General features: G+C 41.7%; 1 protein-coding gene across 3 annotated transcripts; it reads right to left on the minus strand.

Annotated features, from left to right (window-relative positions):
* Positions 1 to 6,497: 6,497 nt before the first annotated feature.
* SPOCK1 (SPARC (osteonectin), cwcv and kazal like domains proteoglycan 1) lies at positions 6,498 to 470,581 on the minus strand. Of its 3 annotated transcripts, XM_043520783.1 has the most exons (13): positions 470,410 to 470,551; positions 469,814 to 469,981; positions 298,128 to 298,136; positions 291,192 to 291,237; positions 196,089 to 196,203; positions 160,230 to 160,362; positions 91,637 to 91,751; positions 29,629 to 29,745; positions 23,796 to 24,017; positions 22,621 to 22,683; positions 15,273 to 15,410; positions 13,725 to 13,781; positions 13,267 to 13,407 (listed from the first exon to the last, which is right to left on the minus strand). In XM_043520783.1, the coding sequence occupies exons 2-12, from the start codon at positions 469,979 to 469,981 to the stop codon at positions 13,747 to 13,749; spliced, it is 1,161 nt and encodes a 386-aa protein (XP_043376718.1). In that variant the 5' UTR covers positions 470,410 to 470,551; the 3' UTR covers positions 13,267 to 13,407; positions 13,725 to 13,746. The 3 variants fall into 3 exon arrangements, with proteins under 3 accessions (XP_037763014.1, XP_037763015.1, XP_043376718.1); XM_037907086.1 differs by lacking the exon at positions 13,725 to 13,781 and having other exon boundaries at positions 6,498 to 13,407; XM_037907087.2 differs by lacking the exons at positions 13,725 to 13,781; positions 298,128 to 298,136 and having other exon boundaries at positions 6,498 to 13,407; positions 470,410 to 470,581.
* Between the last annotated feature and the right edge of the window lie 79,270 nt (positions 470,582 to 549,851).

Below are 549,851 nucleotides of genomic sequence, written 5' to 3' on the forward strand. Positions count from 1 at the left end.
GATGCCAGAAAATAGGTGGGTATAGCAGAAACCAGGGTCACCAAAAAGCCGTCATAAGAACTCTGGGGAAGATAACCCAGATGTGTCTCACCACACAGCCTCTGGGACCAAGAACTCTGATTTCAACTTAACCCCACAGCCAATTGTTTGTGATACAGCCTGGCTCCATGTTAAAGGAGGATTTCCTGACTCAATTAGTAAGGACATTAATTCATCAATTATGTAAAATGGATGAGCAATCCGATATCCTATTCTCTTGCCGATGTAACTCATTGTTAAAAGTTTAATTAACTTGCAAGCGCCTGTGGGAGGAAAAAGACATTTCAAGATTCAGTTAAGGAACAATGACCTCAAAGTAGGATGAAAAATTGACTTGAGGCCAGATGAGAAAGCCAGTTTTGCACTGAAAGGACACAGATGCCATTGCACATAGATTAAAAAAAGAATCTGGAGCCAAAGTCTGCTCTCAGTTCCACCCTTGTAACACTGGAGTAGTTCTTGTGGTATTGAAAACTGTTAAAATTACAAGCTATCACTTTAAATTGCAAGAGGTTTCCTGGTCCTGCTTGAGGAGCAGGGGACTTTGAGCAAAGCAGAGTGATCTGGGTCTTCTTTGGGAAGGCTGCAAAGAGCCCACCTACAGCAAGCTATTGTTGTGCCTTCTGCCTTCGGGAGCAGCCTGTTTGTCTCTCTCTGTGTTTGGTTTGTGTGTTATTGTTCTGGGTTCTACGAACTAAAGTAGTATTACATTGTGACCTTCCAGAAAGAGTATTTTTGAGATTTTTTTCTATCTTTTCAGTGTAGATGCCTTGAACATAACAACTCCACTTGTGTAACTAGGTGCGGAGCTCAGCCCATCCTACCCAAACAGGCTGCTACTTGAGATAGCGCTGAATGAGATCTTGGCTAGATTCACAAAAGGACTTAGGTACCTAACTGCCATTTTAGGCACCTAAATACCAGAATCAGGCCCCACCGTGAGTCACAAAACCCCTGTTCAGCTGCCACCAAACCCTAAACACACTTGGTACCTATTTTTTTGCAGTAAAAGCTCCCTATATTTCTACCTGTGTGCATTGCACTGCAGCCCCATGCCAGGCATCTGAACACCATAACTCCCACAAACCTAGGAGAGACAGGCATTCCTCCACTTACCTCACCTGGGGCCTCGATCTGGTACGTGTGCTCAGAACTCATCTACTGGACTGGGCCTCTATAGGTGAGCTTACACAAAGTGGCCAGGCTTGGGAGAGAGGGCAACTTTTAGCCCAATGGTTACATCCTCACCTGGAATGTAAGTGACTCTTCCCTTCAAGTCCTCCCTCCACCTGATGACAAGGGATTTGAACCCACAGCCAAAGTGAGTACCCGAACCACTGAGCTGAAAGTCCTCTGCCCGGCCCCCAAGCTTCTAGCGAAACTGGTATAGGCGCCTAACACCAAGAGAACCCTGTTTATAGGTGACCAAAGGACACCTCTAATAAATCTAGGAGAGCAGAGAGAAAGCAGCAGCAGACAGGCTTGGTCTTATGACAGGAAGGTCTCAGTTTTCCCGGCTAAAAAACATTATGAGAAGGAGGTGGAACAGCACCTTATTCGACAAGAGGGCAGCATGTTAGTTAAGTTTAGGCTCCAGAACGTGTGTTATGATTTTATTTTATATCTAACTCTTCGTTCCCAATCTTTCTGTTTGCAATCCCCTGATCCTCTGTTCTTTGTTCCATAAACTTGGACTTGCTTTTTCTATAAACAGATCTAAGTGCTGTGTGTCAAGCATAGCTGTGTTTAACTAGCTGTGGTGTATGGTTCCTTTGGGAACAGAGGAGCCAGAAATTCTGTGTGTGTCCAGTGGCTTAGGGGCTGGGCACTCCAGGGAGACACTTGGAGGTTGAAACATGCCATTTGCTTACCTGCAGAGGGACAGTGGAGCCTGTGTGGGCTGGGGGGGGGGAACGCTTGTGTTGCTCATGGCCGGTTGAGTTGGGGAGCTGTCCCAGGGCAGGCTCAGACAACACTTCCTCATGCTAAGTGTAAGCAGTGTCAGGATGAGCTCCACCCTGACATCTGGTGGTGAGGTGTGGCAAGTTGTGGAAAAAAAACTTCAGGGGCCGATCTCATTTGCATAGGCACACCCACCCCGCCTAGACTGAGGCCATAGCTGCCCAAATGGTCACTTCAGCTGTTGTGGGATCCCCAGTGTCTGTTATTGGGGCGGGAAGAGTAAATTGTTATTACCCTGATTATGGGAACTGTGCTTGGAACTGTACTTGGCCTTTTGTTATGATGGAGGGACTCACCATCAACTGAGTAGCACTCGCTAGGCAAGGGTCATGGGTTCCAAAACTGTGTGAATGGAGAGAGACTTGAGATAGGTATTAGTACCTAGTGGTGTGGGCCCCTTTGTGAGGGCCTGAAGCACCAATTGCACCTCTGTCTCTCTCCACTGTGGAATGTCAGAGCTAATTTTGGGTCTATTAAGAGTCTTGCTACAGGTACTGGGCTGCATTCACGTTGGCCTTATGGTGCACCAGCACTAAGGCCCCCACTACTATGAGCTGAAATCACTGAGAGCTGAAATCACTAAGAGCTGAAATCACTGAGCACTGTGTCAAGTAGTGGGGAGCCGGAAGATCTAGCGTGCAGTGGTGCTGTTCGTGAGACGGCGAGCTGTGCAGAGCGGAGCCGTTCGTGAGACGGCGAGCTGTGCAGAGCGGAGCCGTTCGTGAGACGGCGAGCTGAGCAGAGCTGTTTGTGAGACAGCGAGCTGTGCCGAGCAGAGCCGGTCGTGGTGGAGCGGAGCAGTCTGTGAGACAGCGGTGTGTTCGTGAGATGGCGAGCTGAGCAGAGCTGTTCGTGAGACGGCGAGCTGTGCAGAGCAGAGCCGGTCGTGGTGGAGCGGAGCCGTTCGTGAGACAGCGGCGTGTTCGTGAGACGGCGAGCTGAGCAGAGCTGTTCGTGAGACGGCGAGCTGTGCGGAGTGGAGCCGGTCGTGGTGGAGTGGAGCCATCCGTGAGACAGCGAGCTGTGCAGAGCAGAGCCGGTCGTGGTGGAGCAGAGCCGTTCGTGAGACAGCGTAGCAGAGCAGAGCCCTGTGGGGCAGTCAGCTTCAGGACACGTAAGGTGCCCCTTACCCCTTTCCCCCACACACAGGCACATTTTAGCCAGACTGGGGAGTAACACTATGCAGATGAACTTTTGAACTCTGGGGCTGGACTTTTTGGACTTTGGGTGATTTGTGGATTGCTGGACTCAAGAGACGTTTGGGTGCTGGGACTCAAGAACCCGAGGGAAAGGGGCATGCCCCAATTTGCTTGGGGTGGTTTTTTTTTTGCTCATGGGTTGTGTTATGAATCCTGTTGGTGGTGTTTCCCCAACATAATGCCACATTGTTTCTCTCTGTTATTAAAAGGCTTTTTGCTACACTCAGACTATGTGCTTGCGAGAGGGGAAGTATTGCCTCTTGGAGGCGCCCAGCGGGGGTGGTATATATTTGTCCCAGGTCACTGGGTGGGGGCTCGAGCCGGTTTGCATTTTGTTATTGGAATGGATCCCCTAGATATTGAACCCGGCCCTTGTTGCTGCCAACTCTGATGGGCAGAAGGGTTACATAAGGGCAGATGGTAGCAAGGTGCCTTACAAGAAGAAGGGTCACAGAGGGTTGTTTTTTGTTTCTGCTTTCCTTTATCTGAAATAAAAATAATTTAGACTGAAAAATACAGGTTTTCTTCACACATGGGAAACCATAACACGGGGCAGTCTGAACCCTGGGTTTGGAGATGGACTGGCCGATAGACTTTTAGAGCTCTCAGTCCTTGGGCCTGAAGCCTTCACTTCGTTTTTGCTCAGTTCATAACATGTCAGCGCTTCAAAATTTGCCATTGTTGACATACATCAGGAGCAGAGGAGGCTAGAATTTATGTGGGTGATGCAAAACAAGGTGCAAGATGGCTGCAGTTTTGGCCTTTATAGTACAAACAGAAGGGATAGAAAAACCAGCTCAGATGCTGAAAATCCATTTAATACCTCACACTCTCCCGAGTTTAGTTTTTCCTATAGTGCTCAGCATCATAACATCTAAAATCTGACATGAGTCAGACAGTTCTGGAGTGGTTTTTGTTAAGGATAAACTCAGTTGTACTCAAGGTCAGGCAATTTAACATACTATAAGTTATTTTGTCACTAACAGTTGACATATAGCATAGAATGTGATTAATTAATTTTACATACTTTTAAGGAGGATGCTTAACATGTACCTGCCTTTGATATCACAATTCCCTCTTGTGATTTGGATTATACATCACAAAACCATCCGTGAGTGGGATAAAGGTGTCTGACTGTGATATTTTCGGTATTTAGGATTAACTAAAAAGATGCAATTACATGTTGATCTGATATAGAAAGTAATAGAAAGGAGTCTCCGGGTAAGTGAATTAGTGGGGTTTCTTCTTCAACTCACCTGTCAAGCTGGTGCTCTTGGATTTCTGGTGTCTATCTCAGCTCAGGTCAGCTTTATTCTGGAAAAATTGCTTTAGTCAATAACTGGTAGGGAAGGACTTTAGCCTCTATGGCGGTAAAGCGACAGACAGTTTAAAAAATAAAAAGGGATGAGGTGCACAATTGTGCACCCAACTAGCATGCGCAATTACAGTGCTTGCATTCTTTGTCCATGTTGTGTCCTGACACCCAGACTGCCAGCCCTTGGGGCAGGGAGCTGCTTCTTTGTGACTTGTCTCTACAGTGCCTAGCGCCAAGGGGTGCTGATCCTTGACGGGGGCTCTTGGGAGCTACCACAATAAAAGTAAATATTATTACACTCAGACACCATGACAATCTCCCCTACCTACATCTCTGCTCTTACTCCCTCTACCTCCTTTTTGCCTCTTCAACCCAGTCTCTCTACATTTATCTCCTCCTCACACTCTCAGCTTTGCATCCCCGCACCTAAGCCACTATCTCACTTCCTGTGCAACCTCCTCTTTAAACTCACTTCTTCCAGGAATCCTTCCTCTGGCCTCCCTCACCAAAAATCTCCCCCCGCAACCACCCTGTGCTGAATGTGACCTCATGCCTTGCCTTGTCCATTGAGACCAATGTCTTTGGAGCAGGGAACATGTCTTGCTCTCTTTGTAGAGAGCCATGTAAATTTACAGCATTGCAAGGCGGAAGGATGGTCCCAGTGGTTAGAGTGCGAGTCTGGGACTTGGGAGACCTCAGGTCACTTCCCCAACTTCCTGTTTGACCTTGGGCCAGTCACGGAGGCTCAGATTTTTAAAGATATTTAGGTGTTGCTGTGCTCAGCATTGCAGTCAATGAGATTTAGGCTCCCAAGTGCTTAAATCCCTTTTGAAAATGAGACCTAGGTTCCTACATCAGTTAGGTGCTGTCATGCCGAGTGCAGCAACGGCTAAGTACCTTTAAAAATGTGATCCTTAGCCCCTCTCTGCCTCAGTTCCTAATATGTACATTGGGCATAATAGCACTGCCCTGACTGACAGAGGTGGTGTGCGGATAAATACCTGAAAGGTTGTGAAGTGTTCAGATACTGCTGTGATCGGGGCCAGATAAGCATCTTAGATATAACAGTGTTAGCGGACAATGTGAGAGTAATTAACCATTGGAACAGTTTACCAAGGGTTGTGGTGGATTCTCCATCACTGACAATGTTTAAATCAAGATTGGATGTTTGTCTAAAAGATCTGCTCTAGGGGTTATTTTGGGGAAGTTCTATGGCCTGTTTTAGACAGGAGGTCGGACTAGATAATCACAATGGTTCCTTCTGGCCTTGGAATCTATGAATCTAAGGAGCCACTCTGGTAACACATGGTCTGAGCCACGAAATATGCTTTTATGCTGATTAAAATGTATGGAAATAGGGCAGAAAGGAAATGGAAAAATCATTTTCCTTTCAATACCTGGCAGAACTATGTTTTTAATAGTGGGTCTTTAAAGTCAATTAATGTTATTGTACTGAAAATAAGCCAGATACATTGGATGATATTAGCAAACTTAATAAGCCAGAGACACAAAAGTAGAGATTTATACAATTATGAATTATAAATGGTTTGTTATTTTTTACCAGTGGTATTTTCATTTAATTTCACTTGACTGATGTTGTAGGTAATGATGTTAAAGTGCCTAGATAGCATGGCGATGGATACCTTCAAGAGAGACTTATTAAACAGAAAACCACAATTTGCAAAACCTAATTGGGGAGGAAACAAGCTTGGAAAAGAAACTAAGTTAATTAGGTTTTGTTTTTTTAATCAATTTTTAATACACCCAGTTACCAGGTTTTTGTTTTAAAGTACATCTTTCTAAAGACATGACATTAACTTCACAGATTTAAGAGCTGACATTGAACAGAAGTACAGTTGAAAAATAACTGAAAAATAACACGGACCAGCCACTTCAGCACATGCTTCTATTGCTGACTCTAAGTATGGCAATACTGTAGTTTGGATCCCCACAGTATAAAACAAAAGGCAGGCAATGCGGAGTCGCAGACAAATTAAAATTTATTGAGACAGACAAAAATTTAACTATTTAGGACTACAGTTAAGCATTTACAGTTAACCAAGGAGGTTAGCAAAATGTTCACATTCCAGTTAACGCCTCATGGAAAAAGCATTCAGAATTTATTATGCTAATCTAATTTACTATGACAGCCTACATTCCATCTACAGTAGGGACATCAAACTTAAACACGTAATATTTGGATCTCTCCTTACAACACACCACATTTAACAGTAACGGATATCAGCAGCATTGAGAAAAGTATAAAAAGACCAAAACCCACCTACTGTAGAAAGGGCTCTTTCATGTATAGTACCTGTACAAAGCAGTCTATGAACTAGAACGACATACAGAACAGACTGCAATGAAAGCCAAAAAGTGTAAGAAGCTAAGCATGAAAGATCTCGTGGTCTGTAGCAAATGACAACCTTAGATCTTATGTCATTTGCTGCCTGGGGTGAAAAATGCTGCAAAAAACATGCAAATATTAAAATATTCCTATGCCAGGAAAGTACACCGAGACTCTAGAGTAGGCTGGATAGGCAAAGAGAAGCTTTCACTAACAAATTGTGTTGTTTTCAAAATAAACTTTACATCGGAAATATAAACTGTAGAATAAATATTAAATAAACACAGAAAATGGGTTAAAACAATAGCCAAAATATTTTGATGTACTCATCGTGTTCATGAAGATGCCAACAACAAAAATTATGTCGGAAACTGAACTCAAGGGATATTTTGAGTTAACAATACTAGTGAAAAGGACACTTGAAAACATAAAATAACACTTCACGATGTGTCATAATCCTTCACAGGAAATGTGATAAAATTAGTCTCCATCTTTAAACAATGGAGCTCCTCTGTTTCCATCTTTCACAATGAGAAAACATTTGGAAGGTCAACAATTTGAGGCAAGTGGAATATTTGACTTTGTAATGAAAATGGGAATTAAATCAAGCCAGAAGCAAGTGAAATGCTCCCTACAAACCTCCTGATTGTCATGCAGGCTGTTTAATTCTGTTGCAGTTTGCAATGGCCACTGGCTCTGGATACAATGCACTGAATGCCTCATTGCTTTACTACTTCAATAAACTGGGAGATCTTCTTAAAGCATCTTCTACAATTGGCCGGAAAAAATCAATAGAAAGAACTCTGGTTTGTCATTCCACCGTTAATGGCATGTGCTTTACCTGCTGTCTTAATCTGACAACAGCAGTAATAAGACAACAAAAAGTTAAAAATCAGGAGTTTCTGTACTCAGTGGGAAACGGTGATTGGCAAAATTATATTATTCTGCTGAGCAAGCTGATTTGCCAGGTGGAAGGGGGTGGAAACTGTTGTCGCTCCATTGACTTCAGTGGAGCTTTACATCAGCTGGGGATCTGTCCCTAGATCCAGACATATTCTCAACTGCTCTTCTCAAAGCATGCAGCTCCGTCTTACACAGTTCTTACCAAAATATGGGGCATTATTTTTTCATACACTCTGTATAGCTTTTTACATGATACATTGTATTTCTACTCTACTAAACTAGATAATGGTGTTAGTCTTCTCAAATTATGACCTTCATTCAGGAAAGCACGTAAGCATATGTTTAAAGTTAAGCACGCAGTTAAGGTGATTTCCTGTAGAGGGATGCCTTCCTGAACCAGGGCCTGTGAGCTGAACGGAGGCAAAGAGCTTTGCACAAGCCCTCCAGACCAAGTTGAGTGTCACCCAGGGAGCTACAGCAGAAGTTGTTCAAGGTCACATTCTGCCTTCAGATGTACACACAACACCCCATTGACTCTGATGGGACTTGTACAGGTGCATCTGAGCACAGGTCTTGGACTGTAATGCATTCACTTTAATGTTAATTACTTCATATTTGCTGAAAATAAATGCAGCCAGTCTCACCTGGAAGAGTCAGGTGAGAAGAGGCTACAGGATGAGGCCCTAGCGCTAGAGAGAATGAGGATGAAGACCTGTTGGCATTGGAGTGGCCAGAGTGCCTGTCAATTAAGCTGTAAGACTGACGGGATTTATTTAAGGAAATATTTAAAAAATGCAGGGAATGAAAGAGGATCCTACAGGATCTGTATGTATGTGGATGCAGTAACCTGACGCCCTGTGCAAATGGAACAGAGAGGCTGCAGCCACTACTCACATCTTCCCTACCCACCTGCGTTTCTTCTGAATAGTACCTGATTATACAGGCTGTAAGGGAGCAGAAGATTTGACTCTCAAAGCTTTATGTGGTGCATAGCACCGTGTAGGAGCCAGCTGCCCTGCGATGAGTTTAGCACTAGCAGAATGTTGGTATCGTGTCAGCTTTCGTGATATAGTTCTTAATGATTGTGGAGACCCCCTGGATTTCATGGCACGATGGGGTGCCCCTTCTGCTTTGATGGTGCGGCCTGGAGTCTGTGAAATGGCAAGGCCGTGGGCTTGGGAAAGGCAGTGGGCAAAACCAGAGACTTCATCTGATTAAAATCAAGCTCTGAATGAAGCCAGATCTGATGTGCGAGATGCAAGATATTGACGGTGCTCAAGTAATAATGATGTCAAACTACAAGATGTGTTTGTTCCTTTTGCAAATCGCTATCTTTTTTGTCAAAGGTAAGGAGAAAAGAGAAGAATTCTTTTCGAGGTCTGTAATTTATAAAAAGTGATTTTCAAGAGATGGAAACAAACTAAAAGGAGTCAAAGCCCAGCTTCCTGAGGCTGTTCCAAATCACTAGTTTGGTCTGGAACACACTGGGGATGCTGTTGATTTCACAGCGGTTTTATACCATTTAACCCCAGTAAAATCAATGGCCTTGCTGCTGATTCACACCAGTGTAAATGAGGTCAGGGCCAGGCCCCTTTTGTTGCTGTTCTCGTCACTCATTATACAGCAGAGCAGAATGGGCTTCTCATCTCTGTCTCTCTTATGCTCATTTGGTAGCAATCTATAAACATCAGAAGTCAAATAAAGAAGTTGACTCACCAGCATCACAGACAGGACATAACCATCTGGATCATGCAAAACAGTAGCTGCATTTTTTTCTTTGCACATACACAACCCCCTAAAACAATGCCCCCCGCCAATTTTAGCATAATGAGAAATTCATTGCGGGATTCTCCTGTGGCCTGAGAGAGCATCTGGAGGCCATGTCTGCTTAGGGTTAAACAGTACTCTCGTCCTGCATGGGCACAAAAGTTATGTCTACACTGCACTGTAAACCTGAATCTGTGGGAACCAGGCTTGTGTATTTCCAAGCCCATGCTTGAGCATTCATACTGCATTGTATAACTGGGCTTACAATTGCTGGATCCAGGTCTCATAGCTGTGCTAATGCACCCATACTGCATGTCTGTGGCTTGAGCTGCATCCACACTGCAAAATGACAGGGGTTGGACTGAGTCACAGTCCCTAGCAGGGTCCTAGGACCTAGTCCTGAGTGTTTGCTGGCCTGAGTCAGACTCATTGATGTATGGACAGAAGGAGCACTTGGGCTCAAACCTGAGTCATGCCCTGTGCATAGAGTGCAGTGTAGACATACCCAGAGAGGAGTAAGAGGGAGAAAGGCCCCCTCACTCCATTCTCCATGCAGCCTCACAGGACCTATATGGATCTCGGTCTAGTGGCAAGACGGCAAGGCTGCACAAGTGGGACTCCCCCATGGGAGTAAGTGAGCAGAGGGGGGTTGGGGAAGTGTTGAAGATGGGCAAGAAGCAGGTAGAGTCATGGCTCCATGCCCCACCGTGCACCGGTCAGTGGAGCTGGCTGCATGCAAGAGGGAGATTTATGCAGCATACTCCCCGTCCCACCCAGTGCATGCAGGGAACTTTGGAGGAACCGTGCCTCCGAAGGCACAATGCTTTCTGGGGGCTGCTCCGGGGCTATGGAGGCTATGTGCTGCTCAATGCTTAGGGCTGACTCTAAAGGCTCAATCTTGCCCTAAAAAGCAATCACCGTGAATCAGAGTGGATTGTAGGATTGCCACCAATTGCCTTAGCTGCCAACCATTTTTCCGCAAAAAAACAAAGAGCAAACCAAACCGCAGTGGATACCCTTGCTGCTTCCTTTTCTATTAACACCAGTCATGCAGTCCTGCTCTTTATTAACTTTCAGGTCATGACTCCAGACAAACAGAGAATAAAAGAGCTGAAAACAACTAAGCCCCTATAACAACTTGTGTTTGAAACAGTAAAATATAAGCTCATTTGATGTTCACAATTCCTGTTGTCAAGGGACTTTCCCATTTTGTTGCGTTATTGTACCAGTGAATTCCATGGATGCATGTGTGAATGAAGCCTTCCCTTTTACTTTCAAATCACCTGCACACTGGCTAGATAAGGAGAAACAAATTATTTCTCCCCTTCAGACAAGTTCTGTTTGTAATGAGAAAATTTTCTTTCTTCAAAACAAATTGCAGGCAAAGGTTTCGAAACAAGACTTTAAAAATAAAACCAGCTTTTGCTGTTTATAATGTCAACTACAGGTGCTAGTGTGTATTTCAACTGTGTGTGTGTGTTTGTGCACGCATGAATTCTAGCCAAAGATTCAAGTTAAGTTGCTAAAATGTTTTAAGTCTTAGCTACGAGCACATAGGTGCTGTGATGGTGTCCAGAAAACAATGCAAGGCATACGGAGTCCATTCGTTGGGCTTGCATAATAAGATCATACATACAATGGATTCTCTAGTATGAAACCTTTGGGTTGGAGCCTGCAAATCCCTACTTATGTGGGCTGAGGAATTTGCAGGATCAGGCCTTTATTTGGAAACATTTAAAGCAATGTTTTCCCCCTCAGTCACTAAAGACCCACGAGATAGTAGACAATACGAACACCAAGGGTAAAGTACACCCTGAGAAGGATGTCTGACTTGGGCTCATGTTTCACAAGAGCAATGAATTCAGACTGCTGGCTTGAGGACATGAAACCTAAAGGAAACAGGTGAAATATCCTGCTTATGGAATGGAATTTGGCATTTATATTGGTAGATTTCATTTTGCAAACTTTACCTTGTAATGACATGATTCACCCCCAAAAACGAATCATGGAACATGCAAGATGGATAAGCAGGCAAAGTACTCCTTATATTGACTTAACGGTCTGGGGGTAAACTGCACCGCACAGCTGCTTTTGAAAATGCAAGTCAATTCACACAAGGAAGTAGCGTCTTTAACAGAAATATAAAGGTCTTCTTTGAAATGCCTATTGGCCAAAATTCATTTCTAGTATAACTCCATTAACTTAAATAGAATTATGCCTGCCACCTCAGGGTGCATTTGGCCCTAAAAGATTTTGGAATTAAAGTTCTATTATGGGTCACTTTTGTCCTGTTAAATACAAAAATGAACTGCTTACAAATGTATTCTGTCTCATGGCTCCTCATCGTTATCGTGTTTTCTGATAATCTGGATAAAATAACAGAAGGGATAAAAGACATGATATGGTACATTCATTTTACCCATGACTTTCAACAGGGAAGAGCAGTAAATATTTTAGCTTCAGAATGCTGTCATACAACTGTGGAGATATGAATAAACAGGAATGGCTTAAAGAATCATAGGATTCAATTTTAATACTATTCTTCTATTTTATAGGTGTGTATTAGGAGTGCATGATATTTCATATTAAGCAGAAAGGATGTTAGTTGGAAACATGACTATCTAAGGTTGTTTTTTATACAGACTAAATAAATATTCACAATTTAAAATAAAGAAGAGACAGCTTATTACTTTTGATGGTGAGTATCTTTGACAGCTTCCTAGCTTTGGAATGAGGAGTTACTTAGACTAAATGAAGAACAAGGGATTTCCAGCAGATCCATTAGTGTGTTATTCCAGAAACAGAGGCAGCATGCATGACACTAGGGCAAACTCTTAGTCCAAACTAATTAAAACAGAAACCCAAGATTTGCTAGTTGGAAAATGGTTACAATGATCTAGATTTACAAAACATTCCAACATTTGGGAAGGTGGTTAAATCATGTTCCCCTGCTATGAGGCTCAAACTTGGTGGTAGCTGTAGATACTCAGCATCTCTCAGGATCGAGATCATATTGTTTACTATGAAAACTAGGTGACAATGATCTGATCCTGCACATTTGCAGACAACGGGAGTTTTAACATTGACTTCAATAAGGGCAGGACTGAGCCGGTAGTAATCATTCTTAGAGCAAGTGAGAAAAAATACTGATGGATTTCTTCCTGACTTAAAACCATCAATATTAGCGAGCCAGAAGTTATTATACACAGATGACTTGCTCTTTAGCGACAAGTGGCAGACACAGGACAGAAATTGAGGCACCTACTGCATAAAAGAAAAGCGATTACTTATAGCATGGTCAGAAAATTCAGTTAACAGCTGATGACAAAACTTCTCCAATGTTGATAACATAAAACAGGCTTCTAATTCTTGCACTGGTTTGTTTTTTCTCTCTTATTTTTTAATCCCATAAGCTATATATCACAAGCTGCGTGGGTGGGGATTAAGCTATGAAACTTTGCTTAAACAAAACTAACAAAACTCAGAGCCCTGTTGATAGAAAAAAAATTCACTGCATTCAAACCAGTAGCTAGTTGGAAAAAAGCCATCTTGAAAATTATATATACTGTACAAAATTAAACAGAGAGGAGAGAGATTTTGTGCCTGATGTTCTCAGATACAATTGCAGAGATATGAAGTGACTTGCAATATTGTGCAAAACATGAGTCCTCAGAACGGTGACAACTACCATATATAACCAATTTCATCATCCTTATCATCATCTTCATCTTCATCATCCTCATTAGCTGCTCTTACATGAATCTTCATTTTCCCTTCTTTGTCCTTTTTCGCTGCTTCACGGTCCTGTTCCAAATCATCCAGTAATACAACAGATCCACCACTGCCAAAATCCCCTGAGGTTTCTTGCTCTTCTTCTAAAATAGGTAAGAGTAAAAGGTCATTCTCTTACCCAACAACCCAAAAATCTCTTTAGTCAATGCTTGTTAATGTTCTGACTATGCAAACTACTTTATTTTTTTTGTGTGCAGTAAATTGATTTTTTAAAGAGGCAATTTAGTGAAGGACAGTACAGCAGGCCCCCTTAAAAATGTACATACATCTGTTGTGCCCATGACCACAAATCTGGGAGGAAGTAATACTTCAGTGGGATCTAGAATAAGATACAAGGCCTTGCATCTCTAGATTTCCAATTTAAATCCATCCAAGGTGAATGGTGACTGAAAATCATTACCATCTGATGATTGTTTGGTGGTCTACATGAAATGAGTTGGTGGTCTCGGATCAATTCCTGAAAGTCAAATGTCTACATTAGAACTGGATGGAAAACAATTTTCCCAACCCATGAAAACTGTCAAGATTTCAAAAAAAAACCCACAACAAAAAACAACCCGACCCGTTTGTCCTGATTCACGAAGAAATATTTCACAAACTGAAAATTCCCCCCAACATTTCATGTGGTTCAGCTGAAGCATTTTGTTTCAATAATTTCAAAACACTGTGTTTCAATTTTGACTGTTAAATGGGTTTCTTTATCCCAATTAGCTTTTTTTAAAACAAAAAGTTGCTTTGAATCAGAAAACCAGAATATTTCAGTCAGAAAATACTGAGGCAATTGCACTACTTAAAAAAAAAAGTGAGTCAAGAAAGTCAGCAAAACTGACTCTTCCCTGCCAAAAGTTTTGGTGTCGATGAATTGGCAATTTTCCATTAAAAATGTTTTGTCAAAAATTGCCAGTCGGCTCTCGTCCACCTCACAAAATCCCCGTCACAATCAACACTAACTTCCTTCTCAGTGGCCAGTCTCAGCGGAGTACCAAAGAACTGAATGTGCACTGACACTGAAACGCCCTCTCAGTGCAACTGATTCACACAGGCACCTTGGTGGCATAGTGGGGATGGGGCTGTGCTGTATGGGTTGGGGTTGGACCACCAGGGAGTTGGGATCTGCTTTCCCTGCACACATATGCTACCTGCCTATATTGGATGCGTATCTGGCTGGGGTGAGGACAGAGGTGGGCACACAGGAATCTGCGTGCCCATCTTTGGTAACCACACGTGCAAATGGTTCTCCAATGCTATGCATATGTTGCAATTGCTTGATTTTATGTACACTCATGCGCATACGCTCCTGCAAAAGCACCCGCTGACCCTGACAGAGAGACTTAGGATGTAATCATGTACATTTTAGAGCTTCTAAAGCTTTGCCTTCTCTATTCTTGCTGGAAGTAGAGCAACTGAAGCTATCATTACACTGAGTCACACTGAAGAAATTTTTGTTTGCCTGATTATATAGAGCTGTCCAGTAATTTTACATGTCAGTGTAATAATACTATAGTATCAGCACTTTTATAGGGCCTGGTTGTTAATTTATAACACTTTGTATAGTTAAAAACCTTCCCTTCTCAAGAAAGCCCTGATTTATGAAGCCCCTGTAAATGTGGATTCTACTGTATAGGGAGGACTATATTTAATAACCAAGCATAACAACCGCATATCTTTTATTTTAATAGCATCTACTGCATTTGCCAAGCTGGTAGGAAAAACATTTTCTTATCAGTGGTTATTGCCAATTTCATACTCTTGTACACACGCTCCAAGACAAAGGTACATGTGTGAGCACACAGACACTTTTATATTGTGAACTGGAATACATGGGAACATTTGGGACTTTGCTAATTATGTTTCCTGTATTGTCGCTTTTTGTTATCATAGTTGATCTTACAGCAATTTCTGGGCTTACAACAATGTTAATTTTTATGTTGTCTTGGTCATTACTCACCACAACTAACGGTGCCTTGTTTTCTTGAGCCGGCAATCTCATTTCCATATTTATCAACACACCAGCATTGCCCTGTACTTCCATGACACTGAGTTGCTTTGTAATATCCTTCCTCATTGCACCGTGGAAGGAAAACACCTGAATAAAGAAAAAGGTTTCCTTAGTAAATCCTAGTCTTTACAGGATCAAGCAGGAAGATATACTGTAATTGGCCTGTTTCTTGTTTAAAGTAAAATGCCTTAATATGGCATAAATTACAAATGGAGCAACCTGGAGTGGCTCTGGTTTTACAAAAAGTCCTGGATCAAGTTCTGGATTTGCAAAACTAACACTCAAACTGTGGATTGTTTGGCCCAAGCTCCCATTTTAACTCCATCTCCATATATATGTTTGCACCTAGTGTTTGTTGTTGACTTCAGTTCATTTGTTGCCCATTGGGAGTATCTGTGTGTAGACAGATAGATAGATAGATATAACTGAAAACATTTGCATTGGTTCAAATTCCAGCCAGTGGTCCTGATTTCTGAACCACCTGTAAGATTTTCTCCTTTTTGATTAAAAGTAGTGCCATTTTAAAGTGAAAATATACATTCTGGACTTCCAAACTTGGCCTCCTATTCTTATCTCTCGCAGAAGCTTGCTATGTTTTATTCCTTTCAAACAGATTCTTGACCTCATTGCTGCCTCAAGCCTAGCAGCCTCCATCTCCCTTAGTGGTAGTAATACGTGGCATGTAGAGAGCACTTTGTATCCAAGGATCTCAAAGCACTTTACAAATATTAATGCATTTAGCCTCACGGTGAATTATTTAAGTGTTATCATCCTCATTTTCCAAGCAAATCATCATCTGTTCACGGATGTTCTGCAAGCAGAGGAAGAGGCTACATTTGTGGAGTAAATTATTCACTATGAATTATTTCCTCGGCACCACTTATCTATAAAGTTGGACTTCACACATTAAAGCAGAACTAAAAAGATCTTCACTATGCAAACAAAGGGCTGAAAAATTTTACTTCAGCAAACAAAGTTATTTAAGCATAAGGAGGAAGGGGGGATCGGAAGGCACAAATGATGTTTAGGTGCCTAACTTCCACTGAAATCCATCTGTGCCCTTCAAAATCTCTCCCGAGATGTCTTGCCAAATCCCTGATGGGTTGCGGGAGTTGTATCTGGGATTGGGAGTTCGTTCCGAGAGAACGAGCAGGCTACTATGTTACTATATGAACATTTTATGAGAATGTACATTTTCCTTGTTGTAAGGCTGCCATGAGCACGGGATGGTGGCTCGATTGTGCCCTAGACACAGCCCTGTGTAAGGGATGGTGTATTAGTTGCACCGCTCAGGAGGAGCCCAGCGTAGAACTGGGACTCAGAGATCCACCTCTGAGACACAGTGCTCCTTTTCCCCTGGGGAGGGGAGTATGCTGTATCAGCCCTTTGCAAGATGTAGCATATGCCCCTCTTCTCCTGTCCAGCCCCTGTCCAGCGCTTCTGGGGAGAGGTGGCAGAACAATTGCTTGACACGCTCCCTGTTCCTTCCCCCCTACTTGCTCACAAGAGCACGGGCTGTGCACGGGCTTTGCTGTGCTGAGGATCCAGACAAGGATTGGGATAGCCCTAATGCAACCACACAGGATCGGGATTTCTTAATTCTCTTTACTCCCTCTGCGTGCACTGGTGCCAGCTACAATACCTCCTTGAATGATTAACATCTCTATAGGCCTCCTTTCAGGGTTAAAATGCCATTCTTACGTCTTGTCCTCCCATATGTAGCCTTACCCAAGACAAAATTATTTCCATGTTTCATTTTTAATTTCCATTTTTTCTGGTGTTTATCATATGAGTCCTTCCACAATATTATAATTACACCTGAAAGGCATCAGCCACTTGCTTGCTATTTAATTTATACTAAATTGAAGTATAACTCCAGATTTCCTAAAAGTATTAAAGAATCACTAATACTTGAGCTTTTCAGGGAAAGACAGTAGGATACTGAGGCTAAACAAAAAAATAGCCCAAGATTTGTCTCATAACAAAACCATTGCACATTAGCCTTTCAGAGCATGGTGCATTCTTGTTTCTTGAGACAAGAGAAGCCAGTATGATTTCTGCCACCACTTTCAACAGAGGTAATGCAAATGTGCTGCCATATAAAAAACCCACTTGTCCTTGGAGATCAGTTAGCTTCATTCCCAGGGGAGGTCTGTATAGACACCTTCCGTTCTCTGCTGGTTGCTTCTGTTCCAGGAACAGAAAAACCACCTCTTATTGTATTAAATGATTTTTGAGAAAGTATATTTTCTCTTTGTCAAAGAGCCCAGTGATTTACTGCTCACACAATACTTACTTTTCTACTTCAGTGTGTGGAGCATCTCTACAGATTGTTCATATATGTCAAAAGGGCTATTTCTACTACATTTCCCATGGAAAAAATGAATGAGAAAACATTGCCCAAATGCTCTGCAATTACTTATATAAAAGACATAGAAATGGGAAGTCAGTCATATATACATTATGAACTTCTGAATTTACCATCTCATCCCACTGCAGATATTAAAGTGGATGTCTAATTTTTAAATGTCACAAATGTAATTCTGAAACATTTGAACATTAACCTTTCTATATCTGACCTGATCTCAGAGAACATTTTCACACTTATTAACTTTGCTATTTCAAGCAAGCAGAAGCAGTGGTGTTAGCAAGTTCATATACCAGGACAATTGAAAGGAAGATGAAAGATTTTAATCCCCAGAGACACATCTTCTTTATTTACCCACAGTCCAGTAATAGCGTGGACATGTTCAACCATAAAGGTTTTCCAAGTTCACTCATTGCTCAGTCACTTGTTTCAATATTGATCCTGAAGGACTTTCCATATTCATACTCTCTTTCTTTCTTATTTAAAGACTAAGACATGCATTGGACTAGACAAACCTGAAGAAGATTACAGAGGATCAGATCCTGAGTGGGTGTAAATTGACATAGTTTCATCAGAGTCAATGAAACTATGATCCTCAGCTGGTACAAATCCATTCAATTCAGTGGGTCTATAGCAATTTACACCAGCTAAGGATTTGGCTCCAAATAATGACTGATGCATCAGTCTGATATTATATATATAAAAAATATTCTTGTGACTTTTCGTGAGAAACTAACACCTCCCCTGGCCTTTGAAATTCAGCATGTATCATTTGTGCAATGGTCACACAAATGCTTTACATGTGTTGCAAAAGATAGATTTAGAAAAATAATGGGCCAATCTCTTTGTTAGCATAAGTGAGTGCCACTCAGTTGTTCTGAAAGCAGTCCTCAGCTTTGGTGAACTTGGCCCCGTTTATCTAGGAGTTTAAAGGAAGACCAAGAACGATGCACAGAATGATGGCAATTTCCCTGTAATTTTGCATGTGCATTTAAATAGGGCTTTGAATAGCTAGTTGTGGGTGCAAATCAGGTATCTAGAGGAGGAGCAAATACTCTGAGTTGGGGCTGCAACTCATTTTGCATACCACAGTCACTGCTCATCTTTCCCAGCTGCCAGAGTAAGGACCACATTTTAATGCACTCTAACTTTTTCCTTAATTTATCAGCTGGTGGGAATAATCTGGTGGGGACACAGTGTCCCCAAGAGCTTACTTTCCTATGAAACAAAAAATTCCTTTACAGTAATCATTTTCAGCGTTGACTAAAGGTGAGTCATACCACAAATCCAGAATGTCTGGAATTTAGATTTCACATTTAGGTAATTTAGATTGAGATCCACATTCAGGGGATAGTTTGATCCCAGGTTTTGGGATGGCCCAGCATAAAGAGGGAAACGATCAGGAGCCAGGGCCACATTTCTTTTCTAATCCCCCTGCTTATACGGCTGCCATCACTGTAGAATCTGAGGGCCTTCCCCAGTGAGTGAGGGTCATAAATGGGGTTTTGATTTGAAGCCATCTCTACCATTAAAAGCATGTCTACACTACCAGTGCTACAGTGGCACAACTATGGCATTGCCGCTATGCAACTGCAGCACCCTAGCATAGATGCTTTCTACGTTTACAGAAGGGGTTTTCCTTCAACGTAGGCAATCCCCCTCTCCGCGCAGTGGTAGCTAGATGGATGGAAGAATTCTACTGTTGATCTAGTTGACGTAGCTATGTCTACACTACATGCGAGGTCAGCTTAACTATGATGCTCAGAAATGTGAATTTTTCATACCTGGGAGTGATGTACCTAAGTTGATCTCATTTTAAGTGTAGACCAGGCCCAAGAGTTAATTAAACAGGCTGCCAGTTGAGTGTTTCTTGATTTGCTGTTCAACATCCCTGTCCCTCTTGTTCTCTGTCCTCCTCTGTAACTGCTCCCTTTGTCTCCTGTTCCCACTCTTCGCTTCACATCTTCTTACTGCCCCTTTTATCTGGCTCAACCTCCCATTCCCCAGGAGTCAACTGCTTCCTCTCTTCTGCGTCAAACCACCTTCTTTTTTGATGGCGGCGCTGTGTTTCCTTGCATTTCAACTATCATCCTGTACCTGAGGAGCGGGGAGTGTTTTGTAAAACTCTGTGTATGCGTACAGCACCCGAGAAATGATAGACTCCTATCAATATGAAAACACTGGCGCTGTCTTAACTATGGTATTGCGACGGCTCCACTATAATGATAACGGATAATAATCAATGGCCATCAATTGTGGAATATATAGAAAACATTGGTCAGAGTGCTAGGCTGGGTGGTGGGAGGCCGAGGTTCATTTCCAGTTTTGCCACAAACATCCAGTGTGACCCTAGGCAAGTCCCTTTGTATCTCAATTTCCCATATAAAATGAGGGTGATAGCACTGCTGTATCTACAGGGGTGTTGTGAGGATAAATGCATTGAAGATTGGGAGGTGCTCAGATACAGCAGTGATGGAGGCCAGACTAGTATCATATATAGAATTAACAGCAAAGTTGAGACCTACAGAAGAGCCATGTAAGCTTCTCTCTCTAACCAACCTAAGTTGGTCCAGTAAAAGATATTACCTCACCCACATTGTCTCTCTAATACCCTGGGACCAACATGGCCACAAGAACACTGCATACAAGCTGAGGGCTGGCAGGCAGATCCTGTATTAGCTGTTATATCACAGAATTGATATAGGAGAAGACCCAATTTGAAGATACTGATGAAAGCAGAGGTTAGGTATCTTAGTGATGTAGGAGAAGTGTGAACAGGCTAAACCAGTGGTTCTCAACCCACAGCCCAATCAGCACACAGCTGCAGCCCGTGTCACATCCTCAGGGCCATACAGGCAGTATATAGATTGTGTGGATGCAGTCCACATAACACAGAGAGCTGCATATGTGGCCCACAATGGTAAATAGGTTGAGAGCCACTGGGCTAACCAGTTTTGCTCTTTGAAAGTGATGTCTTTACATTTAATTGCCCCCTAGGTAAATCTGGCCGGAAAAGATGAATGGGACTGTTTACTTTTTAATTCAAACCACTGGGATGATGGACTTTATTTGAAAGTCTCCAAATTCAACAATACAACATGTTTAATGACAAAGGCTTTGACGTACTTTGTGGCAATTCTCAAACGCCTCATTTTTTCAGTGAATATGAGTTTACAGAAATCTTCCCTGTGCACAGTGTCCAGAATATAAATATTTCATTTTACATATCAGAGAAAGAGAATAATTAAAGAACAGTCTCTTTGACGCTCGTATCTTTTTTATCTTTACTACAAGCAGCATTTTTGTCATGTGAATGTTTTGTTTTCCAGCTGCACGATTTTGCAACTGACACAAGAAAAAAACCCCACATTGTTCTACTCTGTCTAAATAGCAATGGGATCAGATAAGAGGCTCTCCGAAGGGTGGTGTTATGCAGGAAGACTTTCAAGTTGCTAACTGAACCAGAGAGTTCCTCTTTTCTATATTTTCTTCTAGCCCGTAGAGCAAAGTATTACAGAAACCTACTGATTTGTTGAATTGAGCCGGTTTTTTTCCTTTCTTTTTAAAAAAAAAAAATTGTAGACTGACATAATTATCTGTGGGAAGAGAACATTTTATACCAGTGTTATTTTGTCATTTTACTCCAGCTATTGTGATCTGATCCCACTGGCATGCAAAGGGGGTTGTTTGTATCGTATGTTCTACACACTGTGTGAACAGCCGTTATTTTTCCTATGTGTAAGAACAAACCATTTTTTAGCCTAGCTGACATTTATTTCATACTGCACAAAATAAAGACTGAAGAAATGTAGTGCTGAATTTTCCATGTTGTCTAATGGACCTGGACACCCAATTCCCATTAGAAAACAATAGGAATTGGTCAACCCATTCTGTTAAGTGGCTTTGAAAATCTCACCCATAAAAGCTTCCATGAAAGAGAGAGAGAGAAAACAGCAGCCACCTATGCAACCATCTGCATCTGAACTGAACCATTTGGCCATTCCACCTATCCTAGTGTTCCCTAAAATTCTCAGGGATAATTCCAAGGTCTTTGGAAACTAAAATAATTTTACATTCGTTGCTAATCTGAATCTTCATGAGTCAGAATAGGATATCAGATAGCTATGCACCTTACACTTAGTCGGCTTGTATGTTCTGTATTTTGCCTAATTAAAATTTGTTAAATATTTAATATGAATTGCTGATTATCAGGCAAATCTTGCAGTCTTTATATGTGCAATTTTCAGTCAAGTAAAACTCCCACTGATGTCTTGGGGCCAAATTCAGTCTTTTTACTCCAACTGCTGCCAATACCCACCCTGTGTGATTTGGCCCTACGTAAATTAATGAATTGGAGATGCACTACAATAATGCCACATAGACTGCAGTCCACAGAACACCTTGAGATTTCACTGTGTCCAATTATCAATTTAACAGTTTGACTTTTCAGCTTTTAAAAAAAAGAAACTATGTGTCCCAGACCTCAATATCGCCAACAGGAAGTAGTAGAACAAAACATTTAAAAGTGTAATTAGACAAAATTTAACTCCAACAAATGTATTTCTGACCCTATTATTGGAAGAATCTGAACTCTCTTCATCTATATACTCTGCTTTTTTAACTAGTCACAGGAGATTTGAATTAAAAATACTCTCTTTTGCCTTTACATGCTCAGATACTATGGTGACCAGCATGGTGTAAGAACCTATATAAAATAACATTCATGTTTTTGGGGAGGTGGTATCAATTTGTTCTGAATTAGTTGCCATAAATTTATTTTGACATCTCATCATTGGTTTAATTTCATGAAACATCAGGCACAGGCTCAAAATATTAATTTCTAATTGAAAAACGATAACTGCACATAAAGTACAGTGATCACAGAGCTTTAATTAGTTATTGAAATGAATGGCATGTGATCAAACTCACCCAGCAGACTCTTCCCTCTACTTAGCTTTTGAATCCTGTTCATTTCATTCTGGCAAGGGAGACCTAAAATATAATGTATGAAAGTCAGTTTCCAGATGGTACGGGACAGACTCTCTAATGATTGGCTTCACTATTTACATGCAATGTAGTCTATTGTACACCTGGGACTGAAATAACCCCATATGCTGGTAATACACGGCAAAACAAATGTATGTCATTAGCTTTACTAATTAAAAAATTCAAAACACAGTATATTTAATAATAGTGTTTTGGGGCCATTTGGGTTGTTAAACATTTTTTTCTTCTCCTTCATCAAACTGAAATAATGCCAGGCTTCTAATTTATGATTTCCTAATAAATTAATTTCCACATTAATAAGAACACAAGGTCATAAGCCTTCTATTAGCAATAGAACTAATTCCTGAATTGGAGTGCCAGTAATTTGATTGCTTCTTTCTTTGTTTCACCAGTGAAATACATGTAATCGACAATATTTGCCATTGCTACACAATGCCCTTTCTCACCACGGATACAGAAAAGGGCTTTTTATTTTTAAATGAAAAGGGCTATGAATTACCAATTCAAGATAAATGGCAGTGCAGTCAAAATGTAAGAAAGATGTTGAAACCTAGAAAATCCTAAAAAAAATACTACATATTTGTGAAAAAGAGAAACCAGAACTGTTTTCTTATCAAGACAACTACAAGGTATTAAAATGTATAATATTATTTTGAAATATTAATCTGAATATGGTAACATTTAAGCCAAAAGTTTTAAATTTCTCTGGCTACACTTGGGTACCTAATTCCATATTTAGGCACCTACATGAATAGCCTGAACTTCCCATGCGAGGAGCACCTACAATTCCCATTGACTTCAGTGGCAGCTGTAAGTTGCTCAACACTTATCTGGCCATTCTTATTTAGGTGTCTAAACATGATTCCCAAGTTTGTAAATGCTCCCTAACATCCTGTCCAATGCTCTGGCCACTGAATCATACTTAAAAGCCTCTTATCATCATCCCAGGACATATGGTGATGACTGTTTTGCATAAATATTATTAATAATAATAATAGAAAAGCCATTTTGCCAAATTACATTTTCCATACCATTATTTTAGCATCTATAGTAATGAATTATAAATCAGTTTTATGTTACATAAGGGAATGACTTACCTCCTGGCTTTTGAAAGCAGTAGCACCATTCATTGTTAGAAAGCTTTCCGTCCTTGAAGGAGTCACATGAGTTGAAGAGGGGTTTAATGCATGGCTCATACTTATCAAGATAAATTGCATTGATCTCAGAGTGATCCAGCAGGAGGTCATAGTTCATATCAAGTTTGTTGAACATCCAGCCTAATGAATCCTTACAGATTGGTAGTATGCTGGTGTCAAACCCTACGAGAACATGGGCAAACAACCATTGGTGAGTCACACCACACAGGCCTGACATGCATCATTGCTCAATTAGGATGTTCTCTCTCTTGCATGTTCTTTTAACTGAAGTATGGAGTGAACTTTGTTTCAGATTAACCCAACCAGTAGGAAACCAGAACAATACCAACGAAGAATGAATGAACTGGTTGAATCAAATCAAGCTCAAAACTAGATTTGATTCTGACCCAAACCCTGGATAAGAATGCCACTTACATTTTTTGGAGAAAAAGGGGGTTGGGGTCCACATCTGATTACTGCAACTCAAGCCCATCTTTACTCACAAATCAACCCTAACTTACTTTTTCCTCTTTTTTTTTTTTTCCATTTGCAAGTGTATTGGCGTGGTTTCAGGAAGGATCAGAAGCAGAAACACCATGAAAAAGGCTAACTTCACTGTGTTTTCAAACTAGCTGAAAGCAGAAAGCAACAGAAATCTTGAGAGAAAGCCTATCCTTGTGAGATTACCAGCCCTGTTTCTAGTCATCTTGCTGAATCCTTTATTGGCTGCTTCTCACCTTCTACACTAGATCCAAGCTTCTTGCCCTCTCCTTCGAGACCCTGCATGACCTTGCCCCGCCTGCCGCTCTGCTCTAATTTCCTTGTATTCCCTCTGCCTACATTCCCCCCCCCACCACATTCATATTTTCCTCCCAACTCCCTTCTTTGCATCTTTGTCCTTGCTTCTATCACACTTGACAGTGCACCAAATGACCTCTTTTTCTTTGTTCTCACATCCCTTCTGAAAACTCACTTCTTTCACCAATCCCCTCAATGCTAACTCTACATTTCTGGAAGATCTGACCCCGCCCCCTTCGGTGCTGTAGTATATATGACCCTGAATTTTCTTTATCTGATCTAGATTGTGAGCTTCTTGAGGTGGAGTTCATGTCCTCTTGGCTTGCATTGCTCTGAATAATCACAGTGTGGGGGTTTGCTGAGACCGCAAATGCACATGGAATTGGGCATTTGCACTCAAGTGTCACAGAAGCCATCTGCATTCCAGCTGGGTTAGATCTTTTGCAGCTGAAGAGGATTCTTCAACACTTCAGGGAACAGGATTCGTATTTATTTTAATATCCCACATCCTCTAAAGAATGCAGCAGGCAGGAGCACCAGATGAACGCCATTACATTCATGTGCACATTTGCAATTTGTACACGTGCATTTCTGCAATCTCTATAAACACAGTTAGGGGTGTCATTTCAGAAACATTCTGGAGAAAGGGAAGGCAAAGTTGTGTCGGCATGTAGAACATTATTTGATTATATTATATTCTACAAAGTTGGGGCGGGAAGGCAAAAAGAGGCGCATACACACCTATGAAAAGTTTCGGGAAGGGGTGTGTGTGCGTCAATTGTGCCTCTTCCCCCAGAGCAAATTATGCCCCTGAACACTGAACTTGTCGGAGGAGGGTCGCCCAAGAGAGAAGCTGGGATTTGTATGTCCTCAGTAGTAATTAATGTACTTACATCTTCAATACATGGTACAAATGCTAACTAACCCCACAACACCTGTCTGTTGCAGGAAAGTATCATTCACAATTTATAGCTGGGGAAACTGCCATTAAGAACCCCAGTTTTACAAAGGCTCACAAAACATGCATATGCTAAAAAGAAAAGGAGTACTTGTGGCACCTTAGAGACTAACCAGTTTATCTGAGCATGAGCTTTCGTGAGCTACAGCTCACTTCATCGGATGCATAGCATATCGTGCTATGCATCCGATGAAGTGAGCTGTAGCTCACGAAAGCTCATGCTCAAATAAACTGGTTAGTCTCTAAGGTGCCACAAGTACTCCTTTTCTTTTTACGAATACAGACTAACACGGCTGTTACTCTGAAACATGCATATGCTAGTCAGGGTTTTGCACTCATGTAACCCTGATGAGTGGGACTGCTTCGTGTGACCCGCAGTCAGGGGCTGCATCAAAGAAGCCGTTATGGAAGGTCACTTATGAAGATAGTTAATTATATTAGTTTAATACTTTTCTATTGTTGCTGTTTTAAATAAAGAAGGGAGCTGTCATGACACGATCAGGCTTTTCAGGTTAAGGTTTATTACAAAGCCTCTCTACTAAGCAGTATGTAAGTGTTCAGCTATTACAGTGATGGATGGCTATTACTAGTGAAAAGGTTACTATTAGGATGGCCTTTCAGCATGCAGATGAAAGTCAGACACAACATCAGTTTCTACCTGCACTTCAGATTGCCTCTTGATAAAAGTTTCTTCCATTAAATTACCTTTCTCCAGGTCAATATCAACAGTCAAAAACAAAAATGCTGAAACTCAAGCCCACGTCCTCCCACGTTCAAGATTTAAAACCAAGTGGACTCTCAGTAAATAAAGCTGAATTCCCAGTGCAAAGCTCAGCGGGGTAAACTCTCAGGGCACTGTATTGGAAATCGTTCGCAGAACTCCACTACTTTTAATTGGAAGTCACCGCTAGCATGTATAACTCTTTGTGCACCACAACCAGAGTTCGCTTCACCTATAGCAGGACTGCTGTAGACAACTGGCCGGAGCAACGATAAATGAAGTAATTGCACTTCTGGGGCTTAAAGCCTTATGATAAACGTGACAATGTATTGGATAAAATAAATACTGTTTACTGCATTTCTTAAGTGAATATAGTGCTGGTTGAACAACAGATACACATCAGGCAGCAGCCGGGTGAGCTTACCTCTATCATCCCACCCATCTGCCTCAACCCTACTTTGCAATGACCACCACCAAGGGTCAGAGTATAGCGCAGGCTTCATGCTCATTCACTTATTGGCTCCTCTGCAGAGACTGCCAACAAGGATGCCAATTAGTGTCAATTGTGGCAGTGGTTTTTCTGATTTGGACACCTGTTCACTAGGAGCTGGACTGAGACCACTACATTTTACATTCCATCTGACAACTGCTCCAAGTCCTAACAACTTCCATTCACTATGACTCTGGAAGCGATTCAAACTGGTGACCTACATGTGCAAGGCTCCGTATCCCATTATTACCCCCAAACCATCCATCTCCTCTGGATGCAAAACCAACATCAACAAAAAACCTTTATGTGAAATTCCTAATTAAAAATAAATATACCTTCTGGCACATAAAATTGCTTTTTTTTTTTTACTCTCCAAGAAGTGACTTACATGAGTTGAGTTTTAGTGACTTCATTAAATTATTCAACAATTAAATTAACAGGAAAATAATTAGCCTAATCTCCATCATCACTAAAAATACAAAACAAAACCCAGAAATATTTCTGAGGCTTTCTTTTTTACATTTCACATAGCTTCACCAAATGTAAAAGATAAACCTCCCAGACCAACTGAGTAGATTTTAGAAACAAGATAACATTATGAACTAGCAACAGACTGAAGAGCAATTTGAATCTGATCCTAGCTACTAATTTGTTTATTTCCTTATTTCAGTGCATGTCCCTCAGTATTCATATTAGTATTATGTACTGAGGTGCTGTCAGTTAGAGAGAGAGAGGAAGACATAGTGCCTGAAACAAGGTGCTTAATTTAAATCAGAAAAACAAATATTACATTGGCTGAAGGTCCAGTTCTTGAAACAGTGCAGATTTCCCTCTTTTTTTTTGCTTTTAAGAGAGGAAAAAATAGGAGTGATTTTTTTTTCACCTGGAGGTGAACTTAATACGTCCAAAGAGCTTATTTACACTCACAGTAGCATCTTGAAAATTTAATCTAGCCCAGAGAAATCTCCACTGGACCACCTTCTCTAGACTGCTGCTGTGTCCAAGACATCTTAGTCATCTCTTTCCACTCTCTGCTCCTTTTTATTGCCACAGGGGCATCCCAAAATGGATTGCTTTGAGGATGTACATGCCTCTTCAGGCTTCACAGGCATAACCAAACCAGCTCAATTTAATGAAGTGATCAGCCTGCTGAGGAGGGGAATGCAAAGAGAGCAGTAAAAGGAAAGAGCTTTTTTGAACCCAGTTGTACTTTTGGCTTTCACAACATCCCCTGGCAAGGAGTTCCACAGGCTGACTGTGCTTTGTGTGAAGAAGTACTTCCTTTTGTTTGTTTTAAACCTGCTGCCCATTAATTTCATTCTGTGATCCTTGGTTCTTGTATTATGTGAAGGAGTAAATGACACGTCCTTATTCTCTTTCTCCACGTCATTCGTGATTTTATAGACCTCGATCATCTCCCCCTTTAATCGTCTGTCTTCCAAGATGAACAGTCCCCGTCTTTTTAATCTCTCCTCATAGGGAAGCCGTTCCACACCCCTAATCATTTGTGTTGCCCTTTTTTGTACTTTTCCCGATTCTAATATATCTTTTTTGAGATGCGGTGACCAGAAGTTCATGAAATATTTAAAGTGTGGGCATACCATGGATTTATATAGTGACATTATGATATTATCTGTCTTATTATATATCCCTTTCCTAACGGTTCCTAATAGCTTTTTTGACTGCCACTGGGTCTTTTCAGAGAACTCTCCACAATGACTCCCAGATCTCTTTCTTGAGTAGGAACAGCTAATTTAGACCCCATCATTTTGTATGTGTAATTGGGATTATGTTTTTCAATGTGCCTTACTTTGCACTTATCTACATAGAATTTCATCTGCCATTTTGTTGCCCAGTCACCCAGTTTTGTGAGATCCCTTTCAGTGTGTTGTAGCAGTGTCCAGGATGTTGTTATGCTGCAAGCTGGTGCGCTGTATATAGACTCCTTGGTTTGCATTGCAGTGACTTGCCATGTAGACGAGCCCTCAGAGAGTTCGAACTATGTACCTTTCCTGCATGTATTTTAGAGGTTTACCCATAAAATGACATGCCTTAAAAGAACATAAGCTCACTTCAACTTAGTCTTTCTTTGTAACCCCTGTGTGAGTCTTTTCCTCCCTGCTGGGTAAGGGACATCAGAATTCATCACTTGAGTTATACCTATAGGGTGCTGCCTCTTTTAAAAAAAATAGGGATATCAAAAGCAGTAGGTGCTGTGAAGTGTTATTAGATACTTGGGACGCATTGCATGAATGCCTCTTGTTTTAGCACATACAATTCCAATTTTCTAACCTTTCTGCATCAACTAATCTGTCCAGGCCAGTGACTATCCTCTGGACATTTTCTTCCTATTATAATTCCTGTTATATAAGGCTAATTGGAAATAACAAAATGAAGCCCCAGTGTAATTTTCTCTGTGTTGTACATTTAATGCGTATATGTCACATATTCTGTTTGCCATTTTGCCGACAGTCATATAATGTGCTAGCAGGTTTGTGATTCTCTCTATTAGTATCTGAACCTTCTGTGGCCATAACAGCAGGCCGATTGTCTAGTCCGAATTGTGTGTGGGTGTTTGTGTGGTATGTGTCTTACTGTCTTCTTTTAGGACAGTTTGGGGTTGAGAGTGCATTTGTAACTCCCTTAGAAATCAATGGGAGCTGTATATTTTCAGCATCTCTTAGGATCAGGTCAGTTATATGGCACAGATATTAGTATACTTGCCCAGGGACACTATAGTGATGTACTAGGGATTGTATTGACAGTTCTGCCCTTTAAATGCACGTGAGCTTGTCTAAAACTTTATTTTTATAAAGAGTTTTCTTACTGCCTTGTGCTGTGTCCAAACTTGTTGGTTTAATGACACGATTTGCATCCTCATGAAGAGCACCGAACCAATCTTTTAGTCGGGAAGCAAGACTTCTCAGCTCCTTGTCTGTGCAAGCTGTCAAAACAACAGAGGAACAAATTAAATTGCAAAGATCATGCAAGTTAACTTTTTTCTGGATCTTCTACTAGAACTTAATCATTTTTTGTTACTCATAGCATGGTCCTGGCCTAACAGTTTAGAAGTAAAAGACAGGCAAAGGGTAGGGGAAAGGGATACAACATATAAGGAAATATAAATCACAATGAAAGGATTTTCTTCTTACTGTATTCAAGTATCTTCATAGAGGTAGATGTAATTTGTGATTTAAAATCCAACCCACACACCCATCTCTGCAGTTTCTCACTTAGAAATAGGTGAGTAGTTAAGGTAAGGGTTGTCACTTTATAGAACTTCAAAGAAGGTACATCAGTCAAACAGGAAAAAAAAAAACCTCACCTAGAAATTTTATTAGAACAGGACACTGGGAATAATTTATAACCCATATTTGGGTTAGTTTAAGGCTATTGTTAATGCCATAGGAAATCTGTTTCTTAAAGAAAGCTGTCACGTTCTTTCAATTCTACTGCAAATGAGGCTTTGCCATCTCTAAAGGTTGTCACAAGTCCTTTTGTTAGCTAGATAAAAGCATCTATTACTTGCTCCCCTTATGAATTTTTACTGAGAAACATCTAATTTTTCCATAAATTTCTACCAAGAGATTAACGCCCAGCAGAAGCCAATATTTATTAGAAAAAAGGCTACATTAGACACCATCTGTCAGAATGAATATTCCTGCTTCTGCATTATCTTTAGTGCTTGAATTCACAGATTGAAACCATTTTATCTTTCTTGCCATGAACTCATCCTAAATTTTCATAACAGGTTTTTAGAATACAAACCATGGTTCTGTGCAACAGAGTCAGATATCCCTCACAAAGTAACCCACAATGTATCTTCTCCAATTCACGGAACATTGTAATACTCCTCCCACTAACTTGCCCAAGAACAAGTACCAGTGCTTGCCTTCTCAGTGCTCTTATGACCGCAATGAATGAATCCATTATGAGTAGCACTAATATGTATGGGTTTGCCATTTCTTCTGCTTTCTCACTGCTCTGTTTCTGGAGGTAGCCCGCTCCTAATTTTCAAGCGAGACACTACAGCTTTTTCGACAATGTAAATTTTGTATTCATTTCCCCCCTCAAGCTTAAGGAAAAGTCCATATGCCCTTGCCAAGTTGGAAGAATTTTTTTGTTTGGCCATTTCTACATTCTTGGTGAAAGTTTAAATTTTTTTTTTTATTCTGGGTGGAGGGGAGATGACGATTTTTTCCCCCACTCCTCCGTAACTCAGAAATGGTCTGATGGACGTACTTTACTCTCCTGTTAAAGAGAGTAACAATCACCCCCTCCACCCTGAGGCTAAATCCAAGGATGGAAAGATTAAGCCCCAAAGAAGAAGTTTTGAGAAAGTAATGCGTATGTAAAAACAAGGGTTTATAGTGGAAGGCAATGCAGTATTAACTATAATGTAGCTTTTATTACTGTACAAGCTTATATTTCATTTATCACCTTTTATTTATCACATCCCTATATTTATAATATTATGTCTTTGCAAGTAAGGGCAGAAGTCTTTGGCTAATGAGATGCAAGGCCACTATGGAGACCTTCCAATAAGGGACCAAACTATTCAATAAGGGACTTCCAACACAGCCATCCATTTTGCACACTGTATATGTTGCTTCTGAAAGGTGTTGGTTTGTTGATCCAGATTGGGAGCGAAGTCCCCTACCCACAGAAGAGTCACAGCACAGGTAATAGCAGAGCAAGCTACACCAATGTGTAGATTGCAATCTGCAGAAAAGGACCTAGGGGTTACAGTGGACGAGAAGCTGGATATGAGTCAACAGTGTGCCCTTGCTGCCAAGAAGGCCAATGGCATTTTGGGATGTATAAGTAGGGGCATTGCCAGCAGATCGAGGGACGTGATCGTTCCCCTCTATTCAACACTGGTGAGGCTTCATCTGGAGTACTGTGTCCAGTTTTGGGCCCCACACTACAAGAAGGATGTGGAAAAATTGGAAAGAGTCCTGTGGAGGGCAACAAAAATGATTAGGGGACTGGAACACATGAGTTATGAGGAGAGGCTGAGGGAACTGGGGATGTTAAGTCTACGGAAGAGAAGAATGAGGGGGGATTTGATAGCTGCTTTCAACTACCTGAAAGGGGGTTCCAAGGAGGATGGCTCTAGACTGTTCTCAGTGGTAGCAGATGACAGAACAAGGAGTAATGGTCTCAAGTTGCAGTGGGGAAGATTTAGGTTGGATATTAGGAAAAACTTTTTCACTAGGAGGGTGGTGAAACACTGGAATGCGTTACCTAGGGAGGTGGTGGAATCTCCTTCCTTAGAAGTTTTTAAGGTCAGGCTTGACAAAGCCCTGGCTGGGATGATTTAATTGGGGATCGGTCCTGCTTTGAGCAGGGGGTTGGACTAGATGACCTCCTGAGGTCCCTTCCAACCCTGATATTCTATGATTCTATGAATGAAATGTCACCTTGACACAGTGTTCAAACCTGACCAGGAAGGGCCACCTCTAGGATTGAGAGGGTAAGGAAAAACTAATTTAACAGGTAATGAGTGTTCAGAAACTGTCCAACCCTAGAGATATGTGAGTAACTTGGCCCCTGACTCAGTTAGCTACTCCCTTTCAAGGACAAAGAAATTCTGTGAGCTTAGGCTTGGCTTCCTGGGAATGCTTTCATTAGGAATAGGGGTTCTCCCCTGCATAGAACTGGCTGGCTCACAGCAGATCTGCAGAACCATAGATGCTGTCAGGAGATCCTGGAAGGCTGGTTTCCTTGTTAGTTCCTCAATGGCATTTCCAAACCGTGGATGGGAAAAATGGGTAAGTTGATGCCAAAAGGGTCAGTATTCACCTACCCATAAAAATCCTACAAGTTTCTAGGAGAAAAGATGCTAAAATCATACTCATCTCTTTAACTCTGTGCCAGCCTGTTCCCTCCCCACTAGCAGATCTTCTATCCCTTGAAGCACCAATGGGGATGTTTCGATGGAGTACAGGGAGGATGTAGCTGCATTCGCCCTTCAGTATGTCTCAGGCCAATATCCATCAGATCTCAGTCTCCTCTACCTATGAAGGGGGCAATGTGACTGTCATTTTTTGTCTGGGTATCATTATGGTACCACAGGAACGAGAGGACTGTAAAGATAAACATGTCACTCCTTTTTCATGACTGATGGTGGGTACCTATCTGGATCACCAGTTTTCGGGAAGGGGTCTACTCATTCCATGTTGGCTTTCAAATTAACAGCACCATTTTCTTTCTCAACAAGCTTTCGCCCTCGACAGTCACTCACTCACTCATGGCCATTTCATTTGCAAAGTCAATTTTGAAGAGAAAGGATTAGAAATCAAGTGCAGCAGGGAAGAATAGTTAGTGATGTTTTCATTAAGTATAACAGCTGGGCAGGTCATTTATATTTTTAGAATATTTCCCAGTGTCTACTCCATTCTAAACTCCATATATAAATACTGCTTTGACTACTGACTATATTAGGGAAAGAAATTCAGTAGTCTAGAAAGAAGTAATATAGCCCCATGGTACACACCTGAAGTTTAGGAAACATTTATTTAGGAACCTCATTTCTAGGAAGCCTAGAATTGGAACTCTGGACTAGTGAGTACATATCACTATGCCTCCTTGACATCTTCAGTGCTTGCTGCGTAGGTAGAAAGAGCTTTACGGACTTTAATTCAATAAGTCAGAGGGAAAAATCAAAGAAAATATCCCATCGTGATATTTTACTTACTCAGATTTATGTACTTTCAACTACAAAGACAACTTTACATACACAAGAAATATACGGTAAGTCAAGTGGACTCAGGGTTGTTGTATTAAGTCAGCTGTCAGACTCTCGGTACAATCCTGAAGGGTGCTGAGTCTCAGATGGGAGTTGGTGGCGGACAACACTTCCCAGGAAGAACTCAGTACGGTGCAGAACTGGGTCCTAATTATATTAGCTTTAATGGAAAAAAAACATTTCTAACCAAATCAGTTCACATCATCTGAATGCATGTTTTTAAAAGGCACTAGGCGATAGGAGCGAATACCCAAAGGGAACAGAACAGAACTAGAGTAATAAGCGAGCCCTGGTCTACACCACAGAGTTAGGCTGACGCAAGGCAGCTTATGTTGACCTAACTCTAAGTGTCCACCCTAAAATTTCAATCCCACCGATTTAACTCGCCCACTACACTGACTTAATTCCACCTCCAAGAGTAGACTCAATGTCACCGCAGGTAGGCTGACGCAGTGTCAGTGTAGACATGGAGTTGTTTACATTGACTGTTGCTGGCTTTCAGAAGCCACCCCAAAATGCTCCACACTAACAGGACGTGCACTGCTAATACAAGAAGCAAAGTGTAGACATGTCGAAGTGATGCCGACGTAAATTAGGTCAACTTAATTTTGTAATGTAGACGTGCCCTGAGATTGGGAACCACTTATCCAAATAGTTTCGCCACTCAAACATTTGGGGTTTGGATAACATGTCCTTTTGATCTAAGCCTCTTTTTTGCAAAATCAAAATCATCCTCAGATTTGCTCATTTCTAAAATTAATGCAGCTAAGAATTTTAAGGGCCAGATTTTGCTTTCTGATGCACACAGTCCCACTTACTTCAATACACTGGTGTTATGCAGATGTCATAACCAGTTTGCTAAACCAGGCTGGAAATATCCTCTTTGGGAAATATCCCAAACATATACACAAAGATCCCTAACCTGCCCATATCATTCAATGTCATGGATCAATGTTCACATCACAGTCCCTGTCAATACCAGGCCTAGGATGGGGAAGCTAATGATCCAACCAGCAGACCAAATTCAGAGACGAATCCTGTTCCCGTGCCATCTGAGGCATGTTGTGCATACACTAAGAAGAATGGCAAAACACTGGGAGCAGACGCAGGCCCTTAGTTTGAATTGTGACATAGCAAGCCTGAGGGCACAGCAAACCTTGAAATCAGTCTGTACCTTGCAGGATTGGACTCTGGAGGATGCATCCTCCACACTTCACTGACAACCCTGCTATATGCTGCAGAATGCTATAACCTTTCCTACTTTATTTTGGTATCCAGCATAAGGCAAGAGTCAGCATGACTTGACAGAAAGCCCAGCACAGGAGTTTTTAGACATGAAATTTGGCCTTATGTGACATTTTGCATATATGTCCTGATATTTTGTGACATTTTTTGGGTACATTGTTCAGGGACGATCCATCATGGAACATGATGAAAAGCTTCTCAATGTGGATTACAATCTTTCTGCAGAAGAATAATCCTTCATCATGTGGATAAAACAGAAAACCAAGGACCTGACAATCTGTGGTCATTAAAGAACCCTTGGCATTTTTCATAAATCTACAGACTTAGCCCAGCGCCCTGATCAAATTTCAACTCAAATAATCTCAGTCTGCCTATCCAAATTTCTCCTGCACTTTCAATAAGACATTGTATTCTTTTCAATTTCCTGCATTAAATTATTTTGTGATGCTACTGTGCACTATTCAAAAGCTGTTTGCATTTCACCTCGATGCAGCCGCATTTCAGGGATGGAAATAATGAACCTACACCAACATATTCAAAAGTAATTAGTGATTTTGGATGCCTCTGTTTTTTGGGAGTATTGCCTGAGATGCCTTAACAAGGCCTGATTTTCAGATGGTGGGAGCTCAGCACTTCCAGAAAAACAGGCCCATTCAAGGTGTTTTCAGTGACGCACCTAAATCACTGGGTACTTTTATTTATTTAGTTGTGGTAGCACCTACTCTGTGTTAGGCACTTTCAAAACATTTAAGAAGGACAGTCCCTGCTCAGAGGTGTTCCCACTCTAAGGAAAATCTTGGCCCCTGTGTATACATTTGTCTAGCAGTTTCATTTATAAAACACTTTAGGATCCTTCTGAATGAAAGATACTCCGCAAACTAAAATTTGTTATTATTATTAAAAAGGGGCTTCAGGTAACATTACCTAGATGTTGAGATGGATTAAGGCTGTATGTGTATAGATGAACCAATGGTTCCAGGTTTTTATTTGAAGATATGTAGAGTTCAAACAACATGAGTGCCAAAATGGATGGGAACACTGATCATACAGGGGCTTGGATGGGCACCAATATGAGGGAAGAAGTCCTTTCATTGCCAGATCTATGGCAGCTAAAATGTGAACAAAACTAGTCAACATATGGTATAAAACCTGGTGTCCCAAGAACGAACATACGAACACACACACACACACACACAGACGGAGATTTTTCTCTGGTGTACATTTTCTTCAAAAAGAGACGGATTTCATTTCAAATAATTTCCAACATATTTTGAAAAGTCAACCATAGAAGTCCCTAGTCCTACTGTCCTTAACCACAGGACTTCTCTGAGAGTTTTGCTTGAGTACATATGCCAGAATCAGGCCCAATACATTATATTACATTAATCATTGCACTTTTTATCTGCAAAGCACTTTAAAAACATCAACTTTTAATACTCAAGTTACTCAGAGGTAGAGCTGTACAATTATCCCCATTTTTTACAGACTGGGAAACTGAGACTGAGTGGTTAAGGGCCAGATTCTGTCACCATTACTCACCTTAAGTGGTATCTGACTAGACAGTGGGACCGCTTGCTGAGTAAGGATGGCAGAATGTGGTCACCCTTAGTGGCTTGCCCAGGCCACAGTCAGTGTAAGAAGCAGGAGTAGAATGAAGCCATTCTGGGATCCAAATGTTATGCCCAGATCAATAAACTAAACACTGCTCAATGTCCCTATACAGACAATTTAAGAGCAAGCTCTGAAACTGAAGATTTATTCCCAAAGGGTAAAACAATTCACATAACAGTTTGGCATTGTTTTATTGCTAACAAACAGAAAACATTGTTTTCAAATACGTATTCCCCCAAACAGAAATAATTAATCCAGCAGAATGTAAAACCATTAGCCTCTTGTAATTCAGTTGTGCTCAGATTTTCATAGCAGCACTTCCATTACAGAGTTTTTCAACTCCATGGTCACAATGGGGGTGAAGATGAACAGTGAAGCAATTTACTTTTATTCTTTCAGTTCGGGATATTCAGGAGCAAGTCAATGCTGAAATGTGAACTGACTTCTGCAGAGTTTGTACAGCCTTATTATTTTCCCGTCCGTCTGTGTGCATTCCTCCCTCCTCTCACTATTAGCATTGTTGGAAATTACTAGAACTGTTTGGGAATTTTCCATCCACATGATTTTTGGATGGAAAACACACTTTCTGCAAAAACAAAAATTTTCCATAGCAAAAATTCAGTTGTGTCAAAGTTTTTCAGTTTTTCAATGAGAATTTAAATACGATATTTGTGTTTCAGATCAACAAACTAAAATATTTAGATTTTGAACTGAACTGAAAGATTTAGCTTCCAGGCAGCTCAACATTAAATTGCATCTGGATAGGGTACTGAGTTCTTCATGGGAGCTGTAGTTTAGGTGCTCCATGCCATCATTATCTCCTAGGGCCAGCCTCCTTGGTCAGGCTATATCTCCCATGATGCATCACAGTCTCCTCCCTGAATGACCCATGTGATTTATCCGGGGAGTCACATGAGTGCTCTGTGTCATGGGGCATGCAGTATGGCCAGTGTGCCGATCCAGTAGGGAAGACTGAGGGGCCTGAGGTACCCAAACTACAACTCCCATGAAGCACTGCACTCAATAGGCAGATGCAATTTAATGTTGAACTGACTCAAAATAAAACATTTCAATTTGGGAATGTCAAAACACTTCAACATTTCTGAATGAAAATTTTTCAGAACTTTTTGTTCTAGGAAAAATTTCATATGGAGACTTTATCTTGATTTGGGACAAAAACAAATGTTAAAATATCAGAATTTCCTGCAGGATGGAAATTCCAAGTTTTGCTCAACTGCAAAAATTACACATATGCACTAACAAGGTAATTATCTTCAAAAATACCCAGCCTTTGTTGGCTAGGTTACTGGAAAGCCTCAGTGTATTTATGAACACAAATATCCTAATTATCCATAGAATTTATTGCTGACATTTCCCTAAAACAGCAGAAAGCTTTTTTACAAGTATAAAAAAGAATTGTTAGGGCTGTAATTTTCATGAAGAATAAAGGGATCATACTCCATTACTTTGGGAAGGAAAGGTTTTTGTCCCATTCCAAACATGCTTTCCGGGCCAATAAATGAAAGTTTTATTTAAAATCCCACCTGTGACCCTCCCAACATTTCATGTCAAAGTTGTACCCAGATATAGTTGTCATACATCATGCTCTGGATTCTGTGGCTATCCTTCCACAGAGATGACACCTATCTTGATAACCACCTCTGATCCTTCTGTCACTTATTATTCCCAGTCCTATAAATAAAGCAGAAGAGGCCAAGATATTGTAGTCAAAGCTGTGAGATGAATACATGAGTAGCTACGTTACTGTGCTGAGGAAACAGGGTCTGATCTGAAGCTTGCATAAAACTGGTGCATTTATAAGACAAAGCTCAAGATAAAACAGTAGAGACAAAGAGTGAGGGCTACGCTTTCAAAGCGTACGTGAAGCGCAGTGTGACATTTTCATGTTGTCTGTTTTCATAGCTCTTAATGTCAGAAGCTTTTGTGTTAGTATTAATTAATGATGCGAAAACCTTGAAAGGTTTGGCTGTTCAGCTCAGCTAGACACCCAAAAAGTCTGGATGTTTATTTGAAATTCATCCAAATTATATGAATCTCTTGGGTCTGCAGAACCGGGCAGAAAGCCTTGTGACATTTTGTGACAGTACCAGAAGTGGTCAAAGATACTTCCCGCTCTGTGTTTGGCTCACCCTCCCAAAACCTATTTGTCTGATCATCCTCCTTTTCTTGTTCAAATCCTTCCTAAAACCTCACTTCTGCCAAGTCACCTCTGAGAAATGACTGAATTAATATTTATTTAAAAAACAACCAAGCCTGATTAGATGGCGCCATGCAGACATATACATTTTACTCAATACTGGTGTGAACTTACTACTGTAACCCTTTCTCTTCCCTTCTCACCCCTTTTTATTTGTTTTGTTTATTTGTTGACCCTCAATGTTGGCTTATGACTTTTGCATGCTGAGTCCCCAGTAGGGCAAAGACTTACGCACAAGCTTAATTTTGCAAACTGTGAGTAGTCTAAAGTCATTTGGATTACTCACACTGTGTAAAATTAAGCCAATATGTTAGTCTTTGCAGGACTGGGAACTCAGACTATAAATTTTGTGTAGCAAGGACTGTTTAATTTTTCAGAAGTGTTGCTCACCAATAACCATTAAAATGAATGGAAGCTCTGGGAGCCTAGCACTTCTGAAAATCAGGCCATCTGCCCTTACTAATTTCTGTTAGCACCTAACATGCTTTTGGTCCCTCATGATAACACCTAATAATCCAGGCAATAATAAAATAAATAACAAAATGATAATAATAATCATAACAATGCAGAGAAATCAACTTGTTCTGGGTTTAATTTGGGACAGGTTCAAGTTGGTTCTTTTATGTAAACACCTATCACACTTACAGTGCTTGCATTTTACATTAATGCAATACCTCCAAAAGTTCCAGCCCTTAGGTTAACTCTACTCTTAAGTGTAGACACTATAGCTATGGGAGAGGTTCTCCTATCTCTAGTTAATCCACCTTCCCAAGAGGCTGTAGCTAGGTTGATGGGAGAATTCTTCCATCAACCTAGTGCTGTCAACACCGGCGGTTAGGACGGTTTACCTACGTCACCGAGGGGTGTGGATTTTTTACATCCTCGAGCGAAGCAGCTGGGTCAACCCAACTTTTCAGTGTAGACCAGCCCGAATTCTCAAAAGAATTAACCACAGCAGAAGAACTTGTTTCCCACCTGAGGAGATTGTTTTGCTTCACTTTCACAAGTTGAACAAGAAAGGAACTTTAGATTTTGACCTTCACTTGAAATGTCCTGAATGATAATACTTGGAAATAAGTTGGGTAGATGGTGATAAGGGGCAGCTGCTAGTTTGCAGAGAGCATTCAATGATAAAAATGGTCTTCAGCTTGAGAGACCAAAATTCAGGTAGTAAAATTAGTAATTGGACAGTGTTTGGGGAGAAGTGGAAAATGTTCGATATGAGCAGAAAGATGATTGCCAATGCCATAAATTAAAGAAAAATAAACAGAGAAATCAATAAAAACAGTAACTAATTAGAGGTATTTCATAAAGAATTGCCAATGTTGAAATCTAATATTTGCAAAAGTCTCTTAAAATATTACATGATACTCAGTATTTGCTGAAAAACTGCTGGTGATATAAGCAAAGAAAGCAATGAAAGGCAGGAGAATTGTACTTGCTGAAGTTCCTTACCCACATCCTGTAACGAAAGGTGGGGCAAAATCCACCTCAAAATGAAATAATCTATGAAAACAGCTCATTTTCATGACATTTCAGGCAAACAGGATACTAATTCTTGATTTAACACCAGTCCTTTTGATCAATGAATTCTGGAATAGTTTAAAAGGATAAAATTGCTTCTTATAAGCAAAAAAGTATCCTGTTCTGATAATGCTCTATCCCCTCAAATGTATTTGTTTGACCTCTAAAATTAACAAGATTCCAGATGGTTACTGTTTTTCTTTCACAAAATATGATGTTTTCATAATTTGTTTCTTTTAGTTTCAGCCCATGGGAAATTTGAGAAGGAAAATTAAGATGATCCTTTTCTTGGCTCTCTTTAGTTTAGTGAACACTTTACTAAACAATAAAATATCTCCCCTGTGTGTAGAGTACAGAAATCATTTGTTTTAATGAGAGCTGTTTGTTTAATGCGATGTATGTATTTACAGTTCCAGCATTTATAATGCTTTACCAATGGATTAGCTGCATTAGCTTTCAGCCCATATCAAATATAGCAACTCAATATAAAATGTACTTCCAACTGCAGCTGTCCCAGGTAGCCCTCTCAGGTGCTGTGTGCATGATTTCTAAGGGAGAACCAGATGTAAGGCAGTGTTCACTGGGAAGAGGTCAAGAGCCGAGAGCAAGTAAAGGACAGACACAAAAAAAGACAGGAAATTAAAGGCGAAATGGAAAATATGATCTTTTAAAGAGGAAAAGTAAAAAAAAGGGAAAAAAGGATTTCAAAGCAATCTTTGCTTTATGATCTCTATACTGACTGTCTAAATCTTAAGAAACTAGAGAGTTGGCTGGTTTAATCTGGAGACAGCACAAGGTAACAAACGTGAATAATTACAAACAAAAGAGAACAAAAAGAGGTTTGTGCTTTAAAAAGCCCTTACAAGCAGTGGAGAGAACAGTAACAAGAGAAGCTGGACTGTAGAGGGATCTATTTCCTTTCACTTCTCCATTGGCCACCTCCCACCACATCCATACCTGGAGGACCATAGTGGGTTGCTCCTGTGCTCTGTGGTATCTTGATCGTGCGAGTGTGTTTATGAATAGGGCTTATAACTAAGATACCTAAAAGACACAGAGATGTGCTCCAGTAGCCTGACAATTAGGTGTCTATTGATTATTTATGTTCCCTGACAGGGCTATATGGAATATATGGACTGTATGGAAAACATTTTATTTAGGGCCGGACTATGTGCAGGTATTGGGTGGGGAGCATGCATACAAATCATCCCTCTTCTGTATTACATGCAACTCCTGTCACAACGGCACTTCCTGAAGTCAGGTGAATGGACTGGCTGCTTCCTCGGAGTGCACTGTGCCCCAAAAGCCAGCTCTACCAAAGGGAACACAATCCGACATCCTTCCCTGAGAGTCCCCCGTCCAACCCTTACTTCGGACACTTCCTAAACACTGCAAGTTTGGCCCAGAGATATTAGTTCTTGAACTGTATTAGAAGGTCGATACGTAGCTCAAAATATGTATCACCCACACAGAACATCAGAAGCAACTGGAGAGAACAACATCAATGTTATGGGGTTCCCCCATCTTTCTGCACTTCCTCAGGGATCCGTGCAAAGTGACAGATAAATCCAGTTTGTCTATGATTGAGCAAGATGGAGAGAGAGACTCGTGAGGTAGCATACGTTGGCAGAAACAATTTTGCTCCTCCGTTAAGCTTCTTTTGCACACCCTAATAGCACATGCTATTTTTTATTTTACATTGTGCATATATTTGTATCTATTTTGTGCCACTGCTGAATGTCTCAACTCTCATACCACCAGGGCTTCATTAAGATACAATGTTGTCTTGTGGTGAATTATTCTAAAATGTGAAAATACAAAACTCTAGAAAGGACAATGAGATGGGGTTTGGAGATGTCCCACAGGAATCCTCCCTGCAAATTGTTGGGAAACCTGATAGAAATGGAATGAGAAAGTGCAAATAAGACAACACAGATCCCCAGTGGACTGCAAAAGTCCCCTGGAAGGAAATCAGAAATCTCTCTGCACCACTGTAACTTCCATAATCAAGCAAAGGCAAATGTACTGCTTCAGGTAAAACATACTGAATCAACGTAGGAAATATACAGTGGCAACATGGTGTATATGAGAATACGTTAAAATCAAGTTATGATTTAGGAAGTAACTACAGAATAAAGAATAAAACTTGATTGGTTCTAAGACCTGAATATGATCTGATATCGCACCAATTTTACAGCAGTAAAACTCCATTAATGTCACTGGAGTCACTTCTGATATATGAAGCCAGTATGAAGCCAAGATCAAACGCCTAGATCCTAATTCCCAGGTCCTGAGCAATGAGATTGCCAGCTGGGGCACTCACACGAGGAGAATCATCGGTTGGCTGGTCAGCTCAGCTTTACGATGCTTTGGTAGCACTGGTGGGACAAAGGGGTCATAGCCAGGCCAAAGACTTTGGCCCCTACTATTTAACTGGTGAACCCTGCAGAAGTTGGGGAGCCTGTGCAGAGTGGGCACATCCAACGCTCATTGTAGACCACAGTCACAAAGGTGAGTCTGAGCAGGAGAGCTACAGAGGAGCATGGATGATTGGTTCTGGTTAGATGGAATCTATTCAATAGTCCTCCACTCTCGAGGAGAGTTTAGGAGGCACAGAAGCTACCTCAGCGTCATGCTGTGGATGCAGCTGCAGAAGAGATTGTTGGCTTGGGAAAGGAAGGAGGCGTTCCGTTCAGAATGATCTAGTGCCCAGGTACTTGCCTGAATGTTCACTAGCAAGGTGGCGCAATGGGTTAAATTTTAATACGTCTGGGTGCCTTTGGCAGGGGTGATCATTATGTTTCTGATGCTGGAGCCATAATGGCATAATGCAGTGTAGAGGACAAAGCTAGGAGGCTTTTACTCAACCGTAAAGGAAATATCTGCTGGATTAACAAGAGGGTAGTTAGCTGAGAGGAATATCAGAGAAGCCACAGATAAAAGAGGTTTAGAACAGCGATTACCTGCTGATATACCTACTGCTACATGTGCCATTATCTTATGTCTATGCAACAATTCCATTTCAATAATATATAGAAAAGTGGGAGCCCACCAACGAGCACCTGGTCATTTAGATACTGAGATAATCAACCATATCGAAAAGGTATAGAACGCAGCTGGAAAAATCTCCCAACAAGACATTTCTTTGAAGAAACCTGTAAAACGATGCAAATTGGGCCCCCACTCTTTCCTAAGCACTTGCTTATTTTTAATTCCCTTTAGAAAGAGGCGAGGCTTGGTTTTATGTGCTCATGGATATCATCATATATTGAAAGCATCTGTTTTCTTAAAAAATATTTGAGCTATTAAAATATTTAACCACCAGCATGAAGGCAGAGGGCGAGATCAAACCTATGCTGTGAAGTTATACAAGCCAGGCACTGAGCACTTCTGAAAAAGGGTAAGAATGGCTTGTATGCAAGGAAATTGTTCAAAAATCGGACACATTTGGAACAGCAGATGAGAAGGTTTTGACATCTGTTGGGAAAATAACACAGTAAGGCACAGATTATCCAACAAGTTCTTGGGATGTACTGGAGACAATTTTTTATTTCAGAAGGTGGAGACAGCTACTAGGGGAGAGGCTGCTCTAGATTTGATTTTGACAAATAGGGAGGAACTGGTTGAGAATTTGAAAGTGGAAGGCAGCTTGGGTGAAAGTGATCATGAAATGGTAGAGTTCATGATTCTAAGGAATGGTAGGAGGGAGAACAGCAAAATAAAGACAACGGATTTCAAGAAGGCAGACTTTAACCAGAAGATATTCAATGATCTTAAAAAAAAAAAAAGTCCTACAAAAAGTGAAAATCAGGTCAAATTACAAAGGATAAATATAAACAAATAACACAAGTATGTAGGGACAAAATTAGAAAAGCCAAGGCACAAAATGAGATCAAACTAGCATGAGATAGGTAACAAGAAAACATTCTACATATACATTAGAAGCAAGAGGAAGACTAAGGACAGGGTAGGCCTGTTACTCAGTGGAAATGGCAGAGGTGCTTAATGACTTCTTTGTTTCGGTTTTCACCAAGAAGGTTGGTGGTGACTGGGAGTCTAACATACTGAATGCCAGTGAAAATGAGGTAGGATCAGAGGCTAAAATAGGGAAAAAACAAGTTAAAAATTACTTAGACAAGTTAGATGTCTTCAACTCACCAGGGCCTGATGAAATGCATCCTAGAATACTCAAGGAGTTGACTGAGGAGATATCTAAGCCATTAGCGATCATCTTTGAAAAGTCATGGAAGTGTGAGAGTTTTCAGAAAACTGGAAAAGGGCAAATATAGTGCCAATTTATAAAAAAGGAAATAAGGACAACCCGGGGAATTACAGACCAGTCAGCTTAACTTCTGTACCCGGAAAGATAATGGAGCAAATAATTAAGCAATCAAATTGCAAACATCTAGAAGATAATAAGGTAATAAGTAACAGTCAGCATGGATTTGTCAAAACAAATCATGTCAAACCAACCTGATAGCCTTCTTTGACAGGGTAACAAGCCTTGTGGATGGTGGGGGAGGAGGGATAAAGTGGTAGACGTGGTATAGCTTGACTTTAGTAAGGCTTTTGATACTTTCTCGCATGACCTTCTCATAAACAAACTAGGGAAATGCAATCTAGATGGAGCTACTATAAGGTGGCTGCAAATCTGATTGGAAAACCATTCCCAGAGAGTAGTTAGCAGTTGTTCAGTGTCATGCTGGAAGGGCATAACGAGTGGGGTCATGCAGGGATCAGTTCTGGGTCCAGTTCTGTTCAATATCTTCATCAGTGATTTAGATAATGGCATAGAGAGTATACTTATAATGTTTGTGGACAATACCAAGCTGGGAGGGGTTGCAAGTACTTTGGAGGATAGGATTATAATTCAAAATGATCTGGACAAACTGGAGAAATAGTCTGAAGGATGAAATTCAATAAGGACAAATGCAAAGTACTCCACTTAGGAAGGAACAATCAGTTGCACACATACAAAATGGGAAATGACTGCCTAGGAAGGAATACTGCAGAAAGGGAGTGGGGGTCATAGTGGACCACAAGCTAAATATGAGTCAACAGACTAACACTGTTGCAAAAAAAGCGAACATCGTTCTGGGATGTATTAGCAGGAGTGTTGTAAGCAAGACACAAGTAGTAATTTTTCTGCTCTACTCTGTGCGGATTAGGTCTCAACTCGAGTATTGTGTCCAGTTCTTGGTGCCACATTTCAGGAAAGATGCGGACAAATTGGAGAAAGTCCAGAGAAGAGCAACAAAAATGATTAAAGGTCCAGAAAACATGACCTATGAGGCAAGATTGAAAAAATTGGGTTTGTTTACTCTGGAAAAGAGAAGACTGAGAGGGGACATGATAACAGTTTTCAAGTACATAAAAGGTTGTTACAAGGAGGAGGGAGAAATACTGTTCTTCTTAACCTCTGAGGATAGGACAAGAAGCAATGGGCTTAAATTGCAGCAAAGGAGGTTTAGGCTGGACATTAGGAAAAAATTCCTAACTATCAGGGTGGTTAAGCACTGGAATAAATTGCCTAGGGAGGCTGTGGATTCTCCACCATTGGAGTAGGTTAGAAAAACACCTGTCACGGATGGTCTAGATAATACTTAGTCCTGTCATGACTGCAGTGGACTGGACTAGATGACCTCCCGAGGTCCCTTCCAGTCCTATGATTCTGTGAAAATGGCCAGGCTGACAGAGCAGTACGATAGGGTAGGGGAGGTGGAAGCTTTTGTAAAGTAAGTAATTACTCTGATCTTCCTATAGCTCAGACAAGTCTTTGAGCAAAAGAGCAGAGCAAAGCAAATTGGAAGGGAATCCCACCCTCCCCCAAATCTCTCAGATGCTTAGTTCAGAACAGCATAAGCTGCAGTGAAAACAATCTGAATCTAATTTAAACTTTAGTAGTTCTGAAGAAAATTAAATAGCTGGAACTGTAGCTATTGAAAGAAAAAGCAAGGAAAGAGAAATACACTGGGAATTGGCCAACAGCCCTCATTTAAATTTAGCTCTTGTGTGGTTCTTTCAAAACAATCTCTTGTCAGTTCTCATAGGTGCTGTTTGGAATAATTATTTAATCAGAGTGGCTATGGATCAATGCACTCAAAATGTTTGCAATTAACAAATTTTGTAAAAGGTCCAGCCAGGAATTCTTTATAACTAAGTATTCTGAGCTCGAAATGCGACTTTTACAATATGCATACATCATCAACTTTACAGTGGAGATCATTTAATTGCAAATAGGTTAGTGACATTCACTGTACGTCCTTAACAGGTTTAGTTTATAATGTGAATGGATTTATACATGAATTCACTGTGTATCTAAACTGAGATTCTGCCTTGGTTATTTATTAGGTTTATTCAACTGATACTCTATACTGAGACTCTGGGCCTCAATCTCCTCCCACTGACATTGATTTTGCAAAGGTGTAAGTCCATTTGAGTCAAACCTGATTTACAAAGGTGCAGGAGACAGAAGGACTATTTGTAATATTTTATCTAGTCTCTTTATTAAAAGCCTGTCTCACGCTCTTTGGATGCCAAGGCCCCCAGCATTTTCCAAGGGTTCCATGCTTAAGATGCAGGGATTTGGTTTTGACTTCTGGATATTTTAATGTCTCTCTAATTGGCTAGAATGCTGGAACCTATTGTTCTCATTATTTCTGAGGTGTTAGGACATTAAAAGAGCCAACTTGGATCTCAGGAGTTTACAAAACACGCAGTACAATTTTTTTCTCCTTGCTGAAGATGACAGCCATAGCACATAAGGAACAGAGTCCTATTCATCTGTTCCTAATAATCAGCCACAGGATATGTGGCATTCCAGTCTTAGTCCAAAGACATTAAACTTTTAAAAGGGTTAAAATAATTTCCAGATTAATATAATCCAAGAGCATATGTTGGCAGTAGATGACGGGTGTTGTACATAAATCCTTACATTTGAGTATTATTCAATGTAATTCCTATTTTCTCATTTTAAGTTTCAGACATAATATGTATTTATATCCTTCAGGGAGATGGTGTGCCAGATTCTGCTCTTGACTACTCCTATGTTAACCTAGGTGAATGCACAGGCGTAGCTGAAAGCAGAATTGGGATGCCCACTGTTTGTGTTACATAGATAACAATAAAAACTGCTGTTTGGATTATAAAATTTGGTCCCCAAATGATTCAGTAAACTTGATAATCAAATCTGGTTTAAAACATAATCGGCGGAATGGTTTAAAATATTGATATTAATGGTAAAAGCTATATGCTAAAATGGGTAAATTTATCTATTAAACCAATGAAGATTATTCTGGGTAACTTGATTTGAGGAGGCTTTAAAGCCCCCCTTGCTTCTAATGATAATCCGTCATCCTGAAAACAAGCATTTGAAACATTAGCAGTTGTATAGCATTTATAAGGTGCAGTAACGGAGCAATCCATTTTGGCCTCAAAATTAACTCTAAATACCCTTGAAAGGCTTTTAACTGGGGGGAGCGGAAAGAGCATGAGAGCCAATTGTTGCCACTATTCCCCTCTTGGCTGGCCAATGAGAGGCAGAGAAGTCTTCCCACCCCGGCACATTCCCACATGCATCACAGATCAGGGGAGGGTTCCCCCACCTAGGAGTTTGCCATCCCCCTACTAGTCAGACCAATCTCCCCACTCCCACCGAGATGGGGAGGGGCATTCTCTTCGAAACGCTCATGCATCTGTAGTCTCTACAGGCAGGATGTGGACTGGAGATCTGATGAGCCGAAGCATCTCACAAGGAGACACTTGGTAAGGAAGAAAAGTATCTGGTGATTTATCTCTCTGCCTGTTTGTCACAAGCATTGCCAAAGGGCCATTAGTTCTGACTGATGGAGGGGCTGGGCAAATACAAAGACTTATGTAAATCACAGTGAGAGCTCTCAAAGTAGCTCTAAAAAGCGCCTAAGGGGCTTACAGTAAATAATGTTTTTGGAAAAAGGGTAATCAGACTGCATTGAAAGCTTCTGATCATAACACCTTTCCTTTAGATCTTGTTAGTTCTGTGCATCCTTACAAGAAGGTGCTCTTTGAAGCATGTGTACTCCACTCTACCCATCATAAATGCCCTCTTTATAAAAGCACTTTGCCACTGCCCACACATTTTTCTTTCCAAGAGTTAACTCATTTCCAAAGCAGAATCAGACGGCAGTGATTCCCCCCAATACAGATTCACAACTTTTGTTGCTTTTAGTAAATTATATATTAAGACAAATATATTAAGAAAATAATGATTAACACCACTGTACAAAGCTTTCTAAAGGTATAGATAAAAAGGAAAGGTCTTTCTTTAGCAAGTAAGTGATGTATTACATCAGGAGAGGGTAGCACACGCTATAGTTAATGGCTGAGTTCCAGCTTTCATTTTAGTTCTTCCTTTGCAGTTGCACACAACTTTCTTAAACGATTTCTAAAATGTTCTGTGTGTTGTCTTAGCCAAAAGGTGATTTTTTTTTAGAATGTTTGAACAAAACCAGTGAGACACTTTAAAGTTATGGGAGCATAAAATTATATTCCCCCCTCAATATTTCCTGCTCGGTTTTTATACCATGATCATTACCATAGCAACTGAGCACCTTGGGTAATTCAGAAGTATCTCAAGCTAGGAACTTAAAACTTGAATTTTTTAGTAGATCTCACTGGCTTCTTATTGAGATTTAAGCAGCAGCAAAGTGAGTGAAATGACTGACCCATGTGGACTCAATAGGGCTGTGTGCGTCACATGCATTTGCCCAGGCGGACCTAAGTACAAGATTGCGGCCTCAGTTATAATACACTCCTATGCAAATTTATTAGAATAAACAGTTTTATGCTTAAGCATCTCTATCTTTCAGTTTATGCATAAAGATAGATCTAACATTAGCTTAATTAGAAGAAAAGTGTCTAATTCAGTTGAGTAGTTCAACCATTGTAAACAAAAGTGAGCAAACATATTTAAAATGTGAGTGTTGGAGCACTAGAAAATTTAAATTTATTTATTAATTAATTTGGGATGGCTGGTTCCTGGTCTGTAATTATGTTCAATCACAGTCTGTCAATACAATTTTGTATCAATTGTCACTTTATATTAAGTATAATGGGTTCAGTTGCACATGTGCTGTAACAGTCTGTCACATGAAGTATTGTTACGTGCTACTCAAGGAAAAAATAGCAGCAAGATGTTGACAATGAAAGAACTATGTGGAGATGGCAGAATCAGGGTGACAGCTGATCATCAAGATGGACCTAGTGGAAAACAGCTAATAATTTAGGCTGCTGTCCCTCATGGAGTTCCACTAAAGACAATGGGGACATGGAAAGGATAGAAAAGTGCACCTTAAACATATACCATGTGATACAGGGATACTGCATGAGAATAAATGATGGCACAGAACTATACCATGCCCACATTTACATCCATTGCTTGTGTGTAACAGCAGAATCTTACCCTTTTTGTGACTGAGGAAGTGGTATCAGACCCAGAGTCTTATCACTGTTATTATTATTAAACATTTATATTGCAGTAGCACCTAGAGATCAATCACGTCAGTGTCCCATTGTGCTAGGCACTGTACAAACATATAGAAAGTAACATTCTCTGCCCCAAAGAGGTTATGTTCAAAACCTGTTTTGAAAAAAATTAAAACACAAAATCCTTATCCCTGAAGGGATTACTTGATAAAACTTATGCAAAGAAATTACGATTATAGGTTTCAAATGTGAAAAAAGTGAGGTGTCTTTAACAAAGCTAATAAAACACAAACAAGGACAGTGCCACTTGCTTTTTCAAAACGCGTTCATGAATAGAGTGGTCACATAATTTCTACAACATTCTATACGAACACAATGGAGTCTGATCTCAGCTACATCATTTAAATCCAGAGTAATGTTATTCCCTTACTAGGAGATAGCCTATAATTAAAACCAGTGTAACTGAGAGCAGAATTTAGCCCAAAGTCTATGTAACATACTTTAAAATCAGAAAAACTTGATATCAATTATATTGTGTCTTCCTCTCAAAATAATAAAACAAAAATGTCATCTCAGTTTAAGAGTAATGTAGAAGTTAATTCTTTACCTCAAATATCCTTAATTTGTAAAAAGAGGCCTAGTTTATACAACAACATTTGAGGCATATTTAACAGGAATACTGTGAAATACAAAAGCACATACTCATGTATTTATAATGAGTAGTCAAAAGGTAGCAGCATAAAGTAGCACATTACTGGAATCCTCAAAGGTACCGCAGAGGTGTAAGTTATATATGTCCAGTATAATCAGGAGACAGATGCACCAGTAAGTGGCAACACAGTGTAACTTGCACTGATTTGGCATTCAGTGGGAACGAAATTCAGCTGTGGAGTAAGTGGTTGCAACTCCCTTTGATGCCAGTGGTCCAAATTCTGCCTTAACACTTCACACAACTCTACTAATGTGAACGGACTTACTCTGGATTTATGCCTGGGTACATGACAGCAGACCCAGTGTGAGCTGTGTCAGCTTACTCTGGTACTGCATTTGGCCCTACAGGGGATAGCGCACAGGGGATGGTGCAGGCCTAAATTAAGAGTACTGTAGAGAGGCATGTTTTATCTTGCAATATGTTAAAATGTCTCATTAGTGACTTTTGTCTGTTACGGCCCTTCCGGTCCTGTATTTTTTCCTATATTCAACTAAATGAGTACTTTCCACTTCCATTATAGACATAAAATCAATCCTTTCCCTACTGCACTACATAACTAAAGTATCATGTCAGGTAATTTTGTATGTTCAAGCTAATTAAAATCCCTTTACTAAAAAATAAATATAAGGCTCGACGGGTCAACATATATAGTAAAATATTAGCCCTTCCTGAGTGATCAGTTAAAATAAATAACAACAACAACAACAAAAATTGAGGACCGAAAAGGATGAATTAAAAAACTTCTGGGCAGTACCTTCTCCGTTGAACATTCACAGATTTTTCATAGGATGCACTGCAGAATTGACTGTGTTTAGCTACCAATCTGTAATCACATTTTCTATAATAGAAAATTCAATTATCCTGGTTTCAACAAGTTGCTTTTGTAGAAGTTGCATTTGTTATACGTGCTTTTACTTTACCAGGCCCCAGAATAAAAAAATGCAGTAGCTGCTGGATTCAATTCAGAACGCAATTATTCCGCCTGTTCAGAAAACGAAGAGATACTAGTTCTCTCCCCAGCCACCTTAAATCACTTAAAAAAAGATTGATATATTTTAGTGAGCAAAAGATATACGTCTTTTGTTACCTAATGTTTCTTGTTTCAGAGTAGCAGCCGTGTTAGTCTGTATCCATAAAAAGAAAAGGAGTACTAGTGGCACCTTAGAGACTAACAAATTTATTTGAGCATAAGCTTTCGTGAGCTACAGCTCACTTCATCGGATGCATCCAATGAAGTGAGCTGTAGGAATGCATCCGATGAAGTGAGCTGTAGCTCATGAAAGTTTATGCTCAAATAAATTGGTTAGTCTCTAAGGTGCCACAAGTACTCCTTTTCTTTTTGTGAATACAGACTAACACGGCTGCTACTCTGAAACCATATATATATACACACACACACACACACACACATACAGATAAATTGGAAGTTACCATACAAACTGTGAGAGGCTAATTAGTTAAGATGAGCTATTATCAGCAGGAGAAAAAACGTTTGTAGTGATAATCAAGATGGCCCATTTAGACAGTTGACAAGAAGGTGTGAGGATACTTAACATGTGCAAATCCTACAGATGTTCCCAAATCTCTGTGGCATGACGGCCTTTTAAATTACACCATTGTCCTTTGTTGTGAAGAACAGGGCTTGCATAAATCTCAGCAAAAGTGTATTTGAAGGAAAAGCACTCTAGTTAAGGATAATTGGGACTTGTATCTTTCAAAAGTTGAAATTACTTGCATTACTTGGTAGAATTCTACTGTAGAAAGGTGAAAACAGCATAGATGGAAATACCGATAATTCAGATCCTTCAGACATTTCTCAGTAAATTATAAATTTTTCCACCAAAATCTAACTTTAAGGATTAAATCAGGGCTTAAATTCAGCCAGACTCATCTGGAGCAGAGCTCTGGTAAATATTTTCAAACCCGGCTGAAGCCCCGAGCCCCGGCAAACCCTCCCCAACCCACAGGGCTGAAATCCCGAGCCCTCGTACTGCCCCTCATGGGGCTGAAGCCCCGAACCCCAGGGCCACCCCCTGTGGGGCTGAAGCCCTGAGCCCCCTTGCCCCGCAGCTGAAGCCCAGAGCCCCGAATGGGGGGGGGGGGAGAGGGGAGGGAGAATGGGAGGCTCTGGGATATAAATTTTGAGAATTTAAGACCTGAATTAAATCCTTTGACAATGACTGGGGAGGGTATCTTAAACCAGAAGACTGAGGTCAGGGGTCTGATCCTCAGCCTGGTGTAAATCAGTATTGCTCCACTGAATTAAATGGAGCTATTCTGATTTACACCAACTAAGGGTCTGACCTAGTATTTTCAATCTGTCTTTGAAAAATAGTGAACCTTTCATTGACAGTCTTGTTTTTAATCCAGTCTCACCCTGTAGTTTAGGATTGTGGACTGCTTTTTTGTCATAAAAGTCCATGCATCATTCTTTCATTTCTATTAGACAGCTAGTCTAAGGAGATAAACGTAAGTGGCAATCTACAGGATGACTTCTCAAAGTGGATCTAGCCCACTACTGGTATTTTTAACTGGACTCCTTTTAGAATGGCTGGTAAAGATAAATGACTTCAAGATTTTGAAGCTAATTTTCAATATACAGCTATAAAGAGGGGAGAGAGCCATAAAGTAGGTGATGTATGACCTCTCCTTTACTTCTCACTCTCCTCTGGTTCTTTGCCCTCGCAATACAAGCATGCTCTAGTCTCTCTCATCTTAAAAAGCCCACCCTTCCTCTACTCCTTGTCTCTGAGTAATCTCATCCAAAACCACAAAGTCAACTATCATCTCTATGCTGATGATTCTCAAATCTACCTCTCTTCTCTGCACTTGTTTCCTTCTGTCTAAACTAAAATCTCAGCCTGTACCTCTTACATCACCTTGTGGATTTCCACATGCCAGTTTAAATTCAACATCGCCAAAACAGAAATCTTAATCTTTCCTCCCAAGTCTTCCCACTCCCTTCTTTGACAAGGTACACCACCACCATACTCTTCATCATTCAGGCCCATGAACTGGGTGTCATCCTTGACTCTGACTTCTCTCTCTAGATCTTCACATCCAGGCCATGTCTAATCTTGCTGATTATTTCTGCATAACATCTCTAAAATATGACCTTTCCTCTCCACGCACACAGCTACAACTCTCAGCCACCTTCTCATAATCTCTTCTCTGGCCTGACTAATCCCATCTTGCTCTGCTCATATCCATTCAAAATTCCATTAGAAAGATAATTTCCTAGCTCATCTCTATGACTATGTCACCCCTGCCTTTGCAGTCCTACACTGGCTTCCCTTTCTCCATTGCCTCAAACATAAATTTGTCTTTACTTTCAAGGTGCTTCAGTGGCCTATTCCCACCCTTCATCTCTCATATGCTATAGAAAGGTCAACTCCCGCCTTCACTCTGACAGTGATGCCGGTTTTGCCCTCTTGTTAAATATTCAAATAAGCACCTTTGTGCTTTCTTCCATGCTGCCCCTCACAATTGAGAGGAGCTCCTCAAACATGTGCAAAACTAATGCATTGTCCTCCTTCAAACTCTCCTTGGCTGTGATGCCTACAAAAAACATGACAACACTTAGACAGCCGGTTTGTGTGACCAGTGCTTATCATGCTGGCCAACACTGTTTCATTGTTTCCTTGTACTCCCCCATCTGTCTATCTGTATCCATCTGTTGTCATGTCTTAGACTGTAAACTCTTTGGGGGCAGGAACTATCTTTTTGGTCGTGTTTGTACAATGAATAGCACAATGGAGTCTTGGTCCATGACTGGACTCCTAGATGCTACAATTAGATACATAAATAATAAAAAATATTAATAACAAGATCCTTAGATAAAGAAAGACACATCTGAAAAGGGTGCACTGTATAACCTCTTTGAGATAGACAAATATATTCTATGGGCGTGAAAAATTAGTGTAATTTACTTGGCAAGTGGATGGATGGGAAAATAATAGTGTGGGTATAGATAAAGTACTAAACACTTGATCACATTTGTGCTGTTTGTCTGGATTAAACCTAATGTAGTCAAGGAAATTACACCAGATTTACAACTGTGTAAGTGAGATCAGAGTATCCAAGGATACCAGTCCCCTGCTTTGACTACCAGCCAACATTCTTACTCCCCCATTCTAATAGATGACACATAATTCATAAAACACACACTCACCAGTTCATATTGGTTGGAAATCCTCTACCCATTCTTTTGTGAATTGTGCCAAAGGATTCTTTGAAGTGCCTCCTAAAGTTTCCTTTCGAACTTTTTTGCATGGATCCCTCTACTCCTTATAGATGGTCGCTTTCCAGTTTGGAGCACCTACTCTGGAGAGATCTGCTAGTGAATCATCAGTTTCAGGGAAAGTCGGTCAGAGAGCATTTTCAGGTCACTTTTCTGGAGCTCCTGACTGGTGGGTGGCATTGAGTGAACTCTCCAGTTACTCTAAGTTACATTTTTATCAGGTGAGAGGAAAGGCAACTTAAAACAGCTCCAGAGAATACAGCTGAAAAGACAATCTGCCTAGCAATCATGTTTTCCAGAAGCAGATACTCAGAAACAGAAAGAAGTCATCTAGAGGAAGAGAAAGAGCAGAGCACAGTGCAAGCTTTGTGCTACATGAGGATTTTCCTTGACTACTCCGATGAGGTGTCTTTCCAGCTGCTTTGAGTACAAACCTGTTCGATCAGGGGTTGAGGAGTGATCTGCTTACCTTCAGGTTTTGTTCAAAATGAGTGTCACTTGGATGCTGATGGGGAGGGAAGAGGGAAGTGTAGCAGGAAAAACAACTAGCAGAGGAGTATAAGGTAAAGTAGGAGGCTTCAAGACAATCTGAGCCTCTTCCTGATCTCATATACATTAATGTAACACATGACAGCTACATTTGGAGTTAACAGCACTTACAGTAAAACTGGTATGAAATCAAAATCAGGCCCTCCGTTCATTTGATATACTTTACTTCAAAGGATGGTTTGTGCCCATATCTCTAGGCCAGTCTAGTAGTTCCTGTCTTCAATACATTACTACAGTTTTGATGATTGCGGAAATAGCATCAGAATTTTTCTAAAGACATACTGGCAGAAGCCTGTGATGAATTATGCCCTTGCAGACACAAACTTACAAGGCCAAATTCTTGTAAGTTACAGTAATGCAAATATGGAGTAACTTCACCGTTCTCAGGATGCAAGTCAATGCAGAATCTGTCCCATGTTTGACTTTGATGGATGACACCACATTGATTAATCCTGTTTTTCTCAGATTATTCTCTCTCCAGTCATTTACAGATGAGTTTCGAATCAAAATCACAAACCCTAAACTAAATCTTCCTGGTTACTACCTTACATTACCTCTCTTTTCCCATTTTGTGCAAGAACACCTATTCCTGTAAGGAAAAGACCTGTTGTGTGAATTATTGCTATCTCCAAACTGTTAAAAAAATCCCTCCATAGTTTTCATTTTAAGAAGTAAAATATTTCTTGATTCAGACAATTCTGTTCTGTAGGTTTGTTCAGTTTTAAAATGCAGAGATCTGCTTATGAGTGGACAGAGTTTAGGGAAGCCAAAGGCCTTTTCTTCCTTCTGTGATTGCTGCAATGCCATACCACCATCTAGATATTTAACAGAGTATAATGACAGCAAGTATAGAAAAGCTGTCGGTTCTTGTATATCGTAAGTGATCTTTTTTCATTTGTCTCTTTTGCCTCTTAGGTGCATCAATAAAGGCAGTTAGAACAAATTTACATTGTATATTCAAAAGACACTGTAGCTAAGTATGGGTGGCCTAATACAGAGCATGGTTACCAGGAAATTACAGTTACAATGCAAATAAAGGCAATAAAACCCACTTATCCATAACATGAGTCATAATGAACAAATGGCAATAATTACCCTCAATAAAGTGTTCCTGACCTGCTTCAACACTTCCTTCCTTTCTCTCTCTCTTATCATTTGTTTTAGAAAGTTTTGCAGTTGATTTCTTGACACCCACACATGCACTTACCAGTTTGTATTTCCCATTAATTCTGCCTATAATAAGAAGAATCACTTCTCCTTGAAACACAAGTGCAAGTTTGCTTTCTCATCACCTAAAAAACCAACTTTCCAACTTCGTGCTCAGCAGAGCTCAACACATCTCATGGACCTTTACTCTGATAAGACTCCCACAGAATGAGAGAACGCAGCGAAGTATGGTAGGTGCAATTAAAATTGTGTTATGCTGCTGATCCACTAGGCAGATAAATTCTATAAGAACTAAATCACATCAGTTGGTTTTAAAAAAAAAAAAACACATTTGATTGTCACTTCCGTAAGTACTACATTGGTTTAAAGATGTGGAAACCATCCATCTGAAATGAATTACAGCAGTTCACAAGTTCTTTAGAATAAACATAGGTCTGTGTGACTCCCTACCAAGAGACTTAAAGGTTTATGCAGAATGCATTGAACCAGTTTAACAACAATTACTAGCAGAAGTGATCCACACACACAGATTGCCTGACTAGTGGCATATTAATCCATTTTATTCAATCCAAAGCATAGACTTTTTAATGGAAAATACAGAGATTTTCTAGGGAAGCAAGTCAGAGGTTCAAATGAAAATGTTTTGGTGTCTTTTTTTATTTGCCATTTGTTGAACAAATTAGATTAAGTGAAAATAAACCCTGCGTCACATGTCATAGTGTGGGCAGCCTCTTCGGTTTGCTCTTATTTTCAATGGGATATGTGGCTATCCTCCCTGAGTATTAATCACTAACATTTCTTTATCATTAAGAGTCAAATTACAGTAAGTTCCACGTGCCCTATTATAAATCAAGAGTCCTGTTTACGCGTCAAATACGTTTGAGAGTTCAAATGGGCTGGCACTTTACGGGAAAGTTGTCCTTTTATTACACTCATCAGTCTGCGAAAATTAGAGTAAAAAGTAATCAGTTTCAATCACATCTAGCAGATTACCACCATATACACATCTTTCACAAACACCATTTCCTCTTCGACTGTAATGGTAATGCGAAGAAGCTAATTAAAATGACTTTACAGATGCAAGCAAATTATTGGATTAAAATAAGATAAAGATAAAATGCAACTGCACAATGTTTTCAACTAAGCTTATGTAAAACGTTTTTATTTCATGTAAATGCTTTTTATGGGATATGTTTTGAAAACAAAGAATACATTCATATTAAGTTGCATTTTTCACTCATGTATATTTGGTAATTTTTTCCAGAAATGGAACATTACTTTATTTATTCATGAAATTATTTGGCACTGAGACATAGCATAATACATGATGAATAGCTGACAGAGAGGACCGTGATGTTGAGAATCAAGAAATCTGGGTTCTAATCCCAACACTGATGCAAACTTTTTGTGACCATGCGCAAGCCATGTTATCCTCCCTATACATTTGCTTCCCTATCAATCAAAAGGGTTAATAATACTTTCCTGACACACAGGGGTGTATTGAGGCTAGACCCATTCATGTTTGGGAGGCATCTGGAGCTGGGTGCTATAGAAAACATGTGTGTAAGTGTTGGCAAGGATTGGCGGGGGGAAGGAGGGGAACATGTTCCCCCTCCACTTTTTCCCTCCCTACTGATATCCCCCCCACCTCTGCCTGCCCAACGGCTGGGGAGGTACAAATGAAAATGCTCCCCCCGCTTTCACCTAAAACATGTCCTGCTGATGCTCCTCCCCATTTCATATTGCCCCAGACCAAGCAATTCCATGTCTCATCTGGTTCAAGCTCCTGCTGGTGAAAGATGAGAAGAGCCTGTATGATCAGCCCCAAACTTTGCAGTAATCTACTTAGGCTCTGGTTGATCGCTTTAGAATTGGAATGTTTTCCCTGTATTTTAGAGTCTTTTGCCTTGTGACAGTCAAAAACAGGGGTGCCAAAGTAGTGAGAATAAACTAAATATGGTCAAATAGTGACACAGATTTACCACTCATGTTCTTCACCTACACTTAGTCCTTCATATCAGTTTCTTTTCTTCACTCTTTTGTAAGATCTTACTGCTAGTATGGTCAGCCATACTATTAATCTGTCACATCACACTTTTTATGGTCAAGGAGACCCAAGACCCCAATTCTTCATTTTATTTAGAGAAATAAAAATTTCAGTACCAGAAAGCTATGCTAAAAGTACAGATATGGGACTTCTTAATGTGGTAATTCTCATGCAACTATCACATTTTTTGGTTCCAAAGTTATAATTCTAGCAACTTTTAATTTCTTTCTTGAAAATTAGAAATTTAAAGAGACTTTTAAAATTGCAGCTTGAATGCCAACTTTGACCAGATGTGTATCTCAAGTCTTTCATATACTCAGTGAAGCTTATGAAATGGAATTACATGCAAGTGTTCCATTCACCATCATCTTTAATTTCTATTTCAGTTTATATGTCTCCTGAAAGATATTTGTCATTTCCTTGAGTACTGAACTTTTAAAAAACCTCTTTTTAAAAAGTCTGTTTTTTTTAAATTTTACCTCAGAAAAATTCCAACTACAGAATTGCCTTAGAATAACAGTATTGGCTTGTACATGGAGTTATTCAGGAATAGGTGTTCCAGAGTAAGTCCACATATGGACACTCTTATGCCAGAACAATAAAATAAATACTAACTAATTCTTATATAATTTTTTCATCAGCAGGTTTTAAAATACTCTGGGTTAAGCTAAACAGGAATAAGGCACCCTTATTCTCTGGGCCAGCCCTAGAGGTGGGTGACATAGGCAACCGCCCAGGGCACTGTGGTTGGGGGTGTGTGCTGTGGTCAAGAGGCAAGGAGTAGGGTTGGCCTGGTGTGCAAGGCCGCGGAAGGGAGCTTGGGCTAATGGGGGGGAAGGCAGAGAGGCCTGGTGGCAATATGGGGGGGGGGTGAGCCTGGGGAGGCAGTGGGGACCATGGGGAATTGTGGTGGGCAGGAGGGAAAGAGGGAGGCAACAGGGGCCAGAGGCACCATAATACAAGTTTGCCTAGGGTGCCATTTTACCTCAGGCCGGCCTTGTTTATTCTGGAATAAGAGCGTCCACACATTGAGTTATTCAGGAATAGCTGTTTCTGAATAATTTCATGTGGAGCCAATCTCTAAAGTATATTATATTCTCCTGCCATTCACAGACTTGGTTTACAGTTAGGAGAGTAAGGATTAGGAAGCACTTTTGGGAAAACGTATGTTGATTTGACCTTTTGTTTATGACCTTCTGAAGTAAACTTACACTATGCTTACACTTACAGCCATCTTTTCCCTCTTAACCTACCTATATATTCAGATTCACTGGAGCAGGGAACAAAAGAGCAGAATCCAGTACAAACTTTTGCAAGATGGCAAAGAAACTTGGAGAACTAGCTCTCTTAAACTCCACCAAAGATCATCAAAGCAGTCCTTCGAAAGTACTGAATAGCCCAGATATTAGACCTACCACCCCCCCCATTAAATATTAGATACTACCCCCCCCCCCCCATTAAATCCAGGTGAAAAAGAAGTCTATCTGGCTATACCACTGAAATCAGTTCTTTTTGTGGACAGTTCAAAACACAAATCCAGACCAACATATGGGTCTAAACTACCCTAGCCGTTTGGACTTCTTAGTCCTAAATCAAACCAATTTTTTTCAGGTAGTCTTAAATTGTTGGCTTCTTTGAACAGCTCAATTTTTGAATGTATTTTGTTCTAATTCCCCAATTCAGGAAAGCATCCCTATTCTGGGAAGCATTTAAACATGTGCTTAACTTTAATTGCTTATGCACCAATGCAGTCAAAGGCACCTAAGGATATGCTTTAAGGTCAGCATGAGCTTAAATGCAATCCTGAATAGGAATGGACTAAAGCACATGCTTCAGAGCTTTCTGAATCGGGGCCCTCGTGAGTATTACAAATTGTTTATGTCCCTTGGCCTTTGAGTTTTCATCGAGAAGCAAATCTTTAGTGTGTACATTTTTGTCAAGATGTAGGTCCCATCAGCTGGGATATCAACACAATAACAGAGGAACTGAGAGTATAAATCAGAGCGAATTTTGTTTTTGTTTGTTTGTTTGTCAGGTCTAGGCACATTTTCCGTCTAACCAGAAGGAGAAATGGCTGATAATATTAGCCATACCCGCAATGTTACAGTTCATTTTTGGCTTAGCTCCTCTACATTTACTAAGGTGGAGCTCAGGTTTCATTCTTTGCTGTAAGCCTAGCTGCGATTTATTTGTATAGAGACCTGAAGTAAGAAGGTAAGAATGCCAGTTCCATCAGTAGTCAGCGTTCAGCCTCTGATACAAATGTGAAGCAGGTCTTGTGATTACAATGTTGAGAATTTTGCAAGTGTAAAAGGTATTATTGTCCATTTTTGTCACAATCATTAAACACAAAATCAAGTTATGTTGTGACATTTTCAGTTCTCGTTATGATCTTTGCCACATGAGGGTAATTTAATCTCACCATAAATTCTCTGAAAGACAGCAGCATAATATGCACTAAACACATTATACATTGTGTAATATGACCTGTCCACAGTTCTACAGTTTGACTGTCTGGTCACTCCTGTTCTTCTACTGCCTTCGAAACTGGAGAGAAACAGGTGGAATGGCACATAATCAAAATACTGAATCTTTAAAAGTTCTGCAAGTGACTGACTTTTACAAGCTAATATGTACAGTGTATTCATATGAAGCCCTGAAACCAGCCTTTTTGGTTAAGTAATACACAAAACTCACCCATATCCACCCTTATCACCCCCTTCCCCAAAAAATCTGATCAGACATCTCCCCATTACCTTTAGCTGCTTTCTCAGAGGGGCCTTCTCCTTGCCCATACTCTCCCCAGAATGCTCTGCACCAGACACTAGCTGACATCACAGAGCATCTCTGCCTCACAGAATTGAACAGCAGGACCAAAGGAGCATTTCCAAGTTGTCCTGCTGCAGAATAGGGGTAGACAGGTACGTTGCTCATTGCTCACAAGGGAGCAGCTCATGAAAATACCATCTGAGTTTAAGAATTTATTTTCAGAAAGAAAAAAAATCAACTTGCATAAACAATTGCTCCAGTGACCTTGCTCATATTCAGGCTTATCTTGGAAATGGATCAGCAACTATGTGAGAACTGAATTCAACTACTAAGATTTTTTTTTTAAAAAATACATTTAATAACCCCTAGAGACTTCCTCTCCATAAAATGCTGTATCTACAGGGTGCAATATATACATATGAAAGTGCATATATATTCCTTTTTTTCCCCTTAAAAATGTGAAAACCTGAACTAGCACAATCCACAAGCTGGTGACATGCAAGTTTGAGATTAAAGGGGAAACACAGGGTCACGCACAAATCCTGCAATTTGTTAATAGGATGCGTGATCTTACCTTTCACACAGCATCTTAATAATGTTTAGCATCTGCCTTTGGGGGCACATACAGCATTATGAATCTTTCTCATTTGCAAAGGTAGCCATTTACTGAATCCTAAGGGGGTCACCCTTTCTGAAATCTGAGAGAGCTGAATGGCTCTCACCCCATGTTCTTTCAGAGGTTTTATTTCTGAATAAAGGAGAAGGAAGAGATGGAGATGAATACTCTGGGCTAGATCTTCAGCTGGTATAAATGAACTTAACTCAACAACTGGCCCTCTGATGCTACAGAGAATGCTAGAGAAAACTGCAACTATTTTCAGAATCCCACTGAAAACAGATAACCCAGTCCTTCCTATTTTTAATTTCTTTTGTTTTATTTCATGGAACTTTCATTACATCACAGACACCTACCACACCTTTGGTAAAGGTTGGTTCATAAGGGTTGGTTCTGAGAGGCTTTTACATGGGAGTAGCCCCACTGCCTTCAGTGAGGCTAGCTGCATGAGTACAGGTTGAAGGATTGGGTCTGTAATCTGAACCAAATAATTATAACTGTTATAAAATAAAGAGAGAGAAACTGGATGAGGTAATATCTTTTATTGGACCATCTTCTATTGGAGAGAGAGACAAGCTTTCAAGCTTACTGTAAGTTGGTCCAATAAAAGTGTGACAGGGTGGACTAGGCCCAAAGGCCCCTGCTGAAGGCCTCAGGGTCCTGCCACACCCATCCCAGGAAAGGAGCAGTGGAGCTAAGTCCTCCAAGCGTCTTAGAGAGATTGCATAGGAAGCAGCCAATCGGGGAGGATGCAAGGGAGGGTTATTAGCCAATAAGAGGGTTGCAGGCGAATATAAAAGGAGCTGCAGTGCAGACCAGACAGTTCCTTGCTGTAGCCAAAGGAGTGAAGGTGGTGCTCCTGGCTGGCCAAAGGGAACTGCAGCATCACGGACAACTCAGTGCTGGCATGGACCAGGGAGCAAGGAAGAGCTCCTGGCTGGCTGCTGGGCCTGAACACAGAAGAGCCTTCACCTAAGGGTGAGGCATTGGTGAAGGCTGGGCCACAGGGAAGTGGCTCAGGGAATTGAAGGCAGTTTCGTTAAAGGGACATGGTGACATGTGGCTACTATTCTTAGGGTCCCTGGGCTGGGACCCAGAGTAGTGGAGAGGCCTGAGTTCCCCCCCCACCCCACATAGGCAACTGGGGAGGTGGCCTATAATTGTAATAAGCCCCCAAGAAGAGGATCTGAACTACTTAGTGGCCCAGTTGGGGAGTGAGGGGCCAGAAGTGCCCAGAGAGGGTGAAACTACTGCCTTCAGGAGGAAGCCCTGGGGGTATGGGCCAGATACCAGGGCCGGGACTGTTTAAAAACGGCAAACATACCCAACCAGAAGGGGTGCTTGTGAGAGGTGGGTGCCATGCTGTTACAAAAATATATTAACTCACCCACCTTGTCTCTCTAATATACTGGGACCAACACGGCTACACCAACACAGCATATATAAAATGAAGAGGCCATTAACGTAAATGCACAAAGAGAGCCAATATTAAAAAAGAGCAGACCAAATTGACTATAAAACATACATAGAAAAAGAGACCTCCAAGCCATCATGTTCTAAAAAAGATAAAAACACAGATAACTGTTATTATATTTCGGTATGATAATATGGGGTTATGAGAATTTATTGCTATAGGCAGTAAAAAAATAACCAATAGTTTAGTGATCATAAATCACCTCAATTCTCTCATCTAGTTAAAATATAGCAATATTATGGGACTGATTTTCTTCTCACAGTGCTTTTGCAAACAGTGTTACTTCCTTGACTTTATTTACTTTGATGCAAGAAGAGAATCAGGTTCTCCATGCGAAAGACTCTTATTTGTGGATTATCTAACATTGCAAAAACAAACTCTGCAACATCCGGCCGGTTTGTTTACCTGTTGCGTCCGCGGTTCGCTGCTCCAGGCCAATGGGAGCTGCTGGAAGCGGCGCGGGCCAAGGGACGTACTGGCCGCCGCTTCCAGCAGCTCCCATTGGCCTGGAGCAGTGAACCGCAGCCGCTGGGAGCCGTGATCGGCTGAACCTGCGGATGCGACAGGTAAACAAACTGGCCCGGCCAGCCAGGGGCTTTCCCTGCACAAACGGCGGAACAAGTTTGGGAACCACTGGTGTAGAGAATATGGATGGCACAAAAATCCCTTAGGCAAGGTAACAAACTGAAAAAGAAAAGGATATGAACAGGTGCTGTGCAAGGGCCGTCAGGGCAGTTTAAAAGAAACTTCTTTATGCAGAAGAGAGTAATTAATGTTTTGGGAGGAAGCATGGTTCAATGGTTAAAGCATGGGACTGGAGTCAAGAGCTCTGGGTTCAATTCCATGCTCATCCCAAGGTTTACTGTGTGATATTAGGCAAATTACCTAACTGCTCCGTGCCTCAGTTTGCCCATCCATCAAAATGGAAATCATACTTTTCAGAGGTTGTGTGAGGCTTAATTTATTAATATTTGCAAAGTGCATTGAGAAACTCAGAATAAAAGTGTTATGAAAGTGCAAAATATTAGTATTTCTAATAAAAATGTATAGGCAAGGAGGAGCTGCAGCACAAATATATTCAAACAAATTAGACAATATACTTCAAAAACAGATATTACAAGGAACAAATGTTAAAGAAAAACGGAAGTTGTTAAGGACCTTCTGTAGCTAGCCCACAAGACCTCCTTCCCACTTAATATCTTCATGCAAAATGAATCATTTTGCATAGATTTGCATGTTGCTAACACAAAAAGGGATATAATTAACACCACAAACTACATCTCACTTAGATTTCATTTATTGCTCTGAATTAGCTGATGAACAAGTATCCTGGCTCCTTATCTCTCTGTGTAGACATTTACACCAGGCTTATCACTATAGTATTGAAGCAATTGTCTTTATCCTTGCTATAATGCAGTGGTTCCTAAATTTGTTCCGCCGCTTGTGCGGGGAAAGCCCCTGGCGGGCCCGGCTGGTTTGTTTACCTGCCGCGTCCGCAGCTTCGGCCGATCGTGGCTCCCAGTGGCCGCGGTTTGCCGCTCCAGGCCAATGGGGCTGCTGGAAGCGGCGTGGGCCGAGGGACATACTGGCTGCCGCTTCCAGCAGCTCCCATTGGTCTGGAGCAGTGAACCGCGGCCACTGGGAGCCGCGATCAGCCGAACCTGAGGACGTGGCAGGTAAACAAACCGGCGTGGCCTGCCAGGGGCTTTGCCTACACAAGTGACGGAACAAGTCTGGGAACCACTGCTTTAATGTCTAGGAACCGTATCTCAAAACAGTTATTGAGAAAGAGTTGAATCTAAATATAATGTCCCAGATGAGCATTTTGGAGGAGGGGGAGAGAGAGCTGGCAGAGTACAGAGGCAGAGCAGCGTTATGCCTTCTTAAAATGATGATTTCCTAAAAACATTTAATATTTAAACTGACCCGCATGAAGGCTGAGATTTTAATGGGCATTAGGCACCTAGCTCCCTTAGGTTCTTTTTGTAAATCTCAGTCTCAGCTCAGGATTCTGGACCCTTTGTAGCCTGGCTAACAACCTAGTCATCAGACCATCTGGCTGGTTTGCTCTCTTCTGGCTACTTTGTCACCTTCTTATTCATCATGACCTACAGCTGAGGACATTTTTTCATACCGCAGACTCATAGAAAAGCCTTGTATCATCTTGTTAAAGGTTGGCATACTTGGCTTGCAACATACACTTGTCTACTCAGGACAATAAACATGTTTAAAGAAGCTTTGGATTTGTAAAATGACAACAAATATAACAGCCAGTTTTCTACTTGCCAAAGAAATGACTAGAATGAGGGGTTTATTTTTTTACATGCCCTTGTACAAACTCATCTATATTTTTATTTCTTTATTACCAGCATGTTCTCAAGAGAAGCCGATTTCTCATTCCAGCAGCAGTGACTTTAGTAAGTCAAAGTATCCAATTGCTCGAGGAGGCTTTACTTCACCTTTCATCATTGAAATCCCGCTGTGGAATGCTGGCTGTTTTCAAGGGAGTAAGGAGGTGAAGGACGAAAACAAATGGCAATTATTCCAAACTGTGAAGAGCTTGAAGACTGGCATTCTCATACAATTAGAATTAGGGTAAGAAAACAGAGTCTTCAATATGTTGCTAAACAAAACACCATGTTCCTGAGGAGGACACTGAATTCTGTGCTGGTATCATTTGCTATGCTATAAAATATGATAGCTTTATATATGCAATATTTGTACAACTCTTTATTAGGAAGCAAGTACATTGTGAGGATGACCAGAGATTGTATTCACAAACTATACTGGTATGATACTTAACAATACTCCAATATTTCATGAGTAGTAAAAACTCTGCTGCTATTCTTCCACTTACCATGCTTGCAAAATTAACTTCTGAGCAAACCCCCTGACCAGCTAGTTGTAAATAAGAGACAGCTCCTTCTAACTTCTTTCCAAGCCAGGTTCATGCAGCATCTCTTTCACGGACTACAATTGTGTCTGAAATAAAACCCATTTAACTTGTGTTTTTGCTTTGCAGGCCTGACCAGTTGGAATACAAGAATGTGCGATTCATCCATATCTTTCCATAGATGTACTGGCTTCACTATTAGCCAGCTGAGAACCATGCAATACTTATTTTAACTCATGTGAGGTAGGGCACTAGAAACAGTACTGAATAAAGATAAGGTAACCTCCCTCTTAAATACCTTCATCCATAAGCTATATTTCTCATACTCATCCATATCTAACTCTCCTTGCCATTTTTTGTAAAAAATCAGTTTTGGGGCATAGAATGATGCTTTTACATCTTTGCCTTAATATGTAGATATCTGAAGACATCATTAGACTCTGCTACATTCTTTGATTAAAAAAAAAACAACTTTCAAAATCTGCTCTAGTAGCTTTGTTAGGTTTCAGAGTAGCAGCCGTGTTCAGAAGAAATGAATAATATCTCTGAACAGTATAATTTCACTCTGAAAAGATCTGCAATAGCTACTCCATGACTTCCTTGGTTCTTAGAGAATGAAACAATTCCAAGCTTGCTTAAAAATGAGATATTTTAATTTTTCTACACCAACAGGAGGAGTTTATACGTTTCAAAACCCGCATTTTTAACAGCTGTGTTCGCTAATATGAATTGACCTCTCCAAATTTCATCGGGTTCTGAATTTATTTTTGAATGAAAAGACCAAATCTCTCTCTGAGAAGCCTGCTATATTGTTTTCACTTGCATTTTCTTAATTGTCACTGTTATCCCCAGGTCTTCATTGCACACAGCATCTTTCCTTTCTTTAGGGCTGCAGTTAATCAGCTGGTTCTATAAAGTACCACATAAATTCTGTTTTATGAATTCTTCATATCACAAGAATGTGGCCAAATACCTTGTGCCCAAAGGTAACACATGACCTTTGTACATCCATGCAAAACTGTCATGAAAATTATATCTGTCCAAGAACAGAATCTATTCAATCACGCTTGTCAATAGTGGTGTTAGTAATGCAAAAACTACTGAAGTTTTACTTACCAATCACGAAGAAAAGAAAATTACTCCGGGTGAGTGAATGAGTGAGTAGCATTTTGCAAGGTTGCCTTTGCAACGTACTGAGGCAGAATCAAATCAATGTCAATGATAGACATGAGCTCACACTTTCCACAGCTCTCAAAAGCAAAAGCTGGCTTTCGCTTCTTTAAACACCTCACTTATTTGACACCCACCTACTGGCTGAATAACTGAGAATTTAAAAAATAATGTGCAAATCATACTCTTTTTTTCTATTAATACATGCTAAACACCTGCTTTTAAATCCATAGTTATACAGCCATTTAAATTTTCATAACACACAAATATATCTCCCTTTAATGGGCTATAGTGTAGCATTCTTAGCAGTTAATATGCTATATTGTGCATTTGCAACAGCTACCCAACAAAAAACATTTCAGATGCATGATCAATTTTATCTCTGCGCAGTTCAGTTTGATTTTTGAACCCACTACAAAACTGAGAGCCAAATCTGGCTTATTTTACTCAAACTTGTAGTACCACTACATTTATTAAGTTAATTGACTTCAGTGGAACTACTCATGAGTGATGCAAACAAGGTTTAGCCCTAAACGTCTGTCGCTTTTCGGACTAATATGCTTGCTACGGGCAGGGCCAATCTGGGGGAGGAGGGGGGGGAGGAGGGCCATTTGGCCTGGGCCTCAAGCTCAAAGGGGACCTCAAATTTAGACACTTGTTAATTTTTTGGCATTTGATAAGTTTCGCAACTTGTTTTTATGCACATCCCTATCAGATCAAAATGTGACACACACTCTCAGCTTAGAGCTGCAAATTAAAGCAAATAAGAGATGTGATTTGGTAAAAGACATTTTTGTTAACTGGTATAGATTTTGTCATATGAAAGAGTTAAAAATGTTAATAAATATTAATAAAATATATCGGCTCTGATGCCACAAGATTAGACCATGATGAACGTGTCCTCTCAGATCAGCTGATTATATAAACAAACCACTACTAGTGGCTGGTGCTGGATCAAGTGCTTGTTGAAAGGTAGAGAATTGTTACAATTTGATGTCTTTACAGTTTTATGTCTAGTTAACTAAGGAATTATTTATGTGTGAGAATTCCTCATTATTATCTCCTTTCTGCAGCTGAACAATTTCAGCAACAGTACAACAAAAAATCTCAAAAGATCTCAGTGACACGGTCATCTTCCTCAGACGAATATATTCCATGAACTTTAAATTGGATTGCAAGCCAAAGGAATTGCTTCAAGAAATAGTCAAACGTGGACTCTCCGGGGTGTTTCCTAATATCACGATTGCATTGTGTATTTTTGTCAGTTTGCCTGCATCAGTGGCTTCAGGTGAATGCACCTTCAACGTGTTGAAGCAGGTAAAGAACTATCACCATTCATCTATGGGACAAGAGTGTTTGAATGGGCTCGCCATGCTTAGTATCAACTGTGACACTGCACGAAAGCTAGATTTTTCTCCAATAATTAGTGCATTTGCACAGAAAAAGGCTAGAAAAGTATTTGTTAAATAAAAAAATTCAAATTATGTCTCTCTCTTTTTTTGGTGCCTTATTTTGTTTTCATGTGTCGTTATTTTTTATTTATATTATGGCTAGGGGCCTCAAAAGCTGGAAGTGGCCTCGGCCTCTCTAGACCTCTAAGAGGGCCTGGCTACAGGGCACAGAATTTATGTATAATTTTATGACTGTTGAATACACAAAAGTTTTTTTTTTTTTAAAAGAAATGTGAGATATTATAAACCTTTAAGCTAATAGATCCCTATTTTTGCATCCTGCTTTGCATTCTGTTCACTGAAATGCAAATAGAAGAGATCACACTTTCACGTCCCTTTTTCCCACTAAAATGTATTTTAATTATGCATTTCCTCCTGCAGCTCAGTGTTCTCTAATGTAGCCACTGTACATTTGGCAAAGCAGTCACCATATATCTTTAGTCCTAATCCATTCCAAAGAACCAAAACACTTTTAAAAACACGTTCAGTATAAAAACAAATTCTGCTTTAAAAAACCTTGTAGAAAATATTGTTTTTGATCAAGAATAGAATGTCATTTTTTCCTGTCAATGTAATGTACTATTATACAAATAGGAAATAGGTTGTATTGTAGGGTCTCATTTAGCAATGACTCATATTTAAAGGCAATTTATTAATATAAAATTATTTTAAAATTCCAAAATGCTATTGTAAAAAATTCAAAATGAAGGGGAAGTCCCATGCATATTTCATCTCACAGTTCAGAGTTTTCTGTTCCTGGCATTTCCCCTGTTCTAGTCTATGCCTCTAAGATAACTACCTCTCTATCTCCCACACTTACACTTCCAAGAGTTATTCTCTCCCAGCCTTTCCAGCTCATCAGGCCAAGAAGAAAGAAATTCACATGAAAATAATATGGGATTTTGCATCATCACCTAAGGCACACCACACTGCAGCTGCTTTCGAAACTTCAGATTCTTACCTTTTATTTTTATTCAAGCCTGTACCAGCCTGACATTGAACAGGCTCAGCAGGACACACGCAGTGGACCTGATCCAAAGCAAAATTAAGTCAACGGGTATCTTTTTATTGACTTCAGTGGGCTTTGGATCAGGCCCAATGACGCCTGTGAGTAAGGGAGAAAAAATGCCACACTAATACTGCAACCACTGTGACTACTGCCTTATGGAAATGTAGCTGTTTCTACTGCTACCTTGATCTCTTATCCACTTCCTCCTCCAGTTGTCTGTCTGTTCACTTGTTGCATATTATCTAGATTCTAGGTTCCTAAATACAGGGACAGGGACTGTGCTATCTGTTTGTACTGCCTGGTATACTTGAGTATAATGCAGAATAGTGAAGTATAATGGAGCCTAATCCCCATTTGGGGTTCTTATGCTGTACTGCAATAGAAATGATAAATAAGAATTCCACATATATTCCTCTACTACAGAGGGATCAAGTTGCTTCAGCATAGCGTGATAAGCATTGGGAAGAAGAAAAGCATCAGAGAGCCATAGTCAGGGTCAGAAGAAGAGAAACACAACTAGGGTCTCGATCCCCAGCACTTACACACACGCACAATTTTGCTCACGGGTTCCACTGAAGTCAAAAGTACGTAAGATTTTGTTTTACATGCAAAGCTTTTCACACTTCTTTAGTGGATAGACACCTCTTGATTATTTTCCTCTGTATGGGGATGACTGGGAGTGGGAGCAGCTCTCTTACATTCACTAACATTCATGTTCAACATGCTTGTTCAGAAATAGCTTGGTATGAGATGGAGAGTGTATATGAACACTAATTTTCATCAGCCTATGTCCACCAATTCTGGAGGTCTGTAATGTATACTGGCAATAATGAGCCCCAGTCTTCCACCCATGCAAGATCAACCACATCACTCAAGTAGATTTTCAAATTTTTAAAAAGTGAGGAGATGCAGTGGTCCCCAGAATCCATACCCATTTAAAAAGGCAGAAAAATCTCAACAGTTTTCTCCCTTCAATATATAAAAGACATTTTCTGAACAAAGTAGAACACCTTTCTGGCAGTGTAAATGCAACTCAGACCCTTTGTGTTATATGGCCTTCATGATTCATGCGAAAATATGCATCCTGTGTGTGTAGTTATAGCCCTACAATCACATACTATATTGTGCCATGATACCATCAATATTTGTATCACACTACGTAGCACCAGTACATTGCATTTGCACACTGGCTGTACATAGGGACAGTCAGCATGCAAAAGAGCATGTTAATCAATTTACAGAAAAAGGAAAACTGAATTAGTTTTCTCATTTCACACTAAAAAGATGCTGACTTATTATAAATTCACACATGCTGGGAAGGAGAGCTTTTATCTGGCAAACTGCTTTGTGGCTGTCTCACCTAAAACACTCAGGAGACTGCAGCTCTTAGCAGTTCAGATTCCTTCTACTTTTTGTAAGTACCATACACATCAACAATATTTGCAGCCGTTGTAGAACTGAAAGCCTAAATTTGAACTTCAAATCATGGAAGATCAATGAGGCATTTGTAACACGCAATTCGCTGCATGAAATGACTAGTACTTGATTTACTTTTGCCCAGTTTTCATTTTTGCTGTTGACAGGAATTGCCTGATGAGTGCAGATGAGCTGTTATAGGCAATAATTATAAAACTGACAATAGAGAAGTTGCCCAGGCCTGATATCTCCTAGGTCCCATCTATTACTATACACAAATTGAGAAAATAGTATAGGAAGACACATACAATTATCTTTGGACAAGGAAAATGGAACCAAGGCCATATCCTCAAGCAATTCCATTGTATAAATGGTATGTTTATAAATTAGACGTAAATGATACTCCAAAAACATTCATTTTTAATGATTAACCACTAAATTCTGTCCACATTTGTTGCCACTATATAATGTAACAAATAGCAGTGGCTGGTTTCAACATCTCTGAAAATCAGTCCCCATACCTAGAATGGACTGAACAGAAATCCGAGAATTTGGATCCAAAGTTTTTGTCTTGAACTCCTTCTCTAATATTTATGCGTAAGCAGAGTCTGAATGAGCTCTCCCCTGACATTTAGTGAGGAGCTGCGGGAGAAAACTTCAGGAACTGACCTTGTTTGCATAGACATGCCCACTCTGCCTAAGTGCACAGTATGATGGGGCTGCTTTGCCCAAATGATAACTTTTGGTTGGGGTTCTATTGCAAGTCACTTTGTTATTGGGTGCAGGGATAATAAAAAGTGTTGTTACCCTTGTTGTCCGAGTAAAGGGCGTACCCTGATTGAGAGCAGTCACCCTCAACGGAACTGCACTCACTAAGCAGAAGTTGGGGGACTACAGGCCAGTGAAGATAAGAAAGGGCGGGTACAGGTATTTGTACCTGGTCATCGGGCTCTGTCCAAAGAGTGCTAGACACCATTTGACCCTTGCCTGCTCCACTGTTCAATGATAAGACTCAATTGAGAGTCTTTTGTTATGGATCACTAGGGATGATGAGGTCTAAGCATTAGACCTGCTTGGGATAGTGTCACCCAGCCTGTACTAGCAGTGAGGATCCCCCACTAACTGCTGAAATTACTGAGAGCTGTGTTAAGTGGTAGGACCTCAAGATATTCCAGAAGTTGCAGTAGAGAGGGCAGCAGTGGAGTGAGTGACCGCAGAGCACCAGACGAGGCATTGCTCGGTGCCTCATTCCCCCAAGAGCGGGAGATGAACTCACGCAGATGCACCTCTGAACTCTGGGTCTTCGTTGAACAAGGACAACTGAGAGTGTGGTGCAGTGGTGGGAGAGGGGAGTGGCATGATAAAGGGACACTTCTTTTGTCGGACTTCCACAGGAAGACTCGTAATTAATTGGGATTAAAAGCATGGAAGAAAACAGAAAGGAATGAACCATCTGAAATCAATGAATTGGGGCCAAATTTTGTGTTCAGTTACACCAGTGTAAACCTGGAATAACTTCATGAAAGTCATTGGAGAAGAAATTTCACCAGATTTATAATGGTGTAACTAGGAGCAGAATTTAGTTCTTAAGATCCTTCAAAGGAAAAAAAAAGGAAAATAAAATGGTATATTCCTGTTGTATTTTATTGAAAGAGGTTTGAATTGTTTAGCTCACTGGAAAAACATTAGCTTATCTCACAGGTGGATTCTACAGATTTAACAAAAAAAATTCTGGCATTAAATTGAAACAAAAGTTACAGAAATCAATACTCAGGAGAAAAAAGTATCTGAGATCAGACTCATTGATTTGATTTTGCTTATTACTAGAGAGATTTTGCAGCTCTGATTGTCATTATCAGTTCACAACACCTGCTGATTATAGCTGATGCTTCCATTAACACACGGTGCTACTTCAATAGTTTTCTGCTGGCAATCCAACACCGCATTTCTTCATGTCTGAAAATTATTGTAACTTACTGGTGCTAAGTGTTGAGTATGTCTATCATTTTCTAATCTTTTATTTATAGGGAAAAAACCCCTAATAACCCAACTCCTCTTCCCCACTCCTCTAAAAAACCCAAACCAATAACCATTTTGCTTAATACGTTTTTACAAAGCTTGTTTACTATTTAGGTAAATGTTTACCATTGAAGTAAACTCTCATTACGTTAGGTTGGTTCCTATTCCCAAGGGATAGCTGTGTTGTGTGTGCACTAAAGCAGGGTGTTATCTGCAATTTCAATAACACAGCATGACATTTTAGAAAAAGGACAAAGCCACCATGCCTGTCCATTGCCGTACAATGTCAGGAAATTCACTGCAACCATATCAACTACTAAGTGACACCAGATTGTTTCCCAGGTTAATAAAAATAATCAGTGGCAGGAAACAACAGTTGTTTCAACTCATGGAGTTTCCTCCTAACTGCGGTGTTGGAGTCAGGTTTACCAGAACTACAATCTCCTAAATTAGCGAAAGACCTGTGATCCATGCAGATCTCCAGATAACCATGAAGGCCCAACATCTCTGCACAGCTGCCTATGCCAGGGGTCATTCATGGCAGCATAGTTCCCTAAGGAGCCTGGGTGGCAGGTATCATAGGCTGGGGGAGGCTGTGCCTCCCGAAATAGCCAGGTGTGGCCCCACCCATGCTCCGCCCCCAGGCCTCCTCCTGCTTCCCGCTCTGCAGCTCCCCTTGTGCTGTGGCCCCAACTCGGACTGGGGCCCTGCTGTCTGCCTTCCCCGTGCCCTGGGGCTGGGGGCACTAGCCTGGGGCAGGGACTGGCAGCTGCAGTGGGGAAGGCTCTGGGCTCTGGCGGGCAGAAGGGGCAGGGCCTCAGGGGGAAGGGGCGGGGCTGAGGGCTAGCCTTTCCCAGCCAGCAGTTCACGCGCCGCCCATGTCGAGGAGCCCCATGAGTTCCAATGCAATCTCTGCTAGTGGATAACCAAGAGGAAGGTTCACTGAGCAGATGGTGTTCACGCAGGAAACATTATCCTCCATGGGGTAATGCCGTTGGCCGGATACCACAGAGAGTGGCTCTCCCTCCACCCTCACAGAACGCAAGTCCAGTGATCTATCCTTATAATGATTTCCATGGGATTAGGGATGGGGGGTTAGGGAGTTGGGGGGGGTGAGAAAGAGGAGGAGAATGCCTGCAAAGAAAAAACCCCCAACATTTAAAAAATACCAATTGCAGGCTCAATCCTGTCAGCTGCCTTTCAACCGGGCTTGAGGTTTCAGTTTTCACCAGATAAATCAAAAGGCACGACAACTCATTTAGGTGAGCTGGTTTAATAAGGAAGGGAAAAGGTGAAACCTTATTAATAGCTGGGGCTGAGTCTGCACCCATGACACAAAGCAATGGAGATGTGTCAATATCTTAAATGAACACATGCTCTGTCACATCTCGGTGCTTGAGAACAACAGGCAAAGGACAGGACAAACACACAAACAAATTAAACATAGCTACAAGCTGAACTTGGTCATTGCACAAGCACAGCAGCACAGCACACGAATGAGAACGCAGAGTTGTCTCCTACATGCAACCATCCTTTACACCATCGCTCTCCCTTTGCAAATAGGTATTTTTGTGACAGCAGAACCATAAGTGAGTTAAACTATTATCTTATTTCACTGTTTGAGTTCTGAGTGATTTACTATAGGTGCTATAAAGACAACACAGAGCCTGCCTGCCTCTGGGGGCTTATAATCCGATGGAGCCATAATGCAGTTCAGACACACAGGTTCAAATCCAAAGGGTGTTTTTACTCAGTCCTTCCATGGGAGTTTCCCTGAGTAAAGACTTAGGCCCCAAGATTGCCTATGCATTCTTCTGTTGCATGAGGCTCCCTGAATGTATTGACTCTCCCGCACAAAAACTGGGGTGGACCTTGAATCCGCAGGAGTTTCCTGTTTCCAGGGATTCCCTTTACTATGTCTGCACCATGAAGGGAAGGGGGTGGGATCTTCAGTTCAACAGGGAAGCAGCACAATCACTATTTCCCCCTGTCAGTTTTGAAGTAGTATGAGAAGAATTCAGAGGAGGCCCAGCCAGGACCTCCGTCCAACTTGGCCCATCCTTCGGAGGTCGACTAAGCCAGAACTGGGGGGCTTAGGGGACTTCCATGGGTTAGGGAAACATATCACAGAGGCAGAACACCTCATCTCGGCAAAAGGAGGTTATCTATCTGAGGTATTTATATGGCCCCCATTACCATAGTAACTGAATGCCTCACAGTTTTCAAGGTATTTATCCTCACAACACTCCTGTGAGGCAGGGTAGTGATATTATTTCCCTTTTTCCAGATGGGGACATGACACTGTCACATTCTGGGATGCAATCCACACCAATGAGGGGTTGTGTCACCGCTTGGCCTGTAACCTTGGGTGCCTCATAATGTTGCTGCTGTAGCTCACAACCAGCCTCCAGGCCACAATCTGAGTATGTGTGTGCTAGGCAGTCTTGGTTCAGCAGCTCTGACTCCAGCAGCCTGTCTATAGCCTGACTCTGGTTTCCACCGGCCTTGGTTATTACTTGCAAGGTGATCCCAACAAACTCCCAGGCCTGGATTTTCCCAAAAACGTGTGTTCTGCAATGTCCACCCCTCTCCTGGACAGTTCAGCTATTAAGGGCCACTGTCCCTGTAATGAGTCAATATTCAATAGTTTGTTACTTTAACTGGAGTTACCAAATGGTTCAGTTTAAACACTGCACAGGACTGGCTTAGATTAAAAATAAAACACGTTTATTAACAAAAGAAGATAGGATTTTAAGTGAATTCAGGTATAAGAGATAAAGTTAGAAGTGGCTACAAGCAAATAAAAGTGAAAACACATCTAAAAATCTAAAACTTAATCTAGCAAGTTTTTGTTCAAGGGTTTGTTTACAATGGTGTTTCCCATCCCCAGTCTTCCAGCAAGAAGGTGACTGTCCTTTTCCTTGGTCAAATTTGCTCCCAGAGCCCCAAAGGTGCTGGTGCCTTTATCTTCTTAGGTGAAAGAGAGAACTTGTTCTGCACTTTTCTTTTATCATCCAGTGAACCTCTGAAGTGGATTCGTTTAAGGCGGGGTGGGCAAACTTTCTGGCCTGATGGCCACATCGGGGTTGCAAAACTGTATGGAGGGCCAGGTCCAGAAGGCTGTGCCTCCCCAAACAGCCTGGCTCCTATCCCCTATCCACCCCTTCCCACTTCCCGCCCTCCTCTGAATCCCCGACCCATCCAATCCCCCCTGCTCCGAAATCTGTTCTGGATTTGGCCCACAGAGTTGAGTGACATCTTTACCTAAGCGATATGCAATATTAGCAACTATTAAAGAGGCGGACATAGGATGTGAGAAGAGGACCAAGACCAAAGCCCCACTGGAAAAGACGACACAAGGGAAGATCCTCAGCTGGAGTAAACTGTCGCAAATCCATAGAAGCCAACAGAGCTCTGACAATTTACACCAGGGGAGGATCTGTCCCAAAGCCTCAACCAGAAACAACAAAAAAGCTATTGGTGACGTAGAATATCCTTTTAGTTTCTTTTACAAGGCCAGAAGAGGAGCTCCTTAGACTACTGGTCATAATAATCACTACAATGGAGGCACCATGTTGAAAATAGGAAAGAGTTCAGAGACGAGCCATGACAATGATTGGAGGATCAGAAACATGCCTTATACTGATATACTCAAAGAGCTCAATCTATTTAGCTTAACAAAGAGAACGTTAAAGGGTGACTTGATTACAGTCTATAACAGTGGTTCTCAAACTAGGGCCGCTGCTTGTTCAGGGAAACCTGCTGGTGGGCTGGGCTGGTTTGTTTACCTGCCACGTCCACAGGTTTGGCTGATCATGGCTCCCACTGGCTGCGGTTCGCCACTCCAGGGCAATGGGGGCTGCGGGAAGCGACGTGGGCCAAGGGAGCAGCGAACCGCGGCCAGTGGGAACTGCGATCGACCGAACCTGCGGATGCAGCAGGTAAACAAACCAGCGTGGCCCGCCAGGGGCTTTCCCTGGACAAGCGGCAGCCCTAGTCTGAGAACCACTGGTCTATAAGTACCTACTCAGGGAACAAATATTTAATAATGGGCTCTTCATTCTAACAGAGAAAGGTATAACACAATCCAATGACTGGAAGCAGAAGTTAGACAAATTCAGACGGGAAATAAGGTGTATATTTTCAACAGTGAGAGTAATTAACCATTGGAACAATTTACCAAGGGTTGTGGTGGATTCTCCATCACTGACAATGTTTCAATCAAGACTGGATGTTGGTCTAAAAGATCTGCTCTTTTAGAATTACTTTGTGGAAGTTCTATGGCCTGTGTAATACAGGACATCAGACGAGTTATCACAGTGGTCCCTTCTGGTCTTGGAATCTATGAATCTACAAAACCATGTTGTTATTTTGTCTGCTGCTCCTACCACCCACCATGCTCTGATATTAGTCTTCATTGGTGACAGTGAAGGAGTTATGTCTTATGCTCTGGTACTTCCCAGGATCATCAGAGCAAGGTCTGTGGCAATTACTGTTTCCATATTTTATTTCTCAAAGGGAAGCATCTTTGTTAAAAAGTCCAAATCTTGTTGACAGTGATGTTGTCGCTACCGTTAGCTTCACTTCCACATACTAAGTAACTAAGAAAAGCAAACCGAGTGGTACCATGCACTCTGCTACTTCTTCTTTCATTCCTCACAGTTTGTCTGTCACTTTCACCTCTGAAGTACAGAGTGAAGTTTGTCTGCTATATTTTGGAAACTGCTATAGTTTGATCAAATCAAAAGATGAATGCACAGTGAAGGAAACATTTAGTCAATGAATGGTATCATCCCTAACTTGTTATATGTCTAGGGTCTGGTATAATCAATGTTTCTGTGCTTCATTTCAAAACCTTTGAGCCAGAGCTAAATGCAAAGTGGTTCCTGCAGAGAAGAGTTCTTTCTCCATTTCAAGCTCATGTTAAAGCAGGCTTCATTCATGCACAGCAAAGCAGCTTCTCTGAGTGAGTGTTGAAAGTAAACAAAATATTTTAATTTATTCTCTTTGGTAAAATATTTATACCCTTGTGGGGTAAAAACATTCCAATAACACAGAATCAATTCTGAGTTTACACTTCAAACCCAATGAAGCTTTATGGGCAAAGCAGTGCTCCCAAATAAAACAGACATGATGGAAAATATTCAGGGAAAAAATATACTTGATTTTAGTTATGTGACTATTTTGCATACATCATTTTTCACTACCTTAATATGCACCGCATCTAGTAAGGAAAAACGTAGAGCTGAGTGAATTGTAGGGAAAACCATTTCCAGTAATATTTGCTCAAATTGGAAAGTGAATTTTGATTTCATTTCCCTTTCACAAATTATGCTCAAATATTTGCCAAAAGTAAATTTTAAATTGTGATGTTGTTCGTAAAATTAAAAAATTCAGTTTATCTTGGTTAATTATGTAGCCACGCAAAGTTATGCAAGTCTGTTCCAATCAGGGAATAGAAACAATATCATATGACATGTGTAACTGACCAAGGGACTGATCTTGTAAATATTTATGCACATATCTTTCCTCAGATGAGCAGTTTCAATGAAGTCAATGGGACAACTAACCTTAGTGAAGTTATTCATGAATGCAAGAGCTCTATGACTCAATTCTGACTTTTGAATTTCTAAGAAGCTATGCACAAATGAGCTGCTGACCAAGAATGACTCATTTAAGAAATCGTCAAATAATTTGAAATAATGAGAATTTGATATGTTCAACTAACAATTCAGAAAGAAGAGACATTCCCTGAATGAATTATTTATTGAGAATTATTTGCTCAGTTCTAGAAAAATGTATTTCAAAATGATTTTTTAATGTTTAAATTTTTTGAAAAGTTGATTTACATATGCAAGTCACACTAGTTTTCTTTTCTTTACCTGACATGACTAATGTGTTTGTTCATTGGGGTCCTGATCCTGCATTCCTCACTCAGACAGGATACCCTATTTTTCAAAGGAAATGTCACCTGAATCAAGAATATAGCTATCAGACCTCAATTCTTCTTCTGAAGCAGAAATATAGAATGCTGAATATGCTAACATTGCAGAGAGTCTCAGGGCCTAATGCTGAGAGGTGCTGTGTGCCATTCAGCTCCTATTAAATTCTTTGGGAGTTGATGGTCCTCTGCATCTCACAGGACATGCAGCAGCTCATGTCTGGATCAGGATTGGGCAATCATTTGCACAAAGGGAGTCAAAAACTTGCTCTCCATTCCACATACTTCCTGTTACAACCCAGATGTTCATGAGAGAGCATTAAGAAATAACCTAAATTTGGAGTTGATCTAGATGATTTGAGAGAGAGAGCTTTCCAACCTTTACAGAATTCCTAAAATTTTAAGATGACAAAGCTGTTGGCTCCGAGGCCTGTTATATTTTGTCAACATAAACCTTTAAGATATTGGTATCCTCACGTATTCTACGTTATGACTTTTTGATTTTACATCTTGGACATTTTTTCTTGTCTCACTTCTGAAACACAGCAAAGTCACTTAATATGTTTTTGATGGTTGTGAGGTTAAGTAACAATAATTAGAGATTTTTCATTGAATCTGAAGGGAGACAGTAACTGCTATTGATTGTTGGCCTACAATTCAATGCAAAAAGATGTATGATTGGATGTTATTGATAGGGATATCATTTGACAGTGATCTGAATAGCAGTTCTAGTACATCCCAATTAGTGACATCTGCTGGTGGTTTATAACGGGTATATGTCCTAGGGTGATCAGGTTTTCAAAACGAAACAGCAGAATACTTGCCATATGTGCAGAGGGGCGTTGGGACAAGGGGTGCGCAGAAGCTCTCATGCAGGCATGAGGTGGGTATCAGGATGGTTTGCCCAGCAACGTTTTGGAAGTGTGGTGGGGGAACCCCACTCTGCTAGTTAGTTCCAAACGCCTTCCCCGCTTGCCCGGGAGTGGAGACTTTCCTCCAGCCTTTGGAGAAGCAAGAATTCACATGTACCTCACTCCAACCCAGTTATAAGCAAGCAAACAATTCACGTGCCCCTCCAACAGCAGTCCCTCCTTCACACTTCAGGGTCCCTCCTTCTCTTGGGATTCTGGCCGATTCTCGCGTGTGGTGCAGGATCACAGTGGTGAGACAGACAGGCTGCTCTCAGGCCTGAGCTCCGATGCCGGGTCTGCTGCGTCCCTGCAGCAGCAAGAGCAGCACATGCCTTCTTCTGCAGCCCGCCCATTCTTCTCTCAAATGGCTCCCCCGTCGCCCAGGTAGGGGAGAGCCTGGCAGAAGGAAGCAAGGATGGGATTTCCTGCCAGCTCCCTAGCCAGCCGGGGCTCAGAAGAAGCTGGCCCTTTGATGATATGTGCAGTAGCGTCTCCACAGAACCCAATGCATGACAAAATATTTAAAAAGTCGAAATCAAAACAAACTATTTGGACTTTGTTGAAATGAAGCGTTGACATCGACACAAAACAATTCTGTTCCAGAACTTTCCTTTTGCAGGGAATTTCAAATGAAAATGTCCACGAAAAACTACAACAGAGTCATTCTGAAAAGAGCATTCTACTGGCCACGGCCATCAACCGGAGTCCAGGGAGCTCCTGCAGGAACAGCCCCTTTCAAGGTAATGGAGCTCTGGTCTGAAGCTGCTGAATAATGCTTCCTCTCCCAAGGTCTCAACAAGAGTTTAACAGCATACAGAAGTTCAATCATAACCCTTTGATGAGCCCATTAAGAACAATCCTTAAGACAGGAGATATCAAAACTGTGCGTTGCACAAATATAAAAATACCAGATGGAATTATCATTCCAATATTACTCTTCCGAATTCACATTAATAACCTTCCCACAATTCTTCCCCATCCCTACTCAAAAAATAAACCAATCTGCAGGATCACTGCCTTATTAAAGACTTGGTGGTTGTCACATAAGGTTGGCTTGTACGGTGTCCAGTTCTAGACTAACTTACTGTACAAAATATTTTTTTCGTAAGAGACAAGAAATCAAGAGCCTGAGTGGGATACTCTTGCTCGTATGTTATTCCATCACTACTAAGTATGAGGTAAAGGCATCAAAATCTACCTCTAAGTTTCAGGATGGGTGCCTATGTTTGAGAATTGCTAGAATGTGTGCCTCCAAAATCTGTGAATTCCCACAGATCCACCAGAGGCCAGAGTCATCTGCATGGTGGCCCTGTGCCTCAAAATTGGCTTACAGATTTTGCAAAAGCTGCACTCCCAGGATGTCTGATTGCGGCTGTCCCCCAACTCCCTCTCAGGGGGCAGTTCATATGACTATAGAAGAACCAGCACACATCTGGAATTCATGGGGGGGTTTAAGGGAGGAGGATGGGATAAAGCTGGACAGCACCGCCATCACTAACCTCCCCAAAGGCCACCTCCTCCCTGTACAACCTCCACATGGTTTTCTTGAGGGAAATAGAGGAAACATGCAATGGAGCCAGTACTTTGCCCTTCCATATTCCTTTTCATCCTGGCTTCACTTTCTTTTTGTTCCAGTTGCGGAAAGAGGAGGGAGTCATTACCTGGCCCACAAGGAGCAAAAATATGAATTCTTGATTGCTGTTTTGCTTTATTTTAATTAAACATTAATTAGGAGACTTGACTGTTATCCAAAGACAATATTCAGCAAAAATGAAAAAAGTTAATCTTCCAGGCTTTTTAGGCAGAGAATAGTAAAGGCTGATTTCCTTGTGTGAAAGCTCTTAGGCGAATAATAATAATAAAACATGTACAGATGCTACACAATTCAAATGTGCCTAGCTAAGGGCATTTCATCATGTAACAATTAAAAAGTGTTAACTGCACTACTGATGTAGTGGACAAAAATGTTTGATGGGGTTATTTTTGCTTTTCATTAACTTGCTCATCTACAGCAAACCTTAATTAAAAAGGATCATGAACAAAATATAACCATACAGTACACTTGTAGGGCCTGATCCAAAGTTCACTGAAGTCACTGGGAATCTTTCCAAGAACCTCAATGGGTTTTAATCTGGCCTATAGTGCTTGTCATCCAAGGATCATAAAATGCTTTACAAACAATTCTATAAGCTCCACAACATCCCTGTGAAGTCATATTAGTACACCTGTTTAATACACAGATAAAGTGAGGGTGATGTAGAGATATTAATGCCACAGTATTTAGACATGGGGATCTAAAATTAGACAAGCAAATCCATATTTGGGCACCTCAGTAGGAGCGTATTGAAGCCAGTGGAAGCTGTGAGTACCCAGCACCTCTGAAAATAAACATACTCATTTAACTGTACACATTGGGTTGCCTAACTTTAAGCACCCAAGTTTAACTATTTTGACCTAAATGACTTGGCTGAATGTCACAAGGTGTGTTAGGAATGAAACCCAGACATCTTGATTATCTGTTCTCACCACTGTAGTTTATTGCTTCCTCTCAGTCATCAGGAAACATAAGCCTTTCAAAATTAATTTCTCACATGTTAAGGTGCCGTTCCCCACGATAACAAGTTACCTAGAGAAATTCCATGACTAATCATTCCATGATACCCACTTTACAAAAAGAGTCAACTAAAAATTGAAATACTTTGCTGTTGCAGAATGTTCCTAGGGTTGGAGATTTTCTGAATGCGTAACCCTTAACAGTAATGTATATCTGGCAACACATACACCTAGTTCTCAAGCCCCTAAAACGCGATATTCTCATTTAATCAATTCCCTGCCATTTCAGGGGCCTCGGGCATTGTTTCACCTGGGTCCTTCCTGTTCTCTGCTGATGGCACAAAGAAGTCCAGTCTCCTGAGGGCTGTAATACTTTGGTTTAATGTTGGTTGTTGGGGTTAGTGTGCAGATTCTGGGTGGTGTTGGTGGCCTGAGATATACAGGGGGTCACACTAGATGACCTAGTGGTCAACTTCCGGCCTCAATATGACTTATGGCAATTCCAGTCTTCAACGCGAGGGAAAACAGAAAGGAGCCTCATGTATAAAGAAAGAACAACAGTCAAGGAGCGTTCCCACAGTTCAATGCTGACACAATAGCCTTGCATTTTAGCAATCTATGTCATCCAGGGATAATAAAGAAATGGATCAAGATATCAACAGAAACTACACATAGCTGAGTTTTGATTTTAATGTCAGCACTCACACAGAGACTTCCTTTTGTTTTTCCTAATAGAAACAAATACTAGTACATCTCAGATCTCCAAATACACCACCCGCATCAAGAAAATATTCAACCTTGTGATGAGGATAGACTAACACCCGTTAGACCGAAAATTTTGGATTTAACAAATGGATCAATACTCCTACTCTCCACTCAACTCCAGAGGAGTGTGTCAAAGCCTAGAGCACAAAACTGACAGTTAGAAATCTGGGTTGTCCCTGCTTTTACCCTAAGTACTGTCCAACTTGTGAAAATCACACAGCTTATCTATTAATTGGTTTATCCCTCCTTAAAATGGGGATAATATAAAACTTACCTCGTGGGGTTGTTGTGAGACTTAATGTTTGTAAAACTATGAAATGTTAGATAAAAAGGTTTTATAGTTATTATGATTATTAGAAATTGAGCAGGATTTCTGTTTTATTATTCCATGAGTTTGAAGCCATTCTATTCAAATGTCTTGCTTAAAAAACGGCCCCAAATTTAAGTATGAGATAAAGTTTTGGCTCAAAACTAAAGCCAAGGGGAGAAACATTTCCATAGGTATTAATTCAAATTCATGAACTAATTTAAATTAATCCATGTTAATTATTCATTTTTACTTTTCACAAACATTAAAGTGATGGAACTTTACAGGCACAAATACTTGTGAATAGGTAATTCTGAGATGCAATATTTGCTGAAAGCACATTAGGTGTGATACATTCAGGGTTTGTCTACAACGCTTTGCAGTTTGGATTAAGGGGGCGTGAATAGCAGTGCACACATGTACTGGACTTTATTAATGCAAACTAGGAACCTTTGAGTTCGTTCCTGCAGCGTCCATACAGGGGAGCACTTTGGTGCACACGGCTATTCACACCCCTGTAGTCCGAACTGCACGGCTCTCTAGATGTAGCCTAAATTGTAGTGTTTGAAATTCAGGATGTGTCTTTTAGTTATATAACAGTCAACCAATCAGGGATCAGAAATAGTACAAATCATCCACTCAGGGAACGGACCATGACTTTTGTGAATGAGCCCAAGGCACAGGCTCCCTGATGCTCCTTCTAGGGGTACTGAACTTCTGAAACCATCACCCTCCCAGGCCTCAGAGGTAAATACCACAATCTAGATCCTAAACTGTACTAGTTGAGAACAAGTAGATACTTGATATAGCATACCAAGCTCTATTTCCTGTAATTTGAAATGCTTTCATCAATTCCTTTTAGGAAACGATATAAGTGAATATAATTTTCTTCTGCCTATTGACCTTTCATTTCCCTGACCAAGACTATAAAATTTCCTGGGGGCATTTTTGCAAGGTCAAAAAGACTTAATCCACTGATAGTGCACATTCAGGGATGAACCTAGTTTGAATTATTGCATCAGTTCACACTCCAGTAGATCTGCAAATCTGGATGGAAACAAATCAAAACTGGTGTGTTGGAATAGGGAATTGTGCTTCCTAGAAAACATGAAAGGGGGACAAAATCAGGAAGAGAGACAGTGACATTAAACGTTCACCATCCTGTGGGGCTGTTGTGCTGTTAATGCACTCAAGTAATAGGAGTTACAAATGTGTACGGGCAGCAGATAGACTCTGGAGTGCAGAGATTGCAATTAAGAATTCACATTTGCCAAGAGACATCACCATGACCAAATTGTATTGATTCTTTAATGGGATATATTGTGTGTTCAATGCAACTCTCTTCCTTCATCAGGAGGTTCTGAAGAACTAACGCCCATGGAAAAGTAAGACCATCACTGTTTCTTCTCTGAAGTTCTTGGCTCACTTGGGGGAGGAGGGTTCTAATCTATTAATGTTAACTGAAGTTGCACCTTCATAAGGACCGTTAGTTAATTTCTAATACATGCATGGTTTTTAGAGAGATTTACATGAAAACCACAAACAGAGACGATTTAACGTCTTAAATAGGTGCTGTCACAAAGGCAGCACTAAGAATTGTATTTACTCATTTCAAGTCCCTTTTTTTGCTGAAATATTGCCTTTATTCATTTTATGGCGTTAGATAACATGGAACACACTGTCTGAAAGGGCAGTAAACTTCAGTGCAGATTACAGATGAACCTTTATCTCTGGGTAACTGAGTTGGAAATTAATGGTTATCACAGAAGCATATTGTAAAGCATAACGCTGCTGTGAATAATGAACCATAGCTAGTGTTTTGATAAACTGCAGAGATCTAAATGGGTCTTGGGGAAGAAAAAAGGCAGCCAGCACTAGTGTCTGCTCCCACTTTAGAAATAATAATGAGTGCTCCGATTCTCAGAGGACTGAGTAAAATTCAATTTTAAAAATGAAGAATATGATTCTGCTATCTCTTCAAGGAGATAACTTTATAGTGCAAAGCTCTATCCTTGGTGTTTATCATTAAAGATAACTAGCCTGGTGCAATTTTCCTTCCCTACCATTTGTGTTGTTTTATTTTTATTAACTCCTGTGTAATACCTATTACTACTGTGAAGGGAACTTCATAATTAAAGTAATTATTGGTCTTGATTTTTGTTCTCTAAGCTGGGTTGTTTTCGTAGGAGCACAGTGGAAGAATAGGGAAATATATCTCAAACACTGCAGTCAATTGTACCTCAGAGCACATACACTTAGATTGCTTTTCTTTGATGCTGCTGCCAATTTCATTCACAAGCATATAAAAAAAAAAAGGTCATGACATTTAGAACAACAGTACTCCGGAAATTAAATGTTCCTTTACATTTTTAATTTCTGAAAGTAATGTATTATGGAATAATATTTGAATATGATTGAATGAATGTGTAAGGATTAACGCAAAGTTGCCTTTAAATTGAAGTTCGCAAGCCCATCTTTAACCCTGTTGTACAAAAGGTATAGAAGAGTTTACGCAATAATTCAAGGAGCTGCATTTCCATTTTCCTGGAAGCACTTGTAGTGTAATTCTCTTTATTATTTTTTCATTGACAGCCCTGTGTGAGGCATCAGCTTCAGGTCTCTATCTATTTCTCCTTAACAATATGCTTGTGTTTGAATGCATTTCAAAACTCGGTTTCTAATAAGGAACGGGCTATAGGGTATCCTCTGTCAACACAATTCTTTTATATGAATCCAGTGCTTGAAACCCCATTTGAGAAAAGAAATTAATCTGAGAATCTTTCTGCCATTTATACCAGCACAGCAGGATAATGCTAATTATATAATTGTACTGCATGAGGAAAACTAAAGCATTCGTCTTTCATACACGACTTTATGCAGCTCTTCTTTCACATCAAAGAAAGCCAATGTCCAGGGAAAAGTCAGGAACAACAGCTTCTTGCTCAGACTAAAGATGGGAGAATACAACAGCCACCAACCTTAACCCCAAACTCAGATTGCACCTTTTCTTGAAAATCTGAAATACTGCTGTTAACGAGAGAAAACCATTTGTTTTTGTACTCTAATGATTCTGTGACCAGAGACGCTTCATGGTAGTCAGCTGATCTTCATGTCATGATCAGATACATCTCATGGGTATTAGCTTGGCTAGAACTCAGAGCATAATACTGCAAAAGCACAGGTGCCCACCACTTGAGCTAATGGAGAATGCCCATGAGATGTAGAAGTACTAAGACTTCTCTCTTGTGAAGTCAGCAATTAAGCATTCAACATCATCACACAAGCCTGAGCAGATATGACTACTATCCATCCAGTGAATGACCAACACACACACACTGCAGATTCCCTCTTTGTATACTGCTAAAATTATACCTGGGGTATAATTGATACTGGCATATGGGGTTTATTCCCATGCTCGAGCAGAAACATTTTTGTGGGAGCCCGTTAAAAGATTGACAGCACACAAATGATGAGCTGAAGACTTCCTTAGCCTCAGTGGGCCAAAATCAGAGGTCACGTGTAAGAAACCGGGTAAATCCAAGGATGTATTACTTGGTGTAATAGGCACGTTGAAGGGGCTTGAGGAAAATTTAAGTTACACCAGTTTAGACTGTCCCTTTGATTTTGGTCATTTCTTGTGTGCCTATATCTCTTGTGAAGCCATGGAGGATTGCCCATTAACACAGTGGTTCAGTTTGGCTCTCTGAATTTATAAGCATAAAGCCAGATTGTGCAGCTGCTCTGTTTGTGGTGCAATGAAGCTCTGTGCGTGGAGTGGCTGCAGAATCAGAAGGGTAGGTCTCTAAAGACAAACGAACACTCTAGACAGCTATGACTGCCATTGCATCTCTTAAAATGTAGTTTCTACTGGCTAATTTTCAGCACTTCTGTTAACTTAAGAAGAAATCATCTGTTTAACCTGCCACCCAAAGATACGGTGATATAGTAGCAGTTGTCAAAAAGAACTGTGTAATCGTTTGTTCAAATTATGGTGCCAGCGATGAATCTCATGATATTTTCATTTGTATCAATTCCTGGAGCACCCTTCACGGCTTTTGAGTACCTGGATTTTCCAAAGATATGCACTAGGCATGCCTACAATAATACACACCTGCTCAGTAGCTTAAAGCTTCAGTAAATTATATAAACCCACCAAGGGTCAAATGCTGGCTAACACAGAAAATCTGCCCACACAAACCAGAACATGTAGATGCTGTAAAAGTGGCACTAATATATACCTGTAGCCTGCCTTATGAGCAGTTCCTTTGCACGTATTGTGCATGCAGGAGGAGACCATTTCTGTACTTATGTACATATCATAGAATCATAGAATATCAGGGTTGGAAGGGACCTCAGGAGGTCATCTAGTCGAACCCCCTGCTCAAAGCAGGACCAATCCCCAACCAAATCATCCCAGCCAAGGCTTTGTCAAGCCTGACCTTAAAAACTTCCAAGGAAGGAGATTCTACCACCTCCCTAGGTAACGCATTCCAGTGTTTCACCACCCTCCTAGTGAAAAAGTTTTTCCTAATATCCAACCTAAACCTCCCCCACTGCAACTTGAGACCATTACTCCTTGTCCTGTCCTCTTCTACCACTGAGAATAGTCTAGAACCATCCTCTCTGGAACCACCTCTCAGGTAGTTGAAAGCAGCTTTCAAATCTCCCCTCATTCTTCTCTTCTGCAGACTAAACAATCCCAGTTCCCTCAGCCTCTCCTCATAAGTCATGTGTTCCAGTCCCCTAATCATTTTTGTTGCCCTTCGCTGGACTCTCTCCAATTTATCCACGTCCTTCTTGTAGTGTGGGGCCCAAAACTGGACACAGTACTCCAGATGAGGCCTCACCAGTGTCGAATAGAGGGGAACGATCACGTCCCTCGATCTGCTCGCTATGCCCCTACTTATACATCCCAAAATGCCATTGGCCTTCTTGGCAACAAGGGCACACTGCTGACTCATATCTAGCCTGACTCATATCTAGCTTCACACTGTAACCCCTAGGTCCTTTTCCGCAGAACTGCTGCCTAGCTATTCGGTCCCTGTATACATACTGACTTCATTTCCCATGTGGCCAGACCCCTGCACAATGTCAACTAGAGAAGACCTACAGATTGCTCTCTCCGTGCCTTTCTGGGTGGGGAAGAATCTAGGTAGCTATTGAACTAATCTAATGTGTTCTTACCGCTGTCACCAGTTCACTGGCATGCCCATTGTCAACCAGAATTTGGCCCCAGGAAGCAGCAGTCAGAAAAGCAGCTGTGTAGATCACCCAAGCCCTAAAGTTAATGCTTTGCATGTGGAGTTAAAACGTTTGAAAGACAAGCAAAACAACAGTCTAGACTGCAGAATACATACATCCTGTCAAAGCGGATTTATCAAGATAAGGTTTATTAGAATTTTTTCTGTTGTCTGAATGAAATTGTAAGCATAAAATGTCACTGAAGATTTATTAATCTGATACTATATCTGATAAGGGCAACGAAGAGGTCATATAGGGAGCAGATTATTAGAAGACAAGTATGTGTGTGTGTCTGTGAAAGACAATGAAAGACCATATGAATTTATCAGTGAGTATTCTGTAAAAAAATAATTCAGGCCACATAAAGCAATATTGAAATTATGCATTGTATGACACAATCTCACCAGCTAAAATGTTTCATCTAAGCTTGATCACTGCACAGAAAAAATACTGATGCCTTCCAAAAGAGGGAATAAAGCTGAGTTTTCAAAATCTTAGCTGGAGAATGCCGCCTCATTGTTCTAGAAAGAAGATAAATCTTTCCAGAGCAGACATTAAATGTGTCATACTAACTTTACTTTGTGTTGTTGGAGGAATTTTCAGACAAATAAAAACTGCAGCAATATGAGTACTGCTGAACAGAGCAGTCTGAGTACAAGTTATTCTGGTTTTATATGGCAAATCCTATCGTCTCTATGGAAGGAAAACTCCCACTGATTTCAAATTGAGTTTTGCCTGCGTAAAGAAAAGTACTGCAGGATTTGGTCTTTTGTGTGAAGTTGAATAAGCATCTGGGTGTGTGTGTGTGGGGGGGAGTACCTATACGTATGCAAGTTATAGCTATATGCACCAGGACCTCAATTCCGCTCAACTTCAAGCCTGTGAATAGTCTAACTGGAGTTAATGGGAATGCTCCAGCGCAGTGAAGCATGTGGTTAACTTTCTGCAGGACCAGAGTCTTAGTGTGAAACTCACCCTCGTGCCTAGCACCCACACAAGGCTCTCTGCAGCACATAAACTCTTAATGTGAGGCTTCTGTCACAGGGAAGCCCTAATGCTGGCCCTCTGCACCAGCTTTTAGTGTGAAAATAGGTGGCAGCAGTCCAGAGCCTAGTTCCTACCAGCCAGGTGTCTGCACTACAACCAGCACCCTTGTTAGCAATCTCAGCAGAAATGCCAGAGGATGGAAAGACCACAGAGGCCTTCTTTACCCTATACTTTTATTCTTAACATTTCCCATTGTTACTATCACCGGTGCAGCTCCACAGTGGGGAATAATATTATAGACAGGATGCCACCTATGTTGGTCTTTTAAGCACTACGTCCTCTAATCCTTTAAGGAGGATTAGACAACAGTGTAATTAAAATGCTAATGGACACCTGCAGCCTTGCTGTTGTTGCTCCCCCATGCGGAGCTGCACTGTTACGAAAAAAAAGTCCAGCGGGGTCACAGCCAGAAAGAAAGCTCCTTTTGCTCCGTCTCTCCAGAAGAGGACTGAAGCACTTTGGCAGGGCAGTTGTGAGAAGCTTGCACTGCCGCTGCCCTGCCATCCATTTCATAGATAGGACTTAAGCTCCTTTTGTAAGCACTAATTCCCTTCATACTGGACCATTCCTATATGGTTCACGATTGCTGAGGTGGGGGGAATTAGCCCATGAAACTTGCAGATGTCCTCAGATCTATGCATGGATCTCATGGCAGCAGTCAGAGGGAAGAGCCATTCATGTGGGGACCCTTACCTTTAAGTTTCTCTATACAGTAATTCAGCATCAGTCGGCTACTGTACTGTAACTGTTGCAATGTCAACCAGCCAATCTCTCATCTTTAGGCCTCCTTACTGAATCTGTCACATAACCCATTCAGCTACTAGTATAGTTTTGTAAGGAAAAAGGCTGCCTTGAGAGAACAATAAAGTCTCATATATTATCTTCTACTATAAGAATATCATCAGGCCAACTGCCTCCCAAGTGACCCCTTGTGGCCTGATGTCACCCCGCGGCAGCCCTGCCTCAGTTTCCCCACTTTTCAAGGCTATCTCAATCAAACTATCAAACAATTCTTCTCTGGGGCAGCACACCCCTCTTTGGGGCTGGATTTATTAACATAAAATTATTCCCAAAACAAAGTTCTCAAAAATCCTTATCAAGGCCATACTCCCTGTCAGTTCCCTGCTTGGCATCTCCCAGGCCTTCTCCACCTGGAGCCCTTTTTCCTGTCGACTCAGGGCTCCCTGCTGGAGACTACTCACTCCCAGCAGACTCTGTACTGTCTCCCTGAGCATCCCCATCTCTGCAGCTTCCTGCTGCTCTTTATAGGAGAATCTGTTTCTCCATACCCAGTTGGTTCTACTAATTAAATCCCACATCCCATCCCAGCTGTGACACGTAAAACTAATTGTATGGGGCTGACCAGCACCAGGCCCCTGGCCATTTAAGGGCAGGCCACCCCATCATATGAATTGAGGAATTTACTTTATGCCTTGAGTATTTTCCACTCAAAATAAATAAATGTTAATAACGATTAGCTAGAGCACAAGTATTCTATGACACAGTCTATAAAATGGGTACCAGTTTCACTGTGATTAAGATGTTTGAGAGTTCAGTAAGAAAGCATTTTAAGTTTAGAAAATGATTTGTCATACACTGTCTAGCTGACAACATGACTTTCTTAACGCTTCCTGACACAAGTGGTAGAAACAAAATATTTCAAGGTGTCTTAAGAACAAAGCAGTCCCAGTAAATCACTTAACATTGCGTTCAACAGTTGAACTCACCAGTCTTCTCAGCCTTGTGTTTTGGGCTTTCTTGTCCTGGAAGGCACGGGCAGGGCCCCTCACATCGCGCTGCGATAGTTTTGTCAGAAGTACAAGCATGAAACTCCAACTTGCACTGTAATTGCAAGAAAACAGGAACGTACTTTGGTTTAGGACAAACTGTTCAAGCAGCAGCTATGGGCGAATGAGAAATCACACTTAGCCATACTAATATTTGACAGATTAAAAAAATTAATCCTTTACTAAAGGTGTTATGATTTTTAATTAATAATACCACCTACTACTTATGTAGTGCTTGTCATCAGTAGATCTAAAAGTACTTTTCAAAGTATCATTATCCCCATTTAACAGATGAGGAAACTGAGGCATGAAGTGACTTGCCCAGGGTCACTCACCAGTCCAGTGGCGGAGCTCATAATAGACCCCACATCTTCTAAGTTCCAGTCAGTGCTCTATCCACTAGCCAACTCTGCCATACTTCAAATATGCAGTTCTAATTTAAAATCAAGCTAGTCTCTGCGGCCTGTTTCTCACGGACTGCTACAGCTAATATCACTGATACAGTAGTACAGATCAATGACCTGGTCCTATGAGGTGCTGACTGCTCTCAACTTCCAATGAAGTTAATGGTCCGCACTGAGTCAATGGCAAAATTCCACTCCACACAATAGTGGGGCCAAAGGGAGTTGAGAGCATTCAGCACTTTGCGTGGGAGAGACCAACCCTTAACCATCACGAGTCGCTCTTCAATGTGCAGCCTTCTGCGGGACTCCTCATATGAGGAAGGTTTTAATCATTCATACAAAATATATGTATGGGCTAGATTCTAAGTTGCCTGAACAACTGTTTAAAAATCACTCTCCACAAAAGCAGAGTTACCACTGAGCAAGGTAGCCAAATCTAGAAATATAACAGGATCACTAGCTAATCAAATATTAAAAATTAAAACAGGCCCGCCGGTAAGAAGGTAAGTGAATTGGTGAATTTTCCCATACTCTCAGTCCTCCTCCAATAGCCTTAGCAAATGGGCTTTGAAGCATGTCTTGAAAATCAGGAGACTCCGATCTTTAGGGGAATGGGACTTGGGAAGTTTTGGATCGAAAGGGAGGCAACAATGAAAAACTATTGTTTCATAAACGTGCTAAGAAAAAAGTGCAGGTCCATAATGTACTAACTGTTCATTACCTTTACTGTTAGAATTACATGCATTATACCACGGATGTCCTTTTAACAAAGAGTGTATTTTCAATTCTCCTCCGTGATCCAAAGATCTTTTCCCCACACAGAACATTACAGTAAGACAACACAACAATAAGAAGGGCTGATCATACAAGATGCCAGATAAGGCCTCAAATCAGTACTTAACAGTGCAATTGTTGGAAGGTGGACTAACCCACAACTAGGGTTGCCAACTTTCTAGTTGCACAAATCTGAACACCCTAGCCCTGCCCATTCCCTGAGGTCCCACCCCTGCCTCACCTCTTCCCTGAGGCCCCGCCCCCCGCTCACTACATTCCCCCTTTCTCGGTGGCTCGCTCTCCTCCACCCTCAATCACTTTCACTGGGCTGGGGCAGGGGTGTGGGCTCTGGGCTGGGGATGCTGGCTCTGGGGTGGGGCCGTGGATGAGTTTGGGGGGCAGGAGGGGGCTCCAGGCTGGGGGGTGGGGCTGAGGGATTTGAAGTGCGGGAAGGGGCTGTGGCTTGAGGCAGGGAGTCAGGGTGCAGGAAGGGGTGAGGGCTCTGGTGTGCAGGAGGGGGCTCCGGGTTTGGGGGGGCTCAGAGCTGGGGATTGGTGTGCAGGAGAGGGTATGGGCTCTGGGCTGGGGATGAGGGGTTCAGGGTGTGGGAGGGGGCTCTGGGCTGGGGCAGGTTGGGGCACAGGGGGTGAGGCTGTGGATGAGGGGTTTAGGGCGTGGGAGGGGGCTCTCAGATGGGGCAGGGAGTTGGGACACAGGGGGTGAGGCTGTGGATGAGGGGTTTAGGGTGTGGGAGGGGGCTCTCAGATGGGGCAGGGAGTTGGGGTGTGGGCTTACCTGGGGCAGCTCCCAGTCAGCGGTGGGGCTAAGGCAGTCTGCCTGCCTGTCCTAGCACCGTGCTGTGCATGCCCCGGAAGGAGACAGCTGGTCCAGATCCTACGTGGTGGGGCCAGGAGGCTCCATGCACCGCTCTCACGTGCAGGCACTGCCCACCCCCCCACTCCCATTGGCCGGTTCCTGGCCAATGGGAATGCGGAGTCAGTGCTCGGGGCAGGGGCAGCACGCAGAGCCCCGTGGCTCCCCCACCTAGGAGCTGGACCAGCTGGCCACTTTCGGAGTGCAGTGTGGTGCCGGGACAAGTGGGGACTAGCCTTCCTTCGCGCCACAGCACCGCCGACCGGACTGAAAACCAGACACCTGGTTACCCTACTCACGACTAAAATGTTATTAATGATAAAACAACATGGATTTTTATTAGGGAGATTCTTATTTTTTTCCTCTTTTTAAAAAAGTAGGTCAGAGTATTTAGGACCCAGCTGCAGTGACACAATATGTTTTGAAATGTATAGATTGATTAAAAGTCTGTAATGTTACCCAATCAGAATGCAGTGGACAAACATAGCTTCTGCAGCAAAATCCACTGAACAAAATGACAGCATCTTTTATTATGTTGGTACAATAGAAGCAGAGAGAAATGACTAGGATGTTGTTACAAGATAAATGCCTCCTACTTTGAAAATACTGTAAATATCTTTTTGCCTCTGCTTATTTTTTGTTGCAAGGGCTCAGCTTTGCCCAGGCTTTAATCTAGCAGCTGGAGACCATTATCCTGTGACTACATCCTATTCCGTCAACATTATTTCCCAGGCCCATTTTGAACTTCAATGCACCCTGGTGGTTGTATGCTCTGTGTGATGTTCTGCCCTTCTCATTTAGAAAATGTATGGACATGCATATGCATGTGGCTTAGCTTAGCTCGAGCTTTATAGTATTTATTTCATGCATGGCTATGGAGAATGGAAGTACATATTTTTCACCTTTATGAAAAAGGCATAAACACAATTGCTTAATTTATGCTGATTGTGCAAAACATACACAACGAAAAGAAGCTGAGAAGGAAAGGGGAATGCTCCCTGATTAAACGGTCCTGGAAGCAAAGGCCCTCTCTGAACAGCCTGTTCTTCATATTCAAGATGTTACTGAGAATACAGCAATAAATCTTTCTGCAGCTGAAGTTCCTGATGACTTAACCCATTACAGCTCAATTAATTACCTGTTTTATTAGCTGTAATAAATGCAAATTATGTATCACAGCATTAGCAATTATAATTCTATTACTTATTTATCCTTAAGATGGTAAGACCAATTTCAAACCCATTATCACAATCTGTTAAGAAAGAAAGATAGATTAGTTTCTGGAAATGTTAAGGCCAGTTTTTCATGGCTTTCCTTTCTACTGCTAAACAAAACCAAAAACCACCACCACCACAAAACACCAACCCCAAAACCCAATGTGGAAACTGGAATCTGATTAAAACAGAGTAATTCTATGATAAGAATGTACAAGGATAAGAATGAGGTCGCTGAAGGACACAATTCTGCGAACACTTACACACTTGAGTAACTTCACACATGTGCAATCCCATTCTCACGCTACTCAAGTGTGAAACTAGCTATACACATGTTTTGTGGGACTGGGGCCTGAGAATGGCCCAATTCTAAATATTAAGTTAGACTGATGCCAAATACAGAATAGGGTCATTCAGGACACAGATATGCCAGTCTCTCTAATCATTTTCAGTTCCCTAAAAAATCTCCAAGGAGATTGTTTATTTTCCCTAGGGTGTCCTGTTGCCTTAATCATAGAATCATAGGACTGGAAGGGACCTCGAGAGGTCATCTAGCCCAATCCCCTGCACTCATGGCAGGACTAAGTATTATCTAGACCATTTTTTCTTGATTTTTTTTTAAATTGAGGTTCATTACACACAATGCCTCCCCCCTTCCTGTATTGCTTCGTATCTCCTTGCCTGATCATTCAGCTCTGTGAATTCCTTTTGAACCAACGCTTCTATAATTCAGCAGCAAATCCAAACTATAATATACTGGGGTTCTATAACACTTTGTTTGAAATGACAGTACACTGTAATGCTTCGTCTCTATCCAAATAATTAAGAGCTCAGTCCTGTAACCTGTCCTCATCTGCAGTCCAGTTGAAGTTGATTGAACTACTGACCTGAGCGTTAGGCCTTAGTATTTTTTAGAAGCTCTTTTAAAAATTGTCCTGAACACAACATTAAAGGATTGGAAAATAGAATTAGTTGGACTAAATACTAGATCCTGTCAATGTCATTCATGGGAGGATAAAGATGTGTGTGGGATATTTTTTTATTAACATGTTCAGAGATGACTTCAGTGACTTTTCTTTGGACAGCTATGTACAAGGTTGGTGTATAGTACTTGATAATAAAAATAAAAAAATCAACAATGGTTACATAGAATCATAGGTCTGGAAGGGACCTCGAGAAGTCACCTAGTCCAGTCCCCTCCACTCATGGCAGAACTAAGTATTATCTAGACCATCCCTGCCAGGTGTTTGTCTAACCTGCTCTTAAAAATCTCCAATGATGGAGATTCCACAACCTCTCTACGCAATTTATTCCAGTGCTTAACCACCCTGACAGGAAGTTTTTCCTAATGTCCAACCTAAACCTCCCTGTTCCAATTTAAGAGCATTGCTTCTTGTCCTATCCTCAGAGGTTAACGAGAACAATTTTTCTCCCTCCTCCTTGTAACAACCTTTTATTGTAACAACCTGTTATGTCCCCTCTCAGTCTTCTCTTTTCCAATTTTTTCAATCTTGCCTCGTACGTCATGTTTTCTAGACCTTTAATCATTTTTGTTGCTCTTCTCTGGACTTCCTCCAATTTGTCCACATCCTTCCTGAAATGTGGTGCCTAGAACTGGACACAATACTCCAGTCGAGGCCATATTAGCACGGAGTAGAGCAGAAGAATTACTTCTCGGATCTTGCTTACAACGGTCCTGCTAATACATCCCAGTATTATGATTCTTTTTTTTTGCAGCAGTGTTACACTGTTGACTCCTATTTAGCTTGTGGTTCACTATGATCCCCAGATCTCTTTCCACAGTACTCCTTCCAAGGTAGTAATTTCCCATTTTTTAGGTGTGCAACTGATCGTTCCTTCCGAAATGGAGTATTTTTCATTTGTCCTTATTGAATTTCATTCTATTTACTTCAGACCATTTCTCCAGTTGTTCAGATCATTTTGATTTTTAATCCTATCCTCCAAAGCACTTGCAAACCTTCCCAGCTTGGTATCATCCGCAAACTTTATAAGCGTACACTCTATGCCATTATCTAAATCACGGATAAAGATATTTAACAGGACCAGACCAAGAACTGATCCCTGCTTGCTCAACTGTGAACCACTGATAATTACTCTCTGGAAATGGTTTTCCAACCAGTTATGCACCTACCTTAGAGTAGCTCCATCTAGGTTGTATTTCCCTAGTTTGTTTATGAGAAGGTCATGCAAGACAGCATCAAAAGCCCTATTAAAGTCAAGAAATACCTCATCTACCACTTCCTCCCTACCCACAAGATGTGTTACCCTGTCAAAGAAAGCTATACGGTTGGTTTGACATGATAATCAAAAGACCACAACCTTATTCCATATATAGGAGCTGCTGGTTTTTAATGACATTACCTGCATCAAAACAGGTGGAGATCAGAGCAAGGCAGGTCACAGAGGATTTCAGATGGAGGAACAATAAGGCTGCACTCTACGCCACTATCAGGTCTGCATTTCAGGAGTACAAGAAGGAAAGATCTCTCAGTCCTCCCCAAGCCACAGAGCCTGAATCATTAGTTCCATAGAGAAAAATAAATCCCCTCCTTCCTCTTGCCTTCTCCTCATACAGCAAACAAAGAAAAGCAAAATTCTCAATACATAGCAGGGGGTATTACTGAGGGTCTGTTTCATAGATTTTTAAGGCTAGAATGGACCATTATGGTCATTTACTCTGGTCTCTGCATAACACAGGCCAGAAAACCTCACCCAGAAATTTCTCAAGTGATTCTACCACTCCTTACTCATGTTGAGGCTAGTCCTATTGCTTTAAAGGCACTGTTTAAGACGAGCAAAGGGGACAAAAATTGGGCCCTGCATTTGCCTGAAGTTCTTCTATGTTTTCTATTGCTATCTCTTGTGAGTTTCCTCTGGTGTAGCTCACTGATGGTGCATGATACTTGCGTTTCTTGTTAGCTTCATGAATTGAGCTGCATTTGTCTAGAATGATCCCTAAGGACCAGATAAATGTTTCTAAATTGTTTTCTTGCAAATGGAAATCAGCTCTGTTTTTTGTTGCTAAATGTATATTGATATCAATAAATTATATGAGGGGAGGAAAATGGAGGAACTTATTCACAGAAAATTCACAAATAATTTATTCACTCAGTTATGGGAAATTATTGCAAAAGAGTATTTTGGCTAAAGCTTTCCCCTGAGAATTTGCTACCCTACTTGCAGGATGATTCCATTTTTATTGTCAGCAAACCTCCAGCAATGTGTTTTGCATAACATTCATATTTTGCAGGAAATTTGCAGGGGAAAATAAAACAGCTGCATAAAATTTATTTTCTCTGGTTTTATCCTTGCTGTTGTTTGCAGGTCTCCAACCTGCCATCTCCTACCAGGAAAAGCCACCAGACACTTCCTTGGAATGTAACTCAAGTAGAATGTCTCTGTCTCTCTTTAATTTGGCTTTGGACTTTTGGAGGCCAGATTCTGGTTTCATTTATACCTGGGTAACACTAATGAAATCAGGAGTTCCCCAGATCTCATTTATGCTGGCATAAATCCGACTAGCTGTATTGTATTCAGTGGTGTTACTCTGGATTTACCTGGGTGTAATGAGATCAGAATCTGATCACAGAAGCAAGTTTCAGTGGAATACAGCAGTAAGGGAGAGTTGGTGGGTCAGTTGTACACTCTGCTGTGGATATTTTAGATGCCTTGGAGTGTGTATTATGTGACTGATGTGTGGTATTTTGTATTATATAATGAATCAATACCAACCAGCCTCTCCGGAGGGCCTTTTAAAACAATTTTCTAAATATAACACTGTCCAAGGGAAAATATTCACTTTGAAACTTCACATGCTTATGCCATAAATTGAAATATGCATTCTATATGAGAGGATATGAATAAGTGGCTGTTTTTGGTGGATTAGACAGAGATAATACACATCAACAGAGAAAGTTGCCATAAAGCCCCCTCCTTCAAAGTCCTGATGCAAAGTCCTGATTAAATTTTACAGGACATTAAATGACATTAAAAAAAGCTGAAATGCTCAAATCTTACTAACAACAGGCCTCAAGCCTAGAAAACCCAGCATTCTTATTTAACACCTTGCAGCTTCTTTCATTCCCACAGAGAATTATTTTAACGCACTGTTTTACGGAACATCTTTTGTTCGCTCACAATGTGTCTCTTCTAAACTTCAGATATAAATAAGAAAAGCTCATTATTTTCTTCCTTCTCTTTTACATACTGCCTCCCAAAGACAAAAGCCGAAACTTTTTGAAATTACAGCATAGATATTTTTCATCTAGAATTTCTTTGTATCAGTGTTTTTCTGCTTCCCTATCTGTCTTAGCAGATAATTAGAATCCATTGGAATTCAGACACCCCTTTAAGAAAGAGTTGTTTGTTTACACGCATTAAAGCAGTGTCTGTTCTTACTTCTATAGCGATCGTTCTGTCAGCATTTCCATTATAAACCCCTATATCTGATGTCTCCAGCTTGATTGCTGAAGAATAAATGAAGTTGCTATAGGCTGTGTAAGGAATATAAGACAGCCCAAAAGCCAAAGATTTTCTTTAAAACAAAAAAAGACCTAAAAAATATTGGCACAACAAAAATCAGTTGAGTTTATTTTTTTAAAACTCACAAGAGTGGAAACGAATATTACTGTTGCTTTTAAAAATGTTTCCCCCTCTCTGGCTCCCATCTGACACGTACTTTGAAAGCAATATGTTTTTAATGGGGATTTTGCTAACCTTTAGGACTTAGTCTCTGATTCTTCAAACACTAACCCATTGAGAAAAGGAGTACTTGTGGCACCTTGGAGACTAACCAATTTATTTGAGCATAAGCTTTCGTGAGCTACAGCTCACTTCATCGAATGCATTCAGTGGAAAATACAGTGGCGATGCATCCAATGAAGTGAGCTGTAGCTCACGAAAGCTTATGCTCAAATAAATTGGTTAGTCTCCAAGGTGCCACAAATACTCCTTTTCTTTTTGCGAATACAGACTAACACGGCTGCTACTCTGAAACCCATTGAGGTTACGCATGGTAGTAAAGTTAAGAATGTGCTTGAGTGCTTGTCGAATCCAGGCCCTGATGGGAAAAAGTGGGCCGAACTCTGCTCTCAGCACCACAGATTTCAGTGAAGTTAATCTGATCTACATAACTATTACAGAACAGAAAGTGGACCAGGTGCCCTCATGCCACCAATATCGTATCATTGTTTCCTTGTGCTCCCATATCTGTCTCTGTGTTCACCTGTTGTCTCTTCTCTTACACTTACACTGCAAGGTTTTTGGGGCAGGGACTGTCTTTTTGTTCTGTGTTTGTACAGCATCCAGCACAGTGGGGTCCTGCTCCATGACTGGGGCTCCTAGATGGTATGGAAATGGAAATGATAATAAAAGGGGAGGTGGGTAAAAAGCCATTTCTCTGGTGTATAAAAGTGGCTCCCCCACACAAACACACTCCAATTTTCCCCTTCAACAATCACATAAGGATTTTTTGAAAAATCACAATGCTCATGACGTGCTCTGTTCTCCTGGTGGCAATGCATAGTTCCTCTTAATATCCGTTATAGTCAAACCTGTTGTCAGGGTTTCCTCCCCACTCTGAACTCTGGGGTACAGATGTGGGGATCCACATGAAAGACCCCCCTAAGCTTATTTCTACCAGCTTAGGTTAAAAACTTCCCCAAGGCACAAATCCTTCCTTGTCCTTGGATGGGTACTGCTGCCACCACCAAGTGAGTTAGACAAAGATTCAGGAAAAGGACCACTTGGAGTTCCTGTTTCCCCAAAATATCCCCCCAAGTCCCTTCACCCCCTTTCCTCGGGAGGCTTGAGAATAATCTACCAACAAAATAGGTAAACCAGGTGAGCACAGACCAGCCCCTTGGGTTTTTAGGACACTAAAAACCAATCAGAATCTTAAAAAACAGAACTTTATTATAAAGAAAAAAAAGTAAAAGAAACACCTCTGTAAAATCAGGATGGAAGGTAATTTTACAGGGTAATAAGATTTAAAACATAGAGGATTCCCCTCTAGGCAAAACTTCAAAGTTACAAAAAACAGATAAACCTCCCTCTTAGCACAGGAAAAATTCACAAGCTAAAACAAAAGATACTCTAACGCATTTCCTTGCTATTACTTACTATGTCTGTAAGTTTAGATGTATCATTCAGTAGGAGCTAGATTACTTGCTTGGTGTCACTCTTTGTCTCTGGAGAGAACACCCAAGCCCAAAACAAAAACCTTCCCCCACAGATTTGAAAGTATCTTCTCCCTTTATTGGTCCTTTTGGTCAGGTGCCAACCAGGTTATCTGAGCTTCTTAACCCTTTACAGGTAAAGGAGGGATTTTATGCTACCCTTAGCTATAGGTTTATGACACCTGTGGAATAGTGATGGAATAGGCCCATCACTATTAATGCATGCAATCGACTGTATAAATATGTGTTTTTGAAAAGCTGGGCTTTCTGAAATGTGTATTATTTGCAGCTTTGATGTTACAGATGATTGGGTCAGAAATCCCATTTTTATTAGTGATTAAACATAGATTGACATGAAAGACCATTATTGTGTGTTGGGGCTGGGTAAACAAGTCCACATTTTAAAAAGCCCCACTCTCTGCATATTTACACAACAGACAAGAGAGTATTAACCCACTAGGAAAAGAGAACAGGTTTCTAAGGGGCTCATATTAAAATTGGCTGAATACATATTTATGACCCCAAACAAAGGGCTTCATGCAGCAATGTTCTGAGCACATTCATATACCAAGAGCAGCTCCGCATTTTGCAGCTGTGCACTCTGCAATCCTGCAGCCCTAATGAGTAATTTAAGGGTATGTCTACACTGCAATGTCAGACCGTGCTTGAGCCTGGGCTCAAGGCTACCCCCTCCTCCCACCCTTGTGTCTATACTGCAATAGCGTTAATCCAGGGCTTGGACCCAGGATCCCAGGACCTTGAAGGGCTGGAGAGTCTGAATTCGAGTTAAGCCGGGACGCAGGGTCTAAACCCTATTGCTTTGCAGTGTAGCCGCAGCCCCGCTTGACTCTGTCATGGGAGTCATCTGGAAGTATCCCACAATTCCATGGGACAACTTCCTTAGTTCCCTCTATCCCAATAATCTGCAATCCATTCTACTGAAAACAGAAGCTGTCCTCCCACCCCATCCCCCGCCAAACAGCAGCAGTTCAGGTCAGCGTTAACTCATTCTCTTCTGCAAGATCTGCAAGAGCACTATCAGAGAGCCTCTTCGGTTTTCAATGGAGAATGAATCCATCAAGACTTTTGCAAAGTGAACTGTTTCCTGGTAATGTGCAGGGCAGGTCGTAAAGTTTTCCCACAGTGCACAATGGGCAAGAGCAGCCACGTGGGGAGGAGGGGTGCTAGGGATTCTGGGATACGGCTAATTTGACTCTGGTCTGTTCACTGTGGTGTGGACACCAGAGTCCTAGGTGTGAGCAGAAAATTCTTAACCTAGGGTTACAATACAATGTAGATGTTCAAGTCCAGGGTTCCCTAACATGGGTCAGCTGATGCAAGTCCCACTAACACTGGGCTTTCACTGCAGTAAAAGACTGTAGGACTTCATCTGAAGGGTGAAATTAACCCCTGTGCAAAGGGACAGAAAGTGGCATATGAACCCTTCAACTATCACTCAAGCCCTGAGATCACATACTCAATATTCCCCACCTCAAGTGCTCAAAAATGATGTTAGGCCCCCAAAATCATGAGAGTGGCTTAAAAATCATGGGATTTTATTTTAAAAAATATTACATTTGGGTCTGTTTATTTGACTTTCGGTTTTGGAGTTCTTGGAGGATAACATTTTCAAGCTCTGCTCTGCAAGCATAACAGCTAGAAAATTTCTTTTTTCTTTTTTTAAAAAAGGTAAGCTTGGATTCTCATGTAATAACATGATTCCAGTGGGATTTAAGTAAAACACCAACTGTTGAGACATTTGTGAATAAAATCGCAAGAGTCAGAAACAGGGTGGTAGTGTAGTATTGGGAGATGTACCTTTAAGTCGTTTAGCTTCCTAGATGGGATGTCTGGGGAAGGGACGCTGCAGAAACCCATTTTGTTTTGTAGAGGTAGCTGGGAGCTGTCTCACCGGAGATGGGGGTGGGGCAAAGGGCCATTTCTGCCCTTTGAAACAGTGGGGTCATGCCCCCCACTTTTGAGAACCAGAACTCGCAAGCCCAGGAGGCCCAGGCCTCCCCCTACCCCTTTGGCCCCTGACTGGAGCTGGGTAGTGTAACTGTGGGGCACCCCCTTCCCTGCTGGCATGATGGAGGGGCGAATGAGCCAAATTTGAGTGAAAATAGTAGTTGAGTGAGTGGTGTCGTGACCTAGTGCACAGTGTTGCAACACCATGCAAACCTGGGCTGGCTTGGCAGGTTAACCTGGGCCCCCTTCATAGCAAAATTCTAGTTGTTCCCCCCCCGGCACTTTTTTCTGTCTTCCTGGTGCCTCTGTATGTCACTAAATTAAGAAGATCTTTTTCAAGCACCTTGGGCTTAGAGTGATTACTGAACACCACAAACACTGCATACTGCAAATAGGGAAAACGCTACATACAAAAGGTTTAAAAAGGGATGACAGCACTTCCCTGATAAGTCAGACATCATTCATGCTTGAAGCTCATGCTAGCTGGATAAGACTGTCCCATAATAAGGTCAAAATTACAAATTTTTGCAGGTGAATGTGGAAATCTGTGGTGATTTACTTGATTTATATTGTGAGTTGTTACACTGTTTACAATAGTTCCCAATATCCACATCTATCTTATGTGGTAACTTTATACTTTCTGGTAGTCTCCCACTATAATTAAAGCTACATATCTTTCTTTCAAAATTGGTGTGAACTTGTGCTTGTCAATCTTTCCTCGCCCTAAACAATTGATTCATAGATTCATAGATTCATAGATATTTAGGTCAGAAGGGACCATTATGATCATCTAGTCTGACCTCCTGCACAACGCAGGCCACAGAATTTCACCCACCACTCCCACAAAAAAACCTCACACCTATATCTGTGCTATTGAAGTCCTCAAATTGTAGTTTAAAGACCTCAAGGAGCAGAGAATCCTCCAGCAAGTGATCCGTGCCCCATGCTACAGAGGAAGGCGAAAAAACCTCCAGGGCCTTCCAATCTGCCCTGGAGGAAAATTCCTTCCCGACCCCAAATATGGCGATCAGCTAAACCCTGAGCATATGGGCAAGATTCATCAGCCAGATACTACAGAAAATTCTTTCCCGGGTAACTTGGATCTTGCCCCATCTAAAACCCATCACAGGCCATTGGGCCTATTTACCATGAATATTTAATTACCAAAGCCATGTTATCCCATCATACCATCTCCTCCATAAACTTATCGAGTTTAATCTTAAAGCAAGATAGATCTTTTGCCCCCACTACTTCCCTCGGAAGGCTATTCCAAAACTTCACTCCTCTGATGGTTAGAAACCTTCGTCTAATTTCTAATCTAAATTTCCTAGTGGCCAGTTTATATCCATTTGTTCTTGTGTCCACATTGGTACTGAGTTTAAATAATTCCTCTCCCTCTCTGGTATTTATCCCTCTGATATATTTATAGAGAGCAATCATATCTCCCCTCAACCTTCTTTTAGTTAGGCTAAACAAGCCAAGCTCCCTGAGTCTCCTTTCATAAGACAAGTTTTCCATTCCTCGGATCATCCTAGTAGCCCTTCTCTGTACCTGTTCCAGTTTGAATTCATCCTTCTTAAACATGGGAGACCAGAACTGCACACAGTACTCCAGGTGAGGTCTCACCAGTGCCTTATATAACGGTACTAAGACCTCCTTATCCCTACTGGAAATACCTCTCCTGATGCATCCCAAGACGACATTAGCTTTTTTCACAGCCATATCACATTGGCAGCTCATAGTCATCCTACGATCAACCAATACTCCAAGGTCCTTTTCCTCCTCCGTTACTTCTAGTTGATGCGTCCCTAGCTTATAACTAAAATTCTTGTTATTAATCCCTAAATGCATGACCTTACACTTCTCACTATTAAATTTCATCCTATTCCTATTACTCCAGTTTACAAGGTCATCCAGATCCTCCTGTAGGGTATCCCTATCCTTCTCTAAATTAGCAATACCTCCCAGCTTTGTATCATCTGCAAACTTTATTAGCACACTCCCACTTTTTGTGCCCAGGTCAGTAATAAAAAGATTAAATAAGATTGGTCCCAAAACCGATCCCTGAGGAACTCCACTGGTAACCTCCCTCCAACTTGACAGTTCACCTTTCAGTAGGACGCGTTGTAGTCTCCCCTTTAACCAATTCCCTATCCACCTTTCAATTTTCCTATTGATGCCCATCTTATCCAATTTAACTAATAATTCCCCATGTGGCACCGTATCAAACGCCTTACTAAAATCTAAGTAAATTAGATCCACTGCGTTTCCTTTATCTAAAAAATCTGTTACTTTCTCAAAGAAGGAGATCAGGTTGGTTTGGCACGATCTACCTTTTGTAAAACCATGTTGTATTTTGTCCCATTTACCATTGACTTCAATGTCCTTAACTACCTTCTCCTTCAAAATTTTTTCCAAGACCTTGCATACTACAGATGTCAAACTAACAGGCCTATAATTACTTGGATCACTTTTTTTCCCTTTCTTAAAAATAGGAACTATGTTAGCAATTCTCCAATCATACGGTACAACCCCTGAGTTTACAGATTCATTAAAAATTCTTGCTAATGGGCTTGCAATTTCTTGTGCCAATTCCTTTAATATTCTTGGATGAAGATTATCTGGGCCCCCCGATTTAGTCCCATTAAGCTGTTTGAGTTTCGCTTCTACCTCAGATATGGTGATGTCTACCTCCATATCCTCATTCCCATTTATCATGCTACCATTATCCCTAAGATCCTCTTTAGTCTTATTAAAGACTGAGGCAAAGTATTTGTTTAGATATTGGGCCATGCCTAGATTATCCTTGACCTCCACTCCATCCTCAGTTTTTAGCGGTCCCACTTCCTCTTTCTTTGTTTTCTTCCTATTTATATGACTATAGAACCTTTTACTATTGGTTTTAATTCCCTTTGCAAGGTCCAACTCTACTTGACTTTTAGCCTGTCTCACTTTATCCCTACATATTCTGACCTCAATAAGGTAGCTTGCCTTACTGATCCCTCCCTTCTTCCACTCCCTATATGCTTTCTGCTTTTTCTTAATTACCTCTCTAAGATGCTTGCTCATCCAGCTTGGTCTACAACTCCTGCCTATGAATTTTTTCCCCTTTCTTGGGATGCAGGTTTCCGATAGCTTCTGCAGCTTTAATTTAAAATAATCCCAGGCCTGCTCTACCTTTAAACCCATAAATTCTTCAGTCCAATCCACTTCCCTAACTAATTTCCTTAATTTTTGAAAGTCAGCCCTTTTGAAATCAAAAACCCTAGTCGCAGATTTATTTTTGTTAATCCTTCCATTCAGTTTGAACTGAATTAGCTCATGATCACTTGAGCCAAGATTATCCCCTACAACCATTTCCTCTATGAGGTCCTCATTACTCACCAAGACCAAATCTAAAATGGCATCCCCTCTAGTCGGTTCAGCAACTACTTGCTGAAGGAATCCATCAGCTATCGCATCTAGGAAAATCTGAGCCCTATTATTATTACTAGCACTCGTCCTCCAGTCTATATCTGGGAAGTTAAAGTCTCCCATGATCACACAGTTTCCATTAGTATTTACTTTATTAAAAACATTAAAAAGGGCTCTATCCATATCCAAATTAGATCCCGGCGGTCTATAGCACACCCCAAGCACTATCCCAGGGGAGGCTCTAATAGTTTTCTTCCCCAATTTAATTTTTGCCCAGACAGACTCAGTCATACCCATTTCATCGCTTCTTATTTCTTTACATTCTATCTTATCATTGATATACAGTGCTACTCCACCACCTTTACCTTTATTTCGGTCTTTCCTAAACAGCACATACCCTTCAATACCTGTAGCCCAGTCATGACTACTATTCCACCAGGTCTCTGTTATACCTATGATATCTGGTTTCACTTCCTGCACCAGTAACTCTAGTTCCTCCATTTTGTTACCTAGGCTCCTTGCATTAGTGTACAAACATCTTAATTTTTGCTGTTTAGCCTCACTCACATTCTGTACCCTATTAGGCACGGTTATTTTACTACCAGTATAACCTATTAGACTTGTATCTACACTGCCCTTCCTCCTACCTACAGCTGTATCCACTCTTACTTCATTTTCTTTCCACTCTATGCTGAATTCTGGCGTGGAGATTACCTGGACATCTCCCAACCATCTCCCCCAATTTCCTAGTTTAAAGCTCTCTTAATCAGTTGTGCCAGCCTCCATCCTAGAAGTCTATTTCCTTCCCTACTCAGATGAAGTCCATCCCGAGAGAACTGTCCTCTATCCATGAATGCCTCCCAATGGCCATACATCCCAAAGCCCTCCTTATAGCACCACTGCCTAAGCCATCTATTGATAGTCATAATCTTGTCACACCTTTGTTGCCCTTCTCTAGGAACAGGCAGAATCCCACTAAAGATCACCTGAGCCTCAATTTCCTTAAGCGTCCTCCCCAGCCTAGCATAGTCTCCCTTAATACTTTCCAGCGAGAATCTAGCCGTATCATTTGTTCCCACATGAAGGATAATTAGGGGATTCTTTCCCGCTCCCTTTAGAATCCTTTTCAACCTCAGGTCTACATCCCGTATCTTAGCACCCGGAAGACAGCACACCCTCCTATTTTCTGGATCAGCTCTGGTTACAGGCCTATCTATTCTTCTCAGTAAAGAGTCCCCAATCACATAGACCTGCCTTTTCCTAGTGACGGTGCTATTCTCCAGTCTATCCCCTGTTCCCTCTGGCTGCAAGTTCTTTCCATTCCCATTCTCCCTTGTAATCCTTTTTAACCCATCCTGTATCCTCCTGGGGCTCATATTTGGTGTAATCTCCATTAACTCTTCCCCTTTTCCTATAGGACTAACCTCTCTTCTCTTCTTCCTTGCCCTGTCACCCTCAGTGACTACCTGCTGAGCCCCTTCTTCATTTTCCAACTCTGCAAACCTATTCTTAAGCTCTATTTCTCCTTCACTAGCCCGCCTTTTCCTCTGCCTAGTTCTTTTAGTCACATGCTTCCACTGACCACTTTCCTCACCCAGTCTCCCCTCAGAATTCCCTAGTCCTGCTTCCATCTGCAAGTCTGAGCTTTTCCCTTCAGATACCTCATGTCTTTGCTCCATAATCTGCTCAAACCCCTTCCTAAACTCTACCAGACTTTCCACCTGCATCTCCAAACCTCGGATCTTTTCCTCCATCAGCTCTATCAGACGGCACTTCATGCAGACAAAACTCTTACCAGGTGCCCCCTCCAGGATCATGTACATACCACAGCTTCCACATCCAGTCATCTTCATTGTGTCATCTGCTACATGGGTCACTCCCACTGCCACCTCTGTATCTGTCATATCCTTTCCACCTAAATCCTGTTAATCTGGGAAACACAAACCACACCAAAACCAAAACACCACCACCCACAGCAAAACCAAACCCCACACGAGCACCACAAGACAAACTCCCCTTTCAAACTCCCACTCAAACTCCCCTGTTTACAGCTCTGTTTGCTAGCTCCTGTGCCACTGCAGCTGTCTGTGCCGCTGCCTGACTGGCTGCTACCTTTATAGGACCCCTAGTCAGTGAAGCCCCGCCCCCTAATCAGGGCTCAGCTTCTCTCCCAGCACAAAGCCCCTACAAGCCTCTACACATACAAATACTACCAATACAAAACCAAGCACACACAAATACCTTCTCCTCCAACAGAACTCCCACTCAAACTCCCCTGTTTACAGCTCTGTTTGCTAGCTCCTGTGCCGCTGCAGCTGTCTGTGCCGCTGCCTGACTGGCTGCTACCTTTATAGGACCCCTAGTCAGTGAAGCCCCGCCCCCTAATGTGTAAGCTGTCTTAAAAGTCAATAGGCTTAATTCTCTCTGTGGGTGGAGGATCAGTGAGCCAGTTCTAGCTTCCTGATTCTCTTACCTCTGAATATTTCTAATCTTATTGACTCTACACTAGTGGATGATAGGCCATGTCCACTCCCAACACACCTATTATTCCAAATGAGGGGAGGAGGTGGAAAAGAAGACAGCAGGTACAGGGCACATCTGCAGAACAGATGTGCTAGCAGAGAGTTCCCCTCCAACAGGGAAATCCCTGCTGTCCAGTAGCAACCATTTTCCAGTCCTTTTGCACCTCGAGTGACATAAGGGAGTCCGATCTGATTCCAGATTCCAGCCTAAAGACTCTCAGAGGCAAAGTCAGATCCGTTTCCACATATCCTGCCATTGGTTTGTTTCAGGACTACTCATTTTGGTTATCTTACAAACTTGTAAGTGGATTGATAGTTTTGAACATTAAGTTGGTAAATAATAACCAATGGGTCTACAGTTAAATGCTATCCGGGTGGCAAGAAATAAGGAAAGGCAAAGAAACTGTAGGCTTAAGAAAGCAGAATTTTCCAAGCTGAGTCATTTTTGAAGAAGCAGTAGGGCTACCATTACCAAAGAGATAATCATGTACTACTGAAAAACTGCTCATCTGAGCATAGCAGAATCAGCTAATTTGTGGACTTCTGGACAAAACACTTACGTACAAAATTCTGTTTTGATATCAAATAAATTGCCCTTAGCAATAGCTAGAGCTCAGCTCACGCAATGTGAAACAGGAATGTTCAAAAAGGCAGTTAATTGGACAGCTGGACAATAAGACACGTAAAGGAACAGCTAGGATACACTGCACCAAAGGAGATTAGAAAACCTAGAGATTATTTTCACACTGAGTTTATAGGGCATAGAATGAACACTCCTGCATATACACACAAAAAAGCAACACAGAAATAGCGTTAGTTCATGCACTAGAGCCGATAACGTGGCACAGAAACATTTCCCTAAGGGTATGTCTACATTACAGCGGCTACAGTGGCACGGCTACAGTGCTCCTGCCGTCGCTGAAGCATTGTAGTGTAGATGCGTCCTACAGGGGTTTTTCCCGTCCATGTAGGTAATCCACCCCTCCAACGGATGGTAGCTAGAATCCTTCCATCAACCAAGTTGCATTAACACTGGGGGTAAGGTCAACCTAACTATGGTGCTCAGGGTGCAAAATTAGCTAGGCTGACCTAAGTTTTAGATGTAGATCAGCTCTAAAGGCCCAATCCTGGAAACACTTAGGTCTTCTTCACTAGGGAAAAAAAGATGTATTCTTAACTCATGTTAGCTAACACAAGGTAAAATCCTAGTGAGGACAAGATGGTTTTAACATGAGTTACCACAGCAAGGTAAACCCAGCACTCCCCGATAGTCTTTATCTTGACCTGCTAACACACGTTGAAACCACAAACTGCCTTGTCCTCACTAGGATTTTACCTTGCATTAGGTAATTTGAAGTAAGATCACACCTTTCTTATTAGTGAAGATGCACCCTTAGGGCGAAATGCTGGCCCTGTTGAAATCAGTGGGAGTTTGCCACTGACTTCAGTGGGGCTAAGATTTACCTTTACATACCCAGGGTAGTACTTACTACCATGAGTAGTCCCATTTTCCCCATGATCCTAGTTTCATAGATTCATAGATATTAAGGTCAGAAGGGACCATTATGATCATCCAGTCTGACCTTCTGCACAATGCAGGCACCCACCCACTCCTGTGATAAACCTCTCACCTATGTTTGAGCTATTGAAGTCCTCAAATCATGGTTTAAAGACTTCAAGGAGCAGAGAATCCTCCAGCAAGTGACCTGTGCCCCATGCTACAAAGGAAGGCGAAAAACCTCCAGGGCCTCTTCCAATCTGCCCTGGAGGAAAATTCCTTCCCGACCCCAAATATGGCTGTCAGCTGAACCCTGAGCATATGGGCAAGATTCACCAGCTAGATACCCAGTAGTGGATAAGCAGTCTGCTTGGTACTGTTGCAGATTCAGATCCCAAGTTAAACAGTGGCTAGAAATGTCCTAGCTCCAGTCATTTTCAAAGGAACTTTCTCTGTTTATTCTGATTTTATAATACTACTTAAATACATAGCAAAGCTAGATGATGAATGTTCCCTGTTTGTAAATGTGAAACAGATTTCTGTCTATGGGAACTGTATAATAACTTACTAATCTACCGTCTGTTACCTGCATTTGTGAGTTATCATCTATTAATACATTTATCTTCCACCCCAAAAACTATTAATGACTTTAAATTGCCTTGCTATTGCATTTAGTTTTTTTCCTTTGAATATGTTCTTTAAATTCTTCTTTGCACCTGTCAAACAATTCTCTATTTTTAAGCATTCACAGTTAAGAGTTGACAGTTCACAACTAATAGCATTATTCAAGGTTGAAGCCTACTTACAATTTATTTCTAAAGCAAAATTATCTTAGTATAAATGTAAAGAAAACCACACCAATACTTCTAGCTTTCACGTCTGGGTATGAAAACAATCAACGCTGCCCAAAATGTACTGCCATGTAATTGAGATGCATTCCAATGCAATTGCTATTTACCGATCACACGAGAACAACAATTTGTCATTTTTACTATCTTCAAATTATTAGAGGCAATTTAGTTTCTCTCATGGAGATGATATACCTGGTAACATGAATATAATCAAAGGGTAACAATCTGTGGCTCCGCATACATACAGAGGCTCCAGTCATCAGCTAAACAACTGTATATATATGGCATGGAGAACTTGCTGTATGACCTTCAACTCCGCAAACATAGGCTTCTATCCAGTTACCTTCAACTAATATGATTCCATTGATCTAGGTTTTGATGATTGAAGCAGTGCTCCATCCACCCACCCACCCTCTTTCACATCCATCCATCCATTACATGAGTACTGGCAAACTTGCATCTGGTGACCTGTATATAAGGGCAGAGTTATTCTATAAGTCTAGGTTTTTATACCAGTCCCATCACTGTTGGATCTACCTGAGCATCCCCAGTACTTCACACCCAAATCTCCCCTCCCTTTTGTAATTCTGAAGCCACATGCCATTCCTGCAATATTCTCCTATTGGGAGCATTTTCTTAGTTGTGGACATTTGTTGTAGATTTCTGTAATGGATTTGGAGTTATTTTAAAAGAGCATAATATCCCTGTTTTATATAATATGATGGCCCAAATTCCATCTGTTTGGTGTGCAGAGGCTGTCACAATTCTGGGCTAGCTGTACCCCAGACCCCTCTCCAAGTGCACCCCCTCCAGGTTTTATATTGCTATCCTTTACCTTCTTAGGGTGGAATCTTGCAATCCTCCCACTCTCAGGCCTGGGTGCGAGTCTACAGTTTCCTGTTACCACCCTGCAATAGCTGAATCCAGATGTCCTAGCTTATCCCAGATATCCCCACTCCTGGGGAAAGGGTTTCACTCCGCTTTCAGCAGTCTCTCCCCCCCCTGTGTTTCAGGGGTTCAAGTTTTTATCCAGTCCAAAGTTCTTTGTTTCAGTTTCCTGCCTGGCAGCCCTGCCTCCCAGGGTTACCCACCAAACTGCTGTTCTCAGTGCACAGTGGAGGTAAAACTCCAAAAGGAACTGACACCTTCACCAGTACTTAAAAGGACAATGCATGGGGCTACCTGAAGCTATTGTCTGCTTTCTGGTCTACATGCGGTTTGCTCTTGTTGGGCATAACCCCTGGTGACCCTACTGCAAATAACACAACATGCAAACAAATGATCATATAATCCCAGTGGGAGAGCACATTACGTAATGTTAAAAATGCTTCTGTGGAGCTCAGGCTATGCTTGATACAGCAAAAGATTTTATTCAAAATGTACTGGCCACCACAGAGGTTGCAGAAGACAAAGGCCTTATCCTCTGGAGTTCGTTGGTGCTGTAACAAAGAAGAAACCCTGATGCATATGCTGCGGGACTGTTCCAACAGTCAGGCAGTTGAGGGAAGAGGAGGACACATGAGTTAAAATAGCGCTCCGCTTCAGCAGCCAAACCTCAGTGAAAATTATATCCCAGGCTATTTACCTTCTGAGATGGAGTTAACTTCACCACCAAGTGAAGGCTGCCGTGATCGCCAAGTGCATGATTTAAAAAAAGTGGAAAAGTAGGCTTATGCCCAGAATGGAGCAGTGGCATTCGGAGTCAGCAACCAAAGAAAGACTAGTTTATTGCTGTAATGAGCAATCATAGGCCTTTATCGAAATTTGGACCCTGTTTCTAGATATATTGGGATAAAAATGTTGAGCTAGCACAAAGAATGCTAGACTTCAATTTGACCTCTTCCCCCCGGTCCCATCCGCCTCTCTCTGTTCATGTACATCTTCCCCTATGCTATCATTATTCCCCCCCACCCTAACACGTTAACGTGGTACTGTCTGGACTTGCAGCTTTGACACGTTGTAAAATGATTTCATTTCATAATTCTATCAGCAATCCCATGAAGCGTGCAGGATTTGGAAACATACACAAGCTGTACGTCAGTTACCTTTTTGTACTTTTCATTGCCTGCTTCTTATGAAAATCAGGGCAAATTAATCACAAAAATAATATTCATAAAATATTACAGGTCACTCCCATGTCCTTCACATAGGCACAAACCAGAAAGACCCTGGATAGGAAGGAGGTGGGGTGGGCAATACCCAGATTTGTGCCCACAACCCACACGGAGGCCATTTTGCAGGGTCTCTATGATAAGACCCAGAGAGAAACCCAGGAGTCAGCCACTGTGTTCTACACATTTATGCTTGTACACTCCAAACCAGCAGTGGCAAGTACGACATTCCCTCCTTCTCAAACACAGGTTGTTTGTGCTCCCAGCATGAATAATCTCGTGAGGTGAGCCTGTAAAGTCGGAATATAGATGCACAGAAAGGCCACTCAGTTTAGCGCACCTGCTGAGGGTCAATTCTGTGAGGAGCTGGAATTTGGCCGAAAGTTTATATATTCTCACCACACTTTTCAACTCACTCCTCAGGAAGAACTCACACCTTCTTGTCAACTGTCTAAATTGGCCATCTTGATTATCACTACAAAAGTTTGTTTTTTTCTCCTGCTGATAATAGCTCATCTTAACTAATTAGCCTCTCACAGTTTCTATGGTAACTTCCAACTTATCTGTATGTGTTTATATATATCTATATCTATCTTACTATATGTTCCATTCTATGCATCCGATGAATTGGGCTGTAGCCCATGAAAGCTTATGCTCTAATAAATTTGTTAGTCTCTAAGGTGCCACAAGTACTCCTGTTCTTTTTAGTAAGAAAATAAGTCACTAACCTACCTACAAGCAATGGTCACTTTACTTGACAGAAGTCAATAGGTTCTCTCTGTGGTTCCCGAAGACACCCAGTGTGCGGCTCTAACTCTGAGAAGTGCCTCAGTAAAAACAGCAGCTTGGGGTTTCATATTGGTTTTCCAGTACTGATTCCACATCATTCTTGCTCAGTTTATTAAAGAAGGGTTGTTCGCCTTGCCAACCCTGCAAACTCAACATGGGAATTGAAAGTAGTCGGTCAGCTTTTTTTTTTTTTTTTTTTCCTTTTCATACTTCACCACCAGTAATAAAATCCAGTAGGTCAATTCTGCCCTCAGTGATACCTGTACAACCTAATTCCTCTCAGGACTGTCCAACCCTACTTATTTACAGTGGGTTTCCTCAGGTGGGACTGAGAGAGTTGACCCACATGGTCTTTTTTACTTTTAACGATGCATGACAATAAAGAACAAATTTGACTTTCAGAGCTCAAGCTGAGTTTGTAGGGCTTGGCAGGGAGTGTCTGTAAGAGGAGCAAACTTGAGGAGGAGCTAGTAATATAAAATAAACTTGGAAGCCCGTGGTGCCATTTTTGCTGTCTCTTTCAGAGCACTGTATTTAAATTTCTCAGAATTTGTAAAACATAAAACAAAACAAAAGCCAATGAATACACCAATGAAATAAACAACTGGCAGCAATTAGAGAAGATGCTTAGCGAATGTATTTAGGAACATAGGAACCAAAGACTAAGCTGATGTTAGCTTTGAAGCTAAAGCTTGCAGCACTCTTTCTGATTTCTAAAAAGAACAATATAAAGAAAAAAATTAAACTAAAACCAAAAACTGACTGGGCCCAGGTTCAACATTCAGAGAACAGACTGGCTGTGAAAGACGCCCATAAAAAAAACCAGCTGAATTAGTCTGTTTGCTCAAAAATCAAGTAACCGCAGCTAATCCTTTTGCAGTATTATCCTGTTTCAACCTTTGATAAATCTGTCTTAAATTAAAGATGAGACCAGCCAGGAAATACCTCCTTTGATGTTTTCAATGGTTCAAACAACCCATTTGTCAGAGCTCAAAATGTGAACTAAGTATTTAGAAATTGTAAAAAATAGTCACTTTCAGAGGCCATGTTTAGAGGCAGGCTATTCCCAGGAGGTTCAGTTTGTGTTGATGACCACAACATTTGGGCAACTCGAACCCCAATGCATCTTTCTGTCCATGCACTGTGGATGGGATCCTGGAGTGCAAGTTTCTTATGAGACGTCCCCTGAAAATCAGCTGTCTGTCTCTTTCCTCTAATTTGATGAAGTCTGTATTGCATGAGCAGGAATTGCAACATCAAAGATGCACTGGTTTAGTTAAATTGATGCAATGTCACACCTTAAACTAGTCAACGTGTGTGTGTATGTGTGTGTGCGTGTGCGCGCGCAGATAAGCCCTTTAACTCTTTCTTTGGAGTGTTTGATCTTCAGTGTTTATCCCTCTGCTGTGTGACTCATAACCTGCACGACTTTAGCACCTTTTACCATGGAGACATTGGTGGTGTTTTTTTAAAGTACTGGGTTAAAACATAACATGTATACAATACACACTCACATAAACAGTGACAGAATAATCTCAATCATCCACAAACCCATGGCTAGTGACGCCAACAAAGGTAATCCACGGAACGACAGTCATTACTGCCACTTCAGACAGAACAGTCTGTATACAACCACAATTTTCTAAACTCTGCCCTTCACACTCTAATTCATTTGAATTGACAGTCACAGCTGTGACTTTAACCAAGTTAGAAAAGACACATGATTATCATCATAATCAAGATCACTAGAATCTTTCAAAACAAACATTTTCAGTTCAACCAGTATTTGCTTCTTTTTCCCCTTAAGTGCGACATGATTATTTTTATTACAAAAGTTACCGCCCAATCAGATGAGTGAGAAAATTGGGTTGCCATGAACCTGTTAAATTGCAAACAAGCATCTCCACACTGCTCTTCCCATAAGCCTCATTCTTAAGTTACAACCCCCCCTGTTATTCCTTTGCTAAGCTTCTCTTAAAAAGAGAGAGAGCCCACTGAACCCACTGCATAGAAGTGATACAGGATATGGAGGAAGACAAACTTGTTGTCATTGAAGTCAGGATTAAAATTTGAGTCTCCACAGATGAAAGGTTAATATGTTAATGTTCGATGTGATTACCGCTTAATTACCTTGATTATCCAAAAAACACGCAGCCTGTCACAGGTTAAGTATTAAACATTTTAGAGTATTGCACTCTTTTCTATAACATATGCACTATTTTGGAGAAATATATAACCAAAGATGTTCCAGTCTCACGCTTCCAGTGAGGAATTTTTCTTCTCCTTACTGAAGAAATCCATTTCCTCTTAATTCTCCTCTCCCCATGTCTGTGATGCAAACCTACACATTTGCCTCCATCACTGATGTCAGAATAACTCATAAGTTTCATTGGTCAATTTGTACTTTTTGCTAGCTTTGAAGCAGAAGCAGCAGCAACAAATACAGCAGGGTCATATATAAGCAGTGGCCATGATTTTTGCTCTTTAAATTCTTTGTGACAGAATGGTGTGTACAAATATAAATGCGCACACACATATATACAGAGGGCTCACTTTAAAAGTTCTACCCTTCTGAAAGTTGCTATTTCCTCTCTCTTTCATGGGGAATTCCACCGTGGTCTGTGACTGCTGCTTATTGCACTGTTAGTGACTGTTACTATTCCCTTGTGCTCCCCTTGTCTGTTTGGCATATTCAATTACGTCTCTAGTTTTAGACTTAGGCCTTGTGTACACACAAAAGTTGCACTGCTTTAAGTATACTTAAAGTATGGATGCAGTTACACCAATATAGCTTACTCCCATATGGGAAGAGGAATAAGCTCTACTGGGGTAAAGGCACCTAAACACAATCTGTAGGTAGCCTAGAGCTGATCATGAGTTTTTCAACAATACGTTTTTTTCATTGGAAAATGTCAATTTCTCAAAACCAATTTTTTCACGGGAATGCACCGGTTTCAATAAAATACTTCTTCTGGAACATTTTTCAGGTCCAGGATGAAGTTCTAGTGAAAACCAGGGAGAGAGACCCACCCCAGAATAGCCAATAGCTCACCTGACATGTGGGACACTCGGATTCAAGTCCCTGCTCTGACTGATTCAGACCAGGGACTTGGACATAAGTATCTCACATCCACGGGGAGTGCCCTAACCACAGGGAAATTGGCTATTCTGGGCTGGGTCTTTCCTTCTCGTTTTTTTTTTAATCATAGCACTTTAAAAGGTCTCAGTTTTGTCGAACTCTCAAAAATTTTCACTGGGAAGAAAAGCCATTTACCATTCAGCTCTAGTGTAAACTAGGTCTTAGATTTTAAGCTCTTTGAGACAGGGACTGTCCTAGCACAATGAGATCCTGACCTCTAGGCCTACTGCAATATAAATAATGAACAAAAATAATAAATGATAATAAAAGGTAACATCTTTCAAAAAGGTTTTGCAATTTTAAGGGTCCCCCTCCCACCCCCCGAACAATGTGAAAGACATTACTCAACAAGGTGATGACAATTTCAAGGCAAGTTGAAAAATGACTTATTCTAGTTCCTTATGGTTTCCACTTGGAATAATACAGATTATTTCCCACTTTGTATTCTTTAGAATTCTCATTAACCTTTTTTGTCAGGTTTGCATGGAACATGCCTTGTTAGTTCACTATGTTCTCTGAGAAATTTGACACGGAAATGAAAAATGCTCTTTTAAAAATCTCTTGTTTAATGGACTGGAGATCTAGAAACAGAATACTTTATTTGAGAACAGAGTTTTGGTTTTAGCTGTACTCTGCTTTTGTACTTCAGTGAACTAACCAGATTTTCAGAATTGCATGAGTATCTGTCCTCAGGGCATCAGAGGAAAAGGTCAGGGCTCCTTGGAGAGTCAGCAAGCAGACAGTACTTCTCCCCAAAAGTTTGAACATTTTCTAGGATTCTAATAAGGTATTCTGCAGCATGAGTGCTTCCTAAACAAAAGGCTTTTTACAATTCATTTACACTGCCCTTCCTCTTACTATGGGTCACAGCACTACATTTCTCAGTCTGTATCCTAAGGGCATTTCTAAGGAGACACTTTACAATCTTGGTGCAACACAAGGTAATATGAGAAATGAAGGTGCCTGAATACCTACATTTAAGTAGATTTTGTAAGGCAGTTATTATACATTCAATAAACACTAGCCAGTTATCAAAACATTTGTTAATCTTCAATAAAAACATTTTAATTAACTGGTATTGATGTAACATAACTGTCCTATTAAATCCATTTTTTTATTTTCAGTAAGACAATTATGCAATGAAATTTCATTTATATGGTTGCTGTCATGCACAAAGGAAAAAAAAAGTCTTTTTACAAATACCACACGACTACTGAAAGTGCAGCCACTTCTGCAGCAGAAATGTCAAACATAATGCATAAGTACATTGATACAATAGTTGTGGTAAGGAAGTGAAGACATATAAAATTCAGGTGGGGGAGGGGGGTCAGGAGGGGCAGGTAGCTAGATTAGAGTATTTAACATGTACTGTAATATCACCAAGGTACATGGGTTAAAACCTCCATCCTCTTACACAGAATCATCAACTAGAGTTTCACAGTTAGACAACTGGCAGGTTCTAGGATTGTCCACAGAGATTAAGATCTCTTTTACTGACAGCCTAATATCAAAACAGATGAGTCCCATCAGGTCTAATCCAGAAGTTATGGGATTGTCTCTCTTAGGCAGAAGGAACTAGAACCAAGGACAGAGGGTTCCTCCCAGGGAAAAGCCCCAGGAAAAACAAATTTTGCAGAAAGCTTAGTCTAAAGCTCTGGTTTTTGTTTTTTCTCAATTGTGAAGTTGATTTCTGGTTGGTTTTCAGAGGTGAAAGTTTTCTCACCTCTCTCTATATTTCCCTACCTGTTCAGAGGTACACGTTTACCCTGATATAACGTGACCCGATATAACACGAATTTGGATATAACGTGGTAAAGCAGCGCTCCGGGGAGTCGGGGGGGGCTGCACGCTCCAGTGTATCAAAGCAAGTTCGATATAACACGGTTTCACCTATAACGCGGTAAGATTTTTTGGCTCCCAAGGACAGCGTTATATCAGGGTAGAGGTGTACATAAATTGGTCAAATCAATTCAGTCTCTCTACAGTTAACACCCTTAAAAAGCAACAAGTCAGAATTAAGAAAATTATACAAGTCCACATACAGAGCCTGTAAAATGGTCTGGACACTAACAGCAGCAGCATTATTAAGTCCTGGAATTAATATATTCTCAGTCTCCAGAAGGGTCACTCTGCACATGAGGTTTGTGACATATATACTATTATTCCCCACCACCATAAAACCACCAGGAATTAGTAAAAGTTATTAGTAACACTTAAATGCTATCTCTCAAAGAACTCCAAGGCTCAGCAGGTTAAAAGTGTTTCATTGCAATAAGATGTACAATGACCTCATAAATATTAATAGATCCTTTGAACTGGAAAATGCCAGCTATGAAATGCCACACTACTAAACTCAATGAAATATAAGCACATTCTTACAAACACTTACTTCCTAGGAAGCCTAAATAAAACAGCAGTTTGCAAACCATATTTGCATGCTTCAAAAGTCCACGAAAAGTGTTTGGAGAGTCCATTTACACATTCAAAATTGATTCAGTTCATTAGGCTGAAATGATGTTTTTTTCTAAACAAAATATAATAGCTTAGTAGTGGAAAGATTTACCTGGATACTAAATTGTTATAGTTCAAACGGTGTTCATTAAATACCTCGCTATATCTCGACAATACCCGGCCCACACACACAAGAGATTTATTTCTAAAAAGGATCTCCAACAGATTTATGAAGCATTAAGGTTCACGTGTTTACTATTGTACACTCAGTTGACCAGTTACACACCCATTTAGTTGCATGTGCAAATACCATGATTTAATATTTATGCGGAATGTTACATTAGTTTCGAATGGCTGAGCTGAGAGTGAGTAGCAGCAGTTAGCTGTGTAGCTCCTAACCTATTAGTTGTGGCCACAAATCCCTTATGGCACCAGTCATAGTTCAGAGATATACATGTAAATACTTTAAAATGAGTGCCTTTTTAAAAACCACATGCTTTCTAATAGCATATAGTACATATCCTCCCAAATGCCAGTATATGACCCAGCTGGCTGGCTAAGACAACTGGCTAAAATAATACTGTAAATTAATATTTAAGACTGAGAAAATTAAAATTCAATGAAGGTTGCTTTTTGCAGGGATACTACATTAACAGCCACCTAAAAGTCTCTGGCTTTCAGATGCAGTAGGGTTGGCTGTGGATTCTGCCAGAGGCCAGAAACACAGGACCTCAGCTGGCCAGAGGGTGTTACTTGTGAGATGCATGTAATTGTGCCTTACCACGCAACAGAAAACTCTGCTTAGAACTCAGAGCACTTTACAGTCTTTGCAGAGTCAGGTTTGCTCTTTGCTTGAAGGGGAGACTGCTGTGGAAAACTTTGGTCCTGCAGGAAATGATATCATTGAGTAATGTAGCAGTTTTCCTTCTCCCAGTGTCTTGGGATGGCATGGAGGAACATGCCTTTTTACAGATAAGACAAAGGTCTCCCAGAGCGTTTCACAAGAATAGCGGTGTCAACTGGAGAAGCCTGACTAAATTCCAACTTGGAGAACTAGATTCTCCTGCTGACATTTCCTACTCAATTTCAGTTGCACATGGGGGGCATTCTTTACTTCCTGTCCTAAACTGAGGAAGTTTTGCTGTGCACTGTTAACCACTTGCTGATTTTCCCCAGATGTTCTTGCACTTTAGTTGTGGGTGAAGGGATTCCTCTATTTATATTTGGTACAAAATCTGGTAGGTAAAGATTGTAAAGTGCTTTGGAGTCTGTCTGAATGAAAGATGCTATAGAAACATTAATGGGTCAAATTCAACTTGGATGTGAGGCCATTCATTCCAATAGGCTCATACCAGGGATGGCTCAAGGCCAAGAGTATCAGCGTTAATGCCACCTCCACAGATGTATGCTGTCTGTGCAGCACTCCTTGCTTATGACAGCCTCGAGAGCAACTGACCAGGTGTCTGATGCTGAATGGAATGTGGATGTCATAGACAAAATGATTCTTTTTACATGCAGCACAGTCAACTCCACTACCTACCCTGAATACTGTGCTTGAGTATCCAGTCCAGCTCTACTGAAAAAATCTTTGCAACTGTGGCTTTTAGTGAAATGATTTTGAAGTGTATGAAAAGACTGAGATACTTTCATCGGTTTTAGTTTAGCAAGAGAAATACCGGGAGGCAGAAAATACTAAAAATGATCAACATGAGGTGCAAGAAAAAGATATCACAGCTGGAAAGGCTCCATGCAGAGTGTGGTGCAAAATCAAACCACCTAAAACTCTTTGGGCGATGGTATGCTGTGGCCTAACATAACACTGCATGGGGCCTCTCCACTTCAAACTATTCTGTTTCTTAAGCTGTGGCTAGGACATGAAAACAAATGCTTAAGGACTGTCACCAAAAAATCCTAAGGAAGGAAAGTGTATGCACATACACACACACACACACGCACACGCACACGCACGCACTTCAAACAGACTATATTAGTAAGTTCACCACATCTTCAATGTGCACCATGGTGTCAAGGCTGAATAATAGGAATTTCTAAAGCTGATACTAGAGTGGGATATACTCTGGATTGCCCAACTTGCAGGCTCTTCATGGCTTTCAACAGACTGAACTCCCAGACCTGGCTGGTGATTTGTAGGCAGCCTACGTTGGCCCTATCCTTAAAACATTACTTCATAAATTATTGCAACTATATAAGGTGACCTTAGATCTGATGTCTGATAGACCTTCTGTGGCACCAGGAGGGTTAAATTTCTCATTTTTTTTCAATCAGCACCGCATGCACTCAGAGATTACTGTGCAATGAAAGGAATACTGGTATTTTTATTGAGAAACCCTTCAAATACTTAGAAATGGAAGTATCGAGCACCACTTATTTTAGCAGGCATCCCACAGGCTGCTCACACGGCTGGTTTATCGTGCATACTGGGTGGTTTTTTTTTTAAAGTTGTGATTTTATTGAAATTCTGAAAATCAATATATAATTTGAGTTTATGTAAAAAGTAGCATTTTCTTTCATTGCTCGGTCGGCACATAGAAGGATTACCTTGCTGAACATAGGTCCATTAGGACATTTGGTTGAAGAGACCTTATGCTGACCTAGACCAATATACTTGGGAAATAGCAGAGGGGGAACCAGGAGGTGGCTCCTTGTGCAGTCCTTCTACCCCCAAGTCACTGCAGAAGACCACTGTTTGCTCCCTCACCCCGGCGGAACGACCCATGGTTCTGTACCTGTAGCGGGGCAGTCACCCCGGTCTGGTTCAGAAGGGGTTAAAAGCCAGCCCTTGTGGAGGGCTGGGACTGAGAGACAATCAGAGAAGGCTGGGAGGCAGCCAATCAGGGCCAGGCTGGACCCTATAAAAGGGCTGCCAGGCCAGAAGGCTGTCCGTCTCTCTCCAGCCTTGGAGAGGGAAAGACTGGCTGCCTGCATGCATAAAGGAGTACCTTGGACAGAGCAGTGCTGGGAAGAGCAGGAGGAGCTCCAGCCTGGCGAACTCCCAGGCTGAGACTTTGCTTCCAAGGCCTGAGGAGGTACTGGAGCTGTGGGGAAGCAGCCAGGGAAGGAAGAGGCAGCCGGTCCAACCCCCTTGCCAATGATGAGTGGCCACTTCATACCGCAGTTTGCCCCTGAGGGATGGCGCTAGGTGAAAACTGGCAGTGGGTCACTGAGGCGAGGCGGGATTAGGGGATTGGAATTCCCCAGGGAGGGGAGGACCCCAAGTGTGGGGCCCTGCTGCGGGGCAGTACCCCAGAGAAGGGGCACCGTGGGCCATGGGGCCTACACTGACGCCAGTGGTAAGACAAGTTGCGACAGCAGGAGAGACACCGGCCAGCAGAAGGTGCTCCGGATCTGGAAGAGCTAATTCCTGAGGTAACCAGCAGGAGGTGCCATGGCGGCGACTCTCGCCGTGCTACAGTCCCAAAGACAGCAGACCCCTCTGGGGTCTGTGTGGATTATTGGATGATGTCTGTGGCACAGAGCTATCTTCCTCCTTCCTGGTTCTCAGGCTCTGTGGTTATCCTCTCTTGTCCACATGGCAAGTCATGTCATCTAGAGGTGCGTTACCAGGAGACAGTTTATTCACAACTGCACAAGGACTCACATTTGACTGAGAGCATGCCCAGTGCAGAGAGCGGTAGAGGAAATCTTTCCTGGGTAATCTCTGTGGACTGGTGGGGAGATGATGTGCTGTGTACCTCGTTCCCATCTCCAGCCAACTGGCCTGGTCCCTTCCGCAACAGGGAGATGGTGACATGGAGGTGTTTGATCCCTCCATTTCCTTGCAGAGGGTGGAGGCACTTAACAATCGTCAGTCGATTCTGATTTCTGCTACTCTAACCCATGGGGACTGGGACCGAGAAATAAGGTCCAGTCTCTTTCCAGCACTATGGTGTGTCACTTCCTTATTCCAGTTCCATACAGGGAGGGCCCTATTTACACACACACTAATGGTATGTCTACACTGCAAACAGACACCTGTGGCTGGCCCATGCCAGATGACCTGGGTGTGTGGGGCTCGGGCTAAAGGGCTGTTTCATTGTGATGTAGACATTCAGGCTTGAGCTGGAACCTGGGCTCTGTGACTTTGTGAGGTAGGAGGGTCCCATAGCCATCACAGGTATCTAATTGCAGTGTTGACATACTCTTAGGGGGCAGGATCAGGTTCATGCCACAATCAAAAATGGATAAGCTCTGCTGTCAGAACTACATGGATGGATGAAGCTCACGAGGGGTGGATGGCTGAAAGCAGCATTTGTAATTCAGCCATCGTGCCTCTCAAATGATCACCAAGGAAAGTTTCCTGCCACTCAGCATACCGGCTGGTTGTTGGAAACCAAGGGAATGTTACTGATTCTCACAACTCCCTCAGTATAAAAATATTTAATTTTAAAAAGATTAGATGTCACAATTGCCCCTGACAATCAGCCCCTAAGTAACCAGGCCCCAAGCCCACAGTCCCTGGTAGCAATATGCCCTAGCCAAAATCTTAAATATAATCTCAAAATAGGCGGTCACTAGTGCTACATTTCCTTGTCACACTCTAAGTGCAACTGATTTGCCAAGATTGAGAATATATTCATGATCAGTGGCAAGGATACCTAACCTGAATTATAGAACCAGCTTTCCTCCTAAGCCCCCAGATACATTAAAGAAATGTTTTCCCCCATATATTGTTACTTTTTATATCCACAAGTGTCCTGTAACAGTGTGGTTTACTTTACAATCTCTTCTTTACCCTCAAAAGACACATTGGCTACTACATGTGAAAACTCGTATAAAATGTGTTAGTATCAGAGAGCCCTCACCCATCCCCCAAAACAAAATAGGAAGGGAGGCAGATGATGATGTCTTTTCAAAGTGAATTTAGTGCTGATGAAAGTTGGTGCTGGCTTATTTCATTCCAAGAGGAGCAGGTGAAGCCCCCCCATTATGGGGGCTCCATCGACACAAACAACAATGGTCACTCCCTCCAATAAAAGGGGGGAGGGGAAGGACAACAAAGACATGGGAATCAGCTGATTACAGGAGACCAAAAAAAAAAAAAGAAAAATAAAACAGGAGCAAGAAACAGGCTATAAGGATAAAAGTGTGAGGAGAGGACACAGAGCAGAGAACCTCAGACCTCACCCACTGCTTCGAGAAGGCACCAAGCAGTCAGTGGAGTGAAAGGTGCTGACAGGTAAATTCTAAGTTTAGCAGTCAGAGCCCAAACCCACCCTTACCCCGCCTTCAAATGACACAAGAGCCATAGAGCCCAGAGATGAACAGACTATGGGGGAACCCTGAATCAAAAAACAGGGACAGGATGTAGATTACTGGGTCAAAATGAGGGATCCAGAGGGGGTCACCAAGCGGAGAACTCAGCGTCCACTGCTCTGAGGAGGCCTCAAAGTCAGTGGAGTGATAGGTGCTGGACTGACAGCCCTGGAGGTTGAAGCAACTACACCACAGAAAGTAACAGAGCAAGCTGTCCCTTTGCAAACACACCTCAAACCTGACCTAGAGGGACCGCCTCTAAGGGGAAGAAGGTATTGGATTCTGAGGGCCCATTCAGGTCTTGGGTTCCCTGAGAAAGGGGTCAGTTAGTGGCCTGAGGTGGTGCTTAGTTTTATATGACATGACACGTGTCCACTGGGAACTGGTGTGAGAGCACCTACCATTTTCAGCAAACACAAATCAGATGGCAACAACTTTCAGACACTGATGGACAGAGCTTGACTTGACAGGGCAATATAGAGGTGAAAACCTCTCTCTAATCACCTGAGCCATGTAGCCTCCGCAGATGAGGGAAAGGTAAAATTCACTGCAAAAGGTTATTTGCAGAAGGGTAGGAGAGATTGGAGCCTTCCACACACCAAATCAAGTTGCTCTATGTAACATGGCATCTCCCTCTTGAGTGTAGCTGGTTGAACTTTTCTCATCAATACTTTAAAAAAATACTTCCAAAAACAAAATTGTGAAAAGAGGAAAAAATATCAAAGAAAAAATCAATGACAATGAAAAAAAAAAAACGTCCATGAGGGGGAGAGAGAAAAAAATCATTTCCCAACCAGCTCTGTATTTGAGGAGCAGAACAGTTTCGGGGGCAGTAAAAGATCTGACTGGTATAAATGGGATGGTTTTAAAATACAAAAGCCACTATCTATGGCTATCCTCCAAATATTCTATCCCCTACCTACTTGCAGGTAAGCCATTAGGAGAGGGGTGAATAATTCCCATCATTTAATTTATCCAACACCTGTCACCTATGCTTTCTGTTCACAAATTGTCCTGGAATGGCTTACAGTTTTCTTGAATTTATTTGTTGCTCAAAATTTTTCACCTAATAGTTTTTATTTATCAGTCCTAGTCTGAAGACCATGCTGACAAATAGAATATAAACCATATATGTATAGATCAAACACAGACTAGATAGATAGTTTGATCTTGATTAGAAATCATGTCAGATTCACAAAACTATTACAAATGTTATTTTACATTTATCTGCAAATATCATATGGTTACTCAAACATACTTGTCAGTCATCTGTCAGATTGTATAGAGACAGAGCAAAATTTCTTTCCTCCATTCCTGAATTTCAATATCACATAACCTAAAAATGGATATTAACTATAATTCTCTAACTCTGTTGTTATTATATTAATCTGAAAGGTAAACAAACTGTTAACAGATATTAGGCTATACTTCAGCATTAGAGAACATGCTCAGACAATCACACTTTCAAGGTCCTGAATCCAGTTTTATATTGTTCCAGCTTTCAGGTAAAGAATTCTTGAGCTTTCCTTAGAATTGCATGCAAATTTACGAAAAAACTCTCTCTGCTACACCACTGAGGAGCCAATGACAGACACTTAGAAAACTGTCTCATGCGCTACAAATCCCGCCATCAGAGAAGACGTTGGATTTGGTGTGGGCTCACAGAACACCAAGAGCACCAACCGAACACAGAGTCAATTCCTTCCTTCTATGGTTTTGGTCCACACAGAGGTGGAAGTAATGAAAGCACTAGCAGCAGTCAGGGATATCACAGGTGACTATGACCCCTGCCTCTCCAGGCTACTGACAGAGAGAAAATCTTCTCGACTTCTTTCAAAGAGGGAATCCTGTCCCTACCCTAATGCTTGCAGTAGCCCAACCAGTACTCAAGCCAAATCTTGCTCATTAATACTCTATATTGACCATCCTCTTCCTAAGCAAATTAACTGAGAAGCTAGCAAAACCCAGTCTCCAATACCACCCATCACAGGGGTTCTCATACCAAATTTTTTAGTGGCCTCAGAGTGTGGCCACCAACTCTTGCTGGTGGCCACTATGACAACTTTTCCTGAAATACTTAATTAACTTTAGGAAAAACAAATAAATATGCACATACTCATGTCCAAATCATAGTAATTTATTTATGTAGGTTTTTTTTCCCCAGACTCAATAATACAAGTAATGTACAGTTGTCTCTATTCTTTACTGGACCTAAAGAGAACAGAAACACAAATAAGGTGCTTTTCATGTTCTTGTTTTTTGTTGTTGTTTCTTTTGCTTTTTTGGTTGCATGATTTTTAGACTTGCTAGCTAGTAAGTCTGTGTCTGTGAAAAGTGACCTTTGTATATTTGTTAATATCACTTTTCACAGCAGCAGCCTTATTAGCTAGCTGGGAGGCAGTGAAAAGCGATGTTAACAAACATACAAATATAACTTTTCACAGCAGACTTACTTAGCCCTGTCAAGCCAGGGGACAAACTTAGCCTTGGAGGGGGAGGTGGGTAGGGAGGCAGGGGGGTGATGGGGGGGGGAGCCCAAAGCCCTGCAGCCAGGGGACGGAGCCCACTGCTGCACAGCACGTAGTCCGAAGCTCTGCGGTCGCAGCCCATGGCTAGAGTCTGTTGCCCACCAACCCAGGGCTGAAGCTGGAAGCCTGAGCCTCACTGCCCCTGGGAAGGTGGGGAACTCACACTGGCTGTCTGCTCCTCCACTGTTTGTGGCTGCAGAGTGTGGGGGCGGAGGGACAGGAGGAGGAGGAGCAGGGCCCAACCCCTCCTGGTGGCCTCAGGAGAGGGGCCACTACTTTGCCTCCCCCCCAAAAATCACCACCCAGGAGGTTGCAAGAAAAGCCCCTGCTGGCCGCATTTGAGAAACGCTGACCTATCAGCTGCAAGGTACCCTGGATCCATCTCTGTCAGCCTTCAGGCCACAGCATGGTATAAGGATAGCACATGTTTCTCTGGTGGAGGAGCTCCTCCTGTCCACTCTCTGGGAAATACATCTCTTGATGGACCTCTCCAGGACCTTTGAAACCCCGATCACCAAATTCTCCTGTCCCAACTCCAGAAGACTACAGTGATGCACAGAAGTGCCTTAGGTCCTTCTTCTCACTCTGAATCCAGAGGACATTATCCAAATCCCTCACCTGCAGAATCCCACATTGCTCAGTCCTCTCCCCTGTATTATCCGGTATCTACGTGAAGCCACTAGGGGAGCTGGTTAGGTTCCAGCAGTCCGAAAGAGACCCTACAAACTACATCTACTTTACATCAAATGCAATCCGCATCATCTCCTGGCTTATGCCTAATAGAAATAAACACCTGGATGAAGAGCAGCTGATTGAAACTGACAAGACAAAAGTGCTACTAGTAGAAAGACGAAAGTGCTTTGGAAAACTTGCCTCCTTCAATCTGAGACCTCCTGACTGTAGGGCCTGTTTGCAGCCGTGGGGTTCTTTTGACTCCTCAGTGCCTTTGGATGCCCCAATAGACACAGTTACAAGTGGTGCCATCTTCCGTTTGTGGCTGGCAACAAAATGCACCACACCGTGTCAGACACGAAACTGGCCATTTTGTGATCCCTGCGTTTGTGACCTCCGGGCTTGATTCTTGCATCTCCTCATACCTGGGAATGAAGCCAAGCAGCCTGAAAAAGCTTCAGCTGGTTCAAAATGCAGCACCCTGTTTTCTCAGCCCATTGTCCTGAGCTCGTGACCCTGATGCTCTACTCTCTGCACTGCCCTCCCACTGAATGCATAGAGGGTACAGACATGTCTGCATTGCCCCGCAGTTCAGACTACAGGGCCGGGAATAGGAGTGCACATCAAAGTGCTGCACTGTAACTCGCCACGTGGATGCTGTGGGTCCAAGCACAAAGGTTCCGAGTTCACATCAATACAGTCCTCTTCAAACAGGACTACGTTAATGCAAAGTAGGAACCTTTTAGTTTGCCCCCACAGCGTCCACGAGGGGGAGTCATAGTGCAGCACTTCAATGCACACTGCTGCTCACACCCCTGTAGTCCAAACTGTGGGGCAGAGATGTGCCTGAACTTAAGGTCTCTGGTCTGATGTTCATAGCGCTCCATAGGATTGGCACTAGTGTAAATCTATTAGTAGAAGGACATGGTAAAATTGTCAGTAATTTTGAAGAGATGATTGAATATTTTCTATTCCAGCAGAAACTAAAACAAATCAATAAATAAGGCATGCATTTTTGTTAAACAGGAAGGTAATTAACCATTGGAACAACTTACCAAGGGAGTGGATTCTCTATCACTGGCATTTTTAAAGCCAAGGTTGGATGTTTTTTTAAAAGATCTGTTCTAGTTCAAAAACGAATGATGTCAGGGAAGTTCTATGGCCTGTATTATACAGCTCAGACAAGATGATCCCAATGGCCGTAGACTTTATGAACCGATGAATCTCACATTTAGATACATGCTTTTAAATTTAAAGAAAGGCTTAATCTTTAAACGACTGCTCTGGAGTTTACTGACTTGAGATGAAAGACCTTTAAGCACCCCATCAAGGAGTTATATACTTCAGAAGGGTTTCTTTGTTCAGTGCTGTCTGTGCAAGATGTATTTAAGTAATAAAACACATTTCCAGCACTAACTCTCCTAAAGAGGCCCTGTGATGATAGATTTTAGTTTTGAAAATATGGAGAGGTCTGTGTACAGGCAGCTATTTCTCTTCCGTTGAAGAGGGTGTAAAAAAAACAAACCAAACCGAACTGTTTTGATACCAGCTCCTGACAAAGCACAGTGTGCAAGGGCCAGGTTTGTTCTTGAGTGTAACCTGGCTATATTCCTGCTCCAGTGCATTGAATCAGTTCAAGTGGCTTTTCATTTCCGTTTCCCTGCAATCTAAATTGTCTATGTATCATCTCTATATGTGTCCGATCTTCAGACTTCACAATGTATCTTACAATACATAACCCCCTTGGAGGCAGGTTACTCACTGAAGTGCCTGTCTTTCTCAAAAATGCTAAAGATTTTCAAATTGGAATTTACAGTGGGTAGGGGTCGTGTGAGCATGAGGCTGAATATTCTAAAAATAATTTGGAATTTGAAGTTAATAGGGTAAAGTCCATTAACAACTTGAAGCCATGATTTATAGGAGGCTTTTAGCACTCCATCTAATGTAATTTGTATTTAATACGACAAAGATTTTGTCACAGTGCAACTGCAATCACGAGCGGGAACCCGTGCGAATGAGATTAATTATTTTGGGGATATTATACTTTTTGCAATGTGTAGTTTAATATCTCAAGGTCTTCTATGTTCAGAACTAATATATAGCACTAGTGTTGCTTTCCTCTGTAATCATGTCATTTCCTCAGATAATTAATCTCATCAATTATTTCCCCTATTTGTTGCTTTTAAAGGAAAACATTTATGAGATAGTTAAGGGGCTAATAGCATATGGTATTTTCAGTCACTAACTTCTACTTACAACCATGTTGCAACTAGGTCAAAAGCAAAATCCCCCCACAAAAGGACAGGCTGTTGATTTTGATGAAGGTCAGGAAGCCTTCCTTAGGGAAGTTGTTTATGGACCTGGTCTTAATGAAGGGATTAAGTACAGTAGAACTTCAGAGTTACGAACGCCAAAGTTACAAACTGACCAGTCAACCTCACACACCATTTGGAACTGGAAGTACACAACCAGGCAGCAGCAGACAGAGACAGACACACACACACACACACACACACACACACACAAAGCAAATATAGTACAATATTGTGTTAAACATAAACTACTAAAAAAATAAAGGGAAAGCAGCATTTTTCTTCTGCACAGTGAAGTTTCAAAGCTGTATTAAGTCAATGTCCAGTTGTAAACTTTTGAAAGAACACCCATAACGTTTTGTTCACATTTACGAACATTTCAGCATTATGGACAACCTCCATACGCGAGGTGTTCATAACTCTGAGGTTCTACTATATAGTTTTTGAGTCATATCTGACCTCTTTTTCTTTAGCTAGCCAGTTCTATTCATTACACGTGGCTAACATGTGGCACTAAGCCACAGCTTTGTGTTGGGGGCTGTGCAGAAGTTCATTGTCTCAGTGGGACTTCTAGTAGTCAGAGAAAGGCCAATTCATCACATAGCGCCAATGTCACCACTGCTTTGCTACATGGTTTGGAAGAGAATGGGGCCTGGTCTCTGCTCCTTCTCCCCTTTGCAAAGGTGAGATGCACTAGGCCTGGCAAGTCCCTGTGTTCCCAAAGGGCCCCACAGGAAGGCTGGAGCAGAGTTTAGGGTGATCTTTAAGGAAGCAGTGGTCAAACTAACTTTTTAAAAGAGATTTTTGGGCTGATGATATTCGAGGCAGATTGCTTGTAATGGGGGAAAATAAGTAATTGCTTTGTCACAGCAAAGAATGATAAAATAATCAGTTTTAAAATATGGAAAATCAAGGTGCATTGTTTTCATGATCAGGCAGTTTCTTTCTCACTAGAAAAGGATTACATGGTTCTCATTAATAGTTTACCACAATTCTTTATGAAAACACTCCCAAAATTACATTTTTTGTCTCAGAAACTATGGCCATGATAACTCTGCAGCCTGCCTCCCTTCTGCACCCAGAAAGGGACTGTGTGCAATATCACATATAATGTTGCCTCTGTGCATCTCTGGGAACGCCAAAAGACATCTGGTATAACTATCTTGTGGCATTATTTAGGGATGGTTTAATCCTCACCAACAAGAAATCCTTTAGAACAGTTATGTGACCCATTGCTTCCCTAGAAAACACCATGAACTCCACTTCAGCCACTTGCCCTAGCCCAACAGCTAGTACCAAGTAGTACTAAAGTTAAAGTACATCTCTGATAGCCATTTTGACAGAGTCGATAACCTAGCTCAATATAGAAATAAATGATAGAGAAGATATAGCCTTTTGCTTGGTAACTTGAGTGTTAAGTTTGGAACCAAAGAATAACTATTTCTCTGAGACATTTCAAATAGAGGATGACAACGAATGGCATTCCAGTGGATAACAATTTAGCTTCAGTTACCATGTACAACAATGTTTGTAACTTTCCTTGCCTTGTGTCTCTTCTGCAGTTGTTTCCCCTATTTACAATAAAGGAGGTACGGTGTCAGATCTCATTTGCAACATGAGATTTTTAAGAAGCTTCTTTTAATGATTTTGTATTATGTTCTTCTTGTATAATAATGGAAACAGAAAACAGCACTACACCAACAAAATGCACTGTGTTACAACATTGCCTTGAGTTAACTGGTTTACCTAAAAGAATGTGTATTTAAAAATAACACAGAAAAACAAACAGAGCATAATTCCCTTGATGCATAGTGAGGTGGATAATGTTCTGAGAGTCCTTGATGTTAAGTGGAACACCAAGCTTCCCTTGACACGTTTGCCAAAACAAATCCAGGTTCCCAGAAAATGATCTGAATAAAAGTGAGCTGTAGCTCACAAAAGCTTATGCTCAAATAAATTTGTTAGTCTCTAAGGTGTCACAAGTCCTCCTTTTCTTTTTGTGGATACAGACTAACACGACTGCTACTCTGAAATCTGCTCTTTTAAAGGAATCTTTGAGTAGAGAAAATGTACATGAAGACACTGAAATCCTTTTTTGACCAATACACCTCCAACTGGGTGAACTTTACTGGTTAAAAAAAAAAGAGAATGACACCAATGCCTAGAGCAAGACAAAATTTCATGTCACACTTGCTAGTAGATTGTAATCTCTTTGCGGCAGGGACTATGGTCTTAATCCTCTGCCACACCGAGGCTTCTTGGGTGGGGGGAGCAGTAACTCAGCTGACCACAGCTCACTGGTCTTTGGGGCATCCGGGGTTTGAGGCTGCTATAAACTATACCCAGCTGTTCTCCAGCCATACCGCCTATGTTGGAGGCTGGGAGAGGGGTGGCATACAGCCATCTATCTACACTAACTTTACTCTACCTAGGGATTCCCTCTAAACTAACAGAATCCTTAGTTGGTTGTTTGAACTAGCTTTGTACGGCCAGACAACACAAAGGGGCTGTAGCAGAAAACTAGGCCCTGTGTCTTTTATAAATGCACAATACAGTATAAAAATTTTTGTGCCGCAAAGTCGCTAGCACATTTTGGAGGTCATTGCGACATCAATTATAAATAATAATTCGTGCTGGTTGGAAAATGGAATTTCTGTCCCAAAAGAAATTGTGACAGTCTGAATCGGAGCAGAAAGCCAACTTTTTTTTTTTTTTTTTTTTTTTAAACAGAATGGAAATTCTGAAAAAATTGAGATTCAGAAAAATCTAAACCTTTGGTTTTCATAATACTGAATCATTTCAATAAGGTGACCTATTTCACTTTGATAATGCCAAAACACTGTAATATAGAAAATATAAATACTGAAATATACAAAAAGATAACATTAAAATTAATTATAAAAGTCCAAATGAAATGAGAAAGTTGAAATGATTTATTTTGACACTATCGCATCAAAAATGTAGTTGAAATGGACATGTTCCCATGAAATGTTTCCATTTAGAAGAAACTGCATTTCCTGATGGAAAACTGTTCTATCAAAAAGTCAAATCTGATAATAAAAGTAAAACACAACAGGTAGGTGCTATGTCAACTTCTTGAGAGAGATCGGCTTATGCACCACTCGCCACTCATTTAATACCGGATCCCTGCTCAGAAACTACCACCTGTTACATTACAAAGCTAATGGAATAGTGAGTCTGAACTGCTGCTTTTGAGGGTCACCATGCTATTAAATGCCCAGTGCTGCAGAGAGACCACAGTATCCCTGACAATGTGGGAGTTAAACTTTTAACTTAATTTTGTAAATGTAAGTAATTTATATTTCTTTACCTGATTTATAATAGCAGTAATAATCAGCGGCTCAGGTAGCTCCTGAAAATTAATGACTGGCTGGTTTAAGAGCCCTTGGCTTTGACTCAAGATTCCGACTACTTGGCTTATCATTCACTGCCAGGAAATGCTTCCTCATTGATCATCATTCCCTGAGTTAGTGAGGAGGACAAATATCTACTGGCAACTAGACTGAGACCATCAGACTCATTTTGCTGGAGACCAGAATCTTGAGCCCAGGTGACAACCTAATATATTACATTACACAGACCCTCATGCACAATCATTAACAATGAGCGTGTTAACAATCATGAAAGAAAAGAACATATCTATTTAAATGCAAAGGAAACTATTTAGAACAAAGGGTTCGGATCATGCAAGGTTCGGATCATGCAAGGTTCTGAGCACCCTGACCCTACTCCAACAACGTATTGAAGCTTGTGCTTAAATTTAAGAATGAAAGTATTCCCATTAACCTCAATGGGACTCCATACATTGGGTTGAGTCCAAAAAGACGCTGCTTTTGATTTGGGCTGTAACCGCTGCCTAAGGTGAGTGCTCTAGGGCTCTGAATCTGTTCTCTTTCCTTAACTTGCAAATGGCTGGAGAAAAAGAACAGCCTCAGCACGTCCAGGGGAGGCCAAATACTAGTTATTGGCATTATCTTCCATCAGTTCCAGGCCTGTGGAGAGTCGGCACACTGTGGAAGTAATTAGTTCTGTCTTGGGTAGGAAGAAGAGGTAGTTGCTGAATGGCTCTCAGATACCCAGATTCCTCCTCTCTAGTTAATCAAGTGAATCCATCCTTCCAGCTAGCCCCTAATTGCCAGCAGAAAGGGGGGAATAAAAATGTAAAAAATTTAAAAAGGGAAGATTCAATGAAAGGGAAGGCGCTTTCTGTGCCGGATATTTAATAGGCATAAACGAACAGAAGAATATTAAATATTGTAATTTGGTTCAGGTTCTATAGGAGAGGAAATGCTATTCTCAAAATGAGATATTAAGACTATGGGTCACTTTCAGGTCCTGTTTGATATATGAGCAGATAGACAGACGAAAACAGGGCAAAATATTCTGATGCTCCCCCTCAGGGAGAGTCCACAAGCACATTACTCCTGCTGGGGGAGGAAGTCAATTTGCATGAGTCGCACAGTCACGCAGTGCTTATGGTGGTCTGATAAAAGTGGCAGGTCTGTCATCACCCCTACGTCGGCCTGTTCCTCTGCCCAGCAGTTGAGTCTGCCCCTCAACCCCCAATCAATCCTGTCCGCTCAGTCTCCCCATCAATTCAGTCCCCACATCTGCTCTGCCCACACCCCAGCCCCACATCAATTCTGTCCCCCCAGATTCACCTCTTCTCCACCTGCAGCTCTTGGGGTTCTTCACCCTCCTCTCCCAGGCCTGAAGAGGTGCTGTGAGGGCCTCACTCCCCCTTCCTAGGCTGGGCCTTGCAGGCAGGAAGAGGTGCAGAGGAGGTGCCCTGTCCGTCCCCATTGCTCCCCGTGTGGGGGAGGACAGAGCTGAGCTACCCTGAGCTGCTAGACTCTTTCTGCTCTCTCTCCTCATGTGAGAATGGTGTTGGCTCCTGAGGGGAAGAGGAGAGACCTATGCCAGGAGGCAGGCAGGTGGGGAAAGCAGCCAATCAGACAGCATTTTCTCCCAGGTGATACTAAAAATGTGCACTCCTTTGTGAGCCAGCTCTCTTTTTAGAAATGTTATTTCCCAGATCTGTGACTAATTGTAACCTTGTGCACGTTAAATACTGCAGTCAGGTGAGGGAAATCTGCACTGTATGGTGCATAGCATGCGCCCTTCCACTACTCTAGAGCATGACTTTCATTTGTGGAGGTCCTGCAGAGCGTGAACTCTGTGCGGGTTTAGATGGAACCCAGATTAGCGCAGGATGCAACACCCGTACCCGGCTTGGCAGCCCGAGTTTGGCTGAAGGCATTCTCAAAAGCCCCATCCTTCTTCTGTAGTTCTGTCTTTCTAGCAATATTTTCTTAAACTTCAAAATATGAAATGCAAATGAAGATAATGCTATGTCTAAGCCGGGATTTGAAAAAATATCTTGCCATTCAGTTTCCTGAAGTGATGAAGATTCCGAAGTCTCTCCTGCGCTTTACAGTATCTACACTACCTAAAGAAACTTTTATTTAAAAAAAGAATTCAGCATGTCCCCCCCAACTCAGTTATTTTCTGAAAAGTCTTTTTGATCTGATAACACGGGTCATTGAAATTCCTCTGAGATGACTGCACTATCAATCTGCAGACATTCATACTGAGATCTCACAACCAGCGGTATTGAAATTTGAACTTGGAAACTTCCCTTTTGCCTTTATTTTTTTGCCTTTTCATCAGCACCTCACATAAGAGAAAGTGAATTCAACCAGCTAGACTCAAAATGACCTTCTCTAGATTCTTCTCTCAGCCTATGCACATAACAACAATGGGAGACAGATACTTTCATCAAGAAGAAAATATCCCCTGGTCTTACAACTCTAACAAAATATATTGCTTGGTTCTCTTCCAGGGGAAGTATACGAAATGTTTCTTCAGCAAGGACTTAACTTTTACTCAGATTATATATTAGCAGGCTGTAGGAATCTTGTATGCATAAAGCCATTATTTACTTATGAGTTTTGAACAATTCTAGTACTTCCTCGTATATATTTGTTCATACACATAGCTCGTACATTTCATGGATAAAAAGCGTATGTGTCATTTGGAGACTTCACTGTAACTGTGAGAAGATCAATGTATTTTAAATAACGGAGCACCCACTCCTAAAATCACCACTGATGAAAATGTTGTGCAGGGGGGAAGCTGAGGTATCACGTTTTGTTTTATGTGCAGTGTTATTTTCACAAACAAAACTCATCAATGGATTCAGGAATTCTACTACTGTATCAATTTATCTATGTAGATCTTTATACGGCAATCATACGTCACGGAGGACAGACTCGGCATTAAAAACATCTCCTCTCTCCCTCTCAGGTCATAAAGAAATAGTTGTATTAGTCTATCTGTTGTGTGGGAAGAACTTATGGAGAATAGTTAAGTGGAGGAGACATTACTTGCATTGAATTCTGAGTGTGGTGAGGTTAATTTTCATTCTTATCTCTTCTGGTGGTGAGGTCCACAGTTTAAGTCCAGCTCCTGTGAAAGGTTATTTTTACTCCACTCAAGTCTCCCGCTGTTGGTCAGAGGGTTCCAGCAGAATGCAACAGTCATGGGAATTTGTGGTAATATAAGGAGAAGAGAGCTCTCTACAGTAGCCATCGCTAATCCCAGGAGCACTTTGAATATCAGCACAGATGTCTTGAACTGGACTCTTTATTGAATTGGGAAGCCTTTGAATCATAGAATATCAGGGTTGGAAGGGACGTCAGGAGGTCATCTACTCCAGCCCCCTGCTCAAAGCAGGACCAATCCCCAATTTTTGCCCCAGATCCCTAAATGGCCCCCTCAAGGATTGAACTCACAACCCTGGGTTTAGCAGGCCAGTGCTCAAACCACTGAGCTATCCCTCAGCCATGGTGATGTGTTTGAGATGTGCTATCCCTCATGGTGATGTGGACAGCCATGGTGATGTGTTTTGAGAAGCAATGAACTGCTGCGTTTTGTGCCAGTTGGAGCTTTCTAAGAACTTTGTTCTCATGAATGTCTTCACTGGCACGGTCAGATCTGTATCTGATAAAGAGGGTCAGCCAACTTCTGGACAGTCACACATGAAAACGGCTGCTCTTTTCCTTATTTTACAGATAAAGGGGAAATGAAGCTAAGAGAAGGTAATTAATTCACCCAAGGTCACAAAAAAAAGTAAATGGCAAAGCAGAAATGGAACCCAGATCCCTTGACTCCCAGGCTGGTGCCTACTTCACTGGTCCACATTCCCTTTGTGCCATCAGAACTAGAGGTGAGTCAGAGACAAAGCTAGCTCTGGAGACTGGGGGTTTTACCCTCCATCTATCCAGAGCCAAAAGATTAACTATTTTGTCCTTCAGAACAAAGTTAAACCAAATTAAAGCAGGGTAATTGCCAATTACAGCTGCACCTTGCCAGTTTTCTTCAGAAACTCCTTTGTATCATCTCCTCAGCTGCTATCATTTGGACCTGTATATTATCCTTACGGACCTGAGAAAAATCACAGATTTTTTTTTAGAAAATTCATGGCCATGTCAGAGGTAAAGTAGCAATTTTCACAGGATCTGCACAGAATGCAGTCAGCAAAAGGTTATGGCTGTATTCTTTTGCCCCAAACCGGCCGCTGAGTCCCTCACAAATTACTGTGATTGACTCAGACTTTTTCTTCCCTCTCTTCCTTTCTCCAGCTTGGTGCCTGCCCACCAAGCTGGATCCCTGCAGCAGACTTTTGTGAGGCAGCGCTGCTGCCGCTTGGAACATGAGCAGCCCCAACCTCGGCTGGGAGGTGGAAGTGTGCGCCGGCTGCCAAAGTCCTCCCAGAACTGCTGAGATTTTTCCCAAACAGCAGGGAGGTGAAAAGCAAGCATCTGTGCATGCCAGTTTCGCGCTTGGTATGGCTTGTAGCGTGCGGCCACGCCATGCTGGAGCAGCAACAGCTTTTAGGTGTAAGAGTCAACACCCTGCAAAGACCACTGGGGCAGTCCATGTCTCTCAGAGTTATCATTTTAGAGACTCTGCAAACCCTGGCAGAAAACACAGGATGCCTGCAGTTCATATTTTCAAGGTTCTCTCTGCAGCCACATGGGCTAGATACATAACTTTTTTTTAAAAAGGAAAGCCAAGTCTTTGGAGCACAAATATGTGGCAAAGGGAAACACTGTAGTTGATGCTATGGCCTTACATGAAAACTGAAAACTTGAGGCCCTGAATATGCTTCAAGATGATCATTTGCCATGCCTATCATGAAAGTCATGATACTTTCATGACATTTGGATTGCTTTCCGTTTGAGAAAATCCATGGGGCAGATCTTAAGCCGACTTCAAATCGACCTATGACAATTTACACTGGCTGAGGATCTGCCCCAGAAGTATCCAAGGTAACTCCCAATTTCTGCTACTATTCCTCCATCACCTTCCAGGCCCATTATTCTAAAAGTTGGATCCTTCCAACCCTGCACAAGATTGTGAGCCCATCTGGGCTGGTTCTTCACCCAACACTTATGTACTTTAATGAGACCACTAGTCAATATTTAGATCTGCTCATTTTTCCTTGATTGCTGTAGAAGGTTTTCACCCACACATGCTTGCTGGTCCAAATCATTAACCACTGATACTAATTTGTCAAATTTTTCTATGATTGCAGAAATTGCTCCCTTTAGTCTATCTAGTTAATTCTTTCTGAAAAATGCCTTGTCTCCTAGATCAGTCCTTGAGCACAAATGACAGTGGATGCAATAAGCAACTTTTATCATTCATTTTCTGTTTATAGTGTCCCTGACATAACAATCTAGGCTTACGACACAACAGACGTTAAACTACACCGAACACCACGGAATATTGTGAAGGCCACAAGTATAACTAACTGGGTTCAAAAAAGAACTAAATAAGTTCATGATGGATAGGCCCATCAATGGCTATTAGCCAAGGGGGTCAGGGATGTAACCCTATGCTCTGGGTGTCCCTAAACCTCTGCCTGCTAGAAGCTGGGACTGAACAACAAGGGATAGATTACTTGATAAACTGCCCTGTTCTGTTCACTCCCTCTGAAGCATCTGGCATCGGCCATAGTCAAAGACAGGATACTGGGCTAGACGGACCATTGATCTGACCCAGTGTGGGCATTCTAATGTTCTTAATTCAAATTAGCATTCCAGGATTAAGGATATCAGTAAGGTCACTGCCACTCACAAAGGAGGCTGTGGGGGAAGTGACAGTAAGACAACCCCAACTCAATGCACCTCCTCAGAGAAAGCCTGAGTTCTCAGAGAGACTAGGCTAGGAATAGACTAGGCCATTGGTGACCTTGGAAAGATCAATTTCACTTGAGTGGATGGTTTGATGGTGAGGGCACTAGCCTGGGACTTTGGAGAACTCAGTCCCGTTCTCAGCTCCACCACACAGACTTTCCTGAGTGATGCTGGGTAAGTCACTTAGCCCCCCTGTGCACTAGTTCCCCATCAATAAAAAGGGGCTAATAGCACTTCCCTACCTTACAGGACTGTTGTAAGGATATATACATGAGGATATATATACACATTAAAGATGGTCAGATGCTCAGGCAAAACGGTGATGGGGGCCTTATCAGTACCCATGATAGGTAGATACTAAAATAAAATGATTGAACTTCCTATCTGATTACCTTCCTCTCATGCTGTTACTTCCTCCTCCCTGTAACACCTTCTCTATTATCTCCTCACTGATTATGCAAAATAATGTGACTCCGTAATTTATTTTTTTAAAATAAAAAATGATTAAATGTATTTCGTTACATATAAACAAATTGCCTAGTACTAATTCAAGCCAACTTTGTTTATTGTGCACATATATCACACCAGTATTTAAAATAAGAGACATGTGTTTTCTCCCCACCACGGGCTTCTTGCCACATTTTGACAACTCACTGAGTAATATCAATCTCAAGATGCATTTTATAGTCCAAGTATACTGTAGGAGCACACTTGAGCATGATACATCATGTATAGTAAATACACACACAGATCCCATTATTGGTTAACGTAAACTATATGTGCACTGCACTTCCCCACACAGTGTTTCAAAACTATACCCCACAGCATCATTTTAAATAACTCATGTATTCTACGTGGTATAAACCAGCTATTTAAAAACTATTCCTTTGCCTCCTGTGTTACAAAGGGACCAGAGATAGTTTACAAAGAATGAACCTTATGGCTTCAGTCTCTCTGAGTTTTGAGTCTTTCCTTTTGCATACTAAAAACGTAAAGCAGTCTGTATCATTGAAATAATCTCATTTTCCAATCCACCTTTGTTAACATTGCTGGGTGAAGCCAATTACAAATGCCTTAAGGCTCACAGGCTCATAATCATTGTGTGACAGGTCAAATTTTATTGTTTGCTCCATCCATCATTACTGACATGCTAATTCAAAGTATGCAAGGCACAGTCTACTCGCTGCTGCTTCTTCCTTCTCCCTGTGCACCAGCCGTAATGTTAATGCAGAAGGTTATTAAGAAGCACATTGTCTGCTGTCATTCAGAGCTCACTTATTCCATGCATTTGAAAAGATTGCCCATAATTTTATTTTCCCTCCTACCGTGTCTAAAGTTCTTTACTGCCTTTGGGCAAACAGACCCAAAGAGGTCATCAGAGATGAAGTTTTTAAGCAACTGCCTATTTTCAAATCATATTTTGTAATAGTGATGGGTTTTCAAACACTCAGTCACGGAAAATCTGGATATTACGTATCTGAATAATCTAAGATGTTCACTTGCTTTGTAAAATGCTGATGTTAGACCAACATTTTCAAACCGAGGTACCTAAATGTAGGCACCTAAATCCATATTGAGACACAACAGTACAGCAACAGCGTTTAACCATGCACTTAATGTTAGCACATTAAGTGCTTTGCTGAATCGTGGCTTAGGTTCCAGTTCAGGACAATGCTTAACCATGTGTTTTAATCCATCCTTGTTGGAGGACAGCACTTAAGCATGTGCTGAATATTCGCTGAATTCAATCCTGGATAGTGCTGTTTTTTCAGAACCCATGGCCTGCTTTCCAGAAATACGGAGCATCCGACAGCTCCGATGGAAGACAATGAAAGCAGTGAATGTTCAGCACCTCTGAGCAGTGAGGATATTTAATCAGGTCCTTAAGTCTGAAAATTTGAGAACTACAGTGTCGTGACGAATTGAGAATTTGGGAGGAAAAGCTCAATAAATGTGGCAAATAGGCAAATATTAAGAAATATTCAAAATATCTTCACGGCAAATCACAAAAAGCCTTGGGAGCAATAACTTCATGGGGTTTGCTAGCCCTTTTCAGCTTTATAAAAGTTCACTATCAGAACATTTTCAATGTGTGTGTGTGTATATATATATCATTTTCAATGTGTCTGTGTGTGTGTATATATATCTATATATAAAAATTTCCAGAAATTAGCTTTTTTTTAATTCTGGCCACCACACTTTACTTGTTCTTATAAGGAGCTATGCTATGCTTCTTTTGCTATCATACTGATAGACTAGTTCAGTACAGGGTCTGGAGAAAGAGTTAGCAAAACTGTATGTTCGAAGGGAATCATGCAATGAGTATATTCTGTGTAAACAAGTTACATTTGAAAAATTAATTCTATTCATTAAGCTAATCCTTTTAAATGTGTGCAACCCAAAAGTAATCAATAAAATGTTGCATACATCTTATAGGGAGATTGTTATTCTGTGAGGGCACAGGTCAAGCTCAAGTCAATAATAATAAAGCCTTGCACTTCAATTGTACCCTTGAAGCCAAAGATCGCCAATAACTTTATGAAGTACTATTAGCCCCATTTAAGAGATGGAAAAACTGTGTTGTAGCTTAAGTGTCTTGGATGAGTTGAGAATAGAATTTAGGCTTCCGAAACTGCACCTCCTTTTCTAGTTACTCAGTGATAATGCTTCCTTATTGAAAATCTGGAGGATATTATTTTTGCATTGGTATATTGCAGGATCTTCTAGGCAAGATTTGAGTTTTCGTTTGTATATGCTGTGGCAAATTGCTGGCATTACTATGATGGGTCTTGTGCTTTCTCTTCTTGGGGAGGGTTCAGGGCACCATTTCTTGCCCCTGAACTGGGGTATTAACTGCCCCACTAATGTCCTTGAGGAGGGGAGTGGAGAGGGAGGGACCGTCCTCTACTCCGGGTCCCAGCCCAGGGGCCCTAAGGATAGCGGTAAACTACTTGAACTAGCGGTTCCTTCCCCTGGGCTACTTCCCTCTCCTGCCCGTCAGCTTGTGGGGTTTCCTGCCCTCCCTCTGCACAAACCAGGTGCCCCTTTACCTAGGGTCTTGGTCTTCTTAGCCCACCGCAGCACTTCTCCAAACTCTCCTCTGCTTCAACACCTCCAAACTGCTCTCTGCTCCAACACCAATCCACTCTGCTTCAACACCTCCAAACTGCTCTCTGCTCCAACACCAATCCACTCTGCTTCAACACCTCCTCTTGTCTGACTGAAGCAGGGTTTTTTTCATCCGGTGCCTGGCTTCAGGTGCTCTAATTGGCTTCAGGTGCTTTAATTAATCTATAGCAAATTTTTTTCCCTCTACAGGGAATAAGGCTCCCTTCTAACACTCTCCTGCTGCCCTCTGGCCATGCTGTATCACAATGCTCAGAATACTAAAATGGTTCACCTAATGATTCACCATTGACTTCAAGAAGTATGATATGGAGAAATTGTTCTGTTCCCCCAAACATTGTGATCTTGCATTGACAACTAAAAACTTGCAATGGTGAATAAGCACAACTATGGAAAAAACAACAGGTTCAGGAATAAAAATATAGATCTAGAAACTGACAAAACACGATAATGACAAAGGAACCTGGCTGTGCAAACCCAAGCTCCTAACAGTCTGGAAACAATTTGTAAATGGTTTCTGACTGAGTAACGTAAGATCAAATGGAAACAAACTAAAAATACACCGATCTGATAGACAGGGTCAGAGAGGGTACGTATACATTGCACTTGGGAGGTATGATTCCCATTGTGGTAGACAGACCTGCACGAGCCCAGCTTGAGCTAGTGCACTAAAAATAGCAGTGTGGATATCACTAGCTGGCTGAACTCAGACCCACGGGGTTGGGTGGCCTTGGATTTGACCAGCTAACCCAAATCGCCGCCAGCGTCACAACAAACACACTGTTATTTTTAGTGCACTACCTTGAACTAAGATTGTGTAAGTCTGTCCACTGGCGCTGGGAATCACACTTCCCAGCTGCAATGTGGACACATCTAAAAGGGAGATCAGTATTTCTGGGTCGCTACTAGGCTGGCTGGCGTTATCACATAGTCCATGTGACTTCATACATATTGAAGATGGAACTTTTGACAAACACTTTACTATTTTAAAAGGAAATTTTCAAATTTGACCTCACTTAGAATAATAGAATATTAGGGTTGGAGGAGACCTCATGAGGACATCTAGTCCAATCCCCTGCTCAAAGCAGGACCAACACCAACTAAATCATCCCAGCCAGGGCTTTGTGAAGCCGGGCCTTAAAAACCCCTAAAGATGGAGATTTCACCACCTCCCGAGGTAACCCATTCCAGTGTTTCACCACCCTTCTAGTGAAACAGTGTTTCCTAATATCTAACCTAGACCCTCCCCACTGCAGCTTCTCCACTTGTATCTGTTTGCAACTCCTTACATGCATATTATTTCCAAACAAATGTCTTAGTTGTTACCAGAACTCATAAGCAGTTGTCCATCAAAGAAGAATGCACAGGTCATGGAGGAAAACAAACTTCAACAGGATCATTTTAGTTTCAACCCTCCCACCAGGCAATTAAACCAGCGCTGATTAAAAATTGATATGAAGGATACCTGGACAGTTTCCTATTGTCAATCCATTGGACTTACTTTTGAAAAACATTCTGCATATGATTATTCCTATTAGGTAAGCTGTATGAGACACATCCATTTTGTCTAGTGACAATCCACAAATGCTTTAATTGACAAACAGATTATTGTGACTACTTTCTTCCTCTTCTGACATGCCCATTGATTAGAGATCAGTAATGATTCTGCTTGTTCACGCAGTTATCAGGTTGTGCAGGAAACATAATAGCCAGGATTCATGGGTGGGTTTAAACTGCATTTGCAGGTACTGTACAAGTGCGCACACACGCATCCCTTCTGAGCACCACTGTCCCCTCCCCGTTTGCACTTTGATCTCTCCACTCTCATTTTTGCTTTTTTAGGCCCTGAACTCCTCTTCCCTCCCAACCCAAGTAGGAATCTGATTAAAAAACCCAGGTTCCAAGAGGTGATGCCCCATTCAACCCAGATATTACACTAGTATTTGCAGAAAGCATTTTAGAAACAGTAGCTCGAATCCCAAAGTCCTTACTTTGTAATTGTTATTTGTATTGTGGCGGCACCCAAGGGTCCCAGTGAGGATCAGATCTCCCTTGTGCAACGCCCTGTACAAAGATAAGGTCATTAATCCTTAGCCATTTGGCCCCAGCAGAAGGTGAAGTAGCAGGGACCTACACTAGTGGAAAATCAGGCCAAGTGGAGCTCTGCCCACACTCCACCCCCCAAAATGCACTTGACTCTACTCCTCTCTTTTCTTGTGCAGGACGTGAACAAAGCTGGAGGCCGAATACCCACGTCTGCCATCTTTCCAACAGTGGGGAGTAACCTGAGCAAAACACAGTAAGGACAATTTGTCCAGGTCCATGATCAGGAGGCTGAGAGTGAAAGCAGGACCCATGCTGGAAGAATCCAAAAGGGTTCTGGTTTCTCTTAAGAGTTTCATGCAGACCAACAGCATGCAGCAAACGTGCATTTTCAGAACAAGAAGTTAACAAGATTTGTATTACGAATTGAACCTTCTCTTTCCCCGCAAAGAGTAAAGCAATGTCAGCAAGTGTATTTGCAGACAGACCATCACTCTCTGCTCCACAGTAACTTCTAATGAATTAATAGCACTGTCAAGTCTTGGAACATGAAAGAATAGGAATTGCCCAGTAAAAAACATCACTGCCTTCCTGTGTGCTGATTGATTGCACAAGCCTCCTGGGTAGGTTGAGCAGATGTCCTGGCTCGAAAAGAGTTTGTTTTTCTTTGAAAAAAATTGCTCTAACTTTGCAACTTTTTTTTTTTTTTGTAAGGACACAGAGATGTCAGACAATGCTGGACATTAACACACATCATCAAGACGACAGTTCTCTGGCAGTAGAAAAACTAACAGATCTTCTAAACTCCAGTGATCCCTAGCTCTTTCTCTCTCTCTTCATATAATATATATGAGGCTAGCTGAAAAATCTGACCACCACCTGTTTATTTGTGGGCACGGTATTGGGCCAGGCAGAAGAACACACACAACTTACAGGTGCCTACAGGATGGCAATTTCTGGTGGTCACTCAAACTCACATTACAGTCAAGGTGGGAGGGGAGTTGGATATTTTAATTGTTTTTTTCAGGTAATGGACAAATCAATGCAGGTGATAAAGTGCACAAAAGCTACTCCAACTCCAGTAAATAGCAGAAAAATGAACTTCACCCTCCCCCCGAAACAAAAGGAAGGCTCAGGAAATTGTTGCATATGTTGAAACTGTATGCATGATTAAAAAGTCACTCATTCCCATGGCCTCATCTACTTCACAATTCCACAGAGCTTAGCTCCAGTCTGAGGAGACTCAGATCTGATTGTCTAGGATGGCTTCATTTCCACCTTGGCTTTGTGAGATGGGCACAGGAGACAGAAAGCCACTTGTTTGGGTACACTGGCACAAGTAAAAGCCTATTTTATAATTCTAGTGTAACTTTAGCGCCCTTGTGGCCAAGATGGAGTCTGCTCTGGCCAAGAGAAGGTATGTGCAGGAATGCAGCAGGAAAAATCCCTTCCACCCCGGGGGCACCTGTTCCAAGCCCCCCAGAGTGAACACACCCACCCACCGGAAAAGTACAATGGATATAACAAAGGGAGATATTTATTTACAGAGGGATGAGAGGAGAAAAACAACAAGGGGAAGCATAGAGGGAGCAGTAAAACAGGGTTGCATCCAAACCAAGGCCCCACAGGCCCAGTGGTAGCACAATCTGAAAGGGCAGACACTGAGCAATGTGTCTGCACACAGAGTTCAGGAGTCCTGAGCAAAGTTCCAGTCCAGCGCTGAGTCTTGGGTGCTCCTGGTCGCCTTTGGCGCCAGTAAACTTTCCCCAACAAACCCCTCCGGTGCCCTCTTCCGCCGCTCTCTGCAAAGCCACACAGAGCAACAACCTTCCCACTTAACTAGTTAGCAGCCTCCCTCCTTGTACCCAGTGCAGAGTTACAAGCCCCAGTACTCACAGCCCCATGCAGCTCTGGGCAGCGGTGATACTGGGTCCAGCTCTGGCCTGTCCTTCTCGGGCGATTTCTCCCTGGCACAGTGCTTCTTCTGGCTCCTGTCCTGGGGTGTCCCCGATTGGCCGCCCAGTCCTTCCCAGGCTTTAGGCAGGTTCTCTGCTGCTTTACTTTGCGAGGGCCTGCTTGCTGCAGCCCATCTTTCCCCTCTCTCCAGCTCCAGACCCCACCTCAAGTTTTCCTCCTCTCTCTTCCCTACACCCCCCCGCCAGGAAAAAGAATTAAAGGGGCCATGCTCTCTAAACCCCAAGGGGTTACCCTAGGATTCCAAATGCATGTGTGAACATATCCCTGGGAGATGACTGATTGGAAGGTTGTGCTGTGGGTTCTTGGGAATGTGATGTTCTCTTGATTCCTACCAACACCTCAATATCCCGTACATGTAGCCTTCAGTATGACTCAACACTGAATGGGGACTCCAGGATTTGGCCTGGAGCATCTTTATTTACCTTGATTTTCAGCCTCCAATTTCATTGAAGAATTTTTCTTAAATGGACTTTGGCTTCATTTCAACGGGCTGAGAGTCAAAATCTGCTCTCAGCCATATCGGTATAAATCGAACTGCTCTAAATTCTCTCTGGTGCAAGATTAGAATCTGGCCCTTTTAACAAGGCTACACCCTGATCTCTGCACAAACTGATTAAACCAGAAAGGAAAAACAGCCAGGAGCCAATGCTGTGTAATTTGCATGATTTATTTGCTTGTATGAATGAAGATACTGCAAACTACAGTGATGGTAACATTTGTTTATGGTGTAAAATGTAACATATATATTTTATTACAGTCTGAGTCAACATTTTTCCAAACTGTTTTTCTCTGAATTGTTTACATGGCATTGTCTTTGATCATAAACAAACAGTTGGCCAGAGGCTCTGCTGAAAGACAAAAAGGCCCACTGTTTGCTAGCACATCAGGTGTAGCCAGGAACAAACAGATAAGATCAGAGGAAGGGCGGCAGGACTTAGGCCTCGTCTACACCTAAAACTTAGGTTGACTTAGCTACGTTGCTCAGGGGTGTGAAAAATTCACCTCCCGCTGCTGCTGTCCCTCCTAGGGTTGCCAACTTTCTAATCACACAAAACCGAATACCCTAGCCCCGCCCCTTCCCTGAGGCCCTGCCCCCTGCCCCGACGCCCTGCCCCTTAATCACTACATTCCCCCACCCTTGGAGGCTCACTCTCCCCCACCCTCACTCACTTTCACTGGGCTGGGGTGCAGGAGGGGGTGAGGGCTTTGTCTGGAGGTGCAGGCTGAGGGGTTTGGTGTGTAGGAGGGGGCTCCGGGTTTGAGGGTGGCTCAGGGTTGGGGTAGGGGGTTGGTGCATAGGCTCCTGGTCTGCGAAGGCAGGCTTCCTGCCTGTCCTGACTCCGCACTGCACCCCAGAGGCAGCCAGCATATCCGCTCCTAGGTGGCAGGACCAGGCAGCTCTGCACGCTGCTCTCGCCTGCAGGCACTGCCCCCGCAGCTCCCATTGGCCGCTGTTCCTGGCCCGTGGGAGTGTGGAGCCGGTGCTCGGGGCAGGGGCAGCGCACGGAGCCCCACGGCCCACCCGCCTAAGAGCCAGACCTGCTGGACGCTTCCAGGGTGCAGCGCAGTGCCAGGACAAGTAGGGACTAGCCTGCCTTAGCACAGCACCGCCAACCAGACTTTTAATGGCTCAGTCAGTGGTGCTGAGTGGAGCCGCCAGGGTCCCTTTTCAACTGGGTGTTCCTGTCAAAAACCGGACACCTGGTCACCCTAGTCCCTCCCCATCCAGTCGGGCTGGGGGTGTGTGCATCGGGCGTGTGGCATCCTCCTGGTCTGGGTGGAGCTAGTGCGGCCGCCCGAGCCAAGCTGGAACTGGGGGTGGGCCTGGATTCTAAGTGGGTGACCCGTGGCCCACCCAGGCCCACCTGTAGCTATGTCCGTCTTACAGCGTAGACATAGCCTTAGTTTTCACAGCGTGACTTTTCCCTTTGTTTTAACAGGCTTGAATGTAGGAGGTTTCCAATCTTGACTAACAGCAACTTGCTTTTTCATTTATATGGCACCTCGTGTCCAAAGGCCTCTGGATGCCCAACAAAATGTAACTAACGCATGCCTTGCAAAACTACTAAAGCACCCTGGTCCAATAAATGCCAAGGAGGTTTAGGAACAAAATCACCCCCTTCCCCCAACAGCAAATACAAACTAGGGGCAAGTAAATCCAATATTATTTAGCACTTCTATAGAGTGCTTCAACCTGAGCATGATGCTGTGCAGACATTGTCTACTTCATCCTCTCAATCTCTCCACACCTTGACAGGCAGGGAGTTCCTGATCCACTTCACCCACAAGGACATTCAGGTTGGTCAAGGGATATATTTTCAAAGGCACAAATGGCGCTTAAGTGCAATCTCTACCTTTGGAAATCCATTCCTCGACTAAAGCTACCCAATGCTTTGCAGGATGAGAATTCCCAGTTCTCTGCTCATTCCTCTAGACCATGCGGCTTCACCTACAGAGAGAGAAACAGTAGGCCAGAGCTGGGGTTTCTAAAAGCAGTCAGCATTGGTTTAACTCTGCTCCCACTGAAGTCAATTGGAGTTTTACCATTGATTTAAATGGGGCCAAAGTGAAACTACGGAAACTCGTAACTCAAATTAATTGCTGAAATAAGGGAATGCTGCTCCCAGTCAGCTAAATGGGGAGGATGCCTCATTAACTCCAGGACTGAAGCTGGCCTGCCAACTTCTGAATAGCGCCTTGCTGGGGCATTAGGAGCACAAACCAAAACCTGCTGAAGTTAGTAGAAAAATTCCCACTTAAAGTAAGTGGGGGTAGGATCAGGCCTGCACTGAGCTCAAATAATGCAGCAGAAAAGGTGTGTAAAGCTCTCCCTGGGTTAGAAGTCAGGAAATATCAGATCTAGCCCTGCAGTCCTTTCCTTACTCAGACAAAATTCCCACAGTCAGTCAATAGGGATTTTGTCTACCTTAGAGTAGGAGGATTTTGTCAAAAGTGTGACCATTTTAGGACACATTGCAAGACCCTGCTTTTTGATATAGATTTTCCAGCATAACTGAAAAGGCGGGGGGGGGGGGGGGCGAGGGGGGAGAACCTCCTCTTTCTATGACTTTCTGTATCCTTCAAGCAGAGCTACCAGGAGTCTGGCTAGGGGGAGTATTTTAATATAATGTAAAAGTCTAAATGAATGAATCAAAAGGTTAAAGTTGAAATGAAATGTCTACTTTATCAAAACATGCTTTTATCTAAACAAAGTAACTTGTTGATATCAAAACAGGCTTCAATAGTCTCAAATGAAAATTTTTCGGAGTTTTCATTTTGTTGATAATTCTGACATTTCTAATTTTTGGGGATTCCAACTCAGAACGAAAAGCCAAATTTTCAAAATTCCCCACAAAATTAAAACTCTGAAAAATTTCAATATGAGCCTATTGAAACTTGTTCTGATAACAGCAAATTGCTTTGCTAAGATAAAAATGTTTCTGTAAGGTAAACATTCTGTTTCAACTTTATCCTTTCGATTCATTTTGCTTAGATGTTTATATTACATTAAAACATTAAGTTTAATATATTATAGCTATGTATGTTACAAATAGTATATTTAATATTTTAATATAATAGAGAAGTTAAAAAAGAAACTAATTGAAACAAAGCCAAAACAAAATATTTTACCTTATAGAAATTTAATGTTTCAACCTCACTGAAAAGAAAGAAGAAAGTCAAAATGATTCCTTTAGACTTTTTCCCCTCAAAAGCAACACATTTTGATTTCAATTAAACTGCTTCTTTTTCTTTTGATAACTGTTCCATCAAATATTCTTCAACCAGCTCAGCGTGAGGACCAGAGGACTGTATTAAGTCCACTATAGACTTCCATGTGCAAGTCTGTGCTGCCTTAAATACTATCCGGATGAGTGCAATAAAAAAAAGATGGATATTAACACCTAGCTCTTATATAGCACTGTTCCTCAATAGATCTCAAACACCTTTGCAAAGGAGGTCAATGTCATTATCCCTGTTTTAGAGATGGGGAAACTGAGGCACAGCAAGGGGATGTGACTTGCCCAAGGTCACCCAGCAGGCATATAGCAGAGCCAGAAATGGAACTCAGGTCTCCTGAGGCCTGATGATTTGGTGATGTTTGGTCTTTCAAAGACAAGATTGAGAACTAAGGAGAACAGAACACGTACCTACATTAAAAAAAACAAGAACTGCAGAAGAAAGACAGAGGGCTGAACTATTTCCCACCAACAAATTCTCTTTTATTCCCAAACAAAGCACGGGAAACTGAGAGACTGGGCTTCCTTTTATCTCCTCTTCCTCAGGTTGCTTTGATTCTTTCCCACCAACGCTTCACTCTCACTAACTTTCTTTCCCTGTCCCCATACTAATCTCTGTGCTTTATTTTTTTTTTTAATTATTCATTGATAGAGAACTCCATCCAACTCTCTGTCCAGCTGAGGCCCTAGCCCTAGCTTTTTCCATGGTGCTGGTGTTTCAGAGGCACTGTGTTTAGAGCTGGCTGAAATTTTTCCAACAAAGTGTTTACTTATTGAAACATGCAGTTTTGGGTTGACCAAAACTGACAGGAATTCGCCAAAAACATTTTCAGGCTAGATTCAGAAGGGGAGTCAGGTGCCATTCACAAAACAATTGGAGGATGAAGAGCTGCTGGTGCCCCCAGCCCATACAGTGAGTAAGCCACTCAGCTGGAATGTGGGGAGACCCAGGGTCAAATCTCCATTCTGGAGCAGCAAGTTCAACCCAGATCTCTCCTTCCTTGGTGAGTGCGAAACCACTGAGTACAAGAGAGGTTTCAGAGTAACAGCCGTGTTAGTCTGTATTCGCAAAAAGAAAAGGAGTACTTGTGGCACCTTAGAGACTAACCAATTTATTTGAGCATGAGCTTTCGTGAGCTACAGCTCACTTCAGTATGCATCCGATGAAGTGAGCTGTAGCTCACGAAAGCTCATGCTCAAATAAATTGGTTAGTGTCTAAGGTGCCACAAGTACTCCTTTTCTTTTTTTGAGTACAAGATAAGTACTTCCTCCTCTGGTTTCATGACTCCACCCAGGAGTTCTCAAACTGGGGGTTGGGACACCTGAGGGGGCTGCAAGCTGAGGACGCGAGCTGTCAGCCTCCACCCCAAAGCCCGCTTTGCCTCCAGCATTTATAATGGTGTTAAATATATAAAAAAGCATTTTAATTGATTTGGGGGGGGGGGGTCACACTCAGAGGCTTGCTATGTGAAAGGGGTCACCAGCACAAAAGTTTGAGAACCACTGCCCTGCACCATCATTTCCTTTGCTTTTATTAAAAAACAAAAAGGTTAAAAAAATGCCTGGAAACCAAACACTGCATTTTAGGTTGAACAAAATGTTTCATTTGCCCCCCAAATGAAAACGGTATTGGCTTTTTTGATTTGCTGAAAATCCCAAAAAATGCCAGTATCTGTTTCGGCCCAACTGTTTATTTTTTCGCGACTGCAAGTGAACTGAAAAAAATCAGTTATTCGCTCCGCTCTAGTTGTGTTCAGTGTCAGACAACCAGCGGTGTCACCCAGCAATGCCCATTTGCTGGCTAAGAAACACCAGTGCGGGAGAACGCTATGCTAAAGGACAATTAGCTACTGGTCCCAACAGTCTCCATGATACCCTGCAGCTATGTGGGTTATGAAATTCTAAGGCACATTGTGCTAAAGGTCTGGCATCTGAAGTCTCTGCAGATATTTACTAATTGTGTTTCTGAGATTGCCTGCAGGGAGAGCATTTTAAAAAAAACATTCTGAAAGAACATAAAGTTTGGTTATTTTAGCCAATCTTGGTTGGTGTTTTATTTTCTCTATTTTCATGATTCCTGGAAGCAACCTTATTTGCCTCTTGCTTCCCCTAATATCAAATTATTTACCTGGTGCTATGACAACAGTAGGTGACTTTTCCATTTTCAAACAAAAGAGACATGATCATGGGCTTAATTAGTTTGCAACGGTTTAATTAAAATTTGCAAAACAACAATGTACCTAATTACAAGCATAATAATTATACCAATGTACCTTTCAATCTTTTAAGGGACTGTTAGTCATTGAGGTATGTATTTTGTAATTGAAGATCACCCTTATTTTCATTTTCTGATTAGTTAAGTACAGTCATTGTCATGTTCAGGTAATTGCTTTATTAACTAGCTTAATTAAACTTCCTATAAAACTGACAGCTATGCAGTTATATTTTTAATGTGTTGCTGACAAAAGTGTTAACAAATTACATAACACTCTTGATAGGGCTTAGGTACCTCACTAGCTTAATTCATTAGTATTTGCAAAGAGCATTTAGAACCCTGAATCGAAGATGCTGCAAAAGTGCCAAGAATTGTCAGAGTATAAAATGGACCTTGGAGAAGTCTCGATGCAGAAAACAGCAGCTTCTCTTTATAAAAGAAAACTTTATCATGAGAGAGAAATACTGCATATTATAAAGCCTCTGCAACCCCAGCAAGAGCTGCATTCTGTCTTTACTGAATGTTATCTTTCTGGTCTATGGATTTCTTTTTTACAATGAGTTGAAAGGATGAGGGGAAGCTGATATTGTGATAAGATTCTGTTATTCCAAAAAACAAGCCCTAGCACTGCAAGCATGTGTGGGGGGATTCAGGTGGAGGTAGGTACTGGGCCCTGCTGCCTCTTTTGTTTGAATTTAACCTTCTGGCACCTAATACATAATAGGGTGTGACCCAAGACACCTCAGAATGCATAGTTTGATACTGTGCAGAATGCAAACACAAAAGAGGGGAGGGCATAACATGTGGCAGCCCAAACACTGAGGCATCTGGGTGCACCAAAGAATTACTAGATGCACTGGAAACAACACTTCCAAGTTCATTTTCTGAATAGAGCTAAGTCTGCCTTCCTGGACCTCAGCAGTGGTTGTGGGTAGACACAGTATGAGCCACCACTGCCTTGGCCAACCTTAGGAGCAAATTTTCAAAAGAGCTCAGGAAAATATTTGCGACGGCTCAACACCCTCAACCAGGGACAGATTTTCAAAACAACTGAGCTCCTATTTCAGAACCTAAATGAGGTGCAGATTTGTGAAAGTGCCACGCATGCAGCAGCTCCCGTTGCGACATGACCACATTTTCAAAAGAGCTCAGCAACCCACGTGCCGAGCTCTTGAGAAAGTCTGTCCCAGTTGGTGTTGAACTAGCCTTAGTGATTTTTCCACTCTTTTCATGGAGACTCTTGGCTCTCCAGTGCAATGCTGTGGAGAGCCAGGAATTTCCTTTTACCCTCATTGTCCACAGTAGCCTCAGTTTTGGTTAACATTAGCTATTCATGTAATGAGAGATGTTGGTATATATGTAAATGCTTAACAATATAAAGTGCCAGAAGAAGGTGCTCAAGAATATTCAGCTTGGTCCCTGGGTTTTGTAGGCCCAATAAAACTTCTAATTGTGTTTCCTTGGATCAGCTCTTTGCAACTATCCCTCATGATCATTGTGGATATGTACAGTCAATTCCACGAATCACCAGCACCGTCATTAACTTAAGTAAAATATTTTCTTTTCAATTGTGGTTGAACAGTTTGATTCCTATATGAAGTAGCAGCTACTGGTACAGCCCTTTGAAGAGTGTAAAGGGCTAGCAACCTTCTAAGTATTATCATGTAATACAAAATAATATGGTGATAATGCTTTAAATTATTTTGTCATCCAGTTTATAAGAATGGAAGATTTTATTACCCTTTCAAGAATGACTAACAACATTTAATAATAGCATACATTAAAAAAACAACAACACATTTTTAAATTAATGTATGGAAGTGAGTGCCCCAAAGCTTCTTGACACTTTTACAAAATAAGGACAACTCCACCAACTCTGTCTCCCTATGACCTCTCTGAAATACTTAAGTCTAAGTCACTATCCATCAAACCAATTACTGTTGTCCTATTTCTGCCTTAGACACTGATCCCAAACCTTGAAGGTATGCCATCATAGCTGTGCAGAAACTTCATGAAATTCTCTATAAAAGGAGGTTCATGCCTGAGCAATTGTTGGATGGAAAATTAATGTCAGGATATTATTTTCTGAGCAGTCATGCTCTAACTGGGGAAGAGCAAATTGGTGACATCACTCCTACTCCTCCTGCAAATATAGAAGGGGATGCTGCAGCTTTTCTTGAAAATCATTGCCTTTTAATTCATTTCCCTCCCCCCACCCCAACTGACACCAGTTCAGAGTCAAGGTACCTACAAGCCCCCGTGCAAACATCACTGAACAGAGTGTTTATTGATAACCTCATTCCGTGGTGAAGTGCTTTGATGCAGCTGTCTCAAGCCACAGTGCATACATAGACCTATGCACAAAAACTGTGTCCTGTCCTAGAGAATCCACTGTATTCTGAAAGGGAAGACCGTGACAAACTCAACCAGGACAGATTCCAATAGTGACCAATATAGGCCAACTACAAACTATATAACTTATCTAAACTGCACTTTATGCATGGTTATCAGAATAGATGACCGATGTACATATTCATTTTAAATGACTTTGTCCCCAAAGTAGGTGCTGCCCTCTGTCTTTTAGATTTGAACTTGATAGCAAACTTTCTCATTTGCCATATCTCCTCCTACATGACATTGTACTTATGCAAACTAGTTTGTGAAGGGGCAGACCGCATGTGTGCCCATTAGATGCATGCATATGCACAAATACAGAACAAAATGTTACATGTCCACCTTAGATGAAGGGGTATTTGCACGGTCCATGCTCGATTATCCACACTACCTATAGTAATAGTCACCAATAATACTGCACTGGAAAGGAAAGAACCAAAGAAGAGCACTGTGGTTTTAGAAACTACCTGGTCAGCAGGGTTACTGGAGAAAGGAGAGAAAACACTGCCCTGAAGCCCCCTGGGGAGTTCTAGGAAAGTAGCTCCAACCCTCTTCTTAATTTATCAGAGACATTAAAAAAAAAACCTGTTACTTACAATAAATATTTTATTTGTTAGAACATTTAAACTTGACCTTTAGTTTTGTCGCAGTCATTTGTAACTATTAAGATTATGCTGAAAATAAAATAATCTGTAATGGCGAAGAGCTGAAATAAAGGCCAAACCTATAAAAGCACCTGATTCTGACATGCGACAAGTGCATTACAGTAAAATTATTATGCATTAGGCTTGTCAACTTTAATTTTTTCCTTAGAGTTGAGCCCTAATATACAATTTGCTAATATGTAAGAGCTATTTAAGAAAGCAAACGTGGGAGCTGATTTGAGTGGAGCTATATGATTCTACAGAAGTTTCTGTGTGATGGCAGATGCTAAGACCTGCCAATTGCTACTCACAGAAAACACTTGTCTTCCCATGCTGTGAAATTCTTCTCTCTCTGGTGACGTTCTGCAATTGCTAACCTCAAGATATCAAGGGCCTAAAAAGCCTGATATTTGAATGGCATTTTGCCACAGAAGTCATGCCATTAGAAAGACCATGCCATAAATTAGCTCCTGCATTCTAGCCTCAACAGCAGAATTTATGTGGCAACGGTGGCTACTTTAGGAAGCGATGCCATAGCGGGGCTCCCTATGGAGTATCACTAAAACCTTTTAACTTGCCATAGTTGCTACACAGAGAAAGTGGGAGGTAAAGAGGCCTATAGCCAACTGATTTCAAAATGAAATCACTCAATCTCTGTGGATTGAGTGCAGGATAATCTCGAAACTATGAGTAACTAAAAGGAATTAAAAATTGAAATGGCTTCACTCATGCTTATTTAATTTATGCTCCTTAAAGTAAGTACCCTCAGAACAGGATACTTTAGAAAGCCAGAAAAAAATAAATACAACTTCTCTATTAGGTATCCAAAAAGAAAAAAATATAAGGAATCTGGGAAAACTAATGGGAACGTATTCCAGCTATTCAACAAACTTCCAGGGGAGATTAGGTGAGTCTTTAGGAAATGCTGCAAAACTTTCCTCTTTGAAAAGGCCTTTCTACCATAAAAATGGTACTCACATTCTCTTTCCCACCCAATAAGAAAACCCCAAACCCTGATTGAAACAAAACAAAGAGAAAAAACCCCAAAGTACATTAATATTTAAAAAAAAAATCAAAACCAAACACCCTACTCCAAACAGAGAGTTCAGACCCTATAAAGGGAGATGTGCCAGAGACTCCATGAAGTCCATTAAGGACTTCACTATTGCTAGTGATTTTACATGGAAGATGCTCAGATACTACAGCGATGGGCAACGGTATAAAACCCTAAGACAGAGCCTACCCTGTGAAACAGATTCTGCAGTTCAGACCCTTCAAACTAATGTGTGGGAACACTAAAGAAAACATCCATCTAACACACTGATGGTCCTCGTCGCTGACAGCAGGCATTGCTCTTAATTAATGGCCTAATTTTCAGAGGTACTGAGCACCCACCCATTCTATTAAAGGTAATAAGAGTTGACTGTGCTCAGTGCTTTTGAAAAATCGAGCCATAATTCCAAGATCCATTGTGCTTTAGAGAGAGGTTCTGTCACTACGATACGAAAGGAGGGATCACCCAGGGGTTTTCTCTAGAACTGAAATGGCTCCCAGTCTTTCTCTAGATTTTAAAGCCAGCAGAGACCACAATGATAATCTAGTTTGACCTTCTGCATTACACAGACCAGAGAACATGAGGCATCAGGACTACATCTCCCATGAGGAATGGTAGCAGCTATGGGGCACAAAGATTAATGTTGAACTGTTTCAACATTTCTGAATCCATTTTTTTCACCTCTTTCTGTTCCAAGAAACATTTCAATATTTCACCTTTTCTTTCCTGATTCAAGATGAAAACAGATGTCAAAATATCAGAATTTCCCACAGGATGGAAATTCCGATTTTCAACCAGATCTAAAGTAAACTTGCCAAAAGGTAGCTCTTGCTAAAAAGGAAACTGAGCAGAGCTTTTATGGGGACACTTGTAGTGAAGGCAGGAGCCACAGTGCTCCGCTGGCTACTGTAACGATATGCACTGTATTGCAAGAGGCATTACAGCTATATATTCTTACAACATACTGCAAAGAGTTATTGCAGAAAATTGCTACTACGACGGATCTGTTACTTGTTTAATAAAGGTCAAGCATGGAAGCATTTGGCTGCTGGGGCTGACATGGCTGTTCAGGGATTACTGATCATTACATGGTGCCAGGAGAGGCTTCAATTCAAAGGAGATCTAAAGAAAAGCAACTACAAATGTGCAACATGAGAAAAAGATAAGACTTCTGTGCTACACTACAATGAAAGCAATCAAAACCCACAGTTCCCCAGCAAATGGTAGGTAATATTGACAATAACTGGAAAACTTTTAAGCAGAGATTCACGCTACCCTGCACAGTAGTTGGTGCATTTGAAAAGTCTGACCAAAAAACGTAGCTGCGTATCTTACCATTCCAGGGACTTGAGCAATATATACAGAAACAGATAACAGATCAAGATGAGCCAGGGTTGCTTATTCATGAGTCTGATGCATATTGCTCATAACAGAAGGAGACTAGTGAGAGGTAGGTCTTCCAGAGAAGAACATTCAACAGTTGGAGTCATTTGATACCTTCATTACAGCCCTTAGGTTCACAGCTTAGTTGCAACATTTTGATGAATTTATAACATCAGTGGTTTTGGATCAAAAAGTATTGGGCGTTAACAATAAAAAAAAATCAGAGGGGAATCAGCTAAGAGATCCAGTCCTCAGGCTGAGTGACGGAGGTATGCTGAGCGAGTGAAATAGTGTGACTGAATATACAAAGGAAACCACTTACTACCGACTTAGCAATTTGTTCTATCTGATCATGTTCCAAAAGGCTAAGAGGAGAGGAGGAGGGAAAGATAAACATCAAAGTAACATGAAAACCTGTTTTGGGAGGCAGAGAGCTGGGGTGGAGGGGAAAGGAGAAATCAGGGAGTCATGTACAGTTATTTGGAGGAAAAGACTAGTAACTAGGACAGGGCAGGCAGCAGTAGAAATGTATTTCAGTCATTTGACTGCAATTTCAAACCAGCTCAAGGTTTGCCCAAGGCCAAACACTGATGATGAGAAAATACTGTCTTGGTTGTCATTCATGATGCACAAACTTAAGGAGAATAATAGATATTAAAAGTGACATGTTTAGTAGACAGTTCATAGCATTCATTCTTTACTAGTACATGGATGCGGGTCAAGACAGAAAGGAAAGCTTCTGCTATTATTTTCTGTTGGCTATGGGGATCTTTTTGCTCAAGTAAAACAGGAGTTTAAATGGATGAGCCACAGCCATATGCGAATGTCTGTATCTATCTATATTTAAGGATGGAGTATTTTACCTGCAGAGGCAGTGAGAATACAAGAATTAGTGTTACTGACCCAAACTATGCTGCCTTGCTCTCCTCTGATATGTTCCAGAACTTTCTGCTACTGAGCATTTTATTTTCCTACATCTTTTGGGCCATCTTGAAACTTTTAAAGGTAGTTTTACTGGCTGTCAAGCCATATTCTGGCTGTTAGTAGAGAAGAATCTATCCCTAAAGACATTAGAGACATTCCCAAGACATAATTCCCCATGCCAGGAGCATGATATATAAATATAGAGCACTGCATTGTACAAACAAGGAAGGCTTAATACCAACAGCATGCGATTTGGACTGCTGAATTAAACATGGTTGTGGAGCTGGTTTCTTTTATTGAAACAAGCCCTAAGGCAATCATATTGTCAGTATAACACTGGGCCAATTTATACCTGCTGGGTTCTGGGAGTACTTTTTTCTCAGCTATAATGTATGCTATTTCTGAAATACAAGAATGTTAAAACTATGACTTAAGTGAACTGTAATATGTTATCCACGCAACAGGAAATCCATCTCAGAGTGACATTGCTCATCTGAGGACAAAGCTGGCAGTGAGAACTAGGGTTTTGTTATCTAACCATACGATGAATGAAATAATCTAGTGCATCGGGGAAAGAGCAAATATAAGGCAATATTAACTCAGAGGTTCCAGAAATGGGGATTTTCAATTACACATTGGTGTTTCCCCAAATATCATAATTATAAAATCATCAGCATTTTTAATATACAGAAATACGTGGCCTTAGCACCGGTTTCTACAAACTGTTTTAATACGATTTGCTTGCTACAAATAGAACAACTCCACATTAAAACCTGGGCAGCCCTTGCAGACCGAGTTTCTGACTGTAAAGTGAATTTACCTTGGAAGTGTAAGTATGTCCATCAGAGCCACAGACAGGGCTGGCATGCATCACTGGACATGGCTTGCACTTGACTAAATTGGCTGGTCCAATCCAATGTTTCGGGGCCAGATTTCCTTTCTTTTGCCAAAGGCTGCAAAACAAAAAAAAAATATCAGTCTTGGGATATGAGTGTGAAAAACAAGAGCATGAGAACTTCTCTTAGTCATTCAAATCCTGTTTATTTACTGTATTCATTTAAAAAACCCTGAAAATTAAATGTAGCTCCTAGCTATACCCTCATAATTTGGAAAATTATAACATACTCTCTACAATGCCTCTACAATACACAGCTCTCTTCCAATCTATAATTAATATACTTTACTGTTACATTAATGAACTTAGCTGCTATATTTTACTTTATAACTTGAAAAAACCTTATTTACAAATGTAATATAGCTAATCCTTGCAACATTCCTACGTGGCAGGAAAATACTATTATCATCATCTCCATCTTGTATTTGGAGAAATGGTGACACAGAAGACCCGATTTTCAGCCCCTGCCTTATTTGGGTCCCGATATTTGTGCCAACAAGTAATTGCTTATGTAACTGACAGTTTTTTAGACATCTATGTACCTGATTGTACTTGCAAATCAGGTAAATGCACATCTAAATGACAAATTCTGCCTGCAAACTTTGTGTTCATGAAATGGATGACAGGTTTCCAAAATCTGCCCTAGAGAAGTTAAATGACTTACACAAAGTCATATATAAAGTCAGTCAGTGGCAGAGTTGATTTTAAGTGTTCCAGCTTTCCAGAAAATTATATGAGAAACTTCTTAAATACAATTGTTAAGATGGAGTTCAGGATCAAAGTGTTTAACAACAACTTATAGGCAAAAATCCCTAAAGAAATGCTGCAGTTTACATTAAAGATTTAAAAGTATGGACATGCAATTAAGATCATGCAACCAATTTTTGCTCTGCACATATAGTGACATCAGCTTCCATCTTCCCTTCACATCAACTTTCCAATGTACGTTATTTTTGGATCAAGAACATTCCTAAAGAATTTAGAACAATCTCGAGAGATTGTACCACTGTCATCCTTCCTTTTCTTTATATAAATTTATAAACTTTATATAGAAAGTACCTTTCCCAAAACTGTGGGAGACTCAGTTACAGCATTTCAAAAATGTGTATGAAATCTTTGGATTTTAACATCGATCTCAAAAAGATAAGATGAACACCCAATAAATGCAATTGATTGCTAAAAATGCAGATCAATAGCTTCACTTTCCTATTATAATGAACTGTCTTGAGTATTGTAATAATTTACATTACCAGTAAGTAGCGTGGAGTGTATGTGGCACCCAAAAAAAGAAATAACCATTTTTCAGCAGTGCTGAAAGTCAGGGTCCTGGCCTCTGGGCATGTCTGCCAATCAGAATAGCATAATGGTTCTGTCTTGTATTTGATTGGCTGTAAGGGATGTCACTCAGTATTCCGTTGGAGTGGCATTCTTTGTAAAACAGAGACAGGACTCCATCTTGGTGTGTAGCTTGAATTTAGCTCTTAACAATATTAGATGTTTTTCTAATTCACTTTCAGGTTTCAGGACCTGATTTTTAGAAACCAGACACCCAGTTCTATACCTATCTTTGCATGCTACCTACCACATGTGGGAATCTCCCCAAAATGGCATTCCTTGTGCATGTGGCTAGACAGATGGCTATTCAGTCATGTGGGAGTGCATGTGTAACGTGTGTGTATGTGGTAAAAGTGCATTCAAAAGTCAGCTTACTAGTGTGGATGCAAAATCAGGTGTGAAACTTCGGACTCACGTTATGAAAATCCAGCATGTCACTCCACTCCATTCATTACAACACAACAAATGAATCTGCAGCAACTCAAGTATTCTTCTTTCATCATTAAAAATGTTTGTTTGGAGAAGGCTCTCTAGAATCCTCCTCATAATCCCCCACTATCCTTGAAGAGCCCATATCACCGTAACACTGTGTATTTCCAAGCCTGACCAGTATTTTCAGGCATTATATTAAATCTATTGAAAACACATTGTTATGGTGCTATTATCATTAGCATACAGTAGTAAGCTAACAACATGCTTTTTTTTCATTAACCACAAGCCATGTTCACCATACAGATAAGTTCTTCTCTTTCAGGCATCAAAACATTTACTAGCGAAGGACATTGACTTCATTGCAAACATGAAGAAAAATAACCATCATCCGACTGCTTTGTCCTTACAGCATAATATAAAATATATCAAGCAGTTTAGCTACAAATGCATTTCAAAGTACCACTGAATGACTTTATCACACTTCTAGAAAAAATATATATGGATACATTTTTAAAGCAATTTCACTACAGATTGCAATTTGCTACACAGTACAAACTCTGATGTAATGTTACATTCAGCTGTTAACATAATAAAAATTCTATTCTTCCATTTCAGCTCAAGTTTTCTTCTATTCTAACCTTTGTCACAGTGATAAATAGTGCTATTAGGAAGCAAGTGTCCACAGAAAGAACCCCATCACCATGTCATAAGACCTCAAAAATTGGAGCCTGTGGTCAAAGTCAGAATTCCCCTGTAATCTTGAAGAAGCCCTCAATATATAGGGCAAATCTCGTCTCTTGACAAGCGCATTCAATTTTACATGCTAGAGTTACTATTACTAACAAGCTAAATCCTCTGATGCAAGCACCCAGAGATTACAGAGCTTTCGGTCCTGAAGCCCTACATCCAAATCTGACTGGCCATGGATCCAAAACTGTGTGTCTGGGGAAGAAATATCCAGCTCCAGACAAGATGGCCCAAATCTCATGAGAAAATCTAGCCAGCTTTTGGACCCAGTAGAGGCCGCTATCACTTTTGCAAGAAGCAGCAGTTTGTGCAGAGGCAGCAGCTACAGGTCTGGGATAGAAGCAGGGGCAGAGTATGTTGCCTACGTAAGCCCTTTGGAATGGAGAGAAAATTTGGGGGAGTGATATAAGGTGCAGCGTCACAGAGGAGGGAGGAAGGGAAAAAGTTTTCTGTGGAGGAAGCTGTACACTGCAGCCCCAGCGCGCGCGCATGCACGCACACACACACGAAGTTAGATACAGCAGCAGGAGGAATTCCTTTCCCCATCTCTCCCCAGACAACACCCTGATCCCCAGACAAGTTGGAGGGTCTGAGGAGAAAGAGAGCTAAGGATGCAAGAAAGGACTTTCTTCCTGACCCTCTGCCAGCAGGGAGCTGCTTACTGAAGCCTCTGCACGGCCACCCACAGCAGGAAGAGTTTTACTGCACCCTGCGGTGACTAGACAGGGCTCTCCACGTGCTAGCACGGTGATCTCCAATCTAGACAGCCACAGGAAGCAGAGTGGTCAAATTTATAAAGTGCAAACAGGACGGATTCAATGGAGCATCTCAACTTACAAATCAACCTGTCCTTTTCCTCCACGTTGATACCGATTACCAGTTAAACTAGGGTCCCTTTCCCTGACACAGGGCTTCCACCCCATGTACATATTGTCTTTCAATCAGTTGGCACAATTAAAATCCTGGCTTTCCTGCACCATGGTATGTACGTGTGCTGCACTTTTTGACGTATCGCCTCTACCTGGAATGGTGAATGACACTCAAAATGCTGAGGTAAATTTAACTAAGAGAAGAATAAATATCAAGATGTCAAAGGCACCCACTGTACACACACACAGAGTACCATCTGGGTAACATTCAGTTGTCTTTCACACAAGGCTGTTTGGTGTTTGCATGGTGTGGGACCTGTTCATATGAATGCATATCCAGAGCCTCTATCTCATGACTCATCCAGCTGCCACAGCAGTGGGGATCTGTATGGTGTGTACGGTTGGACTCACGCTCTGGAAACACAAATCTCGTGCCTTGCTTGGCAATGTCCAGCTGCCCTTTGTGTGTGGACGTGTCCTGTGTACTCTGCACCCTTAAATGGTCTCCATGTCACTGATGTGAGAAGCCGTGTGCAGAGCAGTAATGGAAGATGAACAGGCCATGCACTCTTCTCTCCTCTGAGCAGCTTCCAGGCTATCTGCTAGTCTCCAGGCTGAACTAGTTCTGATTCAGGCCGAGGAGTGACTGCGTCTCATGCCTTGCCATGCTGCATTCTTCGACTCTGCTCCTTTCCACCTTCTCTCTGGCTGCAATTCATTCACACGTTTGATCCAACTCTTCCCTTTATCCCATTAATGTGTCTAGAGCTTCTTAGAAATCACATTGGAACCAAGGCTGGATGCGTATAATACACTCTGCTTCGAGTCACACCATCGGCTAGTGCAGAACGTGTCAGCCCTGCTTACTTACTGGTGACTCTCACTCATGTTGGGCAGCTGGGAATAGCTTCTGATTCTCTTTCAGGTGCTATCCAAGGTTTTGATTGTAAACTTTGACGCTCTAACGCACTTTGGACCTGTCTGCTTTAGAGACGACCTCTCTCCTGTGTTGCACTAGCCAAGATCACCTGAGGTGCTTGAGCTGCCAAACTCCAAGTTTAGAGAGGATACAGAGTATTTTTTGGTGAGTGGTACTTGACTTTGGAATTCCCACTAACTCTGGTCCATCAAAGCCCAAGTTTGTTGACCTTTAGGGCACAATGAAAAGCCCATTTATCTTCCCAAGCTCTTCCAGTGCATGTACACGTATGGGGGGTGGGGAATGTTGGACTGAGTAGGTGCGAGTGGATCAGAGGGAAGAATCTCATCATGGCTGAGTTGTGCACGGGTGGTGCACAATGATCCCAATTGTATATGTCTGGACTTTGTAGATGTTGTGTATTGTACTTAAGGCAATGGATAGATACATTTAAAATAATTCTAACTTAAGAAACTTAAATAAATATGCTTTCTTATCATGGCTACCTGTGGGAGCCTTTTACTCTTTCTTGTGAGATATGACTCCAAAACCAAAAGTGATCTTGGCTTGGACTTTGGAAAGGCAAATCCATGATAATTATGGTTTTGCCAAAGCAAAAACTAAAGTACATCTGGTCCAGACTCATTTCTATAGATCATAGGGAGCTGCTATTTGTTTTAGCCCATTTTAAACATCATGCACATACATTATTTTCAAAATCCTATACAGCTTTCTCTTGGGAAAGAAGAGACTGAATTTGCTTGGACTACAATGAGAGGAACAAAGGTCACCAGAGGTAGATGGACATCCCGCAACTCCCCTTCACTCTCAGACTACATAACACAATGTGTGGTGCCTAAGACTACCCCACAAGTTCTGTCCTGGTCTAAGAAATCACAGAATTGATTAGTGACCAAACTACAAATCCTGTTTTGTTTAAATAAATAATAAAAAAGACTAAACAATCTATAAATGGAATTGTTGATACAAAGTGAAACATTGGGCTCCTCTGATTTACAATATCTAAACCAGGGATGGGCAAACTACGGCCTGCGGGCTGGATCCAGACCACCAGCCGTTTTAAGCTGGTCCTCGAGCTCCCACTGGGGAGCAGGATCTGGGGCTTGCTCCAGCCAAGGAGCGGGGTCAGGGGCTATTCTATGCAGCTCCTGGAAGCAGTGGCGTGTCCCCCACTCCGGCTCCTACGCATAGGGGCAGCCAGGGGCCTCCGCTCTGCATGCTGCCCCGCCCCAAGTGCCATCCCTGCAGCTCCCATTGGCCAGGAACTAGTTGCAGGTGTGGTACCTGTGGACAGGGCAGCATGCAGAGCCGCCGGGCTGCACCTCACATAGGAGTCAGAAGGGGACATGTTGCTGCTTCTGGGAGCTGCTTGAGGTAAGCGCCGCTTGGAGCCTGCACCCCTGAGCCTCCCCTTGTGCCCGAACCCCCTGCCCCAGCCCTGATCCACCTCCCACCCTCTGAACCCCTCGATCCCAGCCCAGAGTACCCTCTTGCACCCAAAACCCCTGAACCACAGCCCCATGTCAGAGCCTGCACCCCCAGCTGGAGCCCTCCCACCCCCCACACCTCACTCCTCTGCCCCAGCCTGGAGCCCCCTCCTACATATGAACTCCTCATTTCTGGCCCCACCCTGGAGCCCGCACCCCCAGCCAGAGCCCTCACCCCCTCCTGGACCCCAACCCTAATTTCGTGAGCATTCATGGCCCACCATACAATTTCTATTCCCAGATGTGGCGCTCGGGCCAAAAAGTTTGCCCACCCGTGATCTAAACGGAAGACAAGAAGGACTAGCGAGCAGTCCCATCTAGAGAGGAAGGATGGTTTTCAGATAATAATCACTTCCTACTCACTTAAAGTTATAGATTTAGGCTGAGATTTTCAAAGATGCCTAAGGGAGTTAGGCACCTAGCTCCCATTGAAAATCTTAGCCTTAAAACTTAAAGACAGGCCAACGGACAGATTTTAAAAAGTATTTAGATGCCCAAGTACCTTTTCAAATCTGGTAACAAATCCTGAAGATTCACCTCAATTCTTAGTCAGGCAAATGAAGCCAGGAAGAGTTTTGCAGGAAGAAGGACATCAGAATTTGGCCTACCATGCATAAACTAGGTTTGTCTTATGCTGTTGTGTGTTTTTTTTTTAAAATTTTTATATAGGTAACTTCATCCCTGAATAGCCAAGCTGAAGAAACAAATTTTTACAGTCTGTTGGGGATTTCTGACTACAATCAATGTGTACTGTACTTTCAATTTTAATTTCTCAGCCGGCAGCCATTTGAGTGAAAGTATATTTTTAGTTTACCGTTTGTAATCCAAGATTACATGAATTTAAAGTAGTTACGGTTAGTATTTAACTTATTAGTCATGTACAAATTAATATTCAATCAAATAAGTGATTTGGTAAAATGATGGCCATTACCCTTTTCTAAAAGTAAGCAGCATTTATCGTGCTCTATTGGCCTCTAACATATCATGAATATTTTACTTTCTGGAGCTGTTTCCATTACAAAGATTTTTGTCTTTTCAGTTTGACAGGAAAACGTGTTCATTTACCTTTATCTATGTGTCCTGCACAGTTCTGGGAGCATACAAACTCAGAGTCAAACTATGATCTGTCAGAATACAGAACCTGAGAGAAAGATTTTCTTCCCTTATGCCCGCCTGTCTATTTGGGGGTGTGATCTCATATATGACATTTATATTATCTCGGGGGGTGGGGGGGTGTTAAAAAGCTACTTTTTGAACACCCACAGAAAGCTTCCTGTTGTATTTGCCACATTTCTCACTGAACAGAAACTGCTCAAGTTAATGACTATTATGGGAATAAATGGAGTGCATGAACTACAACTGAATACTAACACATCCTGAATTTTTTATTTATGAATTCCGATGCTACTCACTACATTATTTTTCAAAATCCAGTTCTACCATTACGTCATCATTTAGGCCCCAATCCTGCAAACATTTACATACAGGCTTAACTTTATGACGTGAGCAGTGCAGATGGGACTACTTAAGGTAGTAATGTTGAATAGCTCTGGAAGTGTTTGCAGGATCAGGGCCTTAGGTTCCATTCTAGCAAAGCCCTTTACGACATGCTTAATTTCAAGCGTGTGAGTTGGTCCCACTGATATCTGTGACATTTCAAGCAAAGCACTTAAGCTCGTCTGTGAATAATTTCAATGGTGTCAATGGACTACTCAGATACTTGAAGCTAAGCATGTGCTTAAATGCTTTGCTTGATTGGGGCCTGACAAACCTGATCCTGAGGCTTTGACTCATGGGTATTAAAGATCTGAATTTGATCCACATGCACAGTTTAAATTCATGCTTTTCTTGAGACAACCTTGTAAGATTGACAAGATCCAGGAGTCAGGTGTTTGTTTTTCCCTGTTTGCATGGCCTCACTGCTCAGACCATTTATAACTCATATTTTGTGTCTCTCAGAGTTCATATTTTGGGGTCAGTGGCTGAAGTAAGATTTCATCTGGTGCTAATAAAATTTTCTGACCTCCCATCCCCACTCAAAAAAAGTAATGTAATTTGTCCATTTCAAGTAATTTCAGTAACTCGGAGTCTGGTGGCTTTTTCCACCAGTTTAGTGAGAATAAACGGAACACACACACACACAGCCTTGAGGCTAAATTCTGCTCTCCATGCAGCAAACTTGAAGTCAGTGACAATTTGTTGGTGTGAAAGCAGAACCAGGCCATTAGGCTATTCAGTCGAACGACTAGGGCCCTGTCAAATTCATGGCCATGAAAATGTGTCACGGACTGTGAAATAAACGCTCCCCTGTGAAATTCAGCTATTGGAGGGGACAGAGAGGGGTAAGTCTGAGGGCGCCCAGGCCAGGGGCTCTTACCATTCATTCCCCAGGCTCCAGCTGCTAGTCCTTGGGCTGTAGAGGGATGGGATTTGCTCTTCCTCTGCATGGCTGCTCTCGGGGAGGAGATCAGCCCCACCTCCAGGTACCTCCCCCCTGCTGCAGGAAGCTCTGGGGCTGCTGTCCAGCTGTCACAGCTTCCTGCAGAAGGGGGCAGTATCCGGAGGCGGGTCTGATCTCCCCCCGAGAGTGGCTGTGCAGGGGAAGAGCAAGTCTTGTCCCTCCCCAGCCTGGCCAGGACTACCAGCTAGGAGCCCCTAGCTGGGGGGCTCCCAGCAGCAAGGGGGAGATCACACCCACCTCCACGACTGCGACTAAAGCTGGCCTCTGAAGCTGGCACAGAAGTGAGGGTGGAAATCCCACAACCTCCTCCCCCAACAGCTTTAAGACCCCCCCATCCACTTTTAGGTCGAGAATCCCAGGTTTACAACACTGACATTTCAGCTGTAAACACCTGAAAATGTGAAATTGACTAATTTTCAAATCCTATGGCCGTGAAATTGACCAGAATGAACCATGAATTTGGTAGGGCCCTACTAATGACTAACAGTGATTTAACTGCTTTTGGTTTGAGTTATTTTATTTACATACTGCATAGCAGTAGAATTTCCTTCTATTCCTTTCAGACAGTTCATTTTCCGCCATGAACACATTCCTCTGAAGGCTCTCTTTCTTCTGATGTTTGAAACAAATTTACTCTCTCAAACAGAATGCTATTTAATAAATGTGAGCATTAACAATGGGGTATTATTCTTTCAAAGAGAAAATGCAACTTACCAGTTTTAATAACAATTTGTTTAACATGCACAACTGAAGCAGAAGATATATGCAGGAAATTTGTTGTGTTCGTTTCTTCATTCATGCTCAGTTCACAGTACATGACTGCAACTCTCTCAGTTGTAGGAGCCCATTCAAGTTTAAAAAGTGATTATATTATTTAAAAGGCTGTAGAGGAGTGTATGGTTTTGTCAGAAACAATAGCATATAATGTCACTATTTGAGATGAGTCAAATTCATTTTAGTCAATAGGCCAGCCATAGGGCCGTAGCTGAAATTTTGAATTGGTTGTATCAAATTCTTCTGATGCTTGTGCTGAAGTGTAGGTAAACCCCTACTTCCTAAAAATGACACACATCCTCCAAAAATAAGAGTGCATTTTTCTATAGAGATTTTTTGAGACATTAAAAGAGACATTTTTTGGATGCTTTTTAATCCTATAACCGCTAACACCACATCAAATGTCAAAACAAACAAATTAAAACTTAGTCAAGAACACCGCTGCCATAAATTGACAGACTGCAAATCTCTATTCAATGGAAGGGAGCACACACACACACACAGGGACGACGTTTGTCTGTGCCAGTAATCCTGCTTATGAATGAATGTATTGGGAACACCAAGGCCAAAGAAAATGACGCCCTTTTTGCTGAAATTTAACTGACTCTAATCCTGCTTTAACATTCACAGTTGAAAGGACCTACTTCAAAACATTAGAAGAAACAACTAAGAATAGGAAAGCCACCTAGAAATTCCCTCCTGGGTGTAAAATGTTGGAGTATCTACAAGAAAACAAAATACAAGTAAATTCAACACTCAAATACAACTAGAAAAAATTGGGAACCTTTTACCCAACTCTAGGGGACTTGTATACAAACCATTGCATACTGTGGTGGACATATACCATCACTTCCTTCATATTGCTGAACTAGGGCACAAATGGGTGACAGTTTGATAGGATTAAGTCAACCTCTTAGCATTGCCAAATTATAATGCCTATCGAATTTTTAATGGTTTAAAGAGTTAATAGTATGTCACTGTGGTATCACACATTGGATCAACTTCATCACATAGAAGCATATACTACCAAAACGGAACTGCTGCCGTTCTGCTGCATATGGGGATAGGTGAAATGGGTTTAGCCATGTTACTTGGGTGAGGGGACTCTGTACCACCTGAGCACCACAGAGGATTTGATGGATAGCAGTTTCCTCCATGGTAGTGCAGAAGAGCAGGATTGGGAAAGCCCGTGAGAAGGAAATACAGCTAGTTGAAATTTTCTGAGTGAAAAATTTTCCTGTTGAAAAATGGGGTTTCATCAAAAACATCCCCCCTCCCATAAGAGAATGTTGTTTTCAACTAAATTTTTCAATGGGAAATTTAGAAGTGAAATGATACATATGAATTTGAAGAAATGTGGACCCTGTTTCTAGACACATTTGGATAAAAGAGAGGGCTCAAAGAATGCCGGATCTCCATTCCACCTAGCCCCTCCTCCTTTTTCCTCTTCCTTCCCTCCCTCCTCTCCCTATTTATGTATGTCTTCTCCTATTTTATTACAGTAACCCCCACAATAACACATCTATGTACTATTGTCTGGTTTTTTACGGTTTCCTTTTGCAGCTTTGATGAGCTGTAAAATTGTACAATTCTATTGGCAATCCCGTAAAGCGTGCCATAGTCAGAAAAATATACAAGCTGTAAGTCATTTACCCTTTTGTTCTTTTCATCCTCTGTCTCTTTATGAAAATCAACACAAATATTAATCACAAAGAAAGGAAGATTAAATGATATGATACATTAGTTTAGTTTCAGTTCAAATTGCAATTCCTAGATTTTCAAGAATCATCTGACCTCCTGTATAACACAGCCCATAGAACTTCACTTAGCTACCCTTGAATTGAGCCCAATAATAACTTGTAACAATTTGAAATGATTTTTTCCCCCATTTGAAATGTCCTGGGAAAAATTACAAATGAGTAACTAAAATTTTTCATTAGAAATTTTTCATGGGGAATAAAATAGTTCTTTGACTAGCTCTACTGGGCACATGACCAGTCTGAAATTTTGAGTCTATGGATGATATTGATCCAAGATCCCCCGTAGGGATCACCTACCAGGCTGTAACCACTACTATGGAGTGGAGGCTCTGGAGTGGCTGAAGATTCTATTGCCAAACCACTGCACAAAGCTCATTGGCTTGACATTAGTTGGGGGCAGGGCAGAGGATGAGAATTTGGACCAAATCTGGTTACCTGTTTTATCTGTGGATGGTTTTCGTGCATAGGTATGCTGAAATAGAGTATGATTTTTTCAGTAGCTTAGTGATAGGCTGGTACATAAAGGCATGAAATTAATAAGTGACTTTGCAAATTTAATATAAAATAGGTAAATCAAGAATATGGGGTTTAATTTTCAGACAACAGCTTACCAGAGAACAGACAACAGCTTACCAGAGAACATGGGCCTGTTGTGCTTTTCACTAGCTGAATAATTTTGCTACCTAATATAATGATTCTGATGATTCAGAGAAACAACTGAGAAATTATAACGCCATTTTAATGGCAAGTGATATTGATCGACAACATGTGCCCCATTTGAATCAACATTCATCATATCAGAACTGGTTCAAAATAGTCAAGATGTTAATAATATTTCATAATCAACAAGCAAGTTCAAATGTAATTACATAAAAACCTGATTTTACCAGAGCAAATTCAATCCTGTTTCTAAATGAATGTAACATTAATAAGAAAACAAAATGCATATAGTTCAGACTGTGTATAAACAAGAGCTAATACTATTGCAAAGTGTTTAGCCTTTGATTATTTTTAGCCCCAAAGATGAAAAATTATTTATTAAATTGGTGCACAAAGTACTATACAGAAAACTCTTTCTGAATATAATGTAATGGGATTATGAGCCTGAGATTTCAGCTGAAGACCAATGAGGTTCTTTCTGAATATGGTTATGCAGGTCTTTTAAAAAGATTCAGACTCCAGCTCATTTAACCTTTGCTGCCAGTCAAAAAACAAAAATATGGAGGAAATTCACGCTGGGGGTTAAATTAACAACAAACCCACACATGTGACAGTATGCAAAGTCACACCTTGAGAATGAAATGGGGCGAAGATCTAACTAACTACTGATAATACAAATTTCCAGAAGAAATTAGTTGGTGGCCTGAATCTAATTCTGAGTGGACAACTTCCAACATATGGAAGCACTAACTGACCCCTGGCAGACAAACAGGACCAAGACAGAATGGTCCAAAGAGATCCTCTCCTTTCTGTAGTTTCAGAACAGGATCAAGGCACTTTGGCAGGGAAATCCTGCCATGGCAGTATCAATGCCATTCATGTTTTGCGGATGAAGGAAGGGCCTCCGTCTTCTGGGCTGTCTTTACAGCACCACATTCATTCTAAAGGAACAGAAAATAATGATCAAACTGTTCAAACACCCAATGAAGAGAGACTGAGAAAGATCACGCTCACTGTGTAAGTGTACTAGTATTTCACTAGTGTCACATTTTCAAAGAAATGAATAGTTTTCTAACTAAGAGAAAAATGGTTCCCTCACACATACTTTGGTCACAAACTCTTTTACAAAGGCTAGAGGGCTGACTAATGTACTTGGCTGTTGAGGAAGACTGGATTTTTGCCCATTTGCAAATGGGGAAGTGTATAGTAGCATTATTTATTTGTATTGTGGTAACACTGAAAGGGTCCCATCAGGGTCCCCATTGTGCTAGGCTATATTTCTATGTGCATGTGCAACGCCTAGCACAATGGGGCCCTGACAGCTTTGGTGGTGGTGTAAGGCAGCTCTTTAGAATAGAGATGGTCAGTTATTAGTTTGGTAGCACTGCCAGAATTTTCCAAAGGAATGCAACAAGAAAGGAAATTAACAGCTTATAACTCAGGTCACCTTGAATGTAATTTCATGGGACAAATAAAAGGCACTTCTCTAGCCCAAGGGTTTTCATGCTGCTGAGTTTCAAAGGCCTGCTGCAAACAATGGTGGAGTGAGAGAGTTTCTCAAAAATAAAATAAAATGAAAAAAATCATTTTTAATGGAAAGTTTCAGACAACCTAAATATAGGGGTTGCTAACAGCTCTCCCTATAAGAGGGCTTATAAAGTTCCAGTGAAAGTATGCTGGTATAATGGAAGGCAGAATTTAGCTCAGGGTATAACACCGTAGGCTACATAAGACATCGATTACTCTGTACTTGTGCTACAAAGAAGTATATGTCTATCTATCTAAGGCACCTATCTGGCTCCCAGTACCACAGTATCTGATCACCTCACAACCTTTAATGCTTTTCCCCTCACAAAACCTCTGTGAGGTAGGCTATTGTTCCCTTTTATAGATGGGAAACTGAGGCTACAGCTGCTCAGAAAAAACTTAGATGAAACAATTTTCCATGGAAAATGCTGCAAAATTGTGTTGATTTTGACAAAATTTCTTTTTGGAGGCAAAAAGAAAAAAACGCTGATAATGCTGAAATATTTTGTTTTGACCTTTTTGGAATGAAGTGTTTCAATATTTCATTTTGAAATTCCTTTTCATTGCAATGTTTTTATTTTGTATATCACACAGCATTATTGTAATTATTAGAATATAATACAAAATAAAAAGATCAATTGATTTTGATAGAAGTGAGACCCCCAAGACACTTTTGGAAATACCAATTATGTGCTTATTTGCATCTTTAGGTGCCTAAATTCTTTTAAAATCTGGCCCTTAGGAGACTACCTATATCGACTGTCAATGAGACTTAGGTTCCTAAGTCTCTAAGAACATGTCTAAACTGCAATTAAAAAGCTGGGTCTGGCCATTGCCAGCTGACTCAGGCTCATGGGGGTTGGGCTAATTGATTGTTCAACTGCAGTGTAGATGTTCGGGCTCGAGTTGGAGCCTGGGCTCTGCGACCCTGCGAGGAAGGAGTGTCCCAGAATCCAGGCTCCAGCCTGAGCCTGACCATCTACACCACAATTAAACAGCCCCTTAGCCCAAGTCAGCTAACACAGGCCAGCTGCGGGTGTTTAACTGCAACACAGACGTGCTCTTATTCTCTTTTGAAAATAGGGCTAAGGAGCCAAAGCTACTAAAAGCGTTGGCACTTTTGAAATTTTTACCTTAAGTAAATTTTTACCTATTTTGCCCAAAGCCACACAGGAAGTCTGTGGGGGAGCAGCGAATTACATTTGAGTACCTCAGGCTAGCACCCTAGCCAATGGACCATCCTTCCTCTGTAAGGATAAGATACACCCTATCTTCCCCCCTCTTCCCAAAAAGCCCCATGGCTTTATCTTAAAGTTAACCAACATATGTGACCCTTAATATCAAACAGGAGCTGAATGTTACCAATGAACCAAGCTATGTTTAAAAAAAAAAAAGTTGTGTGCAAAAACAGTGGCCCCACGTATTTATTTTTACTGAGAAGATAGAAAACATTTTGAAAGTCAAAACAGACTTCAATATTTTACTGCATGGAAACTATTCTTTTTTTGAAAGGGGAACAAGTTTTAAATCTAGTGTCTGTACTTTCTCTGTTCCTGGTTCACAGTGTGCTCTTGTGTCTCCAAGAAAGGAAGCACAATACATTCAGCAGTCCTTGGCCTGCTTCTGTCTTTCCTCTGTATAAGTGGTTTCCCAGTTTCTGAGGAAGAGAATGATGGATTTGAAATTTGTCAGTATGAATGCCAGAGCCATGTTCTCTCTTTACATCACCTCTGTTGTACCTTTACTTGAGTTGAGAGTTAAGACTATTTCTACAATCTTTTAAAATTTTTATGAAGACAGCATATCTCTTCAGCAGCCACTAGAATTGTTCCACCATATTTCAGTTGCGTGAAGAAAACAGTCTCCTTGTATGCTGACAAAAAGGATACTGTGCCTTTGAATTAGACACAAATTTCTTCATTTAATACAAACATTGTGAAATGACTGCAGACATAAAGAAGTCACTTCTCCACCTGGATTTTATATTCTCATAACAAAGAATAATAATGTACAGATTTGTCTTGGCATTTTATCACCATCCCATTGAATTTGGATGCACACTAGCTTTCTTTGGGAATTTCCATGATTTCATTAGGGGAAATGACTGCATTATCTCAGTGTATTGAGACTGCTGATTGCTTTCTGTTTCTGCCTGCAAATCTACTCCCACATAGAATAATGGCCACTACGTTCACTACTGTCTGTGTGTACATGTGTATTTGTATGTGTGAACATGCACGTTCATACACTGTGCTGAGTGGACCTCATACATTGCTCCCACACTGAATGTCTTACTGGAGGGGAGCACTGATGGGCATTCCAGTTGCTCTTTCTGTGCTTCAATGCAATGCCAAAGGGATTAATTTGTTCCAGTATATGGACTGTCAATCACAGGACTGTTTCCAGCATAATTTACTAAGCAAATGGACTTGGAGTTTGAGAAGTACAGGAAGGGCAGAGGGGAAGCTATTTGAATCCAACATGGTGGGGTTGGGAAGAAGGGAGAGTCCGTGTGGACCAGCCTGCATGGTACTTGGAAGGAAGAGCTTGGAGGAGGCACCAGGCAGTCAATTAACGTGTGCAGATGGCTAGAATGCTAGCTGAAGTTGCAGCATCTCTGTAAACTGTCTTAATAAAGAGCCAATCTAGTTATACAAACATGGAGTCCTCTCATATTGCTACCCAGCACATGGCACACGAAACAACAGGAATAACCCCCATGCATAGAAGACTGAAGGTGCGCCTACTTCCTCAAGGACAAAGGAAAAGTAAAGACCCTTTATTTCCCAGAAGCCAAAAGAAAGAGGGAGAGAAAGCAGAAAGAAGAGGACTCTCAAACTCCCAGCAGTCAGAAGATAGAAGAGAGTGGGCCTGGTAAACAGCAGAATGTGACATCTAGAAACAGGGAATGCCAGAAATGTGGGTGTTGCAATGTATTTGCTTACAGAAGACCACTGCATTCCTAAGGGAAATTCCATTGAAAATCCTCACGTGGATTCTACTGGTTCCAGCGAGCAACTAGCTTTCAGAATAGAGCAAAGGGTCTATTGGCCTGCTGGGTCTCAAGACTACTTGTTCTACAAGATGAAGGAGTCTAATTGAGTTTATTAAAATTTATACTAAGGCAAGGGTGAGCAACCTTTCAAAGGGGGGGGGGGTGCGCCAGGCTGGGGAAGGGGATTGGGGTGCAGGAGGGGGTTCTGACCTGGGGCAGAGGGTTGGGGTGTGGGAGGGGGTGTGAGGTGCAGGCTCTGGCCAGGAGGCGTTTACCACAGGCGGCTCCCAGCCGGCGGTGCAGCAGGGCTCTGGCCCCATGCCACTCCTGGAAGCGGCTGGCTGCTGGCACGTTTCTGTGTGCCCCTGGCAGGTGTGTGTGCGGGGGGCAGCTCCGCACACTGTCCCTGCCCCCAGCACCGTCCTCACCGGCCAATGGGAGTTGTGAGGGGGGTGCTTGCGGGTGTGGGCAGCGCATGGAGACCCGCTGCCTCCCTCCCCACAAGGGACACGCAGAGACGTGCCAGCAGCCAGCTGCTTCCGGGAGCAGCGTGGGGCCAGAGCCCTGCTGCGCCGCTGGCTGGGAGCTGCCTGTGTAAACGCCTCCTGGCCTGAGCCTGCACCTTGCACCCCCACCCCCAAAAACGGCTGCCCGCAGGGGGAAGCCGAAGAGCCACAAGTGGCTCTGGAGCCACAGCTGCCGACCCCTGTACTAAGGGGTTTTTGAAGAAAGAAGATCAAAGAGTACGGAAGGGACTGAGGTACTTTGGAGAGCCCTAAGGACTACAGAAACTGCTTTCTGCTAGAGCCTATTGGCACTGACTTCCTTAAAGGGGGCAAAGGAGGACAAGGCAATGGTATAGGTAAGAATGGAAAGTACAAAGGCCAAAATATAAAATATACACCCGCTATATTTTAAAGCCATTTTGGTCTACTGAGTAAACAACAGAGCTTCTTAACGCTTCCAGCTCTCATACATTTTCATAAGGAGAATTGTTTTCCTTTTCATTGTTATCTTTATACTAAGCTAAAAGAGAATCTCAGACACAAAACTATGTAAAAATAACACCAAGAGTTTGTAATTTCAGAGGCGGTGGAGAGATGGCAGGAAATTTATAATTAAAGCTGAAATCCTCTAACTCCTGTGTTTGTAGTAGACTTCAGAACACTGGATTTTGCACACTGTATAAGCTGCAGTACATTGGCATAATATGCTCAGCGGTGAACTGCAAAGTAAATGCCACACATTTTTGGTGTTTGGTTTTAGTTCCCCTTTGTGACGTAAAACGAGAGCTTATATTTCCCCCCAAACTTCAAAAGAAAAAAAGAAAAGAAGGAGAAGGCAACTCTGTTTGCTGTTTTAGTATTAAAATATCAGGCAGATCAGGTCTGCCTCTCTTTGTCGGAGGGCTTTGTAAGATCTTTTGAGGACTTACAGTCTTGGGTGGAACCAGATTTCAAGATGAGCTGCCGCTTTCCTTCCCTCCAGCGGAATGAGGAGGAATGCTGATTGTCATCAACTGTGCCCCACATATAATATGGTAAGGTGGCTTTGTAAGTGGCTGTACAATTCAGCTCTTTGGCAAGATATCATATGAACCTCTGTCAAAATGTGTAAATAGACATTTTTTCACCATCTTCCAGCTCCCCAGCTTGCCTGCCACCGTTTTGTGCTTCTCTTGCCACAAGAGTGGGCTTTTCTGATTTCTCCAGAGAGGGATGCTTGGTGGGTTTCCAACACCTGTTCATCTTAAAAAGAGAGGGTCTGAAGTAATGAAAAAGAAAGACTTCACAGCTCAGAATGAAAGAGAGAGACTTCATAGCTCATAAATTTTGGTGGATCTCTCTGCAGCATCCTAATGAATACCATTGGTGCTCAAATGCTCCGGCCCTGCCTCCAAGAAGTGTCAGGGCTGAATGTCCTTCTCGGGCCAAACCCAGAGGGTCATCATGGGCAACTGTTTCTCTAGCATCAAGGCCCTGCCATGGAGAATCCCACAAGGCTCAATCTTCTCCCCAGAATATTCCACATCTATGTGAAGCTGTTGAGTGAGATGAATGGGCTGAAATGCCAGTAACATTCAGCTGACACCCAGCTACTTCTGCATTTCCTTCACTTACTTTAATTTCACAGTACTGTTTTTGGCAGAACTCACTCCACTGCTGGAACAAACAACCATTGATTACAGACAACACATTTCTTACTTGTGCACTTTATAGAACTATATCCATAAGAAGTATGGTGCCAGAAAGCTTTAGTCACTTTGCAACCATGGGGGAAAAGGGAGGGGAGAGCATCCTTAGACATTCAGCTCAACTGTGTTCTGCTTCATTATGTTGATTTTTCTCTTCCTATGGCGAATAATACGCAATCTTCACAGAAAGTGACACATTGCTGGTAGTGACAAGAAAGTCAATGCATTTTTAATAAAACTATAGTAATTCATTGCCCTTCAGGCAATGAATCAAATGTTTCTTTTCTAAAATTACTGCACAGTACTTCTGGTGTGCACACGTACGCGTGCACACACCCACACCCACCCATCACGGTGGTACGAACAATTAGTTACAAGCTGCGCTAGCAAAATGATTGCCCCTTTGGACACCTTTTATTAAGAGGGAGGTTTGTTAAATTCTAAAGAAGGCTACACAAGATTAAGCTGTAGGGGATTTGTACAATTAGTGTCCATTGCCAAAGAATTAATATATGATTTCTGTACAGAAAGAGGTTATTATTATCCAGTCTTGATGATCATAATGGTCCCTTCTGACCTAAATAGCTATGAATCTAAGAAAGAACAGAGTGTAGAAAAAAAACAATTCCCCCCCCGATCCTCCTGAGTGCAGTCAAAATCAGATGTTAAGGGTAAGTTTCAATAAAATCTGAAAGCTGTTATCCACACCAGGATAAAAATGGATGTTAACAACTCATGATAACCAAATTTGTTGTAAATTTTAAAAGGAGCTGAGCAAGTTTAAAATCTCATTCTTTTTAGTATCACAACAGCCTAACGCTCCTGTTGTTTATTCAGCACTGTTGATTTATGGTGAAACTGCATCTGATGTAGACCCCATCAGACTATTTCCTCCTCTTCTTCCTTGTCGCCATTATCTCCAGCATCCCTGCTTCTTCCCTTTCTTTCATCCTTTCTGACTTCGACACCACGCTCTCTCTGTCCATTACTTCTCAATCTCCTACCTTAGCCGTTAGTGAGTCCAGCTAACAGCGATATCCAACCAACCCTGTAGCCTCCCCCTGCTTCATCCTCATCATCTCATTTGGCCTAATCCTGAATCAACTCTCTTACCCACGAAGTGAACCTGAATCTAGACAGCATATGTACCAAGAGCAGTGAAGCCATGGCCGCAGCGATCTCAGTGTGGACTAGCCATCTGAGTCATTCCCCAGGGTCCCAGGCAGGTTTGTGTTGCTGTGGCTTCGCTACTATTGGTACACAACCTCGCTAAATCTAGTGTGGGTATGTCTACACACGCTGAAATCACACTCACGCTCCCTCCCTTCTCCGACGCCTGCAGAGCAGGCTTCTCAACATATTCAGTGATACTAGAGTTGCGCCATTAATATCCATGCCATTCTCAGCGTTGAGTCCTCAAGACCATTAACCATCTCATATCAGGCTGTTTCTTAAGGAAAGGTGACTAGAGCCCTGGGAAAGTCCCAAACCAACAGATGGGATTTCCATAATTACATTACCTTGTGGCACTACGTGAACCCACATTATCCAGTCTGGAGACAGGGAGTGCTGAAACACATATTTAGGGAAACCTGAATACGAATATTATTTTTAACATCAGCCCCAAATATCCCAATAATTGTATATGCACTCACACACAAATCACAGGAAAGAAATTTCCTGATATATTTCTACCCACCTATTAAAATTTCTTTTAGGTGACCTTGAATCACGAAACCCTGCTTTACGTACCATCCTGTCCGTATTCCTCGAATATGTTGCTCCAGATGTCACCCAAATTATGGAGGCTCGAACTGCCATTCAAATGCAATATCTCCATATATTTACACTTTTGAAAGTGTCAGCATTTTATAGCACCTTCTACAATGGCATGTTTTACTTTGTGAAAAAGGAGTGGGAGACCGCCACGGATATATTTGGAAATAATATAACATAGCCTAAAATATTCACAGGATTTGTACAAAGATATATATATAACTTAAACACTTCTTTTTACGTTGGATAGCTCAGATGATTTAATTAAAGTCAATAAACAAATAAAAATCAGACAATGCTCTAATACAGAGGAAGAGCACCCGTGCAGAGTTGGGCTCTCTCCCCCAATTTCCAAACCAGCCCTTCCCTCCTTTGAATTTCACTCCATTTGACTATTTCCTCTTCTTCTTCCTTGTTGCCATTATCTCCAGCATCCCTGATTCTTCCCCTTCTGCCGTCCAATAGCAGAAAACATTCAATATTGAGTAAGGTAATGCACACTGGAAAGACTAATTTGAATTATTTATACATGTTAACTAACTAACCAACCACTCAGGCAAGAAACCCCTCTCTGTTCAATGTGCCAAGCAAAAAAGCAACTAAAGTGTTAGGATGCATAAGGAGTGGGATACAGAAAATATGGTGCTTCATGCATCTTCCTCTGATGCATCTGGGTCTGGACAGGTCAGAGAGGGCTACTAGACTGGAGGCATCGGTCTGATGAGGCACGGGTATTTCCTATGTCTGTTAAGTATCCCCAGTGTCTCAACTTCTTGCCACACTGGGGAAAATAAAAGTGGCTGTGTGTATGGGGGTGGGGGAGGAGGAGAATAAAACAAAGACTTTAACCGTCTGCTTTACTACCAAAGCTAATTAGTCCTCTGTAGTTTTGTTAACTGCTGATAACAGTCAACTAATTAGGAATTTTTGTTTTGTTTATGAAAGAAGACTGAGTAGGAATCAAGAGCTGGAAGATGGATGTCAGGTAAATTAATAAGACAACATTCTTAATAAGACATCATTCTAGAACATAATTTTTAATTAACATTTTCCTATAGCTATTATGGTAATAAAGCTATGACAGGGTTACTGGAACAAACCTATCATGACTAGGCATTATCCTTTCATGCTAGCCATTATAAAGTAGGATTCTGGGTAATAAAAAGTTAATTTTCTTTTCAGTATCTGCACAAATACAATACAGCACAGCAATAAGCCGTAACAGAAGAGGCATTAGTAGGCTATTGGTGCACACCATGGGTGGTTTGAGAGACATAAGGCTGGCAGCCATCTGAGAAGTTCACCAGCAGCCTACTAATGCATACCCTGGCATGGCTTACTGCCGTTGGAGTGTCAGTCCTTTATTGCAGTGACTCTCAACCTTTCCAGACTACTGTGCCCCTTCCAGGAGTCTGATTTGTCTTGCATACCCCCAAGTTTCACCTCACTTAAAAAGTACTTGCTTACAAAATCAGACATAAAAATACAAAAAAGTGTCATAGCACAGTATTACTGAATAATTGCTTCCTTTCTCATTTTTACCATATAATGATAAAATAAACCAATTGGAATATACATATTGTACTTACATTTCAGAGTATAGTATACAGAGCAGTATAAAGAAGTAATTGTCTGTATGAAATTTTAGTTTGTACTGAGTTAGCTAGTGCTTTTTATGTAGCCTGTGGTAAAACTAGGCAAATATCTAGATGAGTTGATGTACCCCCTGGAAGACCTCTGTGTACCCCTGGTTGAGAACCACTGTTTTATTGGGAAGAATTCTGAAAAATCCCACCTTTTTAGCTTTATGCAACATATTCTTTCATTATGAAACACAATCCAGTGAAGAAGGGCTGGAGAAATTACAGGGTAAAGGTAATGTCTCTCTCTCTCTCCACTATTTTGACTGTATTTGTTCAATTAATTATTTCTATCCTATTTTTTCCTCCTGGGCTATTCAGAACTTTTTTCTTATTTCCCAAGAGCTCTACCTTTTGAGCAGGGCTTTGTGGCCCAATGACAATTTCCTGCTCATTTTCTATTGAAAAACTAAAGTGGAAATAATACTCCCATATTAGTTTAACAACAGAGAGTGGGCCTAATTATCCCATGAAATTCACAATGCCTTTTGAGTTTGAAGTACTCAGAGGCCCACAAATTGCTGCCTAAAGGGCAGGAAGCAGCAGTTTAAAATTGCCACATTTCCTCCAGTCCTTTAGATCAATTCACCTGCAATTACAGCTTAAATATTACTTTAAGAGAGAACTGGGAGTCTTACACCAACTCCCAGTTTAGCATGTTAAAGCTTAAGTTGCAAAGAACCTACTAAGCAGTGGTAATAAGGACGATGTCCCAATTTTCTTAGAACAATTTTACAAAAGTGCAGTAACTCTGATTTTTCAAATGCCACCTCCAAAACTTTTAAAAAGCAGTCCTCTCTGGCAGAGAACCATCCACCAGAAATTTATAAAAGATTGCTTCAGTTTAGGTCAAAAGTGGGTTTTCAATGGAAAGCTACCATAGTCACAATCATCACTGCCTGTAGTCTACCATCACCCCATATTACAGTACTCCAGCAAAGAATGAGAGAGATCTAAAGAGAAGAATATTATCTTGTGTGCCATTGTATGCATAACACAAACATAAATATCAATTTCCAAAATAAACAGAACATAAAATATACTATATGGTCAGAAATAATTGGGATTCCAATCTATTGCATGGTAAAGCAGTTCAGGGGTACATTTTTCTTTTTTGATCAGGTAGTGTCTGTATAAAATTACACATGGCTGTAACAGCCTCAAGCTGGAAAAGTTGGCTTTTATTTTAAAACCATGTCCAATTGTAGAGAGTCATGTTAACAACGATGTGTGAGATAACTCAAGCCCTCAATAAGGGGACACAAACATTGCCTTTCAAAGTGTGTATCTTCTAGGCAGGTTGGGTAGGATTTAAATACAGGGACTGTTAGAGAAACTGTCAGATGGTATTTATTTTGAGGACTGTAAATGTTGCTGCAAGACACAACATACGGTACAGCCAAAAAAACTGCAGTGCCTAGAGTGACCACATCAACTATTCACAAGATTTTGGGGCATTTTTTTGTAGGTTCTATGGAACCTGAAGTTGCCATAGTAGATATATTTTTAAGCATTTGCTTTCTTCTGTGAAAATACCAAAATAAACAAAGAGAAATTACCTATTGCTTAGTGTGCAAAGGACTGCTCTAGGAAAATGAAGCTCTGTAGGAAAGCTTGCATGGTTACTGTCCGGGTTCTCTGGAAAAAGACCCTGATCCTATTCTCATTGATGCCCTGATACTATAGTGCTATCCCACTGGAAAAAGAGAGAAGAAACAGAGAAGGAGACTAGGAATTGTTGCCACAAGCTTTGGTGGAAGTCAATTCAGGCCCAGACAGAGGACTTCATTTTCCAGGATTGGCAATCCAGTACCATTTACCATCACTCCATTCATTTAAATTCTGTTTCAAATGTTTTAAAACAAACTAAAACTATGAAAGCAGCATGGCTATTTCAATTTGGTACAATGAAAGCAGCAGAGAATGGCTCCAAGATACACAACAGCTTTCCCACTTTTCCAAGAACACAGGCATGTTCAGTGTCTTGAGATGGTTATGGAAGAAAAGAATGTGTCATTTTCCCTACTTATAAATTCGTAATTGAACACATATAGACTGATAGATTCCAAGACCAGGAGGGACCATTGTGATCCTCTAGTCTGACGTCCCATATAAAAAAGGCCATAGAACTTCCTCAAAATAATTCCTAGAGCAGATCTTTTAGGAAAACATACAAGCTTGTTTTAAAAAGTGTCAGTGATGGAGAATCCACCATGACACTTGGTAAATTGTTCCAATGGTTAAAAATGTATTCCTTATTTCCAGTCTGAATTTGTTTAGCTTCAACTTCCAGTCACTGGATTGTATTATACTTTTCTCTGCTAGATTAAAGAGCCCCTTCTCAAATATTTGTTCCCCATGTAGATACTTATACAGACTGTAATCAAGTCACCCCTTAACCTTCTCTTTATTAAACTAAATAGATTGAGCTACTTGAGTCTATCCCTATAAGGCATGCTTTCTAACCTTTTAATCATTCTTGTGGCTCCTCACTGAACACTCTCCAATTTTTCAACATCCATCTTGAAATGTGGATACCAGAATTGGACACAGTATTCCTTCACTGGTCACACCAGTACCAAATACAGAGGTAAAATACCTACATGCTCCTACTTGAGATTCCCAATCACCTGTTTCCTAAGCATTGAATTAGCCCTGTTGGCCACAGCTTTGCAATGGGAGCTCATGTTCAGCTGATTATCCAAAAAAAAAAAAAAAAAACCAAACCCAAATCTGTTTCAGTCATTTTTTTCTCAGGACAGAGTCCCCCATCCTGTAAGTATGGCCTACATTCTTTGTTGTATACTCTAGATGTATACATTTCCATTTTCCCATAGTAAAACTCATTGTTTGCTTGTGCCCTGTTTACCAAGCAATCTAGAGCATTCTGTATCAGTGGCCTGTCCTCTTCGTTATTGACCACTCCCCCATTTTTAGTGCCATCTGCAAACTTTATCAGTGATGATTTTATTCTTTCTTCCAAGTCATTGATACAAATATTAAATAGCGTGGGGCCAACAACAGATCCCAGCAGTACCTCGCTAGAAACCTATCAGTTTGAAGATGGTTGGCCATTTACAATTTCATTTTGAGACCTATCACTTAGCCAGCTTTTAATCCACTTAATACGTGCCATGTTAATTTTATTTTTTTTCATCAAAATTTCATGTGGCACCAAGTCAAACACTTTAGTGAAGTCTGTTACAAAAACACTATTACCTTTAACAAGCAAACTTGTAATTGAAATATTTTGGGGGCAGCTATATACTATCAATGGTTTGTGTGCCCCTAGCATAACATGACTTTGTCATACTATCAACACAAGGAGCTAATTCACTGAACAAGTCTTGCCTCTTGGTCTGTGGGTTGGAAAGTCACACTAATGGATGGAGTTCATGCTGCCGCTGAAATGACAGGAAGTGCTATACTACAGTATTAACGCAATAGTCAAAGTTGAAAGATGGTTTCTATTCTAAGCCCTATATCTGATTCCCCTAACTTTCTCAAATTACATGTAAATCTAAAAGATAACTAGAGGGCCCTCTTTGTGCATTCAAATTAACCACACAGACTTCAATGGCTATACAGAAATTTCTATTGACTAAAAACTAACCCAAAAACTAAGGGAGAATCAGGATCAAAATTTCATATTTTTAAATCCTGTACCTAATTAGAATGGTTGCCATTATAAAGCCAGCAGTTACACTGTAAGTGAAATCTGAGTTATCACATTTTTTCCTACTGTAGTTACAACAGGAAATAACTGTGTGGTATCTGCTGGCAAATGCTGATGTTTTAAGTTGTGACCATTGTATATGATGTATTTACCTGTCAGATGGATCACGTGTGATCTAGGGAGAACACAAACCCTATACAATTGCAGTACAATGGACCCTTGCAAATCCTCATGTCACTGATTTGCAAACTTCATAGTCCTCCAAGCAGTCTCATCCCACTATTGAGCGAAGATTTAATAGCCCAGATCCATACCAAAGTCTCATGTTAATTAAGCTTCATTTCAGAATATACTATAGTACATTTATTTTTTTTTTTTTTATTTTAAGAACACTAAAATGTACCCAATTGTGCATCTTAGAATAAACATACCTTAAAATACGCACTACTGGATTTTTTACAGGAGAGAGAAAAGAACACAAAACCCTGCCCCCCAAAAAACAAACGCAATGGGCTTCTGACCTTCAGGCCTGGAAAAATTAGATAGTTTAACTATTAGGACTTGTTATAAAACCTCAGGCTTTGTGGACCTATTGGTGGAAGTGAATTCTAGAGTCCAGAGCCCTTCACTGGAATGCATGGCCATAAGCCACCAGACCATGGAATCTAGGGAGCTAAATCCTGAGAGGTACAGGGCTGAGCAAATGTAACTCATGAGTTTCAATGTCAGCTGCAGGTGCTCAGTACTCTTCAGGATTTGGCCTTGTGACTCTCAGCTTGAACACCTGGCCTTGATCTTGACAGTGGCTCCCAGTGAGAAAGGCAGATAGGCACAGCCCAAACCATTTAGAGCATAGCAACCTGCAACCAAATTTTGTTCTTTCACTTGCTAGTTTTCACAACTGAGTCATCTGCAGTTAGTCTCCCAGTCATCAGTGTGAATTATAGAGTAGGTAAGCAGGTATGAACAGGAAATATTCCCCTACAAGGTTAACAATGGAGACTCGGCCATGCTAAATTAACAGACATATTTAAAGAAGCAAAATGTTTTGGGTTAATTTCAGACCAGCATTATTAATTCCTATGTTCAGAGCTTGAAATAGATTTTGTGGCTGATGTCCATAAATGATGTCATTCATGGTTCATTGGTCAAATTAATCGGATATAAAATAACTAAATTGAAAATCAGTAGGTCGAGCTCTTGTTGAGTTCTGCTGGAGAGCTAAGCAGGCAATCGCAGGCTTATTAATGAAAAAAGAGAAGGATGAAAATTGAAAAGTTAAAGCAGTAAGAAGCAACAGATTGAACATTAAATTTGATAACAACTTGCATCAAATAAAAAAATACTTGCTTCCTTTTTACCATCAACTCCATCAAACTCTCCCCAAGTTAACTAAAAAAGCTCCACTGGATTTAGCTACATAACTCCACAGGGGGCAATTTCAGACCAGGTGAATTCTCCATGGCTTCGGTGGTGTTAAAACTTTTTCTGCTAATAGCCAGATTCAATGCCACAGGGGCTACCCAGGTTTATTTGCCCCCGGTGGTTGTAAATCTATCTGGACAAGGGTTACAGTGGTGCAAGCTACCTGTAACTTCTGCTCCAATAAGCAACCTGGACCCCACTGGTGCATCCCCCAAAGTGGTAGGTCTGGAGAGGCAAGGCCAGCGCGGCAGGGAGAGGTGCTGATTCGGAGCCTCTCCTAGGCAGATTTTGTTGGTGGACCATATTTTAAACCCCCTCTCTCCAGCAGAACTCTGGAAAAGAAAGCTGCCACCCATCCAGGGAATGAAGCTCTCCCTTTGGCAAGGATGTCCCTCAAGTCCAGAAGGGTGCACTTCCCCACACATGGAAGAGTGAATCTGCCTCTAGGTCTCAATTTGGCCCATAAACATAAATACCTTCCACTGACTGTATTGAGAGGGCTGCTGGATAAATCCTAAGCGAATCTTTAGTACCATAAGAATAAAAAGTATAACATTTTGCACAAAATAACGATCAATTTCTATTTGATTGTGTTTAAAATTATGTACACATTGAGATTGTGTGTGTCACACATTATTCATGTCTAACAGATACAGCATTGTAAAAAAAATGACTTAACACACTGACCTGTGTCAAATGAAATGCAATATTTTTGAAGGGCTAATCTGCAAATTTCATACAAAATATTTTAAGTTTATAATACACACTGCAATAGGAATTTGCAATACCATTTACCCAAAGGCAGATTTTAAAGGGGTGAACATTTAATACTTTTTCCAATATAGTGGGATGTTGTAAATTGAAGAAAGGCTTTTATAAAACCCTTTTCCTGTAAACATAAATCCCAATCTTATAAAAACAAGCCTTTTATTAGCACTAAAAAAGACTTTTCTACTCAACACATTCACTTCATGTCCTGGGGCCTCTACACTGAAAAAAACCCCAAACCAGCAATAAATTTAGAATCTCTAGTAAGTAGGTTATTGTATAAATAGGGAATAATTTACACAGCAGCAGGGGTCATTTGTAAACATTAAATAATTTCTGAACAAATGGATTACTCAATAAATTTCAGATACAGATAAACAGCAAAAATACAGACACATTAAAAAAATATTACTACAGTGTTGCTGGCAGCAATTCTATGGTTAAGATTTTTGACATATTGAAAACACAGCAGTCTTTATTTAAGATATATATCCTTAGCCATGGCAAGCCCAGTAAAGACTGCAGACCCTGGTTCGTATGGGAAGTCAGTCTATTCACAGGAAAAGTCAGCCAGCTGCTAAGGACAATAACAAATGAAAAATGACAAAGTCAAAAGTGGTGGCACTGACAGAGAAGTGGAGGGCCTCTACAACTATATCCTTGTGGCTTCTAAAGCCTGATTTTGACAATTTATAAACCTGTGCCTGTGGACATGCTGAAAACTGGTGCATGGGCTCAGAGGTATGATGCTTCTATTTTAAATATTAATAATAATGACGATATGATCCAAAAAATGACAGCAGAAGAATGTTAAAGTTGCTGATTAAACACTCAAAAGTCAAGAATTGCCAAAGTTAATGATGCGCAAGCAATCTGTACTCTTCCCCCAAGTGCAGGGGGATGCAGGTAGAGGATTCCACACACACCTTTAGTTATTTGTCTATTTAAATATCTTCAAGGCCTGCATGTTCTTTTTTACTGTTCTTATCCTGGATGACAGTCCTTTCCTGAGGGTTGCTGAAAAGGAGACATTTCTACCAGCTTTTTATTGTTATAATTTGTTTTGGTTCATGCCCACAACACGCAAGGGACTTTCCACACAAAAAGGGACTAACTAGAATTTACAAGCTAAAAGACAGGAATGGCCAAAGGATCGGTGTGAGGTTTTGGGGATTACCCAGAGCAGTAAAGGGTATGGTCACCACCTGCCTGTAACCAGGGATGCCTTTATTCTGTGGAGCTTTGGCTCAGATCCCTGACACAAGCACAAGACCTCACCCTGATTTCCACCAGCCTAGTTACTGCTTGCAGGGTGACCCCAACAGCCCTTCCAGTCCCAAGTCTCCCCAAATCCGTCCTTCCTGAGTTCTTAACTACCACGCACTCAGACTTTTCCCCTTTGGTTCATCCCCCCCAAAAGAGTAAAACCAGCCCCCCGACAGTTTTCAGTTCACTTTGGGACACATATTCCACAGTTTGCACAACAGAGACCAGATTGGGACAAAAATAAATAAATATATTTAATAGAAAAATCACAGATTTAAAGAGGAAGCAGTAAGGAAAAGCAGACACAAGTTACACAGAAATAAACATAAAGATGCAACCTCAAACTTTTCACTTCTATATTAGTTAAATTCTCTTTTCTAATACAAGTTACCTTTTGCCTCTGAACAGTTTCTCAGTGTCCTCTGTTATAGAGGTGGTCCAGACTTTCACGTATAGCACCCTGCTTAGATGCTGACCCTCAGTTTCTGGAGAGCCTTTACTTCAAACCTTCTTCCCTTTCAACAGGTTTTGCAGTTTCTTTCCCCCTTTCTCTCAGGCTTGATCTATACTAGTAACTTATGTTGGCATAACTACATCACTCAGGGGTGTGGAAAACTGTAAATGTAAACAAAACTTGTTTGTCTTAGCAACTGGCTGCACAGGAAGTAGGACTGAGTGGACTTGCAAGCTCGAAAGGTTTACATCATTTTGTTTTTGAATGCAGTTATGAAAAAAACAATTCTACATTTGTAAGTTGCACTTTCACAATAAGGAGATTGCACAAGGAGTACCTGTTTGAGGTGAATTGAAAAATACTATTTCTTTATCTTTTTTACAGTACAAATATTTGTAATCAAACATAATAATAAATTAGCACTGTGCACTTTGTATTTTGTGTTGTAACTGAAGTCAATATTTTTGAAAATGTAGAAATAAAAAAATATTTATAAAAAATTTAAATTGGTATTTTATTATTAACAGTGCAATTAACACTGTGATTAATTGCATCTATTTTTTCTAATCTTACAATTGTGATTGTTTTTTTTAATTGTTTGCCCTCATAAAATACTTTTTAAAGCTTTTCTCTGAGGTCTTGATATTTTACATGTCATGTGATGTACTCTGCTCTGACGTCAACGACAGCTTTCTCTTTGATTGGTAGGGCTCTCATAAAAGGATGTAGGTAGGCACTTGCATTTGCTTTTGTTACAAAGTTGAGCTGCATAATGTACCACAAGTGATTAGATATTAGCAAGAAAAACAGTAATGACAGAGCAATGTAGGAGAGTTTACAAACTACACAATATATCATTTACCATATTCTATTCACATTTAGAGCTTTCATTCAGAGACAATTACAGTAATTTTACCAAGACAGCGCAAGGTAGGACAGGCTCAACATTTGACAATTGTTTTTTATGTTACAGCATATTTGTTTGAATAAGTCCATGCAATTTGTGTTTTTATGTGCGTGGGTTTTATCACATAATTCAATGCTCTTTCTTCTAAAGCAAAAATCAATACTGGCAGATAAGAAAAATCAATGTTCAGCATTCATAAGCAACCCTACAGCAACAAGCCTGCATATATAGCCCACAATTCATAAGCAACTCTGGTGTAATAAATAATAACAACTTTGCATGTTTATAGCGCTTTATATCTCCAAAGCACTGTAGACATTAACTCTTTAATCTGCACATCAATCTTAAGAAGTGGGAGGGTAAGCACTGTCATCGTAACGAACTAATGTCTGGAGGCCCAGCGCTCACGGATAAAGTTCCTGGACTACGTACTACAGAAACTTGTCATTCTAGAAAAGACTTCAGGACCCTGCTCAGATTTTTTTTCATATCCAATGCAGCCTATATTGTGGGTGGATGGGGTGTGTCCTGCTTCAATCTGAACTGTCACTACCATATTTGTGTTTACTAATATTAAATAATAGCAATATAAATAATACATGTTTCCCTGTGGATTTTCCAAACTTCCTGCAAAATTTGATAATATTTCCTACAGCAACCCAGGGGCCATACTCATGACAAATGGCGATCTGTGACTGTGGTGTGATGGGGTAGAATATTCATAAATAAGGGATCATGCTTCCCTTCCCCAAGCTCCTCCCCGAGTTTTATCATAAACAGAAAGAAAAGGACGTTTCTAACTTATCTGCAAAAATCAAACACTGTCCTTTGGAACAAGAATACATGAGAAGTAGCAGTAGTTTAGCTGGTTGGCTGCTCTCAGCAAAGAAAAGGAAAGACAAAGAAAAAAAGATACAGCACACTGGTGCCCTATCACTTATCTTGGGCCTCTGGTCCTAAAGTTGCTGGTCGGCCTTTGTAGAGAACAGCCAATAAAATATAAGCATCGTAAAGCAAGTACAATTATCTCAGTGATGCGCTGATAAATATACCAATGCTTAGTGCACTCAACTGAGCAATGTTATTTTTCAGTTCCCGGTGGGAACAGTTTTACTAAATATCACCTTCAAAAAACCTATTTTCTGAATCAAAAAAACAAAACAAAACAAAAAACCAACAACCACAACACAGCATAAAACTAACTGGGGAACAACTGATGCTATTACTAGCTCCACAGCTAATTACCATCTCCCAGGTTTGATTGTGTTACAACACATCAAAATACAGACTGCTTACTTATTCAAGCTTTGATAAACATCACCATGTAAATCACTTAGCGCTAAACAGGAGATTGTGTAAGAAACAAACACGTCCTCAAGTTGGGCAGGCCACTAGTCAGGTGTCCAGTACAGGAAGAAACTACCCGCAGAGGAATGCTTGGATTCATGCCAATATCTCAAGAGCATTTAGCACGACTGGCGGAACAGGGAAGCAAGCAGCAGAAACGCACAGACATGCAAAGAGACAAAGAGGAGATTAAAGCAACAGTGTCAAGGTAGACAGGCTCCACATTTCACACACATTAAAAGCAAAAGGTAAATGTTTGTATAATACAGAAAACTAGTAACAAGGCTGTTACAGCCCATGCTTCTTATCTGGGTAACCTTTCAGAAACGCTCTAACAACAGTGGGTTTGCTGTGATCAAAGATGTGTATATAGCACTCTGACCTCTACCATCAGTCCTTGAAAGCAGCCTAGTTACTGGCATTCTTGCTATTATTAATCTCTCTCTTTCCTGAATTCCCTTTCAGATCCAACCTAAGCCAAACAATTAGCATGTGAATCAGCAGTGGTACAAAACATACAGTTTCACTCCTCTTGTAGCCAGGTTTCACACCTTTTTTGCCACAGGACCCTAACTAACCAGAAACCACAGTTTTCTACTGTATTACCCAAAGATATTTTAGAGAGAGAGAGAGAGAGAGAGAGAGATTAGTTCACTCATGAATAAATATAGCTGTCAACAATGTCTTCCTGGTCAGCCTAATCCTGTGATGTGGAATTTAGAGGGATAGATGTTTCATCTGGTAAACTTCTCCAGATCTTGAAATAAAATAATAATAAATTAGTGAGGCATTCAATACGGACTTCTCTCAGTAACAACGGTCAGTATGACTGGAGAATACTGAGCTAACAGCTTGACTTTTATGAGTACAGAAGTATTTACAATATATCACTCTGGGATGATGAGCTAACTAGCAATCGCAAATTACATGGGTCCAATAAAGCATTTTCAAAGTTCCGGTCAAGGCTGTTACTCCTTTGCCAATTCTTTTTGTCCTCTCTCTGTTTCCCAGAACTTTCCTTCTTACGAGAGGCATTCACAGAAGAAGCAGAGGAGCAGGCTGAAATCCTGTAAAGTGTTGTGTCAAAAATGCAACGTAGATATGTAAATATCTCTTAAAATAAGCTATTTACTGTATATTCAAACCAATTAACAATTTTCCTGAAAAATCTTGTCCAATTTAAAGGAAGTTTGCTCCAGCTACAGGGTTTCACAAGTCGCTATTATGAATCGTGTGCCTACTGAACATATAGGAAGACTTTCAAACCCATCTCTTTTAGGTATTCTTCAGTCACTGATCTGCTACGACTCTCTGCTACCCCCTGCCTTTGTTTGTACCAGGTCTGCCCAATTTAGACGGTAAACTCCTTGGGGCAGAGACTTATCTAATCTATGTGCTTTGTAAAACACTATGCATGCGTATAATGCCATATATTGTAGGTAAGAAGTCTCAGGACCAGATCCTTACCTTGTGTAAATGAATATTCTTCCATCTAGGTCAATTTTATACATTACCACCAACTTACTGTAGTGGCTTACAAAGCATGCACCTCAGCACAAAGAAAATGAAGCCGCATTATTGGGTGTTGCTGTGGGTGGTTTGAAAGTTAGCTACATTATGCATGGAATAGATACACTTTCACTGTGCAGTAACCACACAATAGGCCAGATAATCACTTGGTGCAAATCACTGTAGCTCCATCTGCTGCTCCAGCCCCAAGACGTTGCTCTCTCATTTTCTTTGTGCTGAGCCTACATACTTTGTAAAGGTTTCAGAGTAACAGCCGTGTTAGTCTATATTCGCAAAAAGAAAAGGAGGACTTGTGGCACCTTAGAGACTAACCAATTTATTTGAGCATGAGCTTTCGTGAACTACAGCTCACTTCATCAGATGCATACTGTGGATATTGCAGAAGACATTATATACACAGACACCATGAAACAATACCTCCTCCCACCCCACTCTCCTGCTGGTAATAGCTTATCTAAAGTGATCATCAAGTTGGGCCATTTCCAGCACAAATCCAGGTTTTCTCACCCTCCGCCCCCCCACAGACAAACTCACTCTCTTGCTGGTAATAGCCCATCCAAAGTGACCACTGTCTTCACAATGTGTATGATAATCAAGGTGGGCCATTTCCTGCAGAAATCCAGGTTCTCTCACCTGGAGAATTGTTCATCTCATAGGGGGGTGAGGGGGTGAGAGAACCTGGATTTCTGCAGGAAATGGCCCACCTTGATTATCATACACATTGTGAAGACAGTGGTTGTCTGATTGCTTCTGAGACGACAAACATTGGAAATAGCCCAGGAACTATGTTGCTCAACATGTATTTTATTTATACTTGTGATATACAAGCACTTCAATTTCTTCTGAGGTGTGACGTGCGGTTGCATAATATGCAAAACTTCCTGGTAGCATAAGCGCTACATACAACCATGCACTTAACCTTACAAGCTTCATTTTATGCTCCAAATTGCAGGTTAAAAATACTACTTTGTCCACTTTAGCTTTCTATGATCAGGCAAAATATATTTCAAGAAAATAATTTTACTTGTCTGAGCCATGTATTGCCACCAGAATTCACTTATGTATTGGACAAAACGCTCTTCAAAGAAGGATTTTTCCCTAACCATACGAAAGAAATTGGAGAACAGATTGCAAATATTAAGGCCTTGATCCAGCAAACACATGTGTGAGTAACGTTACTTATGTGAGTAGTCACTCACTTCAGTAGGATTACTCATGTGAGTAAATTTTCACTTGTTTGTCCCTGAAAGACTGGGGCCTAAGTCTTTTCCATTCTTGACAACATTCTTGAGAGGTCTTTATAATTATTTGGTATTTATTAAATATTGGATCTGACATAAGTGTATGAAACTGAATGCCTCTAATCTGATTTTTACTGTGACACCTAGGCACCCTCTGAAAAGTGTATTTCCTTGGAAACTCTATTTGACAATACAACATTGACACTTTCTACCAAAGCTTAGCCTGTTGCTCCAGGCTTATCTCTGGACTGCCATCAGCATCTCATACCAAAGTCATGCCAGCTTGATCCCATGCCTTTGTAGGAAGGATCTTGTAATCCTTGTGAATGAAGCTTGATTATGACAAGTATGTTTTACTGAGCAAGCAAATATATCTTGGCTCAGAAGCATCAGCATGGGACAGGAAACAATCACACAAGTACTCCAAGATCACAGGATATTCATCCTACCTTAAAGCTTTCCCACCTGCATCCAGTAAAGTCACACTCATTTTTAAAGTCCCTTTACTGATGTTCAAGGTTTTCTTACTCCGTTTTATTTTTCTGATTATCTTTCAATGTATATTGCAACTTGTCCTTTGGGGTGGAATTTTCAGGGAAGCCAGTCACCTAATCCCCCCCTGAATTTCAAAGGGATCTGGAGGCCTAAGTCCCTTCGGACTTGTCTCCACTGCAGTGTTAGCTCAAGATATAACTCGAGTATAGCCCTTAACCTGACTCCAGTCCACACACAGAAGTCTCTAGCTTGAGTTAACTGGTGCTTTAAACTGGAGATCACTAGCTATCAGCAGGTATGGGTTAAAAGTGGAGTTCTGTAATGCAGTGGAGACTCTGCCACTTGGTGCTGCAAATCCAACCACTGCAGCTAGAGCTTTGTTTTACAGTGTAATGGCTCTCACTCCAGTTAGGCTAACTCAGGAGAAGTTACCTCAAGTGTAGGAGAAGTTACCTCAGCTGACACTACAGCAAAGAAACCCTTAGTTTCATCTGAAAAATCCCAAAGTTCTTAAAGTACCTGCTATTTAATTTGCCCTTAATTTAATAATTCAGGGACTTGGAGCTTTCTGTAATTTTGTGATTTATCTGTGGATTACTCTTCCTAGAACCATCAAAACCTCCAACCTTATCTTACTAATAAGCACAGATTTTGCTTATTTAAAACAAAACCAGAAATTCCCTTTGTTTGCTATTGCTTTTAATGGTTTATACTTAATTGATTTGTATTGCAGAAGTGTACAGCATCTGGAACGTTTTCATATTTCATGAATTCAGGCTTCTATGCACCATGTTTTTTGTCTGAACAGAGCTAGGTAGTAGGTATGCTGCAGTGTACAATTCACCCTATGGTACCCTGTGTTCCAAAACACTGGATTTTTCTGGAACAGTTCCAAACCTGCTCTAGCCTCTGTTACTATACAAGTAAACGTTATACTCCGCAACAAAAGCAAATGTAATTTAAATGCTCAAAGAATGTCTCAAGAATCCATTTTAATGTTCTCTTTTGAGTTTTCTAATTTTGGTGTCCATGGAACTTTACAAGGGCATAATAGAATGTAATGACAGTGCATCCTTACCTGTGTACCAGCTGCTTACGGCTTACACAAATAGCAGTCTCATAGTCGTGAGTGACGCACACTTTATGTGGGTTGCACTTTACCTTCAAACATGGATCTTTGGATGGATCAAGAGCTATTAAAAACAAATGCAAAAATAACAAAGTTAGGAGTTTAAGTGAAATTCTCTCATCATTCCCAATTCAAATAAACATGCAACTAGTGGGAATAAATATAGAATCATAGAACTGGAAGGGACCTCGAGAGGTCATCTACATCTAGTCCAGTCCCCTGCACTCGTGGCAGGACTAAGTATTATCTAGACCATTCCTGCCAGGTGTTTCTCTAACCTCCTCTTAAAAATCTCCAAAGACTCCACAACCTCTCTAGGCAATTTACTGCAGTGCTTAACCACCCTGACATTTAGGAAGTTTTTCCTAATGTCCATCCTAAACCTCCTTTGCTGCAATTTAAGCCCATTGCTTCTTGTCCTATTTTTAGAGGTTAACGAGAACAATTTTTCACCCTCCTCCTTGTAACCTTTTGTGCACTTGAAAACTGTTATCATGTCCCCTCTCAGTCTTCTCTCTTCCAGACTAAACAAACCCATTTTTTTCCAATCTTGCCTCATAGGTCATGTTTTCTAGACCTTTAATCATTTTTGTTGCTCCTCTCTGGATTCTCTCCAATTTGTCCACATCCTTCCTGAAATGTGGCACCCAGAACTGGACTCAGCTAGAATGTTAATGAGTGGGTTCTGTGAGGCCCTAAGGATTCCCCTCCAGCACATCATGGAAGAGGTCAGGATCTTGATTTTAGGTCTCCCAAACATAATGGCAAGGTTGCATCTCCAACTAATTTAAATTATTTTTATATCGTTTTTATTTGGACTTTAATTTTATTACTTCTTCCTCCCAAAGATTTCCCCTAATTCCTGCCTCGCATCCCCTTCCTTCCCACATTTATTGCTTATTTGAAACATTTTTGTTTTAATTTTGGAACTCCACATAAGGCATTTATGTCAAATTACCCTGGCTGCTTTTCCCATCGTTGGTTGATGCCCAGGGAAGTTTTTTTTTAAAAAGATATTACTTTTTACAAAAAAAATGGAGTAATTTTTAAGTTCCAATTCAATTACCGCTGACGTTCTCCACATGGCAGCAAATGTATTTCTAACAACCAGAGGGTTCTTTTGCTCTCCTGCAGTGCCGAAGCATTGCAGCTGTTCTGCATTGGTTTAAGCAGTCAGAGCAGCAAGAGCTCACCACATTAACACCCATTACAGATTTGTGACGGGCAATTGAGCACATCCATTGCGTATGTATTTAGAGGAATACAAGGCGTTGGAAGTCTTAAAAACAACCAAAAAAATGTAAACAGCTTTTGCTCCTAAATCCATTAAACGGATAGAAAAGGTGAAATGGGGAAAAAGGTCATAAGTTTCCAATACCATTAACATCTAATGAGTTTCCATTAGGCAAATATATTGTATTGTCTGTCTCTACCTAGTATGCTTCTGCAAGCAAGGATCATGAACCAAATTGAACCCAAGTTATGGTAGGGATAAACTTGGCTTTATGGATAAAATCCTGCTGATTTTACTCAGGGAAATCAATAGTAGTTTGGCATGAGTAATAGGAACAGGATTTGGGCCATTATGAAGTATATGGCACTAAACACAGAGTGAGTGCTCAACAAATAAAAAATGGTACTGAATACTCATCTTTGCAAGGTACAATTACTTATCTGCACGTGAATTCTGAAACCCAGGATAAAAATTGGTGCAGCTGTAAAAGTGACTAAATCCTAAAACAGTGTCACATTATAATCTATTTTAATAAAAAGGAAACAAAATGTTTAAATACTCTTCACAAAAAAAATAGAGGATTCCAGTATGGGAATCAAGTCTCAGAGGGGTAGCTGTGTCAGTCTGTATCCACAAAAACAACGAGGAGTCCGGTGGCACCTTAAAGACTAACAGATTTATTTGGGCATAAGCTTTCGTGGGTAAAAAACCACTTCTTCAGATGCATGGAGTGAAAATTACAGATACAGGCATAAATATACAATAATAAATCTGTTAGTCTTTAAGGTGCCACCGGACTCCTCGTTGTCAGTATGGGAATGGTGCAGCAGAACCTTCACATGTATAGAAAGCATGTATTGAATGCTCTTGTGTTTAAAGATTTCAGTGGGGCCAGAATTTCACTCCTGGATTCTATTTCAGTTACAGACTCACACCTTCTCTGTGTTTCAATATTTTCTCTCTCAAATGGGAATAAGAATAATAGAAGGGGCAATCTATACTGGGTACGAGAGATCAAAAATGTGATTGCCAAAGAGTTTAGAGTCTTAGAACGTTAAAGAAATTTAGAAGGTTATACTAATGCTTTGCAATACAATCCCTATAGACAGGGTACAAAATAAGAAATAATTTCTAAAACATACCAATCAAAGATCATGCTTTGTGAATCAGGTTTCTACAACACTAGGAGCAGATGCTCATCATCTGCAGAAGGCCTTTGGGAATAAGATGAAATATAAAACCCATATTTGACATCACATTTGTGTGTGTTCTACAGCAATGAGTGTGAAGTCTTTGAAATTAAGAACCAAAATTATAAATACATAAATGAAGGGAGAGGGAAGGGCACGAAAAAAGTAATTTTTTAAAATAAAAATCTGAGGTCAGTTTTATTACAAAAATAAAATTCCTTAAGCATTCAAGGGAAACGTCAATATTCTGAAACACATTTTTCCTGTGAAAAATTTCAAATGTTTGACTTCTCATTCCAATTCACGATGATTCTCTCTCCCCCCGCATCAAAACTTTTGCTGGAAGGAAATTCCATTTTCTGGCCAGTTCTGCTGTGCATCTAAACCCTGCAGTCTCTCGCTATCTGACAGAGCAAGAAAGGAGAGCTCTCTGGGCCAACCCAGGGAGTGATGAGGGCATGGCTAGCGAGTCCAGTACCTGTATAGATTCAACAGCCACAAAACTTCTGTGGGAAGGTCAAGCAGCATTGGGCCTTAGCTCGCTGGCTCTAAAGATTAGCTGCATAAAAGTGCCCAGGTGCAGTGCTTCCATTCATGTGTGATGTTTCCATCCCCAACACAATGCCAATTTATTCAAGCTGAGAGCATGGAACCAGAATTCCAGCCACAGTCACTGAAAAGCAAAGTGGGTACATCGTAGTACACAGGTGTCATTTCATTTTCATCTGACCTTTTATTATTTATTTATAGCAATGTATGCACCTTGTTAAATCTATAACTCCTCCGATTCCCTTTTAGAGATATCAAACTAATTGGGAAATAAACAGTAGTGATTGCATCAAGCCATTAACAACCTCCTAACAGTATGTTAGCATCTCTTTTTTACATGGCATTGTTATGAAAATAATGATGGCACTTACACTCTGAGTGTCTTCCCCCACTAGTCAGAGAAGAGAAGAACACCACAAATTATTCTCTCCGCATCCCCAATACTTGCCACCAAGAGCTCCAGGTTAACAATATAAATCATTGTTGGAAAAGAGCTAACAATAGTACTTGAGACACTTTTCCATTAAATTTCATGTTTTTACATATTACTACTATAAAGGAAGACGTATGACTGATAGGAAATGCTGGGATTCGGTCAGTAGCAATGCACGCAGAGGGTTGCAATATAAGACAATACTGTAGATCAGGGTCATGTTAATCGCAACGGAGCAAACTTATTTTTCACATATGTAACTTTGGAAGCGTGGTAACAAATAAAATATCTCTTGCTGCAGCGGCTGTGCAGTTCGCAAAACTTGTACAGCTAGTTCACAAGGGCAGATTTATGACCTTGATGCTGTTTTCATGACCATTCTTTTGGGAAGAGTTCAAATTCCAAACCCGCACATTTTTAGTAAAGTTTATATAAAAAAGCCAGGCAATCAAAAAGAAAATGACATGTAAACACATTTGGTTTCAAAATTGCCATACAATAAGTGCTATGATCACTCCAAAACAAAAAGACTTTTGAAAAATGAAATGTCAAAAGCAGTTGCCTCACACAGTCCTCTTGGAACTGTTCTCAGCATAAAAGAAAACAAGACCATCTGGTAAGAAAAGCTATGATGAACTGGAAAATGGGACCTGAAGTCTATAATGCAAAGATTCTAGTTCATTTTGTATCACAATAGAGCATGGTAATAAAACATTTATTTTAAATGAGACACTGAAATGTAGTTCTGTATTTTATATATTTGTCTCCAGCAGTGCCCACAAAGATCTTCGTTCTGTGTAAACACAGAGGAAGGCACAGTCCCTGACTCTACAAGCAAGCAGAATGGGGTCTGAATGGGGTGGGGTCAGAATGGAAGCCTGTGAAAAGCTGAGTTAGGGCAAAGCAGAAGACTACTACTCATTACGTTGGACTATTCCCTGCTAGGCATGAAACCATTATAATGCCTAAGGCTGAACTTCAGATTGAGGCAGCAAGGTCTTGAGTCATTCCCTACTCTCTCATTCACAGCAGCCCAGCAACTGGCCAAAGCACGTGAAATAAGCAGCTCACTACTGACTCCAATAGGCAATGGATGTGGGGCAGGTCAACATGAAACAGTCAGCTTCCAGAATCAATTCCGCACAATCATACACTGAATTATGGGCTTAGACCCAGCACCCACTGAGAAAACAAGACACCTATACTATTCGGCCACCACTTGACTAAGAAAAAGTTGTTTTTAACATTTATTAAGATCCTAGTGTAGGCGGCGAAGTTCTAGTTTTAACACTTGTTAGCTGGTTGACGTAAACCCCAAGCTACCATTTAGGCTTTATCTTGACCAGCTACCATGTTAAAACTAGAATTGCCTTATCTATGCTAGGATTTTAAGATGTGTTAGCCAACCTGTTTTTAAAAGAGCCCATTCTTCCTAGTATAGACGTGTCCTTTGTGTTTATTGTTGAGCACATTCAGTTTAAAAAACTCTGCTCTCTTCTCCCTCCGAAAAGCCTGGCTCGCAGTACAGATGAAGTAAAATATAACCAAAGTGAGTTCTGAGCGTATACTAGCATTAAAGCAAAGAAAATTAGGAATCTGATTACCCTGCCATTTATGTGTGCAAGGTCACAGTGTGAGTCAATGGCAGAGGCAGGAAAAGAATGCAGGAGTCCTAAATACTAATCTCTTACTGTGCTCTAACTACCATAAAACAACTGCAGTCTGTTGATACCTGTTAGACACGAAGCTCCTTCTTCCCATTCTACTTAATCTTAGGGTTCATTAAGTCATGGCATTGATTTGATAAGAAATATTTTTTGGTTAGCGTGGTTGGTTGTAACCTTTGATGCCATAGGTGTAATATTGTTAATAAACTTGTTTTTACAAAATACTTTGCTTGAAAGAGCAGATTAGAAATCCCCAAAATATCAACATCAAGTAATAACCATGTTTTTTATTCTGCTTCTGCAAAAGTCAGCATAAGTCATTCTGCTTCATTAGAGAGAAAACTGCCATTACCCCTCTCCGCAGGTCTTGAGGACAGTATGTCTTCAACTAGCTTACTCAGATATTTAACTCTCACTCTCTCTTGCCACGTAATTACTCGTAGCAATTTGCATACAGAAATCAATTCAGCTAAAATTTAATTACCACAGGACCAAATGCTTCAAACATGTATGTGAATTATTTTCACAATGCAACAAAACAGCAACAAATCAAGTTGTTAGCATTTATTGAATCCCTGTACTGTTGTTGTGTTTTAGAGAAACCGTAACGTTTGAGCAGTTAAAGAGATCAGTATTGTGGAAAGAAACATCTATTTTCATTTGTATGGGCACTTTCAAAAATGATTTCTCATAACCAACATACGATCCCTTTTGACATTGCTGAGGGCTACACAGGCTAAAGATATTGTAAAGGACTATGTGTTGGTTTGCTTGCCAAGTAACACGATAAAGAACATGAATAATAAGTACTCCAGTGGGCATTCTGTGCCAAAAAATTAAAAATTAGGCACCACAAAATTAAAAATTCTGCACACAATATTTTAAAATTCTGCAGATTGTATTGGTCAAAATAACACTAAATTATCACACCAGTTTCAATTATTTTGATAATTTATTTCAAAATACCTGTCAGCAAGTATGTCTGCAACAACATACACACACAAATTCCCCCAGGAGTAGAGAAACCCTTATGTCAACCCCAGTTCCTGTTTCTCTGGCCCCTTCCCCGCCCGCTCCCAGAGCCCAGCTGCAGTGCCCCCCTGGGGCAGATACCCACACCCCCTCTCCTTCAGAGCCCAGACATTGGGCCCCTCCTTCCCCAGATACCTGCACAGCTTCCCCCCGCCCCACCCCGAGCCCAGGGATCCAGAGGGAGAAACAGCCTGATGCTTGGTCCCAGGCTTGCATGGAGTTTCCTGTGTGCTGCCCTCTCCTTCCCTTAGGGCATGCTGGGAACTGCAGCTGCCAGGAAACCTCTAGCTCCCTCCCCTCCCACCCAGCAGTATCTTCTATGTGCCAGCTGAGCTCTGCTGGGTCCAGTGGCCCCTAGTGCCAGCTAGCAGCCCTGCAGACCATTTCTGTGGCGGAAAGGAAATTCTGCATGCACGTTCATTTCTGCAAAATTCTGCATTGCGCAGTGGTTCAGAATTCCTCCGGGAGGGAATAAGAGTCTGCTTAACAAACCTATAGAAATGAGGTGCAGTTATAATAGGTGAAGAGAGGATAGAAAAGACAGGACTTAATGTCAGTTAAAAGCCTGCTTATGATAAATGTATGTTGCTGAATTTAATATAATTAACGTGCCAGTGTATAAGTATTTTATTCACTTAAACTGTCATGCAGATTTAAAAAGTTGCAAGCAGTTAGTTTATTTGCAAGGTGAAGAGAATCTCCTGGGAAATGCAAAGCATCCTCGACTCCCACTGAACTCATCTGAACTGTTGTACCTCCCAGGATCAGGCCCTTTGTGATCCACCATCATCATTCCCTGAATCCATTCAGCTAGCAACAACGAATGGACTTAGTCCTGCAAGGTGCTGAGCGCTCTCACATGCTTGAGGATGCTCTGCATGCCACAGAATCAAGTCATATGAAAGGAAGGGGAAACATCTAGGCAACCTAGGGTGAAACAAAACAAAACTAATCCTTTTACTCCTCCAAAGAAAATGTCTCAGGAAACTACAGATACAGCAAACACTACTATCAGAAAGCTATTGAGACACTTATAATATTCCGCTGTGGTCCAATATATCATAAGAGAAGGATTACTGGTAGCTTGATTGCTAGATAGCTGTGCCTTTTGACAAGGGAAAGTTACAATTTCTCTCTCAACACCTGTTAGTAATATTTTCTTACAAAGGGACAGGAGAATAGCCCTAGATATACTTGAGTACATAACGGTGTTGCCAACCTCAAGATATAAAAAATAATGAGTCAGATCTGCAAAAAATCATAAGATTGGCCCCACAAATCATTCAATTTTAAGATCAAACTATGTTTTTAATCCATCTTTTCATTTTTAACCCTCCTGCTTCTGACTATGTGTGGGTATAATTTCAGGTTGAAAAGTCAATCTTTAATGTACACAAAAAATGCATGCCTCCCCATGGCTGCTCAGATAGAGACTCCACTTACCCTCTCCTCATCCCTAAGACAGGGGAACTGCTATCTATTTCCTATTACTGTCTTGATTCCCCTTTCCCCCCTGCCTTGCTGCCCCCAGGGGCTCCTCCCTTTCTCCTTCTCCTGACTCCTCCTTCCCCTCCTCACTGCCTCCCACAGGTTATTTCCTCTGCCTGGATCCCAAGTAGAGCAGAAGTCCCAACGCAGCATGAAGAGGGGGGTGTCGCTGCTGGGTCACAACAGCAGCTGTTCCCCAACTCCCCACTCCACTGCCTCCCACTTCCCCAGAACCTCTCTCTCCTATAGGGCTATACATGAAGGCAGAGCCAGTGGCAGGGCATATCCGTGTCCTCAGCACTGAGGCTCTCACACACAGTTCTGCCTGCATGGCCAGCCCTAAAAACTGTGGGAATGAAGGAGTTTCTCACATCATCACAACAGTTCTTCCAACAGCTGCCAAAATCCCATGACTTGTAATCAGATGACGGGAGTTGGCAACATGGCAAAACTGTCTTCCCTTACCTGTTCAGAGGGGACTCACTCTCCCCACCCCCAAAGGCTGGAGGAGTGAGCCCCTGCGTCGCCCACCCCATCTCTGTCTTCTGCACCCCCATCAGCCTCCTTCCTGTCCCCTCTGACCCCCTGCATCCTGCTGTCAAAATATCAGGGACTACCTCGGATTGATTCAGCTTCAAGCATCCAGGGATGTAAAGGCTGCACAGACTTACAAAGAACTATTAAAATTACCTGTGGCTGGTAAAAAATAAAAAGGTTGTGAAAACACATGAAAACATCCATCCAGGATCACAGGACATCTGTGAGCGTTATCTGGATCAAAGAGAACCTCCTGGATCTGAAGAGTGAGGGAGAGTATCTATGAATGATGGCAAGAGGAAGTCATTGGGATGAGGGGGCAAAAGATGAACTTATTTTTGGTCACGCTCAGTCTTGTGCACTCCCTCCAAATGCATTCAGTTTCCTACTCCTTCCACAGTCACTCTGCCATTGCTCCCAGGTACCCTGCCCTCCCTGCTCTTCATCTCTAAGGGCTTTTAACGCAAGGGCTTTTAAAGGGCTTCTGGGAAAGCCACTGCTGATGCCATCCATTCCCTGCTGCTTCCAAGTCCAGCCGTATCAGGTCTGGTCCCAAATATGCTGCCTCACTCTTTGCCTGACACCTCCTGACTGAATTTTACACCCCTCCCCCATGCAGTGTATTATGATTATCAAATTAATTTGAGGACGAGAGAGAGGCAGCACATTGGGTACAAGCATGGGCAGAGCTGGTCCCATGAGTAGTAGAAATTGGGTGAAGACAGGAGAACCAAATGGCTAGCTGATGACCTCCAATCAAAATGGGCCAAAATCGAGTGGTAGTGACAGAATTCATGTACTTACATCAGAATCTCAGCTTTTATTGTAAAAGAAGTAACATTCTAGCCCTCTTGGCTGAAGAGAAAATTTTGAAAATGAACTTTAAAGGCTCAAAACCCAGAAAGCACATAAAAGACTTCAAAATTATTATTTTTTTAAAATCTCATGATAATTAAACCAGTCTCATGATTTTGGAATGCTTGGTGTTGGCAGTACTGTGGTGACTCTACACTGACAAATATCATTCTTGATGTAAACTCTCTTGGCCAAATTCAGCTCTCAGATACAATGGGGTAAATCTAGAGCAATTCAATGGACGTGAATGGAGTTTCACTAGCTGTAAACTGAGAAAAGCACCGGTCCAATGCCTACAGAATATGAAGCAGAAGAACTTTAACATTTACATGTAGTTAAAGACACACTTTTCCCCGTTTTAGACGAATATAGATAAACATTATGAATGGCTCAGGACAGAGAAGTTACAGAAATGTTTCCTAGCTCAGAGTGTAACTATTCACTGGCAATTGTGAAATATGCTTTACCTAAAGTGATAGTATGATCACGGGGAAAAACTAAGAATTAATTCAGATTGCTGATTTCTCAGATACCAAACTCTCTTGCAACTTTGATTAAAAGCAACATTGAATTATCAGGGTGTGAACTAAGTGAGTGCAAAAACAAAAGCAAACGGAATTGAAACCAACTACCTCAGGCTATACACTTTTCTCCTTATTCTTAAAACAAAACTTTTCCCCAAGCGCATTGTATAGCTTTTCAGTAGATATTTTATATTTTTAAATCTGCACTGAAAACATACAAATAACATGCATGTTTTATTCTTAGATTTGTAAACGAAATGTGTTTCAGAAGCAAAATCACCTCATTAACAACACTGAGCACATTATCATTTAGTAAAAATTAGACACTGAATTATCAGGTTTACGAATCTATACTTCAGCAGGAATAATAATGTTTCATTTCTAGTAAATTGCTACATGCTCTTAGCGGTGTGCCATGAGCTTTGGAAATTTATATCCCTGAAGGCCGAAAAGTCACGCGTGAGATTGGTGTGTGTGTTGACAGTTTGAATGTTAGTGTTATTACAGAGGTAATAACTGCCAAGCAGCGAGCCAGTCTTATGCATCCAGAACATGCTCAGATTTAAATCTTACAATTAGACACGGTGGGAGATGAATTCTGATTTCGGTTACCACCCTACACAGAAAGAGAGGCCCCACTGCTTTCAGTGAAGTTCCTCTGGATTTACATTGAGGTCAGAGCAGAATTTGACCCCAAATATTTTCATCTAACTAGAGCAAAATATATAGGATCATTTTATGCTCCATGAATTCAATACTACAATGTGGCCTTCAATCTCACTAGAAACAACATGCTCAAGAAAGAATCACCATTTTTTCCTTGATTTTATCCTTGCCCTCAGTATCTTAGATAATGCATGGTAGCGGACAGTCTTGTTGCCCAGTGATTGAAGTTGGGACGCTCCCTGTAAATCAGAAGGCTTCATTTCTCCTGATGACGCTCACTGTGTGACTTTGGGCAAGTCACTTAGCCACTCTGTGCCTTGCTTTGTCTGTGTTTAAAATGGGGACAATACTACTTACCCACTTTTATGAAGCACACTGAGATCCTCAGAAAGCCCTAAAGCATATAAGCCCAGAGTCACTGTGAATGACAGTCACTGATTGATAAAAAAAATACACAAAATGGCTAAAATCTTGCAGAACTATGAGCCAGGTTTATTTATCACAGCTTCCGACTGTTGCCATGGAAACACATGCCAGCACTTCATTTCCTTTTTCAGGACATAAAGACTTGTTTCCATATTACATTAGTTTTAGTCCACACCGAACAAAACAAAACACTAGAAAAGGAGAGGAAATGTCCAAGATTGATCTGGTCCAATGTTCCCTCTAATTTTTGACAGGCCGTGTGTGCAAAAAATTTCTTCTGTGCAAATTTTTGTGCTTTGGTGCAAATTTTTATGCGTGCAGTGTTTCGCTGTGTGTATGGGGTTTAGGATCTGTGTGCACGCGCAAAAATGAAAAGTTTCAAAGATAGGTGACAAAAATGAGTAGAAGACTCAAAAAATTTCCCTATGAGGAGATATTTGAAACAACTGGAACTGTTTAGTTTAAAGAGGAAACTACTCAGAGGCATATGGAAAGAGTAGATGGTATAGACAAGGTGAGCCAGGGACTCTTATTTACTTAGTTCTGTTATAAAACAAGAACAAGGGGACATCCAATGAAGTTGAAAGGTAACAAACTGAAAACGGATAAAAGGATTACACACACACACCTCTATACATAATTATACCTGTAAAACTCACTATCACAATAGATCATTGAGGCCAAGAGCTTAATGTGATTAAAAAACAATTAAGCCTTTAGGTGGATAATGAGAACATCCCATTCACATCTGCATTAGACAAGACATTTTCTAGAAGGGACATAAACCCTTATGGTTCAGGGCATAAGCTAATCACTAACTGATATGAGTAAGAAAGAAACTTCCCCTTTGGCAGATTAACAATAGCTCTGGGTCTCTTGAACGTTCCTCTGAAGCACTGGGTACTGGGCAATGACAGAGACGGGATACTGGACTAGTATGTCCTACGCTCCTGTATTCCTGACTTAAGCAAAATTACCACTAATATCAATGGCAGCTGCTGAGAACGAGGCCACTTATTTAGATAGCTAACTTTAAGATGCCTTAAGACCTCTCTTACTCAGTTTTACCTGCTGAACACCGGTATTGTATACCTTAATTACAGTAATTCACATGGAATGATTCTTGGTATTGTTATCACACTAATTTTTGTGCATATAGATACATAATCTAGGAATTTGTACAGTATAAAATAAATGCATTGTGTGTCATACTGGTTGCTAGCCTCATTTTAGATTTTTGGTAGATGTCATTTTCAACACTTTCAAGAGAAATTACTGTGCTCAGAAACGATAAAGATCCTGTGTAGATAATCAGCTAGTAATATACCTTATAGAGTAGAAATTGTTGGTCAGCCAACTATAAGAGAGAATCAATCATGGCAATCAGGACAGTATATTTAAGGGATCTGAGGCAGAACTTAAACAGGATGTTTTTAAAATATGTGAATTGTAATTATAGCATAAAATACCCTCAATTTAGGGTTATTTAATAGAAACAAGTGTTGTAGATGTCAATGAATATCTAATAACATTACTCACTTAACATTTCAATTGATGTTTTCTAGTCTGAAACCTACAAAGATGTTTTGAGAGTTCTTAAACTAGAAAACTACTCTATTCATAAAATTCAGTTGCACTCTAGGGGGAGCTATACTTAATGCTGCAACTTCTAGATTAAAAGACTAAAATATTTGCACATCTGAAACAGTGGGAGATGGGGGCTTTGGTACACAATGTGGTAGTGAAGGAGTAGGATAAACTGATAATCTAACTAGAGAGCAAAGCTGCGTTGTCAAAAAATGCACTGCATGATCAGTGTCTAAAAGACTAAAAGTGGAATAATGCTGCAGTATCAAACCATCTAGTGGTAAAGAGGAATAATATCAAGTTAGAGAAGTACAGTACTACAGGACAATACAAAGGAAAGAAGAAAAACATCCATTCCTTTCACATATTAATTTTTATAAGCATTTTGAATAGATTTGGTAAATTTTAGAGCTTACAGAAGTGAGTGATTGAGGACCATAAATCGGAATAGCTCCTTTAGCGCTGACACCACTATGCCAATTTACATTAGTTGAGGATCTGGCCCACAGAGTACTTGCTAAATTTAGGCACTCTGCAACCTTCTCCTCATTGTTCCTTAGCAAATATCTCTCAAGTCCAGAACTGTAGCATCCATAGGCACCCCAGAAACTTCCCTGAGCAGAAACTGACACATGTTTCAAATAGTCAAGAACTTTTCTGATTTGGACAAATACCATCTAGTAGTAACTAGACTGAGAACATCTGCAGTTCATTAAAATACTCTGTTCAAAACTATATATTTGTAATGATCCTATAGAGAAGAATTATTATTTTTTATTCTGTCAAATGCTCTAATTAAAATACTTCTGAAAGCCATGTCATTTTTGAAAGGACTGTTGTTGGAACTGTGGTTTGGACACTTGAATAACTGTCTGGTATAACTAACATGTTGTTATGTCCTTTTCCCACAGAGAAAGAACCCAGGTTGCCTCTGGCAATACAAGTACAAATTCTATAGTTTTGTACTCAGCATGATAGCTAAAATCTCCTCCTACAGCAGAGAAACAACTATTCATAGGAGAGTAATTTGATTTCTGGTACACCTGGCTAAGAGATGGTATAAAAACCAGTTACCTACCGTTCATAACTGTTGTTCTTCGAGATGTGTTGCTCATGTCCATACAGTGCTAGCTGTGTGCGCGCCAATGTGCACAGTTGTCGGAGACTTTTGCTTTAGCGGTATCTGTAGGGTCGGCTGTGGTGCCCCCTTGAGTGCTGCACTCATGCATCGGTATATCAGGTGCCGGCGGCCCTACACCCTCTCAGTTCCTTCTTGCCGGCAACTCTGACAGAGGGGCAGGAAGGCGGGTAATGGAATGAACATGAGCAACAAAGCTCAAAGAACAGTTATGAAAGGTAAGAAACCATTTTTTCTTCTTTGAGTGCTTGTTCATGTTGATTCCATTCTAGGTAACACACAAGCAGTATTCCTGGAAGTGGGCTCGGAGTTCACAGACTTGCAGCTTGTAATACTGCTCTACCGAAGCCAGCATTGTCTCGGGCTTGCTTGGGTAAGTGCATAGTGAGACCTGAATGTGGGAATGGATGACCAGGTGGAGACCTGCAGATACCAGGAATTGGCACATGGGTTAGGAAGGCCACCGCCGAGGCTGGTGCTTTAGTTGAGAGGGTGGTTATAGTCGCCGTGGAGGCACCTTCACCAGACCATAGCAAAAACAGATGCAGGCAGTGATCCAAGATGAGATTCTCTGGATTGACACTGGACAACCTTTCATCCTATCTGCCACTGTGACGAATAACTGTGTCGACTTGTGAAATGGCTTGGTCCGTGCTCTACTGATGTCCAGGGAATGCAACCTATGTTCCTCCTCAGACTTATGAGGCTTTGGGAAGAAGACTGGCAAAAATATGTCCTGGCTCATGTGAAATTGCAAAACCACCTTGGGCAGGAAAGCTGAATGTAGCCACAATTGGATCTTGTCCTTGAAGAACACCATATAGGGCGGCTCCAAGGTAAGTGCCCTAATCTCGGTGACCCTTTCGGCAGAAGTTATCACCAGCAGGAATGACACCTTGCAGGAGAGCAGAAGGGAACAGGACACCAAGGGCTTGAAGGGAGCTTTCATGAGCTGCATAAGCATTAGATTCTGACCTGGGGATAGAGTCACTCCAGACCTTTCAAGAAACAAACTGTCATTTCTGAGCAAAGAGCAACCTGCCCTGGAAGGGAGGGTGAAAGACTGATACGGTGGCCAAGTGGACTTTAATTGATGAAAGGGACAAACCTTGGAGCTTGTGATGCATGAGGTAGTCCAGGATCGACTGCAGCAAGGCCTGCTTCGGCCAACCCCCTTGGGTTGAGGCCCAGCACGAGAATCGTCTCCATTTGGCCAGGTAGGTCGCTCTAGTGGAGGGCTTTCTACAACCCAGCAAGACCTGCAGGACGCAGGCCGAGCACTCCTGCTCTTCGGCAGTTAACCATGCAGCAACCAGGCTCTTAGGTCCAGCGCTGCCAGATTCAGGTGCAGGAGCCTGCCGCGATTCTGGGACAGGAGGCCAAAGGGGCAGCTGCATCGGGGTCATCACTGACAGGTCCATCAGCGTGCTGAACCAGTGCTGGCGAGGTCAAGTCAGGGCTATCAGGATAACCTTGTCCTTGTCCTGCTTGATCTTCATGAGGACTCTGTGAAGCAATGGCACTGGTGGGAAAGTGTACATCAGAGTCCCCGACCATGGAAGTAGGAAGCCTCGGTGTCGACCCCCCGAAACGAGCAGAACAGGTGACATTTCATGTTCTGGTGAGTCGTGAACAAGTCCTCCTTGTGAGATCCCCACTTTTGGAAGAGCCTGTTGACCATTCGTGGCGAGATGAGAAAGCTCTGCTGAGGCGATCTGACAATACATTCCTGGTTCAGGGAGGTGCGCTGCCAAGAGATGAGTGGCATGCTGCACACAGAAGTCCCAGAGCCAGAGGGCTTCCTGGCAGAGGGCTGATGGCCTGGCTCCACCTTGCTTGTTGACATAAAACATTGTGGCGGTGTTGTCCATCAGGACATGAACCACTTTGCCTTGTAAGTGGGCCCGAAAAGCCTGACACACCACACAAACTGCCCTGAGATCCCTGACATTTATGTAGAGGGAGTGGTCGACCCCCAACCAGCGGCCTTGTGTACAGAGCTCGCCCTAATGGGCTCCCCAGCCCAGGCCCAAGGCATCAGAAACCAGAGTTAGCGACGGGGATGGGGCCACAAAGGGCGGTGGTGAGTGGGTGACCCCTTACATGGGAGGCTACGTCCAACATGGCTTGGAAACAGGCCTCCAGAAGGAAGGCCCTGGCCCGCATGGCGTCGAGGACCACTCTGATAAACTCTATCCATTACACTGGTACGAGGGTCAATTTCTTTTAGTTCACTAACAGGTCCAGGTGATGGCAGGTAGAACACACCAGATCGAGACTGCTCTGCACTTGATGCCGCGATCTGCCCTTGATGAGCCAATCGCCGAGGTAAGGACAGACCTGGACCCCACGACTCTTCAGATAAGGGTAAGCAGCTACTGGGGCCATACATTTTGTAAATAGAGAGGCCAAAGGGAAGCGCCGTGAACTGGAAATGGTGCTGGCCCACCATAAAATGGAGGAACCATCTGTGTCCTTGAAAGATAGAGATATGGAAATAAGCATCTGTCAAGTCGAGAGTGGTGTACCAGTCTCCAAGATCCAGAGAAGGGATGATGGAGGCCAGTGAAACCATACAAAACTTCAACTTCTTGAGCTACTTGTGAGTCATCGCAGGTCCCGAATGGGTCTTAGGTCCCCTTTTGCTTTTGGGATCAGGAAATAGTAGAAACTTTTCCCCATCATTTCCTGAGGGACCTCCTCCACCGCCCCCGGTTGTAGGAGGTTGTCTACCTCCTGAACGATCAGTTGCTCAAGAGAAGGGTCCCTGAAATGGGCCGGGGAAGATGGGAACATGGAACATGGGGAGCAGTGGCCGAAAACTGGAGAGTGTGCCCCAGTGACAAAATCTCTAGCACCCAGTGCCTCCGCCTGTAAAGCCCCGGGAACTTTGAAACTCCCCTTCCTGTTTTCTTGGCAAGTGCTCACTTATCCGACCAGGTAACAATGGCTGCTCCAGGGAGCAAACGATCCCCTGCTTGGAGCAATGCTGAGCTACTGGAGCTGATCAGTGTTTGGGGAGATGAGGCCGTGCAGGGACCCAGGATGCCCCAGGATCACCCTCCCACCCTTCCCACAAGACCTATAGTCAAAATGGAGAGAACTTCACTGTGGGATAGTTGCCCTAGGGCGCTGCTCTCATCTGCAATGGAAGTGCTGCAAATGTAAACACTCTGATGCCTGAGGAATTAACTGAGTACACAAACCAGCGCTTTTCTTTCACCGGTTCCCTTTCACCGGTGAAACTGACAGCGCAAAAACTCTGCAAGTGTAGACATACCCAAAGAAACACATGTAGACCCCCTGGGTGAAATTCTGTAACCCTGCTAAAGTCCATGTGAGTTTTGCCATTGACTTCAATAGGGTGAAGATTGCATTCACTGACTATAATGCATGGGGCAACCAGGTTGGTAAGGGAGAATCAAGTGTGCAAGTCATTACCTTAGAGTCTAAAGTTTAGAACGAGGGGTTTGGATTCAATGTTCCAGTTCAGGCTGTTTCATTTTAACTATTTAAACTATGGTCTTCCTCTCGCACACAAGATGATGTGTATATATGAAAAGTGAGGAAGTCATTACATAAAATTAAAGGACACGTCCGGCCTTTTAAATATCATTCCATGTGGATGCGTAAAATAACTGTGCTCTGAAGACACATCATAAGGACTCCCAACAGCAATAGACTTTGCACTGACATGTAGGACCTAATGAGGGGATTCCTTTCTCTGTTCCTCTGCAATATCAATTTCATGCCCTATAGCTTTTAAATTGCCCAACAAATCTCCTTGATATTTTCCTCCTCTTTGCAGAAAAATGACTACACTATCTGGTGCTTTTAATGTGAGGTCAATAATCAACAAGGGCAAAAGGTATTTAATAACCATAATAGACCCTCCTTCTTAATGTATATGTGGGGACATGATCAGTTGTAGATATGCAGTTTCTGTGTTATGAGGATTAAATACTGTCCATATGGAGATGGTTGTGCATAAACAGTAATACTTCTGTTAGGTTTTGTTTTTGTAAAGGCTGACAAACATTTCAAATAGGGAAGGCACCAGTGTCATTCTTTCAGAAGAGAGATCCTTATTTCCTATTTTCAATGGACTGTCTCATTATCCTCGCTCTGAAATTTTGTATCGAGCTAATTAATTTAGCAGTCTCCCAGGCTGGGGGATGATATTGAAACTCAGCACCCTCTGCTAGTGATGATTTGTTAGTGTGTCTAAATTTTGCATAGTTAAGCAGCTTTTTCGGGTGTGTTTTCAGCTCCAGGATTTTAGGAATAGTTTGGTCCCCTAATGAAAGAGGACAAAGCCAAAGGTTTGGGGCTACAGTGGCTATGCAAACATCTGCCACCTAAATACAGACTGAGAAAGAAAGTAAACTAAAGGGAAGTCCTGCAGTTTTATGACTATTAAAATAGAAGACTGCTGCACAGCTTTACTGGTTGTGAAATGTCTGCTTTTGGTATAATTTAAATAAAATAATCCCATAATCACAATGTTTCGCTTTCAAGTAAAGAACACAAATAATAAGCATTCATCCTTTTAAAAATTCTTGTGCATTACAAGTCTGTAGTAGGTATAAGGGGCCTGATCCTGCGAAAATGCTGAACACCCACAACTCCCACGAATAGTACTAATTGTCAAATTTAAAAAAATTAATACAAGTGTTATTAGTTATCCACAGACATTGCCATATGGAAAGTACTGAATCTCCAGAACACAAAACTTGCATTATCTACAAATGGTCATATACCCGTATACACTTACATTTGTTACGATGGAGGTTCGGGGTGAAATACTGGCTCACTGAAGTCAATGGGAACTTTGCCATAGATTTAAATGGGATCAGAATTTAACCTTCTGCCTTTAAATCACCCTCGCTGAGTGATTCACCCAATAGGGCTAGTGGGAAGAGGGCAAGGGAGGCAGAAACAGAGTTCCCCAAAAAAGAGGCTTTACTTGCCAGAGGATTAAAATACTTGTATTCTGTTGATAAGTTGTATCTAGAAAAAACCAAAACCAAAACCTTAATTCTGCCCTCCAATAAGCAATTGCATATGCTGCCATCCCCTGGGTCAATACATAGAAGAGTGCATACTGTGGTGAAAAGAATATGAACCATCTGGTGATGGCTACTGTCACAGACATAGTACTGGACTTGATGGATCAGGCTACTGATCCGGTCTGGCAATTCCCATATAAGTAATTCACCTTGAGGCTATTTTTTTAACCCTAAATATTTGGTCCCAAAATGGGAGACAAAAGTTAATGGAAACAGGTAACTGTTTCATACTTTCCCTATCGATTTTTGCTCATTAAAGCATAGATACCAATCTGTACAAAGCAAAGGAATCTTCATCCCCTTGAACTACTCCAATGTGTGTGTACTTGCAATGTAGGAGGGTGGTATCTTAAAAGCCCCACATAGTTATTAATGCCCAGCTAATGCATATGGTATCCAAGGTTGTCTAACACATTATAAAACAATGCATATGACATTATACGTCCATGTCCTGAATTACACTGTAACTATACACCATGGGTGTCACTTGTTATGTGATGATCTTTTAAAAGAGCACACGTTGCTATCACTTTTTTTTTTTTTGCAGATGATTTGCACTATATGATGCATAGCTACTGCAGATGGACAAACCCTGAAATTAATCATCTGCTGCATGTCTGGGGGACTGAACAATTTAAACAATCACCATTCTTCATTTAAGTGTCGCGAGCTAGAGAGCTGGCCAAACATGTGATTGACAGTCATTGATAATGTGCCTCCACACGATATTACCTCTAGGATCTTCACAAAGCGTATAACAATTTTTAAATGTTAATTTGTTTCATCTATTCAGTGCTAGAATTGCATTTCCGAGAAAGGCATATACATGAGGTTTGATAGTTTTCTGATCCCATTCTCCAGGGTGTGTTTGTATTTGACAATATTTTACAGACAATGATTTTTTGGCAGTACATGACTCTGTAATGAGGGGACGGGTTTCTTATTTCATTTTGATGATTGTGTGAGACTTCTTTTTCCAGAGAGTGCTAAGAGCTGGTGATAAAGGCAGCAGGGAGGAATCATTATACAGAAAAGTATTCTCTTTATGTTATTACCTGAGAGGACAGCACTGATCTACACTCACATAACAGTCTTGAAAGGACTAGTTTTCTTAACAGCAGCATCCATACAACATTGGAAATGGTCATGGGCTTCTGTGTTGCTAATAGACACTGTAGGTCATGTGAAAATGATGAAATTATCAGGCGTTATGGCCCAAATCCTGCTGAACTTTGCAATGGCAGCTGGGGCAGGCCCATTTTATAGTAGTCTCAGGACTGCTCTAAATTGCACCAGCTGCAATGACCCCACAATCTCCTCCAAGGACCATTCTGGCAGCCAGAGATTGCAGGAGTGCTTTGGCAAAGTCCCCTGTGATGGGACTGTAAGTCAGGCTGTATCCAAGGCAGAAACCTCCATGCGTTATATGGAAACAAAAGGATGTGAGACGGTAACAGGATGAACATTTACAACAAAAGTGTTGTAACAGTTAAGCTGCATGCAGCAGAAATTCGGACTTCCAAAGGGAAACAATAGAGTAGCCGCCAAATAACCTGCCAAATGTGAAACAAGTGTAACGACAGTGCCTCGCCTAGATAAGTCTGGAGACAACCCGAAACAATAGCTCTGAAAGAACAACATGCAGCTCCCACTCATCTCATTGGGATGTTACCTCTGAAACTTACAGCCGCTTAAATGTCACCATTGTTAAATATTTTAGCAGAGGCATCCGGCTCCAATCCCAAACCACCTTCCCCAAAACCAAAAGCCCCAGCTGTATTTTAACCAGCGGACAAAACTCCCAGCTTTCCCCAGCAACTTTGACAAATAGCAGTTCTCCTTTCTCAACACAAATATGCATGCCAAATTGAGACATGAATATTTAATGATAGGGTAGAATTAATTTAATTTCAAACTAAATGCAAGGACTGCTTTTTTACTGCATTTGTTAATTCTCAGACTCAAACAAGCTGTCTGTAACAGGATGGCCACCACCCGATCATCCCCTCATAGCCAGAAGTCACTCTGCCTCAGTTTGTTTTCTTCAAGGCTCCTCCAATAAACTCCACCCGTCTGGAGTCCTTAAAACATTCGCCTCTGGCTCTTTACAGAGACCAGCTGCTCTCTATCAGGCCCCATCAGGAAGCTGTTAATGAGGCATAGGGGGGCTGGACCTGTACCCTTTTAAAGGGCACAGTCCGCCCTGCAACACCCTTCATTTTAAAGTTTATCTGAATCTGATGCAGACTTTTCTTAAAGTGCCTTGGAATTTAGGTCCCGCTTGTTGCAGAGTACATGCGGCTTTGCCTAAACGGGACACAAAGCGAGACCTTCTCCAGTGTATGTCTTCTAGGGGCTGACCAACAAGAGGGAGGAAACCCAGACAGCACTAACTAGACTAGAGCAAATCAAAATTTCCATTTAGCGCAAGATGTTGCTTTTGGAGAGTTTTGCTCCGAAGCTGTTTGCATGTAATGTAACTGAGGACCATGGCTTCTTTGTCTTCAGCTGTGAATTCATTAACACATCATTCATTGACCTGATGTGTAAGAAGCAGCTGCTCATCTGATTGGATTTTTAACCACACTGAAAATTATGTGACTCAGGCAGGTCAGTGGGAGTGAGGAGCCTTAGAAAAACATGGCTGATCAGGAAATAAAAAAAAAAAGAAAAAAGAAAAAAAAAGAGAAAACACTGGCAGGGGTGAAGTGCACTTACTGAAGACAGCTCCATTACACTGCGTGCAGAATGGACGCTGACAGAATGGCAGGAAGAAACGGTGATGGCCACCAGAAGGCAGGATTTGGATGGAAAGAGGTGGTGACAGCAGTAACTGGAGAGAGAAATTGGAACGGGGAGACATTACAAGGCTGGCCGCATTGCGAAGCAGGCATCAAACACTGAGGGCATGGCACCAAGAGATACAGCTGTTCAACTGTAGCTATTGTACGTACAGACAGACTGCTATTTTTGATAGCTCTTGAATTCCTACGTCCCTATCCGTAGTCTAGTTGATGAATGTACAGTTTATCATTTTGATGTACTACACAAAGAACAATTTCCCTCATTAATATAAATTGGACTTTCAATTCCAAGCAACTCACCAGCCATTTATAAGGGACACTCAGAACTTCAGCTCCCGTGAAGTAATTGAGTTGATGCACTCAGCACCTCCCAGGACTCGTCGCTAATTAATATGCATGTGATCATTTTCTTTATGCCATACATTTCAAAATTTTGCATTGCAAATACATCATAAAAAGGCTTAAAATACTAAGAATAACTATGTTTGAAACAAAGGTTCAGACTCAAATTTTTAAAACAGAGGAGCTATGAAGTATTCACTTGCACTCTAGAACTTCATATGGGGCAAGACATATACTTTACTGCATCATAATTTGTTACCACTGGATTACCTTTTATTAATGGCATTGCTTTAATTTCCCATATGAATATTTACTCTGACTGCAGAAGTTACTTTTGCAACAGATGGTTGACTCAATGGAGTAAATTGCAGCATTTTAAATGGGGGAAGGGCACTAACTTCAACGGGAGACCCAGACATCTGAAGGAAGAATTTGGCCCCAAAGCTTTGATAGCTTTTTATTTTTGGTGTCCTGAAACAATACAAAGAAGTATATTGTTATAGCTCATTGCACCATACATACTTTTAACAAATGAATTTCAGTTCCCATATTGTAGCTAAAAGTCCTAGAAACGATTCAAAAATGCTATCGTATCAGAGGAGAGAAACTTTTATAGATAAAAATATATTGACGTTGATGTTAACTGATGTCAACTGACTAAAGAATTGAAAACTACAGTTGGCTCCTTTGCCTGGGCCATTCTCAATTTGAAACACTTAAGCTATACCCAATGTAAAGATATGTTTTTATCTCAAGGTCCTGGTGAAATGTACCAGCCTCTTGAAGTTTCATATTCATACTTTATCTAAACACCAAAGTTTAGCTTGGATAAAAATTATGGCAAAATAAGTAAAATAAACAGGTTTCAAAGAATAAAGCAACAAAGAAACTGTTTTATAATCTCAATTTTTTACTGCTATTTTGCTTCTACAAAACACATGATTCTGTTAAGTGATCTCATTATTCTGGACAATTTGGATTTTTCTTCTTCTTTTAGACACAAAAAAGACACCAAAAGACTATAGGTGAAATCCTGGCCCCACTGAACTCAACGACAAAACTCAATTATTTCAGTGGGGTCAGGACTTCCCCCTATATACTTATAAATTGAATCCAAATGACAGTACGTAGAAATCATTCTCATACAGAAGACCACCACTGAAATACTACCACCTCTGAGAGGTGCTACTTTTCGCAGCACTACTACATGAAAATTCATGAAAGGAAGGGAAAGATCTTTTATCGAAGTTCACGGGAACCTTCTAGATAAATACTAGAATTTGGTGAAGATGCCAGAATTAACATCCTTTCTTTTGAGAATTCCACGGACTCTTTAATTACGATAAATGGTCAGACTCTCAATTCTACATACACATCACAAACAGCAATTCCAGCAGCACAATACCGAACAACGCTCTGCTGAGAAATTGGCTCAGTACTATTTCTAGGAAGAGTATCACCACCTATGGAATCACCAATATTACAACCTCCAGCAACCAGCTTCTAGTTAGAGGTCTCCCAACCAAGTTCTAACAAGGTCCTATTTATTTTATGAGATGGCATAACATTTAAAACTACTTCAGACAAACTCTAAGGACTTTAGGATTTGATGTTTCTTGAGAAATGATGAGCACCTCCTGAATACCTCTCATGATTTGGCAGCAGAATGTTTTACTGTTACAAAAGGTTCAATTTAAAATCTCATTCAAGATGCCTGAACACCTGTTCTAGCAATTCTGCTGCATAGTAAGAAACCACATGGAGTTCTTCTATGCAGGCTGCTAATGGTGATGGAAACTGTCATTTCAATAACATTTTCAGGCTAAATTATCTTCGCTATTGCAAAAGATTTTTTCAAATTGCTTGCTGATTATTTTACTTAAGGGACTGGGTCCATGCAATACATTTTGTTCCATCTTTTTTTCCTCCAAATTGATGCCTGGGGGGGCGAGAGGGGAGTATTATAAACGGCTAGAAATCTCCACTTCAGCCTCTCTCAAACAAGAAATGAAAACATTTACCTCATCTGAAAAATAACACAGTCAAATTTCTATTAAATTTTAACAAATCTAAAATTCTGAAATGGTTGAGTCCATGGGTCAGGAAACAATTATATATAGAAATGTCAAGATAACCTTTTCTGTGCCCAGGCTACCTACTGATAATGTAATAATGTATTGGGGAAAATGAGATTACTTCAGTCTGTTCCTATATTAATGCATATTATGAGATGGCGAGGTAAATACTAACAATATTTCATTGCTATCAGTGTGTTCACACAGGAAATCGAATTATAGAAGAGTCTACATAAATATCACAGAGAATCTAGGAACTCTCATCTTCATTATTTCATTTATCCTTGGATTTGGGTGATTTTATTAGGGTGGCTTCTTTATATGGATGGACATATCCAAAAAAACTCCAGAAGGCATCCACATATTGAATTTGGATTATATGAATGGGTATCATTGTTATTCATTAATCTCTCACTGTTTTCACCTAGGGACCTGACACTGCAAGCCTTCCATGTGTGGAGGGCATTGCAGGATTAGGCTCTCAGAATGTCTAAATGCTGGAGGAATCCCAGTTTTAGACCATAATAAAGTAGCTGTGTCATTCTTCGCCTGAACATTTCCATTTTATTCAGCTGTGAGGGCTGATAGCTCGTTCTTATTTATATTCTTAACTTCAAAATATTTTACATTCATTAATAATCATGAAAAATGCTTATGAAATGTTATTAGCCACGTTTTACTATGTGGGAAAAATGAGGCAAGAAGATTATGAGATTTGGGAAAGGAAATAGAGGGAATGAAAGGCAGTTTGACAACTGGTCCTGTGCTCAATCCACTAAACTGAACCTCCCTCTCTCAATATGAATTATCCAGATTATACACCAGACTCCCTGGGTCTGCAGAAGTTAGAAATTTCTGGTTGTGACTGTATATGCGCTGAGAGATAAAGACTCTGTCGTTACTTATAGCGGCCTCTATCGGCTACCTGAAGTACTGGTATTGATAGAATTAAAGAGGAAGGATTAGTCTATTTGTGCTGTGTACAAGAAAAATCCCTGCATATTCACAGAGATGCGAACAGAGCCCTAAATGTGACATGGTAAATCTTAGAGGAGATGCTGGCTCTGCTCCTCAGCTCAGAGCTCTTTGCTGATGAATTACAGAGATGCACTGCGAAGCAATCTCGGAGCATTCTTTGTGTCTTGCATTACCAGCCAAGCGATGAGTGTTACAGTGCCTGCCAGATAGCGATGGGGTTTAGGAGGAAAAATCAGGCAAAAGCTTTCCCAGAACAGCAAAGTTTGGAAGATTTTGTGTGGAGTTTCCCAGCCACAAAAATGAATCAACACTCAAAAAGAGCTGGAAGAAAACAAAGTGCTATCAATAGGCATTCCACTGTATGTACTGAGCTAATTCACAAGAAATTAACAATAAAATCATACCACAGTTTACCAGTAGCATAATGGACAACTGCAGCAACTGGAGTAAAGTAGATTGCTTTATTAAAGCTGTAAAAGGATAATTCATGCTACCAGGACTACCGCATGCCACACAAATTTACTACTAGAGCGGTAAACCTAGCACAAATGGTCCATCTGCAAAAACTTAAGATCTCAACCTGGGTTCAGATTTCCAACATGCACCTCCCTGTGTCACAAAGTTCGGTGTGCCTGTGCAGTGGTACCCCCCAAATACAACAGTGAGATAAACAAACCTGTTGAAGCTAGTATTTAATGTGAAGATTTTCTATGGCACTCTGCACCATATTAGTAGAGATGAGCGCCTCATAAAAAACATTCCTGGATTTATCCTCAACTCCCCTGGGGAGATCAGGATGTATTATTAACCTCATTTACTGAAGGCATTGGAGGCACAGAGTGATTGGGATGCAGCAGAAGTCCATGAAAGTGCCAGGAGTAGAAGCCACATATCCTGATTCCAGTGCAGGCCTTTAACCACAAGACCGTCCTTGGACTCAACAGAATAGCTCACAACCTTTGCTTATTGTCATAGACAGAAAAAATCCATAAAAAGACTCCAAAATATAATGAATGCTGACAGCATAAAAGGAATTCTTTTTCTCTCCTTTATTCTTTTATTTCTGTACTTGTTTTCCAGACAGATAATTTATAATGGCATAAAAATCCCCTTTGGGAAAACAAACTGCTTAAGCAAAAGGAAGAATGATTTTTAGTTTATTACATCATCCACAACAAAATGTTACTCCTTCAGGAAGAGATTTGTGTCCTCACATCTCTCTCTGATATTTATGCAGATACTCAGAGGGTCCTGTGTTTCTCACCAGGGAAAGGAACTTTAGAAGCCCAATATAAAAACGGAGCCTAGTGAGCAGGTGACAACAGCCTATCAAGTACAATGGTGGAGTAGAGGCATCTCCGGGAGCAAGGGATATGAGAGAGGCATTTCAAGACCACTTGAATCTTCCCAGGAAATATGTAGAATTCTCCATAGAGTTGAAATCAGTCTCCAATGTGTCAATGGAAAATGTCATTTACCATGAAGGGATAGCTCAGTGGTTTGAGCATTGGCCTGCTAAACCCAGGGTTGTGAGTTCAATCCTTGAGGGAGCCATTTAGGGATCTGGGGCAAAAATTGGGGATTGGTCCTGCTTTGAGCAGGGGGTTGGACTAGATGATCTCCTGAGGTCCCTTCCAACCCTGATATTCTATGACGAAGACTGATGCTGGCATGCAGTGGACCAGTGTAAAGTGGGTTTTGCAACACAGTTTTTGCTTCTGACTTGCAAGAGTTCTTCTGACGGATTTTCACACTGATTTTCATGGAACAGTGCAACATGGCCCTCCATGCAGCAGGTGCTCACCCTCTGTGTGCTCATCCTCTGTCTTTGGACTATGAAACACTGTTTTTATACCCGTCCCCTATACTGCTGTACATTTCCAGTACTTTTGTACTGTCATCTATAACAATCGAGTCTGAAGTGAAGCTATTAAAGGAAGAAAAAAGCATCTTGCTTCATAACTCTCTATAAATGAAAAACATATTCCTAATTTCACATTTGCATTTCATTTATTTAAGGCTTATGAAAAAGGTTTTGTTCTCGAATCATATAAATGGGCAATACATTTCCGTTTCCATTAAGCCTCTGATGTCAAATTTTCCTTCAATATTTGAGCTGAAATTTCTTGTTATTTTCTCACATATTCTATTGAGGATATTTGGTCCTTATTTGTAAATGAATGTAGCAATAAATGGGGAGATGATGATAGCTTACAAAATGAAAAACCTGCCTAGCTACACAGCTGTCTCTCTGAACATTTAGATTCTACCAAAGTAAACCTTGAAAGGTTATAATTGAAAGGCGCTACACTCCTGACAGGCTTTACTGTGATAAAAAGGCCATGATAATTAATCACTTGCCTTATTAGAAAGATATGTTTCTTCACAATGATTAAAAATGACTACAAGAGCTGATAACCTGTTAACTCCTTAGGAAGACAGCTCTGCAAATGTAAGAGACAAGAAGCGAGAGTTATGCCACTGACAGAATACAAATGAACTACAGGAGAAGACATAAGGCCTGTGTTGGCATTCCTAAGAGATTATTCTGATAATACATACTTTGAAACAATCCCTGTCTGACTTGAAGGAACACTGCAATGATTAGTATCAGCTGGCAAGAAAAAGTCAGTAAAGACCTGTGGGAAACTGGACAGATCTTTATTCTTCCCTCCACTCAATATCACCCTCTTTTCCCCCTTCATTCATTGTTAAGCAACCCTCTGGTTTCCTACCTGAACATGTTTTGCTCCTTGTGCTTTTAAAATGACCATATGCTGCCCAGCATCTTTGGTCGCAGATATTCTACAGAAAGAAAAATATGCACTAGCTTCTAGCTTTGAAAAGAGACATTGGGGGCAGCTAGCAGAAAGGATTCTAGGGTTTCATCTGACACCTGAGTGTGCCAGCCTGCCTACAGACTCACTAGAAATAGCAATGACCTGTTCAGAGGCATAATCCAGAAAGAGATCAGAGAGCTGGTCCACTTAGAAGAAAAAGCGACAGAGCTTTGCTGTGACTTGATGACACCAGCACTGGTGGATTCTGACACCAGCATAAAAGAAAGAGACAGAAAAGCCAGGTTTGTTAAATTATAAGGTTAAACCAGCCATTTTAAGTGATTTCCCCCCTACACTCCCGAGTGACATATAAGAAGGGAGAAAAGGATGGAGAGAGACGAGATGGGGTGGGAGAGAGAGTTTGTGGGAGAGACAGAGAGCCACGTTTAGCTATGAAATTCACCCCATGCAGAGGGCCAGCACGAAGTTTATGCCCACATACATTCTTAAAACAGGCCTAAAGAGGGACTGAGGTTGGGCATAACACCTTTGCTGACTCTCTGAGCAGGGCGGAAGTTATCCTTAAACAACAACATATTCTGATTTTCTTAGCCAATTGAAAGTAGACTATTGTTTATTTTGTAATCCAACTGAGTTGCGTGTCCCTAGTTTCTGGGACCTCATTAGTGATACAGATCAATGAGATTTTTTTAAAATCATTCTGCATGATGAGTGATCACACAGCATGCACTCAGCTCCCAGTCTTCTCCCAATATGCACTAGATTCAGCGTCGCCTTGGGTTTGTTTCTCTGGAGGCCATGTTATCTTTGGTTCTTCTAAAGGGTAGGTAAGGGATCCTGGGATATCCCAGGATATTGGTGACAGCAAAATATTTTAGTGAGCTATAACAAAAATGATATTATTCCCAGATGTTTTCTTGTTTGTTTCACCTTACACCAGAAATTAGAGCTGTGCACAAATACAGAGAATGAAACTGAAACAGCATGAACATAAGGGCTGTGGAGATTCAAATACCATCGACATTCAAGCCAAAATTATTTTGTAGGGAGACCTTTGGAACCATGTTACTCCTGCTGTAGTTATGTAGCAGTCTGTTTACGCATAGCAAGCATGATTCACCCGCCTTGTCCGCCCACTTCTCATCTCCTCAAAACTTCTTATTAATTATCTTCTGTGTCAAAATATATGGATGCTTGTCATATCGTAAAGCCATCCAGTAAATAATCATATAAAAAACACAAAATTTTACATCACAACAGCGCTTCCAACTAGGAATGTCCACCAGTAGAACTGTTTATCTTTGTTTGAATAGGGGTGTGATGTTCAGCACATTGTTGCTAAAGGTTTTGAAATATTTAAGCATCCAAATCCTTGCGCTTACAAGACCATTACAAAGGGAAAAATGTTAAGGGGGGGGGGAAATAGGACATGGAGGGGAGGATAGTGATTGGTGCTCACCATAAATCAGAGCAATCTGAGCACTCATTTAGATGCAGTATTTAAACTGGTCACACAGATTAAAAAATGGTCTTTCAGGCTCTTGCTTTGATTCTGCACCCAAAGCTTTAGTATCTCTGCCAAGACACGGTCATAATGAATAAAGAGAAATAAGGCAACAGATGGTTCACCCGAGCTGCTTATTCTTTGTAGATTCTAGTAGCACAGGTTTTGTAACATCAAACAAACCTGAAGTGAGTGGACATGTTACCGCCTATGCTGCTGTTGGAGCTATGCCATCATCAGTGGTTCCCAACCTGTCCAGTAAAGACAGCGATGCCATTAAACAGTACCACCATTGTCACCAAAATTAAGGACCCCACTTGCTGCCTTCTTTACTTATACAACAGGCTGGCAAACAAACAAACGACAAATGCAGCAGTGCATCTCGTAAGCAACATGGGCTATTGTGGGGCACATTAAACCCGACCTCCACTTTCTTCACTGGCTTCCCACAGAATATTGCATCAAACTCAAGGTCTCTGATCTTATCCTTCAAGGTGCTCAGTGGTTGGGGCACAGGATGCCTCAAAAATTAGCTGAAGCTCCAGGATGAGGATTGAGGTAGACAGCTCTCCTCCTGGGATACAATGGGGCCATCCATTGCAAGGGCCACGCTCATCTGCATGGGAGACAGATTTCTTGGGGGCTGATCTGAGGCTGTGGAATGAACTTCCACAGGAACTAAGAACCACTTCAAACCTCACTTCCAGTCTGTGTGCACCAGGCACATTTCTCTTTCAGTAACAGACAGCACAGCAGCCATAAAGCCAACATTAAATAAAAGAACCTCACATAATGTTCCCCTCTGAAAGAAACTGGAGAAAGGAGAATCAATGTGACAAATGCAAGTCACATCACTTAGTGCACTACAGGAAGGCACTCAGATATTTAAGTGATGAGTATAAGAACCTGAATAGAACAGAACAAATAAATTAAACACACATTTGTTGTTGAGAGAGAACATGATAAAAGCATATCAAATAATTAATGGTCTAGAGAGGACAGATCGGAAAGTTCTGTCTGACAAGAACAAAGGGACAGTCAATTAAATTAAAAGGTAGGAAATTCAAAAGAAATACAAGGAAATATGTTTTTACACAACATTTAATTAGACTGTGGAACTCACTGCCACCGAAGTAAAGTATTTAAGATTCCAAATTTATATGGACATTTATATGGACAACAAGAATATCCAGAGTTGTCACAATGTTTTTGTGGCAGGGATAGTAAACCGAATGCTTCAAGGCTTAAGTAAATCTCTAACTGTTAGAGATCAGGACAAGACCTGATCGTGGGAGGCTGATTATCCCACATCCACTGCTGTGGGGTTCTTACACCATCTTCTGAAGCATATGGTGCTAGGTGCTGTTGAAGACAAGATACGGGACTAGATGGAGCATGGGTCTGATCCGGTGTGGCAATTCCTATGTGGTTTGTCCTTGTTGAACTGACAGACTTGTTTGAAGTTGTACCTGACTTAAAAAAGTAAAATAGTGAAGTGTGTCAGGTGGCTAGCACTCCCCCCTGTGCACAAGCACTTAAGTACTCCTTACATGATGCACGGGACTTGTGCTGGCTGTATGCACAAGCTTTAATGTCACTCCGCAGAGGCTAAGGTCCCCCTTGCTATTTTGAAAAATATCCATGAAACAAATGACACTACCGCAGATCACAATGACCTTTAGTTTATTTCTCTTCATCATCTTAATGGACAGTGAGAAGATCAAAAGGATCAGCTGAAGAGATAAATAAAACCCAATGAACTTTAATGTCACTTGAGATGCTGTTACTATTACTCTTTATTATTTATATTGTAGTTGCTACAGGTCCCAATCAGGGATCAGAGCCCCAGTTGGAATGAAAAAAAACCCAACAGTCCCTGCCCCAAAGAGGTCTAAATTCCACGCCAGCAAATATTGCTTCCCTTGTGCTTCTAAAATGTGATTACTAGTACAACTCATGCCAATGCACAAGGATCTCCCTCTCTCTCTCTCTCTTCATATGTAACAACTGTGGGTGATTCCATTCCCAGAATCTGTCCATCCAAATAAGGTAAAATCAAAAATCTATGTGCCAGATATTCACAACCATATGTGCGCAGCCCATACCACATGCCAGTTATTTTAGATAGAGTGGATTGGAAGAGGAACCCACTGGATGTCCATTGTTAATTAATAAACAAACATTCTCCATTCCTTTTATCTCCTCTGCCTTTCATCTGGGGATGCCACTGGCATCTGTAGCAGCAATCTAGTTTTAGATACAAATAGTGCTTCGAGGCTTGTACATAATCCCCAAACTAGTTAACAAATTACTGGCTTGTGGGTGGGTTGTTTTCTTTTTTTTAACCTATTCGGTTAAATTAATTTTGGTAGACAGTATTTAAACAAAACAGCTTCTTCTGACGTGCAGATTGGCAGATCGAGGAAATGTAATCACTGAACTAAATCTTTCCGAGAAGCACTGTGGCATGCAAACACTCATTAGAGCGGTGTTTCTGCTTATTTAGCCTCTGAGTAAAGTCTGTAAAGAGAAATAAAGAGTGTTAATATGACAGAGCTCAATGACTGGAACGTGTGGAGAAGTAGATTTTGATTTTGATTTAAACTCTGATTAGTCAAAGGTCTCAAGACCACAACAAATCTTGACAATCTGGGGGACAGGAAAATTGAGGGAATTACAAATAACCCCAGCACAAGGAGCAAATAATCCAGGATCGCAGACACTAGTACAGCTGTATTTAGTTATTTACCATGATGTGTGCAATACTCTGCAGTGCCATAATTCGATATATTTTACCAAAATCTCAATTTTAGGCTCCTGGAATGCAAATGTGCAGCAAGATTTAAATATGTACTTCTTATAAAGATATTTTAATGAAAATTACTCCTTAAATAAATAAGGTCCTTACGACACAAATCAGTACTGTGCCTGCTGTAGAGTGATTTGAAACCATGGGAACTATGACAGAAGCACTAAGCTCATGGTCACTGTGGAATTTCTAATGGAGGCGGCTTTGAAACAGAAATGTGCAGGGTTTTTTTTTAATCGATCAGATGAACAGAAAACAACATTGTGTTGAATTTCAAGGACATTTCAGGGGCAAGACATCACCCCCACTCCACCCCACCCCAGTTGAAATATGCTCTTCCTCTCCCAGCTCTATTTATGTTCCAGGGGACAACCAGGGAGGTTCCTGTCAAAGTACTTTGTCTCCACTCCGCCCTCTCACTTCCCCCTCGCCCCAGACAAAACTATGTCCTACTTGACTGATCATTAGGAAGCCACAAGAGGTGTTGCCTCCACAGTAGCTCTCTCCCTGTCCCCGTAGCTCTCTGACAGCATGACTCCTTTGGCCACAACTGTCCAGAGGGCACACAGGGACCTGTGCAAAAAAAAAAAAAAAAAAAAGGTAATACAACTGGGGTTATTTGTCTAAGGACGACAGGTGTGGAAGGAGAAAAATGTGTACCTCCCTTCCCTGATCCCAACCATCCAATCTTCAGCTCTCCAGCCATCCAATCTTTTAGCTCACCCAGTCTCCACCTCCTCACTGCGCATGGATCCCCAGACTCCATCCCTGTGTGAGGCCTGGTGCCACTGGGGTAGCTCAGCCATCCCTTCCATGCAGGAAAGGTTATGCACAGATCTAGGGGATATGACTCAACCTCCCTCAGAAATGTTGCGCATCTGCTCAGCTCTCATACTCCCACTGAAATAAATGGAGTTGCAGGTGCTGAGCACCTCTGAGGATTTGGCCCAGGTACATACATGTATAGGTATATACGCGTGGTGTTATATGTTTTGACGTTTACTACCTGCTTGATTTTTGTAAGTGTCTAAAACCAGTCTTCTACAGCTGAGATGCCACAAACATAATTGTATCCTATATCCTATAACTGTTGCTCGGGTTTTTAATGATGGATACTGCAGTAATATATTCTAGAAGGGTGACTAGGTTTGGGGTTTTGTTTTTGCTCTAAACGAGTATTGCAGGGTCACTTTATTGGTGAAATGATTAACTGTACCTTTTCCCTTGACACTGCATGTATTTGTTCAACATATTTTCTAACCACTAGAGAGGATTTGATTAAAAAGAAATTCAAGCTGCTTAAAAGTGGCAAGGAAAAAAACATTGCTTTGGCTCTTGGAAGAATGACTGTTGTGAGTGCAACCACTACTGGCCAGTGAGTGGACAAACAAAGGAAGAACCTTTCTTACTCTTCTCTTGAGCAACACTTATTAAACAGAGCTACCACCTTGTCTATAGATAATGAAAACTCTGAAGCATTAAATGAAAAAAAAACAAGATCAAACACTTAGTAAACTCCTGGTGCAAATGCAGGGTATATGTGTGCTCTTGCTAACTGAATGAGTTCTCACAGCTTTGGATAATATATGATAATTTAAGCCTATCATGGTTGGATGGTTGCTGGCTGGCTCTTTGGAGACTTATCAGGCTGTTGTCCATGAAGCCCTCCATCCCCCCACATTATGCCTTACAGTCAACTGTAGTCATACATATAGAACGAACAGGAAAGCTCAAATGTTTTGCAGCTGACATATCTAGCTGCATGATCATTTCGTTCACCTTTAACACTGTAACATTGCAATAGAGGAGCAAACAGGATCTGTTCCTCACACTACAGAGCTACTCTGAGAAATCAGAAATAATTATATGCTTTAAACTTCATTTGGATATCAATATGATTAAGGTGTTGTCAAACTGTCAGTTGCTGCCTTTTCAGCTGCTCCCATGCTTATGTATAAGTTATACTGAAGTGTGTGCTTGGTTTTTTTTAAAAAAAAACATTTGCGGGTCTGTTATCCAAGATATATGCTCCAGTTTAAAGAAATATAACACTACAATTTTGGGATTAAGAGCATGAAAGTGGCTAAACAAGCCTTTAGGCAGAGACAGTTTAGAAAACTAAAGCTGAGACATTTCTGACACACTGGCTAGAGCACCAAGTTTTAAGCTTTTTAAGCCCACTTACCATAAATCTATGTGAGTAAAGAAGAGGTCTCCTGGCCCCAAACTATTTCACGTACATCTTCCCACCTCATGCTTAATGGTCACAATCTCCAAGGAACACAGTTGGCTCTTAACCTGCTACTAGATATGGCGAGTCCAGTCAATTTTTTGGATGCATGAATAATTCTCTTCCCAAATTGGTTTCTTAGCGTAAGAGGCACTGACAATAACTGTGCAGTGTTTTATAAGCAATACAAGTGCCCAAGCTGACAACAGTTACATTCCTTGGCACGTAGGACAGCTTTACCTATTACATGTGAAGACATTTACAAGATAATTAGTGCCCAATGTAGACATTCATTTTACTTTTCAAAACTGGAGAAAGAAACAGTGTAAGGTTTAAAATCACCACATGAAAAAGGAGTTTATATCTCTCTATATAATCTATCTACATCTATATAGACTGTTTCACTCTGGTTCTTACAGTGCAATTCAGCCTCTGCCGTCTGCTCAAGACATGCTAGAGGAGCGTGGCACCATTTGGACATTTCATTCTCACGGTGGCAGGGAGGCAGCTTCATAAAGACAAATGTTTGTCAAACCATGGAAGGTTTCTTTGAGAACAGTGCCTCAGTTGTGGAGTGCAAAATTTTAAAATGATTGGAGTGGAACAAGTGTATAATGCCTTCTCACCCAACAGGGCACAAGAAATGAGACAATACATGACCGTCTCCAATAAGAGGACAGCTTGTTGTGGATCTAAATATACGGTCATGTATTTTGTGTGTGTGTGTGTGTGTGTACACACCGAGAGAGAGAGAGAGAGAGAGAGAGCGCGCCATGAGTGCAGAGGACTGGACAACCTCTCGAAGTCCCTTCCAGTTCTATGATATTTGGATCCACAATAACCTGTCCTATTGCTGGAGACAGCTGTGTATCATCTCATTTCTTGTTCCTCATGCCTTTCTGGTTAGAAGGCATTATGCACTTCTTCCACTCCAATCACGTTTTACTTGACCAATAACCCAAAAATATTATACCCTGAAAATATTCACAAAGTACAAATGGAAGCTATGCCTCATTTAGATATAAGCATCCCCAAGTATAACAAACATGAATGACGCTTGGAGGAGACAGAGACTAGCAAACTACAACACTACATCTAGATAAGCTATGAGTAATGAAGCATTGTTTGGAGGCAGAGGTTTAGATGAATATAGATTAACCAAGCTGCCCTATGAGTAAGTTTTTTTTTTAAATCTCTTCCTTAGGGGTAGGTTGAAAATATTTGTTGCTGGGAAAAAAAAGCTACCAACCTAAGACATGCAGTAGCCATTTGTGCCTGCAAAACTAGAGGGCAGTGCCTGAAATTCTGTTACATAATGCCTGCAGATGCTGAAGAGTTAATCATAATGGTCAATACGCAAAGCTTCAATACTCATAACTTGGCAGGTAGAATAGAGACGTAAGAACTACTGGGGCTCCCAAGGGGGATACTAAACTCTCAAATGGTTTCAACGCGAGTTGAGGGCACTTAATACCTCACAGGAGATGCTCCGCATCTTGAACAAAGTCCATAAGAACTATTCATTATTATAGTTTATAGCATTGGCTAAACTTCCTGGAACTGCAGCTGTTATCCCTCCCACCCCACCCACCTAAGTACATCGCATTTTATGTAAAGCAAGACCAAAATGCACAACTCTGTGAATGGCCTCTTATTTTCCACATTGCCTATAATCATATGAGTGGGTCCAGTAAGCTGTTCACACATAACACCTCCGAAACCTCCATCTCTCCTTGCCTACTGTAGTGCACTGTCAGTACCTACCTCCATGTCTTAGAAAAACATTGTATTGTCGGCATAAATAGTGTACCAAATTGACTTGCTTGTCATGTATTTCGTAGCTGTTTGCACTGTTGTTGCAGCCCCGTTGGGCCAAGGATATTAGAGAGACAAGTTGGGTGAGAATATCTTTGATTGGACCAACCTCTGTTGCTGGAAGATACAAGTTTTTGAGCTACACAGAACTCTTCCCCAGACCTGAAGAACAACTCTGGGTAGCTCAAAAGCTTGTATCTTCTGCCAACAGAGGTTGGTCCAATAAAATATATCACCTCACCTACCTAGTCTCTTTCATAAACGTTTGAAGTTTGCTTTTTTTTTTTTTTCTGGTTAAATGACTAAGAGCAGCAATTTCTGAACACAGTTGTGAACACAGATGACTCAGAGATGGCATATTACAAATTATGAATGAAGTGACAAATCAATCTTCCCACAGAGATTTTCTTGAGATAAAAATATGGCTTTGTGCCAAAGGAAGGCAATGAAGGTTGCCAATTTGGGACAGACAAAGGAGAGAGCAAATCATTCACATATTACACACAGATGATGACACACCTGCCCCCTTCCTCCACTAGCGCAGAAGCCCAGGGGCAGCAGAACAGATATGGTTCCTCTACAGAGGAAGGATTTGACAATGTATGTAGGAAATGTACACCCCCTGCACAGCATGCAGCTCTGTTCCACTGGGATTCAAGAAGGCCCATGTGCTGCAAGGATCTTGGAATGAGCTAGTGTACCCATTCTAGAACAAATATTAGGGATTCAAGCACGAAAAATCTTATAAACATGCAATCAGATCTATCTAGTAGAGAGTGTTACCTCCAGTGGACCATATCCTGTACTGGAGGCCAGCCTTTGAAAATGTAAACTATAGTGCTGATAGAAAATAAGGGAGCCAGGAAACATGCACACCATAAATAATTATATTGAAAAAGCACTGAACTTTGAATGTGAAACTGTCTACAATAATAGGGAGATATGAGAGCAGGATGTTTCAGTGGTCTCCCCAAGGGTTTGGGCATTGTAGATTTGAATTTTAAGATGTTTGTCCTATGGACAAGGAGTGAAAGAAAACAACATTTGTGCCTATACTGTACGGTTATTTGACTATGTCAAACTGCCTAGGATACCAGATTAACCTAGTGCATCAGCACTTAGAAACCTGTGGTGATTAACACTACCCAAGTTCCACTGAGCTATGAGAAAGAATGGGCATTAGTACACTCAAGTACCCACCCTAGCAAGTTATCATCACAACGTTAAAGGACAGAATTTGTTTTTGGCTTATTGAATGCCGCTCCCTGACATGCTTTTATATAATGCACCACGGTTAGAGGAATCTGTCTCCAGAGACAAACCAGATCCATAATGATTATGTGTAGTATATACCTAATTAACACAGCATGTTTTAAGGTGGACTGATGATTTTATTTCAAACACAGGCCTTAATCCGGCAAAGCTCTTACACAGGTGCTTCATTTTAAGCATGTAAGCAGTCCCAAGGGAAAACACGACCAGCTATTGTGGTATTTAAGATGGGAGTTGAATTCTTTTGAAAATCTAGCGTTTTGTTTGATGTATTTTCTTTAGGTGCCTGATCCTGTACTCCTTATTCAGGCAAAACGTCCAGTCAATTCAGCATCAGGTTCACCCCTTCTGTAAATACATAAGCTTCCATGTGCTCACACCAGGGATGCACTTAGTCTCGGGAATTACGCCTGTGAAAAAACTGCAGATGTGGGCCCCAAAAGGATCTCTTGCCAACACTGCTGGTTAAACAAATGCAAACTCTGCACCTGTCCAGTGGGGAATAGGAACAAAACCCCCACAAGCGGTAGCTAAGAATCAGAGAAACTTGGACAAGAAGAGGTAAAATAGACAGAAGCACAATCTACTTCACTGTTAAAAAATATGCAAATTTCCTTGGTTTGTTTATTGATCATGCACCCAACACAGATTAGTAGTAAAACTAATGTAGCAATGACAGGAAGAAGTAGGAATGAATAACCACTCTGAAGCCTTTCTGAATTAAAGGATTAATTGGTAAAAGCCTCATTATTTTAATCCATTTTAAGTTAGTTTTTTTTTTAAACTAATGTTTATTGAAAGCTTTTGAAGGGAGGATGGATGGTCTTGTGGTTAAAGCACTAGACTGGGGCTCAGGAAATATGGGTTCTGCTCTGAGGTCTACTACAGATTTGCAGGGATGTCCTTCATGCCTCAGCTACATACAGACACACACACACACATACACACACGTAAAATTGGTAAAATAATAGTTCCCTAGCTCATGGAGGTGCTGTGTGGATATATGTATTAACGTTTGAGAGTCACTCTGGAACGAAAGTGATTGGTGTATTATTATTACGACGCCTTCTGAAACAACCACTTAGAAAAAGTTTGTGAATCGAGAAACCAAAAAGCAGGTTAATAAAAATGTTTCATTTTGATAATTTCAAAATATTTCATTGAGATTTTGACCTTTTGACTCAGAAAATTGTAATTTTTTTGTTTTGAAAAATATCTACACAAAATGTTTCAACAAACTCAGAACTTTTTTCCCTTGGGAAACTATTTCATTCTGAGACCTCCTCTGGGCTGCAGGCAGGGCTTACATTCTAAAGCCCTGGTCTGCTCAGCTACAAAGTGGCCAGGAATAAATTTCGGCTGGACATTGGAAGGAGTGATGTGGTGGAACAATCTTGGAGCAGAGTGCAAACAACCTCACTAGTTTTAAATGGAGGTTGATAAATTTATGAACGGGATTATATGTTGGAGTTGCCTGTGATAGCAGCAGGCTGGACTCTATGACCCAAGAGGTCCCTTCTTGTCCTATACACTCTCTTGGGTGAAAAGGGCAGATTTGATTAGCAAGTCTGTTATAGATGTTGGGGAATCTAATCAGTAAGACAATAGGACAGGAAAAGATAGAACGCTAGTAATTCTAACAAAACCAATGCTGGTAATGAATATTTGCAACAAAATATTGAAACGTTAAGGTTCTCATTAATACACCCTAAAGAAAAGACACTTGCAATTAGTTCGGACATACTTATCAGCACTATATAACGTTAATGAGCTCTCCCTGTTACGAATAGCTGTTTCTGCATTTACTTCCTGGGCTCTTGCTGCAATGTTTATCAAAAATGGAAATGTTACAATATTTCAATTTGGTTTTTATGGGAATTTTAATATTTCCCTTGTTAATATATAAGGCTTTATTGAAAAAGGTCCCCTAGACAGCTATATTAGGATCAACTCTAGGCCCTGCTGCCAAATTCTGAATTTATCATTGGAAATTAAACAGGATTAAACTTTGACTGTGATGGATGTGTACTATATATTATTTTTTATTTGGAAAAATTGTGATTGATTGTTGTGGTATAAAAACTGATAGTCTAGACATCTAGGAATGAGAAGACATGAAAAACTTAGCTCAGTAAGATATAGTTAGAATCAATTATAAGGAGGTAAAACTGTAGGCTTGCTAGGAATTAATTGCATAGTGCATTAATTGCTTAGCACTTATACAATGGTTCTCATTTTCAAAGTGCTGTACAAACATTAATTAACCCTTACAACACTGCTGTGAAGTACAGTTGATATAATTACCCCCTTTTTAAAAATGACGGAATTGAGACATAAAGAAGTGCCTTGATATAGCCACCTATAGCTCTTTTCATCCAACATTAACCAGCTAACCATCAAGGCCAACATTTGCAAAGCCTCAACTGGCACAAGTGGCCTTTTGAGCACTCAAACTGGGCTGCCATAGAAGTTTCAATGTTCAAAGGATCTCAGAAGAGGTACTGAGTTGTGCCCAAGTCATCTGAATGCCACGGGAGTGGACTGTTCCAACAGGGCAGTGCTAGGGATGGGTAAGAGGCTGGGTGCTCTAACATAATTTTCAAAAGTGCCCAGAAGCCTTCACACGCTCAGAGAGGAAGCTCAGGAAGCACAAGTTATGAAAGTCATTTCTGCACATGACGCACATTCCCTACTGCATTTGCATTTTAAAATACCTCATGCAGGCAGGACAGCACTGGGGAGAAAAATTCTGAACGATGCAGGCAGGAGGCTTTGATCCGGAGTTCTGGATGAGGGCCAACGCTGTATAAAAGATATTGTCAAACATTCACAGACTCAGACTTCTTCACTGGCCTTTATTTGGAACATCTTAGAAATGGAAAAAGCCAAACAGCGGCAAACTATTCACTGCCTCAAACGAAGTAGCTGTCTACAGACAGCTAGCTCCAATGAGTGCGTAGGGCCAATGGATGAGAGAATAGGAGACATGGGCTATAAATAAATGAATGCATAAATATTCATGAATTGTAAACCTTTTAAACTTGCTGGACAAGTGGTTTAATGAAAAAACAGATCTGCTGATCTGAAGAGGTTGTTTTAGGAATCTCATCCATATTCTATACCGGGATGTTCCTTAATCAACTAATCAAAGCGCTTGACTAATTGGATGTTGATTGCTTGCTGCACTAGTGTGAGACTCGGCTATCCTAGCCCTGGCTGGAGTGATTCTAAGAATTAATGATAGTTCGGTTTTTTAGCCATCTGATTTTTCATTAGTACATTATCACTAACGAAAATTCATTCCACTCTACTGATTACCTTAGTTTAACAAGTAACTGACTGGCACCATCTCAGATTTTCTTTCTAGTAACTGTTGCATTAGCAATGGCTGATAAACTTCAAGCATTCACTGCATTACTAGACATTACTACTTGGGGTTCCAGCTAAAATACACTGTTCATGGCCTTGATGAAGAAAAATAAGAGATATGGGTCCTGATTGTGCAATCCTTACTCAGGCAAAATTTTTACTGATGCCAGACTAAGACCTCTGTTTAAAAAGCGTATGTGAGCACAAGGCAAACAGATCCAATTTCATCTGTTCTGCACCAAACTCTTGGGATAAGAGGTTTTTACTATCTGCCAGGATTTTTTTTTTTACTTCCCAAACATTGTTTACATTTCATATTTTTCTTAGAACACCACAAATAATATCTTTAAATAGGAACCTAAGTAATTGAGAAAATAGTTTTGTCAGAATGCTCAAAACTTTTTTTTACAACTGATAGCATTCAAACTAGTTTTCATGTTTCTTACCAAGCCTTACTGTCAAAAATTAAATGGAGCAGGAAGCTCCCGTTTTAATAAAACACCATATTACTGCCACATGTAAACAAGAAACCATTTAATTTAGTTCTGAGGAATCATCTTTAATGCAAAAGTGTCTCTCCTTAATTTACTTGATCTGAGTGACAGTTTGGTGGAAGAACATTAAATAAAAATATCCCTCCTAGAGGATGGGAATTAATGATAGTCTAAAATCCCCACAAAATACATTAATTATTCTGTGGTTCAAAATGACTGGTGAAAACAGAAGGGTGTCACGTTGCCTTTCATTTCTGCTCTAGTATGAGCGCTGCTGTCAGAGTATGAAAGAGCATTAAAGGATACTGTCACTTTGCAACACATATACATCCTCCTAGATCCAGCCTTCATTGTTTTTGATGAGTTTAAGGCCCATGAATGATGCTGCACTGGACTGACAGCTCTGGAAATTGAAGTCTTTTGCGGATCCACACAAGCAAAGCTACACAGCAAAGGCACTGCAAGCTTCTTGATATCACTGTTGCTCAGTCCTGACCTGATGAGACTACCTTTTCAGGTGAGGAGACAGTTCCTGTGCCCATTTGAATACTAGGACTGTCTGTTGAGACTGCCAGGATTGCTAACTAGTGAAGTTGCATTTTATGATGTGGATATCTAGTTCACTTCATGTTCCAATCCAGAAAAAAACATATGCACATGGTTCATTTTATGACCCGAGAGTATTCCCTTTGGGATTACTCAGGGTATGTAAAGTAAAGCCCACGTGTAAGTGTTTCCAGGGATGGGTCTTCATTTCTCAGAGGCTGCTCAGCAGCCATACAGCAGCAGAAACTTTTGGTTATAACCAGTATGAGCTGGATGCTAAGTGGTGCTCAAATAATCCTTACTAATCCCTGAGCCAACTATTCCCACCTGGGTGTCAGACTATGTTCACAGGAGCATCCTGCATTGCAGTATTACAGCATAGTGGTCAAATCAGTAAACAAATATTAAAACACTTACATGCTCAAAATTAACGTTATAAGGGACAAGTAGTAAATAAATGCAATGACTGGATCCAGTGGGTAATTTAATAAAGAAAAAATATGCACTATAAAGGTACAGGTGGTTATGAATATAAAAAGGTAGAGACATAATGGAGCCATGCTGTATGTCGGCTGTTTCAAATGTGAGAGAGTCCACTGAGCAGCTGAAAAGAAAGGTGATGTTCAGAAGACAATGATTGGATATGTGTGCTGTCATTCAGAGAATGGCCTTGATTTTTTGGTGTATGGGTGAGGTTGGTGAGACTCAGTAAACTGCTAAACCCTCAACCAAAGGAGGATGGAAAGAGAATACAGAACAACTGGTACTTCATCAAGTCAGAGACCAAGGGTGGGGCTGCATGTGTACCCCCTGACTTATGCACACCAAGAATTTGGGGAAGGACTGTGCATCCAAGCAGAGGTATGGCTGTGCACTGCCCCCAAAGCAGGGTTATGCCCGAAAAACAGCACTTTATAGTTAAATAAGCAATATAATTTACTGTCACAAAAACTTACAAAAGAGGAACTATCAGTTTTAAAATAAGTAGTGCATTCCTACTTCATACGGTATGTGGAACAAATATACCATGCGGCCACTTTGATTCTGTAACTGTAGTGTACTGGGAACTTCTAAGCACAGAGGGGCTTTGGACATGTCCTTAATTTGAAGGAAAGAGAGGATTACTAATACTTTGAAAAGTACATTTAAAACATAAGCCTAATAAATGCAGAGAGCATTTTTTTTTAAAAGGAAAACCTTTCTACAGTAGGTTTCAGAGTAACAGCCGTGTTAGTCTGTATTTGCAAAAAGAAAAGGAGTACTTGTGGCACCTTAGAGACTAACCAATTTATTTGAGCATAAGCTTTCGTGAGCTACAGCTCAGGGACTTGTCCATGTTCTCTGAGCACTTGCTGAAGCTGAATAGCTGAACATGTAATTTGCTGCTACCCCGGGGCTATAATTTTGCTTTGTACTGTTACATAAAATTCCAAGGATAGCTTTCTCTGTACATTTACTCTAACAGCCAGAACTGAGTTCCCACTCTCAGTTACTCCAGTGTAAATTGAAAGCAAAGCCAGGAAAGTCATTTGTGTTACCGTGGATTTACAATTTTGTAACCAAGAGCAAAAATGTGACCCTAAACGTTCCAGTTTATTATGGAATAGTTTGCAGGAGGGAAGGATGTTACTCAAAGGATATTACTCTAACGACAGAACACAGAAATTAATCAAAAGGGAATAAAGTCAGAACAATGTGACCCTTCCAATCTTACACAGAACAAGCAGAAAATCAACATGTCTTACCATAGCTACATTTACACTAATCCATTTTTTCAGTAATTGAAAAGCTATCTAGCTCCCATAAGCATGATGTATACAAGAATAAGACTCTGCCAACAATCTCACAAAGTTTTCAACAAAACTTTACTACTGTGCAAAAGTCACTCTTCCTTGTTTTAGTAACCTTACAGCACCGTACTCACCTTTGTTTGTGAGACCACTGTGGATCATTTTTTTCTAGTGCTTCTAACTCACCTTGCAGGTAAGATATCTTTATAATTTATTCCCTTACTATAGTAGCTCTAGCCTACAATGGAACAGTTTCTAGTGCCATTTTCAGTCAGTGACTTATACATTTTCTAAACGTCATAGGATCAGAAGGGACCATCATGATAATCTCGTCTGACCTCCTGCACATTGCAGGTCACAGAACCTCACCTACCCACTCCTATAATAGACCGTTAACCTCTGGCTGAGTTACTGAAATCCTCAAATCATGGTTTAAAGAATTCAAGTTAGAGAGAATCCGCCATTTACACGAATTTAAACCTACAAGTGACCCATGTCCCATGCTGCAGAGGAAGGCGACCACCCCCCCCCCAACTCCCAGGGTCTCTGCCAGTTTGATCTGGAGGGAAATTCTTTCCCAACCCCAAATATGATGATCAGTTAGACACTGATCATGTGGGGAAGACCCACCAGCCAGACACTTGGGAAAAAATTCTCTGTAGGAACTCATAGCCCTCCCCATCTAGTGTCCCATCATGGGCCACTGGAAATATTGGCTGCCAGCAATTGCAAATGGGCTACATGCCATTGTAGGCAGTCTCATCATACCATCCCCTGCATGACTTATCATGCTTGGTCTTGAAACCACCGCTTGGAAGGATGTTCCAGAACTTCACTCCTCCGATGGCTCCGTTCAGGCCGAAGTTTTCCAGGCACGTCTATTATCCAAAGCAAAAACGTTTAGTAATTTAACAAGATGCTTCCACCTTTTTTGAGAGCAAGGAGATTAGCGGGAGGGAAATTTTTTTTTTTTTTTTTTGCATTTTACAGCCTCTCACCCATACTACAGCTGAATGGCGGAAGGCAGAAAGTTAACAGTTATTTTGCTTTCACTGGAAAGTGCCTTTGAGTGCTCTGGTTAAATCTGGTTTGGATTGCCATCAGTCCTCTGCACAATGAATTTTTTATGGTTTTGCTGAGTTCATTGAGTGTGCATCTATGGATGTCTGCACTACATATACATATATGGATGGCTTCCCAAAAGGCCTGTATAGGGGTACATAGGAGCCCTTGGCTCAGTCTCTGTGGGCCAGGTAAGGTACAAGGGAAACTGCTGCACATTTCACAGTGAGCTCACAGCTTCTCTGAATGGTAAGAGAGGGTCTCTTTTCCTTCATGCATGTCTTAAGGTGAACAAAACAGAAGCTGTCTCCTGCACACTTCATAATGTGCATGGAATATGCTGTTCTCGTGATGTCTACTGAGATAGTTCTAATTTATGGAATGTATAGACAATACTGCCAATTTGTGGGAAGTAGTTGTATTTTCATGTCTGTTCATCCCTTGATCTCTCTGCCAATACAGCCAATAATGACGACAATCTGTGCCAGTTATGGCAGTCATTTGGAAAGGTGGACACATGTTCATTGAGAACTACACTGAGATGCAGGACATTTCAGAAAAACCACCCAATACTCATCAAGAACAGGGTCACTCTCACTGCTGACCACTGTTCGAAATTAACATTAATATACATCTGGCCAGGCTTCTCCAGCACCATGTTTCTTACAGGCAGTTGAAAATAAAAACTATTTTGCTAGAAACCAGTCATATATCTTACAGCCAGGCAATCCTTGTAACACTGACACTGTACAAGCACCCTATTTTGCTAACAAACAGCTGCACCATTGACCTCAGTGTTCATAGCCTTAAAAAAAAAAAGCATGAAAGAAGCTAGCCAAAAAAAAAAAGAGTGAGAATGCAAGCTTTCGGTATAGTAAGACCTCTTTCTGCAGCATTGTCAGGTTAATGGATTTATCACTGATAGACATAGCCCCATAGATCATTCTATTAACATTCTAACCCTTGTAAAATGTGAAGACAAATATTTTACCTGCCAGAGCCAATTCAGGAACACATGCACTAACAAAAGTTAGTTATTCACAGTGTGCATTTACTCTATGTTGGTTTCATTTTTTCTCAAAGGGAAAACCTTAAAGTACAGCAGAAAATTGTTAGCAGTACTGCATAACTTGCGTTTGGATACTGTAAATGTAATACTTTGAAATGTAAAGCAATACTTCCTCTTCTGGCTCTACTCAAACTGATAGAAGCACTCTAAATTTACTTACCAGAAGAAGGAAGTGAGGCACATTACCATAGGCAGGAAATACAAAACTATTTTCATATCAATTTGTTTAGCCATGTATCTGGAGGCTCATTATTTCTAGCTTGTGAAATAGATTACAAACCACTGGCTAAACATATAGACCGTTACTGTGCGTAACATATAAAATTCCTTTACAGGCTTTAATGTAGATGTCAAAGAAGATGCAAAAATATGAATCATCTGAGAGATTAGTATAATCATAGAAGTCACAACTGAATTTCAATTAATCAAGGTATTGGTCATTTTCCTTTACTTTCATCAAACATTAAAAAAAATATACCAGGCAGGAAAATACAGGAGTTAGAATAAAATAAACACTAAATCCATTGCACTGTGTCAAACCTAAATTTCATGCCCTTGATTTAACATTAACACATTACGATTTCTAAACTCAAATGGGTGTCTGTTCCTATAATTTGCTAGTAAAACTTCAGTATGAAAATTTAATTGATCTTTTTTTGTTTCAAAACTGATCTGTGGTATCATCCATATGTAACATATTACCTACAGTGAAAAAAAATTTCTACTTCATTTTTTTTTCTTCAGTATGCATTCAGGAGAAAGCTTTGGGAAAAAAAAAGTGTAAAACTGGACAGTTAAATGAAAGCACCTTTGATATTTCCACTGTTACAGTGGAAATAAATCCACTGCAGTGTCATATTTTTCAAGTGATCTTTGTCCACATAGCCTTAAAAAATGCAATTTATTTGTTGCAGGTGCCATACCATTATTCTGAAACAGTTATAATTGCGTGTTATATAGTACCTTTCATTCTAAATAATTTGCGAATTAATGGCCCAGTCCTCAAAGCATTTGTTACAAGTACAGGCTCGCAAACCAATTTGCATAGATGGGATTTATGCCTATGAATCCTTTTGCAGGATTAGGACTAGTCCCTTTTGCAGGATCAGGATAGTGCTTACTCGCAGGGTTCAGCTGGACTACTTAAAATGAATAAGCACTATTCCCAGAAACTAGTGTTTGGACAACCATGCAATAATGCATCAATAAAGTGAGGCCACCTGGACAATGGAGCCGAGAACATTAGCGAGGCAGACAACAAGCTGCACAATAGTAGGTTAGAGAGAAAACATTCACAATTCCTCCCCTGCTCCCCTCTTGCTCAGAAGAGAGGGGAATTAGTTGCAACACCCCTTGCTAGGTTGCAGCATACTTCTCCCTTGCACCTGGTCTGCTGTGCTGGGTGGCACGGGCTCTAGCCTCGCCCTGTGCCTTCCAACATTCAAATATTCTCATGCACAGAGGTCTGAGTTTGGCGGTATCCCAGAGCTGCCCATACTTTAATGAAACAGTAAAAGCAACCCAATCCTCTAGGAGTAACTTTTCTAGTAAGACAATATTATGGTTAAAATTTTCAAAAGTGTCTTAGTCCCATTTCCAAAATGGAACCTAAATCTTACTGAAAGTCAACAGGCCTCAGGGTCCAGATTTACAGAGGTCTTTAAGTGTCTAAAGATGTAGACAGACATCAAGTGGGATTTTCCAAAAAGCTTAGGCACTAAACTCGAAATTAAATCAATGGAGTTTAGTTGCATAAGGTCACTCCCTCCCCAGGCACCTATGTGCATCTTTAGACATCTAAAGACTTTTGGCCTCATAGCTCCTATGTGCCCCAGTTATATTTGCATTTGGGAGTTAAGCTCCTACGTCAATTAGGTGCTTTTGAAAATGTTACTCTCGATCTTTCTTTAAAATGGTTTATAGGCCAATCATTCATCTTGGGTTGCATCAGCTGGAATGTAATCTAGCAGCCTGTTCTCTATTCCTGGGGCAGTCATTAGAAGTAAACTCCAAGAATTAAATCTGCTTGATGCAAAGCTTTCTGCTGCACCACTTTACCCTTACAAATTTACGATAAGCAACAAACTTCCCTACAGGAAAACCTTTCATCATCCTAACAATTTGTCTGGCAATCTGTTTATATTAAATATGCTTTTTTATGGGACCAAGACTAGTAATGTTCAAGTTACAAAATCATTCGTTCCAAATTCATAGAATATCAGGGTTGGAAGGGACCTCAGGAGGTCATCTAGTCCAACCCCCTCCTCAAAGCAGGACCAATCCCCAACTAAATCATCCCAGCCCAGCTATGATAGTCTATGATTCTATGAAAATATAGTTAGGGTTAAGATTTATTTGTTTTCCACTCATATAACTATGATATGACCTATATATTTACACTGTAAACATGCAAATATAATTGGTCTTAAATGTTGTATGAATAATTTCTCATTTTCACAGCAGGAATCTTTTGTAAAGCAGTTAACTTGGGTTTCATTGTCAGGTGTGTAATACCAAGTCATGGGTCATAATGGTTCTACCGAAGTTTTAAGTCAAAATATAGTTGAAATTGTTTTGCAAAATACAGAATCTTGATGTTGATATGAATGGCATAGGGGAAAATCTTCCACCCAGCTACCAACCCAAACAGATTAGCTGGGCAGTAGGCAGCTGTTTGGAGGAAATAAATGTCCCCTTTCAGGTCACAGAGTGGCTATGGAGCCATTCGATGGAGGGTATTCCAGCTCAACAGGTAGAGAAGGCACCATGGCCCCTTAAGAAGCCTGGATGGGAGGATCTACATAGCTGCAGATTTCTTCCTGTGCCTCCCCCCGCCCCCTCGTCCTGTCATACCCTCTACTTGCTGCATTGCAGAGTGTCCCCACAGAGTCCAAAGCAAAGCTATACATGAGCAGTATTAATAAAGGATGCATTGTACTGTAAACAGAATTTAATCATTTCACATTTTAATTGCATATCCAAATTAATATGTGGTCCAGATGCTGTAAAACATCTTAGTGGAAGATGCATTCTTTGCTGCTAGGAAACCAACAAGCTTGAAATGGAAAGGAAGCTATCTTTCTGATAATGAGGTTTGAGATATCTTGTCAAAAGAGAGCAAAGCAAAATACGACCAGTAGGGTGAATGGAGAATTCTGATTTGATGGAGTTTTAAATTATTTGCACAGTAGTGGGGATTCAGATTTTTGCCAGTACAAATTTTAAAAGGCACTTTTTACAAATAGTAAACAAAAAGTTCTATCAGGATGATCCTGCAAGGCATGGGGGATGCATACAACACATTCTCAACAGTACATGCAGTATTGGTTGAAGTAGCGGGCATCCACCCAAACAGCTAAAATGAGCACACTTAAATGGAAATTGACATTTTAAAAGGTGTCTCTTTTTCAGAGTGGGTTTCACTATATTAGAGCTAACATTATATGAAGGAGTTCACTGGTGCAAATTAATCACATGATCTAATGAATACTATCTTAACACAGTGCAAAACTAAACATATATTTGTATAATTAAAAGAGATAAATACACAATTTAAGCAAGGCTTTAAGTATGTAAAAAAGATTAGCCATTTCATACAAACTCGTGTAGTCATTTATACCTGTGCAAAGTGGGTGTAAAAACACTCATTACCAAATCAGAAACATCAACATCCAAAATGCACGTGTAAATGACTAAATGCAAGGCAGTGAAAATAAGGGCCAGATGCCTATTTCCCCCAGCCCCCAACATAGAAACAACCTTACAGAAACAGACCTACTCACCCTAGTCTGTTTCACCTAGCTGCATCCGGTGACTAATCTTGGAAAGTACTGAGCACCTCCTACAAGGTATGAAGGGTGTGTCTACATTACAATTAAAAACCCACAGCTGGCCCATGCCAGCTGACTTGGGCTCATGGAGCTCGGGCTGTTTAACTGAGTTGCAGACGTTCAGACTTGGGCTGGAGCCCGGGCTCTAGGACCCTCCGAGGTGGGAGGGTCCCAGAGCTTGGGCTACAACCCAAGCTCGAACGTCCATGTTGCAATTAAACAGTCACTGAGCTCAAGCCCCGTGAGCCTGAGTCAGCTGGCATGGGCCAGATGCAGGAGTCTAACTGCAGTATAGACATACCCTGAGCGTCCTCTACTCCGACTGATTTCAATGGAATTTGATGGCATACCACCTTTACAGGAGATCTTAGTACATTCACAGGATTAGACACTTGTTTATATGATCCTCCCACAGGAGAGAATAATGGTTTCGAGGCCGTAGGGGTGAAGCATGAAGAATGAATGCTCTTGTACTTTTTAGCCTGTGTATTTTTAGCCTAGCTAGTGTAAGTACATATGCATATATTGATTATTTAAATGTCTGGTTTACAACTTTGTAAAACAGTTGAAAGAATAGTTGGAGGATTTTCCAGCAATACTTTTTAAAAGAAGCCCTTACTAAGAAAGTCACTGGGCGTAGCAAGTTTTCAGCACCATTCAGACTACAAGCATATGAAAGTTGAAGGAAGGGCCCATCATTACTTCCTGTTAACAGCCACACTATTTAAGCATTAATGTCCATGTTTAAGTATCAGTGTTATTTTGGAAGTGAATGAAGAAATATCTGGTTACCGGACATATTTGTATATGATCCAACGCTTGTATAAACCAATCCCCTAATTTGGGTGTGAACATCAGAAAAAAAGTCCTCGACCGCCATCTCAAATGATTAGGTCTATACCCAACTCTAAACATCAATAGTGTGATAACATGGGGGGAGTGGCAGGAAAATCTGGATAGGGATCCCAACACCTGGACAAGTGAAGATAAGCCAACAAGAGTGTAGAATCATATGGAAAAGAATAGAAACACTGCCCCTTTGGATCTTAAAAGTTCTGTTTGGGAGAGACTCTGACTAGAGTCCTGCTCTTGCAGAGTTTATAAATTGCACAGAAGTGTTAGCTCACACAGCTCCTACTTGCTCCTGAAAGACATCCAAACTCTGTAAGCTCCTTAGATCTGGTAGGTATCTCCTTTGCTGGCCCAGATGTCTTTCTAGTCCTGAGGAGGCTGACGCTACTGGCTCTCTCTCTCCATACCTAAAGCATATAAACTGCGTAGGCTCCCCAGGTCTGGTGTGGCTCTCTGCTCCTGACTAGACACACTTGCCAGGTCTAGGGAGTCTGAAGTTTATAAATTCTACATCAAGAGATGTAAAGCCTGGTTCTCTGCAACATACGCTCCTCAGACTTAGTGAGTTGAGTGGAGTTTAAATTCTGTAGCTGTTCCAGTCCTTGTGGCTCTCTTCACTCCTGTTTTTGTAATCTCCTCAACCTTAGCAACTTTCCCTGATCCAGCAGAGTTTATGATGGGCTGGTACCCTGACCACAGTACCGCAGTTGCAGGCAAGGTCTTGCCCTCTCTGTTTTTTGGCAAAATTAATAAACAATGTTTGGTAATCTGCAGACTTTGTAAACTCCACAGGCTGGTAGAGGAGCTCACGGGTATTAAACAGAAAGTGTAATAACTAACTCTTCAAGTGATCCTCCAACTATCTCCAAAGTATTTGAGAGTCACTAATGCCCACTAAGGAAAATGGAATAAATCAAATCTGAAGTTTGTACACCAAGTTTAGAAAAATAAATAAAAAAAATTATTGCACTTCTATTCTTTCACACTCTCGTATCTCACGAACAGCATACCCAAACATTTTTCTCCAGCATAGACCAATCACGAGAGTTCAGGTGCAATAATTTTGTTTTGGTGGCAGCCAAAAGCCAGCTGTATAGAACACTAGATGCAATCTTTTCTAAAAGTTGCTGTTATGGCTCCATAATTTTATACGCTTACGATTAAAATAATCGGATGATTCTGTTTAATCTTTCATGTGAGTGAAGAAACAGCTCCTTCCGCAGAGCAAATTCATGACCTGTTGTGTGCAATAGGTCAAATGGGTGACATTAATTGCCTATTTTCATAACTGCTCAAGCAATCATCGTGTGTCACTCCCTATCTGTTTACAAACAACTTTCAGACATCCATAATGTTTCTTTTCCTTTGCCAAATTGATTTTGTTTATATTTTCTCTATTTTTCATTCACTTAATCAAAGCTGAGGAGGCCCGAGGGACCAGGAACCTGATTCCCCTTGTCACTTAAACAATGTGCTTATGGCAGTTTTGGAGCTGATCGTCTACAAATTCAATACTGCTATGTAAAACATATTATGGGAATTACTGCTCTCATTCAATAAAAGACTCCTGCCAGGATTCAAAGGGGGAAAAAATAGTTACATCAAGGGCACGGTTACATCAGTATCCTCTAGCTGCTCTCAGGGCCTGCAGCTGTTATTTGCAAGTAATACAAATCTTTCTTCTACTTTGTTAAACAATTTTTAATAAGACAAGCGTTAGCATCTCTGGCCTAGTCAGACACTAAGAAAGCTAAAAATGCTCCTTTTCAAAAGAGTGATGCTGGGATTTTCAACGGTGTCTAAGGGAGAGAGGTGCCCAAATCTCTGCAAATTTCAGGGAAGTGTGTGTGTGTGCGCGCGCGCATGCGGGGGCAGGGTAATTTCCTTTGAAAATCTTTGCCTAAATCCCTTTAAGTGAGTGTCAAGAGACCCTCTTCCCCATTAACTGGATTACAGCCACAAGCACGACCTGAGAAACATTTTCTTTCCATTCCCCAACACTCAGCTTATCAGATCCACAACAGAAAACTTAATGTCTCTTCACTCTGGAAATAAAGAGACACACATTTCTGAAACATTCAAAAACAAGTAACTTTGAAGAAACAGTCAACCCCTATATTCATAGTGCCCTCTCTCTAGACACCTACAACATTACTTTTAGCCACGTTGGTAGCTCTGTGCAATAGCTTAATTCAATTTTAATAGTTAACCATTTAACTAGCGACTGACCATTTCTTTCCTAGCGTATCCCTACCTCTTCCTGCCCCAGATCTGTAGTCTCCTGAAAATGAAGCAGAAAGGAAGGTCCACTAGCTTAGTGCTTCTCAAGCTATCTGATGTGGGGGACCGGCAATGTTTTCCCATATGTGTCCGCAGACCAGCAGCTGATGGCTCGTGGACCGGCACCGGTCCGCGGACCACCACTTTGAGTAGCACTGCACTAGCTCATTCTAACTCATGAGTGCAAAGCCTAAGTGTGAAACACTGGCCCTGTGTGGTGGCATGGAGAAAGAGCACAAGAAGTGCATCAGAGGACCAATCCCATAAGATTTGTTCTGGCATAGCCTATGGATAGGCTAAGCACGGAAAGGGCATAGATCAAACAGGAAAGAGCAGAAATTGGAGATTTTGGTATTTGGTTCCACTAAAAATTAAACTTAAACATGAAGAGCCTGATTTGCAAAGATGCGGAATCCCTGCAGTTCCCAATAATTCACTTTGAGTTTTGAGTGGTCAGCACCTCTGAAAAAAAAAATCAGGCCTGGGGTCCCTAACAAACCATGTGCAAACACTGAGATCCCAATTCTGATCCAAAAAGTAGTTGAGTGTCTCTGAGTCTTCAGAAAAAAACATGCACTGTACAAAATATTAAAAACGAAAAAAATCATAACCTAATGGTTTTGGCTGCTTATTGGTATTGGGTGGGATTTTCAAAAGCACTTGAGGTAACATGGGCACTTTAACACCCTTAGGTGCTTTGGAAAATCATACCTACCGACCTTTCAGTGACCCCAGCACAGGTTCCAAGCCCTAAAATGAACAACTCCCCACTGTAGGGCATCCATAAAACCGCAGAGTGCTTCAGCTTCTACATTTCATTTTTCAACAACTAAAAAGTTTTGACTCCTTTTACTGGTACTAACTGGCAATAGACACAGATGTATTTGATTGTATCTCCCTATGAGAGATGCAAAGACAATGACAGGTGATTTTTTCCCCCCCTGTTCTTTAACAGAGTCTCAGGATTTTGCCTAAAATGTTTACAATCATGGAACTTGGCATGATTGGAAACTACTTTGTCTATCCTCTGACTGCCCTTACTGCACAGCAGAAAAACAATGTGAGCCTGAACACTCGCAGAATCCTCAAGTCCTGTGCTCTCGCATAGCTCTGGAACAGTGGCTGGGAGGACCCCTTTATAGTGGTAACCCCCGTAGGGTCTCTCACTCTCACTGGGGTAAGTCCCTCATTCACCGCTTTCTGGAATCATACCCTGGAGCCTTCAGCACTGCTGCTTACTCTGTGAGCTCCCCTCAGTGAGTCCACTAGACATGGACACCTGGGGAAGGCTTGCACCCCCAAAGGGAGCAATGGACCCCCAAGTTCCCTCGACTGGAGTGACTCTCAGACAGTGTTGTAAAAGCAACAGTGTTTATTACATGTCTAGAAGACAGAGCAGAAAGTAGCATAGAGAACAGAAAAGTTACAGTTAAGTCCATCTGGGTCAGTCCAGAGCCCCTAGCTGTCTCTCACCCCCATTAAGTCCCAATCCAGAAGTGTGTGTCCTGCTTCCAGCAGCCCACACTACCAACACCTGGGCCCTCCTCCGTCTTTTGTTCGGTTTCCCAGGCAAAAACAGGTCACCTGGCTATCCACCATTAGCTCTTTGTTCGCCAGTAGGCGGCTTCCTGCAGAGGGTGTTGGCAGTCCCTGGGCATCAGCTGCTAAGTGCCAGATGTCTAAGTCTATGCTGAGACTCTGCCAGGAGTAAACCACCCTTCCCACTGTGACAAGTTCCCCCTGGGGTGCCACCTGGAACTGGGGTACCACTGAGCCCTCTGACTCACCAGCCTGGGCTCCCTCTCACTCTATGCTGCTGTGACAAGCTGTAGACCCGCTCCTGGTCCTACACTTCCACCAGCAGTCACACACATAGGGACACACCCAGCTGCAGTTACATGCAGGCTATCTGACCAGCCACTACATGAACCAACAACAGAGAGGCTACAGCCAAAATAACCCCCAGCTTCCCATCGTAGGAATCCAGAGCTGTACAGTTCTGCCCTGGTCAAAACCCCAACCAGTATGAATTTATTATCCAGTTCATTTCCCCCTCAGTGCAGAGAGGAAATCCAACAACCTTTTCACCTTGACCTAAGATTCCCATGCACTTCACTCCAAACTTACTGGTTTAGGTTAAAAGATAAAATATGTTTATTAACTACAAAAAGATAGATTTTAAGTGATTATAAGTAATAGCAAACAGATCAAAGCAGATTACCTAATAAAACAAAAACACAAACTAAGTTTAACATATTAGAAGGCTAGGATTTGAATTAACAATCTCTCATCCTGACTGATGATACAATCAGGCTTGCAGATTCTCAAAGCACAAACTTTGCAGCTTGGGATCCCCAGGTTTTCATACACAGGCTAGAAATCCCTTTAGCCTGGGTCCAGCAGTTCCCCCAGTTCGGCCTTTTGTTCCTTAGGTGTTTCCAGGACTCCTCTTGTGTGGGGAGTGAAGGACAACAGATGATGTCACTCCCTGCTTTATATAGCTTTAGCATATGGTGGGAACCCTTTGTTTTAAACTTGGTTCCCAGACCACTTTGTGGAAAAATACAGACATCCCAAAATGGAGTCCAGAGTCATGTGGCCTGGTCACATGCCCTTGCATATTTTGCTGAGTCATAGTAGCCACTCCTTACAGGTTTCAGAGTAACAGCCGTGTTAGTCTGTATTCGTAAAAAGAAAAGGAGTACTTGTGGCACCTTAGAGACTAACCAGTTTATTTGAGCATGAGCTTTCGTGAGCTACAGCTCACTTCATCGGATGCATAGCATATCGTGGAAACTGCAGAAGACATTATATACACACAGAGACCATGAAACAAAACTTCCTCCCACCCCACTCTCCTGCTGGTAACAGCTTATCTAAAGTGATCATCAAGTAGAGCCATTTCCAGCACAAATCCAGGTTTTCTCACCCTTCCCCCCCCCCCCCACATACAAACTCACTCTCCTGCTGGTAATAGCCCATCCCTCTTTGAAACCTCTCTTTATAATGCGCATGATAATCAAGGTGGGTCATTTCCAGCACTAATCCAGGTTTTCTCACCCCCCACCCACCCACCCCCCTCCAAATACCACACACACAAACTCACGCTCCTGCTGGCAATAGCTCATCTTACAATGTGCACAGCAATAATCCAAGTTTAACCAGAACGTCTTGGGGGGGGGGTTGTAGGAAAAAAACAAGGGGAGATAGGCTACCCTGCACAATGACCCAGCCACTCCCAGTCTCCACCCAAGCCCAAATCAATAGTATCCAATTTGCAAATGAATTCCAACTCAGCAGCCTCTCGCCGGAGTCTGGAATCGAAGTTTCTTTGCTTTAAGATAGCGACCCTCATGTCTGTGATTGCGTGACCAGAGAGATTGAAGCGTTCTCCGACTGGTCCATGAATGCCATAATTCTTGACATCTGACCCGTGTCCATCTATTCTTTTACGTAGAGACTGTCCAGTTTGACCAATGTACATGGCAGAGGGGCATTGCTGGCACATGATGGCATATATCACATTGGTCGATGTGCAGGTGAACGAGCCTCTGATAGTGTGGCTGATGTTGTTAGGCCCTGTGATGGTGTCCCCTGAATAGATATGTGGGCACAGTTGGCAACGGGCTTTGTTGCAAGGATAGGTTCCTGGGTTAGTGGTTCTGTTGTGTGGTATGTGGTTGTTGGTGAGTATTCGCTTCAGGTTGGGGGGCTGTCTGTAGGCAAGGACTGGCCTTTCTCCCAAGATTTGTGAGAGTCGCTATCTTAAAGCAAAGAAACTTCGAGTCCAGACTCCGGCGAGAGGCTGCTGAGTTGGAATTCATTTGCAAATTGGATACTATTGATTTGGGCTTGGGTGGAGACTGGGAGTGGCTGGGTCATTGTGCAGGGTAGCCTATCTCCCCTTGTTTTTTTCCTACAACTCCCCCCCCAAGACGTTCTGGTTAAACTTGGATTATTGCTGTGCACATTGTAAGATGAGCTATTGCCAGCAGGAGAGTGAGTTTGTGTGTGTGGTATTTGGAGGGGGGTGTGGGGGGGGTGAGAAAACCTGGATTAGTGCTGGAAATGACCCACCTTGATTATCATGCGCATTATAAAGAGAGGTTTCAAAGAGGGATGGGCTATTACCAGCAGGAGAGTGAGTTTGTATGTGTGTGGGGGGTGGGGGGGGGGAAGGGTGAGAAAACCTGGATTTGTGCTGGAAATGGCTCTACTTGATGATCACTTTAGATAAGCTGTTACCAGCAGGAGAGTGGGGTGGGAGGAAGTTTTGTTTCATGGTCTCTGTGTGTATATAATGTCTTCTGCAGTTTCCACGATATGCTATGCATCCGATGAAGTGAGCTGTAGCTCACGAAAGCTCATGCTCAAATAAACTGGTTAGTCTCTAAGGTGCCACAAGTACTCCTTTTCTTTTTACTCCTTACAGGCTGTCTGGAGCATTCTCAGGAGGCTCACCAGGTGGGGGATAAGCTTCTCTTAAGGCCTATTGTTTCCCCTAATGGCTCATTACATTGAATAGGCCCTTCACAGTCAGCTATCTAAACTGGAAGCATTTTGCCTAGTGGGTGCTGCCCATGTATAATTACATATGAAATACAGATACACGGTCAATAGTCACAACTTAAGTACAAAAATGATACATGCATAAAAAGAACAATCATATTCAGCAAATCATAACTTTTCCAAAACCTTACATGACCCAACCTGTACAAAATGCATCATAATTATTTCATAGTGATATCATAATCATACAACTATGAAGAATACGGGGTGCAGCATCTCACCCACCACCTAGTTAAACATGCAGTATGTAGAGGAAACTGAGGCATACACAGCATTCGTCCCAACATTAAGAAAATTCCCACCTTGTCACAAAGACATAAAAGCTTATCGGCCCCTTGCCCGTTTTCCAGGGGCCGACCCCTTTCTTTTGGTGTACTACAGGATACCAGCAGACTCCTTCCAGCTATGAGTTTGCCTTGGACAGACAGTATAGTGCAATACATTATTGACATGGCCTATCACTCAATAGCAAACTTCCACCTGGCACTATATCTACCAACTGCACTTTCTGTATTCTGGCCCATCATCTTCTGTATCTTGCAAAAAAATCCTAAAATTCCAAAGATTCTATTTTATTGTGAGATGCTTTACACAGCTCTACTTATAAACCCAAGAAATGCTGACAGGACATGATAATTGTACTTTAGCTACAGCAGAGTAAACAGTCCTATTACCCATATATTGTAACGTATGAGCCAATTACGCTGTGAAGTTTCACTTTGGTTTCAGTGAACCTCATGACATTTGAGGTTATAAAAAACTCTCAAGCAATTTTTGGGGTGATTAAAACTTGTTTGAGATCATAAACATTTTGTTGCTGTAATTTAAACCCCTATTTTTCTCAAAAATGATTTAAACAAAAATCCACAATATTTTTAGTTGCAGAAAATCTGAGTTGTGTATTAGAGATAGAATAACTCCACTCACAAGGTAGGCTGGTATGAATGGATAACCTAGATACAAAGATTGCAGATATGGGAATAAATTAGGATAGAAAAGTGGAGTTGTTTGGCAAGGAAAAATTCTTTCATGATGCCCATAATGAATAAGCCAATGAAAATAAATTGTATCCTCCCCTGCGACAATTTTTGATGCTGTTCTTGCAAGAACTAAGCCTATTTAGCTTAAAAAAAAAAACGCCCAAACCCCAAGCCTCCCCTCCCCAAAGCCACACCAATTTCATTTACACTGCCACATCTTCACTTAGTTTCCAGGAAAACAACTCTGCCTCCTTGCACCAGTTAATCTTATTGTTGTTACCCCTGTCCTTCCCTATGTTGCCCTCTCCTACTCTTTGTTAACTCTACTCACTGGGTCATGCTTAAAATTAGACTGTAAACTCTGCAAGGCAGAGACCACGTCTTTCTGTTTGTATTGTCAAGCACTTTGGTAGGGACTGTTATACTCTCTGCTTGCATCATGCTAATATGGTGCACATGCAAAGAAAGAGTTTAGGCCAAGGTTGCAGCTACTCTGGGAAAAGTGGATCCCAGAACTGACTCAGGTTTCAGAATGGGCATTGTGGGGGGAAACTCCCTCACACTTCCACCTAGCTCAGGCTTCTACTCCTGGCTAGCACATGACTTGATGCCTTACCAACTCCAGCGGGCTTCAGCTCCCAATACTTCCTGCTGCATACGGGGTCAAATCTGAGCTGAATTTGAGTGAAAAAAAACAGCAAAACTTGGTGGTTTCAGCTGACTTGTGTATTGACTTTTAGGAAATCAAATTCAAAACTCAGGTGGTTAAAAACTCTGGTGAACTGAAACAAAACCAATGAGATTTGCAGGACACTTCTCGGAATGGAAAGAACGAGGAAATCCATTAATTAGCCTAACTGAACATCAGCATAGAAATTAACTGTGCATGTGCAGCTTAGACCGCTGACCACGCACTCACAGCGGCAGCATAAGCCAGTTTTCTAAAGTACAAAATACTGAAATGGGTTTATTTGTATTTAAATCAAAACAGAAATGTCAGACGCCCAGTTTCCAGAAGGGGTCTCTTCCCTTTTCTCATGCCAGGCCCAAAACCATCATGGATTAAAAAAAGCCATAATAAGGATTTAGAGAAAGCAACATTGAGACACACAAACATCACTGAGGAAGTTAGAAGCATTAACCAAGGCCTAAAAATACGGTAGCATTGAGACCTAGTAAAACAGAAGCAACATCTACCCTCTAATAAAGATTCACAACCTGATCCTGGGCTCTTCCTTAAATACACTGAACATTTTAGAGCTGTCTCCTTTGCGGGATCTGAAGCCAATATGAAATCTCAAGTGACTGGATGGTTGTTTGCACACATCATCAAACCTGACTGAACATTTAAAAAAGAAGCAATTAGCAATCATCTCACCATATACTCTGCAGGCATGACCGCCAAAAGGGAGGTGGAAGCAGCATTACCTCAGCCAAGTCCCTGAATTCACTGACTAACAAATTCACTCCAGCACCTTACACAAAGCTGAGGGTATTCACTGACACATCGGTAGTGTTCAATATTATTGATGCTTCGTGCTTCTGGCCTCTGGAGTTTTTCAGTCAGAGGGCTGAAAGCAAAAACATTCTACATTTAATTGGCAGCAGTTTCAAGTGCTGCATTTCAAATGATCTGAGCTCAAGGAGCTAATTTACTTTTGTCTGTTCCTATCCTTTGGTATCTCAATCTCAAACATTTAAGGAGTTCCTAGAACAGCACACCGTTATGGGAAGCCTTTCAGGTCCAAGCACTTGAAGTGCTTCTTGCTCAGACAGGCCTGCCCAGCCTGGGATATAGTTATGCTAAAATGCGTTCAGGTTCTAGGTAAACATGAATGAAACTAAACAAAGCTCCTTCACTCTACATTTCAATATATTGACCCAGTGTTTCTAATGGGTAAGGCAAAGGCTTCCAGAGGCTGAGCACAGAGATTATCTTGCACTGTGTACTGATCTTTCTGTGAATACAACTCAATCCCTAGCAGAGGCAGTATGCTCTGCAAAAAGAAACCATTGTGACTGACAATGAGAATTCATAGTATCCGCCCTCAGCTGGTGATTTCAAAAGTGCTATGTGAATGAGGAGCACAAATCTCATTCAGAATCAACTGGTGAAATCTCAACTCCGCTGACGTTAATGGCAAAACTCCCACTGACTTTAGTGGGTCCAGGATTTCAGCCAATGAGTTTTAGGTCTCTAGATCTTGAGAGAAAGTGAGATAATGTGCAAATTGAATGTATCTCCAAGCTCAAATGGATGTGGAGATGTCCCACAACTTCTCTTACTGATGGTGAGTACTAATGTTATGGCTTAAAATGACCATAAGCTTAAAAAGTAGGGAGCTCATAGAAAAGTCTGGGAATTAAAGTAGTTATAAACAACAGGTGTATTTTAGCCATGTTGGTGCCAGTATATTAGACAGACAAGGTAGATGAGGAAATATATTTTACTGGACCAACTTCTACTGCTGAAAAAACAAGCTTTTGAGCTTACACAGATGCAGACTTGAAGAAGAGCTCTGTGTTAGCTCAAAAGCTTGTCTCATCCACCAACAGAAGTTGGTCCAATAAAAGATATTACCTCACACACCTTGTCTCTCTAAGAATACTTTAGTCAGTCTTATTTCATTTGTTATAAATAATGATCGCAAAGACACAAATCTTGGTTCTTATGCTATGGCTAATAAGGATGAGCAGAGCAGTTCTGCTTTACTTATTCTGAGTCTGATCATACAATCTCTCCAGGCAAGGAATTCAAATCAATAAGAGCCTCCCATGCACAAGGACTGCATGATTGGACCAAAAGCCATCCCTGAATCTAAGCTAACAAGAGAGAAATGATAGAGAGAAGGTGGTCATCTTTTTCTTTCGTACAGCTTGGGTAGGTAGCAACAACTACAAATTTATATCTAGGTTTGACAGCCAGCACATTGCCGCAGCAGTGAGCTGGTGAATGTCCTTCAGACCCCTGGCAAAAGGACGAAGGGGACATTCAAATATGATGTGCTCTATCGTTTGTGCCTGGTGACCACAATCACATACAGGTATTTGCTTCATTTTCCATTTCAAGAGGGTTTGTCCACATCTCCCATGAGATGTCCTGATGCGATTCAATCTGCACCAGTCTTTCTGACATAAATCAAAACCCAGTGGTTCCTCAACAGGATGAACAACAAGCTGTTTGTTTGAGCGGTGGAAGTGCTTCATGTGACTCTCCATTGAGCCTCAGTGTCAAAGTTGGGTGTAGGGATCTTGATACGGTTCCATAGAGGGTTGTGGGATTTTAATCTCGTTTTTGGCGGGTTCTGCAGGACATGGTGCAGTGGGATCCTTGTATTTGCATTGACATGATTAAGAAAGCAACAGAGAAGGTGGTGATGTAATATTTTTTGTTGGATCAACTTTGTAGGTGAAAGAGACAAGGTTTCAAGCTATTCAGAGCTCTTTTTCAGGTCTAGTTCCGTATAAGCTCAAAAGCTGGTCTCTTTCACCAAAGGAAATTGGTTCAATAAAAGATATTACCTCACCCACCTCGTCTCTCTAATATCCTGGGACAAACATGGCTACAACAACACTGCAGATACAAGAGAAATGCGTGCTTTAAGAAGTTAATTGGCTGAGGGAGGATATATTAATTACTTTAAAACTTGAAAGAGTAACACCACTCCCTGCATATAGTGTCTGATCCCAAGTTCAGTGAACTTCAGGGAGAGTCTTTCCATTTACTTCAGTGAACTTTGAATCAGGATTTTACAGTGGCTCACTTAATCCAAGGTAACAAACCATTTACAAAGATTCACTTATCCCCACCATTTCCCAAACTATACACAGAGTGCAGGATATGTAGCTACATGGTAGGGTGTAATTCCTGTATCAATATCAATGTATAACGTATTACCTTTTCAGAGGCACTATCAAGTCTATCAATATTCCTGATAGCCAAATTTGTAGACTACTGGGATTGGCAAGAACTTTAAAATCAGAATGAACTTTAAGTGCACCCACCGTAACATTTATCTTGCACTAGCAATATGAAATGTTATGATCTATTTTGCTAGACAGGGCTAACAACAGCCAACTGAACCAGAAGCGGCTCTCTGGCATTTAGATGATAGGCTGTACCTTCATGTGTGTGCTTTATCTGATGCCAAGTCACATGTATTCCCTTTCTTTAGGCAAGAAATACAGGCTTCTCCATGGAGCTCCTCAAAATAATATACCCAGCTTTGTCTAGAGACTGAAGAATGATAACAGAAAATGCAAAGGTAAGAATTAAGACTACACAAAAAGAACTAAACCTGGAAATGATGAGGATTTCTCAAGTCAAGGCTATCAGGGGCTGCACACATTTCAGTTCAATTATGCTACGTTTACTTCAGAGTTAATATAAATCTACAGCATAATGCTTCTTTATGGAGATTGATGGACATGTTTCTTGACAATTTTTCCTAGAGTTAGTGAGCCTTTATTTGCCATGCCAAAGAAAAAATGATGGCAGACAGCCTAACAGAAAGGCCACTGAATTCTTTAAAATGTCATTAAGTTGCAAACGAAATTAAACTATTGACCAAATTAAACTGTTTACCACACACATATGCCAGGGCTTGCTATTCTTGACTTTAGGGCTAAACTGGGTCTCAACTTTTTAGATCAATGACACTTAGACTTCACAGCAAAGACGACATGGTAGCAATGAACATCAAAAAATGGGCATGTAAAACAGAATTTTCATCCCTTTTAATGGATTAGATTAAAAAATGACTAGGGAAAATATAAGGAAATAATGCTGCTGTAAATATAATTAACCTTAAGAGATTTCAACTGTATTTGATTTAGAACACAATAGCTCATTTCTTGAGTCTGCCATGGCCCTTTTGAGCTGGTCTGCTGACACAAAGAGATTATAAAGCTGGCAGATCTGGCCAGCTGGGAACTCCCACTAAAAAGGATGATCCCGGAGTTGAGCAGAAGCCAGAATACTGGCTGCACGCACTCCTTTGCAGCCTCTAGGGTAGGGGATTTGGCTGGCATGCCACTGTACTCTGGCTTTTAGAACAGCCCTTTGGGGCCATAGGCAGCTGGGCATAAATTAGAGAAGACCTGAAGATGTTTTAATTTGTGCTAGGGGCCAAAACAGATCTCAGTCAGCCTGTGAACAGAGGAGTCAAAAAGATGGCATAAAGCCACTTTTGTTTCCTTTGGGTTTTGTGCTAACTACAACTTGGCTAAGGGTACAATTTTCAAAAGCATTTTAGGCCCAGATTTGTAAAGGTATTTACAGGGTTGCAATGCTTAACTGATTTAGGAGTCTATCATTTTCAAAAGGGATTTAGGCACGTAGAAGCCAAAAACCCACTGACAGTCAATGGGATTTAGGCTCCTATGGGCCTAAATCCCATTGAAGATTAGATTTAGCTTCCTAAATCAGTGAGAAGTGATGATGAGTGCCGCAACACATACATACCTTTAAGAATCTATGTCGTGCCTTGGTCACCTTTGAAAGCGGGACTTTATATCTAAAGTAAAATTTTCAAAAGCACCTAAGAATCAAATCCACTATTTCCTCAATATCTGTCAACTCTAGTTAAGTACATCCTGGGTGAACTTCATCCCTGCTATAATTCCATGGAATTCCATGGTTTTATACCAGGGATGAATTCGGCCCCACGTTAATATAAATTGTAAATTAGCTTATGTATAACAACATTTTGCTATTATGCTAGAAAAATCTGTAAGTGCTATTATTAACTAGTGCAAGAGGAGATGCAGTGCCAGGTTCTGATCTCAATGACAAGAGTATGCATCCAGTGTAATTTCACTGAAATTAAAGGAGTTATTCCAGATTTACAACTCAGTGTAGCTGAAATCAGTCTGGTCCCCTGCACGTATATTTTTACATTGTATTTGTAAATAAAAAAGCCTCAAGTTTTGTCAGGCTATTTAATCTTTCATACATGTATCTAAAACATAGATATGTCACAATAAGAGCTGAAAGCTCAATCCTGCAAAGTGTTCAAGTCAATGGGACCCAGAATTCCAGCCAGCAAATCTGAAAGTACTTTGTAATGATGTTGCATAATCAGTAAACGCACCAAAGGGTAAAATAGCAGAACCTTCTATAGGCTCAAATCCTCATTCTAGAGCTAACCCAGAGCAGCTGTTTTGAGCATAGGGTGGATGCATTTGGGGCCTGGTGTAAGAATATCCCCCCTAGCAGATGAATGTCTGCAGTGCTCTTCTGTGGAGTTACTGCCTAGAGGAGACTCTGCATCTGTTATGTGTCCCTGGATGGGCGAAGGAGCAATCTAACAACAAATACTCCGGCCCCTGTGGGCTGCTATGCAGGGAATAAGAACAGTCCGCTCTCCTCTTGCTCTGTGCACCAATGTCGGACTTGGGTGAGCCTCTGCAAGGCTTGTCCAACAGTCAACACAGACACAATGGCATTGCTCATTGTGAAGTGAAATACAAATCTCAGATTGTTTCACTAAACTAAATTTTTCTGATTTTAAAAACATGCGATCAAGCAGCACCTCCCACTCCTCCAGCAAACTTAATTTTCTTATTTCCTAACATTAGCTCTTTGCTCCTGATGATTTTGGATTAAATTCTCACACCACCAGCAGGAAAAGAACTTAGTTCTTGATAGTGAGCAGCCAACTTCTGTGTTTTGATCCATATGGTAACTGCCCATAAGATGTAGAGAAAACATGATCCATGGTCCATCAGCCTTGTTCCCATGGATCTCTGAAGCTGCATTATCTGTCACTGGATTGTTGGCCAAACTCAGCTATTCAAGAGGCTGCAGCTGCATAGGATCAGTGTAGATAATACCCTAGTAACACTAGGATAATTATAGTAGCTACAAAAAACAGCACAAAGCAATCTGAAATGAATAGATATATTTTTAATCTTTGTACTAAATTTTAACACTTGGGACTTTATAAGTTTTAGTTAAATGAGGACAAATATGGAGAAAAAGAGCTAAACTGTCTAGCCCATATGCAGCCAGGCCATGCCTGATTGGTAGAGGGGAAAGAAGTAAGAATTCCCACCCCACACCTCTTGTGCAGATCCTGCACTCAGGCATCACAGAAGCTGCTACTGAGTTGTTCCTTTCCAGGAGCGGCTCACTGGGGACAAGCCTTGTGTAGGGGAGGAGCCCAAGTGAAGGGTTGGGGTTGTAACATATTGCACCCTTTAAAGGTCTGTGACAAATTCCCTTCAACCAATCAGATTCTCAAATTACGACCTTAATGGTGCACTTGTGGAGTAATGTTCTACTCAATGTGAATAAAAGGTGGCAGAATAATTCCCATAGATATTTCTTCAATCACTAAACCATTCACAATCTAATCTTTAAAATTAAATGTGGAGTATAGAATCTGTGAGGGTGGGGTGGATGGATAGCGGGAGTTGCACTGACAGATATTTACAGTTTAATTACTATACAACAATCATTTTAGGAAATCTATTTTTCCTTGGTGAACTCTCAAAGCCACAGAAACAATCTCAACACATGACTTCACTAATTATCTGGTTTTGTTGAGATTTGCTTTAATCCAACAGTGTGGGGGTACATTTGTTAACGGCAAAAAATGCAGCAGATACATTTTAATCAGAAGAATTAATAACAATCTAACCAACATCACCATATTCCTTTACTGAAAATAATGCAATGTAAGTTCTAATGACAGCTTTATCACAAACATACATATTTCGTTTTGGATGGTCTTCTGGGGAACCCATAATGGTGCAGAGAAGAAAAAAAAACTTTGGAGAGAAACTGCAAATGGCACACTTTGTAACTGAAGGAACATATTAAAATGATGTATACGTTTGACCAGTGTACTATTCATTTTTATGGATGAGTAAAAATAAGACAGACTGGGAAATGAACATCCCCTTCGGGAGGCTCTGAAAAGACATAAATTAGATTAAATTGCTCTTGTCTTTGTGTTTGAATACGGAAGCAACAAAAAGTAATTTGAGTCCAGAGAAGCTTAAGGTAAACAATAGTAATCTTGGGTTTCATTTTCATTCCAATAGGTCTTCTCATTGATGGATTCTCCTTAATTGCTTTTCTAGTTATCTAGCAGAGCATAACTGTGTGTGATCATATTTAAACAACCTCGCTTGGTTTTATTAACTCCTATGGGCCCAAAGCTTCATTTTGACAGTGCACTATGCATTTCTGGCTTTCAGGAACAGAAGGCTAATGTTTTAATTGTTTGCCTTGTATAATATTGTAAACATGTGCACATATTTTAAAGAAGTATTATTTATTATTATTTATTGTTTCCATATAGGAATTTCACATTTAATTACTACCCTTAAACCCATGCATTGTGGTCACATCCCGTCATTTTGCTTTGTTGCTTTAAGCCTGGTGGGACTGACAATGCATTCCCACCCCACTGAGCCTTCTCTGATCTATTTGATCACATACTACTCCCCTCTGTGCTCTTCACGTGTAACACTGGTAGAATAAGCAAAGATGGATTAAAGGGAGCAATCAGCCCTGCTAATATGGGAACAACATAAGCAGCTCTTCTTTGAGGTGAGAGGGATATAGAGGAGAGACAACGAAAAGGAAAGAGGAGGGAAAAGATGGAACAGACTCAGCAAGGATAAAGGTAATGAGAGGAAAAGCAGAAGGGACACCTATAGAACAGGTGTTTCATAGAAGCGAGAGTAAAAAAAGACATTTGAAAAGATGTAAAAAGCGTTACAAAATCAAAACCAAAGGGCAAGACCCATCTCAAAAATCATGCACCTAAGCAAAGAGGTTTTTTGGGGGGTTCAACAAACAGATACCTTGGAGGCACAACTTCAGATTAGCTCATGTTTTCCCCCAACCGGTTGGGGGAAAACAAAAGATTTGGGACCCCAAAATGGTTCAGACAAACTCAGCTTTGTTTCATTACTAGCTTCAAACTGGTCAGTGCATGAATTTCATAAAGTTGCCAGTGATGACATGAAACATTTGGAGAGGAAAGCTAAAAAGAGACACTACTGAGGTAGGAGTACTTCTGGCACCTTAGAGACTAAGAAATTTATTTGATAGTTAATTTATTAGATAGTTAAGCTAACAGGAAAAGGATGAAGGCAGCTAATGGAAGAACAAGTCAATGCCAAAGAGTTGTAGGGAATAGGAAAATAAAGTTTTTACAGATACAGTGGTGGGAAAGGCCTGAATAAGAGAGAAGCTGTTAGGAGGTCCTGGTGCAGAGTTCCTTTAAAAAAACAAACCAAACCCCATCAAACCCACACTCTTTTCCAAGAAGCAGAAGTGTGGACTTTCAGGGACTCTTACCTGAGATGCGCTTTGGTGTAGGTGTAAATGATAAATAATACGTATGCCGTTGTAAAGAAACTTCTGGGAGAATAAAGCATGCTAAGGAAGAGAAGTACAGCAACCCCTGGCATTGCTTGAATAGCTTCTCCTTCTGCCAAAGCGTATGAACACCACCAGTCAGTAGCTAAGTGGGCGCCTGATACAGAAGTTGTAACCCAGGTAGAAAATATTCACTGGTAGCAGTGAAACATAAGGAACTGAGTCACTCCTATGTCACGCCAACCATTGGCTGGTTGTAATAAAAGTTCCCGCACCAGAAGTTATTCCTCTGTTTGGCCTAAGAATTTTTGGCATTGAAATTTTTTGATTACTTTCAGCTGATAAAAGGGTTGCTCCTTTCACTGGTCCAAAAATAACTGTTCAATTGACCATTCAAATATCGGTCAAATATTGTCAAAATGTCAAAAAATGGTCACATATTTATTTAGAATGAACCCCCCCGCCCAAAAAAGAGTGAGACTATGGTCTCCCAGTAGCCTTAGCCTTTGACATATCCTTATGCCGAATTACGACAACAAGTTAATAGTTATTTTAACTCAGAAAAACATGAAAAAATTAAATGGAGCTCTAAAAATGAAATTATTATTACTTGTTTAGCTTTAGGTTAGCATTTACATGTGGATGTTATTCAAGACTGAACAGTTACAAAAGAAAGGAGAAAGGAAAACAAACAGAAATAAAACAAACAGCGACTATAAAAGAAAAAAGTAATTTTTAAATGCACACATGTGAGGTAGGCAGCAGGTTAACTCTTCAGGTAGCTTCATGGCAGAACATCTTTTCTCTTTATGTTGGGGAGGAAGATTAATGACTGGACGCTCCTCTCCCTCTCCCATTCCTTGGGAGTTAATTTCTGTACATTTATCTAGTAAGTTTAGATTATAAACTCTTTGGGGGCATGGACCACATCTTTTAGCTTGTTAAATACGCTTTGTAAACAAACATGTACCCTGATGTCCTGGTACACAACTAAAGATATGTAAACATACATACATTGTTTGCTCTAGAAGATTCCAGCCAATGAAGATGCTCAACTTTCAATTAGTTCATGTTTCTCCAACAAGCGGCATTAGGAGGTAGTAAAGTGAATGATCCAGACATTTAAGTAGGCTTGCTGACAGACAGCACCATGATGCAATCAAAAATGTAGGCTGCCACCTACATCAGGGCATTCTTGTAGAAGTATCTAACAGTATTTCACTGTGGTCAAATAATAGGTGGTCAGCTGACATTATTTGACCAGTCAATTGACTGGATTGTCAAGCATATTCGATTATAAAGGAAAGTACATCTACCCAGTACAAACAAAAAGAGGACAACTAACTAGACCAGAATCAAGCACTAACTTTCAGGGTTTCAGGGAAAGAGGTTTGTACAACAAACAGGTAGAACAAATAAGGTTGACATCAGAGAAATACAGGGAGTTTCTGGCCATGTATACCACTTCAAAGGTCAACATGTAATTTAAACATGCTAAACCCTTCCCGGTAATCCACATACAACTTTTTCTACCTATACCTACTAACATATTTTAAAAGAATTCTTCCGTTGTAAAATGCCATAATTTAATGCACAGATGGTGATGCTGATTCAACTTTCTGCTTGCATAAGCATCTTCTAAATCCCTTATTATGAAATAACACAGTTGGCCCCATATGCAAGAACTCCACTTTTAATCACTGAAGCAGCCAGAACTAATGATCCAGTAATGACACTAATGTTTGATAAACTGATCAATCTGACCTCATATACCGTAACATAACATGCATATGCATCCATTAGTAAAGCAAAAAAGACAAGATCTGTTGGTATGGAGCATGGATTAAATGATTATTTAACTGTATAAAAGCAATGAGGGTGAAATTATTTCTAACAATGTGGAAACACTGCTTGTTTTTTAAGATGAAAGCTAGAGAATCTGGTAAACGTTCTGACAAAGGCAATTGCTGGATTGTTTTGTTTACAGAAGAGATATACCTAGTAAAACCCAAAGTGCATAAAAGAAATGCCCAATTCTGTTTCATTTCATGTGCAGTGAAGTTGCATATAAGAAAGAAGGCAAAAATTTATTTTGATCCAATATTTATTCGGGAACAAGTATAGGAATGTAGATGTCCAAGACCAGCAAAATAAGCTATTAACAGTCAAGCCGGATGGTGGAGATGTATTGCAAACCTTTTATTCAGCACACTCAATAATTGGCAAGAGACTATTATTTGCTACATATTAGATTTATTATGGGTCAGTTTAGGCATACGTGCCAACTGTGCATGCTCTAAGCTCCTGTTCAACGGGAGTTACGCACATGAAATGACTGCAGGATTAGACTCGGTTGTGAATAAATCACTAGACAGAATTTCCCATTAGTTTAAGCAGTAAGAAATGTTCAAGGTGGCTGCATGCAAGGAAGGAAGGTAGAAATAAAGAGGAAAGAATAGAAGGAAAATAAGATTGGAACAAATTGTGTCCCCAGGACAAGGTCATTGTAGTCAGGCTTTATGTGACGGACCTGCAGAAAGGGGATGGAATCCTTGTGGTAAGAAGCATGCATGGCTGCAATATGTTCTCAACTGCGGTGTGCTAGTTTTGCCAGTGGATGAGCATAGTTGAGGTCTTACTAGCCACCCACCTCATCCAACCACCCTAGTGCACATGTAGATGGAACATGGTGCCACAAAGCACTGCGCTAGGTGTGGTGTCCCTCAGCACAGCATCTCCACAGCCTGAATCCCCGCCCCTCGGCCCCAAAACAGAAGAATCACAGAAATCGTGCTACCTTTTGTACCTTGGGAGAATGCGGTAAGAATTGGTCGCAAATTACTATGTTTAAAAAGAAAGCAAATCACTTGAAAGTGTTAGATTATTGCCTACTTCACATCCTACTCACTCCTCTCCTTCTCCCAGTCCCCTTTACACACACACACCCCCCAACCCCAGTTGGGTTAACCGAGATGCACCATGCACATAAACACTATCTACACAAAACCATGCATAGAACAAAATCACAACTCAGTAATCTTTTTCTGAACATCATTTTATCTCTGAAGCTCCAACTGGCTTTCACCTTGCAGACTTCTGAAGGGCTGCTGGTTTTGCAATCTACAGAGCTGTTCCTGTCAGGATCACTTGAACACAAAGATAGTGGACACATTTAGGCCCCCTAAGGAACAGGCAGGTGGATTTAGCTTCCAGCAAGGTCAGCAAAGGGCCAACTGCACCCTTTTGGCATGTGCTATCTCTGAAGTTGTCTCACCAAAATCTTGCCAACAATTCCAACCAGGAGGAGATCAGACACTATATAATTAACCAGACTGTCATGTGAAGGGAGGATATGGGCTTGAGTGATGATCATACAAAAGCTTTTTTAAAAGAAGCTGGCTACCTGCTATCACTAATGGAGGTAATGCCAACCCCCGCCACAATGGGCCCATTTCTTCTCCACTCATCCTCACCAGCGAGGGAGGATATGGGTCAAAAGCACAGGTTGCAGTATTCAGTACTCCTAATACATCCAATACTCAGTGAGCAACTGACCTAGGAAGGAGTACTGCGGAAAGGGATCTGGGGATCATAGTGGACCATAAGCTAAATATGAATCAACAGTGTAACACTGTTGAAAAAAAAAAAAGCGCGAACATCATTCTGGGATGTATTAGGAGTGTTGCAAGCAAGACACGAGAAGTAATTCTTCCGCTCTACTCCACGCTGATTAGGCCTCAACTCGAGTATTGTGTCCAGTTCTGGGCGCCACATTTCAGGAAAGATGTGGACAAACTGCAGAAAGTCCAGAGAAGAGCAACAAAAATGATTAAAGGTCCAAAAAACATGACCTATGAGGGAAGATTGAAAAAACTGGGTTTGTTTAGCCTGGAAAAGAGAAGACTAAGAGGGGACATGAGAACAGTTTTCAACTACGTAAAAGGTTCTTACAAGGAGGAGGGAGAAAAATTGTTTCTCTTAATTTCTGAGGATAGGACAAGAAGTAAGGGCTTAAATTGCAGCAAGGGAGGTTTAGGTTGGACATTAGGAAAAAATTCCTAACGGTCAGGGTGGTTAAGCACTGGAATAAATTGCCTAGGGAGGTTGTGGAATCTCCATCATTGAAGATTTTTAAGAGCAGTTTAGAGAAAACACCTGTCAGGAATAGTCTAGATCAGTGGTTCTCAAAGCCGGTCTGCTGCTTGTTCAGGGAAAGCCCCTGGCAGGCCAAGCCAGTTTGTTTACCTGCCGCGTCTGCAGGTTCGGCAATCGTGGCTCCCACTGGCCGCAGTTCGCCGCTCCAGGCCAATGGGAGCTGCGGGAAGGGCGGCTAGCATGTCCCTTGGCCCACACCGCTTTCTGCAGCCCCCATTGGCCTGGAGTGGCGAACCGCAGCCAGTGGGAGCCTCAATAGGCTGAACCTATGGACACAGCAGGTAAACAAACCGGCCCGGTCTGCCAGGGACTTTCCCTGAACAAGCGGCGGACCAGCTTTGAGAATCACTGGCCTAGATAATACTTAGTCCTGCCATGAGTGCAGGGAACTGGACTAGATGATCTCTTGAGGTCCCTTCCAGTCCTATGATTCTATGACCTAAGCCTGAAGAGAGAAAACCTTCTGTTCGAGGCAGTTCAGTCCAAATCCACCAGATTTTATCCTCAAAGTAACATGAAGTGATGGGGGGAGGGCTGTGTGTGCCATGTCTGAGGTGAACCTGGCTGTTGGCGTTTATATCAGAGGGACTGAGAGATGTGCAATAAGCACTAAGCCAGCTATTTTCAGCTATTTTTTTTCCTTGTGAAAGCATCCAAACAATGTGAGACCAGGTTAAATTCAGATGGTCTTTTAATGATCTGATCCAAAGGCTACTGCAGTCAAACAAGCCCAAAGCTCCAAAAACTTGCTACCCTCCACACTTCTACACCAACACCCAAAGTCCAAAAAGCAGCACAACTGAGTGCTGTGGTTCTGCTGCAATGGGGCAGAGAGGTCAGAGATGTAGTTTCCATACCCCTAGTATGCTTCAGAACAGCGCCTAGCTTGACTCCAGAGAGGTGCAAATTCTGAGAGCAGAATGTGACGCTTTTATAAAACTCTGCTTTTGCAAACTACTACTAAGTATTCCACTTTAAAATCTATTTGTCATGCACTTCTTCAGTGTTTATATTCGCTCAAAAGAATATCAACTGACTTTTCCCCTCAGAAAAGAACCCAAAGAAATTAATTAAGATTTAATGCATAATTTTAATTGCCAGGCCAATGCAATTATATTTAAATAAAATCCATTCACCACACACATACACACCTTAGGCTCTTTAGATTGTTCAGCACCATCACGCAAATTCACCCCATTCAACGGAAAGTAAATGTTACTATTAATTTTTATTAAAATACTAGTTAATTCCCATCTAGCATAACTGACATCCAAGACAAAACATTGTTATTAGATCTCTACCACATACCATAAAAAAGATTTTAATGAATTTTTTATTGAGTCAGCATGCTGAAAATTAATTTCTCAGAATAACTGTTCTTAGCAATGAGATTGCACACACATAAGGACACCGTTTTATAATTATTCAATGTCTTATAAAACCATGCCTGTGAATATTTTAACCTTTAAAAAGAAAACTCTTAAAAATGAAAGTGTTATTGTACTAATTATCTGAAACAATATTCTGTAGGAGAGATGTGAAGGGAATTTAACACACAATTCCCTGTACCCAAATCATCTTTAACTCCCCCACCCCCACCCCACCACACCCACACCCACACTATTATAATTAGAAATGGGCTGAGCTGCAAACTTCACATCTAGAGTTGACCTCTTTTCCAAAGTTTGGAGGGTTCAGATCCTGGGCTTTGGTCCAAAACAACAACGACAATAATCAATACTACAAAACCTGCACAGAGAGATGGGAAAATACAGCCCACTTCAGAAGGGTAAGCAAAACTCTCTCTTCACAGGAATGACATAATAATGGAAAGGAAAATCAGACACATACAAGAAGTATCACGCAGAAAATTCAGCATTAAAATGTTTGACCCTTTTCCAAGATTTAATTCTATTTAAACTTTATTCCTCTTACATGTGGCATTTTCACTCTTCTGCTCCATGAGCCCCCTCACCCATGACCCTGCTCTGCCAACCTTACTTAACACCTACATGTCTCCTTTCACTAAAGAACTGATGCTTTGCCAGATTATTAGCTGGATGAATGTGCAAACACTCCTGGGTCCCACTAAGATCACACGAGTGCATGCAGGGGCCAACATTTTCAAGGAGGGAAATGGATTGTGGGAATGCTAGGAAACAAAGGCAGGAAAAATCCCATTCTTAGGGGAGAGCAGACTCTCTGTTATTTAGTGAGGCACATTTCTTGTGAGCTACTTTTGAAATGGCATTACCTGGTAGAATTTAGTGCGACTGAGGTGCGCAGGAATAAGGGGCAGTTTTCAGTCATTTGTGGTTCCGAGGCTAACATTATTAATATTAGGTTTCAGAGTAGCAGCCGTGTTAGTCTGTATTCGCAAAAAGAAAAGGAGGACTTGTGGCACCTTAGAGACTAACAAATTTATTTGAGCATAAGCTTTCGTGAGCTACAGCTCACTTCATCGGATGCATTCAGTGGAAAATACAGTGGGGAGATTTATATACATAGAGAACATGAAACAATGGGTGTTACCATACACACTGTAACGAGAGTGATCACTTAAGGTGAGCTATTACCAGCAGGAGAGCGGGGGTGGGGGGTGGGGGGGAAAAACCTTTTTTGTATTGCTCTATTCTTTTGCCCCCTTCGCCCTCCTTCCCTTTCTGCAGACTTTTTAAATAGGAAGTATCTATTTTATTTCTGTAGAAGGTGTGACATTGCACTCCATATGATTTTACGAAAATATGCTAATAAGTGTGAATATAATGCAATATATGCTTCATGCAAAAGGTCTCTTGTAAGGTATCATTACAAAGCTTATAATCTACTGAGTGTGGTCATCCTATTTGTATGAATGTATCATTCTTGTATCTGAAATAAGAAATATGAAATATAACTCTGAGGTCCTACTGTAATTATGCAAAGTGTGGGCCATTAATGGCGGTTTGGAATCTTGATGGCTCCCACTAACCAGGACAATCGACTGTAGATGGCTCTGTTTACTTGCAAACCTTCCTGTGAGTCAGGCCGGGAAGAATGAAGGCTTGGGGTCTCTCAGGACATGTGACCATGTCACCTGGTACTGGAATCCATCTTAAACCTGGTGCTTTTCCATTTAGAAGGTGGGGTGGGGACCCAGAGAGAAAAGATTCCTGCCTTGTGCCAAATCTAGAGAGCTGGTGGAACAGAGCAAAGGAGGCTGCAGTCATGAGAAATCCCCTAGCTACCACCTGAGCTGGAACAAGGACTGTACCAGGGAAAAGGATTGGGACCAGACTAGAAAGGAGTCTAATCTGTGAAAGAAGCTTATTGGAACATCTCTGAGGGTGAGATTTTAATCTGTAATCAGTTTCTTACTGTATTAAGCTTAGATTTGTATGCTTTTGTTTTATTTTGCTTGGTAACTTACTTTGTTCTGTCTGTTACTACTTGGAACCATTTAAATCCTACTTTTTATACTTAATAAAATCACTTTTGCTTATACATTAACCCAAAGTAATTAATTCCTGGGGGGAGCAAACAGCTGCGCATATCTCTCTATCAGTGTTATAGAGGGAGGACAATTTATGAGTTTACCCTGTATAAGCTTTATACAGAGTAAAGCGGATTTATTTGGGGTTTGGATCCCAGTGGGAGTTGGGTGTCTGGGTGCAAGAGACGGGAGCACTACTCAAGCTGTTTTCAGTTAAGTCTGCAGCTTTTGGGGGATGCGGTTCAGACCTGGGTCTGTGTTTGCAGCAAGCTAGCGTGTCTGGCTCAACAAGACGGGTCACTGAAGTCCCAAGCTGGCAGGGAAAACAGGCTCAGAGGTAGTCTCTGCAGATCAGGCAGCAGTCCCAAGGGGGTTTCTATGATCAAATCCATCACAAAAGGCTCATCCCAGGCTCCTAGTTCTCTCAGTCACTGTTTTCCCTCAATCTTTTTCCAACACACACACCGTGCACGGAAACTGCAATGACAAGAAATCATGCTTCAGAAGAAGACTATGACAGAGGTCTAGCTGTCACCTTTCACCTTTGAAGCATCACTGGTCATCACACTGGACCAGCTAGAATTCCTCACTGGCTTTAGGCCCAGGTAACCCTCACACCACCCTACAGCTCTATCAGGATCTCCCCTGACCACAGCTGTCCCCAGGATTCCTTTTAGAGGGAGGTTCCCTACTGTGAAGATGACCCTGTGGGATAGAGAACAGACTCAGGCATTTCTCCCATAAATGCCATGGGGCCAGTCAGGAATAAGGTGTATCCCTGTGGGTAGCATCCCTACCCAATTCAGGGCTATTAACGCCCACTCAGCCCCATTTCCTACCCCATTTGGGATTCCAACCCCACACAGTACCCTCAGAGGGCCTGAGCGAGTTCTACTATGATGGTGACCTCCCGCCTTCTCTCTTGCTTGGGTGTGGAGAGATTGGTGTTCAGAGGGTCCCTGTCTATACAGAGATATAATAGACATGATCTGGCCCACGGTATCTTGTTAAAGCTTGCTATCTGCTATGAGGAATTCATTTTCTGTGGAAAAAAAAAATATCACCAGCATGGCAAGATATAGGCTCTTCAATATAATCCTCCACCCACTGGGCTTCTTCCCTGATCAGTCTTCCTTCATCTCTGACCTTTTTCTATTTTGAAAACTGAAGTTCCTAACTGACTGATGCAAAAGCCTATTTTCATATCACAAACAGTTGCATCCATCAAAAAGTTCATCTTCAGTGCAATTTCAACAGCCACGCTATCCACACTACGAGTAACAGTTCCATATATCAAGCACACTGCATACAAAACACACCAGATGACGGTTTAACAGGGAATGCAACTTCCTATACAAATTCAAGGAAAAGCACAATAATAAAAGCCGAAAGACCATGAATTGTATCACACGCAGTGAAGCCCAGCTGATTGCGATTTCTCTTTAAAGCCAAAAGAGTATTTCATTTATTTATAGCCAATGGAAAAATATTAATGGTACAGTACAATATGCAAATACACATTTGATAAAAAAAGAGTGGAACAGAAACAAAGATGAGAAATCTGTGCACAATTAATGGACCATACTTCACATGATAAAATCATGATGAAGCCGAGAACAAAGTCATTAAACAAAATATTAGAATTAATAAGCACTGCACATTTCCAGAATCAGGATTGTTGGGTTTTTTTTGTTATTATTGATTATAATTTGTACTGTGGTAGAGCGTAGGAGCCCCAGTCTTGAGCCAGGACCCCACAGTGCTAGGAGCTGTACAAAGAAAACAAAAGCTCAGTAATTTTTATTTTAAAAAGATTACATTAATTAATGAAAACTATGTAAAGCAATTTAATCTATGTGCTACTTTCTCATTGCCATTCCGACTGTACATTTGAAGGCACAGACACAGGTATATGTGAGACTAAACATGCAGAATTCAATTTTCCAAGGCAGGAGCAATGGGTAAAACACACACATTCCACATTTACACAGCAAATCCCATATTTGTATATGCACATTGAGTAACTGTGTAGGCAACTGGGTAAATAAGAGCAAAATCACCCAGTCTCCACATTCGAATTCCCATTTTAATTGCGCTTCTGTAGGTTTGCAAGCCTTTGAAAATTAAGCCTGCCCGGCACACTTACTGAAAACAGTTAAGAGTATTATGCTCACGTAAAATTCAGAGTGGGAAACAGAACACTTGATTTGTATTTCATATGCTTGGTGTCTAAAAACATCTTTCCACAATGATTTTCAGTCATTCCCATTACTGCTTAAATTAAAATGGATTGTACTGTATTACAGCAGCACCTTGGGAATGTCATAATAGTTAAAGGGCTGTAGGTGTTTTTCCATGGCTTTACTTGGATATGTCAAAGTGCTTCAGCCTGAAAGCTAAAAGACTTGTCAGACCAAACATGTTTTTGTTTTTTTTAAACCCTGACTGTTCACACCTGGTTAGGAAGAATGAAGAAGAAAAGCCTCATGTTTGGGTGTGTCTAGATGCTTTCTTGCCATGCTCTAGCAAGACAGAGTTTTAATTCCCGAAAATGAACATTTTCGGGAACTGTCACTAATAACTGAAATTGTGGGCCAGATTGGTTTTAGCCCTCCCCAAGGTTTGCAACAGAGTGGAAAAGCACAAGCAGGCTTCCCCGTGCTGCACACCTGACGCACAGGGCGGGAAGGTCAGTGCTCAATGCTGCCCCTACCAAAAAAAAGTAAAAAATTATGCTCACTCATTCAGATTTTAAGCATTTCCTTCACTTATGCTTGCATCCCTTGGCTTAACTCTCTGTGAATACCCTAGTGAATGAGTTTGTTAACAGGGATGTTCACTGAAATAGAGACGTGTATGTAAATATTACAGAACAGTCACAGAAAGCAAGTTTTAGATTCAAAACATTTGTATTGAAAATCTGATTCTTCCAATCAGAGAATGAAAACATAACATGTGACTTACTGTCCATATCCCAAAGTCCAAATACTCACAGCAATGTAGAAAGTTTGTATAAAATATGCCAAATTATCCAATTATCTTTTCGTGGAACTCATGATCTGTTTCTAGACAATCTGCAAACAGGCAAAAGGGCAAAATCTGACTAATTGACTGGTCTCTACAAGTAGTTCATCCAGCTGTAATGTTCACCTTTGTAGTTATAAGAATGTTCCTGGTACTCACAGAATATCTTCCTATGAGGTGCATTTAGAGATGACTGACCTCTCTGTGATTTTGGGCACTCTCTTAACTAATCAGTGTGATAGCCTCACTTCAAGACTGGCCTGTAATTCAAGGGCAACCTGAAATGTCTATGTATTACAGTGATCAAAGATGTGTCTGCTTTGGGATGAACAGTCCATGCATAAGAGGAAAGTAGATTCTCAGTTATGTGCTTCATAAAAATAACCCCATCAGTTTCTTAAAGAATGCATTTGAAATTAAATTAAAAATTAATTACTGGCACTGCTCTCTGCTAGAACTTTATCATGATTATAGGTGCAATCTTAGCTGTATAAACAGAACCAGTTGCTTTTTACAAGAAATAAAGCACTTTGGCTCTATACCAATATGACTAATTACCATTCTTCAGACATTAGTTATCCTACACCACTGACACTGAATTTATTACAGAAATATTTTATTTCAATTGTATACTTGGTGATTACTATCAATCACGTATTGAACTCTCCCCTGTACATATACAGAAATGATTATGCTAAGACTGCAGTGTGAGATCGCAAATGAAAAAAAATTAAATGGTTAACAACCTCTGTATACTTAACTTAGGGGACGGGGATTTCCTGACTATTCATGTTTGTTTGGGAGGAGTAACATGGAGCATTTATTGTTAGAGAATTATCTGAATTCATCTAGTTTTTGGGGTAATAAAAGGTAATTTTTGTTTCATTATGCATTTTTGGGTTCATTGTGATCGTACGGAGGGAATGGGAATAGCTACAGAATTATTGTTAGACATACAGGCAAGTTATATCATTTTGAATAATCTGCACATTTATTTTTAATAAGGAAACTTCGCATTTGCATATCAACTCACCTCAAAATATTTTCTGAGTATCTCAAAAATATTTTTAAAAACTGTATTTAATTAAACAACCTGTGCTTAATTACTGTTCTGTACTCCTGTGAGGTAGCTAAGTATTATTATTTCTATTTTAATTATGGATAAATGGAGGCAGAGGGGCAGTGGATTAAGGGCGTTTCCCTGGATCACATAGCCAATCAGTGGCAGAGGTGTGAATACAATACAAGAGAGTCATGACACGCAGTCGCCTGCTTTAACTACCAGCTAACATTCTCTCCCTGGGTAGCATAATGGTATATGGAAAGTGTGAAATGTACACAATTTGCCAATATTTCTGTATTCGATATTATACGAAGCAGTAGTTCTTTACCTTTTTAATTCTGCAGACTACTATGCATCCATCTCCCCCACTCTTAAAATATTTCATTCTTCAGGGTACTGGGAAGGCCTCTGAAGACCACGAGTGATCCAAGGAGTAGAGTTAGGGAATTAGTACATCCAGCTGAAACGTTCACCTTGGTAGTTATAAGAATGTTCCTGGTACCCACAGAATATTTTCCTATGAGGTGCATTTAGAGCTGACTGACACCTCTGTGATTTTGGGCACTCTCTTAACTAATCAGTGTGATGGCCTCACTTCAAGACTGGGTAGTAATTCAGGGGCAAACTGCAACATCTATGTATTACAATGATCAAAACTGGCTCTGTGGATATGGGGAAAGCAGTGGATGTGATATATCTTGACTTTAGCAAAGCTTTTGATACAGTCTCCCACAGTATTCTTGCTAGCAAGTTAAAGAAGTATGGATTGGATGAATGTACTATAAGGTGGATAGAAAGCTGGCTAGATTGTCGGGCTCAACAGGTAGTGATCAATGTCTAGTTGGCAGCAGGTATCAAGCGGAGTGCCCCAGGGATCGGTCCTGGGGTAGGTTTTGTTCAACATCTTTATTAATGATCTGGATGATGGGATGGTTTGCACCCTTAGCAATTTTGCAGATGACACTAAAGATGGGGGGAGAGGTAGATACACTGGAGGGTACGGATAAGGTCCAGCGTGACCTAGACAAATTGGAGGACTGGACCAAAAGAAATCCTGATGAGGTTCAACAAGGACAAGTGCAGAGTCCTGCACATAGGAAGGAAGAATACTATGCACCGCTACAGACTGGGGACTGACTGACTAAGCAGCAGTTCTGCAGAAAAGGACCTGGGGATTACAGTGGATGAGAAGCTGGATATGAGTCAGCAGCGTGCCCTTGTTGCCAAGATGCCCAACGGCATATTGGGCTGTATTAGTAGGAGCATTGCCGGCAGACCGAGGGAAGTGATTATTCCTTTCTATTCGGCACTGGTCAGGCCACACCTGAAGTATTGTGTCCAGTTTTGGTCCCCCCACTACAGAAGGGATGTGGACAAATTGGAGAGAGTCCAGCGGAGGGCAACGAAAATGATCAGGGGGTTGGGGCACATGATTTATGAGGAGAGGCTGCGGGAACTGGGCTTATTTAGTCTGCAGAAGAGTGAGGGGGGATCTAATAGCAGCCTTCAACTACCTGAAGGGGGGTTCCAAAGAGGATGGAGCTCGGCGTTTCTCAGTGGTGGCAGATGACAGAGCAAGAAGCAGTGGTCTCAAGTTGCAGTGGGGGAGGTCTACGTTGGCTATTAGGAAACACTATTTCACTAGAAGGGTGGTGAAGGACTGGAATGTGTTACCCAGGGAGGTGGTGGAATCTCCATCCTTAGAGATTTTTAAGGCCCACTTGACAAAGCCCTGGCTGGGATGATTTAGTTGGTGTTGGTTGCTTTGAACAGGGGATTTGACGGACTAGATGACCTCCTGAGGTCTCTTTCAACCATAATATTCTATGATTCTATGAATTAAGACTTAAAAGGCTTGGTCCTTCAGAGCAAAGACACATATGTGCTTAGAGGCTCCAATATATGTATTGATTTTTTTTCAGTGTTTAAAAGTGCGTCTCCATACATGCATGAAGGTGTCACATTAGAATAATTACACAAGCGTTTATTTATATTGCATTTTAAAAAAGCACTGAAATGTGCAATCAGTCCTCGGATTGTTTATCTGTGCATTCATTTATCATGGAGTTATGATTATCTGATGTTGAGAATCTGATGGAGGTAAAGTGAATTACCAGCTCAGCTCATAAATTAAAGCTGCCCAGGGACAGCTTCAACTTACACTGTAGATTTTCTTCTGCTGTCTTGCTCCTTGGCAACAGAGAACACAAGTAAGTCCTTCACTGTGGACAGTACATCCTATCCTGAACCACTCATTCCCCTCGTATAACTGCCAAGGTGCTTGGGGATGGATGCCCAGTTCTCAGCGAGAGAAGGCAGTTTTCATATAAATTACAGAATAGAATAGTATTACTTATCAGCCTCACTTGGGTAAATTATAGCAAATCCTGAGGTAGGTTTCACTTAACTGGTAGCAGAATAGGGAGACATATATCGGTGCTCTTCAAATTGATCTCCCTCCCATCCACACCCAAAACACAACGAATGGAAAGCCCACTCATTGAGTTGAATGACATTTTGAAAACAAGCTGCTGGGCAGTGACTGACAGTAGGGAGATGTGTACCAAATGAGAGGCAAGATGCACTGCCATGCCATAACCAGAATGGGGAGAAAAATAAAATGATCAGTGTAGGATTGAACTTTACCTACCAAACGGACTTTATATGACACAGGGATATGATTATAACAGGAGCAAAGAGAACCCTGTTGATCAAATGTCAGTGGGGAAAAAGTAAGAAAGTGCAAAGGGGGATGAGGTTATGCATATGTCGTCTTCTTGGCAGAATCTGGGAATCTGCAGTATAGAACGTCCCTGCTCCTGAAGTATTTATGGTCACTCTTAGTGCATTCTGAAAGGCTGCCTTCAATTTACGCTTTTAATTTTTGATTTGTGAGAACTGCAAAAGTTATTAACACACACACAACAGGTAACATTTCTTTTCTGATGGACACAACACAATGTGATGTGAAAATATAATTTTTTTAAACATGCCCTTATTACAAATTACTGCAACAATTTTTTTTAGATAATAATAATCCATCAATATCTACTATAAAACGACTGAGGGCTTCAAAGCTGGTAGCTAACTACCCAGATCAGAGGAGAAATAACATGGTTTTACACAATGGTATTGGAACATACATTTATGAAATTCTGTTTTATTTGATGGAATAATAATAGAAGGAACAATAGCAATGATCCAGTTAGTGTTTTGGAAACCTGAACACTAGATTTAGATTTATAGTTTAGATTTCTGGTAGAAGGATGTTTAATTCATAAATATATGTGTAATATAGCATCCACAGATTTTTTTTTTTTAACTAAGTTAGAAGAGAAAAGTTGTCTTAACCCTCACCTAATCCTTCAGACTAAGCAGAGAATAGGACCCCAACTCCACACGGCCCCCATCCCATTGAAGCAGATATAAGATCCAAATTCTCTGGGTGGCATATATTTCCAGTGACACCATATTAAAAAGTGAGCCGTTAGAAGCCAAAGGAGAAAAGGTAGTCAGGATGCAGTGCACCAAATTCAGCCAATCCCCTCTGAAGTCCATGAGATTGCATGACTAACTGACAGCATAATTTATCCCAAAATTCTGGACATCACTCCCATCAAACATGTTCCTGAGTGGAAATTAGCACAGCTTGCAGCCAAAGTGATGTGCTAGGGGAGAAGCCTGTTTAGGACGTGCTGTAAACGGGAAACAGAGCATAGAATATTTCTACTGAAGTCATTGTTTCTATTTGTTTATTCTCCCATCCTTCGACTAGGAACCAATTTGTTTGGAGTACCTCCTTCAGCATCCTTCATGTTCTTTCACCATGAAATGGAATGGTCTCCATTAATTAGAACACAGGGATTATATACAGTTACGAACTCTCAACTGGACAGAATATTATTCAAACATTGTGCAAATTACTTGTCTGATTGGCTAATGATCTCAAAACTCACCATATTACAGTAATTATCTATCCCTGTGGTATCTAAGCAGCATCATATCTAAACCTGAGACTCTGCCCTTGGTATGTCTGGCCTTAGATATGGTAGTTAAATCTTACCGTAAATAGAAGCATGCTCGGTTTAAGTAATATCTTGAGGTCAATAGTAGAGCAATTAAAGTCCAGAGCACCTACAGCAGGAGGCTCTAAAAGCACACCTGCAGGCGCTTTTATTAAATGTACTTCATTCTTTTAGATTTGGGGCATGTGTTATTTTTTTCCCCAGAAAATATTTAATTACACTATTTGAGATCCTATACATTGTACAGGACTGAAACCATCAGGAATCCAGAACTCTACATTCTTATGGAGCCCAAATTCTGTTTCCACTGAAGTCAATAATGTTCCCCAAATCCTCAAGATCAGTCTCATATGTAGTATGCATTTCCCTTTAAAAGTGCATGAATGTTAGCTGCATATTCAATGAGATCAGCGATATTAAAAGAAAATCAGTAACATTACTGACAAAACTAACAAGAGCGCTTGCTCTCTCTGTGCCCTTCATCCTTCCAAAGTACAGATAAAATTCTAGACAGAGCAGCCTATTGATCATCGTCTAAATTTAAGAGCATTAGCCACAGTATCACCACAGAGAGGGAACCTGTCTTCATCACTTTTGATGTGATATTTAATTATAAAGTTGGTTGCAAAGCGATTTTAATATTACTCTAGTAACATATGAAGACAACTATATATATGTTTTCTCTCTCAGCCTGTGGCGTGTGAGCTACCATAGGTGCTCAGAATATATCTGATGTTTATTTCCTCTGCAGTATTTTGGCTACTGTTCTCTGTTGATTCACTTGGCATGTTTTAAAACAGTGCTGATTTACTGATGATTTACACATACACAATACATACACATTTTTCCTATTAATAAACCTCTAAAAGTAATACAACAGTCAAAAACTAAATTGCAATATAAGTTATTCAATGAAAATCTGCCATGTGAGACAAAGTAATAGAAAACGCTTCTTATAAAACTAACATATTTATGTGCAGAGAGATAGATATAGCACTGAACAACTCTTGAAAATGGATTTATTCAGGCTCCTTTGAAAGCGCATCTAAACCAGGGCTAACAGGAAATTGCAGGTTCAAAAATAATTGTAGGTTCCATGATTTTCAGCCTGCCTAACAATTCTATCATTTTTTTGGAATGCTCATTAATTCTAGGCTACCTTCTTTTCTCCAGTGCTGCGGGAAGCCATATCTGGAGTTGGAATTCAGCACTCGGAAACTGGAAAGAAGCAGATACAATTCACTGCAGATGAAAAGGAGGCATATAGATGCAGACATGAGTCTAGCGAGAACATATTCACCTCTGTGGGGCTGCTGGACTGTGAAATACCCGGGCTATGCAGCACGAGAGGCTGCAGTCTACTCTGAAGAGGCATTCCCTCCTCAGAAGTGAGGGTATATTGCCAGTTCAGTCTTCCACCACTGCACAGGGGGAGCTCTTGGGAACAATGAAGGGGGATGTGCCTGAAATCAGTATGTTATTCCAGTCTGCACAAGCGTATCTGAAGTCAGAGGGCTGGATCACATCCCTTTGATCCACACACAGAGGAAGACCTCTCCATGTGGATCACAGAAGGGAATCTTTGTGGTAAAATCCACACTTCCCCTGCATCTCACAGAACCGTCTGTGGGCTTGTGAATCAAAGGCGTCAGGGAGAATGGGCACGCTCGGGTATGCACATAGTGACCCACTGGCCCTATAAAGATTGAGGTGGAAGGATACAGGAAGTTCTAGGCCATATTCTTTTTCTATCAGGTCTCCCGCAGGTGAGTGGGTGGGGGGGGAGAACCCCAGAACTGCTGCTGCCTGCAGGAGTCCTGACAGCATGATTTCACCAGAACTGCAAGTCCAGGTGTTGTATGAACAGGGCACCTGATTGGCAAAGGGGACTTAGGAGTGCTGCAGCCCAAAACCAGATTGCTACCACTCAAACAGCAGTGCCTTGGCATGTAACACTGGCTTCTCAGCATGCTCACTCCAGATTTCTTTCCTATGATTATCCCTGCCTGCTGCATTGCTTATTGCTAATGAAACACCAAGAGGAGAGTGGGGGTGGGGGGTAGAGGGAGGAGAAGGGATGGAATGGAGATATGAAGGCGCAAATTGGGGCAGAAAGCCTTATTGATCCTAAGGATGTATGGGGTTCAGGAGCTTTCCCCGTGGCCTGTTCCTGCAGCAATGAAGGCACACCCAGGTGCCTAACAGAACAACTGGGTACAAATATCCATAAGGAAACTCACAGAAATTCTTTAGCCTTTTGCCCCACAGAGGGATCCCCCTCACACACACACACACACGCATGCACAGGGGGTAATTAGGCCCTGCATGTGGCCCATGGTGTTGCTAATTATTTAAAACCACACCCAGGGCCCTGCAATGGGGTGTAATCAACTCTCAAAGGTTGGTGGAGGAATCCACCTGGGCCAGAAATACCTTCTTCCAGGCTTCTCTCAGGACATTTGGGCGACAGGGGCATAGTTGCTGAGGAAGGAGAAGTGGTCTCAGAGGCAGTTTGGGATATAGGGGGATGGGGGAACCCAGACTGCTGGCTCTGGTTTTAGGGCCCAAGACAAAGATTCCAATAGCAGGGTGCAAGGGAACTCTCCTCACCCACGAGTGGGGAAACTAACTACTGATGGTGACAGCTGCCTCCTTTGTCTCAGGTCAGAAGAATGGGGAGGATGGAAAATGTAGTTCAACCGGGCACCCCCTCAATCCACTGAAATTAACGAGAGCTTTGCCTGAGTAAAAAAATAGGTTTAAGACCCAACTTTTCTAACAGGAGAGAGAGCTGATAATTCTTTAAATTCTTGGACTCTTGCACCCACAGTTCTGGAAAACTCAGCATATCAGTAAGTATAAGCAGAGTTTTCCCACTTATCATGCCCTTCTACCGGCTTATTATTAGGAACAGTAATGATGATTCAATAGCCCCCAATATTTTGAATTCAAGGCACATGTATTTTCAGTACAAAAAGTGCATCCCATTATTTCCATGGTTTCTATCCTTTGGGTGATGATGCCTTAAAAAATGCCATATGGCAAACAAATTGTGCACAGTTTCAAATTGTTTCAACAACTTTAAGTCTAATCAAAATTATTTGTCATTTGTGCATATTACTAGAAATATTAATAACATCTGTTTGCCTATCTAGGAATTTAGCATAGCTATTAAGAATAGAAGTGGCTCTCAGCAGACATTATAAAGAAAGCTGCCTGGGATTTATTTTGTTTGTTTTTTATTTAACAGCTTTCACTCATAATATTGAATAAACTCTTAATGAGTTAATTTACTGGCATATGCAATTAGTTGTCCTTTATTATACACATTTAACTGATATACTGAAACCTTTGAAATGAGAGTATTATGCTGTTTTCCTTTATATGCTCCCCCCTTACATGCAGCCTACTGGAAAAGCATGTTAAGCGAGATCTGTCAGCTGCTTAAGAACTTTCCAATGACCTTGTCAAAAAGAAAGTCTTTGATTTATTTTTTAAAAATCCTAACTAAACCTTCCCCTTACGCTCTCTTGCTTCCTACCATCTGCATCTCTGACGGAATCATGTTCAATAATAAGGGCTACCAATCATTTTTAGGCTCCAGGCTTTCCATGTTTTTACAGTTCCAACAGCTTGTCACAGTATGGCGCAGTCGGCAGCTCTCTGACCTTTGAACTGGCTTCCAGTAGGTTCATGACTAATACAGAAAACTGAGCTAAAAATGAATGCTGATCATTGAAGTACAGTATTAGAGGATGCTGAACTGTCATAGAAGCCTTCCTTTAGATAGCATGTGAAGCAAAGCTACTTTGCATCCATCTCTAGTGTCTGTCTAGTAGGCGTTAAAGATGCTATGTCCATTTTCGTATAATATAATGAATTGTTCATTCATTGTTAGGGAAAGAAAACAGTTATTTTTTCCTGCATTACAAGCCATCAAAAGACACACAGAAAAGATGACTACAAAAAATACATGAATCATCTTAACTAAGCCAATACCTTTCCAAAAAAGAGTAAAGTGCCCCGGCCCTCATTATGATATACAAACACACCCACAACCGGACAGTGGAGCTATGCTGCTTTACACCAGCTGAGAATTTGACTCAGTCTAATGTCTGTGTGTAAGCTGTTGCTGCTCCATATGCCTTTGTAGGGCCAAGCCCGCAGAAGTACGGAACACCTGCAATTACCCCTAAACTCCTGCCCTACCCAAGTCTCAAATGGATTTCAAAGTCAGCCTTGTGTTCACCTCAAGATAAAGACACTGAAACTGCAACTTAGTTAAGAATCCTGTTGGTGATATACAAGCTAGCCAGTCTCAAAATGATAACAATGCCTAATGAGGCAATTCAGCTCCTACTAAGTCTATGGCAAAACTCCCACTGACTACAGGGAGATCAGGCTGGGGTTCCTAATCAGGGAATCTGAACCCAAGAGTCTGAGAATTCTCCAGTCTCCCGCCCACCCCAAGGAATACAAAATAGCTTTTCTGACTCCAAAATTATCGTAGATTTGGTCTTGCCCAGGAGAGCAGGAGAACCTGTTAACGCTGGAATGCTAACATGAACTTCATGGAGTTTTATTTCATGGGGAAAGTCTAAAAGAAAGACTTTTTAAAATAAATGCTACTGCTGTTACTAGCAGCCCTTAGAATTTTAAATCCTTCTCACCGTTCCCTTTCCCTTGTTTGGAACTTGCCAGACAACAAGACTGTGGTGGATTATGTGCACATGAAGAGAGAACATATTCCTTTCTTTTCATCTCAACACTTACCCTTCAAATAATATTTTTATCTTTTACCAAGGTTTAATCTTGTCAATATCACAGTCTTACATTTTAAGTCAGTGATTTTACCTCTCTCTTTTCCTCATCTTCTGGGGAAATGACATATGAAAAGGCCTGTGTCTACAGATTCACTCACTATACAGAGGATCATCTAGGCATTTTTAGCTTTAAAATTGAACTTAAGCTCCAACAGGTGAATGTCTCATCCCCAAGCCAAGGGGAGAAATTACAGCCTCTGACTAAATGTGCATGCAATTGATCTAAGGCTAAGCAACTCCTTTCTAACTCAGGGAGGCAGCATTGCCTAGCTGATAGAGAACTAGACTGGGACTCAGGACACCCAGAGCCTAATCCTGGCTTGGCCATTGGCCTGCTGGCTGACCTTGGGCAAGTCACGTCACACCTCTCTGCCTCAGTTTCCCCAAATATAAAGTGGGCATAATGATGCTTTCTTCCTTTGAAAGGTTCTGATTGAAAATAACTAGGTTTTATTATTAATCCTATTTGGGTTTTTCTATAAGAAACCCACATAAGATACTGTTCTTTATTTTGGTAGTTCTTTCTGGAAGAATTCTGCCAATGTAGAGTGGGCCAGTGAAAAACCTGTTGCACCATTTAAGCACTCAAGATAAGGCTTACCTGGGACTAAAGAGGTGCATAGATCTCTGCACTAGGGTAAATTTCACCCTTGCAGTGCCTGGTTCAGTTACTCCTCCTTCTAAAGATAGACCTTTGCATATTCTAGGAAGAGAGATTATACCATGCAAGAGAAATTATCTCTTCCCTTGCTAAACAGACGGGAGTGTGTAACAGATCTGTGTTGTTTGTTTGAATCACTTCAAGGCATCCTGGTGTAATTTAAGATTCTCTCAGATCATTCATATTTTTGCCCACAGCCAGAAATCCAAGTAAACACTGTGCATAAGACATGTGTAGAGAAGACAGTTCAGAATTCTGCAATGCTTTACTAGGAGGTACAGAAGCACAGAGGTTCACAAGGGATTTAGGAGCACAAGTCCCATTCAAAGTTTTGTGCTTCTAAATCCCTTATGAGGTTTTTGAAAAACTCCCCCAAATACTCTTACTGGCTTTTATTACAGATACAGTTTGATAAAAATCATCATCTGCCCCTTTCATCCCACACTGAAGTACCCTTTCCACATGGATATAGGAACTCCATAGAGAGAGCTGGCTGGGAAACAGGTTTCCCAACCAATGAGACTTTCTGACATTTCAGAAATTTTCCCATTTCACATTGGGACAAAACAGAAACATCTGAAGTTTTTGAGACACACCCCAGAACAGCAAATGGCCTGGTTCATCAGGGCATTCGCCTGGGAGGTAGGAGAATGGAAGAATTCCCAGGTGAGTGCCATCATCACCAGGTTATTGGCTGTACTGGGGTCTCTCTCTCAAAAACTTCATGTCTCCATTTTGTCCCAATATGGAAAGGGCAAGTTTTTGAAATCTCAGAAAAACTCAAGGCTCGGGAAACCTGTTTCTCTCTATGGAGTTCCTTCTTTATTCCTGGTGTGGAAAACAAAGCTCAAGTCTGAAACATACGCGTACAGTCTCATTCCCTGCATCCCTTGCTTTAGCATCTTGCTCATTCAGTCCATCCCTTCCATTCACCAATCTCTTCTCCTTCTTTCATCTCCACTGAGTCGTTCTTTCTCCTCATTCATTCTGTAACTCACATTCATTATTGTATCCACTCTAACTTTCCCTCTACTGCACACATTCCTGACCTCATTGACACTTAAGGAGGAAGAGAGAGTGAAAAGAGAAACAAGGAGACTAGCAGTCCCAAGATTATCTGGGGGAAAAGAGATCAACCTGGAGGCCAGTAGCTCCCCAGCATGGCAGCAAGGGGTGTGGCTTCACAAACATGGCTAAGGGAGAACGCTGACTTTCTCAAACTGACACCTCAGGGGCCAGATTCTGATCTCAGAAACTCTACTTTGAGTCTTAAAGTCAGTAGAGATGCCTTGGATTTAGACCCATGTAGCTGAGAACAGAGTTTTGCCCCCAAGCTTTCGTGCAATGCACACACGCTATTTCTTGCCCGTGGAGTTTTTATGTTGGGCACATCCTGCATATCATTACATACCAGGAATACTGCACATCAATTTTACCTGTTGAGTTAATTGCTCTTTTCGTCTTTGCTAATCAACTGGGCAAAACTGGTTACACAAATTACAACAGGGCTCTAGGATCTGCACCAGCTTCCAGTGCATTTCCAGGTACAATTTAAGGTGATAGTTTGAACAATAAGCATTCTAGCTACTATCCATTGGCTTACTCACAGGGACACTGGAGGCAGATCTTTCTCAGTGAGGGGCCTATCATTTTTGCCTTGGTTCATGACAGCTGTACTTCTTTGACCATCAGGTCGAGGCTCATTTATTTTCCCAGGTATTTTTTGTGGGGGAGGCATGAATAGCTGGCTACATGACCAAGTATGTGTATTTACATATTGGGGATTGGTGAGAATTGGTTTTGTTCTTATAATATCTGTACGGGCATTCAAAACACAGGATGGGTGTGTTTTTCAATAAATATGTTTAAATTGAAAGGCATGTGAATACTTCACCCCACTCTGACTATTGAAAGCCTAACTGAAATATGTTAGATAAAAATAAGGAGTCTATACCTATTTTCCTTTTCCGAGAGAGACCTTAATGACACTCTCAAAGATAACTTACAGGCAGTCTAAGCTGTATTGTATTTATTGACTCTGAATGCCTGTAAGTTGCTCATCATTTTGCTTGTCCTGTCCTTAGGAAAATAGAACATGTCTGTTAATTGCCTGAGAATCCATTTTCTTATATAACTTCCCAATTTATGAGGTCCTATTGCTGAATTGCTCAATCATTAATTTAAAGCATGGATACTAATTAGAAGTCAGAATACAATAGCCACACTTGGGAGTCTTTGGAAAAGATGTGCAGAGTCACTCCAAAAGCCCTGCAAAGGGAACAATGCAGTCACAGGAGGGAGCAGCGAGATTAGAAGTTTGAAAGCAAACCAATTACAAACTCGAAGCAGGGAAAGTGACAATTAAAATTCTAAGAACACAAGAAGATCAGCATCTCAGGAAATGCAAGTTTCAAATAATGCTGAGTAGGAACAGAGGCATGTGGAATATTTATTTAAAATCAAGTTATATGTAAATACAGAATTTAAAAGAAAACAAATTGATGGCCGATTTTTTTTTAATTTTCTTTTACAAATTGAGTTTAACTGTGTGTCCAACAATGTGTCTGCTCACACAAATACTGTTATTGCCTGGGAAATCACAATGATTACACATCCATCTGACTACTTATCCATCTAACTGGTCATTTGTAGTCAATGGGAGTTAAATTCACCTCTGCAGGGAGGGCCAGCACAAAGTTTACTCACCACTTAAATCCTACTTAAGTCCTCAAAATAGGGCTTAGCTGGTGTAATGGATTGTGCTGAATGTTCTGCACAGGGGTGAATTTCATCAGTATTGTGGTGACTGTGTATATATTTAGGCATTTCAAAAAAATGTGGTCCTAAGATTGCATCTGAAAAGCAAGAGATGATAAATTCTAGGACACACAAGTACCAGGAGAGAGAAATTTTAAAAGACATGCGATGATTCGGGAAGTTCTACAACTTAAGAGATAAGATACCCAGTAATGAATCAATACTAGTCAGAGAATCCTGCATCACATGGCCAGGAAAACCTGGCTTCTGGAACAGGTTAATGATTTTTCTGAGATTTCATAGCTGAAATACATTGGCCCCGGTTCTCCTATTACACAACAGTTGAAGATTTACATTGCACTGTACACTGGAAAAGTGTGCGGCTGACAGAAAAGCAGAGATGCCCTCTATGCAATAGACATCCGTACACGCTACACACAGAACAGGTGATAGCTGGATCCAGTTAAACATAAAAGGAAGTGTGTCTTTGGAAAACTTAGTTGCCCCATGTGTTTCCCCAGAAAAAGCATATTTTAAAAAGGCCCAAGAACATAATGAAAAGCAACTCCAAGTAGCTTCACCCTATGCCCTTTTGAGGTATAGGAGTGATTAGCGTCTCAGTGCCGAAGGCTTTTATATAATGGCATGTCAGCAACATGCTGCCTTTCTGAATATGAGGTGCAGTGGATACATAATGATTACCAAGATAAAACGGAACCTTCTGATCTTAAGTACACAATGATGGCCTATTATCAATTTGCATTACTTTCATGACTGCCTTTTAGACAAACGGATTGTTACGGTTTCTTTGTTTCCACTGCCCTTTACTGAACTGACACCAACCGTCAAGCACAGAACACCTAAAAATATCATGGCTTTTAGTGTGTCCACTGACATTCTGCTGTGATCTCCAGGACAAATGTCTTCCACTACCAGGCCTACTCCCTGAAGAGTGCATTTCTGTCTCCAAATGTCAACGTGTCGTCATCTGTGAGAACATTCCGTAGGTCATTGCTACTCCACATACCCATCTAGCAAGACATACAGGTTTCTTTTCCTGTTGCTTCTAGTTTATCATGCTGGCCCTGTTACACAGAAAACTTGTGCTTCTTTTTTCCTATCTCAGGACACATGCCCTGGTGCACTGGGCTCCTTAGATTGCAGACCTGCTTGCTTAATGTTACCAGGTTTCTCTGGACAGGGACCAGGGTCGGCTGCGCAGTATCTTCTGTGACTGGCCTTTCTGATTCCGATTGCCCATATCCAGTGCTGCTGTGCACTAGTTGGCTCCTTCAATCCTTGCTGAATGCTGACCTATTTCAGTGCATAGCAGGGAGAAAAGTCTTATGTAGGTCACATCCTTCCTTTTCAGAACATTTTCTTTACCCCTGCAGGCTTCCTTACACTCAAGAGGACAATTGGGTTTTAAACAATCCTTGTAGTGCCAGTATGATTCAGTTGCTAATACTCACCTTTGGGTTATGGGTCACGTTTTCAAGCCCAAACCAAGACATTTTTGCACATAATCATTGTTGAAAGCTGCAGCGCAGAGTACTAAGGGATGGTGAATTGGTAGAGGTTCCTTCGGTCAAGTAAGACACTATACTAGGTCCGGCTGGGCAAGTAAATATTTTGATACTTAACTCGTTTTTCCACTGTGTCTGATATTACATATTGAAATATCAGATGTGAATAAAATTTGGCAGGAAACAAATTCCATTTCTTCAGCTTGCATGTTGAATTAATGTTGCTTTCTCCTGGTAAGCTGAATGTGAACAACGTGTTTTCTCAAGTGAACACTAGAATTCAGTCATCCTAAGGTCTCCTTGTTTGTGCTTTTGTATTATTGCACCATACCTATTTTCTCTCATTTGGCTACTATTTTAGGGCTTGTCTACATGTGGAAATTTAGTGGCATAATTATACCAGGATGCCTTCCTATGTGGACACTCTTATTCCAGAATAGAAGTATGCACCTGGGGAGTTACACCAGCATTGCTCTAGCGGTGTCTGTGACAATTTGGGGGTTCTGTCTGTATTATTTCTGAATTGTGGATAATTTTATGAAACTGTATTGGATATGGATCCACCATGAATTAGCAGGGCTGTGTCAAGCCCCGACCAGGCCAAAGACAATAGGGGGCGATTAGCACTCCATGTCATCTATTCAAAGTACAATACCTTGGGACAACGGCTTTGATGTAGATGGGAGAGGACACTTCCTCCCTTTATCTGAAGGGACGGAAATTTGCATGCCATGGAAAAATACCAAAAGACTGAACAAAAGAAGAAGGTGACCACAGCAGGAGTCTATAAAGGGACTCACCGGGAGGGGCGTTTGGGAGGTAGCCATCTTGCACCAGATTAAGATGTGGAGGTTGCTGCAGAGGTGATACAGGCAAAGGGGTCGAGGACCCTCCCCTGCACGAGCTACGGAACACGGATGATGTTCCAAAGTAAGGGTGAGCTAGTGAGGGTCATTAAGTTTAGGATGTTTTATTGTTCTGTATAAAATGTACTCTCACATGCTTTTTCATGATTAAATAGGAGCATAAAGATGTTACTGGGCAACACGTGTGTTTTGACTACTTCACAACTACTGAGTGCCTCTGGGACACTGAAACTGTAAACCAGAAGCTTCACACCTGTTGGGTGGAGTTCTGGGAGAGGGAAGCATTTAAATATGGGGGAGTCTGAAGGGTAAGTGTTGCACCCAGAGGGGCTAGGCAGATGAACTGTGGGTTACAACACTTGGAACGGAGGGCAGATAGAAAGTGTGCATCCTGAGAATGTGCCTAGGGACCCCAAGATTGGGGCAGTGACTGGATGCCATTCAGGCTCCAGGAGCTTGAGACACCATAGAAATCCAGAGCACAGAGGCTGGAATTCCCCTCACAGTAGTCCCAGTGAGGGGCCAGAAAAGGGCACTCACCAGGATCTGTGACCATGTTATCACACTGATATCAATATGCTGCTACATTTCCCCAATTAGGCCAGGTCTACACTACGGAGTTAGGTAGACACCTACGTCGACCTAACTCTAAGTGTCTACACTACATCATTGCTCCCACCGATGCAAGTCCCGCACCATACCGACCAAATAACTCCACCTCCACGAGAGGCGTAGCACTTAGGTCGATGTAGTTAGGGCGACAGCATCTGTACAGACAATGCGGTACTTGCATCACCTGTCAGTTCTGCACCTTGTCTGGTACGGAGAGCCTGGCCTCTCAGCTAGCTGGGGGTTCCACAGGGAGCTGAAAGCCAGGTTGGTGCAAGTGCTCCTGGTGAGGACATGCACCACTGACAAAAGGAGGTTGACTTAACTGTGTAGTATAGACAAGGCCTTAGACAAGCACTCAGATGGTGGGAATATTGCCAGGACTTAACTGATAGAGGCAAAGAAAGTGCAAATTGTTTTAGGAGTCATACCTAGTACCAGCAAACATACAACAGCGTCTTCGCTTGGGAACCAATTCTGCAGTCCATTCTCAGACTTAAAACGCCACTGAACGCAAGTAATGGGCACGTGAGTGTTAGACAATAAAAACAATGTAAGTTGCAAAAACACCCATTTAACTCAGTTTTCAACAACCGTTAATGTAAGTTAAGTAACTCATGTTAGATGGCGTTGGTAGATACAGTGTATCTTTCTAAGTATACACATTACCAGCACATGCAAACAGGAATGGAAGAGCACTGAAAAAACACAGTTGTAAAATACAAGGCTAAGTCAAACCCTCAGATTTAAGGTATCCCAAACTTTGAATAAATTTGGAGCTGGATCAAATTTTGCGGCACAGCCCACCTCTGACCGAAAGAAAGAGAGAAAAAGAGAGGTATGTGTGTACATCATGAAATATTTTTACCTTGATCAAATGGTTTGTTTGGGTTCCAGTTTCTGAAATAATCATCCTAAATGGGGGGGGAAAAATAGGAAATTTAGAGAAAATGTAAGCAGTCTTTTTGTACAATTTTACAAACAATACCTGCCTTCTCACTGCTCCCTGAAAATAAAATAAAAATTAAACAGATAAAACCATGAGCACAGGACATCATAAGATACAGACTGAACACCATTTGGTAAATTAAAATTAAGAAAAGCTTACAGGATTCAGCATTTCACTTCAATGCCCTCTGCCCAAATTGTTTTTGCAAGTCTGGATTTTCATCAAATAACTTCTGTAATCTCCAGATCATTTCCTAGCATCTTACAATGACGTGACAACTTGTGGCAATAATGGAGATAGTATGTTGTTTGGAGAATGCAGTATGTGCCAAATCAGGCTACTCCAATTACCATACACCAGTGTAAATCCAGAATAATTCCACTGATCTTAGTGCAACTGCTCCAGATTTACCGTGGTGTAGTACATCACGATTTGACCTTAAACTCTGCACTTCAGTTCTAGCAAACACCTAGTAGCAATGATGTAATTGAGCTATATTTGTCCATGTTCCCATTAGGATAGGAGTTTTTAACTCTGCTCTAAAAACGTTATTCTACAATGTGACTTACAGCTTTGTTTTGTAACTCAGATTCTCACTTAATTTACAGCAGAAAACATAGGAAATAACTTATCAGAAGCTACTAGTGTATCTAGACAATAAATACCCTGTTTTCAAAAATAAGTGTATACAAACCTTCTAGCCGAAAGCATAGAAAACCCCTTTCATGCCTCTGCCCAAAGTGAATTTTATACTCCTAGCAAATGTTTATACGTTGGGTAATTTTATATCGCTCCAGCACGCCATCAGCTTAGGCCCTGAAGTATGTAGATTCAAACACAAGCCCCTTTATTTGGTTTCGGTATACAGTAACTCCTCACTTAACATTGTAGTTCTGTTCCTGAAAAATGCGACTAAGTGAAACTATGTTAAGCGAATCCAATTTCCCCATAAGAATTAATGTAAATAGCAGGAGTTAGGTTCCAGGGAAATTTTTTTTTGCCGGACAAAAGGCATTCTATACATTTTAAACAATTTTAAACAAGCAATTTAATACAGGTATAAGTTTTAAACAGAGGAGATGCCCCTGCCTGACCCTACACAGGCACAGCCCCCTGGCACTGGAGATGAGGCAGGCTAGGAGGGTGAAGGTTGTAGGCTAGGAGAAGCATGTTGCGCAGCAGCTTCCCCTACTCTGCAAGCACCAGGTGTGTGTGGGGGGGGCTCAACCCTCAGCCCACCCACTCCCCCCATTCCCCTAAGCCCCCATCCTTGACCCACCTCTTCTCTCCACTACCTCCTCCCCCTTTACTTTGCATGCTGAGTCCTCACTCCTCCCCTCTCCCTCCCCTCCCGGGAGGCACGCCAAGACCTCGCTCCTCCCCCCGCCCTCCTGCCTGGGGCAATTAGCTGGCTTGCGGCATTTTGGAGGGAGGGGGGAGGAGTGAGGACTTGGCGCACAGGCTCCCCCTTCCTCCCCCCTGCCTTCTCCTGCGACAATCAGCTGGCTTGCGGCATTCCGGAGGCAGGGGAGGGAGGGGGAGCCTGCGTGCCAAGTCCTCGCTCCTCCCCCCTCCCTCCAGAATGCCGCAAGCCAGCTGATTGCCGCGGGCAGGAGGCAGGGGGATGAGGGGGTAGGCGCTGATATGCGGGGTCTGCCGGCGGGCGGGAGCCACTGGGCGTGGGCGGGGGGCATAGGAAGGCTGCCAGCTGTGGAGAAAGCAGGCAGCCAAACAACGTAAGAGTGGAGCATTGCACAACTTTAAACGAGCATGTTCCCTAACTGATCAGCAATGTAACAACGAAACAACGTTAACTGGGATGACTTTAAGTGAGGAGTTGCTGTATTCCATATACCTCTCACACAGCCTTCTTGAGCAGAAGTGATCAAAACTGAACAAAGGATTTGAAGTGAAGGTGCACAATGGATTTATATGCGATTATAATTATTGCATATTATTCTTTGTGCCTTTCTCACCCTTTGCAAGCCTGTAAAGACCAAGGATAGTTATGATACCCAGTAGCAGCTTCAGCAAAGATGATTATTTATAATTTATTTTACAGGCATCAAAAGCGTTCTATGCTTTTTCTTCAAAAGGACAGGATCTGGCACCAAGAATAGAGACTCAGCCTTGCCTTTGAATTCCTTAGCTTTGTTATGCTGAAAATCTTATTTTCATACAATGTTTTGTAATTGATTATGCTTTGCTGCTGGATTTACCAAGCATTAATCACTTCTGATTAATGAGACTTTTTTAAACCGAGTCCTTTCTTCTGGTAGCAGAATATTCTCTTTTTACTACTTACAATTTTTTAAGTGTTCATTTTGCTGCTTTTTTTTTTAAAGCAACAGAAACTGTTTAATAATTCATAGCCCACAAAAGATTTCTTATGCTGCTGGCATATGGAACTAGTTCTGAAATCAGGAGTAGAGGATAAACCTGATGTGCAGGCACTTGAAAAGCGTTTTAGCTTAATTTCAGTGTTAAATGAACATTTTACTGCAAACACACCTTGTGCTTAATAAGGTGCAAAATATAGAATTTTTTAAACCTTTGTCTAGTCCATCTTCTAATCCTATTTGTCCTTTTTTAAAAAAGAGCAAAAAAAAAGCTGAAATAATTTTGTTTTAGAACATTTATGACCAGACTTCATGCCAAAATATCATAGGAAAATACACAACAAAAAAACCCTACAAAAGAGAAGAAAGTTTGAGTTTTGTTGGTGTGTTCTTTGTTTTGTTTTTAATAAAAGCTTTAATGGCTTACAAAAGAGTAAATAATTAGTACACGCAGCTTCAGAGAGACAACTGCTCAACTGTGAAGCAAAGCAATACAAAACAACAACAACAACAACAACAAAACATAACACTACAGTTTCAATCCGATGACATTCATTTCTGGCCGAGCCAGGAGCTGATTGGTATATTAAGGGCGAAATTACCCATTCATTTCTGTACAGAAGGCCCAGAAAAAAGTTTGTCATATTTAAGTCCTACCTAAGATGATGATTTAAGTGATGCATTGACTTTGTGTTGGTTCTCTGCAGAGGGGTGAAATTCACCCTAAAGTAATTTGATATACGATTTTTGAAACCATATTTTTAGAACTACAAGATGGTCTTAATATCTCTCTCACTGTAAATGGGTCTTTCAAGCCGCTCCCTTATTACTGCTACTTCCTACAGCTCAGTCCAGTACACTGATATTAGGTCATTTCATGTCTCTCTGTGTAAAGAGACATCAAAACGTGCAGAAATGTAGGTGACAGTTCTCTACGGCAAGTTGTGGCACAGTCTGCCATTGAAGGTGATAAAATAAAAATATAACTGGCAATAAAGATTGGCTAAAAATTAATTCTAAACACAAAATAATGAAACAAAATATCAGAACTGCTGCACAGAAACACATACAGTTTCAGCTTTTTTAATTAGGATCAGTAGTAACATATGTGGATAGTTCTTCCAGTGTATGAGGATCAATTTCTGCACAACTGTACAGTATCAGTGGGGTTTTTAATGAGATCTACACTTCTCCACAGGACTAGAAAAGCCTGATCAAGCCCTGCCCATGATTCCACGCAGCTGTGTAACCTGCAGAAGCTTGTAATAGGTTTAACAGTGCATTACAGATGTTCATTATTTTTATCCCTAAACACCCCCTCTGTTGCTGAATGGAATATAGGCCTAGTTTGACCGTCGCCATCTCGGTCAACATCAGGGGCTTAAGAGGTGATCTCCAGAAAGTGCAAGTCTCTGTATCTTACACTAAAAAGCTGAGCTCTGTAGCTAGGGTTGCCAGCCCTGAGGTGCAAAAAACCCAGGATATCTGGGATGATCCTGAGCCCATAAAATTGGACAGTTAGCAGTGTATACTGAGCCGTCTTACAGATTTTCCCAAGACAGCTATCTCAAAAGAGAAATCCTTGGAAAATCTGGACAGGTGGCAACCTTACCTGTAACTGGGGTCTGCAACAGAATTGCGGCTCAGACACAGAGGGGGACACAACACACACTGACCAGTGGGTTACACCTGAATCTTTATACACATACCTTTGAACTCACTATCGGGTCTGCCAGTACATGCATTGCCAGAATCACACAAGTTGTTGTCTGCAGCAACCTTAATGGATAACCTATCATCATTTTACCTGTTCTTAAAACAAGGTCTTGTATATTTTAAAGAGGAAAATTTAGATGAAAATGGAAAATGGAAAAATCACAAGAACTCCATATTCAACACAATATGAAATATTTCAATTCAGCAATACTGCTGTGGTACCTTATAGGAGCTGTATTTTGGGTGCCTCATGCTCTCATTCTTCTCTATATGTCAAGTACCCTGGTCAGACTACATCTCCCATGATGCACTACAGTCTCCCTCGTGACAAGGGAAGGGTGTTTCATTTATGTGAGTCTCTGCCAATCTGCATCATGGGAGATGTCGTCTGACCAGGGAGTTCAGCCCACAGATAGGAATGGGAAAACGAGGAAATTATGCAACAACTGCCATGAGGCATTGTATCGTAGTGGGATATCCTAATCAAAATATTTCACTTTTTGGCCAAAATACTTTGGATTTTAACAAAACCTCCAACAACTTCAGTTTTTCAACAAAACCCTGAAAATTTCTGCCAGATGCTTTTCATGAAAAATTCTGTTTACTCAAAAATGCAATTATCCATCCTAAAAAATAAATAAATAAAGTTCACAGAATATTTTTGTTGAACCCCCGCAGGCAGGCGCTCTCTGGTGTTTGTGCTCCTGGCAGGAAAGACGCACAGATGTGCAGTATCGACAGCAGTGTTCGATATCCCAAAGCAGGAGGCTCTTCTGCTTTGACACTAACGGTCTGTCTACATTTGAGCTGGGAGGTGTAATTCTAAGCGTGCGTAGATGTGCCGGCACTAGCTCTGCTTAAGCTAGCACCTCAAAAGAGCAATGTGTCCATGGCAGCATGGGTGGTGGCTTGGGCTAGCAGCCCAAATACATACCCAGGTGGTCAGGCAGGACTGTACTTGGGGCATGTAGCCACCAGTATTGCAGTGTCCACGCTGCTATTCTTAGGCTCTAGTTTAAGCAGAGCTAGTGCAGGTATGTCTAAGCAAACTGGTAATCACACCTCCCGGTTTAAATGTAGACATACCCTCAAACTGAAGAGGGACCAGAGCTGGAGGAAGTATCCACTGCACCCTTTTAAGGGATCCCGGCTCCCACTCCTGCATCTCCTCCCCCAGGATTCCTAGACACCATCTGGTGGGATATCCATAATCCTGCCAGGGACTGTCACTGAAACAAAGGGCCATCCTTTCTATTACAGTCCTTCTGTCCCTACCTCCACTGCCTGCTCCCATTTCCCAAATGTTGCCTGCCCATCCCTCTTCACCCTAGCTAGGCATTGGCAGGGGCATTAAGAGCAGAGGGAAAAGTCTTCTTGCAGTGCTCCTGGTGACTAATAGGTATAATTCAAGCAAAGACTGTTGCCAAGTCTTTGAAGCCCTGGTGGATGGCTAAGATTCCAGCAGTGATGTAGGAATGCATAACAGGAATGCCAAATGCAAAGTCATACCCACAGCCTAACACTTGGCAGCCTTGCTTACACTACCTTTTGCTGCAGCTTTTCAAAGAAGCAATGTGATGCAGCATACTATGGGTCCATTACATATGTCTACACTGCAATTAAAAACCTGCAGCTGACCTCGTGCCAGCTGACCCAGGCTCACAGGGCTCGGGCTAGGGGGCTGTTTAACGGTCGTGTAGGAGTTCAGACTTGGGATGGAGCCCAGGGTCTAGAACCCTGAGAGGTTGGAGGGTCCCAGAACTTGGGTTGCAGCCTGAAACCAAATGTCTGCACTGCAATTAAACAGCCCTGTGAGCTCAAGCTCTGTGAGCCTGAGTCAGCTGGCACAGGCCAGCCACGGGTGTCTAACTGCAGTGTAGCCATACCCTTAGACTACCACATAGAAATTTGTCCTGTCTGCCAGGATGTGTGCAACTGCGGATAGATCTGCTTCCCCTTTCTGTGTTGGTCAGGGCAGAATTCAGCCTGAAGTCAGCAGAATAGCGGATAGGAAAATGGATATATTTCCATGGAAAGTTTCATGGAATATTTCCCCCTCCATTTTTCATCAATATTTCTTGACCAGCTCTACTGAGCAGATAGACAAGATATCAGCTTCCTGTTTCTTAGGTGATTTTTAATTTATTCTTCTTGTAAAGGGACTGATCTTGTGAAGAGACTGCTCACTGCAACAAAAATAAGTCTAGCCACAAGCTGGAAACGCACCTGCTTTATTTATGTACATCACAAGAGAGTATGGGGGAGGGGGCTAGGAACTCCCACTGACTAATCAGGAAGTAAAGGATGTGGAGAACATGGCTCAATCCCATAACATTTGGAGTCATCCTTATTATAACCTTTTTACTACAATTATATTAAACAATTTAAACGTAATTTTAATATAAGCCTATTACAAACTGAATGAAGCAATTATAAATAAGTCACAATTTTCTGTTTTTAAAACAGCCTTTGCTAAATATATCTCAGCACCTCTGAGAGGAATCATGATTTTAAAAAATATGTCATTTACTCTTTATATGAATAATTCAGCATGAAAACACAGGTAATGACTGAATCAGGCTTGCACTGTAATTAATGAGTAAAGAAAGCAATAACTATACCATTCATGTGCATTTGATAAATTGAATCTACTGGGTGTATAATTGGGGGGGAAGTAACCTGGGAGCTAAAACACATTAATAATGGAGATTGACAGTTTAGAATATAATATACATTGTATTGTTACAAATTCTATTATTCATTCTGTGGCTATTTGCAATTTGAAAGTAAAAAAACCTACCTCAACTTCCTGCGTACGTAAGCATTATAAATGAGAAAAAAATAAATAAATAAAAGAATGAACTCAAACAATACAAAAGAATGTTAACATTTTCCACTTTGGCCTCCCCTCCCACCCCCCAGCAAATTTTAAAAGTATAATCACTAGGTTCAGGAGACCTGAACCTTCAGATGACATCTGTATATTTTACTTTTTTGACAAGCTACTAGCATCCTTTGCTAGTCAGAATTTAGTTATTTTGTCAGCTGGCCTAATGACCATTTGCAAACAAGTTATTTGTCCCAAAAAAGATCGGAAACCAAAGAACCATTTCCTTTTGGCTGAAAAAACAAAGGCATGGGTTGTTTTCCCTCCTCCCCCCGCACCATAGCTAATAGATTTTTTTTAAAACGGTTTTCATTCAACACCTTAACACGTTAAAATACATTTGACTATTGATAGATTCAATAGAAAAGGCAAAACTGAGCATGTTTCCATTGTTTAATGAGAACAGAACCCTGAGGCCATGAACCTACAACAGATGGGTTTTTTTCCTACAGCAATATTTCTGCAAGACGACAATACCTTCCTCTAAGTCTGTGCTCATGTTTGCTTTCACCACATTAAAAGTACCCTGCTATGCATGACATAATCACTAATAGGAGTTTTGCTTACGGATCTGGACACTAAGTCAATCCTTTAAGTATGTTAGAGTAAAATTCAACTCCGTTCAAAGGGCCTGCCCAAGGACCTGTGCATCACTAAAATCCTGTAATAAGGTTCTCAGTGGAACTCAGATGGATCTTGTGTAGGATCTCTGCACAGGGACCTATCTGACCAGTTAGTGAGTACATATTCAGTTATATGAAAGTGTTATACAGCAACTCACAACACTTTATCGGTATATTAACACAATAAAAACCAGAGGGTCACCCTTACTCACAGTCACATTGAGGTACTCACTGTGGGTAGTCCCATTAATTTCAGGGGCACTACTTGTACTGTAAGGTACCAGTCAATGTGAATAAGAATAAATCAGAACTGGACCCTAAGTTAGAGTTTCTGTTTATGATGTTTGAGGTCAACATCTAATAATAGCAGGATAATTGAGAGCCCAGTAAAATACTAAATGTTGCATCCACACTACCAAAGCCTAAAGCCACAGCACATTTTGGAGTCTCAAAATCTCAGGTATATGAATGCAGAGGCTGCCTTTGAAAAATTGGCCCTGTGTATCTTGCCTTGTGGCAAAAATATGCTGTTACTGTGGAAGTGAAAATAATATGTTGTTCCTCAACATGCATAAGCCAACAAACGCACGTGACATTTACTGACAGAACTCTAGAGGCTCACAGTTTACAAAATTTATCTTTCCTTACACTAAGAGCCTGACAAAAGACCTTGTAAAATCAGAAATGAAATGCAGCTTCTGTGACATTGTCTTCATTATTACATCATCTAAATGTTCACCAACTCTTGACTACACACGAAAAAAAATTGCAAGATGTCAATGATCACGGTAAAAGTCTTTTAAAGAGACAGAGAAGGATTTAGCCTCTGACCTGCTTTTTGTTAACCATGGCTAACCCACCTCATGCCTTACGGCCAGCTGAGGAGGAAGCCTTTTGCACGGAAAGCTCTGTGAGGATTTCCAGGTGAAGATTTCCCTACAGCATCCCATTGTGGGAGTGGGGGTTGTCCCCACGGTAAGCCTGCGCAACCTGCCCCACGCCTGGAAGATGGATAGTACGTCTGACTCCTCCTTTCCCTTTGGAACTGCACTCCTAAGGTCTCCTGAGCCTGCAGTAATTTATGAGACCCCTGGGGCTCTATTACATTTTCCTGGTCTGTGAGGCTGGAGGGGGAGACATTTTTCATCCCCACTAGCTTTGCCCCAAGCCCTTCCAGTCTCTTTCCCTTCCCCCAGGGAGGGACCTTGGACAAGCAAAGATGGCAGCCCCTGGGTGCGGGTGCTACAGAATCCACTGAATGGAAGCGAGGAAATCCATGTCTGTTGGACCCCTACATGCACAGATCAATGTGGGATTCAGAATGTATAGCAAGAAAGACAGAAGGAGCAACTGTCAAGATAGTTGGTGTTCTCCTCTAAGCTCCATCTCCTGGAGTCTTGGATTTAGAGGAGAATACCAGTTTTTATTTAAAAAGAAAAGTTTGTAGCCTTCGTGGCTATGAAGAAAAGTTTGAAAATGTTACTCAAGTGCGTCCTAATGGCTCAGAAAGCAGAAGGCAAATAACAAGAACCCAACATTTAATTAAAAAAGAAAAGAAAAAAAACAATTAATGTTTTTTAGGCCAGTCTCATGATTTTTGAGCTTTTGGGATTAACAATAATGAGAGACACGGAAGAAAGAAAAATTTAAAATGTTAAAATTTCTAGCACTTTTGGCTCAGCTCTTGTGGAAGAGTTTAGGAAATGTGAAGGAAAGAAGAAGGGATTGGGTCATTTTAGTCACAAGAAGAGCGCAAAAATATGGATGCAAAGGCATCCCTAAGTCCATCCTTTCAGCAATTATAGATCATCCGGGGACACAGGAAACATTGATAAAGCCACTGCGGGGAAGCTAAATGAATTCTTTGTATCAGTCTTCACTGCAGAGGATGTGAGGGAGGTGCCCACACCTGAGCCATTCTTTTTAGGTGACACATCTGAGGAACCTTGCCAGGCTGAGGTATCAATAGATGAGATTTTGGAACAAATCGATAAGTGAAACAGTAATAAGTCACCAGGACCAGATGGTGTTTACCCAAGAGTTCTGAAGGAACTCAAATGTGAAACTGCAGAACTATTAACTATGGTTTGTAACCTATCATTTAAATCAGCTTCAGTACTAAATGACTGGAGAATAGCTAATGTGACATCAATTTTTTTTAAAAGGCTCCGGAAGCGATCCTGGCAATTATAGACCAGTAAACCTAACTTCAGTACCAGGCAAATTAGTTGAAACTATAGTAAAGAACAGAATCATCAGACACACAGATGAACACAATTTGTTGGGGAAGAGTCAACACGGCTTGTATAAAGAGAAATCATGCCTCACTAGTCTATTAGAATTCTTTGAGGGTGTCAACAAACATGGACAAGGGTGATCCAGTAGATAAAGCATACTTGGACTTTCAAAAAGCCTTTGACAAGGTCTCTCATCAAAGGGTCTTAAGCAAAATAAGAAGTCATGGGATAAGAAGGAAGGTCCTCTTATGGATAAGTAACTGGTTAGAAGAGAGGAAACAAAGGGTAGGAATAAATGGTCAGTTTTCAGAAGGGAGAAAGGTAAATTGTGGTGCCCCCAAAGAGCTGTACTGGGACCAGAGCTGTTCAACTTATTTATAAATTATTTGAAAAAGGGGTAAAACAGTGAGGTGCAAAATTCGCAGATGGTACAAAATTACTCAGGATAGTTAAGTCCAACACAGACTGTGAAGCATTACAAAGGGATCTTACAAAACTGGGTGACTGGGCAACAAAATGGCTGATGAAATTCAGTGTTGATAAATGAAAAGTAATGCACACTGGAAACCATAATCCCAACTATGCATACGAAATGATGAGGTCTAAATAAGCTGTTACCACTCAAGAAAGAGATCTTGGTGTCATTGTGGATAGTCCTCTGAAAACACCTGCTCAATGTGCAGCAGCAGTCAAAAAAAGCTAACAATGTTAGGAACCACTAGGAAAGGGATAGATAATAAGACAGTAGATATCATATTGCCTCTATATAAATCATACAATTTTTAAAAAAATGTTAGAATTGGAAAAGGTACAGAAAGGGGCAACAAAAATTATTAGGGGTAATGAACAGCTTCCATCTGAGGAGAAATTAAAGAGACTGGTTCTGTTCATCTTAGAAAAGAGATGACTAAGAGGGATGTGAGAGAGGTTTACAAAATCATGAATGGTGTGGAGAAAGTGAAGACGGAAGTTTATCTACTCCATCACATAACACAAAACCAGGCATCACCCAACGAAATTAATAGGCAGCAGGTTTAAAACAAACATAAGGAAGTAATTCACATAATGCACAATGAAACTGTGGAACCCACTGCCATGGGATACTGTGAAGGCCAAAAGTATAACTAGGTTCAAAAAAGAATTAGACAAATTAATGGAGGATAGGTCCATCAAAGGCTATTAGAATAGACGGTCAGGGATTCAACCCCATGCTCTGGGTGTCCTTAAAGCTCCGATTACCCTCTGTTGGGTCTGGATGACAGGGGATGGATCACTCCATAACTGCCCTGTTCTGTTCATTCCCCTCTGAAGGGCACCGACCATTACTGGAAGACAGGATACTGGGCTAGATGGACCATTGGTCTGACCCAGCATGGCCATTCTTATGCTATGTTCTAATATTCTTCACTATTGATTACATATGCACCTTCATTGCTGACTCCTCTTTCAATAATCATGACTTATTTTCTTTTGGATGATTCTTAATCCTTCTTTGACGGTCTCACGTATGACATTGGTAGTGGTCTTTTTCATAGAATCATCATATGGGTCCAACACAAAAATGTCACCTGCAATGTCAAGATCTTGAAGTGTTCATCTATTCCTTTTAAGTCCTGTATCTTCCTTTGATGTTGCTTTTTGCATCACAATCTATCACAATGTAGAAAAGCAGAGGTGATAAGCTCCCTTGTCACCCTCCAGTGGCTAGGTCAAGCCAATCAGTCTCTCCACTTTCTGTCCTTACACAGCATTTTGAACCTTCATACAGCATCTTAGAGAGGGACACTATCTTTCTGGAAAGCCCATATTGTTGCAAGAGCTTCCATAACAAAACTCTATGAATGCAATCAAAAGCTTTGGTGAAATCTACAAAGCCCAAGACCAATCTTCTCTGGTAAGCAAGACCTTTCTCAATCAATCAATCATCTCAGGGTAAAGATGTGATCTATACATGATCTTTTCAGTCTAAAGCCTGCTTCCTCAGTATGCAGTTTTTCAGCTATGACTACCCTGTCCAACAGTACATTACAGAACACTCTTCTGGGTGCCTGGCACTGCTCTCTCTTGGACTAATCCTGGACAAATGAATTCTGTGGGAGCTCTGAGCACTGATCTCACTAGACTCAGGGTCAGCCCCTTTGGGCAGCTTCCCTCCTGTTTCTGAGGTTTCTTCCTTGCAAAAACCTAGTATCTGCCCAGGGCAGATACAAGAAAGACAAATAAATTGTTCCTGCCTCCAACACACAGAAAAATTCATGCTTGTATGACAATTTTTAGCATCTTAAATTTACTTAAATTGCAAGCTCTTCGGGACAGGGCCATCTTTTGTTGTATTAGTACAGCACCTTGCACAATGGGGTCCTGGACGGAGGCTGCTAGGCATTACCATAATACATATAATACATAACAACAATAATAAGCGGAGACATGTAGGTAAGCAAGTATGCACTACAAGGCTCTTGCATTAGTTCTCTATTGGATTTTTACTACTCTGTTCTGGGTGATCAAGAGATGAGATGAAACTCATTTTAAAATGATTTAAAGCTCTTTCACAGTATCTCACATAATACTTTCTTTTTTTGCGCTAACAAGAGAGAAATATTCTTTTATTATTCACTATGTGTCAAATGTAGCCAACTCAGATGGATACTACCATCAACAAAGTCAATCTAGTGTATAACCGTATGTTAAATTAAGTACTCAAAGGGTATAGCAAAAAAGTGCTAGTTTAAGAAGCTGACATTAACTCTCACTAAAGCCTCTTTATCCAATTTCTGACAGATATTCTTAGAGGTTCCCACCCACTTTCATCAACATTTAACCCAAGGACACAGAATACATAGGAGAATCGAGCCTGAAAGTAAAAATTGTGTTTGTACATTAACTGGATTTAAGGCAGTTCCTTTGATCTTTTCCCTGGAGAGCGCACAATTTTCAGTCACACAGTGCATAATGAAACCATCTCAGGAAAGAACAAATATATTGTGACAGAATGAATTTATCCCCACTTCTAAAAGGAGGATATGGAAATTGCCAGCTATTTCATTATCCATCTAGCTGAAATATTGAGAGAGACAACAAAAAATACAATTCTGGCAGAACTTTTCAGAAATCTTGTCAGCTAGGTTTTGATTTACAAAACTAAACCTTGAACCAGAAGAGGTTCTGATCCAACCTCCTATTAGTCAGACCAGAAAAGACCAAGGATGGGAATCACCCTCTAAGACCAATACATTCCCAGGTGCTGCAAGAAGCAGAATGGCTAATTCAGTAGGTAACACACACTGAGTCATATCCCCCTTCACCAGGATGACTGCAAGCTTACAAAGCTAAGACCAAATTAATGCATACATGTGACTTCAGTGCACCCATCTTTAAATTAACAAAGTAAACAAATAATCCAGTTGCCTTTTGCCTCCTCAGGACTTCAAATGCATGCAATGAGGCACCCACCAAGCTAACCAATTTCCTCCTATTGTTACTTTTTTGGTTTAGTTATTCCCTAACACTTGGCATCTCCAAAGAGTTAATGAAGATGGCTGTCTGTAATGCAGAGGCACTTCCTATAGATATTTCGCTAACTTGTCTAAAAGCAGCTTTCACAGGGTCCCGTATTTATAAATAGTAGGGCCATTATCTAAATGGGTGCATAAATATTTATGTTTTGTCAGATGAATTACACTTATCAGTTATTTGTCTGTATCTAGTAGAAATGAGATGTTGACTGAAAAAAACTGCACAGAAAATCCTCCTCAGCCTGCGTCATTCACACATTTGGAGAACCGCAACACTGATTTGAAGCTTGTTTTGCTCTCTCTCCCGAGCTCTGGGAAGCGTACACGGTAAATGAAACAGGAAAGCCTGCTGCACAGCAATCATTAAACCACAGACGCAGCTATTCCTCTGGAGAAGAATAAAAACAGGACCTCATTCTGAGATGTACAGGACACCTCCTGTGAGGTACCGAGCACCCTCAATTCCCACTGGAACCAAGAAGGTCTGAGGTTCTTAAGTACCATGACAAAAACTGGGGCAATACACTTTATTAACACTGGTTTGCAGCCCGATTACTGATTTTCTCTTCCACCCTAGATCGATCATTAAACCTCTTACCTTCATAAAGAGCATTAGGGAAGGATGGTAATTACTACCTCATTGCTCTTTTAAAATTAGCTCTAGAAAGAGGCAGCTGCACTTGTTTGCTTCACTCTACCCTCCTGCTACAGAAGATCATTCCAACATCGAGCAGTTTGAAAGCACCAGCTGCTGCTTCCTAAAGTTAATCTAGCCTGTATCATAAACGTCTCCCCAAGGCCTATTGCCCATTTTAAGCAAATAGTTTGTGTCAGCAAATTACACACTTTATTTATTTATTTATGTAAGACAGGGAGAAAATATTTTACACCTCTGGTCCTGCTGTGAATAGCGATTTCCCAATGGTAACTTGTCTCCAAAGTATGCATTAATCTCAAGAAGTGATTCAAAATTCCTCTGCACATTAAGACATTTCTAGCCACTTCTGGGCTTCTCTCTCTTTCCTGGGAAATGGGAATATGCATCCAACCAGGATGGTCTTACTTAGCAAATGGGTAGTGTATTCTGCTGCAGATTTTTCAATTCATCTTTGGCAGAAGAAACCTTTGAAACACCTAGTGATAAATTTCACAGGAAAGCCTTGAGTCTACGGGATCTAATTCTGGACCTGGCAACATAAAGTGATAAAAATGTAAGAGGAATTGTTCAGACTAGAACAGTATCGTGTGCAGCGAAAGGGGGGAGGTGCTGGGGCCTATCTAAAGTACTGAAGTTAAGTCACTAATAAAGTGTTTAATGAAGACCTTGGCTTAGAATAAAAATAAGGCTGGCTTAAAAGGGCTTGCATTTGAGTATAAAAGAACTAAGAATATGTATACAAATACAGCATCTCTCAGATCAGGGACCTCACCACAGCACTATGACCATGAATACTTCTCCACCAAACCTCCACACACATTTAGGATGTAAACCTTCAGTTTCTGAGACTGGTTTACATTTCTGCATTGCTCATTCAGTTATAGGTGATGTGCAAAGGATATTTTGTTAAGTGGGTACAAAAAGTGTTGCTATGATGAAGAGATGACCTGAAGTTTTTTTTTGGTGTGGTGGTGGGGTTGGGGTGGGGTTGTGCGCAGTGGGTTTGTTTCACTTCAGAAATAATTCAGGAATGCCAATGCTTCTAGTCCCTAGTTTCAAAAGGTCTCAGGGGGGTTTATGAGCTTTAACATCTTCATTCAAGGTGCAAGGGTGTTGGAACCTTTAACAAACCTTCCTTTACCCACAATATTAATTATTCATTACTGTTAAATAGGTGTAACCCTTCTGCCTGTCAGAGCTGGCAGCAACAAGGGCCGGGTTCAGTATCTAGGGGTTCCATTCCAATAACGCAATGCAAAACCGGCTCTAGCCCCCACCCAGTGACCTGGGACAAATATATACCACCCCCGCTGGGCACCTCCAAGAGGCAATACTTCCCCTCTCGCAAGCACAGAGTCTGAGTGTAGCAAAAAGCCTTTTAATAACAGAGAAAAACAATGTGGCATTATGTTGGGGAAATATCACCAACAGGATTCATAACACAACCCATGAGCAAAAACCCACCCCAAGCAAATTGGGGCGTGTCCGTTCCCTTAGGTTCTTGAGTCCAGCAACCCAAAATCACCCAAAGTCCCAAAAGTCCAACGACCCAAAAGTCTCTGTCCCTGGTCAAGGCAGCCCCAGAGTTTGAAAGTTTATCTGCAGAGTTTTATCTCCCAACCTGGGTGGAGATGGGCAGAGGGGTTAAGAGGCACCTTACGTGGTCCAAAGCTGCTGGCCCCACCTCTCCATGGGGCTCCATTCTGCCAACCGCCCCATGAGCTGCTCTAGGCATCCGACAAACCGCTCTGCTCTGCTCCACCAGCTGCTCTGCTCCCCAAGCTGCTCTGCTCGCCGTCCCACAAACTGCAATGCTCTGCTCGGCCTGCCGTCCCGCAAGCCGCTCTGCTCTGCTCGCCGTCCCGCAAACTGCTCCACCATATATCTTCAGGCTCCCCCACTACTTAACGCAACACTCAGTGATTTCAGCTCTTAGTAAGTTTAGCTCTTTTGTGATTTCAGCTTGTAGTAGGAGAGCTTCAGTGCTGGTGCACCATTAGCCCAAAGTGAATTCAGCTCAGCAGCCTGTAATTAGGCTCCTAATGGAATCAAAATTAGTTTTGATATTCCACAGTGGAGAGAGGAGGAAGTGCAATTAGCATGAAAGGCCCTCACCAGGGGGCCCATGCCACCAATATTAATACCTGTCCCCAACCTCTCTCAATTCACAGAGTTTTGGAACCCATGTCCCTTGCCTAGCGAATGCTACTTAGTTGATGGCGAGTCCCTTCATCATAACAAAAGGCCAAGTACAGTTCCACTGTCCTTGATTCACATAATCAGGATAATAACAATTTATTCTTCCTGCCCCAATAACAGACATTGGGGATCCCACAGCAGCCAAAGTGACCATTTGGGCAGCTATGGGCTCATGCTAGGTGGGGTGGGTGTGCCTATGCAAATGAGATCAGCCCCTGAAGTTCTTTCCCACAACTTGCCACACCTCACCACCAGATGTCAGGGTGGAGCTCATCCTGACTCTGCTTACATAGGCATGAATAAAAAGAAAGAAAATATCATGGAGTTATAAACAATCTGATTAAAAAATCCCTTGCGCTCTCAGTTCCTCAACTTTTACTCTCTTGGCTCTTCTGGCATCACCATTTCACAAATCCTCCTTTATCCATCATAAAGAAGCCCAAAAGGGCAAAAGCCCAATTTTATTTTTCCTTAAGGTCATCTTTAATAGAGTAACTTTACAAGCAACTCCTCTTATTCCTGCCTGAACTTTTCATCTACTTAGCATCTAAAGGTTCTACTTTCCCCTTCAAGAATGAAAATAACTCCTATTGACAGGCCAGTCCTTGCCTACAGACAGCCCCCCAACCTGAAGCAAATACTCACCAGCAACCACATGCCACACAACAGAACCACTAACCCAGGAACCTATCCTTGCAACAAAGCCCGTTGCCAACTGTGCCCACATATCTATTCAGGGGACACCATCACAGGGCCTAATCACATCAGCCACACTATCAGAGGCTCGTTCACCTGCACATCCACCAATGTGATATATGCCATCATGTGCCAGCCATGCCCCTCTGCCATGTACATTGGTCAAATTGGACAGTCTCTACGTAAAAGAATAAATGGACACAAATCAGATGTCAACAATAACATTCATAAACCAGTCGGAGAACACTTCAATCTCTCTGGTCACGCGATTACAGACATGAAAGTTGCGATATTACAACAAAAAAAACTTCAAATCCAGACTCCAGCGAGAAACTGTTAAATTGGAATTCATTTGCAAATTGGACACAATTAACTTAGGCTTGAATAGAGACTGGGAGTGGCTAAGTCATTATGCAAGGTAACCTATTTCCCCTTGTTTTTTCCTAACCTCCCCCCCGCCCCCCTAGACGTTCTTGTTAAACCCTGGATTTGTGCTGGAAATGGCCCACCTTGATCATACACATTGTAAGGAGAGTGATCACTTTAGATAAGCTATTACCAGCAGAAGAGTGGGGTGGGGGGGGAGGTATTTTTTCATGCTTTGTGTGTATAAAAAGATCTTCTACACTTTCCACAGTATGCATCCAATGAAGTGAGCTGTAGCTCACGAAAGCTTATGCTCAAATAAATTGGTTAGTCTCTAAGGTGCCACAAGTACTCCTTTTCTTTTTGCGAATACAGACCAACACGGCTGTTACTCTGAATCCTATTGACATTATTTATGCTATAGTTCTTCACATCTTGGTGTGCCCTGGCTTGAGCTGTAGTCTGGTCAGCTATCACAAGCCAGGGCTAGTCAGGCCAGAGAAATACTTCGAAGGAACCACTAAGTTCCCCAAAAGGAGATGCTGGTGCTTCAGGAAGTGGAGCTCTTTCCTCTGCCCCATCATGGCATGCGTGTGTGAGGAGGCAGCACGACGTTACTGGAGGTGCCATCTTTCATATCAGATGTAAAAGCAAAGCCTCGCAGGATATGCAAGAACAGGTTTACGGTCTTACCTCCTTACAGTGAAGATAAGAACATGTGTCTTAACCCCTCTGCCACAACCAGAGAGAGTCATCTCTTTAGTGGAACTGGTCAGTCATATTAATTTCATTTATCTCTAGTGGGGGGATAGGATGCCGTGAGGTATGGACACAGCCTTGTGCTGCTGTGCCAAGCTCACTGGGTTCATAACATGCTGCTACAGGGGAAAGGGTTGGAAGGAAGAAGATTGGGAGTGGGACCAGAGGATCTGTAGCTTTGTGTTCTCCCCATCCTCCGGGGAATGTATATTTGTGTTCACTTCACCCTGAGGCTGCTGTAATAGCCATGGCATGTCTCTGTTGCTGCTCTGCAACCTGGTACGAGGATTCCTTCTCTCTGGCCCTTGGAAAACACCTTGCATTACAGCCTGGTCACGTTGGCTGCACCACACAGAAAGGGGGATATTGCCTAGAGTGCAAGTAGATACCTATCTCTGCAGACTACTTCTAACTACGTTTAATGCTAACCGGTGGTATAATGATGATTTTTCCATTTCTACTGCAATAGAATCTCCTCAGGCAGTCAGATCCTGTATCACTGTGTATAGGGATGCCAGACAGTCACTGACCCCTGGCTGCCCTCCCAGGGTCCAACTCTCCCAGTTACACTAGTGTTATCAGGGAGTTTGGGCCCCAGTTTTCTGATTTGTATAATCACACTACGGTTATTTCTCAGTAACTACTGTGTGCTAATGCATAACTCTCTTCTTGATCAACTGTTGTTTCCAGAACTCCTCGTCCGTCTTCCACAACAAACATGGCTTCCTCAGTTTCTGAGCCCCTAGCCCAGGTAGTAAATGCAATCCCATTTTATATTAGTTACTCAGAAGTGTTATTGTTTGAGCATGTGGGGGGGAGCAGTGGTGATAAATGGGAGAATGGCTAAGGGGGAGCAGAGGAAAGTGGCTGAAAAGACTGAAGTTCAGTACAGTGACAGGGGCGTGGGATTGAATTGAACGGCAGCTGTCTGCTTCGAAAGACGACGGGGTAAGCAGCAAAGCAGTTCAGATACTGTGTGTCATGCTGCTGCAGCACCAGAAATGGCTAAAAAGTCCAATTTTCAAGCAACAGTCCTTGCCACAGATAATGCAGGCATAAGGCACAGGGCCAGAGGATGAAGCCAGTGCACTGTTACCGCTTGAGGCTTTCTGATCTTTCCTTTTAGCTCTCTTCACTTTTCTCTCTCTCAATTACCTCTCCATCCTTTGTGGCTCCCTGGTGCAGCACAGCCCTCCAGGGTAGCCTGGGGTGTGGATGGCTTCAGAATTTAAAGCAGCCATATTTTATTGTGGGCATGTTAATTGGGAGGTCTGAGAGAAAGAGCCAGCCCAGTGCAGAGGAGATTTATAGTAGCCAATAAAGTGAGATTTATAGTAGCCAAGATCAGAATCAGGGCCAAAAGTGTTTTGATCTCACTGACACACTCATCTGCTTGGCTTCTATAAATCTGTGCAGAGCTGCCTCGAAGCCAGTGGATCGGGCCCATGTAGAGCTGCCTTAGCAGTTCTCGTGATAATCTCCTCCCAGCATCTGCTGTAGGGGGAAGTGTCTGGAGAACAGCAGGTATAGCTGAGGGCAGCCCAGCAATCCCCAGCTGCTAGGACAGCGCCTGTAAACAGTTAGCAGCTGGTGCAATATAGCGTAGTTTTCAGGCCCAACAGCGAGCGAGATGTTGATCTGGGGACTGCAAAGTTTACCTATAGCCACTGTAGCCCCTCCACCTCTGATCTTGCCTCATGCACAGTTCAGCCAGGGCAGCAAATCTGGCCCACAGAGTCTTGTGTATCTAATCAATTGCAATCTAACCTCACTTCACAAAAACAACCCCTGCATCAGCTGGTGTAAACTGAAGTCAATGGAGCTAAGCTGATTGACACCAGCTAAGAATCTGGCTCAGTGTTATTTCCTCTTGCAAACTTTTGACATATAAGCTCATTATTCATTTATCAAAATGCTTGCCTTTATATTTCTTGTTGCTTGGTAGTGAATATTGATAGAGTCGAGCCAGCTAGTGGTTCTGTATAAAGGGAAAGATACTGTGAACAAATCCAATTCTTATAGAGTCCAAAATACTGTATGCATGATACATAAAACATACATCAGAATGAAAGCTATTTTCCAGTTCTTAAATTTTATTCAAAGAATTCAATGACATTCCTAGAACACACGTTTTGACAGATAGCCGAAAAGCCAAAACATTATATTCAAAGGTTATGTAAGCTACCAGGGAAAATTATTTCACTTTAGATATCCTTGTTACTTTGAGAGTGCGTTCGCTGTAACAAGTTATGACAGATTCCCCAGCTCTTCATATCTGAAAATTTTTGGTTTTGTATTTGGAGAATTACATATCCACTCTGACTCTTTTAAAATCCTATATAGTAAATACCAGGGGAAAGATTGCTCATGGTAATGACACACATAGACAAATGTCTTGTTTTGCATTACAAAAAAAACTTCAGAGTTCAATACATATTGACTGGTGTGGTTTTTAAATTTATCATTATGGAAATGAATAATCTGAGTGAAAATAAGCAAGCTCCAGATTGCAAAATTCTCTGGACTTTAAATTATGAATAAAATTGTAATTGTGCTCTTCCCAGACCTACACATCCCAGTGGTTAGAAGCTATAGACAAACAAAAAGCAGACGAATAAAACCAGCTGATCTCACTTTGATATTTAGTGACACACATTTTTGAGATCCAAGGAGACAGTTAAAATAGCTATGGTCACAAGTCTTCCGAAATACTTCTTTAAATGAATAACTAATATCAGGCAAGAGAGCATCTGGTTCTGCCTTGCATATATGTTGAAATTATGGGCTAGATATGCCCTTGGAAGCACACATGGATCACCCGTTTACTTCACCTGCATCCAAGGACAGAATTTGGCCCAAAGTACTTTTGTAAAAATTCTTTATAGAAAACAAGCAATCAAAATATACATGCTCCTATTGAAAAGCTCAGTTCACCATCTCCAGATGTAAGTTGCTTAATGCAGTTTCCTAGGGCTGGATCAGGAACAAAATAGCCACAGTCATCTTGGCCATAACATCAGCAGTTACTGGGGCCATCAGGCATTTCTAGACATTTTCAGATGTAAACATCAGAAACACTGTCAATCATCACAAATGTGTGTTTCCATTCCAGTTTACATATCATTTCATTAGTTGGTCCTGACACTTTCCCCATCTCAAAAAAGGACAAAACATCAGAAATTATTAGGCAAAACCGACAGTAGACTTAATAGAAATAAAACATTAGATGCATTTGTATAAAGCTCTCAACAGTTACCATGTTACTTCAGCTCTAGCTACAAACAAAGAGCCCAATCCTTACTCAGGAAAGTGGTCCTTACTCATGCAAGTAGTCTCACTAACTCCAATATACTCCAAGCTCACTTTAATGAGGCATCTGATTCCACTACCCCAGCCAGTATTAGAAATACACAGAAACTGCACAAACATAGTCAGTTACCTTATTCATATTGTGTATTAATTTATCTGAACTATAAACAAAATGGTATAGATTATTGTGAATATTCAACATTAGAATAGGTCTCTCTGACACCAGGCAAACTAAATCTAAAATTGTTTGCATGGGCCTCCATGAACTGAGAGCACTGGGCTCTGCACAGTTCTGCTTTTAAACCCTACCATGTGTTATTTGCCAAATTTGCCTACCCCCATGTTATTGAACTAAAATAAAAAGCAGGGGTGGATTCCTCAATCCTAAATAAATATGTGCTAGAATATTTTCTTCAACCTGAAATGTAGATACAAGCTTTTTTCCTGTGCATAGATGAAATCTTCAGCTTCCTTTGCAGATATATGGCTTTGAAACGAAGAGCAAACTAGATGTTATTATCTATGGGAGTTATAATAGGATAACAATTCTAATCCTGCCTCACAAAGATTATTTATGCAACTCTGTGAGGATACAAGATACTTAGCTAGTGCTATCTGAGGGAAGTGAACAGCTAAATCCAGACTAGGTCAGTGGTGACCAAAACACAGGCCACTTGACCAAGGCATACTCTGCATCACAAACACTAGCACCATAACTGTCTATTCGGTGACAGTCTCTGCAGAGGGGTCAAGGAGACCAACTTGCCCTTCCCCTTAGAAGCAGTACTCCTTCATTCTGGGATTGAAGCAGATTGGCAGGACAGCGCAAGGACATTTGTACTGCTGCTGCCATTCCTGTTCTGTGAAAACAGTGAAGACTCGGATATGCAGGTCTATCAATTTGACATCATTCCTGAGTACTAAACTCACTATATTTCTGCAATGCAGTGGTTTTCAACCTTTTTTCACTTGTGGACCCCTACGAAATTTGGAATGGAGGTGCAGACCACTTTGGAAATCTTAGACTTAGGCTGCAGACCCTTCCAGAGTTAAAAACCACTGTTCCGCAGTAACGATAACCTTTCACAGACCCCTTAGACATAGTATGCGGACCCCCACAGGTCCGCAGATCACAGGTTAAAACCTATTTCTGTAGAGCAACCAACTAGACAACCTAGAGTTCTACCAAAACCTGCAACTTCCATTACATCCTTTTAAAAAGACTTGAAAATCTATTAACCGGAGTCCAAGAAAGACTGGACAGTGCTCACCAATAAAAAGCCAACATCAGCCAAGAGTTTCCACCTCAGAACCTGCAGATATTTCCCATTCATAGTATAAGGAAATATTGAAACATCTCTGACACCATAGTGTGGTAATGCTGACATTTCAGTGGAGACTACAGCAAATATGTGATCAGAGGAAATCTGCCACTGACCCATCTTCAGTGGCTAGTCCTGTAATTTATTAGCCTTCTTAGGTGTGAAGACCTGGAATCAGGAATGCATCCCATTTGCTAAAGAATGCTGTCTGAAACAGCTACTGATGATTAATAGCTGAGACTTTCTGGTAATGCTTTAAAAGTTAGACAGGAGGCAGTCCAAGTATTGTCAATAACGATGTGCAAACTCTGTGATCCTCTTTGTAACAAAAAACTCATATGTCTGGTACCCCACAACTCAACAAATCAGGAGATAATTAAAAAGAGTATTTTATCTTTATGTTTGAATAAAATTCATCTGTAAACAAAAATCAAAATGCTATACAGCACCGACAAACTCTCAATTTCTGTGTTTTCACAAGCACATAGACTAATCTCATTGCTAAGTGGACAACTAATATCACTACAAACTACAGAAGTTCGCTAAAATCAGGAAGTTCGATAAAATCTCTACTAATGAGCTTTATTGAAAGCCAAACACTAATTCCAAACTTCTGCTCTAAACTGAAAACTCACACACTAATGCCTAGTATTACAGATATTATAAACAATAATAATCTCTTGTCCTTTGAAACATATCCAATTTTAGAATGTTCTGCATAAGTCTACAGACAACTCTGGCTTTTTAGATATGCACCACATTCTGGCAAACATTTTTTGCTGGAACAGCGTTACAAAAGAATCAGCTGGAATAATCAATAAAAAAGGAATAAAAAGATAAAAAAGCCAAAAACCAATATTCTGGTTCAGGGTATGAATTGCTGAAGTGCAAAAATGGCCCCAGTGGGACTTAGATGCCAAGGTTGTTAGTGCCCACAGTGCACACATTTCCAAAAGGATTGATTCTATTTTATTTGAGCAAAAAGCAGCATTTGACTCCCCCAATTTTAGCATAATTTCTTCTTCAGAAGAGCTCCGCACAATATTGTACAAAGGCAACTTTAGATCAATGCCCAATCTTTTAAGCTGGATAAATCAGACTGCAGGTCCACTTGCATGGTCAATGAAAAAGACTATCTAAAAAGTTTAATTTGCACTCTTCTATTTTTTCGCTAGAATGAATCTCTTAGGTCTCAGACAGTGGCCAAAGTCAACATCATCGCCAGGAGTGCAGGTTTTTTCCTCCCCATCACAGCTGCAAGTATCATGATACTTTCCCTCCAGCAAGGAGGGCAGGACATGTGAATTGGCACTTAGATGGCAGCATGATTAAAACACTGTCACCTTGTCCTGCCCTGGCCAAATGCCTAAGCTAAGCTGGTTGGATAACTGTGTTAACTAACTAAACAAAATTTCATCTCTGGCAAGGCAAGGCAAGGCAAGGCCCTCAGTTTTTATGCTGCTAATGTTCCCGTTTTTTTTTTTTAATTCTCTTATCTCAGGTAGCAGCTTGTGTAACAAAATAACCTCTACTGTTAACAACTGTTTATCTTTAATTAAAAATAAAATCACAGTAACTAAAATACAGTATGGGAGCAAGAGCAAGGCCCTGCTGGGAACCTGGAACTTTCTGGTTGGAATAGCAATGCCATTTCATTAGGCTTCCTTGCACTATGTTCAGTAACGATGCAGTTTGGTAAGGGCTAATTAACAGCACGCTTCAGTTACATAAGAACAATTTGAAGTTAGCATCATAATCAATCACTTTGAAAACCTAGCAGGCAAGCCTTGCTTTGAATGGGAGATACTGTCCATGTTTATAGTTCTATTAAAATAAAATTCTGCTAAGTAATTAACCTTCTCATTTTAATAGGATTTCCCTGGAATTTCCACACGGTGTAGAACTTTTAGCCTAACAATTCCGTATGAAGGGGGTGGGGGGGTCTGTTGCAAATATATAAAATATGAGCCAGATTCAAGCCCCTTTGAGCCACTCAGGCAACGCAATGGGGACGGAATCTGACCACAGCTGGATGGCTGAGAATCCCTTGGTATGAGGAAATCCTCAGCTGGGGTCAGAAATCCCAATTTTTTATAGAAATCCCATCCCTCCCCACTCCCTGTGCAGGAGGCATGTTGAGGGAAGGAGAGAGTTAGGGTAGATTTCTGCTGTATATATCCAGCAACGGTAACAGGCAATAGCCAACTGATTTCTTTGGGGCAGTTTGTGAATCATGGAACCGTAGCCAGCTCCCTCCCCTTTGCCTGTCCGGAGACAGATCTGAAAATATTATTTTATGTTTGCGGCACTCAAAGACCCAAACTAGGATCGGGGTGCCATTGGGGAAGGATATGCTCATGCCCATAAGTTTACAAGTTAATCAATGTTGTTAAATCCCACATCAAGAGTATTCTGCTTGAGAGTAGAAATTAACTCTACTTTAATACAGTTCAGTTACTATTTTATTTAAAAAATGTTTTTAGGTTTTGTGAATTATGAACAGTGGCTCTATTCTAGTGTGTGAAGGGTTATTTTGAGGCCCACCTGACCGGCTTAATCAGAAATTGGACTAGGGTCTCATTCCAGTTTTGAAATGATATAAAATTAGTACTATGCCCTGTTTTTAAAAATTACTAAATACTTTATGGGACCAATCTTGGGATGGAGAGGGAGAATTTGAACTTGTGATCCATAATAGTTGTTTTCCCAGGGAAATTGTTGATAGAGTACATGGCTACTTAACCAGCAGAACGGACACTTCCAGCCTCTCTCTTTATATTCCAAAAGAGACAACTCATGCCAAGTGTGGCACACAAACATTTCAATGAGCTTTCCACAACCTTTTCACCATCAGTTTTCCACAAGATTTACTGCTTCTCGGCCAGGCTCCTACCAGATAACAGGGGGTATTCATCACTATATGGAATCCGATGCATCCGATGAAGTGAGCTGTAGCTCACGAAAGCTTATGCTCAAATAAATTTGTTAGTCTCTAAGGTGCCAGAAGTACTCCTTTTCTTTTTGCGAATACAGACTAACATGGCTGCTACTCTGAAACCTGTCTATATGGAATATGTTCATCCTTCTTAGATTAGAGTAATTATTTTCTATCATTTGTCCTGCTTGTTTCAACTGTAACAAATCACTGTGAAACTAATTATGGGCCAAATCTTGCTTGGGTCACTCAATCAAGTGGTCTCATAGAAGCCAACGGACTCCCATGAAAGATGGCAGGATCTAACCAGCATAAATTCTTACATATAGTTGTCAATACAGTATCTCAAAATTTTCAATATTTGCTCTTGCACTCTTTTTCCAGAGTGAATGATAAGACAATTAGCACAACTTAGCTGGGGCAGGTTTATAGATTCATAGATATTAAGGTCAGAAGGGACCATTATGATCATCTAGTCTGACCTCCTGCACAATGCAGGCCACAGAATCTCACCCACCCACTCCTACGATAAACCTCTCACCTATGTCGGAGCTACTGAAGTCCTCAAATCACGGTTTAAAGACTTCAAGAAGCAGAGAATCCTCCAGCAAGTGACCCGTGCCCCATGCTACAGAGGAAGGCAAAAAACCTCCAGAGCCTCTTCCAATCTGTCCTGGAGGAAAATTCCTTCCCGACCCCAAATATGGCGATCAGCTGAACCCTGAGCATATGGGCAAGGTTCACCAGCCAGATAAAGGTTACTTTATCCATAACAACACGTAAAGGAGGAAGGGGGATTCACCCCTGAGCATTGTTACGGGATCATTCAGAAGCTCTGGCTGCCATCGTGGCAGAGCCTGAGGGCACCTAGCTGATGGGTCTTGATGTAGTCCAGGAGTGGCCAAACTGCAGCTCGTGAGCCTCCCCACCCCTGGCTGCCCATTCTCCACCTACCAGACTGGGGCATGGGGTGCTCAGGGCTTCTGCCCTGTGGCAGAGTGGTGGGGCTAAGGGCTTCTCCCCCGTGGGGAGCGGGGGTTTCGTGGCTTCAGCACCTCAGAAGGCACCTGCTGGGGCTTGGAGCTTCAGCAAGAGCGGGGTTGAAGCCCCAGCAGGCGTGCCCCACAGGGTTGAAGCACTGAGCCCTACAAGGCATGCCCAGCTCTCAGACTTCTGAAGATTGTATGCAGCTCAGGGGATCAGTTAGTTTGGCCACCCCAGATATAGTCATCACCCCCCCACACACACACACACACAGAATTCCTCTGCTCGGTTGTGTTAGGAACACCCTGGACTAGACTCAGAGCTAACATCCTATTGATACAAATAGGGCAAGTCACACCTCTCTGAGCTATTGGTACAGACTCTCTACAAGCACAGGCATACATCACTGCATCAGCTACGCTCAGGTCAGGTCTTCTCCACAATCATGAGGGCTAAAAACAGAATTTTAATAAACATAAGCTGAGATGCTGATATCATCATGGGACTCTAGGAGTTCAGGCCCTGGGGATAGGCTTGTGATGCCTCTCCCTAAATTCATCATTTAAAAACTCTTAGGCCTTGTCTGCCCTACAAAATTAGGTCAATATTATAGAAGTCGACTTTTAGAAACCGATTTTATACAGTCAATTGTGTATGTCCACACTAAGCACATTATGTCAGCGGAGTGCATCCTCACTACCATGGCTAGCATCGACTTTCAGAGCAGTGCACTGTGGGTAGCTATCCCACAGTTCCCACAGTCTCCGCTGCCCATTTGAATTCTGGGTTAAGCTCCCAATGCCTGATGGGGAAAAACATTGTCGTGGGTGGTTTTGGGTACATGTCATCAGGCCTCCCTTTCTCCCTCCGTGAAAGCAACGGCAGACAGTTGTTTCACGCCTTTTTTCCTGGGTTACCCGTGCAGATGCCATACCACGGCAAGAATGAAGCCCGCTCAGCTCACTGTCACCGTACATATCCTGTGTGCTGCTGGCAGACGCAGTACTGCATTGCTACACAGCCTCAGCTCCTTGCTTTCGCAGCAGATGGTGCAGTAGGACTGATAGCCGTCTCCTGGGTGCTCCTGGCAGACCTCGGTAAGGTCGATCATTGGCGCCTGGACAGACATGGCTATCCTCCTCTTAAAGCACGGAATGGGAGCCAGAGACTCCAGGTCATTCTCTTCTTTAAGTTTCGTCTCATGGAGATTCAGTCCTGCCTGGAATATCATGCGAGCTGGAGGCTTCTGCCTCAGGCTGCTCTCCTAGCTGGCAGCACCGTGTGGTCACACCTTCCCCAGCCTACCCTTGCTCCCATGCCTCATGAAGCCTGGACAGTAGTAAGGAGCAGTTCAACTATAGGCTGAACAAGTGCAGAATGGCGGTAGAATGTGCCTTTGGATGTTTAAAAGCTCGCTGGTGCTGTTTGCTGACTAAGTCAGACCTCAGTGCAACCAACATTCCCATTGTTATTGCTGGTTGCTGTGTGCTCCATAATATCTGTGAGAGTAAGGGGGAGACGTTTATGGCAGGGTGGGAGGTTGAGGCAAATCGCCTGGCATCCGATTTTGAGCAGCCAGACACCAGGGCGATTAGAACAGCACAACAACGTGCACTGCACATCAGAGAGGCTTTGAAAACCAGTTTCATGACTGGCCAGGCTTCAGTGTGACAGTTGTGTGTGTTTCTCCTTGATGCAAACCCACCCCCTTTGTTGATTTTAATTCCCTGTAAGCCAACCACCCTCCCCACTTTGAAATAAAATAACTATTGTTTTGAAAACATGCATTCTTTCTTTCTTAATTAAAAAAAATGAGATAATGGACAAGGTAGCCCGGATGGAGTGGGGGAGGAGGGAAGGACAAGGCCATATTGCTTATTGTAGCTACGCTAAAAGTCAAACTGTTTGAATGACAGCCTTCTGTTGCTTGGGCCATCCTCTGGAGTGGAGTGGCTGGGTGCCCAGACCCTCACCCCCCAGGTTCTTGGGCATCTGGGTGAGGAGGCTACGGAAAATGGGGAGGAGGGTAGGCGGTTATACAGTGGATGCAGTGGGTGTCTGTGCTCTTGTTGGCTTTCCTGCAGCTCCAACAGACGCTTCATCATGTCCGTTTGCTCCCCCAACAGATGCTCCATCATGTTCGTTTGATCCCGTGTTAGCCTCAGCATTACGTCCTGCCTCCACTCTTTGTGCTCACTTAATTCTTTCCTGGCCTCTGCCACTGAATGCCTCCATGCATTAAGCTGTGCCCTATCAGTGAGGGAGGACTGCATGAGCTCAGAAAACATATCGTGAGTGCAGTTTTTTCGCCTTCTAATCTGCAATAACCTCAGGGACAGAGATGATAGGGGGACCGTAGAAACATTCTATGCTCTACAATTCTGGGGGGACTGCATGGTCACCTGTGCTGCTGAGTTCGCCAAGCTGACCAAACAGAAATGAAATTCAAAAGTTCCTGGGGCTTTTCCCGTGTACCTGGCTAATGCATCGGAGTTCAAAGTGTTGTCTAGAGCAGTCACAATGGAGCACTCTGGGATAGCTTCTGGAGCCCAATACATTGCGTCCGCACTACCCAAATTCGACCCAGCAAGGTTGATTTCAGTGCTACTCCCCTCGTCGAGGAGGAGTAAAGAAGTCAATTTTAAGAGCCCTTTAGGTCGACGGAACGGGGTTGGTTGTGTGGACGCAGTCATTTTTAAATGGACCTAACGCGGCTAAATTCGACCTAACCCCGTAGTGTAGACCAGATCTTAGTTACATAGATACAGAGAGATTCACCCAATGTGCTGTCCCAGGAGCACTATTCTATACGAACAAGCATGATAAACCATTGAATTGTGCTCAAAGTTGCTTACAGCAGGACAAGCTTGAATGAAGAATTTATATATTTTATATATATATATATACACACACACACAATGCTGACCCACACAGGGGGGTCAGCAGTAGGGATCATATTTGGGACCTCTGGAGCTGAATGCATGAGCTTCTACTGCATGAGCTAAAAGACACATGGCTGTCAGCAAAGACTGTAGCAGGCTCATCAATTTCTAGCTGGCCAACCCACCACAAGAGGTAGACAGACTTCCACTGAGCAAGCAGCTGTTACACCAGGGGTGGGCAAACTTTTTGGCTTGAGGGCCACATCGGGGTTCCGAAACTATATGGAGGGCAAGTGTAACGTATTAAATTGCTCCCCGTAGGAATGTGCTACTTATGGTGTACTACTTATGGCTGCCAGTCCTGGTGCTCTGAGTGGCATGGTAAGGGGGCGGGGGGCGGGTTGGTTGGATACGGGGCAGGGACTCCTGGGTGGCAGTCATGGAACAGGGGGCAGTTGAATAGGCATGGGAGTCCCGGGGGGGTGGGGGAGGGGCTCTGTCAGGGGGCAGGGGTGTGGACATGAGTGGGAACAGTCAGGGCACAGGGAGCAGGAGGCGCTGGATAGGGGGTGAGGGTCCCAGGAGGGCGGTTAGGGGTGTGGGGGTCCCGGGAGGGGGGAGTCAAGGGACAAGGAGCAGGGGGGGTTGGATGGGTTGGGGATTCCAAGAGGGGCACTCAGGGGGTGGGAACGGGGAGGGGGTGGATAGGGTGCAGGGGCCAGGCTGTTTGGGAAGGCACAGCCTTTCCTACCCTGGTCTAGTGTATCAAATTGTTCCCCGTAGGAATGTGCTACTTACGGTGTACGACTTACGGCTGCCAGTCCTGGTGCTCCATAAATAGCACATTTCTATGGGGAGCAATCTAATACACTACACCCAGCGGCTCTCGCAGCCCCACCGCCCACAGTACTGGCAGCACAGCGAGCTGAGGCAGCGGGGGAGGAGCCGGGGGCTAGCCTCCCCGGGCAGGAGCTCAAGGGCCAGGCAGGACTGGCCTGCGGGCCGTAATTTGCCCACCGCTGGGTTACACACTGAGTTTCTATATATCCCCTGATGGTAACAAAGCAGAAAACAAAGCTTAGATCTTCTGTTCCAATGGAACCAATTATAACTGCTTTTTTTTTTTTTTTTAGTTTTTAAACTAGCACAGTTACTTGATCAAGGACATCTGGAAGTGTTTGTTGTAGGGAAATGTAATGCACTCTTGAACTTGCCAGAACATGAGGCTTTATGCTCCACTGACAAAAAGGTCAAAACATGACATGGCATGGGATGAGATGAACAATGACCCGAGAAAATCAGATGTAGCAAAACATTATTTTACAGCCTTCAGACACCTTCTAACCAATTAACCACGGCTCAGGAGAATACACAGCTCCCAGGCTTCTACGTTGCAGTTTTGCACAGATCTGCTGTAAACAGAAATATGTTCCTGATCTTTAGACATCACAGTTGCTCTCTGTTAAAGGGATTAAATGAGGAAATGGAAAAGACCTATTAAGTCACAAGAGAAGATTAGAATTCTGCTCAGCTGTGATCTGACACAGAGGGCATCAGAGAACTAGTTATTTGATTTTAGTAACTGAAAAATAGCTCAGATATGTGGAGTAACTAATCTTTCACAAATTAGAGGGTGCTTTTAAAATCAGAGAAAGCGTATGTCCTAACCAGCAACTGTACCTTCAGAATATTGGCTTAAAAAGAAAACACACCAGGAATGCCTGGAAGAGTGCTCTAATAGGAAAACCATTGCTGTTACTGCAAATAAGATTTGGTAGATCCTCGAAGATTGCAATGACCAAACATTACCATTATTGTGCTCTTTACCTGAACTTTGCTTCTTTCATACTGGTTACCCAAAACTGCAGTTTAAAGTAACATGCCTCCCAGATTAATTGCCTTCTTGGCAGCCTGCCCACTCCCCTGGAGACTGGAAGAGGAGAAGAGAAAAGTAACTTGCAGTGACATGATCCGGAGGGCCAGAAGAGAACTCTCTTATCAGCAGTGTACCAGAGACGGTTCCCATGGAATCTGACTCCCCGTGAAATATCACTGTCTGGTTTCTTAGCTATATATTGGGCCTGTTTCCCCCACTAACCAAACTAAGCTTCTAATTGTCCAGGATCCAATCATATGCCTCTAGTGCTCAGTCCTGTTGAGAGAAAGAGCAGCTCCAAAGATACAGTTCATCTTTCCCATCTAACCCAGGGCCAACTGCCATTCAATAGAAAGATCAGGCAGCTGTTGCCTCCTTTGCAATTTTAACCCACAACCTTGGCTGGACCAGGGGAGACTCTGGGGCATAGTTCCGGTTATCGATATACCCACACGCCACTTCTGGAGCTACATAAACCTTTGTTTCCCTCTGTCCGTCCCTGGCCTGGTGAGCATCAGTCTTTAGCATTCACTGCGCGTGAATGAGAGCTAAGCTATAGCCTGGAGTTCCTGTGCGTCTGTCACAAAGGACAGATGTCATCATGTGACAGCAGCACGAAGTGCTCTTTTACCTGAAAGATGCTAATGCCTTTTTTTAAAAATGTCAATACCTGCAAGTTCCTCAAGCCACCAAGTTGAGACCTGGAGTCTAATATCTTCAGTGTGTAGGAATGTAGTCAGATCCAGGGCTCCATCTCAGTGAACGGAGTCAGTGAAAATTTCAGATCCTCCTGAACCCCCCTGAAATTTTGGGGGTTTTGGTTCAGCTCATCTTTAGTAAATGCCTTATATCTGAGACAGTCACAGATAAATCTCAGTTTTAGGGTTACCTTCAAAATGTCCCTGAGCAACATTCTCTTTTCCTGACTTTCAACTATCCCAGTTCAATCTTTCATGGAATATTAAGAATGTAAGAATTTAGTTTTAAAATATTTCAAGTAACAGCATCTTAAACTGAGAGTTCGGACCTTCCCAGCAATACTAGCTATAAAATAAATCCATTGTCAATATGGCATCACTGTTATAATGCCTGGGGATTAAGGCACAGCTTTTAGTACTGCAATCAAACCAAAATACCCATTTGTACTTTTCACAGAACAGCTTTAACAGCTAATAAAACCCCAAATTAGAAACTACATTTCCAGGAGTGTTGATACTGAAAACCCCAAATCACAAGCCTTAATTTCTACAATCAGTACAAATTTTCTACCTCATGTGCATTTAAGATTTATGAACAGCGGGATAACAGCAAAATATGGAGGCATGTATAACGTACGCACAAGGGCTTGACATGTAGCAAGTGTCATATCAAGCAACTTTCACTGAGAAAAATGGTTTCTCTGAAGCAGATCTTGTTTACTGGTTGTGAGATCCAACGGAGTTTTGAAACAGTATGTTTTCAATACTGATTGAAACCTATTTGATTCTACCATGCAAGTTAATTCTTTTAGCTATTGTACATTAAGGTCATTCATATTGTTTGCTGAATCCCAAGCTATTAAATTTCTTAATATATAAACGAACAAGAACACACAAAATGTGAGCTATAACCAACACAATAGTACAAAACAAAAGATGCTACTTACAAGTACCGTCAGCCAAAAAACTGCGTATTCTGAACTTGGAATCCTGTTAGGTGATTAGTCTGGCCAATCAAAGGTAATATGAGTCAGTAGAATATTTTAATAGAAATGGCCTCATTTTCATTACAGCATCTTGAGAAATGGTTGTGAGGAAAATTGCTACATGAAATCAATAGAGACACATCTGGGGTTTGGCCTAATGATAATGGACTGGAGAGGAAAAGACAAATATTCCTTACACCATTATCTCCTACATCTCCTAAGATGTACAGGTCTATGTGTGTTCTGTAATTTAAAGTTCGTCTCACTGAAGTTGCCAAAGATTTTCAGTAGATGCTTACTGGGAAACTTTCCCCTTTTTGCTCAGCATGAGAGTTGAAGGCTGATATGTGAGCTGCGCTGCCCGTCATGGCAGAATGGTGAAGTGGATTAACAAAATGTAAATCAAGTTTAAAAGCGGCAGGAGTGAGTTCCCTGCCTCACTTCAATGGCCTCAGGCTGAAAAGTGCTATCGTATGAGACACTGGAAGGACTGGGCCCACTATGGAGTGCAGATTTTTCATCCGCACAACTAGGTGTGTGGGTGGATGCCAGGGGAGGGAAAACACACGTTTCTATACCTCACCCTTCATCTTATTCCCTCTTCCTCTTCCCCAATCTCTCTCTCCCAGGCATTCACACCGACTCTCCCTCTGTCTCAGCCATGTATGATCCCTCGCCTTTCCCAGCCATCCCAACCCTCTCCCCTCAGCACGTTACCTTAACTGACTGGGGCCCAATTTCCTCAGGTCCTTACTGCTTAAATACTGGTATATTAAGGGGATCCCCAGGAGCTGGACTGTGGGCAGGGCCATGGTGGTGACTGAAGGGAAGCCTGCTGGGTAATCCAGCTTGTGGGACGGAATCCAAGGCAGTGCGAGAGGAGCCGGCAAAGGACGTGAAATAGCTGCAATGAGACAGACAAGGGGAGTAAGGAAGGTGGGCAGTGGGACCCAGAGAAGCAGCTGGCAGGTGGGCCTAGGTCTGGATTTTTGAATTATTCTCCCCCCTCACAGCAGACCCTCCCCTGAGATTTATATCTGGAGTAATTATTTCTGAGAGAGGCAGGTAGAGCCTGAAAGTTGCTGGAAGGCATCCTTATACATCGGTAACTATCCTTTCACCCACCAGTTATCATTAATCATGATAAGAGACAAAATAACTTGAGGAGATAGGCCATTATGAGTTTAATGTCTATTCAGAAAGGATGAATAAATATGCAATTCATACCAGTGCGCCCCCCCACCCCCCCCAAACAATCCAGCACTATTTTATCTGCAGTACTTTCATTACAAAACGAAAATGAATCCTGCCAGGCGTACAGGCATTATAACGAACGTGTATAGGCCTGCTTATTGGTAAGAAAGATTAAACATAGGCATACTTTCAAAGATGCAAAGGGCAGTTAGATACCCAAATCCCATGGACAAGAAAGGGGGCTGGGAAGCTAATTGCCCTTTGTGCCTTTGAAAATCACCCCGAACTCTCAGAGCCAGTCTTTTATTTTCTGCTGTAATTCATACAAAGCGTAGGAACAGGACAAAGAACAGGAACAAAGAACAGGAAATCTTTTTCAAGCGTCAAAAATGTTCTTAAATAACAATTTCCAGGGTCCTTACCCAAGCGCGAAATCCTAATGGCAATGCAAAGCGAGGGAATGTTCTAAATAAATGCAACTGCAGCTGTGACATTCACATCCGGGAGTTTATCTAACTCAATTAAAAACAGACAAGTCTGGCAATTACTAGGAGGGATTGGAACCATTACAACTATCCCCCGTCCTTTCTTACACTCTGAAAAAGTGCTTGGTAAGTATTTCTTTTCATTTATAATCTACACACCACAGCTGCAGCATGAAATTGGAAGGGCAGTTTTGTTTTTAAAAAGGCACAATAATGATAACTGTTTACTCAGTTTTCTTCAATAATCTGCTGTCGATTTACAGGGGAGATATTTTCAGCCTGGATTTTCTACTTCAGGCTCTTTCTCACCCCCATACAGGGCTTGATCCAAAGTCCACTGATGTCAATAGGATTCTTTTCATTGACTCCAGTGGGCTTCATATCAGGCTGGTGGTACTCTGCAAGGTGGATGCCTGCATAAACAGCATTGCTGAACCAATCTGCTAGACTTGTTTAAATGACAAGCACATGGTATTTCCAGTCAATTCAATACGAATGCATCTGTGTGAAGTTCAGGGGTTGAGTAGGGTGGCCAACTTTCTAATTGCACAAAACTAAACACCCTAGCCATGCCCCCTGTCCTGCCCCTTCCCCAGGGCCCCGCGCCCCGCTCACTACATTCCCCTTCCCCCAGTGGCTCACTCTCCGCCACCCTCACTTTCACTGGGCTAGAGTGCGGGAGGGGGTGAGGGCTCTAACTGGGGGTGCGGGCTCTGGGGTGGGGCCAGAAATGAGGGGTTCAGGGTGCGAGGGGGCTCTGAGCTGTGGCAGGGGGTTGGGGTGTGGACTCTGGCTAGGGGTGCTGGCTCTGGGGTGGGGCTGGGGGGGTTCAGGGTGCGGGAGGGGGTTATGGTTGAGGCAGAGGATTGGAGTACAGGGGGGTGAGGGCTCCCTCTGGGGGTGCTGGCTCTGGGGTGGGGGCCAGGGATGAGGGGTTTGGGGTGCAGGAGGGGGCTCCGGGTTTGGGGTAGGCTCAGGGCTGGGGCAGAGGGTTGGGGCTCAGGATTACCTCCGGCAGCTCCCAGTCAGCGGTGCAGCGAGAGAGCTAAGACAGGCTTCCTGCCTGTCCTGTCTCCATGCTGCATCCCGGAGGGCCAGCAAGTCCAGCACCTGAGTGGAGGAGTGGCAGGCAGCTGCGCGGCGCTACTCTCTCCTGCAGGCACCGTCCCCGTAGCTCCCATTGGCCGCGGTTCCCAGCCAATGGGAGCGCAGAGTCGGTGCTCGGGATGGGGGCACCGCATGGAGCCCCTCCCGCTTAGGAGTCGGACCTGCTGGCTGCTTCCGGGGTGCAGCGGAATACACAAGGAATACACAAGAAGCTGAAGGTTTCTACTCAGAGCCACTGTATCTGCTCACCCCCATCCAATGGAGCTGCACTGTCAGTTTGGCCACAGCTGGCCCTGGGACGGGGGACCTCTGCTGACACCACCTTTATTTTATCATTTCTACTTGGTTGGCAGGGAACTGAGGGCATCCCTCGGCCCTGACGTCAGCCAGCCATGCATTGTATGAATTTACCACTCCCCACCCATGGCCTGCCCATTCCCATACAGAATATAGTTCCAGGAAGGGAGGGATGATGTTGCAGAGGCAGTTGACTCCCTATTTCACACAGGTCAGATTGCCAGAGCATTATATGGCTTTTATAGGATGTCATCACACAAAGGAGAGAGAGAGAACAGGTGGTCCAGTGGCTAGGGCATTAGCCTAGAATTTTCAACTCAAGTTTCAAGTCCCTTCTCTGCTACATACTTCCTGCGTGACCTCGAGCAACTCCTCTAACCTTTCTATGCCTCAGTTCTCTGTCTATAACATGAGGATAATAGCAATTCCCTACCTCCCAGGATTGTTGTGAGGATAAATATATTAAAGATTGTAAGGGGCTCAGATGCTACAGGAACAGAGGCCAGATAAATATTTGAGATAGACTGAAGATAAAATGATCTTATAAAAATAAATAAAAATCTTGTGAAATTGGAAAAAATGGAAAACTCACTGCTTGGGTTGTGTAAAAATTCTGACTTTTTGTTATTTAATTTTCAGCAGTTTTGTTTGGAAGACTTTGGAGAATTTTACAAAATTTCACAAGAGTCATAATCTGGGTGTGCAAGCTTGAGATTTGCAAACTTGTGTGTTTTTCCCACCTAAAACTACATTTTGGTTTGAAAATGGGGCCTGTTTTCACAGCAAGTGATCCCTTATCAACATGATGGTTTTCTGAAATTTTCACAAGAAAAAGAGGACCAAGTTTGAATTTGTAACAGACAATAAAAAATTGGAAATTTAAAAGCACTTTTAATTGGGTTGCAAACCTCTTATGTGCCTCTATTATTGGGTCATTATTGTCTGCCCCAACTAATGTAGAACTGACTACTATGAAATCTTTTTCTAGCCTACTTTAAATGTCCCAAGTAATGGGGCCCCTACCCGTTCCTTTGGGAGACTATTCCAGAGTTCCCTTACTCCAGCAAAAAAGGTAACTAAACCCCGCTCTCAGGTAGTGGGTTTTATTTTATTTTTTTTTAAACAAAACAATTGGAAGAGAAGCAAGTTAAACAGTTATATAGCTCAGCACTTGTTATGGCTCCTGACTTGCTGAACTCATTGCACTAAAGTAGCTTGGCTGAAAGAAACAGTACAAGATCCACTAGTGTCTTATATACTGTCAAGCTCAGCACCTAATGAATGCAGAATATTATGAACTCAGTGCTACAAGCTGCCCCTATCATAGATTCATAGATATTAAGGTCAGAAGGGACCATTATGATCATCTAGTCTGACCTTCTGCGCAATGCAGGCCACAGAATCTCACCCACCCACTATCAGTTCCACTCTTCCTCACCAGTTATTTCAACATTTCCAGTTCTGCAGTTACAGGCACAACAGATGGACTCTCAGGTCTTCCAGACAACAAGACAACAAATAAAAATGAAGAAATGGGTTTCACGCAGTTTAGAGAGATCCAATATCAGGCAGCAAAGCAGCTGTTCCCTTCCAAGTTATATATTACTAAAGTCTAGTCTGGGGAGTTAAATGAGAGAGAATAAATCCACTGTCAGGGATGAAAAACAATGCCCAGTGCATGGTATCACAATAATTGGGAACTCTAATGAGAAGACAGGAAACTCCATTACAATGACTGCATCAACAAGATACACATAGAAACAGTGCCACAAAGAGAAGCCTCAGAGGAAAAGGGACATACATTTTTCTCAGCTATTACTATTACAAAAAACACAACCTAAGAGAAAACTGATTCATAACAGAGATACCTACCTTGGCAGCTTCCACAAGTGCTGCGGGAATCAACATCAAGCAGAATAATTTCTTCCAGTAGAAAATCTATTATGGTATATTCCTGAAGTAAGTTCTTGCTTTGCATTCTAGTGGCTAAGATATCAGAAGGTCAGCTTCCATGTGTCCAGTTAACAGTGTTTCAATGACTCAGGTGTCTGCCTATAGTGGTGGAGAGGTATACCTATTGCTCCTCTGCCTATTACAGTAATCTGTAATGTAAAACTCAAAGGGTAGGATTTTTCAGAAATGCGGGGCACTGGCTTGAGTCTGCTTCCATTGAAGTCAATGGGAATTTGACCACTGATTTCAATGAGAGCAGAGTTAGGCCAATGCTGAGTGCGTATTTGGAAAATTCCATTTTAAGTCTGTGCAATTAGGTGTCTTTTAGAACCACAGATGATAATATCAAATTTCTACAGCACCACTTTCTACTATATGAATCCTGATTATTATAGCTAAACAGAACAGAGAACACTTGATAACAGATTAAAAGTGTAGTCACCTTACATATACAAGTCTAAACTGAAATCACATCAAGAGTTGGGCAATGCAGGGTCTTTTTGCATCAGGATTAACCTCTCCAGACCACCTGGTAGCTCAGGGTATAAGTGCAAATGTATCATACTAGATGCTATTTGTTCAAAAGATTGAGATTAATTTACTGTTTAACAAATTTATTTTCCTAAATGCTCTAAAATCCACACACATATTCAGATTGTCTTGAAAACTGCCGTGTCCCTGGGCAAGGGTTATTGGTCCATACTTGAGATCATTTGATCTAGGGGCTCCCGAGATACCACCACCACCTCCCCCCTCCCCAAAGTTATGTTACATGAAGTTTTATAGGTCTTATGTTTTTTGCAGACACATCAGACTCCAAATATGACTCTGATTCTCCCCAAACACATATCACCTGCTAGGGATTGATTTCAGCTAGTGTCCATTGCCATTGCCCCTCTGGAGAAGCAATATTTTAAAAGTTATTGAGGGTAAAAGTTGGACCTCTGAATGTGACTTGAGCCAAGTTGATGAGCCAGAGAAAATCATCTGTGTATGTGCAGCAGAACTGGGTCTGTTTGCAGAGCCTCATAGCAGAGTAATTGGGTGGCTTAAGGTGATATGCTGTGCCCACTAGACCCGAACAGCACCTATATGCTATCAGCTTGAGTCCCACCCTGGGCAGTTTTCTGAAAATGTGTTGTCCATTTAAGAGCTGATATTTCAAAGTGACCTAAAATCCACTCACATTTTACTTCAGAAGCATTGTCAAGGACAATAACATGCATTAAAGAGAGGGTAGGTGAGTCACAAGTACGCAGCCGCATTAGTGTAATGTAATAATGCTGCATGCTCCTCAACTATTTCTGAACAGGACTGAGTGTGATCAAAGAAAATCAACTAGCTGCAACTCTCAATGTCAGCATGGTCAAAGGGGACCGTCCCATATAAAACAGGATGCATAGGCACCCTACTGAGGGAGGCAAAATCATTATTAGGAAATCTTCATAACCCTTGATTTTAAGATCTCAAAAAAAAAATTCTAAGTTTTTTCTTAACTTAGTGAGTTTTTTTTTGGAAGATTTGTTCTAACAATAAAGAGCACTAGACAATTACCTATATATATTTTCTTTCTTTTCAAGGTTCAGTGGTTCTACATTTTACGAAGATCATAAAGATTTCTCTGTGAATGTTGATTCCAGCAACAGAAACAGTGTTTACGAATGATCTTAGCAGTTATTTCTCCCGAGACTGTTGCTCTGCTTTCTGCTTTAGTATGCAATTCCCCAAACACTTCTTGTCTCATATCTCTCCTCCATCTTGGTTCAGTCCTCCTCCTTGACTTTATATCTACAAGTCAAATTCAGCCTCATGCGTTCTGAGTTTAAATGCCTGTTACATTCCCTTCCTTTTTATCTTGGTTTTCAGCCTTATCTTTGTCAGTGCATGAAAATATTACAGAAAAAGGCAGTTTATAGGTGATCTCTTCACTCCCCACAGTCTTTCCAGCTAAATATCAATAGCTTGCTCTCCTTAGTGAGTGTTCCTGATTTTATCATTTCTCTTATTAGGACTATAGTCCAGCTTTGCAATTTGATATCTCTAATACATCCTACATTGTCATCTCTCATTCTGGCATTTGGTCAGCATATTTTAGAAAATAAATTTCTATTCTGCAATCCATTTAACTTCTGGCTATCATCTAGTGCCTTGATTTTTCATTGTCCATTCTGAACCATTTGATGGATTCTATTCCACAGTCCGTCTCTCATTTGTCCTTGATATCTTTAATTATCTGTTCCTCTCTGTTTACTTTATGCTCCCTGACAGAGTATGCTCCGAGCTATACCAGCATAAATCAGGAGTAACAGCATGTGAGAACAGATTCAAGCACAGGGAGTTAACTGGATCCTGGTAGACTGATGTAACAGGGCAGAATGTGGCCCAGCATTTCCAATCCTTCTTACTGTGCTATTACAGAATTCCTTTCTGAACGTCCTTAGACCCCTTTTGCTGTTGTCAACCTCTAGTAGCAGAGTATTTAGAAATACATTGCTCCATGGAATGCTGTACTGCATATGCAAAAACAGGTATGTGACAAGGTACTGCCAGTATGTTCTCTTTCACATACCTGCTATGTAACACAGCAATGAAGGTGGGATTTTCAAAAGTGCTCACAGGAGTTAGGCACGCAACTCCCATTGAAAGTCAAAGTGGCTACCCCGGATACTCATCAGTTTCAAACTTATTCTGTTAAAGTGACTTATTTTGCTGGCATAAGGATTTTCAGGACCTTACCACCCACTCCCCAAATTCAGTTTTACTTTTTATTGAGGACAATGGCTCACACAGCCTTGTCTTTCCATGATCCTGATACTTTCAAACTCCCTCTGCTCTAGTCACGTTTTCAAAGTTATCTGTATAATTATTTACACAGCAATACTTCTGGTACTCCAATGCATAATGGTTATTACCACCACTCACTCCGGGATACTTTAACTAGGGAGTACGCTTCTCTATCTTATTCTGAATTCGAAACACACAGACTGTTAGATTCCGATGCAAAACCAAACCTGGTAACAGATTTTCATTTTTGCAGATTTAATCTTCCAGTAGGTTCTTTGCTCTCTGAATATTTCATTCAAGGTGAAGAATTTATCCCCCAAAGACTGAGAGTCAGTACTCTGTACTCCTACCAGGACACCTCAAAGGGTTATTTCCAATTAGCTCAGATCACGGCACAATCTTCATTCTACATCTCTGTCATAGCACTGGACCATGTGTATGCCCAGAACACTTCCAGCCTCAGAACTCCCAGACTGGATACAACAGACTCCAGTTTTTCTTCATTCCAATAAGCTACAATTTACCTTCTCAGTTTCATTGATCAAGTTTTCAGTTCACTAGTCAGAAAATCTCCAGTCAGAACTACAATTGCCTCTAACCACTGACAAAACGTGGCCTGACAGTTTAAATGCCACCTTGGAAACTAAATGGATTTGAGAAACACCCCGGTGCCCCTGCTCATCGCTTTCTTTTTTTCCTCTTTTGCATTCCCCCAGTTTTCTTTCTTGTCGAACATTTATAGCCCTGTCACAAAGGCTGTCACTCTAAAGCTCTTTTTTTGCATAGCTACCTGCCTAGCTGTGATAGCAATTTAATTTCTTTAAAACTGACCAATTTCACAAAAGGAAGCATGACTTCGTCTGTTCTCCATGGCCATGTCTACACTACAACTTTTGGCCATCACAAGTAACGCGGACATAAAACCATCGCCGTTAGTATACTGCTCATGCACGTACACACTTTGCTCCTTGTGTCAGCACTGCACCTATACTCACAAGAAGTACTTGTGTTCGTGCATGCTGTCGAGCAACATGGGTAGATATGCCACTGTCCAGTGCACTGTCTTTTGGGAAGTTTTGGCAATGCATAGTGGGGCAGAACCATATTACGCAGGAGTGACGGAGAGGAAGGGGTCAAGTTACCAGCACGCAACTTTCTCCATCACTTACTGTCATTCCATACACAATCATTTTCATGCCTTTGTTAAAAAAATCCCACAAACCTGTGAAGCACTTCTCACTGTCCGCCATCTCTGACAGAAGCATGGAACCTGCACATTTCTGCACTATTGTCTTGAGTGTTGTAACAAGTTTGCATAATCCTCTCGTGTTTGCAGAGCCAGAAGAAGCGCATCGACGGGGAACATGACAATTTCATGGACGGACAGCTTGCTGTGGGACATAGCGAAAACCAATTCAAAGTTGGTGGCGCTCATGAAGCAGCAACAACTGGAGATGAGAAACAAAGCACTGAGTGGTGGGATCGCACTGTAATGCATGTTTGGGGTGATTAGCAGTCTCTGCAGAGCTTTTGGATGCCAAAGGCCACATTCCTGGATCTGTGTTCCAAACTTTCCCCAGTGCTCCAGCAAAGGGACACCAGAATGAGAGCTACACTGACAGTGCAGAAATGAGTGACGATCGCCTTGAGGAACTTGCAACTCCGAACAGCTACCAGTCAGTGGGAAATCATTTTGGAGTTGGAAAATCCACTGTGGGGTCATTGTCATGCAAGTGTGCGGAGCCACTAATCATCTCCTGCTACCCAAGACAGTGACTGTCGGCAATATGCAGGACAAAATGGATGGATTTGCAGCAACAGAGTTCCTGAGATGTGTTGGAGTGAGAGACAGAATGCATATCCCTATTTTGGCACCAGCCCACCTTGTCCCAGAGTATATATAGACTTGTTAGGTCTACTTTTCTGAGGTTATGCAAGCATCGGTGGATCACAGGGGACACTTCACTGACATCAATGTTGGCTGGTCAGGAAAGGTGCATGATGTTTGCATCTTTAAGAGTGTAGGCCTGTTCAGAGAGCTGCAAGCAGGGACTCTCTCTCCCGACTGGTGGATCACCATTGGTGATGTTGAAATGGCAACAGTGATCCTGGTGGACTCAGCCTAGCCTTGGTTCCCATTGCTCAGGAAGCCATACACCAACCACCTCAAAAGCAACAAGGAAAGATTCAGCTAGTGGCTCAGCAGGTGCAGAATGACAGTTGAATGTGCTGTTGGTAGATTGAAGGGACGATGGCGTTGTTTACTCACAAGACTGGCTCTCTGTGAGAAAAATATCCCAATGCAGTGTCCTGATTAATATCTGTGATGGGAGGTGGGAAAAGCTGTCACCAGAGTGGAAGGCAGAGATGGAGGGGCAGTACGCTGAGTTTGAACAGCCAGACATAAGGGCTATTAGAAAAGCTCAGTACAGAGCTAGATGGCTGAGAGAGGCTTTGAAGGAGCATTTTAACAGTGAGCCACAGTAATGTGTTGTGATGGATTGTGTTCTACCTGGCCTGGCAGTTTTGGGGCCTGTCAGGAATTGTATACTGCTTGTTGTATATTTACAAATTTAACACTGTGTTTGTCACTGACCCTGTGAGTTCTGTCATACTGTACAATAACAAGTAGGTGCTTTCAGTATCACTAGACTTTCTGCATGCAGTCTATGTTATGAACTAATAAAGACCAATTATTTTCCAAAAAACAGAATTTTACTGAGTAACAAAATCTGTGCAAAAAAATCAGTGCAATTTGAAAGCAAATATGTTAAAAACTTAATAAATTAACAGAACAGAATTTAACAAGGCAAAAGAACATCCATGTCCATTTTGGCTGCACATACAGACTACACATATGCATAGCTCTCACATGTGAAGTTGTGGTGTCCTTACTGTCCCCCCGGTGTGGAGTGGTAGGGGTACGAATGCGGCCCCTGATACCATGTGGGATGTTGAGGAGGGGGAAGTGCTAAAATGGAGTTCTCGATGGACTGTAAAGGAAGGCAAGCCTGTGACTGTCGAACCTGTAGGTCCGCAAGAGTCTGCATCATCTGTGCTTACTGTCAGAGAAGCCCCATTATGTCCCTTGCCTCTTCCTGAACTTTTCTCTTGTCCGCTCTTTCCTTCTCCATACAGTTTGCAATATTCACACTTCAGGCCCTCTGTTCATGGTCTGATGCAGTACTAGCTTGCAGGATCTCGCTGAACACGTCATCCTGAGTCTTCTTCTTTCTCCTCCTTATTTGGCTCTGGTGTTCTGTGGGTGTGGAGGGGGAACCCCTCAAGGCCACAAAGGCAGCAGCTACAGCTAAAACACACAAAGGTACCATGGTTGATATAGTCACAAAGAAAAGTGAAAGTTAAGATCTAGAGCTTCCTTCCCTTGCTTTACACAAGTTTTACAAAAGACTTGCTTATTGACACTTCTGCTTCAGAATGCTTATGCACAGTGCTACTCACCGCTCCAGCTATGGTCAGTATGGCCCAGTGGGGTGAGGAAAATGAGGAGGGAATTGCTTGGTTGTACAAAATTATGAGTATAGGGCAATGGCACTGACTCCTGGCACCATCTTCCACAGGCAGTGGCGATTTTAGCTGATCTCTCACTCCTAAGGGTATCAAAGGCACAGAGAGCACAGCTGCTATTGGTATCCTGAAGCCATCCGGGCACATATACTGCTAGTCTGTTTACTGTAATGGTGCCTGCTGATGATCACCAGATGGCATGGGAAAGCGTCCTGCTGTGGAGAAAAAAAAATAAGGCTGCCATCCCTAGAAACCACTGGGAGAGGATTGCATGAGACGTTCTTCAAGAGCTCTCTGGAGGATTCAAGGGGCATCCCTGTATACATAAACTGCTCTGCATGGCCCTCTGCCCCCCTCCTAACTCTACTAGGGAACGAAAAGCAGACAACTCCATTTCTCTTTGTTGTACCGCTACCTCTTCCAGCATAAGTAAATTAATGAAAAGTCGATAGCTGTGTACTGCTAAATTGGGGGGTGCCATTGGTATATCACTGTAATGGGAAATAGATTAAACACTTACCCGAGGTTCCTTCCTCTGCCTCACACTCGCCCATGCTCAATTGCCAGGACTGACTGGACTGTGGTGGAGACTCAAACAGGCCTGGGTTCATGTTCCCCATCCTCCTATCTCCTCCTCATCCTCAATATTCTCGCCGGAGCCCGTGACTTGGGTTCCTCGGAGGTATCCATGGTGGTCTGTGAGGTGGCGTGGGTCTCCGCCATGTCATACAGCTCACTGGAAAAGTTGCAGATCTGTGGCTTGACACCAGTTCGACTGCTGGCCTCCCTGGCCCTCTGATGTGCCTGACACAGTTCTTTTACTTTAATGCGGAACTGCTGCTGCTCCCAGACGTACCCCTTCTTCTGCATCCCCCGTGCAATCGGCTCATAGATGTCCATATTTCAATGGCTGGTCCATAGCTATGCCTGCACACCCTCTGCTCCCCACAGGCCCAGGAGATCCCATATTTCCTGGCTACTCCAGGCCTGAGCATATCTGAAGCGAGTACCTTGTATGGTCGGCTGGGCAGATGCACATGACAGCGGAAAACTTTAGATGTGCTCACCAAGCTGGGCCATCAGGAAAAGGCATTTCAAAAATTTGCAGGGTTTTGGGTGGAGGGGAGGGGCTTCCAGTTTACATGACCCCTGAGCAACAGAGTTCAAAACTGCGATCAGAGCAATCAATGTTGGGCATTGTGGGATAGCTGATGGAGGACTGTTCAGGTCAACATAGGTAACACAGTGTCTACACTCGCACTGCGTCGACCTCAGTACATCGACCATGGCTCAATGCTGTATGGGTAGGCAGTATTACTGTGTTGCCGTAATGGGGTGATTACATCAGTGGAAGTCAAATTTAAGCATAGACACACGCACAGCTAGATCAAAACAAGGCAGCTTACATCAACCTAACTTTGTAGTGCAGACCAGGCCTATCTCAGCCGCATATCTTGTAGAATCGCTACTCTATCTTCATTCCTATTTATCCAATGACAGAGCAGATATTTTCATCCTTCCTGAGTGAACAAAGTTTTCTTTGCTCTATCACCTCACAAATTTCTTCACCTACTTCCAGCTTTTCTCATTCAGGACCAGTGTTGGCTTCACAGCCTGTTACCTAGCAGTGCTAGACTCAACTTTCAACTCCTAGGATGCTCCAAAGTAGAAGTTTATCAATCATACATCATAAAGGAATTTTCAAGTTTCAAGAGGGGCCTTTCTTTGTCAGTTCATTGTCAGTGTAAGCTGAGTCCTGTGTGGGTCTTTAGAGAACTGAGCTGCCACATCTGTGAGCTGAGTTAATACTGGTATCTGTCCTCCCAAAAAGATTTATAGCTTAATCATTTTTATTAACACTATATAAATTCTGCGTGCTGTCACAACGTTTGATTTAACTTTTCTGGAGTGCACTGCTAAGAACTCTGATGTGGCGGGAGGAGGGCGAGGTTTTGGATATAGAGAAGTTTTGGAGGAGAGGCAACACTTACTATTCCTCTAAACCAGAAGTGTAACTAGGTCACCCTTCAGTCAGGCCACCCCCTATTTAGATAAAAATTCTTCTTATTCCAGCTCATCTGCCCTCCCTGGCAATTGCATAGCTGAGAGTAGGTAGAATGGTCTAGGTATATTTTATTTCCAAGGGCAACTTTTTATAATCACATTGATATCCAGTTCAGTTAGAGAGATTTTTGTCTTCTGAAATGTGATGCCCTGAGCTTCCGAACAACAAATGCTTAACATCTATTTTGCTATTATAATATTTACTGCAGTACTTGGTCAGAGGCATCTGCCTCACAACAGAGCTTGAAAAAAATTCTTTGAATGTATTAGGTGCTATTTTCAAATTGTGTGTTTTCAACTGATATTTCATTTTTTCTCTAATTGTTTGATACAGGCAGACGATCTGACATAAAATATTTTTAACTTCATTTTTAAAAATCAAGAAGCTCATTAGCATTTTAATTCATACACACACCCGGGCATGCACATTCACACAGTACTCATACGGTGAAGGTTAGTCATGTAACATAGCTGCGTAAGTGACAAACAATCTCCCTGTCCCAGTGCATTGCCAAAGACAACATAAATATGTAATCTATTCCTCTTTTCCTATCACAACATTTCACTGGGGTGTTTCTGATTAGCTGTTCCCCTGCTGCTGGAGCGAAATGCTGCAGAGTGGCTGATGGATGTATACAGGATGTGAATAAAGACATTTTCTGCAGCCATCCATAAACCCAGCTCATTTAAATTGCTAGCTGTCTGCTACCTGAAAAGGATGTCGGGGGTTGGAGTGGGAAGGGGCGGGGGGGGCAGAGGGAAAAGCTTTTTAAAAAGAAAGAAGTTTGGCTATTTTGTCTGGAATGTCCAGTAGAATTATTGTATCCTAACATAAGCCCAGATACCACTCCCGGTTATGATTAAGGTATACTTCTTCCCTTTGTCGTTCATTTCCCAGTGAACCAAACAATGAACTGAAAATATGCAACATCAGATTTCCATTCTTCTGGAGCTTTTTCTTTTTTAAAATGCGTAAAAGCAAGAGACACAATTTTTTGATAATGGCTAACTCATCAAACACAAAAAGGGCCTATCATGTGAACTCCAAGAAAGTCAACTCCGCTTATAATAAAGCAAAGCAGGCAAAAGAGTGTATATATGTCACTGATGTTTTAGAAGGGGCTCGAGGGGCTTCCCAGGAACCTGTTAAAATTCTAACCCCCAGACAATGAGATAGGGTGAGGTCCTAAACTGGTGTCAATCAGCATAGCTCTAGCAGTTGAGCATCTGACCCATGGATTGATGACGACTGAGCTTAACAACTGCCAGAGATGACGTGAAAACACTTCTGAAGGACAATTTTTTTGCATTTAAAATGGATCAGAGTTTACCAAGTGACAGATATTAAAAAAATAGCCTGCCTAGGCAGGCTATCTCCCACCAAAAGATCTTCATCCCAACTCTCATTTAAGATTACATACTGGACACAAGGCTTTTAATATACTCAGTACTGAAAACACAGTCGAGACCTTGGAAAAAGACACTGCAGATGTTGGTGCAACCACAGAACCACGTGAATAAAGCTGAAAAAACTTTCAACTGGTGTAATGGAAGAAAACAATCACCATGTTAGAGAACTGGCCTGTACGGCATCATGATACTATCGTGAGCTGACTGGCTTTTCAGGACAGCGATTGTCTCTGTTTGCACAGTACCGAGCACAATGGGATGCCCCATTCCTCACAGGGATCTCAGAGGGCAACTGCAATACAAATGAAAAATAAGTAATAAGAATGACAGATAAGAAGATGTCCTCAGGTCACTCCTGGAAAGGTGGTTATCCAGCAGATATTGCTAGATTTTGGGATATATGAGACAAAGGCTACAACATAAAATTTGACTGTCAAGAGGATATACCGGTACTTTATACCAGCAAAATCTCATTTATTTCTACATAATGAGTAGTGCCATCACATTTTTTTTGCCTTTTTTCATTTAAAAAAGGGGAAGAAAGTCACATAAATGTTGTAAAAAAGGACTTGTCCCTCTTTTTGACCATCTCCAATATTCAGAACTCAGATTTAAGTTCCGAAGGGACTACGATGATAATCTATTCCGACTTCCTGTATATCACAAGCCAAAGAACCTCACCCAATAATGTCTGCATCAAGCCCATAACTTTTTTGTGCTATAGCATCTCTTCTACAAAAAGATACTCAGACCTGATTAAAAAACATAAAACTGGCAGAGAATCCATCCCATCCTAGGTAAGTTGTTTCAATAGTTAATTACTCACTGTTAAAAAAAAGTGCATTTTATTTCTAGTCCGAATATGTCTATCTTCAGTTTCCAACCACTGAGCCTACCAACAGGACGATGAGACCCTGCACACTATTATAAAGGAAGCATTTGCAAGGAAGCACATCTTCCCTATTCACTGAAAATTTGAGAATATGAAATGCTGGCAGAAGACTTACCTTCTGGGATCCCAGGCAACCTGCAGGACTACAGGCAAAAAGTGTAGACTCATCAGCTTTGCCAATATATGAACTCAGATGCTTGGTGTAATTAAACACAAAAATTTCTAGGACACGACTACGGAAGCAAACCAAACTTCTCCTTTATGAAGAAATAGCTGAGGTTTTAATGATTTATTGCAGATAATTCTGTCATTTGGTTTTTATTATATTACATATTCAAAATCAGATTCTCAACTGGTGTATATCGGTGCAGTGCATTAAATACCACAGACGTATGAAAACAATTAGTTGGGGGAGAGATAATATGCTGCAAATATAAATTTTTTTTTTAATAAAAAAAGATTTCCATGCCCTGTTTGCGTTGGCCTGGCTACACAAAAGAACTGCCACCTGCATGCCTGTCAGAGATTTGTGGAGACTGCTCAGTGCGCAACAAACACGCTTTACTTACAGAGCTGCAGGCTGAGAATGTGCTGCTTTATTCAACTACTACATATACAAACAGAGGAGGAAAACCCAAACTGCCTAAAATTGGAAATAAGGGAGGGGTAGAGCATGGCTCTGAGTAACCCAGTTAAGTTAACCCCTTGATGACCACTTTAAGGTTGTAAATTAGGAGGGGAAGGATGTAGTAATTTACCATATACTACGAGATGTAGTCTTTTATACAACCAGGGCTGGTTCTCTCTCTCTCACCAGGTAGTGCCTCCCCATGGTAGCTGAGGCTGCCTCCCAGTCCCACTTCCCTCACCAGTCTGGTCCAACACTGTACATAACCCCATCTCAGCCATTCCCAGCAAAATCGCTTCCTTTCCTGGTCTCTGTTCCTAGATGATCACCACTAGGGCCCTACCAAATTCATGGTCCATTTTGGTCAATTTCATGGTCATAGGATTTTAAAAATGGCAAATTTTCATGATTTCAGCTATTTAAATCTGAAATATCACAGTGTTGTAATTGTAGGGGTCCCGATCCCTACAACTGTGGGAGGGGGGGTTGCGGTATTGCTACCCTTACTTCTGCACTGCTGCTGGCGGTGATGTTGCCTTCAGAGCTGGGCAGCTGGAGAGCGGTGGCTGCTGGTTGGGAGCCCAGCTCTAAAGGCAGAGCTGCCACCACCAGCAGCACAGAAGGATGGCATAGTCACCCTTACTTCTGCGCTGCTGCCTGCAGAGCTGGGCTCTCAGTCAGCAGCCACCACTCTCTGGCCATCCACCTCGGAAGGTAGCAGGGCAGAAGTAAGGATGGCCTGGTATGGTATTGCCACCCTTACTTCTGCGCTGCTGCTGGCAGGGCGTAGCCTTCAGAGCTGGGTGCCTGGCCACCATCTGCCGCTCTCTGGCAGCAGCTCTTAAGGTAGCTCAGAAGTAAGGGTGGCAATCCCGTGACCCCCTAAAATAACCTTGTGACCCCCTTGCAACACCCTTTCGGGTCAGGGTCAAACCCCCACTTTGGGTCAAACCCCCACTTTGAGGAATGCTGGTCTCCCCTGTGGAATCTGTATAGCATAGGATAAAAGCACACAAGACCAGATTTCACGGTGGGAGACCAGATTTCAGGGTCCATGACACGTTTTTCATGGCCGTGAATTTGGTAGGGCCCTAATCACCACCCAAGCGCAAAGGCTCTGGTGCTTGCCATGAGCAGACATGATCCTGATGTTGTCTTACAACTAGACCATCACTTAAATGGCCTTTAAAAGACAAAAGGTTCACTTTGCTTTAGCATCGTACCGGAAATCCACATTGGCTGGCCCTCTGTCAGCAGCTGTTTTTTAATCCTCTCATTAATACTACAAACAAATCTGTCCCACAACACATCCTCAAAGACATAGTCGAATGAGCAATATTCCTTTCATCTTTTCAGTTCTGCCAATACACAGCTACATTCTCCCTTTGCCTCTCATTCTGGCACAAAACTTGAAATGTTCCAGGATAATGTTTGGCTCTCAGATATAGTGCTCTGCTTAGACATTTTGCAGGTCTTCTGAACTTTTGTCTCCTGGCTATTAAGAGAACAGGTTTTGCTGCCACCAACACTGAGGAATATTGCTTTCCGTTTGTCATTATCTGTAATCTCATTTGCAAGTAAACAGTGGCTCAATCTTTCAATATATCAATGCAGAAAATGAGGATTAGCAGCAAACGCCTCAGTTTTCCCATGAGTTGTCATTCTTATGAATTTCCTTGTCACCAGTTTTGTAAAGAAACCACTCAGTGCACAAGAATCATGCTTTACTAAACAGGATGGAACAAGGTTCCAACCCATAATACTCCAAGGAATTCAGTTAACCCCCTGATTACCACTTCACTACACAGAAAGTATGTACACTACAGCTAGATGTCTGACTGCAGCACATACCCAAGCTATAACTGCTATTTTTCTTCAAGCTAGCTGGATCAGAATGAGCTCAGGTATGGCTATCCGTCCCTCTATCAAACCTCCGATTGCACTGTAGACATACCCTGTATTTCATGAGTCATAGCCCTTCCTGGAGCTCTGAAACAGCCAAATGCGGCACAATCTGTTCCATATTCACCCAGAGTTCTGCGTCTACAGGGTCCTAAGTGCAAAGTTTGCGAGAAAGAAATGAAACTACATATAGACACAAAACATAGACAAGATATAGTGACTCATACATTAATATGGATTTCCGAGTTGGGTTAATTGGAGTGTCCCTTGCGACAGTTTGGTGATTCGTCTCACATCCCCCAAGGCTCATAATTTTACTTCTGTTTAACCTGTTAAGTGAATTTAGCAGCAGGGAATGGACCAGGAAACAGAAATCCTCTGTTTATCCAGAGAGCAGGTATTGCCATACAATGGTACAGACATTCCTAATGATTATTCATACTTAGCTCTTTTTACCAGTAGATTTCAAAGGCAGTCAGTATTGTCACTCCCATTTTACAGATGGGGAAAGTGAGGCACAGGGAAGTGAAGTGATTTTCCCAATATCAACCAACAGTCCAGGGGCTAGAACTGGGAATAGAACGTGGGTTTTCTGAGTCCCAGTCTGGTCTCTATCCAGCCTGGGCCACACCATCTCCCTAGTCAGAACCGTTTTCCCACACAAACTAATGCATCTCTGATCTGTTCTAGAGGGAACAAATTTAGAAATGAAGAGCTAATTTTACTTCTAAACCCAGAGGCCCCCCATCAGGTCCAAGCCTGCACAGACAATCCAGGAAGTTTTTGGAAAGTGTAGGGGACAATTTCCTGGTAGAAGTGCTGAAGGAACCAACTAGGGACAGAGCTCTTCTTGACCTACTGCTCACAAACCGGGAAGAATAAGTAGGGAAAGCAAAAGTGGATGGCAACCTGGGAGGCAGTGACCATGAGATGGTCGAGTTCAGGATCCTGACACAAGGAAGAAACGAAAGCAGCAGAATACGGACCCTGGACTTCAGAAAAGCAGACTTTGACTCCCTCAGGGAACCGATGGGCAAGATCCCCTGGGAGAATAACATGAGGGGGAAAGGAGTCCAGGAGAGCTGGCTGTATTTTAAAGAATCCTTATTCAGGTTACAGGGACAAACCATCCCAATGTGTAGAAAGAATAGTAAATATGGCAGGTGACCAGCTTGGCTTAACAGTGAAATCCTTGCTGATCTTAAACACAAAAAAGAAGCTTACAAGAAGTGGAAAATTGGACAAATGACCAGGGAAGAGTATAAAAATATTGCTCGGGGATGCAGGAGTGAAATCAGGAAGGCCAAATCACACCTGGAGTTGCAGCTAGCAAGAGATGTTAAGAGTAACAAGAAGGGTTTCTTCAGGTATGTTAGCAACAAGAAGAAAGTCAAGGAAAGTGTGGGCCCCTTACTGAATGAGGGAGGCAACCTAGTGACAGAGGAGGTGGAAAAAGCTAAATGTACTCAATGCTTTTTTTGCCTCTGTCTTCACGAACAAGGTCAGCTCCCACAATGCTGCACTGGGCAGCACAGCATGGGGAGGAGGTGACCAGCCCTCTGTGAAGAAAGAAGTGGTTCGGGACTATTTAGAAAAGCTGGACAAGCACAAGTCATAGAATCATAGAATATCAGGGTTGGAAGGGACCTCAGGAAGTCATCTACTCCAACCCCCTGCTCAAAGCAGGGCTAATCCCCAATTTTTGCCCCAGATCCCTAGATGGCCCCCTCAAGGATTGAACTCACAACCCTGGGTTTAGCAGGCCAATGCTCAAACCACTGAGCTATCCCTCCCCCCGTCCATGGAGCCGGATGCGCTGCATCCGAGAGTGCTAAGGGAGTTGGCTGATGTGATTGCAGAGCCATTGGCCATCATCTTTGAAAACTCATGGTGATCGGGGAGGTCCCGGATGACTGGAAAAAGGCTAATGTAGTGCCCATCTTTAAAGAAGGGAAGGAGGAGGATCCTGAGAACTACAGGCCAGTCAGCCTCACCTCAGTCCCTGGAAAAACCATGGAGCAGGTCCTCAAGGAATCAATTCTGAAGCACTTAGAGGAGAGGAAAGTGATCAGGAACAGTCAGCATGGATTCACCAAGGGCAAGTCATGCCTGACTAATCTAATTGCCTTCTATGACGAGATAACTGGCTCTGTGGATGAGGGGAAAGCAGTGGACGTGTTGTTCTTTGACTTTAGCAAAGCTTTTGACACTGTCTCCCACAGTGTTCTTGCCACCAAGTTAAAGAAGTATGGGCTGGATGAATGGACTATAAGGTGGATAGAAAGCTGGCTAGATTGTCGGGCTCAACGGGTAGTGATCAATGGCTCCATGTCTAGTTGGCAGCTGGTATCAAATGGAGTGCCCCAAGGGTCAGTCCTGGGGCCAGTTTTGTTCAATATCTTCATTAGTGATCTGGAGGATGGTGTGGATTGCACCCTCCGCAAGTTTGCAGATGACATTAAACTGGGAGGAGAGGTAAATACACTGGAGGGTAGGGATAGGATACAGAGAGCCCTAGACAAATTAGAGGATTGGGCCAAAAGAAATCTGATGAGGTTCAACAAGGACAAGTGCAGAGTCGTACACTTAGGACGGAAGAATCCCATGCACCGCTACAGACTAGGGCCCGAATGGCTCGGCAGCAGTTCTGCAGAAAAGGACCTAGGGGTTACAGTGGACAAGAAGCTGGATATGAGTCAACAGTGTGCCCTTGTTGCCAAGAAGGCCAATGGCATTTTGGGATGTGTATGTAAGGGCACTGCCAGCAGATCGAGGGACCCACTATTCGACATTGGTGAGACCTCATTTGGAGTACTGTGTCCAGTTTTGGGGCCCACACTACAAGAAGGATGTGGAAAAATTGGAAAACGTCCAGCGGAGGGCAACAAAAATGATTAGGGGACTGGAACACATGACTTATGAGGAGAGGCTGAGGGAACTGGGATTGTTTAGTCTGCAGAAGAGAAGAATGAGGGGGGATCTGATAGCTGCTTTCAACTACCTGAAAGGGGGTTCCAAAGAGGATGGATCTAGACTGTTCTCAGTGGTAGCAGATGACAGAACGAGGAGTAATGGTCTCAAGTTGCAGTGGGGGAGGTTTAGGTTGGATATTAGGAAAAACTTTTTCACTAGGAGGGTGGTGAAACACTGGAATGCGTTACCTCAGAAGGTGGTGGAATCTCTTTCCTTAGAAGTTTTTAAGGTCAGGCTTGACAAAGCCCTGGCTGGGATGATTTAGTTGGGGATTGGTCCTGCTTTGAGCAGGGGGTTGGACTAGATGACCTCCTGAGGTTCCTTCCAACCCTGATGTTCTATGATTCTAAGCCAAGGGGGTGAGGGGGACAGGCTTGTCTGACATGGGGTAGGTTGTAGAGACAGCAGAAAATCTCTTTATCGTCCCTTGTCTTTTAATCAATAACATTATGCTCTGTACATCTGAAGAAATAGGTACTGAACTATCTTCTTTTCTCAGTTGCACCCATGCCCACACAATTAAAATCAACAGGGTTGTATGGATTTAACAGAAGGTAGAATTTGGTCCATTGTTCTTAAGTTACTGTTGTTTTTAGATCAAAACCAAATTGCATGGTGCTAGTTCATTCCATTATATAATTCAATTGTCATCCTCTCCATCACATTTAATTGTTACATGGAAAGAAAAATCAATGCTTCCCCTCCCCCCACTCCTTTCTCCTCCCCGCCTTGTTCTGTGTCCTTTGGATGGATGGAACATGGATGAGCACATTCAACACTGGGGATGTTGTCCTGGTGAGCGTAAGTCGATCATTTTCTTTAGTCCTTCTGGCCTGCTGTAGAAATCTATACCACATTAATCATTTCTGAGCTCAATGAAAGTGTGAGGCAGGAGCACTGTAATTTACTATGCCTGCATTCGATTTTTTTTCCTTTCATTAGCTTTTTATACAGCTCAGTGGTAGAAACCTGTACCTCTAAACTTAACAGGAATGTACTTCTGCCGAGGTTACAAAACTCTTAGCAAGATGTGAAAATTAATAATTAAGTTCCTTTTAAATGAGTATTCATCATACAATAAATCCTGAATTAATTGATGCCATAAATTAAACTAGATATTTTTTGTCCGGATAAGACAGTTGATATATATAGGTGTTGAGATACTATGGTGATGAGTGTAATAAAAATGCCTAAACAGAGAGACAAAGTGGGTGAGGTAATCTCTTTTATGGAACCAACTTCTCTAAGTGAAAGACACAAGCATTTGAGTTACACAGAGGGTATTCAGTGTCACAGCTAAACACAACGTGGAGCAGATCATTAACTACTTATGCTAAAAGAAAAGGAGTACTTGTGGCACCTTAGAGACTAACACATTTATCTGAGCATGAAGTGAGCGGATACAGACTAACACGGCTGCTACTCTGATACTTATGCTAAACACATATTCTAAGAGAGCATTCAAGGTGAAGTGGCCTGTTAACACCTCTGCTGTCACAAGACAAAAAAGGGGGTTACGGATTGTTGTTATGAGCCATAAATCCAGTGCCTTTATTAAGACCATGATTTTTCATATCTAGCAAAGTTATGTATCAGAGGGGTAGCCGTGTTAGTCTGTATCCACAAAAACAACAAGGAGTCCGGTGGCACCTGAAAGACTAAGATTTATTTGGGCATAACCTTTGAAAGATTATGCCCAAATAAAATCCATTAGTCTTTAAGGTGCCACCGAATTCCTTTTTTTTTTTTTTTTTTTAGCAGCAGTTATGAATTTAAGCTTCTAAGCTTGTCTTTTGAAGGTGTTGTACGGGTTTCCTTTGAGGATGAGACTGAGAGGTCATGTATGAAGTGATCAGTCCGTGAAAAGGATTTGCCCACAGATGACAGCCTGTTTTTGTCTTTTATTATTTTTCTGTGTGAGTGGCTAAAACAATGCTGCTAACAAATAGATCAGGTACGTTAGACAAACATATGCAAGTATATCTTTTGTAGGAAAGTGGGTCTGAGGTACAACATACACTGAAAAAACTGACCACCTTCTTTATTGATAGTAAAACATTTTTCTTTGTGGTACTGCACTATTTCAGTATTAGAATTAGAATTCATCATTAGAATGTCATCATTGGCATTGGTAACCCACCAGGTTAACCAAGTGAGGAGTGCATATAAGAAGGGTGATCTATAGTAGAGATGGCCAGTATGATAATAACCAAATATCAAGATATTTTTATGGTCAGTTGGAGTGTAAGGTCACAGAATTAAATTTTTGTTACATCTCACAGGAACACATACAATAACTCCTCACTTAATGTCATCCCGTTGAACGTTGTTATGTTGCTGATCAATTAGGGAACATGCTCGTTTAAAGTTGCGCAATGCTCCCTTATAACGTATTTGGCAGCTGCTTGGTTTGTCCACTGCTTGCAGGAAGAGCAGCCCATTGGCGCTAGCTGGTGGGGGCTTGGAACCAGGGTGGACCAGCAGCCCCCCTATCAGCTCCCTGCTCCCTTAAGTTCCCTGTGCGGCAGCCGCCCAGCAGGCTACCAATTGCCGGCAGTTCAGCTGTCCCTCCCCTCACTGCCATGCGCTGCTCCTGCCCTCTGCATTGGAGCTGCTCCCCTGAGCCTCCTGCTTGCTGTGCGGGGGCGGGGGGAGGGGAAGGAAGAGGGGGGCTAATGTCAAGGTGTACCCCATCTCCATAGAGCAGGGGGTGGGGGGCGGAGAGACACGACAGGGCTCAGGATGGAGTCATTTTTATTTCAGCAGGGTCGAGAACATCAGCTGCATACATAGTGAGAATGACCCTTTAAGTGTGGGTAGTTGATCAGAAGGAGAAGCGATACTTTACCCTCTGAATCAGTATTCAGACAATGCTTTGGCAATTAGTTTTAGGCATGCTACTAGAGTGACTATCTTTCACATGAAATATAAAACCAAGGTCCTTGCTTGTTCCATATTCCACCAGTTCAGAGGGCCCTGATCAGTTCTGCAAAGCAACGGATCATGCTCCTTAACAGCTATCTGTGGCAATGCCATTTTCATCAGGTTCCACGTTTTGCTTCCCATTCTACTATATGTTCTACTAGATATAAATTCTTAAGAGGAGAAATGTGTGTGCAAATGCTGCAAAGGCTACGCTTTCAGTTAAAATACAATGATTTTCTGTCTCCTTCTATTGTGAAGGGGGTTGATTAAAGAGGTTAATAAATAAAAATAATAAAATAAATACAATTTAAATATTTTTAAAAGGCACAGGCACACACTTATTCTTTGCAGACTTTATGAATGTCATAACTAAGAAGTACATACTTTAGTATGAACTTGGTTCTCAGAGCCCTCACATTATGGTGCTGAATAAGAAATTAAGAATGTTCTTAATGGTCCTGGAATAGGATTTGGAGCAGCTCTTTCTTCTTTTATAATGATAATAATTCTCCTCTCTAGAAGGGACAGAGAACTTATGGGTCCAACACCTTACTACACAGATCTACGCATCTATATACAAATTGATCTAGAACACAAGTAGGCTGCGCCTGTTCAATTAGGCAAAGCAATCATACACAAAATTTAAGTGGCCATTTAAAACAATTTTACAGCTGCTTTGTGTTACCAGTGTGAGGCAAAGTAGCCAGACCATGCTGGTGAATCTGGCTTATTAAATATAGATACATTATCTCTTTTTCTAGATGTACATTATATGTAGCACAGGCTGCATATAATACACACTATATATATATATATATTGCTAGCACCATTTTCTGCCCATCCATATCTAATCCATGTCCTAACACTTAATACAATGCCATGCTGTAATCTAGGAGATCTGTAAAACGAGTGCTGCACAGACAATTCTGACCCTGGCTGCTGCAGCTTTTGGGCAGACAGACTTTGGCACTGCTTGCGTAGGCCCACTACAAAGTGCACAATATCCATAACTGCAGGTGAGAAAACATGGGAAATATTTTGCTATGAAATTGTACTTTAAAGACATGTCTCTTCACTATCAGGTGATTGCAGGCCTTTGACACTTTGGTTTTCCTAGAAATTTCAGGGCAATTGATAATTTTCTGCATCAAATGACACAAAAGTGGAAAGAGCCACTTTCACACAAACCATCATGCTCACAGAATTTCAGGTAGACATGGAATGAACTCCTCTTGAGATGGAATGAGAGAGGACAGGAGAACATGACTGGAGGTGTGTGAAAAAACGATTTTTTTGGTTCGTTGGCAACTCCAAATCTTTTTTTGAAAACCCACACATTCTGGGTCAAACCATTTTTTTAAAATTTTTTACCAATTCAAAATCTTTTTTTATTTAAAAATAAATAAAATTAGAGGAATTTTTGAAACAAGGTAATTTCAAACTGAAAAATCAAAAAGTTCATTTAAAAAATGTTGAAACAGAATGTTTTAATTTTTCTTTGATTTTTTTCTTTTTTTTTTTTTTTAAACCAAAACAATTTGGCAAAACCAGCACAAATTTGTGAAACATTTCCGTGTCACTGAAGTTGACTTTTGTTTGCTGAAAAAATTCAGGATGAAAAATTTTCACCCCATTCTATAAGTGAGGGAGAAAAAGCTCCCATAGACCTACTCCAGAATAGGTGGTGATACAGAGCCGTATTGCTCCCAGGGAATCTCAGGAAGGGCTGAAATTTCATACTGGCCATATGTGAAATATATAAAGTTAGAACCATGGGAACCAAAGGAGAATGGGACCATTGTACCGACTCATGCCCAGATTTTTGTTTTAAAGCATAAACTGAACACAAGTGGTGCAGAGGTCAGGATATATGTGGGCACAGAGGAGCAGAACCCACTGACCATTTCTCCGTTAGGGTTGGATTGAGAACAAATCCTCCTACTCCATCCTTGATGGAATGTCTTCCCCAAACATGGAGTTTCCTCCACCTTCCTCATTGCCTCTATGGGGGTTTTCCCTCTGAGTGAGTGTTAGTATGTGGTCCACAGCTTGCCTAGCAGTTTATATTGGAAAGCCTGTATAATATATTCACAATAGAAGGAGACAGAAAATCACTGTATTTTAACTGAAAGCATAGCCTTTGCAGCATTTGCACACACACACCCTCCACTCTTAGAATGCGTTCTATGCCTACAATTTTCTCCTTTGCGTAGTGCTTAGGCAGGATTTGTTTTGCTTTTATTGTGGGAGTATGTACAACAATGCTGCAGAAGGGTCGGGGCTTCATTAGACTCTTCTAAAATTATTGCAGGATTTCCACCAAGCATTCTCAAAAGGGATGTATCAAGTGCCCATAATTACTTTTGGTTCCCTAAACCATAAGGACTGGTTTTATGCCAAGTTTCAAACTTCAGCAATGTTTGCCCTAGCTCTGTTCAAAAAAAGCGTGCTTCGAATATTCCCACAATAAGAACTACATATTTTATCTTTTCCCATAGCTCAGGAACAGTCAGAGAAATTTCACTCAACCACGTGTGTGTGTATATAGATACACACAAATCAGCTTTGGGCAAAGACCAGGCATAAAAAAATTCTAGCCCGGATTTAAATGTTTTAGAAAGCTAGGAGTGTGTGAAGATAGGGAGCTCGGCTAAGTGTAACCTTAACTGTGGGTATCCGGCATAGCATACAGAATCCATTTCCCCCACACAATTCAGATGATTTACCTAGCGAGTGAGGACACCTGTTAAACTTTTAGGCATTTTTATTTTTTACTCATTCATCCCCTCTTTCTACCAGTGGTCATCTGGCAGTTAAGAGTTAGTGTGTTAGTAAAACACCAATATTCTATATTGTTCTTCAATATGAATTTAGAAACGGAAAAACAGCAATATATTCAACTGCCAAAACACCACAAACATTGTATTTAGCCAATGCAATAGCATTCATTATTTATTCCATGTACTTTGGAAGTATAATGAGTCACACCTTACTTAATCACCTGTTCTAAATGTAGCTTCTTTCTGTCACTTTCCTACTCTTTTTATAGTAATTATCTTTTATTGAAAATGCTGAGTGCAAGCAAAACAAATTTGTGCATGACAGAAAACAAACAATTCCAATTCCAGACATTAAAATGCACCAGAAAATACATAATTGTAATAATAGATGCATAATATATTCCTAATGTCTCTCATTAATCAAATCCTGTTTATATTAGGAGGGGAGGGAAACCACTGTATCCAAATTAAGCTGCCAATATCAGAGATATTATTTACAATCTGGAATGAAGAATCATTACATGCAATTATGTTACAAAGTCATTTTGATATAAAGAACCTTACTATAATAAGCACAAGAAAAGATATGTGAGGGTGTTTCTGCAGGTACCGGGGTATCTGGTGGCAATGAACTAGAGATGGGGCATCTGTAGCCCACCCAACAGCTCAACTAGAGGGCCAAATTCTCACCTCTCTTACACAGGTATAAATCACTGGAGCATGTGTACTTATGCTCATGTAAGTTAGAGGGGATACAGGGCCTGAGGGCATCTGATCTAGAGTGGGCAGGCAGGACTGCCCTTAACACCTCTGGTCCTGGTCCAGGAGTGGCTGGAGTTAGTGGTTTGATACTGGACTGGTTAAATCGGGCGGTGCACAGGAAATGGATCTGATCTCAAGAAGGGAGGATGCAGGAGATCCAGTTCTCTCTTGCAGCCCTGTGAGCAGACGACCTCAGAGGGGAGGTGAAAACAATGGAGAGGATGCTGCTGGAGGCACTTCCATGTAAAATGGGCCCTTTTATAGGCTGCTTCTAGAAGAGTGCGGTTGCTGCTGGGGGCCCTGTATGTGTGATGAGCCGACCGGCTCCCACGATCCAGCATCCCTGGAGCAGCTCCCCAGGCAGGCTGGAGAGGAGGAAAGATGAGTAGGTGAGGCCCACATGGAAACGCACAAAAGGGTAAACTCAGTGCAGAGTGAGAGATGGAGTGGGTGGTCTACAGGTCTGTTGTGTCTAAAATAGACCATGACAGCACATAAATCATCATATGACATGCAGAGACACCCCTCAGCCACGGTCAGGGGAATGCAGAATTGGCTCCTTCAATGCAACATATAAGAGAACATTTTTTTAAAATATTGAATCAAGTCCTCAATGAAGTAGCAGTGGGCTGGGGGAGGCAGGTAACCAAACCAGCCATTTAATTTGTGTAACTGGCTTGGGGGATGAAAATAGCAGTCACCACTTATAGAAAGTAAGTGATCATTTTTCAACGTTAATATTTATTTATTTATTGATTGATTGATTCCAGCCTTGCCAATGGAGACCGCAAAATCTTTTCTGTAGTGGCCATCTGCCCCAATTTCAGTCACGGGGGGGGAGGGGGGGGCGGGCTACTAGTGCAGCAGCACCAGTACACATCCTGGGGTAGACAGGGTAAATGGCATGAATCTGATTTCCACTGGTGCAGTTTCCCTGATGTCAAGCAGCAGGAAGTAGCATTGATGCAAATAGCAACTTTGCACAGCTACAGCCCTGGCCAGTGGTTGAAAAAGACCCCACGAGAAAGAGCAGACAAGGTCTAAGAGATATAGAACTGTCCCCAATTCTACATACATGATCTCAGATCCAGTCATCCAGACTGTCAGTGACAGAGTGTGACACAGACCTGAAAGAGCCTGATGTAATTGTAGGCTTATGTTCCACTTGATGACTAGCCTTACACGGGTCTATTGAGTGCGACTGAAAGAGAGGCTAAAAGGTGCCAACAGAGGTTAAAACAGGAGCACTATCTGGGGAACGAAGTTACATATAACACCACCATCCCCATTTAGCATGTTTCAGCTTCCATCTATCCAGGTACTTACATGACCCTTATCACATAGTATCAGAGAACCTTCAGAATGCTTTAGCAATATTAGCTACTTTATTTGTGTGATTCCACTCTGAAGTAAACATAATGATTCCATATGGGAAAACAGAGACAGGGAAACAGTTACGAGTCTGATAATGCTATTCCTACTCACCTGGAGTAATACCTTACCTCGAGTAGCCCATGTGAGTAAGGGTGTCAGAATCCAGCTCTTAATAACAAGGTGGTGATGAAAACCTTGACTAGCAAAAACTGGATTTCATAAGAGTATGTATGTGACACTACAGCAGGGATGGCTCTAATCGTTCATTTATCTTCATTTATAGAGCGGTGCCAGCTAGCAATGTGTGATTGTAACGATATAGCAATCTTATATATCAGTTCTAGGCACTCGACACTGAACCCCTATGGATAGCTGACGATCTCAAAGTGATAAGCCATGTCACACAAGGTTTGAAAAACATCTCTTTCCTTTAAAGTAAATTGAAGATGAGGATTAAAAACACTCTTGCTTTGGGTACATAAGCAGAATTCCTATTATCCATCTGTCAAAGAAGCTATATTATTTAGGAAATATTTGAAGGCAAATTATAAACTTTTTGTAGAATACAAAAATAAAAAGGTTGACAACACATCACGCTAAATCATGATACAATAGAGCTATTCAAGGAGTAAAGTGCTACCCAACCTGAGTAATGGTGGCAGAATCAGGTCCCAAAGGAGAACAATATTTCAAAAACCCATAGAAAAAGAAGTCATTACACTTATGCTAACAACACGAGACAAAAGATACTGATAGATTCCACAGAGAGTTTGGTATTTGCGCAGGTTTACTCACATCAGTGCTAAAAACTCCATACACCAGCAGAGTCTGCCTTACGCTAGGGTTTCAATGGTGATACCGATGGCACTAGCGGACATTTTTTTGCTAAAAATCCCTAGTGTAGACCCAATATAAGAGAAATGTGCAGTTCACCTGGATCTTAGGTGGTGGTAAATGGAATTATGCTCTGGCTACAGAGTCAAGCAGCAGAATATGCTGCTAAACTGGACACTGCTGATGGCAAGACATACCAAATTCTGCAGTGCGGGCGTGTCCTTTTGATGGAGCTCAACCTATTTATAACTGCATGTAAATATGCACAACCCTACAAGATCTTTAAAAATGATTTTCCTGCTACTACCGCAGAGGTGGGCAAACTACGGCCTGCAGGCCTGTCCTGCCCGGCCCTTGAGCTCCCTGCCGGGGAGGCTAGCCCCCACACCCTCCCCTGCTTTTCCTCCCCCTTCCCCAGCCTCAGCTCGCCGTGCTGCCAGTGCTCTGGGGGGCAGGGCTGCAAGCTCCTGCTGGGCAGCACAGTGGCGTGGCATGGCTGGCTCCGGCCGGGTGGCACAGCTGCCACTCCTGGTGCTCTGAGTAGCATGGTAAGGGGGAAGGGAGCAGGGGGTTGGATAAAGGGCAGAGGGTCCCGGGGGGGCAGTCAGGGGACGGGGGCGATTGGATAGGTGTGGGAGTCCTGGGGGGCAGTCAGGGGACGGGGGCGAGGATAGGGGTCAGGGCAGTCAGGGAACAGGGAGCGGGGGGGGTGGTCCTGAGAGGGGGCGGGAAGTGGCAGATAGGGGACAGGCTGTTTGCAGAAGCACAGCCTTCCCTACCCGGCCCTCCATACAGTTTTGGAACCCCAATGTGGCCCCTGGGCCGAAAAGTTTGCCCACCCCATACTACAGTCTTTGAAAGTAAAGGATTCCCCCCCACACACACACACACGCGCACAGATGCATACATATTGCACATACTACATGACCATAATAATTTGCTTCTGACTAAGTTTTAAATGTAGTCTTTATGTTCAATATTATTTATGTTAAATATTAAGAGAAAATATGCAAATTATTGTTACCCTGGATAACGGTGGTAACAGCTAAAGCTAATATTTTAGGATTCATTGTAGGACATAAGTATTTATAAACTGTCATAATTTATCAGCTTTAACACTAACACTATAGGCAGAATCCACCTGGTTATAGCTCATAAGCTAAATCCATAATGTAAATTGCTGTATCACTCTGCTAGAGCTTTTAATATAGTTGTTGCAATGCTAAATCAAAAGAGGTCAAACAGAGTTGAAATCCCCAGAGAAACCATATTTCAGTAATGAGAATGTTTCTCCTGAAAGACAGTATATTACATCTGGCTTAAACATTACAGTTGTTTGGCTGCACATTTGAAGTTACACTGATGAGTTTTTTTAGGCTAGCTCCATTAAATTCTCTAGGATATTTTATTGTTATTTTGTATTAATCAGCACTACATAGTTTATTTTCCCTCAAGGAAATATTTCCATCTCAATCAACTCTAGTCCTTGTAGAAATATATAAAACCAACCACAAAAAAAAAAACCTCCTTTTTTTCCAAATGTGTGAACAAAACCCTTGAGAATAGCTTAAAATTCCCATTGTACTTCACATGAAGTAGTCATCATGTTTAAATATTCACATTTTCAGTGGCACCACCCTGTTCCTAGTGAGGTCAATGACAGCACAACTGGGCCTCTGGAAAGTTGAACTTTCTTATTATTTTATCATGGAGAAAGAATACTGTGGTCCTACAGGGCTGAGCACCACAAACTCTTAAGTCTGAATGCTAGGCTTGCTGTGACACTGATTCACTCCATAAACTTCGATAAGTCACTCTGGCCCTACCCCAACACCCAATGGAGTCGATGGAAAAGCGCCCACTGATTTCAGTGGGTGTTGGATCATACTCAATATCTCTGGCCTTGACCATGCCACATCCTCCTTGTGTAGGGGTTCTCTATATGTAGTCCTTCCTTCTTCCACACACAAATGTGGCTTGGGCCTCTACAGCACCATGCCCCACTCCTTCAGCTCTTGGCATCACCCAGAATTTACATAGGGGAAGGGGCTGAAGTTGGGGCAGGCGCAGGAGTGAGCCCTGCGGAAGATATCCGGGAAAGTTAATACAGCCTCCTTAGACCTACGTACCTACTCCTCTCCCAGGTACTTGAGAGTGGAAGTAGCCAGGGATTGGGAGGGAAGTGGATATTGTGGCCCAGAGCTGCAGCAAGGTATGGGGCCTCTACTCAGATGTCCCCTGTCTCCCAGAGATCCTCTGGAATTTGCCAGCCAATGATAGGTGACGAGTTGGCCTAACAAATCCTGAATTTCCCAAAAGGCTCTAGGTCAGAGACATGGGCAAATATTTGGGCTAGTTCTTATTTGAGCCAAACTTGTTTCTGTGCAAACTACATCCAGCTAAATGTGGTTATTGTGCAGTATATCCACAGGAAACATAATATTGCTGCAATTGCAAAAAACATTTGACAGAATACCACAGAATACAAATACCTGAGAATCATTAACATGAAGTATATATTTCAGGACTGCCTTCTTCTAAAACCATTTAAAGAATGAGAGGCGGATTACAACCTAGAGGTCAAAACTGTTCAAGTATGTTCATTCAGTGTGCATTAAGAGTCTTCATTACCGCATGGCATGGCTCTTCATTGTGCCATAGTTACTAGAATCAGGACCTACATCAATCAAAGCCACTTCTATCGGCTATATTTTGACTGCATTTTCAGAAAGCTGCTATTCTATTTCACTGAATAAATAGCATCCACACCATAGACAATGATGTATACAGGAACATGACATTACTGCAGCTAGAACTACATTTAATACCCAGAGGAACAACAAGAAGAAAGCTAGGAAAGTGCAGAGTGTTGATAAGTGCATTTATAAAGAACTGGCTTCCAGTGCTTCAGCTGATGCTAGACTATTAGCTGGAGTCTTTTTAGAACGATCACAGAATTCATACCCAATTGTAAGAGAGTGGGAATAGGGCTAATGTTTCATTTGTAGGGGTCTCAGAAGATTCCCCACAGTTTTCCAGAGAATGTTGTACACTTCCCCTCGTTTCTAATAGCCTCTTAAAGACAAAACAATTAGTTCTGCTTGCATGGATGCTCTTGGCAGCTACGTGGCACACAGTGACATTTGTGCTTCTTTTCCGGGAATTTCACTGTGCTCTACCGGGGCTTCCTTGCAATGCTGCTTCAACTGCTGCAGCATGGACCACACAAACTTTTTTCTAATTTGTTTTTCATCTTCATAAAGTCTTATTGGGGAGATTAATCTTTGGAAAATGTTTGGAGGCCCTCAGATGAAACATTCTCTCTAGAAGGAAAGGAAAAGTAATTTCTCTGTGTGTTTTAGATGTCTATAAAACCAGGACACTTGGCAATTTGCGAGCCTTCTTGGTCACTGAAACAAAACCCGTAACCGTTGTTTACTAAAGCAGAGGAAGCTGGATCCCATGAAGTGGATGACTTGCTTCTTCTGACACAGAAAATACTTCATCTCCTTTCCTAACACATTCATTCTTTTTCCCTGTTTCTTTATTCATGGGTCTGCTCACTTTGGTAGACTCATCTAGTGGGAGTCCTCAGTTGCATATTGAAATTTGTCGTGCCTGAACGACAGCAAACAAGTCCACTACTAGAATGAGTCTTCCCTGGGACATTTTGCTGCCATATCACTATCAGCGCTGAAATACAGAGTGCAATTTTTTGCCCTATATATTTAACTAGCAAAAATGGCAAATGTAACATAAGTCAATACTTTGCATCTGCAAGGAGTTCCCTAACAAACACAGAGAAGGACATACCTCACAGCGTTCCATTTGACTAATTACATGAGACTAGGAGGAGGTATGGGTCTAAACTTGCTGCCTTTGAAGCCAAAACAGAGATTTTGCTGTTGCCTTGAATAGGAGCAAGTGATAGAACTATGAACACTTGGGCACAACAGACAGGGCATTTATTCTTATTTTAGTGCTGGACATGCATTTCTTCCTTATCAAATCGCACAATCCAATTATAGTGTAGAATTCAGTACCCTATGCTAGAATTTCCCATCCTTCTGAATTGGCAGCAGACATTGCTACTCCAGATTTTTGCCAATCCAGAATTTTCTAAAATAACAAGGGTCTGATGCTGATCTTATTTATACTGGTTTAACCTCACAGGCTTTGGTGGAATTACCCTGGATTTATACCAGGGGAAATGTGACCAGAAACAAGCCCTCAGAAAGGGGAGACAAGCATACTGTACTAACAGGACCTGATGCTAATATACGGTGTTTGATTCTGGTCACATCATATCTGAAAGGATACAGCAGAAATGGAAAAGGTTCAGAGAAGGATAACAAAAATGAGTAGAAACATAGACTTTCACAAGAGGAGAGATTTGAAAAGGTTAGGACAATTTAGTTTAGAGGGTGAATAAGAAATGGCATGATAAAGGTATGTGAAATAATAAATGCTAGAGAGAAGATCAATCCTATTTATCATTTCTTATAATATAAGCAGATAACCAATGACATTAAAAGGAGACATTTAAAATCCTGCTCCAGAGGCAGGATACTGGATTAGATGGACCAATGGTCTGATACAGTCTGACAGTTCCTCTGTGCCTATAATACTACAAAACTCTCAGCTGAAATCTAGCAGTTTTTTTACATTTAGTTCAAATTGCATTAGGTCTGAAGAAAGCGTGTAACTCTGTTCAATCAGCTATTTTAACATTCTTTCCTCTCTTCAGCATCTCTTCAGTACACATGTGATGTTGCTAGGAGGACAAGATTTTGCAAACAAAAAACTGTGGCAAATACTTTTCACAGATCCTTGCTCCTGACTTTGCACCAGTGTGGCAACCTCTGATGCATATGAGTAACAACTTACTCATCCATGTAAAGCTACTTACTTGTATATGTATTTGCATAATCAGGAATTTAGGGCTAGATCACAACTAAATGATACTCATGGAATAGAGTTCCAGAGTAACAGCCGTGTTAGTCTGTATTCGCAAAAAGAAAAGGAGGACTTGTGGCACCTTAGAGACTAACCAATTTATTTGAGCATAAGCTTTCGTGAGCTACAGCTCACTTCATCGGATGCATACTGTGGAAAGTGTAGAAGATATTATATACACACAAAGCATGAAAAAATACCTCCTCCCACCCCACTCTCCCGCTGGTAATAGCTTATCTAAAGGACCACTCTCCTTACAATGTGTATGATAATCAAGGTGGGCCATTTCCAGCACAAAGCCAGGTTTTCTCACACACCCCCCCCACACAAACTCACTCTCCTGCTGGTAATAGCTTATCTAAAGTGACCACTCTCCTGTAAGTGAGTTTGTAAGGAGAGTGAGTTTGGGGGGGGGGGGGGGAGGTGAGAAAACCTGGATTTGTGCTGGAAATGGCCCAACTTGATTATCATACACATTGTAAGGAGAGTGATCACTTTAGATAAGCTATTACCAGCAGGAGAGTGGGGTGGGAGGAGGTATTTTTTCATGCTTTGTGTGTATATACGATCTTCTACACTTTCCACAGTATGCATCCGATGAAGTGAGCTGTAGCTCACAAAAGCTTATGCTCAGATAAATTGGTTAGTCTCTCAGGTGCCACAAGTCCTCCTTTTCTTTATGGAATAGAGTGTTGTTGCACTGGAGAAAACTGGGAAGGGAGTGAGATTTAGGGACTCACAATCACTGACCTGGTCTCCCTGTTGGTCTGGGGAGAGAGTAAGCTGCACCAGTTCTATACCCAGTGTACGCTCCCTGATGCACCTGTGCAGCTACATTGCCAGGTGTGTTGGGGGCACGGTTACTGTTCCCTCCCACCGCCAGCACAGAGAGGATGTAGCAGTTCTGCAGAACCTGCTTCCCCTTCCTACCTATGCCATAGCTGGCACCTTACACTCATGTATCCTTTGTGCCACTGCATAAATCAGGTCAAGATTTGGCTCTGAGCATGTAGAGTTTTCTGTTGCAATAAGTTTAGAAGGGTAGCTGCACCTTCCTTTGCTCTCATAATAGCTGGTATGAATGTGTTGGCGAACGCAGCAATTGGCTGGTGTGAGGCTGGGGAGGACAGCAACTCGTTTGAGTGATGGATTTGAATTTCTTCACAAAGTCCACAAGCAGCATTCTAAACGATTTCAGAATCCTTTCTATAATACTGCTCCTCCAAAATTCCATCCTTGAACCCTGAAACCCAAAAGATATAGTCTGTGCTCTATTATTTCCTTTTGAATGCCAAGAAAAGGGTCATGTCTTAGTGGTGTAGAGAGAATCCACACAGATGGTTTCTCACTGGCTAAGGCGGTCAGCCATCAGCCTTCCTTGTGAATTTGTTCATTTGTGTCACTTGCAAGTCACAGCTCAAAAGGAAGACTTTCATGGCCAGCAGGCCAAAAACCAACCTGCTGTATCTATTGTGATTTTAATTTCACATTTGTACATTCTGAGTTTCTCTATACTGTGCAAGTTTGCTTCTTTCATGCATCCTTGCAGTAATGTGAAATTTATAAGAATAATGCTCTCTGGGGCATACAGAATGCAGGATTATTGTAAATATTGCTTTACTGCTGTGCCTTCATACAAACACCACAGAGAAATAGGGGACTGCCTGACAAACACATGTATGCCAGCATTGCTGGCCCATGGTCATGAGGACGTAAATTAAAGGTGTGTCTGGGATGGTCTAGAGAATACTGAATCCTGTCGCAGTACAGGGCGCTGGATTAGATGATCTATCAAGGTCCCTTCTAGTCTTACACTTCTATGATTAGCTTCTTGCCAGAAAGGCTTTTGAAACAGATTATTTTAGCTTTTAAAGCAGTTAATCTAGTAATTTTTCACAGCTGGTCCAACCCTGTTCTCATACAGATCAAACAGTTTTCTTTGTCAACATAGTTTAAAAGAAAACAAAAATTGCCAAGTTGATGTGTTTGAAATAATAGCAATACTTGACTCTTAAAGAGAAACTTAAAAATGAGGCCCTGACCCAGCAAAGTACTTAAGCACATGATTCATTTTAAGTACGTCAGTAGTCCCAGTAGAAGATGTGCTTAAAGTGAAATGTTCTTAAGTGCATTGCGAAGATTATTCATGTGTATAAATCCTTTGCTGGATCAGCACCAAATTTTGTTTGAAAAAAAACAAACAAACAACTTTTCAAACTCAGACCTGGTTCCCACTTCCAGCTTGAACTGGATATTTACAGGTAAGTCACAATGCCATGAAAACAGAAATTTATAAAGGAAATGCAACTTGAGAGTCCACTGGCTTCCCTGGGCTTGCTGGTATGAGTAAAGTTTCTCGCGTGTGTAGATATTTGCTGGTCTTTATGCATAATGTTGAAATACCAAATCCTAAGTGCTTTCTTTCTCTCTTTTTTAAAATTTTTTGTATGAAGTACGAAACCTGCATATCTTTCTGATACAGAAAATGCAAAATGAAATGCGTCACCTCGTGAACTCCTCTCTGAGGAATGAGTTCTATTAAGTGCTTGGTGTGTTGCCCTGGGGCTATGGCTGTCCTGCAGAGAATATGATATTAGAGAGGAAAATAACATGCTTCACCACAAACTCAGAGACTTGAGGGCACTTCTTAAAATTTCATCAATATATTTTTCCTTCCCTAGGACTGCACTGTGAACAGCAGCCACTTTATTTTGTCGCTCAAAGGCAAGAACTTCTAGCTGCAAGTCCACTTTTAGCAATAAACCCTTTTCTCAGACAAAAGAAAATAATCTAACCTATATGTGACTTGGTTTAAACCAATGGAGATTTCACCTGAAAGATTTATCAACCTCTAATAGGAGGCAGCAGCAGCCTTATCAGTATAACTCGGGTATCCATAGTTCAATTAGGATAGTTTGCAGCTCATTCTCTCTTTGAAGCTAGATGACCCAAGGTTGGTATTGATTGTATAGATATTGATGTGGATTTTTCCTTAAAAGCGGTTTATAGCACCACAAAGATAAACAGATTAAGCTAGATATACAATATGCACACAGAGAGAGGGACCACAATAGCACTGCGGAATGGGTAATTATTTTTATTTGTTACAGCATCATCTCTTCTGAGTTACGCTGTTCTTTCATTGGTGGCAGACTCTTGCTCCCATTAAAATGAGTGTTTGATTATCTAATTTGACATTATATTCTTTAAAAAGAAAAGGAGTACTTGTGGCACCTTAGAGACTAACCAATTTATTTGAGCATGAGCTTTCGTGAGCTACAGCTCACTTCATCGGATGCATCCGATGAAGTGAGCTGTAGCTCACGAAAGCTCATGCTCAGATAAATTGGTTAGTCTCTAAGGTGCCACAAGTACTCCTTTTCTTTTTGCGAATACAGACTAACACGGCTGCTACTCTGAAACCTGTCATTATATTCTTTATACTATACACTGTGTTTACCACCCTGACCCTTCAAATCTCCAAAGTGGAGGACAGTCAAAACTTTCTCTAGAAACAAGCAGATTCTAAAACTGGAAGGCTAGTACTCATTGTATCACTTTAAAATTGCTCCTTTCTATGACACCTCTTCATAAAAGCCCCATGGAATGAATCTCAGTGAGTTTCAAATTAATAATTCTCTTGATTCTGTTGGACAGATATTTCTCAGACATGCTGAATGAAAGTGAAGTTGCTGGATGAAAGCGAAGTCTTAACAGGGCTTTTAATAGCCTCTGCTGTCACCCACAGCCCTGATTTTAAAGAATGTTGATGCATAATGCATCAGAGCCAATTCCAGAAACAGCATGGGCTTCCACCATTAGAAATTATCATGGCAAAGTAACATGCATGAGTTTCAGATACCCCAGTTTTACAAATTCCAAATTTGAGGAAGGACTCAAACTTTATAAAGAAAAGCCTATAAGCAAGTGGGAAATCCTTAACCAGCATCCCAGTCACCCCATGCTTCGTGCAAGAGCCTTTACCCTGAAGCATCTCTTGGGATATATGGATACACACTGCATGACTGGGAATAAAGCTATAGTACTTAAAAACCACATTAACTTGAGAAATAGACAATGTAAAAGTAATAGAACTTTGCTGCCTACAGCTTCCGGGATGAAATCCTGCTCCCCTTATGTCAATGGGAATTTTAACATCAACTACAACGGGGTTGGAATTATACCCCCAATGTCAAGGTAAAACCCTTTCAGTTCCATGCAGGTGCCTGTCACTGGTGGGAATTAAAATAGACCTGGAACATCCTACCCTCCCAAGTCTTCACACATTGAAATCAGATAAAGTTCACACTATATATCCAGATCTCTCCTCATCCTCTATCCACCTGCTTCCTCTGTAGATTAGATTCAGATCTACCGACTTTACAGACAAAAATAAGATTTTACTGCTTTGTAACTCCTTCGGCTCTGGCAGAACCAACACAGCTAGGAGAGTGTGTGCTTGTTTCTATTCCTTCTTGAGCATCATCCACAGATTTGAAGGAAAGTAGATGTTTTAGCAGAATAACAACAACATATCAGTCTGCTAAAGTACAACATGGGCATTTAAACTCAAATTTCTTGCATTTTTGACTTCCAAAATGGTCTAATGTATTGCCTGCACACAAGTTATACTACTATAACCATGCCAAAGTGTGGCTGCAGTTATATCAGTATAAATGCACTCATACCAGGATAGCTCATTCCTGGATGATAGCAGGTATAAGCTATACAAGTACAAGGCACCTTTAAACGAGCATAACTATGTCCACCCTAGGGCTTGTTCCAGTTCAAAGTCCACCCTAACTGAAACAGTTATATCAGAACAAAAACTGTGTAGACAAGGCCTTAGAGATATGCAGAGTTCCAGGGTCTAATCTCCCTTTTGCAACACTTGTAAAGTTTTGCAAAAGTTTTTGGTCTTGGTTCAGTGACTACTTAGTGACGAAATTTGTTGGCCATCACATCCAGAAACATCTGGGACCTACCATTAATTATTAGCATTTCTCCTCCAAAAGCATCTCTCAGAATAGATACATCAGACAATTCCCAATAGTATTTATTTGATTAGAAATATTAAATAGGTCTCTATTCCTATCCAAATGAGATTACAGGGGTCTGTAGTACACCTCAAGCACTATCCCAGTGGAGCCTCTGTTACCATTCTTCCCAAAAATGATTTTGGCACAGATTCCGTTTTATCCATTACATCATTTTTAATTTCTCTACAGCCTACCCCATCATTAATATACAATAGGACTCCCCACCTTTACTTCTCTGTTCCTGAGCAGCACATCCTCCTCAATATCTGTACTCCAGTCATGACTACTGTTCAACAATGTTTTCCTGCACTAGTCTTTCTAGTTCCTCCATTTTATTAACCAGGCTCCTTACACTGGTGTACAGACATCTTAGTTTCTGCTTGGCCTTACCCAGATTCTTCAAAAGATTAGGTATAGTTGTTTTATTGTCAGTATTGCCTACTATCTTTCCTTTTGTCCCTCATTCTCCTACCCTCTGTTGTTTCTTTCTCCATCACCATATAGCCTCTTTTTATGTTGATTTCCCCCATGTTTAATACCAGAATCAGGCATGGGGATTAAACAAGCATCTCTCAACCATCCCTCCTGAATTCCTAGTGTAAAGCTCTTTTAATCAGTTGTGCCATCCTCCACCCTAGAATTCTATTACCCTCCCTACGCATACAGAGTCCATCCCATTACTAGTAACTTCTGTCCATGAATGCCTCAGAGTGGTCGAACATCCCAAAACCATTCTGCACCACTGCCTGAGCCACCTGTTGATCATCAGAACATTGTCTCTCCTCCTCTAGGAACAGAGAGAATCCCACGGAAGACCATCTGAGCCTCCATTTCTTTAATTATTTTTCCCAGCCTGGTGTAGTCTTCCTTGCTTAATCCCAGTAACAATCCAGCAGTATCTTTTGTTCCCATGTGAAGGCCAATCAGTGGGTTCTTTTTAGCACCTCTTAGGATCCTCCTTAGCTTCAGATCCACATCCTGTATCTTAGCTCCCTGCAGACAACACACCCTTATGTTCTCTGGATCAACTCTGGTGAGAGGCCTGTCTGTTTTTCTTAATCCCCAGTCATGTAGTATTCTGGGTGGTGATGCAATTCTCTGGCCTTCTGTTTTTTCTGGCTGCAAGTCTTCCTCCTGCACGGTGATCCATTTAATGGGGTACTTTGGTGGAAAGGACAGCAAGGCTATGGTCAGGGTAAGATAAAAATCAATGATTTTTTTTATTTAAAAAAATTTCTTGATTTAAATTAAAACAGGTTTATTTTAAAAAAATAAACCTAACCTATTTGAAATCAGCCTATGTTAAGGCCTACATTTACTATAATCTATTAAAAATTATTGAAATTAAATACAAAAAGTATTAAACAGTGCATGTTTGCTGCCAAGTTTTAAAGAAAGTCAAACCACTGAACTGATTTTAGTTATGGGTTAAGCACCTGCCGTCCGTTTGTTGAAGTGCTAAATCAGCTTTCAACAGCAGAAGGCTCTTGTGCAAATGCAGAGAGAATATTTTCTTTATATAAGTGTATTCAACTATTTTAGTGCAATGTCTAATTTATTCAGAGTTTAAAAATCAATTGGGAGTTGAAAAAGCAGGACAGCTTGTTATCCTCTTCCAATCGATGACAGGATGAGATCTACTAGTTCTAAAGCTCTTGAAGGATGTGGTGAGCAGAAATAATCAGTTCAATTTATTAACTACATGGCACTATCTCCCCATGAAATCTTTTGGGTCACCACATGCTGCTGGTTGGATAAGGGAGGAGCAACTTCTGTACTCCCCTGAGCTAGGGATTGAAATTCTTCCTGGCTTTTATGCAGGCTGTGCTATGGAAAAGGAAGTCCCCTACTCCCCCTTCTCTCTCTCTCTCTGCACTCATGTAAGAGGGAAGCAAGATCTGGTGTTTCATCATCAGCCTATATCTCTAATTAAAAGACTAAGTTTTTCCATCCATGTAGAGAGATGTTTTCTAAACAGAGAAGTACAATATTAGGAAGGCAGTGGATCCTACTGAATAGTGCACTGAACTGGGACTTGAGAGGCTTACGTTCTATTCCCAGCTCTGCCACTGGCTTGTTGGTAACCTTGGGCAAGTCACTTCACCTGCCTATGCAACAATTTTCCCATCTGTAAAAAATGGAGATGATACAGACTTCCTTTGTGAAGTGCTTTAAAACCTAGGGATAAAAAAGCACTACTAGGTATTGTAATTAACATCTGAAGCTGACATTCTATGAATTAAACCAGTAATAGATTTAGGACTCAATCCAAGGCTCACTGAAAGAACACTCTCATTGACTTCAGTGAGTGTTGCATCAAATCTAGAGTATGCACAAGTTCACATTGTATGTTTAATTCAATCAGTGTTTCAGCAATTTGATTTTTTTTATGATCCCTAAAGGATTTTATGCCTTTATTTCGGTCTACTTGGCGAACTATAATGTACTTAGCCCTAAATAGTTTGGCTAGACTATGAGGAATACTTTGAAGCATTTGAATTATGAAGTCATATTAACTCTATGTTGCTTGCATAACATATAGATGAAACAATACATAATATTGATATATTGTGAGGAACAATGTAGTAGGTTCTGTTTAAATCTTTCTCGAAAGCAAATAACTCTGTCTTGGCTAATTGTTAAGACCAATGATTTCAATATAATTGAATGGAAAGAATGTAGTTAAGCATTTAAGACTTCAATAACCTTTCTAAAAGTCAATACTTCTTTTAAACTAGTCTCACAGGACTGAGATTTCACAGGCCTGTAGACAGCTAAAAAAACCATAGTTCTGCCGAGCTCTGCATATTTGTCCCGTTCACATAGATCACTTAGAGAATGAAAAAGAAAAGTTGTTAAAAAGGATATCTTTGGAAAACTCTATAAACGAAGTCAGAATCAATATTTCTCTGGGGAAGAGAATGCAGGATATCATTACTGCTAGTTTGCGTATGTATAGCTGTCAGTGCGTGATTGACTGTTTGGACTTCTGATGGTAAAGATCAATAGTTTCTTTTAAAAGAGCTATATTCGTGGAATATGTTGGATCCAACTAGTTTATTGGCTTGTTTTCATCCTTTTGTCAAACGGCAGCCCCTAGAGTCACTCATGCAGTTATTTTGGACGGTAATTTCTTTGTAAGTTCATAGATTCATAGATATTTAGGTCAGAAGGGACCATTATGATCATCTAGTCTGACCTCCTGCACAATGCAGGCCACAGAATTTCACCCACCACTCCTGCAAAAAACCTCACACCTATATCTGTGCTATTGAAGTCCTCAAATTGTAGTTTAAAGACTTCAAGGAGCAGAGAATCCTCCAGCAAGTGACCCGTGCCCCATGCTACAGAGGAAGGTGAAAAACCTCCAGGGCCTCTTCCAATCTGCCCTGGAGGAAAATTCCTTCCCGACCCCATATATGGCGATCAGCTAAACCCTGAGCACATGGGCAAGATTCATCAGCCAGATACTACAGAAAATTCTTTCCTGGGTAACTCGGATCCCACCCCATCTAATATCCCATCACAGGCCATTGGGCCTATTTACCATGAATATTTAATTACCAAAACCATGTTATCCCATCATACCATCTCCTCCATAAACTTATCGAGTTTAATCTTGAAGCCAGATAGATCTTTTGCCCCCACTGCTTCCCCTGGAAGGCTATTCCAAAACTTCACTCCTCTGATGGTTAGAAACCTTCGTCTAATTTCTAGTCTAAATTTCCTGGTGGCCAGTTTATATCCATTTGTTCTTGTGTCCACATTGGTACTGAGCTTAAATAATTCCTCTCCCTCTCCAGTATTTATCCCTCTGATATATTTAGAGAGAGCAATCATATCTCCCCTCAACCTTCGTTTAGTTAGGCTAAACAAGCCAAGCTCCTTGAGTCTCCTTTCATAAGACAAGTTTTCCATTCCTCGGATCATCCTAGTAGCCCTTCTCTGTACCTGTTCCAGTTTGAATTCATCCTTCTTAGACATGGGAGACCAGAACTGCACACAGTATTCCAGGTGAGGTCTCACCAGTGCCTTATATAACGGTACTAAAACCTCCTTATCCCTACTGGAAATACCTCTCCTGATGCATCCCAAGACCTCATTAGCTTTTTTCACGGCCATATCACATTGGCGGCTCATAGTCATCCTATGATCAACGAATACTCCAAGGTCCTTTTCCTCCTCCGTTACTTCTAATTGATGCGTCCCCAGCTTATAACTAAAATTCTTGTTATTAATTCCTAAATGCATGACCTTACACTTCTCACTATTAAATTTCATCCTATTACTATTACTCCAGTTTACAAGGTCATCCAGATCCTCCTGTAGGATATCCCTGTCCTTCTCTAAATTGGCAATACCTCCCAGCTTTGTATCATCCGCAAACTTTATTAGCACACTCCCACTTTTTGTGCCAAGGTCAGTAATAAAAAGATTAAATAAGATTGGTCCCAAAACCGATCCCTGAGGAACTCCACTGGTAACCTCCCTCCAGCCTGACAGTTCACCTTTCAGTAGGACCCGTTGTAGTCTCCCCTTTAACCAATTCCTTATCCACCTTTCAATTTGGCTATTGATCCCCATCTTATTCACTTCAGTGTCACACTGTTTTTCTGAGTTTAATGAAGACTAAAAATAAATAAATAAATAAAAAACCCTCATGTTATAGAATAAGGATAATCATACACATCAACCTCTGCAGCTGGCACTTAATGGAATTTATGCTACAAGGAAACAAAACAATTACTTTCAATCTCTTATCTCTGGCCTATCTATTGGAAAGGTGTTGACTTTGTGTTGCTAACTTTTGAATATCCAAAGAGTAAAAAGAGAGAGACAGTGTGGGTGAGGTAACATCTTTTATTGGACCAATTTCTGTTGGTGAGAGAGGCAAACTTTCTAGGCACATTGAGCTCTTCTTTAGGTCTGAGAAAGGTACTTCGAGTGTCCCAGCAAAATGCAAGATGAAACAGATTGTTTAGTGTAAGTAATTAGCACATATTCTAAGGAACCATTCAAGGGGGAGAACAAACAGAAGTTGATCCAATAAAAGATACTACGTCACCCACCTTGTCTCTCTAATATCCTAGGACCCACATGGCTATAACTACCCACATTAAAGAGTTTAAATATTCAGTTTCAGTTCAAATAATCATCCAAATGTTTGGATTCAGAGTAGCAGCCGTGTTACTCTATATTCGCAAAAAGAAAAGGAGTACTTGTGGCACCTTAGGTTAGTCTCTAAGGTGCCACAAGTACTCCTTTTCTTTTCATCCAAATGTTTGTTGACTCACCTCAAGCTATTTTAACTATCTAAATCTTCTGAGTTTACAAAAGCAGACTAGAAATCCATTAGCCAATGCTGGTGGCATATTCTTCTCTTCTTACTTGATCATTCGTGAAGTCGTCAACCATAGTGACACATCAATAGGTTCCAGAGTCAACACAGTGTGGCCAGTTCACACCTCTCTCAGAGTTATGGTTTCAGGCTGTTGGTCATCTCAGACAGACATCAGTTCAGACTGGGCTCCTATTCTGAAGGATCTGCATACAACAATTAACTAAAGATAATTTTCTTTTTAACTGAAAGCTTGGATCCTGAATAGCCTCCTGAAAAAAACTATGGCTACCTAAGCCACTACAAAGACAACCTTATTTCACCTCTTGATGAATGTTGGAATGGTCAAGATCAGTCACACGAGAGTCGGCTGTTTTTGTTATGTCATCTTATTAGACTGGGCCAGATTCTGAGATCCCCTGCTGTACAACACGAGTGACTTCAGCTTTCAACCTCCTGTGTATCTTCCGCACGCACACACAGAGGAAACTGTCAAATCTTATTTCAATGTTATTTACCGAAGCACTAACATGGGACTGCACTGATGATTGCAGAGCACTCCTCAGGCTTTGATACAGTACATTGTGTTCTCCACTATATAAATCTATTTCTTCCCACACAAATTGCCAAAACCTATAAAAGCCTTGAAGTTTGATTTCTTGACAACTTTACCTCACATTTCTGAGCCATGGTTATAAATGTAAGATACACAGCAATTATTAAAACAGGACTAGATCTATATACAGCAGATACAGTCTTGTCACCGATTCTGAACAGCCAGGACTCAGGTATGATTGATATCATGGTGATTGGGTGATAGACAGTTCAACAATGAGATATTCCCTTGTCGGGAGATAAATGGATGGAAACAGTAACATGATGCCTTAGCTTGGTCTACATTTATTCATTGCTTTTAGAGAGAGAAAAGCAGAGAATATCCGGCAACTCTCAGATCTGAAGAAAGCAGCATCAATTGCCAGCCAGATTCGCTGTCCTTATCTGCTTCAGGAAATGTGCACATATCCTCTTGCAAACATGTTAAATCTTTTATGCCAGTCACAATGTTAAAACTGCCCATCAAGGCCACCTCCTCTGCCCTGTTATTTGGTAAAGATGTCAACAAGAATCACTTCTGAAGTGGGGCTGTATCATCTGGAATTGTCAGAGCGCGAGACAGCTGTGTGGCACACCGGTTTTTGGAACATAAAAAAAATGCACAGGAGTTAGTAACAGAACATGGTTATGGAAAGTGCAGCGTGCAAGATAGCAGTGCGTACCACTTTGAAGACAAAGAGGGTACATCATTTACCCAATCAGTCATCCAGTTTTCAAGCAAATCTCTGCTTAGAGCCTCCCTAACTTTTCTAGATCAGTTTGGATAAAGGCTAATATTATAAATACCATGTAGCAACCTGGAAGCTACTATCCAAACCCATGAAATTCCACCGCCTCCACAATCTGAGCCCTCTGCATGAACAAATTCCTACTTGGGTCTCCCAACTGACCCCCTCTTTCCTCTTCCAAATCCCTCAAAACCTCCTTTTTCCATGAAGCATTCCAACACTGATCCCCTCATTGATCATGCCTCCACACCTTCTCTCATATCACCACCCAACTCATGTACTTATTCTCTACACCAATACTGCCTTGGACTCTTAATACATTCCATGGGTGGCGAACCCGAGCCCATTTATCCACTGATGCTTTAAAAACTCTCACACCCCAATCCGGATCTATGCTGGTTATGTGATATGTATGTACCTCGTGAACCTTGTAACCGACACTTGCAATCCCCCATAATCCAAGCCTGACCCCAGATGTACAGTACCTTCCCTCTTAACTTGTGTAAATTTGATTTTAAACATTAACTTTAATAAAATTTTTAAATCTGTTTCACTCCATATCTTGTGATTCACAGGGTTAGGCTGTAAATTCTCCAGGCCAGGATGCTTATCTATTTCAGTGCTGCATAAAGCACCACAGGATGCTCTACGAAGATTATAGTACAGTCACTTCTCTATAACTTAGAGCCTTAGAATCAGCTCCTAGTGTGAATCCAGAGTAATGCCACTGAATTTAATTAAACTTACTCCAGAACTACACTGGCACAATATACATCAAAATCTTGGCTTTAGCTGAATTTCAACATAATATCCATTTCATTATGCCAGTTAAATGAGATAGATTAGGCCAAATTCTGCTCTCAATTCCACCACTGTGGAATGGCAATGACTTGTCATTTTCACTATATCAATCTTAAATCCTGCAATGCATGTACACTACACCCCTATTTTACTAATCTTACTAACCACTACTTAGTAAATAGTTCCACTAACTCAATCCTACATTGTTCAAAAGCAAAGACTTTATCCACTAAATAAAATATGGTCACATGCACCATACAGCTGAGAATTAAACTGAATGTCTCAATTAGAAACCTGCAACATCTGTCTACTTGGATTTCATACAAGTCTTTTTTTATTGTAACATTATCTGAATATCATTTTTGTAATTACTGATTAGATAAAAGTGCTTTCAAATGAACTATTACCACAGAGGCAATTCACCCCTTAGGTGAGAAAGGCATCAGCATTAGACTGGTTCTGCTTAATACTCACTGAAGAGAATTTAGCTACTAGCAGATAAGAAGGTAATTCACTTGCATGAGAAAAATAGAATAAAACCCCCCATGCTTGTGAAGGCAGACAGGATTCTATCTAGAATACTTTTTTAAAGTGTAACTTATTTGGGACAGGATACGTTTCTTATTTTGTGTATGTACAGCACCTACCACACTGTAGGCACCACAAATGAAGAGCTCTATGTAACTCAAAAGCTTGGCTCTCTCACCAGCTGAAATTGGTCCAATAAAAAATATTCCCTCACCCAGCTTGTCTGTCTAATCAAAGGAATAGTAATATTATAATGCATAGAAATACTTTCACTTCACTGAGGATCTCAAAATGGTTTATGAATATAAACTGAGCCTAAGATTGGGAAGTAGTAGATTAAATAAATGGAACAAAGGAGACCTCACTTACAGAGACCTACTTTAAACACAAGGCTTCAGTATCAGTATTACTCTTTTTCTGATTATTAATGTTGTGGTTTGCAAAAAGGACAACGTTCATATTTCTCCTTTTCCTTAATGTTGTAGAATAAAAAAATCTTATGGGAAATTCACTGAAAAAAGGTTGGAAAATTTCTTATAATTTTTCAATTGTGTTTTGCTTATACTTCATCAAAGCCAATAAAGTTCCTGGTGAAATAAATGCATTGGTCAGTCAGACTCGCTGGGTAGTCCATCACCTTACTGTTGTGTAAGTGGCATACTGGCAGCATTCTCAAGTGCTCTTCCTTTGCCTGGAACAAATACATTTCTCATCAGATAAGAACAGGCTACTTGAACACGGGGAAAATATGCTAAGTTTATTAAAATGTGTCAAGCATTCCTGATCAACAGCCAGTTAACAGCTTTATTATCAGAGTGACAAGTGCTGCAAACAGCTGCAAGGGGAAAATTCATATATCCCCTTCGGAAAGCATTTTCAATCAACCTACCTGCTTTGGCTACAAAAACGGTTCCAGATATTTATCTTCAAAACAATGGCTTGTTCCAGAGACAAATGCAGATAAAGTGATGGGACAATAATGGGAAGGAAGAGATCTTGGCTTCTGGTATCACTCTATTGTTCAGCATTTTTCAAACTAGGCTGTTAAAGGTGACCTCCAAAGGGAAATAAAATGTCTATCTTCTTTTTTGTTTCTTTATAACAGCATAACAGTTTCTTTTAACCCACTATCCCTCTGCTCTACCACTACCAATATTGTAAAAAATAAAACATGTTTATTACTTATTCTATTTTACATTAGTTCAGATCTGATCTATTCTGGAAGACACGATGGTGACTGGACTCCAGCTGGGTGAAAATTTTAATTTTTTTTGGATTATGATGATGTGAAAAAAATGAGGATTTGGGTGAACCGAAATATTTCATAAATGTGTTTCAATTTCACTGCATTCTTTCAGTTGAAAAAAAGAGAACAAAAGAAAGACCAGAAAAACACTGACATATTTCATTTTGACAGTTTTGAAACAAAGTTTCAATTTTTCATTTCAAAATGACTTCATTTTGAAATTTCCTTCAATTTCATTTTACAAACAAACAGCTTGAAATCAAAATGAAACATTTTCTGATTCACTGAAAATTTTGAAACCATTTTTATTTCAGGTTGACCCAAAATGAATTTTCCCTTTGATTTTTTTCAAACCACCAGTGAACTGAAAAATCTTGTTCTTCACACAGCTCTGTGGTGAAAAGCTAGAGAAACAAGGTGGGTGAGGTAATCAGTGTTGCCAACTCTGATGATTTTGTCATGAGTCTCATGATCATTATTGTTATCCTTAACGTCCCAGCTCCTGGAGTCAAGTGAATGTGATAATTTCAGCCTTCATTCTTAAAAGAAAAAGTAAGTTTTTCACCCTCACTGCTGTGGAGAAAGCTTCAAAAAGTGAGCCCCATGCACCCTAAAAGCTCAAAAAGTATAATCTTTCTTTTGAGGGACAAATCCCGGACCTAGCAAGCAGTCTGGGTGGCCAGACATCAGCAGAGCTGTGGCATGAGGGAGGAAAATTCTCTTCTCCCAGGCTACAGAGTGGGCAGCAGATATAATAGGCCAGGGAAGCTAAGCGTCCCCTGGCACAGCCACTGCAACCTGCCGCCAGATACCTGTGCCATGGTGGCCCCGCCTGTGCTCTGCTTCTTCCTCTCTCTGCTCTGCCCCTTCCCCAAGGCCCCCACTGCCCACAACTGCCTGGTGAGTCCCTCCTCACTTCACTCCTCTCCACTGTGCACAGACCCCCAGAGGTCCCCGCCGCTCACCGTTTTTCTCCTCTCCTCCACCCCCTGAGACCTCCTCCACTCGCACCCTCCACGTCCCTCCTCTCCTCCACCCCCCAACCGCGGGGGAGGGGGATGGAGGAGAGGAGGGATGTGGAGAGTGCGAGTGGATGGAGCTTCGGGGGAGGAGGAAAGGAGGGGCAGGGGGGCTGAGTAGGGGAGGGGCGGGGCCGGGGGCAGAGTGGGAGTGGAGTGTGGGCGGGCCATGAGCGGAAGAGGTGGGGCAGGGAGCTAGCCTCTGCCAAGGGAAACTTCACCCGCCGCCCATGGTGCCTGGGTAGCATCCGGACTGTAGAGGTGCCCGTGGTTGGTGTGCTCGAGTGCTCTCCACTAGAGAATGACCAATGGATATATGCAGCCGGGAATCTGCTGGATCTGCTTCGCTCCTCTTCCAGAAATCAACCCTGCTGGGGTGAGGAGGAGCCACCAAATCCTGCTCCCCTTTGGGCAGCTGAGTCTACCTGACATGCTGGGTTTAACCCCCAAGTCCTCTGTGGTTACAGGGAAGAAGGCAGGCTTGAGCCTAAAGTGATCACATTTCTGCAGTAGGGATTAAGGGGAGATTAATTCCCAGTGAAAGCCAGACACTTACCTGCCATTTGTGACTTTGAAAATCTCCCCCCAAGTAATTAAGAATGATGCCGTTTAAAAACACGTAAAAAGCTAAACAATTTTGTGTGATCAGCTTCAATATCAATGACATTTCGCCACATGTTTGTCTGGACATAGTGATGGGCAATTCAGCTGAAATCACTCCATTTAATCAATATTCATTTTATTCCTGGGAACCATATGGTGACAGCTGAATATTTTCTTATTTGATATTTAATTAGTAGCTTAAAGCTCGGGCTCTGGCACACAGAGTCATGCGTGTAAAAAAGCCAAAAATGGCTGAGAACTTAAAAACTGAACAGCAGCCACCTGTGAATCCCAGTGATTAATCACGCTGGTGATATTCTAAACAAAAAGCACTCTCAGCCATGCTTGTGCTTGTTGCCATCCCTTCACACTGACTCAGGCATTCTAGGCTTCTGAGTGAGAATCCTAGAATCACATCACATAGATTGTAACTGGAGAAGCTGATAGAGATACAACAGAATGATCCTTTTATTTGTTGGTCACGCTTGTTTCCAAGTTCCCACAGTGCTCTGATCCACAGAGCCACTTGATAGAATTCCAGTCTCTCTTTTTCTGGCAGACAGATTTTTAAGTTATTCAGATGTCTACAGATGTAGGAAGGCACCTAACGGGATGTTCAAAAGCACACAGGTGCCTAATGGCCATTGATTTCCTAACCCAAATCGAATAAATAGCAGGAGGAAGATAGCCTGAGAAAGAGATTTACTGAGATTGATTTTATTGGGAGTTAGGCACCTAGACACTTTTGAAAGTCCCACTAGGTGCCTAGCTGCATCTTTAGGTGCCTAAATACCTTTGTATGTCTGGCCATTGGTTCTTACTATGAAATCACCAGTGCCTGCTCAATAGATATTTCGCAAAGGGAAACATTTGCCTCCATTTGAAATGTGCTGTATGAGAGTTAGGTATTACACCTTGCCCAGCGAAACCAGCAAGAACTCAATCCTGCAAACACTGAAGTTTGTCAGGAATCCAACTCAGAGTCCTATTGAGAAGAGTGACTCAACGGGCTTTAACGTTTTCAGGACTGGGCCTTAGGACAGTAAGATTATGCACATACGTAAAACTGCTCACACCAGACAGATTTTACATATACACTTTCTCCTCTCCTCCTTGCGCTGATAAACAATGTGTGTAGGATCATGCCTACAGCAACTCAAGGGAAAATGCGAAGTACCCTGCCAGCTAGATGACTGATTGGCGCTATGTTCCTCATGCAACACTTTTCTTTCCACTAACACCAGCTACGTCATTCATCTGTGAGGAGATATACTTTTAAAAATCACCATTACCTTTCCTGATTAAGCAAAGCAGGGAAAGGGAAAAGGGAGCTGCGGAATCCAGATGGAAGACACCTTGACACTAACCCCTGCTTCTTTTTTAAAGCAAAGGGCTGGTAGCTCGAGCACATTCACAGATTGTCTTTCTGACATCACAACAAACTGGAGCAAAGGCAGTTATTTAACTAGGCAGGCACTTAGGACTTTACAGGTCAAAATCAAAACTTGGTTGAACAGCCAACAAGTACTGTTGTAACATATTCACTAAGTCATCCATCGTTTAATATGCGGGAAGCTATATTTTGCACTAGCGTCTGCATGCTCCCAAGAGGTAACCCCAAGTAAAATGCATTGTAATAGTCTAATCGGTAACTGAAATGACAAGCACAGCTTGGTCTGATCATAATACTAGAACAGGAACCTCTTGTCATCCTTACCTGCCTTGAGTTTATTGGGAAATGTAACAGATGTATGGAAACCTCAGGTCTGCAATTTAGATGTCAGGACAAGAAATGCCTCCCTTCTTGGCAGAGTCATTTTGCCAACATCAAGAAAGGCAGACACTTTTTATGATTTCAAAAGCTATTAGTGGTCTCAGCATGGTTAATGATTTGCTCATGATCAGGTGTAAGTCCTAAAGGAACAAACAGCTTGGTCCAGTGCATGGAATTAATAGCTTGGCTAATAAAAGTGATCTTAAAAGAAATGTGAAAAAGCTTATTAAACAGCAGGGACTAATTCAACAAGTGAGTTTTTTAAACCAGAAACTATCAGTGAGACAAGGTGGGTGAATATCCTGGGACCAGCATGGCTACAACACGGATGCAGAAACCTTATCAGTCAGTGCAGTTCCACTTATATTACAAAAAATGCCCAGTACATGAATATTGCATCATTTTGCCAAGTTTTCCAGATTCTCAAGTTCAATATAGCATTCTGTTGTCTTTAATCAATACTCCTGTTTGCAACTGCATGTCATCAACCTGTGATTGTGTCTCAGAGCTTATCATTAAGATGTTTCCTAGCGTTACCCAGAGAAGTCAAACAATGTTCTAAATTAGACTGTCTAAGTGGAACAGCATCTAATTTAGAATCAAATGAATCAAATTTTGTTTGCAGAGACTCATTTGCAGTACATATGGTGGGATCCATTCTGATCTAAATACACCAGTGAAACCCCACTGATTTAAATGGATTTACTCCAGATTTACAACAGCATAAGGGAGAGCAGCATCAGTTGAGCTAAATCCTTAGAAGTAGCATTAGTTACAGATTTACAAACAAGCTCTTTTTCAGCGGCTCATACAGCTTCCCTAACGTACACAGAGGTGTATGTGTAAGGGACAACAATGAGAACAAAAGCCCCCATGCACCGTTTGCCATTCTGATATTATCATTATTGATGAGCCAGGCATCAAACATTTTTCTATTGCATCTCAACCCTTAGCCTGCCCTTTCCAGGAGATCAAGTGAAAGAAAGGCCACATTATACAGTCACAAAATTGCTGGGATAAAAAAAGTCTGGAGAGAAAGGAACAAGAAAAACAATATTAAAACGCCCTCAGTAGACCATGACAGCAAATAGGGCATCAGTGTATTTCCCTGTGCAGAGCTGAAATGAGCCCAGAGGGACTCAGAGAGAAGGAAAGAAAACAAGGAGGACACAAAGTGCATCTAATAAATAGGGATGAATATAACTGGAGCAAGGGCTTTGTCCCCAACATCAACACTGGGTATGCTCAACTGCAAGAGCCTCCAGGGATCCCAGCGAGTAGCTTTCAAGACACTGGTGTATGCTTATATTACTGGGATACATTCTGCCCTTGCACCTAAGCTCAGCCATGCACCCAAGAGACATCAGTGGAAATGATGCCTATTATCGTCATTGCAAAATTAGAAAAATATTAAAGAACACATTGCATGCGCTGCATAACTAAGTAAAAAACGCACTTGATCCCCGACTGTAACTGCAGTGAAGTAATGAATCAAAGAAATTAAAGATGGAAAAGAACTATTAGATCATCTCTTTTATTCCCTACCAATACAAGATTGTTCCTACAGCACCTTAATTCAGGGTTCTGTACAGTTCCATTTTAAATGGCTCAAGGGATGGATCTTTGGTCTTAGGAGACAATTCTGCAGTCTGACAGATCTTATAACAATGAACATTTAGCCTAGTTTTTCCTTTGTTTAATTTCGTCCTTTTACTTCTAATTGTTTTCTTGAACTAGCTTAAATAAATCTCTCTCTCTCTCCGTAGTGCTTAAACCTTTCCAAAACTGCTGGACAATTATCATACTCCCGTAGACATTTGCTGGACAAACTATACATATTTACTTTTTAATCTTTCCTCCTAAATTAAGCCCACCAGCCCCTTTTTAAATTGCTATTGCTCTTCTCTTAACATCCTCCAATTTTTCTGCCCAGTTTAGTTTCCTAGGTGCTACAACTCCACTGTTCTCAGTGCAGTATTGAAGAGCATGATCACGTCTTTCACCTCTGACAGATTATATCTAACCTACAACTGCATTGGCTTTTATTGCTGTCATTTCTCATATCTCATTTGTTAACCTGGGTCTCTCTCAGCATTACTGCTTTTCACATAACTCCCACTGGATTGCTGTACTTTGGATTACTTTTCCCCAGATGTACTTGCTGGCATTTGTCAAAGATGGATTTGAGTTGGCTATTCCCTGCCTGCAGTTCAAACTTCTCTAGATCACTAGATATTACATCTGTGGTCTCAAGAACATTCACAATTCCTTCCAGCTCAGTATCCTTGGTGAATGTAATTAGCATGCTCTTTATCCATCTGCAAATCTTTAATAAAGTGAACCTGGCCTAACACCAGTCTCTGGGACTTCCGACTTGATACTGTCCCACATCCCAAACCATGTGGCAGTGCTCTGCCCAAGCCGCTTTGAATGGATGTGTCTAGTAAGATTTTGCAAGACACTGAATCAAATACATTATTGAAGCTTATCTGTCTGCTGAGCTATGAATTGCAAATGCATTCACCACTCTAGGATCTAGTCACCAATTAGAAGTATTAGTAGAAGCAGCTTTGCTGCCAACTAGGACTCCATTCTCCATCACTCTTGATGATCCGGGGCATTTCTGTAAGATTAGTCCCAAAGATTCATTATAGTGGGAAAGAGGAAGAAATGATGCTTTGCTATTTTATAGCCTGCTTTACAGCAGAAGGTCTGAGAGGTGCAAGACTTGCATTGTGCTCTTAACATAATCAGACTCAAGCTCAATCTGATCACTGGAGACAGGGAGTAACTCCGCAGAGGGACAGCTGCTGAGAACACCCTGCCCCTTGCCACCACATGTTACATGCAAGACTGTCAGCCACAGTGTCTCTGTTGAGCAGAGCATGATGGATGGGTTTTGGAGACTATCCTGGAGATAGGTGGTCCAGCCACTTGAAAGTGGGAAACCCAGTGTCAAGAAAAGCGTTAGGGAAAAAATGCAGGGCTGTTTATCGAAAAATATTCAAAATGTTATCAAAACTGTTACGTACATTTTAATGTATCAAAATCCAGGTTCTCAGTAAACAGAAAAACATTGCAACAGTTTTGATAACGATTTTGATAAAATGTTTTACAAAAAACAAGAGGCACAACCACTCCCCCCGCCAAAACAAACAGTTAATGTTAACAATTTTGCATGAAAATTTGTGTTTGTAAAAGGAGGCCAGTTTTTGATACAAAAAAATTGTTTGAAACATTTCAACCAGTTCTAGCAACGATTTCCTTTGAGGGCTTTGAGGAAGAGGACCACAATGCTGAAGCAGCTCTGGCGTCATGTGGGGAGACAGTGTAGGGCACTGAGTGACAATGAGATATATGCTTGTGTGTACTGGATTAATGTAGGAGCTGGGCTGTTGCATGTTGTACCAGCAGATGCTTTCCTGTGGTGTCCATTGTCAGGCCTACTTAGGAAGTTTTGTGGCAGTCTATCTTAGCTGTGACACAGGCAAATTTTGGTGGCTATGGCCAAATCTCAGAGGAAGGGATGCAGTCATCTGAATACCAAAATGGAAAACAGCAATTTTCCCCACCATTATTATTATTATTCTAGAATTTGCTCTAGACTTTTTGGCTAATAATCACCAGGGTTATTTTTCTATCCATTTTTTTTCTTCATTTAAGCATATTTGCTTTTTTTCATTCCACTGGTACCTCCCAGGTTTCCCATGCCTTTTAAGCATGATGGTCAGAGGTTTAGCCACAGATTGAAGAAAGCATTTAAATACTTTATTTTAAATATTAAGCTTTACTCTAAATCCCATTGTCTTCAGCTGGGCTTAAATGTATGCTTAAATGCTTTCTTGAACAGGATTCCTTCCTAAATTGGGGCCTTATTAGTTCATTTTCTTAACACCCTATGATGTATCCATCATCTGGGTCTGCCAATTTGCATGCACAGATTCCCCGAGCAATCTCATATCTATGTTTCTTACTTACATTTTATAGCTATTTTTACAAGATATTCATTAGTTCTTAGCTTTAATACCTCTTTTCCTTATTTTTATTTTTGAAGTTGAATTTTAAAAAGCCCTTCAGAATCTCAGCAATTTTAGAATCATTAGTTTCATTCTCCTTTATTAGTGGGATTAACTGATTTCTCTCATTAATTTATCACCAATATACCTATATATTTCCTTATTTTCCGCTTTGCCTCCATTAACTCTTTCTGGTTTTTTGTCCCCTGAAAAATCTTAATTTACTCTATTCTTAGAGGAGGAGCAACACCCTTTCCTCTCATTTAATGATCCGTTGTACATCCTTCAACCCACCTTTACACATAGTGAATTTTGTTTGTGGAAATCTTACAGGAGAAATGTGAATGAGCAGCAAAATCAAAACCAGAATCCCTCTGGATTTTGTACCATACCAAAAATGATATATATTTTAAATCCCTCCAGTTGAAATCCATTAATTGTAGGATTGTACAATGCATGGAGAACTACATTTATCACCAAGATACAAAAAACATGTACAATGATTTGCATTGTAGCAAACATCTCCCTTTGTGTTACAGCTTTTGGATAAAAATATGAGTTGCACCTTATTATTAGTATTCTCTAGGAAGTGTAAAGAGAAAACGAGGAGTACTTGTGGCACCTTAGATACTAACAAATTTATTTGAGCATAAGCTTTCGTGGGTTAAAGCCCACTTCATCAGACGCATGCAGTGGAAAATACAGTAGGAGGATGTATGTATTATACACACCACACACACAGAGAACATGAAAAAATGAGGGGTTGCCATACCAACTCTTAATAAGACCAATCGATTAAAGTGGGCTATTATCAGCAGGAGGAAAAAAATCTTTTGTAGTGATAATCAGAATAGCCCATTTCAAACAGTTGACAAGAAGGTGAGAGTAACAGTAGGGGGAAAATTAGCATGGGGAAATAGTTTTTAGTTAGTGTAATGACTCATCCACTCCCAAACTCCTCGTTCTTTCTGCTGATACAGACTATCACAACTACCACTCTAGGAAGTGTCGAAACTGCAGGGTGACAGAGATATAAATGCTATAGAAACGTACAGTACATTAAATGTATTTTGGGGTATATTCTATTGTTTTGGGGGCACATTTAACATTGCTGAGCCCATTGTTTCATTTGATTACATTGAGTACTATTACTAGACAGATATGGAAGGGCTACAAAGGTCATACCAGTCTTTGTATGGGTCATTCCAGTGACTTGGTGTAGAAACATGCTAACATGGGAGATTATGCTTTGAAATAACCTTTTGCACAGACAAGCAGCAATTTTGCATGCTGCAAAACCATTCCTCAAAGCATTGAGGGACTGTGTCTTGGAAAAAAGGAAAGTAAAATATGGTGGTGTGCACAGATATTCCAAATGTTGTATGAACAGGAATAAAGCATCATACTTCTGTGGGGGGAGGGGAGGGTCTGTTCTCTTCAATGTACGTGCTTAAAGCTCTCAACTTTAACGGGAATCACGCATCCTGTCACCAAGAGGATTGCAGGCCCTAGACTCAACTTACTGAGCCTAAACGAACACCACACAGGACATCGAAACTTTGCTCAAGATGCACGCCTCCTCTGATAACCCCTTGTGGATTTATATAAAAAGCTTTACAATGTTGTTCTGTTGCTTTGAAGAAGAAGAAGAAGAACAGAAAAAACACCAGCCGTTTTATCATTGATTCTCTTTGAGGAACTTTGCACTTTATTAATCTGTGTCAAATGTCTGGAAGCAGACACTCATACTCCCCAAGAATCCAACCCAGCTCAGCCGGCAGCACCAATTCTTCTCCAACCCGAGGGTGACATGCTACTCTGCTCAGAGGCCATCTAATCAGCAGTGAAATAAAGAACTGCCAGATCTAATACAACTTAAGCAATCCACCTGAAAGAAGTGTGCTGTGTACGCCACGGGGAACTGGTACTAAACAGGCATTGTAGCATTTAGAAGCCTTACTTTAGATTCAGTCTTACCATTTTACTTCAGGATTATATTTTAGTGTGGGCAAATATACTGGCTTATGCAAAACAAGGATTTGTAGTCACTCAGTTTAACATGAGGATGGAAAGAATATTTATATAGGGCTACGTTTTGCCCCTAGTTACGTGTGCACAAATTCCCATTGGGTCTTTTGAAGCCAATGGGAATTGAGAGCCCATAGAGCAGAGCAGAACTTGGATCAGAGTCATAACTGGATAGATGTAAACAACTTTGAATGTATCTCCTGTAACAGAATAGGCATGGAGGACAGGGCGGGGGGGGGGGGGGGGGGGCGGGGAGAAGAAGAAAGAGTTTGGAAAGGAAGCTCATGCTTTTTTCCTGCAGCAGGAGAACTGCTGATGTGACGTGAAATGTGCAACTGCCTCAAAGAGCTGGAGCAGCTGTTAGCAGCTCTCTGTGAAACCCACAGGCAGCTTAGAAGAGTGATAAGGAAGGGAAAAGACCTAAAAATTAAAGGAACGTATTTGCCTCCCAAACTGCAATTTTGTTTTCAGTCCCTTAACTCCATCAGCTCAGTCAAAGGCCATTCTCTTCACATGCTAGCACCATAAGGCAGAAGCCTTTGTCTTTTCTATTGCCTTACGGAATAATTTTACTGGAGAGAAACATACGACGTAGGTTGATTTCTCTGCCTACCGGCTTACTTTGGTTCTATTTTATTCGCTCTTATTTCTTTGCTCCTGGGTGCAGAGAGAACCAGAATGAAATTCAGAAGGGCGCGTCAATCTATACAGCATCTAAGTCAGTAACAGGGTCTATCTTAGCCTAACTTGGTGTAAGTCTATGCTCACGGTGGTGTGTAGAGTACAAGTTAAGACATTTCTACACTTTGTGACATTAACAAGACCCCAGGGACACCCTGATATCCGAGAATGAATTTCAGCTGGCTTAACCAGTTATAGTATACCCCAATTCTTTAATTTCATGAAATGTATCTGATAAATGTCATGCAAGGCATCAATGAAAAGCACATAACTCATCGGTTATTTTTTCATAATGTACCGGTGCAAGCAATTGATTCAAAGTTATAGACATAAACCAAAATTACAATTCTTAAAATGTGTTTGCCAGCCAAGCAGGAGTTACCCCACCCTACACAAAGGAATGTGGTTTCTCCACCTGAAAGTTACTTCCACAGTACTTTGAAAGATGATGAGACAGATTGCAGAACAAACTCATCAAGCTAACAAGGGGTGGAAGTAAACCGCACGCTGCCAGGGCAGGGCGGAGATTGACAATCACACATTTAACGTTCATTCAGTTGCACCAGAAGGGTCAGGAACTAAATTTGCATTTTAGCAGACAACTCTGCGGCAGAAGAGCAGCAGGACATTTTCTTAAAGCCGAACTCCATGATGCCTACAACAGAGCTGGAGGTCTCCTTCAGAAGAATCCATTTCAAAGATTCAGTGGACTATAAAAGAGAGGGGTACAGAATCCCACGTGATCTGTCTTTCACTTAAGATGACAAAGGATACAAGCCCTTTGACTTTGAAGGATAGATCCTGACCCAGGAGGTCAGCCAGCCGTCTTGCTGGAGACATGTGGTAAGGATTTTACCTTGAACCAAGTTAGCGTGCTAAGTTTTAGTTACTAGAAAGCGTTTTATCTTTTTTTATCATGTAACCATTTCTGACTTTAAACCTTATACCCGTATTCACTTAAAACCTCTGTCTTTGGAATTAAATAAACTTGATTTTTAATCTAACTCAATCTAGTGCTGACTGTGGACTGAATCATCTGGTAATTCCAGCTACAGTAAAAAACTGTTGGATATTGACTCCTTACATGAGCAATGAACTTCAACATTCCTCTGACTGTTCCAGGACAGGACTGAATATTTCAAAACACGTGTTGTAGGGACACTCGGAGCTGGAGAGAGTGTGGCGTCACCTTACCAGTTGTTAACCAAGGCAGATGGAGGTCAGTAGCAGTCTGTAGGATTGCAGGCAGGCTCTTGGATCCAAAGCGCTGGACCAGGGCTGCCCAATGCATACAGAGAGTGCATGCTTGTTGCTGACTGTGGGCATCCCAGGCAGAGAGCTGCAACAGTAAAGCTTTTACAGCACTTAAGGGTTCCAGAGGTAACAAGTCTTCACGGGTCTGGATTGCACTCCTGAGCATAACACATGCTTCACTAAACACCACAGTGAAAGGCAGGCTGGGTCCACATTTGTCACTGCGGTGTGTAGCTACATATGGCAGGGAAATCCTCCCATCTTTGACACCAAGGAGGAAAAGCTCTGGCAGGGTGGGGAGAGGTTCTGACAGGGGTGAGCTGCCAGAGTCTTTCCCCACTGCCAGGCTTCAGAGTAACAGCCGTGTTAGTCTGTATTCGCAAAAAGAAAAGGAGTGGCACCTTAGAGACTAACAAATTTATTTGAGTATAAGCTTTCGTGAGCGACAGCTCACTTCATCGGATGCAACTGCCATTCTGCAGCAGGAAAGGCTCCAGCACCAGGGAGACAGCAGGATACTACATTACAAACAATAGCAGAGTAAACATGGGAGGCACTGTTTGGGAAAGACATGTAGGGTATATAGCCTCGGGGCTCCGGCGTGCAGAACGCTATTCTACTCAAGCTGTGTCTCTCCGTCTACACGGTTATTTAGACCTGTGATAGCTGGGCATGCAGTGTCTGTACTCAACATGCTGCCATAAGGGTAGATGTACCCTTAGACTCTAAGCTCCCTCTCGAGTTCCTTAGACTCCCACCCACTTATCAAACTACCTTACCTGCTTCCACCTCATCTCCAATTCCCTATGCCTGAGCCTAAAGGACTGTAAAGTTAGTTTCATATTCCAAAAGTATATGAGAAAAGAGGAGCAAGAAATGCAAATAATGGATGGAAGTTAAAGGAGATGTTAGACTATGCTGACTTTTTCTTGGATCTCTGAACCTCCTCTTTAAAGGGGATCCTGGAGTTGCCATAGAAAAGGGAGATGGGGCATGGAGAAACAGTACTACAGGGTCCAATGAATCAATGAGGACGGGAGTCTCAGCTGAGCCTTCCTACTTGAAGTGTGAGAGTTTCTGGGATCCTGGAAGGAGGAACAGCAGCAGGAACCAGGACCCATTCCTGTTTGCAACAGACCTGGCACTTTAATCCATGCTGCTGAGATAGCATAGACTTTTTAAACTAAACCTGTATCCTTCTCAGATTGCTATGAATATCCTCTGTATTGTATATTACAGTGATGCTACAGAGAATATTGTTCCACAATAGCGCAAGTTTTTGTGAATACAAAACAAATACCCAGATTAGAAATATGTTTTTAAAAGTGAGAGTAATTAACCTTTGGAACAATTTATCAAAGTTCATGGTGGATTCTCCATCACCAGCAATTTTAAAATCAAGATTGGATGCTTGTTGAAAAGATCTGTTTTAGGAATTATTTTGGGGAAGTACTATGGCTTTTGCTATGTAGGAGGTCAGTCTAGATGATTACAATGGTCCCTCCTGGCCTTGTATCTCTGGATGGCGCTGATCTCCAATGGAACAATTAGACTGCCTGCAGTTTTCACCCAAGCGATTTTATGTTAGCATTTTAGTAAAGCTTTTGAAACAGTCCCACATGACATTCTCAAGCACACTAGGGAAATGTGGTCTCTTATGCTGCCTGACAACCTGTGTAAAGGGAATGGACTTGAGAAAGGGTGTATGGCTCTAGCAATATTTGACTACTAGAATGGCCTATGGGTTGGTGTAAATTAGAGTGATGTTCAGGACATGCTACACTTTTTAGGTGTAGTCCAGGATTTGGCCCATTAGTTGCAAACACATTGGAACAAATTATAATTAGTTTCTGAGTTCTCAGAACAGAATCTAACTCATTGAATTAAATTCTTCCATGGGACTTGAGGAAACCCAGTACACTGTTGAGTAACTGCACAGAAGTCAATAGAATTACTCCAGATTTCCACTAGTGCATTAGTGAGTACAATATAGCACAGTGGGCCAAATCCTTATCTGATGTAAATTGGCATAGCTCCTCTGGAGTTAATTTGGGATTTGGCCCATTGTGAATACTGCATCACTGGCTTTTTCTTAACCCTGTTTTTATTTATGGGCCATTCTGCCTACATAAAGGCGGCAGGTTTTGGCTCTATGTACACAAACGATTTTGGATCCAATCTTCCACACTTTTCTCAGGCACTGGGATAGCAATTTGACCCTGCTCCTAAAGCCCGAATGCATGGGAGTACCCTCCAAATGGCTCTCCTACTACCAGGTGAACAGGATTTGACTCTAGGATTTCGGTAGCTGTATTTCCTTCAATGACAGTTGACTCCCCTCCTTGCTTTCTCTAATCAGAACACTCATTCAAAAGGATGAGACTAAGTTAATTAATGTAAAAACATCTCTTGAGCTCAACAGGATTTACATCGCTTACATTATAATTTAATGCTTTTTTAGCATGCGCAGTAACTATTATTCATGCAATCAAAAATGTTTTCCTGGATCAATTTATGCAGTTTTCAAACACACATTGTAGCTAACCTTATTAAATATGCTGAAGCACCACTCACACAAAAAAATCACACAAAAGCAGTTTGTAGACAACCTTCAAGCAACACTTATAAGCAGGAATCAGTGCTAATTGCTTCCTATTTAGCATCTAAGAACTCACAGCATGGTATGAGTTCTCAGAGAAACTTCTGTGTAGGTCACAGCTTGGCAAAAGCTCAGCCACAAACAACTGGAGAAAGAAATCCCAACAACTGAAAACAACTAACAACCCGCAAGCAAGGAATTTACGTCTTCTCACTTTTCTCAATCCAATCTAAAACTACTATAAATTATGCAAACATACAAATCACAACATTAACATTTCCTTCATTAGTTTAACAATGGAAACTATTCAGAACATTAGATAATTCCACACCTTCTGCACGGCTATCAGAAAAACATACTTGTTAAATAGTCTAAAGATCAGAAAGACTCATTTCAGCTGCATGTTAGTCAATGGATACATTCCCGCGAGGACTTTCATAAACAAATTAGTTTCTGCATCAAAACACAATATGTTAGCATTATTCCTTTGCTATCTGGAATCCTGAAAATAATTTCTTAAGTAAAGGTGGCTAAAACAGATCACATGTTCCATCAATGCAAAATAGACAGTATGTAATTGTACTTTGGCTATTATATGTACAGTCAGTTTTGTTACTTCCTTTTATTTGTATTTTGTACACAGAAATCCAGTTTACAGATGAGGGCATTAAGGCATAGAGAACAAAGTGAAAACAAAACAAGCAAAAAACACAAAGGGAAAAATTGCTCACAAACAATTTGCATGAAAACTATGTATTTTAACCATTAAGACCACTGCCTGACCCAGCCAGTAGACACTGGCTTAGCTACCTTGAAGACAGGAGAGCTATACCATTTTGCAACAGCTGAAGATCTGGCCCCTTAAATTTTATTCATCTGAAAATCTGAAGAGCAACTGGATGCCATTTAAAAAGCGCCTATTTCAGATCTATTCTAATAGGATGTTTACCTACCCCGCCACCAGTCCGGAGTTGGACCCTGCTCAGCGTAGTCACCACTGAGTCTCGGTAACCAGAAGGATACAGTGGGAAAAAACAGCATGGAAGTGCCCCAAATAGTCTCGCACCCAAATCAGTGGAGAGAACAGACATTATTGGGGAGCAGCCTTTCCCCCAAGTCTGCTGGTCCCAGTGTGTGACCCATCATGCTGATCACACGATTTGATCAGTAGGGGCCTAATTTCCAAAGACGCTCAGCACCTGCAGCTCCCATTCCCTTAAACGGGAACTATGGGAGCTCAGCACATACACGAATCAGGACCAATGCTGTAACGAGCCCCTCCATTTTGTATCGGTGATGGTAAAGAGTAACTCATATAAACTTTTTCAAAGCAGATAAAAATGCTACTATGAGACTGGTATTTGGACAAAGCAGGGACAGCAGGATGGAGGCCCTCACCCATTATCTAAAGGGCTTTTTTGTGATTACTTTTTTATTGATTTTCATAAAGAAACAGAAAATGAAGAGTGCAAAACGTTAAATGACTTAGAGTTTGTATGCATTTCCAAATACCACATGCTTCATGGGATCACCAATACAATTATGTAATTACACACTTTTACAATTTGTCAGAACTGCAAGACCAGACAATACAAAGGCAGACAATCCTATACAGACTTAACACATTGGGGGGGTGTTACAGTAATAGTAATGTTATAATAGCAGAAACAGTACGTGAATAGGAGAAAAGGGAAGGGAAAAAGAGAAGAGCTTCGGTGAAATGGAGGTCTTGCATTTGAGCCATCTCAACCTTTTCTATCCAAATCTATCTAGAAAAAAGATCCAAATTTCTTTGAATTCATATAATTGCTCTCTACTGCGATTCTTTGGCTACTAACTTAGACGGTCTCCAGCTTCACTCAATCGAACAAAACATCTTATTCAAAACGTATGGGATGCCACAGAGATCGCCCAAGATAAAGGCCTTATCCTTTGATGTTTGTTGATGTTGTAACAAAGAAAAAGGAATCCTGATGTATATGCTGCAGGACTGTCCAGCAGTCAGGCAGCTGTGGAAAGAGGCAAACAAGAGTTAAAACAATGCTCAGCTTCAGCAGCCAACCCTTGGCTGAAAATTATATCCTAGGGTTACTTACCTGTTATACTGGGTTTAACTCGACCACAAATGCTTTGGTTCTCAAGGCTGAAAGATCACCAAGTGCATGGTTTTAAAAAAATGAAAGAGTAAGCTAAAGGACTACGGTATGCATTTAAAAATACTGTTTATTGATTTAGCTCTGTCCCTTGACAGAGCTAAGGAGAAGTTGGTACAACAGAAAGGCAGCTGAGAGAAGTTTATTGGCATTGTCCAGACAGGTCTTATTGGCTGATGACAGGCAGGATGAGTAGACGATAGTGAAGTTTAAATAATTAAATTTAGCTTTTTCACTTTTCTTTTGTTAATTCTCTATTTATGTGCTTGTTCCCCCTCCCGTTTCACTGATCTCTCTTTCAGCGTCTTTGTCCTTTTAGTCTGCCTCTTTAAATATTCATGGCCTTTTGTCGACTTCATTGCTTTTAAGATCATTTTCTTTTGATTTCCTTGTAGATTTACCAGGCATGGGACTCATGGCCAAGCATGTTAAAGAATCTATCAGTTTATCATATTAAAATGAATTGATGGCATTTTGTCAAATCAGAGCAGAAGGTTAATAACCAGAGATTTATTATACATATTTTAAGGTTAACCCACAAGTAGCACCTAAAGGTCAAAATGGAGACCCTTCACTTGTGTTCGTGAACACTTACTTCCACAAATAATCCCATCAGATCGCATTGGAACTGCTCATGTGATTAAGTGCTCACCACACCAGCAAGAGCTAGACAGAGTTATATTATACTCATTCATTAATTTATAGAAGAACTTTAACACAATGGTTATAATTCATTTCCACTGCATAACACTGATGACGTGGGCCAAACTCTGATCCCCACACCTTTTAAGCCCCTTCTTTAGGAACAAGAAAGGTGCCATTATTCCACCAAAGGAGCACATCTCCAGACCTGTGGGCCAGTGGAGAAGTTGAAGCATTCACATACGAGGTCAAAACAAACATGCTGTTGGAAATTAATTGTCCTAATAATTTTCCTAAGGTTAACCATGACTCAGTTTCCACACAAGCATTACTTCATTAGTCCAAAGGCTACTTGGTGTTGGTTACATCCAAAATACAAATACAAGCATATACACACTTCTACTCTATATCCTAGTAACAATATAGTAATAAGTATTGGCCATATATTCACATCAGGGTCAGTCCAGGGAGATACTTTCCCATCATGGCATGACTCAAGAGGTATAAAGGAAAAGCTCTGACAAAGAAACCCCTAAAAACCTTGCTTATTATAGTATATAAAAAAGCAAGTGACGTCATTGCTGGTTATCGGGCCTCAGCTAAGGCCAAATGAAGCAGTTTAGGGATGAACCCAGTCCTCTGCTTTGGTCAAGACAAGATTAATTATTGGACCCCCTTCTGCAAGGTATTCTTCTCATCTTATTTTGCCATATTTCTCCGTAGCTACTAAATTTTTAAAAACAAACACATTTTCTTTATAACACTAAATCTTAAATAAGGTAACACTGATGTTTCAAGGGTCACTACAAGTCTAAAACAAAAATCCCTTCTTTCACATCAGTTCATAGACTCATAGCTTTCAAGGACAGAAGGGACTCCCATTGTGATCTGACCTCCTGTATAACACAGGACATAAAAATTCCCCAAAATAATTCCTAGAGCAGATCTTTTAGAAAAACACCCAGTCTTGATTTAAAAATAGTCAGTGATGGAGCCCCATGTTTACCTGCCCCACTCTAGCAGCATATAAAGGAGGGGTTTGCAGAATGCACCCTCCAGTGCCACTTAGACTTTGGTGGAAGACCAGGGAAGAAGCCATCAGCCAAAGACTGGGTTTCCACTTTGCAAAGAAGTCCCACCAAGCCCTCTACTTCAACACCATGTAGATAAAGGGGGCTGATGGACCTCCAATAATCATCTATTTGTAGGAGTCTCCCACTTCAGTAACAGTAGCAGAGGACTCTGCTGGATTCTCACTTAAAAAGGCCCTATGACCTTCCCAACATAAAGTCCACAGGTATTGGAAAAATTCCAGGCCAAGATTTCTTCCCAGCCTCCGCTGCTACTAACGCACCTAGATGGAGGCAAAGGATATCTAAACAGCCTCACTCTGAGACCGGTTTGTTTTTTTTACACTCTGAAGCTTAAAACTGCTAGCAGGTGTTGCAGAGTGGGACCAGCTTCAACCCGGATCCGTGCCAGGCTATTAACTCTCTTCTGTCCTGATCCAATGTGGATTTTGTCATCACAAGCTCCAATTCTCTTACCACCTACCCTTATGTAAATCAGGAGTCAATCCACTGATGCCAATGAAGTTACACTGGTGTAAAATAGGTATGAGAGGAGGATCAGTTCCTGTGTATTTAGTTATGAACCCGGTCATTGTCAAATTGGGCTACTGAATAAATACTTGAGTAGTTGAATTTCCATTCCTGGGAAGGTGCAGAATTGAGGAGTCAGGACTATCAGAATGCCTTAGTTGGGCATAATTCTGATGTGATACGGATAAGGTACTCAAAGGGTAAGAGACAAACTATGCCACTGTTTTAAAGTAGAACTGCCCCCATTGAAATCACTGGGGAGTTCTGCTTGAAAATGAATAGAAACTGTGGCTCAAAATGAAGAAACACTATATTGACTGACAGACCTACTAGCATTCCTATACCATTTGATTTGCACACTGTAATAGGCAGCCCTCCTCACAAGCCATAAAGGGGATAATGTCTTTGATTTATCCTCATAAATTATTTTATTCCTAGCCATAACACCACAATGAAACACTTGAAGTAGTAAAAACAGGAAAGCTGTGAAGACATGATTGAATTGAGCTGACCTGTCCCCTACAAGACGATTTGACACTCATATATGAACTAGACCCAAAGATTTTTCCAGTTATTTAAAAATGTTATTTTAAAATTTAAAGGGCAATGAAGAGCCATTTTAACAAATGCTAATAAGGTTATAACAGTAACAGGAATGGGAGGCAAAAGGTGAGGAATTAAAACAGCAAATTACAAGCAAAAAAGAGTCAAAGAGGAACCAAAGGGCAAAATGATTTTTTAAAAATTCAAATAGGAAAGAAATCACTTTAAAGCATCTGCTATGCTCAATGGCACTTGCTCAATAAATAATATGCCCGTATAATATGCTGCAGTAATAAAGACACCAACGTTCATAACATGTGTCTTTTTTGGCATTTAGCTGAAATGGTAAAGTCACCAGTGCATTAAGAGAAGCTAAAAATGAAAGATACCATCTTTCACCATCATATATAAACTCATTATATTCTTTTCTATAATAATGAAATTCCTCTCATAATGACTTTTTTCTTCTGAAAACAATTTCAGCGTATGAAGTGTTTCCCCGAAGCAACTTAGCCATTGCCAAGTGTCTGGCTTAGCTACTTTTTGTCAGAACATTTACCTTTTGTAATATTTTGCTACGAAAGTTCATTATAGATTAAGTTGATAATCACAAATAGTTGTCAACTGTATTCACACTTTGGGAAATGTGAAGGGAATGTAATAAGCTGCTTCAAAGTTTGCTGGCTGAAAATCAGACTGCAGGCAGCAATACATTGTACATACGTATATTGAGTAGGATTGACTGAAAATATTTAATTAAAACATTTTAGTGGAAAGTGTCTATTTTCCACAAACAATTTCAATTTTTTAAAAAAAGTTTTGGAAGTTTTTGGTCCAAAGATTTCTTTTTGGTTACTAAAAATAGAAAAATGTTGTTTTTTCAAGTTTTTGGTCAATGAAAAGTCGAAAATTTCCATCGGATTTCCGCCCCCAACCAGCTAAAACACTTACCAAATGAAAATATTGTGTAAACTATACAAAACGTATTGGGGGAGATGGGGGAAGTTCAACAGGGAAGTTAGTGAAATCTTAGGTTCTGATCATTCCAAGGGTTTCAATAAAGTAAGGACTTCAGGTTCCAGCTAAGAAAAGAGATAGTGTATATATGAGTATAGAAGGGAATTTTTCTGAATGTTGCTAACAGGCTTCTCCCTAAAAACAGATTACTGGCATACTGTATCCCAGTAGATGTTCCCAGGTAAAGCTAAGAATATGTAAATTATTCATCATGAACTCAGATTTTAAAACTAGAAGGGACCATTATGATCATGACTATATGACTATATTAAGGATCTAAGCTCATCAGAGCACAGACTGTCTAGTACTCTGTGTTTGTACAATGCCTAACACAATGGAGACCCATACTTGGTTATCCCCTTGGCACTACCATAATGCATACATATGGTACAGCGTCTGCTCCCACGGGCCATAAAACGTAACCCAGTAATTTCTGCATCAAGTCCACAACCCTTGCGGAGCTAGAGAGTGTTCTTTGAGACTAAATTTGTTTTTTTATTTTTTTTAAAGGAAGTCTTAAGCATTTTTATAGTAATTTTTGATAGCTTGGTAAATGACAAAGGACATACTCCTGCATCCCATTGCAGACAATGGGAGGTTAGCCATTAGGTTCAGTGGAAACAGAATTGTGCCCAATATTTAGAGAAGGCCAAAATTTTAATAAGTGAGGGGTTAAAAACTCAAGGGAGATTAACATGAGCAACACAGTTTGTTCTGAGAGGCTCCTTCCTTTTAGCATTTACTGGGCCCCAAAAAGATCAAAGATTTGTTTTGTTTTCTAATGATGATTGGACACATGGAAGCTCATTTGGCTTTTATAGATTCATAGATTTTAAGGCCAGAAGGGACTGCTGCAATCATCTGGTCTGATTTTCTGCTTATCACAGGCTATAGGATTTTGCATTATTAATTCCTGCTTCACGTGCTCTACATCAAGCACAGGTATTGGACGTCTTTTAGAAAAATCTCCCATTTTTATTTTAAAATTTTCAGTGATTGAGAATTCACTGCAAGGTTTGGAAAATTTGGAAAGTCTCAATTGTTGTTATTTATTATGTACTATTTGTACTTGTATTACAATAGTGCCTCAGACCCAACGCAAATCTGCCCTCTATTGTGATAAGCACTATACAAACAGATAACTGGAGAACTTACAATATAAACAGACAAGACAGACAAAGGGAACAAGATGAAAGAGGTGAAGTGACTTGCCCACGCACAGGTAGGTCAGCAGCAGATCCAAGAGTACAATCCCAGACTCCCGACTCGCAGTCCAGTGTCATCTGTACTGGACTATACAAAAAACATTGGGCCATACTTTGTTCCATTCCATTCCATTCACATCTTAATCTAAAGTTAAAGTCATTTTTCTACACTGCAATAAATCCATCTGAGGTCCCCATAAATTTGGTGCAAAGGAACTTAGATTTTGGAAGTATCATATGAGACAGTAGAAAAATAATTAACTCATTTGCCACATATTTCTCATTTGACATAACCAGCGTTTAATTTAAGCAATGAGAAATATCCAGCTGTAAAAAGGTACATTATTTCAGGAGCTAAGAACATGAAAAATGTAATACATTCTTAAAGTCGGAAAAGAATAGAAAATTATTCATCAAGAGACACTGATATAGTGTTGTTTCTGGATAACCCTCAGAAGTGACATTTATTAATGGGTTGAACTACAAATGGCAGACAACAGGAGAAAAGCAGATTACTGTAAATAGCACAATCTGGCAAAAGGAAAATAGTATCGGCAAAACAGAGAAGGACAGTCAGAATAACAAAAAATACTAATACCAACTAGCTCTTATCTAATACTTTTCATCAGCAGATATCCAAGCACTTTACAAAGGAGGTCAGTATGAATATCAACGTTTTTCAGATGGGTAAGCTAAGGCACAGAGAGGCAAAGCAACTTGCCCAAGGTCACCCAGCAGGCCACAGTCAGAGCCAGGAACAGAACCCAGGTCTCCTGAGTCCCAGTCCAATGCTCTATCCACTAGGAAGACAAAGAAATATCCAATCACTTAAGAGGGTTTTATATAGCAGATGAGTTAAAAACATTGTGGGTGAAATTTTCAGAAATGCCCAGCATTAGCTTACTTAATCCCACTGAAGTCAATGGAAGTTCCATTGGCAAAGTGAGGCCAATGGCAAAAGCTTTTGGGGGGGGAAAAAATCACATCTTATAACATATAGGGGACAGTCTTCTTCTAGAAGACTGTGGGGCAGATCGCCAGCTGGTATAAATTGTCATAGCTTCATTGAAGTCAACTGTGGATGTGCCCCTAAAAATAATTCAACATATAAATCTGGAATTCCAGAGCGCACAGAGGGTAATCAGTCGAGGAAAGTAAGCTCTCTATCTGGTCTTGTACTGAACACTGGCCACTTTGGTATAGGCAGAGTTTCAGTTCTTTTGTCTGGGGGTGTTTCACAAAAAAACAGCCACTTTGTCTTTAATATATTAAGTGCATTTAAAATGCAATAAAAGGACTGATTTGGATGTACAACACTGCATTACAACCCATGTGACACTGCAGTGAAAATGGATACAAAACAGCTTGCCACTTACTTTGACAGACATCTTGTTTTATTTTATCAAAATAGAAGTTGGCTTGCCAATGATGACAGACTACCATTGAGCTCAACATTTGGCATAGACATGAATGTTTTTGATGCAAGAGATGAAGTAATAATGAATGAAGCCAAACACCATAGTGATCACAGCCCATTTTGAAATGCAGTCGACAAGCCTGGCATAACAAGGTCATCGGCTGAATAATTTCTTCCCTCAGTGTGGAAGCTAAGAATTTTGAATAGGAAAACATACCTCTAATCTGAAGGAAAAATCTCTCCCACGAGGCCCTTCCAATTGGTGGCTTATATCTTCACAATTGCCTCCGAGCAAACCTTTACATGTAGAGAATGCATGTGGTTGGATAAAGCTATCATCTGAAATGCTACACTAAAACTGAAATAAACGGGTTCGTCCCAGGACCAGTCATGACCAAGGAAACTCCATGAGTTTGCATTTGTCGAGTTTCCCTAGACACCTTCTGTTGGGATAAGAACGCTTCTGTATTTCCTGGGAGGGGGAGGGGGATAAATACACTAAAAACTGTGAGGTGCTCAGATATTTTGGGGATGGGGGCCATATAAATGCCCAGGAGAGTTAGATAGATTCCCCTTCATCCTTTCTATGGAAATGCTTCACAAACCTAGGAATTTCAAAGTATCCAATGGAGAAAAGAGCCATTGATGCAGAGGGCCAATGCTCTCATTCTGCTACAACTAGGCTTCCCTTGCCTCTTCAGCAACATGGTTCCCATAAACTCCCATGCAGGCTGCGACCCATTGAACTTTCCCTCACTGTGGGAGTTTATATCATGGAGGGGGGATGCTTGTACATTAATACCAAACTCACTCTCTCCCCCAGTAATCTACTGCTTCCCAAGTGTAGCAGGGCGAGCATCCCACTCCAGAGAGAAAGGGATTAAAACCAGCTCTGGGAAAGGGCTGCCCTGAGGAGCCAATCAGGGGAAGGCAGGTAGAGCCAATCCAGGCCCGGTAGGGCTGGTATAAAGAGGGCTGTGAGCTAGGAGGCAGGCAGTCTCACTACAGCCTTGGGGTGGGAAGGACCGGGATGCGTGAGAGCACAGAGTACCTTTGATAGAGCAGTGCTGGGGACAGGGCAGGCTGAGCTGGGGAGCTCAGGCCTGGCGACCTCCCAGGTTGAGGCCTGATAGGAAGGCCTAAGGAGGTACTAGGGCTGCAGGGAAAGGCAGCAGGTCCAACCCTCTAGCCAATGATGAGTGGCCACTTCAGACTGCAGTTTGCCCCTGAGGGACGGGGCTAGATGAAGACTGGCAGTGGGTCACTGAAGCAAGGTGGGCTCAGGGGAGTGGGGTTCCCTGGTGAGGGGCAGCACCTCAAGGTAAGGGGCACCGTGGTCCAGGAGGGATGTGAGGCCTATACGTGGTGAAGATGAAGGGACTGCAGAGAGGTCAGTAACAGAGGGCGAGACACTGGCCCATAGAGGGCACTCCAGGACTGAGAGCACTAATTCCTGGATGACCAGCAGGAGGCTCCGCGCCGCAGAGTCAGCTATCTGCTACACCAAGTTACAGAACCAGACCTCCACAGAGAACCTGTAGAGGGGCTTCTCAAGGCAACAACAATGCGAGCAGCAACCCTCCCCACTACCATAACTCCCAGCCATGTTTTCTTCCATAGCAGACAATCTAAATCCATGTTCAGTAAAGGCCTAATCCTGCATTCCGTGAAATCTATAAGAGTTTTGTCTAAGTAAGGAACTGCAGTCTCGGATCCTAAATGCAGTAACTCCATATTTCAAGGCAAAAACCTTTCCACGAACAAGGTCAGTCCACAAGTATGTCTTTGAGCTCCCTTAAATTCATAAAAGCTCTGGTTTTGCAGACATCAGTGGGAAGCTATTATCAGCCCTTCATCACAACAAAGATACAGCAAAGTGTTTGAAGAGAATTTCATTATTCTGAATATATGTTAATCGCCTGAAACATAAAATAGATCAAACAGCTACAGATTCATCTTTACCTCAAAGAAAGAGAATTATCAGACTATAAAGGGAATGTGTTTCCAAGGCTTTAACATACAAGACGAGAGATTTAACATTCAAAAGATGCTGCCAAAGTGGCAATATCTTTGTTTATTTTTTGTGCAACTGTTTAGAGGGGTGCAAGGTTTTCTTTGCAGCAGTTTTTGACAGCTGTAGGATCTCTCATCACTTTTCAACTCTATTATAATAATACAAGACAAAGAAATTTTAATCTTTTTCCCCATTTGTTCATTTTGATATCCATTAATTATCTATTATGTATGTAGCTGACAGTAGCGTAGGCACCCCACTTAGGAAGCCAAATGAAGACAAAGATTTTTTGAAAACAGACCTATAAATCAATGCTAACTGACAAACATTTCAAATGGCATGGCTCCTTTGAAATTTTACTCCCCAGAAAGGGTCAGCAAATGAATGTGTTTTCAAAATGATTCAGCCCTTATTAAGGATGTCTTAATAAAATGCCAACCATAATGGCACTAAGAGACAATCCCTTTTGTAAAATGAATCAAACAGAAAACTGTCACTTACCACTTACTGCCATGTGCAAATGGGGAAGCTGAAAAATTGTGTCTCGATTCATTTTCCTGAGCAATTTTAGTTTCACTATTTCATCTTCGATATCGAGATCCAGCTTTAAGTCACCTTAAATCAGTTTTAAGGGATAGTGAGCATAATGATGCTTGTCATTGCCAATGTGCAAAAAAGATATACAAATAAATTGAATTAACGTGCACTTCTACCACTCACAGAAGCTAAGGAGGAAGTCAGGCTGTACAAGGAATGCTTGCCCAAAGGCTCTGCTTGGGCTGGTATATTTCCAAAGGGAAATTATGGCACTGACACCGCACCCTTGACCACGGGTGTAGCAGAGCCCAGCTGCCCCCGGAACAGCAGCAGGGAGATTATGGCTCTGGCATGCACCACATCTTCCACTGCTGTTCTTTGTGCACAGGCAGGGATTAGGTGGAGGCAAGAAATCTGAAAACAAAACAGAAGATCACTTTCAAACAAATTATTACAACCGTTATTTGTATAATGGTAGCACCTAAAGAGCCCAATTTAATTCTCCTGCTATCTTTTGATCAGCTTAGAGTTGGCCAAAATTTTCAAAAATTTGAAGTTTGAAAATTTTTCACAAAAATTTACACCCACCAGCAATGGGGCAAACATATCCTGTACACTATGCACTGATTAATAAAGAGCAGCTGTATGTAAAAGGGAAAGAGACCCTGAAGAGCTACAATGTCACCGAAAGAAAAGGAGTACTTGTGGCACTTTAGAGACTAACAAATTTATTTGAGCATAAGCTTTCGTGAGCCACAGCTCACTTCATCGGATGCATTCACTGGATGAAGTGAGCTGTAGCTCACGAAAGCTTATGCTCAAATAAATTGGTTAGTCTCTAAGGTGCCACAAGTACTCCTTGTCTTTCTGCGAATACAGACTAACATGGCTGCTACTCTGAAACCTAACGAAGTCACCCATTTCCTTTGTGTGTCTATCTAGGCGCATACAGCATGCTCATTCCTGTGGCACATTGGTGTCCGCACCATCAAGAATCCTCTCACTTCCTACAGCATAGAAAAGAATTCTCTCTGTGCTTTACCCCTTTAAGACTCAAAACTAACATGTGGCAAGGAATGGACTTGTGTGGGAGAGAAATCAGACTCAGATCCATCAACCAGGCTGGAACGGCATCCAGAAGCACATCCAAATTAACTAAGGAGCCAATCTGATGAAGTGCTGGGTTTCTTTAACACACACTGAAGCCAAAGAGCTGGCTGGACAGGCTACTTTAAACTAAACTATGTTTTAAATTCAGTTTTTGAAAGCAAAGAGTTGCAAAAAGTAATTTCTGTGCGCCTGTCAGGTTCCCACAATTGGCAGACGTAATCAGGGGACTCAAAGAAAAAACAAACAGCCCAGGCTTCCCTGTGTATGTGTGCAGTGACGACGTTACACAAAGGGTGAGCAACAGGGAAGTGAATGAACAAATATGGGCAAGCTACACTGCATATGAGGCCTAAACTGGAAGAACCACTGCAGAGCAGTCATCATGGCCAAGAAATATCAGCCAGTCGCTTGCCTATAGCTATGAAGGCCAAAACCCAGTGCCACAAGCTCCACCACTAAGCCATTTGCTTTGTGTCCAAGAGCAGAGCTACCAGCATCAATAATCTCCCTGCCAGGGCCACAGATGCCAATATCAATACACAATCTGCTACAACTACAGCTGTTGCACCACATTTGTTCAAATCTCTCTCAGAGTACATATGCGATTCATATTTGCAGTAAAACTAAATCTTGATAAATAAGACTTTTTTAAAAAAAAAAAAAAAAACACATCTTTTGACATTTCCTTCCCCATATCAGGATACCTACTAATTTAAGTCAACCAAAATTGTCTTCATCTTTAAATGCAACCTTTTTCTGGAGCTTTCAAGGAAGAAAGATGCTCTCAGACAACATTTTATGTTAATACACTTTAGATACAGCAGCACTTCTTTTATTCACATTTCATATTATTGTAGAGACATCCACTAGATTCCTCTTTAGAGTGCTGAAGGGAAAGGAAAAAACTGAGAACTATGTTTTCATGTCCACATTCACATCTCCACTGTCAATGAAACCCACAGACTTCTTTTCTTTACCTCTACCACCAACCTCTCATGAAACATCTATACAAAGTTCAATAAAATGCAAAACAGAAGGATAAAATTTCAAAGCAGGCAAAAAAGTAGACATTTTGGGCCAGATTCTGATCTCAATTATATCAGGGAACGCCACGGATTTACAGCAAAATCTGGGCACGTTATCTTTAAAACTCATCAGGGGATGTTCAAAGCTACAATAAAATCAGAAGGCAATGTGCTGAAATTATGAGAGAAGATATATACATTTAAATAAGTGTTGAAAAAAGTTTTAAAGAAGGTTCAAGCAGAGAACCAAATTCAATTCCGCCCCCACCTTTAAAGGGGGCTCAGACCCTCAAGATGAACAAGATGACCTGGTTAGTTAACAGTGAATAGGTCAGAGAGGAATTGCATAGCTGATTCAATCTGATGAATAAGTTTATTTAGATAAGGAGTTTATTTTATTTGTCAGTTGATGCCATAATAAGGCAGAATACAATTTACACAGGACAGAGGTACTTTCTCTTGTGCTTAGACTCTTTCTGTTCCTGGATAAGTGCTTAGAACAGTGGCTGGCTGGCAAGTTGCACATCTTTTATTATTAATTATTATTATTATTTCTTTCCTTCCCTTTGGAATAAGTTTACCATTTTCCTAACTGTGCTTTTCTGTAGCACTGAAAATTATAAATAAGTGCTTATTGTTTAAAAAGTGAGAACGCATTTTTAGAGGAATATTAACTTTTATCATATCCCCTTATGCTCTGCATTAGAACCATATCTGGTATCTGTTGGCTTTTGTATGTTATATCTTTCTTTTTGTAGCACTGATCTACTGTTAGAACACCTAGTCTAAGAACTTCTGATGATCGCCGAGAACTATACAGTAGTGGACATGTGCTGTAATCTGTTTCCTATTTTTGCTATCTGCTCACACTTTAATCCCAAACCCTGTTACAAGAATACTCTGTATGCAGCAAAGCATGGGGTGATATATTTACACTCTGTTGGCAGTTTTCTAAATTGCTTATTGAACAACGCATAACAGAGTTGCTTTATGCATTGCATGTAGCAGTGTGCAATTATATGTTATGTTTTGTAATTAAACAAAAATATAATTTCAGAAGTACTGTATACTAGTTAAAAAGACACATGATTGGGAGAAAGATGTGGACTATTTCAGCTCTCATGTCTAAATGCCAATAGCCTCCCCCACTTTTTAAAAATGTTTCTGTTTCTCATATAGCCCTACATTTTAGGTTAGTTTAGACCAGAAGTCCTTGCAAATCTTACATATCCAATTACACATTTTATTCTTGCCGTCATGACAGCTAGTCATAAATCTCCCTCTGATGATGCTCCTAGGGATGAAGATGGACTTGCAAGTCCATTTTGAAGAGCTCCCATTCAATTCAGTTATTTATTCTTTAATAATTTTCAGAATTCAGTGAAAACCCAGTAGAACTGCAGGGAATGAGATTTAACAGCTTGACCATTCTGTTGCATCAGCTAAAGTCTAAGTACAGCATATCGGTCTTGCACCAAAATCCAAAGCAGAGATATACAGGACTAATACCAAATCATAAATCTAACAAAGTTAAAGTTAACTACATACACATATTCTAACTTGTCTAACCTTTCTTCTCCAGGAAATGAAAAATCAGCTTCAACTTCTTCCATAATCATTCACCTCTTGGCAGCAACCAGATAATCAAAAACACATCTGTTGTTATGATTCTCTCCAAATGCAGCAAGCACTGCTACAGTGAAAGAAAACACAGTGCTGTAGAGTCTCTCAATCAAAAGAGAAGACAGTCTTCTTAAGACAGATTTAACTCACAGGAATCTTATAGGTCTTCCTTTGTTTTCCATTGTACACTTCATATTTGATAGGATAGGCCTGAATTATCAGACTATCAGTGGAACAATTAACCCTGTGGTGGTTCAATGGAATAATTTTATTTTAATATTCTGAAAGGATTTTGCGGGGGGGGGACGACATACAATTTTTTCCTCTATTTTTATTTTTCCACTCAACCTCTGAGCACATCATTTTTCAGAGAAAATGTTATTATTAATCAGTACACGATTTGGGGTTTGCAACAATGAATAGTCAATCCAACACTACATCAAATGCTGCCACTTAAAGCTTGTATGACCAGAATTTTCTTCTCTTTTCCTCTTAAAATAAATCCTCTTTTCATCTGTCCCTCAATTCATTAAGCCTGTATTCTTCTGGAAACAAAGCATTAATCTGGGGAAGTTTTCCTTTTTTCTTAGGGCTGCGATCAATACCTGGTGTGTAATTCCGGCCCCACTGAAGTGAATGGCAAAACCTCCATTGACTTCAACAGATTATACCTCTGGGGTCTTTCCAGGTATTACACCATTACTTCCAAAAAACCTCTCCAGTCATGAAGTTACTTGATTTGGGTGAGGAGGGGGTAGGGAGATAAAAAAAAAAGTGATTTCAGTTGTTACCACAGTATAATCAATTAGGATTCCAATGGAAACAGAAAATAGGCAGTCCTAGGTGTCTTCTAGTCTACGTGGCTATCCGTCCCCATGGAGACTAGACAGATTCTTTATTTCCTAAAGCAAAATATAAGTGTAATCCTGACCCCATTAAAGTCAATGTGCATTTTGCCATTGACTGCAATGGGACCAGGATTTCATCTATGAATTTTATGTATGTGCCCTTGCAGTCTATAGTACACTGCACTACTTGTCACAATGATAATTTTTAAAATTTTAATTACTTGCTTTAAAATATTCTTTATTTCACTCAATTTTAACACCACCAAAAACTTGCCTGGTTTTGTTCCAGTCCACAACCCAGAAGGTCACAGAAGTCTATGAACTGAATCATGTGGTCCTCAATTAAGCAAAGCTCCACTTGTCCTCAATGGAATATCTGCTCATTTAAGGGCTCAAGAATTTGGCTCTATCACGCTTTTTGTGACCCAATGCAAGTAGCACGGTATAAAGATTAAATTTAAAAAAGAAAAAGAAAACAGAATGTTAGCTTCTTCTTCATCCTACCAGTCAAACCCAGGGCAGGGACATTTGGTGTAGAAAAAAAGATGAACTTTTAAGTGTGTGAGAATCAGTGTTTCTCAGATTTTGAGCTAATTTGTGTCCCTTAATGGGACTCTTTTTCTAAGGGCAGCATTAGCCATCTGGCCGTAAACGCCTCAATATGACTGAATTTTATAAATATTAGATGAACTGAAGAAGAAAAGGCCACTTAATGGTCACAATATAATTTGGTTATTCCTTCTTACAAGATACAGCTGATTGGGCAGATAATGGTTAAGTATCTGGAGGGGAATAAGGGCACACTTATCCTCCTCTGGCCTGAAAATATCCAAACGTGATGTCCTCATATTATACAAATATACTGAATATGACAGAGAACTTCTATTAATGACTTAGGGTCATCACCCACCTGCTGACTAGTGATGGAGGAGCATAGAAGCTAATATAAAACACAAGGGCCTGATCATGAGAGTAGTTTACCGCTTGCTGAACATCTGCAACCTCAAAGCAGATGTCAGTGTTTCCTTTCCACAAACTTTCACAGCTGTCTCATCTGAACAAGCACGTTGGCTTTACTGATGCATTCCCTTTCTCCCTCATTAATGAAGCTTCTTGGTCCCAGGAGCTAGAACTGCTTGGGCCAACCCTGAAAGGTGATGAGCACCCACAACTACCAATGAATTAATCTTGCAGGTACTTGGCACTTTTCAAGATCAACCTCACAATGGTTGTAGCTTCTAGCTATATAGGAGTAAGTTGTATATCGGGTAGGAAGGATGGTCTTATGATCGAGCACTAGACTGGAACTCAAGAGACTTGCGCTCATTCCTGGCTCAGTCACACACTTCTTGTATGACCTTGTGCAAGTCATTTAAACTTCCCATCTCTACAATGGGGAGAATATCTCCCAACCTCAAAAGGGTGTTCTGAAGGTAAAATTCATTAATAATTGTGAGATATTACGTTAAGGAATGTCATAAGTATCAACATAGGGAGAAATCCTGCTTAAAGAGGATAAAAATGGTGCACCATACAGCTGATAGAAATTTTGATACGTTTCAAAACTGAACCTCCCTGTCCCTCACCCTGGAAAGAATTCAATGACATTTTCATTATTTACTCCTGGTTTTGGCCAGCTTCACAGCTGGTCTGAATATTCCAGTTTCAAGATTTCAGAGACACAAAAGATCCAAAAAGCTTTCATGGAAATTTTCCCCTTCTTATTTTCGACCAGCTTTTGTGCTGAATCCTTATGCTGTCCCTCTGCACAGGGTGAAGGACACCCCACATGATAAAAATTCAATATCAGGTTTCACAATCGGTTCTAAGATTGTAAGCTTTTTAGGACAGGGTTCTTGTTTTCCTGCACTAGTACTATACAAATATCATCATCATTTGACATAGCACTGGTAAGACCTGGATAGGAATAAAACAGCAATACCCCCTCCCTAAAGTACTTTAGAAGTTACACTGCCTCTCTTCGGTCTACATGCTGCCTTTAAGCAATTTATTTAATTTACACCATTCAGAGTCTCTCTCTCACAAACCTTTTCAATTTAAACAAGAATTTAAGAGAACTGAACATTTTTCTATTGACCACGTAAAGGCTTGCAGCTGTGATGGTGAAAAAGAGGCTGTAGGAGGAAAAACAATCGTCCACTCCTGATAATCCACTTGTCATTGTGCATAGCGTTTTTTAAATAAATTGATATAATTACAGAAGACAAGAAAGTAGCACAACTGCACACAGCACTTAAGCACAAATCAAAAGCCCATTCATGAGCTGCGCAGAAGCATTTTAAAATAATTTTTAAAAATATTTTCTCTCTCGCTATTACAATTCCTTGGGCTGAAATCTTTTCCTCTCAGTCTGTTCCCCGCAGTTGCTTCTGTGCATCACTCTAGGTTTGTATGGTTGCCTGCAATAGCAAGGATGCTACATTTGCTACTTTTAAAAAGGCACTTGAATCGTTTGTTTAGTTTTGAAGAAAAATAATCAAAGAAATGCATGGCCTTTTCAAAAACATTAAAAATAAGATTAATATTTTGATTAAATTAATTTGAATGAATTTGTTCCTAGTATGCTTTAAAATTGTTCTTTTAAAAAAAACTACACTTCTAATTAGTCTATTTCAATCCAAATGGGAAAAAAAAAATCAAGATTTTTCAAGTAAGAACCACCGTCACGGGAGATCTAGCTGACCTACTGAACCTATCACTTTGCCTGAATCTAGGTATGGGCCACAATATGGAATGGTGATCCTAGCTGAGAGGCGATTTAAACAACCGAGCCTCAAACTATTAATCAGATTTCTTTGAAAGAAGGAACACCTCCCCCACATATTTCATCTGAATTTTCTGTCCAACGAGAGAGAGGTTTCCAACCAAAAGCAGTAGCTTTGGACTTGATCTCTGAAGTCTGCAGATGTCCCCAAACCAGCAGAGACTACAACAGGTCTTCAGAAACCAACACCATCTCTGTGGTGGTCCTATGCCTCTACGCTGCCTCTTGGCACTGACAACAGTCCCACTGCAGCAGCAGTCACACTCCCATGGTATTTCCAGCTGCCCACTGTCCCAATATTACAAGTAATATTGTAAAAATTGTAAATTGTTGTTATGGAAAATCTTGCCTCACCAATCTATTAGAATTCTTTGAGGGAGGTCAAACAAACATGTGGACATGGGTGATCCAATGGATATAGTGTACTTGGACTTCCAGGTCCTTCACCAAAGATGCTTAAGCAAGGTAAGCAATCGTGGGATAACAGGGAAGGTACTCATATCAGATCAGTAACTGGTTAAAAGACAGGACACAGAGTAGGAATAAATGGTCAGTTTTCACAACAGAGAGAGGAAAATAGTGGCTTCCCACAGGGTTCAGTATTGGTACCTATGCTGTCCAACATATTCATAAATGATCTGGAAAAGGGGGTAAACAGTGAGGTGGCAAAGTTTGCAGATGATATAAAATTATTCAAGATAGTTAAATGTGAAGCAGACTGCAAAGACTTACAAAGAGATTTTAACAAAACTGGGTGACTGGGCAACAAAATGGCAGATGAAATTCAATGTTGATAAAATGCAAAGTAATGCACATTGGAAAGCATAATCCCAACTACACATGCAAAACGTTACCACTCAAGAAGATCTTGGAGTCATTGTGGATAGTTCTCTGAAAACATCCGCTCAATGTGCAGTGGCAGTCAAAAAAGCAAACAATGTTCAGAACCATTAGGAAAAGGATAGATAAGACAGAAGATATCAATGCCACTATATAAATCCATTGTACACCCGCACCTTAAATACTGTGTGCAGTTCTAGTTGCCCTATCTCCAAAAAGATGTATTAGAAATGGAAAAGGTACAAAGAAGGGCAACAAAAATGATCAGAGGTATGGAACAACTTCCCTATGAGGAGAGATTAAAAAGACTGACTATTCATCTTGGAAGAGATGATTAAGGGCGGATATGATAGAGGTCTATAAAATCATGAATGGTGTGGAGAAAGTGAATACGGGAGTGTTATTTACCCCTTTACATAACAGAAGAACCAGGGGTCATCTAGGAAAGTAATAGGCAGCAGGTTTAAAAACAAACAAAAGGAAATACTTCACACAACATACAGTCAACCTGTGGAACTTGTTGCCAGGCAACATTGTGAAGGCCAAAAATATAACTGGGTTCTAAAAAGAAGTAGATAAGTTCATGGAGGACAGGCCCATATTAGCCAAGATGGTCAGGGATGCAACCCAGGCCCTGGGTTTCCCTAGGCGTCTGACTGCCAGATGCTGGGACTGAACAAAAGGGGATGGATCACTTGATAATCTTCATTCCCTTTGAAGCATCTGTCATTGGCTACTGTTGGGAAACAGGATACTGGGCTAGATGGACCACTGGTTTGGCCCAGTGTGGCTGTTCTTATGTTGTACAGTTGTAAATTAACTAAGATAGTAATAGTAGCAGTAGTAGTGTTACCATAGCACCTAGGAGCCCTAGTCATGGCCTAGAACCCCAGTGTGCTAGGTACTGTACAGACACAGGACAAAAAGACAGTCCCTACCCCAAAGAGCTTACAATAGAAATATAAGACAAAGGACAGATAGATGGGGGAGTACAAGAAAACACTGTAACAGTACTGGTCAGTAGGGGTGTCAGAACACCAACAGCCTGCCCTTGACAAGTTTTTCATAGGCATCATGGAAACAGTTTTAAGGAGGAGGGTGGTGTGGGGAGGGGCAATTTGAAGGAGGACACTTATATTTAAAAAAAAAAATGGTTACTGTGCCATAAAACTAACCAAACAACATTTCTTTGGCCAAAAGAAAACTAGGGAAATATCTGCCGAAGTTGTTTGCATGCAACATGTATTATATAAACAGAATGGAGGCACAAGGGTATGGATCTCCAAAATACATATTGAAAAGTTTACACCTAAATATTTTTGACAGCAGAATGGTTTGCTTTTTAGAAAAGCAGTGGACTCAGCAAACTCAAGGAACCAGTCTTGGAGTCCATTGTGTCAGAAAATAGCTCTGCCTAGAGGAGTTGTCAGCATAACCTTGCATTAAATGATGAAAATCTAAACAATGATATTTCCTCGTTTCAGGTTCCTACTGTGCAAACTATGTACGAGTATAAAAAACATAAGCATGCCACTGTGTGCTTGCAAAGCAGGAGGACAGAAGTTTATCACATTAGTGAATTTTATTATTCACTACCACGCTCTTTAAATGGTAAAACATATTTTTCCCTGACACAGCTCCTCATTTCCAATCCATTCCTTTAATTCTCCAGGCATCTATAAAAACGTCAGATACACAATTTCTTTTTAAATGCCATTATCATATTAATGAAGAAAAGTCAGCAGGTATAATCTTTGGTTTTAGAGTTACTCTGCTTTTAGAATCAAATGAAGCATTATCCAAACTAAATGCTCACGTAATGTGCCCTGTAAGTAGTTTGACCATGGACAGTACCTTCATATTTACAATTAAAAAGGGCTCAAATAACAAACTGACTGAAATGAGCATTAGGCAGAGAAAATGAACAAGGTCCAGATGTTTCATTCTCAAGGAAAAGCTAGTCCAAAAACTTCACAGTGATCACCATACAGAATTGGAGCTGCATTCTCCCCTCCAGATCGCTGGCTACTCCTTGTAATGGCTTTCTCCTGAACTGTCCTGTCTAAGGCCTGTACTCTCACATGGTAACATGGCTTTATTAAGAGCACTGTTGCCTCTGGCTGCTCCTTATGTGCAATGTTTATATCTCAGGCCCGTCTGGATACACAGGAATTTGCACACAACTACTTACTCCAGGCTGGGGATGGCAGGGAAGTAGGGTTGCCAATTTTGATTGGATGCATTCCTGGAGGTTTCATCACGACAATCTTTAAAGATTAATCTTTAATTCCTGGAGACTCCAGGACAATCCTGGAGCGTTGGCAACCCTGCAGGGAAGAAGCCTTTCTTGCAATAAGGCAGTGGTTGTCAAATTTGTGTCCTGGTCACCCCTTTCACACAGCAAGCCTCTGAATGGTACTCCCCTTATAAATTAAAAACACTTTTTTTATATATTTAGCAACATTATAAATGCTGGAGGCGAAGTGGGGTTTGGGGTTGAGGCTGACAGCTTGTGACCCCCCCCCCACCATGTAATAACCTCAGGACCCCGAGGGGTCATGAACCCCAGTTTGAGAACCCCTGCAATAAGGGATCCAGTTACAAAATAGCAATACTAGGTTTAACTCATTGGTGTCTGAACAGTACACACTAGGCACCTGAGCACTACTTCCATCTTTGCTGCCAAGGGGAGATTAGGCGTATAAAAAAACATAGCTATCCTCCTGCACAGATTTCCCATGGGTGTGCAAGGCAGCAGAGAATACTGTACTTCCTTCTAGCTCTGCTCCCCTCAGGTCTGCTGCTGACTCAGTGAGCCCGATCTCAGAGATCCGCTTGCAGGGGCTCTTTGTGGGCTGCTAGGGAAGGGGTCTTGTCAGAGAACCCTTACTCCTCCCTCTCACACTTCCCAGCCCAGATCTGCCTGATTGCTCCCTTCTACCGGCATAACTGGAGACCCAGGCATTTATATTTCAAAGTGCAAATCACAACTGCATGTTAGGTATCCAGATACATTACCATCATTACTTGTCAGCAGCCTCTTCTATGCTTCTGACTGCCTCTGAGAACACCCGCTGCACTCATTTACATTGTATAATACCTACACTGCTCTAGCCATTATATCTAGGGATAATTAACTCAGAAGAGCTCATGGAGTTCCAGCTTGTCTATCTGTCCATCTGCAAACATTTCTGGATCTATGGGATAAAACTCCCATGTACATGGCTACAAGAGCTGATGCTCATTCTGCCCTAAACTTATCCTGAAAGAATTCTGGGATTAATGTAAACTTTGCACACAAGATGTCTAAGTGCTGTAATGAAAATGCCAGAGGTATATAAAAATGTAATGGGGGGGGGGGGGGGAAAGATAAGCAAAAAGAGCCATCAAATATGATAAAATTATCTAAAGAACAATTCAGAAAATTTCATGTTAAACAGCTGAGAGGAAGAACAATAATTAAAAAAAATAAATTTGGCGCAGTATGCCTTCTTCTGATGCTTGTAATTTGGAGCCATTTTTGTACCTCTGCAATGCCACTATTGACCATTAGGCCCTGATTCAGCAGAGCACTCAAACACATGCTTAATTCCAACCCTATTCAACAAATGGTTAGTGGGAGATTTTCAATAAGAGTTAGTTGTCCAAATCCCACTGGCTTAATTGAGAGTTGGTTGCCTCCCTATCCTTTGTGTTTCTGAAAATAACCTCCTTAAATATGTATTTCACTTTAAGCATGTGCTTAAGTAATTTGCTGAATCAGTTAACAGATAGATTGGAGAAGCTTTGAAAAAAGAAGGGGTCACTGAAGTTTTCTATTTCCTCTCAGTAAGGCTGACCCAGAACCCTTTGAAGTCCTTGGAAAGACTTCCACTGATTTCGCTGTGCATTGGATCAGTCCTAACATGCAGTGTTTCTTACTTGCAAGGTTTTTTTAAAATCCATTTTTAAAAATTTTAATTTGTGTAATAAAGAGCTTTTGGCAGTTATAGCCTCGGTGAGGTTCCTGTGCAGTATAAAGATGGATGAGCACTATATTAACAATATTTTTTATAATCCATTTTAAGAATATTGCTTTAATCTGACAAAAAGCGGTAACATCATTCAGCATCACCTCAGGACAAACAGTAATAAACAGGTTTCAGAGTAGCAGCCGTGTTAATCTGTATTCGCAAAAAGAAAAGGAGTACTTGTGGCACCTTAGAGACTAACCAATTTATTTGAGCATAAGCTTTCGTGAGCTACAGCTCACTTCATCAGATGCAGGCCCATCTTAGTCCACTACCTCCTCCACAAGGAAACTCTGAGCTTAAAATCCTGATAATGGTTGCATTTGCAAATGTAGCTTTGGTGTTGCCTCACTAATGAATATTGTATGATACAGTAACAAATCTGTTGCATCTGTATCACTGATTTCATAATACAAGGTCCATTCCAATTATTTGATCTGATATACAAATCATACCAACTGACTCACAATTGCACCAAACATTTTGTTTAGAGAACTTCAGATACATGACACTTAGCAACTGAGAAAGTGAGCCTAGACAAATACCGAACTACACAGATAACTGGTTCTCTAATTAGAGAATTTGGCAGAATAGCAGAACTTTATGTTTACTTCATGGATACTATTGCCATAGATTTCTTGACAGCTAAGCGATCAATAAAATTTGTACTACAGCACCTGTTTATTTTGTAAATGAATTACAAGGCTGAGAAGTATTTTATAGACTAATTTGAATATATTGTCTGTAAGGCCCCCCATTACTGTCGAACCTGAAAGTTTAATATGTTTATTCTCACAATACCTCTATTTTACAGAAAAAATTGAGACCCACGGAGACTTTGGGCATGTCTACACATCACCAACAAACACTCTAGACTAGAGGACCACGATTTGTCGAGTGCTCTAATGTGTTGCCCTCTAACTGCCCTGTGTAACGACTGGTGACCTAGCTAGTCTTTAACGCACCCCAGCAGGGTCTATACGGTGCAGGCAGAGTGTAACACATGACAGCACTCTACCAATCACACCCCTCTAGAACACTTTGCTAAGCCACGTAGACAAGCCCTCTGCGACCTGCTCAATGTCATAAAGAAAGTCTGTAGTGGAGCCAGGAACAGAGCCTAGGTCACCCAAGTCCCAGGGTGGCCCATGAACCAATTATAATGTTCTGCTGACCAAAGAGATGGCTTCTATAAGAATACTTTTTGCACACGGCTATGATTGTGTGGATGTGTTACGAGCCCATAAGAAGGGCGGTCAGTCTTTCTCTCGGTGACCATATTTCATTGAGATTACTGTATATAGGATTATTTATTCTTTATTTCAGAGATCTGAGAAAAGCGTGTGGCTTTCATTTATATACGAAAAGGAAAGAGTCGTGAAAGTGGTACGGGGGAGACCACAGGCCTCAGTTCTCCACTACGACTGAGAAGAGTGGGCGGGCCGCTGAGGCTTAGACTCAAGTCTGAGCTGTATAGGGGGCAGCCCTAATTTCCACACCTGGTTCAGGAGACACTATCAGAACAATCAACCTCCTTCAAGGGCTCCACTCACCTGGAAAAGGCAGCTGTCCGATACGGTCCCCTTTTTCTCATACCCATCATAACTTGCCAGAAGACTGGACTACTAATATTGTGTGGACTACACTTACCAGCCTCTGGTTCTGTCACCGTCCTCAGAATGGCTGGAACCATCAATAGCTAGCCTGGCTCCTTCTCACTGATTAGAGAGGACAGTTTCAGCCTACTCTGTCCATGGAATGGCAGCCTCTGGGCCTAAATCCAAAGTTGTGAAAACGGGCTTCTTTATAAACCCTAAACTGCTTCCTCCCACAAAGCTGACGGTGGCATCTCATTTTTATAGGCCAGGATTAGCAGCGTCAACCATAGGAATCCTCATAAGACCTGCACACCTCACTGCACTCAAGTTTTAACCCAATTAACAGCAGATTGTATGTTCTATTCCAAGCCACCAACAGTGGCATCAGCACTGCATACTAAGTATAATTCTTAGGTTTTTGTGAACAACAGAATGGTTTGGGAAAAGTGACGCCAATATTTCAATCTGATCATCCCTAAAATAAGGCGGATGTGATCAATGCTTGTCACTTCACTGCACTTGAGCCTCAAAAAGAGCCAGAAAAAAAGTCTCTATTATTTAATGCATACAAGAAAAGATAATTTCCCTGGAATTCATGCAACATCTGCATAAGAACAAACAATGCTCAGAGAATGGATTTCCTGAAATGACTAATATAAGGCTATTAAATTACTAGTTTGAAACCTGTGTTTAGGAATTCACAGATTTTTCAACTTGAACTCTCATTTGCTTGAAAAGTCTTATATTAAAAATGACAAGTTATGGAATCATTCATAAAACATACTAATTAGGAGAGCTTTGCCACTTCCCCTTAGCCACATGCATAAGACCTGATCCCCCTCTTGTTTGCACCAGTGTAAATCAGGAGTAACTCCATTAAAGTCAGAGTTATACCACAATAGAGGAAATGATAATCAGGCTCAAGGAAAAACCCAAAAGATTCACTTTAATCAGTGGAATCCACTTAGGATACTACTGTAAACACTAAAGTGCACGGCTCCCTTGAGTTTCCTTAGAGATGTAAGACAATCACAGATATTCCATAATGTGGAAGGTCTGCACTGAGTATGAGATTAATTTTATAATGTCCTTCGGAGTTCACGGTTATGTGTTACCAGAAATTGCTATAATTACTTAAAACTGATCCTTTAATCTTCATCCTCTGAATGGCAACTAACAGTCCGTGCTTACAGACAGCCCCTCAACCTGAAGCAAATACTCACCAGCAACCACACACCACACAACAGAACCACTAACCCAGGAACCTATCCTTGCAACAAAGCCCTTGCCAACTGTGTCCACATACCTATTCAGGGGACACCATCATAGGGCCTAATCACATCAGCCACACGATCAGAGGCTCGTTCACCTGCACATCTACCAATGTGATATATGCCATCATGTGCCAGCAACGCCCCTCAGCCATGTACATTGGTCAAACTGGACAGTCTCTACGTAAAAGAATCAATGGACACAAATCAGATGTCAAGAATTATAACATTCAAAAACCAGTTGGAGAACACTTCAATCTCTCTAGTCACTCGATTACAGACCTAGACCTAAAAGTGGCAATACTTCAACAAAAAAACTTCAAAAACAGACTCCAATGAGAGACTGCTGAATTGGAATTAATTTGCAAACTGGAAACAATTAACTTAGGCTTGAATAGCGACTGGGAGTGGATGGGTCATTACACAAAGTAAAACTATTTCCCCATGACAGGTTTCAGAGTAGCAGCCGTGTTAGTCTGTATTCGCAAAAAGAAAAGGAGTACTTCTGGCACCTTAGAGACTAGCCAATTTATTTGAGCATAAGCTTTCGTGAGCTACAGCTCACTTCATCGGATGCATTCAGTGGAAAATACAGTGGGGAGATTTATATACACAGAGAACATGAAACAATGGGTGTTACCACATACACTGTAACCAGAGTAATCACTTAAGGTGAGCTATTACCAGCAGGAGGCGGGGGTGGGGGGGACACGGGGACCTTTTGTAGTGATAATCAAGGTGGGCCATTTCCAGCAGTTGACAAGAATGTCTGAGGAAGGAGGGAGGGGGGAGGAAATAGTTTTACTTTGTGTAATGACCCATCCACTCCCAGTCTCTATTCAAGCCTAAATTAATTGTATCCAAGATAGGTTTTTTGGGGGGTGGGGGGGAGGTGGGAGAAGGTTGAGAACTTCTGTACAGCTCTAGATAACAGCTTTTGGCAGGTTTCCCTTCTTCCTTAGTCATTGTGGGTCTGATTCCCATTTACACTACCCCACTTTAACGCCCCTTTACACAGCCAGAGCAGCATGAAGGGGCCTTAAAGGAAAGGAGACTCAGACCCTGCATATATTTTCTTTGTTTTAGTTCAATGCATTCTGAAGTCTTATTTCTGCAAACCTTAATACGTACCCAAGTATTCTGCTTTATTAGCATGCTCTTGATATCCTACTTTCACAGATACTTAAATCAGAGTGATTTTATGTTTTAGTGTAAACTACCTATCAGCTAGGACATGCTTTTCAGATCACATTCAGTCCAACTACCGTTTCCCCTTATGTTTTCAGTGCTCTTTCATGTGTATCCTTTGTTTAACTTCCCTTCTAATAATATGTAATTTTAAAAAATAAACCTTGGATGTCAGAACAAATTTTAAAAGGATTTAAAATCTTACTAGCTATCATGAAATCAGAGCTCCTTCTGGCTGTTATAAGCAACAAGTACAGAACAAGTAGGTGATAAGGAAATGGGAACAAATTTCATATGATGTTCACATATAAACATGGGGCAAATGCTGCATTTCTTATTCAAAACAATACTATTGAATTCAACTGAAATCTTGCCTCAGTAGGACTGAAAGGTCTGGCTCACTCTGCAGTCACTAGGAAACCACATAATATATTTCATTGTACTGAAGAACGAGCACATCATGAACAGAAACAGTTCTGCGTTTCTGAAATGGTTTAGTTATCTTCGTCTCGAGCAGAACTAAAGACAAATCAATCAAGGAAATAAATAAAAATTGCATTTATTTACATGTTGTAGCAAATTCCATTTGATGCAAATTTTACTTTCACAGATTATTACTGTTACTACTTAGATTCCAACAACAGAATTTGAGCACTAAAATAAAGAGCTAAAATTTAAAAAAATGAGTTTATGTTTAGATAGGATTACTAATGGCATTCATACTAAGAATCTGTTCCAGAATTAATTCAACAGGATAATAGTATCCTACAGAAAATATTACCCTATTTTCTCCTATAAAACTACAATACACCGAACTCCACTACACAGTTATAGAAAAATACACCTAAAATGTATTTCCCTCTGTATTGGTTTATCTCCCACTCACTACCAAGTCAAATTCTCTCTCTACTACAGTGTAAGTACAATCTCTGTTCTGCTGAATATCGAAGCATTTTGATACTTAGGTCCAGATTCTGATCTCAGTTCCAAGGATGACAGAATTAATAGGTGCGTGCAGCACACTGCTGTGTCTAGAAGCCAGTGGTGCATTAGGAGGGACCAGTTCTGCTTTGATGGCACTAAAAAAAAAAACCCCAAGCTTTACATGTTGTGTCTGCGGTAAATTTAAAATCAAATCACTTTTTAGTCTCTGCAGGCACAACTCAATCACTGTACAGATCCTGAAGAACAGATTTTCAAGAGCTCAGCTCCCTTGTGTGCACCTAAACGAAGCGCCCAGATTTTCAAATGAGCAGTGGGACGCTGAACTACAAGAGATGCTGGGCATTAAGCATTCCTGAAAATTGTATTCCTATCACCTCCAGAGAAAGGGAAGTGCCTAGAAAATGTAAACGGAAACTTAGTTTGATAGCATCCTGTCTGGCAAGAACTCACTTATCAATAGCTGGGATGTGAAATCCTCACTTCTGTATTGTTTTGTCATTATAGTTCCCACTTTGCTATTGTTTGTCTGTATAATCTCTGTCTGGTTCTGTGATTGTTCCTGTCTGCTGTATAATTAATTTTGCTGGGTGTAAACTAATTAAGGTGGTGGGATATAATTGGTTACATAATCATGTTACAATATGTTAGAATTGGTTAGTTAAATTTCAGGAAAATGATTGGTTAAGGTATAGCTAAGCAGAACTCAAGTTTTACTATATAATCTGTAGTCAATGAGGAAGTGAGTGGGTGTGGGTGGGAGGGGATGGGAACAGGGAATGGGGGTGCGGAAATTGGAATCATGTTTTGCTAAAGAGGGGAAATGGGAACAGGGAATGGGGGCAAGGAAACTGGAATCATGTTTGGCTAAGGGCAGGAATGGGAACAGTGACAGGTGTAAGGCTCTGTGGTGTCAGAGCTGGGAAGGGGGACACTAAGGAAGGAAACTGGAATCATGCTTGCTGGAAGTTCACCCCAATAAACATCGAATTGTTTGCACCTTTGGACTTTGGGTATTGTTGCTCTCTGTTCATGCAAGAAGGACCAGGGAAGTAAGTGGGTGAAGGAATAAGCCCCCTAACAGTTCCCACTTCACTTCGGTGCCTGAATGGGAGCGGAGCTGTTTTAGACATCTGGTGGGTGGGTGAGGACATGTTCATTCCTTCTTTGGCTCCAGAAAAGAATTCTTATTGCCAACTAGCTACCTTTTATCTCCCCCCCCCCCCCCAATGCAGCGATGGAAGCTAGTCACAGAGCTAGGCAGCTTTGAAGTCCATCACTTTGGCAGCAAGGAAGAGTAGAGCCCAACCAGCACCATCTTGCTGGGCAAGGCAGCCTGGGGATCAAAACACCTACTGAACGTGGCCCTCAATTGCATGAAATGGAGCACGGGTGAAATGGCAACCTCCACAGGAAACAGGGATAAAACAAAAGGAGGTGAGGGGGGCGAGCATGCTATTTTCCCACCTTCATAGAGTTCACTGAGAGTAAAAACAAAGAGGGGGAAAAAAAACATTTGATAACAGTTCTTCTGAATCTTCCTGTTTTACTAGGTGCCCTGGCTCAGATTGTAATGTTGGAAGAGCTCTGGAAATAACATTTCTTGTTCAAACAGGTCTGTGTCGCAATTTCGTGAATGGAGTGGGAGTTGTTATTTTTAATGGCCACTTAGAATTCAGGGGGATATTCCCCACCATGTCATAAGAATCAGAGCTAATATCTGAGGCCAAAGCATGGGGCAAAATCTTTTACATTTTGTAGGGGGCCTGTCTCTTTTCTTCCTCTTTCCATTGCTGAATGTGGTCTCAGAATGGTTACATCCAAAAAATTGCACTGCTATTGATTTTTTAAAAAAAATTCTTGACACTTAAGGAGAGGCGTATTTTGCATTAGCATCAAGCTTGGCGGATAGCAGCACCCACTGAAAAAGAACACTATGTCCCAACTCCCACAGAATGTAGCTCAGCAGGAATCACGTGTATCACAGATGTTCAGGCAGCCACTCAATGAGGGCAGCAATTTCAGATATAATAGGCCAAACGACTGACAAAAAACAAAAAAACACCCTACAACAGGGCAAGAAGTCACCATCCAGAGTAGCCTCATGGTCTGCATGTCTTCCACCTCCCCCTACAGAAATGGGATATGGACTGCGAAGGAGCATAGGTTTTAATTAGCAGTGATTCCATTCACACCAATGCTGTTTGAAGTTGTCAACATGCACACAACTCACAGCAAAGAGCATTTTCCTGCATCCTCTACAATGTTGGAGGTGCTTTAGACGTTGTAGCATGAAAAACAGGAGGGACCCAACTAATTTCTTCTCAACATGGTTTCACGCAGGCATGCAAAACTTTCTCAGGCTTCAGCAAAGTTACACAAGGGTGAAATTAATCCAGCCCAGAACCCTGAGTTTGGGACTCAGCAAGGACTGACAAAAGAGCAACTGATTTTCAGATGTTTTGGAAACGTATTTGCAGTATTTGAGCCTACTTTCACAATATAGATCTGCAAAAAGAAAAGGAGTACTTGTGGCACCTTAGAAACTAACACAAGTACTCCTTTTCTTTTTGCGGATACAGACTAACAGCTGCTACTCTGAAATACAGATCTGGGATCTTAAACACGTTCTTGAAACATATTTATAAATTAGAGAAAGCTAGACGTTTCCATTTAAAACTCACATAAGCCGCTTCATTTTGAAAGAGCAGAGAACTCATGACAAGCTCCAAAACATTTTCTATTTGTGTTTTATTTAGAATTTTAGTTTATCCTGTAGAATTCTGAGAAGTTCAGGACTAAAAAGTAAGTATTTACACTTCAGGTAGTTTGTCACTCTTTGGGCCACGTGTACACTCCCTGAGTCAGGATATATTATACTGAAATGAGCATAAGACAGTAACATCCAAAAAATGAAATTTATGGCCAATTTACTGGTGCTGGGTATGCCCACGTGCAAAAATGAACATGCATCTCTCACATGAGAAATCTCTTGCCTTTGGGCACTACAGCAGCATTTGCCTCCCTAACCAGGAAACTGCACAACTGGCTATCCATTTGCACGGCTGGTTATGCAATTTGCACAAAAAAATAGCCATTTCCAGAGGCACTAGTGATTCACGCTCATTTTTATGGGTGCCATTCACTCTGCACTACTTTGAAAATGGTGCTCAAAGTAGGGTTGCCAACTTTCTAATAGCAGAAAACCGAACATCCTTGCCCGCCCCTTCCCAGAGGCCCCACCCCTGTCCCTTCTGCAAGGGCCCTGCCCCCTCCCTCCCTTTTCCCTCTCCCCCACCCTCACTCACTAGCTCATTTTCACCAGGCTGGGGAAGGGGGTTGGGGATGCAGGAGGGGGTGAAGGCTCCGGCTGGGGGTACAGGCTCTGGGGTGGGGCCGGGGATGAGAGGTTTGGGATGCAGGAGGGGGCTCTGGGCTGGGGGATAGGGCCAAGGGATTTGGAGTGTGGAAGGGGGCTCTGGGCTGGGGCAGCAGGTTGGGGTGTGTGGGGGGGGATACGGGCTCTGGGGTGGGGCCAGAAATGAGGGGTTCAGGGTGTGGGAGGGGGTTCCAGGATGGGGCAGGGGTGCAGGAGAGGGCGAGGGCGAGGACTCTGGCTGGGGAGGTGGGCTCTAGGGTAGGGCCGGGTATGAGGGGTTTGGGATTAGGAGCGGTCTCAGGGCTGGGGTGGTTGAGGTGCGGGAAGGTGTGTGGGCTCCGGGACAGGCTTACCTCAGGTTGCTCCTGGGAAGCAGAGGGGTAGGGGGCTCTGCGCGCTGCCCCCGCCCAGAGGCCAAGCTCCTGCAGCTCCCATTGGCTGCAGTTCCCAGCTAACGGGAGCTGCGCAACTGGCACTCGGGCCAGGAGAGGCGTGCGGAACCCTGTGGCCGCCCCTACGCCTAGGAGCTGGACATGCCGTCAGCTTCCCGGGAGCCACACGGAGCTGGGTAGGGAGCCAGCCTGTGTCATCAACCAGACTTTTAACGGCCTGGTCAGCAGCGCTGACCAGAACCATCAGGGTCCCTTTTCGACCAGGTGTTCCGGTCGAAAACCAGATACCTGGCAACCCTAGCTCTAAGAATGAAAGTGTCCAGGACTTTGAATGCTTCTGTAAAACCATTTCTGAACATTGGGCAAAATCGTCCTCCTACACAATGGCTTTGTAGGGGGCTACGAAACTCCACAGATTGCTTCCAGGGGAGGGTTTGTTGCTGCTTTGCCAGAGGTCTCAGGACACCCAGGACTTTTGCACAATTCCCTGTGGAACTGTACTCCCATGGTGCTCCAGCTGACTAGTACCTCCAACCTCCCTTTTGCATTTCTGCAATGTGTGTGAAGACACTGTTCCATGCTAGTGCCCCTGAAGCACTACCAACCCCAAAAGGAAGAACATGACTATGCCTCACCCAGCCCCATACCCAAGAGATGAACTGACAGACATAGAAGGAAGTGCACACCGCATCCTTCTAAGAGGCATTGCAATGGATGTGATACCAATGTATGTTCAGGAGCAACTGAAAGAAATGCTTATTCAGGCACAGCGTTTTGGGGAACTTTCTCAACATGGGCCTCTGCTTTACTAGCACAATCTAGTCCTCACTGTAGTCTCACAGTTATAAAGGTCAGTAGCAGCTTTTTCTAATGTTAAGATGCACCATCTGAAGGTCTTCTGTATCGATTGGTCCATAACGTTTTTTCATTACCAGTATTCTAAACCAACATTTCATTTTGGTGTAACACAGTGGATTAGTTCACCCAGGAGAATAACATTTATTACTAATGCTTTTATTGATCTAGTGATTTTTGTAGTTTATTTTCCTGAAGCCCGTTAAAATCATGGTGTAGTGAAAAAGACTAACATTAGGAACCTGCCAAAAAAAATTAAATATAAATCTTAACATAGTATATTACATCAACTACTCTGATCAATATTTTCTCTCACTCCTGTTAGCCATTGCTAGAAACAGAATTCAGTTTAACTCTTAGAAATTGTGCAACACCTCTAATACTAATGAATCACTGTGACTTTTACAGGTGCCCTGAATATCAATTGCTTTTGATCTTTCAACGTGTATCAACTTTTTCCCTAGATTTTAAAGGTTTTAATATTATTCCTTGCACAATACTACTCACCAAAGTGCTACATTTGGTTTGGATCATGCCTACTTTATGCTAACGAGGACACTATGGGTATGTCTACACTGCAGTCAGAGGTATGACTACAGCTCAGACAGACATACCTTCAATCTAGACAGTGAAGATGCATCAGCATGGGCCGTATAAGCCCGTGCGGAATACTGGGTACTCACACTTCTACACCACTGCCCTGAGTCCATACTACTGCGTATTCTGTGCTGTTTTCAGTCGTGCAAGCTAGATTAAAGCTAGCATGCAATTGCCTATCCAACCTGCAATCACACCTCTGACTGCAGTGTAGACATACCCTGTATTAGCCCTGAGGAATCACAGAGGTGCAGCATTAAGGCAGCAAATTGTGATGTCAGAAAACAGGTCTCCTCTGTTTTTGCTGGGCCTCTGAAATATAGAGGCAAATCATCCACTGGGGTAATTCCACAGAAGTTATGCCAGCACATAATTTGGCCCATAATATTTTATATTTAGAGGATCTTTGTAATACTACAAAGTCCAGTTCATCACAGCGTATTCCAGTTGTACACTGGTGTAACACTATTGACTTCAGTGGAGGGGAAAACTGGGGTCACAAAGCAGTGAATTAGGCTCACAGGACATTGCACGAAAAAGTTTCTGCATGCCCTGTCATTTGGTTCTCCGCAGTGGGACTTGGGAAATAGCCAGTAGCTTGCAGCCATGGGAGGTCGATTACTAAATCAGCCACTATCAGTGAACAATTTATTCCAGAACATAGGCTTGTTTAACTGTATATGAATGATTTCTGTTCTAAGATAGATATTCTGCTTACTTGTTTGCTAATGAGGTTGGCTTGATAGTACAAAGTTATTAGCAGGATTAACCCCATAATTAAGGCTTGTAGAAATTGCGTTTAACTGATTAACTAGATGCAGACAAAAAAGCTTTTAGATTAGACAGGGTGGGAAGGTTGACTGGAATAAAATTGTCTGAGGACTAATTGCATACAAAACCGACACCGAAGGCCACCCCAATGAGAACAAAGTGAAACCACGACACAACTTGCAACTACACTGAAGACTTTTGTTGTTGGTTGGTTCAGGGGATACAAAGCAGCATGTAAATTGGGGAGTGGGTGCACAGATTTGCCTCCAACCCTCCTCTTCCCCTCTCAGGTGCCACCCCAACATCCTGATGCCCCTGGCCCATGAGGCCCTACACCTACCCCCTGCAAATTCAAGGAAGTGGCATTGCTACCTGGTGTGCAGGATTACAGCATCACCCAGGCTTAGCCTGGCCAAAAAGTGGTCAGGGCATGGTCCATGTGACTGCCCTCTCCACCCCCAGTTCCATGGCCTAGGTGTTGGTTAATATCGCTTAGAAGAGATTTCCACAAGCTCTAACTTTATATTGTGTTAGTACTTACTGAATACCTTGAAGTCAGTGATATTACACATGTAAATGGAAGATCTATCACAGCGGTTCTCAACGTGTAGGTTGGGACCCCAAAGTGGGTCGTGACCCCATTTTAATGGGGTTGCTAGGGCTGGTGTTAGACTTATTGGGGCCGAAGCCCAAGCCCTTGGACTTCAGCCCTGGGCAGCGGGGCTCAGGTTACAGGCCCTCGCCTAGGGCTGAAGCCCTTGGCTGTCATGTAGCAATTTTGTTGTCAGAAAGGGGTCGCGGTGCAATGAAGTTTGAGAACCCCTGCGACGGGGGGGGGAGGGGAGGAGAACAGTTAATAAGGACGATGTGCATGCATTTTGGACATGCTCACTCACAATGGGGTTTGATGTCCCAGGCTTACAATAGTAGAATGGACACAGCTGTCAAGTTAGTCCTCCAGTAAAGCTGGGGGGACTATCAAAGCTGTGCCCCCTTCACCACCACCTCTCTTGGCGCCTCTCTCCACTGCAGCAGCTTCGGGGCAAGAGGAAGCAGGAAAGGACCCCATCCCCTGGCAGGTCCAGGCCATGGATGGGTCTGGGGCAGGCCGCCCTGGGCAGGGCTGGGTTCAGGCCGGGTGGGGGCACCCCGGCCGTGGCAGAGTTGGGCCCAGGGGAGGGGGTGCCCCGGCTGCGTTAAGTATGGGCAACCCCAGCTGCGGCAGGTTGGGGGCCAATCTAGGTTGGGGCTGGGGACGGGGCGGGGGGGAAGCACCTCTCCCCTGGCCACAGCAGGTCCCTGGGCAGGTTCCCTGAGGGCCTGCACGGCACTAAGAAGGCTGCTGCCCAGCCACGCAGCTTACAGGGAACTTAACTGCTGACCCCAAGCATTCAAAACATCATGAGTCAGTTTCTCACAACATCAGATGATCTTAAGCCATAATTGTTTTTTTAAATAATAAAATAGGTGCATGTGAGGGGGGTGTTATTTGCCTTCTACTTGTTAAGCCTTTAAGGTGCAGTCAGGTTTTCAAGCTCTTCTCCACAACCATGAGGGCTAGAAACTTGATTTTATTAAAAAAAAATGAAACCTCAGCTGTTCCTAAGAGCTGACCCTTTTAAGGGTGAAAAAAAAAAAAAAACCCCACCAAATATCGTGAGATTCATGATGAAATGGCGAGCATTGGCAACACTATCTCAAACTGGGTCTACATTAAATGATCCCCTTATCATTTCCTAGTCTTGCCACCTTTGGTGCAGCTCCTTCAGTGGTAGCAATGCTGGGCGTGCTAGTGCGGACATAGCTCCATTTTAACCAATGTTCTACTCAGAGTAGGTCTACATGACCTACCTGGAACTGGCACGGAGGGTCAGATTTGGACAATATGGGGGCCAAGGCACACCATGATCTGTGTGCCTCATCCCTGCATTGTGGCCCTGTCCCCAGTGGGAATAGCAATCATCCCATCTGGGGGCATTAGAGGCAGCAGCAGAGGTCCCCTCTCCTCCCTGGAAAAGGGGTGCAAAACAAGTGCGTCTTCCAGTAGGTGCATCTTGAGCTGGTGGGCAAGAACTGCTGCGCTCTTCCTTGCCTGACACTGCTGGGATTGAGTTAGCTGGCTCCCAAGGCAGCGGTCCCAGATGTAACCCCTCATGGAGACGCGCAGGGCAGTTCACACTTCTCAAAACCATTGTTTGAGGCTCTCTGCAGACTCAGTTGACATCGCTACGTCAGTGATCCAGATTTTCAAACTTTTCTTCATGACTATGAAGGCTAGAAATTGACTTTTAAAAAGATGAAAGCTGAGATTCTGATGTCACCACACAACTTAAGGAACCAGTGCCCTAGGCCTATAATGTTTGTGCCTTAATGCAGGCCCACTTACACGTGGTGTGCACTAGTAACCCCCATAACCAATAATAGTGGGGAGCTGCCCTAAGAGTAACAACAATGGGAAATTACAGGGAAAACAGTATATTGTTGGCAGCGTCATATATAACCAAGATGAATTAAAAAAACAAAGAAAGAGCAAGAGCCTATATCGTAACAAAGCAAAATATCAAAAATGCAAACCTACAGAAAAAAATAATTCAGTTGAGTCCAGTTGTATCAAATTATTTGTAAGTTCTAATAGCTATAAGTGAGGAAACAATTCATGACAGAAATTCCAATTACAAAAAGAAATTATCTGTTCTGCAACCGCAATTTTAGTAAAATTTATAAACACAAGAAATCATGAAGCTTAATTATTTGAATGCACTGGTGCTACGGACGCTGCAGTGAAATCTAATTAAAAAGATCCAATAGGACTTTCAGACTGTGGACTTCACGTGGGGAAATCTGCTGATCAGTGTATTAATTTTTAAAAGCAATTCTAGATGACCTCTAAATAAAAGGAGAATCTGCCTTTATTTAGTAATCATGGGGAAAATATATCTTTGTATCTTGATTTTGGGTGTCTCTCCTTGAAAAGCATTTCACCTCAATACAATGTCTTAACAGGTTTGCAAAAATTCTTTAACTTAATCTGGACCAAAAAAATATTTTTCCTAGACTCAGGCTCTTGTGAGATATAATATTGCTACTTACGTTCCTTTTTCAAAAACTTTGATTAGAATACCAAAGCATTTCTTTTGCCTTGTGAGATGGGGCCCAGGCACAGAAAAAGGAAGCATCTGTTTATTAGAATAGTTTATTTTTCTCATACTTCTCTGGAATTACATATGTTTATTCTTTGTTCCTAAAATCTAGATTAACTCAGCAGATATGACTGAGAAGCTGTAAGAAAGGTTTAACAAAAGTTCATGGGTGTGAGCTTTCCTCTCTCTTTTTTGGCACTTCTCAAATATTACATATTTATTCAATACTTTTAATCCCATGATTTTTAGTAAAATAGCAAACGTTGAGTGAATCAGGCGACTTAGCAGTTCCATCACTTTCAGACAACCTTGTGCATACATCAGAGATGATGGTGTCGGAAAATAAAGAGCTGCAGAAGGGATTGTTCATACTGTGGTTCTTGCATTCTTGTTAGGTTCCCAAAACTAAAATCCTCCACAGTAGAAAGTGGCTGGCTATCAACTGCCACCATTTCCCCCAATAGGTATCTTAGTAGAGAATCCACTCTCCATGGATTTCTGCGAGTTCACACTCCACCATCGTGCACCAAAGGGCTCTTGATGTTTGTGGATGGACTAAAGCACAAATACTACTCTCTTAATCTTTTGCGAGAGCTTTTTGTAAATTTGCAGTCAACAAGCCTTCCAGAAGACTATGCAAATAAATTTCCATGTTACGTCCATCTTTAGTTGGATTCTTATCACTAAGAAAAAATTCCCACACAGTGCATTTTGTGCCGCTTCCTCAGTCCCATCATCATTCAAAATGAAGGCCTCCCCTGGGGGTGGGGTGGGACTGGCGGATTTCAACCCTTGATTGACAGGAGTCTCTGTCTGAGCAACTCCAACCACCACCAGAGAGTGGGATTACGTGCAAACAGATTACAACTTGAGTATTCATTCTCTGCTTTATGAACATATGTTTAAAATGCTGCCAATTATCTGAAATCTTTCAAAATGAAGACATCTTTATGGGTCCTTCTAGTTTTATTTGTTGATCCCTGGGGTTCTGAGTTGTGCCTTGTCTGAAGTGTTAAAATTCTATTTTTTTTAATATGTCTGATTTTATGTTTCTGGCCGTCACACATAACATTAGAGGCTGCAGTTTGGCCAGGCCTCCATGGTGAGTGAGAGTTTAGCTCTCCTTGGTGACTCCTCAATAAAGTTTTTTATTTCAATTAATTATCTACAGATTGGCCCGAAGTTGAATACCTCTAACATGAGCACACCTGGACGCAGGACAGTTTGGAACTAGATCTGGATTTGAACTTGTGGCTCAGAATCAGAGCTGCTCGAATAATTCTTCTGTCACCCCATCCTGCCCATTGGTGCAGGGAGCACAGCTGAGGAAAGAAAACCTTACACATCATAGAACTCTGGCTACCATAATGGCCTGTTAGGGCTGTTGGTAGCCAATGTATGCTAGAGCAACTTTCAGGCTCCCCGCTGATCTGGCACAAGGTGGCCCCGGGACTGAAGCAGCACAAAGGGCACCTTTGGATCTTTTCCCCCCTCATCACCTGCTATGAGCAGGGCCCTACCAAATTCATGGCCATGAAAAACACATCATGGACCGTGAAATCTGATCTTTTGTGCGCAATACTAGGGTTTCTCAAAACTTCATTGCACCACAACCCCTTTCTGACAACAAAAATTACTACATGACCCCGAGAAGGGGGACCAAAGACCAAGCCATTCTGTCTAGGGCAGCAGGGCCAAATCCAAAGCCTGAGCCCTGACCCTCCCTGTGTAGGGGGGGAAGGGGAGAGAAGTTTGAAGCCGAAATTTGAGTGCTTCAGCCCTGGGCGGGTGGGAGCAGGAACCTGAGCCTCGCTGCTCAGGGCTGAAGCCCTCAGGTTTCGGCTCCAGCTCTGGAGCTCAGACTTTTTTGGGGGGGGGATGGTTATTTCCACCCTTACTTCTGCGCTGACTTCATAGTTGGGTTGCCGGAGACAGCATCTGTTAGCTGGGTGTCTAGCTTTGACGGCAGCGCCCTGCCAGCAGCAGCACAGAAGTAAGGGTAGCAGTACCGCAACCCCCACAACTCATTTTTGGATCAGAATCCCTACAATTACAACACTGGGAAATTTCAAATTTAAATAGCTGGAATCATTAAATTTATGATTTTTAAAATCATATGGACCAAAAATGGACCATGCATTTAGTAGGGCCCTAGCTATGAGCAATCCTGGGTCACAGCTGGGAATCTTCCCCCTTGAATATCTACTTCTCCAGTTTCCATTATCTTGATTAAAAGCCTGCTTTAAATTGAGTGGTCAGTAAATCTAATTGCATACCAGTAAAAGACAAATGCAATCCCATATTAGTTCTTTGTGGACTATTATTCTGTAACACAAAACTACACATATGCAGCACACTCAACAGTCTCAGCATTAACATCCAGAAATCCAGAGTGCTTATTTGACAGTGAATATCTCCAGGGGTTTCACAGACGCAGATTCCCACCGTCAGAAGACACCACTGTGATCATCTAGTCTGACCTCCTGTAAAACACAGGCCAGAGAACTTCCCCAAATAATTCCTAGAGCAGATCTTTTAGGAAAATATCCAATCCTGATTTTAAAAATTGTCAGTGATGGAGAATCTACCGTAACCCTTGGTAAACTGTTCTACTGGCTAATTAATTTCACTGTTAAAAATGTACACCTTATTTCCAATCTGAATTTCTCTAGCTTTAACTTCCAGATATTGGATTGTGCTATACCTTTCTCTGCTAGACTGAAGAGCCCATGGATAAATATTTGTTCCCATGTAGATATTTATAGACTAACCTAGATACCTCTCACTCTTCTCTTTGTTAAGATGAGGAGATTCAGATCTTTGAGTGTCACTATAAGGCATGTTTTCTTTAGTCATTCTGGTGGCTCTTCTCTGAACTCTGTCCATTTTATCAACATCCTTCTTGAACGATGGACATCAAAACTGGGGGGAGGGATAGCTCAGTGGTTTGAGATTGGCCTGCTAAACCCAGGGTTGTGAGTTCAATCCTTGAGGGGGCCATTTAGGAATCTGGGGCAAAAATTAGGGATTGGTCCTGCTTTGAGCAGGGGGTTGGACTGGATGACCTCCTGAGGTCCCTTCCAACCATGATATTCTATGATTCCAGCAGTGGTTGCACCGCTGCCCAATACAGAGGTGAAATTACTTCTCCTTAAGGTTCCTCTGTTTACGCATCCCAAGATCACATTAGCTCTTTTGGCCGCAGTGTCACACCAGGAGCTCATATTCAGTTGATTACCCACCATAGCTCCCAGGTCTTTTTCAGAGTCACTGCTTGCCAGGATATAACCCCCCTGCCCCATCCTATAAGTATGAACCGATGACCTGCCCCTTGTATTATTTACCTATCTCTACAAACTTTATCAGTGAGGATTTTTTTTCTTCTTCCAGGTCATTGATAAAAATGTTAGATAGTGTAGGGCTAAAACCAATTCCTGCAGGACCCCACTTGCTTAAAGTGCATTAGCCTCTTGACAATGACACTTAGAATTTCCCTGCATATATCCCGTTTCCTGATGCAGGATACTGCCCCTGGCCCAGCCACTCTTGACAGTTAATGAAAAACACTCCCAAACAAAGACCAAACTAGCAGCAACATCCACGCATCGCATAAGTCAATAATTAAATAAGACCTTGCAGGGAAGGCAAAATGAGCAATAATACCCACCGTTCTGAAATAGTTCTCCTCAAGGCACACTCCCTCACTGTCTCTGTAAAAGGAAGAACTTTGAAGCTTTGAAGATCAACAAATTTAGACTATTTCAGACCACAAAAGACAGGTTTCCTTATCGAGAATATCCTATGAGCAACTCCCTCCCTTTTCTACTGCAAGGACTCCAAGCTGAATGTGTCCACTAATCTCAACTGCAGCAGTATGACAAAAGAAGAGAAACAGTCTGTGAGTTAGGTACGTCTAACCCATTTACAGATTTCAAGGTCAAACATGCACTTTAAACTCCACCCAGAAATCCAGAGGTGGCCAGTGCAAATAATGGGGTCATACCCTTGTGACAAAAGACCTTGCTTAACAAGAGGGTTTGGCATTCTGCACCAGCCTCCATTTCTGAATGCTGATGCATAATCCCAAGGAGAGTGCACTGCTGCAGATGACAAAAGCATAAATCAGTTAGTGAAGTCGACATTGGGAAGAAAAGGTTAAGAACAAAATCCCATATCCAGTGGCCATACACAAACTGTGGAGAATTGTTCAGAGAGCTTGTGTGGTCATAGAAACACCTACCAAAAGCTGTTCATTTTCAGCATATATCCCCAGCAGAGAAATGGTAGAATTCTCTCTCTCAGTGCCAGAGGAACTCCCTAGTGCAGAGCTCAGTTACTCAGACTGTATGTGGAGGCCAGGAGCTTGGCCTTTGAGAGGAGATTCACCTTAGCAGGGACTTGATGTACACATAATTAGACATTTTCATTACACTTCAATTCCAGAGGATCACTCTGCCCACACACCCACTTAGCAAGGTGTTACTAAAGACTTTACAAACATGTTCAGTGTCTTGAAGGCAGGCTTTCAATATGGTACACCAGTATTGAGACGTTTGCAAAGAACTACAGCTTCTTTAGTGTCTGCACAGTGCACAGCACCGTTGGCACTACTAGAAACCAAAAATTAAAAGTTAATTCTGGAGGCAGCAATGGCTTGACCCTGCCCCACTGAAATCAATTAGAGATTTTCCATCAATTTCAACTGAAGCAGGATCAGGCCCTTAGCCCTTGAAGCAGACTGAGCCCTTTCAGCACTTGGTAAAATAAACAGAAGGAGCTATATTAAATCCAACCTCTTGCTGGGAGATACAAATTACACCTCCCTGTGCAATCTGATCCTCCGAACCCTGGGAGGATGCACACAGAGAGATGGCAGGTGGGGTGTTGACACATCTTGCCCTTCCTCAGTGTGTTCATCTGGGGAGGGTAGCTTTAAGTGATGGTAAAGGATCCACAGGATTCTCAGTGGGCTGCCAAGGACATTGCACCTTTTTGCTAATAAAAAGAGAGCTTAGGAAAGAAACAAAAGACTGAACTACATCGTTTTAGCTTGTTTTTAAATTATAGTGTAGCAAACCTGTGGCCACTTAGGAATTCCTAGCTGTCACTCTGGGGCATGCCACAGACTTCATAGTGACAGCATGTCAGACGCTCATTGCTTCATGGCAACAGCAGGAAAGGAACTCAGATCCGTCTGCTCTAGAAGCTCTGTTCTCTTCCACCTGAATCAAAGTTCAATCTCCTTTATCTGTTAGTTGTACAAAGCCTATGACACACAGCTGGGCAGTTATGATTCTTTCTAAACAATGCAGTGACACACACACGCTAGCCTGCCCATTACAATAGTTTAATTTGGAGACATTTCTAGACCGTTTTGATTACTGAAGGTAGGATTTTGTTCCCAAATATATAACTAAGCCAGCTATATCTGAACATCACTTTCAGTTCCTTTGCACACTACAGTACTATTATAGTGAAAAATTGATCTGAAACGTAATATCTGCTGTAGTGAAATATAAAGCAAAGGTGACAGCATAGCCATGAAATACGGCTTTCTTGACACCACTTTCTACTTGGCTGTGGGACTTTTGCTACTTCCATTACATTTATAATTACACACACACGGAGACTAAATGGTAGCTAACAGCTTGTAATAAGTTACCTGGTTTTAACCTTAGACTCATACTGCATATAGCTCAGTAGCTACATTTTCTAGCATAGAGATCAGTGGCACATTATTAATCTTGCCCGACAGCAAGTTATTTCCACTGTCATCTGGGGCAATACATCAGCAAATTCCACAAAGTAGTTTTCATGACAAAAGAAAATCCATATGAGGATCCTTTCAAATGGAGGAAATGTTGCCTTGGAAGTGACAACACAAGACCTTATAATGAAAAGTGTCACTCACGTCCTCTTGTGTTTAACAGTTATCTATTGACTCTACGAAACAACCTCACCATGCAGCCAAATGACCTATGATGGGTATGTAATAAATCAATAGCAACCCTAAAAGAAAGAGTAAGGATATGAAAGAAACACAATGGGCATGTTTCCAAATGCCATACCATAATTCATTGATCGACATTAACTAAGGACATTAATGTCTGACACTTAGAAAAATATTCACTTTTCCTTTCATAAATTGTTAAATAATAACAATGTAAATCAGGGTTTCAGACTTGCATCTACAGGTTGTACAACTTTGCAAGTGCTAAAGTAGATGAAAAAATTATAAATGAGGAACTGCCACTAATGTAGCTTTATCAGCAATTGTTCTCTTTTAAAGTGCTCCTTGCTACTTCTCTAAGGCTTCTGAGAGCCAGCTGTTGCAGCTTTGGAGACACCTGCTGGATTGTGCATTAAAGCTGCTCCAGAGCTGGACTGTATCAGAAAGTTATTCTGTTCAATTAAATAGCTGTGAATATTATGCCAGTATCAGGATCAAGGGTGATTTTATTTTCTCTTTTTTTTTTTTTTTTGGGGGGGGGGGGAGGGAGGCTCCCCTGCCTTTCCCCCACGTATGGGGCAGCACACTCAAAGGTAGAGCTGCCACTGAGAACCTTCAATAACTTGGTGCTTCCTGACTCACAACATATCATATGGTGCTTTGCTAGGGTATTGAAACCTCATGCCATGCTATTTATCAAATTACAGCCATTGCAACAACACTGTCAACTTCAGCACAGTCTCTACCCAGGATAAAGGAACAGAGCACATTAAAAAGCTCCAGGGAGGGTTTCTGTATCTGCACACAGCTAATTATAGAGGTTCCTAGGAGACAGTGGAAAAATGAAAATCTTTTGTTGCCAGGCTGTTTATCTTTTGATAATATTTTTAATAAGATAAACGCAAAGTTATGCTTTTAACAGTCCACTTAAACTTGTTTTGCCCCATAAAAAACCCATGTGAATTATAACTCATTTCCTTTGAGCACTTGAAAGATATTTCTTTACATGCATATGCATATTAGAGAGACAAGTATTAGCTTCACAGGTTTAATAGGGCTAAAAAGCATAGTCATGCTGTATTAGCAGTGAACATTCATGTGCTTTTAAAGAAAATGTTCCATTTGATCTTTTGGTATCTCACAGATTTTTCTCTCAATTAGACCTCAGTCTAGTAGGAGAAGAATCACGGCACTTAAATGCAGCAAGATGATGCAATTACACTATTGTAAAGCAAAAAAAACACACGGTGCCATAGCCACAGCACTGTATTTCACTCTCACAGGAGCCTTCACCAGAATGGAGGCCAGGACACTGAAAAGCCTTTCAGCCAAAAGAGGCATATGCAGATCATTCCAGGCAATCGATGCATTGGAGCCAAACAGAAGAATCCTCAGAGCGAACCTAACAGACCGACAAACTTTCATGTGGTACAAAAGCGGCTCCCACAGAAAGGTCAAGGGACCATATTATTGACCTTTAGAACTTTCTATTTTACATGTATGTAGGGACTTGACACCAAAAAGGTTTGAATGGCTCTTGAACTGTACTGCATCTATATCCACTAATGGCTCCATCCTGCAGGGCGCTGAGCATGCCAAAGAAGTGACCAGTGCCTTCAAATTCCACTGAAGTCAGTGAGAGCTCAGGGTGCTCAGTATCTTTCAAGTTGAAGTGCTTAAGTCACATTACTCAATCGTGCAGTGCTGGAAAGCCATTTCATCAAAGGGAGAAGCAGCTGAGTCTCACAAAATAGTCATGGTGCATTGGCCTGACAATGACTGTGTGACGATGCCAAACCAAATTCACTTTAATCACGTCATGAAAAAAATCATTGTACCCACAGTGTCAGAATGACTATTTTGGGGGCTCCGACTACTAAATTCTCTATATATACACTTATGACAGAGGACATTTTTCTGCCATTTTAAGTAAAAAAGAGTCATACAAGAACAGTTTGTGAGATTTTTTGGCATGTGCTGAATTCAAAGACAAATCTGAACTCTAGGCCTGATTGGGCCTGGAGCCTCCACTCCAAATTCCATCCTACCATTAGCATGGATCAGGACAATGTCTCACATGGACACTTCTAATCATACTAGGTTACTGAGTCTTCCTTTGCTTCCATAACAAGACTATTTTTCAGGGACCTCTCCTGTGTACCTCATTTTATAGGACTATATGTATGCATTGCAGATCCCTAAAAAATAATGCAGAAAAGGGATAAACACACATAGAAACCTGTAGAATACCACCCTTACCAGGCAAATTTTAAAAAGTGCTCCAAAAGACAAAGATCATTTCTGCTCCACATTTATTAGAACACCGCTGGGTCAACCATCCATTTCTGTTGGTCACTTAAGCAGTTAGTTAAGACATTTTTCACAGTATGTATTATTGAATATTACTGCTAAACAAAAGAATAGCAAGGGACCATTCAAAATCCAGACTTTATATTCTCAGGCAGTTGATACTTAAACTGAAGCAGTACAAAGTACTGTATTTGGGGCAGTTTACATGGGCTGTCAAATGAAACCCTAATTCAATATCCAAGGAATAAAAATCGAATAGAGAACACTGCCTATATCTGAAATTACCCTGAACTACAGTACTGGAAAACACACATACAAATTGATTGAGCAGAAATATTGTCACACGCAGACCAGAAGTACACATTTAAACAGATTAAAACTGCTAATGCATAATCTAGGTAATGCCTCCCTTATAAAACGACAGTCGAAAGAATATGGTTATTGCATATCGCAGCAAATCTAAATCAACATATTGTGAAAGGATTTAGAATTCTCTTACAGTGCAGTGTAACAGAACAGCTTGAACCAGCTGACAGAGGTGGGGATTTTATGGGCTACGATTTAGAAAAGAGGTGCTATTTTTAGGATGATTTTTGTTAACAGTGCAAATATAAAATAAGAGTAAAAGCGTTAGATATTTAAGAGTAAATATCTTTTATTCATCAAGTACATAACTACGGGGTCCTTCTTGGATCCTTTGGTCTTACTGACCATGGTAACGATCATTATCTAAAGATGCCATACGTAGTTAGCCAAGAGCCAATTTTAAAACAGCTGAGGGTCTGGTTTGGGGTCTAGAAATGGTTTAATCACTGACCAAATAATTCAGATTCTAATCCTTCTGACCGGCTGTTATTTCCCAATGAAAATAAGCACTCTTGTCTGTTCATTGTTGAAAATGTTCCATGAAGAAATTTTCAGTTAAATTATGTGGCACCAACTATGGTGTCTTGTTATACTTCCAGTGGTTCCAGCTGGTGCAAAAAACCAATCACGGAGATGAACGGATGGAAAAAGAAGAAACCAGGAAAGGGAGAGAGTAGCAGCGAGGATGAGGGGGAAAGATATGGGAAGGAGAGTGATAAGCAGAAGGTGAACGGAGAGAGACAAGAATCATAGAAATGAATGGTTGGAAGGAACCTCAAGAAGTCATCAAGTCCAGCCTACTGAGCTTGTAGACACATGGTTAAAAGAAGAAATGAAAAATATAAAAAAAAAAGAGACAGAAGGAACTGGATACAAAAACAAGGGGAAAATAAAGTGAACAATACAGATTAAAGGGAAAGTTGGAAAAGAAGATAAGATAGATTCAAACTGTGAAAATACAGGAAAAGAGAAGCCACAATACAAGAAAAAAAAAAAAGAGAACATTGAGCATATTATTGGGAAAAGCCACTTATATCTTTCTGTAAAATGAAAATATTTTGACTTTCTTGTGGGGAGGGATCCCAGTTACAGTTAAATGCTATGCAATAGACATCTAAATGCCTCTTTGTGCATGAAACTATACATGCCTTTCAATAAAAAAAGCCCTTAACAATACAGCCCCACTATTCTTTGCTAAATTAGTATGTGAACTCATCGGGGCAGGGATTGTGTGTTCCTGTGGGATTTTTACAGTGCCAAGCACACCAACTATTGAAATAATAATACATCTTCAGCAGATAAGAGAATGGTGGTGCGTATTTACAGTTAATGGGAAGAAAAAGTGATGGTTGAATGTACAGTGGACCTGATGCATGTTGTCCTGTTTAGGCAAGGTTAAGTGGCATAGTTAACATGTAAATCTTCTGCACTGTACTAAAATTCTGTCTTCCCCTTTGGGAAGTATAGGCAGCTTCAAACATAAGCTGAATTGGAAGCTGTTTAGTGTACTTCATCCAAGGTGGCCCCAAAATAACAGTGGGGCACCCTGATCACCTGCCAGGAGGTCACTCTGGAATTTCTTTTCTTTGCCTAAAGAATCTGCTCTCCCTATTTCTGCTCAGTTAAGTGAAGCATATAGCTCTGATTCTTAAATATACTGCACACTGGCTAGCTGCCAACTCACCACTGCAGACAACTCAAAGGGTTCTGTGGAACATTAGGATACTAAAGGTGCCAACTCAACAAAACTGAGTAGAGGAGCCCCCCTGATGGAAAAAGATGCACCTGACAGAGGTATGGCGGGGGAGGAGAGCAGGAGAAAAGAGGAGATGCCACTCCCCATGGCTGTTAATGGCCCAAGCACTTCTTGGGCAACAAATGCTGGAAACACTTGGGCAGGAAGAAGCTCCACTTCATCCTTCTACCATCGGCTACAAACCTCCCTTCCTTAGAAAATATCCTTTTAAAGCTTCTTTCCTTAAACAGGAGTGGCTGAGCAGCACACATTTTTTAATGCTTATGGCAAAGGATAGGAGAGTTGCACTAGCAATGACTCATGAGAGTTGAACTGGAGGCCAAGCAGTTGCCGCAGCATCCCACAAAGCTTGCACTGATCCTGCCACAGGCCATTTGTAAAGGCTGCTTCTGAATATTTTCCATGTTCTGCTTTGAAATTACCTCTTTGAACCAGACGTCTGTGACTCATAACTTATACATAAAAGACAGATGTCACATGAATGGCAAAGGAGGGGAACAACATGGTGATTAAAATTAGACTTCTTCATTTTTTCAGATTTTCTTATCCTTATCCCAAAAACAAAAAAAATCTGTAAAAAGCAATGGAAGTGGGGCAAAACAGTCACAATTAACAGTCTGAGGGTGAAAGCCTGGCCCCATTGACTTAGTGGGGCCTGGATTTCATCCTTAACGATTGCAAAGGTTAAGGGTTACTATGTATACATATGAAATTGTTACCATATATGGGCTTAAATCGAAGAAAAATAGGGGAAGGGTTTAGGTTCTTGAACAAATGGCTCATTAAATTTTGTTAAATAACAAAGAAAGAAGTAGAGATGGGCCATCATGGAGGCGTTCAAGGTTGGATCTGGATTAGGGTTATGCTAGTGAAGGGATTAAATTTGGCTTCAGATTTAGTCTTGACAGATCAAAACCTCACAAGATTTCTACCCAAAATAATGAAAATCTTACAACTAAGTGATATTTCAGCTGGCTTGGTCTGAAATCTTTTATGTTCTCAGAGGATTTCAGCTGCATTGAAACCAGGAGAGAAATACAGTCACTTTACCATTCTGGAATTGACCTATAACCAAACACATAAAAATGGGGAAATTCAACGTAAACAGTACTGAAACTGAATGTAAAGTTCTGGTCTGAGCTCAACTCTATGATGAACCTTGTAAATGATCCTGGAAGATCTTGTGAAATCAGACAAATTATGTTTTCCAACATCCAGCTCCCATTTTATTTAATCACAGGGGTAGCCAACCTGAGCCTGAGAAGGAGCCAGAAGTTACCAATGTACATTGCCAAAGAGCCACAGTAATACATCAGCAGCCCCCCATCCGCTCCCCGTCCCCCAATCCCAGCACCTCCTGCCCACGGGCAGCCCTGCCGATCAGCTCCTCCCCCTCCCTCCCTGCACCTCCCGATCAGCTGTTTCATGGTGTGCAGGAGGCCCTGGGGGGAGGGGAGGGGGAGGAGTGAGGGCACGGCAGGCTCAGGGAGAGGGCGGGAAGAGGTGGAATGGGGGCAGGGCCTGTGGCAGAGCAGTGAGCACCCCCCCGGCACATTGGAAAGTTGGCGTCAGTAGCTCCAGCCTCGGAGCTGGTGCCTACACAAGGAGCTGCATATTAACTTCTGAAGAGCCACATGGGGCTCCAGAGCCACAGGTTAGCCACCCCTGATTTATCAGGTTTATTTATCTGAAAATTGACCAATACCGCATAACTTTAAAGCCACATCAGACTGCAACCATGTCAAATCTCAAGCCAATCAGGGTCAGGATAGGTCAATTCTTGCATGTGACCAGCTGCTACATTTTACCCTTGAGGTGGTATATTTCAGTGATAGGCAAAGTGTTTCATATCTAGAGTTCTTAGCCCTATAATCTTTAATGGAAGTTGTTCTTCGGTGGGGACTCCTGGACTGAATCAAATCTGTAAGTCTATCAACAAAGTTTGGGGGGGAGGTGGAGGAGAAATCAACTTTGGGATCTGTCTGGATAAAGGTACTATATAAACATAAGATCATCAGAATCAATACAGAACTCGTTTCTCATCATGTACAACAGAGATATCACCAAGGACTTCATGATCCTGCATTTTTATTTTTTGTAAAATAAACAGCTTTCAAAAAGTGATAAATATAGAAGAATTTGTATTATACCAGCCATTTAAAAGATATCAAGAGGCCCAAATTTTCCAAGTTGGGTACCTAAATGTATATCTAGGATCCAATCCTGAAAATGTATATGCAGGTTCTTTATTCTGAGCTTGTGTGTAAAATTAAGTACATGCTTCAATCTTTGCGGATTCAGGGCTTATGTGTGAATGTGCTATAGCTTTCCTACAGTTACAAAAATGTACTGCACTATCATTGCCTTCTATTAATAATATTTTTAAAATAGCAAAAAAGTTATTTGTCCCCCTTCAGAAAACTGTTTCATATGGGGCTCTCTACTTTGGACGAAAAACTGGATTTTTATATCATTCCTTTACTCTCCAATTCCCCTCTTCGGAAGATAGCTGTGGGTGTATTCAGGGAAGGGACCATAAGTATTACCATCCTGATAGGTCATCCTTTCTTGGTTTTGTACAGTCCTATCCCCTGCATACTAGCTCTCTCTACCTTCCCACAGTGACCCCTTACTGGCTCCAGAGGATCTTAAAAGAAAATTCTTTCAAGTCGACAGGCTGCTCTAAATCTGGCTCACAGAATGTGGTTTTCTGGAGATTTGAGGATTGCTAGACAGCTGAGACAATTAGGTGGGGCAGGATGCTGAAGGTCATCAGGAATGCCTGTGCTGCAGATCTTTGGACTACGCCATCTATGAGACAGCAAGCCCCAGGAGAAGGAATAAAGAGAAATTAATATCAGAAGGCAGCTAAACAGAAAGACAATTTATGACCAGCAGGCAGAGAAGGGTGGAGCATAAAGAAACTCAGACAACAGACTCATACATTTTAAGACCAGAAGAGACCATCATAATCATGTAGTCCGACCTCCTGCACATCACAGGCCACAGAATCTTAACCAACAACTCCTGCAATAGGCCCATACCCTCTGACTGAGCTACTGAAGTCCTCGAATCTTGATTTAAAAAAAGACTTCAAGCTACTGTGAATCCACCATACACTCTAGTTCAACCGATCAAGTGATGCAATGCCTCACACTACAGAGGAAGGTAATCCCCTGCCCCCAGGGTCTCTGCCAATCTGACATGGGGGAAAATTCTTTCCCAAAATGGCAGCCCCTTCGTATTTATCCAGACACCTGGGAAAGAATTCACAGTAGCAACTGAGAGCCCTCCTCATCTTGTCCCCCATCTCTGGCCCTTGGAGATATTTGCTAAAAACAGTCAATGTAGGCAATCAAGCTCAGTCTTCAAACCAGTTAGGATTTTTGCCTCTACTACTCCCCGTGGAAGATTGTTCCAGAACTTCACTCCTGTGATGGGTAGAAACCTTCACCTAATTGATGGCCCCCTGCTGTTTATCCCTCTGATGTATTTCTAGAGAGCAGTCATAATTCCGCTCTTCCTTCATTTTGTTAGGTTAAACAACCCACGCTCCTTCAGTCTTCTATTGTAAGGTCGGTTTCTCTTCCTCTGATGATCCTAGTAGCCCTTCTCTGCACCTGTTCCAGCTTGAATTTATCTTTCTTAAACACAGGAGATCAGAACTACACCCACTACTCCAGATGAGCACTCACCAGTGCCCTGTATAAATGGTTGTAATACCTCCCTATCGCTACTGGAAATACCTCACCTGATACATCCTAGGATTGCATGAGCCTTTTTTCATGGCTGCATCACATGGCTCATAGTTATCCTATGATCGACCAGTACACCCAGATCTTTCTCCTCCTCCTGTCACTTCCAACTAATACGTCCCCTGCTTATAGAAAAAATTATTCTTGTTAGTCACTAAGTGCATAACTTTACATTATGCACTATTAAATTTCTGACAATAAGATAGAGTATAATTTAAAAGATTTAATTTAAAAACAAAATCTAGGGACCATGGGAGTTTCCCAGGGAACATGAGAATTTCGCAGACTCTTATTCCTTGGGTTACAGAGCGAGTCATTTAAATATTTCAGAGGGGTTTATGCCAACCAGCAATCCCCATAAGATTTTCTTTCACAAGAGAAGTGATATGGGACTTTAGACATGAAGCATATCTCTTTTTCTCTGAAGCTCTCAGGGTTTCAAGAAATTTCTCTTTTGACATTAAGTGACCAGATAAGTAGAAACTATGGATTTCCAGGGAGAAGATAAGAAAACCTAAAGGGAATTACCACCTAAATTTCTGAAATACACTGAAACAGTATCTGAAATCTGAACATGATAAAGTTTTATCAGGCAAAGCACTTCACAACTTCATTATAAACAGCAATTGGTCTGGCCTTCAGGCATAATGTTTGAAACAACATACTGTACATATAATTTCTATAGCTGCAAACTTTAAGTGTAAAGCATATTACATTAATATTAACTTGATCAAAAGAAGGAATTTTAATTCCATTGTATTTTACATAGTAATGATACAAAAATGCCATTTTCATGAAAGATCACTTGACATTTGCAAATGAAATTCATTTTTAGAGTACAATATCAAACGCTATGTATCTGCTGCTGAAAGCCTTAATCTTAGGTTTCAAATGACTTTTTTGCATATGCAACTTGCTATACACAATAAACTTTCATTTCCTATATTAAATTAGTGTATCAGCTATCTTTTAGCATCCATCCTTTGTGCAATAGTCCAAGACTGCTGCATTCAATTTATTTTCAGAGCAGACAAAATTATGCTTGTTAATGAAATCCTGTCTAACAGGTAAATTAATGGCTTTAGTTACGCTTTAAAAACTTACTGGAGAGATTGTACTAACTTGATATTTGTACACCACTTGACATAAATCTAAGTTTCCCTGAACAGCTTAATAATAGCAGGTATTTATTTAGCACCATAAAGTTACACGAAAACCCCAACCATAATATACCCAGCACTTTACTGAAATGCAGAAAAGGATATTGTCCTTGCTCACAATATAATAGAGCAATGCAAAATGCAGGACAAAAGTTGACAGAAGAACCAACTTTGCTAGTAACAGGAGGAAAGATGCTCAAGGGAACAGAGAAGGGGAGAAGCCAGGGGGAGAAAAGGAGGGCAAGAGGCAGGAGAATTGTGGGGGGCATAATACAAGCAAAGGGGAGAGAGAGAGCGAGGAGTATGCAGATGGCCCAGCAGGGGAAAGTTTACATCAGTATGGTGACTAGGGCTGCAGAGGCATAATACAGGCCACAGAGACAACTTGGCTGTGAGGGAGCAACAAACTTGACTATGTGTTTTACTGAGCTGCCTGGCAAGGGAGCAGGACCAGCACTCCTGATATCACCGAGGAACCACTAGGAAAGCTTCCGAAAACTTCACTGCACCACCCTCTCTTTGGGCCTGTGTGCTACTAAGCCACCCACTACAGAATAGAAGGCCATGCACCATAGGAGTTAAATCTGTATTAAGCTCAGTTTACATCAATGAAGATGCACATCAGCTGACTCCAGAGAATGAACCATCACAGACAAGATCATCTTGGAGCTTTAACAACACCGTGAATGTTAGTATTCAGGACAAGGAGAATATGATAGCACTAGCTAGAGGCTACAATTCAGGCTGTGCCACCTAGGCTCACTCCAGGCTGGAAACCACGCTGTTCCTGATTCCCCTTAACCTCTTATATACTCTTGATTGTGCCAAGTGGTTCCGCAGTGCAGACAAATGTCCAGTAAGGGTTAGAGCAGCACTCAAACCACCCTGTTCATTTTTCTTGTTGTGCGTCCAACTATAACCCAATTTTACAGGCATTAAAAAGAATGCGCCCTACCACAATGAGGCACTTGCTTCCTGATGGCTGACTCAGGAGATTCAGAAGTGCCATCGCTGGCCAGGTGGGCACTGACTTTCATGCAGTATTTGTATTACCTTTAAAGCCTCAATTCAGCAAGATACTTAAGTACATACCTCACCCTAAGCACACAAATAGGTCCACTGAAGTCAATGAAACTACTCATGTGCTTAAAGCCAGGAATGCTGTTACAGAAACAGAGCTAGCTGCACCTCTGTTCCCTTTCTGGTCTCTGAGTGCACCCCCCTCAGAGACAGGCCTTTCTTTCCCTTCACTGTTTGGGGGACAAAAATCTCACAATTCTTCAACTCAGATTGGGTCCTGGATATGCAACCCCCATATACCAACCACTTAACACTCTGCAGGTCCGACTGGGTTTTGAGCACCTGTGTTTCCTCCCTTTGAAACCTGTGACCAGTGAGATGGACCAACAGCCTTCTTAAAATGAAGTATTTTTATTTAGCAAAGGTAAGAAAGCATTACAAGGAAAACAGGATTTTAAAATGGCCTGCATACATGACTATATTCCCTAAAGTACTACCATCCCATAATGATGAAGTAGAAAGGGTTAGATTCTTCAGACACAGTGCTGGGATCTGGTTCACCACCACGTCAACACTATTTGCCAGCAGCGTTTACTTTTTCTGGTGGAAACTAACATGGGACATCCCTGGGAATACGGAAAGCATGCAATTAAACCCAGCTGCACAGAAGAGAGGGTGTTCTGGGTTAAAACCTCCTGAGTTCCAGAAGCCTGTTCATGTCCAAACATGACAGCTTGTGAGGAGGCCAGAGCCAGCCATTCCTTAAGCACAAGCATCAGGAAAAGACACCACAGTTGCAAAAGAAGGAGAACCAAGTGAAAAAAACTGATGGAAAAAGGAGAGTTGGAGGAGAACTCTGGAAAGGGAAGGGGGAAAGAGACTGAAGAGAGAGTTAAGCAGGGGAAGGGAAGGGGAGCTGGGGAAAGGAGACAGGAAAAAAGATGAGGGAGCTAGACAGAGAGGGAAGAGAAAACAGGGAGACAAGACAGGAAAGAGTGTGATACAAAGCAGACAGAAGGGATGAAAGGAGAGATGATATGAGGGAGAATAAGAAGAGAGAAATCCATTTTAAGCCTTCGAGGTATGGCAAATGCAGGTAGAATGTGCATGTGTGCCTGGGCCCGGGCCCATTGAGCGAAGGATAGTGTGCACATGCCTGGGCCCAGGCCTTGTGGTAAGTATGTACATACTTGCAGGAAACAGGAGAAGGGTGTTCAGGCCAAGTGTTGCTCTGTGATGCGGGCATGAGCACTTTCTTCCTCTACCTTGAGAGTAGCACCATAGGCCACCATCACTGCAACGCACAGCCCTGTGGCCATTTTTCACAGTACAAGTGAAGGAAGGAAAAAATCCCTTTCCTTCTCTTCCTGGTGAGTCAGATATTATAAAAACACGTCGAAATGAACATCAGCTCTTCGGCTCATCTTTAGTCTTAACTATGACAGCTGTTTGCATGACTCAGATGGATGATTCAGCTGCTGTTGCCCTCTCAGCTCATTATAAAGCGGAGCGGGAGGGGAAGAGAGAGAAAGATTTATTTTTAAAATGTCTTGTTAAACATATTTTAGTGAGAAAACTTTTCAAAAAATTTTTTTCCTTGAGAGCTTCCTTCCTTTTTACTGCCAGCTTCAGAGATAACGAAGAATAGCTGGCTTTCAGGGAATCTGGAGACAAAGCAAGGAGTCAAAGGAGAGAAAGTATATTGTGCCATGTCATTTCCTGCTTTGGCCTGTCTAAGTAATACATGCCCTCAATAAAAGCATACAGCTCAGTTCTCCATTGAGTTAGAACTGTATTACGCCACTCCAGAGTCCAAAGCAGCCCTAAAGCTACTTTAACCAGCCACTGATGAATTATTTCCTTTGCACAGATCCACACTAGCACCCAAGACCCTGAGCCACCAGAATTAAAGCAACACTGAGGCTGCTCCCATTGAATCAATGAGACTGTCTCGGTGGCTGGACAGCTTAGGTTTAAGGGAGCACCTGCTCAGTTGAGACAAGAAGTTTCATGTTTCTAATCCTCTAAGCATCCAAAACTGGGTTTTATCCTAATTTGCCCTTCTCAACAAGATACAAATTTTGACTGTATTCCATAGGGCCCAATCCTGCTTGTTCTGAAATCAGTGCCCAAACTTCCATTGACTTTTGGCCCTGATCCTGCAAGCACCTGCACACATGATGCACAGGCAGAGACAGCAGTGTACGAAACTATCACAAATGTAGTTCAACAGTAAAAATGCACATGTTATAAGCTGCTCAAAATACTATAATATGTATTAGCGTTTTATAGCCCATGTTAAATGTTACTTTACAAGTGAAAAGGGTTAAAAGTCTTAGATTTGACTCAGCTGCATTTTTAGCTCAATAACATGATAGAAAAGGAACAGGAAAAAACTTCTGCATTGTAAATATATAGAAATGGCAATGTCATTTATAGAGCAGAGTGTGATAGTTTAACTTCTGAACAACGACTCAACTTTATTTCACATTGCAACCCTAGCACAGTCTGTGATCACAGTAAACATCTGTCAGACCTCTGCAGGTACACGTTATTCTGAAAATCCATCACATATTCCAACCCAATAAAAAGATCACCACAATTTCATGATTCTCTAAGGGTCAGAGTGCAAACCCCTTAATCACACTGCTGAGCAATAACTCATGTGAGTAGCCCATTGAAACTGATGAACCACTCACACAAATGCTCACGTGTTTGAGCAAGAGCTGCTTGTCTGGCAGGAGCTAGACATATATCTGAAAAATAGTGACAGTGACTATAAAAAGTGAGATAGGTAGCATATATTAATTTCAAATTTTAACTTAAAAAGAACACTTCTGGTCTTTTCTCCCACTTTCCAGTCAAAAGTTATTGAGTTCTAGTCTTCCTTTCTGTGGTATTAACAGAAGACATGTTGGACACAGGTCTTCTCATAGACCGCGTGCTTCCATCTCTACATGCCCAGCACACATTCCACATCCGGAATGCCCAGGGATATCAAGTTTGAGAAGGATGAGAACACAGAATGTAAAACAAAATGTTCTTGATGTGTTGCCCCAGATGATCTCAAATTCCTTTTAGAAATGCTAAGTAAGCATCAGACTTTTTTTGTGGACTAGGTGGAAATTATAGTTGGTGCTCACAGGGGTAATCTAAAGTATAAAGAGGTTAACTGAATTCCCAAGAGTCAGGCACCAAGTTACTGGAAGGATAATAAAGACCAGGAGTCCTGCCTTTCACTTCGGTGACTTAACCACTGCTTACTCATACTTCACAGTACACACAAAGAAAGAGAACACTTCCCTCGTAGGAGAGTTTCCTTGGCTGGCACAATTACTGACATGCTAAAACATATGTCTACACAGGTGATGCCAAATTCTCCCCTCAGTTATACTGGTCCACCTCCATTAACTTCAGTGGGGACTAGCTGGGGTAACCGATGACAACATTTATCATACTAATGCATCAGAGATATCTTCAGAGTTCTGCACAGTGTAAATTACTAGGCACGATTCTTTCTGCAGGGAGAGAACAAGTGAATTCTAGTGGTCTTGCAATAAGACTTTAAGGCCGTATATGTTTATTTTAGTAGTGATGACAATAGTGGCATAAGCGAACTGTCCTGTTCCTACATGGGCTTTGCTCAAGGAGAAGCAAAGAGTGACATAAGTGCATTCCATAGATGCTGACAAAACACAGTATAAGAAATCCCTGTATGTGCCTATTTTTCCCCTTTCTCCCAGAGAACGCTAGAGCTATTTCACAATAAGAACAAATGAAAGTTATCTAACCAAGTTTGGATTTCATCAGGATTCTGCTTCTTAGCCTAGAATCTGGGTTAATTTTCTCTAAATCCAGGTCATTTCAATATATCCTCTCTGCAGGAATCAGTTTGTATCTGTATTTTCCCTGCTTTGTGTGTTCACCGAGTTTCACGCTGGTCTCTGGAACACACTATTCTGCTTTCTATGAAGGTTTATTCTGTTGCACCTGGAGCAATGGCACCTTTGCAGCTGCCTAAAGTGATTTCGGATCATTGGCTACTGTAAAAAGACCTTTAATGAAGATAAAAAGTAACCATTACAGAAGGGTGACTGTGCCTTCCCTATTTTAAAGCATTAAGTGGAGGGACCTGCAAGACCATATCTAGACATTTCAGCACTGTAGAAAAAGTTACAAAGGCAAAGCCACACCACGATGTTTAGTTTCCAAATTACTGTTTGGGAGAGAACTGGGTTAATCCTCTGAAAACTGCCCCTTAACAACATAGTGCTGATAGTGGTCCTCTAATACCGTACGCTCAGGTAGAAGGAAGTAAAATGCTTACCAGTGCAGTAATTCAGACACTAATCAGGTGCTATTGCTCTAAATTTTCTGAATAATAGGGAGAGTGACTTCTTAGCACTCAGCATATTGGACATGCTTGATAATTCTACTTGCTCAAGACCTGAGTGGAATGGTCTATACTAGGATTTTTGGCTACCAACACCAATGGCGGAAATCTCAGTGTGGACTTGGGATACAATTTTGAAAAATGCCTAAATGATTTAGGAGCCTGACTTTCAATGAGACTTCGGCTATTAGATACAAAAGTCACTTTTGAAAATGTGGCGTAGACACTTTAGAAAATTTAACCACAGACCAAAGATCCTTGTCTATCTCTACAAGTGCAACCCCCCCCCCTCCCCCCGCATCATTGTTTGTATCCGATTCTTTTTAATGCTGGGTGGTTATTGTTTATTTTTAACCTAATAGTGAGGCTGCCTAGAATTTCCGGTCTGGTCTTTTCATTATTTAAATCTAAAAGGAATAAGTAATGTTACCATTAATGATTTTCAGTACCTGACTTAATACATTTGAAAAACTCCTGATCCAAAGCACAATGAGGTTAATGGAAAGGCTCCCTTTAATAGGGTTTGGAGAAACCCTCATACAGCGTGCAAGATTTTTTTTTTTTTAAATAGAGTTTGTTTTGCTTTTTGTCATCTGAAGGTTAAAAATAGAAACAAAAACAGCTTGTGCACCTTAAAGCGTGTTGAGCATAGAATGCTCATCAGAGAAATGTAAAGTCTCCTCACCAGTCTCTCCTGCTTGCATATGCTGTGCATGTGCAAGTGACAAGAGATAATAGAGGACGTTTCACTAAGCACAGGATTGAAGTCAGCATCAGGTCTGCAGGGAATGATGAATTAGCAGATGCTCATTAAGGGCCAGGCTGTAGGTATGGGAAGATCACTAACAGTCTCCCCCCTTTGCAGTTCGAGTGCAGGGGCTCTAGGCACAGCAGGACTTCTTGCAAACAAGAAGTGCCATTACTGTAAAAGACTAGAGATGCTGAGGTGCTGGCTTTCGCAACGGCAGCCGGCGAAGGTAGAGCTGGCAGAGCTGTCTGAGCACAATGGGGTATAAATGCTGCACCACGTTTCACCATGCCATACCAGCAGCACTGCCTGAGGATTTGGGGAGGCAAGCACTCCTAAAGTAGAAATTAGATCATTTTAGAGTGAAAACAGGCAAGAATGTGCATTGATTGCATATTTCAATGTGAATTGGGCCATTTTCTAAAGATTTCATGAAAAATAAGATCACTGGATTGCAAATCACAAAATATTTTTTTTATTGCATGAAATGTCATGTTTTTGGGAAGCTCATTCCTCAAATCACAAGCTATGAGCCCTTTATCTGAAAACTCCTCATTCAATATTACGGGTTACACGCTTTGCCTTTAGGCACAACCTTGTGCAAGGGGCAGAGGTGTAAATTCAAGGCAGAGCCCTGGGAAGCACTGCCACTGACTTACAGAGTCACAGTTCTCCTACGTTCTACTCCTGCTCTGGGAAGATTACAACATCCCTGGAAAGACAGACAGACAGCTCCTTGGCCCACTATGCACCGTTGTGGGAGCGTCAGGAGCACATCCCCTCTGCTCTAGACAGGGCCCAGAACTAAGTTCCGAAGAGACCAAACCTGACCATGCAGGAAGGCTGTGGTTGCAGGACTCTTACTTCTCTCCATCTCCTCCAGAACCACATTAGTGTTACTCACAGTATGGTCTAGGAGGAATAAACATGTGGTTTAGCAGCTAGTGCTAACCCTGCTATTGGAGGAACTGCTGTGCAACCCTCCTGCTCTTCAAGCCAGTTAAGGTTGGAAGCAGAAGAGCTACAATACTTTTAGACTCCAGGGAATGAGGTCATTTTGTCTTGTTACCTCTTAAATCAATTGCTGAAAGTATGAAACATCTGCTTCAGAGGCTCTGTATTATACTTTTTTGGTCCCTGGAAAAATGCAGAGAGCACCAGTTTAACAATTGAGAATAGGAATGAAAGGGAAAATGGGAACCCAGGATGATGAAGAGTAAATCTAGAAGACCTACATACCCAATCAATGTATTGGAGTTCTAATGGCAAATGTTTTAGGGTAAAATGAAGAGCCAATACTAAAGTTGTGTGTCTTTCTCCCAATCATATGCTTGCCCTTGCCCTCCCGGCAATGCAATTTAGGAAAAACCTTTTAGCGGTTATGTCTACATTGCAACTGGGAGCATGTAGCTGTCTGTCCAAGCTTCCACCTGTGCCGCAGTGGCCAGACTGCTATTTTTAATGCACTAGCTCGAGCAGACTTAGCGCGTCTGTCTGCCTGTGCTGGGAAGCACGCTCCCAGCTGCTCTGTAGACAAAACGGCACTATTTTAAACACATTTCAAATGGAATACTCCTTTTATTCAACATGACTTTTGGGGCACTATGGGGAAAGGGAGACAGCGGATGGTTTCATAGAACACAGTAATTTACTATGATGCTTCACACGGGACCTCCTTTTTGCACAATTATATGCATGTAGCGTTCTCGATAATCAAGTAGATGAAGTCCACATTTATTCTTTTACTTACCTCAATACCTGACATTGTGATGGCTTCAGACCCCCCCCCCTTTTTTTTTTAAAGTCTCCAACCGCCAAATAAAACGTACAAACATGAGGTGCAGTTGTGCAACGAAGATAGCATGATGCCTGCAGTTATGGGTATGCCTACACTTTGAGCTGGAGGTGTAATGGCCAGCTCGAGGAGACATACCTGTGTTAGCGCAGTTCAAACCAGTGTGCCAAAAACAGAAGCGTAGCTGCAAAGGCACAAGTGGGCGGCACAGGCTAGCTGGCCCAGACACAAGCCCATCTGAAACCCTAGCCATGTACTCAGGACAGCTAGCCCCTCCTGCTCCTTGTGCCACCTCAACTACACTTCTATCTGTAGAGTGCTGACTCGATCAGACTTAGCATGGGTATGTCTCCTTGCACCAGCATTTAGAACTTCCAGCTTGAAGTGCAGACATAGCCTATTTGCTGGGTCCCAGAGTGTGTTCTCTCTCTCTCTCTCACACACACACAATATGCAAGAACATCCCTTTGCAATTATTTTTCTTTGTTTTGTCTTTAATGAGAAATGGCATTTTAAATCCATTCGTTTAGCTCCAAAAAGTGGGGAGGGAGAGCTGTGCACAGGATCAACTGGCTCAAGCAGTTTTAATGGGATTTAAGTAACACCTCTGACAGCAGCTTGTTCAAGGAGGTGAGTCTGACTGTGTTTTAATAGCCTCAGGCTTAGTTCTGTTGCAAAGTGCCTGAGAAAGCCGCAGAAATGAAATTGCTCTTATATATCCTAGAAGAAAGCTATCAAACCAGCTTTATATACGTTGGCCAACAGAGGGAGGGAGGTAAGTATTTTACAGTTGGCATTAGTCAAAATAACTGCTGTCAACATGGTCTTGGGGGGGGGGGCAGTTATCTTGTCTAACAGTAACTTTAAAATTCTTGATTCAGGAGGTAGCTTGAAACTAGCCAATGGCCACACAGGAGTTCAGACTATCTTTATATAAGGTCTTTAAGGAAGAAGGGGAGATACTCAAGGCACAGGGAGGGAGAACAAAGAGGAGAGTCAGACACTTTGAAAGATGCACTCTCAACAACGCTCACGTGAACGTCAAGCAAACCCGCATGCCATTTTTTAGCGAAGTCTTCTTAGACCACAGCAAGAGTGACCTACCTGGAGTGACAGCATCTAGAGTTGGGTCAATAAGAGATTTTCCAGATTGTTGGCAATTTCAAAAATTAAAAAAAAAAAGGAAGGAAGGAAGGAAGGAAATGGTTTGTTTTCACAAAATTTAAATGTTTGTTTTTGACCATTTGTAACTGTTCTTGAAGTTTTATAAATAAACTTAAAGGAAATTTTGAAACAAAATTCATGCCAAACCTTTTGTTTCTAACATGTTGAAATGAAACGTTTTGATTTTGGGGGATCTTTTTTCCCTTAAGCAATTCAGCAACATTGACACAAATTAATGAAATGTTTCAGTGTGCCCAAATCTGCTTCCCCTCCTCCCCCGTCCAAAAATACAGACAAAAAGTTCTTCCCCAGCTCTAGCAGTGTGGTCAGTGGACCGTGCACTGGACTGAGAGTCAGAAGACCAGGGTTCTAGTCTTAGCTCGGACACTGGCCATGTCTATTCATAATATTTGTATTGCCATAGTGCATATAGACCCAACTAAGATCAGGGCTCCATTGTATTAGCTGTTTCACAGACAAACACATAGTAAGAGACAATCCCAGTCCCAAAGAGCTTAATAATCTAAATACACTCAAGAATCAAACAATTCCCAACTGAACTGCCAATATAAGTGCAAATAGTTCATTAACTTCATGGCCGTGGTGAAACTGGTGCACCGTATTTAGAGAGCTTTTAGGAGGGTAAAAAGTACACAAGCTTCAGCTTTCTCATTGGAAAAAAAACACATTGAGGTCTTTAATTTACGAATTGGCACTTACAAGATTTTTCAAGCAAACGCAAAATGGTTTAAATAGTTAACCTGTTTAGTACATATTGAGGAGAGATACTGAAGCATATGGTGGAGTAAGGAAATACAGCTCACAATATATCACCAAAATTTATAGTTCAGCATACAGAGCAGGAATAGATGCCATGAAAGATTACTTCACTGGATATTACTGATACTGTCCAAAACGTACTGTGTGTGTTTAGAAGCAGCAGCAATGCCATCCATCCAATCACTATTTTGGCAGAAATATTTTTATATCTGTATCCATAGAGTCATCGTTTGATGGACTAACCAAATACCCAGTTCACTGTGACTAGAAGGTAAATACAGGTCATCTCATCTCAACCACAGTTTCTCTCTCCTAAAAAAATAATGAAATACTCCAATGTTGACTGTACTGGACAGGCTGTAATAATCTATCCAACCTCATGGAGACAGAAAAACAACAACATTTGTTAGATTAGGGGATGAAGAGTAATTTTGGAACAGTTTTCTCTCTCCTAAGTCCCTCCAAAATAATTCAAATATTTTAACTTTTGGCTTTGGAGCAGGGACCCTTACAACTAATCAGTTAGCTTTTGCATCTCAGATCTCATCAACCTGAACATTACCTCAGACAAGTCCTACTGATTGTGCCCCGCAGGCCTACAACTCCTTTCTAAAAAGAGATCACATGGACCAAAAGAAACCACTTTGTTTTGCCCTCTGGCTTTCTATGTGTAACAAGTGTCATGGTGAAAGGCTGACAAAATCCTCTATTGGGTTTTCTAACTGTGAGGAGCTAAAGCATGATGCTAATGTTAGAACAGAAAAGCATGATCAAAATATATTCACATACTCCGACGTGGTGGCACACCATTTATCAGAACATGAAAAAAAATAAAGAGAATCGTCTCCCTCGGCACTACCGAAGAAGTGAGAACACAGAAGGAAAAAGCCTTTTCCAGCTGTCTCATTTATATTTACAACATATAGGACAGCAGAATTTACATGAGCTCTACTTTGAGAGCTTAAGTGTGACCTCAGTAGTGCACAGGCCTTGTGCTGGTCACCCCGTAGGGCACTTTTAATTCGCCTTCCTTCCCCACACCAGGATATTCAGTAGACAGAAGTAAATTCCTTTCCAAAAGAATCAGCAGCAGCACAGGACCAGTTAGGGGATGTACAGCTTTAAAGCAAGCTCTTACCATCTGTTTCTCCTCTAATTATGAATGCAACAGATATTCCCAATTACATCAGCAGAAAGAGTTATAAGTGATTAAAACATGTGTTCTTTCTACAATGCCTCTGCAATGTTTTTTCCTCAAATTAAGATCAATACCACCCACCACGCAACCTGCAAATCACACAGCAGGAAGACCTCACTGGGGTAGCTGTTCCCAGCTCCTCACCTGGCAGGGAGTCAGTGGTGTGCTTAGGGTCCTGAGCAGGCTGTCTGAGTATGGACAGATGGTCTTCCCATTGTGCTGCAGTATAAGTGCCGAGTGGTAGAGCTTCTAGAACCCAGAGGGACGTGAAACTGTCCATCAAGGCCTCCGTAGTTCTGACCTTATTTGCACTCCTGCAGCCTAGGTCAGGGAGTTGCAGAGCTTGATTAACCATACAGCCCACCACCCTGGTGGCTAGCCAGCAGTGAGTCAGCATGGGTTCATACGGAACCCATTGCCTTTCTTTTTTCCTATCCTAAGCAATATGCAGACAGCTCTCTCCAGTGTAACAGGCATTTTCCAAGCAGAACAAGGTTTTCCCCATCCACTTTACCCATGTGCTGCCTCGGTGAGTCCTTCCACAGCTCATTATGCCATTGCTTATTCTGCATAATTCCCTCCATAGGCTTAGATCCAACCACCTCTTGCAGTTAGAAAGGAATTCCTTCCACTGGATTTTCCCACCTACATTTGGCTCTACAAAAGGTACATTTTTATCTCAAACAGGTTTTTCCTTTCTTTGGGGCTACTGAGTTATTGCACACTTATTTACTCATGACAAAGCTAGTGGGTTTTGGTATTTCTTTGCTTGCTCGTATTTGTAGTCCTTGCAGATAAAGAATGCGTAAGAGAGGCAAATTCAGCCAATGATCCCAATTTCAGCATTCACATTCTTGGGGGAACCAAAGCATACAAGCGCTGATGGTCTAAAGCCTCACCCTTTACAGAAGACTGTGGGACACACTTGCATAAAGAACCAAATTAACCAGGTGGGACCTTTGCTAGGGCATGGACATTCAGTCCCTCAGTGGAACATACCAACTGTACCAGCCCTGGATGATCAATGCAGCTGGTCCTGCAATGGTTCAGACCAGTTTTGGCAAGGATTTCCTGCCGGGGCTAGGTTTCAATTCAGGTTTGTTCTATTACTAATAAAAGCAGTGACCAATAGGAGCTCACCACGTCCATCTTTTTTACACTTTCCTCTCTGTAATACCGACACAATTACTCATCCTTGATTATATAGGGGCACATCCACCACTGATCCATGCACTGAATTTCTCCATTGAAATCAATGGGGAGTTCTGGGTTTATAAAAATACAAATAAAAATCAATAGCAGGAAATGCTCCATGGTGATGAGTGTTTTTTATTGTTGTAGTAAAAAAAAAAAAAATTGTGGGAGAGATGACTTCAGGATTGGAAGCCTCACTGTATTTTAGAATGGCACTAAAATATCTCACCTTCCTTTTATATGACTGCATCTTACAGTTCAAAAATAGCCTGTTTGTGTCTATTAAAGTTTCTTCCACATTTTCTGCGCCTTAAGTCTCCTTTTCCTCCTACAAAGCTTTACATACAGTAACTATATTTAACAGAATCTAGGGGATGCTTGCTCACCATATTTAACCATCGGTGCTTTTAACAATTGTATGCGCCACTTAATTTCAGGGTCACAGATTTCTTAAAACATTATACATGAAATGTTGCTAAACCAAACATAATTTTAAAATTAGTTTACCAAGGCACAGTGCATGTTTAGAAACAGACACACAGATTCACAGCAGAAAAAAAAACACCAAAAATTATTCTGTGCTACATAATAATCGTGATTTCAGTCTAGTCCATCTATTGTAACAATAAAGGAATAAATAATTCTGTTATGTAGGTGAGACACAGAGTAAGTCAGATATGACATTTGCCCTCATCAACGAGGAGACTGATCAGATTTGTAGCCAGGAGGGAGTTATTGGATGTCTCCTCATGAGTAAAGAAATATGTCATGTTAGAGCTCCTCATGTGGCGGCACCTATGCACAATTGATTGTGCCGTGGTTTGCCTGTTATCTCATTTTCTCCAATTTATAATTACATTCTCAAGTTTAAAATTCAGCTTTTAAAATATTTCCTTTCAGCAGCCGCTTCTGTTTTGTAGGCTGTTATCCACATTATATCCAAATATAATGTGAGATTTCTGGTTGTGTTTAATGAATGTCGTTGGTCATGGAAGCACGATCATGTATTTGAAGAGACATAGTAGCTGATCACCAGTACAGATTTTGATTTGAGTGGTGAGCTACTAAAAAGACAGCCTTCTCCTCTTTATCTGTCTCAGGCAAATTAAGATCACTAGATTTTAAACTTACCAACAGATGGAATTAAATATAAAGTTAAAATAAATCAATACACATGGAATCTGTCGTGGATGGTATCTCAGCTGTAGCAAAACTTTCCCCTGGGAAATACCCACTCCCATATCAACATGCCATCATGAGGATTGTGTGTATATGTGGTATAAAGACATATCCGCACAATGTCAAACTAGATCAGTTGCTAGGTTTAACCTAGATACAATGGACAAAAATCATCCCTGACACCAGGGATGATTTTCAACAAGTAAATTCTCTTGTCAGATACTCATGCATCCAAGGAAAGCATTTGGACCTAACCCTTTAAATTTAATTTTTCTTGATTCTAGCACAGAATGTGGTTTAGCAGATAGATCTGGCACTCAGGAGCCCTGAGCGCTACTCCTGGCTCTGCCACTGGTTTGAAGGTTGACTTTGGGTAAATCATTCTAATACCCCGTGCCTCAGTATCCCCATCTGTAAAATGGGGATAATGATACTTGCCTCCTTTGTAAAGGTCTTGGAGATCTACTGAGGAAAAGCAATATATAAAAGCTAGGTATTAGTATATGATGCACACAATGAACCTAATCCGATGATTCAGTACTGGACAGCTCCTTAGGTGGAAAAGGCAAAATCCTGTCACTAACCTCATCCAAGGCTGCAGAAAGGCTACTACACATCAGAATGGCCATAGTTATGCAGCGCACGGTGCGGCTGGCGAGTGGAGGAGCAGAGTATCCCCTTTGTGAGCCAAGGAGTTTGACTCCTTGAATCTTACTCCATGGCAGTGTATGGGGGAGGTGATGTTGTGGGTAGACACCTGGTACATAGGGCAGGTATGGCAAAGGTCTTGCTAGTGGAGCTGCAACCTGTATGGACCCATTGGCCACTCCTATACTGTGCAGGTGCTCTACGGCCTGCCTGTAGGATGGCTGCTGAATAGTTCCAATAGGCTCATATTATGTTTTATACCACCACCACCTAGATTTTATACGGCACTTTTAATCAGGAAACCTCAAAATGCTTTACAAAGGAGGTCAGTATCATCATTTCCATTTTACAGATGGAAAAACTGTACAAACACATAGTAATTCAGCCCCTGCTCCAAAGTGCTTACAGAGTTATATATTCAAAAGTGCCTAAGTCATTTTCAGCAGGGACTTGGGCACTAGGGACTTAAGTCTGCTTCGAAGCCAACAGGACTTACCCATTTCGTAACATTTTACCTATACAGTAAATAGACATAACAGAATGAGGTTGGGAGAAAGGAATTATTATTCTCATTTCACAGATGGGGAACTGAGGCACAGAGATGCTAAGTAATTTGTCCCAGGCCATCCAGGATGTCCCTGGTAGAACCAGAAGCCAAACATAGGAAGTCCAGCCCAGTGTCTTAAACACAAGACCACAAGCCAACTTCTTCCTATCACTTGCAAATTAAATAATCTCCCGATGCATCACTCATCAATAAACATGGCTAATGTGCCTATTGTCATGTACTGTCTTGTCTTAATTGGTCAAAGACGACCCTATTTGTGCTTACCAAATAGATTTTAATGATCCATGAAAACAATTCTGTAAAGTTAATCATTTTTGTGGTCTTTATTTAGTAGAATTACACTAAAAGGTCTTTCACATAGGATCACTGCTGATCTTTTTCCCCAGCTGAAGAACGTTAACTGGTCATAAGATCATACATCCGTCTGCTATCAACTAGCTTCCCACTCTCTGCTGGACTGGTCACCAGTTTAAGAATTAGGAGAGTAGGGTTCTATTACCAGCTTTGCCGATTTTGGGCAAGTGACTTAGCGTAAAATTTTCAAAAGGGCCTAAGGCTCATTAAAAATCAATTCCCACTGATTTTTAATGGGACTTAAGTTCCTAAATTATTAAGCACTTAACTCTCTATGCCTCTATTTCTCATCAGTAAAATGGAGATAATTCACTGGGATTTTCAAGGGAGTCATGTGCTCAAATCCCATTGACTTTGAAAACCCCAGTCATAATGCTTAATCACCTCATAGTGCTGTAAGGCCTATGGAGGAAAGCGGTATACAAATGCTAAATGTGATTAATAATCCTCCAAAATTTCATTTAGTTTACAGAAGTGGAAAAGCTTTTTCTCCCCACAGGGCTCACTTTTCGTTAGTTAGCAAACAAATATCAAGCCATCCTCAAACATTTTAACAGTACCCATTCCACAAATACGCTGTACTAGATCTGATTTTTAAGTTGTTTAGGGATAAGGTGACTCAGAAAACTCAAAAACTTGAAGCTTTATTTTACTTGCCATGAACAGCAAAACTCAACTCCCCTAATCGTAATCAATCCCATGAGCTGATTTTCATGCACTCGGACCATGCTGTAGAGTTAAAGCTTCAGATATTTCAAGGACCAAAACCTCTCTTAATTGACATCAAAATAAGAAAGACACACATTCACTAAATGCAAGCGGTCTTTAAAATCAAAACTAAATATTCGGCCTCACCTGTTTGTCAGTGCCCTTTGCAAATCACATCACACTTGCTGGAAGCATTTATTCAGACCTGGTCCTTTTTTGCAGCCTTTGGATGAAATTCAAATCACTGCTTAAAGCCCAAATGAATGGCTTTGCATGCAGTGACAATGTAGGTGTGGAGGGAGATGCCCAAGTCTCTTCTCAAAATGAAACTCAGGCACCTTTTTTGGAAAAAGTGTAACCCTGTAAGCTCTTTGGGTGCAGCAATGACATTATGATGTGTTTGTACAGCGCCTTGCATAAATCCACAATCTCAGTTGGAGTCTCTGGGTCCTACCATAGTAGATATACAGCATACTCCAAATTATCTGAATAGCACGGGGGGGGGGGGGGGGAGACTGATTTCATTCGGATAATTGATAGGGCAGGAGCCATTCAGCAGCAGGGTGGCATACTCCATAGCCAGGGGCCCCTCCTCGCAGTCCTGACAGGGGTCTCGGCTCTGCCTCCCTCGCTCCCATGACAGCAGGGCTGCAGAGGGCTCCCTGCTCTGCTGCAGGGCCAGCAACACTCCATCCTGCAGGCGCAAGGTGCAGGGCAGAGACCACCCCCCAGTCAGGACTCTTTGTCCTGCCAGGACTGCAGCCTTCCCTGCACCTTGTGCCTGCAGGGATTGGAGGTCAGCGGCCCTACAGCAGCACACGGAGCCTTCTGCAGCTCCGCTGTCATGGCCCTGCTCATTCACTCAGTGAGGTTGTAGAAGGCTCCCTGCACTGGCCCAGGAGCCATTCCTCAGCGGCAAGGTGACAACTGCAGGAGCCAGGAGCTTCTCCTCACAATCCTGGGGAGGGGCATCTGCTCTATTATCCAAAACTCCTCATTTTCCAAACCCTTCCCTTATCCTGCAACAGGAAATCTGGAGACCTAGGGAAATACAAAATTCTTTAAGACTTTTCCTCAAGTTTAGATAAAACTCTGAAAACAATATTCTGAAGTCCCAATTATCCAAATGTTCTTATCTTTACAAAGTAACCTCTTTTCTCCATGTTATGATTACTACTCACACCCAGACCAAGTGTTTGCATAGCACATTCCATAAGCTTAGGAAAACTTCACTGAAATCAAAGAGACTAAAGCCTTAACATATTGGATCTTGGCACATATAAGAGCAGTATATGAACAGCAGCATTCTTTCATAAGTGTTTAAAATACACCAGACTGGGAGAAATAGCCATACGTCTGCTACAGTTCAGTTACAGAAACACTGCTGTGTGGTTTAACTATATAGGGACCACTTATCTGAATCTGTTATAAATAGGCTTGGAAGGATTAGATTTTTATTGGTAAAGGTCAACGAAAGCTGATTTCACCATGCACACACAAACTGACAAAACCATTATAGATAATAATCAAATTTGCTGCTTGAGAACTTATTAGAGTTTGATTTAAGGCAATTTACGTTAATATTTTGACATACGATGTTGACAAAGTTTTAATGTTTTTGAATCTCAGTGTCTTGCCGTAAATAATTGTTTGACACCCCCAACACTCTGATCCTCCCATAATTTTGCACAACTGTGAAAAATTTAAATCAATATTAAAAAAATGCTTAACACATTTATTTGTGCTACTGAGAAAATTTAAATAGATAAAAATAAAAAAATGCTTAAAATAAACCAATATTATCCATCACAATTATAACAAAAAATAAAAATTAAATTCTGCCAAGCCTAGCTGTAATGGATTGAGGAGAATTCATATTGAAATAATGTGGATAGATAACTAGATGGATGATTACATGGTGTGGTACAGTCGAAAGGTTTTAATGCCATGAGTCTGGGATGACTGCAATCTTCAGAAGATGTGATAAGCCAGTCATTCTAAGTGAGAGGATGAAGATATAAAGAGAGGAAGAAATTGCGGCCAATGGATTTTAGGAACTTCTGAATGTGATCTAAAATAGCTCTTCTGTGCATAATAATGTGGAGATGTTATGGCGCTATCGCTCATGTTAGAAACAAATGTTACACCAACTGAAAGGGACATTCACAATCTCCATGGGATAAAACACTCATTTCTAGTCCTGATGGTTCACAAGATACTGGATGCTAAATGTTGTTGGTCCATGAATATTTCTTGTGCTGGATCTCGGACCAGTGTAAATGGAGAGAAAATCCACATTTGGGAAAAGAAGGAATCACTTTCCCACTGTTTATCACATGGACATTGCCACAGATATGTAGCATGTAAATAATGCAGCAGGTTTTGTTTTAAAGGAGATAATTGTTTCCATTCTGTTTAAACAGTTTAAATGCAGAACCAACTCCTGCCCTCTGCTGCATAGTTATGCTAACGAGTAAAGATGACCTTCATGGTCTCTACACAACAGACAGGACAGGTTCCTTACTGAATAATCTGGGAACTGCTAGGGACAGGGACATGCCAGAGCACTGTGGACAGTGGTGCATGGTTTGCAGGGTAGGGGTATCAGCAGCTCTCCCAACTGACTAGCACATATGCAGTGTTCTGCAGCTATAAACTAGGCAGAGGTTATAGATGCTGGTCTATAACAAATCAGCAGCTGTGTACACCTGACCCATCTGCATGTCCCATTAGCCATTCCAAGAGAATCCTGCCCTGACTGGCAAACAGCAGCACCATAGGTTTCAGAGTAACAGCCGTGTTAGTCTGTATTCGCAAAAAGAAAAGGAGTACTTGTGGCACCTTAGAGACTAACCAATTTATTTGAGCATGAGCTTTCGTGAGCTACAGCTCACTTCATCAGATGCACCATAGCTTCCCTTCTCATTACTAACCAGAATTTGGCCCTAAGGCAGGATAAGTTTGAAGGGTCTCTCTTGGAAACCAGATTTAACCCTGGCCCTAAAGCACTGGCCTTACTGAAACAAATTTTCTATCAGTCCTGGAAAGGGGACTTTGTGAAGTGGATTTATAATACAAAGTTCATTAAGAAGTGAGCGAAGATCGCAGAATTAATTTAAGTCCACGTGCACCTATTTCAGGAGAATGATTTTCTGTTCCCCTGGATTACAAACCAAGCTGTATCGGTGACAGGCAATGACTAATCTACTGAGGCACAACAGCCTCCCTGCCAAAGCCTCTGTTTAGTAACTTAGCAATTAGTTTAGCCATAAACTGCATTTTGAAACAATTTCCCCTTGAAACTCACAGACTAGGTATCTGGATCAAATGAGCCATTCCATTTTTAGCTGCCACAACAAACCCACTGATGAGATGACCGAGGAAGTGCTATCTATATTCCCCAGACAAAACCACTTTGTTAAAATCGAGTTAAGGCTCAGATACAGCAGTAATTTAGGGGAAAAGTACATTGCAAGGAAGTTGAAGTGATAAATAAAAAACAAGCACTATAATTGGAGAAACTTTTAAGGGTGCCATGTGACTGGAAGAGACTTCAAGGGCTAAGTCTTGCGTAAATCAGCGTAGCTCTGTGGAAGTCAATAGAGGCGTGTCAGTTTATCCAGAAATTATGCGTCTTACAAAGTAGGAGTAAAGATGGGAAGACTGAGGATGGTTTCACTAGAGAGGGCAAAAAAATTAAGGTCACTTTTGGTGCCTTAAGTGTGAGTTTCCACATTTTCAAATCTTTCACGTTTAACCTTAACTCTTCTTCTCCAGTGAAACCATCCTCAGTCTTCCCACCTTTACTCCTAGTTTGTACAATGCATAATTTCTAGATAAACTGGCTCCCCACAGACTCCCATGGAGGTATTCTGATTTACACTGGGTGAAGATCTAGCCATTCAGGTCACTTTCAGTCATCTGGCACCCTTTAAAAGTCCACCACAGTCTGGTGCACTATTCAGATTTTCTTAATACACCAGTGACTAGCTTTCATCTTTCCTTGGCTCAGATTTGACCCTATTCACTAAGGATGAAATCCTGGCCTCAGAATCAAAGTGAGTTTTTTGCTCTTGACTTCAATGAGGCCAAGATTTCACCCTAGATCTTTCAAAGTTTCAAGGAGAAGCAATTTTTAAGATGAGACGTGTTAAAGAATTCTTGAACAGAATTTGCAAACCATGAACACCACAATCCTCCTCCCCAGAGTCCTACATCTTACAACCGATTTGTTCAAATCACCTCAAATTCACAACAAACACTTGTTATTTGTTCACATGCAAAAGGAAATGACCTTTGAAAGAAGATTTTAGAGGAGATGGGTGGATCACAGCCAGGCAAGTCTCAGCCTTAATACTCTATTATTTGATAATGCTGTACAGCTCTGGTGGCCTGTTTAGCATTACAAACATAGGTCACTCAGAAGGAAGACAAATACTGGTATATTTAACACCTTCAACTATTTGTACATTCTAAGGAGACTATTCCAGAAATAACTACCACAATTTCCTCCACGAATAATCAAAAGCAAGAAAACAACATGCAGGCATCTGTGTTGATATATTTAAGCAAACCTGAACTAATAAGGCTGATTCTCCTTTACCTTAAGTCAGGTGTAACCCCACTGACATCATAAGTATAAAACTAATATGAGAAAGACTCAAGTCACACATTATGAGCAGAGAATCACAAACCCTTCTATACAGCCACGTCATTACATAACAGAATGTGGCCTAATATGCCTACTTTTAAACCCACTGTGCCTTATACCTGCTCTAATGAGTAGGTCAGGACAAATTTTGCTCTCAGCTATACTGGTTCTATTGTTCCTAGGATTTCACTAATATTGCAGACAATGGAATTAGCCCACATTTATTTTTATTTGAGGAAAGCTGGGGTTTGATTAATATAAAAATAATGCATACCCTAAATACAGAGGTTTGGGTTTGATTTGCCTGACCTTCTCCATTCATGAAGGATCTCTCATTATTCGCCATGTGCAGGTATTTGAGCTTCCTGATTCTTTCCTCATTTCTCAACCTATCATTCATCAAAAAACAGAAGATTTCTCTTTTGTCCCTCCAAATGAACAGCATGTCCTCTATGTCACTATATTTCCTATAGCTCCACTGCAATGCTCAAATGTACAATCTACATCCAGAAACGTATTATAGCTTCCTCACCTTTAAGGAATCTGACGCAGATACAGTTTTAAATCTGTAATAAAATGATACTTATGGGGGAAAAAAGTCCTATAAAATGTAATGTGGACAAAACCAATAGTCCTTTAGTCGTTACTCTAAAACCCTATAGAATTTAATAGACATTTTTAAACCTATAGAATTCTATGGCCTTTCCCATAAGGGAGGAAGCCATCAAGCTCCAAATCACTGTTTTATTTCCATATAATATGAAATTAAAGCTAACACTTTCCTTTTCTAATAGCTAAAGACCTATTTAGCACTAGAATCTCGGGTCACTCATAAGCAAGCTATGTGTGTCAGTTAATTATACACATTGGACTCTACCTTCTGAGTTAATTATTCCAGAGTTAAATGCCTCTATTTTTCTCCTTGTTCACAGCAAAAGGAAAATGCCCTGATGGAAAAGGGCATTAAAAGTAGTGATATTCAGAAAGCATATTTTCCTCTTTAAAAACAGATTAAGAATTAATTTAGTCAGATCACGGCCCTAGTCTTTTGCTGCTGTTATTTAAGCTTTGGCACACAGCTCTGGTCACTGTCTGCACCTCAGTTCTGCTTTGCAACAACCTATGTATTCCAGTATTGTTCCTCTGTTGAACAGACATTGCCATGCATGCCAGACTGTGCTGACGTGTCTGGTAAATGTACACAGCCCAATTCAGCCATGATGTAAGCAGGTGCAGGTCTGCTGGAGTCTCTACATGCAAACATAGGCTAAAATAAGAACTCATCCTCAATTAATTCCCCAGGCAAATTCGGAATTCAAGTGTTCTGATGTGAAAGGCTAGGGTCTTTCTGAGTCCCATGACAAAAACCTAGCCAGTTGCTGATTTGATACCTCTCTGCTATATAGCACAATTATGGACCAGGTTATATCCCCTATATCTGTGCCTGTCGGCCACTCCACAAAGCAATGTGGAGGGGCCCAGCAGCCTCCACAGCAGTATCCACCCTATGAATCCCGTACAGGCTTGTCAGGGCTCCTAGCTGGAAGGAGGAGTGGAAAGTGAGAGAGTCAAGGGGAGAAGGTGGGTGGAGGGAGGGGGAGCAATGTGCACGCCATCCCTGTGGAAATTAGATCAGAAAGGACACTATAGCCTGGGACTGTATTATTTTTTCTATGGGGCAGTATGTGCTTTTGCAGTCAGGGGGAATCCCTGGCAACATGGCTCCAAGTGAGCTGCACTACCAGGCAGCAACCCCCACCCCCAGCAATCAGGCAGCAGAAGGCACAGGCCTAGAGAGGGACAAAAGATCTCTGGGGATTACTATTACTATTTACTTGTATTACTGAGATCAAAGCCCCGTTGTGAGGAATGCCGTACAAACACAAAGTGGGAGAGCAGTCCAAATGATTCAGAGTTTAAATCTAAATAGAGAAGATGGACAAGGCGGGTAGGAGGATAAGAGGGGCAAAGTGGTTTTACCAAGGTCACACACAGGCCAGAGTTTGGGAATAAAGCTCAGATCTGCCGACTCTCAGTCCAGTGCTCAGTTCACTAGATCACACTTCCCTGCCACGTATGAGGGTGGGCCCCCTAGGCAATTCCACAGGTCAAGCAGGATGATGTACAGGAACCTCCATGAATGAATTCTTGCAAAGAGTCCCTCCCTCACATTTCACCACTATAATTTTTTTCTGGGATGGAATAATGGGGGCCATTAGTATCACAAGCGTCTCAGGAAAGCAATATATTTAAACTAACCATAACTATTCACAGTGCTCATGTGCGCTAAGTTTGAGGAACTGGTCATTATAAACATGCAGAGGACACCACTTCATGCCCTATTTATTATGCATATACACTGTGTTACACTGAGTATATCATCCTCAAGCAGCTCTACACTTAGAGAGGTTCGCATTATCTCTCACCGTAAAACTCCATAAGACAGAAAATTCAGAGAATGCTTAGATAGGGCTCAGAAGTTGGTCTGACATTCTGCCATGCACAAGCATGTGTTAAAGGAGGAGTTCAAGCCAAGATTTTTAGCTTTCTTTCTGAAATGCCTTATTATTGGATCCTTTATATTCAATTAACTTTTTCAAATTTTTGCAGTTTAATATACAACTAGTTGAACCTATTACATTGTTATATATAAGTATTAATATAATGTAGCAGACATGACTTCTAGCTGGAAGTAATAGAATTAGTTCAGCCATATAATTTTGATTAATGACAGACCTAACATTAAAAGAAGTCTCACACTATGCCTTATGTGCCAGACCTCCACAAACACCTGGAGCTGTGGCAGACGGGCTTATTATTCACAATAATGCATATGGTTATTCACATCACAGGCTCATAAGAACTCACTTCACTGCGTTTTGGCCTCAGTCACCTACTCAGGCACAAAGATCCATCTACACAGATTTGATTACAGAATTGAGGCCTTACACTGTATTTTGAGAAAAATCAAAGGGCCTAATTCAACCTGCAGATACCCATTGCCAGCTTGCTTTAAAACAATGGAGTGGGAGCCATCACCACATACTTGGAGGAAAAAATATTTCTGTGACACAAAAATACGGGCCTTTTTTGTTAATTTGTTTTTTCTTGATTTCAGCTGGGTCAAACTTTTTTCAGCAGTAACTGCAGGCACAACTGATGTTATTTAGGCATCTATTTACGCTGTAGATTCTACAATATTGCAATGATATAATAGGTATTTATGCATCTAAACAACACTAATTGCAACTGCAAGTAATGCATTTAAAAATTTCACCTTCTAAGTGCAAATAAAAAAAAAATCAGCAAATCAGAAATAACTTCACTCCTGTCTTCCTAAACTACTAAGGGCCAAATTTAGACCTAACGCAATTTCAATGACTGGAGTTACACCAGTGCAGGAACTGGGCCCCTATGTTAAGAAGCTTGTTGACAACATGCACATCAGACTGACCTCTACCCAGCCACAGCAAATCTGTCATGTCTGGAATGCTGTTGTTTCACTGTGAATCATCAAAACCTACTCCATCCATACTGCAACCCACTTAAGCCATCAGAGTGCCCGTCTCTGGAAGCACCAAAGCAATTAGCTGTTGTACAGTTTATAAACGGAGAACCCTACAATGACTATGAAAAAGGTGAGGAAAAATATACACTGTGAAGTTAGTACAAAAGAAATTATTTGCAGTTTAGAAAACCAATCCAGAAAGTCAACCCAATCAGCACAGTATCCAAGTACTGTGGGAGGTAATTTAAATAAAATGTTTAAAATTACCTTCAACTATATTTCATATTTTTCAACAACAGGACATGAAACTATTTATTTATTTTTTTTAAAAAGTTAAAATTAACTGAATGCTTTAAGTCTTTTAATGGTGTTGAAAGGTCATCAGTTCACGCTATTAAAAATTGAGTCAGCCCTTAAAAACAATACCCCACACACCAACGTGATCATGCAGACTTCTCTGAGGTGCACTTCACTGCTCTGTTCTCATAGAAGAGTAATGACTACTTGGCCATCATATGCAACCACCCTGCTGTCTTTGCCCAAAAGAAAAATGGATTGTACTAAAAAGACAATCAATAGCGATCTTCCCAGAGCAGACCATATTGGACCATTGCTTGATACAGCAAAAGAACCAATTCATTTTGCAAAATATTGCCAGAAATGAAAGAAGCTTGATTTAAAATGTCAGGTTTAACTATACGTCAATTTCAAAAACTACGTTAATGTAAGATTACAACTGAGATTTATACATGCAGAAAAGTACAACAAAGTGTTCAAAGTTCCCATTTCGATAGCAATCATATCTTGGCTTTCTTGTGCCTATGTAGTATTCTCAGTTGCCCTAACTGTGCAAACATTTATGCAGATGAGTAATCTTATCCCTGAAGTTAACTGGACGACACAAAGTAGTAATAACAATTGCCCCAGTCTGGCTCCCATTGAGGTCAGTGGCACAAACGTAGGCTTTCTGCCCAAAAGCGTTGGCAGGATAAGGCCCTACAGTATTAACTTTAACTCCTTCAAGTAAAATGCTGGCCCCATGTGCAAAGCCTAAGTAAAATACTTTGTCCAGAGATGCTGTATGTCAGTGGTCACCAACCGGTAGATCGCGATTGACTGGTCGATTGCGGAGCCTCTGACAGTCAATCGCAGTCTCTGGCAGGCTCCCTGCCTGCCCTGGCTGGCTCCCTGCCTGCCCTGGCTGGCTCCCTGCCTGCCCTGGCTGGCTCCCTGCCTGCCCTGGCTGGCTCCCTGCCTGCCCTGGCTGGCTCCCTGCCTGCCCTGGCCCCACGCCGCTCCCGGAAGTGACCGGCACATCCCTGCATGTGTGGGGCGGTAAAGGGGTCTCAGCACACTGCTCCTGCCAGTAGGCACCGCCCCCGCGGCTTCCATTGGCTGGGAATGGGAAACTGCGGCCAAGGGGAATGACAGAGACGGTGCTTGAAGGGAGGCGCAGCACGCAGAGACCTCCTACCCCCCCCCAGGGACCGCAGAGACATGCTGGAAGCTTTTGGTAGCAGCGTGGGGCCGGAGTAGGCAGGGAGCCTGCTGTAGCCCCGCCACCCGTCCGAGGCAAGCGCTGCCCAGCGGGAGTCCACACCCCTCGTTCACCCCAACCCCCTGCCCCAGCCATGAGCCTCCTCCAAGAGCCTGCATCCTATACATCCTTCTGCACTCCAATACCCTGCCCCAACCTGGCATCCCCTTCTGCACCCAAACTCCCTCCCAGAGCTTGAACCCCTCACCCCTCCCGCACCCCAACCCCCTGCCCCAGCCCACTGAAAGTGAGTGAGGGTGGGGGACAGCAAGCAACGGAGGAAGAGGGGATGGAGTGAGCGGGGCGGGGCCTCAGGGAAGGAGCAGGTAGATCCTGGGTTGCACTTAAATTCAAAAAAAGTGATCTTGTGCTTAAAAAGGTTGGAGACCGCTGCTTTATGTGGTAGCGGTTGGGAGTGAAAGACCTTCCCCCTGGTGGTGCACACAGCACCTGCATAGTCCCTGTGCAGTTGGTTGCTGCTACACACTTAGAGGATGTCTACATTGGGACCCTCAGGAAAGTTAAGGCAAATCAGCTAAAACCATGAAGTCAATGCACATAAATTAAAGCACATAAATTAAAGCACATTAAACTCCCAGGTGGAAGTTCTAATTCAGGGGTAAAGTGGTCTTAGTTCATTGTAACTTAATCCTCACTACGAGCTTTCTACACAAAAGGTTCATCAGTTGATCTGTGGGGAACACGGCCTTAAAACTGTAGGTAGTGTAGATCCACACTAGTTTTGCTCTGATTAAGCAGATTCTCTCATGGAGGATTTGGCCCTGAATAAATACATAAAGTACGTGGCATACAGTTGTTGCAGAAGCCATAACTTTGAATTTCCTTACTTCTGTGTGCTTAAGATCTCATACAACATTCATGGAGCATATTTTTAGTGAAATAAAGCTAACAGGAGCACAACTCCACACTACCATGAGAATGCACGTAGACTTTTATTATTTCAAAAATCAGCAAAACATGTGTGCAACCCCACTAGAAGAGTATGAGTCTTTGTCTCTTCCCCCCAACCCCCCCCAGTTAGTCATATAAGCAGCATCAAGTTGACCACAGAATCCTAGAAACGTAGGACTGGAAGGAACCTTGATAGGTCATCTAATCCAGTCCAGCCTCAGTGCAGGGGACTAAGTATTATGTGTAGACCATCCCTGACAGGTGTTTGTATAATGTATTCTTAAAAACCTTCAATGACGTAGATTCCACAACCTCCCTAGGTAATTTATTCCAATGCTTAACTACTCTTACCGTTAGGAAGTTTTTCCTAATGTCTAATCTAAATCTCCCTTGCCGCAATTTAAGCCCCTTACTTCTTGTCCTGTCCTGGGTGGCTAAGGAGAACGATTTATCACCCTCCTCTTTATAAAACAACATTTTACGTACTTAAAGGCTGTTATGTACCCCTCAGTTTTCTCTTCTCCAGACTAAGCAAATCTTTTTTCCCCGCCCCCCCAATCTTTCCTCACAGGTCACGTTTTCTAGACCATTAATCATTTTTGTTGCTCTTCTCTGGACTTTCTCTAATTTGTTCACATCTTTCCTGAAGTGTGGTGACCAGAACTGGACCCATTATTACAGCTGAGACCTTGTCAATGCTGAGTAGAGTGGAAGAATTATTTCTTGTGTCTTGCTTACAATACGCTTGGTAGTACATTCCAGATGTTAGCTCTTTGGGGGTTTTTTTGTTGCAAAGGTATTACAGTGTTGACCCATATTTAGTTTATGATGCACTACAACCGTTTCCTGCAGTATGCCTTTCCATGCAGTCATTTCCCATTTTGTGTTTATTCAATTGATTAGTCTTTCTTAAGTGGAGTACTTTGCATTTGTCCTTACTGAATTTCATCCTATTTAATTGAGATCATTTCTCCAGTTTGTCAAGATCATTTTGAATTTTAATTCTGTCCTCCAAAGCACGTGCAAGCTTGGTATCTTCTGCAAACGTTGTAAGTGTACTCACTATGCCATTATTGGAATGATTTACCGTTATGTGTGCATTCACCATTGTTGATTATACACATGTGAAATCTGAACTGGCTAAACAAAACCATTTAAGTAATTTAAGCAGAAAGATATTTGAGCAATCCCTTCAAAAAGTCCCTTTGCTTATGTTTAGGTATAGAGGTGCGCAAAAGTTTTCCATAGTTTTCCATTTTTTTTCCTTCTAGAAAATAGCTTTGGCAATGAAAAAGAAAAAATTTGTAAGAAAATTCTTTTTCTTCAAAAATTTTGAATGCTTTTTTGTCAAACAACAAAAAAAATCAAAATATATTTTGTTTTTTGACAACTGAAAATTTGAACTTCAAAGCTTTTGGTTGTCAAAACCAAAATTATTTTTGGTTTTATGACAACCCCACCCCCCAAAATTGTTTTTTTTTCAAAGAAAAATGTTGATGACTATGAAAAAAGGTTATCTTCACTGAAATTTTTCACGGGGAAAAAAAAGGATCATTTCCCAGACAACTCCATTTGGAAAATTAAAAAAAAAAAAAAACAACAACAACCCAGGTGATTAAACTTTCTTCAGACCTTTCAGCTGGAAGAAGAATGATACTTTTCAGTTTAAGGGTAATTTTTGGAAGGGCTCAGAATGAAAGCAAAGGGGCTCAACTGTTGGAAGACGTTGGGAGACCCTTATTAAAATTCTGCCCCCAAATTAAAGGGAGAGTTGGACTGGTTGATTTGCCTTTGATAGTTTTCATCCTCTCTCTGAATATGCTAAATCATCATACGGAGCTTGATGCAGAAATTATTGGGTTAAACCTCATAGCCTCTGTTATGAAGGAAGCCAGACTAGATGATCACAATGGTCCCTCCTAACTGAATATCTGTGACTTCATAATATGTAGATATTTGTAGGAACCATTTGTTAAAATAGTAGCTACTGCATATGTACAACTTTTCCTAAGTTTCATCAACAGAGAACAACTTCAGACTCAACAGACGGACCTTGTAACAAGAGGTCATGGACCTATTTCCTGACGTTAATTTCTACCAATTCTAAGGCAATACTCTAGCATACTGAGCTCCTTATGATAGTAAGAGCCTAAGCAATCATTTGTAACTCCATGAAAGAAGTCTAAAGTTTAAATGTAAAAGAGATAGCAAGGTTTCTCATGAAGGGAGAAAACAAAAAGGCAATCTGCATACCCAAGACAAAAGGATAGCAACCTACAACCACAATTAAGATTTAGTCTATAAAAACCAGACAATTAGGTGCAATTTTAATTATTGCACCTTGCCCCACTCTTTGCAAGGCCTAACACAATGTCCCGGATGCAAAGCATAACATTTTAAATTTTTAATATATAGCGCCAGTCCTTTTTTACAATGTTCTTTCCATGTAACAGCCAGCTGGCTATGCTCCCTTCTTTCATTGCCCATTTATAGAATCACACTGCAGACATTTGCAATAAGGAATATTTAACAACATTGCTAATAGTCAGCATTAGTAGTTATGTGCCCTCTATTCAGTCTTGAATAGACTCAAGCAGGTCTCTCAATATCTACCTCAAATGTTAGCTTATAAGACCAAAAGGAGCACAAGGAAACACATTTCACCTCCTATTGCATTGCCTCGCTGTACCCCTCTGCCTGGAAACTATGGGAATTCAAGACTTGCTCCTTTCTGCAGCATAATACGCTGAAACAAACAGTGCAAAGTAGCTGTATTCCGTTGCACAGATACATGCTATAAGGTCTTAGTTATTTCATGCTGCTTTTTGTTACAGGAAAATGTTCTCTCAGAAAATTGCTGCCTTAACCCAATCATTTCCATGAGCTGAACTGATAATAAAATCGCCAGCTTTATTTTCCTACCACCTATGCAGGAGAAAAGGTTTCATGGTTTATCACCTTGTCCCTGGAATCAATACATTTTTCAATACATTTCATTTCACAGTCACTGATCTCTTAATCAGCAGGCAGAGAAACTTCTCAAAGTTACTCCCCGACAGAATATTCAAGATCCCACTCTTTTATGTTGGCAGACATCTAGCTCAAAATGCTATTGATCATGTGGGTACGACTAGCCCATGGCTTTTGCTTTTAAAACATCTTTCTCTGGACAACACTAAAGCTCAACCGGTGTCATCAACAACACCTTTCTCCCCCCCCACTAAAAGACAGGAGAAATACACTGACAAGCAGGTGCCTTGGTAAAGAAAGAAGTACTTACATCCCTGAATTTGTTCCAGTATTTATCTTTCTGATATTGCGAAACGGTGCTCAGCCACTTGTCGTTGTCCAAGAAATTGCCATTGTTGTGGTGACTGGGGAGGATGTCTGGATGCCTGCCTTCCACTTGCAGAAAACACCAAGCAACAATTACCACTATCCTAGTCATCTGCAACGAGAGGAGCGGCAGAGCGAGCAGAGCTGGGGGGCGAGCGGCAGCCAGGTTTGGGGGACGAGATGGGGGGAGTCTGCTTCCGCCACAGCAGCGCTGCCGGGGGAAGCCTTCCCGCGGGATGGATGGGGAGGTGGCCGGGAGCTGGGAGAGCCGCCAGCCTGCTCCCCCAACAAACCCCCGCGGGTGGCGGGCATCACCCCTGGCCCCGAAACCAAGCTGCAAGCCGCCCAGCCTGGCGGGGGCGGACAGGCGTTGCCCGGGGGCAGGGGAACAAGTTGCCTTTCCTTGCAGCCCCACAACTTCTGGGTGCAGAAGCCCCAGAGGAAGGACCCCCCCGCCCAGCCCAGCCCCCCGTCCGGGGGCAGGAGCCCGCCCGCGAGCAGACGGCGGGGGCGGGGAGCGCGAAGTTTGCAGGCACTTACCTTGGGGCCAGCCGGGCGCTCGGCGCGGGGCGTGCAGCCGCTGCCGCTGCTCGGTCCCTGCCTGTGGGGCGGAGACGCGGCGAGCCCCGAGACGGCTTCGCCCCGCCGCTCTGTGCGCCTGTCTGGAGGTGCGCGCTGCGCTGCCCGCGGGCGGCCGGCCGGCCGAGCGGCGAGATCTGGCGCCACCTGCCGGCCGAGCGCGGGCGAGGCCGCTGCAGCGCGGGGGGGGCGGGTCCTTTGGGAGCCCCAGCTTCACCCCCGCTCTGCAGGGCGGGTTCGGGGCCCCCACGCCCGCTTTGTCAGCGGCCAATCCGCTCTGCTGCCAGCCCCACACGCCTGGGCACCCCCTGCCCTAAAAGGGGGGGACGCTGCCCCTCGTGTCATGGTGACCAACATTTTAACAAGGGGCTCCCCCAAAGTCGTCCCCCCACCTTGGCTTGCAGCACAGCCAGGGCAGCGGGGCAAGCAGGGAGCGAGCACCCAAGGGTGGGTTCCCTTTGCACCCAGGCAGGAGGCAGAAATTTGGGCAGACAAGTTATAGCCACTTCCCTGGGTGGGCGTTTTCAGGCCTTGCTCCTTGGAAAAAATCCGCAGCACCTACTGATTGCGTAGGACAGCGCTGTCAGGTCTCTGGTGGCCGGATGGAGGAAGGGGCCGAGGGGGTCTTTCAGAACTTCTAGGACCTTTTGGGGTATCTTGTGCAGGATTTTTATTTATTTATTTATTTATTTATTTATTTTAAGAAACACGTGACATTTGCTAGAGTCTGGTGCCTCCCAAAGCCATAAAATTGCTCCTCAGAAAAACCTTCATGAGACCCAGGCCAGATAAAACCGACCTCTGGCAGGCTGGATTGGCAGTGTGCAGGGAGAAGGTGACTTCAGCAGAGGCATGGAAATCCTCCCGACCTTCCCTTAGTGGCAGAGTTTTGGCAAGGGACTCCCCCGCCCCCCATGCTCCTTCCCACTAAGAAACTCCTGCCTGGGATCCCAACATCAAAGAGGGGAGAAGAGATCCTAATTGGAAAACTCGCACCCTCAAAAAGGGAAAAGAGACACCATCCGTATATCCCAGGAGAGCAAAGAGACTTGAGGGGGGATAAGTCCTGGCCAGTGAGTTTAGGTGAGAGGAGACCTCCTCACTCAAGGGGAAGAAAGTAACTACTGCCCTCATCCTGAAGAGATTCCACTTGCAGGCTGAGATGGAAGATAGGATTCCCATACCCGGAAGGGTTGGGAAAAGACACTCTTCATCTACGTAGTGAAAGAGATCGCTGCCTGGAGTCCTGGGATGAGTAGAGAAGAAACCTTTACATGGGTCCTCACCCCTAAACAGGGGAGCAGGGATGCTGATCAGAGGCCCTGTTTCCCAAGAGGGAAAAAAATCACTGCCCACATACCCCAGGAGAAAGAAGATTGGGGGTAATCTGGAGACCTTGTTCTCTTAGTAGCGTGGGGGTGAAAAGGTCCCCGAGCCCCCATCCCTGAATGGTGGTGGAGTGGAGAGAGGAATCAGTCCTAATTGGAGAGTCATTGTGAACTTCCTTGCCCACAGCAAAAAAGAGAGCCCATCACCCACATCCCTCAGGCTCGAGGAGAGGAGAACTCATTCCCCGTTAATTAATATGATGTCCCCGAGCAACAGCCTTCTCTTTCACTGACCATCCGTCCTGAATCCAGCTGTGAGCCTTGTTCCTTGTGACTGTTCCCGAGGTTTTGCTTCACACAGTGCATTGTGATTGCCTTCCTCCCTTCCCTGGGCTACTGTTTGACTGAGGGCTTGGCTACACTTGTGAGTTACAGCGCATTAAAGGAGCCCCAGGTGCACTAGCTCACTACCCGTCCACACTAGCAAGGCACGTAAAGCGCTCTGACTCCGCGGCTAGAGCGCTGCTGGTACTCCACCCCAGCGAATGGAATAACGTTTTGTGCGCCCCTGCTGGAGCGCCACGGTGCCAGTGTGGACGCCCTGGTCTGTTAGTGCGCTCTGATCGGCCTCCTGAAGTGTCCCACAATGGCTGTTCTAGCCACTCTGGTCATCACTTTGAACTGCCCTGCCCTCAGATGACCAACCGTCAGATCCGCCCTTTGAATTCTCTGGGAATTCTGAAAATCCCCTTCCTCTTTGCTCAGCAAGGCGTGGAGTGCTCTCAGCGAATCTTTCCAGGTGTCCATGCCTCCACGTGCCGGGCAATCCCCTGTATGGAGCCATGGCGAGGTGCTGGACCTCATCAGTGTTTGGGGGGAGGAAGCTGTCCAGTCCCAGCTGCGCTCCAGCCATAGGAATTACAATACCTTTGGGCAGATATCAAGGGACATGATGGAAAGGGGCCATGACCGGGACGCACTGCAGTGCAAGATTAAAGTGAAGGAGCTGAGGAATGCCTACTGCAAAGCCCGCGAGGCAAACAACTGCTCCGGTGCTGCCCCCGCGACCTGCCGTTTCTACAAAGACCTGGACGCGATACTTGGGACCGACCTCACCTCCACTCTGAGTACCACCATAGACACTTCAGAGCCCAGTTCAACAAGGCAAGACGAGGAGGAGGAGGAGGAGAAGGAACAAAGCGGGACCGAGGGTACTGAGTTGGAGGAAGACACCCCAGAATCCCTAGATGCATGCAGCCAGGAGCTGTTCTCAAGCCAGGAGGAAGGTAGCCAGTCACGGTGGCCGGTGCTTGGGGAAGAACATCACCAGATGAGGTTCCCAGTCAGCGGCTTTTATTTTGGGAAGGAAGTTATTCGGTGCAGGCTCTTGGGGCGAGGAGGCTTAGGGCTGCATGCATGCCTAGATGCGGAATAGGGCGTTGATGTGCTCTCTCGCATCGTGGTAATTGGCCTCAGTGATCTCTTCAAAGGTCTCATCCAGAACTTGGGCAATGCGCTTGCGCAGGTTTCTCTTGAGAGCCACTGTGTTCCTTGTCCCAGTAAGGGTAACTTGTCCACGCCACTGTGCCGTGTGGGGCGGGGGGACCATTGCTTCACACAGGCAAGCTGCATGTGGGCCAGGGTGCAATCCGCATTGCAGTAGAAGACCCTCCCTTGCTTCCCAGGTCACCCTTGGGAGCAAGATATCTTCCAGGATGAACTCCTTTGGAAAATGTGGGGACTGTGTTCAGTATAGGGGCCCCCTGTAGCTGTTGGCTCTCCCCAAGGCACAGAAACCCAGAGGACAGTACAGCCGTGAAACAATCAGTCACGCTTGACCCTGTGCTTACTCACCATTTTGGGGCTCCTGTGGGTTATGTGCACTCACTTTGGGATGGGCAAATTATGCTATTGTGTAGACTGTGCTTACCCTTAAGTACGGGGGAATCATTGCTCTGACTGGTGTGAACAATGCTGTCTCTGTTAAGTGTTGCATTTTGCCTTTACAGATGCAACCTTGAGATCTCAGCCATCCTTGTTATCACCGGCTGAAAGACTCCAAAGAATCAGACAGAGGCCACGTAGAAGCAAGGAAGACATGTTGCATGAAGTAATGCAGCATTCAAGTAATGAAAATCAAAAAGTGCAGGAGTGGCGGGACAGTGAAAGGAGGATCTGCCAGCAGAATGAGGAGCACTGGCACAAAAGCGCAGTGCTCCGGCAGCAAAGCACGGATCGGCTAATAAGCATAATGGGCGCCAAGTGGACTCGATCCAGGCACTCATAGCCATGCAGGTGGAACACTATCGTGCCCGACCCCCCCTGCAGCGCTTGTCCCAAAACTCTTTCCCTTGTGCCCCCATGTCACCTCCAACCCACTTTCTCCAACATCCGGGTTCTTACCGCCACCAGCTGCCTCCAACACCTGTAGCTTCACCACCCAGCCCTGAAAACTACAACCCTTACCCTCTGCACTCACCCCCCCCACCATCACCATGCAATATAGCCACCCTGAAGTGCACCACTCATTGCACAGCACTCCAGACAGGAAGGCTGAGTATGATAATAGGACATATACAAATCTGTGATTGTACCATTCCCCACCCCACCCCTTGCCCTTTCTGTTTCCCAAGCAGTTGAGTCTCTTTTCAATAAATGAATTTTCTTTTCAATAAATGGATTTTTTGGCTTTGAAAACATTCTTTATTATTGCATAAAGTAAAAGATACCTTAGCCTAGGAAAGAAACAGGCACTGCAAGTCAGTGTAGCAAACAAAGATTCCTACTAACATTGGAACCGCTGCACTTCACTCCTGTGCAGGGCACCAGACATTACTAGTGGCTTTCATCCTCAAATTGCTCCCTCAAGGCATCCCTAATCCTTGCACCCCCACCCTGGGCCCCTCTAACAGCCCTGCTCTCTAGCTGTTCAAATTCAGCCTCCAGGTGTTGAACCTCCGAGTTCCATGCCTGACTGAATTGTTCACCCTTCCCTTCACAAATGTTACGGAGGGTACAGCATGCGGATATAACCGCGGGGATGCTGTCATCGCCAGGTCCAGCTTCCCATACAGAGAGCGCCAGCGGTCCTTTAAACAGCCAAAAGCATACTCCACAGTCATAGAATCATAGAATCATAGAATATCAGGGTTGGAAGGGACTTCAGGAGGTCATCTAGTCCAACCCCCTGCTCAAAGCAGGACCGATCCCCAATTAAATCATCCCAGCCAGGGGTTTGTCAAGCCTGACTTTAAAAACTTCTAAGGAAGGAGATTCCACCACCTCCCTAGATAACGCATTCCAGTGTTTCACCACCCTCCTAGTGAAAAAGTTTTTCCTAATATCCAACCTAAATCTCCCCAACTGCAACTTGAGACCATTACTCCTTGTTCTGTCATCTGCTACCACTGAGAACAGTCTAGAGCCATCCTCTTTGGAACCCCCTTTCAGGTAGTTGAAAGCAGCTATCAAATCCCCCCTCATTCTTCTCTTCCGTAGACTAAACATCCCCAGTTCCCTCAGCCTCTCATCATAAGTCATGTGTTCCAGTCTCCTAATCATTTTTGTTGCCCTCCACTGGACTCTTTCCAATTTTTCCACATCCTTCTTGTAGTGTGGGGCCCAAAACTGGACACAGTACTCCAGATGAGGCCTCACCAGTGTCGAATAGAAGGGAATGATCACGTCCCTCGATCTGCTGGCAATGCCCCTACTTATACATCCCAAAATGCCATTGGCCTTCTTGGCAACAAGGACACACTGTTGACTCATATCCAGCTTCTCGTCCACTGTAACCCCTAGGTCCTTTTCTGCAGAACTGCTGCCGAGCCATTCGGTCCCTAGTCTGTAGCAGTGCATGGGATTCTTCCGTCCTAAGTGCAGGACCCTGCACTTACCCTTGTTGAACCTCATCAGATTTCTTTTGGCCCAATCCTCCAATTTGTCTAGGTCCCTCTGTATCCTATCCCTTCCCTCCAGCGTATCTACCTCTCCTCCCAGTTTAGTGTCATCTGCAAACTTGCTGAGGGTGCAATCCACACCATCCTCCAGATCATTTATGAAGATATTGAACAAAACTGGCCCCAGGACCGACCCTTGGGGCACTCCACTTGATACCGGCTGCCAACTAGACCTGGAGCCATTGATCACTATCCATTGAGCCCGACAATCTAGCCAGCTTTCTATCCACCTTATAGTCCATTCATCCAGCCCATATTTCTTTAACTAGCTGGCAAGAATACTGTGGGAGACGGTGTCAAAAGCTTTGCTAAAGTCAAGAAACAATACATCCACTGCTTTCCCTTCATCCACAGAGTCCGTTATCTCATCATAGAAGGCAATTAGATTAGTCAGGCATGACTTGCCCTTGGTGAATCCATGCTGACTGTTCCTGATCACTTTCCTCTCCTCTAAGTGCTTCAGAATTGATTCCTTGGGACCTGCTTCATGATTTTTCCAGGGACTGAGGTGAGGCTGACTGGTCTATAGTTCCCAGGATCCTCCTTCTTCCCTTTTTTAAAGATGGGCACTACATTAGCCTTTTTCCAGTCGTCTGGGACTTCCCCCGATCGCCATGAGTTTTCAAAGATAATGGCCAATGGCTCTGCAATCACATCCACCAACTCCTTTAGCACTCTCGGATGCAACGCATCCGGCCCCATGGACTTGTGCACGTCCAGCTTTTCTAAATAGTCCCGAACCACTTCTTTCTCCACAGAGGGCTGGCCACTTCCTCCCCATGCTGTGCTGCCCACTGCAGTAGTCTGGGAGTTGACTTTGTTCGTGAGGACAGAGGCAAAAAAAGCATTGAGTACATTAGTTTTTTCCACCTCCTCTGTCACTAGGTTGCCTCCCTCATTCAGTAAGGGGCCCACACTTTCTTTGACTTTCTTTTTGTTGCTAACATACCTGAAGAAACCCTTCTTTTTACTCTTAACATCTCTTGCTAGCTGCAACTCCAGGTGTGATTTGGCCTTCCTGATTTCACTCCTGCATGCCCGAGCAATATTTTTATACTCTTCCCTGGTCATTTGTCCAGTTTTCCATTTCTTGTAAGCTTCTTTTTTGTATTTAAGATCAGCAAGGATTTCACTGTTAAGCCAAGCTGGACGGCTGCCATATTTACTATTCTTTCGACACATTGGGATGGTTTGTCCCTGTAACCTGAATAAGGATTCTTTAAAATACAGCCAGCTCTCCTGGACTCCTTTCCCCCTCATGTTATTCTCCCAGGGGATCTTGCCCATCGGTTCCCTGAGGGAGTCAAAGTCTGCTTTTCTGAAGTCCAGGATCCATATTCTGCTGCTTTCCTTTCTTCCTTGTGTCAGGATCCTGAACTCGATCATCTCATGGTCACTGCCTCCCAGGTTCCCATCCACTTTTGCTTTCCCTACTAATTCTTCCCGGTTTGTGAGCAGCAGGTCAAGAAGAGCTCTGCCCCTAGTTGATTCCTCCAGCACTTGCACCAGGAAATTGTCCCCTACATTTTCCAAAAACTTCCTGGATTGTCTGTGCACCGCTGTATTCCTCTCCCAGCAGATATCAGGGTGATTGAAGTCTCCCATGAGAACCAGGGCGTGCGATCTAGTAAATTCTGCGAGTTGCCAGAAGAAAGCCTCGTCCACCTCATCCCCCTGGTCCGGTGGTCTATAATAGACTCCCACCACGACATCACCCTTGTTGCTCACACTTCTAAACTTAATCCAAAGACTCTCAGGTTCTTCTGCAGTTTCATACTTGAGCTCTGAGCAGTCATACTGCTCCCTTACATACAATGCAACTCCCCCACCTTTTCTGCCCTGCTTTTCCTTCCTGAACAGTTTATATCCATCCATGACAGTACTCCAGTCATGTGAGTTATCCCACCAAGTCTCTGTTATTCCAATCACATCAAAATTCCTTGACTTTGCCAGGACTTCCAGTTCTCCCTGCTTGTTTCCCAGGCTTCGTGCATTTGTGTATAGGCACTTGAGATAACCCGCTGATTGCCCCTCTTTCTCAGTATGAGGCAGGAGCCCTCCCCTCTCACGCACTCCTGCTCGTGCTTCCTCCCAGTATCCCACTTCCCCACTTACCTCAGGGCTTTGGTCTCCTTCCCACAGTGAACCTAGTTTAAAGCCCTCCTCACTAGGTTAGCCAGCCTGCTTGCGAAGATGCTCTTCCCTCTCTTCGTTAGGTGGAGCCCGTCTCTGCCTAGCACTCCTCCTTTTTGGAACACCATCCCATGGTCAAAGAATCCAAAGCCTTCTCTCCGACACCACCTGCGTCGCCATTCGTTGACTTCCATGATTCGACGGTCTCTATCCCGGCCTTTTCCTTCCACGGGGAGGATGGACGAGAACACCACTTGCGCCTCAAACTCCTTTATCCTTCTTCCCAGAGCCACGTGATCCGCTCAAGGTCATTCTTGGCAGTATCATTGGTGCCCATGTGGAGAAGCAGGAAGGGGTAGCGATCCGAGGGCTTGATGAGTCTCGGCAGTCTCTCCGTCACTGTACCATCTCTCCGTCATTCTGTACCAGCTCAGCCTGTTGTTGAACCGCTCCTTGCTGCTGTCAAGGCTCCCTGTGTAGGGTTTCATGAGCCACGGCATTGAAGGGTAAGCGGGCTCTCCAAGGATCACAATGGGCATTTCGACTTCCCCTATGGTGATCTTCTGGTCTGGGAAAAACTGTCCCGGCTTGCAACTTCCTGAACAGGCCAGCGTTGCAAAAGATACACCTTTCCGGGCCAGCCTGCGTTAATGTCAATGAAACATGCACAGTGATCCACAAGCGCCTAGAGAACCATAGAGAAATAGCCCTTCCAATTAACATACTCAGAGGCTAGGTGGGCTGGTGCCAGAATTGGAATACGTGTGCCCTCTATCGCCCCTCCGCAGTTAGGGAAACCCATTTGTGCAAAGCCATCCACAGTGTCATGCACGTTACCCAGAGTCACGGTTCTTCTGAGCAGGATGCGATTAATGGCCCTGCAAACTTGCATCAACACGATTCCAACGGTCGACTTCCCCACTCCAAACTGATTAGCGACCGATCGGTAGCTGTCTGGAGTTGCCAGCTTCCAGATTGCAATAGCCACCCACTTCTCCACCACCAGGGCAGCTCTCAATCTCGTGTCCTTGTGCTGGAAGGTGTGGGCGAGCTCCTCACACAGTCCCATGAAAGTGGCTTTTCTCATCCAAAAGTTCTGCAGCCACTGCGCGTCATCCCCAACTTGCAGGACGATGTGATCCCACCACTCCGTGCTTGTTTCCCGAGCCCAAAAGCAGCGTTCCACGGTGGTGAGCATGCCCATGACTGCCATAAGCAAACTCGTGTCATATGCGTTACTCGAGTCGAAATCATCGTCGGAGCCCTCACTGTCACTTTGGATCACAAGGAATAACTCGACTGCCAAATGTGACGTGCTGGCGAGACTCGTCAGCATACTCCTCAGCAGTTCGGGCTCCATTCCCGCAGACCGAAAGGGAAGACAGAGTGCACAGTACAAAAAACGTTGAAAGGTGGAGCCAAATGCGGACAGAAGCACAGGGATTGCTGGGATGCGACCCGATGCATCACGGGGCATTGGGACAGGACCCAGAATGCCCTGAACCCCCGCCCCCTTCCCACAAGCCACAGGGCCAGAACGGGAAGAGTTGCTCTGTGGGATAGCTGCCCATAATGCACCGCTCCCAATGCCGCGGCAAGTGCCGCAAATGTGGCCACGCCAGTGCACTTGTTCCTGTCAGTGTGGACAGACTGCAGCGCTTTCCCGACTGCGCTCTCTGAAGGCAGGTTTAACTCAAAGCGCTCTACATCTGCAAGTGTAGCCATGCCCACAGTCATCCATTAGTGGTTTCCTATATAGCTCTGGAAAGGGTCAGGTTTGCAAGCTCTTTAGTGCTGTACCTGTGCACTGAAATCAGGATAACGTTAAGGCATTCTTCCTAGTTTTGTTGATTAAAATACAGGTCCTAAAAGCTGTATAAGCATAATACAAACCTTTGAAAGACCAAGGAACAATGAGGGTTAATTTCTAACTGTGGAGAAAAATGTGTGCCAGTGTAAGACCAAGGATTGTATTCTCCTCTTGATGCACATAGAAGTTAATCGCAGTTACGTCCCTGCGGCAGGACAAAATATATTCCAACAAAAACCAATAAAGAGGGGAGACCAAATCAAAACTCTGCAGAGTCTGGATCGAAATCCAGATCGAAGCACCACACATCACTCTAACCTCTCTATTGGATGGCACCCCCTTTCCCACCACTGGACAAGATCAAGGCTCCTCTACATTTTTAAAATGTTCAGACCTGCGTCTCTCCCATCTACAAATGTAAGTACCTTTAAAAAGAAAAGGAGTACTTGTGGCACCTTAGAGACTAACAAATTTATTTGAGCATAAGCTTTCGTGAGCTATAGCTCACTTCATTGGATGCATGCAGTGGAAAATATAGTGGGGAGATTTTATATACACAGAGAACATGAAACAATGGGTGTTACCAGACACACTGTAATGAGAGTGATCAGGTAAGGTGAGCTATTACCAGCAGGAGAGAAAAAAACCCTTTTGTAGTGATAATCAAGGTGAGCCATTTCCAGCAGTTGATAAGAACGTGTGAGGAAAAGTAGTGTCCCCCCCTACATTTACTCAGTGGGGTAAGTGTAATCCTTCTCCCTTTCTGTTTAGATCAACAGATCACTGTACAGTTTATTCTGCATAGGCTTTTCTCACAATTCTATCAGCTGTGTATGGACATGAAAGATCCTGAACCATTTTTCATAAGATTAAGGGATTCCCCCATTGTCTTTAACCAAATACTCATTTGTCCCAGTGATCTGTGAAGTCCTCTGTTCCAGCTGGCTGGTGCCTTCCACCCCAGAGATACCCCAGTGGTGTTATACATGTATGATATCATTTGTTAACTATATGGGGAATTTTCAGATGAAAGCAGAGGTGAAAGTAAGCCCGTACGCTACGGTACGGTACAGCGTACCGGCAAGAACCAGTACACAGCAGACTGTACAGGAAGGGTCACTGATGGGGGCCAAAAGGGGCAGCTTCCCCGGGACCTGGGCCCAGGGCTCCTGGCAGCGGCCGTAGCCTCTGGCCCTTTAAATCACCGCCAGAGCCCTGGGGGTCCTGGCCACCGCCGCTACCACTGCCATGGGGCTCCGTCAGTGATTTAAAGGGCCCAGCGCTCCTGGCTGTCACTACTGCAGCTTGAGCCCCGGGCCCTTTAAATCACTGTCGGAGCCCTGGGGTCGTGTCAGGCTGTGCTGAAGGGCTGGCTGGGGGAGTTTGGCCCTAGCCCCGCCCCTTCTACCCAAGGCCCCTTCCAGTTGAGCCCCTCACACCTTGCTCAGGACCCCGGCCGCCCTGTGTACTGTTAAGTCCCTTCAGTTACTTTCACCCCTGGATGAAAGTTGCAACTCCAATGTATATTGTTATATATGCTAGTTTTTACTTGCTGGCTCTTTTTCGATATAATTCAGATTTACATCACCCTTCATTTCAACTGTTTCTTCAGCAGTAGGATGAGATTTTCAAAAACACTATTATCACTGGCCTAGCTCTGCTCCCAGTGAAGTCAGTGGGAGTTTACCTCTGGCTTTAGGGGAAGAAGAGCTATGCCAGTGGTGAACTATTTTAAATATCCTACGCGAGAGGTATGCAATGCATTTGTCAATGGCATAGTAGGCCAAACTCAACCTCGCTGTCTATCGTCCAGTGACTTCAATATAATTTAATTCATTTGGTCTGCCTTTAGCCCAATAAATCTACTGGCCAGAGGTCCTAATGATTTATGTAACTTAAGCAAAGGATGTAAATCAAGTAACATAGGTGACAGAAATGTGTTTCTTCATTTATCCAAATACTACATAATCCCATATTCAAAACATTGTTAATCTCTTGATCCTACAAAACATAGACTCCATGTTTAATCTTGATAGTAATCCATATAATTCAGCAACTGCAACACATCACCTCCATCTCCTTTATCATTCATGGCAACAATTGAAACACCTTGTCTGCTGGTTTTTATTACAAGACACTACTGTAATAGCTCCTAATTCTGTTGCAGGGATAACTTCACTGTGTGGCATTAGGATATGTGCAGTCTCTTGTTAGGAGCTACATGTTTCTAATTCTACATTGGTTCTTCATCCTGTGCTTATTTTGATCATTGACGGTATCATGTAAATTATCTCTTCTGTCAATGAGTGTATGTTCTTCATCCCCTGATTTCATTGTTTAAATCATTTGATTTAGAATCAAAGTAATTAGGTAATAGACATCCCATGCTAGTAGCTGTCCTTTCAGCTAGCCTAGAACTCATTGTTCAAGTACAGTTCTGGAACTGGGATCTTCTGAGCTGAAGGGTGTTTCCAATTGAAAAACAAAAGGCCAGATCCTCAAGCCAGCCTAAATTCCCTGTATGCATGGAGGAATTAAAGCTGCCCCATTAGGCCAACTGGAGATCCACATGTCAGAGAGAGCCTTCAGCAGCACAAAGCTAGCATGCACTCCCAACCTCTGTGTACAGAGGTTTTTCTGAGTGATCGGGGCCATGGCTGGAGCATGCTGCATTCTTCTTGGGCCAACAGAATGGTGGACTGGTCCAGCTGATGTGAGTCAGAGCCACCTTTGCTTCCCCCTCTTCACTTGCAGGGAACATGAGCTCATTACAAGTTAGAGGACTAAGCTCTGAGTTCCCACATAAAAGACACTGTGCCTTCCTATGGGACAGGTGCTCCAGGACTGGAGCTGTTGTCCAGGCAAGCCATAGCACACCACCATACGGCTAGCTAGAAAGAGAAGATTGCCAGCATGCCCTGTGGCATTGGAACAGGACCAACACATAGGAAGCACTGGCTTAGGAATTCACATCCTGCTTTTTTCCCTGATATATTTGTGATCTCTCCTTCCACATAAGTTGCTGGATATAGCTGGCACAGTGTATTGGGGGCATTAATTGCCTGTAACTGGATCAGCCCCTGGTACCTTAAATAAATTGCTGCGAAAGACAAGCAACTGCAGTCTGTTTTCCAAGCAGAGGGACAGTATTAACCACCTTCCCTGTCAATCCCCAAGTGATCTCTTGCAGCTGTTGAGGTAATAGCTGTAGGGTATTTTAGACTTTTACTGATATTTTTCCCTTTCTGGGCTATGAACTTCCTCTTTTTTTAACCTTCCTGCAATACTGAGTGACCCTCAGTATCTCTGTAATAATTAATGTTCAAAATACAGTGAGCATAAAGTGCATTTCTGCACCCAGCTAATCCCCTCACTGGAGATATGACAGTTCATATATTTTAATGCTTTTTTAAAAATCGAGTAAAAAAAAAGGAAGAGGAAATGCCACTGCATATACAATCCCTTTGTCTCCCACACAGCACTGTGGGTTTAATAGACAAGTTGTTTTCTCTATGATTTCCAGGCCTGCAGGTTGAGCTTCCTTATTTCTGCTGTACAACAGTGCAGAAGAGCTCATTTAGCCTCTGCTGGAAATGATTATCTATTTGTGAAAAATCCTTCTACCTTCCAGCAAGCTGCAGTTTATTTCATGTCCTGTCTCCCATTTAAAAATGCAGCAGACATAAACTCGCACTTGAACTCTTAATTTGCAACTTCCACTGCGTTAGCTAAATCCCCTTTCCACACCATATGGCTAGGCAGGAATATTTTAGTGTATCAGGCCCTGGATCTTATCAAGAGTTTGCCATATATCTTCACTATTAAAGGTGCAGCAAAGAAACATGGCATCTGGCAGAGAAAGCAATCAGAGCAAAGCTGCACCCACCATTGTGTAGGGTTGGCATATACTCCCACACTCAGGAGTAAAATATTCTCTCCTATTAAAATGGCCCAATCCTGCCCTCAGTGATCTCAATAGGAAACACTTCCACTGATTTTGATATGAGCCAGATCAGACCCTACCAAATTAGCAGATTTTGCAAGCCATTCACTAGTCCTAAATCATTATAATTACCCATGAAAAACTAATTTAAGACCTTCCCATGTTGGTCTGTAGCTGCCAAACATATCTGAAGGTGAACACAGATTTTGGTTATGTATAGCATGGGGGAAAGAAGAAAGAACCCAAGCAAAAGAGGAGAGAATTTCAGATTATTAATGAATTGCTGCAGGACAGATTTCTTTGCAACATTGTCCCCCTCTGTCAAAAGTGTCTCATCTACAACTCTGTTAATCCAGATACATAAAAGAAGAAAGAGATAAAATTTTAAAATAGGAAAAAGCTTGTGTTAAAAAAATACAATAAAAGAAATGTTACATTTAAAATAAGAGGCAAGATTTAGGACCTGCACAGACTGATGCATGCAAATACCTTTACGCACATGAATAGTCTCACTGAAGCATAAGCATCTGTAGAAGTGCGGGGAAAGTGGGGAGAAATTGGAACGTGTAAGTCCTGCACTTTTGCAAATTGTTTATTTGCTGTTTTTCTACACCTATTTGACTGTCTTGTCTTTGTAGTGTGTAAGATCTTCAGGGCAGGGACCAGTTTCTATTCTAAGTTTGTATAGGTCTAGCACAATGGTGTCCCTGTTCTAGTAGGAGCCGTTGGCTGCTACTGGAACATATATTTACACACAAAAATCTAAGTTAAAAGAACATTATAAGGTTGTAGAGGGAAGGACTCCATCTGGCCCTTTTGTGGAGGCCCATTAGATACAGTCTTTATGTCGTCACATACTAGTTTTTCAATAGGCAAGACTCAATAATCTTGGTTTCCATTCCATGCTCTGGAGCAGAGAGTGTGCTCCAGTTGAAAAGACTCTGCTGCCCATCCCCCCAAGCTGGACCCCTTCTGCACCTGCACTCCAGTTTTCCCCCATCCCAGTCCCATCTCTTCTTCATCTCTGACTCCTTGTTCCAAGTCCCATTCTTCTTTTCTAGGCCCCTCCACTTTTCAGGATTCTCATGCTAGTCTTTATTTTCCTTGCCCAGCGAGTCCTAGTCTCCCACTCCAGGCTCCTTGTCCTGTGTGTCCTCTCCTCTCCCCTACTGGCTCCCAGTCTTAGTCTCCCTCCTCAGGTCCTCATCCAAACTCAGTCTCCCCTCAACTCCTCCCCAGCTCTCCCCTTCCCTGGTTCCATGTCCAGCTAATTCCAGGCTCTCCCTGGCCTCCAGCTCCTCTTCTGATGTCAGTGTTCTCCTTCCAGCCAACTGGCTCTCAGTGTCCCCCTCATTTTTCTTACAGCTTCCAGTCCCGAGCTCCTCTCCACACATCCTGGCTCTTAGTCCCAGTCTCTGCTTCCCCAGTCTCAGTCCCCACCCCTCCTCCTGACCCAGTGTCTTCAGACTCCTTGTTCCAATCTATTCCTTTCCCTCTGCCCAGTCCAGATTTTGTTTCCTCTGCACTGGAATCAGATGCCATGAGTGCAGGGGACTGAACTAGATGACCTATTGAGGTCCCTTCCAATCCTATGGTTCTATGGTTTCCTTCTCCATGCTTCCTGGGTACCAGGGTGGGACGGGGTGCAGCTGTCATTGAGGAAAAAGAAGAGAGGCTCCTGCTTTCACATCTGCTGCTCAGACCCACTCCAGCCTGGAACAGCAATTACAGGGAAAGTCTGGCTTTGTCCCTATATTCCTAGTTTGAAGGGAACATGCTAAGTTGCTCTGTGGTGCATTTGCAGTCTGGTCAGCACAAGGTGCTTTGAGCGCTGAAGCATGCTCAGTAAGGATGGACTATTCAGATATTTAGCTGCTAAAATTGAAGAAGTCTCTAAGGAGCTTGAGCAAACTGATTTTTTCAAAGATTTCTAATTTGCTGAAATTCAGGCAGATATTCATTGAGATGGCAAAAGGCACATCCCTGACACAAAAGCTCCCTTCTTCCCAGATCTGCTCCAAAGCATGGGGGCACTAGAGCTTCTCAAGGAAAAGATCACCAGAATTTTCTTAACATAAGCAAAACATCTATATTTTCCCCTTGCCTCATTCTTGGACATGGCTGAACTGTTTTGGCTGAAACTTTCCAGAACAATCCAGCAAGAGAGAGCCATTCAGCCTGGACAATTTCAATCCAAATAGTTAAAGTTTGGTAACATAATTTATAAGCAAATGAAAACAAGGCCTTGTAATGGGAAGTGTCAGGCAATCTTAATAATGAGCTGTGCAACTAGCTCGGCCTATATGTACACAACAGTGTAGGTTTCGGGCCTATACTTTTTCAGGGCAGGTACTGTCCCTTCCTGTGAGTTTCTACAACACCTAGCACAATTGGACCCTCTGGGTAATACCACAATGCGAACAATACGCAATGGTGATGTATATATACCGTATATATTCACAGCAGATGATAGCTTTGAACGCAGAACATAAAGGTAATATTCACACTAGAGAAAATGATTTTATTTTTACATGAATGTAAGTCTGAATTGCTCCCATTTCTTCCGCATATCACCCCTCTCCTCCCTTCTCTTCCTCCTTTTTATTCATCCTCTCTTTGCTTCCCTATTTGCCTTCACTCCTTCATACTCTTACACATCTTGTTTTTTCCATTCCTTTCCCTTTGGGATGCCCCTTCACTCCCCTTTTTTTCCAGATTGCCCCCACCCCTCTTCCTTTCTTGCACTCTTCTTCTTTCTGCTCTTTTCTCTGTTCTTTTCCATCACCCTTCCCTTGCTTATTCCAACATGTACTAGGGCCATCACTAGAGTGATGGCTTTCATGGAGATTATTGTGCAAGTCAGGAAGCATCACTGCATTATGGAGAGTTTCCCAGAGCACCTTTCAGTTTCAGAGGTCAGGCCTGGCACCAGCTCAGATGCATATTTAAAGAACAGGCTTGAAATTGCTGAGCAGTGTGAAAACTGCAAGATGTAGGGGTTTATTGTGCCAAACAGTCTTCTGGGCTTCTTGATCAACTCTCTTCTCATTAAAAAAAATGAGAACAAAAAAGTATTGATGTGTAATAATTAAAACATGTAGATGAGTCATAGAGGAGCTGTAATTGTTTCAATGCCCATAAAACCCTCCAGATCTTTGTTTCTTAGATGGTTTCCAGTAGGGGATGGCATTAACTCTGCTAGAATGTAATACACTCCATTGATTTAGAGCAACAATCTCTTTTCCTTTCCCCCCTTCTTTAAAATGTTTGCATAGAACTGGTGAATGCTGGCAATGGAAAGAAAAAAGGAAAGATGCAAACAATCTCTGCCGTTTGGGAGCCTCTACGGAAATTACCAAATTCACTTATCCTAAAATCTCATCCATTATGGAAAACCAGGGGTCATTTAGTGCCTTAACATACATACATTTATGTACGTAGTAGCCTACAACAGATGGGAGGTGTGAATGCAGTCTGGGCTTGATTGTCTCCTGCCCCAGCGGTCCATAAGGGTGCAGAAGAGGGAGCAGTATTGGAGTTTTGACTGCCTGATTCTCAGAGGCCAGCCCCGACCCTGATGAAGCTGATTAATTATGTTCTGCCACTGGCTTAGGGACCCTATGCCAGTCGAGGATCGGGGCAGATCTCCCTGATGCTCTCTCCACACTTTAGGTATCCACTACACAGGGGTGACAAGTGTAGATGCAGATCCAGCATGTCTAGACCTAGCAGAGGGTTCCCCTATTTGTGGCCTGATTGTGCTCCTTTGCACTGGCTAAGTACCACAAACAGTTTGCAGCCTCGGTTCCCTGTTGTACTGCACATTGTGATTGGATGCCCAAATACACAACTCCAAAACCACTTTCATGCATGGTTAGCTGGAAAACTATGCCCCCTTCTATCAGTTTCAGACCTAACCACTCATGCTTTCAAAGCATGGTAGCCTGCAGGTCATCTGGAAATGAAATAACTCATCTTGAAAGAGCTCCAGCTGGTACAGAATGCAACAGTTTGTCTGTGCAGCAACACACAGCCATTGTGAGCACATCACCCCAGTGCTCTTCCTCCTGTCCTTACGATCTCTGTCCTGATATAGAGACTTGGCCCTAGCTACCTGAGAGATTGCACTGCAGCCATGAAACTATTGGCCAGCAGGGGAACACTTATGAGAGAGGGAGACAGAACTTTCGCAGAGCCAGACAGATCTTGGCATTCACTCCCTGAAGATGTAAGAATGACTACTAGCCTCTGTACGTTCAGAAATAACAGCCAGGCTCATTTCTTCCCCTCAGCTTTCCCTCAAGTGACACATCAGTGCATAAAGAGATGGCAGATAGAGTCACAGGCAGGATTGTTTCATACAGAATAAATTTTGCCAGACAGAACGAGTGAATGAAAGACAAGCAGTGGATGTAATATATTTGTATTTTAGTCAAGTGTCTCGCAAAGCCTGAGTGGCAGGGATGGGTGTCATATATGACATCTTAATCAATTACCTGGTGGAGCAAGTAATCAGCACAGTAATGAAATTTGTAGATGATACTGAACTGCGAGGAGGTGGGGACGCCAGTCAGGACAGAGAAATAGTACAAAGAAGAGGTGACTAAACTTTACACTGTGGTGAAGATAGATAGAAATCAACAAGATTTACACATGGCAAGTGTATATAATATTAGTTTATTGCACAAAGTGCCATTTGGGGAAAGCATAGGTAGGTTATAGCCTCTCCTTATTTTAACAATCCATCCAATCTGAAAATGCTGAGTACAGGTTCTTGAAAACCGCCTGGATTAAGGGATACTGTTCCCACCAAGCATCAGTCATAGGTATTGTAACACGGACAATACATTCTCTGTTGAAGACAAATACACCTTAAAGAAAAACAATTCACAAGAGATATTAACAGTTAGCAACTTATTGGAAATTAATCAAGAAATCTACCTTAATTTAATCTTGCAAAGTTTTAATTTGGAAAGGTAGTTCAGAGAGACAAGTCAGGGGAATTTAAAAGCATTAGTCTACATATATTCAAACCCACTGAGGATTTGAACATGTATTTGACCTCTGATTTCCAGAGGTCCTGAGCACCTACAAATCCCACTGAAGTCAATGGGAGCTGCAGGTGCTCAGCACCTTATCAATCAGGCCATTTTAAGCGTTTATAAATGGCAGGGAATACCGTAGTGTGTATTGGCGAGTCCTTATCTCTACGTTACGGAGGCAGTTCTTGTGATGCAAAAATGAGGGCTAGGCATCCATCACTTTTGAAAGTTCCCCTAAGCACATGTCTGTACCTGTAGGTGCTGAAATACATTTAAAACTCTGGCCCTTAACCTCTCTGTACCTCATCTCCCCATCTCTAAAGTAGGGATAAAGTAGAGATACCCGCTGTGTTGTGTCTTGCCTACTTCGATAGTAATCGCTTTAGGGACGCCCTCTTACTATGTGAATATACAGTGAAGCCCTGATCCAGCTGGACCTCTAGGCACTACTGCAATACAAATAGCCATAGTACAGCTCATATTAGATTTATTCATTCTGATATCCGTGAATAGATTTGCATAGCTGAATTGTTTCACACCCTGTTGCCCAAACACACTGATTGACTCAATAAGAAAATTAATAAAAGTGCGTTCAAATAGACTTTGCTCCACGGCACTAAGTGGAAGAAGTCCCAGATTTCTACTGCTTAGATATTGATCTATATTGGATGAGGTAGGACTCACATAGTCAAAATTAACCCCATCACTGCAATCTGACAAGATACATAATCCAGTTGTCAGGCCTGAACAACAGCAGATCCTGGGTGGAATTAATTTCCTCTTAAAAGCAACGTTCCAACACTTGCTGTAACAAGTATCCCTTCCACTCCTTCATATCTTCCAAATCTGGAAATTTATATTGTTGTATAAAGCCGATTGCTATTTGATTCACTCAGGGGAGTTCCCACTCAGCTATCATTCCTTGCATAGTTAATATTTGCAAGCAAAGTCTCTTTGTGCCTGTTTTTATTCTAAGAAAACAAAAGCACCAGTTAGCTAGAAACAGCGCAGAATACATCTTGCAGGCTGTAATGTTTGGGGGTTACAATTCTGTACGATTTATTCACTTCTGTCATTCCACAGAAAGCATGATAGGTGGAAGCTGGGTTTTGTATAAGGCACTAGAGTTGGATTTACAAGGCCTGGAGTTGATTCCTGGCTGTGCCATAGACCCCCTGTGAGACCCGGCAGAAGTCACTTAGGGCCAAACTTTTAAAGATATTTAGCTCCCTAAAGATGCAGACTGGAGTCAGCTGGGGCTTACATAAGTGCTTAATTGTCTACATCTTTTAGGCTCCTAAATACCTTTAAAAATCTGGCCCTTAGTTTCTCTCTGCCTCAATTTTCCTTCTGTAAAATGGAGATAATAGTACTTCCTGTTCTATCTTGCCTATTTCAACCCTGACTCAGGAAAGTATCTTTATATAGGACAGTACTTAAGCACATGCAGAAGTCCCACTGAAGTCAATAAGACTTAGGCACATGCTTATGGTTAACTATGTGTTTAAGTGCTGTCCTGAATGGGGTCATGCTCAAGCATAGGCTTAAGAGCTTCCCTGAATTGGGGCCACATACTGTCTCTATGCAATGCTCTGCTAGCATAATGGGACCCTGATTTTGTCTGAGATTCCTGTAATTTAAAGTAGCAGGACTACATTACCCCACTGTTCAGAAATGAAATAAAAGACAGTCATGTTCTGCTCTCAGTACTGCAGTGGTGTAAGGAAGAGAGGAGTCTGGCCTGATAAATATAGGGTGAATACAAATAAAAACTGCCTAGCACTGAGGTCTAATGGAGAGTGGAATAAACTCCTGAGGGAGCTATTGGAAGTCCCATTGCTTGAGACTCATAAGCCTAGACTGATTAATGCCCTTGAGAATGTATGTAAGGGAACCATCCTGTAATGACAGGGGAATGGACTAGAAGACCCAAGAAGTAATTTCCAGCAGCCTCTAGGATTCTGTGACATGGAATGACATCACTAGCAGCCAATCAGGAAACTCCAGAGATGTAAGATTATTTCCTATATATATACAATTCAGGTATGGGGATCGGAAACTCTTGTATTCAGCACATAAAAGTACATAGCTCTGTGATCTTAATACTGAATATGAGCAGTAATGACAGTGATGCTTAAAATATACACACAGTACCTGCCATGATATTGCCCTCCATGTATTTGAATACAAAATGGGATACTTCTATTTTGTATAATTCCTTTTGATTTTTAAGTTTTTACAGTCAAGGGTTGAATAGCATTTTTTTTTTTACATTAAACAGCAACATCATGGATGGTAATCCTTAATCCAAATTGACTTTCTTAAGCAATTAAAATCTGTGTTTAAAAATAAAAATTTAAATATTGTGACATACAAAAAGCGACCGAAGGTTTATGATGATTAGAAGCAGAAAGGGGGGAAATGTATTATTCAAGCTCCAGAGCTTAGTGCAAGATCAATTTTGTTAAGTGTTGCTTAGCAATGGATTACGAGTGCAGACCGTGCATATTAATGCGGGGTGGGGATAACAGCATCTCCTGTGACAGTACACATTTTTTAGGATTTTCTTGACGAACTACAGGCAAATGTATCCCCAGAGAATTCCATTAACACAGAAAACCTGGCTTCCCCCCATGCATCATTGACCGGCTGCTAAGCTAGATGGATAGGAACAGATAGCTCTTATATGCTGTTATTAATGTAGATATATTTCTCATACATACCCAAGATACTGACCAGGGTCTGCTCCTGATCCCTATTGAAGCAAGCAGCAAAACTGACTTCACCATGGCAGCAGGATCAAGTCCTTTATTATATTCATTTTAAATGAAGATGTCCACTATTGCTATGATATCACATTATTTTATATTTGACACCCAATATGTTTTGCCTGGATGTGTAATGAATGAAGACAGGAGTATTATTTCCATGAGGAAAAGTACAGTGAACTTCTGCTCCTGATTGGGACATAGGATCCTTACTGTCTGGGATTTACATCTCTCTCTTATAAATAGAATTAGTTTTATAATAACTATAATAAATTAGTTATTTATTTGTATTCTGCCAAGAGGCCCCAACTGAGATCAAAGCCCCACTGTGCTTGGCGTTGTAGAACTGTTTATTAAAAATAGTGATTTAAGACAATAATACATTATTTGCAGGGAACAGTGCAAGTCACCTTCATGCAGTAGGCTGACTAAGGCTCTCCATCTGACTCGAAAAGGCCTCCCTACCGGATGGGTCTGATGTTGATGCTACCTGTGGAGTAGAATAGGCCAGCAGGACAGGCAGTGATAGGAGTACACTAGTGCAGAGGAGAAAGGATCCATGGGCAGGCTTGGAACCCAGCAGCCCATAAGAACCACCCTGTGCTATGGCTCCATTCCTGCACTTAGGGTGACCAGATGTCCCGATTTTATAGGGACAGTCCCGATTTTTGGGTCTTTTTCCTATATAGGTTCCTATTGCCCGCGCCACACACCCCCCCCCCCTGTCCCGATTTTTCACACTTGCTGTCTGGTCACCCTACCGGCAATGGAGTTGAAGTTTTGGATTTGTTTTTGGTATAGGATTCTCTCTATCTACAGGATCTTCCAGCAACGTGCTTGAAGACAGCTCTGGGCTGAGAACATATTAGCAACATATTGAAACCACTTCACTGTTTTATATCAGTCTCAGATAGTGCCTTCGACATCTAAGGTTGCTGCACAGTTCGTAATTTAAACTGTGCAATTGTAACATGGTGTTAACATTTGATATGACTAACCCTGAAGAAGGCCGTAAACTATATCATTTCGACCTTCATTTTAGGAAATACAGTCTCTGTTGTTTTTAAAATTTTTGATGACTTGAACTACCTGTCAGTTCAGGGTGAAATGGAAGGCAATTGTAGCAGTTTATGTGGGAGACAGTAGAGTTAAATTTCAGAGTATCTGCCGTGTTAGTCTGTATCCGCAAAAAGAAAAGGAGGACTTGTGGCACCTTAGAGACTAACCAATTTATTTGAGCATAAGCTTTCATGAGCTACAGCTCACTTCATCGGATACATGCAGTGGAAAATACAGTGGGGGAGATTTATATACACAGAGAACATGAAACAATGTGTGTTACCATACACACTGTAACAAGAGTGATCAGGTCAGGTGAGCTATTACCAGCAGGAGAGTGGGGAGGGGGGAACCTTTTATAGTGATAATCAAGGTGGGCCTTTTCCAGCAGTTGGCAAGAACGTGTGAGGAACAGCCGGGGGGGGGGGGGGGGAGATAAACATGGGGAAATAGTTTTACTTTATTGTTAAAGGCTCCCATTATTTTCTTCTAGCACCTGACTTTGTCATTGGCTAATGCTTCCGCGGCACCTCACTTCCTTGATCATCGAGGACGGAATGCAAGGAGTGTTGTTGCTTGGAAAGGTATCAAATTCACCATGATTTTCCGAGGTTCAGTCGGCACAGATCTTGGGGACTCCCAGTTTATTTCTCTTGAGACCAACTCTTTGCTAATGGTGTAATCTCTAACAAAGTACTTATTTGACTCTTTTTGATTATTGTCCATTTTACTTGCACAGGTTCTGTCGAACTAAAATATTGTTTTATAGCTGTTCAAGTTTATTCCTTCCTCCCTACCCCCCTATTTCCAGTAGTCTCAGGATATCTTGCTCACTTTTCTATTGCTGGTTTTTCTCCCATCAGACCTAGCTTTATTATGATACCATAACTCATGTTCCTTGGACCGGCTTTTAAATAAAGTATGTGGAGACAACATTGAGAAGAGAGATATGTGTATTAGCCTATACATATATGTTAGGCGTAGTATACACCTCATTAATAGGTATCACGCACACAATATTAATATGATATTCATTGTATATAGATGATGGGAAGTTATGTTAATGGAATGTATTATGGTCTTCCCACAATTCTGTTCCTCTGTGTCAAGTATCCCATAATATTTTGCACAGCTGAAGTAACCATTGGCATTAGAAAATAGAAAACTTGTCAAAGACAAGATACATGAATGGTGTATACTAGCACAGGTTGGGATGTACCTCTATGCCCAGCTGGTTTGGAATGTGTTATTCAAAGAAAAAGATAAGGAAGGTACACCTTGATACCTAAAACAAGGTAAAAAGCTGATCAGTGAATTTTAGACCTGGATGATGTATATAGTGTTTTCTAAATTGTAAACTGGCATGATATAAATAGAGGTAATTTTGGGGGCGTATCTTCAAACCACATCTTCGAACATGCTGTGAGATAAGAATTGCTTCCAGAAAGCAGTATTACGGATGTGTCCTTTTCATATTGTACTGTTTTTAGGCAGTAAATTGGCTAAGCTTGGTTAGTTAGTCGTTTAAACATCTTTAATAATGAATCATGAGTGTAGTCAAGAAAACTGGTTACACTTTTAGCATTAGGTGCAGTTGCTGATTTTGGTACACCAGCACTATTTTCAGCTAATTATTAGATTGCAAACTCTTCAGGCCAGTTACTGTCTCTTACTCTGTTTGTCAGCACAATGGAATCCCATTCCTGGTTCGCTGATAGGGTCTACCCTAATAATGTTATTAAATATAATAATTTTGTTATTGGCAGTATTATAAAAGCACCCAGATATCTCCTTGTGCTGGATATTGTACACACATAAAATATGAGACAGTCCCACTCCCTGCCACAGAGGGCTTAGAGTTGGGGCCCTAATTAAACAAAATGATTAAGCATAAGAATAACTAAGCATAAGTAGTTTTATTGATGTCAATAGGCTACTCACATAATTAAAATCAGGTATGTGTTTCAGTTCCTTGCTCCACCCACTCAACCTTGAAGAAAGGGGTGGTGGTTGTGTAAGAGACAAAAGGATGGGACAGGCAAAGAGAGGGGAATAACGGCAAAAGGAACACAGGTTCCATAGACACATCTTTGGACTATGTCCAGTTCCTTATGTGATACAGGAGGGCCAGGGAGCAGTAGGAGAGTGCTAGAGGGGAAATATATAAGCTCAAGGCTAATTAAGGTGTGGTTCCCTGTAGACTAGGGAAGGTGGCTACAGGTTAATTGGAGCACCTGCAGTCAATTAAGGCCCTGTTAGGAACCTAATAAAACCCCCTGCATCAGGCAAACAAGGGAGGAGGAGGAAGGAGAATGGACTGAAGTGTGTTGAGCAATTTGGAAGACCTGAGACTTGAAGTAAGGGAGACCCTGCCTAGCAGGACCAGGAGGCTCCCTTCCCCCAGCATCTAAGGGCTGAGGGTAACCCCACCTAAGGGGGATGAGGGTAAGAAACTCACAGGGGTTGAGAGGGGCTGGGACTCAGAGTGAGGAGCAAACTCAGATCCCTCCCTTGCTTCGCTCCTCTACCACCTTCCTGGGCTAGTAGTGGGGCCCTTGGCACCCAAGAGCAGGGGCAAAGGGTGGTATCTTAGCTCCCTGCCAAGAAAAGTGCAGGACCCACCAAACTAAAATTGGCCATCTTGCCACACTTAGTAGAAAAGTGCTCTATTTTCCCTTACATATTTGTTAACATTTCACTAAGGTGGAACATTACTCTAGCCTTTAATAATTTGCTCCTTCTGAATTCTGCTGCTGAGTAGAAATGTTTTGATTAGTAATTCATAATCTAAAATGCATTAAAATCTGGGACACAAGAATTCACAGAAATCTTATTAGTCAAGGTAACGTCTCCAGTATAGTCTGACCACTCAGGCCTTGAATAACCAGCAGGGAACCTTCAGTGCTGTTTTTCCCTACAGGCACTTCTCTTGATTAGTAAGGCTAAATTACCACCTTTATCTCTTCCACTCTCATGAGCTTAACCACCTCAAGATTTGTAACAAAATCCTTTTGACAAAGAAAAGAAAACATTGTGTATGTCCTAGAGATTTTAAGTCACGCTATATGGTAGAGGAGGGTTTAGCCTCTACCAACTAAGAGGTTAGTAGGCCATATATTGTAATGCAAGTTTCACAGCTATGCTCCAAATTTCTGTTAAAAAAAAACATCTTCATGATATCTGACTCAGATAGAATACATGACAGACCAAATATAAAAAATGATCTGTTTTGGACAAAGATGTCTATCAAATCTAGCTGTCTTGGGTATTTAGAGGGGCCAATCCCCATAGTGTCTGAGCACCTTTCCATGATGGAAAAAAGAAACTGTTTTCATTTACAGGCTTATTAGTCCATGTACAGGTTGTTCCAGAATTGCAAGTAAGACAGAATCTTTGATTATAGAATAAGTTACTGAAGTCTGGGAGTATAGTTATAGTATTGAAAAGGCATTCCATTGACTATTTCTCTAATCAGCATAGTTTGTTTATGTTCTGATTGTCAAAGACACTAATGAGATCTACCATAAACTGTCCCATTTAAGGGTCAGTTAATGTATTCTCATATAAAATATAGTTCATTTTTAAAGTGTAAGGCCAGACTATGCAATATTGTCCCAGTTCAAGAAAGAACCCCTATTCAAGGACTTAAGTATGTTCTTCACTTCAACTCTTTTTTGCATCACCCTTCAGCCAGGTGTCATTAGCAGGAGCGATGTCCAGCTCTGTTTTTGTGTAAGGGTCCCTTTAAAATTAATAAAATGATTGGCTCAAGCCCTCACCTATAACCTTAGCCACTCACAGCTTTTAGGAAGTTAATCGTACCCCTCAGGTCACCTTTGCAGGTGGTTTTCCTAATGCAGGAGTCCTCTTATTAGAAAAACAAGAGGATATAGTTACATAACAAATTAAATGAGCAAAAGCCCAAATAGTGGGACCCCCCACAGTCCCAGTTATTAGTTGCCTGGGTTGTGGGGACCAGAACTCTAATTCATATCACAGTCCCCATCAACCTAAACCTCATTCATGAATTCAAGTAGACACTGGTGGAGGTCAGGCAGTACCAGCCCCCCACAGCAGTCCAGTGACATCAGCTGCCAGGTCAGGTTCTGCAGAGTCCAATCCTCCACCTCAAATTCTGCCCTGTCCGGTCCCATGAAGATGGCTTCACCAGCTCAGTTGTTACCTCGTCTGGTTCTGCAAAGTCAGCTCCACTAGATCTAGTCCCACAAAGTCAATGCCACATAGAGTCTGCCAACAAATTTCCGGATGGGAAACCCAAAGCAAAACAAGACCCCTGGACTGAGTCCCCGCTCTGTCTCTAGACTTTTCTGTTCTTGAATTTAGGTTCTATCCAAGATCCACTACCTGTCAGTTCAGGGTGACCCACGTTCCTTAGACAAAACCTGTCCCAATTTCTCTTTTCCACTTAAATACACTTACATACACAATTTAATATAATTTCCAAAACCAGAACACAAACTCCAAACAATACAATGTTTTACAGAACCTCAATGGAGCAACATTACAATGCATAAATTAAGGCTGCCAGAGCTAGATTCTCCTCTGTCTCCTATGTGTCAGGAACTGCAATGACAATCCAGGGGCAGTGCCTGAGGTAGAATGCAAAGATAACTTCTATACCTGTTAGGTAGTAATTCTTTGTTCTCTGTGGAGAGAGCACCATAACACTGCAACCTTTATGATCATTAAAATACAATTATATATAAAAAAGGCTAAAATGTTATATTGCAATATTCTCTTGTAATTTTGTATGCACACTTGTCTCTCCTGTTTTATGGCTACAAGTATTTTCCATATGGATATCAGAACCAAGGTCCTCTCAATATTTGAATCAATAACCTAGGAACTGAAGCCCTGTGACTAGTAATGTTCTGCGCTTATGTTTTAATGTATGAGATTGTATCAAGATTATGTGGCCAAGAAAACACATAACTTTTTCTTCCTTATATAAACAAATCGGAGAGACATATTCTGTTTCAGTTTCTGTCAAATAGATCTTAGAATGATGTTCTGAATCTATCTCCATGGGCTATACATGTCCACTAAAGCAAATATTTTCTTGGCTGAATTCCAGTATGGAGCAAGAGAAGAAGTTACAGGGGGAACTCCAATTTATAGCTACATGCTGGTCACTTCTGAAGTTACAGAGCTCAGATAATTGACCATCTCTTTTAAAGTGCAAGAGATTTTTGCACTGCTGGGATTCACATACTGCAGAGCCTGAAGAACAAAGAAAACTGGTGTGGTTTCTTACTGCTGAATTATTTACATGAAAGTTTTGTGAAATTAGATCCTTATTCCATAATATTCTTTACACCTGTATAAAACAAGTATTTTCAAAGAGTCTGTACATCATCCCTGTATTTTATATCTTTATACAGCATCTCCTTTAATCCATCATATTATCGGGATGTCCATGAAAACTGTGAACCACTTTGCTGAGCAAAGACATGCTTGAAAAATGGCAGTGATGTGTCCATTAAGGGAAAAAGTGCTATATTGGTCTATATCTTTTCTCCCCTTGACCATTTTATTTCCCCTCTCATTTTACTCGGGCAAGTAGAGCATTAACATCAAATCACTACTATTCCTGCTTCCTTCCAAACCAATGGGGACACAGAATGGCACAAACCAATTTATTTGAGCATAAGCTTTCATGAGCTACAGCTCACTTCACCGGATGCATCAATGTAGCTCACGAAAGCTTATGCTCAAATTGGTTAGTCTCTAAGGTGCCACAAGTACTCCTTTTCTTTTTGCGAATACAGACTAACATGGCTGTTACTCTGAAACAAATGTATCTGGAATCTTTGCTGTTGGCTGCAAGTGGGGAAGTCGGCAATTGGAATTTGCTGGTCCCCAAATGTGGACCATACGCAGCTAAACAGATGGTACAGTAGGGTTTACAGCTGCCCTTATCTTCTGCATGGAGATATGGCATGTTCAGGCTGTAGTCCCCAATAAGAGGAGGTCTAAGGTGAAGTCTTGCATAGAAGCTGCATTGAGAACTGCAACCTGGGACCCGTAGTCCTTAGGCAACTAAAACCTTCATTAAACAATAGGTGCGGCCCTTGAGTTGTTTGCAAGATACAAATGCAACCTAGCCCACCGTGTGCTTTTCTGGTTTTGTTCCCCCCTCCTCCCGATTTATATTTTTAATTTTATATTTGTATTTTGTCATTTGGCAACATTCATGGTACTGTATATTTATCTCAAGCCAAATGGTAGTGTCCATATTTCCAGATGACTGGATCTGTGTCCTGCAGAGTCAACATGCATAGTGCATCACACTGGTAGTGCTGCTGGCCAAAAGCAGGGTGGGAAACTGTTTCCTAAACTCAGGATATTTACCTTCACAAGCTCACAATGGGTGTGCACGGCCGAGTAGGCAGATAGTGCTCTTTTCAATGCATTGGCTTTGACGGGGCCTGTTTTCTGTAAGAAATAAGATGTCTATGAGAGCTAGCACAAAGTAGCATCTCAGCAGCTTGCCCTAGAGCAGAACAAGCTTCCTTACTCTCACAGAATATTGATGGGCTGTGTTAGTCTTTGAGCATATGAAAACTATGGTTTTGAGATTACAGTGTTATGCTGAAAGGTCTACACGCCACCCTTCATTCAGGATAAATGTAAGAAACAATCAATCAAGCTCCTTTATGGAACCAGCAGCTCAAACAGTAGGAGCCACCACAGGTACATGGCAAGACTTGAGAAGATGCTGAATGATGTGGCCCAAGGGGTTTCCTTGGAGACTGAGAGAAAATGCAGGGGCTGGGGGATTGACTGCTTGAGGGGTGTGTGTGTGTGGCAGCAGGACAGAGAAGAAACAAAGTAGCCTTAGACACAGTGAAAGAAGCCCTGGTAGCATGACCCTGGGGGCAAGGAGCTAAGAGAGCTTTTAGGTCAAGTGCTGACTGAGAGGAGCCTGGACCTGTGAGCAAAGAAACGATCTCCTGGCGATTAATTTATTCCCACTGGATTCAGAGAAACAGGACTTTGTGCATTCTTTGAAAATAAGCAGGATTGCATCACACGAATACCTGACTCTATTATCTGTTTCTCCTCCGAACCAAAACAACCTGCTAGACTCTCAAAATGAACTAAATACTCTGGTCAACAAGGGATAATATATCAACCTAGACTTGAACATGTGCAAGCCTGCCATATGACTTGTGGAAGTAGATTATTGTGATCCAATGGGTAGCAAGGCACATGCCTGGCATTCTGATTCTGCTCTCAGACACACCTGTGTAAATCCAAAGGAATTTAGAGGAGAATGTGGCTTTTGTACACATCACCAAGGAAGCAAGGCTGCACAGTTCCTTACACACAGCAATGAAAATTAATCCCTAAACTTCTACAGGGAAACCATGCAATTTTTCATCCTACAGCGAGAACTGTTCTCTGAAGATGTCTTTGAATATTCATTGTAAAACCAAAAGAAAGTTCAGTTCCTTGGATTTAGTAACTAAAAAGAAAAACCTTAACAGATATTCCCCAAACACCCGCACTGGGCTTCAGTTTGCATATGGCCATACTGGATGTCATTTTGCCATTTATGGCATTGGTATTATAGGGCCAAACCTTAATCAGTTTTTACTCAGCCTTTGCACAAGGGTGTTCCCTTTTCCCCCCCCCAATATCTATGTTCTTTGGGCTCATCAAGACTGCCCCATCATAGGAATACAAGAAGAGGAAGAGCTCCTTTTGCCTCTTCCTGCTACCCCCCTTGCATGTCACAGATAGTCCCTGAGTGTTTGTTTTACTGTTTGGAACAGGAAGTTCTATTGTGGTTGTTGAAGACAACTTGATTTGTGGATCTGCCTTTTATTTGGTACTGATTTTCCAAGATCCATTCATCCTTAAAAACACTTTACCTTTATAATTCTGCACAGCTCAGTAACTTTTTTAATCATTGGGCATATTAATGACAGACAAGCTAATTCCCCAAAACAGCTCTCAGCTGAGCGCTTGACTGGAATGTTTTCTATAAGTCTATTGTCTCTAAGAATCAATAAAGCTTGCTGAGATTTTTCTCCATCACCTCTCTCTGTGCTGGACAAGTGTCATTGCATAGTAAGATGCCACAAGACAACCACCTTTGGCCATATTTTTATCAAAACACTTTATATTTATCTGTCCATATGCAAAATGTAAGTCCTTTCAGTACATAGTTCTTCCAAGATTATGTATCCATAAATAGAATTTAAAGGATAGGAAAACCCTTGAATAAATGGTCAGGCCAGATGTAAGGCAGCTCTTAAGCACGTGATGCTGGCCCTTTGACTTTAGTGAGCGATAAGCATAAGCTCAAGGATTGTCCTGAATAGCACTGCTTTCCTAAATGTAGCTCCAGCATGTTGAAGTGAGGAGTTTTGTTTAAGTATTGTATTACATTTTTCATTAAAACATTCAGTCTGCCTCCTCTGTAGTTTTATCTGCAGATCCCCTAAAGCTGTATTTTTAGTTTTCACATTCATCTTTTTATATATGGCAGTTTTAAACATTCTCCCAATAGCTAATGATTCATATGGTGAATAATGATTTTGGTAAATTACTGGGAAGCCATGCCTCTGAATATATAAACAAACAGGACATAACATTTTCCGCCTTATGTTCGATTCCAAAGACATATCCCTCATTAGTTATTTTCATTCTTTTGTCTGTGGATATTTAAATTTCAAGCAATTGAGGAGTCTTTCTAATGGGTCCATCAATCAAGTTGTCAGAGGTAGCAAGCAATATTTTCATTGTATATCATTAGATTTTTGGCAATAATGCAAACATCACTTTTGTTTAAAAATATTTTCGTAAATGTGGGAGGATGACTCGTCTTGTAACCTTTTGGATGCTGAGAGCCTGATTCTTTGCATTTACGTCACTGAAAAGCGAACGCAAGATGCTACCAAAACCAAATGGTATTCCCTTTGTACTGGTGTAGATGACTAGAGAAGGTGCCAGGTAATGGAAAATTATGATCCTTATTTCCAAAACTGCATAGGTCAAAGGTCTACAAAGTGGTGGGGTATTTTGTCTGCCTGGTCTATTTGTGCAACAGTGAACATCACTCTCACTGTTGCTTTTGTTATTCTTGGAAATACTGCTGCTAACAGTAGGTTTTCAGGGGAACATAGTCATAGATGCTAGTTGGCTGACTCAAAGGCTTAGGGAAATGAAAAACTAAATATGGTGTCTTCTCCGTAGGCCAAATTCTGACCTGTTACATGAGTGTAAATTCAGAATAACTATAACCAGAGCTAACTTAATGAAGTTAGTCTGGATTTATAGCATTGGAAATGAGATCAAAATCTGGCCCTGAGGTTAAACTTTTTGGAGTTTGCGGAATTCTGATTTCCTCATGCAGGTTTACTGATTCTTGCAATAGGCACAAATAGAGCTTATTGAAAAATTTAAACTGATCCCTCTTCGGCCAAAAAATGCAAACTCACCAACACTGACATCTTAGGAATTTGTGTGTCAATTTCACTGAATTGGTTTGGTCAAAAAAACCAAAACTAAACCTAAAAAAGTTAAAGGGAAAAACACATTCTGGCATTGATTCAAAACAGTTTTTTTTTTTATTTGACTATCCTTTAATTTTGTTAAAAAATGTAATGTTAAAAATGCTCAACATTGAAATAAAGCATTATTTGGCCCAAAATATATATATGTGTGGTTTTTTCTTTTCTTCTTTTTTTCCCCCTCCTTATGAAGTGGATTAAATTTCTTACTCAAACTTATTTGCATACAAAGCCTAAAATATTTAGCATTAGCGATTCTGGTATAAGCGATACACCTCTGTTAGTAAATATGCTTTGGGCATTTTGCAGGAGACAAATCTCATTTGAGAACTGTCCACCTCTTTCAAATTGTGGGAGATTTTGCATTGCTCGGATTGCTGTACATGCACAAATTGATGGATAAAGTAAGCTAGGAGCATTAAATAGCTCTTTATTCCAAAAAATAGTTCTATTAACTTCAGTGTAATTCTGTCAGAATCTGACCTTTAGTGATTTCTGCCATGAATACAAAAAGCTAACAAGTTCAGAAATGTATTAGCAAGCATGTGCTCAGAATTTGTATTCTTATAGCTTTTCATTTGATTGTATACATTCTTTATCCAGAGGCGTCTACTGCTGCTAGGAAGTTTTTACTGGGCCAAAAGACTTTTTTGGTTGTTCAGAAAAGGACAATTAAATATTTCCCTCTTGGATACTGAATAGGTCATATGAGTCCAAATAGTATTTTACATGTTCAGAGATGTTTCTGTCCTGTCACTTTATACTAGGAAGTGGTTTCTTGCTCCATAGTTGTGCCATTGGCTGGTTCCTTGTGAGAAAAATGAGTTTCAAGTCCTAGTCCCTAGGAAGATACAAGGAGTAATTCCTTAAAGTTTGCATTCATCTTAAAAGTAAGTACTCAGCTGTCAGAGGCAGGAGCTCAGTGGCTAGGATTAGCGGCAGGAGATTTTGCAGTTAATCAGTCCTGTCTTGAACAATAGGTATTTCTGAATTAACAGGAATTAGTATAGAAGTTTGCAGTTAACTGGGCGAAATGTTAGCTGTCCAGAAAATAGTTAGTTGTCCTAGTTTCTCTTTTCTATTAAAAATTATTAGAGTTCATGTTTGTTATGACTTACGGGTACAATTTTCAGATGTTGGTATATCTTATAGGAATAAAGCTATTCAATTATTGTTTATCTGCTCTATCAATGAGAATAATAGAATGGACTGAGCTACAATTACATAACACTTTTTGAGTTTAAGGACTCCAGTCTTGTAATTCTAAAGACTCTTATACAATGAGAGGTGGAGGAGACCAATAAATTCTCAGTTGTTTGAGACAGGCTTTAATGTTGGGTTTTGCTCTACATTTTTTTGGTACAAATGAAAACTCACTTTAAATCCTCAAGTGTGGATGCTGAGTTTTGATTCAGCTGCTAACTTGTAAGATTCTGCAAAGTTTAATAAATTTACCTATAACTGTAAGCTAAACTTTGGAGTACGCTATGCCTACAGATACATGGTTGCTCAGAAAATGTCACTTTTGGTTCACTATGCATGAAAAATGACTTAGGCCCTGATCCAAAGTCCACTGAGGTCAACAGGTCTTCCATTGACTTCAATGGGTTTTGGATCAAGCTGGAAAGACTGATATTTGATGCTAGGTTCTGAATGCTCTTAACTTCCCTTTGAATTCACTAGAAATAGCAGAAATATGCCCTGGAGCAGCAGGAGGTAGCTCAGCAACAGCACCCAAATTATCTGCATTCTTCCTCAGAGGGAATATCCGTACACACAGGGCACCTAGAGGGTCAGCATAATCATGGAGCACAGAGTATATAATCATACCTCCATGCATATTTATTAGTATAAATGGGAGCCATGAACTTTCACTGAGAAGAGAATATATCCATAAGTATCTGTAGAGAAATTCACTGTGGTCTTGTCATTTAGCGAATGAGAATCCTGGAATCTCTTGACAACTCTGCTATTGAATTGCTCTGTTCCCCTATGAGTAACCTGATATGTAACAATTTAAGCTTTGGTAACTCCTATAGTATTGTGTGTTTCAATGTAGGTAAAGGACCCTGCAGGGCACCCTGAATTCTGACTCAACTTTCTTTGCGGTTCAAGGGTTTGGTTTTCTTTTTTTAAAGACCAAATCCAGATAAATTTGAGATTGCTTACGTAAGAACACCTTCTTGTAGATCTTTGGGTCTTGATGACCTGTGCATGTCTTTATGTTTGAAAGGAATAATCTGTTTGTTATATGTCCAAAATTTATGACACCCTTAACCATTTGTTTGCTTTCCTCTGTAAATGATATGACTGCTGAGTAGACTGCACTTCAATAGTTTTGTTTTTTGTAAAAGGTTTTTCTGGTTGGAGAACGTCTGGCATGGGCAATGTGACAAAATTACTGAATAGCCTAAATTTTTCAAGTTACGAGACAACTGCAAGGTCAGTAGCATCACCACTTATTTATACAGCCTTAGATAATATCTAAAAAGAGGAAGTATCTGCTCTGAAATCTATTAAAAATATAATACAAGGGTTGCCAGTGGGAATGAATCTAGCTTACTATTGGTGAAATAAACCCTACCTTCCCTCTTCAAAGTAGGAATGATTGCATGTCTTCATCTCACAATTCTACAAACTATTAGAGCTGTGCTGAATGCTGGGTATATAACTAACAGTGGAAACAAGACAACAAATCAAGCTGCCAGTGTTTGCCTGAAACATCCCACCCTGTTAATAGGTGCTGATCATACTGAGAAAGTTAAGTGCATTGCATTGACTCACCAAGGAAAGTGACTTATTACTTCACGTAGATATAAGGGAGAATCTAGGGTGTGGGCTGAGCAGTCAGAGGAGAGGAACCCTAGGAACTCCAAAGCCTGGGAAGAAAGATTGTGCTGAACTTTCTCATTGTTAGTTCATGGGTCAGTAAAGCCAAGGTTGGAGTCTGCTCAGGGTGTAGACTGCATCTGAGAGCATTTTGGGAAGGCAATATCAAGACATGAAGGAACTTGAATCTGAACTTTTGCTTGAAGCTCTACTTCCCTTTACACTCTACTAAAGGTTAGTTTTAGCTTAGCAAGAATCAGCTCTTACTGCTGCAGCCCTTTTGATTTCAGCAACATTTGCAAAACTACTCTGTGTGAAATGTGATTTCCACCCCTCCCACTAGCCCCTTTTTGTAAAACCAGCAGAAAGGCACAATTCATCAATTTCAAGCTTTTTACACAGACCCCATTACCGTATTTAGGAATAATTGCTCTCCCTAGAAGTGATTAAAAATAGGAATGCATGTAGCCTGGCAGAGTGTCTTAGTAAATGTATTCCAGACAAACTGCAACCAAAGAAACCAGTGCAGCTATCAAGAATTCAGCAAAAAGAGACAAGTAACAAAGCATGTAAGTGACAAATCCTAGCTAACGGGTATCTTAATAGTGAGGTACTGGGTGCTTTGAATCACTTACTAAGTTTCAGTTGGGATCTTCAGATTTCACAAGCCCAATGAGAAGTCCTGAATCTTTGTGACTAACTATTGGCAGATTATGCCTTGTAGATACCAGACAACTAGGAAAAGGTTTGTGAACAGTCATGGTCTCAGAGAAAGAGTTCTGAAGCCTGGACATTACAAACACAGATATTTCAATAGATTGTTTGGCCAGATGGATGCAGGAAGATGTTTAGACTTGAGCAGGTATAAAGCTAGGATGTAGGTACTAGGACAAATCAGGTCCTTGTTACAGCAAAACTCTGCAAGCTGCTGTTCTGAGATTTCAGCCCATAATGGCAGAAATCAACTTTTTTTTTTTTGAGACTGCCAACATTTTGAATGGAGGAATCCTCACCAGACCAGCTTCCCTCTAAGATATCCACTATCTTGGGCTCAAATTTTACAAGTAGAATAGGCTATTATGAAACCTCAGCTGCACCTCAAACAAAAGCAAAGAAGTTGCTTCCAGATAGGATCTGACCCAGATCCTAAGCTGGATGGGCATGTTTAGATCCTGGGATTTGAAGCTGATGTTCTGTTTACCCCCTTAAAAAAAACCACATCAAAGGATTTGGATTCAATGTTCTTGTTCTTGTTTCTCTTTAAACTAGATTATTTTTGACACTTTTTTTTTCTTTTTTTGCACATTGCTATCCTGGACTAGAAATTTTTTTTTGCTTCATCTCTTCCCTGCAGGTTCTTTTACAGTAAGACCATTTTAAAACAGTGATAGGAACAAATAGAGGCTCCATCTGTGCACCATCCATATAGCAAGCCAGAGAAGGCAACAATACTTCTAAAGGACCTTTCAGAAACAGCTACAAGAAAGAATGAGAAAATTGGGCATCCTGGTTTCCGGAGAAGAGTGTGTGCCTGGGGAAATTAGTAAAGAGGAGACCAGTTTAAAAGAAGCTACAAAAAAAAAAACAAAAACCAAACAACAAAAAAAGGCATCCCCTTCAGAGTTGAAGATATTCCCTTGAATCTCTTTTGAGAGGTTTGGCCAAGTTAATCTGACTCAAAGTTCTGTTTTTCTACTTTTAAAGATAAGGAACATTTCGTTGGTTGGATATGACTTGCTGAATCACTTGGAGAGCCAAGTGGGAGACAAGACCTTCATATGGGCCTGGATCAAGCAAGCTGCTGTGCATGCGTGGCCTCCTGTGCCCACATGGAGCCCCAGTACATCCCCAAGACTGTGTGGAGTAGCTTGAGGAATCCTACTCTTTACTCTGGGCTCAGTCCTCCTCTTGCTGAAAACAAGGAGGAAAAGAAAAACTTTCCACTAGGGCAGCTGACTATGTGCCTGATCCGAAGCCCTGGGGCAGGAGGCTCTCTCCACTGGCTTCAGCTCAGGCCTTTCTGAAGTTAAGGTTGACTGGATGTGGAAGCCAAATGGGCAGCTTTTTCTTGGCAAAGTGGCAGAACATCTCTGGGAGAGGTGCAGAGTTACCTCTTATAGACAGTAGCATTCTAAGCTGTTGCAACCTGCTAGAACAGAGACCCAAGCAAAAGCATTCTGAGCAGTTTTAGTTACAGTCCAAGGGCTTACTAAAACTTTTACATTTTGTTGTAGACCAAGGTAACAACAACGTCATTTCTATAAACTCCAGACAATCAATATATTAGCACGATGATATTTGTCTAGGAAATTAGAAGGCAATTTTCAAATACTGATTATTTGGAATTAGTTGAGCTGAAATAATGCCTTTTTTTATTATTGTCATGACATGACTTCCTGTTCTGCACAGATGGCTTTGTCTGTTGTCCTCTCATGGCACTTTTCTTATAGTTGTCTAGCAACCCATCTGGTAGGGTTATTATTCTTTTGTCACAAAGCAAATATCAGTTCTTTCAGAGGAACGAGGATAAAGATTTTTGTTTAAGGCTTGAATCTCACTTTTAATTACAATGTATTTCCTATCCTAATACAGTATAAATTCAGCAGATTTAAAGATAGATAATGCATCCCATTATACAGTATGTGCATTGTTCATTCAGTATTAGAATTTGAACAGGAATCCAAAGCCACCTAGAGAATAGAACAATGCCTCTTAAATAAACATGTATCTTTCTCAGCTAGCAATATTACTTTTATGGGGAAATCAGTTCTCCTGAGTTAAAAGGACCTCTCAGGTTATTCTTCTCATGACACATTGTGCTTGTGCTAAAGCCTCAGAAGGCAATATTTGAATACCTTCATGGTTTTTTTAACATTATGTATGAAGTATTCAACCAGAGCATACAACACAGCCTCTAACAAAGTCAAACTGCATCAATATCACCAGCTGGAACATAAAATGACTATTTGGAAGTGACAGCTAAAGGTGTTTGCTACCTGCTGTAACCTACAGGAAATGCCACAAAAATAATATAGCCCTGGAAGGACCCGTTGAATCCCACTCGGGCTTAGAAATGCATAGCTATTGTGTGACTCGGAGCTGTCCCATAGTGAAGCATGGGAACAATGAAGCTGATCTACTTAAGCAATGGAACATGCATCTAGGTGAGCCACTGGGTTCTTTTCTGCACCAAAGTTCTGCTTGGTGTAAGACCGGACACTGGGCTCGTGAGGGAGGTGGTTACAGCTTCCTGACTGAGGGTCAGTCCAGCTATGACAACATCGAGCAGCTACACCAGGGCGTCTCAAACTCAAATGATGACAAGGGCCACATGAGGACTGGTACATAGGCCTGAAGGCTGCACCACTGACCTCCCCCCCCCCCCGCTGCCCTGGCCCTGCCCCCACTCCACCCCTTCTGTGAGGCCCCACCCCTTCCCTGCCCCCATTCCATCCCCTTCAGGGGAGGTACCTGGAGGAGCGGCCAGGACAACACACAGAACCCTGGGCCCCGGCCCTCCCCCCCGCCAGGTCCCGGCTGCTTTCTGGAGCGGGCAGGGCAGGTAGGCAGGCAGGGAGCCTGCCCTGCCCCTGGTGTACACTGGGCCGGAGCTGCTCTAAGTAAATGCTGGAGGGGTGGGGGGGCCATGGGGAGCTGGCGGGCCTCAGAAAATAACCCTGTGGGCCGTGTGTTTGGGACCCCTGAGCTACACAATCCCTAATGGAACAGGGGAGGAGGATTAGCATGGTGGGGATGAGGAAGCATAAGGACAGGATCTGGATTCACCAGGCTTGCACCAGTGATGAGTTGCCCATCAGAGAAATTTCCCTCTCTGAGGGGATTTTCAGCCAGATAACCCCCTCTTTACATAACCTCATTAATGCAAAAGGTGCAGGAACTGCACAGAGAATCTGGCCCAACTGATTAAATGGAATAAATTCCCTAAAGCAAGGTTGCGTATCCTCGGGAAAATAATCCCAAGGTCAATTTGGAAAAAAGCCCCAGCCTTCTAAAAGTAGGTCTATATTTATTCACCCGTTTGACTTCAAGAGTAGATGCTGATCCTAATCAAAGCTTTTCAGGGAGTTGGGGGAGGAGAAAGGACTAACATCTCTCTCAACCAGAGCAACTCTGCTTTATAAACTCAGAGCATACAAACATTTACCTCTGACTGTTCAAGGTTGGCATCAAGTGTCTACAACTTGCAGAAACAAATCCTTAAACTTCGTAAGTTTAGAAATCCCAGCCAAGACCTGTGCTTTGGGTGAGACAGAGAAACAGCAGAGCAAGAGGTGCTGCCTGGTATTATGCATGGCTGAAGTGCCATCCTCATTAGATAAATGGGAACACAGGGTCAGACCTCAGCTATACTTCAAGCACCCAAGAAGGCAGATTCTTCAGCTCACTACAAAATGAAGCGTGACCTTAAAAGATACCTTGCCATGATTTTTCTCCCGCCAGCACAACTTCAAAGTAGGGAGATGTAGATAACTTTATACCAGCACTGAGAGGGAGAGGTCAAAATGTTTCACTTTCAGATAAAAGAAATCTTTAGCAAGCCAGTCATATTTAGCAGGCAATCTATAAACTAACATGGCATCATAGTTCAAGTACCTAGCTTAAATATATTGCAGTTCTTTCAGTTTTCATGGCCTAATTTAGGGTAAATCTAAGTGGCAGGAAAATCTAGGTGGCCATCTCTGCTGGAATCCATATTTCTACCTCTTCTTCTCACACCATAACTATTGAGAATGGCCAGTCAGTTCATCATGCGGGGCCAAATCCTGCTTGCTTTACCCATATGAGTAGTTGTATATACTTAAATTTCATTGTCTGAATAAAGCAGGCAAGATTTTGTCTTTAGATCTCTAGAAGGAGATAATGTTGCTATTGTGGGACCATTCTGCAATACATTGAGCGCTGTAATATAGCTCTAGGTGCAAATTTTATACGGAAGTGAATTGTTCTTCGGTAGCGAATAGAAATTCAAGCACTGGCTTGCGATAAACCTGTAACTAGGACTCAGGCTGTAACATATGGATCTCTTAGGTATGTGGTCCCCATTACCATAGCACTGAAGTGACTCACTTTTTTATTCTCACAACACCCCTGTGAGGTTGGAGAGTGCTGTTATGGGAGACTGAAGGCCCAGAGAAGCTAAGGCTCAGACTTTTGAAGGATTTAGGTGCCTAAAAATGCCACTGGCTACGCAGTGAGATTTTTTCCAAGAGTGTCGGTGCCTATTTTCAGGCACCTAAATATCTTTAAAAAATCTCTGGCCATTAGTGTCTTGCCCAATGTTACATCGGAAGTCTGTTGCAGAGAAAAGATTTCTGGATACCCAGGTAGTTCTGCTGTGTTTGGGTCCTGGGATTTGGATCAGACCCATCTCTATTCCTAACAGGTGTATCATCATCTATCAGTAGCATCACCTTTCGCTCTTTAGATTAGAGCTCCATTTTATGTAGCTTTACTTTTCAGCATCTCCGAGCGAGTCCTCGCTTGTCTTAATCTGCCCTTTCATTCTGGCTGAATGGATGCTTTGACACTGTGAGACAACCTTTTGAACTTGCTTTCTCAAACCTCGGTTTTTGCCTGTCACGGTGGCAGTTCCTACAGTGAAAGGGAGAACCAATTCCCTTTTCCTTAAGAAAAGGGCTACCTTCCAATTGATTGGTGGCACTGTAAACTGCCAAGGAAAAGAGCTCTTCTTCTCAACTGGGAATTGCTTTGTGAGAGACGAGTTCTGCATGGTAAGGTCAACTGACAACCCCCACTCCTCAAAAGACTCCCAAAAACTATGTAAAATGTAGCCGTCTTTGACACTTTATAGATACTGCAAAGGCTTAGTCTTTATTTGGGGGGTATGTAAGCATTAATTTCCTGACCCATTATTTGGGATTGAATTAGTTCTGATATCATCATCTGTTTTCCTCCACCCCAGCACAGCACAGACACTGTGTTCCTCAGACACTGTTCTTGCCCAGTGCTGCAAGCAGCAAAAATTCTTCCGCACTCATGAAACCCTGGGGGATTCAAAGAACAAAGAACTGAATTAATTGTTCCCAGAGCTACCGTTGAGGTGGCCACCAGGTCTTCTGAGCACTCTGTTATTTCCCATAAGATTTTCCTAGCAGCTGTAGGTGCGTCAGCTCAACATGGTATTTTACTTAAAGGTGCATCTTATTTATTTCAAGGATTGTGTAGGCACCCATTCCATTGTACGGTGAGGCCTGAGAGTGCCCCGAAAACTACAGTGTGAATCCAAATTCAGTATGTGACTGCTGCTCTAGTTCCAAACGGTCTCACTTTTCTTACTCCCTAAAGAATTATCTAGTCTGTATTTGAAGTTCCCTATTTTACAAGAAAAAGAGACAAATTTAATTCCACCGTTAACAGCCCTTTGTACAGATGTTTGAACTTTAGAGCCTCGTCAAACCCTTTCCTGCCGTCCGCCAGTAATGTTGTGAAACTTCATTAACCTTTCCAGATTTACTGTTTACATACATGCAGCTCGGAGACTCTCAAAGGTCCAGAGTGGTATCTTGGCAACCAACCCAGCTGCAATTTGTTAGTGTTTAGTCCTGCCCTGAGGGGTGTAGCCACGATTTATTTTGCTCATTTATGGTTCAACTACTCAGTTGGATCCAAACTTACATTGCAGTGCTAACAGAATAACAGTATTTTATTTTAACTCAGTACTTCAGTGATCTCTAACTGTACACTCAGTGTTGATGCTTTGAACTCCTTAGTGCTGTAGCAAAAAAAAAAATTTCAAGTGATTACAGCTAGTAATTGGGGCTCCTTTCCAAGGAAGTCAGTATCTTGATGTTCTGAAAGTGGAAATTGGAGCTAGTACTTAAGCATTCACAATCACATCTTTCCTTGTTAGATGGAGGGAGTCAGAGGAAGAGGTCAGCACTATCTATCTATGACTGGTGTTCATGAGATCAAGGGAATACTGGCATTTGGAGTCAAAGTCTGTCAAGGTTCCTTCCCCACTCTGAACTCTAGGGTACAGATGTGGGGACCTGCATAAAAAAACCCTAAACTTGTTTTAACCTAAGCTGGTAAAAATTTCCCTGAGGTACAAACTATTTTACCTTTTGTCCCTGGACTTTATTGCTGCCGCCACCACCAAGCATTTAACAAATATATAACAGGGAAAGAGCCTGCTTGGAAACGTCTTTCCCCCCAACCCCTACACCCCCTTTCCTGGGGAAGGCTTGATAAAAATCCTCACCAATTTGCATAGGTCAACACAGACCCAAACCCTTTGGATCTTAACAATGAAAAAGCAATCAGGTTCTTAAAAGAAGAATTTTAATAGAAGAAAAAGTAAAAGAATCACCTCTGTAAAATCAGGGTGGTAAATACCTTACAGGATAATCAGATTCAAAACATAGAGAATCCCTCTAGGCTAAACCTTAAGTTACAAAAAGACACAAAACCAGGAATCTACATTCCATTCAGCACAACTTATTTTATCAGCCATTTAAACAAAACAGAATCTAACGCATATCTAACTAGATTGCTTACTGACTTTTTACAGGAATTCTGACCTGCATTCCTGCTCTGATCCTGGCAAAAGCAACACAGAGACAGAGAGAACCCTTTGTTTCCCCCCCCTCCAGCTTTGAAAGTATCTTGTCTCCTCATTGGTCATTTTGGTCAGGTGCCAGCGAGGTTGTCTTAGCTTCTTAACCCTTTACAGGTGAAAGGGGTTTTTCCTCTGGCCAGGAGGGATTTAAAGGTGTTTACCCTTCCCTTTATATTTATGACAAAGCCATTAGAACTGTAGTCCTGTGAACAAATCCTGTTGGAAGACGCAAAAGAATAAAAGCCCAGCTACTTTCTTAAGGGGGAGAGAGAGCAGAGATGCCTGAAGGGGAGGAACAGTTGCTGCTAGGTCTCAACAGGCAAGGTCCCAAAAGGGGGTGAAGGGGAATCAACAGACTCTAGTGAGAAGCTGTGGAAGCCTAATGAGAAGGCCTGGTGCAGAGCTGCCAACTCTCACCATTGTGAATCTCATGCTATTTAGTGCTTCCTGCTCCTGGACCTGTGACTAAGTCCCAACTTTCACTTCTTTTTTTCAAAGTAAGTTTCCAGCTTGAAACTTGGTTGTGTGGTTGCACAGAAAAGCTTGAAAACATGACTTTGAGTAGCAAGTAACCAGAAAAACAGTTTATTTTCAAAAACCATCATGATGTTTTGGGGCCCAGATCATGATTTTTGAATGTTTGGGTTAACAATAGTGGAGGATTCCTGTCCAAGTGCTGGGATAATTTTAGGAGACTTTATTCAAATGGACTGATGGGAGAGACCACCTTGTTTTTGAAACTGTAGTAGTTGGGTGTGTATTAATTTACTAGACGCAGGAAGGAAACAAAGGTAGTAGCTGTACCTAGCACCCGAGACTGGTCAGATGTGTTTCAGACTGTAAAAGGAGATGGGGTTATTGGCCCAGCACTGCAAATGGAAGCTACTGGCTGATCAAGATTTTGGAAGTATTTGCACAGCAGGGAACGAAAAGCTGCTGCAATCCATTGCAGGTGCGTGGAGACTACTCATGGGCACAAGGAATATTAAGCCGGAGGTGTAGCCTTCATAAAGGGTCATGTCCCTCACAGATCTGCTCTCTTTGTTTCTGAGAGCAGCAGGTGAATGAAGAATGGGTGCATGTGAGGAGATGAGGGATTCAATCATGTTCCTCAATATTGCATTCTCCCATTAATCCTGATTCAGGCAGGAGTGACTCCGCATCTAGCACAGCAGCACCTTTATTAATGCAGGATTGCCCCCTCCCTTGTTAGGTTATCCACCCTGCACTCTGAGCTGGAGGTATTCAGGATCAAATCCACTGTCTAGAACAGCAAGGAGTCCAAATGCATTTATGCAGAAGGAAGGGAAGGTTAAAAACTACAGTGCATTCGATTGGGGATTTCTAGTCCATGGGAAATTCTGCCTGTTTGGTAAACAATAAAAAAGTTCTGAATCAAAATGAAAAGCTGAAATTTCAAGCTCTCCTATTAAATAGAAATTCCCAAATGTTTAGTCCAGTATTAAATGTTTTGCTTCCACTTTTATACTGTTAAAATATTAAACACATTTATATTAAACCATTAATGTTTTTCCCATTAAAAGTGTCATTAAATAGGCCACATTTCCCACAAAGTGTTTCAATTTTGACAACACTGCATTTTTCAATGGAAAACAGCCCTATCCAATTTTTTTTCAACGAGCTCTACAGTGCAGGGACTTGAGGAAGAAACCACTGTAGAAGTACATCGTAACATGGTGTTAATTGGGTAACAGAAGAACAAATATAGAAGCACAAAATGTTTAGGTCTTTTTTTCCTTGGTAGAGGAGTAATACACATGCTAATATAAAAATAAGTTACATTTAACATGTGTGCTGCAGTTTTTCTTAAAGGTAATAAGAGATCCCTGCTTGTATTTCCTAGGCCTTGCTAAATGGAGTAAAAATCTTGGTATCCTGCAGGTGTTGAGTCTTTTGGCTGTGGCCCAAGAGACTCTTTTTTAAAACTATGAACGCTTTGTAGATAATTAACCACTAATGTGGAATAAGATGTTTTGGTAATTCTGAAAGGGAGGTTTTTTTACAGGGCAAACGCTGGAATGCGTTCCTTTTTCGGCTTGCTGCGCTACCTGCTCACTATGGGCCAGAGCACAGCCCATCCAGCACAGAGAGACAAGGAAGCAGTGGCAGCAGAAACTCTGTCCTTACTCCCTTGAGCCAATACGTTATGCTGTGCCTTAGTACACACAGAGGTGAGTACAGCTGTGAGAATGGCTGATTTTTTCAGTTTGTGGCCAAACTGAAGAATTAAAGGAAAAAAAAATATTTCAGGTTGAACAAAATATTTGGAAATGAAATATTTCACCGGACACCGTGTTTTTTTTTTTTAAACTACCCAACCCCATCTTTAGAAAAAATAAAAATAAAATGGAAGTAAAATTTGAAACAAAATGTCATTTTGAGTTGGAAAATCAAAATGTTGCAGTATGAAAAGGCAAATATGAAAGGTTTTGACTTTTTCAGAACTTCTTCCTTTTGGCTGAAACAATTTGGTGAATCTAACACGAATTTGCAAAATGTTTCAGTTGGCCTCTTCTTGGTGAAAAAAGTTTCACCTGAAAAAATTGCCCAGCTCTAGAACTGAGCTTCATAGAGAAGCAACATTCTCCCTCCCCACCCATGACACGGCTGGGTAGGAAACGGGCAGAGCCTCAAGTGTACCTGCAACACACCTGGCGGTGGCATTGTTACATTGTCCCAGCATAGACTCCCTGCTCCAGCAGATATAGACTTGCCACAGTTTACTCCCTCATGGGGAGGTGGATGGACTGGGAGGCAGATTGTGACTGAGACTCAATCTCCCTCCTATGATGCTCCATGATCAGTGCGACATGCTGACCTTTCTTATGTCCTAGGCAACAAACTGACAACCTCGCCCTATGTGACAAACTCCTAATGTGAAAGAAATAGGTTCCATTGTCTCCAAAGGGCGTTTGCTGTTTAAATCACAATGCTGCCAGCTCTTGAGAATTTAATCATATTTGGTGATTTCCTTGGAGCTCCAGCTCCTGGAGCCATGTGGTTGTGAGAATCTCAGTTCTCATTAGAAAAGGAGTGCGTTTCTTCTAGCCCTCATGGTTGCAGAAAAAAAGTTTGAAAGCAAACCCTGAAGACTCAAACCCCAAAGGCAACTATGCCAAATAGTATTTTTTTAATATAATTTTGAAGCCAATCTTATGATTTTTTGTGGGCATGAATTTTGAACACTTCAGTCTGCAATGCTACATCACTATAGGTTCTTTGGTTTTTTAAAAAAGTGTTAACTACACCACCTACTCCCCTACACCTACAAAATTTCTTCCATAGATCACAAAGCACTCAAAGGGCCAGTTTCTAAATCCTTGCTTTGACTGTGAAGTCAGTACAGCACTACTCAGTGTGAATAAGGGGAACAGAATCTGACCCAAGGGAAGGTAAGTATCATCTCCATTTTACATGGTGAAGATGGAGAAACTGAGGCACAGAGGAAAAGTGACTTGTCCAAGGTCACATAACAAGCTCAGTGTCAGAACTGAGAACAGAATTCTGGATTTCCAGTCTGGTCCCCTACCTACTTAAATATCTGGTTGCCTCAAGAGTATGCCATCCTGAAAGAATAATCCAAGAAGACTAGAGTTCTAATGCAGGGAGAGTAAAAGTCCTTTTCTTCATTACAGAAACCAAAATTAATCACTTTAGTAGCAGCACTGAACAACAAATGTGTGGGCTGTTGATTGAATCTGTTTGGTAACTAATACATAACATTTTCGAGTGGAGTTGGTAGATGGCTAATAACCAGAGAGCCTGATTTTGTTCTAATTTACATCAATTTTGAATAGGTGTAACTATAATTACATCTGGACTAACTCCATTGAAGTTTTGTGGTGTAACTGAGATCAGATCTTGGGCTTTTAGCTCTTATACATATAATACTGCATTTGGCTATAGACTCTCTCTCTCAGGTAAAGATGCCCTGGGTCATTACAACATCAGATTAAACTTGAGATATTCTAGCCATGCCTCAAGCTGACCACTCTTCTAAAGCTTTATTATTGGAAGTAAGGAAAATGAAAATGAAGAAGAGAGGCGATGGATATGTTCTCATATTATGCTTTCCAGCAACTTTCTGCCAGACGTGAATTTTATTTGCAAGAAGTGAATTTGAAATTGCAGTGTGCCAAGGAAGGCCTGACTGTGGGACAACATAAAGGATGCACGTCAAAGGACACGAGCCACTTTGGACGGGACGTTTGAGATAAATGAAACTTGGAAATCCCAAGCTTATTCATTTGTTTCAACATATAATGTATTCATCCAGTGCTTTGAACATTTGTACAGTCTGTATAAATCTACAAACAACAACTTGGGTGCAATGTCAAAGCTAAGACCATCCCACATATTCTAAGTCCTCACCTTCCCTACTTCTTTAACTGCCAGAAATATCATGGACGAGACCATCCTTTCAACGCGATCTGACGGCCAACAAATTTGGGCTCTAGTGAACTGACTGCCAAAGGTGCCTCAGGGAAGATGGTTGTAAATGAATATTCTACGCTGGGGAAATAGATCTGATCCACTTATTAAAATTACACCAATTGAAAATTGTTAATTTATGTTGCACATAACACTGAGCATGTACCTATACCTAGCATCAAGTAGATTCTATGAGCAAAATTCTGTCCTCAGTTAATACCTGTGCCCACCTACTGAAAAATCAGGGGGTTTCAAAAGTGTATTTGTCAGCAGGATTTGCCTCAACAGACCTATTTTACCACCAGATGTGTTACAGATACTGCTGCGTGACTTCTCACTAATTACAGTGAGGGGGCTGCTAAATTTTTTATTAGCTAAAGTGCCAATAAATCACCATTGATCGGCAGGACTTGTTTTAGAAGTATGCCAGAAGTTTTCACTGCCAAGAAGGAGGCAGAATACAGATCTGAATAAGATACTTAGAGATTCTCTTTCCTTGTATGGTCAGGGGAAGGCAGTGTGTGTGTTAATGGCTAGAGATGGATTCTTTAGTAAAATGTCATGAATTACATCTTTGTATACGCTTGCATAATTGACAGTGTCCTACTGCGCTTGGAGTCTATTTTCCTCTGGTATAGAACAGAACATATTTGTAAAGCACTTTGAGATGCTTTCATAATCAAAGGCATTGGTCCTCATGGACCAGAACCATGTATAATTTGACTGGTTTTGGTGCTGCTTTGGCATCCATGGCTTCTGTTTAAGGAGGAATTAGAGTTCTGATGCTGGGAATATGGCATCTGTTAAGTTAGATTTTATCAGAGATGGGTAATAGCTAATTTATTTTTTTTAAAAAGTTGCCATGATTAGGGATTGTCGTATGACTTTTTACGGTGTAAAAGGCAGATCAGGGCATTTCAGTATTGACAGATTAGGGACTTTGGTTTCTGTATGTCCCCTATAGACTATCTGGAAGCTTGTCCAGTAGCTGTACAACGGTAGCAGCCTTTTAATCCAAAAAATATTTGCAACAAGCATAGCAAATATATTATTCTGGGCACACTGATTACCTGCTAGTGGAATATTTGCCTTCTTGCTTGCTCTTAGTAATATCTTCACTCAATGCTTGTTCAGTGTAATGTTGTATTAAATCATTTCTCAGTGTAGTATTGTCACGAACAATTGGCCATTTTGCTTACGCTACAGAACCTACGGCTGAGCTAATTAAACAGAGAAGAATGGTTGGGCTCCACAGGAATTACTGAGAATTAATCCCATGGAGGGCTTCACCGTTGTAAACCACAAGTGTTGAGCCTGAGTCAACAAGTGACTCACTGCACTCCATTTTTTGCTTACAATATTCAGATCCCAAGTAAGCTTCAAATGCTAGAAACAATTATATGTTGATGAGCACTGGACCACAAGCAGATGAGAACATTTTGCAACTATTAGAGCTATTGCAAAAACTGCACTGTAGTCCCTTGAACTACAATTCAAAAATGCTTATATATGCATTAAGGGACTTAGATAGAAAAGGTCACCACAGCTCTGGTGTCTTATGACTAGAGATAAATGAAAGCCAAAGAGCAAGTTTCATACACCCCTTAAACCTTGCAGGTAAGGAATACAGAATCCTAACTTAGATCTGAATTTTGTTGCGGAGATCTCTGACTTTTGGATGTTGAACAGTAGCATTCTGAGGACAAAATGATTATGACTTTTAGGCAGTACTTACCGGGCAAATTAGCACAATAATATACATCACACCAGATAGATAAAATTAATATCTTCATGAAATGAATGGGCCAGATTTTCCACTGTTTTGCACCTTGTACAGTCATTTACACCTGCACAAAGGTGATGTAAAATGCTATAAATTCTGATTTGCTACAGACTCAATTCATAAAGTTTAATGCATCAATTCTTTGTCCTAGACACCGGAGCATGAGGATCTTTCATTTGCATTTCTTCCACAACAGATTGTGTGTGCTCTTGGCCCTTTATATATGCATGACCAGTTCATTTCCCCACATGAATCTCGCCCTGTTTGTTGTTGCTCATCTTTTTGTAGCTTGTATTTTCTACCTCTAAACACATGGTTATTCCCTTCTGAATGGGAATCCTTGCAATTTGAGATTCATAAAGACAAACCAGTTGTTTTTTGAATTGTATTTATTCAGCTTAGCTTTTGGCTCATGACAGCATATTTGTCCTAAGCTATTATGCATTTATAAAATGCTTGGGGATATGTTAGTATGAAAAGTGTTGGAGCCATGAAACAAGTGTACAGTGAATTCTCATCCAGAGATCTCATTGCGTTTTACTAGTGACAACATTTTAGATTAATCTAAAATGTATCTTCATCCAAAACCTGCATACTCTTGGCTTTTTAGAGGAGCTGTCCCTGATTTTGCTCTTCAGTCCATGATTTGTGATAATGTTTGTCCCAAATGTCTATGCAGTAGAAAGTTACGCCAGAAGATCAGTAACAAATGAGCTCTGAAGCAGGGGTGGATTTACCCACCAACAACCTGCATTCTATGTAAAAACAAACCTTAGTTTTACAAAGGAACATATGGAAATATGTGTAAAGAAAACACCACTCTTCTAATTGTGACTAAAATCACAAGGATTTCTCCATGAAAGTCACATTGGGGAATTGCAAATTTTTAAGACCAGATCCTTGCCTCCAATGAGATTGCTCATACATTTAGCTCCAGAGTTCCCAGGTTCAATCCCTCCCACCGATGACTGGGGTCTGTCGGTGTTACATATGCACAAGGAGGAAAGGATTCCAGATGTGCACTTTCTGAAAGAAGCAGTTAAATGCACACACCAGATTGTACATGTTGAAATTAAGTTAAATTTGTGATTGTAAATACTGTCGCAAACCATTATTCTAAAACCAGTCACTTACCCCGGAGTAACAGAGTTTTATTCCTTATTTACACTAATATGAGGGGCAGGTGGGAACCACCCACCAAGAATGAAGTGACCAGATTAATGTAAATAATGAAACATAGTGAAGGTGCTTAATGAAATCATTTTAATGTCATGCTCTGAAGGTGCTCTGAAAGTTTTACATAGTTCTCCTATCCTTCAGTTACTCCCATTCTACTCCCCCCCCCAACACAGAGTAACTGAGGCTACAAAATGGGCCAGATCCTCAGCTGAAGTTCACTTCAAATTGAGCTATGATGATCACACCAGCAGGGGGTTTGATCTGGAATGAGCTGGGGAAAATTAAAGGAGGAAGAGATGAAATTATGTCTTTTGTCTGTCATTTGCTGAACCTGCAAGAAATCCACTACATAAAGAGAAGCGTTAATTGAGACTCTATGCACATCTCCCAGTTCATTTCAGCATGTCATAGCCCAGAGCAATGGATTAGGTTTGAGCTGCTATCAGTGAAGTATTAGTTTTTACTATAAATGACTAATTCCAGCATTTTTCCCTATGATAAAGATTCTTTGCTTTTAGCACGCGAGTCATGAGTGAATGAATTCTTTTTCTGCACAGCATTATACCAATTATACTGTTTCAGCCATGTGATGCATGAAGAATATTACTGATGTTACCATCAGACTATGGTGGAAGAGATGATGAGTGTGATGGATCTAACGTTCAAGGCTGATAGTCCCACACAATCAGTTTGGGTGAAGTTTAATGGTGAGTTGGTTTACAAGGCAGCAAAGAGGCATGCCAATGACATAAACAGATGTCAGGGTAATAAAACAAATGCTACAGTAAATAGATATGTATTTACCTACTCAAGAGGACAGCAATGGGGATATTCGAATCTGCTACCATTTGGACTATCAGATCAATGGATTTAAGAATTGAAAAGAAGTCATGGTTTCTCTATAAAGCTGTCAGTGAAAGTATCACATGCAAGGAGAGTACTAGCTCTCAGGGTATCAATTCTGAGTACCAGGGTATTCCCTATGACTCTGATCCTGCCATGAACGCTATGTGGAAATATGTGTCCACGTACAGGGAACTCATTGTGGTACCAAAGCTTAAAAAGGAGGCCACCAAGCAACAAGATGCATTGTACAAATAGAAAAGGAGTACTTGTGGCACCTTAGAGACTAACCAATTTATTTGAGCATAAGCTTTCGTGAGCTACAGCTCACTTCATCGGATGCATCCACAGTATGCATCCGATGAAGTGAGCTGTAGCTCACGAAAGCTTATGCTCAAATAAATTGGTTAGTCTCTAAGGTGCCACAAGTACTCCTTTTCTTTTTGCGAATACAGACTAACACGGCTGTTACTCTGAAACCTGTCATTGTACAAATAAGTGACTTAGGGAAGCAGACACATGCTACATCTTTATATTTCAGTGTTGCTAGCTACGCACAGACCAGACCATTGTTACTTTTCATCAGGAACTGGCTAATATGTCACTAGTTAACAATCACAGAGTTAGGTGATGTTTGTTAAGAGACTGCAAGTCTTGAATCTTCTGCACTAGTCAGTCTCAGACTGAGTCTGGCTACAACTCACACTCCTCTCAAAATGTGCACCCCACTGGGTTATTAGAAAAGTCCATGAAAACCTTTACAGAATCGGCAACAGTTGAGTACAGAGGTGGAGCTACAGTCACAAGAGGGAAAATGTATTGTTCTAAAAGAGACCTTTATCAGGCGCCTGTGTGAGCGGTGCACGACCTAGGAGCATTGCTGTCTCAGCTGAAGACCTTTCCACCCAAACACTTCTGAGTGCAGAACTTGAGGAGCTGCCACTCCAAAATGTATGTCTGATTTGCCCAAATTTAACTACGAGAACCAATCAACCAAACAATTCAGAAGGCCTGTGGAACATACAGCTTCTGTGTTGTTTCTGATGATGAATATGGCAGCATAACCATTTATGAGTTGCTTGTGGAGGATGACAAGATGCTCTGTTTTACAGAAAAAAATGCAATTCACTTAGAAGAGTTCCTGGGGCGGGGAATGGGTGTCAAGTAGTATTATGCTGCCTTTGGGTGTCCCTGCCAAAATTGTTTCCCAAGATATATGAAACAATGGCCTCACAAAAGATCAAGGATGAAATCCTGGCTACGTTGAAGTGAATGGGAGTTTTGCCACTGACTTGAATAAGACCGGATTTCACCCTTAAAGAGTTTATCTACATGTATTTTTTCCTTTTGAGAACTAAAAGATACATCTTAGCTCATAAAATCTTGCATACATCACCTCTTCCTACCAATACCCATCCATTCTTCTATTGATCCAATTCTTTTCTCTCCTGTTTTTCTTACTCCAATTCTCTCTCCTATCTTCTTAAAGTGATCCACTGAATTGCAATAATGGACATGGAGGAGCAATAGCATGATACAACAATTTTATTTATCTCATTAGTGAGTTCTTTGGTTTATAGACCAAGTTTTAATCCTTTCAGTAAGTAAAGAGTGAAATTTGTATTTGTCTACAATTAGAACTGTGCTTTCATTCATTTGCCTTCTTCCTTCTCCTATCTGCTGCCTAGTGTTGCATAGCATGATGTCACTCTTTGCATGGTGAAACGTCCCATTATGAAGTATGTATCCAAACATCACCACACAGCCTTTCCGAAGTGCCTGCAGCATGCAGAAAACTTCAAATATGCCTGCTGAGCAATGTACAAATTGTTCTCAGACAGTTTGGTGGTGCTGATAATATGTCCAACCCTTTCACTCCAGCCCTGTTCTCAGAACGCTTCAAATCCACATTTGTTCTGAGCATTAAATTAGCCTTGAGATGAAACAGCTGGCTGAGGTTCCTTGAAGGGGGGCCAGTTTAGTATTAGGAGAGGCATTGCCTGGCCTTGCCATGTTCCTGATATTGTCCTATCTATCCAGTGTCCAGAATGGTAGCAATGATCTGCTGCTGGAAGGTATTTTGTAGCTTGTGAATATATTCAATATATAGTTAAACTGATCCTCCTCCTTTCACACTCAATGTTCTTCACACTAGATATACAAACAAACACACACACACACACCCCACCACAGCACACACCGCCGCCACCACCATCAGTTTAAAAAACTAAATCCTCCTGGTGTCTGTAGCTCTGTCACATTGAGCACAACGGAGAGTTTTAGCCCTGCTCAATTCAGATGCCACTAACATGGGAACATTCAGTCACAGTGTATGTCCTCTAGCTTTAAGAATAGGCAAAATACTTCAGGTAAATTGGAAATGGACCTATTTCTTATTGCAGTAGTTCTCCACAGGTTTTTCCTGTTTAATTAGCTCTCTGCTTGTCCCTTTTCTTCCAACTATTAGCATCTGTCTATTTCTACTTGTTGGATCAGTTATGTGCAGTAGACATTTTAAAAAAAGATAGCTAAGTGGAAGAAAATATACCCCAAGTATCCAGGGCAGAAGTACCTCAACTACTTACAACCTCAATATTTCACTATTTATCAAAATCTAGAAATAAGCAATATCTGCTAGTACACAATTCTTCTGGTGCTCACATACGATGTGAGCTTGTGGAAGTGTGCTTGAAGGTTTGGAAATTTTAGCCTTTCAAGCTAAAAGTAATTTTAGATCTTTCAAGTTCAAAAGAAAAAATCCCCCACTGCTCCAGACACGGTTTGTCATGTTTTTGAAATCCAACGGCTTTAAAAATGATCATCCAATTTCCAGCAATAGAAGGGAATGGATTGTTCTAACCATGTTAAAAAAAAAACAAAACAAAACGTGAAGGGTGATTAAGTCGCAAGACTCTCTAAAAGTGAAAAGATGAAATCTGGCTCCTTTGCAATCAATGGCAAAACTCCTGCAGTTCAATGGAGGCAGGATTTCACGCCAAGATTTTATTGTATCTTTCACAATAACCGGTGTAAAGTTACTGTGTCAAATATGCTATCCCCACCTAAAGTGGAATTATTATATTTTCTAGCTCAAACAGAAGTTATGTCACTATTTTGCAGGTGATCTGACTAGATGCTCATAATGGGACTTCAGGCCTTAATAAAAGACCTACAAACGGAGGAAGCACAAGCCCCAAAATGAGTCTCCGGAGGATAAGGCTACAAGCATGATGGAGTTCTTGTAAGGATAGCGGAAATAGTATGGAATGGAGGCTTTGAAAGCTCAGTTCCAATGGGTATTTTTCATCCTCACTAAGTGACACTGCAGAGCAGTTACGCTCTGATTTAGTGCAAGTGTAGACTTTGGCAATAATCGGAGACTAGTCTATTTCTTATATAATAGTTCTGGGGTTATGGTAACCTAAACTGGCCTGTGCTCTGTTTGTTGAAGAGTTTATGTAACTTCAGTCTAAATTAAGTACGGAGCATTTTCTATGTAATTGGAGTGGGAAGAAAGGAAGAGGGCGAGAAGGGTACTTGAGGGAGCTGCTTCACAGAAAAGATCCCTTATTCTACATTCAGACCGAGAATTCAGGTTTGAGTCAGACAGAGCAGGAGGATTTGAGATACATAGCACGCAATTCTCCGTCTCCTGGTTGCCCTCAATATTTTTGGGGCTATTGCACCTATGAAATTATAAAACCCTGGATTTTTGGAGGTTTAAAGTCAGGACGAGAACTTTACAGCTCTGGGGCATCTCTACCATACACAGGCTAGTACCAGAAATGTGGACCATACGCAGCAACAGATTTTTGGTCTCTATTTTAATATGTTAAGGGTTTCATTTGGGTTTTTCCCCTTCGGTAAAGTTCCAATCCTTCTTGCACTGCAGTCAATGGAAAATTTGACTTCGACTTCTAAAGCAGAAAGATTGAGCCCTTGACTGTGTCGTTGCATTGTTTCTTGAAAGTCACTTATGGAACAGATTTTCTTAATAGTTCCTCAAACATTTTGAAATAGCTCCTTATATAAAAAAGTTAGTTACAGATGCATCTCTCGCCTCCACATCTCATTTGATCCTCCCTCCATTATGTCTGATTTTAAATACGCCCTCTCTTCCTTTCAGTGAGATTCCTCCCCTGCTGGAGTTCTCCTAAATGTGTAACATTTGAGAAGATGGAAATTAGATGGAGCGAGATAATTTGAGAAACTCTTCCTTTTGTCTAGGCTACAAAGGGAAGCTAGTGAGTAGGAAATCCATTGTGTGTGTTGTGACAGGGTCAGGCCAGATGGCTATAGGAGAGTAATAGAAGGCAGATATATTAGCCCCAGGCTAAGTAGATCCCTTTTCCCTGGGTAAGGTAACAGGGAAGGTTCCAGAACAATCAGGAACCTTCTGGAGACAATTAAGACAGACAGGCTGATTGGCTGCAGGTGTTCTAATCAAGAAGCTGCTAGAATTAATTGAGGCAGGCTAATCAGGGCACCTGGGTTTTAAAAAGGAGCTCACTTCAGTTTGTGGTGTGCATTTGAGGAGCTGGGAGCAAGAGGCACTAGGAGCTGAGAGTGAGAACGCGGACTGTTGGAGGACTGAGGCGTACAAGCATTATCAGACACCACGAGGAAGGTCCTATGATGAGGATAAAGAAGGTGTTGGGAGGAGGCCATGGGGAAGTAGCCCAGGGAGTTGTAGCTGTCGCACAGCTTTTCCAGGAGGCACTCTAGACAGCTGCATTCCACAGGGCCCTGGGCTGGAACCCGGAGTAGAGGGCAGGCCCAGGTTCCCCCAAAATCCTCCCAACTCCTGGTCAGACACAGGAGGAGTCGACCTGGACTGTGGGTTCAGAAAAACGGCCAAGCTGAGGGCTGCCGTGAAGCTCCAAGGCGAGCAAATCCGCCAATAAGTGCAAGACCCACCAAGGTAGAGCAGGAACTTTGTCACAGTGCGGAGGAGGGGGAAGAAACAGCTAAAGATGGACATACATTTCCTCACTAAGAATTACACACATTAATGCAATAACCAAGACCCCTGTTTTGTACATTTTTTTTTACTAGTGGCTAAGAAAATATAGCAACCACTATCTAATTTATACAGATTTAAGCATTTATTTAAGTTGACTAATTTCAGAATTTTAGGATCATGACATTGCACATTTTAAATAGCACATCTTGATGTTTTTTAATTAGTCCTTTAAAATTGTGTGGGTTTTTCTGTCTTCCTCCTGATGTTTAGGTTTCTGATATATGTTAGGTAAGTCTAAGAGAACCACCACCAGCATGATTCCATACCATCAACTTTCATTCACTAGAGCAAGGGTATGGTGGGGACTCCATTATATTCCAGCCATGCCCCAGCTGCTAGAATGAAGCCCATGGGTTGTTGGCTGTCAATGTAGATTTAAACAGCCTTCAGGCTTCTCTAGCTTATACTGGGAACCAACCAGACAACCTCAAGAGTGTTAGCTTCAAATATCACTAAAAGCTATTTTTGCACATCCCACCCAGAGCGTTCTCCTGAGATTTCCCCAGCTGCATTTGAGAACTGGGACCAATGTCTTCTCCACCATCCCTGGAGATTCTCTTTCCTTTAAGAAAATTAAATACAGAATAATTTTGGCTAACAATGGAGGTAAGTCCAAATCAAGACTAGAGCTGGTTGGGAAAGTTTTCATAACCCCCACCTCTCCCCATCCTCCCGCTGTTTGTCAGAACATGCCCATTTGTTGAAACCAAAACATTTATGGGAATGTATCAGTTTTGATAAAGCTTTCATTAGGAAGGTCCGGATGGAATTTCTGATCAAAACCAGAGAGCTCAAAACCTCAGAACAGTCAGGGGGCTGTTGGGCAAGGAACTCAGCCAGGCTGTGGAAAACCCAAGTTCATAATCAGCCTGATTCAAACTAGGGACTTGAACTTGAATCTCATACATCCCAGGTACGTGATTTAACCACCAGGCTATTGGGTATTGCAGACTGGGATTTCAAGTTTTTTCAGTAAAAAAACCAACACACACAAAAAAACCCAGATCTCAGTCTGATTGCGGGATGAGAAAAACTATTCCCCATCCTTAGGGAGCTTCAAGCTTTATCGGTGTTTGAAATCTGACTTTTGTAGCTGGATCCCTCTCTAGCTTAAAGGCTTCTCTATGATTTAACCAGTATGTTGCCTACAGTATGTAGTCCCTTCAGTTTCATCCATATTTGCAAGATTTTTCTACCTCAGTGGGAGATTAAGGCTAATGGGGAGGAGAGGACATGGGACAAAATAAAAATGGACTAATTTTTGATCTATAATCCTGATACACAGAAAAGAGCATTGTTGGCTGATTAATACTTAGCTCTGCTGATTAATTCCAGTTGCTCACTTGTTCTCTGATCCTGCTGCTTCCCATCTAACACTGTCCTTTTTAATGTTCACAACTCCTTCCTTCCTTCCTACTGTTTAGCTCTCACAAACATCTCCTGTAGTTTCCAGTGCTTTCAATGAACCGTCTCAAAAATGTACATAGGTTGTCCACACACAGTGATTTTGTTTATAAATTAAGCTCCACTATCCAATGCTATGCCAGATGTCTGACCTCCTTTACAGTATACCCAATTTAGAAGACACCTTTTTTGTTTATTAAACACAATCTACTTGACAGAAGGCAAAGTCACAGAAAAGTGAAAAATACACGCATAATTTGGGAAACGTAGACATTCAGGATCCAATTTTCAAATTCTCTGAAGTCCAGCTTCACAAGCAAATAGGTACACACGCTGTGCAGGCTTAATACATACATATACATTGGGTATTTGTTCACACACACCGTCAATAATCTATGTTAGGGTTTTACGTAGTGCCAATTACCATACTATCTATGTCAGAAGCTCAGGTGGCCAGTTACACAAGCAACCGGTCCTAAACGCACTTGCAAATAAAGCACAAATATATCTAAGGACTTCATATATTTTCAAAATCAGGTCCTATATGGTTTTGCACTAAAAAGACTGGATTTAATTAGAATGGGCAAATCATTTCCCAATGAGTAAGAACTGAATTGAACCTCCACCAGCTCATCCAAATGAGCAGTGAAGCTTGAATTGCTGCTGACTTAACTTTTGCTGAACCACAGGCTGATTTCCATGGGAAGCCTGTTGGTGTTCGTTCTAAGGTCAACAGCTCTGCAGCAGACAATCTGGCAGCTGGGTATCGGGAGTCCAGTGTGCTACGGCAGTTTCACATGGCATTTCAGAAATATCATCATGGTTTTTAGGGTGTCCAGAAATGAAGTTTTTGATTCACTGAGAAATTTCATTCAATTTGGTTCTGTTGCAATGCAGAATGAACCCAAGATAGGAAACCCCCAAGTTTACTGCGAACCAAAAATGGGACTTTTGGCCAGCTCTGGTCCTTACCATGGCTTGCTGGGCATTGCAAGATGTATAACACCAGAATGCAGAAGCACAGGGGTCCAGCAGAATGACTATCAAGGCTGCCTCCTGCAGGTTTTATTTCTGGACGGTTGGATGGAGGCCTCCTGACCTTCATGTACATGATTAGCAAGTTGAAAGTGGATAAGCAGCTTATCTGGACTGCTCCTGAAGCAGAGCAGAAGCAGAAGAGAACCAAGAGCCTTCAGCTTCCTCATAAAGATGCTTCCATGTGGTGGAAAGTAGGAGTAAGCTGATCACATAAGTGAGCTAAAGTAAGTGTGGCACTGGAGTTGAGATTAGGGTGTAGCTCCATGGAGGGAGCAAGGAAGCTGGAGTACTATAGGGGGGTCACTAAAGGGAAAAGTGAGATAGTTAATGGGTCTGAGGAAGCTATCCTGGAACTTATTCAAAGACTTGATCTAATCCTTTGGAAACATTTCCATCACTTATATCAGCTCAGGTGACAGCCTAAAAGAAAATGGTATTGTTTGAAAGACAAGTTACTTAAGCAAAAATAAGGTCTGTTTGAGATATCTTACATGGTTTCAGATTCTAAATAGGTTTCATAACATATGGACTGATTCGAGGTCAGGCTTTTTCGCACCAAGATGAAAATGTAGTATTTCAGAGACAAGATAAATGCGGCAAGCAGGGACATAGCTGCGGGACTCATTATTATAATGGGAGCATTGCAGCTGTATTCTCCTGCTGTGCCTGCTGATATGGGCCCCTGAACGACTCTACAGGTAGCGATGATTTGGAAGTCACTGTGATCTAACAGGATTTTATGAATGAAGAGACATATCTGAATTTTATTTCACAGTCTTAAAGACCATTCCAAAAGAAGTCTGCCTTTCGGAGAGGGGCACTGCCCTTTACACATCGGGATTCATCACTGACAGGAAGTCCTCTAAAAATCTTAATCACTCAGCAACAACTTCTACTGACCTATCTTTATTCACACTCCTAGCTTTGGGGACACAATTCCAAAGAAAACATTGAATATTGTTCAGACCCGTGGCTATTGCTAGCAGGTGCCTTATGGCTGAAGTTGGGTCCTTTATTTGAATGACAAATTTGAGGGCAAAATTCAGCCCCCACTTATACCTGTGCAGTCAAGTTAACGGCCAAATTTAGCTCTGTATTTGACACACTGGGTGCCTCTTGAGAGCCAGGAAAATTGTTAGAGATAACTAGGCAGAATCCAGGACACTGAATATTTGCTGTTTCTATACGACATCCTTGACAATCATTACATTAACTTTAAAATAACAACTTATAAGTTTTGCTGAACACTCAGAGAAAGGCTTCCATCATCCTCCAGCTGATTGTCTGGCCAAATGCAATACCTTAGCCCTGGCTTTGGCATTGGTTAGAAATGTTCTTGTTTTTAAATTTATCTGACTCTATTTAGGCTGAAAATGTATCAATGGCGCCCTCTGCTGGCTTCTTTGCTCAATTCGGTCTATTAAAATAGGCATTTCAAAACGGTGGTCCTTACTGTGTGGATTGAGGCCAGTGGCTCCTTGTTAGGGTGACCAGATAGCAAGTGTGAAAAATCGGGACAGGGGATGGGGGGTAATAGGAGCCTACATAAGAAAAAACCCCAAATATCGGGACCGTCCCTATAAAATTGGGACATCTGGTCACCCTACTCCTTGTATGCTTAAAAAGTAGCAGTGAATGGGTCATTAAGGAATAATTTTGAAATTAAAAAAAAAACATTGTACAACATTCATGCTGTGTTTTCTTGTAATGTCAGAAACGAATAAATAAGACTATTGGAAATGTATTAGAAATGAAACAGGCAAGTGGCACCATCTAAGGATATAAATGAACAGAAGTCATAGCAGTAAGCTCCGAAACTGTGGTCTTTTCGATACTAAAAACCCAGCATAGAAACAGCCCCAAATTAACTAGCGTTTAATTCCAGAAATTCAGACTATTACTTTGGTAGCCGCTCATGCAGTTACCCACCAGTGTACTGAAATGAAGGCACTTCATAGGTAAAGCTGTCACTTCAAGAAATATCTGATGATCAATTAAGTTACATTTTCCTTAAAGTTCATTGTTAAGAGATGCGGGATTTTTTTGTCAAGATTAACTTTGGAAAAATATTTCCCTGTTTATTTCTCTTAAGCTGGAAAAAAAACCCACCCCAAAACGATGCAGTTCATTCTCATTTTACTACAACACCGGATTAAGAAAAGCCATCCTGATACAAATAAATTACACTGACAAATTCAGAGTGTGTTTCTACTCTGAAATGTGACACTACTTTGCAGTGCTCCAGGTTTTCATGACTTACACGAGACGCCCCTGAATTGAGCAACAGATGAGCAGACCCCTCTGAAACTGATTGAAATCAAAAGTGTTGTGACTTTCAGGATGGAGATCCAACCTTGCAGAATCGACAAGAAAATAACTCTGTTAACTCAGCATAGAATCTGAAAATCACACTCTGCTCCTCCTGTCTCATGCCTCACTAACAGGAAGCATTCTACCATTGGAACATAGCTGATGCACATTGTGAACAGAAGTGCAACGTAGGATGTAATTCAGCGCACTCTTCTATAGATGCATTGGCACCGAGGGGCCAACAGGGATAAGTTACAAGTGTCTTATTGTTGTTGTTCAGGTAGATGCCACTTCGCATACACACGGGGAGCTGCTCTTCAGAGCGTGAAGATGCCCTTTGTACAACAGGCATGTTTCAAGCCATCAGAGCACCGGCTGGCAATGACAACCCAGAGCTGTGCTATGGTACTGCTGGTTGCACGTGTTCAGTGCCATACAACTTGAGTTTCATGTGTATTTTTACACTGATTGGGCTACAGTTCAGTACTAGAACCTTGTCAAAATGCTGCACAAATACAGGTCCAGATTGTACCTTCTAGGGCCATGCACTGAGGAGAGGTTCTTCCCATGATTCTCTCCTGTGTGGAAGTGGGAGTCAGCTTCCCCTGCAATACCACATCCTCCCATTTTGGGTCCGGTGGAGGCTACACTGTCCCAATTCCATCACCACAAAGCTTAAATGGAAAGATTAATACAGGTCAGGGTTCTGTTCAGTTTCTCCTGGAATGCCCCCCTGCGGCAATGTAGTGTATAGGAATTGGGTAGTATCCCTTTAAGTAGTTTGGGAGCCCCACGCCCCTTTTAAAGGGCTACTACCCAGTTCTTATACACTACAAGCAGTCACAGGGAGAGGTTCTTCAGATTGTGTCTTTCTGATCACTCTGCAAGACTTACATTATTCTACCTGGAGACTTAAACTCCACCCTATACTGGACCACACACAGATATCTGTGCTCGTTCCTGATATATTATGAGGCCCCCTCAGGCACTTCTTCAGTCTGTTCCCCTTCAAGGACTGAGAGTGCAATAGGACGGCCATGTGTAACCAGGAAAAAGTTTGCAGGTCTAGAGCAGTACTACTGCTAATTTCTGCAGTGGAGTTCACTGAACATGGCACCCACATGGCACCATCTATGGGAGCGTCCACACTCTAATTGCAAGGTGTGACATTTTGGGGATCACTCAGACCAGTAAGAGGTTGTATCACCAGCTGCCCTGTGACCTTGGGTGTCTTTATGCTGCACCACTTTGGTTCAGATCCCTGACACCAGTAGTCTGCCCACAACCACAAGGGTCTTACCTGGCTTCCAGCAGCCTAGTTACTTCTTGCAGGGTGACACAAACAGCCTGTCTAGTCCCAAGTCTCCCCAAGCTGTCCTCACCAAGTTCGTAGCTACCAGACACTCAGACTTTTCCCTCTGGATTGTCACACCTGAAGATGTGAAGCCACCCCCCCAGTTATCAGCTCACTGTGGCGCACACACTCCACGCAGTTTACCCCAAGCAGCTCTCTGTTGTGCAATAGAAAAATCATAGATTCAAGAACGAAATAGTAAGGCCAGCAAACACATACAATTCACACAGAAAACAAAGGTGCAAACTCAGGCTTTACACCTCTATATTAGATCAGATCCTTTTTCTAATACCAGTTGCCTATTGCCTTTGCACTCTTTCCATGAGTGTCCCTAAGTGTAAGGGGATCCAGTGTTTCACTGACAGCCGCCCACCTAGAGGTTGGCCCTCAGTTTCTGAATGGTAAGCCTCAGATACAAAGTTGCTTTTAAAAGGTTCCCCCCCGCCCTTAGACTATGGTGACATGTTTGTTCAGAGTGTGAAAGCCCCCTCTAGATTCGAGAGCCGGTACATTTCAGTATATGACCATTATCTTTAATGGTCCCCCCCATCGTCCTTTCCTGAGCAGGACAATGGACGGGTTCTGGAAATCGATTTTGTGCAACCAACTGGCTTGGGGGCGGGGCGGGGGAGGTGGTGCCTCTCCCTGACTGATTGTTCACTGTCCTGCTGTGAGGTGGAGCCGAAGATTTATGAGCACAGTTCTCTATATACACAAAATATATAAAATCAGAGCCATGGCCTGTATACCTCTCTCATAATGACTGAGTAGCTTGGAACATTACAGACTTTCATAAGAGATCTTACCGGACATGTTTTCGTAGTAGAAGAACGCTGTATACAATCAGTGGATTCAACTGCTTATTCTTTGGGGTTCAAGCTCCCTGTTCTCCTCTGGGTGTTCTGGGTCCCAAGTCTCACAGTAGCTAACGTGGGTACTGAGACCAGTGAAGCGGTAGTAGCACGGTGCACAAGCCCACCTGGAGCCCTACACAACTACTCAGGTGGCTAAGCCCACGTTGAAGCCTGAGCTGCTGCAACCTCTCTATATCGACCCAGGAACTAGCTAGATTAACACTAACCTGGGCATGTCTTCATGTGCTGCCACCATACTCCTCGTCTGCAATGTAGGCACACCCACTATCCTCCTGAGGCTTCAAAAAACCTAGGGGACCACCTTAATAAGGTGTCAATCACCACTAGGAACAACCTGGTACATACTGTGTCATAGATTTAGCTTGCAAACGCAGGAGTAGTCTCTAGAATCTAAGGGGCAGCTCTGGTTCATATTATTTGTTGAATGAGTGGCTTTTCATCTCTCAAGAGCTTCGCATTGTCAAGACTTTGCAGCCACCTTGTGAATCTTCTGCATATCCACATGCTCAAGCATTCTTCTCTCAGGGCATACCTGCTCTCAGCCTGTGAACGCCATCCAGAACAATACGCCATTCCAGGAACTTCCGTACAAATAGAACGGCAGCCACCAAGACCATAGCTGCTGGCATCAGTTGCTACAGGACTTGGCGTCATCATAAAATGACACTGCTTCAACTGATAACCTGAAGGCTGAACTTTAGATAGGCTGGAATTTTCTAGACAGGGATTTTATTTATGTTTAATGGAGAGATTGATTGAAGACTGCTGAACTTTTGTTTCCCTTTGAAGAGCAAGATTTTAATTTCAGAAAAGTGTAATTGTGCACTGAGTGGCAGTTAAGTGCTCCTAGAACTGAGAGCCTGAGTTGTAAAAGATCGTAAAGCTTAATTAATCACTCCAAGAGTGGATAGCCTTGTCAAACTGTCAAGCAACTGCATTGATCTTAAGTGTAAGCTCAGTGTAAGTCAAAGACCAGCAAAATAATTTTCAGACTGTGTCAGAACAGCAGTTAACGATGAGTTATAATCATGGAAAGGGACAGATAATGCACCAACATGAAAGATTAAAAAAGAAAAAGAGTGATGGAGTGGGATAATACTTCAATGGGAAATGACCACAAGAACTGACACTTGTTTTCAAATTAAGACAGTTGGCTACAAGAATATTCCGGCTTTGTTTTGGCCATGACTGTAGAAAGCTGCATGAGAATGAGTCAGAGGAAAAGTAGCAAAGCTAGAAATCAAAGAAATGATGAAGAAATAAAGGGAAGAATTGAAAAACCAAAAACCCAACCAACCCCACCCCCCCAAGACAACAGTGTCCCATGCTCTGTAAGTGTTCCAGTCTCCAGAACACACAAGGTATGTCTACACTGCAGCTGGGTGCATATCTACCAGCCCATGCAGACAAACATGTGCTAGTTTTACGTTAGCTATTGTGCTACGAATAGCAGTGTGGACGTTGAGGCTTGGGCCGCAGCACAGTCTAGCCACCTTAGTCTGGACCCAAAGGGCCAAGCTCGTACTTCGATGGCTAGCCCATTCTGCTGCCCAAACCTCAACGTCTACACAGATATTTTTAGCAAGCTAGCTCGTACCCATCTAGTGTGTGCCTGTCTTCCTGGGTTGGGGGGCATGCTCCCAGCTGCAGCTCAGACATACCCAATGCCTGAGGCCTGGTCTACACTTAAAGCTTAGGATGACATAGCTATGGTGCTCAGGTCTGTGAAAAATCCACACCTCTAAGTATTGTAGCTATGCCAACCTTCCCCTGGGTGTAGGCACAGCCAGGTCAACAGAAGAATTCTTCCGTCAACCTAGCTACAGTTGCTCAGGGAGGTAGTGTTCTTACAGCAATGGAAAAATTTCTTCTGCCACTGTAGGATGCGACTGCACTACAGGGTCACGCTGGTGTAGTTACAACACTGTAGCTATACCACTGTAGTCCCACCAGTGCAGAGATTACCTCATGGACAGAAGCAGGAGCTACAGCATGTCCCACAGGACTGGTTCTAGGACCTGCGGCTGAAGAATTAGGCAGACTTCTTGCCTCCATCTTTAATTGGAGCAGCTTCCCTAAAAGAGCAGGAAAGAGAGCAGGGCAACTGGGTACTCCTTGAAGATCCTACAGGGGATCAGTTCTCCTACAAACATATGGCATCTGGTAGTGGGAGTCCCAATTTGCTGGTAAGAGGGGGGTGAGTGGGAGATTTAGAAGTGAAGGTGGAGTAAAGATGCTGTAGTCAAAATAGTGCAGGTACATTTTAGATAGGAGGGAGGCGTTACTGAAGTTTCAGACTGGACCATGGGAAATTAAGCCTTTTACAGTATTAAAGATCAGAAACAGCAACACCAGTGGGATCCACTGGAAGATGTATTCATTCGAGTGCAGACACCTCAACAGTCAGTCAGTCACCCTACACCTGCTGAGAAATGGGATGAAAGAAAGGTCTTAAGAGTTCAGAGGGGACAAGCAGTCATTGAACAGAAACATCGCAGAGGTCTGGGAGAAGCATACACTCAGTCACTTCAGTCTTAAGTTCCAAGGACATGAAGTCAATCTGGTGAGCTGTTGCTGTCAAGTTTATCAATGTATTCCTCTTGGCATCTCTGACAGTAGCTCATCTTTGTTACCTGAAGAGAGCAGAGATCTCCGCAACACCCCTCCTAGTTAAGGCTGATGGAAAGGAAACATTTAGTTTCTCTTCAGTGTCTTCATCCATGCCAGTTTCTCCCTTCCTCAATGGTTCAGAAACTTACTATTCTCTCATTGAGAATCTATTCTGATATACTTACCGATTGTGTTTTTAATTTTTCTGGCTAATTGCTCTTCAAAATCCCTTCATCGAATTTCCAGGTTACATTTTATCTGCCATTGTTTTACTTTCAGTTGAGCTAGATTTCTGTTTTGAAGGATACAGTACTAGTGTTTGGTGCACATAACCTCTTGATCCTTGACATTTAACGTTACTGGGTTACCTTTGACCTTCCTGCTAGGCTTTGTAAGTTTAAAGAGCTTCCTTCCTCAAGCTTCCTTAATTTCCTCACTTCTGAATTATGAGCCTTTTTGATTAGTTACCTTATTATTTTGTTATATTCCCCTGTACGTAAAAACAGGAGACCTGTCCTAAGAGCTAGCGATTAAGTTGTTTGGCCTCCTGAGAAAATTGACTAGGAAATGACAGAGATCTTGGCCATTGATAGAGAGGCAGTTTTCTGTACTAGTTCTCTCTTCATATTCTTGTTCCTTTTCTTGTTTGCCGGTGAAGGGCACAATACACCCTCATTATGGAGCTATTTTTGTTCACTGACATTAACAAAAAAAAATGTAATTCATTGACAAAAACCCATGATTTGGTTTGACAGTTGGGGGTCAAAGTGAGTGATACATTTGGCTCATCCTAATCATCAGCCAGTGATTTTTTGGTAACTGTTTGACTTTGCTTTATGTGACATAGCTAGAAATTGGTGGGAGGTCAGGAAGTTTGAGAGCACTCGTTCAAATGCTCTGAATGTTGACTTTTGTTTTAGAATAAAACTTAAGGTCTAAGGAGGCTGAACGAGGTAGCAGTCTAGCAACAGAAAACACACATGTCCCACTAGGCTTGTTTTCAAAAAAATTTTTTGCACATTTCTCAACTTCATCTTACCTAGGGAAGTCCTAACAGTTACATTCCAAGTATTCTAATAGCATGTGCATATAAGGAAAATAGAGGCTATACTATGATTCATGGAAAGCATTTACTTTAGACTCCAGCAGTGAAGTAACAGAATGGCTAATATAGATGTTTCTCCATAATGTAGAATTGAAATGAACATCACATAAAAATAAGGCCATGCACAAGCACCTATGTGCATTTTTAAACAAAAGCTTTGGATTTACTAGGTTTCTTCAGAATATCTGCATGGGAGGGAATAGCAGGGTTGGAATAACACTCCCCCAACCCAAACAGGGATTAAACCTGCTCCCCTAAGCATTACACACACACACACACTTCAGGACTGCAGAGGAAGGAAGCCATCAGATAACTTTTCTGCCTTCAACACACTCCACAGAGGCACATGAGCACGCCCCACTTTACACAACTCACTGTAGAGCATGAACAGATTTGTCACCACTACACCTCACACGAAGGTGACTGATGCTACATAATATTGTAATGAAGATATTTCTATGGCTATAATACTGTAGCTGAAGATACTTAAGTCATTATGGTTTAGAAATCTAGGAAGAAAGCTGAGAGTTTTCCAAGACTTTTACTTTAGAGAGAGTTTATCCTGGGTGGTTCAGATTGAGTCTATAGGGCTGATTGTTTCCTCTTTTATGGGATGCACCTGGGAGGCCCCGCTGTTGTGGTGGGACTATAAAGGTGAGTCCTAGTTCCTCCTTCAGGGGAGTCTAGGCAGGGAGTGTGTCTGCCTGCCCAGTGTCTTAGTATTTGTCTCTAGTACAGTGTGGTAACATACATCAGCAAGGTATGAATTCTAATGCATTCCAACACGTTGTGTGCTAGCTAAGAGTACTAAGTTAATGGGCAGTAGGGAACTTGTAGGGTGTGCCGGCAGGGTCTACACAAGCCTGTTAGTGTGTAACGCATTGGTGCCCATTAGAATTCATACGCCTCTTGTACATTTTGCTGCACTGTGTTGCTCCAGCTTTTTAAGGTTCACATCGTGTTTATGATGACGTTATTTACTTATGTTTCAAGTAGCCTGCTTCCAGTGGAGCCCAGACTAAGATGTTTAACAGAAATACCTCATTTTCTGTCAGCACACCCTCCAGCAGGGGGACCTGACAACATCCTCATCAGCACCATGTACAATTTGAAGGGTGTTTCTTGTACTAGTCACCCGCTGCTGTTTCTGACACCGACTTATGCTTAAATTTCCCTCATGGCATAAGCAGGAGAAAAACCAGAAACCTAGGGTGTGGGAAGAAATAGGATCCAGAATCTCCCTGCCCACAAAACATACCTCCTAAAGATCAGCAGTAGTGGGAGGGCAGGAGCCTGTGACTCCAACTGATATATCAGCATACAGGGCAGCCCTCCAGGAGACTGCCAGGTGGGGTTGATAGGCACAAGCCTGTTCCCCTCTCCCGAAGAGCAAAGGACAGCATCTTGTGCTTAGATGCTCCATTCTCCAGTAGGCAATGCCTGGATGCAGGGCCTGATTCCTATCACCTGGAGACTTGTATAAAGGTGGCAAGTAAGAAGGTGACAGCGTGGTCTAGTAGATAGAGGACCGGGACTCAGGAGACCCGAGTTCTTTTCCTAGCTTTGCCACTGGCCTGCTGGGTGACCTTGGGCAAGTCACTTCCCTTCCCTTTGTAACTCTAGCCCTGACACGTGGCTGCAGCCTTTTTCCCTCAGAGCTCTGGGTCCTGAGTTTGCCGACAAGAACACTTGGTGATTCCACCAAAGGAAACCCCGCCTAGTGCAGAGAACACAGAGGACTTGTTCCTTGGGGAAAATGTTTCACAGACAATCTGCTACAGAGGAGTGTCAGTAAAAGGACAAAAATAATATAGCTATCACAACTCCCAGAGTAATAAAACAGTAACCGGGGCTTTATTAGGTATGGGGAACTCAGGAGTGAGGACAATGGAAAAAGGGATCAGGATAATAAAAGACAAAATAATACATAAACTCTACCCCTCCCAAATACAGAGCCAGTACAAACCACCCGGTGCTCCCTCCCAGCACCTGCGTAGGCAAGTTTAGGCTCAGTCTTTGATGGGTGGTGTAGGGCTGAAGTCGGTGGCTGGCTTAAAATACAATAGCACAATAAATAAACGGGGGTGTTCTTACAAAAGATCCACCCCCAAGGATGATCAGTGCATCTCTGGTCTGGATTCCAATGTGTAGTTAGGCTGGTTCTTGATAGTCTGACTATGATTCTCCTCAGCCTCGTGGGTTTCTGGTCTCTGCTGAGATGACGCTATTCAAAGTCCCAGAAATCCCAGATGGACTCACAGTCTTCCCTTGGGTAGGCATATGGAGGGGAGACGGGTCCTCCCAGGCTGTGATGCTTTTCTCCCTGCTACATTCCAAAACGGAAAGTAAAACCAAAGCCTTTGTCTCTGAGTTCTGACTTATGATTGGTTCTGGTATTGTAGTTTTCCAGTTCTATCTCCATCCTGGACCCTAAGCAATCTGGGAAACAGTGTCCTGAGCTTTTGTCGCCATTACTGCTGTAGTCAGGGATGAGTCCCCTAGAGGCTCAGTGTGGTATTTCAGGAACACCATCTCCAAAGGGGTTATATTTGTGTCTCAGTTTCCCCATCTGTAAAATGGGATAATGATGCTGCACCTCCTTTTGTAAAACATTTCAAGAGCTACCAATGAAAAGTTCTATAACAGAGTTAGCTAGATATCGTAAGGCAGGAAAACCACCACCGAAGTCAGCACAACTGCAACACTGTAAAAGTGATGCAAGAGCTGACTCAGGATCATAGCACCTGCGCAGTCCATCCCAGAGAGCTGCCGACTTACCAGTCGCTAGCAACTGGTCATGTGTGATGAGGTGTGTGCGTGAGATGTTGCTTGTTACAAACCAAGCATGTGACACTGCATCTGGAGGCTGGAAAAGTTAAACTCAGCTGATGTTTCAGTGCAGAGCAGCTTTCCCATCAAAAGGAGAAAATGGTTTATTTTTAGTGACAGGTGTTCCATAGACACTGATTAAATGCCGATTTCAGAGGGGGGCAGTGCACGCCAGCTGTCATGTTTCTGTAATGACAGCTATCCCACTTCGAAATGGAAATGGTGGGCTAAAAATATGTGTTTTAAAAAAAGTTTTCAGAGCTTATGGAAAGGTCCAAAAGAATGTAATAGAATTTGATAAACTTTCTATATAGGTTTTGAACCATCCTATAAAATATAATAGAAAATTTCATTCCTGCTGTAGAATTCTATACGAAAGCTTAAAATAGCATAGACACCGTTCTCCATTAAATCTGGCAGGTTTAAAGAGTAATTTCATTAGAACCCTATTACATTTCTACACAAGCCAATTAGTTTCAATCCTACTCTATTCCTCAGATGGCCACAACATCACAGGAACCCCACAGCTTCTCAGATACCAGGTAGGCACCATTCTCTCCTAGGGTCATTGGTCTAACTCACTAAGAGTGTGTCTACACGGCATTGTACACGCAGGCTCAGACGCATCCACACACAAATCGGTGTGACTCGGCTCAGCAAGCACTGAGGACCCATGTCCTAGGACCATGTCTGAGCCTGAGTCCTGCTGAGATTCAGGTCCAAGCCCTGTCATTTTGCGGTGCGGATGCAGCTTACGTGGCAGACCTGAGTCAGAGGGTCTGTGTAGGGCAATATGGGTGCGTTAGCGCGGCTCTGACACCCATCAGTTGTAAACCCAGGTTTACAATCCAGCGTGGATGCTGAAGTGAGGGTTTCAAAACACGGAGTCCACAGATGCGGATCCCACAGACCCAGGTTTACAATGCAGTGTAGACATATGCGAAGGCAGCACTTTGTGGCATCCCTTATTTGAAGGGAACTAGACTAACCTGGAAAGGGCTTGGCACTGGCTGTACTGAGACTTGTTGCAGATAGAAATGGCAATGGGGCATGGATCTTACATTCAGGAAGAGCATGAAATTTAGGTGCAAGAGCCTCAATACAACAGCACTAAAACTGCATCTTCGTCTGTGGGAAGCATCGCAATTAATGTGACACATGCATGAAGGGTGGCAAAGAGAACTTCAAGGCAGCCCTCCTTGCAGATGCTGCATCCCCCACAAGTTGCACTTGTGGCGACTACAGCTTCCTTTAGGGACCAAAAAGCTCTAAGCCCAGATCTTCAAAGGCATTTAGGCCCTTATCTCCCACTGAAATCCCCTAAGTATAGGAAAACTATGGGCTGCTCTTGGGGTCCTGGCAAGTTGCCCAAGGTGGATCCTGACTTGTGCGTTCGAGCGCCTCACCGCAGGACACAACTCTCAAACTCTAAGGCACTAAATCACTGAAATCAATGGCTCTGAAATCAGTGGGAGTTAGGTACCTAAATACCTCTGAGGATCTGAGCCTTATAGTTTGGCAAGTTCTGTTTTATGGTGGGGAGATGAAACACAGGAGCCAGGATCCATCTTGGGCAACTGTCAGGAGTCCAAGAGCTGCCCCTAATTTCCACATACTTAATTACATCTGAATACCCACATCTACCCTACTGACTGGCATTTCTGTCTCTTATCAAAGAATACAAATCTCTTGGTTGTGGAGTTCACCAGCAATACAAAGTTGCAAGAGATTAACTTTTTCCTTATCCTGGGTTAGAGAGAGTGTGTCCGGGGCGGGGGGTGTGTCACATCTGGGCATCTCTGATTTAACAAGTATAAATCCCTTCTCCAGAGGATTTAAAATTCTCAATTTAAAGATCTGTAAAGATGTTTCTGACACTAGAGGGCAGCAAAGCCCTGCACAGTAACCAAAACCAGTCATCAGACTAAAAGAAAAGGAGGACTTGTGGCACCTTAGAGACTAACAAATTTATTTGAGCATAAGCTTTCGTGAGCTTGCATCCGATGAAGTGAGCTGTAGCTCACGAAAGCTTATGCTCAGATAAATTTGTTAGTCTCTAAGGTGCCACAAGTCCTCCTTTTCTTTCTGTGGATACAGACTAACACGGCTGCTACTCTGAAACCAGTCATCAGACTGTATTAGACAGGACTTCAATTTAGTTACAGAAAACAAAAGATAAACACCATAAATTCAGCCATGATGTGTTTTATGGTAGCCATAAAGAAAAATTAAAACAGGGAATTGTCATATAAAGAACTGAGAAAGAACTTAGTTGGCATAGAAGCATCTTAATTTACATAGACACACTGAACACATATTGAAAATACGGACTGAGAATATACGCTGTCCGAACAAAAGAATGAAGAATGCTAGAAAATTCACAAGCCTTTGGATTAAAAATATGGTGTAAAATAGGAAATATGCATTTATTCGCCTCACAGTATATATATGGTCCAACCCCTTAGGGTTGGCAATATCTACAGTTATTAAAGGCGTGTGTATTACACATATATCAGGAAAGAATAAGTAGTTTGTGAATTGCTCCTGGCTCAGTAACAATATATTTAAGCATCAAACCAATTATTTAGGACTTAACGTATGAATCAATATGGGTTATATGGTTTGCCAGCCACAGAAAGGGGAATTTGCCACAACTTGCTCCATACTCACCCCAAGGAGCCTGGCTAGGGACGAGGCTAACAATGGGGAAGTCAGCACACCAACCCAGGTCTCAGGACTCATATACTCAAGTGAACTAAACACTGGGACTAGTCACCTCCTGTGTCTGAGGCCAGTTGCAAAAGCGCAGCTGCCCTGTCTTCCTCTTGGGTCATGCTGAACCAACTAACCACCTGGCTAAACCATCCAGCCAGTTATGACCAGTGCAAAGGTCATTTACAGATGTGGATGATCTTATTAGGTATTGACCTTGTGCTGAAGATTTGGATCCCATTCAATCATTGTCCTATGCTCCTGAGATGAGACCCCGCTGTGTCCATGGGGAAAAATATAAATGTCCTCTGCCTGACATGTGAAACTACCCGTACCTATAATGGCATAGATTAAAGAATTTATGATGCTCAGATTAATTCTCCTCCCTAGTCCTTTGAAGTCCTAGCTGTTGGCTACCTTGTAGCTAGTCTTAGTTACCATAAAATGTATACTGAAAAATCATAGTTGCTGAAGTTGAGAGTTTGAGTAGGGACTTTCAGAGTAGGGTACAACGATCTTTGTATTGATTGCTCTCCAGATGTCTAAGCCACACAACAAACCAACACACGCCAAAGTGGAGTAACAACCAAGACTCCCCACCTCTAAAAGAATTAAATGGTCACTTTTCCCTCATGCCACGTACCATACTACGCTGATAACTACCAGTTCAGGGTAGCTAGGGCCCCCTGCTGCTGAGGCTGGACTGGTGAACTATACAATGAAACAATGGAGAAGAGAAGTCAGAGGAGCAGATCGTGTGGGAATTGCACATAACACCAAGGGGGATCAGTCACATTATCGCATGATTACAAAATCATTTTATGGCAGAATGGTTCTGTACACATTAATCATCCAGACCAGATTATATAAACATGTAAAATAAGCAACATTATGATTTCAATCATTTGAATAGAATTGTCCTATGCTTTCCCGTTAACTTGAAGAAAAATAGTAACTTTTCAAACAATGCACAGCTCCCCACGGGCAGCTTACAGGAAATGGGTGCAATTAAATGATGACACCATATACAGGATTGGGGCAGAGGCTAGGGTGACCAGGTGTCCGGTTTTCGACCGGAACGCCCGGTTGAAAAGGGATCCTGGCCGCTCTGGTCAGCACTGCTGTCCGGGCCATTGACTGTCCAGTTGACGGCGCCAAGCAGTGGGGCTGGCAGGCTCCCTGCTAGTCTCCGCACTGCACAGCTCCCGGGAAGCAGTGGCATGTCCCCACTCCGGCTCCTACATGAAGACATGGCCAGAGGGCTCCGCACACTGCCCGCACCCCAAGCGCCACCCCCACTGCTCCCATTGGCTGGGAACCACGGCCAATGGGAGCTGCGGGGGCAGTGCCTGTGGATGGGGCAGTGTGCAGCGCCCCCTGGCCATGCCTTCATGTAGGAGCCAGAGTGGGGACATGCCAATGTTTCTGGGAGCTGCTTGAAGTAAGCACTGCGTGGAGCCTGTACCCCTGTACCCCCCCCATGCCCCAACCCCCTGCCCCAGCGCTGATCCCCCTCCTGCCCTCTGAACCCCTTGATTCCAGCCCGGAGCACTGTCCTGCACCCCAAACCCCCCATCCCCATCCCCACCCCAGAGCCCGCACCCCCAGCCGGAGACCTCACCCCCCCCCACACCCCAACCCCCTGCCCCAGCCGAGAGCCTCCTCCCACACTTCAGACCCCTCAACCCCATCCCCATCCCAGAATCTGACCCCCCAGCCAGAGCCCTCACCTCCCCCTGCACCCCAAGCCCCTGCCCCATCCCAGAGCCCCCTTCCACACGCTGAACTCCTCATTTCCTGCCCCACCCTGGAACCTGCACCCCCAGCCCAGAGCCCATATCTCCTCCCACACCCCAACCCCCTGCCTCAGCCTGGAGCACCCTCCCATACTCCAAACCCCTTGGCTCTACCCCCCCAGTGGAGCCCCCTCCTGCACCCCAAAACTCTCATCCCTGGTCCCACCCCAGAGCCCACAACCCCAGTTGGATCCCTCACCCCCTCTCACATTCCAACCCACTGCCTCAGCCTGGAGCCCCTCCTGCACTCTGAACTCCTCATTTCTGGCCCCACCCCGGAGCCCGGACATCCAGCCGGTGCCCTCACCCTCTCCTGCACCCCAGCTCCCTGAGCCAACCAGGTGAAAATGAGCGAGTGAATGAGGGTGGGGAGAGTGAGTGACAGAGGGAGTGGGGGATGGCATGAGAGGGGGGTGGCGCCTCGGAGGGGCAGGGCAGGGTGTGGGGCAAGGGTGTTCGGTTTTCTGTGAGTAGAAAGTTGGCAACCCTACCAGAGGCAGTGACTTTTTCCTAATTCTTTGAATTATTCATATGTGCATAAAAGGCGAGTACATTCCATTATATTCAGAAATATTCTGCTTCCCTCTCTGCCTTCAATATTCCACTTCGGCACCAAACACAATTAATATTCTCAGTGAAGAAGAGAATTTTTTAATAACACTCTAAAGCATTCTTCAAGGCCCATTGAAAACTCTCAGCTTGTACAATGGGTCTGTTTAATGTATGTTTACACAGAGAAGTGCTGTGATTACTTCTCTAATGTTTCCCCCCCCCAAAATTTCACAAATGAGACTCTTCCACTTAATGACCATCAGCCAAACTGTGACCATGCAGCTACATTGATGTGTGTATGTGTATGGTGAATCTGGAGTAACTCCTTTGGCTGATGGACCTGAGGTCAGTCCCTGGCTTTCTGTGGAATACATTTTTGGAAGACTGACCGTAAGAAATGAGTATTTATTCTCTAAGACAAAAAACACATAAAGAATTACAAGGACTTTGCAGACAGGTATTTAAACTAAGGCAAGCAACAGTCTCTGAGCCATGTTGTTTTCTGAGATCTGGCCCTTTGCACCACTCAGGCGGCATAAAGAGGTCAGATTTAAACTCCAAATTGTCGGTAAAGACTTACCCTGGCAGCAGAACTCCTGCTGGTGCATCTCAGCCTGCCTGGGGCTCTGTCATCTCAGCCTGTCTGGGGCCCAGCCATTCTCCTCTGGTCTGCCACAGCAATCCTCCACTGGGATGAGATCCATCAAAGGACCCCGTCTCAGAGGCAGATCTTAGAGCTGTCCAGAAGCTATTCTACGCACCAGCAGGGCTGGGACTGGCCTTGAGATCCAGGGAGGTGACATCACCTTCGTGACACGCTGTTGCTTCCTTCTTGTGACAGCCAGAGCTCTGACGCAGGAGAGAATCTATGTTCATGACTAATGATAGAAAACTAAATCTACTTAAACCCCCACTACACAGAGTATGTTAAAAATATCAGTGGTTTTCCATTAATGGGAGTTAGTGCCAGGAATACTAACTGGCCCCTCAATAGCATACTATCTGAGCAGTAGGTAGCATGCTTCTCTTCAGGGCATTTTTTTTTTTTTTTACTGACAATGTTATTTTGACAATCTAGGTTTTTCTTTTTTCTGGTAGACAATGGCCAGGAAAACAAAGGGAAATAGGCAGATAATGAAATGTCTAAGGACTAAGGCACTACTAAAACTGGGTAATACCACAAACCAAAATTTTGCTTGTAGTTACAAATGAATTTGCTTTGGCTGTAGCTGAAATTCTTCTCTCTTTCCTTTCTGTCAGCAGCTAAGTGTTGAGTTTTGCCTACACAACTTTACTGCTAACCAGTGAAAGAAATGAAATAGTAAGAGTTGCAAGCATGGCCAAAGCCAATGGAACATTAAGCTAATGCACATTAGTATTCTCATTGCAAGTGATATATTTATAGGGGATAAGGCACTGCAAGCAGAGGGACAGGGTTCCCCAACCCCCTTTCCATAACACCGCAACAAAGATAGTTAAATAAGCCAGGCGGGATTCCTTTCACACCTGGGAATGCACGTGCAATTGCTTTGTGTTAGTGTGGTGAGAGAAAATTAAATGTAAACCCTTCATAAAACCAACAAATTGGGCAAAGTATAGCTGATACTGAAAGGAAAAGTTTTAGAGTTTTCTAAAATTCCCTGGATCACTCTAGACTTTTCCCTTTCTCTGAGACATCCAAAGCCTCAGTGGCTTCTTCAAGTCCTCCTCTTGATTACAACAGTTCTGCTAAGCCAATCAGGGAACAGACACAATATCATGTGTGTTATGTGACCAATCACAGCTAGCCAGCACACATGGCGTTTCAAATATCAAGTACTCCACATTCAGCAGTTGGAAAAAGAGTACACATTCCTTTAATAAATTATTCAATATGTGTTTGTAACCCTTCTGCCCATCAGAGTTGGCAGCAACAAGGGCCGGGTTCAGTATCTAGGGGTTCTGTTTCAATAACACAGTGCAAAACGGCTCGAGCCCCCACCCAGTGACCTGGGACAATTACATACCATGCACCTGGGCACCTCTAAGAGGCAATACTTCCCCCCTCGCAAGCACAGAGTCTGAGTGTAGCAAAAAAAAACCCTTTTAATAAAGGAGGGAAACAATGCAGTATTATGTTGGGGAAACACCACAACTAGGGTTCATAAACACAAACCATGAACCAGAAGACCCACCCCCAAGCAGATTGGGCTGTGTCTTTTCCCTTTGGTTCTTGAGTCCAGCAACCCAAAAGTCACCCAAACTCCCAAAAGTCCAGCACAGCCCCAGAGTTCAAAAGTTCACCCACAGAGTTTACCTCCTAGCCTGGGTGGAAAAGGAGGGGAGCTATGGGGGCACCTTCCGTGCTCCACTGATCGTGTTGACGGCCGACTGCCCTGCCTTTCCACAGGGGTCTGCTGCAGCCTTCACTGCAAGCTGCTCCGCTCCGCCAGCCATCTAGAGAGCCGCTCATCTACAGCAGACGTCCCTCTAGCCACTCACCAATATATCTTCAGGCCCCCACGCTACCTAACAATGCTCAGTGATTTCAGCTCTTAGTAATTTTAGTTCTTTAGTGATTTCAGCTTGTAGTAGGGGAGCCTCAGTACTGGTGCAACATTAGCCCAAAGAGAATTCAGCTCAGCAGCCTATAACCAGACTCCTAATAGAATCAAAATTAGCTCTGATATTACACAGTGGAGCAGGTATAATTGGTGTTTAGAGCTCTCAGAAGGAACCCATACCACCACTCACTAGGTTCTAGAACCCATGTCCCTTGCCTAGTGAGTGCTACTTAGTTGAGGGCAAGTCCCTCCATCATAAAATGCCAGGTACAGTTCTACTGTCCTTGAGTCACATAACCAGGATAACAACACTTTATTACTCCTGCCCCAATAACAAAGAGACTGGGGATCCCACAGCAGCCAAAGTGACCATTTTGGCAAGCGGTCCCATCATGCTAGGCGGGGTGGGTGTGCTCATGCAAACGAGATCAACCCTTGAAGTCCTTTTCCACAACTCATCACCAGATGTCAGGGTAGAGCTCAACCTGACTCTGCTTACATGTTAGTCACTCAACTGTAACACTTCGCATCAGTTCATATAGGTCACAGGAGAAGATGCTAAACTGATGAAAATAATACTTTAAAATTATTTCTAAACTCCAAATTAGTAATCGTAAATAAATATTACGGCAGTATGATCGAGGGTTTCACATCTAAGTCAGCGAATGTGTGTAATACTTTGGCAGCTCTGTGAATTTCTACATTTCTTTAGTGCTATCTGAGGAAACAGCAAATTCTGTACAACGAGATAAATCTGAATGTTTTGCTGATACAGTAGCTAATAATTAGAGCTGTTTGAAGTGAGCAGTTGCAATATGCTGGGGATTCATGAACAAATGGTAGTGTTGTTTGGAGTCATAGGGAGTTTCGCTTTGAGCAGACGGGGTAACTTGGAATCACCTTTATTTCTAATAATAAAAGAAATGGCAAACGTAGATATTAATTTCATCTCCATTCTCCCCACTCTTCATATGGCACTTGTCTTCTAGGGCCTCAATCTTACAAACTGCTCCACACAAGTAGACCCAGGATGGATGGGTGCCTTAGTGTGTAAGCTCTTCAAAGCAGAGATGATAGATATATTTGTATAGTGCTTCGCACAATACGGTTCTGATCTGAATTGGGCACTGCATTATTTGTTACACCTGTTCAAACCAGAAATGTAAAGTGAATTTTTTCTTTAGTAACCAAGATTTGCCCATGTTTGGGTCATTAACCATGTAAAACCATCCACGTTATCCAGGTCTCCATCCTGAGCTAGAAACGAGGCCATGACTTGAAACTTGATCAAGGTTCACTGAACAGCTGGCACCAATTTCATTAACCCTTTCAGTAAACAGGGATAAAGTTCCACATTTATAAACAAACCAGACTTGCCTGTTTAGTGTTTGCCAAGTGCCAGGATTCAGGCCTGCTTACAAAAAAAATTGCACAGCTCATTTAACATCACATATTTAGATTAAAAGTCCCCAGAGCTAACAGTGCTCTAGATGTCACTGCCTACAGCTTATTCTACCTTCAGGAAAATCTTTCAGTACAGAAAGAACAGCAGTTCTGTCATTAGCAGCCAGAAAGCTATCAGATCAGTACACCTAACATATGTCAAATTGCCTTTTTTAATTTTGCAGCTTATTTTATTGGCTATTACGTTATAGATGTAGGAATGATAATCAACTAAGCAGTGCATGGCATGAATTTGCAACAACACAGACTTGGAGCCATCACCAACAAAAAATCATTCTGCTATGTTTTTGCAGCAGTTGGTCAAAATCAAACAAAATCTGTGTGTACCAGTGCATAATGGCACCGTGTAATATTTTTAAATTATCACCAAAGCATTTATGTGACAGCAGACAAACACAGTGATTTGTTGCAAACTAAATGGGGTCGATTTCAAGGACTATATATTGGGGTAAGTCTGTTTGTGCCTTAACAGGCATCATGTGGAAGATGATGAACGAGAAGGACTGAGATTTACCAATGCCTGTCCATCCTCCATTATTAGGAAATTGATCATATGGGATCAGTGGTGGATTAACTCATGGGCCCAGAGGCTCTGGCCAATTTGGGGGCCCCCCAGGGAGTGGGGGGCCCAACTGTTCTTTGTGCCCAGGGCCCCAATAAATCTTAATCTGCCTTTGCATGGAATATGCCCTCTTGATCATAAAATGATCACCACTCAGTGAATCAGAAGAAGATGAAATAGCTTAAAGCTTCCTGCAAGTATGTTGTTGGGGGAATTCCTTCCTTATCCCAATATTTTTTAGATAAAAACTCTCTCAATGGGCTGAGAATACTGGAGAAATTAATTATTAGCAAGAATATTCTTGCATCGTTTTTGCTGTATCTACTCAGCACTTTTAACAGCTCCGTAACATTTGCTAACAATAAGACATCATAAAGTACTCAAACTCTATTCATTGGATAAAGAAAAGCTTCTTTAAATTCTTTTTTCCCCCCACTCAGCCACTCAAACGTCCATAATCTCTTTCAATTACAGACAGACTTCAAAGATGTACTAAAGAAAATCATTTAAAATATAAGTTGACTCAAACTCACCACATGAAAATGAGCAGGAAGATGGCGTGAGTGCTAGTAGCATATTGCATAGACTGACCAATTGCAACATAAAGATTTTTTGAAGTTGGATGCAGAGAATAAGAAGTGAAGACAGGTTTCTTTTTTTAACCCACGTTGTTTACCAAATCCTGAACAACAGAACTGTCCTGAATGACAGTCAGCCCAGTCAATCTGGGTTGACTCCACTAGGTAATAAATTGAGTTTAAATTACAGATATGTTTGTATGGATCCACGCCAAGCTGTCTGCCTCTGGGATGGTAGAATGGTATCTGAAGGTGACGAATCCAGAGCATTCTTTAGTTTCTTCAGCTTCATCCATTGTTTCTTCAGTTTCATCCTCTGAAATTCTGGAGATCCGAGGAAGGATTTAGGCTACCACCCACTAGCTGGACATATGCCCT

Source organism: Chelonia mydas, chromosome 8 (genome assembly GCF_015237465.2).
Source record: "Chelonia mydas isolate rCheMyd1 chromosome 8, rCheMyd1.pri.v2, whole genome shotgun sequence".
Taxonomy (NCBI): Eukaryota; Metazoa; Chordata; order Testudines; family Cheloniidae; genus Chelonia; species Chelonia mydas.

What these genes read in the sequence shown, in the direction of transcription:
- SPOCK1 (XM_037907086.1), bottom strand. Translation starts at nt 469,981, where the DNA reads ATGACTAGGATAGTGGTAATTGTTGCTTGGTGTTTTCTGCAAGTGGAA. An exon ending in CGTAAGCAGCTGGTACACAG is followed by an intron (nt 160,363 to 196,088) that starts GTAAGGATGCAC and finishes TTTGTTTTGCAG; the next exon opens with CCTTTGGCAAAAGAAAGGAA. An exon ending in TAGAGGGAAGAGTCTGCTGG is followed by an intron (nt 15,411 to 22,620) that starts GTGAGTTTGATC and finishes TTCTTTATTCAG; the next exon opens with GTGTTTTCCTTCCACGGTGC.